General features: G+C 42.9%; 9 protein-coding genes and 3 long non-coding RNA genes across 33 annotated transcripts; 7 read left to right on the top strand and 5 right to left on the bottom strand.

The window, feature by feature from the left end:
• The first annotated feature begins 9,361 nt into the window (after positions 1–9,361).
• CPO (carboxypeptidase O) lies at positions 9,362–24,349 on the top strand. The gene is made up of 11 exons (XM_064660603.1): positions 9,362–9,526; positions 12,710–12,785; positions 13,200–13,324; positions 15,784–15,898; positions 16,932–17,033; positions 17,812–17,916; positions 18,532–18,642; positions 20,426–20,516; positions 21,102–21,304; positions 22,282–22,366; positions 23,577–24,349. Exons 1-11 carry the CDS (start codon positions 9,447–9,449, stop codon positions 23,843–23,845), a joined length of 1,362 nt encoding a protein of 453 aa, XP_064516673.1. The 5' UTR covers positions 9,362–9,446; the 3' UTR covers positions 23,846–24,349.
• A 36,444-nt stretch (positions 24,350–60,793) lies between these two features.
• Positions 60,794–120,812, bottom strand: KLF7 (KLF transcription factor 7). 2 transcript variants are annotated; one of them, XM_064660585.1, is made up of 5 exons: positions 120,725–120,812; positions 120,198–120,451; positions 89,445–90,057; positions 68,170–68,293; positions 60,794–61,336 (listed from the first exon to the last, which is right to left on the bottom strand). In XM_064660585.1, the coding sequence occupies exons 2-5, from the start codon at positions 120,375–120,377 to the stop codon at positions 61,285–61,287; spliced, it is 969 nt and encodes a 322-aa protein (XP_064516655.1). In that variant the 5' UTR covers positions 120,378–120,451; positions 120,725–120,812; the 3' UTR covers positions 60,794–61,284. The 2 variants fall into 2 exon arrangements, with proteins under 2 accessions (XP_064516655.1, XP_064516657.1); XM_064660587.1 differs by lacking the exons at positions 68,170–68,293; positions 120,725–120,812 and having other exon boundaries at positions 120,198–120,589.
• A 254-nt stretch (positions 120,813–121,066) lies between these two features.
• LOC135417608 (uncharacterized) lies at positions 121,067–122,653 on the top strand. Its single transcript, XR_010432136.1, has 2 exons — positions 121,067–122,084; positions 122,213–122,653. It is a non-coding gene; the product is annotated as an uncharacterized LOC135417608 (long non-coding RNA).
• A 57,527-nt stretch (positions 122,654–180,180) lies between these two features.
• Positions 180,181–219,803, top strand: CREB1 (cAMP responsive element binding protein 1). Of its 2 annotated transcripts, XM_064660581.1 has the most exons (8): positions 180,181–180,316; positions 198,809–198,930; positions 202,248–202,394; positions 204,327–204,427; positions 207,223–207,365; positions 208,729–208,911; positions 210,273–210,423; positions 213,360–219,803. In XM_064660581.1, exons 2-8 carry the CDS (start codon positions 198,817–198,819, stop codon positions 213,502–213,504), a joined length of 984 nt encoding a protein of 327 aa, XP_064516651.1. In that variant the 5' UTR covers positions 180,181–180,316; positions 198,809–198,816; the 3' UTR covers positions 213,505–219,803. The 2 variants fall into 2 exon arrangements, with proteins under 2 accessions (XP_064516651.1, XP_064516652.1); XM_064660582.1 differs by lacking the exon at positions 198,809–198,930 and having other exon boundaries at positions 180,200–180,316.
• A 4,231-nt stretch (positions 219,804–224,034) lies between these two features.
• On the bottom strand, positions 224,035–227,529 carry METTL21A (methyltransferase 21A, HSPA lysine). 2 transcript variants are annotated; one of them, XM_064660583.1, is made up of 3 exons: positions 227,441–227,529; positions 225,514–225,625; positions 224,035–224,514 (listed from the first exon to the last, which is right to left on the bottom strand). In XM_064660583.1, the coding sequence occupies exons 2-3, from the start codon at positions 225,596–225,598 to the stop codon at positions 224,117–224,119; spliced, it is 483 nt and encodes a 160-aa protein (XP_064516653.1). In that variant the 5' UTR covers positions 225,599–225,625; positions 227,441–227,529; the 3' UTR covers positions 224,035–224,116. The 2 variants fall into 2 exon arrangements, with proteins under 2 accessions (XP_064516653.1, XP_064516654.1); XM_064660584.1 differs by lacking the exon at positions 227,441–227,529 and adding an exon at positions 226,806–227,057.
• Positions 227,530–227,694: 165 nt separating this feature from the next.
• On the top strand, positions 227,695–233,406 carry LOC135417048 (uncharacterized). The gene is made up of 2 exons (XR_010431879.1): positions 227,695–229,922; positions 230,932–233,406. It is a non-coding gene; the product is annotated as an uncharacterized LOC135417048 (long non-coding RNA).
• A 3,754-nt stretch (positions 233,407–237,160) lies between these two features.
• On the top strand, positions 237,161–270,661 carry CCNYL1 (cyclin Y like 1). Its single transcript, XM_064660579.1, has 10 exons — positions 237,161–237,627; positions 250,443–250,517; positions 252,753–252,787; positions 254,471–254,571; positions 255,978–256,013; positions 256,717–256,768; positions 259,244–259,363; positions 261,259–261,425; positions 265,928–266,090; positions 268,906–270,661. Exons 1-10 carry the CDS (start codon positions 237,378–237,380, stop codon positions 269,020–269,022), a joined length of 1,116 nt encoding a protein of 371 aa, XP_064516649.1. The 5' UTR covers positions 237,161–237,377; the 3' UTR covers positions 269,023–270,661.
• On the bottom strand, positions 253,008–398,909 carry PLEKHM3 (pleckstrin homology domain containing M3). 5 transcript variants are annotated; one of them, XM_064660561.1, is made up of 13 exons: positions 398,021–398,909; positions 397,132–397,241; positions 396,177–396,824; positions 391,143–391,313; positions 388,766–388,892; positions 383,408–383,487; positions 372,917–373,777; positions 360,050–360,985; positions 347,948–348,093; positions 341,906–342,099; positions 330,007–330,070; positions 312,781–312,938; positions 298,415–300,472 (listed from the first exon to the last, which is right to left on the bottom strand). In XM_064660561.1, the coding sequence occupies exons 7-13, from the start codon at positions 373,518–373,520 to the stop codon at positions 300,295–300,297; spliced, it is 2,280 nt and encodes a 759-aa protein (XP_064516631.1). In that variant the 5' UTR covers positions 373,521–373,777; positions 383,408–383,487; positions 388,766–388,892; positions 391,143–391,313; positions 396,177–396,824; positions 397,132–397,241; positions 398,021–398,909; the 3' UTR covers positions 298,415–300,294. The 5 variants fall into 5 exon arrangements, 4 of the variants coding, with proteins under 4 accessions (XP_064516631.1, XP_064516629.1, XP_064516632.1 ...); XR_010431869.1 differs by lacking the exons at positions 298,415–300,472; positions 388,766–388,892; positions 391,143–391,313; ... (1 more) ...; positions 397,132–397,241; positions 398,021–398,909 and adding exons at positions 253,008–259,660; positions 262,836–263,071; positions 281,152–281,340; positions 293,066–293,194 and having other exon boundaries at positions 383,408–385,801; XM_064660559.1 differs by lacking the exons at positions 388,766–388,892; positions 391,143–391,313; positions 396,177–396,824; positions 397,132–397,241; positions 398,021–398,909 and adding an exon at positions 383,634–385,799.
• FZD5 (frizzled class receptor 5) lies at positions 272,010–278,572 on the bottom strand. Its single transcript, XM_064660574.1, has one exon. It carries the CDS (start codon positions 278,472–278,474, stop codon positions 276,744–276,746), a length of 1,731 nt encoding a protein of 576 aa, XP_064516644.1. The 5' UTR covers positions 278,475–278,572; the 3' UTR covers positions 272,010–276,743.
• LOC135417044 (uncharacterized) lies at positions 314,296–316,168 on the top strand. Its single transcript, XR_010431877.1, has 3 exons — positions 314,296–314,714; positions 315,362–315,522; positions 315,828–316,168. It is a non-coding gene; the product is annotated as an uncharacterized LOC135417044 (long non-coding RNA).
• A 2,412-nt stretch (positions 398,910–401,321) lies between the features above and the next one.
• Positions 401,322–435,642, bottom strand: CARF (calcium responsive transcription factor). Of its 15 annotated transcripts, XR_010431874.1 has the most exons (17): positions 432,719–433,713; positions 430,919–431,140; positions 429,710–429,830; positions 427,357–427,486; positions 425,593–425,677; positions 421,447–421,636; positions 418,881–419,001; positions 417,825–417,968; positions 417,142–417,375; positions 416,581–416,743; positions 415,532–415,607; positions 413,201–413,331; positions 411,858–412,221; positions 408,883–409,565; positions 404,531–404,573; positions 402,571–402,614; positions 401,322–401,445 (listed from the first exon to the last, which is right to left on the bottom strand). XR_010431874.1 is itself a non-coding variant. In XM_064660565.1 (15 exons), exons 1-15 carry the CDS (start codon positions 435,557–435,559, stop codon positions 409,450–409,452), a joined length of 2,247 nt encoding a protein of 748 aa, XP_064516635.1. In that variant the 5' UTR covers positions 435,560–435,642; the 3' UTR covers positions 403,996–409,449. The 15 variants fall into 15 exon arrangements, 9 of the variants coding, with proteins under 9 accessions (XP_064516635.1, XP_064516636.1, XP_064516638.1 ...); XR_010431873.1 differs by lacking the exon at positions 404,531–404,573; XR_010431872.1 differs by lacking the exon at positions 401,322–401,445 and having other exon boundaries at positions 401,555–402,614.
• On the top strand, positions 435,617–444,155 carry WDR12 (WD repeat domain 12). The gene is made up of 13 exons (XM_064660578.1): positions 435,617–435,781; positions 435,864–435,958; positions 437,040–437,134; positions 437,775–437,881; positions 438,666–438,781; positions 439,173–439,327; positions 440,014–440,059; positions 440,241–440,326; positions 440,507–440,647; positions 440,759–440,864; positions 441,348–441,480; positions 442,265–442,337; positions 443,067–444,155. The coding sequence occupies exons 1-13, from the start codon at positions 435,741–435,743 to the stop codon at positions 443,142–443,144; spliced, it is 1,272 nt and encodes a 423-aa protein (XP_064516648.1). The 5' UTR covers positions 435,617–435,740; the 3' UTR covers positions 443,145–444,155.
• Positions 444,156–457,950: the final 13,795 nt, after the last annotated feature.

Genomic DNA, 457,950 nt, shown 5'->3' with positions numbered 1-457,950 from the left:
TATGCTCTCAATAATTTATGTTGGTCCTATGTCATCTATGCTGATAGATAGTTCTAAGCACCATGTAGCTACTGCCAGAGACTTCAGAGCTGTGGGTTTCCTGAATCTTCACATATGCTAAAAAGCTAGTCTGCTGAAAATAAAGCCAGGTTTTTCAGGTGTCCAATTCATGTAATAAGGAAGATCTAATCCCCTGTTCTGTACATACAATCTGTATTTAGAATACCATTCTCCTCTCCTGAGTCAATATTAAAATTAGCGGGAGACTCACAATGAAGATCAACAATAATTATTTTTCTCCCATACTTATGAGGTTTGTCACTGCATGGAGTGCTTGGTGTGAAAGGTGCAAAATCCTCTTTTTTAAGCAAACAGATAAAAAATAGAGGTTTTTAGCTGACCTGCCGGTGAGGCTAACTGGAGATGCAAGCTGCATCTTTCTTTACCATTTTCATAGTCTGCCTGCAGACTCAGGAACTTGTGTTTCTAAGTTTTATTCATACTTGGAACTCTTTGTGCAGTGGCTGGAAATCTTTTCTCAATGAGGAGCGAGGAACAAGGAAGCTGCAAATGGGTTTATTTCATACAGCCCATGGGTGTATCTTATCAACGGATGGAACCCAGACCCAATCTGTATCAGGGCCAAGGTTCCCAACTCCCTGTAAAGTGAAAATAGGAAATTTATTAAGTAAACTAAACTGCTGAAGCAGGGGAGGGTTTTTCAGTGAATTGAAGGCTTGTGAAAGCAAGTATAGGGCTTAGAGTAATTGTATACCTACGACTTAAAGACAGTGGACTCAGCTGCAGAAAGCAACCATATATTTGACCAGACTTGTATGAAGGCAGCATATTTTATACCTGGGCCACAAAGAAGTCTGAAAAGTAGAAGCATACAGATCTTTCCTTCATTCTGAGCTCTGAAATACTGGACTTCAGAATTTGTCCCACTAATCTCAAAGAAACAAGTACTGCCTTTTATGATTCCTGGGTTTTACATGCTGCTTGCTGTTAGATAGTTTATGATTCATAAATCTTATTACAAAACAGTAAAATACCATTATAAAGCTGGCTTATCTGGTAAATTTTTCTTTGAGAGTAATCCTGTGAAATCTCCAGGTCATCTGAAGGCTATCCACATACCACAGGGTGACAAGGTTAGATCATTGTCATATATCACACAATCAAAAAGAACACATAGAAGGATTTACAAATATAAGGTGTATAGCAAACTTCACTGGCCGAAGGATTGTGTTAAGCATTGAAGGATGTGAGAACTGATCTAAAATGAGAGCAAGAAACAGGAAGGCAGAAAATGTGCGCTGCAAGGGTCAGGAAGGTTCTTGCATGAACAGAAAGTAAACTAGTACCATCTGAGCGAAATCAAAACAAAGTTTGTGAGTAATGCAGAATGAGAATGAGTGACTGGAAAAGCAAATTGTCTCCATAAGCAGCTGGATTTACAGACCCTGGTGAGCTGCAGTTCTGTCTTGCTTGGAATTCCTTACGTCTAAAACTATTTTTGAGCCCTAACTCCAGCCTTCTCAGGGTATGAAATATTCCAGCCTCTCATTCACAAAAATATCCAGGAACTCTCTTTAAAACTTTCACTTTGCTCTCAAAGTGTTGAAAAGATATTCTTAAAGATATTCAAAAGTGACTGGGAAAGAGGGACTAAAAGTACATTGCAAGACTTTGGTTTTTGTTAAGAAATAGAATCTAAATAAATTGGAGCTTGAATTAGAGAATTAAAGTCTGTTTCTCAAGTATTGCAACTGTTTCTGTATAGAAGATGATAGGTTGATTAAAACTGATGCAAATATAACGGAACTCTGAAGTATGGTTAAAATCAGTCCTAGTTGTAACAAGTTTTCCCCCTTTTTTCATTATTTTTGGACAACAGCAGTATAAAGTGAAAGTATGAATGTGGTGGTGACTGTAAATAGCCACCCAGGAACAAGAAGGAGAATCTGTATTTGTGTCTGCAGCAAAAGTCCTTGTGTCCACAGATAATCAGTGATCCTTTTGTTTCACCCTGTTCCCTCCCTCCAAAAATGCTCCTATGCATACTCCAGTAACATTGTTGCCATGGCACCTATTAAAACCCAGATAAGCTCTTGCTTTATGAAGCAACATGCAATTTTTTACAAACAGGAGAATTTATTTCAAAATAATTACCTATTTTGCTATAGGTAAGGGAGTCTATTCATGCCTCCAGACAGGGGCAATATTTATCAAACACTCTTCGTTCCTGAGTATGTGCCATAGTTTGTTCTTATTAGTTCAATCCACAAAGGGCACTTGCTAAATTTTCTGTATTTGTCCATTTGATTTTCATGGTACAGATTCTGCTGCACATAAGATGTCACTTGTACTTGACCACCCTTCAGAAAGGTGGGGAACTCCGTGGTAACTGTGGGGAAAGGGCACTACAGCAAACATACACTAGCTGAGGCAGTGGCTCTACAACTTCAAAGGAGAAAACTTGAACTATTATGTAAGTCCAGCATTCTCCTTCTGCAGTGGGGAACAGCTGGTGAATTGGCCTCTGACTGCACAGAGGCTGGTGGCAATGGTGAGGATTGTCACTGAAGTCTTGATTTGTGCTGACACAGATGGGATGTGATTCACACAGTGATGTGTTGTGGAGGAGATTATATATTTGTATGTTTAGATGTTATTGCACACAATAGCTAGGGAGGGAGGAGAAACCAAGCATGGAGTTCACATTTGAAATATAATTCACATAATAAAAGACTTACTTAATCTTTTAAAATATACGTATTGAAGACCAATAGTGGGTTATCACTTGCCCTTTGTAACGGCTCAGCAGTTAGATATCAGCTTTATCAGAGCAACAGACAGTTCCTTGACACACACAATTCTCTGGAAAATACAAAAGCAACCTACACCCCTTGCACACCACAGTGTACAGGGCAAGATGAGGGCAAAGGCTACTGATGCATTTGTGTCTGCTGGTTTAGAATATGCTCTATTTTGTGAATGAATGATTTGTTGCAGGGACAAACCATCTTCTAAATGAATCCTCAGTGTGGGTCACTTCCGTATAAATGTAAGGAAAATTATGGAGATCTGAAAAGTTAAGTAGACAAAATACATGCGTGCATGTGTGTTTGGAGATTTGCTCTGTATCAGTCTGTGTTCAAGGAACAGTACAAAATGGTGAATGCCTCACTGATGACAGCAAGAAGACTTTCTTCTCAGTAGGCAGTAATTCCCCCAAAAGGTAGTACTGAGGAGGATGAAGGTTGGTTAGATTTGTGCTGGTGCAGAATAAAAACAGAACTTTCCAAACTTTCCACTGCTGGTGTAGGTTTGATATTCATTTGCTGAATCCAGTAACTCTGTATTTGAAGGGGAAAAAAGAGAACACCACTGAAGGTATCAAAGCCACGCTCTCGAACAGAGATAAATTACGTGGCACTAAGGTAGTAGTCAGAAACATGGGGGATCTTGAGTTCGGCTTCCTGCTTGCCATTGATTATCTGTCTGCCCACAGGAAAGTCACTCAGAAGGTCCCTGGGGCACACCCGGATTCCTGGTTCCACACCCATTTTGGTAGTGCATGACTCAAAGGAATGCCTTGTTTGGCAGTAGGGGCAGAGCTCCAGCACAGCCAGGTGTCTGTGTTCCCTGTCTATAAATGGGGACGCCCCCATGTTGAGTTGCTTGGATTTGCAAGCTCTCCCAGGCAGAGCTGGCTGATGTTTCAGATCTGCTTCTCATACAAAGAGTAGGAACTGTTCAGACATTAGAGTGGAGGAAGCCTTGGCTGCCTTTGCTGAAGAACCCCACCTTGTGACCAATGCAAGCCATGTCAACAGCCTTACTGCAAACCTACCCAGCCCTATCACAACAAGCACTTCAAAGTGCCACTACCCAGTCCCTCCCTCAGATACTATTAGCAGCAATTATTTTTAATAAAATCAGGCACCAAAATACAAACTGTTTCCACTGCGTGTCACACCCATAGATATATATCACACTTCAAACCTGGCTTGCAAGTTACATAGAATGGACTTGTTTGGCGCAGACAAGAACTGGTTTGAGATCTTTTGTCAGGTACTATTGGTTTCATTAATAATCTCTGAGATTCCTCAGGGCCATCATAAGCATTTTTAACAGATTCTCAGGGTGGTTGAGGGGTTTGTAGCATTACTCACCTTGCATGGACACACATTGCATGCATGCAAATAATGCTCAATGCTGTCACTAAACAGAAAGCTCAGTGTGTGTGTCATGTTTGATAAAACAGAGGACAAAGGTAAATATGAATGTATTTTATAGTTGTAAAAGCTAATTACTTTATATACAGTGTATATTGTTTGAGTTTAAGGAATTGCATGCAAGCATACTCGTACCTAATCACAAAGTATTCTGGTGCTTGTAACAGAACTCATTAAAAATAATGTTGGTTATTCTAGGACACAGTGCAGTAAGCTTGTTTCTTAACCATTAAGCAACAATAAAGATTTATGTGCTGTCCTTTACAGTTCTGCTAGTAGTAATAAAATAATAGTAATTTATTTACATACAAAGGTATTTATTTTATTTAAAAATACAAGCCAGGCTTTTAATGTTACATGACATCCTCTTTAAAAAGGCCTAATTAAAACAAACACTAATTAAAACAAAGCTTTTACTTTGACAGCTAAAGCTTTACAAGAAATTTTGTTTCTTCACAAAATCAAGGATTCTTGCCTAACTCTTGTCCACTCAGAACTTCAGTACAGGATCAAACACTTCTGAAAATCCTCTTCCCCCCAGAGCAATACCTCTGAAATTTCAAGTTTCAATCATTCTTATAAAGGGAAGTTTTCAAGACCGGAGAAGGTGAGTGAGAAAAAAATAACTGATTTTTCTGATAGTGGATTCAGGCACATTAAAATCTATGAGCAAATTGAGTCTTTCTGTTGATCAGATTACAAGGGCAATATTTTGCAGCTTGTATGTGTGGACTTTGGGTTCAGCAATTTACCGTTGCACCTGAAATGTACTACTAATAGTTTTTAAAGTTAAATTGCACAATCCTTATGCAGACAAATTTCCCATAGGAACTGTGTTTACATAAGGAGTGTAGGATTTTGTGCATAACTCCTTGTAAATGTGATTACCATTAACTCCTAGAACTGAACCAACAGTGTTTGTTACCTTTAATTACACGTGGTAAATATAATTTTGAATTCAGACTTTATGTTAAAGCTCAAGGTCCTTAGCAGTGATATTTTGCTATCTAAAGGATGAAGTAAAAGTAACTACTCAGGCCACCTGTTGTTTAGGAAAGACGATACAATAATAACGTTTTTCTTTCCTGGTTAAAGAAAATGATGACTGAGGAAGCTGCTCTGCCAGCCTAATTAAACCAATACAGATTTTGTCAGCTTGCTGCTGCCTGCTTCCATAAGGAACTGCTTGCTGGGTGGGTACTTGAAGCTCCTCTCTGATAACAAAGCTGTCTAAAAACTGCATCACAGGACTAGTGGAGAAAAGGCAGGCGTTATATCCTACACTGACACAACACACTTGCATTTACAGTTGTGCTCAAATATGTGAGAATGCATGTGTATAAATGCTGTAAAATCTATGGAAAAATCTTTGAAAGTATCTGTAAATGAAAATATCTTGAAATTACTAGATCATGTGCCAGTAGTTGAATTACCTCCACTAAGCTGAAACTTATGTATCCTGTGTCACTTGATGATCTGCAGGACATTCAAGTTTGGCTTAATGAAACTAATTTTAAGGTTTGCTAGTAATGTCATTCTAATCTAGAGTATGTTAGCTGGAATTCTTTCTGGTTCATGATTATTTTTAAGTCCCAAATGTGAGGTTAATGGGGTGTTCGCAGAGTAGTCTCAGAAAAAGAGAGAACAAGAAAATCTCAGCAAGATGACTCTAGAACAAAATTGTTATAACTCATAGTTTCCAGTATATTCTCATTTATGCTAGGATTGTTGCTGGAGCTAATGAGGCTTGAGAACAGTTAGCACTGTCAAATCACAATGGAGTCCAGAGACTTTCAGTAAAACCTTTCTCTAACAAAGCTGTGAAAGCTGAAGACGTGGCATACTAAGAGGAACAATGATTCCACACAACATATTGCTATATATATGTATGCTATAGCATTACAACCACATATTTAATCTTCTAGAATGAATTGGAATATTTTGAACATTGCTCAGAAAAAAAAGAAATATTTTTTAGTACTCATAGAAAAGATAATACCTACAGAATATACTATCTATTCTGACAAGACAACGGGAAACAGAACTGTCAATTCATTGTGTGCTTCCTCCAAGTAAAGCTACAGTGATAACCAGAGGATATTTTAGTAAAACAGCTGAATCACCTATTGCTCTCTTCAGTGGAGCAGAAGACTAGGATTTAAGGCACACTAGTCTGCATGCTGCTGTTTTGACCCTACTGAGTGATGATTCTGTTTCGGACACATACTGTGAGTTCTCTGCAGCAATGAGAGGAGATTTATCAGAAGATGATTTTCTCAGAATCAAAGTGATGATTTAAAAAAATGTTAATCATGTTGAATTCCATTTAGTTCATTTAGGTTTTTAGTTCAGATGGAGCCAGTGTGGAATTTAGTTGTTAACTCAGAAAGCTTAACACAATGAATGGATGTTTGTGGAGAAATACGAGTGTGTACATTTTTTTTTGGTCTTTGTCCTTGAAAGTTACATGCAGCTCAGTAGGAAATCTGGGTGCAGCAGCTACCAGGATCAAACTCACTGCTGTATGATAGTTGTTTAAAACACGTGGTATGCTTCAGTATGGAATATTTAAACAAAACAGTTCTAGCTTGTGGCTGTTGCTACACAAACTGTATGCAGATAAGTCACAAATAGCTGAGCATATGTGTGGTGCAAGGTTAAAACAATAACAAGCAGGTCGTATCATTCAAACACTGGAAATCACTTGACTCCAGGCCAAAAGCTTAGCTTGAGATTATATCAGTATGGGATAGAAAGAGGATAAACTAACAGGCTTAGCAGCCAGCTTGTTGGAGTCAGCATATAGTATCTATACTTCCAGCAGGAGAGCAGATGGTCATATATTTAAGGAAGCACCAGACAGGGAGTCAGGAGATCTGAATTCTATTCCTGGCTCTGCAGCAGTGTTCCTATGTCACCTTGGGGAGCCACTTTTCCCCTGTTTTTCTTAATCTTTTAAGTAGTGGAAATAATATTTGCTTCTCTAAGAGGGCAGTTAAGAGGCTAAACTGATGCTGAATAAAACACTCTGAAGTTCTGAGAAGAATATATGAAAGCAGTGCAAAGTAAACTTTTTTGGAAGAAAGGACACCACACGATTTCGTATGGCATGTTTGTGCCACATGTTTATGACCTTTCCTCCCCCCAGAAAGTCGCATGCCTTTTTGCGCACAGTTTTCAAGGAGGGAATAAATGGATTAAGCTGCCTTCCACATTTGCTAGAAAGATAAGCAGCTGCCAGTTAGAACCTGACCAAAGAACAGGCTTTACTACTGAGAGAGACGTTATTTATGCTCAAGAGGGCAATAGGCTTGTTGAAGTTAACTGTTCACCCCAAAATACGATTTTGCATTGGTGGCAGAATAATGTCTCTAATGGCCTTTATTCTGAATCAGCAGTGCTGCTTGCAAGCTGAACATAAGTACAAAATTAAGTATTGTCTTTTATGAACAAATCTTCTGCTGAAATCCCAAAACAAGTCCATTTCTTAAATCAGAGAAATGTCCATGATTATTTGCACTGTACTTTAAATTCATTTAAAGGCTATTAAAATCAACTAGATTTCAAAGGAATCTGAATCAAAGACTTAGCAAGCAACTGTCATTTCTCCTGAGTTCTATTCCCATTAAGCAAAATGACCTTATCTATCTTCATTACTATTTGGCATCATAGGAGTAATATTTTCACTACAGAATAAACAGCTTCTGCTTTTGATGTTGAAGGTGTAAGCTTTGGTCTGGAGTTCAATTTTAGTTCTTATCATGATTTGCTCCATTTCTCTTTATGCCTCCATTTTTCTTGTTACTAGATTATGAGCACCTGTCAAGGAACTGAACCCCATTTCAAAGCCAGGTCTGTTAAAAGGGCACAGACAACACTGTGAAGTCTTAAAAACATTAGTCCACCTCACAGCAGTGGACAAAGGAAACAAAAACAAAGATTATCTGAGCAGGTGTCCTGAGTGTCAATATGATCTTCCAACATGAGTTTGTTTTTCTGATTCCTCACAAATGAAGCTGTCTCTAATCCCATAAACTGGACTTCTTTCAGCTTTTGTCTTAGTCATTGTGGGTTGGAAATCTACATGGAGGGAAATATTCAGCATTTTCAGGTTCAGGCTTTTGAGCAGGTTATAGTGTGTTGCAATAAAATGGGAAGGGTCTGGTGTGGTTTATGAAGAATATATTCTCTTGCCTGCAGCCTGATTTTGTGAGAACACACTTTTGAGTGTGCCCCTCTTTTATACTGGGGCAGTTCTGCTGCCTGTTTCCTTGATAACAGCCTTATTAGAAATGTAAGAGGACTTCATTCTTTGATGAATCATATCCATTGCATGTGTACACAAACAAACAGACTTACTGGACTCTGTTAACCCAAAATCCATGTGGTTTTCTTCATTAAATCACCATGAGATAGCTTTAATCCAAGAGAGATGAGTGAAAAAATTCCTTTCTGAAGAACTGGGCTGTATGTTTAACTGTAGTCTATAAATGTTTACTCTTGATATATGAACTTAACAAGAAATTAAATATTTCAGATAGTAACCAGCTCACTGTTTTAAGTATATAACACAGAGACACTCTTTATGACAGTGTAGAGTTGTTAGTCTCTGGCCAGAGACTGATCTGGTCCAAATGAAAGTGGTTTAGATGAGAGACTGATGTTCCCATCTTTCCCTTTTACAGGAGTGTTGGTTATTCTTTTATGTCCTCTTTTTAGTTAGGCAAGTGACAGAATTGCAGTTAAAAGGTCAAAGAATTGTTCCATAAAGACATAAACACAAGAAGAAAGAGAGTAAGGATGGAGCTTTTTTTACCACTGTTCTTTTGTTCTTGCCCATCCTCATGATTTTTATAAACTGATCTTCACTAGTTGACATGGACCTTGCACTACCAATTTTGTCACATAACATTTTCAAAGATGGAAAGCTGACATAAAGAAAAATCTTCTTACTTCTTAGAAAAAGTGATTCAGTGAGAATGTTGCTAATTATGTTATGTGATGTTATGTTATGGTATGGAAGAGAGCTTTAAGAATTGAGAAAAAATAGAACTATTTACAAGTGAAGTTAATGATTCAACAAGGGCAGATTTCTTCCTGGATAAGTCTAGTTATATATTATAATTGTACAAATCAAGTGTTCAGTTCAGATCTATCCTCCTCCTCCTCTCTAGTCCTGCACTGTCGGTGCTCTGCACAAAGATGTGGCTTTCTCTTGGGATCGTCTTTTCTCTGGGGATGCTAATTCCTGGAAAACTCAGCTTGAAATTGCAGTATGACAGGTGAGTGTGAATGTGGTATCGTGAAGAATTGTGCATGCAGTGAAATTCCCAGGAACTGTGAAAGAATAATAACAATTATGAGCTGAAAACCTGGAGACAGGGTTACTAAGCTGTAAGCTTTGTAAGATTTGCGAACAAAACATAAAGATGAGAAATGAAGAATGAGTGAATCAAATCCAAGCCAACGAAGATACAGCTGCAGCAGTAGGAGCCACAGAATGGCCCCCAAGTGCACCTCGGGATGCTCTGCTTCCATTAGCTGAAATTCATTTGGCTTAGCCTCTTTCATAATGAACTTTGAAATCAGATGTTCTAGGACTAAAATGTCTTTTCTGAGTATAAAGCAAGGGAGATGACTGAGCAAAATTATATCTATTAATAAAAGACAGCTTAGGTTACCTGAAAAAGATAGTGAAGCCCTGTTGGAAACCTGTAACAATTGCCAAAAAATGCTAAGGAAGTTGTTCCAGACAATCTTTCATCACTCAGAGAATGAGATTATCACGTTTTTTATTACTGATTAATGTTTCTGAAAAGCATGAAATCTCTAGTTTTGCTTTATTTTCCATTCTTAGTTCCACTTCTTCGGAAAATGAGTGATGTAAAATCATGCTGTTTGCCTAAACTATTTTTGTTTCATTTATCTTCAGCTTCCAAGGAATGATAGGTCACTCTGCCATTGTGGCAGCTGGGATTTTCAGGAGGGACACGAGCACGGTGTGGAGACCACCATCCATGTATAAGTTTATACAGGGAATTTTCTAAAGTAAACAGAGAAAGTAATCCGGTGCTGAATGCCTCTAGACTAATTATATCCCCAGAATATAGTCATAAAATGGACAGAAAACCAAGCAATACCTCTGGCAAGTAAGTTAGTTCAACGTATAACCATTCAACAGCTCTCCTGGAAAATCTTCTAGCAGAACATAAAGAATCACTATTTAAAATGTGTTATTTCCCCTGGATAATATTTAGCTTTAGATTTGTATTAAGGAGACTGTTGATTTCAGTGAATAGAATTCAGCAGATCCTTGGTAATGCAGTGTTCATTTTTGTTCCTAATTACTGTCCAGGACTGAACCTGTTGAGTACTTGCATGGAATTTAAAAATAAGTATCATGTGGTCATTGTGACTTTGGATGGGCAGCACTTGCATAAAGATGAAATTATTAGTAAAGCCCATTTTCATTGTTATTTGTTCTGTTCAACACCTTAAATGAAATATCTGATCTATGAAAATCCAAGGAAACACAGCTAGTCCTGAGAACAGCCCTTTAATTTGGTAAGAAAGTTTAAATAGCATTTTAAAAACTGTAGTTCCCATGTGGTCACATGGGCTGACTTTGCACTTCTCCACTGAGAAACTTAGTCCATAATCACAAACGAATGTGTGCTTTCTAATCTTAGTTTACTATTAAAAATGATTTGTCTCCACACTGGCTATTGCGAAAGGTTTATCAGTAAATAAGAGCTGGCCATCTGGCAGCAATCTGACTGTCTGGAATTTCTCTGATTTGGTGTAATTAAGACATAATGTCAATGAGGATAGAAAGATATTACAGGATATTGTTTCCCTTCCTGATAGACAAAGAGCAAAGCAAGCCCAGGCATTTAGAGAGAATAAACTCTGAACTGCAGCTGAGATGTTTATTCTGCTAGCAAAGATGTTTATCCTACATCTAAAAGGTTTATTACAAAGATATCATGGCTGTTGTACCAATCACTAGCAATGGACATGTAATCATTTTGCCCCACAGACAAGGGATTAACAGCATCTCCCAAACCAGTAGTAAATGGCCCATTTTAACTACCAAGTTCTCTATGAACAAAGGTTATATTTTCAGGAAAGATGTAAAAAATCAAAAATCCCCCTATTTCTCTGGGGATAAAGTGAATGAATAGTGAATTCTATTTGCATGTCTATTAAGCTGATAATTGTACATTTCTGTATGGAAGCACAAATGATGGCAGTTGCAGTTCAGGTGATGAGAGCATATTGAAGACTGTAATGACCATGGCTTTAATAAAAAGCCATGCAAGGCTTTTGCAACATGAACTTCTCTTACAAAGTCTTTAAAATGTTCTTTTTTTTGGTACTTGTCCTGTAAAGGCCCCAAGGTCCATTAAAGCCATTACATGAGACTGTGAAGCAGTAGTTGTTGGTTGCTAACAAATAGGAAAATTTCTAGGATTCCCCATTCTATCACAACAGTAGTGGATAAGTGCTATCTCACCTTTGAGTAATGCAATGTAGTAATCAACATCCACTCCTCACTCTGAAACCCTTTCATTAGAAATGTCACACTTGCTATCAGCCAGGAAAGCCAATCTGAACAAACACTGAGAAAAAAGAATAGAAAAATAATTACAAGGACTTTTTAAATACAGCATACAGATTTATTATTTTCTACATTTCCAACCATTTTGATTTGTTCCTCATAAACTTCCAATATTTTTGTCAGATTAAGCCTGTAGTAAATGAAAGGTTCATGGGGCTTCATGAAAATAGATACTAAGACACTAGATCTGTGTGTCTTTTCTAGAAATATAAAATGATGGATCCTGTACCAGAAATTTTTATTTCCTGTGAATTGAGTAAGAATATGCAGTTCTGGAGACTACAGTATTCACTATTTGTGGAATAAATTGGCTATTTTTGTGACAAGCAGTTTGTGGACATGTCAGGTTCTAAGCAATTTTCATTTATCTTGACTATCTTATGTTTTTGCATGCTGAAAGAGATCAGCCAAGCATCAAGTCAATCTGGCATAACTGAACAAATCCCAATGAGGGGAAATAGAGAAGTGACATCTAATCAAATAAATAGTTTATCATATATTACCAATGCTCTCATTTTGGCCCTGGTCCTGCAAAGGCAGAAACACACACCAGGGCTCATGTGAGCAGCTGGCTTCAGTGAAACTGGTATGGTGAATAAAGGATTGCCACCAGCAAGGAAGCAGAGTGGATAATGCTCTAGCAACAGAAAACTCACATCCCTTAGTTCTATTTGCAGCTAAAATAATCCAGGAATTCATCACTCAGACACATTTTTGTTGAAACAACACTCAGTTACATGCTCTATCTTCCCTCTGAGTAACAAAATATCTCCTTTTGACCTATGAAATCATGGATGCTTTAACAGACATTAAAACTGATCTTGTTTCTTCGTTGAATTTCCAGGGATCAGGTTTTGCATATTGTGCCAGAAACATTTCAGCAAGTCCATCATCTTCAGCTTCTTCACAGTACTTTACTGGTGAGTAAGAATAACCACATGTGCCTGAAAAGCAGAGTAGGGTCTTGGGCTGTAAAACAGGTGTGCATGTAGCTTTGGACAGGAGTGAAGGTTACAGTAAACTTGAAAAGGCTTTACCTAACTTTTTTTGGTCTTAGTATAGGATAAAATTGGTCTTCTACTACATGAAGGAATTTGTGTGAAGAAGTTAGTTTCCTTGTATGGCTCTGTGAAGGTGCTGCTCTCTATCGGTGGTGCCTGAGTCAACAGAAACACTAAGCCTGTGCTGCGTGCTCTATGAACAGATGACGGGAGAGTTACGGGGAGAAGGAAAACTTCTGTCATTTACTGATATGCAGCTACTCTATCTTAAATACATTTTCTTACTCTGAAAACAGAGCTTCACTTCTGCATTTCTTTCTTCTCTCTGCACAGCTGGATTTGTGGAAGCCCTTGATGCCTGAAGACATCATGGCTGGAGAAGACCTGCACATAAGGGTCCCAGCCCCTCTGGTGCAGGAGGTGAAAGACAGCTTAGATCAGCATATGATCTCTTACAGGTACAGCCTCTAATATCCTGATGGGAAAGGTGGGTTCTAACAATCTTCCTTGCTATCACAAAAAGACCCAGCCTTTTCCAATAAACAGTCAGCAAGTACTGGCAATAGAACCCAAACTCTGTTCCAAATACCTGCAACTTACCTTGATCAGCCAAATGCACCAATGCTATATAAACCTTCGAGTTTTAAAAGCACATTTCCCTATGCCCTATTTATTCACCTTCCAACTATCCTGGACTGTGAATTTGGAGCTGGGACCTGAGATGGCCCAATTTGTTTCGTTTCCTGCTGTTGCCTTCTCAGTGGCAGAGATGGCACTTAGATGTATGACTCAGTTTTTTAGTCTAAAGTCAGGAAGTCAAACTTGGTACAACCACTATTTATAGGACCATGCTTTGCTCTTGAAAACATAAATATTTGAATGCTCTCCTATTTTGGAGACCCCAAAGATTTAATCAGTGTCACTGCAGAGAAGTTTCTGGCTCTCCTTTTCCCCTCCCTCTCTTTTGTTGCTCCTCTGGTTTGGAGAAGAGCCCTTTCAAAGTGAATAGTCATCCAGTTTCTTCAAGGCTGCAGTTTCCTACCCCTGTCCCCACCACTAGGCTGGTAAGAATTTCCTGGCACCATCCAGCCAAACAGAGACATTCCATCTTGGGACAAAGATCCCAGTGGCAGATACCCACTGTGCACACAACTGGGAGCCATGACCTGCAAATGGCCCGTGATGCTTTATCACACCTACCCAGCCATGTGTTGCCGTGCTTCTACTTCCAACCAGAAGATCTAATCCAGATACAAGGAGTACTTATAAAGCCAAATGGGATTAAATAAGATCTATTCCTCACACAGTCCTGTTCCCATTTAGAACTGACTCTTTCAGGTAACCAGTAGCTAATTTAATTTAGCTATATTTAATATAAACAATCCTGAAATCATTCAGGGCTGATGACAAATGGCCTATAGACATACACTGGCATTTACCAATCAAAGATAAGTTTGAGGATTGGTGCCACTTCAAAGCTGTTTTGAGTTAAAGCTGATCTTGACATCTTGCATCTTGCCTGATGAATTCTTTTATTAAGTGTGATGTCCTGACGACCAGAGATGAAGATATATGAGGTTGGAGCCAGTGCAAATGATCTAGCATCAGGTATTCAGGACAATATTCCAGGAGATATTTAACATGTTATTTTGTGTCAAGACTCTTCATTTTCTAATGTTTTCAACTGATTCTAGTCGAAAATTAAAGAGTAAACTGAAGTTAGCAGCTTTACTTTGTTTTCCCTTGGATTGGGGCCAGAACTTTATCCACCTTACACAGGGCTCTAGAGAAAGAGATGAGATTAATAGTCAAGCTGAAATTGCAAAGGGGTTGAGATGAGTATGACAATGTTAAAGTTCCTATAATACATTCAAAGCAGGAACCACCTTTTAGAAGGCAGCTGACATGCAAAGAAGGTAACATGACAGTCAGGTATATAATGATAGAGACATAAATGGCAAATTATAATCAGGACATCAATATTCTGACTGTATCAGACTCTGGGATTTCAATTCTCCAGAGCACTGATAAGGTATTTTGTGTGTGTGGGTTCAGTTCATGGGAATTTGCCCTCCCTGAATTTTAGTTTGAAGTTTAGATGTGAATAAACATCAAAGCTCAGAGTGAAAGTCAGCTGTAACTACTCTTAAAAATTTCTTACGTGCAGTTTACAGAAATGCCGATCACAGCTACTGTCAGCAGAAAAGCCCATTAGCACTTGCAGCATTTGAGATCAACAGTGTTTGAGCTACCTTTGCAATTGTCTTATCACAAGTATTTACAACGAGCACAGATTTACAGCAAGGGGCTGATTGCAGTGAGAAAGAACAGCCTGTGATCCAAAGTCCTCTGAAGCCAAGAAAATGATTTTATTGACTCCCTTGATCATGGAATCACACCTGTGTTATACTAATTACTGAGCAAATTTTGTAGCTAAAAAGCAAAAAGAGCTACTTGAAGGAAATAAGGGTTTTGTTCTGATTTTTGCCAATTGCAATGAACACATCTTGAAGTCTTTGCAGATTGAAAATGTCTTAATAAAATGCAATGAAACACTAATCTTAAATTTATCTTTCCCTTCTTTTTCCCAAAAGGTGGTATTTTCAGAGTTTTACTCAGAAATAGAAGTGGTGAAGAAAACTATTGAACTTTTTACTTTTGGGGGGAGAAAATCAGCAAATTTTTAAAAAATCTTGTAAAAATTATTACATTATTGTTAGAACCCTGTGAAAAATCTCAATATTTTGAACTTTATTTTATGTGAAAGTTACCATAATGCTGATGGTGATGATTTTGCCAGGCAATCCACAACAGAACAGGCTAAATCCTTTCATTTGCTGATGTAATGTACAGTGTAGCCACCATGGTAGTTCTGCGTAACTGTTAGGGATTGTTTTCTATCTTCTCCTCCCCTCAGGGTCCTAATACCTGATGTACAGGAACTTGCAGATCTGAGCATGCCAAGGGAGAGGAGCAGCCATAAACAGGTCCGAGAAGGTTACGTCTACACCCAGTATCATCCAATGGAAGAGGTAAAGAAGAACCCAAGTCTGCTTGTGTTCTTTGTTAAGTTTTGTAAATGCTACAGCAGGCAACTCTGTGCTTGCAGAAAGCTCAGCTGAAGTCAGTGGACCTCTTTCTGGCTTTCTTCTTTGCAGAATCAGTCCTTACTCTTTGACTATCATCTTGGTGTGGTTGAATTGAACATGGATTTGCCATTGATTGTGATTAAATCCTCAGTTCCCCACTGACCAAAACCCAAATGCTCTGCATGAAGCAGCCACACTGTTTTGCAGATGATATTCTGGGGTTCAGTTGATTGGTTTGCTACCTTTCTACCCTGTTATGCTTTATCATTGTCTCTAGCCTTTATTCATTTAAATCCCTGTTTGCTTGATGCTGAGCCAAATGTGAAGTGCAACAACTATTGTGGTGTCTGGAATCCCAGAGAGGAAGAAGAGGTGAACAATGGGAGACCTGTAGAAAGAAATAATTTAAAGGCAGGTTTTTGATAATTTTGGGAGAGAATAATGTCATAAGAGTGGGCGGTGAAGATTTTTTGGTATTATGTTTCACAGGCAAGTCAGACAAAAGCAGAGCATGGTGGTATTCTTCCTCCTAGCTGCATAATAAAAGTGAGAGAACAGAGTCAACCCTCTGGTATATTTTGTTTGAGCTACCTGTTTGGGGTGAGTGCTGCTGAACTCAGATGTGGAAAATCAGTACTGATAGGGAAGAGACTGTAATACTGTTTTGAAGATTTGATGGTGTGGCTTCACATTTGGTGAACTCAACAGGAAGATACCCAATAGAATGGGCATGTTGAATGACATCCAGAGTGAAGTATCCATGTTGTATTGCAGTGAGGTTATCTTTTAACACCCCGTGAGATATGACCACGCATGTGAAAGACCTTCCATGAGTATGAGTGACATCATAGATTGAAATAAGCTCTGAGGAAAACGTTGCTTGTCTAAACAAAAGCAAATGTTTTAATCTGGAAATGGAGGTGGGAAAGAGAAGGAAACTCCCACTTTGGACAAGAATTCTCTGTGACTATTTCAGATTTATGAATGGATGACTCAGATCCAGGAGAACTACAGTGAGCTGGTCACTCAGAACTTCCTGGGGATGACATTTGAGAATCGACCAATGTATTATCTACAGGTAAAGGAAGAAGTTTCTCTTAATTATAAAAGGAACCTTAACAAGAAAAAAAATACACAGAAGACAGGATTTGGATATTTCCCAAGATAGCACTAGATGGTTTTACTCCTTCACAGTACAATAAGATTTGCCAACTTTGATATACCCTATCACCATAAGCTTGCTATTGCTATTATGTAGTGAAAACAACAAATTTAACTAAAATCTTGTTTAGAAATAAAAATCAAGCTGAAACTAGCTTGGCAACAGCTGTGTGAGGATAAAGACTTTTGGTTTGTTATTTTTGTTACTTTTTACAGTATATAGCTTTTCTGCTAGGAGTATTCCATAACATTTTTTATTGGGCCCACTAGCAAAAACCATAGTCTTAATATTTGGGTTAGCTATTGTCTAATCTGTCCTTATCACTGCATAAAATTAGATTCTCTGCCTTTTTTTGATTTCCCTTCTAAAAAAATATAATAAAAAAGGATCTCCAACTAAGAACAACCACTCCTGTGAATGACTAATACAAACGAAAAAGGGGAAAAAAAGAGAAACCGTTCTATTAACTGTTCTATTGACGCTTCTGCTCAACAGACACTTTAAAGCTCATGCCTTGAGATACTACAGAGATGGGGTTATTAGGAAGGAAAGCTTGTCATAATGATGTCTGTAATAATAATAATCTCAGATGGCTCAATGGCATTTCAAGGCACATCCTTTACTTTCTCTATTACATTAGGCTATTTTATTGTAATGTAACAGTTTTTAAATTATTATTTTTACAATCTCTCAGATCAGTCAACCATCAAATAAACCCAAAAAGATAATTTGGATGGACTGTGGGATTCATGCCAGAGAATGGATCTCTCCAGCCTTCTGTCAGTGGTTTGTGAAAGAAGTGAGTTCTCACTTTTCCATTTAGATAATAAAAAAAATATAACTTTGGATACTTCAGTTCTCTTCTCTATCATGGTACCAAGAATTATGTTTTTCTGTTCAAATATGATTTTCAAAATTAGTACATAGTACAGATATCTGTGGAGACCTAAGTCCAAATCACAGTTTGAGATATGGGGCAAAATTAATTAGCGCATCAGTTCCTCCACCTGCACTGTTTCCAAATCCTTCCAAAAATCCTTCCCTCTTTTTTTCCCACAGTGGCTTTTGGATCAAGCCTTTCTGTATCACAAAGTGATAATCCTCCTGAAATAAACCCTAAGCTATGGTCTAGCAATGTTCCATGTGTACAGAAAGTATCTGGCACACAGGTACGCTATTATGCAGTTTTCATACCCACAAGACTGTACCTATATGAAGTACACTCTCACTGGATATCCTGTTACTTTGTTAGTGACAAAAGGTGTTTATCTCAACATACCGGGAGATCAAGTAGATGTTGGATACCATAACGATATCCAGGAGTGAGTGATTCCCTAATAATAGTTCTAAACTAGCTCTTTCCAGTGATCACCACTAAATTATCTGCTCAGTGCTCTGTACTTTTTCTTTTCAGATTCTTCAAAATTACAAATCTGACCCAAAGATTAGAAGATTTCTGCAGCATTTGGATCTCTATGTCTTGCCAGTCCTCAATATTGATGGCTACATCTATTCCTGGAAAACAGTAAGTAGTGAAAATCCAGGAACTAGAATGATAGTGCACAACATGTTTTGTTACTTCTAGATGCTTCAATACTTTAAGTAATAGCAATTATATTTAAACAGAAAACAGTGACATTACCCACACAAATCCTTTCATGGCAGAGAGGTTTTGTTTCTTCTGGCAAATCAACAGCCACTTGAGATTGCAGAGCTAAAAATTCCTAGCAAATGTCATGAGCATTGGGAAGACAAAACCACAGGATCAATTGCTTTTGAGTTTCTGGGTATCACAGAATCACAGAATGTGTCGAGATGGAAGGGAATCACAAGGATCATTGAATCCAGGTCCTGGACCTGCACAGGGCCATCCCTAACAGTCACACCATGTGCCTGACAGTATCATCCAAATGCTTCTGGAACTGTCAGGTTTGGTGCTGTGACCACTTCCTGGGGAGCCTGTTCCAGCATCCAAATACCCTCTGGGGGAAGAACCTTTTTCTAATATCCAACCTAAACCTTCCCTGACACAATTTCAGGCCATTCCCTTGGTTGCTGTCACTGGTCATCACAGAGAAGAGATCAGTGCCCGCCCCTCCTCTTCCCCTCATGAGGAAGTTGTAACTGCAATGAGGTCTCCCCTCAATCTCCTCTTCTCCAGGCTGAACAGACCCAGTGACCTCAGCTGCTCCTCATATGGCTTCCCCTCAAGGCCCTTCCCCATCTTCACTGCCCCCCTTTGGACACTCTCTAACAACTTAATATCTTTCCTATATTGTGGTGCCCAAAACTGCCACAATATTCCAGGTGAGGCCGTCCCACTGCAGAGCAGAGTGGGATAATCCCCTCCCTTGACCAGCTGGTGATGCTTTGCCTGACGCACCCTAGAACATGGTTGGCCCTCCTGGCTGCCAGGGCACTGCTGGCTTATATTCATATATGGATTTAACTTCCTTGATAACAGCTCAAGGCCTGGTTGATGGAGTTAAACATGCCTGGAAGAGTCATTCATTCTTCACAAAAGATCTCAACTAGCAGATGGGTCTTAGCACCTTTGCATGGGACAGGAGGAGAATTGGTCAAATATTGAGCTATTTGGCTTTAAAACAGGTGTGCCCTGTGCCCTTTTCTGATATAGAGGATAATGCAAAATGTTGGTCTTCAGCCACTCACATCATGCTTCCAAGCTCTTGAGCCCAGTTGAAGCACCTTTTAATGCAGGACCTCAGCATGGCCCAATGTGGATCCTCAGCCTACCACCATGTGGATCCTGCTGTCTCCCAAGGTCTCCAGTAGGTTTGGGGCATACAACACACTGCACTTGGATGCACAGGTAATTCAGCTGGGAAGCTCACAAAGGCAGCGCAGTGAGGTCTGCACAGAACCAAGCATAGCAGTGAGTATAGTAGGGAAGCAAGGAGCAGTAGCAAGGTTAGCTGACAAAAAAGAATTAATCTTCATGAATCTGAAACAAATAGAAGTTCAGCTATTGTCTCTTATCCCTCACAATGCCAAGTCTTGCTGAGGACTGCAACACGGCATGGAAGCAGTTGAGTATTACAGAAAGAATAATTAAAAAAAAAAAGCTCAGGAAGCTCATTTCAGGGTGCATGCAGGCTTGTGGCAGATGACAGCCTGGCTGTAGTATCACTAAGCCTTATCACCTTTGCACACAGAATTGTACTTTTACAATGCAAGAGTTACTTAGAATGCAGAGGTCTAAAATAAAGGAGTCTTTACGCCCTATTATTACTGGGCCATGTGGATCATTAAGTTGTTATTATGTAACAAAAGTTACTTTTCTTTAGGATCGTTTGTGGAGGAAAAACCGTTCTCCATATATGAATGGCACCTGCTATGGGACAGATCTGAACCGAAACTTCAATTCATCCTGGGGCAGTAAGTTTGAAGTATTTCAGATCATGAACACAAATGTAAAGCAAGGGTAATAACTAGTTTTGGAAAAAAAAAAGGATGAAGTCCTATAAGAAAGGAACACTCATCTAGTTGTTTTCAAGACATAGGTAAAAAAAAATCTGTTTTGTAACAGTGTTAACTCATTGACTTTCAACTGCCATTTATTTTTGTAAGTAGAAAATTGCTGCTTAAATAGCTATACCTCTAATTCACTGCAAGAGCAAGCATCAGCTCTAGATAGCAATGTTAGGAGTTAGTCACTTACAGCCACTATTTATGTTTGTCATGAGTTTCAAGGAGGCCCCAAAGCTTCCCTGGCAAGTGGTACACTGTGGTGGTGTCACAGTGTTTTTGTTGCAGCCATCCTGTAAATGTGCATTAAATATTTCAGTCTTGTAGGAAATTTTAGTTGGTACCAACAGAGTATAATGCTGAAGTCCCACTGAGCTGTCTAGTCTCCCTGCCCACATAAACACATGCTTTAACACTCCAAGGTAAATTTCCCAGTTCTCTCTGAACTGGTGTTTTATGTCTCTCCTTTGATTCAGTTTTTGTATTCCTCTCCAGGTATTGGTGTTTCTTTTGACTGCAGCAGTAATGTCTTCTGTGGCTCTGAACCAGAATCAGAACCTGAGACAAGAGCTGTGGCTGAGTTTATCAGAAGGAAGAAGAGTGACATTGTGTGCTTTTTAACGATCCACTCCTATGGACAGCTCATCCTCAGTCCATATGGTTCCACAACTAAACCTCCAAGTAACAATGAAGAACTGGTAGGGCAAAACATTCATCTTCTACACTAAGCAAGTAGAGCAAGTAGAGGCAGTAGCTCTGGATCCCGCTACAAGTAGCATGTGGCAAAACCCTACTTGCCCTCTTGCCTTTCCTTCAGAAGAGTGAGGCTTATTCAGGGCCTTGGCTCCCAGAGTTACTGATGCTCTGTGCAGTATCAGTAAGGTTTACTTGCCTCAGAAATTCCAATTTTTCAACTTAAATCAGGAAAATCGAATTATTACAGATAGGGCTAATGCAATGCAAGGTAAATGGAGAAGAGCAACATTTTTTGCTGCATAAAAGAATGAGTTTGCACTTTAGGATGCCAGCACATTATACACATACGGCTGTCATGATTGTGTCCAGGAAGGGTATTCCAAATGTGCTCTCAGGAGAATGGAAGTAAAGTAAGCACCTACTTCTTGGTTACTTCTCCCCTCGGTTTCTGAGTGTTCTGATTTGAGTTCATTCACATGTGTATTTGTGAAGATTCCAGTAGCTGAAGCTCTAGTCAAGACCATGAGGGATTTGGCTTTGGACTTCATATGAGTCATTAGAGAAGTCATTTAGTTTGTCTATGGCTCAGTTTCTAAAGACGGTGGGATACAGAGCCTATGGCAATAAAACAAGAGTAAGATGTCAGTCCCTGCTGTAGTCAGTGCCAGTGTGCTATACAGCATGGACTCTTAATTCTCCAAAGTACAGCCCTCTAGCCTCACAACAAAGCAAATAGAATCCCTATCTTGCAGCAGAGTAATTTAAAAAATTTTAACATAATTTGCATTACAAAAATCAAGGAGAATTTGTCCAAATGTTTAGAATGGGTTCCTTTAAAGACCTGAAATAATAATATTAAAACTTAAAGCTGATCATATGTAAATGTAAAGCTGAAAGAGACAAAAATTTTGGTCCACTCAAAATAATTGCCAAAGATACTGCCACCGATGACAATGCTGTCCCTGTTTTGAATTTTCAGATGCAAGTTGGAAAGAAAGCAGCTGCTGCACTGACAGGAAAGTATGGCACCAGCTATAAAGTAGGACCACCCTCTTTAATTTTATGTAAGTTTCTTTACCTTTCCCTTTGATTGCTCTATTTTTCAAAGAACAGAGTCATTCTTGTGTCACAGGCATCAGCAAGTACTGTTTTGCTGAGTTTCCTCTTGAGTAATACTTAAAGGGCTGGTTTGGTGGAACATCTAAGCAGCAGTCATTTGAATACAAGGTAACTCTCTAAGTTACAAAGCTATCTGCAGGAAGGAAGGAAGCATTGATCAGAGAAGCAAGTTCCTGCATGGATTCCTTACAGATACATCACAGGGGACAGAAGGAGATTGGTTATAGATCATCCTGACCCTGCTGAAGTCAGCAGCAAAACTCCTATTTGTCCTCACTGAAATCAAGCAAAAATTAAAAGCCCAGTCAGGGCTGTAGTTACTCCATCAGACATTATCATGTGGCAGCTGCTTGCAATTCTGTGTGAAATATATCAGTTTCAGCCTTGTTCCTAATAGACTGGATAGCCACATCACAAACACAGCATCACAGCTGATACTAGTTGACAGCCTTTACAAAGAGGACTAGAGAGTCCTAGAGGCTGCCTGGTAAATTCAGTATTTTCCCAGCAAGCAAGAACAGTAAGTAGCTGGCTCCAGAATCCATATGGTTTGCATATTCCAGTGTCTGTCCCTCCCAGTCTTGGAGTGCCAGTCTCTGAGTCACCTACTGCACGAGCAATGCAGTGTAAAGTAACTTGCCCCTGCCTAGGGCTGTATTTTGTCAGGGTTTTTACTTATACTGAATAGGTAAGAAAAAAGATCCGTGAGTAAGATGAACAGTGATACAGGAAGCAGCCAGAAATTTTTCAGATTTGACCAATATCATGCTTAAAAACAACTATAAATAGAAAATCCAAAATCCAATCAGTATCAATGTAAGAAATGAAGTACCAGAACAGACAAATGGCCAATCCACCTTGTACCCCATACACAGCAAAATGCTAAAAACACAGAATCCCTGAAACTCATCTCCTGTTACTGAACAATACCATCTTATGAAGAACTGTGACTTAGGAAACTCCATGGAAGATTTTTAGTATAATTAAGAATTACAGCACCTAGAAACTCTGTTTTCCATGTCACAGTGATATATGCTTACTGCTTAGTCCAGGAATTCTGATATAAACTTACATTAATTGTAGCAAGAAGTATTTTTTAAAGAACCGTGCTTAATACAAATATCTCCCCTCTTTTTTTTTTTTTTAAATTCCCAGACAATAACTCAGGCTCCTCACGGGACTGGGCCCACATGATTGGCATTCCTCTCTCCTACACATTTGAACTGCGAGACAACGGTACTTATGGATTTCTTCTCCCCGCTGACCAGATCCAGCCCACATGTGAGGAGACTATGTTGGCTGTGACAACTATCATGGACTATGTATATCAGGAGTACTTGCCAGGTGGGGCTGTGGTTCTGACCTGCAGCAGCCTGGCCCTGAGCCTTTGCCTGAGTACTGTACTTACATGGACTGTTTCTTAAAAGTGGCTTAGAGAGCCCAGCAAGAGACTCACATATACCCCAAAGTACAATGTCCCTTTGAAAATACAAAATTACATGAGTGGAGGAACTAAATGTCAAGTATTTCAATAAAGGCTCATCCCATATAATAAAAGCATCCACTTGTGGTTTTGATAGCTATATTTTAAGGAAGGAGGAAAGGATGAAGAGCTGTGGCGATTTCCAAATCTTCACTTGCTGGCTCTGCTTATTCTTTAAGGGACTTTAAATCAGACATTCATGGTAAGTACCCATGGGGACAGAGCATTTTACTCCCTGGTTCTGAGGGATGTTTTCAGGGGCTTACCTGGACCTATGTAGCCCTTCTGTCAGCCATAGTCCTGCTCTGTCCCAATTTTCCCACTGCCTGAACCCACTATCTTCTGGGTCTTGCTGACCTTAGCAGGATGCCTGTGAGAATTTAATAGAAGCTGCCCAAATCCTTCAAAAATTCAAAAGGGAAAGGGAAAAGAAAGATAAGAATAGGGTTCTATTTCTACAAAGCAGATCAGAGAGTGGTTTGTTTGCATCAACTTCCAAAACTGTGACTGGTGGTGTCAATTATCCTCTTTAAGTGAGACTCCTAAGGGTTTTCATTACAGACTGTACATAAAGAAAGTCTATTTACAGAAGGGTTTCTTTCTTGTAAACCATTTTTGGGGCTGACTCTGCAGAAGGACTGGGGCCCACTTTTGTGGCTCTCCATCACTTGAGAGAGCCTGCCATCTGCAGGGCTCTGCCTGGGTTCCTCATATGAAGCTGAAAGCTCAATGGAGTGCCAGAGGAAAGGAAACGTTTCAGCCCATCGGGCAAGGACTCTCCATCTGAGCCTCTCAAAAGGGAATGCCAAGGAAAGAGCTTCTGTGTTGTTACAGCTAACACCAGAGGGTGCAGGGCATTCACTGAAATAGAGAAGGCCTATTTTAACCTTTACTCTGCTTTTGAATCCAGGAGTCCCACATCCCAGAAATATGTCCACCAGGCTTAGCTATTACAGATAATAGATTACTTTTTTGTCCTGATAGAAAATGAAGAATCCAGGGGGAAAAAAAAGTATGAAATGTCTGGTTTTCTTAGCAAATGTCAAGATTGTGCTTGAAAGTAGAAAGTGTTCTAACCAGAGATTTTTTAACAAAATATTTCCAACTTTGTGGAAAGAATGCTTCCCTCCCCACCCCCGACTGCATGAAGGCTAGTGATGGAAAATGTAGACCATGAGCTTCTGCCAGAAAACTCACAGATAACAGACACTGATAGAACTGAAACATTACGGTCCTCAAGTTATAAAGTACAGCAAGACTCAGTAACTTAACTAAGATCTCATAGAGGGTCTGTGGCAGACTCTGGAAAATTCTTGTGCCCAATTCTCTTCCAATGCTGCCAAGAGAAGGATGTGTATCACTTCACCATGGTATTGCTAAAAAAAAAAAAAAAGATACAACCTTGCAGTCATTTTTCCAAAGCACATCCTATTTTTTCTCTGTACTATTAGTTGACAAGTCTTAGCTCATGTGTTCATTGTCCACAGATTATTTCCAATTGGTGCAGCTAAATCTGCCTAACTCCTGCAGGTTCCCCAGAGCATTGTCTTTCCAGACCAACCACTCATTTACAATAAGACCCGTCTGTTGCTGGGCTCTGGAGCAGGTGTCACTAATTAGCACCTCCCCCCACAGGAGCATCAGTCCCCAAACTTACGTTTAGTTTAGGATGTGACTTGTAAGTCTTTATATTTGTATTTGTGTATTCTGTCTTTGGAACTGTGAGAAACAAGACAAATCCATCTGGCCCATGACTGTGAGATATCTTGACACAAGTGGGGTTTGACCACAAGTGTTTTGTAGCCATTTGCTGGCAAACAGCAGTGAAGCTCCCCGGTGCCACCAGCAGCAGATGGCAGAGCCCTCTGGGAACCAATGCCCACACGCTCATCTTGCCAAAGCCAATCCAAGCTTGGGCTGTCACGAAGTGCTTTCCAAAACTAACCCATGACTACACCAGTTCAAAAATACTGCCAGTTAGGACTTCTTCACTGGATTCAGAGGTACTGCACAGCCTCTATGCCTAGAGCCAGAGAGGAAGGGAGCTGGTTTTGCTGATTGTGGGTATCTTTCGACAAAAATATTTACCACTACAAGATACAACCAGGTGTGCCCTTAAGTTAATTGCAGGCTTCTGTGGAATGGCTCAGTCTCTCACTAGCTCTTCTTATTGTAATAACATCCATCAGGCATGGGAAGGTACCCCTGCCGATGGCACAGAAGCAAGAGAATGAGGGGGGAATTTGCCTCCAGTGTTCCCAGTATTCAGGAGTCATAGAAGTGGAGACAAAGCCTTTTACAGAAAAAAAGTAGATATTTGGCAATAATAATTATCTAGAAGAATGTCTGCTGCTGTCAGCACACCGATTATGCCTGGGCTCACAGCTCCTTGGACCTGTTAGCAATGGCTCACCCACTTTGCACAGTGAAGCCATAAATGAAGGTGTGTGAAAGCAGCACCTTGCCCCATTGCCACTGCAGAATAGACATCCTGCAATTAGTGCTTACAACCCGTTTCAGGAACTAACATTGCACAAGCAAGCCACAACCACTGAAAGGCCAAGGCTGCAGCAAATTAATCTTTACAAACTTTACATGGGCTCTCTATTTCATACACCCTCCCAGTTTGCTGACTTCTCTCTGTATCTTTTGTGCTTGTAAAAGAGTGGTATGTATGGCTGACAAAAATCACTGCAGAGAGGGTGTATATTACCAACCATGTTTTGCAAGGGAAAATTTCAAAGAAAAACACAATAGGGATGTCTCTACTGAAACTCCCCGTACTTCATGAATCCTGGCTTTCCCTCTCCTGCATTTCTTTATTGCTTTTTCTGACCCTTGACAGGTTTTGCTTTATGATGAAGTATGGAAAGAGCTGCATTCCATTTTCTTGAATGTTAGCAAAAGCACAGCATTATCCTACTGAGATTCCTATAGTGTGACTTACAATTCACTCATGCAAACACAAGCAAAACTAAAAGTTATGAAAAACTAGTAGAGTCTTCTATTCATTGTCATTTCTTCCCAATAATTCTACCAAGACCCATGATCCTTTCCTCTCTTTCTCACAGTTAAACACCCACATTGTGGCTGCTGTATTATATAATCAGTACTAAGAAGGTTTAATTACTTTTAGTCATTCAGGTTACTGAAAAAAAAAAGGACATCCCAATTCTGAGTAAGTGTTCTATATTATAATTGTTAACATTTTGTCTGTAATACAAAAATAAAGATCGACAAAAGGGCTGTCAGTGATTTCATTCCATGTCACACAAGAAGCTCCTCTGTTAATTTCTCCTCCACGCCATGTAATTTGATACAGTCCTCAGGCTCCTAACAAGTTAGCAACACTGCCCTCATTAAGGAAAGTGAAGATATCACAAGGGAACTACAGTATTAAATGAACATGTGTAGCCTCATTTCTTAGAGCATCATATGATAGAAGAGCAGAAACCTACAGTTTTGAGGGGACTGTGGAAAACACCTCTGTCAGACGACATTTTGGGGAAGTACTTGCAGTGCAAGTTGTTACTTCTTGATAATCTGCTTATGCTCCAAACATTATTCTTTTGTGCAGATTCTAGTCCAAGTGGAAAACTCTCAGACTTGAACATCTTACACTGTGTATGAAAATTTTAAGGAGTCTTAATCAGAACAAACCCATCCAGAAACACAGAAGGATGTTCTCAGTGTGTTCCAGACAATTTTTCAATTGTACCTACTTCAGACAGAAGGGTCAGGCTCTGAATGAAATCAAAGTATCTTGATCTCGTTTTGGGTTCCCTTTAGCCAACAAGCTGTAGGTATGCATGGTCCTGATAAGCTGTATCTCATTCCTTGTGTCTTCTTCTGGCTTTATCTAGAACTGGGTTTTCTTGACTAGATGGGATGTCCAGTTATATCATATACAAAACCCACAGTGGAACCCATGCTGTGCTAACAATTTCCTTCCACATGAATGGCTGGCCATGGCTACTTTGTTTTCATTATCACTCAGCTGAGGGGGGACAAATAATAAGAAAAAATTACCAGGGGTTATGACCAGGCATTAGGATTAGCAAAGCTTGGGTATTCTTAATGAAGATCTTGTCTAAAATGTATTTTATATTTCATGTATCTCTCTTCCAAAAAATCTGGATGATCCTTATTGGTATAAAATATAAAGGAATCATTTGATGACAGCATGTCATCACTTGCTCCTGTCTGCCAAATCTCATGGAGTCTGTTTATGTGCATGTTAGGCATTCATAAAACCCGCTCCTTTTCTGCAAGCTGGCAAAAGATATGAGTGCACTATTCAGAAGGCAGCCAGTGGCGAGCAGAAAGAGCAAATGTAATGTCATCCTCACATCTTTTAATTCATCTCAGTACACTGACCCAAGGCACATCCCATCACAGCTGCACTCTGTTGTGTGGGAGTGCCTCAAATGAAGGCAGTGTAATTTAGAGAGCAAATTAGTTAGGATTGCATAGTACCAACTGCAATGGAAAATCCCTGGAGGAGGGAGAGAATTTGCAAAAATGTTGGAAATTTGTTGTGCTGACAAAGATGGCTTTAGCAGTGGGAAAGAGGAAATGGACAGGTCATAGGTGGACTAATAATGCCATTTTCCTAGCTTTAGCTTCTTCTGCATGAGTGTCTAAAGGAGACAGTCCTTGTTTTTATAATACAAACTTCCTGTTCTCAAACACCCATACAGCTTTACCTGGGAGAGTCCTGGGAAGAAAAAGGATTATTGATGAATGTTACTTAGCTCTGATTAGTGAGGCACAGGGCGGAAGAAGGATAATGAGGGAGATACTGAGCACAATCCATAAGCAGGCATCAAGGAACACAGAGTAGGCAACACACTCTTAATAATTAGGTGTAAAGGTCTATTTCCCAGAGACATGTAAGAGAAGTTCCCATCCTGAGACTGCAGTCCAGGCCTTTATGTCATTCACTACTAGTGCCAGGGCAGGTCAATCAACCTGTTGTAGCAAGTATCCCCCATCCACTGCCATTATCTAACACACAAATAGTACATTTGTGTTTCATGTCTGTGTTCCTAGTTCCTAAACACAAAACATGAATCTATGAAAAAGGTCACTTTATCCCACATTCTCTCTTCTCACTTCAGTCACTCTTTCTGCAAAATGTTTAGGTTTGCCTATCGATAGTTTTTTCCCCCCAAATTTCCTAGTTAGAAACAAATGAAGATCTTTTTTATGGGGTCTTGGGGGGGGCTTATGCTTTAGCTTCTACTTGGAAAATGAGTTTTTCTTGGGATTAACAATGTCCCTTGTGATCAACACTTGCAATACTGGAACTGTCTATGAATTTGTTGGAGTTTGCTTCACCAGTTACTAGTGACATTGGTCTGAACCAATTATGGTATAATTGTGAAAACACTTAAAGGAATCACTATCTAGATGTAGAAATCTGGGAAAGCCAGCCCAGTGTCAAACAGTTGACAAGAAAATACTATAAATACTCAGGGATAACAAACCATCCCACACCAGGAGAATGTATTTTTATTGGGGAAATGATTGCACAAATCTGCACAGTCAAAATGCATTATTTGGTATTGCTCCCATCTCAGGGGCAGATATTGAGCTACTTGTACATGGAGAAATCTATCCAGCTGTATTTCATCTGCTACCCAGAAAGTCCCATTCATTTCAGAAACTTGTTAGTGCCTTAAATACCTAAAAGACTATTCAAGGATATTCTTATCATCCAAGCAACTGGGAATCAATAACAGTCTTGGGAAGAGGGAAGAAGGGGAATAAGGGTTAATAGCAATTATTCATGGAAATGCAATCTAAACCATGGAAAGCAATCTAAACCATTTTTTCATATAATTTGGAGTGCCAGATTTAAAGGACTCCTGAATGCTAAGGCCATTTTCATCATTATGAGCCTATGTTTTATTGGGTAGGACCAGAGTATTACTCATTTTTTGTGACCCTGAGTTATCAAGGACATGCTGGGCAAACAGCCAAGGTAGTACAAGCTCCTTAATAGTAATCTGTACTTAAAGCTAACATGATGGCTACTACATGATGCCTGTGCCAGTTGGAGGAAGATCTTCCAGCTCTGGTAACTGCTTGACTTAGCAGTTTTTTTAGTGCATGAGAAACATTATAAAATAAAGCATATATCTTACAAGTGGGAGAAAAGTCATGCAATGTAATCAGCAAAGAAACGGGAAGAAGTAGGAGAACGATGGGGTGGAGAACCAGTGAATCCAAAAGAAGTTTTGACATGTTTTTTAGGGAAAAAAGTCAGTAAAACCCCTGTGGTGCCATCTGCACATAGGACTGCCATTATGTGTGCCAGGAGAACAGATCAAGAGGTTGATAGGAGCCCTGTTCTATTTAAAGGACATGGAAATGCGTGGAATCCAAGAAGTTAGAAATGGACAATGTAAGACTATCTATCTCCTTGGATTGATCTCTGGGGTACATTTCTGGGTATGGGTGCCTAGTTGAGTCATTGAAGTCTCAAGCTCTTCTCTTCTGTGTCCCCCTTCAAACTGTGGAGTTGTATGTTCATCTTCAGTTTTCAACCTTTTCCAATATTTATGACTCTGTTCAGCAGATGTATGTTTCATATATATACTTGTTTTGTCTTAATTACTTCTGTGGATCCCATGGACTTTCAAGGATCCAAAGACAGCCACTGGCTTCACCCATTGATTATCTTGTGACACACAGTATGCCAGGGATTAAAAAAGAGTAAGTTCCAGAAATTGTTACTTTCTTAGAGACTGTATGGATAAGATGGTCATGAAGGTTTTTCATCTGTAATGTATGGGCTTTGTCCAGGTTATTAGGAATCTGATATTGTATCTACTGTATGCTTTCTTTATATTATCAGCAGAAGACTGAGTTCTTCGACTATCTACCAAGGAAAATCAGGAACTCTAGCTCAGTTCTTTAGCCCAAGACAGCTGCTGAGACAACACATGTTCTAACCCTACACCTACTGTGTAGAATCACTCAAATTAGGCAGTGTTGTCAGTCCCACTGGTCTAGCTATGCTATTCTTTAGTCCAGATGAAGGTCCTCTCGGAGGTTCTATGTTAATGCAAAAGTGACCAGAAAAGAACAGGTTATTTATTTTCTGAATAGGCTAATATGGCACTTTCCCATATTGTAACCTTTCAGAGATAGACATCATTTATTTCACCTTCCTGTACATCAAATACAACAACACCTACTGCAGAACAAGTTTTGAACTCTACTTGAACAGTAAAAATATTTTTTTATGTTACTACAGTACCTCCAGTGAGGCCAACACAGTGAAGCCCACATGGCTACTGAAAGTCTTACTCTTAGTAGGAAGCGAAACTACCCAACAAAGCACGTGAGCTGAAGAGAAAAAGAACCAGCTTGCATAAGGGTACCTAGCAAGGTGGACTACAGAGCACAGAATGGGCCCTACTCACAATTCTGTAGCATTCAAACTGAGACACAGAGCTTTAAAATGAGAAATGGCTTCAAAGGAAAAGAAACTTTCTAACCACAGGGCTACTCTAAAAACACAAAGCATCCTAGATCTAATCACTATTTTTTGCCTTTCACATTTTTCACACATAGTATTTTAGCAATGTAGTGCAAATTTCCCATTCTGCTTTTCCAAAGAAAAACCATGAAAAGCATTTGATAGTATGTTTAACAGGTTTTCTAGTGAAAAATATCCTGCTTAAAGGTCACATTTTTTTGAGAGAGTCCTTAGATTTCTATATGAAGTGCAGCAGGTTTTACTTAGAGGACTAAACCCAAATGTTGACATGGTGCCATAGTACTCGGTGAAATTACTGGCTCCACCTCCTTCTCAGCTTCAAAACACATAGATGCTTTTGAGAAACCCACCAGGAACATTAATATGATGCTGTGTCAGGAGGAGGTTAAAGTGAGCGGGTGGCAAGTTCTGACCTCACAGAAATCCAGCATTTCAGAGGGCTCTTCACTAAAGAACAACAGCATTTTCCAAACCCAAGAGTAGAAACAGAAGCTGCTTAAAGAGAAATCATCCTCTTTGTTGAGCAGCCCTTTTTTCTAGATGAAAGGAAAGAGAATTGGTAAAACCACAATGTACCTCCAAGATGTAAATATTGTAAATAAGTATTATCTAATATGTTTGAGGAGAAAAGATAGGTGACTATAATTTAAATGGCAGTGTTAAACTGCCTGTACAGACTATTCTAAATTTAAGCTTGAAATTAGTCCAGCACACCAGCAGTGTCTCAGAAATTTCTAAAGTTTCTGTCACCATGGTAGCTAAGTGGCAATGGGCTTAATCCTGCACCCACTGAGTCCATTATCAGACTTCTCCTGGCCTTAGCAATGCTGGATGTGACCCTGTAAATCCTAACATGCTTGAGACCACAGCTTGATTTCTAAAACCTTTTTACCCACTTTCCCACGGCAACTTGGGTTGGGAATTTTGTGGAAACCATTCACTTGAAAGATGTCTGGGGGAGATTTCTTTCATTCGGCAACAAATCCCTGACTGATTAAAAGAACTATGTTGACAGCCTGACAGGAAGCCATGCCATCCACTCCTTGGGCAGCAGGCCCTTTTGGCAACATGTGCCAATTTACAAGAGAGGGAACACTAAGGGAGGGGAATCAGGAGTCAGACAAAGTCCCTGGAAACTTCCAAGATTTTAAAAAAGAACGGAATTGTTGCCTGGGTTAAATGCAATTCCCAGTCTCTCACAGCCAACTAGACAAATCAACTATTATACTAAAACATTTATATTGTCCTCAGTGGATGATGATAAAATGTAATGATTAGATAATATGCAGGAGTATACATAATAACTCCTCAACAAAATCACCAGCTCTATGGGATAAAGACGGCTCTAAAAACCCAGGTCCATAGACATAAACATTTGGGCTCTAATCACCTTCTGGTTTTATCCTCTTTTCCTGAAGAAATAAGGTCTGAGAGATCACACTGTCCATCTCTCAGCCTCTCCCTAATAACTCGTGAACCAGCTGGCTGTTTCGGCCAAACTGGCAATGTGAAAGAGGTCACAAAAGTAAGAAGTTCTGCAAGCTCCATAAGAAAAGGTGACTGTGTGGAGTACAGACCCCACGTTAGTGCCTTTAAGAGGGAAAGGGGTGTATGTTGAGGTCAGCAATTAGGACTTGTTTGAAAAGAGCAAGGGGGGGCCTGTCCAAGAGAAGAGCAGAGGAAATTGCGGGTGGTTTTTGGCACACTTATGATGGAAATTGTGCAGAAGTGGGTTACAGACTGTGTGTGGGCAGGGACACAATTTCAGAGGAAACTAGACTTCGTTAATTCTGCTGCTTGGTTGTATTATTGTTTTCTATAAAAATGATGAGGATTATTAGAAATAGCTGGTAATTGCATTACCAACATGAAAAGGCCTGAACAAAACCACAAGGGGATGATGAAAAAAGAAACTCTAATACTGAGAAGCCATGTAATGAGTAATACACAAGAAGAGCTAAGATCAACATACAACTTACACTGCATGTTGATTAAAGTAATGTATGTGCTGAAAGGCCGCAAAAATAGGAAAGAACCTGCAGGACATTTAGAGTAAGGGTGGCTCATTCAAAAATTGGTATGTGTTTTTGAACATACCTGAGTTCAGCCAAAGGTTGTTCTGAGAGTTCCTTGATCCTTTGGAAAGTTGGACAAACTGAAACACCTTATTACTGCACTGTGGCTTCCTGTGGAAGTGTTGACTCAGAGCTGACCACTGCATGCTCTAGAAACACAGTTGAACAATCTTCTGTTTTGTAGAAATATGCTTAAGGCATCAGCATAAATGCTTAGAGATAAAGCAAGCATCAGCCCTAAGAAACCACATCCTTCAGAGAGAAGAGATCTGAGATGAGGCCTGTGTAGAGAAATGAGGAAACTACACGCTATGCAGGAGCTGCCCTTATGGAATTGACTGAAGAGTCAGATTCTGCTCCCATTTGTAGCTTGAAAAGTAAGAGCAAGCCTGTAGAAATGCCAGATTTTTTTCCCATTTAGAGCTAATCTGGGAACAAAATCTGGTCTCTACGAATTTAGCTCCTGCTGAAAAGAGGGCTGTCTCGCTCTTCAATTGTTAAAATGCTGCTTTTTTAAAAGCAAGCAGGAGGCAAGGCAAGGAGAGATTTTTGCTCTAAAATTAGGAAGACCTGTTAAGCACATATCCCACATCTTCATCAGGTGACAGGATGATAAACTTGAACAATTTTTCTATTGAATAAGTGTCTCAAGGCTCAAGGGGACTGCTAATTCCCTTTTTTACAATGACTCAGGCAGGGATTTCCCTTAGCTTTGTTATTAGCCTAGTTGCTATTTTTCTTTCTACCATTTTGTTGCTTAGGAGACTGCTAGTCATGATAAGAACTCCACAAATAAACCAAAACAAAAAACAGAAAAAAAAAAAACCAAAACCAAACCAAAACAACAAACAAAAAACCTCAAGGCCAGTCTTGCCACTGTGATCCCAAGTTATGGAATGCTAAATGCTTTTGCCTCCTGGGATCTGCTTGCACAGAAGGAACATGCTTTGTTAGTATAAATAGTTGCCAAGGAAGTAATTTTCCAGGCACAGCCACAGTTTGCTCTCCGAAAGCCAGGTAGAATATATGTATTTTTCATATTTTTGGAGCAGTAACAGAAATTTCTCCAGCAGAACAATGTAACTGGGCAATGATTTCTGGAGCAGAGGGCTGGTTATAAGACAGAGTCACAGAGCAGAGCAGCAATTTCCCTGTCATTACATCAGGACTGTGCAGTCCTATAACAATTATACCTACATCTCTGTATAAATATAAGAGCAAGTTCTCCTTTTCCTGGGGAGGCTATCTGCACACATTCTAGTCCAGTATGATTGTGGTGCCCCACAATAACTGCTGACTCTTCTGTCTCGTTTTCTTCAGGAGATCTCAATCTGCTTCCTAAATCTAGTCATCACAATTTCCTCTCTTCCCCTTAGATTTTTACCCTCCCTCCCCACCTTTGATTTTATAGAAGGTGAAAGTGCAGCCAAGAGATCTGATCAAATGTAAGAGGTGCTGAAAATTCCTGGACCCTGGTCCAGTTCTCTAATGGATGGCTATAACTCTAAAAAGAAACCAGAGTAAAATGCAGTACACTTTACACATGGTAGAAAATGAGGCCTGCATTACAAACCCCATCTATTTTATCTTCTGGCTTTTCAAAAGGATCAAATACATAATTTCTTGAGAATGGGTTGAAGCTCTTTAGATTTCATCCCTCTTGAAAAATCTGGGCTTATTTTAGGATCCCAGCTACAGGTTTAAGAAATTAACGTCAAGCTCCCATTCTTGACATGCTGAAAGTGTGGGTTTCTGGCACATGCATTTAAAAAGGGATGTGTTATAAATTGGCTTCCTAGGGTCTGAGGACTTTGGAAAAAGACTTATTAAAAGATATGCAGCATTAAAAAGAAGAACACCTTCAAAAACTGCTGCTGTACAGGATGACTCATAGGGTTATGCCACTGATTTTGCTAGTAACACCAGAGGAAAATTACGTCCTAGATCAAAAACACTCAGATGATGTGAACTTGTTCCTGGGGAAGACATACGGCACATTTTACCAGGCTTATTTCCTTTGCTGAATAAAGTAACTGAGAAGGTAGATAATATCAGCATATTCAATGCAAGCAATAGGCAGTGAGGGGATAAGTTTTTATGTCTCGATCTTGCTCTTATTTGTAGATGCTGATACATCTCCCTTGGATTTTAGGAAAGTAGGACTGACACCAATATAGCTGTCCTTAATTTCCTGCTTTCTCTTCTAATGCATTCTTCCTATCTGTAGCTCCCTGTTGCTGGTCTTTTTAGATTCCCTCTCCAGGAAGCTTGCCCATGTCTTCTTATCTGTTTGCCTAAGCCATTGAAGCATAATATGTAGCTCTTTGCCTTTATGTAACATTTGCTTACTACCCAGTGGTATCTTTGGAAGAGTTGGCACTTTCAATGACCTATCTAAAGCATGTAGAAAATGATAAGACTGTTAATGCCCTTTCAAAATTACTGTCCTCCCACCGGCAGGGGCAAGGACATAGATGGGTTGTGTGTGAACCAAAATATATGATCAAGAAAGAACAAAAAGACAGAAGCACTTGCCCACAAGGAGAAAGCAGGTGAGGTTACATTCAAAATATGTGTTCCATCATGGAGTGACAACTTACGGTTGAAGACCCCTAGGGAGTCTTCACATGCATTATGGGGTCACAACCAGCCCACCCTTCCTTTATTGTTAGGTTGGGAGAATTTATGTATTAATTTCTATTTCTGTAGCTCTTAAGATCAATACCAAGAGGTCAGGGCCATGCTGGGCAAAGTATAGTGACATTTAAAACAAACCCAGTGCTCTTCCCCATAGATAGCTCACACCTTGCAACCTGGGAAGTATGGAGCACAAGGAGAGTGACACATTACAAATGGGAGACAAATGGGGGACAAAGCAAGAGCCAAGCCAGAAACACTAAAGAAGGCTTGCTGCTCAGTCACAGGCAAGGCAAACATCCTGATAGATGTCTGCTGCAAGATAACTGGGTCATGCTGGCTGAGGGTGTGAAGTAGATTTCATTTTCATTGCCATCCTGCTTTGCTACAGACAGCAGGAATAGCACAATTCAGTTTATGTGAGTTCAGAAGCCCACAGATAACTGCCTGGAGCCCCCAGTAAAATCCCCTTGCCTCCATCAAGGGGAAAGCATTTTTCATCAAGTACGGGTGCTTTAATTCCCTCCCTCATTTTCACATGAGCAAAAACAGCCGAGTCAGGTTGGAAAGTCAGGTCTTCTGGCTCCAACTCCTAGACTTTGAGCTCTCCTCTGTCTGACACCTCCCTCAGCTGGGAACTGCTTGGCTCAGCTGGGAACACTTTGCATTCATTTTCTCCACTGATTTCCTTTGTAAACCTGTTGTGCATCATCTCTTTAGATAATAAGTTCTTCAGTATCCTCACTGTAGTCTGTATGTACAGTGCCAAGCATGATATGGCACCAGATCCCTGCTTGGAGTGTCCATAATTTACTAAAATCCAAACAGAGCCATAGGAATGGCAGAACAAAGAGAAACAGCTCCAAGAGGTTATGGGCAGCATAAGAAGGAACAAATTTATCAGTGTCCCTTTAGCTTCTGCCATAAGGAAAGAGGCAACAGCATCTGTAGTAGCAGCTACCAGAAATGTCCTCAGTGACAGAGGGGGAGATGGTAGTTGTGGTTAGTGGTAAACAACAGGGACCTATGTATCTCACAGAAACACTCCTGTCCTATTCACTTTAACATCTCTTTTGACAGCTTCTAGCTTTTTTCCTTTTATTTTAGTCAAATAGAAGCAGCTGGAAGCGGGGCCACTTCTGACTGCCCAATGCTTTGTTTTGGGAAGCTAGGAAAATACAGTGTCACCTCCATCTTGTCTGAAAGGGATAAAAGATATCACAGACCTTTCATAGGCTACTTCTTTCTTGTGGATTGTTATTGCAGGGTTAAGCCCTGTTTTAAAAATGGAGGAAAACTTGTATGAAAAGTGCCTGGGGGCATTTGAACTGCTTTATAAAAATAGCTGCCTGAAGAAGGAAAAGAAGAGAAAAAGTGAAAAACCAACTCAACATCAAATAGTTTCTAGTTTATCCGTCTATTGCAACCAGTGTGATATTAATAGAACACACAACAGCAGGGAGTGGGAAAATAAACATATTTTCACTCATATAAAGGGACTGCCTAAATGACTCATATATGCAAAAATAAATAAATGTCCCCCATGATAATCTGAAACTATATTTTATCCACATAAACAATTCAGCTTCTTAACTGTAACCTAACATGTTAAATTCACTCAGTTTTATTTGAGGGCATGGACAGATTGAGTTATCAATCTCTATTACCCTGAGCTTTTTTTTTTATCCCATCCTTACAGTGCCATTTTTCTTCTCACTAGACATTTTAGTTCATTTCCCTGAGCCTTCTTCAGCTCAATAGCTGCATTTCAGACTTACATTAAAAAAAAAAAAAGGCTATCAAACTTCCAGAGGGAAGTGAGTAAGTAAGTGAGTGTTGTGCATGGGAGGGAGAAATACAGAAAAAAAAATGGATAAAGAGGGCAATTGTTAGCATTGCATGTGCTGCACCTAGTGGATAACAGTTATGTATTCTAGTTTCATAACGGAGATGTTTAGGGTCAAACAGGTGCTGGCTTCATATGCTGTAAAAGCAAGAGGCAGGGTTTTTTGTCTCGTAGAATTGGCAAACAGGTATTCCCCTAGAGAAATGGAATGAGGACATAGCAATTAACTCTCCCGTTCCTGCAATTCGAGTGCTAATCACATCCTTAGCAACTGCGTGGTCACTATGGTGCCGACAACATCTTTTGCTCAAATCCTTTCTGATTCATTCTCCTGGTAACTTTGGTGATGGTCAGAGCAGAGGTGATGTGCACTTGCTGACACTGTGCTGAATGGTTCCATCAATCTCCATTCTGCAATATTGGACTCTATTGCAAATGAGAATCAGCTCCCAGGATAGAAAGGAAGCCAGGAAGTGTCCAGAGTAACTGTGCTGTTTGCTTTTCAGAAACACTGTGCAAATGACAAACACAATGCTTCACTACAGCCTCTCTGCTCTAATAGTCTTAAATGTGAGGCTAATGAACTTTAGCTTTCAACAACACTGAACTCATTATACTGTAAATACCCTTTGTGTAACACCTTCTTGTGACTCAGATGCCAAAAACAATAATGAAGCTATCAGAAAAGAAGGAAAGGAAAAGGCTACAGTCTTAAATACAAGATAATCAGACTCATCTTTCCACAGCAAATATTTGTCCTGGGAGAAGCAGTGGCAAATTATAGAGGGTGTAATGGAAAAATGCTGGATATTGAGACATTTGTGAATGCTAATGGAATAATAAAATAGCATACGTGAATCAGACTAACAATTTGTCCTTGATGGAGTTGCTTAGAGTGGTTGCTGAATCTCTCCTGTAAGAAGTTCTGTCCCATGCACTGCAGACACAAACAACCGGAACCAGCTTTCATTCACTGACTGTGTGGGGTTCAAATCTGTTTTTGGAGGCAGAACTGGTGAATGCTGTGTGGACCTAGGGTGACAAGCATCTGTTTTCACATGTGGGAGATAATGTTAAAATAGAAGGTATGGATACTGGGAGGTGGTCAGCTGAAGTAGGAGTTTCAAGTGGTACTGACTAAGAATCAGATAAATGCATGACTTAAGAAAGATTCACAGGGTGGACATCTTCAGTGTCAGCATTTATTATATACTTCTAATTGGAAGACCTCAGTTCTCCATTTTCTTAGTTGATTACTGCAGCAAAGACATACTGAGTGCTGTATACCACTCACTGATTGCTGGAGGAACATTATTGGAGTGACAATATTTGCTTTTTCCTAGAGCTATCATTGTTGGAGAGGGTATAAGTCATTTTGGATAATGCTCTACTAATGCTCTGTATAAACCTATATAGACCTCCTATATAAAAAAGTGTGCCTTTCAGTGGGTGTTTAAAGTAATGATTATTCTTATGCGAGTCAGTTGGGAAGGTGTCTAAATCCACTACACGTCCTTTTTTATGTGTGCAGAAATTTGGGTTCATGAACAGGAACTCCAGACATCTGAGGTGGACAAAAAATCTATGGTAAGGACCTGAGAAGAAACTTTTGTTCTGTGCTAGAACTTACATTTATGTGAAACATTACCAAGATTCTGCTGAATAGGAATTTGTCTTATCATTAAACTTACTATTTGGTAACTGCTGGTCAGTGTAAGTTATGTCTTTCTTCATGCATAGTCTGAAGAGAGCAAGAGCCTCTAAGAGCTCCAGTTGCAGAGGGTAACTTCAAATATAAAAGCTCCTGCTTTTAGCTCTCCGTACATTCTTGGGACACTCCCCAAAGGATCAGCTATTTCAGTAACACCACAAAGCTCCTTGCTTCCTCATTTTTCACTTTTGATGAAATTTCCTGTTTCAGCTCAAAGAGCTGAGCTAATAGTCCAGATTTAATCAACAAAAGTATTTACATTTCAAAATAATGAGACGCACTCAGCTGGTAACTTGTTAATTAGTTCTCAAGCATTCTCCTTTTATCCTCTAGTGCTGCAGCAGCTGCTGCCGACAATCGCTCCAATAATAAGGCAGGTAACTTGAGCAAATGTTATCTCAGTCTTATCTTGTTTCAGGATCAACTTACACCAATCCGTTGATTGCAGGAGGACTACTCATGATTTACCTAAGGGTAAATGTCTTTATGTATCACAGTGTCTTACTCTTCCTAGCAAGCCTTTGCCTGCTATTTTTGTGTGCTGAATGTCTGCAAAGCAATTAGGTACCCGAATTTAAGCCTCTCTGCCCCTTTATTTTTTAACAATGTTATTCTTTCGTTCTGGAGCTCCTAAAACTTGAGGTCAGATTCACATTTACAGAAAAGTTATTTATACCACTGTATAATTCAGTGTCATTTTTTTGTTTATTCTCACACGAAGGCCTTTCTACTCAGCTATACAAAGGTACCAGAATGTAAATAAAAATCTGTTCATTAATTATTATTTTTTTCACTCAGATACTTGCAAGTAAGGATGGATGTAACGAATGAGGATCTGTTCCCAATTTCTGTCCCAGTACTAATAAAATCAGAAATACAAGTGCTGGGTTTCATAGTCTTCTCCAGCAGATCCCTTAACAACTGGAAAACTCCACTAATTAGCCCCAAGCTCAGGATATGCTCCAGCTGACCTGCCAGTAATCAGTTGCTCCAGAGCCTTGATCGATTTTGTCCTGTGATTATCAATTCTCCAGTCAGACAGAACGGACAAGATTTTAAAGACAAGATGTTGTTTTAAGAAACAAAGTCAGGATGTGCTACTCAGCACACAGTTTCCTCCTATATCCCAATTTTGCAAGGCACATAAGTGTGTGCTTAACTTCAAGTACATGATTAATGACCTATTTAGGAACAGGAAGTTTTTCCAGAACTAGAGGCTATCTCTTCTCTTCTGTAGTCCTATGGTTGTGTGCCTTATTTTCTTCTTTTTTCTTTTCCTTTTTTTTTTTTTTAATTTCCCCTTTTCTTTTTTTCCTGGTCATATATAATGCACTGTGCAAAGTTCTTTTCTTTCCTAAACATGGTGGGTGGGTGAGGACACAATTACTTAAATAATAAGATGTGGGAATAGGTTATAAAAATAGCAGCATATTCCCAACTTTTTAACAGGAATTTGTACTTCTGAACCATTTAAATTTCTCTGAAAGCCTGAGGGCTAAGTACACATAGGACTGAACCTGTCTTTTTAATCAATTGTTTACCTTCTATAAAGTAACTACCTAACTACGCTTTTGAAAACCACAAATTAGCACCAAGAAGCTGCACAAATAGCAAGTAAAACAAAACAAAATGAAAGAAAAAATAAAACTGACATGCAAAACTTAATCCTTCCCACGTCTCCAGGACATGTTTTGAATACCTGTCTAATTCTAAGGGTTTGTGACCATGACAAAAGAATTTTCCTACATGTTGCAAATGTGGAAAAATGTTGCCAATCCTTTGAAAACATTTTAATAGAAAAGTTTCATCTTTTAATCATCATTATGAGCCTGGATGTGTTGCCTGTAAAGTCAATGCAATTATTCTGATTTTCACAGAAACGTGCTCCAGCCCTAGGGCTGGCAGAAGTTGTGATTTTGGATCTGAGTTCCAGGGAACAAAATTCTAGAAACGTAATTCATTAACTGGAGGACCTCAGGTTGAGTGTATTTCACTTGCAGTACTTGAAAGGAATCTAATCACTTCCTTAAAGATAATCTCATGTTTTTATAAGGGTTGCTCATGAAGATTCATTTTATCACAAGGTTTCCAGCTTGTTAGTCCATAGGAGGAATAAATCTTGAAGAGTATCACTTGATAGCCAAACTTGTGACAAGCAGTGAACCAATTGCCTGTATATGCAAAAACCACTCTGACGAAAACTCCCTGAGTAAATAGATGGTTTGCAAGAACAAAAAGAAGTAAGAACTTGGGAAGGGGGGTTAATTAATTAAATATTTTTTAAAGCTACTACTATTTCTTTTCTTCCTGACTCCTTTTCCTGTGCTTTTAAAAAATGATCATCCTCCTAGGATACTCCATCAATACCATAAGCATTCACAGATTAGCCCAGAGTGGAACCTGATCCACTTTCACTGTTAAGACAAAGCTTCCAGTGATACCAATGAGTTTGACTCTGAAATGTGGATTTGTAGTTACTTGTTGAAGCTTGGCTTTGCTGTCCAGTTCATATGATGCACACCATGCACCTACTTACTTAGGACCCAGAACAAGAAGTTAGAGTTACAGAAAATCTGTTCTGAACTCTTTTAATTTAATTTTGATATTTGTGGGATTCAGTAGAGAGCCAGTAAGACTAACCTAATTATGAAATATTAGCCATTGTGCATCAGGCTCTGGCCACATCATTTTTCAAATACAAATAATCTTTATTGTGACTGTGAATATAGAGGGGTTTGGGGTTTGGGTTTTTGGGGTTTTTTCAAACTTTTGCATGGCTTCCTTCCCTACAAAGAACTCTGTGCATATGTTTGACCTTAACCTCTGTGGAGTATCCTCCTAGCCCTCATAACTTTAACTCCTTGATTTCAGCATGTGTAAGACATGAGTTTAAGCAGCTCAAGGACGCTTTGAGACATTCTGGTCTATCATCTGTACAGTGGTGTGGGGGTCTTCTGCACATATCAACAGCAGCAAGAAAACAGCTGGACTGTTGTTATAATTGTTTTGTGGAAGATATGAAGGGGAATAGCAGAAAGAAGAATATCTTAGAAAATACTTCAGCATAAAGTAAGGGTGTGAAGTGGGAAGCTAGAGAAGCAGTCATTAGACAACCTAGACTTCAAAATCTACTGTATGTTGTTTGTGACCACTATAAGTTACTCAGAAAAAAACTCCTTGCTCAGCCTAACACTCTGAATACCTTTACTCGCAGTTCTACAGCTTGTTCACTAGCTTCTCTGTTTCAGCTTGTATTTTTTATTTTTTATTAGAAAATTCTTCCTCTATTAATTGAATATTGGCAAGCTACTCTTAGGCATGCTTCTTACCCGGAGGAGGTTTCTCAGAGTTATACTGTGGTCCCTTTTATTTACTCCTAACTTACAATTGCTTTTATCAGCCATTAATAGATAAATATTTTACTATCTGGTTTTCTTTACCTACTGAATTCTTGTCTATATAGAATGGTCTTGCAGCTGCAGAGTCCCCTTCCTCCCCTTCACTCTGTAACCTAACCCACCCTTGCTCTAGAGATTATAGTACGTATTACAATATCCCATTGAATTTGACGCTCCCTCATTCTTCAGGAATATCTATTGTGTCAAATTCTCCTTCCACAGTCATACACTCTGCTTTCACCTGTTATTATTTTTAAGGTTGTGGTATGCAGACATGGATATTTTTTATTTTTAATTTTAATATTTTTATTTGTTATATTTATTTTAGTAGGCCATCTACCTATTTTTAAACGACTCCTCTGCCTAGCTCCCTACTTCAGAATAGACCACTGTGATTTCAGTTTAATTATCCTCAAGGTCATCCATTATCTTTGTTCCCATGTTTTATAACTGGATACACAGTTAACATGCTGATGGGAGAAAAAGCAGGTATGTGGAAATGCAGACACACTCTTTTACCCAAAGGCTTGACTACCCACATCCTACCCAGTGCAGACAATCCACTGCCTGATCCTGCATGGTGTGATGAGGTCAGAGCTGTGTGGCTGCAAACTCCTTTCCATAATTAGATCAGGGTTGCATTTTCCCTTGAAAATGCTCCCTTTTTATCATCAAGACATTTCAAAGCCCAATTCTATTTTTTTTCTTTTTTTTTTTTTGTTTTCTTTTTTTAAAGCAGTGGGACAGTTGATCTTTTCTAGCAGTTTTTTTCCTGTCTGGAGAATGATAATGAAAAACAATTTCTACTCAGAATTTTTTTCAGCTATTCCATTACTGAACCTTCCATTGGTTCACTGGAAACTGTGAGAGGGGGTTTGATTCTTTTCTGTGGAAAGAACATGGAAAACCTTATTAGGCTTTTTGTAGCAAAAGAACAATTTTTCTTTTATTGAGGATTTTGCTTCTATTTTGTATAACATTTCTTTGAAAATACGTGTCCCAGTCTCCTTTTAAATTTCTTTATTCTGCTCTGCTACTGAAAAGGCTGCAGATGGAAGGGGAGAACAAGGAACTCCCCATGTCAATCAGCTCTATTCATTCAATGGCTGTATTTCTTAGTTTGATTAAAAACATATTGAGCAGCCCTGGTTCCTCAGTTCTGCACGCCTACACAATCCCGATTGCCTTGCCATCCCCCTGTCAGTAAATGCTTTATCCTGAGGCCTTACTCAGATTGAGATTCCACATTAAACATGAATCCAAGAGGATATCACATGTTTTTAGGTCTTGGAATCTCTTGGATTCCACACAGCTTGATGAGTGCTGAGGGGGTTGGTGACGGTTAGATGAGGAGAAAAAAGTGCTTGAGGTGGACTGATAATTACACCTTTTTTTTTTAAAGAGAAATGGAAAGAAAAAGTTTGTATAAAGCTTGGAAAATAATCTCCATTGTTACTGCCATCACTGGCATGAATGTACATGTAACATCTGACCAGCATATTAGTCATAAACTCTGGTTTTGTAGGAAATACAGCACACTGAGCTGCCATCATACAAAGGAGCAGTTCTTGGAGAGGACTGTTAATTTACTACATTTTTAATGCTGAGGCATGTACTGGTCCCCTTCAGAAAATGTTCTGTTCTCTATATACCTCCTGTTCTTATTAAAATCAGAACTATATGGAAGAGCAGAACCATGGAGTCTGCTCCTTATGGGGCCAAAAGAATGGCTGCTAACAGAAGTGTTGTAACTAGATTGGTTGTCTTTTAGCACTTTTGTTGGTGTCTTTTTTAAAAAAAATCTATTTTATTTTATGACAAAATTTAAAAAGTTTGGTATTAATAAAAAAATCTCCATACTCCATACAGAGAATTAAAGTTGCAGTTTAAACTGTACTCAAGTTGAAAACCTGCCTAGTAGTTTTAATGGTCTTTAGCTCAGACACCAGACTAGGGTCAACTTCTCAGAAAAATAATTTCTTCCTGTATTCAGCCCTGAAGAGTGGTCCATAAAAATCTATCTGCTCAGACACATTGGAACTTAACATCTTCCTCTCTTTGGAAATGATCGCTCTTTCCAAAAACATCAGATTGAATAACTGCTACCTAAATACCCTAATTTCTCTTTGCCTTTCCCATATATTATACAGATCATGAACTTTAAGAACTGTGCCCTACAATTCTTCAAGAAAGGAAGAGACTGGATTATCCCCTTAAGCACTTCCAAGGATATATCGTGTACAACCTATTCCATACATATCTTCCTTTTTTTCTTAAGTAGCTCGTGGTGTACTAGCACATACTGTATTACAGAACCATGCTACTTTTTTGTCTTTTATGGCAATAGACTTTGAGGGATACAGCAAAAAAAAAAAAGTCTGCTTTCTATCAAACAAAAAATATTCTTAATATTACTCTTCCCTGCCTTCAAAATGTTTGATCTTTGCAGTCACCCTTGACAGAGAATTCTTAGCACTGCTTCCTTTCCAGATGAGAGAGCAGAGGTGCACTGGCATCACGAAATACATACCGGAATCACACTGCATACATCAGCATGGCCTCAACCAAGACTGAAATACATATGCACCTTAAATTTACATGTCTTTGTGTGAAAAGAAATAAGTCCTACTGAGACAGAGAGCTCATCCAGTTCACAAGCACATGCTTGGTCCTTTCCAGATTACACACAGCCACTGTGTGATGCATCACACAAATCCAACAAAGAATACAATGGAGAGGACAATGCTGTAGTTTCAGCTACCGTATTTGTAACTCACCTACATGGTGCTGCCACTGAAGCTATCACTTTGGCAGGCTGGCAGCCAACTAAGGAGAAGCTGGTGTTCAACAGGATATAACTTGACTGAAGATGATACAAACCAAGAAGGACATGGTGTTATAAACAGATTAGCAGACAGGTGAGACCAGGGAAATCAGTCTGGGGCCTCTGTGTCTTTGGAATCCGATAATTTCATTAATGCAGGTACCCCTGTCTGGTAGTAGAATGCTATCATCCTTGATTTAGGAAGTTTTTGGGAGGCTAAAGACTCCCAATATCAATAAAGATATTTAGGTATTGAATTCTACTGTGAATTTGGACCAAAGTGACAGGTTTACAGTGTCACGGGAGTATCTGGCTTGGCAGATAAGGTTTATTAACACCATACTAGTACTACACTCAGAAGAGCTTTGTTCCTCTCCTCTCTCACATTGCTTAAGTATAGGGGTGGGGGTGGGAGAACGTTCTTAAGGATTGTGTTATGGTACCACCAGAAATGTAAAGAGGGAACATAAGAACTTGCATATCTCTAAATACATGTGTGTATACACACATATAAATATACATGCATGAGTGTGTGTCCACACACAAAGCAGTAATGATGGTGATGGGGATTACCCGTTCACTCTAACAGTTGCCAACACACAAAATAGATATTTGTCTGATTCTTAATAGGTGTGTAATCACCCCCACAGCTGGAGATGCTCAACACAGCTAAGAGCAGCTAGAATGCCTTAAAGTGGTGTAGAAACTGTTTTAGTCCTCTGTTTCAAACAGTTCTTCTTGGTCAGTTGTGAGGCACATGGCATGTGAAGGAAGAATCATAAACATCCTTGATTTATCTAGTATTTTCACCAGCCATAATTTTTCACCAAACAAAGCAAATCAAAAAATATCATGAGCATAAAGTGATTTTGGCATCAGACTCTTCTTGTTTTCAGTCCCATCACACTGTAAGACAACTGGCACCATAATCAAACAAATAAAAACCATAGCACTGTTGGAGGGTCACATTCTTCTGCTGGAACTGTGGATTTTTCTGAAACTATTTACAAATTCTATTAAGAAAAATCAACACATGGAGTAATAAAATTACTCTCTACCTTACTGAGAAAAATTAGCTGATGCACTTATAACAAAGGGTACTGTAACCAGTGGCTACAGTTACATGGATTTGGTTTTGATCAAGGAGAGATGTTGTTCCTGATTTGGTGTCAAAGTCAACTCAAGTCCCCTGCAGACTAGCTTGTAAATTCCTGGATTTAGCACAGAATCCAGTTATAACAAATGATAGTTCAAACCATCCTCCTTGAGCCTGGCTACTGTCCGTAAAAGCTCTCTCCCCACTGCTTATTCCTAATGTTTGAACTTCTGTTAAGTGGACCATCTCTACTCCCCCCATGGAAAGAGGAAACCAGCATTAACCTTTCACAGCAGAATCACCCAGACAAAATGTCTACACAGATATTAACACCTTGCTGTGTTTCTGCTAGAGCCACGGAGCAAGTGAATTCCATGGGCATGCTACACTTGTGCTGTTTATATTTACCTAAAATGTGTGCGGTGGTATAGGAACAATCTGGCATTTCTACTTACTGGTAAAGTTCCTCACCATATAGCTTCTCATAACATTTTGCTCTATTTAAAATCAAACTTGACTTGAGATTTTCTTTGTATGTTTTGTCTTCAATGTCCTCTTCCTCCCTTTCTCTTCTGCAAATAAATTGAGAAGGCATTTAAATCTGAGTATGCATTTCTCTATTAAATTGAGACAAACATACATGCAATATCCTCAGTGATGTTGACTATGTTCAAGTAGCTTTCAAGCAAATCCTTCCTGATGTTGAAATGGGGTGTTTCTGAAAAGTGAAGGATAAGTGGTCAAAATCCTTTTAACACTGTGACTCACTGACAGTGATTTCTGATTAATTAGAGGCGCATTCTCCCCTTGATATGTATACAATGTAATTTCCACTAACATCAAAGAGAAAACTGCCCTCCTTAAGTTTGCCAGGCAGCAGCTACCCAGGGGCTGGTCTTTTGGGCTGAACAAAATTACTCAGCCTGTGGATGTTTTTTTCACCTGTCCCCTGTAGCTGGTCAGATTCCTTCTGGAGCGTGCACTTACCTCTCACTGCCAGTAACACTGAGTGCAGGCAGCAGCAGGAGAAGGAGGAGGCCTGCCCAGCCTGGCAGCCATCCTAGCTCCTACTGGCACCGCCGACATCTGGAAGCTTCTGCACCATGTTGGACAACTGTGGCACCAAGCCAAAGTGGCCCAGCTGTCAGGGGCCGTGTTCAGAAAGTAGCACAGCTACCTTCTCACAGCACAGATATTTTTGGTCAACACCTGATCACAGAGACACAGCTCCCGTGAGCCTGTGGTGCTCCCCTCGCAGACAGCTGTGGTCATCAGGAGAGGCCAAGAGCAGCTGCTGGAGGGAATGGCACTGTGTGGGAGTGCTGGTGGTGCTCGTACAGACATGGAAACACACCTGGGGCCTCCTGAGGCTGCCTGGCTCAGCTCAATTTATGTCTCACACCAGTGAAACCTCTTACCCTTCCCCACACAATCTCCCAAAACACGTCTGTGCCTTTGGGCACCTGCCAACTGTGAGCCCTACACAGGCAGCACTGCAGGGGGTGTCCGATGGGGCCAATTTAGCAATATGGACAACTGGACCATGGACCTTGGTTGAGTTTACTAATGAAAATATGATCTGTGGATGCCTAGGTGGCTGGTTTAGTCCACACTGTGGCTTGGAGGAGCAGGCACCCAGCACCAGGAATGCTGAGAGAAAAGAAGACAAGGGGTTAATAGCAATGCCCACCATGAAGAACCATGGCAATTTATAATTCTTTGGTTAGCAGCACTGTGAAAACAAAAACCCTCATGGCTCTGCAGAAAGCCAGGACAGCTTTGCCAGGGGGGGACCCCAAAACAATGAGGTATGGGGTGGGGGAAGAAGGGTGACAGAATCACTGTACAGGGAGAGGGTAACATGACTTCCACGTACCAGGAAAAGGACCCATCCGATGGGAAGAGAACATGCCATCCTCAGCTTCCCTTCAACCTTAATTCTCTTGCTGCTGCTGGCACCATTTCCAAGCACTCAAGCACTGCTCAAGCACTGAATAGGGCTGGTGCTTGCAGTCGATGCCAAAAGGTGCCTGAAGGGACAGGTCGGAAGACATGAGGGAAGACAGGCGCCATTTTGAGGGGCCCCGTGCCTCCCCCCAGGGCCTCGGCCGTGTGGCGCCAGAGGGGCCCCTGCCGTGGTCCCTGCTCTTCACAGGGCAGGGAGCACATCCTGCTCCCTCTCATCCCAGCCCTGTCACCTTACTGGGCCTGTGCTGTGCACCAGCACAGCGCTTAAGGCATGACTTAGAAAGCAGGTGTCTGTGTAGGGGAGCAGCAGGTGTCCCTTGAGTGTTGCACCACTGCCTCATCAGCATGTGGTCGAACTGCCTGACACACTTTATCTCCCTCTAACTCATCCTACGCAATGAAGAAAATTTATCAATTAATGGATAATAATTATAGATTTGAATAGCCATAGAATCATTAAATACCAACGAATCAGTTAAATGTAAAGGGGTGATCATGTTCTTGGGATAAGAAGGGAAACTGCCATCTGGCAGCATAAAAATATGGAAAAGGGGGGAGATGAGGAGTGGGCTGAGAGAATTTGGGGAAATGCTTGCAAGCATCAGAAGACAAAAGTGGAATGGAAACAGTTAAGGTTTATTAATCATTACTTGGGATTTCAGGGTAGTTTGAGGTGATGCCTTGGTGCTCCTCATGTGACTTTACATGGAGACAAAGACCTGTAGCTCAGTCCCTCCATTCTGTGCCAAAATTCATGAACCTCATGAACTGGCAACTCTCGCTGTTCCCCAGAGCATTAGGTGTTACTCTTTGATTATGAGGGCTCTGCCCTCTTTCTTATTCCAAATTATCATCTTTGTAGCAGTTCTTTCTGCAGCATCAGCTAGCCGCAGTATTTCAGGGTCACAGGAAAGAAATGGAAAGAAACTTCTATTTCAGGGACCAAAATATTTATGTCAGAAAGCCAAGGTCAATAGCTGAATTTTAGGTACTTATGTTTATTTTGCAGCTTTCTGTCAAAAGGGTAAGAAGCTTTTGTCAAAGGGCAGTAAAGTTCCCATTTCTCAAAAGATCCTTCCTGAATATTCCAAAATGGTTTTAAATGGTATAATTTGACCATACTTCTCTTTACTCATGGGATTAGTACTGGTCCTAAGCTTGATGACACCAGCTAGACTGAATCCTGGAGGGGACACTGCCTTCTGACTAACTCAGTAAATTAGAAATACTAGATAGGAGCCTCAAACTAGGAGGCAAATATTTGCCTGGAATGGGATTCTGCTTTCTAGATCCCACGCTCCGTATTATTTGGGGATTTCAAGTTGAATTTGAAGTACACCTATCCTTTTCCACTTGTTTGCACTCCCAAAAAATCCAGCAGAAATTCAGCAAATAGAGGTAAATTTGACTGAGTTTGGAAGAGTCTCCAAAATCCTGAAGAATTTTAAACTCATGACTAACTAGCTACAGCACATCTTTGTTTTGTTCAGTTTTATTGCCTCTCCATCAGTGAACATTAAACTGCCAAAACAGAAGCAGACAATGAATCTGGAACTGCATAGGGGTACATAACGAAGGGTCTCTGTAAACAGGCTATTATGGTTTTAGACAAAAGATCTCCAGAAAGCTGCAGTCCATGGACAAGCCACAGACACAGAAGGCCCCTAAATGCAATCATTTCAATAACCCTCATTATCTCTCAGCACCACAGAGGTACACGAGCTTTCAGGCAAGAGATATGGCTTGTTACTGGCCCTTTGGAAAGACTTCCAGCCAGATGACCAGAAATTGTTCATGAAAAACTGTTTATTTCATATCAAAACTGACTGACTTCTTAAAAAAATAATTAAACCTGGAAGTATTACAAATATTTGTAAAAAGTAGTAGAATAACATAATTCTGGTGGCAAACCTTTGCTTTCATTCATTTTTAATGCTGTTCTCATTATTTACCCTTTCAGTAGAAATAGGTGAGTAAAGCCAAAAATAAAAAAAAAATTAAAAAAAAAGAGGGAAAAAAATCTACATTTTTAAGTTTCATAAGGAATATTTGTCTTTTTTCTTCTTTTCAGCTCAAATTGCTTGGAAAAGAAGATATTTGAGGAAACTAAAACATCTAACAACCTCCTCTGTTGGAGTAAACTGCCCACCAGATCCATGTTGCAGAGTCATAGTTAGACAGAGCTGAGCTCGCTCAGCCTCCTATAGCCTGAGAAAGGTGTAAGAACTCCTCAGACCTTCCCTCCTTCAGCCGAGATGCATTCGAAGCAAAGGAACTACAAAGACAGGCTGAGAGAGCTGTGGTTGTTCAGCATGGAGAAGAGAAGGCTTCGGGGAGACCTCATTGCAGCTTTTTAGTACCTTAAGGGGGCTTATGAAAACCATGGTGGGACTTTTCACATGGGCAGACAGTAACAGGCAAGGGGTAATGGTTTTAAATTAAAAAAGGGCAGGTTTAGATTAGATGTCAGGAAGAAATTCTTTACTCAGAGGGTGGTGAAGCACTGGAACAGGTTGCCCAGGAAGGTCTGGATGCCGCACCCCTGGAAATGTCCAAGACTAGGTTGGATGGCATCCTGTGCAATCTGATCTAGTGGGTGACATCCCTGCCAATGGCAGGGGGGTTGGAATTAGATGAGTTTTAAGGTCCCTTTCAAGGCTAACTCTTCTACGACTCTACGTCTGAAAAGTCATGCAAAGTTTGCACATGATGAGTTTGCATCAGATGAGCTCAACAGGAGGGTCATATTCAGTTTAATGCCAGAAGTGAATAAATGTTTCTTTTCTCAGAGAACTTTGTACCCCAACAGTGAGAGTTGTCCAAGGTGTGTGACTGTGCATTACCTGAACAATTTCAGAGGGAATGAGTTCATTCACAGTGTCTCCTTTCCCTGGCCTCTGGATGCATCTCTCTTCGTTAGCTACAGAGGGAGTATAAATGGGCAGGTTAGAATGCTCATCTGACTTCTAGATGCAGACATCAGGAAGAGAATCCTACCCTTTGTCTGTCTGACATAAACAGTCCTAGCAGGTTTCCCAACAGGGCAAGTGAGGCATGTTGTCCCAGAAATAAAACCTAGCCAGCTGGCATCAGATAGAATAGTTCTGCTGCAATGCCCACTGAAGTTGCTGCAGTGAGCACAAGGCAGCAAAAACCTAAAGGGATACTGGCCTGACTTGAAAAAGTAATTTCATTTTATGCCATGACACTGCAAAGTAATTGTGCTCAAAATAACTGTTTTTACTGCCTAAATACATTTTTAGTACTTGAGTATCCAGGTGGATTCAATTGTGTTGCAATTTTGCAGACATTAAAGAGGGAGACTAAATGACTGAGGCAGGGGAAAGAGAACAACACTGCACTCTGGTGAGACCCAGACTAGAGCATAGCACTAGCCTTCAGGAGCCTTAAAGTCTAGTCCTGTTTTGACCACTGACTGACAAATGTTTAAAGCTGAGCATGGAAAATGAAATGCAAGTGTTCTCTGTATCTGTTACAAAAATAATACTGGCTGAAAGCTTCGACGAGTGTAAATTGTCAAGAGAGAAATCACTGACTCCAAAAGAAGCAAGATTACAAGCCAAATTCAGTCAGCTTTAAGAATAAGAACTTCCTTCTTGGGCATCTTTTTGCAAAAGCAACATGTGACACGGCACGAAAACAAGCAACACTTGAACTGTTATAAAACACATTAAAACAAATTTTTTAAATCCAAAAATGTGATTCTGATAAGCGAAAGCATGCTAAGAAGTTACACTTTTTATGTCAGTAACTGTTTATAGAACCATAGCCTTAACTGATACTCAAAAGTCATTTCACTCTTCACAGAAGTTTTCACAAAGAAATAATATACAAGGCACACTAAACACTGTCAGGCCAAACACATTCTACTGTTTATTACACATATTACATTCTTAAATAAAAATGCGTCACATAACATTTTTGCATAGATATCTTACAATATACCAATTTAAAAAAGAATTATGAAACAGACCAGTAACAAAAATAAATTTTTTCTTCATTAATAATTTTGTAACATTAACATACCACCATCATATAATACAAATAATATTTTTAAATCTTAAGACTTTTTGTACAGCAAAAAAACTGACAAAGTAATATATATATATATATATATATAAAAAGCTTAAAAAAAATAAAATGTCAAAAAAAGGCAGAACTGAGGGCTACAAGATTGGGTACTTCTGTGATATATTAGAAATACCAGAGTAGGCCTGAGAGAACGTGACCGAGGGCATCTCCAAAATGCACTTGTCAGACACATCTGGTAAAAGAAAAATTATAGTGCAAAATGAAAGTCCTTCAAGCAATATTGTTTGTTTTTTGTTTTTGTTTTTTTTTTCTTTTTTTTTTAATAGGGAGCATTCATACTTTTTTGTTGTTGTTGTTGCTAAAAAAAAATCCCCCAAACAAAAATCTAATGTGTAGTAGAGAGCAAGAAAAGTTTCAAAGAACAAGAAGGAAAACAGGCCACTTTGCAAAGCAAGAAAAAAAATCTCAGCCTGCATTATTATTTTTTCAACTAGATGTGCAGACATGCCAAACTGAGGCCTTGTTTCTAAGAGAAAAGCTGTCATAGTTTATATGCAGTGATTTCAAAATCAGGTACTTAAATTGGTGCAAGAACCTTCCTGTAGAGGTATGTTAATTAGTTGAAGCATTTCTTACACTTCAGCTTAACTGCATAGGATGCCAATGCAAATTCAATCCAGGCAATCAAGTAATAGGTGCAGCTACAAAGTGATTTTAACTAGACTGATATTTTAACGTAGGGCAGCTTCCCTGGTAGAGACACGGCCTTGGTAACAAAGTAGTGTTTAAACCAGTGTTTTGATCTACTTCTGGAATCTGACAGGTCTGGGGTTTAAAATAGAGTGATGGGTAAAATGTATGTTGCAAAATATAAAGACCAGCCCTTCAGCCAACAGGCCTTCCAGGGACTGCAGGTTAGTTTTTCCTTTCCCCGAGAGCCCAACAATAAAGGCTAAAACTGCCATGTTTCTTTCCATTCTAGTTCCCTTTTAGTGTGTACATGCTAAGCCCTCATCCCCCTCCCTTCCCACCTCCCCTCCCAGTCCCCAAATTTGCAGCCTACTCATTCACAGTACACAGCAACATGTATTTCCCAGCACTGCTGAAAACTTTCCTACAGAAGCTGACATGATTCCTAAAATGCAGTGGCAACAGCAAGTGCCCTCCCTAAATCAAAGCAATAGGCACGGTTGGCTACTACAAACTGTAAGTCAGTAGCTCAGTTTCCTCTTCCGTGTAGGTATATACAGTATACTGTTGTACTTCCACACCCACACAGAGACAGGGTGGAGAACCTGTTTTCTGGCAGTATACAGAAGTTAGGACCAAAGCACTTAAAAAAATCATCAAAGCTTCCATTTTTAAAATCGCAGAATTCCAACTTCAATTATTACACCAAAAAATGCCATCAACAAGCATTAAGGAAAATTATAAAACCCTGTTTGAAAAATGACGCCTGCATTTGAAAGTTATCAGGTAGGGAAACTCATTTTTGAGGTGATAAAGGCAGTCTACTCCTGATCTCCACATTTTTATGTATATAATTTATATATACAACCATATCATTATATATGTAACTTATATAGCACAAGTAGCCTTAGATTTCTTCCTCTAAGGGAGGACGAAATTCTCAGCTTTATGAAACAGATCTCAGTACCTGGTAGGTCAGATCCAACAATCCTTACAATGCTAAATCTTGCCATTGAAGCCCATGCACGCTGTGGAGGAGAAACACTGCAGTAGTCATCCCTAAACTATTAATAAAAAGAGACACAGATGTGACAAAAGGAAGAACATCCAAGTTTGATCTGGAAATGATCATTCACGAAGGTGTAGTTTTAATGCTCATGAAAGACTTTTCACTGAATAGTTGTAGTATCTTGAGAGAAAATTATTTCCATTTTTCATGACAGAGTTAAATAGAGTTATAGTCAAGCATTGTTTTTGTTCTTGGTATGTAGGGATCTTTACAAGTGCAATTCTATCTGAAATCAGCAAAATGTAATTTAAGAGTTTTAGGTTAGAGCATCATCCAAGATATGAAAGCTTAAAAACAGTCTTACTGGATGGAATGACAGAATGTGCCAAGTTCTGAATGAAATCAAGAATAAAAGCCCTTGATCCACCGGGTGCTGGCCTAGTAACATTGAATTATTTACAAAATTTTCCTCTTTTTTATTTTTTAAATTTAAAGATTTTGACATACATTAAGGGAAGAGGCAGAGAAAGGGAAACACTTGAAAAAGTTGGATTTCACCAGTTTTGTCAAAAGTACCAATTATGACCTTTTCGTACACAGAAAAATAAAGTATGTTAAATAGGAGGAGCAACCTTTATGTTAGAGACAGTTAAAAAAACCCAATTGTCTAGGGTCAGATAAAAATGAGGGAGAAAGCCTGGTTCTGTAGATATCAGAAAGGTCACAGCTAAGATATACTCAATCACTGCAACAATCATATTGATCAACTCCATTTTAGTTACACACCCTAGTGATTAGTTATATTTTTATGCCTGAAGTTAAAACAGTTCAAAAGCAAGGACCTGGGAGCTCCTCTTGCACTCAGGTCCTCCTTCCGCATTGGTGTTTGGTCAGTTCTCGCCATGTATTAAGTGAAAATGTGCTAGCCTAAAAAACAAGAAAACCCAATTCCAAAATGCCCAATGTTCACCTTTGTAGAAATATGTTGGCTTAGATTTCAGGTCCTGGAAACCATTTTTGAGATATCACATGGGTCCTCCAGGCTAGCAAACTTGTTTCTGTATCATCTGGCTGGTCCCTGCAGCTGTGATGCATCTCAAAGTATGATATTCCTTCAAACTGGTTTGCTAAAGGTTTGACTTTCTTGAAGATTCCCTCCTCTCTAAGTCTCCCTCATGAAGAAACCTTACAAAATTTAATAAGGGTGAAACTATCAGAATTCGAGAGAAAACCTACAGACCTGCACTACAGTCTGTTCCATCAGCACAAGACTGGGAACAACTAGAACCAGCACACATTTCATCAGAGAGAGCTCTGAAATGAATCACAGAAACACAGAAAAAGTAATATTATAAGGTACTTCTGGAGGTCACCTAATTTAACCCTCTGTTTAAAGAAAGATTAGTTAGATCAGACTGCTCAGGGCCTTGTGCAAGATATTGAAAGAATCTAGAATTTCAGTTTGTCCTTTCTCTTCTTTATTTGCCAGTTTAGCCAGGTAATATAATTGTCTAGCCTGAGTAGCTACTGAAAAAGAACAGCTCTGGAATAATGAAGAATACTCTGGACTCTGGAATCTCCTTGGCTGTTAGACTAATCTTTATAAAATGCATGTGATATTTTATGTTGCTCTTTATCTCCTAAGGGGAAAACCAAACATAACGAAGATGCACTAAAGTGTTGTTTCAGTCTAAAAAGCTACTAAAATACAGCACCATGTGGCTTCATATTTAATACAGTATGAACGAAAAAATAAATTTTTCAGTTCAAGGTAAACCAGCAACGATCACGTTGAAAAAACAGAATTTTGCTTGCCAGGCCTCAGGCTGGAAGTATAGAAAGCATATTTCTATAAGCATATTTTTATGCAGAGATTCAGCAAATCTGATTATAAAACTATTTATACTGTGGCTTCCTAAATGATTTTTCATTAGTCAGTTTTCAAAATAGAATCTTGTCTTAAAATATAGGTTGTCTCAGTTAGATAATGGAAAAATCCAGAATAAATAAATTATATCACCACTGAAACATATGAAAATCTGGAATATTCTGTCTGGTTTTGGTGTCCCAATTACAAGAAAATGACTGACATATTGGAGCAAGTCTAGCAGAGAGCCACCATGGAGATCAGGTTCTGGAACATTTCATGGATAAAGAAGGGCTGAGAGATACGGTTCAGCCTTAGGAAGAGAAGAGTAAGGGTAGATCTTATTGCTATCTCCAAATACCTAACCAAGATTGTAGAGAAGATGCCAGACTTTTCTTGGAGGTGCACAGTGGAAAGGGCAATGAAAACATGATGGAACGTGGAAAATTCCTACTTGACACATGGATTTTTGAATTTATTTTTTTTTTAACCATAAAAGTGGTTAAATATTGGACCAGCTTGCACAGAGCGGTCACAGAATTTCCATTCTTGGGGATTGTTAACACTCAGCTGGATATGGCCCTGAGCAACCAGTTTTAGTTGGAGGTTGGCCAAGATGGCCTCTGGAGGACCCTTCTCATCTGCATGATTCTATGATTGACTGCTCTGCTCCAAAATGTTATTTAGGTAATCACAAAAACTCACATTTGTTTTAGTTGCTTCTTCTGTGTCCACTATCTTGTGAGACTTTTTTCTCGATTTGTTCTCACCCTATAGTTCCATGGCCTTGGAAACCACAGTCTGACTTTCTTACAATGGCTTCTCTTTTGCAAGCAGACGTAAATCTAGCATTGAAGGAAACAAGGTTAAGCTTCTCCTTTCTAAAGCTGGATAACTCAGTCTTCAACTGTCACCAAATCATCTATTTATGGGTTTGCTTCCAAGAAGCCTTACACAGATCCTTTCCTCTACAGTCTGATTCTACTCACAGTTTACAAAGAGAGGACAATTAAACAACTTTAGCAAGAAGACACGGGCCCAAAAAGGAACCAGCTGTAACAGACTACACAAGTTTGATGTGCACAGCTTAAAATATCTGCAAAGAAACAAAACTTATCATTGTAAAAAAAAAGAAACCTGGAATGTGTCACATTGATTATGCCTTTCCAAAATGGAGACTCCTTCTAAAAAATGCCAGTTATTGTTCAAAATTTTAGTAATGACTAAGACACTTGCATATGAGCACCCAAAACCCCAATCAACAGATTGACTGAGTACACCATATATACAGGTGAAAATATCTTCCTTTACAAACATAAGAGATGGTTCCAAAGCTCAAATTTTGGCTTTAGAGCTCAAGACCTGCTACAGAGAGAGCCTGAGAAATTTGAAATCTGCTTAGGTCTCTTATCCCCCTTTTTCTATGTTTTTTAGGTTATTTGGATCTGTGATGTAGATGTAGGCCTGCCTTTACAATAAAGTAAACAGATATTTCAGCTTTTTTTTTACCATGGGGCTCTTGTTCTGCCATATCTAAATAAGATGCCAACAAGACCATAAATGACAACTGGAAGTAAATAAACAGTCTTGATTGGCTTTTCCCAATTTAAATAGTGTGGTGCTTCAACTGTCACTTAAAAATTAAGGTTTGTAGACTACCAATACTGTGTCTAAAGCCAAGTGTGTCCACAGGCCAAAGGAGGACATTTATGCAGGTTCACAGCCAATGAATATCATAGTGGTGGGTTTGAGAGCATACACTTTGGGACACTACAGTAATGAAATTCTAGGATTCTCTTACCCTTTTTTCAATTTAACGCATTGACTGGATGCTCTAGTTTCACAGACCTGAGGTTTCAGTTCCCATCAGACATCCTCTTGAGGGACAGCAGGGGGGCAGCACCAATCTCTGCTCTCTGGTGACCTGTGACAGGATCCGAGGGAATGGCATGGAGCTGTGCCAGGGGAGGTTTATGCTAGATATTAGGAAAAGGTTCTTCCCCCAGAAGGTGGTCGGGCACTGGAACAGGCTCCCCAGGGAAGTGGTCACAGCCCCAAGCCTGCCAGAGTTCAACGAGCATTTGGACAACACTCTCAGGCACATGGTGGGATTCTTGGGGTGTCCTGTGCAGGGCCAGGAGCTGGACTTGACGATCCCTGTGGGTCCCTTCCAACTTGGGATTTTTTGTGAGTCTGTGATCTGGCAGATCTGTATGTTCCATCACAAATTCGATCCTAGGGCCCTCAGTCCCAGTGGAACAGCTGAGTGAAACAGCCATAAAAAGTATGCAAATACAGAAGTAGAGAAATACGAGATTGTCAGCAAGCAGTGCTCTGCAATTTTTAAATGTATACATATATATATGTAAGCATATATATATACACATATAGAGTATAGTTAGTTTTAAATCTTTGGAATAAACTCAATTTTTGTTTCTCTCTTTCTTTCTGACTTTCTTTTCTTTCACTCTCTCTCTCAAGCTCTTATCATGAATATTACATCATTGTCCCTAAAAGATGGTTACATTTTGGTCCATATTTCATGCCATATGGGCCAGACATCGTATTTCCCCCCTGTCCCCAAAGTGTTCAGTTGACAGTCACAGTGTTTTGTGAAAACTGTGAGGAAAACCAGCATCTTTCGAGTAAACTCAATCTCTCACTGGAACCAGAGGTTGCAAAATGCTGAGAATTCAAGTGCCAAGGATCCTGGTGACAGCTCTTAAACATCTATTCAGTTTCTTGTTTGCTCTTTTTTCCCTTTAGAGTATAGTTTTACCTCCCAAAACATAAATTAAGGGAAATATATAACAGTCAATGAGTCAAAACAGTCAAAGGGCAGTTGGCTAATACAGTATAAAAGAGCAGCAACCATTTGTGGACCACGTGCTATTTTGATTCATTTTTAGACACCTTGTAGGGATGGTCCCAGAATATACAAAATATACAACTTAATGACCACCTGCCTGCTTGCATAGGCCATTTTTATGGTCCTAAATGCAGTCTTTGGAGTCAGGGCCAGTGTCAAATAGTTTCAAATACAATTTATGGCAATACATTTTTTTGTGGGTTTTTTTCCTTTTGTAATGAAGACTTTAATCCACTTTGAGCCAACGAAATCAAATTATCAATAGGACGGAAGGGTGAGCATGAGACCTCCGCTTCTCCTTGATGGTTCACACAGTAGGCCAAAATGGACCTCTAGGTTAGTAATACTTTAGACCAATCATTTGGAAAAGGCTCACTGCTGTATGTAAAATCCCTTCCTTCCTTCCTTCACCGTTCACATGGTTACACTTTTTCATATAGGAGTGGCCTACAGTATCAACTTGATGAATGGAGAAGGAGGACTTTGATAATTTCTTTAAAAGGCTAATGCTGAATGAAGCCATTGTACTTGGAAGAGGTTCTCGATTTCCCAGTCAAAGACTGGAGCAGGAGTTTTGGCTTGGGGTTTTTTTGTGTGTATAAGATGCGCAACAAACATTAGCTTTAAATTAAAACATTCTGCAGGTGCTCTTTACACAAACAAAAGTCTAATGTTTTAAATTGGTTAGTAGAACAGCAAGAAAAAGCAACATAATTCACCACTAAATCACCGTGGGTTGTGGCTAACATGCTCATATGATGTGGAAGGAATCCCGTAGTCATGCCTGTGTGGCCAGTCCCAGACTGATATCCAGGTGAAGACAAGGAGTTCTGAAGATCACTTGTTTGTGGAGAAAAGAGAAAAAATGTTTAAGCTTCCAAACAAGCTTTTAAAGTTTTTTGTTCAAAAAATAAACAAGAAGTCCTAGCTATGGCAATAAGGTGAGGCTTACAGAGATATTAGGTGCTGTTTTTTAGGGGTTTATCCCTTGGCTACTTAGCCATCATGGCAGCAGCTTCCAGAGTCCCTAGTGCATATGTTGTGCAATAGCCAAAACAAAAATTAAAATAAAAACAACCAACAAAAATATAATCCTCCATGAAGTCTACATAAACTCAGGCCAAGAAGAGGATATTTGTGTCACAAGTGTCACTCCACAGTCTACTGCCATTAAGGCCACTGGTATTGACTTAAAAGGATCTCAATAGCTCAGTTCTAGGAAGAAGAACCAAAACCAAGACAGAACAAAGTGTCTGTGAGAAGTCTGATGCACTGAACATTAGGAATTCTCAGACAAAGAACAAAAAAACCAAGAGGTTCATTTTGGCTACCAAACTGGGATTTGGTTTTCTAGGTCATTGGTTTCCCCCCATCTATTTAAAAAGGAAGTTAGTGCTACAAATATGCAACTTCAAGACAACATATTCTTCTACTGAGTTGCACTGAGAAGCAAGTTAGATAAGCCCCTCCTACTGCCATCCACTGCAGGGAAGCCTCCTGTGTTTTCTTTGATTTCCGTTGGCAAAAACAGGAAACAAATCCAAGAGGGATGAAGTATTGTAAGCAATTGTTCTTTTCCACTGACTTCACCACTACACCATTTCCTCGCCTGCATCTTCTCCCATCCAGCTGGGGCAAGGCATAAAAGAACCAATGTACGTATTGAAGTATCACTGGGTGCAAGACAGTGTGAGCATGTGGCCCCTGTACAGAGGATTACACGGGATCAAGTTCTCTTCTCCTGTAAGGTAGCACGTTGTAACTTGAGTTCCACTTTCATCTCACAACACTTAGCCCAGATGACATCTATGCCAAGCTGACTGATATTTAGATGTGTCTCTTCATGTGGAGGGCAAGGTGATCCGACCTGGAAAAACACCTGCAACATAAAGCAATCGGGAAATGAAATAAATACAGGATTTCAGAAAACAGGGTTTCTGCTCCTTCCTTGTTAAGTACAAGAGAAAATATATATCCAAGTTTAGAGACATTCCTTGAGTTATCCATGGATTGCCACCAAACTGTGTGATTGACCTCTGTGACCACAGAGGGCCAACTATCTTGTCTCTTTGGCAGCTAAAGAGACTACTTTTCTCCATTCTCTGTTCCTATCCCTCCCTCTTCTTTCCTCGAGTCAAACATCAGGAAAGAGTGCTCATCTATGCACCTATATTATAAAATCAAGTATTTAGTGTGTGTGTTTGCATATAAAAAATTAAATAAACCAAATTAGTTTCATTCAAGTACTCAGCAACATCATTTTAAAAAACTCCAGCTTTCTCAAGTGCCCAGTACCTGCAACAAGCACCAAAGTATGATGCTAGTTTTGAAAGCTGAATTCTCATTTCTAACTACAAATGGGAAGGAAAGCTGGTTCAGAGTTTGGAGGCTGACAATCCATCAGGCTACTTATCTCTCTCTTTCTCTCTACTGGGAATCTGGGTGCTAATATGTGGATGCTGATGAAAACTATCTCCCTGAAGGATGTTGACAGAAGATAAAGTATTATGCTTATTTCGTAAGAGTGACAATTGAGAGACAGAGAAGGCAAGGAAATTGTAAATCACACAAGAAGAGTGGTAAACCTAGAAAAAGAAGAAGCCAGGACTTGAGCTTTCAACTTCTATTCTTTATCCACAAAGTCATTTTTTATAATCTCATAAGAAAACATAATGCTTTGACATTCTGAACATGTAGTTGGATCCTGATGAGATGGACTTAGAGCAGCAACTCTAGAGAGAGCTAGTTGAGTTTTGGGGCTGGTCTAAACATGCAGTTAATGGAGAATAAGGTAAAGCATGAATTTGAAATGAAGCATCTCTCCTTTATTAACTCCCTTGCTAAAGGCTTATGACTGCCTTCTTCTGAAGTTACTTAATCCACTTGTGAAGTGAGTTAAGAAACTCAGAATAAAACACACTTTCTCCAGGAGAAGAGCAACCCCACAAAGAGTTAATCAGGAATTCGTATTCTAGAACAGCTGCCTTTTTTTTAGTAGGCAAACTGCAGGGCACTCACAGCAGCAGGAACAGTAGCCCAAATTCAGGCACTTCACAGCACCAAGACGTCAGAGTGATCAGGGGAATACGTTCTCAGGAGTTCAAAGGCTTTTCTTACTTGTCATTCAATATATGCCTTACTCTATCAAGACTGCCAGTAAGCAAAAGTTCTTTGTTGACTTTGTTCCCATTAGCTATAGGATTGAAAGCACCAACCCATTTCACACCCACCATCACAGTGTCATTGAAGATATGTATGGCATGAGAGAGCAAACCGCGGGACAAGCAGGCAGTGGTTCTGGCTGTCTACCCCACAGCCCAAAAATGGAGCCTGTCTGTCACAGTGGCAGGACTCAAGACACTTTCAGAAATTAAACTTCTTCTAGGTAATTCAAGTTGAGCACTAAAAAACAGGAGCTTTCCAAGTTCCCTGCAAATCTTGGCTTGTCTCCTTTCCACCCTAAGCCACAAGACACTGCCTTATTTTTTTTAAAAAACATCTACTACAAATATCACATAAAACCCCACATGCCTATGGCTTTTAAATAAACTGGTTTTGTAGGCTCCAAGGGCACCATGAAAAGCTACTTCCAGAACAGACTTGCCTGACATGTCTTTTCACTGCCCCGCAGATTTAGAGTATAAAACACCCACCAATAATGGACAGAATAATATCCAAATGGCTTATTGTGAGCATCAGGATAGCTCATAGTCAGGCATTGAGTTATTTCAAAAAAAGCAGTAGTTGAGTATTTCATATTTTTCAGGAAGAAGAAGGTAAAAAAACAAACTGAACTACCCAAGAAAAAAAGCCAATACTGAAAGATAAGAAAAAGAACACTCAGTCTAAAGGCAAATACCCAGAGGACAAACACCCTAAGAAAGCCTGAGAAAGAGGAGAACTATAAAAATGAAGATATTTCAAATAGTTAGGGGGTGTTTTCTGTTCTGCTGGAAGTATTCCCCTGCACATGTTACCTATCTACTTCTACAAGCAGAGATGAGTGATCAACAGGTGCATTTCTAAGACAAAGAAACATTTCAATAAGGCAACTTTCACAAGAAAAGTCATATACTCATTTTCTATGAATGAGCATAGCTCTTCTCATGTCAGCTCTTCTCTACTTGCAGCTTACAAGGGGGTTAATACCTTCAGAATGGCAAAAACTAAAGACTCCTAAAGAGGATGGAGGCTGCATTCCTCCAAGGTCCTACATGAACCTCAGCAAGACAGACGTGAATCTCACAATGGACTTTGGGCTTTCAACACAGCAGGCTCCATACAGCCAAAATGCACCCTTGGACCATCATCTCTCACCAGTCTAAACTGAGAAAGCAGCGTGCTCTGGCTACAAGGGCTGCCAAAACAAAACAACAGCTTGAGTGGCTGCCAAAAAGGCATGCACCAGCTGGCACTTCAGTCTAGGACTAGTCATAAGACCACTACCCAAACAGCATGGCTTTTCCTCTCCAATTGCCTCTATTACAGATGCAACATCAGAAAGTGTACACTGAGTCACACCCCAGCGAGAGCTGTTAAAAATATAGATTCAATACACTGTTTCACATCAGTAACCACCATATTAGTAGTGGTTATATATATATATCTAGTATATTTTTCAGTCCTATAATATTTTATAGCTAATAAAATGGTACCATAATTGCTAGTTTATAGCTAATAAAAGGTACAATACTAACTTTTCACGTTCTTCCACTGACTAATTTGGTTAGTTCTATCTCTTAGTAAGGCTGGTGGATGTGGACAATTATTTTCAACAGTAAAGCAGTCCCTACAAAATTTTTGCAGCTAAATCATGCTGTCAAAAAGCCTATTGATCAGTGGGCACATTTTTTCTTTCCTTTTGGGACTAAAGGCAGCAGCAGAAGAGGTTTGACAGGATAAACTGTCAAGGGAAACTCTTCTCTTCAAAAATTAAGAAACAGGAGCTTGCTGGTCTGTAGTCCTGCCCATGAGACAAGACCTTGCTCTGTACCTCTGGCTCTACAACATTTTCAGTTCCAGACCAGCTCTGCACATCATATGTGGGTACATCACAGTCTTTTCCATCATCTATTCCTGAGTCCAGCTCTTCCTGGAAAGGACAGCTTACGCTAGAATTAGACATCCTAATTATAAAATTCATACAGTGATGTGTGACACATAAATTCCCTGCACACAAACATGATTCCTTCCTTTCTCTTTCTGTTCTATCTCCTTAGCAACACAATACTGCTCGGCACTGAGGCCTCTTAAGGAGAAAGAGGAAAGGTAAGTACAATGAGAAGAGAATATATTGCTCAGCCATCTTTCTTACCAGCTGTGGATTTTCCACTGTGAGACGTGTTCATTCGAGTTAAGTGTGCTCTTAGCTCGCTGTCAACAAGGAAACCACATGCGCATGTGCACGCACGAGCAGAGAGGAACATACACCCCAACAGTCTGGCACTAAGCTGCTATCTCCTAAACACATATTTATGCAGAACAACTGAGTGTCACTACCCTGTCAAACTCTTCCCCTTGAAGTGCTGAGGGCTTGCACTGTGTGAGGAACAATCCTAGCTTGTGTTTCTGAAGAGCAAAATTCTTGGGGAATGCTAATGACCAGCATAGCCCTGGTGTTTGGAAGGCACTAAGGACTTGTACACTGCTTTCCATATCATTTCAGTTGATTCTCCTTTATCCCCTGCTGCCACCAATCCACACAGCATTTGCAGCACATACGATGTTAGTCAAACCAGTGGTAGTTTGCCAGCTATAACTAACCATGTAATCTGTGGGTTGCATAGTGTTGTGCTAGGGCTGGAGCAGCAGAAGAGAATCACGTCTTATCTCTTTTGTTATAAAATTGACTTGTACACAGAGGACATTCATCCCCCTTTGACATCAGCCAGAAGGTCAGACAGACAAGCACATCTGAAAACAGCCTTGGAAGGGAACTGCAGCCAGACTGTGTGAACAACATTCCCCTTTGCTATTTGAATCACCCCCTTCATGCTCTGATTGCCAAGATATAGCCTTCAAATCTGAACAACAGGCATAGGTTTTGTGCTACATCATTGTTGTTAAAAGAGCTCAAATAGGCTCCTTAAAATGTAACAAGCTGGCCACATCTACTGTCAATAATGGTGTGTGCAATAAAGGGTAGCAGTTCAAATACAGAGAAATTGTTCCCCAGCTGGAACCCTGGCTCAGGAAGAGGCACCTTTAACATTGAAATTCTGCCTAAACAGCTAAGGACAGTTTTAGGCTCATGTTTCAGTGCTTGCTTGAGGTGACAACTGCAATAGGTGGTAGTAGAGAGATCTGGGAATGAGAAAAGAAGGAAAAATAGTAGTATGGCAGAGTGGAGCAAAAGAAGAACAGGCACTGCCACTCTACAAGCTTGCATCAACTAACTGGGAGAGTAAGGACAAATCTGTCTCCTATCACCACACACAGATGGTATGGGCATGTAGTTTAACAGTGCACAATCCCCAGTACTCTTAACTTTATTAATAGTACTTTTCCTTCATCTACAGATTCAGCAGAAGAGCAGAAAATGCATTAGATGATTACAGGAATATATCTCTTGACTGCAGTGACTGAGTTTGCTGCCAAAGAGGAAAGCTAGATAGGAAGGGATAAATATGTGGAGGGAGAATAATGAACACTTAACAAAGGGCTGAAAGAGATCGAGGAGTTGAAAATACTGACTGTATTTCTTTAGCTTTCTGCTAAAACTATTGTTTGTCCTGACACAGAAACCCTGGGGCTTTGTGTGTACATGTGTGTGGGTATTTGTGGGGCCACGATGGTTTCTTCTTCAGAGGAATGAAAAGAGAAAGGCAATGCCTTACATCTAAAACAGAACATAACTGTTTTTCACAGAGGTGCTTAAACAAAAGCAGAACTGCAGAGGTCCCTACTTGGTTTATCCTGTCCCTCATTCTGAGCAAACAAAAGATAATCCAGGGATAAAACAAAAGATAATCCAAGAGGAAGCCCTCCGTGGGGGAAGGGGAACGGGAAGAGGGGAGACAAGGGCAGAAGAGCACTTAAGGAGATGAAGCTCTTGGAAAGGCAGGATGTGAAAATGATCAAATTTCCTTCCCATAAAAGGATGGGGTCTCTTGTTTATGTCCCACACATCCTCTCTCCACGCATATTCTCTGTTGGTCTGGTGTACCCAGAGGCTTCCTAGAGCCTTTATTGTATTACAAAACATTTCCTTATCACAGCCGAGAACCTTAGTGCTGCATTAAAAAGATGGGTAATTTTCTTAAGCCTCTTTTAAAAATATATATAAATAGGATTAGCTGGATAACATGTTCAGATGCAAGCACATTATTTGATTACTCAATAGTGGATCTAGGTTTCACCCAGGGCACTGCCAATCTTCAGCTGGGGGGGTGCGAGGGGGAGAAGTGCTCATTGTTCCATCCTGTCAGTGCTGTCAAAAGTCATTACAGGGCTAATTGCCTTTGCTCCACCCTGATTTCTTATCATTTGGGATTGGGGATGTGGAGAAGGGTGTCCTTTTGGTTTTGTTTCTAAATTCAAAGAACCCAGCTTTCAAAAGCACTCAGCACCAAGCAAGGACGACCAGATTTTTCAGACGAGCTCGGTGTTCATTGAAGTGGTAAAAAACTGTAAAAAGGAACTGGCAGTGAGTGGCCCTAACCGTGGCTCTCACTGGGAGCTGCTGGGTGCTCAGCTCACACCTCATTTCTGAGTGCCCAGAGGAGGACTGTTGCATGTCAGGCTCTTCAGGATTTTAAATCTGGGCCCACACAGAATGAAGGTGCAGAGTATTTCCCACTTCAAACAGATGTCAAGGGTGAGATTTAAAACTGTAAGAAAAGATTCACTAATTAGCAGGAATGCGCAGAGATCACTGATCTTACACAAAACAACCTTATGAACTTGAACTCTAAGATATGTCTAAATCACTCTTGTGCTTTTCAAAGTGGTGCCCTTTGTCATCTGTTATTGACTCTCCCCTGCTACATCCAGAGGGTTGAAACAGGTCGGACTCTGTGGTAAGAGAAGACAATGATCATACAGAAATTAAGTGCTTTTTTCCTACAGGTTTCCTATAAACTTGGGGCACAAGAGCCACACACACGCTCCATCGCTCCTGCCATACACTCATGTTTTTGTGAGGCCCATCAGTTTTGCGAGGCCCACCCTGCCAAAATGTGGGCAGCCAGCAGTGGTGCTCAGGTTAGTTCTGGAAGCAGAGCAAATAGAGGGAGCTCTACCTTTGTGAGGGCACCAGGCTCACAGGACCAGGAGACAGAAAGCTTTGGAGATGCTTTGTAGAGAGGTCCATCACTGAAATAGTCTAAGGCCCTGTGGATGTCCTTTCTGCTTTAAAGGTATTAATAAGAGCTGCTCTATGGACTGAATCCTGTGCCCACAACAGACACCAGCAGGGTTCAATCAGACCTGCACCTAGTTCCACCCACATTTTTCTCTGTGCTGTGGGATGGAAACAGCTTAGACTGCTTAGGAAGTATTCCCCATCTGCCAGTCTGCCTGGCCACCGAGGCAGAGAAGACAGGGGAAAAGTAGAGGGCCTCTCCTTGGTTCAGGGATCGAGGCAGTGGGACAGGAGGACAGAAGGGGCCTCTCTCTGCTAGGAGACAGGTCTCTTGTCTTGGGGAGCTGGCAACTCCATACCAGTCACAAAACTCCCCTTTTCTTGAACACCGTATTAGGAAGCTGCATTACCTGTCACAATGGTTGCATTTAAAGGGCTTTGCACCCGTGTGCTTTCTGTAATGCCTTGTGAGCTCATCACTCCGTGCAAAACGCCACTCGCACCCTTCCCACGAGCACTTGTAAGGCTTCTCACCTGCAGAGGGGAGGAGAGAACAGTCAGTGTGGCAGCAGAACTACTGAGTACTCAATTTGCAAGCCCTCTGTTATCCCACCTTGCCTCTGACCCATTAGAGCAGGTTAGCCCATCACACAATTCATGGCCAGTGTGGGATGGAAACAACTTAGGGCTGATGATGTATTGTACTGAGGATAGTTCCAGTCCAAATTTTATCACTGCTAAAATTCTCGCACAATCTTATTTCCCGTTTCTAACAAAACCAGGCAATTACCCTTCAAAGAAACCCTGAGAATGTTCCCAAATGTCTACACAGCTGTGTGGCTGAAGCTTGAGTCTCAAACAGCTTTTCAGTTTTCTCTATCCTTGCCAGATGAATTACTGTGGTACTTGAGTGACTGTATTAACATCTGAACATTCTGCAGATGTGCACCACTCCAGAGTGACAACCACTACTGCATCGCATGCTTTACCCTGAGTCTATTTACCCCTTGCATGTTCCCCCCAAGCATTCATGCCTGCTGCCCCCAAGGACTGCACCTTCTTTGGTCGCTTCTGACAACAAAAACTGTTCCTTGGTTCAAGAAATCATGCGTCAGGCAGCAACTGTGTGAGTATACATTTTTTCCTCTTTAAATCAGCTGGTCCTTCAGGCTTTTTGCACAACACCTTTATCGGATGTTTCTGCCTCAAAATATTAATGGTGCCACTGAAGGAAGTGGAACAGTGCAGTTGTAAGACAGGAGAGATTCTAGTCTGCTGGTAGGATTTGGACTCAATGATCCTTGTGGATCCCTACCAACTCAGGAACTCTATGATTCTGTGTTCACATCTACCTGTCTTCTAATGCAAATCAGTCTCCACGAATCAAAGTCTGCCATGGTGTAACATCTGTGGAGTCATAACACCTTCTGATGAAGAATTCCAAGGTCTCATGACTCCCTTTTTCTTATTCAGTGTACATGCATTGGTGTGCATTCAAATTTAATATATTCCCCCCCAGGACAAATGCTCCAGTCCATCTCCTCCTATATAAACTCCACGTCACTCTTCCCTATGCAATCAGGACCGTATGGATGCATTAGGAGAGAGCTGAGATAAAATGCAAACAAGAAATCACTTTCACTACCAAGCTTCTAAGATAGGAATTATAAACAGAGAAGGGATTATTACGTAATTTCTTAAAATTGCTAAGAAAGCAATCTTAAAAAACCCACCATGGACCACACTGAGGCTGCAGTCTGTATGACCCCCTAGGCCAGTCACACGAAACAATCACTTGACCACAGCAGACAGTGCAGAGACACAGATTTCTATATTTAGTGTGTCTATTCAGCAAGAAAAGGAGTGAGATCTGATTATGGGAGACCAATGTATTTCATGGTGACAAATTGGAGAGGCCAAAAGAGCAAGAAAAGTGACAAGGGCAAGAGAAGTGCATGAAAGTACATGAAAAAATGCCATTCTCACTCATGAGTGAGCTTCTGTGGACTTCTTTTGCACAGGCAGCTCTGCTGCCCAGTGGTCATCCCCCCCAGAGAGAACAGCAGAGTGGGCTGAGACCTTAATTGCAATTGAGCCATTTTACTGGCCTCTGAGAAGCTTCTTTGGCTCAGTAGTTCAACTGGGGTGAAGCACTGAAGAGGGGGTAGCAGCTGGCAAGACTACACCAAAATATCCATTTGTCCCACAGTCCCTGAATGCAGAAAGGCCAGCCTGGATGTCTCTGTTGTGTGTCACAGTCCCCCATGGGAAAATGTCCAACAGGACAACGGACTGAGCCAACAATAACACTACCCCACTTAGAATGTGCCTGCCTGGTCATCTCTGCAGACTCGCTTCTTGTTCTTTTACTCTTTGAATAGGATTTCTTCAGGAAAATAAAAAGCGAGAAACTTCTTGTTAGTGAGCCAAGTGCTAGTGTCTTATTTCTGAGCTGGCTACTCAACTGTAACTGAAACACTGTCACCACTGCTGGCCCCAAACGCTAGAGCTGCAGTTGCAGTGCTGTCCTCATTAGCCCTTGACACCCTACCTGGCATCCTGCATCTGCTCTCCTTAGAGAAGAGGGATTTCCCCAGCCCAGGTTCTTTGCCTGTGATGGTGCACCGGTTTTATCTGAACAGTTCATGCATTATTTTTAAAAGCTGTCAGTAAATAAGCCTCAATGATAACTCAGCTTCCTTGGTTCTCTGACGCTCTCTAGTGCCTACATTAGAGTGGAGACAGCAAGGCAGACAAAGTGCCTTGCAGCACATTTGCTGCACATGCTGCAAAGCAAACGCAGAAGATGACTGCTCAGCCAAATCTGGCAGGTACAGTGAGTCTGAAGGATACGGTCACCTACAGAGCAGAAGGGTGAAGGAAAAACATCCCGGGCTTTCTGTGAAATTATTACGCTATTGGGACGGAGGTGGAGTTTGGCTTGTTAACATTTGTCAGGAGCTTTGAAAATGTACAGTGCTATACATAGGTTACGAGAGACAGAAATGCCAGGCACGATTACTGGTAAACCCACAGGATGCCACACATCTCTGTTACTTGCTGCAGGGACTCCTCTCTCAAATGTTCTAGCTCTGGCCTTGCACAGCCCTGAGCTGAGTTTTGTTTTCAGATGCTTTTCCTCTGTAACCCAAGCCCTGTTCCGCAAAATGTCAGGCAGTACTTCTTTGTGCTCCCTACAGCCTGCTGGCATACTGTGCTCCAAGTGGCACAAGATAAATGCAAAGGAGCACAGTGACCTTTAAAGACACGTCAGACAGCTCCTTGACCCAGAGACCTCAAAGAGGTTAGATTTCCTGCCCTCCTGCAGCTACTCAAAAGCACATAAGGGAAGGGAGAGACCTGCCTATCTCCGCACGTGAAGACTAAGAAAAAACTGCTCCTTTAATGGCTGCTTTCACCTTATGTGATGATGAAACAGAAGTGTATCTTGCCAAAGTGAACATATGTAGATGAGAATGAAGAAGGAGGGTCCTCCTGCCTCACTACTGGCAATAGCAGGGAGAAAAAATGGGAAGGATCCTTTCCATGTGCTAGGCTGTTGTCGCAGAGCATTAGTGAGAATAAAAGAATACATGATGAATTCCCTTCTGCTGAAGGCAATGGCAAAACTCCCACTCAATTCTACAGGACCAGGATCTCACCTTTTTAAGAAATTAATTATGAACTTCAAAATCCACTGAAAAATAGCAATATCATAGAGCTGTGCCACACTGACTTTTTTCTAATTCCTCAAATTAATAACCACACTTAAAACTCATGCCTGCAAGCCACTCCCAGGAAGGAGGCTCTACTCCTTAGGTCACCTTTATTCAACACAAAGATCTGTGCAGTCCCTAAACAACTACATAAATCCGCATTTATATAAATGCATTCAATGGAGGAGGCAATAGTCATCCAAAAAGAAGCTGATACCTGGGTATGCAGCTGTTAAATACTCAGCTCTTTCAGTTCAGAACATGCTCCACACCATGGGGCCGGTTCAGATTTCACACATCCACAAATGCACCTGGGAAGGGCAGGCAGCCAGCAATGCAGACATATGTTCAGGAAGTGAATTATGCAATTTTCCGAGATGAGTACTAGTGTTAAAACAATGAGCCATTTTCTTATGGAAAATCTAGGACTGACCCATAACAGTGGCTATCAGCTTTCTCTAAGTTTTTCTCCTAGGAGGTGGAGATGCTACCTAGTGATTTCAAGCTTCCTGACCACATTCTAGTTTAATGTGCATCAGAGAGCAGCACACCGCAGTGAAGGTGAGCTGCAGAGTGAAACAGTGGGTATGCAGGACCCAACACCCACACCATGTGCGTTTGAAAGGTGTTATTCCTGTCTAGCCACAGCCTGGTCCTGCGGCCTGTCCGTAGATGAAGCGTACCACGTGTGCATTTGCAGAGCACCTCCTGGGATACGCCATCCAAAACCACATCTATGCTTTGGCCACGTTGAACCAAAGCAATGAATGGGGGCAACCAAAGACTCATCTCAAAAGAGGTCACTTGATCATCAGGGAACACACACATAAGACACATCCTGAGCTGCCTGATGAGGATCCCCGAGGAGCAGCCTGTGCATGCCTGCTAGAGCAGAGAGCAGTGTGCTGAAACCTACTGGTCTAGAAGGACCATATCACCAAAAAAGCGAGTGGTACAGAAACACTATTAGCCCTTCAGATATACTGTAGGGTCTCAGTCCATCGTGACGGCATACTTCTGCAAAACAGACTCTCTTCATTGTGGCTGTGTCCTGTGGTCCATAGCATATTTTATCTTTTCATGTTCCTGGAGCACATTTTATGCCCTGAGACTGGGATGCTCCAGGAGTAGGCTCTCTATTCCACTTCTGTTTATGGCACCTCCCACAACCTAGTTCTTCTTCTAAAAGTACCCCTAAAGCACACTTCAGTACAGTCAGGCACTCCATCCAGGCAAAGACCTTTGAAAATTTATGGGAAACATGCAATAGTGAAGCTGGAATTATGAGTCATAACAAAAAATTCATCAGACTTTGGCAGCCCTGAAATCAGGTCACTATTCCTTTTGTGACTAAGATAAATGCAAGACTAAATATTAGGCATCTAGTTACAAAAATATACAAATGATTGGTACAGCTTTCTCTTGAAAGCCAAAAATTTATCATTTTTAAGTATGAAAAAGCCAGGCACACAATCCCATTTACACTACTGTGGTAAACACATGCTAGGTTTTCAGCAAAATATGACTGATAGAGCTGGGCTGGTTCTGTGAACACCACACTTGTCCTTGGGACTTCTCCCTCCATTTTCCAGCCTCAGGCAGTCTTGGTAAGCTTCATCTCATACAACTTTATATATTGAAATTGCCATCTATGGTTCTTTTTCAAGTTAATGGAGAGGCAAAGGCATGTGTGGACTCTGACATATCAGTCAGACTGGGATGGGAGGTGAATTTCTCTCCTTTGATGGTGTAGAGGGCTAGGAAAGCAGCTCAGCTGCAGGCACCTGTTATCTTTGCTCTCCAGGCATAAACCAGCGAACATCAGGTTTTCTCTCCGACATATACTTAGCTTGTAAACCCTGTACAAGCCTTTGCAATAAATATTTCCTCACAAAACACAGCAATGGGGATGTTGTCTCTTCTCAACATCCAGAGACCCCCTGTCCTTGCCACCTACATCCCGCAGGCACCCTCTAGGTCCCGGGGACATTTCTTTTGTATAAGGAGCACAGCAGCATTTGCTACAGACATCTCACAGAGGCTGTTTCAACAGAGGCATTAGTGGAAACATTAGGTTACAGCATGAAGAGGTAGGTACATAATCAAGATCAGCTGAGGACACGATCACAAAACTACAGCATACAATGAGAATATTATAATTCTTATATCTGCATTATTTATTGCCAGCCCCAAGGGTTAAAAAGTCACGAGTCTACTCTTCCATAGAAATAATGAGATTTTAAAGAAGAAAACAATACTATTTAGAGATCATTTGCCTTCTGCTTTCTAGATAACCTAGGGCCATGATTTTAAACTTCTCTTTGCAGCCTTGCAGGCTAGAAGATTTATTATGAAATATAGAGGAAGAAGTTTGTTCTCTATTCCCTGAATTTCAACAGCAGGGACTTTAAGAAGAAAACTCTCCAGATTTTGGGACGTGAATGATAAGATCACAGAGTTCCAATGCTGTGGGGTGAAATCCTGGCTCCATCCAAGTCATTGGAAAAACATCCATTAAAGCTCGAGTTTCACCCTATATCTTTACAGAATTAAAAGTAAACAAAGATATTATGATTATACACCCATATCTATTTCTTTATGCCTCCCCTGCACCCCACTTTAAATACCACACCACAAACATATGTTGATAACAGGCACTTAGTAAAACCATCAGGTAGCTTAAGCCTGGAGTCCTGCAGTGAACTTCAGAGGAGAATCACAGTCAAAATCCTTGCTGATACTTCTCCGTGCTAAAATCTGGTAGTGTCATGGGACTCCTTGGGTCAGTATGATGAATTTAGTAAAAGATGCTTAAAGAAACTGAGGGGAAAACCCCACATTCTGTCTGTATGCACATTTTGAAGGCCATTCAAACAAGACATTTGTTGCACTATGTTTAAGAGCTCCTTAATATGATGTTACGTAGCTACACAAAGCTGGCATACAAAAGTGTGTTTAAGAAAACAACAGAAAAAAATCAGCATATGTTCTAATTGACTGCGAATTGTTTACATACAGTTTCAGGATCCAAAAAAAGTCATCTGAAAGAAACACAAATATTTCCTTCTTTTTTAAAATCTGTGATTTAAAGGCTATTTAAAATGAAACTAATTCTAAAAGTCTCAGTGTCTAAAAATATATATTGAAAGACAGCTTCAGCTACACCTGTTTCAAGACTGGTGTTCCTGAAGAACCAGACAAACTGCAAAATTATAACTGAAAAAAGGAATTAAATGCAATATTTCTTGCCTGGGTTTTTCCTATAAGGAAGCTCTAGGGCCTGAGCTGTGCAAAGAAATGTGTGAAGAATCAAGTAGTGCTACGGGCTTTGTTAATAGAGTGTTTTGATAACTTTCCTTGCCACCCTTCCTGAGAAATCCTTTTGGGACCTGCTGTTCCTGGGCTGGTGAGTGGGACCATGCCACTGCAGCAAGCATCAATGTCACTGCAAGATGACCCAAGGCATCCTTCAGAGGCCCGTGCCCATGGCGATGTTGCCAGTGCAGACACAAGTCACTCAGAAATGCCAGAAGCTGGTGTGGTTTCAGGAGAAGCAGCCCCCCAGATTGCCTCACAGAGAAATGCCAGGCAGGCATTCCTATTTGCCTTGCAGTTTATTATGAAAGTCTGCCTCAGCACAACGGGACGCCTAATGTGGAACATCACATTAACAATATTTTATATTTATGTAGCACTCTTCATCTCCAAGGGTCCCTGAGAGCTTTACAAGCTACATACATGGCATATCAATGAAGCCAAGCCATAATTCTTCTAATTAGCTGAACATCAGCACACAGCACATGGCACAACAGAAAATGTTACTGGTCACTCCTCTATTCCTGTGTAAAGAGCTACATGTTATTTAATAGAAACATGTTGCAGAAGGACTCCTGAAAAATGAAATATAACCAGATAGGTCTCCTTAACACCAGTGCCTGTCCTCCCTCATTACAGACATACTCTTTGTCAAATATGAGACACAGAAGAGGAGTTGCCCCAGACCTGCTGCTTGTTAAATATCTCAACTTCCACACCAGATTCAGCACGTTACCATCACACGGCTCAGGCAGCTGCTCTGAGAAAAGCCAGTGAGCAGCTGCAGTTCAGCACACAACAACATCGCTCTCTTTTTAAGATTAATAAGTTCATTTCTTTAGCAAAAAGGAAGAGCAGGCTATTTAATACATACATCCTCTGGAGATCAATGCTACATCTAAGCGTATGTGCGTGCAACCCATCAACCAGTAAAACTAATTACAAAAATCAATTTCAGATACTTTTCTGAGCCTTTCATTCCTCAATATACTCCTAATTGATTTTTGTTGGAGAATAGGAAGCCTAATTATTATTTTTATTATAAAAAGGAATGCCGGGGGGGGGTGGGGGTGCAATGGTCAGTGCTTAACTGGCTCACCAATGTTTTCTACTTGAAAAAAAGAGAAAAAATAAAAATAATTTTAAAAAGGCATTTTATTCACAGTTTTGCCACCTGCTGGAAAGATGGAAAAGCCTTTGAAAGGGTGACAAAGCACAAGAGAAAAGCTGGCAGAAGACAGTATGGGGCAGAAGAGGAATGTGACTGGATTGTGAAACACACAATGTGAGAAGGTTGTACCTATTTTTAGATGGGCAGAGATGATCAAGTGTAAAAGCAGTACATTTCCATGAATGATGTACAGCTCCTTTGATCCTAAAAGGTCAGCAGTGCCCTTACAGAGAGATGGTTCTGATCATATCTATATTAGAGATGGGGGAAAAGAGGTTAAGAAGCAAATCCAATGTCCAATCAGTCTTCCTACAAACTTCAAAGCTTCGGATTAGTCCCTAAGGGCCTTGCCAAAGCTTGTCTACTGAGCAAGCAGCAGTCTTTAGCATGTAGCCATTCAGGACACAAAAAGAAATGAGTTTTTGCGGCATTATGTCTTACACACACATAAGCACCTAGCACACATCCACAAAGCCCACTTGTCTAGTTGAAAAGCAGAGAAAAGCAAAGCATGTAGTAACATCCAAAGAAATGGAAATATTCCATTTTCTTCTCAACTTAAGAGGATTCATTTAACAAGTGCCCACTGACATCCATGCTGAGCCCTAAAGGTGGGGAGGAATGTCATGCTTTATCTCCCTGGGTCTATGCAAGACTCCCATTGTCAGTGATAAAGCCTTCGAAATTTGATCTCCGTTCAAACCCCTTCTCTGCAGCTCTTCTCTGGAGGAAGCTCCTGGATGGTGGGGAGCAGGGCTGGGGGACAGATGCCGGCGCCAGCCCAAGCATACAACCCACACTTCTACCCCATTAATTGCCTGCACATCCTCCCCCAGTCGGGCCCTAGGGACAGCAGCAGAGCGACAGGCCCAGGCGGGCACCCGGCAGCAACACCAGCAGCAAAACTACCAATTAAGGCTCCAGAATGAGTGGGGGGTCGGGGGAGGAAAATGAGAAAAGAAAAACCAAAAAAAATAAAAGGAAAAAGAAAAGAAAAAAAAGAAAAAGAAAAGCAAAAAAGAAAAAGAAAAAATAAGGATGGAGTTGCTTGGCAACAGGAGGGCAGAAGCAGCTGTGCAGCAGGTCGGGCTGGTACCCAGGCGGGCTGGCCCATTAGCACCCCGCATCTCATGCATTTTGTGCCGGGGTCTCCTAGTAACAGCCTGTGCACGCCAGGCTGTTGCGCGCCTCCCCTCCTCTCCTCCTGTTTCTCCCCATCATGCGAGGCATCACTGTTTGCCCTAATTACACGTTCTCTGCTCCTTCAAGCTGCCATTACTTCGGTCCCCAGAGAAGCAGCAAGAACTTTAAAAAAAATGTCCTCTAATAAGGGCTTCCAGTTTCAGATTCTGTGGAGCTCTGTGAGCTCAAAGATGCAAGGTACCAGCAGCAGAAGGAACACATGAAAAAGGAAAAAGATTCAGCAGTTCAGTGGGTCAGATTTTTCCAGGACCCTGAGACATGTTTTTCCCCTTTGTTTTTTGTAAGGTATCTCAGAGGGTGGACAATGAGACAGCCCTTTAAGGAACATGGCACAAATTTACATCATCTGGAACAGTGTATCGAAGACATCCGCATTTTAGGTCAATAGCTTCTGAGAAATTCCAGACTATATATAAAGGCAAATAGGCCAGGAAAAACATGAGACATATAGGGCCTAGAACTGATGAAAAAAATAAAGAGGAACAGACTCCCCCTTTACGGATACTAACAGTTTAAATGATTTTGCTCCATATTTTTGCTAAAGGATGTGGGGTTTGCTTATTCAAACTAACTATTGCAGTGTTGATGTTTTTAAGCATTTACCATCTTCTCCCTTTTGCCACTAAAAAATCAGAGAAAGATGACCAAAAAACAATGCAGACTGGCAGAGACAGCACAGGAATAAAATACAAGAGGAAAAGAACATAAATTCCTTTCTCTTTCCCCGTTTTGTCAACAACAAAAATGGAAAAAGAACCAAGATCTCAATCATTCAGATACTGGATTTGATTTGGGGGTGGATGCAAAAGGGAAATAATGTGCTTGGGCTTGAAGAATACACTAACAAGTTCTCCTTGTGAAGGCTGCCCTGGTGTCAAGGCAGAGCTACCTACATGGTGGTAGGCATGTGATGTCTGAAGGAAATCCCATCCTTCCTGGTGCTTTCTCCCTGTTCTTGGGCCGAGGTGGCAGGCTGTACTCGGCAGCGCAGGAGCTCCTTGCTGCTTTACACGGAGCAGGGCTCAGTAAAAAAGTCTTGGCAACACTGCTGGGCAACCCTTGGTGAACGAAGCACACTAGTCTCAAGAGCACAAGGCAGTCAGTAAAGATAATTAATTTTACCAGTTAGGAAGGCACAAATGATTATTTATCCTTAGCTCTAAGGTTGGAACTTGCCCAGGTCATTCACGTTGCCAGGTGAATGTAACTGAAGGAGAACACAAATGTATTATGACATTCCATTGCTGGGTGACTCTGCATCGTCAGGGAGAAAATTTAAAAAATAAATAGGTTTTCTGTATGAAACATATTTGCTAACGCACATTCATAGCCAAACAAAGCCCAGGAAAAGAATCACCTTTGGGATTCATGGGTTTTGCAAAGCAGTAATGATAAAATTTTATCACATATCACTCATACGGGAGTTTACAAGAGATCATAGCTTAATCCACTCAAGTTAATTTTTACCCAGATATTCACAGATAGAAATCTTCTACTCAAAGACTGTTTTCCACTACATAGGCCAAGTTTTTAGCTAAACTTGTTACACTGCAGATAGCTCTTTTCTCCCTACCTCTCCCCAACACACATACCACATTCTCCTACAAAACAAATATTTTTCCTCCAATATCTAAAATAACAAACAACCACCACACTGGAAAAACACCAAATGTGGAAAATTTCACTCTGAGGAAGGAAAGGTTTTGCAAAGATACAGGTGGCCAACAAGACTATGTACAAATTAAAGTTTATAATAACTAATCTATTAAGATCTCTCTGTGTGTGGTAAGAGTCCAGCGGTACAGAAGGAAGGAATAAATCCCCGCTAAGTCTCTGAACGTGCACTGCCATACAGTGAGTACACCTTTTATTTCAGAATTCAGCTGGCCATCAGCTTTTGTCTTGAAGCTCACACTTGTCATGATTAGCTTAGCCAGTATACCTGCAAATGTTTTTTCAGCATTCAGTTTTTGTAGCCCCAGTTTTCAGTCCTGAGTTTTGAAGGCCAGACACCTTCAGGAACAAATCTGCCCAACGCAACACCTGGACACCTATCTGCAAATGGGGACTGCCAGGATTGCAAACTGGCCTGCAGTGTTTTAAAGGCTTTGATTCTTACCAAGCCTTCTTCTCATGTACAGAGCTAACCAATGGGAAGATTTTGGTTCTGCAATTGTTGTCCTGAAACAGGTTCTTTCACCCCATGTGCAAGAAGTTGATCCACACACAAGAGTTGAGGTGTTTATTTACAGTTCTATACAGAAAGGGGTGCTGGGTGACAAATCCACAAAGCTAGGTGAAGATTACCTACTGCTTTAGTGAGAATCTGAATCACCACACATATTAGGAAGGGAGTAAGCCCCTTTGAAATTTTATATGGCAGACAGTATCCAATTGATATAGTGTTGATGAAAGGTGATCAAATGTGAAAGGTAATGGTATGTTAAGAAATTATCTGTTATCTCTCTCAGGTCAGTTTGTCCAAGCCTCTGCTCAGGTACGGTTAAGATTTTTGTCAAAATGCTTGAATTTCTGGATTTCCTCTTAACATGTGTTGCCACTTTGCCCTCAAGAGAATTTTGCACAGAAATGTGTCATGGCTGCCCAGCTGGGACACAGCACTGAACGCAGTTGGGATGGAGTCCAGGCACAGCTCCCAGTGCAAATCATGTGGGACAGTCTCACTTTGCTGCTGGGCTTGGTGTCTGCCCGCAGGCACAGCAGTGGGAGCAGCAGGCTTCAAAATCCACCTGCCCATGTCCTCCCAGCTCAGCTTCTGTCTTCATCGCCTGCTGGCCAGGCAGAAAACACCTTTGTGACACCACAGGGCCTTGTGTGACAGCGGCACATGAAGTCACAGTGGCAATAGTGCAAACACATACAAGCAGGTCCTCCCAGCTCTGCCTCAGCCTTCACTGCCTGCCAGATGAGCAGAAAATGCCTTTGTGACACAACAGAGCCTTGTGTGACATCAGCCCACGACGTCACATCGCCAACATGTGCAAGCACCTATGGACTGGGAAACCACTCAGTTCAAGTGGTCAAGTGGTCACTGCCTGAACTCTGATCAAGGTGACAGGCCAAGGCAGCTGCATGTCAAGATTTTATCCTTGGGAGAGACCACGATGAGGCTCATCCTGGTGGTCTTCCTGACCATGGTGCTCTACAGGCTGTCTCTGTCACCCACTGTCGTCAAGTGCATGGCTGAAGAATGGATCAGTAGCATCAACCCTTGCAATTCCCAGGACTGGGTTAGGGTCAGGATGGACACCGTTCCCAAGGGCCCAAAGAAACCACCTATTGTCACCAAGACCATGTCTGCTGAATGCTCCACCACCATTGCCCTTTGTAATCCTCAGGACTGGGTCAGGGTCAGGACAGATATCGCTCCTGACGGACTGAAGCAATCACCCGTTGTCCCAGAGAGTGCAGCCTCTGACCTGCTCTACCCTCTGTGCCAGATTTGGGACTACCTTGCCAGCTGACATGGCCAGGATGCTCTGTACAGCCCAGCAATCTGCGGGGCTGCTCAGCATGGCTTGTATTGCCTTCTGCATCTGGAGAAATGTGAAGAAACCTCAGGGACAGGGAAGGGAATGGATGTCCTCATCTTCAGTAGGGACTGAAGATGCTGGGAAAAGAGCACCTCCAGGTGATCCAAACTGTTCTACAGGATGGAGGCCGAAACCGGCCTGCTCCTCAGGGCCATGAGGCTTTTCTACCACCTTCACCTCAAAGAGCTCTGCTGAACCTACAAACGAAGGACACTTGACAAAACAAACAAGATAAGGCCAGATTATGAGGAAAAAACAATCCCAACTCATCAAACTAGGGAAAGTGTAATTCCAGCAGAGAGAGATCATGACCATCAACTCACAGCGCATCGATTCAAGAAACCCATCAATTCAAAAAAGACTGAGCATGCAGACTAATTAGCAAAAGAAGCAAATAATTTAACCAACGGAATATTAATTAATGAACTATAACTTGTAGCCAAGGAATATTAATGCCTTTGTTTCTGTTGAATGTTGTGTGGGAGGGGCTAGACCGATGGAGAAAGACCAATTGGCAGTGCAGAGGTAACCCCATTTGGGCTGCTTAATTGTGGCAAGACATCGCTGCCTGGGCAGAGAAGTTGACTGTGAGAGTTCATCACGTATATGCACATGTACCCAAGAGTCGGGCTACTGAAAAATATTGCAACAACAGACAGGTGGATCGGGCTGCCAAGATTAAAGTGTCTCAACTGGATCTGGACTGGCAAAATAAGAGCGAATTATTTCTGGCTTAGTAGGCCCAAGACAGCTAAGGTCATCAGGGAAGAGATAAATACTGATGGGCTCGTGATCAAGGGGTGGACTTATCCATGGACACTATCTCCCTGGTTATCCGTAACTGTGAAACATGTGCTGCGGTCAAGCAGGCCAAGTGGATAAAGCCCCTGTGGTATGGGGGTTGGTGGCTGAAATATAAATACGGGGAGGCCTAGCAGACTGAACACATCTCTCTCCTGCAAACCTGCCAAGGCAAGCACTACATGCTGACAATGGTGGAAACAACCACTGGATGGCCGGAGACATATCCTGTGCCTCACGCCACTGCCCAGAACACCATCTTGGCCCTTGAAAAGCAGGTGCTGTGGCAACATGGCACCCCAGAAAGAAATGAAGTAGAACAATGGGACTCATTTCAAAAACAGCCTCATAGACACCTGGGCCAGAGAGCACAGTATCATATTCCCTATCATGCATCAGTAGCTGCTGAGAAAATTGAACAGTACAATGGACTGTTAAAAACCACATTGAAAGGCTTTATCAATTGAGCGGGCCCTGCCCAGTTAAAGCCTCCATGCACTACAGATGGGGACAAAGTCCCCATGGTGCATATGAGGAATAAATTATTAGGGAAGACAATTTGGCTTAGTCCTGCCTCAAGCAAACCTACCTGTGGGATTGTTTTTGCTCAAGGACCTGGGTGCACTTGGTGGGTAATGCAGAGGGATGGGGAAACGCAATGTGTACCTCGAGAGGATTTGATTTTTGGATGATAACAGTCTGTAATGTTGAACTGTATGATATTGGTTGCTGAATGCCACTGCCACTGTATGCCATAACTACCATGGACAATGAGTGTGGACTGATCCAGATACACCAGTCATGAGCTCCCGAAGCAGCTTGCAACCACCCAACTACACACCAGCCCTCTGTGCACAGAAGTGGAAATAAATCAAATACCTCAACTTTGTCAATGTACTGGCCTCTTGCACACCAGGTGAAAGAAACTGTTTCAAGACAACACAGGGACACAAAGATTTTGGTCACTCTCAGAGACCTGTGGATAAAGCAGGTCCCATGCAGTAGTTTGTCACCCGCTTTCTGAAACAGCTGCATTATTCTTTGAAACTGCCCTCATTTGACATCCTTGTCTCTCCTTCATTTTGATCTAGTGCTGCACGTTACCGTTCACTGCTTGCCATGTGGTATTCAATTGACTTTTGAGAATGGTGTAGGACAGAAGTTTTCTGAAGACACAAATACACACACTTTCTCCAAAACTGCAGCAAAAGAGAGACAGAAATTTTTATTCATGAAATCCACTCTGCATTCTTTGCATCAGAAGTTTCCCTTTGGCTATCTTTAAGTACACTTTTTCAGCCATGCTAATGCAGGCCTGGCTGGTCTCCCTACTTGCAGTTGGTCTGTGCTATACGCTGGGCACCACCTATGCCATGGTACCCATGGTTTTATTTGGGACCCCACCACCCTTGGCAAAAGTGTGGGTGCCTTAGCTATATTTAAGTTAGCTTCCATGAAGCCTTGTAGTTCATCTGCTCCCGCTTGCAAGTTGCTGCTGCTGATATGTAGGTATGTGGACTGTGTCCACATGGGGTGTGAAAGACAGGTTCTGGATTAGGAGAGGTCCATCGCGGCTGCTGGCTACTTGCCCAGATGTGACCCAGACTAAAAGCCCACACTGTGCTTAGGCAAAACCCGATTTTGAGACAAGAGGTAACGTGCTTGGCTTTTCCTGCCTAGAGGACTTCAGCTCTCCCAGTCTGCTTAGGCCCTCCTCATCCAGTATGCCCACCTTAGCCTAAAACAGCATTTCTGAGCACACATCTCCAATTCATGCCTGGTGTGACCTCAAATACTTCAGAAGTGATGGTGCTTTGGACAAACGGACAAGAAAATTATAGCTTCTCATCGTTAATTTGCCAATCATATCATCCAGTGTGGGACAGCAGCAACACAAAGGGAAATTGGCAAAAGACAAATTGGTGGTTTTTTCTTTGAATATTTCTCTGTGATGTCTATCATTCATCCACTGGATGGGTGCTTCACGAGGGCTCAGGAGTGGATGGATGAGCATAGAGAAAACACTAAATTACAAGCTAGAGAAGGCTCCTCTCCACTTTACCGAGGCAGACTGCCATAACACTTGGTGCACCTGCACTTTCTCTCCTGTAGCTGCTGAACAGATAGCAAACATCCCTTTCTAGGTCTATCTTGAGCCAGAAATCTTCTCACATGGTAAGCAAACAAACAAATAATACCTATTTACATTTTCAAACCAAAACAATAAGACTGTATTGTGCTATTGGTTTGGCAAATGATGGAGCAGAAACACGGGACTGAGAACTCAGGTACAGACAATCAAGCAGTGGATGAACATCACTGGTGTCTTAAATGGCAAGGGCTGCTTTTGGCAGGGGCCATCCTCCTACCTCCTGAGAGGTTCTCAAAGATCGTTTCCTAAGCCTAAGCTCTTGCTGCATTGAAATGAGGCTCTGACCTTCCACAGTGAAATCACAACACTCCCTTCCAAACTTGCCAAACAGCTAAAAGGCTTCAAAACCAGAAAGTTTTAATGAGCTCATAATCAGGTTGACCTTATTTTAACCAGCTTTGATGAACACTTCTTATGTTTTTATACAAAAAACTTTAAAAAAATCCAACACCGCAACAAAATACATCTTTCCAATTTGGGAAAAGCAACTGTACCCCCCAAAAAAATCCAGCCCTGAAAGAAGGTCTCCTCATACACTCTTCCTCCCTCAATTCCCTTGCTTTCATTTCCAGTGGCAAATTCGCCTCTTGCTTCAGGTGCTGTCATGGGACCTTGAGCATCCTCCACGTCCATCCATGTCCCCTTGGCAGACTTTAGCCCTGCACACAGGTGTGGACTCGCCACAAAGCTATAGGTCTCTGTACAACAAAAAATCTTGGGCTTTGAATTTAATTTCTCCTATGCTACCTATACTGTTCTCCCAAATGCTTTTCCCTAAGTCATTATTCAAAGTCTTGCATCCTGCAGAACTGATGCTGTACTTCACTATTTGCTTTTTCTTTCTCCTCACTGGCTCTCTGCTTATGGGTGCTACCACATAACACAGTGCAGCAATGCAGCTTCCCATTTATGTGGTATCACTGACACAGAGAGTCTTTATTTTTCCTATTATTCCTTTATTTTATATAAATCTTCTTTATTTATCATCCAGCCTAGTCTCCTCTATTTTGTCTCTTCCAATAAGTTCCAAATTCTGGATATTTCCTCTTCTATCTCCAACACTTGGAGAAAGTTCTTCCCTATTGTTTTAAACCCCATCTCAAAAACCTTCTTGTTGGTTAATGCTCTTTCTAATCTCTTGCTTCTCTCATCTTTTTCTTTGCAAAACAAATAGTAATTTGTTTTCCTGCAGGGTGGATTTGTTTGTTTCAGTTACTCTCACCCAGCACTTTGGATCAAAGAACTATATAATTTAAAATAAGATGTCCTGACAATGTGAAACAAACCCCACTTGAATAAGTGCTATCTAAGATTGCATATAGGCTCATAGCATCCATTTATGTGGGTATTTCCCACCAGTTTAGGTCTTAGAAACCTAAATATAGATGTGAGGTGCCCAACTGCTATTTCTCAGACTTGAGCTTAGGTTGTATCAAAGCCTGATTTTAGATGGATAAATAATAAAAAAAAACCCCTGAACCTTCTGATACTCATAAAATGCAAATCCTAGCAGAACCCCGTAAGGGTAATATTTTTATCATTGTCCCAATCTTAAGGATTTCCTGGTCAGTTTATATGTGATGCTTTATCTCTGGCCAGAAAGCATCCGCGCCATCTTATACCTTCCCCCGGCCATTACTTCAAGGAAGGCCGATGGGAATGATTTTGTTAGGAGATAGAAATCTCCTCCAACAGTCTTTGATGTGGGAGACACAGCCACATCCCATGACTAATCTTTCCATAGGTCACAGGCCAGCTCACCCTCAGACTTATTTGCATTCAGACACTCTCCAGAAATATCCTGTTTTCTAATTTAGGAAGTACTGATGATTATACATGGCGTTTGGCTCATTCGAATTCCTTCCCTCTCCACTCTCCATTACATTGACAATTCATCTCCATGCATGTGTGAAGGCAGGATGAAAATTTCTGTCTCTCAAAAGAGACAAAATGCCATTGTTTGCTCTGATGTCTGCTCCCTGCAAGAGAATGTGCTAGGGTTGCATTACCATGCCAGTCCTTCTTTAGATGTTTTTACCTCATCCTCACACTGGCAGTGTGGTTTTTCCAAACTTACATCTCACCTTTTCCTCCTGTTTGCAGGCCCAGCTGCTATTTCTTCCCTGACGGGCTTCTTTTTTGCAATCTGACAGTCAGTCCCACTGCTGCTCTTAGCTCCTTTACACACCCTTAACTTTAGATGCCTCAGCTTGCTTTGAGTTCAGTCAAATATTTTCATTTCCCTTTCCATACAGACAATGTTTTTCCCTTTCCCTTCCAGATTAAATTCTCTCCCACACAGATGATTGTTTATCCCTCTCCAAAGGTCATCCAGAAGGTGGTTTCATAACCAGTTTGACCATTGATGGGTCTTACAGTGCTGTCCTGATTCTCTTGCAGGTGAGATGTGGGAGATGCACCATGTGTCACGTGTGGGTCTGATTGGGCTTGCCAGCAAAATAAAACCCTAAGCAAAGATTGTTCCCAATCTAGCAAGCTGCTATCAGTCTATTGCCTCCAGCCCAGCCTGGCTCATCACACAGCAGTGAGGAACAGCAGCCAGCGCCTGTCTGGTCAGCCTTACATATGAACGAAAGGAATGCAACCTCCTTCCGCTGCCTTCCCACCCCCCGCTCCTCAGCCCATGGTTTTCTTATTTTCATGTACCGCAGTAAATCCCTTTGATCCAGCAAGTGGACTTTGCACGTGCAAGTTGGGTGATGAGCCCCAATCTGCCTCACTGCCTGTTGAACCCCACACTGAGAGCTCTTTGTCTGCCAGGGCACTCGCACCCTTTTGCACAGAGCCCACACTGGCAGATTGCTCTCGCATGACACACTAACAAACCAAAGGAAAATATCTCGCAATCATTTCAGACCCTCTGGCTCAGCCACTGACTAAGCCAAGTGGCTACTAGCCATTGGCACTGCTGGGTTGCATTCGCAACCCACACCACAAAACTCAGCTCAGGCATGAAAAAAACAAAGTACTGATGGAAAAAAGGGCTCCTTGTCCCTAGCCCTGAAGGCTGCAGGGGAAAGGAGGCAGCCTTGCCATTTATAATTCAGTCCCAAATTTCCACACCTATTCCTCTCTCTGACCCTTTCTTTGCAGGGGCAGGAGCTCCCTGTGGGGAGCCTAAAGAGGTTAGTGTGAACAAATTCAATGTCTGGATTGTACCAGGTCTGAATTAAGGCATCCAATGGTCAGTGTTTTTTAAGGGAACAGAGCACCTAAGCAGTATGAAGGGGTCTGAATGACTTTGTGCTTTGGACTCAAATAAGTGATAAGCCCATCACCTCCCTCCCCCCAGTTCACTCCAGTTATGCCCCAGATGTAAATGTTCAAAGATATTTAGACAACCTGTTTTCCACAGACAAAAATGAGAGACAGGTTCCTACCTGCTCCCAGGTTCTCCATCAAAGATGTGTTTTAACAACAAGGCTGCATTCAGCCCTCATCAAAAAGGGAAACCATGCTTTCTAGACAGCTGTGCACAGCTAGGATATGGGCAGGGGCAAGGTGGTTATACAGCTCCTAAGACAGGAGAGCTCCTCATTCAGGTTTGTATTCCCTCTTGTATTTTGCCTTCCTGCTTTCCACTTTCCTGACAACCTATGGCATCTGCTTAGGACACAGTAAATGGAAACAGAAACACTCCCATGAAGTACTAAATGGTTTAGGGGCTGGTTAAACCACTGATGGTTTAACTGGCAAAATGAGAAAGGTAGCTGAATCCTCTAGGTAAGGTGCTGGGAGTGGGAGCTGTGGGCACCACACCCGGGCAGCTGCAGTCCCATCATCTGATAAACATCTTCCCCATCTGCCAGCAAAGGTGGATTTGCCTTTCTCACCATGTTGAGTGCTGCTGTGGATGGGCAGACTCAACACATCGTGGTCTAAGGCTACTCAACAGAAGCATCACAGGGCCAGTGAGAAATGTTTCTCATGGCCGAATTGTAAAACATGAGATTTCACATGCTGATGTTAGAGGGGAAAAGGTTTTGACCTCAGATACTAAATTCAAGCAGACCTAAAAAGCATGCAAATCTTACAAGGTTTTGACACCAAAGGGTAAAGGTGTTAAGAGATTAGTAGTTTTTTCAAGTGCCCTCCAGGAATCCATTACCCATATCCCCACCTACTGGGTGACAAAAACAGAAAAACTCCACAAGTTCACCCTTTCCGGGCTCTTGTGTCACATCCCTGACTAACTTCAGGAAAAGCTAGGTAAGACTCATCACTTTCAGCTCAAGGGGGAACATGGGGGTCACATCTGAAGAAACAAGACCACTGGGTTAACTGCTCTCATACTCTTCATTTGTGCCTTCATGGAAGCTATGTTGTCTGCTGGGAGGCCTCGGCTGGGACGTCCCACCAGACAGCTCCGTAGGGGTCCAGCCTCACAGCAGCACTGGCGCTACAAGGAACTAACCTTCTTACCATGTTGATGCAGATTTTAAAATGATTGCATTACTTTCACTGGCTTTCAAATCACTGGATCAGAGGTGAGGTCACTCCTGGCAAGGTGGCTATCCCCAGTAAAAGCACTAGAAAGTCCATATAAAAGATCAAAACCAATGCCTTTTATGTCTCAGTATGATTTATACTTCAGACTATGTAACTTTTACAGGGCTGCCTAGTATTTGATGGATGCAGCTCTCTTAACAACCCACATATTTGTCTGATTTACTGCATTGGCCCAGCGCGTTATTTTCTACCTTGCAAGAACAACCTTGCTTCTAGGAATCTGCCTGCATGATAAGATTGTGAATTAAATGTGCAGTTATCGTAAAAGACCACACATTTTACAGTAAAATTGAGAAAACTGATTACAGCAATCCCTCTGGAAACAAGAATAATCACATGATAAGACAGTGCTAATGGGAATTTATCATCTCTCATCACGTGTGAAGCTTAGAACAAAGCAGCAACGTGTGTGAACTGCATAGCTGTTAATGCCTATGAACACCAGCCGAAAAGCTACCAGAGAGTATGAAGAAACGAGAGGAGAGTGGGGAATTTGAACTATCAAACCTAACCAATTCAGTGTGCTTCAACCAGCTTACACAGTGAAGCTCATATACAACATTTGTAAATGCTATCCAAAATAACAGCCTCACATCTATCCATACATCCTATTCCCTCTCTACCTACACTATTTCATTCAAACTCCATGTCACTCTTTTACTTGTTCTCACTATATTTTAGCACCAGAGAAGTCCAAGATCATGAGTATCTGAAGGGTATGTGCATCTGCGTGCCTACATGTCTGCATCTACACACACGCTGTCTCATGCACGTTATTCCTAAACCATGTATCTAAGATCCGAAACACATTTTTCTCTTTCCCCCATACAAAAGGCAACCAGAACCTACCCACGCTATTTTCTATTTGAAGCAAGTAACACTTGACTAAAATTAACATTTTTAAAGTTGTCTTGGAGAAGTGAGTGCCAAAAACCCAAAGTGGAATGCACATAGTTTTAACGTGAATGATATATCTACATCCCTTAGGTAGCCTAAAATTACTCTGCATCAAGGTCCAAAAGACATATGAAACCCCAACAGGTTAATGGTAGGTGGTGAACTCCTCTGTTCTATTGAATAATGGGTACATTTGCTGGCCTCCCATATTTTTCCACTGCCCTGTTTCGTAGACAGAAGCCTGGACATTCATTAGATTTTTTTTCTTTTTTAAATGAGAATAAAAGGAGATGGTTACGGTTACGTGGCAGGAGGACAAGATGAGAGAAGCATCCTACATAAGTACCTGTATGAGTCCTCTGGTGAGCCTTTAAGTGGGAGCTCTTTGTATAAACTTTCCGGCACCCATTAAACTGACAGCGATGAACCCTCTTCTTGTTTTCTGGAGATGCTTCTGTCCCCATACCTCCTTGTTCACTGTCACTTTGCCCGCTTTTTATCGTCCCCGCAGTCGCTGTTGCTACACCCACTTTTACAGAGCTGAGTGAAGTTTTCTTGGCCACCAATTTCAATGTCACTGTGCCATCCACCGCTGAGAGAGTCTGTGAGGTTTTTACAAGGTGGCGGCTGAGCTCTGGCGAGGAAGGAGGAGTTAATGAGGTTACTGCATTGAGTTGGGCCTGGTTGACGGCTGTGTAGCCTTCTGTGGAAGAGCTGGTGGACTGCGAGCTGAGGCACGTCTCAGACAGCAGCTTGTCACGTGAGAGGATAATGTCCATGTTGGCGCTTTTGTCACATGTACTCGTCTCCACTGGTAAAAGGATGGGGTCCAGCTGTTGGATATTGTCCTCTGCATCTGGGGCTGAGGAGGCATGAAGGAAGCAGTCCAAATCCTCACCAAAGGTCTCAGAGATCTTGCGCGGTTCGGTCTGAAGGTATCGCTCTAACTCCAGGCATGTCTGCAGAAGGGAGAGAAACCACTGTTAGACAGAGATTACAGCATAGCTCTCACCTAGGGCAGGAGAACAACAAGGCCCAGTGCCATTCAAAGACATCTCTCATGCACACCAACTCCTTCTCGTGAGACGGTTACACGTTGGGAGACATGAAGATTTGGCACTTGTTTGATGCTGCTGCAAGATGAGTCTGGCAATACCCATGTATGGTAGCAGGTATTATAACAAAAGTGAAGATATGACAACCAGAAAGCATCCACTTTTCATTAAAGTCTATACATTGTTCATGGGTACCAGGACTTTCCCAATTTTAAGTGTAATCTGTTCAACAGTCACTTCCATATGAAACAATCCTAATGGACTCATTGCCTGGCCACATGCAACCAAAAAGTCACTTCTCCAAATAACTGCTTTCTCTTCCTTCACAAACATTAACTTTCACTCCAAATTTAACTCAGCGTAGCTGGCTGGGGCCCAATCTGTTCCTAAAACAGGACAATTCTGAAGTGTAGCATTTTAAGATAGAAGACAGAGAAAAACTTCCAGTGACACCACAGCTTGTTTAAAGGGCCAAGAGAAGGAAAGGAGACAGAAAAAAATGGTCTACTGTCAGTTTTAGAGGGATTTTTGGCACATCTGGTCAAATGGGGCTTCCTGTGTACAGGACACCGGACTTGCACACAAACACACACACATACCTTATTAAAACGTAAGTGAAGTTGCAATCAAAGAAGCTGCCACATAAAACGTGTTTCTGCATCTCCACAGCAGTGATCACCAGTATGAGCATGGGGGGAGCCTTCTACGTGAATGTGCCCTATTATGAGGTGCTCTGAGCTTGCCCAAATAAAGCCTCCAGGCACCATCACACTGTCCAATGTTCTTCATAGCCAACAGTATAAACTTTTATTGTTTATAGAAAACCGTCTGCTCTAGTTTCATGAGCTTTTAATGGAGTTTATTAGCACTGTTTTTCATTTCTCACTGCCTGAAAGAATAGCTGGTTAATACCACCACTGTGATTTCACAGGACTTGGATCTAACTAATACTTTTTAGAAACCTCTGAAAACTACTCCTCAGAGAACACTTCTAGAGATATTAAGAAAGGGATTTTTGGCAAAAATTTTGAGTCTATGGGAGCTGGTGACCCAACTATATCTCAATCTGGAGAGTCCATCATCTGATCAAGAAATAAAAGCTTTGTATGACTAGAGGAGAGACAGAGACTTCTGCCTTCTGCGTACAAAGGTCCCATCAACAGGAGTGTAAAGAGGCCCCACTCAGCTCTCTAGGAGCTGCCAGGTAATTCAGGCTTATTACTTTCAAAGCTCCTATGAAGCAGCACTGCTGGTTGCAGATACAATGTGGTGGGATGACTTTCAGAGTTCTCAGTGAAATCTGCCACGCTATTATCTGTTGTTTCCTCTTAAAACAATAGCTGATTATAGATCTGAGCTGTAGAGATGGACTTGGACAAAAAGCAACAGAACAGCAACATATGCAAGCGAGATGCCATACTTCATCATGTAGGTTATTTTCAGAGGTATGAGACTGCACAGTCCTGGGGGTGGGACATTTATCAATTGTACTTGCCTTTAGCAAACTTTCCATTTTCTTTATAAGGTGCATTTCTGGGACCATAAGAAACAACTTTAGCTAGAAATCTGGTCTCTCCCCAGACAAGTCCTAATGGGTTTTGGGAGAAGCTTTCCAACATGCCCCACAGTCTTTCAGGAATAAACCCCATCACCAGAAGAGGCAATGCTTTTCAGTTCACCACATCATGTAATTTGGGCTTTCTGGTCCACTTAGCCTTCATCTAGTGGGGCAGAAACAGGTTTAGGGGCCTAATAAATAAAAGGCTTCCAGAGGAAAGAGCAAGCATAATCACGAATTAGGGGTGGAAAGGGGGGCAGCAGGGGGGACGAGAGAGAAGGACTCAAGGCCATTAAATCTGATGACAGTGACATGAAATTTCAATTGCTGTGGGATCAGAAAGCTGCATGCCAGCTCTGGGCTGCCCATGGAGGGGAGGCAACCAGGAGGTGCTGCTCCTTTAAGGCATCACTACCCCATGACAACAATAGTGGGTCTGACAGTTTTTTCCAGCTTCACCATTAATTTTCCATAAAGAGCAGTTTCTCGATGAGCCCTTTTCAGGCAAAGCCTGATGCTTCAGAAACCTGTAATTATTCCTGGCTCCCCCCTCCCGCAGCCACTGCACCTGTGCCATTTCAAGACACCAGCTGGTCATGTCTTGCCTTCTGCCTCTGAAATCCAAAACCAGTGGATCAAGCCCATCTCCCCATAGAGGGGGGAGAAAAACAACTCCAAGAAACAATATAATGAGGTCCCTCCCTCCCAACCCCCTCAGCCTCTTCACCAAGTCAATAGCGGGGAAGAGCCTAGCAACACTGAGCCAGAAAAGCCCTGCACCTAATCTGCATGGCAGACAAAGCCTGGCGAGGGGCTACAGCCACAGCCCTTCCTTTACCTCCTGCCAGGGCCCTACCTGCTGCTGCATTTGCCAGAGCAGGCTATTGCCCACAGAAACAAAGCATCTTTCCCCATATGCACTTCCCAGCTTCTGCCAAGTACCTTATGCGACCTTCTCTCCTTGCAGTCCAAATCACCCAGGGAGTGGTGGGGAAGGGTTTAGAAACCAGCCTACTTTCTTCATTCCTGCCCTGGTATGACAGTTTTTAGGTCAACTAAGCCTACCCCTTGCCTTGAGCTCTGAACTGGAGAAACCAGTCAGGCTGAGACCACCAAGGTTCCCCACTCCAGCCTGGTGGACCATCACAAGAGGCAGGAGAGCTCTCCATTTCCACAAAGCCATTTGCCAGCAAGCGCATCAGAAACTATCAATTTTTTTTTGTGGAGGCAGCAGGATATTGACCACTACCCACAGAGATATGAACCCTAACAGCTGAATTCAAATGATGGTGAACCCCTGTAGATTTCCTACTTCCACTACAAGTCTGGTAGGAAAATGGTTCAAGAATATCAAAGATAGCAGTGAGATGCTCTTGTCATAGTGCTGCTTGGACGTCCAGCTTCTCCTTAACCACTCATGCAAGAGAGAGGGAGCTTTGTGTAACACACATGACATTAAGTCTGATGATCCTTTGGTTGCTACGTTGCAGGCAACTTGGTGGGTATTAAAATTTCTTACCCAGTGCCTGTAGGATTTACAGCAGTAAAGACTTTAAGAATTGCAATGGGAAGAAGAAGATGGTTCCCTTCAGGAACACAAAAAGAAGATCAGTAAGACTGCTGTTTGCTGTCAAGCCAGTTTCACAGGCTAGGGATAAAAAGTGACCCACTACTTCAACCCATCTGCCCTGATTAATGAGGGTCATTCTCCTTGCACCTTGCTCCTCAATTTAACCAGTTAAAAGAAATGATGATTCATGGCTGACAAATAATAGGATGTGACTTTGCAAGACCCCACACACTTGCAGAAAGCCAGACAGAAAAGGATGGCAGTCTGGTAGTGGACAATGCTGTCAAGGCCTCAGTCTGATTTTTCAATTTTGGATACAATTGAAAAAAGGCTCATTTCCCCAGCAAAGGAACATTTCCATCACCTCCAAGAAACACTGTGTTTTCTACCTGTAACTCTGAACAGCTCTTTTCTCCCCGTATCATAATATCATCCCAGTTCTCTGGGGTACATATAGCAGCAGAATACATGTAAACTGCACACCATGACACTTCCATGTGCAGTACCAGATCCTTCAGACAGTACAAGACAGCTACAGCTACAGTAGTGCTGTCCTATGCCTGGTAAGGACCTACTTCTTGCTAGTCCTTTTAGAGTTTGTAGTAGCACTGATCCAGGAAAACTCAGTATTCAGTAAGGTATGACCTCAATTCAGACTCAATTCAGAAAGGTATGACCTCTAATCTAGCTTTATTCTTACCCCTAGAGCCCATCTGAAGTTCATATACTGAAAGTAAAGATTATTTACCAAATACACCCGCCACTAGGAAACACAACTCAAGAGAAACCCCGCCCGTGTGTACCTCTGATAGCAGAGATGTGATATGCATGTACCATTTTCAGCACAGCTTAGCAGCTACCTAATTCTGAAGCCAGCAGAAATCAAGTTTCGCTACTAACTGCAACAATAACATGACAAACCCCAGACTTAGCAATTCCTCCCAGACTTGCAAATACTCAGTTTGGCTCAGAGAGCCTAAGTTTTAGGGAGTCTGTCAGCTGTCCAGGTTAAAGCACAACCCAGAACATTCAAAACCGAGATATGAAGGAGCTGGAGTCACCACTCATGATGTTCATGTTTGACTTCATCCCTCTCCCCCAGAGCAGAGTCAGGAGGAAGGATCTAGCTGGGACAACCACCATCATCAATGTGCCAAACATCAAGGCATTATAAGGTACCCAATGCCTCTGTCTCCCCTTTGGAGAGCGATGGGGTAAAGACATGGCTGTAGACCAGGAGCCTTCGCAGGGACACAAGTTTGGCATTTGGGTTCAGGTCCAGACAGCTCTGGAAAACCTAATTCCAACTGATGACCCAAGATAAACTCACAGTTCCCAGGGTATAAATCTAAACTTGCTCCAATGAACTCCAAAAAACTAGCCTTGGTTGACAGCCATGTTGTGCATTGGACTTTGACCCATACATATAGGCTTTTGAAAAATCACAGGTCACTTCAGAAGCACCTGCCTATGCTGTGAAGTCTTTAACTCAAACTCCTGGGCATTTTGCACAGTTAAGACAGGACAATATGGCAACATTAAAGTTCTGCCAAGGGTAAAAGAAAGCCCAAACATTTATAATAATTTGAGGACAGAAAGTCAGGGAAGACACCTTATTAGCAGGTTCACTGAGTTCCTCTGTTTTATTGATGCTCAAGTATTTTATAACATCTTGATTCTGAATTTTTCTAGTAGATCATGAGAAGTTCTTATCTGGAAGTGCTAGTTCCTTCTAAGTGCCATTTTACTGCAGATATAATTGGACATCAAGCACTGGACTTGGAAGTTATCCAACACCTAATTAAGAGGTTGGATACTTAGATCAGGCTGTGACAGAGAATGAAAATGTCGAATGTGGTTGACAAGCAGGTCTGATCTACCAGCTCTGTTTACAGTACTTGGAAGGATTCTCTTTGTAATTTACACAAGCAAAGCAGAATTATACATGCAATAGTGAAGGTCAAATTTCAACCTCCATCACGACCCCATTGCTTTCCACTGGGAGGTAAAAAAGGGGCTTCATATCTAACTTTAAATAACTGTGAAAGTCTCAAGACTGAAAAGGAAGAGAAAGTATCCTCAACCTGAGGACAATTCAAAACAATAATACAAAGGGTAGTGCTGCCACAGTTCACTCAAGCTCAGAGCAAACAGTGGAATCAGGTCCAGTGCTCGGTGTCAGTGTTTCTTTCTGCAGAAAAACAGCAAAAGCTTTGAGCTACAATGGCACTTGTGTTGCTGACACCAGAGGCAGAAATTGAACTGGATGTTGTGGGGCAGCCCTGAAGTTAAGAGGCATAATAGATTCGGAAATTACCTGCCTTCCCTGAAATGCCATACTATTTTTTTCCTTGACCCTAAAACAAGATTTGAAAGATGCATCTTCTTCCCACTGCCAAAAACCTTCATTACTTCCCGAACAACAACGACAAAACCCAATACTCTTGCCCATCTATTCCAAGACTGTCATCTGTTCCCACCCAGCTGCCAAAACCTCCAGCTTTTCCTCTTGGCAACCTCTATTGGGCAGTTGCTAGTCACGAAAAAGCTGCAGCACATCAGAAGCTTAACATTTGGGACAGCATAAAATAAACAAAATTTTAGTATTAAAATAAGTAGTTTTACAAAATACACTTGTGAAAAATGGAAAACCACAGCCTGAAATGAATAAATAGTAACAAAAAGCTTCAGTCAATAGCAAATAATCTCTATTGCAAAGGTTTTAAAACAAAACTAGTCATGTGCCAGCACATCTTGCCTACATGTTTTATAGTTCACTGGAAAAAAAAAAAGAGAGAGCTAAAACCATTTTTCAGGTACAGTAATAAGACACTTACTGACAGCTACCTTGTTGTAAATATTTGCATGCGTGTTTCTAATTCCTTGTATATATGAAGCAAATCAAGTTAACTGGATGGTCAACTAACAGGTTTTGCCAAAAGTAAAAAGCAGGCACAGGCATCGTCAGCAAACACCATATGATATGCAAAGATTTGTCTTCCTGTGGTAACTTCATCATATGCCTGAGCTATCAGGCCAGTCCTCTTTAACACCAGCTCAATGGTCACACCGGCCACCAGAGTCTGCAATGGACAAGACTATTAATTCTTGACTATGCTACCCAGGACTCAAGTCTCTGTTTGCTAATTTCTTCAATACAATAGTGGCCTGTACCCATTTTCCCTCTTGGTCTCAGCCCAAAGAATGAACTGTTAAGGAAATGTATTTAGCCAAACCAGCCCATTCACTGTTATTCATGCACAACAGCACTCTTAATAAACTCTCCTACCATGACCCAGATGGTTTTCTCCCTGGATGTTTTCCACTTCTCTTATACTTCTCCAGAGCATAAGAAATGGTGAAATCAGAAGCCTCAACTGCATTCAGCAAAGACAGATTTTAAAGTAAAAAGTTCTGTGGATTTAAAGGACAGAATCACTACCTTCATATGAACACAATTCATTTTTCTGTTGCTCTGAGCATGATGTAAACAGAATTATCAAAGACTTTGATCACACTCTAAAGCTCAAAGCGTCAAAATCCATTTTACCATAAATTAGCAATTTTCATCAGCAGAAATGGGTGGTAAAACAAATGTCTCAAACAGAAAAAAAGTCTGAACCCATAATTCTAACCAAGGAGTCAAACTCAAGATTTGTTACAAACTTAGTGATAATAAAATATATCCTTATCTAACCAATATTCTTCTAAATGAACAAGCTGAATTTGTTCTCTAAAAATCTGTGGTATTTGGGCCCTAAGCATACAGAATTTCAGTGCACTGGTTATGAGATACTGAACAAAGGACTGCAGCTAAGCGTGGCTGAATTTGATAGGCATCTAGATAAAAAAAGAAAAAAAAGGATGAAAGAAATCTGCAAACACTGAACCAGGGCTTTGGAGGGCTTTTGTTATTTTTTTGACTGTTTAATAAAGATAGGAAAAATATCTGCAACCAGTCACAACAACAAAAAATAGCATCAATGTCAGCAAAGGATTAAGGATAGCCAAATCATGAATTCAAAAGTGCAGGCAGTTCATTGTGCTAGTATAAAAATATGATAAAAGCCATGTGTGTGAGTACACCATCACATGCCCTGCATGCTGCCATGCTACAACAAGTAGCCATACAATGATCACTTGAAAAATTATATATAAAGTAAGAGTGTTTCAAAATGTTTCTGAAGAGAGCATTTATTTATATAACTACCTTGGGTGGCTTTGAGTGAGCTGGCTAGTGGCCCTCATTACAAACTTTTCTCCAAACTTCATCAAGCATGTATTTAACCTGTTGTTGTCCAGTTCGGAGGCAGCTTTAATTTAGCATTATAAATAGTAAAAAGGCACAATTAGCTCCTTGAATTGCCAGCCCTAGCTCCCACTGAAATCAAAGGATCAGGTTCAAAGCATGCCCCAGAGTGTGGTAAACTTCTCACAGGAAATGGATATGCAAGAGCAAATGCTGACGGCTGTGGAATGTACAAAGCAGAGCAATATTTTAGGTCTCAATCCTCAATTAAGATTCATCCTTAGAAAGTATTGCAGTGGGGTTACACAGCAGAATTGGATTCCTTGTAATTACTCTGGTTAGGTTCATGAATGAAAAAAATGTACTCTTTAGAGATGTTTTAAAAACCAGAGATAGCTTAACATTTCCTACTCAACAGCTGACACAAATGCATACACCAATTGTGTTTGCGCACTCTCGGGCAACAGCATGTTCATAAGCACAATTCATCACAATTAGCTTCTGAAATCAAACCTGGAAATGTGATCGATACACTCAATATACGGTATGTTTCGTAAGAGTCCTGGCTTGTGAGTCATCTCGTCTGCTCTGACCTAAAAATATATTAAACAAGAGGATGCATAACGCTGAATTCCTAACCCAACAATGTGCAATTCCTCAAATTGACTTTGTGTGATCAACATTTTTGTGCTGGGACTACTGTATTTACCCTGTACATGACGCCCATTCATTATCACATGTCAGGGCTCAAAAAACCTTTTGTATGTTCCCTTTTGTATTATTTTTGGCTGTGGGGAGGAAGAGGTGGGGACCTGTCTGGGAAACAGGAAGCAGGAGGAAGGAGGGGAATGCGTTGTAGAAAAAGGGCAGAACAAAAAAGAATAAAAGAGCATTTATACAATTTCTAAATGATAATAAACATATAGGACCAAAGCCTGCCTCCAGCCATGTGGGGAGCAGCGGGCTGTTTGGATGAAGTTTAAACTTTAATGGGAGCACAGCAACTGTCCAAGCATGTTTACAAAAAGCCATTTGCTGCTTTTTTCTTTGATTTTTTTTTTTAATCATTTGGGCAATTTGTTATCTTGCAAGAGCAAGAAGATGCATGTGCTACTGTGATAAATACGCCAATCTGGGCAAGGAAAAGAGAAGACAACAGACTTGAGTTTCACCGTTGCACAGAGAAAAAAAACTCAGACTAGAAACAAAGCAATGGGAAGCACAACCGGATTCTCAGTTGGGGTAAATCAGCACAGAGCAGCCCTTATTTCACGGTTCCTGTTTACATCAGCTGAGGACCTTGCCAACACTCAAACTCCAAGAAATTCTGCTCTTGATTAGCCCCCTCTAACTCTGTGGCTTACACTAAGCAGAATTCTACATGTTTTTTGATGGCTGGAGATGGTTATTTTATATTACAAATATTGTCTGCTTTATTAGGAACAGTGTGACTCAAATGGAAAAATAGGAAGAATTTAAAAACAACACCAACTTCAGACATCCTGATACTTGGATTTGTTTCTTTTCTCTCCCTTTTTTTTTCTTTAAGTTTTGAGTAGTCTGTATGAGGTATTCACAAACTCGTTTCTGCCACTTCTAGGCCAGAGTTTTCATCATCTGTGCACAGAAACAACAGCCTTCATGCTTGAATGTCCCACTGCAGGTAAATGTATGTCTCACTTTAAAGCCAGGTACCATCCAAAGGATGTTCTCTTACAGTCAAGGGTGTTTTTAACTGCTTTTCTTTTCTACACTGCTCTGTCAAGGCTCTTGTTCCAGAACTCTAGCCACCAGAGATTTTGATCAGCCTCAAAATCTCACAAGCAGTGCACTCAGGCTCTTACACACCCTGATAAAAGCAGCATGGTCCTCTTCAACAGCAATTTGCGAGAGCACATTGGTAAAAAGCCTGCCTGTACTGGCCCAACCATTTAGAAGCAACCTAGGCAGCTGCCCAGAGGCATCTGAGGAGACCTGTATCCCCCAAATGCGTTAGATTTAAAAAAAAAAAAAAAAAAAAAAGGAGATCTGGCACAGCCTTTTGTGGATATCATTAGCAACTTAAGGTGCACTCTCAGAAGTGGACGAGGCACTGCTCGCCCGTCATGAAAGGATCATGAGATCAGCCTCATGTCAGTGCAGCTTCCATGTACAGTGCAGTCTGTACAGCTACTGGTTGCAGCATGGCACGTGAAGCCAGGACATCCCATGAAAAGCCCTGCCACTCATTGACTTGAGAAAACTCAGCAGGTCAGATCCCAGCTGCTCAGAGTCAGCACACCTCTGTGAGCCAATTTACACAACCATGGCTCTCACACTGGCTCACTCTCTTCAGTCTGTTGGCTGTGGACACCCACCCAGTTGTTATGATTTTAATATGCTGCAATATGAAAGTGCTATTTCAGGACAAAGTTATTAATAGCAATGAAGCCAGAAAACAGCCTAGAAGGAATGCAGTGTCTTGGCATTCCTGGAAGATACGACGACTTCCCAGCATCCGAGAAACCACCATGGTTAATTCAAGATGTTTCTGTGCACAAGCCTGTCTTTTGTTAATATATGATAAGCCACCATGACATGCCTTCATACAAATGCCCGTATGGGTACCAGCAGATTCCCAAGTCCACAGAGACTACAATGAAGAAAGGCCCAAAGGGTGGTACTTTGTCATACTAAGTAGGCAGGTGAAAAGCAGAGGTTGGGAGCTGTGATGAAGCATCACCAGAAAGAGGTCAGAAGAAGCTCTACACTTCCTGAAGGAGGTGAAGGATGCAAAAGGACCCGTGTAAGCCTTTCTCAGAAACCTGTCTGACTCTAGGACCTCAGAGAGGCTCTAATTTTCAGCCTTCCTTCCCCTACAAGCACTCCTTCCTTCCCTTGTTTCTTCACACAGCATCTTCTCAGCAACACTCTTTACTAGGGCAGGAGCCTCACAGTCAAGGCAAGTCACTGTCCCTTTTCATGCTCTCTCTTAAACCTTCTGTTTCTCCTGGCAAAATATTCTTGGAAATGTATTGGAGAATACTGTGGAAAACACCAGACCCTGCCACAAGTTTATGTTGGCACTTTTCCCCTAAAACTAATGGGGAGATTCAGAAATTAATTCCAGGTACATCACTGAGCACAACACTCACCACCACCTTGCCGAGGTGATACCCTATGAAGGCATCTCTCCACTGGCAAGGCTCTTGGCATCCCTTCTGCCTGCACCCACACTGCTGACAGGTTTTCCATGCTTTCCAGCCCCATCCCTAAGTATCCTCCTTGAGCAAACCGAATTAAAGTCAACATTGTGTCTTTCCCTGAGAGGAAATGGCCCAAATGATGATGCCAGGAACTGGAAGATGTCATGTTCACAGCACTACAGCCTTATCCATTAAACGACCATAGAGAGATCCAGCTCACTACTGAACATGCACTGCAGGGAACTTGGTCCCTCACCACTCTCCAGAAAGGAAACAAACAAAACCCACTTACCAACAAGCAAAAGAGGAAATATATTGTAGTCATTATAAGCCCAGCAGTGGACATGTTATCTGGCATATTGCCAACTCAGACATTTAAAAAATGTAGTTAGTTTACTTTAAGTATCCTATTTCCCCCGATTTCCCTTTTCCACTCTACTTAAGCCCATAGAGCATCTCCCAAGATAAGCCTGCCTTTGTGGTTTGGCTTTATACCACTCCTTCCCTCTATTGTCTTTCTGAGATGTGATTGAAGTCTCCAATGTCACAGCTTGAAAGACTGTGGCCAGGTTCTCTTGGCGTGGTTTGTGGGAAGGGGACAAGTGGAACTGAGGAAGGACAGCCTCTCCCATTGCAGGGAGGGCGGGGGTCCTGTCTCTCATGGTGTAACCAATCATTCCCAGCATTTTGCTTATCATCAATACCGTTTAACTAAAGCCGTTTTTAGTAGCCCTCAAAAGTGGAGTCTGTAGCCAGCTACTGTCATTCCAAATGCTTCAGGCCTCTGTCACCATGCTCTGGTACAATCCCTGCAATAGCGAACACAAACACTGTGTTTCCCTAAGTACAAATTACAGCTTTGGGGAGTTGCAATTTTATTTTGGTTATAAACATACAAAGGTAGGCTTTCTATAAACATAGAAGAGTAGAGAGGAGGAGCCGCACCAGAGACCACAGGCTGAGCCTCTGTTTCACAGGGAACATTCCTGGGAGCACTCTGCTGCTTCACCTCCAGTCAGCTCTGCTTCCCAAGTGGTTAGCTTCCCAAGGAGCTGTGCTTCCCAGTGGTTGCATGATATCAGAGCTCAAGTGAGAGCCAAAATGCTTTGTGGCCAGGGCTGCTGGAGAGATCTGCTTCAGATGCCTCAGTCCAGGAACTGAGACTCAGAAAAAGAAACACACACAAATTGTGCTTCTTTAGCTATAGGCAGAACTACTGGCACTCTATGCATTCAGGACAATTTTCCAGGCATGACTTGTGACTTGGTTGTCACTCTGAGTCCCTGCAGAATACATCACAGCACTTCTGAACACGTGAGCTCTGCTCAGAGCACCTTGGAGGTGCTCCTACTGTCACCAGAGCAAGTTTCCGGGGGTTTCCTCCACTTCAAGTGTCTCTAACCCTTCTCTGCTCTGCAGATGTCCCATCACTACCCAGCACCAAGCTTCTGACACCTGCCAAAGAAGCATGATACCAAATTGCCCCTTCAAGCCCCTGAGTGCCCCCAGGCACTTCAGTTCTCCTGTCAAGCCTGTTAATGTGTCCCTTCCCTGCCACAAGTAATGACGCATTCCTGGAAGCAAAAACTGCAATGAAAGTCTTCTCTACATGTGAGCTAAGAGCCTTCTTTGCCTCATACCATTTTTACTCATAAATATAATATCAAGGTGATCGTGTTCTCCTCAGAGTGTTCTGTAAGTAAAACCTGCAAGTGGCAATTTATCAGATGAAAAAATAAAAACCACATTCAGTTTCTCCCTACACTTAAAAATGACCACGTGCAGTCTCTGAAGCAGACTGATCTTTGTAACAAGGTCATGAATATCAGCTGAGGGGACAGGGGGAGAAATAAAACCACCCTGCACATGTTTTTCCTTCTGTGCTGCTTTCTAACTGATGTTTTGCTCACTTTCTAAGCAAAGAGGAAGCCTCTCCTGTTCCCGTTACCCTGTGTTTATCCACATTCCAGCAGCCAGTGGCTGCTCCTCCAGGCGCTCTCCAAGGGCAAACAACTGGATCTCACCACCAATGCAATTTTGAACTTGAGCCACATCCAGCTCTGAGTGGGAGTGAGGTGGGAGCCCTGTGAGAAGAAGCGATAGGGGGAGCGGATGGTGAGGCACCATGAAATCTTTTGAAAGCGTCACTCCTGCAGGCTTAGACAAAAAGCATAGCACACCCTTTGCCTAGTGAAAGGCCTGGAAAATGCACTTTAGGAGGCACAGCCTTAGGAGTCAGAATAAATCCTCCCAGATGTCCCTAGTGACAAAGCAGCCCAATTTGATCAATACAGCAGCATTATTAACACTGTGCTGCCTGACATGAGGATAGTCATATGTTCTTGCCTCTGCTAAGCATGGGGGAAGGGATGCTAACTCCTACAGCAATTCACAGGGGAAAAGTCTCTCTCAGAATCATTAAGACTGCACAAAGAATCTCTTACCCATTTTCATGGAAGCTGCTTTTTTTGGGAGAGCTCTGCTTCATTAGTATTGATCAAGCTCAGGTGGAATCCCAGAAATAGTATGTGCTTTATGGTTTTCTCAAAAAGAAATTTTGTTTTTAACTACTTTAGAATCTCTATCTTCAGGCTTTTTTCCTCTGCAGGCCCAAGTAACCTTCCTTTTGGGGGTTGGGTACAGACACATAAATGTAAGTGGTTAAAAACAAAAGGCAGGACTTCATGATTAGCAAATTTTGAACAATGATTACGAGAATTAGGGATTGAGTTAAATGCATTTCGATTCAAGCAGAAATAATGGCAGCAAAAAGGGGTGTGTGATATATATATATCACTGCCCCTCCTGAGCCCCATCCAGAGCCATGGCCTTTCTGTGTTTTTACAGACAATCCTGGTGAGTAACTCAGAAATTGGCAAAAGAACAGAAGGGGAAGAAAAACAGTCCTAGCTAATCACCTGCTTTAACCACAGCCAGCAAATCTGAGGATTTTGTAAAAACTAGATCCTGTGTGTGTCTCGTGACAAGTTTGCAGAAGGCTACAGAAGTACCACCCCTATGCCAGGTGACTTGGCGTGGGAGAAAACATAGAAAGACTTTCTTACCCACAAAGAGAGGCGTCATCCATTGTTGGAAAACAAAAACCCACCACAGAAATGCTGCATCAGCACCACCATCTTTCTCCAGCACTCATCTGGGACAACACATTGTCAAAAACAGGGAAAACAACAGACTCGCTCTCCCCACCAGGAAGAAATCCTACCATTCATTCCCTCTGCCACTTCTTCACCAAAACCCACCAAGACTATCAAATCCAAATCTGTGCAGGGAGGTGAAAAATGCTGAATTTGAGCACATCCAGGCCACTTCCACGCTGTGTCTGTTAAGTGTTTCTCACCAGAGAAGTGTGGTGCTTCAGAGCTGCTGGCACAAAATCCTCCCAGAAAGGGATGCTGCAGAAGTGTCTAGACAAACTAAAATTAAAAAGAACAAATTATATGACACTGCCCACTGTCTGCACACCAGGGCCAGATTCTCAGAGGGAGGTGTAAGTAGCTAGCGCCATAGCTAGTGGAGTCATCTTAATTTACACTGAGCAAGGATCTGGCCCAGAAAAATATTCCTGTCAAGTCTGCAGCCAAAAATTCCTCTGCTAGACCACATTCCACCAGTTAAACTGCCAGAGAAGACAATTGCAGAAATAATTTAATTAAAATGGAGATCAGGAAGCTGCTATCCTTTTCAAGCTCTGCTCGACTTCCTTTCTCCAACAACTGAGCACTTGGGTGTCCCAGTTTCCCAGCCTGTAAAATGGGCACACTACAGCTTCCCCGCTTTCTGAGAGCAATGGCTGTGAAGCATCTCATCTGTTCAAAGCCCAACCATCAAATCAAACAGATATGTGAATGCTCTAAACCTCTGGGTCTTGGATGAAAGGGTATGTATTTTTCTCTGCTGAAACAGCTCTGTCATTGCTTCTGGAAAATTTGAGCTTCAAAAAGGCAACTTGCAAGTTTTGCTTCCAAGACTGTAGGTGTCAGGTTCTGTGACTTATCGGGGTACCGCTGAGCATTTCTGCTGCTCCAGACTGCTCAAATTTGCCAGCAGAGACCCTTGTACACAAGTGAGAGTTAGGCAGAGAGGGTACTGCTTTCCCACAGTTTTCTCGATTCATATTTTATTTCTGAACTTAAACTTTTGTTCTGATTAGCATCTGGATGGACAGTGAATTTTCTGCATATTCAACTCTTCCAGGAAGTCATTAGGTGGAAAAATACTCCCAGGATGTAGACCAGTGCAATCACACGATCGAGTTATAAGAATGGTGCCACGTGGTGCCTCATTGTAGCAGGTCCTTTCTTTGTTTTCACTCCTTAATTTCTATTAAAACATTTGGCTTTTTACATGCTGGTCTGTAGATTCATTAGCAACAACACATGGTTTAGGACCTGTTTCTTTACAGTCCTCATGTTCCACATGAAATCCCTCACAGATAACCACAGCTTAAGAGCTTGCTGAATAAAGGGGAGAAAGATGACAGTTTCTGTGAGAAGTCTTCACAGAGGCAGAACCAAGCAAGAACCAGCAGAGCCCCGCTGCCTGCAGCCAGCTCTGTGCCTCACTGCTATCTGATGAGGCCCCACTGTTTTGTTATAACTCCAGCAGACCTGTATGGGGCAAGCAGCTTTCCTCCTGCACCCATCTTCTGAAACAACAGGAAAATACTTCTTTGCCATGCAAGCAGCCCAAGCTGACTCAAAGGAGCAGAGATGGTAAAAGCAGCACAGTGGACAAACACAGAAGAAGATCCAGAGCCTGGGGTGTCCCTACAAGTGAACTGGAGAGCACCTCTCAGTCCAGGGCAGCTAACGTGTCCAGTGTCCCCCTTCCATCCATTCCCTGGCTCAGGCAGGCTCCTCTGCCTTACACTGGTGGATTTGGCAAATCCTTCTTTAATGCAGCAGTGCCAGGGTGCAGGGAGCCACATTGCTCAAGGTCATCACAGCCACCCACCCCAGTGGGTGGTGGCAAAGGGGGGGACCCTCTAGAGGGACAGCGGTGGGACCCCACCACAGACCATGCAGCGTTTTGGGCAGATCTGCTCCCTGCCCACACTGGAGCAGCTCCCTTTGCTGAAGAGCTGAGGGTGGAGAGATGGGCAGAGAACTGTCTGAAGTTCAACAAAGGCAAATGCAGGGTCCTGCACCTGGGGAGGAATAACCCCAGGCACCAGCACAGGCTGAGCTGCTGGAAAGCAGCTCTCCAGAGAAGGACCTGGGGGTCCTGGTGGACAACAAGCTGTCTATGACCCAGCAGTGTGTCCTTGTGGCCAAGAAGGACAATGGTATCCTGGGATGCATTAGGAAGAGCATTGCCAGCAGGTCAAGCAAGGCGATCCTGCCCCTCTACTCAGCCCTAGTGAGGCCACATCTGGGGTGCTGTGTCCAGTTCTGGCTCCTCAGTACAAAAGGGACATGGAGTTTCTGGAGCAGGTCCAGCAGAGGGCAACTAAGATGACTGAGGGACTGGAGCATCTCTCTTACAAGGAAAGGCTGAAGGAGCTTGAGGTTGTGGAGTCTCTCTCACTGGAGATACGCAAGAACCATCTGGACACAATCCTGTACCATGTGCTCTGGGATGACCCTGCTTGAGCAGGGGAGTTGGACCATATGACCCACTATGGTCCCATCCAACTTCACCCATTCTGTGATTCTATGAAGAGAAGGGCAGAGGTGTGCTGGGTAGGCACTGAAATTCAAGGGGTTTTTACCCTCTAACTGTGATCCAGTGTAAACACCCACCTCACATCCATTAACCACAAAACCAGTGGTCTTTAACTAACTAACCAGCATATAGATACTTTCTCGCAATCAAAGGTCAACAACGCACAGCAACCCTAACAGCTTTTCCCAATACTAATACCACCCCACGGTTATATTTGTGCTTTTAGGCTCTTTAAAATGCTGAGATCTTTCATGACTCACTGTCAAAAGCCAGCACTTAGAACCAGCTACCATCAAGTCAAGTCATCAGCACCAATTTGACTTCATCCCATTTTAAGTCTGTTTCATTAAACAAACAAACACAAATTTGGCATCAATTTTTTTGTTTCCCTTTACTGTGATGGATCACAGCCCTTGCTATAAAAACATGCTTAATAAAAACAAATTGGAAAACTAAGGAAACTGATAAAAAGCTTTGATTGTGAAGAAAAGCAGGGAAAAAGGCTTAAGGAGGAAATGCTACACTTTTCTGTGATGCCAGCAGAAAGAGGCAGTTTTTAAAGAAAACCACACAGCAGCAAGAAATAAATCTTTGAGATTGAATTTGGAAAAACACAAATTAAAGCATTCATGGAAGAAACAGCAACACAACATGCACACCTAACACAAAGCAGAGATCCAGTAAGGCTGAAAAAAGACCTAGAACAGATAAGACACAGAAACCAATATAGCTTCGAGGACACATTCTTAGCATCTGATATACAGGAAAACTGGAAGGAACACAGAGATGGAAAGTATGACAAAACTGAAAGGGACATGCACCTTTATTATTATTTATCACATCTGTTCTGCAGTCAGTTGTAATCTCTAGTCAATGAGCAGGGGTCTCATTTCACATTTAGATAAAAAATTCTTGAAAGAGTTAATACAGATGAAGATGGGAGAAAGCTTTGTGCAGCTATGAGCAGGGTGAATCCAAACAAAGCAACAGACTCATAGAGAAGAAAGAGAATATGGGAGGGGGAGGAATCAGACTCAGGTAGCAAAGAGAACACCCTGCTAGATATCCCTCCCCTAAATTGGGTTTTAGCGCAGGCTTCCAAGGAAAGCAGGGCCTCATGCTAGGAGGATTTCAAATGAGACTGGAAAGCACCACTGAGGCATACATTAAGAAATGGCATCTGGGCAGAAGTACTTTATGATCTAACAGTGCCAATCTCCAGGCTGTTTTTTTTCTGGACCAGATCTGCTTATATGCTGTTTATTGCTGCTGGATGAAGGTAGTGAATCAAAAATGCTTTTTATCATGTGCACCCTGCTCTTGAACCTAATTTGCCTTCAGAATTAGCTGGCAAACCCCCTGCTGAACACAAGGTCTTCCCTGACCCTTCTCTAACCTCAGAGGACAATCTGCAGTCAGAATGTGCCCCCCATGACATGACATGACATGACATGGACTTGCTTTTGGTTCCAGTCAGAGCAGGAGGAAGCCTCACATCCATGAACCTGGTCTCTCCTCTGACACACATTTCCAACCTGACACACAGTACACATGTGAGGGACCCTTGAAACGAAACGTGCCTGGCCATCCGTATGTGCACAGGCAGGAACCCTTCTTGACTCACATTTACACTACAGCTTTTTGACATCATTAAAACAGAGCAAAAAGGTATCAAAGAGGATTTACACAAGTGGATTTTAATGTCAAAAAAGGCTATTCTGATAATTTAAGTCTCACCTCTGGATGACACAGCCCACTGAAGTGCACAAAGGACTCCTTTAGACACTCATTTATAACCACTTTCAGGTTGGTTTTCACTCTTGGATATGAAAGTCGGAGGGTAAATAACAATGGGATTCTTCCTTCTATCCATGCACTGAGACTTTTAAGAGACCTCTCTCATCTGTCTTCATTTCCCAGATGGGTATGACCGTCCTGGGGGAAGCAAAGCCCACACCAGACAGCATTTGGGAGGCTACATTTAGCTCTTAGAAACATCTTCTCATCCTCTCCCACAGCCACATTTTCTTCATTTGGAAAACCAATGAAAACAAATCATGCTACATCCTCTGCTTTATAAAGGACAGCTCAGGACCTCCCACCCCTTCTTGGAAAGAAAATTTCTTTCCGGTACAGTTTCCATTGTTTATTAGCTGAAGGTGGGGGGACAAATGGTATTTATAGGATGCCTAAGGCTATGCTCACTATAAAACAGGAATAAGTCAATACAGCTAGAGCACAACTTAGTGGCCTATGGTGCAACATTTTAAAAACTGTACTTTCTCATTATGGCACTTGAGAGTATCTCCTCCCGCCAACACGAGTGGAAATACATTTGTAAGAGCCATAGAGCAGCAATATTGTTTTAATCAAATCATTAACATGGGTGTGCTGTTTTCTGCCCACATCCTGATATTTATTCCATATCCTGACAAGACCTGAGATTTGTACAGACTATTCTCCTGCAAGGTGTCAAGTAACTTCGTGGAAACTGGGCCAGTGCAAATTCATGTATCACCAGTGGCAGATCTGCACTCACTGACTGATCTGAAATCCCCAATGTGATGGGGGTACTATTCTTCCCATTTACAAAGAGAAACAGCATTCAGAACTGAATGCCAAAGGTCTCCTTGACCTTTTCCATTTAAAGAAATGGACTCAAGACAGAAATTCCCATCTTGTACCACAGAGCAACACCACCTGCCCAGAGATGCAGTTTGCTCAAACAAAACACTGACCAAATGGTATATGGTATAGCTCTCACTGCATGAAGATAATTCATACAAGACAGTCCCAGTGAGGAGGAGCCTTTAACCTGGAGCATTCACTCCGTGTCCAGTTCAAAAGGCACTCAAGACTTGGAGTCGTATGCACTGGAGCTATTTGGGAGTAAGAACCCACCCACCTCCTTGCTTCCCTTGCTCTCCCTCACATATGTTCTTCAAAGAAATTAATTTCTCATGTTAGAAAAAGAAATCCCAGTGCAGCCTTTGTAGGGCTCTGTGCACCTACTGTCATTCTTCTTGGCACTCAGAAACAACACTGGAAAGTCACCTGTTTACCAAGTCCTTTACACCACAAAGTAACTCTGCATTGGAATTCTTCTGTTCTTCCTCAAACAACTGGGGTTTATTCATGTTTTAAACAAACCACCAGAGTTCAAAAAGCCCAACACAAGCTAGGCACACTCAGTAAAGAGTATTTAAACTGTGTACCCTGAAACTTATTTGCCAGCATCCAAGAAAGATTAATAAAGGAGTCACTTCGGAAAACACAAAACTATCTTGAGTTAACAGAAAATCAGGGCTGCCTGAAGAGCATGAGCTTTGCAGCCAGCTCTGAAGTACAGCATGGTGCAATGGGACCAGGCTGTCCTGGAGGAATGCAAACCAAGCAGAGCAAGGCCCTCATGATACCTTCTTAAACCCCAAAATCTGCTCAGATCCTGAAGCACTGATCCAAGCAAACATCTTCATCCAGGAGGCACTGGAGACAGGTATTTCAGCCTGTGTCTGGAAGGTTTCAGCCTGTAATCAATGCAAGAAACAGGAAAGCTCCCCCTGATCTTAACTGTACAATTAAACACCAAAGACTCATTCCCTCTAAAAAAAACCTCTCAGGTTAAACCAGGATCTTCCATTTTCAAACACTGCATACAACAATCTTTCTCTGCACTTCAAAAAACACAGGATAGCTAACGGATGTGCCAATAGAGAAGTCTACAGTTTTCCTGCAGTAGAAAACTACTCCAGGTGACGTCCATTTACCCTAAAATTCTCAAACCTGCAAGAGAAGCACCTGACAAGCTCTCTCACTGGGTCATGTCAGCACTTACAGCAGTCTGCCTCTTCTTCCAAGATACTTCCAAATGCTTCCTTCCTCTAGTCTGATCAGACAGAAACTTGCCTTACTCTCCCTACTTCACTGCAACACCCACTGCTCTTTCATAGGTTTCTTAAAACCCCAACTCTCAGAGGGTTCTGTTTACATCAGAACCAGCTTTCTCAGCACCAAAACCAAGCTCCTGGTTTCCTCAATTGTGCAGGAAAGCCTACTAATGTGATTTTACACTATCCTGAAAGATCAAAACCCAAAAACAAATAGAAGAAACACATATCTTGGTAAGAACTTGATGTACAGCAACCTTCAGATGTTCACAACCACTCTGAGGTGCTGGCACAGCTTATGAACAGCTGGGGGAGGATTGTGACACCACCAGAATGAACTGGGACAACAGCATCAGGTGGAGGCAGAAAAGAGCTATTTTAGCCAAACTCGCTGTATTCCCAAATCAGTCAGTTCAGTGTTCTTTGCTTCTCCCTTATTATCTTAAAATGCAGACACATTTAAAAACAAAATCAAGAGACACTGAACTTCATCCCCATCTGATCTAGACACTAATGAGGGAGGGTTTTTTTTCACTGGCACCGATTTTCCATTGTGCAGCAAATGCAGCCTCTCCACTGTCCACGTGTCAGAAACAAAGCCACTTCTGGCCTGATGCTTTCCATATGAAACACTAGATCCCATCTTTCTTCTCCCCTCTCCCTTCCTCCTTTCCATACTTAATTACTCACACAGCAGCTGTAGTAGGTTGCAGATGAGTGGAATGTTTTCTTCGGAGCAGAATAAATTTTCCAGGCTGACAGGAGAGGCCAAAAGAAAGAAAAGAAAAAAACAAATCCCAAACGAGAATTATTTAGTACTTTTCACCAGCTCGAAGCAGGCAGCAAGCTCTGCAGGGTTGGCATCCTTCAAACCACCATGTAGACACAGGAAAAGAACAAAGCCCCTGAGCCACTCAGCCCACCCTGTGCCCCGGGATATGGGGCACCTCAGATCCAGCAATAAACCAGATGTGCCAAGGGAGGGCGGGCACAGCACCTCACTGGTGACCAGCAGTTGCAAGGAGACGAGGAAAACGTGTGACTGCACTGCTCTTATGCATCTTGTGTATCAACATGCCTTGCCAGGCTCTTTCCAGAGCAAGGGAGAGCAGGCACCCAGGTTAGAGATCAGAAGTACCCAGACACTGCTCACAGCATCACGTAGTGTTGTGTCTGCAGTTCTCAAAAGATGCAACAGAGTCACAGGATGCAGAGAGTCTGGATGCCTTTTACTAGCCAGATTGCTAATAGCTGGGAAATATGAATCAATGTAAAGGGCACAAGACCTAAAACGAAAAGCTAAAATTGACAACAGAGCGGAAGATGTCAGCCAAACCAAGTCTCTCACACCAAAAACAGTGCCAGGCCCTTGGGAAATTCTAGAAAGTACAACTGGTTGAAAGACTTCTACCAAACGTTCTCAGAAAAGAATACCTCTTCGTCCAATCTGAAGTGTTTTATTGGAATATATATTCATTTTGGAGTAAAAACGTTATCCACTGAAATTTCACACACCCAATATGTAATCTGAAAGGGCAGACATGAATCAAGCAAAGCAGTCACTCAAATCTGGGTCTCACACCTAAGTGCTCTGATGTGGTCGTGTCCCTTTTGGGTGTAAAAAGCAAGCAGACAGGAGCATCTCTCACCCCTCCTACTCTTCCACCCACCGAACATTTTTCACTATGGCCTTTGATCGCTGGAACCTTTGTTTTCCATGCAGCCCTGGTGGAAAAATAAAGGCAGGCGATTAAAGGCAGTCCCCTACTTCACCCCCACCAGCACAAAGCAATTCAGCACAATGCCGATTCCCCTCCTGGGCTATAGGGAAGACAGTCAGCAGAATTTGCAAATGTTTACAAACTCAAGAACTTTCCTTACGTTTGCAAGTGAACTTTGCCCACTCGAGAGTCAGGATTAAAACCAAATACCTAACACCATAGTAGCCCACTAGCAGTTAAAGCATTTTTAAAATTTAATTTACTTGTCCTGCCACATGCATTTTTCCTCACCGCACAATCTAAACAAACACTCGTTTTCACTGTGATTTTCAATCACTTCAGTTGCACCATAAGAATGCTGCAGTGCCAGAGCTGCAAAGGCAGCAGGTGGGCAAGATGATCCTGTCCAAAAGACAGAATGCTTCCAGGGCTTTTTGAATTATAAAGATGGAGATATTTCCACTGATTGCACTTTCTGTCAGAACATGCTGGTTTACAAAGGTCCATCATGGTCAAACATCAACCCTATGTCAGCATCGCTTTAAAACTGACCTTGTGAGGCTACAGGTTTAAGGGCAGGATTTGTAAATCAAGACACTAATTGGAATGTCTCAGAAGAGCCTCTCACAAACCAGTGTCCTTCTCCTTTGCATCCTTCCCCATCAATCACACTGTCTCCCAAGCTTGCCCATGTCACTGTCTACTTCTCTAGCCCTTGCAGAGTAGGAGCTGTTGACCCCCACATATGATTTAAACTCCAGCTTTGCACTCAGGCCCACAATGCTGGGAAATAACATAAGGATTAGGACACACGAGACATGGCCTGTAAGTATCATGTTCAAAGCTATTATGACACTTAAATGTATGGCTGCTGGACCTTCAGCAAGCACTAACAGGCAGTCTGTGCATAAATGACTCAGACTCACTAGTGTATGTTGTACAGTACACCACATGCATCTTAGCAGTTCTCCAAAAGTAACACATGTAATGAATAAACAGTTGCACTGAGTGGAAATTCTCTGAATTGGAAAGGATCCTTCACATGCAAGAACAGGGAGTGGATGAGTACCTGCTTTAAAAGGATTAAGAGCATCAGAGCAGCTTAATATGAGAGTTCATATATTGAACCTTTTAAAGAAAAAAAATTCCATGCCCTTCTGCCTGACGTTCCTACACTCAACTCCAACACCTTCTAAAAAACTCAAGAAGAGGTCAAATCAGTGCTATGCACAGGTTGTCTCAAAGACACCACAGACCTCTGGGAAGGGGGATTTAGCTTACCTTTCAGAACCTCATTTTGATTTTTTCAGAGGCAATGCCGCACCCCACCGAGGGCTGCCTGCAGAGGAGCTGTCCTGCACTTTCAGCATGTGCCAGCTCGTGTGGCAGGATCTGGGCCCGCAGCTCCAGAGGGGCTGGCTCCCATCTCCCCATGGCCCAGCACAGCCGTCTCCTGCCCCAGCCGCTGTGCCCGAGCACCACAAACCCGTAACACGAACCCCCACAGCAACCCTATGAGAACAGAGGAGCTGCCAACTCATCTTGTAACTGAAGAACTGAGAAGCAAAGGTTTGGAGTCCTGATTAAACCCAAGATGTCTAACAATCTTTGAGCATAAACTGAAGCACTTTCTTCTAAGGAGGGAAATGGGATGCCTGCTCTCACAGGCAGCCTAACAGCCAAGCAGTCTTCCTCACCAGCTGCTGCCAGAGCAGGGGTGACAAATACAGCCTGGTGAACACAGCAATATGTGAGCTTTTTCTGATGTACACACCTATCCCTACAAATGCCCCAATAATGGCATTTTCTTAATGCTGCTGGAATCAAGTAAGAGTTGGAAATCCCATTACTTTTATTTTCGAGAATAAGAGACAACTAAACAAATCTTCAGTGGCTCAGATATAAGGAAAGTATAAAGAACATCAAATTAAAAAATAGAAGGTCTGTGACTTTAAAGACAAGCTCAGTATCTTGGGGACCAGGAACATGATTTTTTTTAACTCAAAGTAGCAATGCTGGGGGGAAGCTCTTTCCCTAGCAGATTTGTTTTAATTTTTTGCTACAGAATCAGCTGAACTCTGCAGTTCAACTAAATCCAGACTAATTTTGACCAAGACAGAAGCACCCATACTACAAAAAGGACCTTTGGGGAGAAGAAATTCAGCAGTTCAGGTGGGTGATTCCTGCCACTTGAGTCTGAAAGATATCACAAAAATGGCGCTCCCAGCTCCTGAGTGCTGCTGGGAGTTTGGAAGTGGTGGACACATTGTAGATGGATAGATACAAAAGGGAATGGGCAGGAGGCACTTGAGAGTCCAAGGAAACAGAAAGAGGGACTCAACACCATTCTCGAAAACACCTTTATTAACTATCAAAATTCAGGTTTAGCATCAAAAAAGAAAACTGCCACCAATTACAATACCTGCAGGTAACTTTTAATGAGGTTTTGAGCATGGTGATCAAAAGCCTACAGTTTTTCTTCCCCTCTGCAAAATGAGAGGAACTTGATAGGGGATGAGGTGTACTACTACCCCATTGCTTAATACCCTGAACACCAATGTTGCTCAGCCAGTGAGCAAAACCCCTTTGTTTCGTAAGGACAATTGCAATCAAGGTTGTTCATATGCATCTACACTCAAACAGAAGCAGCTTCCTTCTCATTTCCCACGTTTCCCACAGCAGAATGGAGAAACAACACACTGGATGTTTCTCAGTGGAGTCATTTGACAAAGCCTCAAAAAACCCCCAACAATATCCAAAACATACCATTTTTGCCTCAACCCTCAAGAGCTTAAGTATGAAATTACTGCCTGGAACTGAAAACCTTCTGCCATTTCCACAAGGAAGTATCGCATTGCAGACTAGCTATATACCATGATTTTTATGTAGCCTACTCTAATCTATGCATTGCCTATTTAGTAGGACATACAGAAATGTGTGGGCTTGAGGGAGCGTAGATTTCAGCATCCCAAACAAGTAAGGGAAAATATTTTCCAGTTGAGTACCCACATTATGACTGTGCATTGCTTAAAGGTATATACCCCATTTCAAAATCACTTGACATAGGTCATACATATAATCAGCTATTTTAAGACCTGTAACCTGGATTGCAGAGTTCTATGTTTTCATAATGCCAAGAGATAATCACTTATAACAGATTCTATAATTAAGAAATCATGTAACAATAGACACTGCAGTTTCAAGTTTGTCTTTCCTCTCTCTGTCCATCTCTTTCTCTAAGGTGACAGGAGCATGCTTTCAACACATGGAGCAAGCAGAGAGCCTGCAGGTATAAATGGACCGGCGTTTGGAGTCTGAAATACACTGCATTACACAGGTGGCTGTTCTTGGAAGTCAACCATTTCTGAAAGTTATTCTCAAGAGGTATGATGTACTATAAGCACTTAAGAAATGTGTTACACTGTGACTGGAACCAAGATGAAATAGCAATATTAAAAGAGATGGTTTAGTTTATGTAGTGGCCAACTATGCCATTAAACTAGAACAATGGAGACGATGTGGAGGCAGGAATGTTCTCCAGTGTGATTTATTCCTTTCCAGTAGGAGCGGAAATTTTTGCTATAGGCCTGAAAATGACCCTGTCCGCCAAGCAAAAGTCAGCATTAAGATGTAAGAGTTCTGCTAGATTAGTCACCTCAAGATACTCTGCTCTCACACAGCACAGGAATCTCAAAGCCCTTTGCCAGAATGGGTCAAAACTCAGCCTCGTAAGCTCCACAAAGACCATTAGACCTTAGCATTGCTGTTGTCAGTCACTTCAGAGAGAAACTGAGGCTTGAAGAATTGATTAAAAATAGGCAAAGACAACTCTGTGAGAGGGTCAAAAGCAAAACAAAGGCTTACTAGATCCTATGCTTTACAGGAAATGTGCATCTTTCTTGAAAGGATCATTGTTTGCTGCAGCTGAGAGCAGCTGGGTCAGCCAAGGCGAGAGGAAATGTTATCGGGCAATGGTTATCAGGCAAACAATATAATGCCATTTCCACCTCTGCCAGCCAATTAGTCCCGTGCTGCCTGCTGACCCACATGGGAAGGGCTGGCTCCTTTAGAATAAGGATTTGGCACCTAAGCCCTGCCAGTTTTTTACAGCTGCATCAGCTACACACACAGTGACTCTGTGCATCTACCTGCTCTTTGTGCTCCCGTATTCTGACATTATGGTAACTGCCATGCTAGAGGCCATGCTATGGCCCCCACAGAATATGAAGAGAGCCCCAAAATGTCTCCTGATCAGAACCCTTCTCCACAGCAGGTTGGTGGGTCCAGAGAAGGATAATAGGAATTCTCTTCTCTAGGAAGAGGCATATCTGATTAAAAAAGATGCTTTCTGCACCCTGATCTTTCAATGACCCCCCAAATGACATTGTGAAGGCCCAGCAGGAAGAACAGACTGAAGCCCCATGTCCACCCTTTCTGAATTCTCAGCCCTGCTCTCCCTCTCTTTGAAGCCTGGCACACAGTGGGACCACGTGCAGCTGCACAGGCTACGCTCCTCAGAGTCGTCTCTCTCAAAAACAGCCTCCTACCCACTTCCTTCCTCTGCAGAGTAACGAGACGCTCTTCGGCCTCATGCTGTCTCTCCCAGCAGTCTGGTTCCAATCTCGGGGATGCCACATCAGACAGCTACCCCTAAAAAACAGCCAGAGGCCCTCCCGCTGCACCACAGCAGCCCTACAGGTGCTGAAATCTCCCCCCGCCCTGGTCCTGAACTGCAGAGTCAGCTCACAGGGACAGGGAGCAACTAGGACAGTTCAATTAGAGCCAGGATGAAGCACCAGGCAGAAACACACAGATGCTGAGATATCAGCCAGCTGACATACAGCAAATGCCTGATTTTCCAATGCACAGAGGCCACCTCTTCCTTTAATCCCTCCTCAGTGCCATAGAGGCTCAACACCTCTGGAAAAGCTAAACAAACTTATTTCTCCTGACGAAGTTGTGCTATGAATTACTCGTTAGATCCTGACCTCCTCACTACAAGAAAAAATCCTCCTACCTCAAGAGTGTTTTGCCTGAAGGAGTATACTCAAAGCCAGTACAGCAAAGCTAAGCTTTTGCTGCCTAAAAACCAAGCCCTCCTTTCCCAGTACATGTCTTAAAATAACGTCAAAGGCATCATGGTGTCAGTTCCAGCTTCCACTTCAGGTATTTCCACTTGCACAATCCAGGGTGGATTATGGGGTTTTTGATTTGTATTTTTTCCTTCCAGAAAAGAAACCTACACAAAAGGGAACAATCTTTCCATACACAAAATCTTTTTGTTTTGTACATATTGCTGAATTGCTTTCATTCAAATCCAACGCTAATTGTAAAAAGCACAGATACCAAACTTGCTCACATTCCTCTTGCAGTGGGAAGGAAAAATGGGAGAGATCAGCTGACTTTGTGCATTTAGCAACCTGCCTGTGCTGTCAGTGCCCAGTGAGTGATGGGTGTTTCACAATCAGAAATATGAGCAACTGGCCCAGCTGTATAGTCCTCAGCCAGCAGCTACAAGACTGTGGTCCAGGGTCAGGAGAAAAGGAAGACAAGACTGTGTCAACACTTTCACCCTAAGGCATGCTCTGATTTTCATTGGGGCAAGTGCATCTTTTATAGTATCACAGTAAGCATCATTTCTCAAAGCAGGACCTGGCACAGAGTAACCTCTGCACATCAAGCACTAGTAGCTGCTAATCACAAAACTGGAGCTCACAACGGCTGATAAGGAAGCTTCCTCTTAACCCACACAACTACTTCCTCCTCCCTTCCACCCCTTCACCTTTCTAAGACACTGAAGTAATCTCCTGGGGCATTGCTTTGCTGCTGGGAGAAGCTCTGCTCTGGAGCCTCTGTGAAGCTCAGGTATGGCACCAGAGCACTTCATAGGAGCAGAGGCAGGACCTGTTCAAGTGTCTTCTCTCAAAATTAAAGCTGCTGTTTCGCAATTCTGACACTTCCCACATGGATCAGTCACTGCCCTGTCAGCTCTCTTCCCTAAGGTCTCAATGGTAGCCTGACAGGATACCTTTAATAAAACACACATGCCTTGTGTCCCAAAGTGGCTATGGTTTGCCTTAAATAAATAAATCCCCAAGACCTGATTACATTTGTAAGTGATTCAGAAGAATTAAATTGGGGTCTCTGTGTCAGTGGGTCTGCCAAGCTTGCGTGCCAGCATGGTCTCTGCACAGCCAGCTTCAGCTGCTCCCACCACTGACACATCAGTTTTGCTGCCCGTTGTTTGCAAGGAGAGTACACGCAGCAACAGGGGAACAAACCATAAATACAGGATACATTATGAAACATCGGGCGCTGGTTGCAGGATTTGAGAGGAAAGAAGGGAAAATGTAGCAAATTATTTTCAGCTTGTCTTTTTAAGCATACATGGAGAATCAGTGGGGTTTAACCAGGAGTGTAACTTTAAATTCTGCAATAGTAACAGAGGGATTGGTATATTGTACTATATAAAACAAACTGCTGCTCTTCCACGCATAAAAGGCGGCAGAAGGAGACAGAGTATCACTCACAGTACTGCCTAAAGCATGCTGGCTATGTCAACAGACTATCTTGCTTTGGACTGTTTGGACTGTTATTAATATGCAACTGAATATGCAACCGATCCAACACCAACAATGACATTAATTTTTTTTTAAATTAAATTATATTAACCTCTTCAGTTTAACTAGCATGTTAAAAATATAAAAGGAAAGCAGATGTGACCGTCATGGATGTGCACGCTGAATATTAATAACAGAAAGCATCCCCCTCCCCCTTGGAGGATAAGGCGAAGTTGGATCGGTCATTTTGCAAATTAAATCCTGAATGTGTTCACGCTGTAGCTGTCAATAAACCTCTGGTTTGTGTGCATATACCCACAAAGATGAAGCCAAAACAATTTTACTAGGGTAAACCTTTAAAGATCCAGCCACGATCCAGCTGGATGACAATGCTACAGCCCGAGTACTCCCCTGAAGCTCTGCCGTCCACATTTTTCCCCACACACATTTCTAAGGAAAAATTAAGTGAATATCCCACACTGTCAGTTACTGGACCCCTAACACAGGCTACCCTTATGCTAGCCAGGTGAATGCTGGCAAGATGAAATCCAGTAGCTCGTTGTTCTCACACTGACAGTGCCACTGGTCCGTGCGCTGCAATCGCACCACATGTCATCCCAACCACACTCCACTATTTCTACCCACCAGCAGATGTGGGTTTTTTTCTTTTAAAGAGACACTAGTTTCTAGAATTTCACCTGGCATATTACCTCTGCCAGAAAATCGCATCAAGAAGCAGGACTATCTTACAATGTTCTGACATAAATAAGAATCCTATCTTTCCTTTTCCCTCAATATCCCAGCTGATAACTATATTTATCAAGTGGGCTCATAGAGCATTTTACACAGTTCTTTTCTATAACCTACTCTCCTCCTTGGTCTTATTTATTCACGCTACCAGTCATCATTTTAATGCATTTGTAATACTTGATTTCAATTTTTATCCTAATTCTGCCTGCACATTAACCCTACAGTGCCTCAGAACACATTGGTTTACTGGAACCAGCCTAAGGCATCATTGTTCTAAGATAGCAAGAAGTGTGTATTTCTCCCTGTCTTCTAAGGAAAAAACAAAAGAACAAAAAATAAGTTGCATTCCTAGTTACAGAATTCAGCCTAAAAGCTTTTGCTAGTGCTTCCACACACCTGCCCACTCCCACCTCTGACTCAAGCTACAATTTTTATTGACATATACTAATTACCTGAAAATAAGAATGATCTATTTCATTGCCACCAGCTGCCAGTTGCCAGCACTGGCTGGAAGTGATCAGGCTTGTTTAAGAGAATAGAACAAAAAATCTAAGTTCAAAAATAAAATTAAAAAATAATAGTCATCATAAAAAGAAAAGCCTAAAGAATGCCACCGATTCTCAGGTACTGACGGGTGTGCTCGGAAAGGGCTGAAGGCAGACAGATTTGAATGGATGCTCAGTTTGTCACGGTAAAAAATACAGAGATTTAAAGGTCTACCCACGCAGAAAAAAAAAAAAACAAAAACCAATAAAAAGAACCACCAAAAAAACCCAACCCTGAATTAAAGAACAAAAATAAAATAAAGTCAGAAAAGCAGCCTCAGTGCATCGACTGTCTGCGCTTAAGAGATTTACAGGAGTAATTTAAATGATTCACCTGCTGCCAGTTTTCCTCCAAGGATGGCAAAGCTGAGAAGTAGCCGGTGTCGTGGACAAGCTGGAGTTCCTGGAATATACTATAACTAGCCAAGACATCCATGCTGCTGCTGAGCAAGACCCTTTCTTTCTGCTTTTGTGTATGTTTGTTTGCTCGGGTGGGGGGTTGTTTTTTGATCATAAAAAAAAAAGGAGGAGGAAAATCAACCAATGATAAATCCAGCGTCCCTTTGGCTTTGTTTTGTTTCAGTCACACTTTAAAAAAAAGAGAGAGAGAGAGAGAAAGCGGATGAGCGTGGACGGACGGCACGGTCCGGGGGCCGGGCCGAGCAGGACGAGCGGCGCCGGCGCGCACCGAGCACCCCGCGGCCGCCGCACCGGGGCACGTCCCCGCCGCGCTCCGCGCAGCCCCGCGCCGCGGCCATGCGCGCTCGCGACCGCCCTCCCTCTTCGCCGCCCCCTCCCCTCTTTATTTTCGGGACACCACATCCCACATCCCTCCCCCCCCCAGTCCCGCTTCCCTCTCACCCTCCCCCGGCAAGCCCGGCGCGGCCCCCCCTCGCGCGCAGCCGCGCGGCCCCGCTCCGGCAGCGCGTGGCCATGTAGGGTAAACGGCGGGGCGGGAGGGGCGGGCCCGCCGCGTGCCCGGAGCCACCGCCGCCCAATGGTGGCGCCGCTCGGGGCGCGGGGGGCGGGGTCCGGACGCCGACGCGGGCGGCGATTGGCCGGCAGGGTGGCGCCCGCCCCCTCCCCGCGTCCCGCGAGGCGGCGCGCGGCGAGCTATTTTTAGGGCGCTATATAACGGGGCGGCGGCGCGCGCGGCGGTGGCAGAGCGCGGAGCGATGAGGGGCGGGCGGGGGCTCTGCGCGCCGGCCGCGGCACCCGGGGCGGCAGCGGGAGAACCGCGGCCCTGAGGGGAGCGGGGAACAGGCCGCGGCCGCGCAGGGGACGCCTGCGAAGCCGGCTGCCCTGCCCGCACTGTGTGTGCAGCCTCTCCCCAGCCTCTAGTTCCCAGGGCTAAGGGTGGCCAGACCGAGAAAAGCACTTTTCGTCCCTTAGTCGCAGATGTCCGGGGAAAGATGCAGAGCTGATTGGGGTGTTGGAAGGATTAAGCGTGGGAATACACCCCGAGCAGGAGCCGCCGGCGTGAGGAGCACGTCCCCTGTGCCCGTGTGGGGAGACCACAGCAGCACAGCTTCCGAGCGCTGTTCAGGCTATCCCCAGAAATGCTCCTGCGCTTATTAAGGCATCTATCATGACATTTAATCAGGCTTAGCTGTGAGCCGAGGCCTCTCCGAATGCTAGTTTGGGTTGGCTAATGAGCTGTTTGACCTTAAATGGTTAGTGTGGTGCAGAGCTTCCCCAAAATCGCTCTGGCGCTGAGCACGGTTGCATTTCTGCTTTTGAAAGGATTGCAGAACTGCTCATTTGAAGATGGTGGGGGTGGGGAGGGGTTTCCAGTAATAGAAGAAACATGTTCTCTTTGTTGCTCTCAAATGCAGAGGGCCGTGTGGTCCCATGGGTTGTATTGCCAGGGCTGTATCCAGCCACCAGACTGCTGGACGAACGTCGCCCTGGTGCCCTTTAGTGGTGGGTTGTCGGCAGTGTAGGTTGGACTGGGTATCAGGGCAAGCAGACGCTGCCAGGGGTTGCTAAAGTGTCTATTTGTAGAGCAGTTGCATCATACTTTTCCTTGCTGCAAGTGACTAAGATGTCTCTATTCGCTGTTGTCTTCCTTCTGCACCCAGGTGAGCATACCTGGGCCAGGCCTCGGCTGGTGTAAATCGGTGCAATGCCACTTGTACACACACACGTCTTCCCAGGTGTCCCTCTCAGAATGACATGGAGGTATGAGGCAGCAGAACTCATCAGTGCTGATTAGTTCGTGGTATGTTTTCTTTCTTGGCAATGAAGACAGATTTACCTTTTCCAAGACTGGGTCCATGTTAACAACTTTGAAAGCCATGTTTGAAGAAGGCTTGGATAATGGCTGTATTCAATCCCAAATTCTCGTAGGTGCTGTCAAGAAGAATAAAGCAGAGTAGGCACCCCACTTTAGTTTAAGGAGTCAAAATACAGAGGAAAAAGGGGGAATGAAGATGTTGCTGAAGAACTGCAAGTAATAGGGAGAGAGCTGGACATAGGCAGTTTTCTCAAATAAACAGTCTCACCACTACAAAAACATTCTCTGCGTGATTGCACTGCAGAAGCAGCGGGATGGCTCGTGGGAGCTCTTGCTCAGGCGTTGACCCTGAGGCTGCAGGTCTGCACAGTCCAGGGGCATCTCCCTTGAAGATGGCTGTCTCCTGGGAGCTGCTTATGAAAACGATGCCATTCCCAGCCTTCATCTGGGGAGCCATAGATTGTCTCAAACAGGACTATCCTCAGGACCTTTAGCTTAGCAGAGAAGCTGCGAGGTTGGATGTGAATAATAAACTACTCTTTCTCATAAATATACCCATAAATGTGTAAATGTATGTGTTAGTGGGAAGATGAGAGGGAAGGTTAGTGCAGCAAGCGCTGCTGAAGAGGTCTTGCAGACTGTCGTTACCAATTCCAAGCATGCCTCAATCTGGCAAAGCGACACCTTTCCTGGGCACCTTGGGAAGGGAAAACTTTTAAAGACAGGAAAGGAGAGAGCTTGATAAAGGTGGTCAGATGTGGAAAGAAGCAGCACTTGAGTATCATAACACAGCTCCCGTACCGAGAGGGTTACACAAGAAATACCTGTTTCAGAAAAAGCCTTTGATAAGCATTTATCCTTAACAGCTTGTCAGAACAAGGCCAAATGCATATGCAGAGGCTTTTCTGACCTAGGCAAGGAAATAGAGGACAAAAGCAATGAAGGTTTCTGCTGCAAGCTACTTAAACATCCATTTTTGTCTTCAAAGGCTATAATTCCTGTGGCTGAAAAATATTTTGGTGCTTTACTTCTGGCCTTGTTCAGCATAACTACCATTTTAATATGTAGAAAGTTTAGTGGTGTGATGTCCAAGCTCTCCTCTAACAGTGGCATGAGAGGAGGCCTGGCCTGTGCTAGCAATGGGTTGCTCATGCTTAGGTATATTGCAAAGCTTGGCATAAACAGGCAGCCCAGGATTCCCTCTGGTGTGATAGTCACCTCTTTGCTACTGAGTAGCTCTCCTTTGAAACAATTAAAATCTTTCTTTCTACTTGTCCATCGTATCCTGAACTTTCTGCTGAAGGCGTGTCCTGTAGGAACTGCCAGTTTTCCACCCTCGGGGTGAAGGTTGTCCTCAGTTTTGGATCTCAGCTGCTTTACACCAGTAAAGAGCCCAGACTGTGCCCAGGTTGCACTGTAACTGGTGGCCACATCTGATGAGCAGATGCTGGTCTGCTTCCCTGGTTGGCTTCAGGAGGAATTGTGTCTGAGGACAGGATTTTGGCTGCAAGCCTTGAGGTGAAGAGCTGGGCTCCAGATTTGGCTGCTTGCCTGGGTGGTTTCCAGGCAGACATTGCATTTTTATTGTCTTGGATATTCTTCTCTGGAGGTCAGTCGAGAAAGCAGAATGGGATTGTCACTTGGCAGAAGTAGAAAAGCCTAGACAAAAACTGAATGTAGTGGTACGCTGGGTATAATGCTGTTAGTCCAGCACCTGAGGCAGCATCTATCTGTACTACCCCAAAGGTAGTGAAAGGCGATTTCTGCCAAGCTCCCTCGTTTCCCAGGCTGTACTGACCTTACTCTTGGCAAATAGCCACATTCCCTGCTCCAGCCCAACCACACCACCCATCACGGAGAGCAATGCAATCAGATGTGGAGGAGGAGCAATACCTCCCTACTGCTACACAGCTGGGCTCAAGGGCACAGAGGACTACACAAAAATTCAGGCAAAGAGTGCAGGCTGGACCTGCAGGGAGTTAAGGAGGGGCATTTCAGACATAGCTGATTTGTCCCATAATGGGTAAACTGAATGGCCTGGATGGGGAGAAGACTTTTAGGCCAGCCCCAAACTTCACCATTTCTATAACCTGCTGAAATGTCCGGAAGATGCAAGGAAGTGGTATGGCTGGTTGTGCAATAATGCCGATGGGCTTTGGCACATGGGAAAAGGCAAGTGGTTATATTTTTGGTGTTACGGAGTAATGAGAGTGGTTAGTTCTAGTGAGAGGAAAGAAAGAAAATATTTCCTTGTTCATTCTGCTCTTCAAGAGAAAGAGGAAAGATGACCTCACTGTTTTCTGAGAGAAGCTTGAATTTAAAGCCTTCCACAGGACCTCTGGCAACAACCTCTTCTACCTTCTTCAAGTCAGGAGCTCAGAATCACCCCCTGCACTTGACTGGGTCCCTACAAGCCACTGGTGCGCATAGAATCACAATTTTGGTTGCTCTGATTGCTTTTTCTTGTGATATTTGCATCCCCACTGCCCCCAGAAGTAATTGTAAGAGATGGTTAGTGAGGACCCAACAGGGAAGGCTGATTTGTGGGGCACTTTGAGATGTTTGTTTTGTTTGGTTTGGCCAGTGACAAGATGCCATAAAGCCATTGGAGAGTATATCAATTCACAATTTAAACACTTCACTGAATACACCTGCTTTAGTACCAATGATGTTTCAACAGATACACTGAGGTCCCTCGTTCGTGATGCAGTTTTAAACCCCAAGGTCTTCTGCATAGTCAACAAAAGTGCTAAAGCACCTTCTCCCTCAGGGACACATTGGTCCAGGTGTCCAGGCTACCAGTTTCTTCTATCATCACATTTGCATGTTAGGCTGCCAGCTGCATCTCTTCCTCTCCTCCAGCTCCGGATTGAGAGCTAATGTAGCTTTTCTGTGCTTAGAGCCTGTGACAGTGTTGTTTACAGATGCTGGGTTTTCAGTCTTGTAGTGGGTTGACCCTGACTGGGTACCGGGTACCTATTAAAGCCTCTCTCTCACTCCCCTCTGCAACAGGACAGAGGAGAGAAAATATAACAAAGGGTTCGTGAGTTGAGACAAGGACTGGAAGAGATCACTTACCGATCACCATCATGGGGAAAACAGCCTCAAAGTGGGGATATTAATTAAACTTATTACTAACAGAATCTGAGCAGGAGAATGAGAAATAAAATAAATCTTAAAAATACCTTCCTCCACCCCTCCTTCCTTCCCAAGTTCTACCTCCTCTCCCTCAGTGGTGCAAGGAGACTCACAGAAGCCACCCCTTTAGCCCCCCAACTATGAAAACCTGGCCACAGAAACCAAATAGAAATCTGTGCTTTCAGAGGAAGAGGCTGTACCTGCAGCTTGGTAGGGTTGAAGCTGTCACTGGTTGTAAAGCCTTGCAAAGAGGGGAGAAGTACTGAGAAACCTACTGGAGTATGCTTGGATTTGCAGTTGCAACCTCTCCAGGAGTGGATGCAGAAGGCATCTACTGGGGGAGTGGAGGATTTGTAGTGGTGGTTTATGGCCAGGTGGCTGCAGAGGTGCAGCAGAAGACCTCAAAGGCAACCCTGCTGTTCAGAGTTGCCAGTTCCTGATACCTCAATGTGTCTGTGCTTCTATATCCATGTCCACATCTGATAAGAAACAGAATCCTAACAAACATCAAGTAGCAAAAAGGGACACAACTTCTTTTCCTAGAGTGAAGCATTTTTCTGTAGGCCCCAGACATCCCCTGTTCCCCCTCCAGCTGGATACCTCACACCTTCCCAACGTCCCAAGTCTCCTCCTCAGATTTCATTTTCCTAGAGAAAGGTCAGGCATTGGAATCGGCTGCCCAGGCAAGTGGTGGATTCTCCATCCCCGGAGGTTTTTAAGATGAGACTGGATGTGGCAGTTAGTGCCATGGTCTAGTAACCACGGTGGTGTTGGATCAAGGGTTGGACTTGATGATCTCAGAGGTCCCTTCCAACTCGGCTGATTCTATGATTCTATACTGTGGCCCCATGTCTTCTTTCCATGCCTGCACAACAGCATTTCAGTCACCTGGAGAGCAGGTCAGTATTTCATGCTTCCTTGTGGCAGGTGCAGCCCAAAAGCAGCATCCCAAGGGCACAGAGAGTGGAGGTGGTTTCCTTTCCCATCCCCATCCTGGGGAGCAGAACAGCTGTAGCTTGCAGCCATCACCCTCAGCAGCACTTGGCTCTGTCTGGATGGGACACACTGTGAAGCAGGGTAGTGTCATCTCTGTGCTGGGCCTGAGTGGGTGGAGGTGCTTCCTGGCTTCCAGTGAGTCACAAGCTGTTGCCTAGATCTTCAGCAACAAAAGGGGATATCAGAGCGTGGCACAGCAGGTTCCTGTGCCTCGCCTCCAGCCTGAAAACAGGCCCCGTTTGGCTCCCTTTCTCTTTCAAATCAGTGCTCCGTGGACATTGCAATTGGTTTAATTGCAGGGCAGCTAACGAGCACTCTCCAGGATTAGAGATGGAATGGGTTTAACCCATAATCATAGCTTAGGGCATCCAAAAGTCTCAGTGGACTTTGCAAGTTGATCACTGTCCAGATGCAAAAGATGTTTGATGGGAAAGCATGACATGCCATCCTGAAGCAGAAATATTATCCAGCTGAGTTCTCTGGGCTGAGACAAAGAAACCAAAGCCTGGTGCTTCAAAGGATGGTTAGAAGTCATAGCTGTATGGGCCTGATCCAGATCTGGCCTGGAGGCTTTTGACCCCCTGTCCTGAAAAGGCAGCAAGCACACTCAGCGTGTAATGCTCATGAGTTTCCAGTGTGGGAAAGGGGGCTTCATCTGCTGTGGTTTGTTCATATGTTCTACAGTTTTTGTATTTCTTGTAATAATTTTTGCCGAATGGCTGTGGCTGTTCACATTAGAATTGGTCTCTGTCTCCTGGTTTTCAAAGCCAGAATGCAAAGCTCTGCTACCAAGGAGAGCACTGTGGTTGCGCTCAGAGCAGAACAGTGATGCGTCAAAGCTTCCAGAGGCAGAGAGATACAACCCCTGTGGTACCAGGGGGAAATGCAATTTCCTTTGGGTCCCACCAAGAGCTTGGAACCCATCTGGATCTAACCACTCCCCCTGCTGTCTTTGAAGTTCTCCCTTCTGCCCAAAGTGATCTGTATGTTTCTGAATCTCTTGGCAAGGGCAGTTATCACTGCTATTCTGTTGGTGTTCAGCATCTGACATAAACAGTCTCTGATTATATTAGTAGGCTCTCAGGTACTCCTACAGTACAAATAATAAATAATAATGAGCTGCAAGGAAGCCCTCTGAGTCTCAAGCTCAGGCTGGACTCTTATGGCTTCTACACAAGATGTCCACTCTGTAGACCTTTCTGTGCTGCTGTTGCTAGCAGTGCAGCGATGCTGCTGGAGAGTGGCCTGGGAAGGGGGTCCCCGCAGCCTGGGGAGAGGCTGTGCAGCTGTCAACAGACATGAGAAATGCACACTTGTGTGCTGCATCTCTGGGTTGGGGGCCTTTTAATGACTGAATCGGATTGCACTCAGGTAATTTTTAGGAAACTTTACAATAAAATAGGAGAACATTGGCATGGTTCAGCAGATGGTAACCAGGAACTGGCTTGTGTTATTACACACATTACTCTGGACAAAATGTTGGTTCGTCTTGGCTTTAGCCATCAAGAACCCTGTTAAGAAGAGCTGACATTGCAGCACAGGTAGCACGTGCAGCAAGAGGGGCCTGCTGTGTACAGCTCTTCTGCAGCACTGTAGCAAACACCGCAGCACATGGTGCCTGTGGGGAGAAGAGGGCTCTCGGGAAAGCAGGGGTTAGAGCAGCATCACTGGGGTTTTCTCCCTGGTTTTTTTGCAGAGGAAGGAAATGCAATGCATTGAGAGCAAAGCCTGTCTTTGGCAAGATTCTTACTGTTCTGTTTTCACATCCTCTTGGGGTTTCCCTTTAGTCCTGTTCCTTATGAGAAGCTGCTGAAGATGTGGCTCTCATAGTCAAGTGCGGATGTGTGAATTAATAAGGAAATGCTGGCATGCCTGTGCTACTCACCTACTGGCCAGCTTTTCATGTTCCCCAACAGAGGTGCATGAAGAGTAAAATACCTTGTTTGACACAGGCACACACATACATACCCACAGCAGTGGCCAGGCTTCATACAAAGAGACTGCAGTCAAATGGAACCCCAGGCCAGAGTCCTCTTCTGAATTGGGCTTTGCTGGCTCTGCTGGCATGACACTGGAGCATCACCTGGGTATCGCAGCATTTCCCCCTCTAAAGAGCATCTTGTTGAAGACTCCTTTTATGAAAAAAGATGGAAATGTCTTTTCATTTGAGCAGCCTCTTCCCAACGGAATCCCAATGGCAGTTTGAAGCTCCAGGGCTTCTCCCTCTCTGCACTCTTACCCTGCTTGAAGAGGGGCCTTAGAACAAGACCTTGCAACAGGTAGTCTGTAAAAAAAAATTCCTCACAAGTGAACTCTCTGAGGGGCTCAGCCCTTGTCTGCTGGGCAGCTGTGGACTGCTGAAAGGAAAATGGATGTTGCTCAAGTGTCAGTCTTTGGGCCTCTCTTGCACCACAATCTTTGTTCCTTGGCTTTGATTTCCCTTGAGGATCTACATGGCTCTGACTGTGGCGTGATCACCACTTGGCAGAGCATCTCATACTCATTCAGCCTATGTGGCATACTGCATCACTCAGTCCGACGGATACCTGTCTGCTGGAAGAGAGGCAGTAGCTTCAAGAGCACTCAATTAACCCTGAGGTGTTGGTTGCACAGTGCAAGAGCTCATGGGTTAAAAGTGAGAGAGCCAAACCTTAGCCCAAAGTAACAAAACAAATCAGAACCCAGAGTAAAACCCATATCCTCTCAAATTGAAGATTAATGCACAGGGATTGGCCTGTGGCTCTTGTACCTGCTCCCCATGAGCTCTCTGTGGCTGGAGAAGACTCCTGGCTGCCTAGTTTGATTTGAGGGTTGAGCGAGCTCTGGTGACCTTCTTTTCTTCTGGGACAGTGCTCAGCAGGGGAGCCAGTAGTTTGGCACCCCTGTCCTTTGTACTCTTAGCAATTCCTGCCAACAGTGAGTAACTATTATTATTAAAGCCAGGGGGAATGTTATGAGATTATTTTATAAGGAACGGGGGAAATAATTTTATAAAGTGGAGGTTGCCTGGAGAAGATGAGCTGGAAAGCTGTTCTTTCTGAGGAAAGAAATTAAGAGGTCGTATGGGTGATAAGTGGTAGCCAAGAAGATCTGAATCTTGTTCTGCGACACCCTGCCTTGAGAGCTGTTTTGTGGATGGCCGAGCATAGGGGTGCTGGGTCTCATCATGCTTGCCAGAGCTTTGCTAAGCAGAAAGCAGGTGCCCATCATGCCAGTTGGATCCCTGCTGACTTCCGAAACCAGGAGTTGAGAGACAGAGACACAGAGCCTTGGAGGAGCAAAGGATGAGGGAAACATGTCTCTCCAGAAACTCTTACAGATTCTTGGAAGCAGGCAAGCAGGCTCAGCAGCTGCCTCAACCTCTGACATCACCTTTTTCCGTCGTAACGCACAAAGACATCACTGGGTTTTTGACAGGGAGTCTCAAGGGCTTTCATGGCCTGGATGGGTGATGTACAGTGCTGCCATGCCCTTGCTGTCCATACAGCTCTACTGGGGAATGACCCCTTTCCTGTTTGGATAAGAAGGAAAAGCACTGGCTGCAAACTTCCCACCCTTTGGCTCCTCCACCCTGGGTAAACCCCAGTTCACAAGAGGCCACCCAGGGAGACCAACTCTGGGGGCTGAACCTCTGCCCTCTTGCATTTTTCAGGCGTGTAGTCCTACTGCAGAGAGCACCCTGAGAAACCACGACAAATCCTTTTCTGGGCAGAGTCATGCAGCATGTGTATTTTTTAATCATTTTTATTAAACTATATGCTGAATTCTGCACAAGTTGAGGAGTGTTTTTCATTAAGTTGCCATGATGAAAGTTAGCAGAATATTCCTGCAAAAACTTTCACCCAGCACTTGTGGTGTTAAGTGTGACTGTGACTTTATAAGCCAGCAGGATTGCTCATGCCTTGCCAAAACTGGGGATGCAGAGTCCTTCTCCTTAAGAAGGGCAACTGCTGCAGGAGCTTGCTCTGGGTCCCTTTGAAGTCAATGGCAAATTTCCCATTGGCTTAAGTAGGAACATGTGTTTCAAGAAATGAATAATATGAAACTTGAAAAGCAAGGAGTGATGTGATCAGGACATGGCCTGGTTTGACCTGGAGACTTAACTTGTGTTTTACTGCTACATCTGCCTCCATCTCTCAGCTGTACATTCAGCAGTACAATACATACTATTATTAGTAACCTATATTATTAGCATTAATTGGATTAGAACTGATAAACTATGGAGGTTTCTTTGTTTTGTACCAGTAATTTCTACTTTAAATTGGACTTGGACAGAGTATGTGTCAGGGTGCGTGGCCTCTGTATTTGTCATGCATGTTTTATTCTTTCTTTTGACAAGCTGGTAGAAAAGTCTTGGAATACAAATTAAAGAGGTCTTTGGAAAGAAAACCCTAAATACAGGCTTGTTGAAGCAGCTGGTCTTTTCTTGTACAGAGCAAAGTAGACAGTTAATAAAATGACATTGACGTTGCTGCAAGGAATTGATCCTTATGGCTGACACAGTGCTTGTCCCCAGGCACAGTGCTCACTGGTTGCAGGAAAGTGGGTGAAGATCCTCCAAATCCCCAAATGAACAGCTACCATGGGAGGGTTTCAATGCAACATGATCCTGCACTTAGCCCACGTGGTCACCCCATGCGCCTGTGCAGGACCCAGGCAGACCTTGTCTGCTCTGGCACTGGGAGGCAGTGCAGGGGGCTCTAGCCAGGTCTGAGTTGTCTCTTTGCTTTAGTAAAAGCCACTGGCCATAATGTCAAGGATTTATAAAACAGCACAGAGGCAGTCTGTGGTGCAGGGCTGTGGCTCTGTGAAGTAGCTCAGCGGTGCTTTGCAGAGCATGTTGGTGGAGGCATCTCCGTGCAGGACTACGGAAGCAGCATGCCCTTGGCCATGGCCAGCAGCTACAGCTGCCCAGTCTCAGAAGGGCACCAGCCACCACGGGTCCAGCTGCATGGGGAAGCTCTGCAAGGTGAGACTCTGCCTGTGTGACAAGCACCAGCACAGTCCTCACCATCAGAGCATCCTAACAAGGCCAGGGGCTCCCATCCCCTTGGGACTTGCCGCCCAAGGGCCATGTCCTCCCTGCTAGACAGGCATGGAGTCTGGACAGGCATTGCCATGTGTCTTGCCATTCACTGCAGGACAAATGCTTATTGAAAGAATTGCCTCTAACAGCTTGGGAGAAGCCATTAGGGTCTGCCCGGGCAGTGATCTACAGATAATGACTCCCTCCGAGATTTTCTCACTCTTCTGCAATCCTCATACCAGGTGCATTAAAGCTGACCTGCAAAGAAAAATGTTTCCCTCTCTCTCTTTCTCTCTCTCTCCTTCATTTTTATTATTTTTTAAACTTCCTCGTAGGGTTTTGTGAAATACCTCTGTTATTGATGCATTGCTCGTTGCTTCTTAGTGGTAGCACCAAAAGGTGAGCCTTGCTTTTTGTGAAATAGGGGACAAACTTGCTTATATTTTACCTTAGAAACGGGGGGACTGTTGAGCCTCCACTGGGGAGAGGGACTGTGTGGGTTTCAGGCAGGGGATCTGAATCCTTAACTGGAGGGATCAGAGATACCTGCTGTCCCAAGCCCTTCAGCAGGAGTGGCTGTGAAGGTCTCTAGCAGAAGTAAATTTTCATCTGAAGAACATGCAGCTTTTTTTTGAAATTGAAGCATCTTGTGAGAATGTACCAATCTGGACATAATTTTCAACAGGAAAGTCAAAGTGAATTATTTGGGCTTTTCTGTTTTGTTTTGATAATGGTGAAATGTCTTGTTTTGACAGAGACAGAGTTGTCATTTCCATGCTGCAAACATTTTTTACTTCCACCTTCTTATTTTACTACATTTTCTGCTAGCTATAAATACACAGTTCATAACAGTTAGTAATTTATCATTATCTTTTTCTAGATGCTATTTAATACTGTATCTAAATTTTTATATGTACTGTTGTGTTTTGACATCTAAGCCAAGTGTCTTTTTATTTTAGTCAGATGAAACAAAATGAAATTAAGATGCCAAGGCAAAACAATTCAATGTTAATTGAAATTAAATATTTTCTTAGTTTTATTTTCTTGAATTGACTTTTATGTTTTTGGTTTTTTTTTTAGTTTTCCACTTCCTGATGGGGAATGCAACTGTATTGTAGGTGTGAGGCTGTGGAAATCACCAGTTTCCGGTCAGTATGCTCTTGGGCACTCGAGTTAAATCAGTGCTAGCAAGTAAGAAGCAAGAAAGCAGGTTAAGACAGTATGAGAAAAAATAATTTCCCTTTTCAGTTAATGAGGTTTTGCATGGGAGAAGGAAGAGAGGATGAAAGGCTCTAGTGTGACCTGTTGTGTAGCAGTGGTAGTGCCTAGGAAATTAATGTAGGATGTCCATGCTTGCAGTCACCTTCTCATCAGCTCTTGGGCTGGAGTTTATGAAGTTGTACCCAGAAGCAGTGGGGAAGCTGGTATGGATCCCTGAAGTAGAGTGCAGTACCTCTGCCTTGCACAGACATCTGCGTTTGGGTGCTGAGGTTTCTGTTATCAGTGTTGCTAACTTGTTGTATGATGCTTTCACTTTGGGCTGTGATAATGGCACGTATACATCACACTTTGAAGATGCTTTTTATTGACTTAATGTGAATATTATTGTCATAGTTTATTACAGGGAAGTATCTTATAGTAATTGAAATACAATATGGTGCCATTAATCACTCTGAGTACGAAATGCTAACTTTAAACTGTTCATAGTATATTAAATGCTCCTCTAACCATAAAACAATTTGACTTGCAGTCAAATAGTTTACAAATGGCCGATGTTGAGGATTCATGGTGATTGACATTTACATGGCAGTGTTCATGTGCTCGTGTTCTTGAACAGTGTATTTTCTTTGGGGTTTCTGTGAAGGTGTTGAGACTTGCAGCTTTGCGGTTCCCTGATGCAGAGGTGTAAAGGGATGCAAACTGCAGGTACGACCACTGTCTGCTTAACAGCATCTCCATTGCAAACCCGAGGTGTGCGTGACAGTCTGGAGTGCCCAGTGGGCTGTGTACAGTAAGCTGTCCTCCTGACACATCACTGGCCTTCTTTCCTCAGGACACCTGGTGAAGGAAAGCAGTAAAAAAGGGACAGAAGCTCTAATAGTGTGGTTTTAGGCAGGGACTGTTGAAATAAAGCCCATTTGCTTTCATGGGATGCTTTTCTAAATTTTCTCTCCTGTATTACTTAAAAAGGAAAGAGGTTCCTGCTTTTAAAAATCATTTTCAATTAAAAATTAATCCACCTACCAAAAAGGAAAGAATAATTTAACCTGATACCGTAGTAAAACGATAACAGTGCTATCCACACTGCTTTGGTCAGCTGTGATAAATCTCCTCTAGGTCTGCCCAGCTTCTGACCTCCCCTTGCTGCCCACACTCTGAGACATGAGCAAAGCCCTCAGGAGCAGCTCCAACCCCGCTCCCAGCTCCAAGGGATAGTAAAGTCCTCCACATTCAGTGCCCCAAAATTTCAGTGGGAAGCATCAGGAGTTGGTGCCAGGCCATATCCATCCCTGCCACCTATGGTAAAAGCCCCATGTGTGCCCAGTGCCACAGCAGCACCTGCAAGGGTGGGGCAGGAACCATGTTCTGTGCAGCTTGTGCACCGACCACGCATGCACAGCACGGCACAGCACGGCACAGCTTGGCCAGGAGTGGGGCAGGCTGGGCAAAATGCAGCATTTTAGAAAGCTCAGACATTTGCTGCTGCAGCAGCAGTGAGAAGCACTGCTATTAAACTGCTTACAGGAGCCTCACTTTTTACTGCCTGATTTAAAAGCATACTTCAATGGCATTCGCAGGAGGGAAGAAGATGTGTAAGGTCATTTCACAGGGCACATGTTTAAAGATTTTCCAAGAAGAGCAGAGCAAGGTCTTTCTTCTGGGGAGGGAGGGGCTTTTTTTTTTAGCCAGATCTTTTATTGTCAATATGTTTTTTTAATAAAAAGGAAGTGATAGAAGTGGTAGCAGGTGACAGAGCCCACTGCTGTTCAGCTGCTGACATTTATAAAACAATGCCAACATCTCTTCAAAACAGACGCTTGCTTTCCACTACTGTATTGATGTACACATTTATTTTATAACCAACAGCAGCAAGATGAAAATGATAATGCATGAAGAAATCCCAGAGGCACAGCCCAGCGGTTTTGCAATGCAGCCTCTTCACCTTTGGCATCATGTGGATGCTAACGGTCCTGGATGAGTCAGTATGAAACAGCACGGGCTGCTCTCATATGCAGAGTGCTCACTCTTTTTTCCTGTTTCTGGTGACACCAGCTGGGTATATCTTAATCATCCTGGTGTGTTTACATTTATTTCTCAACTATGTACAAACCAACCTGGGCATTTAGATGGCAGGTGATGGCTAGGGATTGCTGGTCCACTGTGAGGTTGTATAACATGGTGGGCACCAGAGAGGTGAAAGGAGCTATACTACAGGCTATAAAAGAGGAGAGATAACCTTGCAAATAGCATATAGAAGCAAAATAAACTTGGGACACAGGATCAGTATAGACTGGGGGACACATGAATGGCCAGTGCTGATCTGTGGGCTCAGCCCGCATGTCACCAGCCCGCATGTCACCGCAGGTTTTTGCTGGGGGAGCACTTTGGTGCCCTGGGACTCACACTGAAAGCCCTGTGTGTAAGGGCTTCCCTTATTTGGCACTGGGGTGCCTCCTGGGTTGAGGAGGAGGAGGAAGACTGGTCACACTAGGTTGGAGCCCAGCCCTGCAAATCAGCTTTTGATCAAGCATTTTTGGTCATGTAAGAATAGTCCCAATGGCAGCAGGCTGACCTTCACTCGGGGAGGAAAGCTTATCGCATCTTGTAGGATGCTCCTTACCGCAAGGAAATCAATACAGCAATATTATGATAATGTTACGCACAAGCTTTTATTTTTGGATGAAAAATTAAAATAATGAATACGCCATATCTATTGGTTCTTTGAATATACATATTTGGATATATATGTTTGATGTCTGCCTTCTGTGTGCAGCTGTTTGCCAAACGTGACAGGATTTGTTTTTTAAACCTGGGGGTGAGTTCTGCCCTGTGCATTTAAAATAAGATTTCTCTAAATTATTGAATATGTCAATAAAGAAAGCAGAGGAAACGGGCAGGGAAAAACCCAGAGGTCCTTGGTGAAAGGAAGTTGTAGATGCTGGTAATAGGCTTTAACATCAGTAAAAGAGAAATAAAAAGGCCAACTTAAAAAAAATGGAAGGGACAAAGATTGGAATTTGGTATCTCTGCTCTGGTTTTCTCTGTGTTTGATGGTAATTACTGGCTTGGCCCTGGACTGCATTTTTTGTTTTTCTGTGAGTTTAATTCTGCCTCGTAGTGGAGGGTGAAGGGTAAGAGAAACATTTAAATAAATGCTGCAGCAAGGGGAGGGGAGATGTCTGTGATGTGTGGGTGTCACAGATGTACATGGGATGACGGAGACAGATCCCAGGGGGTAGCCCCAGAGGAGCTGCCAGTGCCCAGGCACAAGAAGGGACAGTGCTGGGGAAACACAAGGGACAGAGAAGGAGGAAGGGAGCACATACGTGGCCAGTGGCAGGGCTGGGTGCTGCCTTCAAGTGTCTCAGCCCTGCCCCCACTGCCCCAACAGCTCTTGGGGGAGCTGATGAATAAAACATCACATTTTACAGATCATGTGTCATCCCAGCCCCAAAATTATAAAGTCCCTTACTCTCCTCTCAAGAGATGTTGCATGAGCAACCATTTAAATGAGTGTTACATTATTTACAAGTTTCACTATTATTAAATTAATGTTACATTCATCAGGGCTTTTGTTTTGTTTTGTTTTCAAGGCAGAGCTGTAATTTGAGCAACATATTCATCAAGTCTGAAATGGTGGCTCCAATTATTTTAACATTCATTTGCCCATTCAGCTTCCTTTGCATCTGCTGGTTTCCTCCCCATGACAGTATGTCGAAGCCGGGGACACATTTGTGCCGCTCAGCTGCGAAACCACCACGAGGGATGTGATGGAACATGTTCGATCCCAACACAGCCAAGGCCAGCGGGGCTCTGCTGCGGGGGCAATAAGATGCTGGTTGCAAAGGCAGCGTGTCCCCAGGTGCGGATTTCCTTTCTCCGCTGGCAAACCCCTTCTGGTGTCAGACATGTGAGGATGGAGCTAGCAACTTCTTAAGGGTAACAAAAAAAGGCTCCATCGATTTGCTGGCACAGGAGCCTCAGTACAGCAGTGGTGTTGCGTGTGTTGTAGCAATGCTCGTCAAGGTGAGTGTGGGCTAATTGGTCCAGATCTGAAAGGATGCTCTTGAGTGCTGGGTAAGCAAACATAACAAAACATCAGCCATTCAGCAAGTGCTGAAAATAAGCCAGAATAGCTAAAAAAAAAATGTTTCATTATTTATTTTAGTGCTGGAAGTGTAAGCTTTCCTGACATGATCGTAAAATCTGATCATTTATTAATTCTCCTCGCTTTGAGGCTTCATCCCGTACTATCCCCAGCCTTCTGCTATTCCTGGCATCTTCAGCCTGGTCCCACAGCTGTGCCCTGTGAGGTGTCTACCCACACTGCTGCCCATCCCACAGCAGGTGCCAGAACCCCCCTCTGCCCAGCCACAGGCTCTCGCAAGGCAGTGGGGGGGAAAGGGTGGGCTTTTAGAAATAAAAATCAATAACTGTGGTTTGTTTTCCCTTTGTCTGCTTTCTCAGCCTGTGAGATTCACTTGAGCTTTTCCCTGCAACCACAAGAGCTAATGACATGCATTAGTTTTTCTATTTTACTTTTTTTCTTTCCCAGATGAGACAGGAGGATCTCATCTGATTATTTACCCGCAAAAGCTAGGGACTCTGGGATAGACATAACCCAAACATCACAAGTCTCCTCATAACACTGTGCAAGGAGATGGCTCTGATGTGTGAGCACCCTTGTAGGGCCACACTGAGGTCCATGGGTTGAGCCCTGGGAGCTGTCACAGACCCTGATTTTGTGCCTCCATGGTGCTCCCCCTGGGATTTCTCCACTTCTATGGCAGTGCAGAAGCTGTGGGGCCACACCTCTCAGGGACCAGCCGGAGCATCAGTAGGGTGCGTGGCTGGGGGGGCAATGCAGGAGACAGGACAGCAGTGTTCAGAAAGATAATGAAATATGGCCCCGGAAGGACCCTCAGCGACAGCTCCTCGGATGTGCCTGCGCTCTGTTCATTAATCTGTGATAATTAGACTTATTTGCAGAGGTTAACAGCAGTGGCACATGGTAATTAACCACTCGTTCCCTGCCGAACGACTCAAAGCTTCTCAGATGCCACAGGTCCGGCTGTGGGTAGTTTTGGTGCTGCTGGGGCCCAGTGCTGGGAGGTCAGGGACACCCTCTCAGGGGAAATGTCCCTAAAACCCCCTGTCTGTCCCAGAACTGCTGCAGGGACAGGCTGCAAGAGGGGAGAGAAGGAAAACAAATTGATACACCTCTGTCCTTTGCCCCTCTCCTCTCCCACCCTGCCTTGATGGCCAGCCAGGGGCTGCAATTTCCCCACAGCAGGGGCAATACTGCCTCGGTGCTTGCAGGGCTGCTGCTGCAGGCAGGTATTTTGGCAGGGTGAATGGGAAGGGACCAATATGCCCCTCCAGTTTTGCAGGGCACAGGATATATGGTATTAGAGCCATTAAGCACCTCTGTGGGTCCTGATGTCCAGTACCAGCAAAGCTGTGCTCAGCTTGACCAGTTAGAGAAGATGGAGCAGATGGGTGGATTTTGGACAAGGCTTCCCCTCCCTTTTCATCCCTTCTCCCTCTCTCTACCCCCACCCTCCCGCCAGCGAAACCGAGCTAATTAGTCAAATAGATGAGGATAGGCCAGGCAGGGAGAAGCCCCGTTGCGTGTCCTATATTAGTAACTCACGTGGGAGTAGCCAGATTGGAATGAGATTGAAAGGGAAAATTGTAGGTGTACATCGGAAGATAAGTGGGCTAAGCCTTTCCCCCAGCCCCGCGTGCCTGGCTCCTAACACAAGAATGATGTCATCCTTCTCGGTGGCCAGGCAGCCACCCCACATCAGCCCCCCGCAGCGTGGTGGCCAGCAGGGTGCTGCTTCAGCCCCGTGAATTAATGATGAGCCTCTGATGGGAGGGAGGCAGGGCAGGCGCTTTGGCCAGCATCAAAGCGATTAGCCAGGAGCGAGGAGGGGCCGGCACTGATTTAACCCACAAAAGTTGCACGGGCAGCTGCAAGGGGGGAGCTGCAGGCATGGGAGGGCAGCCTGAGACAGGGGGTTCGATAGGCACTGACTGTATCCATGTTTCTTGGACTGCCTGCCCCAGCCACTGCCACTCCCACCTCAGGCATAAGGGCCCGTCTTGCCAAAACATGACCGTTGTCTCTGTGTTGAGTTGCTTTGGAGATAATAGACCTGAAGCTTCTCTCCCTTATGTGGCATTTATCACAGGTAGCTTCTGTTCTCGGGAAGTTGCTGTGTGTCAACACTAGCCTGTCTCGGCAATTAGAAATTTCTCCCCACTGCCCTGAATCACACAGTCTAGTCCCATCCCAAAGCCCAGTTTGGAGTGGGCATCACAGAAACACACGTAGTGACTGCAGCATGTCCATTAGAAAGCATGTTAAACAAAGGAAGCACACCTTCTGCAGCAGCAGGCAGCAGTCAGAAAGGGTGACTTTTTGACTCACTAATGGGGCAAATTTGAGTATTGAGGGCCCCATGCAGTGATTTCTCTTCTCCTATCAGTGACCAGTGGCAGACCCTTCCCTTGAAGAGTGTCACACCGGCTGGTGGGTGCTGTTCTGCCTATCCGAGGGAGGCAGTGTGTATTTGCAATTAGTGCCTTTGGCCCGGGCTTGGGAGGCACTTTGCTTCAGTTATCAATCAAGCAAGTGCAGCTGGTGGCTGGGGAACCTGCAAGACCCAAATAATTCCCACAGAGATCCAGGCTTTGCTGGAGGCAGGTGCAGTAGTGGGGCTGCATGCAGTGCCATGGCTTTGGGAGGGCAGGGGCTGCCCACTCTACCTGGTATCCTGGCAGCTGCCTGTTCCACTCACTGGCTGGCACTCACTGGCAGTTCTCAGTTCCCATGCCAATGGCAAGTGAGGTGACAAGTCCGGTCCTTGGCTCTGTCAAACCTACTTTCCTGACCTACTTTTCTTTCGCTCCGCAGTGGTGGAGCAATGCCCAGTGTGTGCCTTGTGCCGGTGGCACCGCTGCGTGCAGGATGGCTCTGTTCCTGCTGACTGGGAGGGCACCTCAGCAGCAAAAGCTTCCAGGAAAAACAAATAGGAAGGAGAAAACCAAGGGGAGCAAAGAGCATCTCCTGCTGACACCCTGCAGCCAGCAGTGCCTGTCTCACCCTGTAAGACCCATTGGCCCTCCTGTTACAGCCAAAACACAGCTATCTGTGGGCCATGGTGAGGGGACTGAAGAGTGGCAGGCCCAGGGTGGACTGTCCTGGTTGTTCCTATCTGCATTCATTGCTGTTGCCTTCAGCTTCAGAGTAAAAGCCAGGCAAAGATGCTGCCACCATTTCCAGGTTTTTTTTTCCTTCCAGGTTTTTTTCCTTCTGGGTCAAAAGTCTTTAGCTGGGTGGTTCATTGAAGCCATAGTTCACTGAAGTCAGTCACTCTATGTATGGCTGCCTCTCCTTGGTGGTGGTGGGAAGCAGAAAAGGCAGTGCCCAGCAGGCTCTGGGCCTTGGAAAAAGAAAACGATGGCAAGGGGAAGCACTTCTACTGCCAACCTCTACCTTCACAAAGAAACATTTCCTTGTGTCTGGGAAAAATCGCTTGGGAAAAAATGCCTTTGTTCATGACTCCATGGTTAGTTTTGCTGGTGTGTGGTTCCACACTTCTTCCTGTCTTCTTCAGCCCCCTTTACCAGCTTGTTCTCATGCTTACCCACAGCCTTTCCTCACAGCTTTCCTGTCTGCCTGCTCGTTTTGCCCCAGGACATCTTTCTAGTGACAGCCCAGCACCTTTGCTGCACCAGCTCCCACTGAACTTCTCGAGCAGCGTAGGTGTTCATGCTGCCTCATGTGTCTGTGCTTTGCACATTCTACTTATTGTTTCAGCTCTTTGGGTTATCAAATGAGTTCGTCGACTTCTTCATCCCAAGTGACAGGACACAGGAACCTCCACGGATCTAACACATGGTACACAGGCTCTCCAGTTCACAGGATGTGCTGCTGTATACAGAAATCAAAAGCAAAAAATCTTTCTGAATTAGACACACACTTAAAAACTAGCTAGACTTTCCCAAACTGGAAGGATGTCATAAGTGAGTTGGGGAAGCTCTCAAATCCTAGCTCTGGGCAGACCCACCAGGAGCACAGGCATGTCGTTGTGAATTTTTGTGGTTTTTTTGGTTCAGTGACAGTTCATTGAACAGGAGATTAAAGATTTCAGGCTGGCATTTGTCAGTGAATTTCTAACTAGCTGCAAAAATGAGTGCTTGCATTTAAAGGAAAAAGATAGATAGGCACATCTGTAGTAAGGGGAATACGCATTTGGTCAGGAGGACAGTTCTCTCCCAGCTTGCTGGCAATGCCTGTGGTTTCTGTGGTCCAGGATTTCCTCTTACCACCTGTCTCAGCAAAAAAGACGATGCAGATCCCAGTGCGTGCAGCCAAAGTGCTGTGCTGGTGCTGGATCGCCAGAAAGGGGCATGTGCTGACGTCTTATCTGCATTCTTCCAGCTTGGGGGTCTCCATTCAGATGCTGGCCCACTATGGCAGGGCTCCATCCATAGGCTCTCATGGGCTGTGCTGGGCACCACAGCTCTGCTGCTGCTGCTGGGAAGCTCTGCTGCCGTGTAGCAGCTGGCACTGCTCTATTTTAATGGTTGTTTGCACGAGGGCAACTTTACGAGGCAGTGGCACTATGAGACAACCTAACACCTTATAGCAGCCAGGAAGTTTGCAGAAGGACTCTGGAAATTGTGCCAAATGATAAAAACACAGTCTGAGGGTTAACTGAAGACCTTCCTTTAAGCCACACTTCACCCCCTTCCTGAAGCCTATCTGTGCATTCGTCCAGGTGTGCTCGGCATGCACAGAGGGCAGTCTTGTTTCTCGAAATGCTACTGGTGGCCTCAGTTTTCTGAAGTCTCAACACACAGCAGAATATTTACAATTTTCTTCCATCTCTTTTTCCCTTTTGGTTGTTTTTTTCAGAGGCAAGGGGATCATGAGAGCAATAGTAACTACACCAGCAAAGGAAACATTTAGAGGTGTGAGTATGTCTTCTGAGCCACAGTTCTAAAGAATGATTTTCTATAAAAAGATAGAAATAATGCCAAACAAAACCTGCTCCTTAATAAGGCCCACGGAATGAAAATTAGTCCAGTGTTTCCATTTTTATTTCATTAGGAAGGTTTCCCCATTTTCCAACCAGCTATTGCAAAAGGATTTGCCATTAGTAACAGAAGAAGCTTCACATCTGGTCGGGGTTTCACTGTCGGACAAAGGGGAGGACTTTAGTGAGGCATTAAATGTAGATAATGGATTATCAACAGGGAGAACAGACCTTGGGAGGGTGGGTGTGGGGAGGGACAAGGGGGTGATGAAGCATCATGAGGCACAAAGGCGGTGAAGTAAGACATCTGGGAGGCCTGTGAATAGCTCTAGGGGGGCTGCTGCTCCCTCCTTGAGCGGCTGTGGCTGATCCCCTGATGCCTCCCAGACACAGCAGTCAAGAGGGAAAATCAAATATTAACTGGTTCCTGCTCCCAACCTGCATGAGGGAGAAGACGAGTGAAGCAGGAGGGAGACTGGTGGAGCCAGGAGAACAGTAGGAAGCCATGCAGAAGCCAAACACTAAATTATTAGTGAGCATGAGTAGCAAAGCTTTCAAAGGCGGCTTTGACAGAGACACTAACAAAGTCCCCAGGGTAAGGAAGAGCCTTTGTTAAAATTAGTATAAGACCAAAGTAGCAGCTTTGGTGGATTCAGAGAGAAGCCCCGGGATGGAAGAAGGTGAGCGGGAAGGAGCCAGGAGACAACAAAGTGCCCGGAAGCAGCAGCAGGGAGACCTAGCGGAGCTGAACAAATTCAGGGAGGAGGAAGATTAGCGGTTAATTACACTACCATTCTGCCCGGCAGCCTCCAGCCTGGAGCACTCTGGGCACATGGCAGGCCCAGAGCCAAAGCCAGCAGCCTGGGCAGCAGGTGCGGGGGAGCTGTGCCCAGAGGAGCACCACCATTGGCAAACACCAGTTCATACGAGTGCCTAGAGCAGCGAGATCGGAGCATCAGCAAAGGCTCTGCCTGTCCAGGGCATGGGGCAGACTCTATGCATGTGTCCTGAATGAATCCTGACTCTGGACAGGTGTTCCAGGGAGCCCCTGCTTTCCTCTTCCTTTGGGCCTTGCAGGTCAGGGCTCTTCCTGGACACCCACTGCCCCTCTGACAGCTTGAAAAATGGGCTGGTGGCTTGGCAGCCCCAGGAGCCTCAGAGCGTGGGGAAAAGCCCAGAGAGGCATAGTATAAACTGAAAACAGGAGAGCAAGTGCCAGAGCAGGAGCCCTGGGGCATGGGAAGGTCAAGCTGGGGAGGAGACACCATGAGCAATGGATTGCTTTCTGTCCATGGACCTTCACCTTGTCTTTGAGTACTTACTCTGTGTAAGGACCCAGAGTGGGAGGGAGACATTTAGATATCCAACAGGAAGGGGAGGCCACCTGGAACAGCCTGAACTGCTGGTTATTTGGCATTTGCAGAATTGCCTTAGAGACATCTTTGGGATTATGGGGTCTTGCAATTTGTCTCTGCCAAGCAGAGCTGGTCCTGTAGCTTCTCAGTTCCCTTCAGTCCTCAGCTGTCAGAAAAGCTTGATGGCAGTAACCTTGTCCCCTCAGGAAACATGGAGGGATGATGGGTGATGCTTGAGGAACTGGGCAGAGGAAGCCCCATCTTCCTAAGAAACAGCTGGGACTCTCCAGGCAGGGAGTGTGTCAGGTCTGCTGCCCACATCAAAAGTCCTGGGGTCTTGGGGGCAAGGCGTTGGACAGGGCCAGCCAGCTAAAGTGAATGGATTTGGTCAAGCTCCACTCCTGGAGGACCCTGCCATGGCTGCTGTGGGCCTGTGCCCTGCTCTTCCTCTCTGCTGCCGGCAGAAGCAGCACAATTTAAAAGCAGCTTTGGCCTTACCTCCTCTGGAAGATGGGCCCCAGTCCAAAACCTACTGACGTCAAGAGGAGCCTGGCCCTGGCAGAGCCTGTTCGAGATGGTTTTGGTCTGATGAGAGCTCATCAGTCACACCAGAGCTCCAGAAACACCAAACAAAGAGTGGCTCAGCCCTAAGTGTTTGTATGGCCACGTTGCTATAGTGTCCGGGAACCTTGAGCTTTAAACACAGCCACTGTCACAGCAGCCTAGTGAGGGAAGGATGCTTGTCTGGGTCCCAGGCAGGGAAATGGAGGCACAGAGCCATAAATCACTTGCCTGCAGCTGAAGGAAAGGAGAGCTCATGGGCTGTGAGCCTTCTGGGGCGCAGGGCAGGTCAGTCCCTCCCAGCCTTTGCCTCCCCTGTGCTTGCAAGTGTGGACAAAAGGCCATCATCCAAATCACCCATGTTGCTGAAGGCCTCTTTGGCGTCTGTCTGTCCTTTCATGGGCATAGTGATGCCCATGGCTAAGCAGTACCATGGGATGGACTAAAGAGGTGGGAGCAATCACTGTGCTGGAGGACAGGAGCATGGAAGGGGGAAGAGCAGTTTGTGAATAAGCTATGACAGCAGCTGACCTAGTCTGTAGGCTTTTTTTGGAGAAGGCCCAAGCATGTTGCTTTGAACATCAGGCACGCAGCACACACCAGAGGGAGGCTGCCTGACCCTGGCAGGACGGATGACTGGAGGACACAGGGAAGGGAGCCATGGCCTGTAATAGGAGCTACTGCAAGGATCAGGCTGTCTTATTTTGCAGAGATTGGGCTTGCAATGCTAATACTCTTGGTATCTTTCCAGTGGGGATATGCAGGAGTGTCTGGTGGGTGTGACTCAGCACAGGCAGAGCTGCAGCAGCGTCCCCAGCAGCGTCCCCAGCCCTGCACCACTGCCCTCATCCTGCCTGCCAGTGCACCTGGCATGCTCCATTCATGGGCAAGCACTCAGGGGCTGGCAACAGACTTGACCCAGCAGCAAGGTCTGGAAAAGTTGGGGACACCATAAGGAAAACCTCAAAGCATCTAAGAGTGGTGTCAGCCCCGTGGGAACTGGATTTCTGTGAGGGATTAAATTCCCTACGTGTTTTTGCTGTCAACTGTATAGGCACACACACGGTGTCAGAAGTTACCCCGACTCTTAACAGTGGCTCTGGATATAAGAGAAAAGTGAGAGGAGAGGAGAGGAGTAGGGGTGTTCATGCAGGAGTGACAGGAATAGGGCTCCCAAGGACACACACAGATTGAGACAAAAGCCTGCATGAAGTTGTACAGGCTTCATACTAGTGGTCTCCGATGGGAAGGCAGCCACAAATCCTGCCCCAAAATGGGGTGCAGGGGGTGGCTGTGCTGTGTTCATGCGAGGACACCACTCTCCTCCTGCAGCTCATGGAAGAGCAAAGAGCCCCACACAGCCAGGGCAGCCCTGGGAACCCCTGGGGCCTGCAACTGAGTTTTTCTTATTGGGGTTGCTGTCTTGTAGGTATCTTCGCTGCATGACAAAAGTCCTGCAGGGGAAAAGCTATTAAAGATTTTTTCCCGTTTGCTGTTTTAGCTGATGGAAGTGATAGTCAATACGTTTTACTGAAACAAATGGAGGATGAACCCACGGAAAATGTACCATAGAAGGGGGAAGGATGCTGAGGCTTCAACAAAGGCTTTTTATCCAAAATGTCAGCTGGCCATTGAAATGAAGTGATGTTAATAACAAAACAAACAGAAACACTGGACAGCAAACAGCCTGCTCCAGTCACCTCGCAGCAGGTCAGCTCACGTCTTTATCATTTCTGTAACCATATGCGAGTCCTTTTGCCTCCCCAGGGTCTTGAGGTAAAGCAAGGATCCACATGTCTAATGCCAAAAAGCAGCTACTTCCAGGTCTTTTTATTCAGCATAGGGAAGCAAACACTGGGCATGGGCCCAAATTGTACTTTCCTTTGTGGGTCACCTTTAAGAATTGAACAAATGGAGGATCTCAACAATAAAATAGAATATGACTGGAAACTTCATCAGGGACTGAACTCCCCTTGGCATGCCTCCCACCCTCCCTGCCGGCTCTGCTCCCTGGGACACAGAAAACCTGGAGATTCACAGAGCGATATTGCCCAGGAATCTGCACTGGCTGCTGGGAGAGGGGTCCAGGCATCCGCTCACCCTGCCGGATGTGCTGCACTGCGGAGATACTCCCTGACCTTTACAGTGATGGGCCTTTGAGGGTTAGGAAATCCTGGCTTGGCTGAGGGAAAATCCTTGTGCAGAAACAAGCTTTGCAAAGCCCCGCCCCTCATTGAAGGGCTCCTGCACCGGCCAGTGCTCCCATGGTGGATATAGTCATTGGGGGAAAGCAAGGATGGGGAGAGGGTTCTGGGGAAGAGGTGTGTGGTGAGAAAGCAGTCTTTCAACCCCACTTACCCTTTTTACTATCAGGGATGAGGTAAAGTCTGCTGGTGACCTCTAGGGCTGTTGTATACCTGTTGGGTGCCTGTGCCTGCCAGCAGTTCAGAGGAGAGCAGGGATCAGGCAGCTCCCTCCATGTGCTGCCCTCTCTCTGATAACTGAAAATCTACTGAAACAGTCCATGATGGTGTCTCTTCAGGCACTGAAGGGTGAGCTCAGACTGAGCAGCTGCTTGGAGAGAAAGGGAAACTCAAACCACCCTCCTGGGGCTGAAAGGGCTACCTGGTTATCTTCTGGCTGGTGCCAGCAGATGTGGTCCCTTCCTAGTGCCACGTCTTCTCCTTTCATGTCAAGGACATGGCTTTTTTCCTACAAAATTTCAAGCCACACCATTGCACACCAGGATGGAGGGGCTGTTTCCTGCAGCAGGAGTTGAAAAGAGAGGTCTTTTCCAGCTAACAGTGGTGGAAAACTGTTCATAGGCAATGGCCCTTCAGGCACCTGTGGGAAGGGCCTTGGCGGCCCGAGCCCCCCTCTCAGCTTTTGCTGTCTTCTTCATCTCTGCTGCAATAGCAACCAGAGCCCTCAGCTTAAATCCCAGCATGTAGGACTATAGCACCCTGAAGTTGGAGGAAGCTGAGAAATGAGAGTGGGGAGACCTGCCTGGTGTCCCAACTTGCTGTCAGCCCCCACACCATGCACCCCCATGTCCCATTGCAGACTGTGCAAGGGGGCCTTTCCTTGATTTCCTCACTACCTGTACACCCAACACTAGTCTCCTCTTCTGCTTGACCTCCTCTCCTCTTACTACCCTCTTTGACTGTCATCCTAGAGCTGGACAAACCACACGCCCCTCACTTGCAGCTGCAGCTTCAGTGTGCTTATGTCCGGAGAGCATGGTAGATAAATCCTGGATGTATCCAGATTTGTAACTTAATTGTCTGGTTTTAAAAAATTATTTCTCTTTTCAGCCCTTGTGCAATAGGCTTACCCATCCTCTGCTCATTTATTTGTTACTGTGAATATTTGATGGCTGACTGTAGTGAGAAGTTTAAATACCAAAATTCATTCCCAGGTACAGGTGCACTGGCTGCCCTGCTGTTGCCAGGGATCTGCGTGGCGGCCTGGGACTTGGGAGGGCTGGAGGGGCTGTGCAGGGTTATGGGGGGGCCAGGGAGACCTCACATGCCAGCATGGGCTGTGGGGTGAGACCCTGCAAAGGTGGAGTCAGGCACTGGGCTTTAGGAAGGCTTGGTAATGACAGGAGGTGGAACTACTCCCACAGTCACCTCTGCTGCTGCCCTCACTCCTTGGTGACCCTTTCCTTCCTCAGCTCCCCTGTCCTCACTGTGTGTCCCAGTGCCTGCAGGGAGCACACTTCTTCCCTATCACCCTGAGGAGGGACAAGGGGCTTCAATCCTGTATGACAGGTCAGCTGATAGAAGGAAAACACATCCTCACTGTGTCTGCACAGAGGATATTAGTCTGTGGGAGAAAGGGAAGAGCTGCCTTATTTCTCACTCGGGCTGGCTGCCAGCTCTGCAGATAGATGGTCAGGGCTTTGGCCTTGCATTGGGGCTGGCTGGCTCTGAAACCCGCTGTGAGCCACAAAAAAAAAGACCCACCGTCCCTGTTCCGCGCTGGCTTGGCAACTTCTGGGCCCTGCTTTGCATGAATGTTTTCTCCCGGAAGGTCCAGCCCACTCAGGCGCGGCCTGGGTAACATCTCTCAGCAGTGCCACCACGTTTTCTTCCCCTCACCAGCGGGCACATGCTGAGCCTAGACAGCCCCTGCAGAGCAACATGAACCCAGTCCCAAATCCACCACCTCGCCTCACATGCATTGCACATGGAAGCAGGTTTTGATGAGATCTAAGAGCATCCAGCTGACTCCGTCCAGATTCATTATCAGCACCTAGGAAAAAAATACCACATCAAATTGGTGGGAATTCAGCTTATTTTTTCTCCTGCTCCTGGGTCCCTCCCAGGGGAGCGAAGTGAAGCCAGCCTGGCCTGGCCTGCCCTCACAAACCTGCCCTCACAAACCTGCCCTCACTCTTGCACTAGTCCACAAAGACTTAGCGGAGGGCACCAGAGGTACAGTGGCACTTACTACCACCCGTCACACCATTTTTGGGAAAACAGAGCTCATGGCCAAAACAATGGGAGCAAAATGCCCTCTGGAGCAGCACATCCTGCACACCTTGTACCACTCTGTGTCACTATAATTTGTCAGGGGTCAGGAGGACCTGCAGTAGCCCTGCCTGTCCCTGTGCAGGGGGACTTGCAGCTCACGTCGCTGCTGCCTGCCCTGAGCATGGCGTGGAGGCTTCCAGGGCATAAATAATTCAAAAGCAGCGAAGAGGATTTCTCCCCCCCTTCCTCCCTTCCCTGGCTTATAACAAATGTTAATTTAATCAATCGGCAGTAAATCTGGCTGGTTGCTGACTCACGGCAGATGGTGCCCCTGCGGGCTGTAGCAGCAGCTTCCCTCCCTCCTTTGGAGATGAACAATGCAGGAGTCCGTTTCCTTGCTTTTCACCTTTTCCCTCTTTTCCTTCAATTGGTACCAAACGGACACAACTGCAAAATACATCTCAGGCTGAGGTGCTGACCTGGCAACAGGAAGCCCTGTTTGCCGGAGCCTGGCTCATACATGGCCCTGGCTGGACATTATTTGGGGCTAATGAGGCCACGAGATACACGGAGCTCGAAGGTGCGGTGCTGGCACTGCCACTGGTATTTGCCAGCACCAAGGGGCTGTGGCAATATTCCAAAGCCCAGCAGAAGATGTTGTCCAGGTGCACAGAGGGGCTCACCATGCTGGTGACCCTGTGTTTCTGAGATGGCAGGAGCAGGACCCTGCTGGGGGTCTGCACCCCCAATGCCCCCAGCCCCACTCTTCATCTCCCACACCCCCAGCTGGGAAGTGAGAGCAGGGCAAGGCTTCCAAGAGCACCAAGGCTTTTGGGAGTGTGGGACAGGCAGCGTTTCAACAAGGGGATTGATTTTAACCGAGAAATTAAGTACTTTCTAGTCATCACGTGTGATGGTGCTGATGCTGGTTCCTGCTCACCTGAATATGGGTCATACACCATGTCTGCTCAAGGAATTTGTTTAGAAATGGGAAGAGGAGAGGGAAAAATCTCTCCATTATGGGTCTGGCATCAAGATGTGGCTACCTGGGCATGTTAGTCTCTTGGGCTGATAGAAAAAGAGGAAAGCAGCTAGACAAAACTGTCAAGAAACAAATATAAAAGTACCAATTACTAAAACAAGCTCACATTTTTGTGCTTTTATCAATCTCCTGTAACATTTTGAACTGTGTAACAGTGGGACAAGGAGGATGTGACGAGACCAAATTGGAAATTGTATGTCAAAATGTTCGCTAAATGAAAATTGGCTTACAATGGAATGGATTTTTTTTTGCTTGAACATGTCCATTTTTGCTTACAAAAAAATCAATGACAGCTTAAAAAAATTAAAACATTTCTTCAAAAGTTCAATGGGGGAGAAAAAAAAGAAAAGCTTTTCCCTGATGAATGTACCATTTTCATCAGATAAAACCTATTAATATGAGCTAGAAAGCTTTTACTTAGTGGGTTAAAAAAAAAATTACTCCAGTGGCCTTTTTTTGCTGAGATCAAGAGCAGTATGTTTAATATCTGTTACAGCCTCTGTCAGGAGACTACCTGCTGCCTTGGCAGGGGATGCAGTCAATTATCTAATAGGTCCTTCCCGCGGCGAAGTGTCAGGCTGCCTCGGTGCTGCCAGGGCTGGGAGGGATGAAAACAAGGATTCTGGTGGTGTCCCCTCGTGTGTGATGCAAAGTAGGGGCTGTGTCAGGGGTCCTGCACAGTGCTGCTCCCCCCAGAACTGCCTGATTCCCCTCAAGGATGACCAAGACCTAGTTTTGAAACATTCATTGGGAACCAGATGCAGATGGGAGCACCTGATATTGGGTTTTCTGAAAAACAAGTGACGAATGCCCAGGTCTCAGCAAGGGTTTTGGCTTTGGCTGGTTTTAGATTAAGATTCCTCATATAGCTTTTGGTTAGAGGAAAAGACCTTTATTCTTCATCTATCGGTCTGTGTTTCCTCTCTCCCTTGTGCCAAACACCTACTCACCATTTTTTGCAGACATTTTTTGCATTCACCACTTCAGCCTACCTTGGGTGTCTTGCACAGATTGCACAGCAGAAACCTCCTCTCCTGGCCTTAGTCTTCCCTCTGTGCTTTGGTCCTCATCTCCCTGGGGAAGGCATGGTGTCTTTTACATTCCAAGTGCTATCCAGATCAGGACCAGCAGATAATTAGTAGTGGAAAACAACACCGTGACCATTCTTTGGATGTCACTTACCCCGAAATGGGAAGCAGATGAGGGCTCTGAATCAGCAGCACTTGCTGTGGAGAGTGCTCTTTCAATACATTGATTTCGTGTTGCGCAGCTCCCTAAACAGTGTGTGGGGTTTGGTCACAAAGCTTTGATTTGGCTAATCAGCAGGATTATCTGCTGCGGCATGTCTTGGGGCTCTTGGAAATGAAAGGAATTATAAAAGTGTATTAATATAATACAACATATATTTGCCAGAGGCTCCTGCCCAGCATGAGCCCTGGCACCCGCCACAAGGGATGCTGGCAGTAGTCCCAGCACCTCCAGCATCTCCCTCCTCTCCTGAAGGGTCCATGTCCACACTGTGCTGGGGTGAGATTGCTGCTGCAGTACCAATTATTACCACACTAAGTGCTACCTGGAGTGTTTCTCTCTATAGAAAAAATGAACATCCCTTCCTTGAAGAACCCAGTGTCAGTGCCACCAAACAAAAGAATAACCTATGTAATGGGAAGGAATATCCCAACTTCTAGTTCTCCTTTTAGTTTGATGTGGCTTGAACTTCTGTATCACCTCCATAGAGCACATCAGAACAACACCATTCCAGTTTTCATGACACCCACACGGATGGGTTTTCCCTCTCACTGTCCAGCTGATAATCATTATCAGCCAGTGGTTTGTTTTAAGGAGGCTCAAATCTGGGCTCCAGAGTGTGTTTTAATGCATTTTAAGTTGTGTGATGTTTGCGGCTGCTGTCCCTGCCCTGCAGAATGAAGGTTTCCAGGGCACATGTCACCCATTGAAGCAGCATCTCTTTTCTCCCCAAGTGTGTGGCCCTGGTGTTGTGGAGCAATTAATCCCTTCCCAAGGATGCTAAATGGCTCTTGAGGCAAAACACACATGACATGGTTTCTGTATGATTTTAAAAATACATTTTTAAACCTGCTTGTGGAAACCTTGAATTTCTGCTAGACCACGATGCTCTGAAGGGGAGTTGCATGACGTTGTTCTGTTTCAATTAGACGTCCTCTTAATTGCCAAGTCTTCAAGGTTTTTAAACTAGCCTCTCATGAAAGGCTGCAGCAACGTGTGGAGATAGATTGTATTCACATGTCATCTCACGCCAGCAGCCATCAGAACAGCTACTGCACTGCAACCACATCGGGCTATCACGGCTTGCTTCTTTATTTCTTTTGTCACTGTTGTTCATTACCAAAGAGCTCGGCTGCTGTTCAACAAAGCACTTAAGGCTTTGCTTCATTTGCACTGAAGTCAATTCCCTTTTGTGGTGCTGCAGCATGTCTACATTAAGAGTTCGTGTGGAAAGCACACCAGATCACCGCTTCTGTCACTCCCTCCAGCTTCAGCAGGCTGGAAATGATGCTTTACCTCCCAAAGCACTGCAGAGAGCAGGGCTGCTTAGAAAAAAGTGTGCATATTTCAGATTCTCCAAAATATACCTATTCAATTGAGTTTTCTTCTATTCAAAATTAGGATGAGGGCTTCCATATAGATTCTTATGTTCATGTGATTGGTTGAAGAACAGTACGGTACTGTCCTCCCAAAACTTCGTTTAACTGTTGTCCTTCGTTTTTCAGGGCATTCCCACTTTAAAAGGAAAGAGGTGCTGCATTTCCATGCCTGCGCATCCTCAGCATGTCCTCTGCTGCTCCTTTATTGCAGGGTCCTGCCTGGAGAGAGCCAGGTGGTGTGGATTCCCCAGCCTTTGGCATCACCAGAGGATAGCTCTCCGACAGACTGCAGCCCCGGGGGAAACGCCGTTTGGCACAGGACTGAACAGGAGGGCAAAGGGGAGAGGAGCCGTGCATAAATGATGACAAGGTGCAGCAATGACACAGGATGTGCATCACTGCTGGTCCTGCTGCGGCTCCCAGCCTCAAGGCCACCCAGGCACATGTCTCAGGGGCACATGGAAAAGCTCCTCCCGGTCAGGTCTGATCCTAGTGGTTGCAGAGCCCTTTGATGGCCAGAGCCTGGTGCAGGTAGCGTAGCAAGGACTTTGCTGTTGTCTTTCATTTCAGTGGTGTCTGTCAGCATCAATTCCCTACCAAGGGAAGTTTTGTCATACCTGTTTATTAACTCCAGCCAACCTCCCCCCAGCTCCATGTTGGGACAGATCTGCCTCCTGCCCACCCAGTTGATCAGTGTCAGAGCAGTGCTCTCCAGGGCAGGCTCCTGCCTGTGCTGGGGGACCACTGATTGATGGTCCCCATGGCCAGCCTGTCTGGGAGGGTTTTGGTGCCCTGTGGGGTCCAGTCCTCATCCCCCAACCACAGCAGTACCGGGGCATGGGGCATCTTCCTGGGGGCATTCAGAACCTGCATGTTGAAGCTTTTTTGGCACCAGGGGAGATGGTTTTTACCCCTGCTAGCTATTCACCAGCTTCCATGTCCCTCTCATGGCTCTTTACTGTGGTGGTGGTTGTCCCACCATGTCAAACGCCTCTATGGAAAATAGATAACCAGAGATTCCTTCATCTCGATTGTGAAAGGCGGTGGAGGAAAGTACCCTCCTCTGGTGCTTTTGGTGGTGCTTCTCTGCCACTATCCCTCAGTGCACCATTTGCATCTCTGAAGGATGTGCTCTGGGGTGAAAAAGAGCTGGACTGGTCTGGGTGACTAGAGGAAAATTATTTCCATGTGTGTAGAGGTTACTGCCTGCCTGGGAAGGGGATCAGAAAGGAATCAGTGCAGAGATCCTTAAAGCTTACGGCACGTAGAGAAAAACAGTGTGGGAGGAAGAGGAAGGAAGTTTGCATAGATGAATTTGGGGAGGCTGATTTAAATAAATCCCACAGAAGGGTTTTCTCACAGGAAATATATTTATTGGATCAAGAAGGCAATAAACCAAGCAGATGATCCTTATCGAGGCTTCTGTGCTCAGGGGGAGCAGGGCCAAAGGCAGCCATGATGATAACACAGATGACCTCAGTGGTGATTTGCATTGAGTGACGCGCTGAAGTTTTACATGCTTCTCAGAAGCCCTGTCATTCAGCCAGTCTCCTTGCTATAAAAAAGGTTAATTGATGCAAACCACATTTTTTCCACCAGCATGTGCCAAAGCAGCCAGTGTATTGTACACACACAAAACAACAACCAGGCTTTTGCATGGCTTGAATTAGATGGATGACAAGAGCTACCAGGGGGAGTCAATTAAGCTGCAACCTTGGAGTCAAACTTGCAGATTTTATAACAGTGCCTAGTAAATAATGGGTACTTGCACATCTCCTTTCACTAAGAGGCACTAGCATATGTCTTTGAATATGTTCTCCTGGTAATTGCACAGGGAGCATACACATTTGGTCCTGTTGTCTACCATGAATAATGCATAGTGAGGAGGAGGGAGCCGAAAGTGCCAAGCTGCTTGTTTTTAGATGGACTTTTTTATCATTGTTATTTAGATGTCACAGCCATTCTCCTAAAGAATTGTTCCTCTGCTTTTTCACTGCAAAAGTGGGCTTATTTAGGGGGGAAACAAAAAAATGAACCATGGACTAAAGCTAATCTGAGATTATCCATGCAAATTGGCAGCTGAGATTCAGATGTGAAAATCTACCCCCGATAAAAATGACTAAGAGGATTTCTACTGAATTTCATTTTTCTCCTGACTCACTAATCCATGCTGGGGGAAAATCCTCCTGTCCAGTCCTGTTTAGTTTAAGTAACATTAATAATGTTAAGCTGAGGATGGCAGGTATCGGGATCCATTTTAAGCGCGTGCTGCTGCTGACTGCTCTTGCACTGCTCACAAAGCGGAGGCTTTGCTTCTCCCCTCAGTATTTTCCACATATACCTTAAATCAAAATGGTTAGTCAGCACAGCCGGCTCCTTTGCTTTCGACCTGCTGGGTTTTTTTTCTTAAACTCCCACTCAAAAGGCAGAGTCAATTCAAAACCCAGGAAGCCTAAGGGCTAAGCAAGCTGCCCGGGGAAAATACAAAGAGGATGTGTTTGCAGGCTGAGGGTTGAATATCTTGTAGGAGCCAGAGCTCCAGCTGTGTCTGGATTGTACCTTTGCAGTACTAGCACGCAACGGGAGCATCTTTTGGAGACGTCGCCATGCCGGCTCTGCCCAGCGCCAGCAGCCATGGCTGTGAGGAAGCAGTGATGCCTCCCAGCCACACAGGCAGTTGCCATTTCCAAAGAACATTTGTTTAAAATCCAGCTTGCTAGTTAGGTATTTACTGTACAACAGTTTTCACTGTTCGTAATACAGTATGAGAGTTACCTCCAGCAACGGTGGTTAAACTTGTGCAAATGCATTTACAGCAGCTGATATTACACATGCAGATGCTACTGTGTGCAGTATGCAATTGTTTGTCCCTTGTAACCACCTTTAACTGCTTTGTTACAGCTTGTGCCACACAAATTGCTTGCTTCAGTTCAGTTAAGCTAGACTAGACTGTTACTTATTAATGCAAAGAGCTTTTTTTTTCCTGCAACGAACCTGCTTGAAGCCCTTTGGGGATCCTGAACAGCACGTGCTGAGGTGCAGCTCCCAGTGGGGATTCACTCAGGGCTTAGGATAAATATGCACTGCCAACTATAGCTCCGGAGATGTTGCTTAAACCAGCTCAGCGTGCAGGGGTGCTGGACCATCCCTTGGAACAGAACTGAGGATGCCATGCAGCTCTTGGTGTAGGCAGAGGATGGTCATGCAAACAGTCCTTATCATGGGACCTGGTGGCAGACCATGGAGGGAAGGGAAGATCCTCACACAAAACACCATCCAATCACCCAAGAACAGTGGCCATATGGTGCCATGGGTCTGGGACAGCTGTGCTGGTGTGGGGTTAGGAGCAAGGGCCAGGTCAGCCTCCCCACATCACCACCAAATCCCCTTGGACATCCATCGTAAACATGTGGCACGGGGGCTGGAGAGGAAGGAAACAGCAACTTGTGGAGGATTTGTTGTATTTTTCAAGGGAATTCAAGTCCGCTTGCTTTTAATTTCATTAAAATCCCAGATATTTGGACACGTTCCATGGCTCACTGAAAAATGAGGGGGCTGGAAAGGATTATGTGAAAAAGTTGTCAACATATTCCTCTTCCCACACTCTACACTTTCCTAAAGTGCCCCGAAAACTCCAAAAATGTCAATCAATAATAATTAGCCCACCAGACAAAAGTGAGAAAATTCAGGCCCGTGAGCCACCACGTCCCCCCCTCCCCGTGAACGCCACCGCACCACGCAGCCGGCGGGTACCGCTGCCAGCCTCGGAGCCTCGCCGGGGGCGTGGGAGGACTTGGAAGCGGCAGCAGCCTTGGTGCCAGCTCTGAGCACCAGCAGCCTTGGCAATGACAGCCATTTCTTCACATGCCTGTGGCCCACAGGGATGCAGAGGCTTCAGGGCACACAGACTTGCCCCCGGGGACCTGGACTCCCAAGGGGGGACCCACAGGGGTGGCCCTGTGGGCCGGCAGCTGGAGGAGGACTAAAGGCCCCCTCACTGCAGCTTGCTCCCCTGCATGCCTGAGGGATTCAGGGGATTTGGCCTGGCAGCCAACATTAGCATCCAGGCAAAGATATAGTCAGGAACTGTCTTGCTTGGATAGCCTGGAAATGTCAGGGCTGCATCTCACCTGCTCCCGTAAGAACAGCTGTTGATGCAGTAGCATTTTTTAATCCCACAAGAGAGCTAGATTTCAGGAAAAGCTTAGAAAGAGCTGCCAAGGCTTGTGTCAAAGACATTTGGAAGGGAAAGAGCATTTCTAACCCCCCCCACTGATGAGTGCAGACCCCACCACTTGATATTAATCACACGTTGGTGGCGCCTGGCTCCAGCACTGGGGTTTTTCCTCTGAAGAAATTCCTCTGAACTAATGAATGCCATTTAGCTAGGGTGTGTCAGAGGCCTGAACGAACCCAGGAAATCATCCCTGAGCAGAGGTGGTCCCTCTCTGGGTTCAAAGTCTGCTTGATGTATTTTAACTTTCAAATGCCTGGAAAAATCTGTTTTCTGTAACCGTCATTTTATTGTCGTCACTCAATTTATGAACACATAAAAAAGAGCCCGGTTTACAAGTTAAGCTCTTAGAACAGTCTCCTTTTACCTGGCAGTACACAGGTAAGATGCCTTTAGTTTTCCTCTGTCATGGTGGGATTTCACTGGACTTTGCACTCCCACTCTGCTCAGGTCTAGTGGGTGCTTCGCTCAGCTGCGAGGGGACCCAGGGCTTCCAGTTTCTGATGGATGTAAGTAGCTGAAACTACTTCCAAACAAAAGCCATTGTGCACGCATATGAGCACATCCCCACATGCAGCCACGCTGCAAATGACGCAACCAGTGCTGGAAATGCATCAGGGCCCCGGAGGGAGCCGCTGGCGACTGGTGCTTCCGGAGGCTGTCATCTCCTGCTCTCCACAGCCACAAAACACCGTGGTCAGATCACCATGTTTGGGGGGCATTGCAAAATCAGGACAAGCAGTGTAGCTAATGGAGAGGCTGATATATTTCAGTTTGAGGACTCAGAGAGAGGTTTTATGAGATTTTAATTATCCCATGTTTTAATTATTGATTGATCAGTCCCCCAGTGAAGCAAGATTGCCAAAAAGGGGGTTTCAGGATGGAGTAAAGCCCATCTGTGTCTCTCTGGGTGTTAGTTGCTCGAGGCAAATTCAGTAGGACTGTTCCCCATGTACTAAAATACAGACAGCATGGAAAGGAGCCTGGTTCATTACTAAATACATGGCAGGCATCAGTCCATCAGGAGGGATGCCTGTAGCCTTCAGCTGATTTTCCATCTCCTCAGACCACCAGTCATCAATATTCAGAGGCAAAGACAGCTGCCTCTGCCCCATAGCCAGCAGTGATCCCCCCCTTCACAGAGCTCAAGCTACCTGACCCCAGCACTGGCACACAGACTTCCTCACCTCTCTCCCTTTCTTCTGCCACCTCCCACCCTCTCCTCCCATCTCCTCCCTCTGGCCCAAGGACCCTTTGCTGCCCCTCTTTGCCACCCTGGAGCCCCATCCCCCAGAGGGGCCAATAGGCTGGCACCTGCCATGGCCATGCAGAGGCTTTGGTTTTGCAGGGGATCAGCCCCTCTTGCCCACACCTATGCACCGAGGAAGAGGCAAAAATCCCATTGCCTGCAGAAGTGCCATTGGTACCTGCCCTAAGGGGATGCCGAGGCCATCTCTGCCCTGTCCCTGGGGCGCTACCAGGGCTGTGCCAGGGGCTGCTGGAGGGGTTGGGCACCACATGCAGCTACATGCCTGCACCCATGATGCAGCACAGAGCAGAGAGGAGCACTGCACACCTGTGCCCAGCATATAGTGCTCAGGACAGACAGATGGACAGATGGATGCTCAGGTACAGCGTCCCAAAACCTTTTTGTCCTGCAGGCTGTAAAAGCAGAGGAAGGGCTTGTGCTCTGACAAGGGCAGAATGGCAAAATTGTCCTGTAACAGCCCATTTTGGCCATCATGTTGGATGGTGGGAGGCACTGGTTCACTTGTTCCCAATCCCCTCAAATACCCCCAGCCTCCCCTCCTCTGGGGCCAGCGCTGCCCAGCAGGGTCTGCACCTCCAGGTTGCACCCTGTCCCTGGGGGTGCTGGGCTACCCCCTGGCCTGACACCCCTGCAAACAAGGAGGCATGTGCTTCAGTTTAGCAGCACGAGGAGTCCCACTGGGGTTAATTATAACTCCTAGGATTTTATCAACAATTAGCTCAGCACGGATGGTCACATATCTGCACAGTGCCAGCTGTTATTATCAGCTGGGCTGGTAGTAATGCTGGCTTCTAATTTTCCCAAGCATTTCCCATCATAAAGCCTTGCTTTTGGTCACTGACAGTGTTGCCAAACTTTTAACTGTGTACACAGACATTCTCCATCCCAAGAATCTGCCTTCAAGGAGGTTTTATTTATGTTTGGAAAGATCTGATTCGGTCTAAGAGAAAGAAATGGCTTTGCTAATGGGAAGTGCTCTCTGGTTTTAGGCAGCTCTGGGCTTTCCCTACTTTGGCAACTGGATACTTTGTAAATGTGGTTTTTAGAGTGCGTAGCCCATGTAACTCACTGCTGAGCAATCTCATGGCTCGGAGGAACTTTGTTTTGTTCCCTGACAGAGCAGGAGGTGGTCACAGTGTCAGGTCACCATGACTTCTGGCTTGTTGCTTCTCTCTGGAGCCACCAGCACATGAGGTTTGCAGCCATTAACTGCTGTAATGCCTGGCTGCTTTTTTCCAGAACAGACTATACTGAGACAAACCCACCCCTGCAGTTCAGTGTTCTTATCTCGGGGGTCTGTACACATGCTAACGCAGGAGGAAATGCTGGCAAGGATTCTTCCTCTGTAAGAGCAGTGAGGCACAGGAGCACCTCAAGAGGTGTGCTGCAAAGCCCAGCAGCGCTAAGGCAGAGCAGCTCTGACTGGGGGGTCCACAGTAATCCCTGGGTGACGGGACCAGACAGACCGTGAGGATGAGGGGAGCTTGGGCAGGGATGGTGGGCTGAGTTTCTGCAGGGGAATTGCCTCCCCTGAAAGGTGTCAGGGAGAAAGTGGAGTATTTGGGCTGAGCAGAGATGAAGAGCAGCTCAGTTCTTGGCACCACATCACTGCAAGCACCTCCTTGGAGCAAAGGGGTGGAGATACAGGGAAAATTGGGAAAGAAAAGGGAAGAATCGATGGGGGAGAGCTAGCAAGGAATGAAAGGACAGGGTGGAGACATAGGGCTGGCAGGATGATTAGCACCAGATGGCAGGTATCAATTATTTACCATTTATGTACAGTAAAAAAATACAATTTAACGATGGGAAGAGCACGAAACAAGCTAAGTAGCGGTTTAAAAGCATATGGAAATAAAATGCAGCAAATTAAGGGGTTGTAATAAATGTGCGTCGTTGGTTGTAATGCCCCTGCAAGAATTACAAATGTGAAGCCTTTGTGAATTACACTTAAAAATAAATGTAACATAAAAAAGGAATTAGGTACACAAATAACTTTACATTCAGGCATTTATAAAATAAAATCTGTTTGCAGCAGCTAATTAGAAAAAGGGCTCTAATGAGCCTCACTCTTCTTTACCTTAGAGAAAAGGCTGAGATGTTAAAAGTGGATATATGTATGGTGGGTGCCATTAAAAACTCAACTTCCCTAACTTTCCAATCATTTCAGAGATGAAATATCTCTTTTCCAAAGGCAGGAGCTGAAACTGTGGTGCCATTAAATCTCTGCTGTGTCTGGAGAGGCCATCTGTACCTCCCTGCAGATGCCTCGGTGCTGGCACTGCCTTCCTTTAGTATTACCACTATTACTCAATCACTGTATCAATAAATTAATATTGACTGGTGGCAAAAGACATGACCATGTGCTGCTGTAAGTGGTATTTTTTGGTTTACCATAGGATGGGTACTGTTGAAGTTGGTTGAGTGATCTTAGCACAGTAAGCAGGGCCAGGGCCACACAAGCCGCACGCTTTGTGTAAAACAATATGTCAGAAACAAAACAAGGTCAAAACAGATTACTCATTTCTAATGGATTAGAAATTCTACTTCAAAATATCATTAAACTGATCACTTCCCACAGAGCATTTGCTTGTCACTAAACAGCACTTTCCAACAGCTGTAAGATGAAGGCAAATCAGCCCTGCTTTTTGGTTTGCTCCCCCCCACCCGCAAACTATTGGCAACCACTTCAAAGTTCTCCAAAAATAATGTTTTCAGGGCAGAGGCCTGGGGAAGGTTTGTTCATCACTTAAATTGCATTTTCCACCCTTCTTTCCTAAGGAGTACTGGTATCAAAGCAAGCAATTACCAAAAGGAGCCGGCCTCATGCCCTGAAGTTTGTCTGGTAGAAAATCATTTGGAGAGCAGGGACATGTCCCAGAGAGGCTGTGGGCAGCAGTGCTGATAGGCAGGATGATGGGCACAGTGATGGGCAGGGTGGCTGCTCCCAGCCTAGAGAAGCCTTGCCAGGTGAGATGGCAGCAGCCAGGCTGCAGGACAGAGGTGTGGGCCACAACCCGACCCTGTGGATGGATCAGAGAGACACCACTTACCCTAAAGTTCTTGCATTCGCCTTGCACACCAGCATCACTTCCATATTTTTAAATATTTAATCTTTTCAGTCTGGTTGCCATGGGAACCTTCATGTAGAAATCTGGACTTTGGGTTAATCAGAAGGATCCTTTCCACAGCTGGGAAGCCGGGTTTCCCCCCAGTGAGGTGCCAACATGGCACTGTCCCTTGCCGAAGGGGTTGGCTCTGCCCCGCTCAAGGGTATTTTAGTATCAGCCTTTAATACACTGTCACTGAAGCTTTGGAAAGTTCTCTCCCTAACACACAAATAATTCCTACTGGAAGTCATGGGCTGACTCAGAGGACTTATTTTGGAAAAAGCTCTTTTCCACAAGCAGTCTAGGAAACATCTGTGGCAATTGGTCAGACACCATGGGATGGCTCTGGTTCCCCCTGCACATGCTGCTGGGCAAAAGAGCAGAGACCAGAGCAGCCTTTCACCTGCCAGAAGAAAAGGGCTCTGAATTCTCATGATGGGCTGAAGGCAATCATTCACTTGCTCATTTCAACACCTCTGTGAGCAGCAGGGGCTTGGGCTGAGAACACATAATAAAGCATGCAGGTTATCAGCAGGGCTCAGCCTCTCCAATTTGGCCAACATACACTGGTGTGTGTGAGAAGACAAGCCCAATTAGGAATTTTGTAATCCTTTCACAGATCACCTTTTTTGCCTTCCTTTGTTTTCTGGTTTGTGGTGGAAAGTGCTCAGTGTGCTGCAGAGCACAAGCAACTGCATCTCCTGCACTCTGGCAGTGAAATGCTTCCCTCTGTTTGAGCCCCCTCCAGCAGACTGCTGTTCCCACATGACTCCCATGATTCATTTTCCCACCGAGCTACTGGGAACTGCAGTGTGACCAAAGTACAGACTTCGCATCCCATACAGCTGTCCCAGATACCCCCCCAAACAGTCCGTCAGCCACAGGAGGTGTCCGAGAGTGGAAGATGCTGGTGGAAACACAGCATTGGCCATGGCCACAGTGCCCACGGCACAGGGTTTGATGGAGCAGAAACAAGTGTTACACAGTGTTTTACTGCTCATAATGACCAGTCCTTATGACCTCATCCCAAGCTTTTCATTTGGCATGGAGGATTTTACACTACTAACCCCTAACTGGGAGACAATTGGTGGCTCTTGCTCTGTTTTCCTGGCCACTTTACCCTTGTGTCACCCAGGGAAGGCAAGATGTGTCTGGTCACCCCTGTGCCCGACCTCTGACAGTGGTGGAGAGGAGGAGAGGGTTCCCTCTGCACTGCCGGCACTGCTCTTCCTGCCCTTCTATTTTTAGACGTCTCCTCCCCCTCTTGTTTAAATATATTACCTAGATCCATAATATTTGCCAGCTGGGGGTAGTAACGCTGGCTCTCAAGATGCCTGCAGCATTTACACAAAATTAGGCAATGGAAGAAAACTGTCTCAGCAATTACCTGAGAGATGACGGTGAGCCAAAAAGAAAAATGTGTGCAAAAGGTGTGCTCTCCTGCCAACAAATTAGTACTAAATTACAGAGTCCGTGAGTCTTCAAATAAGTTAAACATTGTATTACAAATTTAGTTTAAATTAACAGTTTCAATAGGAAAACAAGCTTATTGCCTAGCAGCTACGGCAGGAGGCAAACAGTGATGACCTCCTCTCCTGTCACCAAATTACACAGTTAAAAAGAAAAACCAAATTAAAACTATTTCCTCAGTGGTCTCACTTTTCAGCCCTCCTCTGTTCCAAGTTGGCCCAGGTGCTGGGGCCAGCCAGTGGTGGGTGAAAGCCATGCAAGCCTCTTCCCAGCTCCTCTGCAGCCCTGCCTGAGCCTTGGCACATACTGGTTATTCAATGACCTCCATGCCTCCTGACCAGGGCCAAGACCCAGCCATGCTCAGCTCCACCATGGCCACTTTCAAGCATGGTGGCTGCAGGGAGCGAGGCCAGAGCCCAGAGCATCCCCCAGGTTGGGTGCCGTGACCAGCAGGAACAGGTCCGCCCCACTGTGTCCCCTCCGACAGTGTTTCAGCAAACAACTCGCTGCTGACTGCCCTTTTTTATTACTTTACAGCACAGTTTTTCCTCAAATTTTATGGCATTTCATTAGAGCCGCCAGAAGGTGATACTGCCCCCTTTCCAGAAGTGAAATAAATTCAAGTTTTATCGCTTCTGGAAATGCTGGAACAGCTGTCAGGACATTTGATAGATTTTCTCAATTACAGGACTTGTGGAGCATTTTATACTTACATCCACACCCAAGACTAATATACTGTACGAGATGTTTGTTTCCCCCCCCTTATCTCTTTGCATCTCCCTTCCTAATAATGGTCAACTTGTTATTTTTCTCCTAATTCCTTTCTTTACTGTAACCCTTTTCCCTCCCCAGTAATCATGTAGTATTTTCCTTTTTATTTCCCGATAACACTTAACTTCTCTATACAAGCAGGCGGTGACCCCAGAGCTGGCAAATGCCCCTGTGGCAGCTTAATCAAGAGAGCACTCCCCCCCATCCTGTCAGCTTTTGGGTTGGATGTCATGGGGACAGAGGTTGAGTGAGGAGGACGGACTCTCTGGGCTGCTCTGTGCCTTCTGGTCACAATTTCCTTGGAAATAAATCCCCTATCTACCTCATTGATTATGGAGCTTCCCGGTGCAGGCAACACTTCACGTGCAGAGACCCATCCCTGTCTGCAGGTCTTCCCTGTCTGGGCCAGGGAATGCAGAAGGCAGCCCGTGGCTGTCTCCACCTCCTAAATACATCCCTGGCAGATGAACGTTCATTTCCCAGCACTCTCAAGGGATCCCTTCTCATCTGGGCTGCTCCGGGGACCGTTTTCCAAGTGGTCTACAAGAAGTAATTTCTCAGGCTCTTCTCCACCCTGCCGTGTATCTGACAGGCTGTATCAGCTCACGCGCCATCACAGACACATCCTGTACTGATGGGGGCATTATCTCCTTGCTACATCTTTCGACAAGGATGCCCCACCAAGGCCCAGGGATTGATGGAGATACATATTTTGCCAGGGTAAAATTATCTAGGCTCACCAATGAAATGCACATGGATGCCAAATTACACCTTTCCCTTCCTTCTGTCTGTAACCCGAAGTGGAGCAGCGACTTGAGGTCTGCAGGTCCCTGAGGCAGTGAGCAGCACAGGGAAGATCCAGGACAGGAAGATCCCCTTAAGTCCTGCCCCCAAAGTGAGGAGAAGGTTGGGGGCAGCAGAGCCAAGCACTGTTGAAAAAGGCTACTACTGCTTTGTGTCATTTAAAATAAGTATTTTAAATCTGTGCCTTCCTCTGAGGCACAGGGAGAGGAAATCCTGCAGAAGCAAGTGCCCCAGCACTACGTGTACTGCTAGAAAAAGTTTCAATGGTCAAAAAAGGCACATGTGTGTTTTGAGATTGACCTCATTTAACCCAAAATCTCATCTCTTTGAGACGATGGGGGCAGCCAGGGTGAAGGAGGTGTCCACTCACTGTAGGAGCAGGAGCGAAATAGAGTTGAGATGAAGATGTAACCCATCCTAGAGGAAGTCCAGCATTCATACTCTCTCGTTGCAGAGATAAGGCACCACCTGGGTTTTCCACTTCCCCCATCCCCTGCCATCCCATCCATGAGAACTGACAGAAATCTGAAAGAGTGACTTCTTTAGAACACCATGGATCCACAGCAAATTTCCACAAGCCAAGGTGTGATCCCAGATTTATTCAAATTAGAACAATAAAGGCAATTAAAGGCAAAGAAGTGCTTGGGGAAGAGGGGAATCTACTACCAAACAGAATTGCTATTACAGTCTATCAAACTGACACAAAAAGATTAAAAAGCTGATTTACATTTAAAAAAAAAAAAAGAAGAAGAAGAATAAAAAGACTAGTGTTCCCTAAAATAGATAACACATCCTGCTGAGAAAATCACTCCACACATACAAGAGAAGCAAAGGTGATTATATATAACAAAACTAATCTTCTCTATTGCTTTAATCACCTCAGACCATTTCACCTGCTTATTTGGAAACTGTTAAACCAAGGAAAAAATTATCGTGAGAACGTCCTCATTTCCAGCGCTGTGCTCGAATGGGCTTGTTTTCCTAGATATCCACCCCTGGAGTCTTTAACAACAGCCATTGCTCTGCAAGATAAATGTTTGTTTAAGACTATTCTGTAGTTAATACATATATTCATGACTCCAGTGAAATGCAGCAAGGAAAGAGGGTACTGGGAAGCCATGAGTGACCCACCAGGGTCCTGGCAGGAATCTGTCTTGCTGCTGCCAACAGCCAGCAGTAAATTTTGCCCAAATTTTACAGGTGCATAGTCTGGGGGCCTGGGGGCTGGCCTGGGCACAGAGTGCACAAAGGCAGCCCTGCATGTTTTCTTTCCAAAATCCTGGCTGACAAGGTCAGGATGGAGCTTACCCAGGGCTGTTCACAGAGCTAGAGATATGAGTGGAATGAACAAGAATGAGCTCTGGAATGAGCAAGATGAGGGGTCATTATCCCTCTTTTCATGGGACGCCTTCCACCCAGCAGCTCTGGGAGCTCCTTGCGTGCCAAAACCACCATCCCTGGGACCTGCAGCTGGTCAGCAGCTCATGCCCACACCCTATCACAGGTCAGCACCAGAGAGGGTGAGTATTGCATCAGGTGAACAGTAAGAGAGGCCTTAGGTTGGCAGAGCAGATTTACCCCCACAGTGCTGTCAGCCGAGCTCAGTTCAGAGCAGCAGTGTTTGTGCGCACTCGTGTGCACACGTGTAGATGTGTGTGACCCACAGCAGTGCCCAGGGGAGTGCAGAGCCCCTGTGTGCCCATGGCTGACCTCCTGCCCTGCACACCAGACCAACACACAGCCTACAAGCAGCTGTGGCACACCTGATGTTGACCTGGCAGCCAGGAGCTGGGGACTCACTGCCGCATTCCAGGGGGTGAGAAATTGCAGTGACCAGCACAGGCAAAGGGTAAGATGTGATGTTAGGGCAACTGAATTTCGTATGTTGATGCTCTGGCTTCTAGTTGGGGTGAGCTGGGAAGAGCCCCAGCTTTCAGGTCCACACAGTTTATCGAGGCTGCCACCTCTGCACTGGCAGCAGGAGCTGTAGCACCTCACCAGGCTATGGGAACCTCAACACACTGTGTCCACAAAGATGAACGTGTTGACCCTCTACCACATGTGCATGGTTATCTTGATATTAATCGGTTTTTATACTGGGATGCAACACCTTTTTTGCTAAATCAGATGGCTCTTTCTTTGCCCAAGTAGCAGCTTGGGAGATTTTACAGACAGTTTATTTTTATATGTCACATCTTCGGTCCCACTGAAGCCCACTGAAGCCCATGGAAACTCACCGACACAGCAGGTTTTGTGTCAGAGCTACAGCGAATAAATAAACATGTGGAGAGGAGGCTTCCAAGCAGCAGCAGCCTGGGCTGACACGGGGTGCTGCCACCATCACTGGCAGCTCTGTGTCGCGGCGGTAAATTCTTGCAGGTCTCCATAACTCATCCCAAATGCCTCACTCGTTTTTCTTACAAATGCAGTTCCACCATGATCTCCAAATTCAGGGCTGGCATGAGTGATACGTGTTATCCTGGGATGTCAGCAAGGACAGGTAAAAAAATTCCCTCTTCCAGTTACTGCTTTACAAATCAGTTCAGGCAGGAAATATGTGCACTGCCCTTTCAGAAACTCATTACCTCCAAAACCTGGGATATTCAGAAGAGGAGAAGACATCCAGCCCGGGTGCACAGAGGGAATGGGAGAACAGCGAGCATCCTCCTGCCAGCCGTAAATCACAGAAATCGAATTAGATCATCTCAAATTGAGGGACAAAAAGCCAGTTATAGATCCATTTTGCAACGCCAGCCGACATGGCTTCCATTTGTGACTCGCTGAGTGACATTACTTATCCTGAGTGCTCCTCTGACAATATAAGCTCTTAATGTGAACACATGTGTAAAATTACAGCAAAATGAATGAAACCCAGGAAATTATGTAAAGTTTACTATTGCTATTTTTTCCTTTTTTTTTTCCTTTTTTGAGGCATCCTCTCAATTTCTGCATTCTAAATGAGGGTCTGGGCAATGCATCAGTTGACAGTGCCTGCCTAGAGCAATGGGCTTTTCTACTTTTGATGCATCTGAGCAACTTGAAACTAATACCAGCGTGCACTGTACAGCAAATAGACCTTCATGTTGACGAGTCAAGTCCTGCAGCACTTAAAAGCAATCTATGCTGAAGTGTCCTATGTATCTCCATCTTCAAAGTGCAGCACACTTATGGAAATTGCAGCTGCTGTGGTGCTATTTGTCTGGAAGGAGACATTACAGGTGACATATGAACCTGATTTCTCAAACAGATGAGGTCTGTGAGAGGATTAAGGAAACATCAATAAATTAAGATGCAGAATAAAGTTCCTGCTGTCTTCCTTGGCCTCTTTCTCGTTGGCTTGAGAGTCAAGTGCTCACAACTGCGTACTTGGCAGAGCACCAGCCATCCCTCTCTTACCTACTGCTATAATACAGGCAGATCTTATGATTCCCCTTCAGTAGAGCAGGCAAACCCCAGTCCCCAGGGCTCTCGGCACTGACCCCTCCCCAGCCACCTGCCGCCAGACCCTGTGACCATGGCATCCAGCATGCAAGATGCAGATTTATCTTGAAGGTTTTTTTCTGTCCTAGCTGTGCACTGCAAACTCACATGCTGCCTGTTCCTGAAATCCATCAGAAATAGCATGGAGGTGTCAGTCTGTCCAGGAGCACAGGCATGCAGGCAGCTCCTGGGTCTTGGGGTACAGCCTGTGTCCCCACACCAAATGGGGGATCTCTAGGGAAGGCAGTCACCTCAGTTCAAGACCCACACATAGATTTCTGTGTTTCTACAGTGTTCTTTGTGCATGAAACAGAGTTAAATGCAAGATGAGAAAAGTTTCTTTCTCTGCAGTGACCCCAGGAGTGATGTAATTAAACCTGTATCACAGCCCCATTTGCAGCAGCCCCTCTCACAGCTGCGCTTCCCAAAGAAACAAAGTATGGGAAGGGAAACCAAATTCCTGCTGCCATCTTCAGCTCTGCCCTGATAATGCATGTGCAGCAGTGCTGTGCAGGGACATGCTGGGTAACTCACAGCCCCCAAAACTCCCGCAGGCAGACCGCCATCCTGGCAGCCCACAGGAGGAGCACCTCACACTGTGTCTGGAGTGGCTGCGGGCTGCCAAACCAGGGACCTGCACCAGACAGACACCACTCCAAAATCAGCACCCAAGAAAAAAATTGTTTGAATGAATCTCATGAAGCTTTGCAGTGACAGAGCAAGGCATCAAAATATCTCAATTTTCTTCAAAACAGATTTTTTGGTAGTTGGATTGGATATAAGTGGAATTTTTTTAGAAAGGGTGAAAAAACTCCAAGCCATGAGGATCTGTACCAGCCAAACAATCTGGACTGATCTGAACTACTTTTTCCTGACTTGGTCAGAAAATGCACTGTTGTGTGACTCCACAGACTGCAAGGGAAAAAACACACAGTAAGAAATTACTGGTTTTTTTATGAGCACAAATCCAGGTGGAGAAGGTCAAGGGTAGGAAGGCAAATAAAGGGGACCTGGTCTGACCAAGGTTACAGCAGATGCTATCACCAGTACCCACGTTTGGTTGAAGCAGTTGGCCAGTGCTATCACCTCAGGACAGGACGATAGACACCAGGAGTTAGGAAGGAGCAGGAGGTGAAGGAGCAAGAGGTAAAGGAGCTTGCCTCTGCCTTTAGGCTTTCACCTTTCCTGACTGCAGTAGAAGCAGGACAGCAGTGCCTAGGCCCCAGAGAGCAGCCTGGAAGTGTGCAGGCTTGTGCTAGCAGTGTGAATCCCACACCAGAGCCGGCTGCAAGTCATTTTCCTTTTTGTCAGCGCAGTCTGCTTCACGGGAACAAGGGAAATCTCCAAACCTGGAACACAACAAAGGCATCAAGCAAAGACACAAAAGTATTTCCATTTATTTCATTGCAGCTAATGGGTAGCAGCTACCACTCTGAGATCAAGTCTTGCTCTGCTGAAGACCTCCAGCTGACACATCACCAGTCATTTTGCAGCCTGCCATTGAACATATACGGTCATTATACCTCTTTTCTCTGCTATTTGCAGCCTTAGGACTTTTTGCTTAGGCTGCACATAAGTTCTTGTTTGGAAGATTTAAAAGGAGAAAAAAAATAACAATCTTGATCTCCCAGAAGCTGCCTCAGTGCCGGGGAGAGAGACTGTGCTGGTGCCCCAGCAGGGTGCACACTTAAAGAGAATTATCAGTGTAACTCAAGGTCACGCATAGTACACATGGTAATGTTCCAAACCCCAGATACCTATCTCACCCTACATACTTCCAGGCATGGTACTCCATTATTTCTGTTGCATCTTACATTAAGCCCATCTTAAGCAGGACTCAAAGAGTTTGATTTTACTTGCAGGTAGTCCTAGGAAAATCTAGTGATTAACCAAAGCTTTTTCCACAGTAGTTTTTCTTACCTGTAGCAATAACACCTGTGTTTCTGTAGCTATGAAATATGTAATCCCAGAGGCACTACCAACCTTTGCTGATGGGCTCAGCTTTGGCTATAGGCAGGTCTGTCTTGGAGCTAACTGGCATTGGCTCCATCGGACATCGGGGAAGCCTCTGGCAGCTTCTCACAAAAGCCACCCTTGTAGCCCCCTATTACCAAGACCTTGCCATGCAAACCCTCTCTTCACTCCAAAAGGCAAGACCAGATCTGCAGGGAAAGGTAACCCCTGCTGTGGTAAAAGCTGACAGAAGAGTTTTGGGACCGCTGGTGTTCCACAGACCACTCGGCAGCCACCTCTGCCCCACACTGCACAGCAGCATGGAGGAGAGCTTGGCCCAAAGTCTGCCTTTTTCCAATTGTATCCTTTGTTCAGATCAGAAACATCACCTCTCCCTACAAACATTTCACCACTTGAGACACCTCCCCACAGACATGTCATGAGAGAAATGATGGGGAAAGGAATGATCAAAGAACACTATTACCAGGATTTTTAGCAGCTGAGCTATCATTCCAAATGGCAGACACTGCTCTGAAGCACTGATGGGCTCATGGCAGCATAGCAGCCCATGCTGGGTGGGATGTCCTTAGCAAGAAGGGATCCTGCACAAAGAAACCAGTGCTGGAAAAAAATAAATTTCTCCCCCAAATGTGTCTGACCTGGGGTAGTTCATGTGAGCCAGCCTAACAGAGCAGACACCATTGCCCAAATTTTTAAACTTGGATGAAGCTAACCCCAGGTTATCTGGCTTCACAGCTGTTTAACCTGAGGTTATTCCTCTTGGACTGAGGTTTGCATGCTCTAATAGAGTTCTGGCTGTGCTTACAGAAACAGCATGTTTCTGTTAACTAGGTGTTAGTGCTGTAGCATAGTGCTTTCTCTTGCATTTTCAGGTTTCTGTGGCTCCCACTCTTCTGCCTTGCTGCGATTTTTGTGTCAGCCAACTCATGAAAATCTGGCACTAAAATGGTACCGTGTTGCATTGTTTTCTCACTCTATAGTTCATGATCCCTCCTATTCCTCTCAAATCACCATTACCATGGGGGCTGCCAAGCCTCAAAGACAAAAGCAGCTTTGGGATATTTATCCCGCCTTCTTGTTTGACATATAGTTGATATTGTAGCCATGACAGAAGTGGCAGTGAATGCAAGCCCAGAGAATGAGAGAAGGATGCAATTAATTGCTTAGGAACACAAAAACTTCTGTAACTTGGGGCAGGTCTCATGTCCACCATGAGAACCTGTGGTGGGAGACATCAGGAGCAAGGTCAGACCTGGCTATGGCTTTGCAAAGGACAAAGTTCCTACTGCATCTCCATTTGCAGAAATCAAGATTGATCCAGATGCAGTTCACCAGAAACTCTGTATTGCAGCAAGAAACTTGGATAGGCAGTGCCCAATTTGTTCCTTCTCTGCTAAAAGCATCCACAAATGAAATCAAATTGGATCTTTACATTGGTTTTAATTGTTTGCTTATGCTCTCAAAATAGCTAAATCTATTTGGCAGACTGAGACAGGTGTCGTGGGCACAGGGCTAGAGATCACCTATGCCCCAGAGCTAAATAAACATGAGGAAATATTATCCACTAAGCACCCTCAGGTGCCCACATGCTGCATCCAAATGCAGCAGCATTCTTGCTGCTGTTCTACTTAATCTCTTCCTACAGATAGAAATGGGCAGGAGAGTTTCTCTCCCGGAATAACTTACTCTCCAGTCAGAGCAGACTCTTTCCAAGGTGACGCTATTCAAATTAAACCACAAATCTTCTCTTCTAGGGATAACACTCTGCTGCCTTCCCAAACCTGTTCTCATTTTCTTTTGACATTTTGACACCATTAGCCTTCCACAAGCACTAGCACACATAGAGAGATAATTCTGTTAATTTTATCGTTCTTGGAAAGGCACAGAACAGCCTAAACTCAGCCAAATGCTTGGCTTTGCCTTTTCCCCATCACATAATATCCTTTTGTATATAGCTCTGCATGGTAACTCATTTATATCAAATCTTACCAGTTAAGGGAGAGGGTAAAGTGGGGCAATCAATAGTTATCTTACCAAGGAGATCTGCAGTCAGTAGCCTCCAGGTTTGCTGTGTGCAGGGCCAGCTCACAGCTCTGCCTGCTGCCTGGCCAGGGCACTGCTGAGGAGCCCAGGGCTCTGCACCCACCATGGGGCAGCAGGGACGGCCCACATGGACAGACAGACACCTGTGGAGCACCTCACAGCCAGCTTGGCTCTCTGGGCACCACCAGCATCATGGGGCTGCTGGTGGTGGGTGGGTGTTTGGATACACAAAACCTTCGTACCCTTGGGATTAGGGGGACTGCAGAACGGGAGGGAAGCGTGCATTTCCACAGCTGCATGAACAGGGGCTTTCAAAAAAAAAAAAAAGGATGCCTTGTATTTAAGCTGAAGTGAGGAGCTGCTCTTCAGACACTAATTTCTTGTGCATATTTTCAGGCAGACAGTCCCAGGGCCATTTCCCCAGCCCTCAGCAGCAGCTCACTGGGGCTGGCTGGGAGCAGCCGACAAGGCAGGTAAACATCGCAGCATCAGGAGCCCCTGGGCAATGCTGGAAATGCTGTTGAGCATGTTCCCAGCAGTGGCATGTGAGGGTCTCTTCAGTGGGACTGGGGGTCATCACCCCAGGTCAGATAGGGACCTTGGGGCCGGCTGGAGGCCACTTCCCACATCAGCCCTCACCTACCCCCTGAGGATCACCCCCAGGGAGAGAGACAGAGGGACAAAGCAAACATTTGTACCCCAATTAACTGCCTAAGATTTTTTAAACTAGCAGATCCCTTCTCTACACACAGTTTTTCCTTCAAGTACGGTGTAGAAAAAAATCGATTTGTTTTTCTCAGTCCAATTCCCTTCTGTCTAATAGGTCTGTTGTAAACGCCAATTTTACTGTCATTTACACTGTGCCCATCTGAGCTATTTTATCAATAGTTAAATAAGAATACTTTAAAGTAATGTGATTTTTTATTTGAATTCCAATTTATGTTCAGATGGTTTGACACAAATCTAGTGAGGAAGGCTCACTATTTTCATAGAACAAATTAAATTATATGTTATATAGCCACACAAGTAAATATGTTACATCATTGGATAAATAAATACTTGTGATCAGATACAGTATCTCATTCTTACCTAACACATAATAGCAAGGCTATTGGAAGTATTGTACAAATCACTGTGCTTTAATAGTTAGCAGTCCATGAAAATCAACCTGAAAGACAATAGGCAAGAAAAAGCACACACACAAAAAAAGCTAAACCTAGTTGTCTGGACCAAGACTTCCTGCTTGCTGGTTTATCTCTGATTCAAAGCAGCTTAGACTCATTTTCACTTAAGCCAGTGCCTGTGGGCAGAGAGGTCAAAGCGTAATTAGTTGTGCAGAAGATGGCGGAGGTGGATAAAATGTGATGATGGACCCTGCTGGTGGAATGGATGATGGGGATGGGGATGGACAATGGCAATGTGCCACCAGAAACTGGGTACAGTTAAAGCTGCAAAGCCCAAATTAGTACCTGGACAATCAAATGGCCAAAATCACCCATTTGCAGGGAGTTTGGGAGAGAGCATTGATCTCAGTTCAAGTTGTCAGATAACGCTTTCCTCCTGACTGTGGAAGAGAAAATCAGTTCTTTTTAAGCTGATAAACACAGCCCAGCTGGGACCCAATTTGTTGTTTGGATATTACAGGCTGAGAGACAGACTGGAGTCCTGGCATGTTTTAAAGAAATTGTGGCTTCCTCATGCAGCTAAATTAGTAATAGATAGCACACGCCTGTGATGGAAACCGAAGAGGGCTAATGGTAATCCTTCTTCTCTTCCACCCACTGTCTTTTTTTCCCCTCATTTTGCTTCTGATCAATCTGCATTACTTTTACTCTTTTTTTTCTTTTCTGAACAACCTCTTCCTCCTTCCCACAATTCTTGCAACATGAGTTTATAGTAAGCTTCTGAATGTACCTGGACATTTGTTAAACCAAGACTGTGAGATAGTGATCCTGAAACCAAGCACCGCACACAGGCTCTCCTCTTTCTGCCACCACCAAAATTATTCACCAAATTAGTGTTTGCTAGCCTCTTGATGTGTAAGACTTATTTTTTCAAAGGTGCAAGTCAGTCTAAATTATATTTTCTATATGATAGGAACTGACTCAAATCCAGCAGGCTGTGCTGATAGAAATGGGCTATTTACCAGCAGAGTAATGTAGAATATACCCCCCTCAACAGCCATCTTTAAGATAAAATGTAGGCACGCAGCACCAAAGTTGAGGGTATTTTCAGGAATTATTCTATAACAATTTCCCCTTCTCCTCCCTTTTCACTCTGATACCCTTTACTGTATTTGGTTTTGTTTTTCATTTCAGCTTTGATTTCTACTGTGCCTCATCCAACAGCTTTTTTCTCCATGTGCAGCAGATGAAATTCCGTTCCATTTTGAAAGGAAAAGATCTCCAACTGGCGAGTTACTGGCAAGCCCCAACTCCTCCTGCCTTATTCAGGGCCAATGTGGCCTCATGACAGCAATTGCTTCATGGCATGCAGGGTCCCAGGTATATCACAGCACCAGGTCAGTATCCCATTCATATTATATTTGCCATGTCTGGTACTTTACTGAATGCTAATAATACCAGTCATCATTTTTTTCTAGCTCTTGAAGCAACAGAAAGTTTTTGAGTGTAGCTGGGCCCACAAGCCAGGAAGTATGTGATAAAAGGGCTTAATAGACATGAAAACAGTCACCACTGTTTGGAGCATTACCAGGTATTTACAGCATGTCCAAGCTCCTCTCTGGTCACCAATTCATTTCAGTTCTCCCTTCTGTGTGACAGTCTGTCACATGAAAACACGAGATGCTCTTCAAAGCTTATGTGACCTTTAGAGGTTCAGCCCAAAGCAGTTTTGCTGACATCTGGCACATGAGGGACTTTCCATGAGGTGGGATAACAATAATTACCACGCTTCTGCAGGGCCAGCATCTGTGGATCCTAAGGCAGGGAAACTGCACAGAGGAGGGAGGCAGACAGGCCGTACCTGAGCTGGCACTGCAGACCTGAAGCTAAGTCACACCTTTGCCAAGTCACAGAGAGGACAAACATAGGGGCAAAGGAGGCAGCCTGATGGGAAGGAGGTTTAGTGAGAACACAATTCTTCATTTATCTTTGGATAAGGAGCGGGGGCCCCCAGAAGCCTGGGACTACGTGAGCCAGGGTGTCGCAATGAGAAGACACTGTGTGAATAATTTGCTCTAAATTCTCAGAACAAAGTAACCAAAATGAGAAACGGTTAAGCAGGGCTCGAGCACAGTGAGAAGGAATTCAGCTTAATGAGACAGGCAAAGAAAAGTGAAGCTAAGTGGCAAGAAAACAATTACTTCCAGGAGGCACCTCTCAAGGATAAAAGGGAAAGCCTAGACTTTTCCCTGGTCTGCATGGAGTTGTTCAGACAGCGGGCTAGGCTGAGCTTGTGGCAGTGTGCTCGAGGAGCCAGAAGATTTATTTTCCTGGCTATCCTCAGAAAACACAGCACATTGTCAAAGTGTCAAAAAGCTGCTTGTGCTCATCTGTTCCTACGCTCCTGTCCTTGAAACATCTCCTCTGCTTCTGGGAGGGATGATATTTGATAACTCAGAAATGGGCTGTTACTTAGCACGGAATGTAACCAAAAGCCTTTGGAGCTCAGAAATCAATTGCTACACTGGCCAGAGTGGGCAAGCCCTGCTGCAGCAACCTGCAAGCTGGGGAAGCTCCTCTGCTCCACACAAGGAGAGGTATGGTGGGGAACGACTGAGTCCCTGGCTCTGGACAGAGGATTCCCCCTCCCCAGCTGCTCTGTCAGTGGAAGAAACGTGATGCTGCTCCAGCAGGATGGTGCAGCAGCGGGGCTCCATATTTCAAACAGCAGGAGTTGAGCAAAGCGACCAATTTCCTTGGGCTAATTGAGCATGCAATCTGCCTGCTTGTAAAGCCTGTATTTGGCCAGGAAGATTTATTACTTTTAGCAATGATGAATGTCCAAGAGCAGTGAGGGCAGACCTGAGCTGCAGATCATTAGTGTTAAGTGGGATGATGTTGAAAAACCATTTCTATTTTCAGTTACTTTGTTCTGAGTTACCCAGGAATTTAGACCTACTTCTGTAATAAAGTGCTCAGGGAGTCCAGTGAATCTTGTTTTCTGTGGCAGATACTAAACCTGTAGGGTTCTGTCCATATCCTGATGAGTAAGCAGTTGTAGCTAGTCCTGAGAGGCTATGAAATGATAGAAGACTGCTCTGCATGGGAGTTTGAAGTTAAGTCTCCATCTATCTCAGAAGCAGAGACCGAAATGGAGGAATGACATGCCTTTGTCATTGGCTTTCAGAATAATACCTCTTTATTATCTTCATTGTCCTCAGAAAGTCATCACCAGTTCAGAGCTTTGTCTGTGCTACTGAATAGCCACATCCATCACAGGAGTACGGAAGCACCCCCTGCCTTCTCCTACATCTGCTTTAAAATCAGCTGCTCGATTTGTATAGGATGGAAATTGCAATGGAATACTCTGTACACTGAAAAGTGTTGGAAGCTTTATTGTCTAATGTAACATCTGTCTCCCTCCACTTTCATTTTTTGCAAATACTCTCCCTTTCCTTGGGAGAATATCCATTAGTGAATGCAGCTGCAAAACCCCAGAGCACATGCTGCCTTCTTTTCTCCCCAGCAATACTTGTGCTTAATGTCATATTTGTACAAAATATACTCTCTGTGTCCCTGCACTGCCAGACCACACTGGCCCTCTAGAAATTGTGAGTGTCTGATGCTGAAAGATTATTTTGTTATAAATCATTCCCAAAGATGGCCATGGCCTGTAAAAACTACTTTTGTGTTGCTATCTTTACAGCTCTATGTAGACTGAAAATGCATGTGTGTCTGTGTTTTCACAACAAATATTATCTTGCATGCTACCAGTGCCAGCAGCATTGACTGCTCCAGACTAACTCATGTACATTGTGGCTCTGCCACTCCGCACAGCCAAGCGCAAACCTGCCTTGATCTACATGTCACTCATGAGCCTCTACAAACCCTGGGCCACGGGCAATAAACTGCAATGCTGTATGCACACCCACTACCCAGGGTAACCAACCTCGAGGCTGCAAAATTAATGAATTTGTCTCTGAGGTTTAATCGTAAGAAAAGTAATTAATCTTGCTGGGTTTCACTCATCATCAAGCAAACTTGCGCTGAAAAATGAGAGAAGTGCTGAGCATTCCAATTCACTCCCCAAGTCAGCCTCTTCCTGTTGGGCTTTGTGGGTAATTGGCACACTGTTACTCTCCCATTTTCTAGACTCCCCAAGACACAACCCAAAAGGAAGGTGTCGATGTCAGGGAAGGGGGTTTTGCAGCTTAGGCTTTCACTCCCACTCCCAAAGAAGTTCCAAATTTGCTTAGTGCCCTAGTTTTGCTCAGAAGGGAAGAAGGAATATGCAAAACAGCTGTCAGAAGGTTTCACAGCAGTTGTCTATGAGATGTTCACCCAGCCCTCCCGCTGAGCAAGTATGAGTCTAGGATGAATCCACTTTCCATCCATCTATGGTCTAAGCCTCAGTGATGGCACAAGAGGTGGAGATACCAAAGACACACAACATTGGGTCTAATCTCAAATCCCTTCAGACATCTGGCCTATCTGAGGCATCTGTTTTAGTCTGAGATAAATTGCTTTCTTGAGTAACTGTCTATTATGAGGGGAGCCTACACTGGCTGGCAGAGAAGTTGCCACCGCTCAAGATGCCCTTTGCAAATTCATCAGTGGGCTGACAGAGACTTTCAGAGAAGTGCTGAGGAGTCAGCCAGGGAGCTGTGAGTGCGAGAAGAGCTGGCAAGAGTCAGCAGGGCACCAGAGTATCAGCCCTAAACAGGCAGCAGGATCAGAGCTGCACAAGGAGCTGTGTAGGTACATAAAGGCAGTCCTGGTTGGTCTGGGGGACCACCAACACCACTCTCATCACTCAGGCCAAGAGTGTTGCCCAGGTTTCTGATGGAAGCCATTCACTGAAACCTGGTTAGTGCACTTTGGTCCTTTTGAGGAACAGAGTTTATTCCCTTAAAGATTTGCTGTGATTCTTGCACAAGGGCAAGCAATCCAGTTCTGGGAAACATGCATGGGTGGAGAATAAACGTGATTTTGCTCATTTATGGGAGCAAAAAAAAGCTGATGCATTATCACGAAGAGCGAGGAGAAGGATGGGAAAACAAACAAAGAAAACCATGAGTCAAGCAAGACACTCAGATGGCTACATTTGTTCTGCTCATTATAAATATTTTCTCTCAGAAAGTACTTTGCTCCTCCTAAAAGGAGCACAAAGGCTGAATCATTACACTTTGGTCTCAGAATCACTCCTCGAAACACAGAAGTTTTAGCAAAATGTCCTAATTTAGATTAATTAGAACATATTTTTAATTACCTAGTTCAATTTACGTGTGTACACGGTAACAAAATGTGTAGAAGATACTTTATTAAACATACATTACAATATTAAAATCCTGTGCAATGTGGCTGGAGTTCAAATGTCAAAACACTATCAAAAACAACCCTCTACCTCAGTATCTAGTGAAATGACAAGGACATGATGGTGACACAAACCTTTTGCACCTCTACTGATGATTTGAAGTGAGAAGCTTTTCCATTCACCGTCAATGAATAGTCCAAGTTAGGAACATTGATTTTAGATTTCTCTCCTGCCTCAAAGGTTTAAATGGTAGAAACATTCTGCTCCCAATAGCAGTTGTGAAAGACTTATTTAGTGGATGGAGATTTTCATATCCTAGCAGAGTCTAAAAGGGAAATTAATTTCCAAAAATTATACCAGCTGTACACTGCAGACAGGATTTGGACTGAGCCAAAGGCATGGCACAGGTCCACAACACTCGGGAGGAGAAGCGGATGGCAGCCAAGACTACACCGTGCTGCAACCTTGGAGCTCCTATCTGCAGGAAGGGCTGAGAGAAACAGTACAGCTGAAGCAGAAAATGAGCTGTGGCCCAAGCCATAGCATGTGTTGTCAATGAAACAATGTTTTAGCTGTTTCATCTGAGCTACCTTTTTTTTTTTAAATATGAAAAGTGGATTCTTTTCAATTTATTTTAGAATAACTGTAATCAACAAAATCAAAGGCAAAGTAAAGCTGTAATTGCCCTCTGTGCCATCTCTTGTAATTTTTGGTGGAGATAGTTGACACTCAGCATAAGTGAAATAAGTTCAATGTTCTTGAGAAAACAAGACTTGACATGAACTGAACTAAACAGCACACCAGTGCCATGCGACGCGGTGCACCTGGCACCGGTGCCGTGCCAGGCCAGCTGCAAAAATGAACCAGATTTAGGGCTTCAAATCTTGTTATGTAGTGCCATCTTGAGGTCTTGGGAAATGAAAAGCAGCTTCTTTGGATATGGGTAGTTTTTATCTGATTGTAGTTAGGGCAGTCCATTCTTCAGGGTGTATGATCAAGTGCATTCAACTGTGTTTGTGAACTGGAGAAGATTGGGATGGACTCACCCAGCTGGAGCACCACTCGTTCTTTCCCTGCTCCCTGGTGACCTCAACTATTTGAAAAACCTTTCCTAGAAACAGTTCACCTACCCAATGTTTAAAACTCCCACAACAGATATCACGCTGGCATTGCAGAGGAGACTGAGGACCACAGCTCCTTTTCTCTAACAAGACACAAACCCATACCATGTCCCTTGCCCCGTGGTGACAACCTCTGTCTCTCCTAAGAGGTGACAAAGCAGGGGGCCGGTGCCAAGTGTGCAAACTGCCACCTCAGCCACAGAGAAGGGATGGGGTGGTTGGGTCTTGGGATGACACTGGGGGCCAAGGAAAGGGGTCTTCTCCAGCAGTGGGGCACCACAAGAGGGGATCCCCTTGGGCCTGGGGCAGAGGGTCCCCCGTGTTGCCAGTGTGTGTGTGCAGGGACATGCCAGGTCCTTTAACACCATTTCCCACAGCATACTCCTGGAAAAGCTGGCAGCCCACAGCTTGGACTGGTGCAGTCTTTGCTGGGTTAAGAGCTGGATGGATGGCTGGGTCCAGAGAGTGGTGATAAATGATACTGCAACCAGCTGGCGGCCAGTCATTAGGGATGTCCCCCAGGATCAGTGTTGGGCCCAGTCCTATTCAATGTCTTTATTGTTGATGTGGATGAGGGGATTGAGTGTGCCATTAGCAAGTCACAACAACACCAAGTTAGGTGGGAGTGTCAATCTGCTGGAGGATAGCAAGGCTCTGCAGAGGGATCTGAACAGGCTGGATTAGTGGGCCGAGACCAAAGGCATAAAGTTCAACGAGACTGAGTGCTGGGTCCTGCACTTGGGTCACAGTAATCCAGGTGGTGCTACAGGCTGGGGGCAGAGTGGCTGGAAAACTGCTTGGAAGAAAAGGACCATGAGGTTTTGGTTGATAGCAGCTGAACGTGAGCCAGCAGTGTGTCCAGGTGGCCAAGAAGGCCAGTGGCATCTTGGCCTGTATCAGGAATAGTGTGGCCAGCAGAATCAGGGCAGATATTGTCACCCTGCCCTCGGCACTGGTGAGGCCACACCTTGAGTACTGTGTCCGGTTCTGGGCCCCTCAATTCTGGAAGGATATTGAGGTGCTGGAGCGGGTCCAGAGAAGGGCAATGGAACTGGTGAAGGGTCTGGAGCACAAGTCCTATGAGGAGCGGCTGAGGGAGCTGGACTTGTTTAGCCTGGAGAAGACGAGGCTCGGGGGGGGGGGGCCTTATCACCCCCTACAACTACCTGAAATGTTGTAGCCAGGTGGAGGTCAGCCTCTTCTCCCAGGTAACAAGTGACAGGACAAGAGGACACAGTCTTAAGCTGCACCAGGGGAGGTTTAGGTTGGACATTAGGAAGAATTTCTTCACAGAAAGGGTGATTAGACATTGGAACAGACTATCCAGGAGGGTGGTGGAGTCACCAGCCCTGAAGTGTTTGAAGGAAGACCGGATGTGGCACTCAGTGCCACGATCTGGTTGACGGGGTCGTGTTGAGCCCTGGGTTGGACTGGATGATCTCAGAGATCTCTTCCAACCTAACCGATCCTGTGATTCCGTGGCGAACAGGGGCGGGGGGGCCGCGTCCCCGGAGGTCCGAGGGGAGCCGGGCGCGCGCTCGAGACGCTTCGGCCGCGCGCGCGCGCCCGGCGGGGGCGCCCCCGCAGAGCCCCGCTCAGCGCTTCCCGCGCGGGGCCGCCCCGGGGCGGAAGCGCCGCTCGCGCCTTCCCGCCGCCCGCTCGGCTCTTTCCGCCTCCCCCTCCGGGGCGCTTCGTTCGTTTCCGCGGCCGCTCGGCTGTTTCCGCGGGGGCCGGCGTCGCGCTCGGCCGTTCCCGCCGCCTGCCGGGCGCTCGGTGCTTTCCGTGAGCGCTCGGCGGTTTCCGTGCGGGGCCGGGCGCGCTCGGCGCTTGCTCCCTGGCTGGCGCTCCTCAGTCGGCCGCTGCCTGCCTGTCGCCGGGCTGGGAGCGCCTGTGTGTGTGAGTGACGCGGCGGAGGTGTAGTTTGACGCGGTGTGTTACGTGGGGGAGAGAATAAAACTGCGGCGAGATCCCAGGCGCGAACGAAAGCAGTGACGGAGCAGCCTGGTAACCGGTAAGAGGAGGACGGCGCCCAGCAAACAGGGGCGGGGGGGAGGGAAGGAAATGGAGCCCGACGGGGACCAGGGGAGCCGCCGGGCGGCAGGACGCGGGGGCCCGGCCGCGCACCGCCCGCGGGAGGGGCGCCCGCCTTAAAGATGGAGCCGAGCCCTGCAACATCCCCGCCGCCGCCGCGCCGCGAACAAAGGATAATGGCGGATGGGAGCCGGCCCGGCGGTGGCCGCCACGGCCGGGCGGCGGCTCTGCCGGCAGCCAGCGGCGGCGCTCAGCGCGGCGGGGAAGGGGCGCCGCGCCCCCCGGCCCCCGGAGGAGGCGGCGGAGGACGACGACGAGGGGGAGCGGCGGCGGGGGGCGGCCGCGCTCCCGCCCGCGCCCCCTCCCCGCCCCGCCGGCTGCGCTCCGGCTCCCGCTCCCCCGCGGCCGCCCCCCGGCCCCGCCGGGCTCCGGGGACCCTCCCGCGGGGCCGCCGCGGGCCCCCCGCGCCCGCCGGAGCTCCGCTCGCCCCGCGCCCCGAGCGCGCCGCACGGATAAACAAACAGACTCCCGCCGCGATGGACACGAGGGCGCGGGGCGCTCCCCGGCGCTGTGACGAGAAGCCTTTAATAAAATCTGTGCTCGGAAGCTGGGGCAGCGCTTGGTCTGGTGGTTCGCTGTTACTCCGTCTCCGGGAGGCCGCGCCGGGCAGCGGGGCTCGGTCACCCAACACCGCGCTCCGGGCAGGACCCACGGGCACAGCCCGAGCCCGGCGCGCAGGTCACGTATCAGGGATACGGTTCCCTCCGGCCGCGCCGCTTCTCCCCTGTCAGTATTTTTAACCCAAAGTGAACTTGAGCCTGGCCGCGGCTGGTAAATCTCGGTTTGGGATTTGCTTTTGCCAGTTTTCCACAGACTCGGGTGCTGCACAGCGAGCAGGATTTGACCTCTATCCCAGCTTTAGTAGCAAATGTCAGCTCAGCTGCCTTTTTCCACCTTACACCAGGCTTGCCTTGCTGCAGCTGTGGGGCCTTTTTTCCCATTTTCTTGCCTAGAGTAGAAGACAGTGTTTTGACTTTATTTCTACTTTCAAATCCTGGATATCTGCATTTTTGTGTACTGTAGTAAGTAAGGACGACATGGCAGTCTTAAAAAACTTTTTAAGCAAAAGTTATTACACCTCTTAAACGTATACAAGGATAACAAATTTTTATTGGTAATATGACTTTTCTTCTTGAAACATTTTTTAAATTTTTGTTTCTCCCTCTTAAATATTGAAATGCCTGCACATAATCTGCTTCTGGAATAACACCTGTCTTTTTTTTTTTTCCCTGGGGTTAGAAGTGAGTTCCCTAGTTCTTAAATAAAGGATCAGAGACTTATTTAGGAATATCACATATCTCTGTTTAGTCATATTGTGACCACTAAGCACTGTTTCAGAATACAGGAATTTTGAGACTCTGCTTGCATCCTTTCCCTGGATCAACAAATGTGGATTTATACAGTAAAATACAAAGTCACTGAAATAGGTTTTTATTCAAAATTAATGTTTCTGATTCACATGTGTAGATAGGTCCGTTTTCTTTGTATGTGAAATTCTGTTTTCTTTCACTGCTTCTTTTGAAGTGAAGGCCAAAAGTGCTCTACATCACTCTGAATAATACCAACATGAGAAGAGGGTTTCTAAAGTTGTAATTGATTAATAGACATCTAATGACTTTAGTAAGCAATATAGCTGTTTATAATGATTAAAGAGAGTATAAGCATTGATGTATTTCATTCATTCTTGGTTTGATGGATGCACTACATTTTAAATACAAAAATGGGACAGAAAATCCTTGGGTTTTTGTATTTTTAGAAACACAACATTTTATTTTATTTCATAATTGAGAGGAAGACTCAGATCCCTATTTTCTGACGCAGATCTCTGCATTTCCTCACCAGCTTTGTAACCTCACAGGTCAGAGAGAAAAGAGAACAGAGACTTGGTTGTGTATGTGCTAAGTATCACTTACAGGTGACCTAAAATGAAATAGTTGCATGTAGGAAAGAAGAATGTAATGATTTTTAATGCTTTCATTTAATTGATATAGCACCAGTATTCAGATTAACACTCGGCATGGTGTCTGGATCTGTAATAAATGGTCTGCATCTGATTTTTTTTCCTCCCATACTTCTGGTCATTAAAAAAGAAAGAAAGAAACTAGCAAAAACAACAACAAAAAAACCCCCAAACCCAAAGGTCTGAAAGGGGAGAGGAGTTTGCCGATATAGAAAATTTAGAAACATCTCATTTAGACTATCAAGTCATCGAACTGTCTGTTTCTTGGAAACCTGCACCAGTGTAGCTATTGCTGGTACTGATGTCAAATATAAAATATTCTGTAGATCTTATTCTGCAAAGTAACTGTTCTGCTGCAGTAAGAAGCAAACAGCTCTTCATGCCTAAGTGCAGCTACAGCTCTGTAGGTGCAGATTTTGATAGCAGACAAGGCCCTCAGTAGGAATTTCTGTTGGCACTCTTTTGAAACAAATGGGGTATTCACACTTCACCTCTATTTTCGGATCTCTGGAAGCAAGTGGAGATCAGTTACTCATGCCACACTTCTCAAGGCTTTTGTGCTGTGAGAAGGCTGTGCTAGCTTTCTGCCACTAATCGAACTAAAGTTGGTTTCATGGGACGTGACAGCAATCCTCATCTACAGAAACAACCCTACTGAATTTGGTTTGAGCTCCCAGGTACCCTGCCTACATACAGTTAAGGTTTCATGACTAGGCAGTGATTTTATTTTTTTTTTCTCTGAATCAAAAATTGTGTTGATTCATCTGCAGTCTGTGAGGTCATATTTCATGATGATTATGAAACCTGAGCAGCCTGCCATTAATGATCTATGTACATCTCCCAGCATTAAGACATTGATATCTAATTTGTTCTTTAGAACTTTTAAATCACTTGATTGTGCTGCAGTTAAAAAGGTGAGTGAGAACAAATACAGCACCTTCCATTTTTCCACGTTTCTAAAACAGCCATATCAGCTGTGCAGGAGGTGAAGATGTGCCAGGCTCTAGTTGGTAAAACAAGCACTTGAAAACAGCCAAGGATTTTCTCTTTTTTTTTTTCCTGCTGGATTTAGAGTATTATGTGTGAAGTAGAAAAAATAGAAAACTAGGTGGTGTAAGAGCCACTTAAAGGTGAGAGGGTAAAGAATTTGGAGGAAGCATGTTCCTGTTTGGATGCATATATATGGTTTATGTAACATATAAACATATACATACACACAGGTTTAAAGCAGCACAGATGCTTGTTGGGTACTCGCAGTGATTCTGAGCAAAATGCAGAGGGGTACAGGAGAGATTGTCTTAAGATAATAAGCATTCCTATTTTTCTCCTGAGAATATTGTGAGATTTTATATTTGTCGTAAATTAAGGCCGTTAAGTGAAAGATGGAAAATAGTTCCAAAGATAGGAAAGTCCTGCCAATTGCTGTTCTAGATTTTGTTACTTTTCAGTTGTTCTCTGACAGAGACTACACTAGCTACTTTAGACACAGTTGCAGGAAGCTTTATTTATAATGAACTACTTTGAAGCTACATTCATGCAGGAAACTGAAACAAAAATGTCTACCCTTGATGTTTTCACCCTTTTTGGAGGGGAGAGTTCAAATGATATGTAAAAATCATCTTTAAGTGTTGTTCTGTTGGCCTGCTTGGTCAATGAGATTATTAGGAAACCTTTTTTCCCCTGCATTTGGAAGAACTAAAGCTGGGTTGTATCTCCCTCTTTTGACAGAAACTTTTTCAGATAGATTTCTAAACTTAGAAAAGAGCAGGTAGCCTGAGAAATCCAGGAATTTTTGATGCTTATCTGCTGCCTGATGAGCTGAAACCATAGTTCCACGTAGGATTTTTTGGCAGTGATATTGACCAAAGGCATCATCCGTGTCTTTTCCATTGGACTGGCACAAATGCTTGGACTACTGCAAGGGGAAATGATCCAGCCGGGTGAGGGGTACAGAGAGCCTGGTTCTTTTTCACTTGGATCATTCCCTCCTGTCATGCTGCATGGGTGTACAGTAGCTGTACCAGCATAATCAGGGAAAGGGATGGGGCTGGAATCAGCAGGGAGATAAGGGCAGCTCAAACAGCTGTGCTGCTAAATAAGAAAATGTGGCCTACATCAAAATTTTTGAATTATTGCTGTGTTAATAACTAAGCTGGATGGCAGCAGATCCTGCTGTGGTGTTCTTGCTGCAGAGCTGGATCATTCAGCTAAGTTTAAGATTTTACATGTGCTATCCATGAGCAACAGCTTCTCCCAAACTTTAATATCATGTATTCATACTGTTCATTGTGCTACTTATTTACTTGGCTTAAACACCAAACCTGTGGGGTTTTTTTTAGCAACTGCTATGTGAACTTCCTTTTTTTTATTCTTCACATTTTTTTATTCTTCTCCAGCTGCTGTTCTCTGCAGCTCTTTGCTGCAATATTTTAGTCATCTCTTCAGAAACTCTACAACCTCCTATGACATTTTGACTCCAATATTTCATGCACTTTTCTGGTAGATGCTACCCTAAATCTCTTGGTCTCTACTGCTATTCTAATATCAATTGCATTTTGCTTTCCCTTGCATCTTTCCTAGGGCTTGAGTGTAAAATCTCTTCTCATCAGGCTTGTCTTTTATACCTCATGGAATAATGGATGGGAAGCGTTATTTTCTTGCCTTTTTTCTAATGACACTTTGTCTGGCTCTGTGTAGCTGGCCTGGCCTCAAGCTCCACTGGGCCCTGTCCATTTCTCTAAGTGGCTCGCAGTATGAGCAGGATTTGTAAATTTATGCCTTTGTAGATTTTAGAGATACTTCTCTTGAAAAAAAAGCCTAGGGCATTACTGTAGATGGAGTACCCCTGCCCGCTTTGCGAAACTCAGCCAAATTTTTCTCTTGTGCTGATAGGAAAATTCGGGGGGATGCAAAGGGAGGGAAGACGTGAAAAGGGGCACTGTGTCCTATTGCCACGGCATAATATCAACGAAAATAGTCTGTTGCTGTGGTTTCATCTGAGCTGATAAAACTGTACGTAGGTCTCCAGAGACAGACATCTTGGTCCCTCCTTCTCTTCTGCTCCTAGTTGTGTGGTATTCGACCATCCCTCATGTTGGCTGTAGTGTTGGTTGTATGTAAGATCTAGTGAGCTGGTTCAAATCACTAACCCAGGAGAGAACTGCTTTTTTGTTAGGTTAGTTTTCTTCTGCATGAGTGAACTGAATTGGCTGGTGATTGAGTTGCTGTTAGCACCAACACTAGTGCAAAGTCACAGAGGGACTGTGGAAAAAGGAAAGATGGGGACACAACTTTTCTCCCTTCGGCAGCAGAGAGCAGAGTCAGGAGACCCATCTTGGGGAACTGCAGCACCTTCATGATTTGGAATGAAAGAAGAAAGAGTTGGGCTCTGTCCATGGTGATCAGGGCCACATCAGTTTGTCTTTGCAGCTAGGAAGCCTAGAACACAGTAGGTGTTTCAGTTGAAGAAAAAACAACAAAAGAACACCCAAGTGAAAGGAAAGTTTCCTTTTTTAAAAGCCTGGTAACGTCTGTGTGGTTGCACTATCTACTCCTTATCAGAGGCAGGTTTCAGTCTTGTGAAGAGGTTGTATCAGTGTACCTGTACTTTTCATTATGAGGAGCCCAGTCAACTGGGGAGAATTATGTAATATATATCTTAAACCAAGCCCAATTTAAATAAGAAGCTTCAGAAGGGGTCCAAGTCCAGCGCTTTGGTGTAAATCCTGTCAGTCTGCCCAAGGTCCCTAGGCAGTGAGCTCACTCTAGTTTCACTGTTACTACAAACTGATAAATGCCTTGGCCTGTGTTCTGGATTTTAAAATAATAGTGGTGGCTGAAACTACAAGCAGGAAGGTTGTAGCGTAAGGTTAATGTGGTGTGTTTAACCAGTGCACATTATCCGGGGCTGGGTGGAGGAAGAAGTATGTTACTTGCTGCAAACAGCTGCTTTGTCAGCATCGTGGCTATCTGAAAAATGCATCTCTCTGCCCAATCCTCAGAAAGCTAATGTTGACTACATAAAAAATAATCATCTTAATTCCAGCCTCTCACTCTAAAGCGGAGTCATTGATACAACAACAATAATCAAATTACGTAATATAGGTATTTTCTTCAGCATCTCTGTTGGCTTCCCGCAGACTTGTGACACGGATACCCATGATTTGATCTACTTTGCTTTCATTATCAGGCCTGGCTGCAGGAGGGTAGATTCTGCCCACCTTCCCCGTTCCTGCTCCTTTGCCAGTAGCACCAGTACAGCTGTCTGTGAGTTGGATTGGAGAGCTGGTCCAGGCTAGAAATTTGTTGTGTTTCCTTGTCTGTAGTGCACATTGGTTGCCCAGTCCCATTTACTAGGCAGCCTCACAGACAGCTGTAAAGGTGTAAATAGGAAAGAGTTTAGAGGGAAGCGGAGCCTAAATTGGCAGTGCTGCCAGCAGAAATGCTTGCAAGACTGTAGTTGCAAGAAAGCAAAATGGAGATTTTCTTTTGTGTGCAACACAATGATGTAAAACATGGGTTCTGTTTCTTTCTCTGGCCCTTTCTGGTGCATCAGTGGCTCCTGTTACTCAGGGTCATTGCTAACCTTCAGCATTACCAGCAAATCACATCCCTCTTCTGTGGAGACAGATGTGCTGCCCACAGGTAAAACAGGTCTTAAACTCCAGTTAAGTATTTGAGAAACAAGTTATTCTGTGTTTGGAGCTGATGCTTTTTCAGAGTAGGTCTGCCTACCAGGCATATGAGAGATTTTTCTCCTTTAATTGGCTCTCCTGCACCATCCAGGCAAATAAAAAAATATGTGAAAAATAAACCAAAATCCACTCAGTTCATAAAATCAGTCAAAATTATTTTACTACAAAATTTGATCACTTTCGTTTCAGGTTTTTAGGGAGCACGTGGGTCATAGATTTAATTGTGGTGCATTGAGCAAGATAATATCTGCTATTGCTTCAAGAGCGGTGCTAATTGACCAAGCAACGATGTTTTCAATATAACTAGTAAAGCCAGAGCAATTTTAGGATTTAAAAGTATTTCCAAGTCTGAGCCGTGGTTTAAGACCCGAATCTTTTGGTTTTAATGTTGCAATCAATTTTGTGAATAGGATGCATTCAGAAATTGGACAAGGGCAAGGTTTGTAAGGAAGTGCTGTTTTTCTTGTGCATACCTGGGCATACTCTACTGTAGCACTCCAGCTGCAGAAAGAATTCAAAGGTCTTTACTTCCGTGAGAGCACTGAAGCAAAAAGTAGTCTATCCTGCCTGTTCAAAAAGAAACAAAGCTATTAAATCATAACAAAACACGTGTTGCTCGTACAGATACAGGTTATTTTGAAATTTTTCCAGACATTTGACTTGATATCTGGTAATTTGCAGCTTTGTATAAATAATTCAGTCTATCTTACTTTCAGGTGACTATTTCTAAAGATACTCTATTAATAAAGCAGTGAAAGCATTGGTCTGAAACACTTATTTTATTGTGTTTTCTTTCTGAACTCGTTAAAGTGTTCTGCTTTTTTAAACAAGACTTTCCAATATTTACCAAGTTACATAACTTCATGGTCTTATGCTATGGGTTTAACTCTAGAGGTACCACATATGTTCCAAGCATCAAACAGAATTGAGTAGTGTTTGTTTGAATAGTTTATGCCTATAAAGCTTGCAGCGTAAATATGTGAAGTGACATTTTTTATGAATTAGTACTTTAGCATTAATGCTTCTGACATTCAGAACTGGGTTAGAAACAGCAATGGCGCTGTCTCTTCTCACCAACAGACAAAATCTCAACACAGACAGACAAAATTCTACCAAAAATTCTCTTGTCAAGTTTAACTGTGGAGCTGATAAACAAACGAAAACTCCATGCTTGCCCTGAATTCTTTAACTGATTTGATAGTTCTCTGAAACAGAAGAATGATGTGAAAACAAGTGTGATCTGTGTCACTTTGGGATTCTAGGATCTGACCCTTTTCAGTGTGAAGTATTTTGCTGAGGTGACCTACAGTATTTAAACCTCAGACTACTTTTTTATTATTTTTACATGAACAAAACAAATGGATGATGAAATTCAGATAGCTAATTTAACATTTTAGACCATACAAAGAACTTCAGGTATTGACAGTTGCTCTCCCTCATTTTAGGGTGGAAAAGGAAACATTTACTTTAGTCATGGGAAAGTCCCCTGAATATCTGGGACTTCCCAGAACATTGAGTTTCAGAATATAAATTTACATTCATATGACTTTAGAATGTCATCTTTAAATCAGTGTAATCTCTAAGAACCTTCAGTACAGTCTTAACAGTACCCTATTCTGACAAATTACTTTGGAATAGAAAGATTTCAGGTAATAATAAACATGTTTATGTGGTTGTCTGTCTTTATCACCTTCTTGCATATGCTTCCATTAAATCATACCTGGTATCTAACTTAAATTATACAATTAGGGAAACAGCTGTATGGAGGTGATGGTTCCTTTCTCTGTATTTTTTGGGGGGTTACCTTTATTTAATACAAATGTGTAGACACTCTCCCTGCAGCTGCAGGCTGCCCCAGGTTTGGGATTGCAGCAGTTCCTCCTGCTGATGCCTCAGACCTGGGATGTTCAAAAGTTGCTTGGCAAGTGGACAAAGATTTTTACAACATGTCAAAAGGTTGTCAAATATTTGGGTGGTCCATATTCTGCCAGAATGAATGATGGGGCAGTAAAGGACCGTAAAACATAGACACGCATATGGAGTAGAACAAATAGGATATGATCCATCGGAATGACTCAGGCAGGTCAAGCTCTGACAGCTCTAACCAGTGGAAAAAGGTAACACATGCACCTTCTTAGATAGATCTTAACCTTGCTAACTTGGTATCATTTTCTGCTTCAAATACTCCTTTAATTGTAGTGACACAGTCCTCTTTTATCCCTGTCGGTGGGGAAGGAGGAGGTCTCTGACTGCTTGTGGAGTTCTCTCTCCTTTCTGTCACTCTGGGCTGTCTTAGCTCTTCTGCTGCAACACCTTCACAGGGCTATGTGTGCTCTGAAAGGAAGTGGCTCCAAATGTTCTGCTCGTTGACCAGCACAGCAGGATAAATTATTTATTTATTTGGCATATCTGGATAGCTGGGTGGTACCAGAGAACTGTTCCTCGCTGTGCCAGGTACAACCTACCTCCTTACACAGCTGCTCTGGTGTGGTGCTGAGCCCGAGCTAACAACCCGTACTAAGAGGGAGGGTGTACCAGCTCGGGCACAGGGCCCCGTTAGCAGAAAAGATGCTAGTTTATTGTACCCATCACTGTACTCGTGTTACCTGGGTTCAGCCTGCATTACTGGGCTTTTAGATGGGTGCTGGTTCACACCCAGAAGCTTTCACCATGGGCTGAGCAGGACCCCCTCTCTTGTTGTAGTACAGGTGTAATCATGTCATCCTTCATGAAATAAAAACTGCCGTCAAAGTGGAGCGAGGCCACAGTTTAGCACCCAAGTTAAAAGGGCAGATATGTGAGAAGTGGGTGACTTCAGGTCACTGCTGTCAGTTGGGCTGAGGTCAGCTTCAGGTCCCTGGAGTGGAGTCACAGATTCCTCACTTTACCCACTGCTGTTCCAGTCAAAGGTAAAAGAATTTGACTAGGGGCAGAAATTAAAGCTCGTCATGAGCGGCTGTGCTGATTATTGACTTGCTAGGCCTGTACCAGTTGCAGAGAGCTTGTTCCTGGAGTGTGCAGTATATTCAGCAGGAACATTAGCTCCCAAGTGGCATCATAAAAGATCATTTGGTGCCCATATTTTATGTTGTGTTAAAGGAGTCTGCCTACAGATGATACTCTTCAGATACACTGTTGTGATGGGTTTATTAAGTAACGAGCAGCTACACACGGTGAGGTGAGCCACAGTACTTTCAGCAGACAGGCAGAGAAAAAAAGGCATGTATTTGAACAATTTCATGTGGTTTCATTTTTGTGAAAGGAAAGCTTCCACAGTTAGTAGGAATTGCAAGAAATCAGCATAGGTTGAAAATTAGATGCTTGTTATGTTCCAAAAGTAATGTCAGAGAACAGATGGTAAGTAGTAAAGGGCGGTCAGTTCATATGTAATTGGACTGCATAAATATGATATTGGCTTCAAACATGTTAAGAACTACAAAATGGGCTGAATTCTCTGAAGTCTTTCTAAATATATTGAATATATTGCCTTGGACATCCTTAAAAATCTCTTGTTTCTCTAAAATTCAGTTTGCAGATAAATTTGGTGGGATTTGGTTTGTTTGGTTTATTACTACACATAAAGATGGTCATGAGTAATTTTCACAATTCTGTTCTGCGTGCTAAGGATCACAGACTTCAATCATGTGAATTAGTCTTTTAATACTCTAAGTGCCTTTAATAGGAGCACAGAGCATTTATAAATAGAACATACTTATAGATTATGTTTTTAGTAATCATAATAGCTACCTAATGACTTTGTAACCTTTCTAGGATTTATTTTGACATTTTGTTAGGTGTAAGTGAAGTCTGACAGTATTTTGGAGGCATTTCTGAATGGGAAGGGGATAAGACAGTGGAAAGGCATTTGTTTGCTTTTCATTTTTAATGCCTTAGGATGCGTTAACAAATGCTTGTTCTGGTCTCTGCCCTTAGGCAGAACTCGTGTATTCACATAAGATCTATCCCAGCTATTAGATAAGGTTAGGAAAAAGATGTTTGGGGTTGTTTTCACTATATACGTTATCAGTAGAATTAAAATATGTAGTTTGGGGGTTTTTAAGCTGTGCAGGAGGGTTCACCCCTATTTTTAGTGCCCAGTTCACGGTCTAAAAGGGAAAGGTTGCAATTCAGTTAGGTCCCTTGATTCTATATTGAATCAGAAAAGGCAGTATAGATTAAACTTTAATTAAATTATCTGTATGTACCAAGTGCTTGCTGGATGCTCTTGTATTTATTCATGTAATCTGTGATACAAGAAACTAATTGCAGTTAATTGCTGTCAAAGTCTCTTTTCCTTTTAAAAAGCTTGAAGGCAGAAACACTAGATACTAGCACAATGCCAAAAGTGTGGAGTCAAATCAGGAAGATCTAGCAGCAAAGAGTCTTCAAGCAACTTTCACTCACACACCTTACCTGTGCCTAGTGATTCACCATCTGCCTGGTAAATGTCAGCTTGCTTGGGTTATGCTAACAAAACAATCTAGAGGAGACCGCTGATTCGGGTGCTCACTGCTGTAGCTGTGAGATTACATTTTTGGTCTGCTGCCCTTGTTTTAAAATCTGCCACTGCTTTTTCTTTAGTGAAAGGGAGGTTGAGCATGCAACACCAATAATTTCCAATACTTCCGCCATTCACACGTCTAAATCTGTTAAGTTTGAAATTTTCACCAACTTTGTAAGTACACTACAAGTTTTGTTGAAAAAGTCATGAGTCAGAAACATTTGTTACGTTTAATCAAGGCTTCTGGTTGCATTTCTTCTGTGATCTCTATGAAAATACTACCTTGTTCACCTCTCTTGCTGTGGCTGTTACAGCATGTATTCAGTCAGCAAAGAGTTTTCAGACACTGCTCCAAGTGTCATATTAATGGAGACAGAAGTGGGGCTACAGATATTACATTCAGCTGATGGAACGATTCTGCTTTGTGCAAGATATTTTTACAGTAAGACTAAATTTTTCTTGTACGTTCAAGATCAAACACTTTAATAACTTCAGTGACAAGAATTTTTCCAGCTTTTTATTCTTCAGTTTGTCAGATTGCCTGTCAGATTGCTCTGGGTGAACACAATCTGAAGACTCTTCTCCATTTTTGGCATTTTTAGTGGAGTTGGTTGTTAAGGCCATTCTCTTACCTGCACTTCCACAGCCCGGCCTTTGGGTTGCCCTGACCCAGAAGTGATCTTCAAATGGCTTTGTGGTGAACCCATTCAGTGAAGTGGTGAAAGGTAGATTTAAAGATGAAGCAGCAAATGTAGGTTGTGTTCTCAGTATGACGCACAATCTTGTCACTGGAGGGAGAGGACAGGAGGAGCAAATGCCCAGGAGCAGTGGCAGGGACAGTGCCAGCTTGGGATGACAAAGAAGCCGTGGTGTAAATTACAATTCCTGAGCCAACCCTCTGTAGTCATTAGTGACAGAGGGAGATAATTATGGGCCTGTCTTGTCCTGTTAAGCATTTATTACTGGTTATTTGAAGTCCCATGTGTATGTTGTAAATAAAATTATTTTTCTCTGAACATTTTCAGTCTGGCAGCCACTGAATGGAGTTCATAAAGTGGCTGTTGAGCTGTGGCTGAAAGGGCTGCCACGCTGCAAGGTGACAGTGGAAATGTTTACAGATTGCATGTGAATGTTCTCAGTACCTTATGATGGAAAAGTAAAAACAATAGTGTACCAGAGTGGTGTTTGATGACCTTCTCAGTGCTTTCATGGTGGATCTGTGGCTTTATAAAGCCACATGCAGTTAATACGGAATGAATCAAATTCCTGGAACAATACAGGGCTTGAGAAACAGGCACTGCCTCAATTTCCCTTTCAGCTACCCTGATCCTTTGCTGTCATGAGCATCTGGGTGACTGGATATTGAACTGGATCAGGAACTTAATGTGGCAGTAAAGGTGGCCCCTGCAGATATTGGCTGAGCGAATGTGTTACTGAATGTGGTATAAGTAAGGCTCAAAATGGACATGGGTTTGTTGGGTCTCTGCTCTGCGCTGTTTTTGGAGGATGTCATGGGTTTTTTTCAAAATCTAGGTGTACTTATTAAAATAAATCCAAAAGTCAGAGGAGGAGACTTTAAACATGTAACTTGGTAAAGCTGTGCTTGCTTGTGAGCAGGTGTGATAATAGTATGTCTGAGGCATAGAGTGAACTGTACTGCCTCAAGGTGTAGTTATATTGTATGGCCAGTAACTGTCAGTGTAAGCATTAACTTCTGACAGTGAATTGTCACCATAATGTTACTAAAGACAGAGAAGCAAGGCTTGCAGGGAGAGGTGGTGTGCTTTACTGTGGCAGCTGTACAACTGCAAAACATAGAAAGCTTTGGGGCGTTCAGGACCTTCACGTATGAAAGTGGATGGGAAGTTTTATCTGCTGTAACAGCCACAGCGCGGTATTTTGGTTCTGGGATTTAGCGATGTTTGGGAAGGGATCTCCATCTTTTTTAGTTGCTCCAGTCTGCCTTGGGAGACAAAAAGCAGCCTGTCTGCAGAGCAGGAAAGCTCCACAGCTTGTGTGAGCAAGAAGAAACCAAGGAGCAGAGTCTAAGCTTTAGGAGACATGCTGGAATTCATGGGGGTATTTTGGGCAGGAGACAGAAAAAGAAATAAGAAAGTGAGATAGAGCGGGGAGACCACAGACATATCAATGAGTGGGTACTAAAGAGTGAAGAAGATGAGATGAAAGCTGTGGGAAGACAGAATTATATTTTATCCTGGCTCTGTAAGCAGGTGGGAGGGGAGGTTACTAGCTGCTCATGCTCTGACTATACAGCATTGATGCTCACTTTAATTAACAGGGAGTGCAGTACTTAGCATTACCTGTAGCACCTTGTTCAGCATCCTGTCTTTAAGATAATGAAGATCAGTAGGTACCTCAAAAGACTACTGGAACTTGCAAAAATTACAAAAATGTGACATGATCACGCGTGACTCTTCATGAAAATCTTTATTTGAGTTTTTAAAGATTAGAGATCAAATTTAAATCCTGACTCATGAGGTTTTTATCTTTCAGCTCTGCACTTTTTTTTTGTACTAAATAACTGCACTAATTCAGGATATTCTTGGATATTCTTGTTATCCAAGTGCATGTCTAACCCCCATTTGAATCCTAATAAATTTCTTATCATGAGTAGCATGATTGCTCTATTTATGTAGTACATTAAATATCAATTTTCATAATTTTAATGCATTTTTTAATTTTTCATTTTTATACTTCTAAATTTGATATATTTAAGCTTAGCTGTTTTTATAGTCAGTGCATGTTTCTAGTTTACTTACTCTGTTAATAATTTAAATATATTTTCTAGTGTTTGAAGCATTTCTCTCCTTTCTGGGGTAAATAATAAAAATCTGTCTAGTCTCTTCATACAACAGGTTTTCATGGCCCTAAATACTTGCTTTCTCTGAACACCCAAATTCCATAGAACCCATTTTTAAGATGAATTCCCAACCTCTGCACTGTAACCGAGCTAACGTATAGGGTCCAGCTATACAAATTTAGTAAAGATTATCCTGTCTCTTATTATTGTTGCAGTCCAACACTTCAGCTTTTCTTATCATAGATGCCCGTTGAGCAGAAATCTGAAGTGATCTATCTGCAGTAGTCCTTAAGGACCCTTTCCTCCAGCTAAGGAGACAGGTTTATTTGGATTTTTCTGCAGTGTGCATAGTTCAGTTTCCCTGCATTCTGCAACTGCTTGTGTTTATTCTGTCTTCTGCTGTCACAGTGTAAATTCAGCTGGTACAGTTAGTTATCTTCTGCTGAACTCCTCTTCTTCCAGTCCTGGTTTAGCCAAAATAAATTACCATGTGTCAGCTGAATGTTTCTCTATTTGGCTCTTCACCTCCAGAGTTTCAGATCATTAGTAATTATGTTATTAATAAAAAGTATTAGTAAGTATAATAATGCCTCTTTTGAACTAACAGGGAAAATTGTGTATTACATAAGTCATGAGTTAAACTGTCTCTAACCAGGTAGTGTCACCAGCTTTCTTCGCTGGTCTTCAGCATTCATAGCCAGGATGTTTTAGGCAAGCAGTCTCTGGTTTTCCAGCTCTGGTTGTTAAGACCTAACTGTTTTTTCAGTTAGTTTCATTTAGAATACTTGGTTCAACTAGAGCAATTACTGATCTTTTCTCAAAGTGTGTGTGGGGAGGTGTCCTCTCCTGACAAGATGGAAAGTAGTGGGGAAGCAAGGAGAAATGAAAAGCGTGCTCCCTTTGCTCCCATGTGCTGTCCATGCCCTGGACACTTGTTCCCCACCAGGACACTTTCAGATCACCGTCTCCAATTCATAACTCCTGGTGTGGTGGCTGCCAGGGAAATCAGTGCCAGGGTGGGACACTGCAGATGGGGCAGGAGGACTAAAAGGATGGTGCAGCAGGGTAGGCCTGAGCACCCGCAAGAACAGGAAGACACTGGTCAGCAAAGCTTGTCTAGACTAGGGGTATGAGGGCTTAGAACAGAGGTGTGAAGATTGGCATCCATTTGTATGTGTGGGGAGTTTCAAACCAAAGATTTTTTCATCTGTTACACTGTAAATTGCAAGAACTAATAGGAATTGACAACCTTAATTTCAGCCATCGTGGTCTTACCTGTACACAAAACGTAGTAAGTGGTTTATGTTCTAGATGCATGGTCCTGTACGTCTTGGCAATCTTGATCATACCCAAACATAAAACAATGCAGTCACCAGTGTATCTGGAATATGATGCCATGATGCTCCAAAATCCGATTCCTCCTTTTTCTCACAAATTACTGTAAAAGGTGGTAATGAAGATGTTAGAATACAAATACTGTGATGTACAAGTGCATGGTAAATTGAAACAAGTTTAGGAGTACTTAGAACCTGCAAATAACATGAGACAGAGAACTTGTCCAAAAACTACAAGTTGATGGAAACTCACTTGAACTGCACGTGTCAAGATACAAGTCTTGCAGGCGGCTTCCTACATTGCTTGGTGCTTACAATATGTAATGAGTAAATTTCTTTTAGGAAAGAATTTGATTTCTGGAATGTTGGTGTTGTAGAGGAGGGAGTATCTCAGTTAATCCTTTTGCTCATTGTGTATGCAAAAGATGATGCAGCTGGAGAAGCCAAGCTTGTAAAACCAGAGGTCCTTTGCTGAATAGAGTGTGAGAGGATTGGAAATTCTTCCTAGGAAAACACTGCATTTATCAATAGGAATTTGGCAACACATCCACTTTTGTGAACATTGCTAAGTACCTGATTCAAGAGACTCCTCACTTGCACATTTCATTATTTCTAATCCCATTTGTATAGCAATTGACTCCATGATGGAGTCACAATTTCTATCAGCGAACAAAAGCATTATTAGTTTTGTAATTTAAAATTTGTAGCTGGAAAGTTGTTTTTTAAAGTTCTTTTCAGATACTTGTGAGATGTTGCTGATGTAAAAGATCTGCTCCTGAAATGGTTCCAATGCAGCAGTCTTGGCTGGAGTCACCATGGTACATACATAGAATTTGGAAAAAATTGGTGATTTGCTTATCTTGGACTGACTGTCTCAAATGGTGAAAATCAAAGGGAAACCTTCAGTAGTCTGGGTTGTCATTTGTGGTTTCGAAAATGGAGAATACTCAAAAAAAAAAAAAAGGGCATATAACATGGATGACTAAGATTGTTAAAAATATAACTTGTGTTAAAGTTAGGATAGAAAACCACTGTTGTCATTAAGTCTTTAAGAACTGTTTGGTAATATATATTACTAAGAGTAATAGTGCATGGGTTAACTTGTGCTTTTTGGAAGATGAAATGCAACATGGGGAAGGCTTGGTACTGTAGGAAAGAATGGGATTATTGTATTTGCATGGACACAAGCTATTCTTGAAATTCTTAGAAAAATTATAATATCTAGACTAATATGCAGTGAATTTACGATTAATTTCTTTCATAACCACTATACAAATATATATGTATAGGTAGAGTGTTATTTATCTCTGAGCATTTGTCAGACTTATACTTGGTTTATGTGGCACAAAAATCATGGCAACAGAGGAGGCATAACAAAATTCCAGTGCTTAGAAAATTTAATTTCCTTTTCAAAAATATTTGTATGTTTTCTTTCATTGTTTGCTTTTAAGGAAAATCAGGTTTAATTCCCCTCCTTCTTTTCGTTTCTCAAGAGTTTCTAAACTGATGTTGGACTAAATACTTGATACTTAAACATTTCAGTGTTCATACACACACACCAAAGCTCACTTGAACAGTCACTTTGAATACTAAATATACAGATTTTGATTTGTATACATTGACTGGCTTTCTTTTGATGTGGGATGCTGCTACTACTTTGAAACACTGTTTTAGCTTTGTTGATTGGCAGTCGTTTACTGTAAGACAGACATTTCATATTATGCTCAGGGTTGAGGTGTGACTGTACTGCTTTAGGCAGTATAAAGGGTGTTCTCTTACCTGTAATACTGAAGCATTGCATGGAAATGGCAGTACCCCTGACTTTGTGTTTGAAGTGAAATGTCTTGAGTGCAGACATGATGCCACCACCTGTGCTGACACTTTTAAGTCTTTTCATCGGTGGGGCCAGTAAAGCTGAGAGGGGCATTTCCACTTCTTTCCATCTTTCTTCTGATCTGAGCATCCTCTGCCTCCAGGCCCTTTCCCAAAGCAGAAATGTTCTACCAATTGTTTTACACCAGCTCTGAAGAGAGGTGTGCTGCCTTAAGGTAGGCAGAGGCCTGAATAGGTTGGCAGCACAGGGTGGTACACAGAATTAGTGTTGTGGCTATGGAGGTAATACTCATTCTTAATATTTGGTATTTGGAGTTCTGTATATTACAGTGGTATTATTATATCACCATTGGGAACATTTCCTTGTATTTTGAAGGGGTTTTTTTATATCAAATACTTCCATATAAGTAGTTAAAGAGGAACTGAAAAGTGATGTTCACAGATCAGTGCAGAATTTTAACAGTCATTGCGCTCTGCCTACATGCATGGATTTCAAAGTTATGCAACCTCTTTTTATAGAGTTTTGTGTTCTGGTGATCTAGGTTTGCTAAGTTACTGCTTAGAAATATAAGCATATTAGGAGCTATAAATGATACAGAACTTAGGTCATAGCAAACTACTGTGTACCTCTAAAGATAAAAGCATTTGCAGTAAGATTCAAGTAGAAATGGCTTCCATCTGTGTGTATACTGACTTTAAAACTACTGGGTAGAAAAGGCTGAGTTGCTGTGATGTAGAGCCATAAGCACTCTGGTGTGTATGGCATGGAGATGTTGCATATTTAGTTCAGACAGAAGGAACGCTGAAAACTGAGTGCCCAACACAGCAGCAATTGCTATTGGTTACCTGCAGACTGCAGCTGGGGGGAGAGGGAGGGCTGTAGCAGAGCACTATTGTCACCTTGGCACTGAGGGCGTGCCCTTCCTGACACACTGCCGGTCGTTATTCCAAATTGCAGAGGTGCTAGGTCATCACAGTGTCATTGCTCAAGCAGGTTTTTTAGGATGAGCAAAATGCATTTTTTCTGATCTCATGGTTGGAGGAGACTGGGCCTGTTTTTCAGAAACATTACACACAGAAAAATCAACCTGAGGCAGACACCTGGCATGAAAAATATTTGCCTCAATGCTAACAGTTTGGCAAGATTTAATAAGCAAATTAAAACAGCGTGTAGTGATGGGAATTCAGCTGCAGTGATTGCTACCAGATCCACCAAGAATAATGGACTTGCATACCAACCCAGACTTACAACAAATATTGTGATTGTAGGTAACTAAATGACCATGGAATCTGGAGCAGAGAACCAGCAGAGTGGAGATGCAGCCGGTACAGAGGCAGAAACCCAACAGATGACAGTACAGGCACAACCACAGATTGCAACGTTAGCCCAGGTATAAAAATCATATGGTGTAATAGTTTTACCTAATGGATAATATTTTTAAGAGGGATAATGTCTGCACACGGGCCTGAGAGAAGATTCCTTTGATACCATTCTGAAACAGGTGCGATGTATGGTTCCTTTAATATTTGTCTTCGTATTTTTAAAGCAGTAGAGATTTTTAACTTCCCATCACACTAGGCTGTGTTAGTTCTGAAGAACTGTGTGTGTGTAAATTGTGTAATGTTAACACAATAACGAATGAAAATATTTCTAGCATTCTTTACCACAACCACTCCACTGAAAGGTATTTTTTTTCAGTTCATGTAATTTATTGTCTTTTTTATAGTGACTGGATTGTCTTGCTGTTATGTTTTCTGTTAAAAGCTTGGCTATAGTAGTGAGTTTAATTCTGAAGAAAACAAACTGAAAATATAGATAAGTAATGTAACAAATACAGCATCTTATCGGATAGGATAAGCATTATAATAAAGTGGAATAACCTGGCATTTGACAGCTCATGTTATCCTGTTGTCTCCAGAATTTTACAGAACTGTTGGCTATTTAGAAGTACAGAAGTAGATCATTTTTTATCCCCAACTTATTTTGGAGAGACAATAAATGCAATCCCAGCTACATCTCTGATTCTGAAACCTCGTTTCATTTGTGGATACACTGATGGTTGGCAGAAGCAACTCCATTGTATAAATGAGTACAAAATCTATTTGGCTCTTTTCTGTAACCATTTAATTTTAAAACTATTTATAGTCTGCAGAGAACAAACAGGTATTTTAGATCTCATAGTTTGCAGAACTGAGTGTCTTTTAAGTGTCATAAATGTTAAATCACTTATCATTTTATAAATTATTAGTGTCTTTTTAAAGTTATTACACCTTTTGGTAATCCAGAGATTGTACACTTCCATTCAAATGATAGTGTAGGGATTGGAGCTGTTAAAATGCACAGGGTGATTTTGTTGGGTGAAGCTGTAGTGTGAATTTACAAGCCACCAGCTGCCCTCCACCAGCTTGCCTCTTTGGGCAGTTTTCTCACTGTCTAACTTAGGCACAGGATGTAGGTGGTGTGAATAACACTTCAGTGTGAACCGAGTGGAAGTAGTTTATTTCTCTTGCAAAACCAGTAAACTGCTTCTCACTTGATATGCTTTGAGTCCAGAGAAGTAAGAATGTTTCAAATTTGTATGCTTACATACTAACCTCCAGGGAGCTGAACTTACAAGTATGTACTGGCTTGAATGCACTTTACTTGGAAAAAATTACCCCAGTACTTGAATGAGAATTTTTTTCCAAGTAAGAAAAAGCTATACAAGTATGGTTAAAATCCATGTGAACCACTATGTTATCATTCACTGTACTATTTGCACCTCAGCGTCTCCCCAGTTGTTTGTGGAGGTGATACAACAGTCTAAACATAATTCCTTTTGTTGTTCACATCAGTGTTACATTATTATATTTTTAATATATGAAATGGAAGTGTTTAGCCTTAGGGAGTGCCCTCAGAGGCTTAGCCAAATCTAAATAACTAATTATGTCAATTTAATTCCTTCATTATCTCTTGTAAGGTCACCCCTCTTGCAAGCTTAGTTTAATTGCTGCATTTTTAGTGAGTTCAGGGTAGTTTCAGAGTCAAAAGGAAACTCGTCCCAGTTCCACAAGGTATGAGTCAGAGACATCTGCGGAAGTTACACTCTGCTGTGGGCTTAATCCAACCGCATTGGCCTCCAGTTGATCAGCTTTGCCAAGGACTGTTTAGTCAGACAAGCATTATTAAAAAGGTCGCTTGGTAAAGGAATATAATTTGCCAGAGGAAAGTGCTCTTGTTAATCCCAGCCCTGGTTTCTCTCAGATGTGAGTTAAGTACCACCATGTAATGCTGCAGCTGTTCTCCTGAAAAAGGAAGGTAAAAGCAAACGAAAATTGGTGGATTAGGGAGACATCTGTGGAGGAGAGAGCTCTACATGTAATTCCCTTTAATTTTGTTGTTAAACAAGATTTCATTGTAAGTGGTGAATGTTTATGGAAATTCAGATATCAGCTGTTGCAGCTTTTTGAGAACCACGTGTTCACAGGGACAGCAGAGGATTTCCTTCTGCATCCGGTACATAGCAGCTATCCCTTTGAGATTAGGTAGGACAGCAGTGCAGCTCCTTCTCGCACTGGAACTACAGGGATTGAATGTTTTAAAATGCTGTTGAACCCTGGAGGATTGTTAAATTTTCCAAACTTGGGTGTCTAGAAGAAGGCTGGCAAATCAGTGACCTGTGACGTGGCTGGGGCCTGCCAGAGCAGCTCCCACTTGCCTGCAGTCCTTCCCTGAGGGCTGTGATGTGTGAGGGTACGGCAGCCCTGGCACCCTCCTGTCCTTCAGGAGCCCCCAGCCCTGAGCACATGCATCATGGCACCAGACAGTTGCTCAGTACTGGATGTGCACCGGGCAGTGGTCCAGCCTTGGTGCATGGCACTCCAGCTGCCCATGACAGTAATTATGACCTGCCAGAGTGAGACATGGACAGCTTTGTGTGGGTACCGCTGTGCTCGGAGCCCGAGCCCCTGCACAGGACATGCTCACCTACCATGCTGAAGTTGTTGGTGTATCCCTGTTGGCAGAGCTGCTATGGCTGTGGGTCTGTGCTGGAGAAACACAATTGTGTTCAAGAACTGAGAGTTTAAAACATGGGCAATTCTTCATCAAACTCTTAAGACTAGAATTTGCATCGATCTGTTGCACCGAATCACAATAACTGCCTACAAAATACTTCTTTCCACTGCAAACTCACGGGCTTTCTGTCTGAACACATGGTCGCTTTTCTTCATTTAAATGGACTTTACCAGCTAATCAATGCAGTTTAGTTTGTTGAAAGTCTGAAATGTACGATTCCCTAAAAAATTTAACTTCTGACATCTGGCAGACACTTCTCATTTTCTTGAGGGAGAACTTAAAATACCTCCACTCCCATATGTTTCTGCCTTTGACTCAGCAGTGTCTGTAGGAGTACACCCAAGTCCTAGCAGAATCCAACTGAAGTAAATGAAAGATAATAATGTGTTTGTTTCAGGTTACCTGAAGATAGAAGCAGTTGTCAGTGATTTTACAAATGATGTTTTAAGCCTGCATTAGAAATTCTGCATTAGATTAATTTGTAAAGTAGGTCAGGTGTTGGGCTTAGGCAGTTCAGGGGGTTTTATATTATGCTGAAACATTTGGGTCATCTAACTGGGGTCCAGAAGAGACAGTTTTTCACCAGAACATGTACTGAAATAAGGAGATTTTGCAATAACCTAATTTATGCTCAATGTCTCCTCTTTGCAGGTATCTATGCCAGCAGCTCACGCAACGTCTTCTGCGCCCACAGTGACCTTAGTTCAGCTGCCCAATGGGCAGACGGTTCAAGTGCATGGAGTAATTCAGGCTGCCCAGCCATCAGTTATTCAGTCTCCACAGGTCCAGACAGTTCAGGTACTGACTGAAGAAATTCCTAGTACGTGAATAGGGCCTTTGGAATAGTCCTGTCATTGCTCTGGTTTCTAATGTGTTTGTGTTCTGGATTGTGATTTTGCTTATATAAAATTTAAGAGCATGTTGAAGGCAAAATCTGTACAGTTTTTGCTGCTCTGTGACTTTTTTCCTGTTCTGGTTTAAGCACTTTTCACTGTCAAACATTGCTGAGTTTCATTTATCTCTAGAATTTGTTTGGTGAGTTTAACAGTTTCATGGGTTTTTTTACAGTATTACTCTACTTTTTCTCTCTATCATATTTTCATACAACTTTATTGAGTAAGACTTCATACTATTCTGAAGCGAACAACAGCGTGGCATTTTTTTTTTCATAATATAATCTTTAATATTAATGAGGCTGGTATTCTGGGACGAGAGTCTTTGCTACACAGAAAATATTTGCATTGGTCTACAAAACAGATGTCTATATGTTAATGGTGCTTAAAATACACCTATCAGTCCTCACATAGAAATGGTTTTAAAATGTGCCTCTTAAGCTTTTTGTGCTTTGTAAAGTCTTTCCCCTCTGGAAAGCAAGGCAGGTGATGCAATATGATGAAGTAACTTGAAGACATAAGAGACAAGTAGTCTGAAATCTTTAAAATCTCTGACTTTCTTTTTAACCGCTTGAAGCTCAGTGTTACTGAATGCAGAAATTGTTTGGCATATAGCAGCTACACAGGGCAAGGACTGTACACTATTCATTTGCTATTAGTACACTGAGCTCAAAAAATGATTAATTTTAAAGAGCAGACATTGTGACTTTTTGATACAGGTATTCAGCTGGGTATTATTTGAAAAAATAAGGCATGCATAATGTAAAGCTAGGCCATTCTGATAATAATCTTTGTTTTTCCTTATCACCTTCAGTGCTGAGTTTGTGGCAGGCTCTACCCTCCTCAGCCATTGCAGTCAAAAGTTTAGAGTTCTAATCTATCAGAGGTGAGCAGTTTTTAGATAAATGCAAATGTTACTAGCCCAGAGGTGGAAGATAAGAGACTGACAATGAAACAATGCTTGGAACTCACCTGGTTCAATGCAAATCTAGCATGTTTTGATACTCAGAGCCCAGTAGTTCACAGTCAGCCTTGGACCTGTTCAGGCCTTCTATCTGATAACTGAGATGTGGGTGCCAGCAAGATTTTTGAGCCTCTAGGAATCTTCTCTACAGTGCATAAAATGTCAGGCTGCGAGCTCTGTTTCTCACACAGGCATCGCTAGCTTTGTCATGTGACTGTGGTCTTTTGGAAAACAGTATCTGTTTTTAGGTATTGGAGGTGGTTTTATACTTCTGGCACACTTTGAACTTAAAATTATTTAAATATGATTGATATAAACATTTTAGCTTTCTTACATTAACATGTCTCCTTTTTTTAGCACAGATGTTCAGAATTGCAGCACTACATTATTTTTTAGCATCAAGTATGACATTTTTCTGACAATTTCCCCCACAAAAGGCAGTCTTTCTCTAAGATATCTACCCCATTATTTATAATTTATGTTTCTCAACTTCAGTATTTGTTTCCAAACATTTCTGCTCTCTTAATTTGATTTTAGTTATTATCTCCCTAAATTTTACTAAAAAATCTATCTTTCTTTACTTACAATGGATGGAAACAAAGAATCATGGAAGGCAAAAATGTATGGTATTACTGTTTCTATTTTCTTATTGGAATATTTAAATTATAAAGGACATTCTCATGGGTAGATGACTGACTGTGGTCATCCTTTACTGGATCTGTTACTAACCCGTGTGTTCTTTATGTTCATTGCCCAGATAGAAGCACTGTAGGATTACTTGCATTGTAGTGTTTTTCACAGGATGTCAGCATTTCCTTGATATAAAGACATTGGAAGTGTCTTGTTAAATTTGATTGCTGTTCTTATTTACAGATCTCCACTATAGCAGAAAGTGAAGATTCACAGGAATCAGTAGACAGTGTCACAGACTCACAGAAACGAAGAGAAATTCTTTCCAGACGACCCTCCTACAGGTACAGAGGTTAAAGCAGAAGCGTTTTGCTTGATGGTTGTGTTCACATGGGGAGACAAACAGTGTGATTGTATGAATATTTTTAGGTTGACCATTTAACTGAAATCTTCTAAATATCTCCTGCAATGTCTTGGAATTGGAGTATGGAATATGTCCATGGAATAGGATGTAAAGAGATCAGCAGATAGAAGGAGGAGGAAGAAACCTCAGGTGTCACACTTAGTTAAGACAGAAGTGAGCTGAGAATATGCTAATTGCCACATTTGGGGAACATTGAAGTATCATTGTGCTAGGTGCCTTAGAGATAGCTTTAATGAGTACTTAATACATGAAATACACCAAAGCTTTGCAAGAAGTGGCTTCTGTATAATCTCTAGTCTGCAGAAAATCAACTTATTGTTGAAGTGCTAGCAGCAGTCAAACTTAGTTCCTTTCTCCCATGAGACTTTCAATGAACATGTCATGTTCTGTGTCTCAGTGAGAATTTCTGCTTGAGCAAAATTGTTTGTGTTTAAAGTTTAAGAAGTCAGGGTATGAGTTGAATGTAGTGATAGGCATCTAGTGTCTTTAGTTATCATGGCAAATACCTCTGCAGCAAAACCAACTGAGGTGCTCCTTCACATGGTGTTAGTCATATGTTACTTGATTAATTAAGTCTTTGTACAGCTTTTTGGGCCTGTACTAAATCCCATTTTCATTATTAAAATATGCTAAATAGCATTAAGGAACAGCTCTGGAGTTCAGTAGGTTTTAAATGACCTGTGGATTCTTGCTGCTTCAGAAAACTCAGATGCTCCTTTTTTCTTTCTGAGCGCAGCCTTAGAAAGTACAAGCTAGGCTCTAGGCCTGAGCATATCTCAACCATGATATTTTTTTAGCACTTGGAGATTATTTTCTATCTTCTCCGGCTGCCTTCAAGGCTGTTCTGCTGAAGGTAATGAAAATAATTGCTGAAGATCCCTAACCATGATGGATCTGGGAAAATATTTTTATTTGTGAGGACCAGTGTTGCTAACTTCAAGGCTGCCATAGACTCCTCGCAGTCTGTTTCTTCAGGGAGACACTTGTTTTTACTATATATGGAAGAATGGCTGTATATGGTGAGACAACAGAACTAAGTAAACAAGCAGCAAAACTGAGAAGAGGGGACTTGTGCTTGGTGACTTCTCATTGAAACGGACTTCTTTGCATGCACTGATACCACAGCACAGCCTTTGTCTTCCAGCCAGATCCTGGTGATCAGCAAAAATTTGTAACTGTAATATTTGTATAGACAGCTCAGACTCTGGCCTGGTGTAGGTCAAGTCAGAAAGGCTGATCCAGATCACTGCTGTGTTCAGTGACTTCCCAGCTGGCATTATTCAAGCTGCTTGCCCAGAGACAACGTAGGTGCAGGTAATTCTCACAGAATTGAAAGCTGTATATACCTCTTCCTCAGAAACTTCACTGTGATTTTGCTACTAAAGCACATCATGTGTTCCCCATGTCAGTTCATAGCTGCTATATTTGTAAAGCAGCCACCTTACCATTTGTCTAAATCCATCTTTATGATGGCAAAGGTAGGTTTTAACTACCAGGTCACACTGACATGAGCTTAAAAAGTGATTTTTTATCTTTTTGGGGTTTGTTCTGCCTCATCCCTGGTTTCTCCATATTTTTTCCTCTGTTTCATTCACTAGATTTTCTGGTCTAACACCTAGATTGCAAACTCTTCCGGGTGGGAATTTTTTATTTGTCCGAGTGGTGCTTGGCACAGTGGAGTCTTTGTGCAGTGCTGGGGTTCTTGCATGTACTTGCCACTTTTGCAGTGGCAAAGCTCTGTTTGTCAAGCTGCTTAGCAGAATGACTGCTCTCCCCAGATAGCTCCGCACACACGTTCTGGCTCCCACAGCTTTAGAAGCCGTATATAAGAAATTAGTGTTGTCTTGGAACTTGAGGTCTACAGCTGTGTTTGCTTCATCCCACAGTGAGTTCTAGTGACAATCCACTGGAAAACATATGAGGAGCCCTTTACCTAAGCAGCATTTTGGCAGTGACATAATAGAAAATGCCAGCAGTGAAGAGGCTTGACAGTCCTCTGAGGAGGGACAGTGTCTGATCTCAATGATGCAAAGTGCAGTAACTGCTATGGTCAGTATACAGTCACGTTCAGTAGGGCCTGCAGCAGTGATGTTTTAGCAGTTTTGGCTTTGGATGATGAACTCATGAAAGTAATTAAAAAGCATTTTCTTTTCTTTACCCATGCTAATCTCAGAACTTTCTCAGGCAGGACACCTGTGAACATAACTGCATAACTGTGTGACTGGGTATTGTCTCCCAGGCAGGTGTTATTATGAACTGGTTGCTCTCTATAAGCATTTTGCTACCTTCCTTTGTACTCAACTCTGGCTGAGGCATTTACGGTCTCTGAAATGGAGCAGTTCCCCTAATGTAAGTGAGGAGACAGGGTTGTATCTCTTTTTGCTTTCTTTAGATCTTTATGTAGCTAAAATCAGGAAACAAGTTAAAATGGATCAGAGAAACATATTTTTAAGAAAAAGGTAAGGTTGTGATAGCTGTATCTTGGGTTTTGAGAAGCACAGCTGTTCTGTGCTGGCTCCATTGCCCATCTGTGTTTGGCACTTTGAAAAATCCTCTCCAATAAGAATTTGAAGGTAGTGTGTGTTTTTCATTGTGCACCCATATTTTCCTTGCTGGCCTACTGCACTTTACAGTTTTCTCCAGCATTGTGTATCAATTAGAATATTTTTTCACCCAATTTTTATTAAAATCTCGACAACACACTGTCTTTGCCAGAAAAATTTTGAATGACTTGTCCTCAGACGCCCCAGGAGTGCCAAGGATTGAAGAAGAAAAGTCTGAAGAGGAAACAGCAGCACCTGCCATCGCCACTGTTACGGTGCCAACTCCCATTTACCAAACCAGCAGTGGGCAGTACAGTATGTAGTCTGAATTTCTCAGTGGTGCTAGTAAGTGGGGATGAGAAGATGAAGAACTATTATTTCTATAACTGTTTGGACTAGGAAAAAGCAGGAGGTGAAAAAAAGATGGCTTTACTTTGACTGATAACCATGCCTTTTAAACACATTCCTATTGTAAGTATTTGAAAGGTTCAGTTAACATTCTGGGACTGTTTGCCACTTGGTGCAGCTAATGCATCCTGAAGCAAAATAGGAACTAACCATAATGCTATTATAAACTTCTTCACTTCGGGAACTAGATGAGCTTATTCAGAAATTTCTTTTTTTTCTTTGCAGTTTATTAATACTTGTTCACAAAACTATAACTGCATTAATAGAAATGTCAATACAGTCTGTAATTACATTTTTAGAAAGTCCTGAAAAAATAAGAACTTCGACAACTTTATTTGAAATATGTAATGAACATACATTCTATGTTTTCTTTATTCACTGGATTTAATAAAGATAGTGCTTTGACTTAAAGGGTTGAGGATACATCAGTAAAGATAGAAGTCACGTGCTGTCTCACACAAACCCCTACAGTGTTAAATACACAACAAGGAGGAAGAACTACTTGTTTCCATCTTTCTCTTAAAATATCTTTAAATTTTTCTATCTCTGTTTACTGCTTCACCACTTTGCCTAGTACCCTGCTTTATTTTATTGAAATGGATTTGGTTAATTCTGGATCCTATAACTGCAATAGTTACAATTAATTGTGCAGACACTGGAGATTTTGGGGTGTGTGTGTATATAGGAATACAGTGAAATTCTGTGGAATCACAAATGAGGGGTGATGTCCCAATATACCTGCATAACAGGATTGAGGAAAAGAAAAGAAAAAAACCCCAGCAAAGTAAGACTGCTTGAAGGAAACTGGACCTTTAGGAATGAAAAAACTGATAAGGAGGACCTGAGGAGCTTGTAGAGAAGGGGGGATACAATCAGAAGAAAAAAAATGACAAAGCAAGAAGAAAGTGAAACACAAGATGGGTAGCAATATCAGCAGGGGAGACAGAAGGGCATAAAGCATGGAAGAGGAGAGGAATTTCAGATGAGAATAAAAAAGTAAGAAGTGAGAAAAAGACCTAAATCAACCAAGAAGAAAATCTTAACTAACAAATTAAAAAGTATTCCCTGGGGGACGGTTGTAGGCTCACAAAAAATTGGAAACTTACTTTCAAAGCATGATTTTTTTAATTAAAGCCATGTGTGTGATTTTAGGGTGTATAAGTGTTCAAGGGATTTAACTCAGATCAGTATTCTTCCATATCTAGGTTTAATACTGTAAGTTAATGAGTAAATTAGTGTCTTAAATGCTGTGTTGATTTTTTGTCTGCAGTTGCTATTACCCAAGGAGGAGCAATACAGTTGTCTAACAACGGCACAGATGGAGTACAGGGTCTCCAGACATTGACAATGACCAATGCAGCTGCAACCCAACCTGGCACCACCATTTTACAATATGCACAGACCACAGACGGACAACAGATACTTGTACCCAGCAACCAGGTTGTTGTACAAGGTGAGAAAGTTCACAGCCAGTCATTCTGTATAACGTTTTCTCCAAGCAGATACAAGTTGCCAACTTAACTCCTTCAAATGTGTCAGGAAGCAGATTTAACAGCTTTGACACGATAAGTCTCCAAAATTATTAAAGGAAATTCTGGACAAAGCTATTTGTCACATTTTCTTGGAGCCTTTCCCTTTAGATTGATAAAATTGTAGATATTTTGGGTTTACTTCTTATAACAATATATTTATTTTGGAGTTTCCATGCTGTATTTCCTGTACTTTTTTATGTCCTGCAAAAACTGATAGAGCTCTGAGTTCTTCCATGTCTGCAGCAATAGGAAATTTAAAGTAAAGCATTAAAGATAGGAAGGAAGGTTGTTTGATTCTAAACTTAAATTTATTAGTAATTTTTTCCCCTTTTCAATTACAAGTCATACTTTCTTCCTATTGTGACTTTTGTAACTAGTCACCAAGTAGTTAATCACTGAGTCTTGGAATCATATAACAATTCAGAAAAGTGCCTTGAGTGATCATTTGGTCTAGCCCTTCATTTGTCAGGGGTACTTTAACTTAGATTAAGTTGTGGGGTTTTACTCTATTAAAATATATGGTTTGGTTTATTAAAAATGGGAGAGTTATTAAAATTTTTTAATTGAAAATAATAGAGAAAGTGTACCCCTGCTTTTATGATAGTAAAGCAGTTGATTTGAAAGTTATCCAGTGAAGAGTTTTCCAGGCATCAGTGAAAACAGCAGAGAGAAATACTATTGTTGCACTGATCTTCTGGGTTTTGTGTTTTTAAGGACATGTGATTTCTTTAGGTGTTACTGTAGTATTTTATGAGCTCAGGCAAAATTAACACATTCCTAGATTACAATAAAGAAAAAAAAGAGAAGCCCAAGACCTTATTCATTCTAGAGAAGTAGTGAAATTGAGTGCATTCAACTCTGTTGGGAGTAAATGCTACATTCCCCACCCATTCTTCTGTGCCAAATACTTACACATGCAGTTTCTCCTTTTGCAGATAGACATTTATAGCATAGCTAGAAATAGTGTTTACACCATTCTTCACTGGAACTGCCCGAAAACCAGAGAAGTAAAAAGAAATACACTAAGGGAGAAAGAAGCACAGCTATACAGCCAGACAAAGCAAGTTATTAAGCACAAGTAAGGACTTCTTCAGCAGGAATGCCCAAAACCTTGCCTTTGTTAGTAAGCTAAGACTGAGGCAGCAGCAATCACCCAGATGGTGGCCACCCCTCCTGTGCTGTAGCCCAGAGTGCTCAGTTGGATTGATGACGAGGTACTGTTCGCACCACATGTGACAGTGCTGTCACCAAACTGACATCATGTTTCCCTGTGTCTCTTCAGCTGCCTCAGGAGACGTGCAGACCTACCAGATCCGCACCGCCCCTACCAGCACCATCGCACCCGGCGTGGTCATGGCGTCCTCCCCAGCGCTCCCCACGCAGCCGGCAGAGGAGGCCGCACGGAAGAGAGAAGTGCGCCTAATGAAGAACAGGCATGTACATTTAGATCACTTCCTTTTTTCCAGTCAGCTCTGCACAGAACTAGTGTCAAGCTCTAAGAGTCCCGATCTTTCTTAGTCAAATCGTTTCTGAAGAATTTGCGTTTATTTTAAGATGCAAAGCAAAGAAACACTCATCAGCTAATGCTGTGTGTTGTGACTATGAAACCTTGACTAAAGGTGTCAGACTCATTCTGTGAGGTGTGTGAACTTTTTGTTGCCAAAGGAAAAAAGTAATTAGTGAGAGACCTGTACAACTGCAGATATGTTCTTACAAATGCCAAGGTGAGTTGATTTTTTTTAATTAATACGTTAATGTAGTTTCCTTTCCTGGATTCTTTCCCTTAGCCTTCTGCATGCATTCTCCTTGCTGCCAGCCCACCTGTGCTCTTTGTGAGTGTTTTCTTGATGGTCTCACCTGTTCTCTTTAGCTCTTGCCCTTTAGGTTTTCTCCTCTAAGGCCAGAAAGGCTCAAGAAAAGGCTAAACGAGCAGCTACTCGCTTCTCCTTTTGACTGAAGTCTTGTGGAGCCAGTAGTGCAGCAGAGGAGCTGAGAGACAGAGACTTGCTTCTGTAGGATTTAATGTATTAGGAAGAACAGCTAAGCTTATCGAGCTTAGAGTTGGTGGAAGTAGCAAAGGAAGGGAGCAGTAGAGAGAAGTTGGGCATGATGCTCCTTAGGCCTGCTGTTATGGGACAGGGAAGGGACGGGCCTGAGCTTGAACAGTTCACAGCAAGCTTGAACTCTTATTCACAGAGCACAGATTTGAGCCTGTATGTTACACTGTGACTCTGGGAATAGAGTGCTCCCTCACTTCTGAGGAGGGGAAGCCCCATTCAAGCCTTGTAAACTTCATCTGTCAGACTGAAAAAAACCTATGGTGTTGTACAGGTTCGTTTATCTTCTGTAGATTGCTGTGCTGTGAACACAATAGAAACTTGCATGAGCAGTCCCAGTGCTTATATGCGGGGCTTTAATGAAGTAAATAATGCTGAACAGCAGAGTTCACTTTTTTAAAAGGTTTTTGTACAGATACTGATACCAAGTGAATAGTAGATATCACCCTTTCAGGCTCTGCATTTGAGAAAAATTTAATTAGAATCACAGAATATCCTCATTTAGTCAGCAGTCTTATTCCATTAAAAGAAAGCTTTTGTGTTCGTGAAAGCTAAGAAAAACAATGGGGAATTACCCCACTTGAGTTAAATTGACAGCTTTTGCAACAGTATCACGTTGCATGTGGTGCTTTTAGCCTGCCTGGGTAATAGATCCTTGCAAATCTAGGCTCCATAGCAAAGCAGGGAAAAGAGATAGAGAGGCAGATGGTGAGGTGGCACTTATTGAAGGATTATAGTGTAAATATTCATAGATATTATTGTGCAAATTTTCGGTATAAATTTTACATTTTTAAAGCTCTCTTGTAATTCATTATAACTCTGGCTGTTCATAATGAACCACACAGCCTTGAGGTGGCTTAATACACAGACTAAGCTGGCACAAAAATCATGAAAAGAAAGAAAATGTTGTCACCCAAGGAGGCATGTTAATAGTTTGCACTGTAAGGCAATTCCTGATACAGTAGTACTTAATCTTTTGGTAACAGCCCAACATTACTTAAATTCTAAATATTACACATGACCCACTGAAGCACTGCAAGCATGGGAAATTGTATTTGTAGGAGTGACAAATGGATACCTGAATACTTTCAAGGCTTACAAACTGTGTTTTCTTCATCCTGTCTCATTTGTGGAGCTGAATTTCAAAAATTGCTTTAGAGGTTTCTTACCAGTTAGGTCCTGGAACACATTCTTTTTACCTACTAGTACCTAGTACTACAGCTACTGTTTATCTCATAAGGGGAAGAACTGGGTTCAGTTTTGTCCTCTCGTTTCCCAGAACACTGACTGTATCACCAGGCTGTGTAGTGTTTGCAATGAAGGGACACACTGACTGTGGTTTTGAAGCTGTTCTGCTTTGCACCTAAAGGTTCAGGGCAAACAAGTGTGTACATTTCCATGTGTCTGCAGTGTGCTGCTTGGACAAGTAGCACTGCAGGAGGAGAGCCTTCTGTCTGGGCTCCCATCTGCCTGTGGCATTTAGCCTTGTGCTTGCTTTGCACATTGGTTTACTGTTGCTGTGCAGGATAGCTTCTGCCTTGGTGTTCCTGCCTTCAGGATGCTCAGCAGCGCATTAATACCTTTTAGCTGTTTTCCACTGGTGTTCTTAGTATGTTATCAAGTTACCTACAGGCAACTCAGTCTTTACAAGCAAGGCTTAAAAGTTTGACTTGAGATCTTGAGATCTGCTTTAGCACATTACCACTGCCATGTTCTTGGAACAGCCAACAAGGACTAAGAATTATATGGTTCCTAGTGACTGGTTATTTTGTGATATTTTTATTTGAGTCTTTTATAATGCCATTGCAGTGATGCAGACATTATGATTAAAATGAAATCATTGCTCGAGAGCAAATACATGAATATTCTAAATACAGTGCTTTTTTACACCAGTTGAACATCCCGTTGGACTACAGCAAAGGGAAGAGTTAAAGACTGTAAAAAGAATAATAGATGATAATAAAATCAATTAAATTATTGCAGCAGCAATTTGACTAGCCTAAAGGCTCTAATGTAAATCCTGCAAGCAGAATTTTGTCATTGAGTACGATCCTTTTCTCACAGAAACAGAATTTTATTGGTGCTGTCTCACTGGGATCTGCATGATGGAATGATATGTGAAGCTTGATTGTACATGATTTGGGAGGAGCAATTGTTATGAGTTCAGTGTTTTTTCCTCACTTGCATTTCTTAACAGTACATCCATATTCTGAAAATGGCACTACTACATAAAGGTTTGACCTGAAAACAGTTAAGTAGCTCATGTCTGCAAGTGGTTGTTCTGGATTTGAATGGCCTTTTTTGCTTTGCAGAGAGGCAGCACGTGAATGTCGCAGGAAGAAAAAGGAGTATGTGAAATGTCTAGAAAATCGAGTGGCTGTGCTTGAAAACCAAAACAAGACACTGATTGAGGAGTTGAAAGCACTTAAGGACCTTTACTGCCACAAATCAGATTAATTTTGGATTCTCATTTTCACTTGTCCAGAATGGGATAGAGACTGGTTCTGGCTATACCCAGAAAGACAATGTAAACTTTTTATTTTCTAAACATTTCTTTTTTTTCTATGCGCAAAACTGCCTGAAGCAACTACAGAATATACTTCATCTGTGCTTTGCATCAAACTGTGAATGTTCAAGTACTTGCCTCCACTTCTCCCCTTACAAGATGAACTTCATCATCAATCTCAGCGTGAAGAAGAACAGGCGTCTTTCTCGTCTCCCCATCCTCTTCAAGGAGTAACAGTGGTCCCTTGGGAAGTTACTGTGGGGAGGGTCCTTTTGCAGTGATGTCAAGAATTTGTGCTGAGCTCTTTCCATTGCCTTAGAGACAGAACCACCCCAGCCTCCTGGTCCAGCACTCATGGTGCAATGAATAAGCAATGGTTGCCAAATTGGTTTCACACACTCATTATGAACTACACAAATACACAGCTAAGCAGCATGCCAAATGAAAGGCTTCACTGGCACATACTTAGTGTGGAGATAACACCTTTTTCAAACTAGCCCAGGAGGGGGTTTGATTTGTAATCTGTTAAGCCCTCCTGGACTAGTAAAACCTTCTCCATACCTCGGAAACAAATGCATTGAAATGAGCTTCACTGGTCGGTTGTTGCTTCTCATAGCTTATGTGTGGAAGTGTGTTCAGCATTCTGAATGCACAAAAAGCAGAAACCAACTTCATAGGATATAGGTTGGAAGATGATATTTGAATGGGAAAGGAATTCAGAATAAAAAAGATACAATAGTGACGTTCTGAAAACAGTAAGCAAGTGTAGCACATGGAAGCACTACCTATTTGTATGCAGAACAACTAAGAATTTGAAGCCAACTCTACATAAATACTCCCTGATGACAGTATGGTCTGTGTCCCAAGTCCTCTCAAGCTATGAGGTTGTTTCTATTTCCCTAGCACTGTCTTGTGTAATGGAAATTATTGTACTCGATGGAAACATTTCCTAAATTCTTTTTCAAACTTGGAGGCTGCCTTCCATATGTAAATTAAATTGTGGTTATGACAACTACTGAGAAAACCTCAAATACTGAAGAGGACTTTAAACACAAATACTCCTGCTTCACAAGGGGCAACACTGATTCTTCTAACCTGGCCAGGTTAGCTAAATTCTTAATTCATTTGGGGTAATTTTTCATGTAAAGGGTCCGATTTACTGAGTAATTTATTCCTGCAACTAAAATTACTCATGTGCCTCAGATGTTTGCAAGATCAGGTTTTTTGTGTGTGCTGAGGAACCGTGATCTTTCCCAGATTTATGTTGTTAAAAAAGGTAGTTCATGTTTAAAAACAACTGTGTACTGAGCATTAGGACTTCAAAAGAATCATGCTCATAAAGAACCAAAAAAGAACGTCAAGAAGTTGTCAAAAAGAATGTGTAAAACAGAATCATGTGCAGTTGTTTACTGGGCCTTTGAAGCCAGTCTCTTGATATGTTAACTTGGGTCATTTGATGGAGTAAGTTTACTTTGCGCTTCTGGTCAAACTGTTATGTATAGAAACATATGAATAAGGCTCTGGTCTGTACTAATGCCTTGCCTAACAGAGTATTAGTTAATATTTTTACCCATTCACTCTGTTTTTAAGTTAAATTTCATACACAAGCTTCTAAAAGGTTATACAATCAGTGTAATGTTATAAGAAAAATATTTGGAAGGCTCTGGGCAGTTGAGTCTCAAACACCTTAGCAGTATTAAAAGTTGATGATTTCTCATTTGAGAGCATTCCGTTTCAAAGAGACTTAATTTAAAAGGAGCAAGGTTAAACTTACAGCATTATTGTTAACTTCAGAGTTATCAAGAGTTTCAAATTAAATTTGTATTTCAAGAAGAGAACATAAGTATCAGAAATATGAAAGAATTCATTTTCATAGGTTTTGAGAGGTTTATAAATGGTCTATTTTTATCTGCCACAGAGAGTTGATTTTCATGTTTTTATTTAATGGGAGATAAATTTATTAGTTTAGCAATGCAAATTTAAGGAAGACCCCAAATTCTCAGCAATGCTTGTATAAAAATGATCTGATTCCTAAAGCGATCGAATAGAAATATGTGCAACAGTTACATTTTCCGGAAATAGTGCTGAAGTAGAAATGTTGATAATGCAGGAGTCTTTCTTCTAAAACATGAAGGTCATGGTGGCCTCATTTACAATTACGTGGAATGATTCCTCCAGCTTTAAGAAACATGGAAAAGGCTGTACATGTCAACATTAAGGCTGGTTTTTTTTGCAGAACATCTGTTTGCAAAAACGTGAGGTTTTGCTGTGAACGGGAATGAGGCGAGCTGTGATCTGAGAGCTGTGTCTGGTGGGTAATGGACACTGTCTAGTGCTTGCTGGTAGTCACTGGACGTGAGAGCCTAAAACGGTACCCAGATGGAGTTCTCCTAATACAGGGTTGGTGCAAATTTGTGCAGCAGTGAGAGGAGAACTGTGTTACCTGTTCGTCTGTGTGTGTTCTGCCAGTGGCCTGTAGAGTTATTAGTCTAGACCTCATTAGCAAATAATGTTTCACTAAGAAAAAGATGTTATAGGGATCTGCTGGAATCGTTATTTTTATTTATGCTGCACTGAGGATTTAGGGATGTAAATTTATTTAAAGGAAATTTTAAGTGACAATAATAAAAAATTTATTAGACCAAGTACAGGGCTGGCTAGGCTACCCCATACATGCTTTACTGTTTATATTGACCCAAAAAGGGAAAGAATATGACACAGGAATCCATTCCTATGTTATTTACCAAGTAGTGAGGTTGGGGTAATAAGCTTCTATAAACTAAGGCCATTTGGAAGTTTTGGAAGACGGAAATTATGCTGGCAGGGGGGAAGGGTTAGTTTTATATCTCACGATTGTGAGTTTTCAAGAACTGATAGCCTGTTTTACCTGAAGAGAGGGTTAGAAAGGGCTAGATCCATTATGTTCATAATAAACAAGAATTGGTTTGAAATATAGTTTTTGTAATGTCATTATTTTGCAAAACAACAGCACCAATCAGGCAGTTAAGATATTGTCAAAGGTGCTCTTTTAATTTAGATATTCTTGGAAAATACATATGTATAATATATGTACATATATATATATATATACACAGTATATAATCTACAGCTCTGAGAGCTTTTAAGTCAGGAATGCTGAGTATTATAGTATATGGAGGTCAGAAAAAAATTTTTACTTTTCTGTGTGTGTCTGGGTGTGTGTGGATGTGTGCGCGTGTGTGAAAGCCTCCCCCCACCCCAGGAGCTCTGGGCTGCGTTATTCTAGCGCTTATTACTGATTTGTTTTGTTCTGTTTCTCAGTTACCCGTTATCAAGAATTGTATTTCATCTTTCATGGCTTTTGTGAGGTTTGTTTTTTTTATTGATGGAGATTTTTGAAATTACGTAAACAGTTGTTTCACAACAAGCACCACCCCCCCCCAGAATAATTCGCTTTTGTGCTTTTTCTCTTTGGCAGCTATATATCAAAGGCAAAACATTTGGAGAGGTTATTAAGGTGTTATTTTCTAAAGGAACCACTGGTAAGACTTCTGTTTTCCTCCCGAGGGTAGTGGCAATGCATTTTTATTTAAGCAGCAATTTCACCAGCATCGGTAGTTGCCGGCACCGTGGCTTGTACCCAAAAGCACAATTTTAGCCTGTCATGCTCGTCAGGACTGTACAGACACATCTGTAGGTTCTGGCTGTCCTGTAGTTGGCGTTTGCATTGTAGACCACTCTCTACTCCGGTACTTGTAAGTTGGTCAGAAAATTGGAGGGGTGTTTGGAACCATTAAGAGGCTCAGGAAAAAAAAAAAAATATTTACTAAGGAAAAACAGCCCTGATAATTTCTGACCTAAACTTGTACCACAGGTTTGTTTTTTCTAAATCTGGGCTTCCAGTAAACTGCAGCTGCAAGTAGTCATCTGTTAGCTAAAACTGGCCCCTGTTTTTTTATTTTGTTCAGGGTTTTTTTAATTTACAACAGATAGACAGTTCTTTTTGTAGGTTAAAAGACAAGTCTCCCCATCAAAGCAAGTTCAGTATCAGTGGTTGCAAGTCTGTGACAATTCGTAGAGGATTTCATTGGTTTTCTTAGACCTCGTTTTTATTATTTTTTCACCTGAAGCTGTTTAGTGATGTAACATTTGCCAATGATCCAACCAAAAGGTCATGTATTTATTTTTGTTACACTATGTTCTTTGTAAATGTTTAATTAAAATGTGCACTTTTTAAAAACAAAACAAAACAAACCACAGAGAACAACAGAAAAATACTGAGATCAATTGGGTTTGCTTGAGAAGCTTCCTGGCATAATTGTGCTGCCTGCACACAATTCACTCCCCTCCCCACAGCAATTGACTCCTTGGCTAATTTAACTTGCGGATCAGCACCTGGTGCCCAGCAGGCATTGCTTCAGAATGGCAGCAGACCCGAAGGGGCAGCACTGAAGGCTGGAAAGAATCAAGTGTGTGGTGTCTCAGAGCACTATGCACAGGATGGATGTGAAATTCTTTTTAGAGTAGAACTAGTTCAGTGATTCCATGTGGGAAAGGGAGGTTAATTTGGAAGAAAAGCTAAACTGTTTTTCAGCAACTTTATTCCCCTTTTCTTAATTTGAGATTTGTCTGCAGATTTCACAAGCTGCATTCCAAGAAAATAAATTGAAAGGCTTTCCAGTTCTGTGACACCAGGAAGTAAAGGTACATTGACAAAGTGTCACTCTGCTTTAAAAGAAAAGCAAAGCACACGCACCTTTCTTTTGCAGGAATGATGATAATTTAGCTGTAACCCTGAAATCTGTCACTGTGAACAGGCTTTAAAAAGCATACAGTACATTGATGGTTCTCTGTAGTCTACCCGGAAACTCTTTTTCCTGAGCTGTGTAATTTGCTAGCTGTTAAAGACACTGATTTTGCAAAACCTGAATGTATCATGAAGCTCAGTTGGTCTGGAAGGAGCCAGACTAATGAAGAGAGGGTGCTGAAATCTACCTGCTGTGTGCTTGTGACAGATTCAGGTCTGTGGATTGATACAGCTTAAGTCTGTACATCTCTGGGGAAAAGGGACCAGATCCATTTGGTAAAGAGGGCTTGCATTTCAAGTGTTTTGCCTTGGAATGTGTTTTTTAAATATATTTAAGCTGTGGCCTGCAAAGAGATGTGCTTGGACTAGTTTGCGTGGTACATATTGAAGACAGTGACCTGTTTGCTCTCTGGCACTGCAGGTGCAGGTTTGTGACTTGCTGTGTGGTGAGTTCAGGGTTTGCTTTCCCCAGGGAAGGGCAGGAGCTGTCCTGGCATCTGTGTGCTGGCAGGGCAGGGGACAGGGACAGGCTGTAATGACCCACAGTTGGTGCACTCCATAAGCTGAGCATTTACTGTGCTCATGACTTGGAAGCAGTTGGTTCACTCAACCTCGGCTGTGTATTTCTCTAAATTAGGGGATAGCTGAGTGAGAGCACGGGGAAGGAAGGTCTTGAGACAGTTATCTGAAAATGGCTGCTCTTAAGAACTAAGGATGTTCAGATGCTCTCCACAAGTTGTGTTTTAGCCAGGTGCCACTCCATTTTTTTTTTGTGTGTGTAATTACATTTATTTATATTAAAACAGTAATTTTAAAAAGTTCTAGAACTTCAAGTTTGAATGAGATTTGAAACTGTGCTGCTTATATGGACTTCTTGGGATGGGGAACAGGGCAAGAAGAGGTGCTTGTTGGCAGCCAGCCCCTCCATAGACTTGTTCCCAGATTGGTTTTTCACTTCAAAAACGAGTTTTTTCTACTCTGGATTTATAATTTGAAATTGTTTTGGAACAGTGTTTTTCAGGGAAGCTTCCAGAGCGAGGGTTATTATTCTCCCTTTGTAATGTAAGCTGGAAAGAGTAAGTTCACCTCATCTGCATTTCTGATTCTTTACCCAAACCATGTCAGCACAGAACAGGGTATTTGAGCTTGACTTCCACATACTTGTGGAAGTTAAAAGACTAAATGAAAATCCATTATTGGGGGAAGACAAATTCTTTTTTACATCTCCCCAGAAACCTAGAAACATCCCTGTTGTGTTCTGTTTTTGTTTTTTTTTTTTTACTTATTTTTTTTGTGCTTTATCTGTGTTTAAAAAAGTTGTACTGGGTTATAATGCATTTTATTAACACTATGTACATATTAGCTGCTTTGTGTTTCAGAATGGTAGTAATTGCTTTGTATATTAAAGTGATTCTTGTGAATTTGTGAATTATTGTCATAAAGAAGTGCTTTTTCTTACTGTAACCTTTGTGGTATAAACTGTCATAACTCCCTTTTTACACAAACATTTATGTGCAGTCACATAAACATGCTTTAAAAAAACTCTACAAAGTCTCTTTTTTGAGCAGGGTGTTCTATTTACACTAACTTAGTAGCAAGTGGTAGCTAGATAGGGATGTGGTGTCCTTTCATGATCTGTGGCCTGTTCTAAGTATTCGTGAGGTATTCTCCCCAGGGAGAAGGCTTTTTTAATCTTGATTGAATTAGATGAGTGAGAGGTTAAGTCCTAAAAAACAAAGTTTCTCTTCCACTTCTGATATTTTTAAACCTGCTTTTAAGGCATCCATTCTGGTGGCAGTTAGTTCTGTTGTTTAGTAATGTCTGTAAGACTTATGCCTTTCACAGTTAAAATATGCTGCATTTCTCACTTTTAAGCGTTCCTGTAAACCGTGTACTACTGATGTTAAGAACAGAACAGAAACAGAAGGCAGCAAAGATTGCAAGGATCGCAACCCACTTATGTAATCTGCAAGGCTGGATCCAAACACTGGGATGAAAGCCAGGAGAACAAATTCAGCACTGAGGTAAACACACCTCCAGTGAAATCAAGGGGAAAGCGGTAAGGTCAGCTCATTACAGCTGGGATTTTGTGGTTTTCACAACTGAGCGTTTTCATAATGCCATTCATGTACTTGCTCAGAAAAATCTACACCTCAGTAATGAGGGAGAATCCCATACAGGGGTTAGTCCATGAGATAAAAATGCAGATTAGCTTGAATTTTGCACTGAAAACTGGGTAACACAGATCCCTGCACAGTCAGTAGTAGGTCAGCTGCTAAACCTGAGCCTTCTGACACTGCTGGAGCTCAGAGTTCTTGGTCAGTAAGACACAGAGATGAATCTCATACCTATCTGATACCTTAAGATTTGTACCTTAATCAAACATTATTTTAGTTGCAATGAAATTTTAGAAAAATTTGTTCCTTGCAAAATGGCATGTTTCAGGGATGGTTTCTCAGTCTCACAGCATGTTCATGTCTTACCTGGTCACTCTCCTGTGGCTTGAATCCACTCCCTAGAGTGAGTAAATTTCTCAAGAGACTTATCTGTGTGTCACCCAGGGACCAATGCCCAAACACATCCTCCCTATAGATGAGCTCACATCATCTGCTACCAAACAGGACCAATGCAATGGAACCACCCAAAGGAGAGTGTGATTCTCGAGCACTGGGGTGAACAGGGTGACAGAAAGTGCTTGGGCAGGGGGTTGGCATAGTTGCCAAACAGCCACTCGAGCATTACCATGCATCGTCTCATATTAGAGCAGGAGCTCACCTGGTACCAGTGGGTTGGGACACCAGAGTTTGCAGGTGTCACTGCAGAGGGCTGCTCTCTGTGCTCACTCCCCAGCTGTTACGGTTCTGCTACTTCTGCACCTCTGGCATGATTCAATCCCAGCCTGACTGACTCCTGACCTCTCCCTAAAGCTGAGTGTGATGGGAAATCAAAAGACCTGTGAAGTGCAACCTGGAACAACAGAAGGCACTGCTGGGTGCCTGGTACAGGTGAGTGTTAGCACTGCCCAGCCAGAATGGACATCAGGTTTCAGCTGAGTTACGTTCTCACGGTTGGTGCCTCCCCCTAAACACTAGCTTTAAAAGCAGCCTCAACTGATATGCACGTGGTGGTGGCCTAAATGCAGTATTCCTGGATCTGGTCTCCTAAATTTAATGGAGCACCTGCACCCCAGTAGCAGAGGAGAAGGTGTCCCCTTGAAGAGGGTGCCACTTGCTGGGCTGGGAAGGGGCCACTGAGAGCTCAGCTCTGCAGGTCAGGGGCAAGGCACTCACCTGAGCTGCCGGTGTCATCTCATGCTTTTCTCCCCAAGTATTCATTTATGGGCAGCAGCATTGCTTCAGCCTTCAAACATACTCCCTTGGGTTTGCATACAGCTGCTGTGTAACAGCAGCACAGCAAAAGAAGCCAAACCTGGTCTCTACATGCCTGCTCTGGCAAGAAGGCTGTGGGTAAGAGGAGCCACGGAAGCAACAAGAAATCTGACACTGAAAGCTTAACTGAACAATCAGAAAGAGATGGAATTAAACTGATTTGTTTTAAAAGGACAAAACTAATCCTATTGTCAAAGAAAGGCCTAGGCCAAAGCCCCCTTCTTAAAAGCGTGTAGGTTGCTGCACTAGGCTTTATTCTGTGCTATTTAATCAGTCTTTTTAGCATGTCCCTACTATGGCAACAGGACAAGCTGTTACAGCTGTCACTACTGCAAGCTGCAACCTCTTGTGAGGGCCAACCACTGCCACGTTCCCCACAGACCATGTCCTGGGCACTCACAAGCCCTAGCACCAGCACACTGCTTTCTGGCAGCTCCAGCCCAGGGGGAGCCTACTGTACAGACAAGCCTAATGCCTAATCAGAGACGAGCTTGGAGACAAGGAGACACCAGTGGGGAGGAAAAGGAAGAGGAGTGGCAAGAATTTAGAGCCACACTCTAAAAACTAGAGCCAGAGAGAGTGGAGAGAGCTCATAATTCTTTTCAACCATTGCTCACCCAGCTCATAGGACAAAAAAAGCCACGCCTGGCACATTAAAGCTCATATCATGTTCTGTTTTCAGTCAAGGGTGCTGTCTCCCTTCCCTCAGACTTCAACTCTAGTTTCAGGCTGCAGATTCCCAGCCAGCTGTGTAAGTACTGTTTTAGTGACACCATGTGGCTTCTGAGGATACTGTTGTGTTTCAGAGCAGCAACTCTGAGGCCAAGTCCAGAGCCAAGCAAGGAACTTCGCTGAAAACATGCCAGAGATGTGCCAGGGATGAGCCACAAACCTTTGGGCCTCGTTCATCACAGTGGTGATGACAGATGTGTCATTTACAGATTACAGCACCTCTGGACCACCGACCCTCTGCATCTTTTGCAGTTAGGAAGTATGATGGAAGCAGAAGTGATAGAAAGCTCCAAAATGTCCGTAGCCCAAAGCAGCTGCTGGTGTTTGCTTTTGCCAGTGCCAAAGACAAGCATATGCTTAAAGCCTGAACCTGACCTGAGGCTTTGTGAGTTTAAGTTTAAAGCAAAAGTTCCACATCCACCAGAAAAAAAAAAAAAGTAGTAAAGCAATTCCTGCATTTAGAAGTGTAGCTGTCTTCTGTTAGCCCATTGTTTTCATCAGTTTCATTCTTCTACCACTAGAAAGAGAAGGAAGTCTGCTGCTGGTGCAAGCAGGATTACAGGCTGCAGCATTTTCGCATAGAATCTTATGGCATAAACACACAAACATGTTTTACAAGCTCGAGGTATGAAATCAGTTACTTAGAACAGCGTCTAACAACCACTGTGCACTGAAAGCACACTGAAATCTAGACACTGCCCCAAGGTCCTGAGTAATACAAGAATAACTATTTCCCCTGCTACAAAGACTTTACAGCAGCACCCTCCTCTCCTAAATAACAACTCTCAGAGACAGAGGGGGCATAAACGAATGTAGAAAGTAGAAGATTATTTAGCAGTACTTTGAGAGTCAAGGACTGATTTGGTATTTAAAGAACAGTTTGAATCTGCATGTTTCACTTTCATGTGCATGTGTATCTCCTCCAAGGAGCCTTTATCTGTGTGGGGGAGACTTGCTAAGGACAACCCGTGAACCACAACCGCTTTGGTACTGCAGGCATAGCCCCCACGTCTGCAAGTCAGGTAAAAATACCACTGATTTCTAAGTTGGCTTACTTGGCAATCTTGATTCCCAGCCCCCTGATCCAGATCTTGTTCTTTGTTTCCCTATTCTTCAATTCAGCAGTGACAGTAATAGAACAACTTTATAGCAGTTGCCTTTGTTTCTTTTTACCCCTTGAGTGGCTTCTTTTACCACCGCTTTTAAGATGAAAAAGCCTGAAGAGTTAAAGCATTTAGAGCTGGAGGATTAGCTTCTATTTCATCCACTTTTCAGAGTTAAAGAAGTGATAAGAGGAAAAAACCCCACTGTAACACACATGTTTCCCACAGGAACTAAGTGTGGTTTGATTTTAAACAACAGATAATAATTTTGATGCCTGGAGATTTCTGCAGCTTAAATCAGTTTCAAAAATTACATTTGATAAAAAGTCAGTGGAAGACTCTACACAACTGCATTCCAAAATGAAGCAGAGGTTCAATATGCAGAACAGAAGTGCAGCCCTTGCTGTGTCAGACCAAGTTATCAGACAAGACCATCAGAACAAGAAGCCAGTGAAATAACACAACTGCAACTTTATGCTTAGGAATGAGTGTATTGAGTAGAAACAAAGGGGAGAACTGAACAGCAGCAGTGGTTTATTAACAAGGCGTAGAGTCAAAAGTCATCCTTGTGACTACTCCTCTGTGCTTTGTAGATATGAACATCCTTACTGGAATCATAGTGGACCTCATATACGGAGAAACGGTCTCTCAGCATCTTCAAGAACTTGTGATCCCGTTCATAGCGGATACGACAGGCAAGGAGAATCACAGTTTGCTCTGAGCACAGGTGCTCCAGCGTCTGAAGCAGCTCTGCAAAAGTTTCTTCCAGATAAACGATGTCTGCACCCAGGACGAAGTCAAATGCTCCTGGAGGGAAGTTATCCAGGTCTTTTCCCCAAGTCAGCTCCTTCACCACAGCTCTCGGACGTAGTTCAGAGGGTAAATTAGCCTGTACGTTTGACTCCAGGAATTCCAGTGCTGCCTCCCTGTCTGTCATAGTAACATGAGCACCTAAGTAGTACAGGAGTACATGGCTCAAACAGGCAGAGTCCATAAATACAGCATGTGGAATACAATGCTTTAAGTCGAGCAGGCTCCTTGTTAAACATTAACAATTTCCCTGAACTGCCTGATTAAAAACAAACAAACAAAAGAACAAAACACGCAAAACCCCCACTATCTACATATATCCTACCCTTCATCAGTCACTTAAGAATATACAGTGCAGATTGAGTAGGGAACAGAAAGTTTTCTAGTGCTTTTTCTTAGTGCATGAAAGTCACGGAGTTACCTTCTGTCTTTCCATAGGCAACAAAAGAATGAATTAGAGGGGTTGTTACCATTAACCTGCTTTAATCCCGTATTTTTCAGTAGGAGATAGGCAGCTAGAGAGCCTCTTTCACAGGTCAGACAAAGTTATGCCTGTGTGATTTTGCATGGCATGACTGTATTTTGTCAAAGGCTCTGTTTCTATTATTTCAGTAGGCACCTTGCACAGCCACTAGAGTTTTGAATTACAAAGTTAACCTGGGACAGGTAGCACAAATTTAACAGTCCCAGTCCCTGCTTCAGCCACAGACAGATCACCGGCAAATCATTTCTCCAGACCCTGGCTTGCCTGTCTGCAAGACAGGCTAACACAGCTTACGCAAGCTCAGAGCCGTTTCTGTCTGTAGCTTTATCTGCATACGAGGACATGTGGAAGACGGGAAGCTCAGCACTTGTTCCCCGGGGGAGAATAGCTGCAGAGCTGATTGCTGCTGAGCTTCCTGCCATGGTAACAGGCGTCAGCCTTAACAGGGTCCCGCCATAAAGTAAACTGCAGTGGCACCATCACTACAACAAATATCGCAGCAGGCTCTCAAGTCTAACGAGAAAGGAAGATGACTCAGAGAGGAACCATCACCGTTCACATATGCAGCTTTGGTGCTCACACTATACCAGATGTAAAAGCACTAGTTTTACTACAGTTGTAAAGTGTTTTAAATGAGCAAACAAAAAAGCCCTTACCTAATAACGTGGCCACTATTCCCAACAATCCAGTCCCAGCTCCCAGCTCAATCACAGACCGATCCCTGAGATCAATGCCTTCCATCTCCAGATAAGCACACAGGACAACAGCCTAAGCCAAGAGACAAAGACAATTTAGCACAGGGCTCATTTCAGTCATACCAAACACAGGGTTTCTGGCTTAACCCAAGAGAAGGTTATGGGAAGAGTCAGGCACTTCAGGTCTGCAGCAAGATTTCCTTCAACCCTTCTCTGCCTCCTGTGTGCACATGTGGTCTTTTTATGAGTTTTACGGAAGGCTCTTGCTGGCAGAAAGAAAAAAGAACCATAGAGGTTACAACTCAGATGTGGTAATTGCTTCATGAATCCCCAAACATAACAGGAGGTAGAAGGAGTTGCATTTGGAAAGGAAAAGCTGAAGTGGTGTCAAACACTAGTGAATGAACACCGCAAAAGACAAGAATAAGGCTTCATAATCTCTTACATAGTATTTCAAAAGGTTTCTCCACAACACTGGCATGCCATCAGGAAGGACAATAGGGAATGTAAAGAAATAACTCTTCTATCTGGTTGTATCTAATGTGTTGTATTTTATATCACTCTTGACAAGGAGCTCTCTCCAGAGCAAGTTCTGTCAAAGCTCATGTCCGGAAAGACCAACAGCCCTGTACACCAATTCATTTGAGGAGTTTGCTAAAACTGCTATGCTTGTTCTTTTAAACTAGAGGTAAAAGAGCAATTTGTGTGTGGACCTGAGACCTGGCTGACGGGAAGCCCTGGGATTTCTACAGTGGTGCTGTGAGCGACTGCCCTGCAGCTTTGGGCCTGCCATGAACCCCTCTGTTTTGGACTGTTCCTATCCCCAAGATAAAGTCTATCAGCAGTCCTTCTGGAGGCTACAAGCAGCGATCCATGCTGTGCTCTGAAGGGTGCCAAGCAAACATCACCAGCCATTGTTAAGAAATGGGTGAGAGTTCTGTGAGTTATCCGGGATATTTCCTGTATTTGGCAGTGGCCAAATACAAGTGCAAGATTTAGATGGCCCATTTCTCTTGAAGTCCTTCAGGATCTCTTATGAGGGAAGGGAAAAAAAAAAAAGGTAAAGCAGAGTTTAATATTTTCTTTCCGGAGGAAGGAAAAAAAAAAAGAAAATAAAAGAGAAAAGAAAAAGGAAAAAAGCCTTCCCTTTACATTTTAACGTTAAATAATTTTATAAGGTGATCCTGAAAGCTCGGCAAGCGCCACAGGCAGCCACGGAGCGCAGGAAAGCTCCGCTCGGCGTGAACACCTACCGCGTCCCAGACCACGGCCGCCACCCCCAGCCGCCGCCAGTCCTGCTGCAGGCGGATGGTGCGGCTGGCGAAGTGGAAGGTGGCCGAAGGGCTGTGCAGCTGCCGCGCTCCCCAGCCGGCTCCCTCCTCGTAGGGCACCAGGGCCATCCCGCCGCCGGCGATTGCAGGCCCCGGCTGGGCCCTGCCCGAGCCCCGCGCTCCCCGAGCCGCGGGCAGGGGGTGGCCCGGGGCCGCCACCGGCAGAGCCCCGGCCCCTCGCCTGGGCCCGGCCCCTCGCCTGGGCCCGACCCGCTCCTCCCGAACCGCAGCCCCGGCGCTGCCGCAGAGCGCCCGGCCCGGCCCCCAGCGCCGCAGCCCGGGGCGGGCGCGGCCTCCTCGCACCGCCCGGACGGGAACGGCGGCGCCGAGCGGCCGAGCCGGGGGGCGATCACAGCCCGGGCACAGCGGGCTGCGCTGGGCTGGGCAGGAGGGTCTCCGGAGCGCTCCTGCCCCTCAGCCGCGACGGGAGCGGGCCGGGGGACAGGACGGAAGGCGACCCGGGGGTGGTGCGGGGCTGTGCCCGTGGCCGGCGCTGGGGAGAAGCCGCGTGGTGCCTCCTGCGGGAGGCTGGGCCCGGAGGGGCTCCGCGGACCTACCGCCACACCACAAGGTACGGGGTTTCTCTGTGGGACATTGCCAATGTCCCCGCAGCCTCCCTGCCGTGCCAGCCTCTGGCTTTTGTTTCGGGAGTCTTTGGAAGGCAGTGCAAAGGAAGGCGTTTGTCCAGCCCACCGGCCTCGTCCTCCATTGCTGGCACGGAGAGCATTATCACTGCAAGTGCTCATCACCAGCCTGGAAGCGGTCCCTGGGACTGGGTAACCATGGCAAAAACAGAGCAGTTCTTCTGCATCTCAGTGGAGCACTGACCAAGGCAGCACAGGCAAAGCTGCTCTGGGCTGGCGGTGAGGTGGTAATGCTCTTGTGGCGCTGTTTGTGCATGGGCTTCTGTTCACCTTTGGCTCCATTTAATCTCTTGTTTGGCAAAACAACACAGTGCTCCTCTCCTTTGTTACTTGAACTAGCTCCAAAGACTGCTAAAGGCCATGGGAGAGCCAGGGAAGTGTCCTGGCAGCCCTTGTGCTCTGGCTGCCCGGAGGCCGTGCTGCAGGTACTCCACAGAAAGGCTCGGTGCCTCTAGCTGTGCTCCTCAGCCCCTGGGAGCAGGGCAGGGGAGCAGCACACCTTCTCTGCACCCATCTCCAGAGGCTCTGTGGCAGCGTGGTATATCCCAGTGACACCACCGATGGGGCAAGGCCAGCCCTTCAAAGCTGGGGAGCCTAACAAGCTCCAGAAAACATCCCCACTGTTTCCCACAGGGAGCAGCAAATCTGACTAGCAGACAAAAGCAAATGTGGTTACATCTAAATACTGGCAATTTCAACAGAGTGGGACAGGATTCATGAAAATCTTTTTCGAGAATCATTACAGGCTGCACAGGGGTAACAGGAAATAAAGCTTGTCTTTAGGGTTCTGCTGCTGTAGGAGAATGGAAACCAAAATTTCACTTGCCCCAAACCGGTTCATACTTGAATTATGGCAACTCAGACTTCTCCTCATAAACATGCCAGAACGAGTGTGATGATTCAGCTTACTGTGGTTTTATGTCCTAAAGTACTGGTCCCTTGCCACTACTGCTTTTGAGTTTGAAATTGCTTGTGCTATTATCTCGATTATTTTTTTAATTATTTATATAGGCAGTGTGGGAAAAGCAATGAGAATGATTACACTTGAAATGAGAACTCTGTTTGAATGAGTTTTTGAGTCACTTACACTGTGCCTAAACTACACCATCAGGCAAATAGAGGAAAACTCCCAAATGGCACAAAGCTTTGGCCTCTACTTCCAGAACCACGTCAGCCTTGGGATCTCCAACCAAAATGTGGAGGAGTGTGGCAGGGCTCCAGTGCTCCCAACTGCCTCCTTTCTGCCTCAGAAGATCAGTTTTCTTCTCCTGCAGTCATAAGACCAAGGGTCTGGCTGAAGAGCAACTGGAGTGAAAAAAATGCTGTATGTGAAAATTTATACATTTGTTCTCAAAGATGACAATGCAGCAAGTGCTTTTATCCCAATAATGTGGGTTTGTTAGGATGCCCTGAATGTCTTTGGAGACCAGCAGATTCTCTACTGATCCTGCCCTGCTTCCAGAAGTATTTCCCCTTCTTCCCTGATAAAGTTGCTTTGGCACTGACTTCCACGAACCTTAGACCGGAGATCAGAAATTACTTTCCAGATCATAACTGGATAGTGAAGCTTTAAAAGAGAACCAAGTCCACTAGAATTTCAGTCTGGGCCCTGATTCCCCATATTCATTCTAAGCCTACATCTACCTGCTCTTCCCTTTTCTGTATCCATTTTCTAAGAAGATGCAGCAGCTGGGTATTACAGTGGCAGAGAAGGACACTTGGTTTCTTCTACCTTTCCTGACAATAGAAGGATAAGAAAAACTCAACAACACAGAATTATGGCTAAAACAGATGCCCAGAACTGAAATGCTTTTTCTCCCAGCAGGGCTAAAGCTCAGCACAACAGTAAAATTGCGAGAGCATAGCCTGGTTCAGCTTTTAAGCACTGCAGAGGGCTATAAGGATACCTAAGCTGCACATAATCTTGCAAAGTAGGAAACAGCTGACTTTAAGGTAAGCAAGAATGAGTTAAAGTTTAAAGAAACACTGATTCAAGTCCATTCTTACCTAATTCAACTACTTGATAGAGCAGGCATAACGTAGCCAACTGTAAGTAAGTCCTGCCACCTCAGATTCGATTAAGCTGCCCAGGGTAATTAAGACAAAGTGTTTAAGAGCGATGGTCCTTGTAATACTTAGAAGATCAAAGAATCAAGTAGATAAGATAGAAATGAGTACAAATTATTTTGAATCTTTACTAATATAACTCCCTTTCTGAAATCTTCTCTTTGCTGCTTAATATGTAAAATCCTCTCTTAGAAATGAATGTGACAGTTCTTGTGATAGTTCTGCAGACGCTGGATGTAGCGCATGGCTGCGCATGGATTTTGGAGACATCCATGGTGGGAAAATACTGCATCTCTCATGCAGTCTCCGGTTACCAAGGCAAAGGCAGGTATAAATAGAAACAATCTGGGGGTTTTTTTTAAACTCTATCTAGAAACCTGTGTTGTTGATAACCCTCTAACAGCAACGCCTTATTCCAAATGGTTCTGTTCCACATTTGTGTGGAAACTTCTGGTCATACACATTTAATCCTTTCCTCCCTAAATAAATGGCAGCTGCTTCTGGTTGTCATTCCACTCAGATATAAAAATTTTCTTTGAAGTAAAGTTTGTACAAATATCTGTTTTGCTAAAAGCTTTCATCAACCAAATGAACAAGAGCTAACACAAAGCTTGGAGGAAAACCCAGAAAAGAAAGAGGTCTTTCTCCCTGAGTATCACCATTAAGTGGCCGTTCAAATGACTAGCACTGAAATGATTTAACAGTTTTTACATTTTCATCTTCACCAGTAGCTTCCAGATTCTCCACACCCATGAGATAGATGGGGTGGTGAATAACTTGCTGTTAAATACAAGGGGAATAAGCAGAGATTAATTTGGCTGATGACAGCTTGCAGTTGCAGAATAAAGACAGCCTCATCTTGAACTGATTTGGGTCATCTTTGAAACCAATGGGGTGAATTAAAAATAAAAATTTAAGTTTCTGCAGAAACTGATGGGTTATCAGTAGACCTTACAACTTGCTGCTTCAGCAAGATCCTTGCAATAAATGTTAAATATTGAAATAAATGTATGATTTGGTTTAGCGTGTCATCTCTGTTACACACAGAGTTACATTAAACAATGGAAGTAATGATCAAAAGTATGAAGATGTATAATTTCATAAGTGCTTGAGCTGAAATACAGGAAGTTTCTGCAACCTCTGAAGAGGGAATTATTCCCATCAGTAACATTACATTCACTCCTTCAACCTTGCATCTTGATAAAGTGTTGTATATAATCATCACGTTTATTAAAATGTCTTCTTACAGAAAGATCGCTTAGCTTTTAGTGGAATTATGTGACTGAGCTCTCAAAGGCCTTGCAGGTCTGAAAACTGACATTATTCTGTATTTTTAGTTAAGGCACAAAAAGCAAAATGAGTAAGTTGTTCTTCTCAAGCAACCACTGCATTCTCAGCTGCACTTCATTTGCTGGAAACCTCCTCCACTTATCACTGCGCTTTCAGATGTCCCCAGACCTACAGCCTTACCGACATCTCCAGCTGCTGGACTTCCAGGCCTTGAGATGCCATATGTTGGGTCTTGTGACAGAAGAGTTCATAATCCACTGGAGCAAGGCTGACCTGTGAGCAGACATGGGTGCACACAGGGAAGGGCTGCCCCAGCAGTGCTCCCGTGAGCACAGGGCTGCGGTAGGGAAGCAGCTAGGCGGGGCTGTGATTGCCCTTCTTTCCCAGCAGCTTCTGTACCCATCTCAGCTGGCTGATGGTTGTAGGCCAGAGTAACATGCGTCTGGTGTGTGGGATACTGGAAAAATGCTGCAACACTTCCCTTTTATGGGGTCTGCGTATGGATCTAGAGGCTTAACATTAGGTGGCCAAATTTATGATGTGTTGTATAGGTGCAGTGTTAGGTAACTGGAGAGGAAATCACAGTGCAAGTAATGCACTGTATTAATTTAGGACTAGTTAACAGCAACTAATTTAAAACAATTATAAGGACAAGCAGACATCAGCTATAGCATTTATACAGATGCAAAGACATCTGCCTCAGTGCAGAGGTTACCCTTTTAAAAGCAGGAAGAATCCAAGTTTATGAAAGATGGGGTGGGGAGTGTTAGCGTTATTTGTAATGGTATTGTCAGTGTTTCTTGTCTCAAGTTCTTAGAAAGAAAATCCTTCAGACAATGGAGAAGATGGAAGAGTCAACTCTAAGCAATTCCAGGTACCTTAAAGCTAACAGGAAGGGCCCCTCAGTGCTGCTTTCCGGCCTTTGGTGGCCCAGGGTTGGAATTAAACGTGCAGAAGTTTACCCTAAACAAACTTGCTGCAGGGCTTACACATGCACAGTTAGACTTTTCTGAATAAAGTCACCATTCATGTTAATGTTTGTGTTAAAATACTGACAAGCATTTTCCTTTTCCTCGAAGGAAATTTGAATCCATGACCTGCAGTAACAGGTATTTCTAATGCTTGATACATCAAAATGGTTCTGCCAGCCCTCTGCCTAACAGTGCACAAAGTACAGCTTTGCAGGCCTCTGTCCTTCTCGGTCCCAGCACATTTCAGATTCTCTTCCCAGGCACTAAGTCTCCATGAACTCTACTTTAGTCTTTGATAACTTTATTTTACCTTAAGACAAAACGAAGGCAGGAGCAGAAAAGAAAAGCTAAAGTAGAGAAACGTTAACTCCCACATGCTGGTGCTGTTGGTATCCCTGCAGTGATCCAGATGCTGTCATGCCAGCCAAGCAGCCTCTGCATTGCCTGCAATGACATCTTAGATTGCCGCAGAGGCAAAAGGACGGATTTAATCAATGACAGCAGCACTGCAGTCTGTCCTTACACTGTGAAACACAGGCTCCCAGCCCTGGTTTGCATGTATTCACTGCTAGCCAGGAGATTTAAAAGTGTGAAAATTTAGGGCTACTAAAAATCCACCTTGTGTGTTCTGAACAACCTCCCTGGTTACTGTTTTTCCCCCAAACACTGGAATATTCTATTTCCCTAACTACAGTTTTGCTCCAGGCTTTTTCATTTAAATGGCTGTAGTCTTATGTTACTTGTCAGCTTCAGGAGACAATCACACATGCAAAATTTTTGTCCTGTCAGCTGGTAGTGGTTTTCAAAACAGGATGCCTATTTTTCCCCCCATTATTTGCAACAGTAGGACACAGAAGTCTGAGCTTTTGTTTTCAGTTGGTTATGCAGGTTCAACCTGGTGAATCATTCTTCCTGCAGCTACATTTCCAGGAAAAGACAAAGGCCTGGCTCTTCTCCAAGATATCCAAGTCAGATCAGAAAGCACTCCTTCTCCCACAGCTGGGACACTTTCTAAGAAGGGAGAAATTGATAAAACACATCCCAGAGCTGGTGTCATCACCCTGCAGACAGGCAAGGAGGTGCATGGCCTTGGAAAGGCATGTGCAGTACTAAGTCAGGGTGAAGATAATAGCAGAGTTTACTGGATTTAAGATTCTTGGCCCTGTGAAACACAAGCATGTGCAAGGAGCCATTCACCATTTCTGGGACTGATGGTTACTGTGAAGCTGGATGGTTTCTGGAAAATCCTACAATTTAATTTCAAGCACTTTAGACTCTCATCTTGTTGCAGTTGGTGTGGACAAGAACATAGCCTTGGAGTTGGGAATTTTTCAAGAGCTGTTATTCAGATAGAAGCTGGTAACTATGGTTTCAGACGTCTCCTCTCAGGGATGCTGCTGCTCGCAGATGAAGGGAGGCCTGGTTTTTCATGATGAGGCAAAGGGCTATGGGCTTGTGTGGTTGTGAATGCAAGCACCGAGCTTTCAGAGAGGGAGTTAAATAAAAACATGCACAAATCTGCCTACACGTAACCATTGCAGGAAATGTGAAGACTTGTCTGAGAAGTGGAGTTCCTTTGAATGCATGCAGACATTGGCTCACATGTACTGGGCAAATGGGCCACGTGAAGAGACAGAATTACCTTACCTTTAAGCCCACAAGCCAAAACACAGCTGGTAGCACTAATATTAGTCCTGTCAAGCCTGGCAGTCTTCATTTGTTATGCATCCTGCAAATAATTATACATATAGTTAAGCTTACAGCTCAGAAGCTGCATTCAGTAGTTGGCAGGGCATGTTCCTCGCTAGTATTGCTCCTCTGACCTCATTAGACATGAGGAATGAATCTTTTTAATCTCTGCATATTGGGAATATAGGTTGCTACTCCTTTGGTCATCACTGAAATCTGAGTTAGGGTTTGTTCCAGGATCCTGCCTGGCCTTCCTTAAAGGCTGTGTAGATTTCTCCTGGAGATTACCCCAACTTCCCCAGAGGGCTTGAATTAGAATTTGCTTCCCACATTTTGGAAAGTTGCTTTCCCTTTTGTGAAAATTAAAGCACCTGTGAGCGAGGGGGGGTTGCTGCCCACTGGCTGCCCTACTCAGAGAGAAGGGGTGGTAACTGAGGGTCCCATGGCACAGACCTTTCTTCCTTGAGCAGAATGAAAAGGGCTTGGATCCCAACAGTCCGTAGTAAGCTATTTTCAGCTCATGCATTCATTATTGCCAAGATCCACCACCCAAAATGCCTACTTAAGTAAAATGTGGAACTAGGTACGTGCTGCCCATTGTACATCAAAGTAATTGATTTTTTTAATAATGGAAACTGTCCGATGATTCACTGGGGTAAATCAAGCAAAACAGTAGAAAGATGAGACAGAAAATAGGAAGAGAACCAGGACCAGTAATAAATCATGATAGATGGTATTCAGTATATTGCTGTAGCAGTAAGTCAATAGAATGCCAAGCTGCATAAATAAAAGAGAATGTGTTTCATCTCTGCAGGGTGTTGCTTAGGCTACACCTATTAACAGGATCACCTGGTTCTGCAGACAATACACACAGCAACAGGTTTTGCCATATTCTCCTGATAAATCAGATCTGTATTAAGATGTTAAGAGTTACCTTGCCAAAATGAAGGGGGAAATGAATATTCCTCATTAAGACAGCTAAAGAAAAACATGCACAGATATGAAAAATTACTCTTTAATGGTGTACTGAGGTATGCGGAAGCGTAAGCTTAACTTCTTCTGGAATGACGTGGAGGTGGAAGAGTTTGCTGCTTCTGTGATTTCCAGGGATTAAAGTCAGCTTCCTCTTGCTTAAGACCTACAAGAATAAGGCTACACAGGGAAACAGACTACTGATTTCTTTCCTCCCTCTGCTCGTTTTTATAAATCCTGATACTCCACAACAGTGCTAGCGCAGGGCAAGAGCGACCTTCATCTCTTCCCCCTTGCAGCATTACACAACAAGTATGAGACCCATGGGAAACTTCAGCCTCTGGGAGGCAGAGGAACCGCAACCTTCACACTCAAACAGCAGTGAGACACGTCACAAACTCCAGCCCCTCCAAGTTTCCAGCACTTTTTATCTATCGGCACAAGTATGTGGGGTTTTGGCTGTTGCCCTCGATGGCTGGGCCCTGGTGCTCAGCTGCCTGGTGAGCCACTCTTGCTCTCTTCTTCACCCTTCAACAAGGATTTTCCACTGCCTAAAACCGCAGCTTAGGCAAAGGACTCCCTTGAGGCTGCTGCAAAGCCGAGAGTTAGCAGAGGTCCCAGCTTGCTGCTGGGATCCCACCGGGCACTTGCTGTGGCTGAACCTCCCTCCACTGAATCTGGGCAGCCCCACTGCACTTGCTGGCATGGCTGGCATGGCTGCAAGGAACAGGACAGACGTGGTTTTAGGCACGGACACTCAGCATGGCAGCTGTCTGGCTGAGATGTGCAGGTTTGCCTGTGACTCCCACCACTGCTCTGGATGGAGCAGCTCGCCTCTGCTGGCACTGAGTCACTGGAAGGGGCCCAGCAGTGCAGCAGGAGTGCAGCTTTCTCAGCCACTGCTGCTCTTTAAAATAGTCAGCCAGGTGCAAACAAGGGAGGGTATTGCTCTTCTGGTGTAAGAGTAAATTATGCCAGTTTTCATAGTACATAGTGCAGATGCAAGCCAGCTCTTATTCTTGCTTGGGAATTAACTTCACTAAACCACACCAACCCTGTAGCTTCTCTTTCCCCACCATCCTCACCAAAAATCAGTGGGTGCAATGCCAGAGGGAAGAAAACACCTACTTGTGAATGGCTGTTTTGTGTGAAGCCTCTTTTTCCCTCCCTGACTCAGGTCAGTCTCCTGTTCCACCCAATGGTTAGCCCCTGGCCCTTCCCAGAACTGGGAGCAGGACAGGACCCACCATCCTACAGTTTTCCAAGCAGAGTGCAGAGGCTGTAGAAGGATATTGGGCTGAAGTGGTTCATAAAGCGCTGAAAGCAAATATTTTCCAAGGCCCTCCTGTAATCCACAGTGAGGTCAGATTTCTCTGAAGTAACAGGGCTTTGCAAACTGCCAGTAGCGTGTAGAGAGGCTTAGCTAACACAGTTCAGAGAACTTGCTGGCAAGCGAAAAGGTGTAATTCATCAGTTTGAGGGAATAATCCTCATATAAGACTATAAATCATTTGGTTCGTCCCTTTATTGTGCCTGGGATTAAGTGGCACAGGTTCTGGAAACACAGCATCTATGACTTCCTCTCTTCAAAGAAACTAGGCATGGTTTGCCTGAAAATTCTGCATCTGTGATCACATGGGAGAGCCAACATTAGGATTTGTCCTACAAAATGGAGTAAAACCCTGAGCCTGCCTATCTTTGGAATACCTGCCAGTGTGATAGCAGTGTTTTGTAATACTTTTGTGTGTTCTTAAGTCTTCTGCAGAGCCACTCTTATCAGGGGCCAGAGTTAAATTTTTGTAGTGATAGTGAGGTGATGCATTGCAGAACGATGCACGTTTTGTGTTTATCAGGGCCTCTGACTGCTGTGGGTATCTCGCCCTCTAATCCATCTTCCCTGGAGTGTATTTGAACATTCCAGTCCTCTGAGAAGCTCTCAGGTAGCTGAGAGTCACTGGGCGAAAACACGGCTTCTGAGGACTCTCCATACAGCCTCTGGGAATCTCAGCAGCCGTGTGGAATGCCTCCTTCCCAGGTGCCCGGAGGTAACGCGCACAGCAGCACATGGTGAGCCCTGAGCACCGCTTGTGCTGCGCTGCGAGGGACAGAACCGCTCAAGCCCTCGAAGAGGGGCGGCGCGGAGCCCGCACAGCGCGGGGAAGACTCGCAGGGGCAGCGCCGACGCTGCCCGCGGCCCCCCCACTGCTGCGCGGGGGCAGCGCGAAGTAGCCGCCGGCACAGCACTCCTGTTATCGCTCCTGTTGCTGCAGTCCGCAGTCGCTCCCCGCGCTGTCCCGGCGCTGTCCCGGCGCTGTCCCGGCCCCGTCCGTGTGTCACTGTCACTGTCCTGTCCCACCACTCCCGCAGCACGTGCCCGTGCGGGCAGCGCGAGCCCCCCCGCGGGGGGGGAGCCAAGCGGGTGGTGACGAGCAGGGGGCGGGGCCGGGGGCGGGGCCGCGGCCGGCGCTGCGTGTGCGGGTGCGCGTGGGGCAGGCGGGGGAGGCAGGGCCTGGGGGGCGCGGCGGCGACGGCGGGCGCGTGACGATCCCCACGCCCATTGGCGGAGCGGCCGTCACGCGGCGCCGCGGCGGGCGGTGATTGGGCGGGCGCGGGGCGGGGCGCGGCCTCCCCCCCGCCCCCCCCCGGCGGCCGCTCGCGCGAGGCCCGCCGGTGTCCGCGCGCAGGAGGCGGCGCGGGGGTCGCGCGGCCGTCGGGGCGGGCGGGGCCGCGCGCGGCCGGGGCGGGGGCGGCGGCGCCGGCGCTGAGCCCGCCCCGCGCTCCGACCCGCCCTCGCCCGGCTCCCCTCCCCCGGCCCAGCCCGGACCGCGCAGCCGGGGCCCGGCGGGGGAGCGCCGAGCTCCATGGGCAACACCGTCACCTGCTGCGTATCCCCGGACGCCAGCCCCAAGCTCAGCCGGGCTCGCGGCGGCGGCGGCGGGGCAGCGCCGGGGCCCGATCGCTGGGCGGACGCGTACCAAGCGGCGGGGGCGGCGGCGGGCGGCGGCGGCGGCGGCGGCGGCTCGGGGTCGGCGGAGGCCGAGTCGGGGGACTCTGATCCCGGCGGCGGCGGCCCCCACCTCCAGCACATCAGCGACCGGGAGTTCCCGGATGGTGAGCGGCGGGGCCCGGCGGGCGGGCGGGAGCGCCGGGCCCCGCATCGCTGTCCCCGCGGTGCCCCCGCTCCGCCGGAAGGGTGCCGGGGGGCACAGGCGGCCCGGGGCGCGGCCCCTTTGTCCCGGCGGCGGGGGCAGCGCGGCCCCGAGGGCTCGGCCCGCGCCGCGCCCCAGGCAAAGTTCCCGCGGCTGTCACGGCGCTGGCACAGCCCCGGCGGGTCCGGGACCTCCGCCCGCCGGACGAGCCCGTGGCCTCTCGACGGGTCCTCCCGGGGCGAGGAGCGCCTGCCCTGAATGGGAGCCCTGCCCTGCCCTGCCATGGGAGCGCTGCCCTGCCGGGTCCCCGGGGAGCGGGTCCGCGAGTCCGGAGGGAACGTGGCGGAGCCCCCGGGCGCTCCCGGCTAAGGGGAAGAAGTCTGGCTGCTCCTTTCTGTTTAACTAGGGAGTCGTGACTCAGTCGCAGTGTTAGGGCAGATCGCAAAAGCTGCTGCATTTCCAGTCTCTGTTGAACAGGAGGAAGGAAGAGGGTGTGTGGGGAGCAAGGGAATTAGGAATTACAGAGATTGTGCATATGACATCACCGTGGCTGGACGTGGGTAATTTATACTCTGGCTGTGCAGGGCGCTCGGTTATAGCTGCGGACTCATTACACCGCTGTTCCCTGTCGCGTAGCTCTCGGTGTGCCCGATTTGCTTTCCTTGGGCTCATGGGAAAGTGCGTGTTTGCTGCTGAGATCGCTCCCAGTTACACCTGGGGCACTGGTGCCACACAGACTCGCTCTGTAATGCATCTCCTCCCCAGACGTGCCTCGAGAGAGCTGGCAGGGCTGTGCTGTGCTGTGGGGAGTTACCAGACGTGTAACAGGTTAGGGGTGCTCCTGTCTGGCCGTGTGTTCACGTGGTGCTGTACCCGTACAGGGTAACAGCTTATGATATTCAAAACTTAGTTTAATTAACAAGCGTCTTGCCGTTCCGCTTCGTAATTATAACCACACCTATATGATGTCTGTTTAGTTGAAAAAAGGTAGCCCGCCTGACATCTTTTGTGTACGATGCATACAATAACAGTAATCACTGTCATCCATACCTGAACTGAAGAAAAAATTTTTTGCAGTCAAGCTGGCAGCAGCAGAGTGTGAGGAAACCTTTGGAAATGGAATTATTAAACTTGCCTTTTTCTGCACAGCACCATATGGTGCAGCTGTTCCAGAAATGAGATGGAACAGTCAGCCCCTTGGATCTCTTCTGAGACAGCTGTGCAGTGCAGCAGTAGGAGAAATTATGTTTGCCATCTAGGAGAAATAAACCTTTATTTCTGCAAGAAGATATTACAGAAATCTCTAAACTCGTTAGGGGAGGAGGAGCTAAACTCTGTAAAGATTCTAGTAAGCCAAGCAAAAATGTCTAAGCTTACCAAATCTGCTCAGGAATAAGGGTTGTATTTGTTTGAATCTTTAGTATGTGATCATGTCAGCAGTGCTAAGTAATTAGACTTAATTGTGAATTCATCCAGGTGTTAGAACTGGCCTTGAAGTAGGGAAGTATTTAATTTTTTTGAATTTGCAAACCCGAATAAGAGTGTATAGTCCAAGAATAAGATAGCAGCTGTCTATCGCAAATTTTACTTTTCTGGCTATGGAATCTTTAGTCTTGAGGCAGGAGGTTATCCTCAGATTAGAACTGCATAAGTAGTATGTGTTTTGGGTGATTTTAAAGATTACTTTGACAGTGGTGTGTGGTTCACTATTGTCCTCTCAAGGAGATCTGCTACAAGTGACAGATGCTGTTCGCATTTCTCTGATTGATACTTTTTGCACCCCTAAAGAGTTACATCGAAGTTTGATGTCTTTATTAAAATACAGTTATGGATGGCCAGTATTAGAAGTAAAGCTTCTTGTGTTCATTTTTGAATGTTATAAAGCGCTGCCTGGATAGGATTGAAGCAGTTAACTTCAGAATGTGAAGCATTATTTGGGAAGTCTGAAATCAAGTGGTACAAAACAGGCCTTATAAAGAAGTTTTGAGTGATACTGCTGTTTAATTTAATACCTTCTATGAAATAATAGATCTGTAGTACACGGGATAGCTATGCCTATCCCTCAAACTCTAGGATGTAAAAAGTGTCAGCATACCCTAACTATGCAAGCAGCCGACATGTTTCTTTGCTGTTGACTACTACAAAGCATTAGTTTATTGCTACAGTGGTAATAATCCAGTGGTTTCATTTGGGGGATAAAATTTACTTCCATAATTGATTAATGTGTAATTTCACAGGCTAGCTAAGATGTGAATTTAGGCTATAATGGAAGGCTGGGAACCTACTGACTGCCCTTTTCTTGAATGCTTTTGGCAGGGAGAAAAGAGAAAGCTGCAAGGAAAAAAAGTCAAGATAATTTTGGCTATTTTTATTCCGTGCTACTCAGTTCTAGAAGTTTCTAAGAAAACAGCTAAATATATCAGAAAGCTAGCATCCAAATGTGATGGAGATGTTTCATTCCTTAAATTTCTACCTCTAAGTTGTTTGTTGTTCTTGAGTCTGTCATAGTACTTTTGCACTCGTTTTGCTAAAATTTAATGTTTTGGTTGTATCAGGAATGCAGAAGTTACCAACTGAGCTTGAACTTTTTGTTTTGTGTTGTTTTGTAGCTTTTTCATAGCAAGTGGAATGTGGTTCTTGCAGGTCTGTGCTCTTAAATGAGAATTATTCTGTAGCTTCTCCAGCACAGTACTTAGCAGGCACTGCTTTCCAGTCAGCATGCTGTCTGTATCAGATCAGAATTAAACAAGAAAAATCTCACTTTCTCAAAATGGGCAGATTATCAAGTGGTATTTATGTAAGACAGAAAAGGACTGGTAAGTGAAATGGAGATAAAACACACAGTGAAACTGAAAGTTTAAAGATTCAACAAAAGTTAATTCAAATGGGAAAGGTTTGTCGGATCCACTACTACCAGAAAATATGAAGGATGACTTCTATGATTTTATGGTTATCAAGATCTTGAGCCATAACCTGTTCTGTGCACATTTTTTCAGAATGAGAACTAAGCCTGTATTTGTGGTTCAATATGCTAAGCCAAGTTGTGTTAAGTAAACACAGCATCTGCTAATCTTTATTTTGAGCTTTTTTTTTTTTCTCTGAGTTTTTTCTGGTTATTTGGGGGAGATCTTATGGCTGACACTTTCTTGCCAGATCCCTATGTTTAAACATAGATCTATTTTTTCATAAATTCTTTGATCCTTGGATAAAACTAGAACAAGACCTTGCTTGGCAGACGTATCTCACTTATATTTGAAAACATTATCACCCTCCAACGTTGCTGTTTACAGAGTCCATCAGTTTTGAGCAGAGGTTTCCCTGATTCCCTTGAACTAAGGGGAAGAATGTTGACCTACTGAAGTGATGGGACAAAGTGACCTGGTTCCCTCATCTGAATAACGGGGATGAAGAATGACAAGGGAAAAGACAGTCAGGGATGAGGGGGAACAAAAAATGGGATCAGGAGTGGAAATGAGTGGGATGTGGTCCTCACAGAGGTTAGATGGGAAAGCAAATGGAAGGGGACTTGGAAGAAGAGAGATAAAGTAAGTGAGATTTACTTGACCAGGCTCAGACTAGTGCCTAGAGTAACTCTTGAGGCAACTGTGAGCTGGTGTTTCCTTTTTCAACAGCCCCCTTGCTCCCTAGAGGCTGAACAGGGAAAGCTTCAGGCTTCCTGCATGCTGCAGTTACTAAACAGTGTTGAAGATGAACAGATATTTGGGTATATTGATTGTCTGTGATCTGGTTTCACTAACAGCTTGTCTGTAAACCTCCTTGCAGAAGGTCTAAATACTGTTCATTTGTTCCTCTTATATAATTTCAGCTTCAAGCATGTGGGTGGAGGGTTTTTTCCTGCGTGTTTTTTTTTTAGTTTGAGTTTTTTTGTTGTTTGGATTTCCTTTTTTTTTTTTTAAGTCCTAGTTAAAATGTTAGTAAGTTAAAACACTTTAGTGCAAGGAATCAGCTTTTTGATGCCAGCAGTTTTCACCACAGGAAAGGCTTAGCCATCTTGTGTTGGTTTCTGTGTCTCTGTATTTGAAGGTCTGTAGCTGCATAGGCTGACAAGTACCATTGTCTAGTATGAAGCTGGGGGTGAAAACCAGATGATGCTCTGGTACCTTTTCTAGTGTTCCCTCTCTTTCCCTTGTAGTCACCGAGTTTTTCACCTAACACACTCACTCTTCTTTCCCCATAACTGTCAGTATCTCTTTTCTAAAACTGACTAGACTTTAATTACAAAGGTATTTGTAGCAGTTACAGATATTCTGTGATCTTGACAAATGTGAAATAATTGACTTCTGTAAGTCTGAAACACCTTTCATGTTGTTGTCTTAAGCAGCCTGATACCATGGCCTTTAGAAATGATCTGTGAAGTACCTGTAGTGGAAATGACTGAATCACTAAATCATCCAGAAACAGCGAGGAAATTGATCTGCAAATTTGGGAATTGGAAATAAAATAATTCATTGCTGTACTATAGTATTTGTGTTTCTGTTCTTAAGCTTGGATACTGCTGGCAACTAAGGAGTCCTGTATCCTTTTCTCTCTTCACTAAATCTTGGAGGCTTCTGCAGCAAGTAAATTTCTGTAAGTGTTAGGTTCTTAAGATTACTTGATGTGGAACATACATACATGAAGCTCATATGGAGGAAGACTGATCTGTTTTTTTTAGTGTGTTTCTTCAGGCTTCCAGCATAACAGCTGTTATAACTGAGAGATTTTCATAAAATGGGAAATATTGAAAGGAAATATATGGCTAACCTGAGGGTTTGATGAAACTTATAGAACTAAGGAAACCGAATTAATTTTCATCTTGACTTTTTTTTTTTTTAACTGTTTCCATGTAACTTATCTCTAGGATCCTTTTCCTCTTCTGGCTTTCTTTAGGAGATTTGCTGTTTTCCCTCCTACCTGTCAGGGTAGATGTTGTAGAACAATAGAAGTTCTGTGGCTAGATGTATCTGTTCTCTCAAGTGTGATCACTGGTGAGGTCATACCAAAAAGCTGACTAACAGGGGAATGAACTCTTGCTCAGCCAGCAAAACACAAAAACCTGCTCCTCCCAGATTCGCATTACACATTAAATTAACATTTCTAGCAGTGTTTCTTCCACATACAAGAGAAGGAAGAAGTTACTGTGGGTGGCAGAAGGAAAATTCTACCAGACATTAAGAACCCAGACCTTGGCATCTGTAGATCCTTGCCAGCAAGCTCATGTTGAGATTTATAGATCTATTTCTTTTTAATTAATTACAGCTAGAGTTTGAATGTGCACTTTTATTTCACTCACTACAAGAATAATATTTTCAGAAGAAAACTCTGAATGTTTTGATTTCAAGAGACAAAGAAGGATGGATGCTACTGACTTAAAAGAAACTCAGTGCTATTTATTTAAATGTGTAGTAAAGCCAGATGAATAAAACTGAAGATCATACTTGCAGGTGATGCAAATACCAGGATTACCTTAACAGCTTACACAACCCCCCCCCCGTCAGCCAGGTAGCATTCTGCAGTGTTTGATGAGCTGTGTGTGCATAGCACAGCTTTGCTTCTGTTTGGAGTTCTGAAAGGGTCTTGAGTCATTGCAGTAATCAAACACAGTTGATTTTTTTTCCAGTGTGAAAACTAACACTGGCTTGCCATCAAATGTGTCAATCAGGCTCAGATTATAAACTGTTGAATGCGGATGTCTTTCGAAGACCAAAAAAGCTTTTCTGAAAAACTCTCGGACATGTTTTGTTATGCAGATAGTTATTTTTCTTTTATAGAAAAAACTGCAGGTAAGCTGAGAGTCCACAAAGCTGCTGTAAAGAGTGACTTTGTTTGAGCTTGTGCCTAAAATGGCACAAAACTTGATGACACTGCTAACTTTCATAAAAGCCCAAACTTTACTTCAAGTTAGCAAATGTGAGCAATTAGAAGAGGAGAATAAACTTAACGTGTCAGTCCATCCAGTGGCATATGACACACAGTACAGGGCATCATATTTTGGTTATCTGCAGATACCAAGTGAGACTGGAGTTTCTGGTACTCACCTATTTTTCTTTCTGAACCAGATCTTGTAACTAAAGCAGAGAACGTGAGGAATTGTTATGGGAAGGCTTTCCTTACACTTGCTGTTGTCAGCATGGATCTAGGATTCTAAAATTTGGTTACCCCTTTATGTGTACAGTTGGAAATCTTTGTTTTGGCTTATCAGTTAGAAAATTAGAGCTGTGGAGTTCTGCTTTAGCTTCTGATGGTAGTGAATTCTGATGTATAAAAGTCAGTGTGGAGAATAGAAGGTGGAACCAGTTGTTTCTCCTCGTCCTTTAAATGGCCCTACATTAAATGGAGTACAGGAACATGTCTCTAACAAAGTGTTAGTTGCTTCCAAGACCCAGCTTGTGAGCTACTGTTTTCCATCTAGTTCCAAGATAAAATCCTAGGGTCATCTTGTTTACCACCGTTTTAATTTGTCCTGCTTTCGATGTGGAATTTGGGGCACTCCTGACACCCTGCCTTGCTACAATCTGTGGAAGTGCTTATAACTCTGGCAGATACATCACAAAACACATGGAAGCCTCCTTGACTCCGGTCCCAGCAAGGCTGGGTGTTGTGTTGAGTGGAACAAATCTCTTGGCCATGTTTCCCCAGCAGGGACTAGGGACAGGGTGCAATAGGATCATGCTGGAATGTCCTCTGGAGGCCGAATATAGTGGTGTGGATCCTCCTGCACTTTAAGAAATGAAAGATCACATATTAATACTGTATTGACTTTTTTCTTAAACCACAGAAATTAATAGATAACCTAACCCATGGGTAGTTCACAGTATTTAATAGATTGCAGTTTTGTTTTCTAAATTCTTCTGATTTTAGTAGCAAATTTGAAATGTTTGCTGTGGCAGTTTCCTGTTGAACTAGTCCAACTCTGGAGTGTGATGTAAAGGAGCAAATAATTCCTTTTTATTTAAGAGAGCTTGCTGTATATTGAAGTAATTTCTGTATCCTTTTAAAACGTCAGAGTGCACTTAGATATGTGCTGGGTATTGGTAACAATATTACTGTTCCTGTAGTAGTGCCATAAAGATCAACTGACAGATTTTAAATAGCTTTAAAACATCCTTCTCAGTGTATTGTGTAAACTCATGATATTTAGAAATAGTCTTTTAGCAATGAGAGTGGTCACACACTGGCACAGGTTGCCCAGCGAGGTGAAGTCTCAGTGGAGATATTCAGAAGCTGGCTGACACATCCCAGACACTCTGCTCTGGCTGACCCTGCTTGAGCTGAGGCTTAGACTTAGCTGATCTCAAGAGGTCCCATCCAACCTCAGCACTTCTGTCTTTCTGTGAACAATGGCCAGCTGTGTGTTATTTCTGTTTGCTTTCCTTTTTAAATAGTTGATTTCCTCTGGGAAGTTAGGAGTGTTTTTAAGGGACCTACGCATATGCAAGTGTTGGTTTCTCCTAGATTCTCTCTCACAATAGAGCTCCTCTCTGAAAACTGGTTGAGTTTGAAAGCACTTTGTTATACAACTGATCCAGTCCTTTATGTTTTCAAATTTGCTCTTATTAGTTATGAAAACAAGTTTTGTATCTTTGGAGTCCATTTCAGCATGGAAGAGAGATGTGTTCTGTTGAAGATGAATTATCAGGAGATCGAAGTGCTTTCATTCAGTCCAGATCTGGGGAAGAAGCCATCCATGGAGGGTTAAAATTATAGACTAATCTGTGTGTAACTGAGGACATAACAGGAGAAGGCAAATGGAAAACAACGTATGTGAGCTGGTTTCTGTGGTGTGTTTGGTGTGGCTGGGACAAATAAACAAATCAGGTTGAATTTAGAAACCAGAGATGTATCTTTCCTGAAAGTTTTTAGGAATAGAATTAGAATAGCATAATTTGAAGGACAAATAATTTTAATGAAGTTATTGTTAGGAATAACAGACTTTCTGAAATGGATTGGCAAATTTGCTAGTCTGATATAATTTTTACATCTTTATTGGGAGTGTTAAGCTACCTGCATATTTCACACTGTAAGGTATTGAGATACAAACTCAAGCATCAGTCAAAGCTAGTAACCCACTAAACAAGTGAAGAAGCTCAGTTTACAGCAAAGAGATGATTTTATCATTTAATGCTTTAAATATGTGCTGTAACAAAATGTTACTGCTCTCTGGTAAAACAGAGGATGGAGCTAAAACTATTCAAGGAAATGCAATAGTTTATTGTTCTAAAGTAGTGAAATTGTCAAAGGGCTGCTGTTTAGTGACATATTTGACTGTCTCTTTATTCATGGGATAATATATGTAGCACAATGCAGTGTGTAAAATGTGTTTGTAATAGTTAGAAGTCACCTGTGGTGGTGTGTAAACCAGTAGATAAGTAGCTGACATCATAAATTCCTAAACCCCACACACCTTCTTATATGGCACAGATGAGTAAAAGTAAAGTCTTATGCGGATTTTCTTGAGGAAAGGACATAAGATCTTGAGCTGGGGGCAGAGGATTACTTTTAAAAGTAATGTGATCTGCCCCGTGGGGGACTGTGCACTCTCAGCACATGGCGCACACGGCAGCAGCGGAGGTGGCCGAGATTGTCAGAAGGGCAAGCAAGCTGCAAGGCATTCCTCAAAGGGAGAATGGTGGCAGAGGGAAGCAAGTTCAGGCTTCTCTCTGCTCCATTTAGAGACAGGGTTGATCTGACAAGCTTGGTAGTACATGTGAGTAAATGGCACTGAGAGATGGAGGTTTTAATACGTTATTCTCAGAGAGAGACGGACGGCCCTTGTGTGGTAACGTCACTGCTGCTCCCATGGACTTAATTCCTGGTGGGCATCTTCCCTTCTCACCTCTTTATCGCTAAATACGAAGGTCAGGTAGAAAGTGTGTTTTGACTTGTATTGAGTTGATAGTCTGTAGAACAAAAATGTGCCAGAGTTGTTTTCATGTGTTTTTTTTTTTTTTAAATCCTGTTGCTTCTCTCACTTCTCTCATTCTTGTTTCTGCATGTTTTAATGATTATTTCTGATTATCCTGTGGCATAAATGCTTCTTCCTTTTTCTGTTAACTTTCTGTGAAGCTTGAGCTTTCTGTAATACACATTGTGATGTAGCTCCTAATCAAGATTTACCCTTATTTTCAGGACTAGATATTTTAGTTTTGGATTTGTAAGGGCTACCAGGATGAAGTATTGGGAGTTATGCTTCGTTGTGAGTCAAATTGTTTGCAGACAGATTTATCTCTTCCTCTGGCTTTTCTTTAGCTGTTTCCCATTACATTTTACCCCTGCTCATATTCTTATCTGCCTCTTGCCTTGTGCTTCCTTCATCAGCTGTATTGCTGTTGCTTTTTGGTATTTCATGAGTAACACTGGCAGTTTAGGATGAGCAAATCACATGACAGATCTTTCCATTGCTTAGAAAAAAGCGTTGACCAGGGATATCAGCATGGACAGGATGATTAAAATGTCTGCTTAGAAGGGGAAAGCTACAAGGAGTGGTCCACTAAATGCATCTTACTTTCTTTCTTTCTTTGCAGTCTCTTGCAAGACAAAACAGTTGCACTGTTTCTGCTAATACTGTGTTATTCTGGCATAAGAAGCCCAGCTACAGTTGGTCTTGATCACTTCTGGTGGGGTTTTGTACCAGGGGCTGTGCAGTGTGTCTTGGACTTTATTAGTACCTTAACTGTTGTATTACCTATGTTGTGGATTTAACGTGCTGTGGGTGCTGACACACCTGACTTTGTTCAGCAGAAAGCACCTTATGTCTGGCAGCACCACCATGGAACTGGAGTCAGTAGAGTCTATTATCCTTTCAGTGCTGTTCCTCTCCGTAGATGGTGTCGTGGGTCTGCTTGGCTCGGGGGGCACATTTTACCTGTGTCACTCAGTGCATGCTGCAGTGCTGTGGATCTTCTTGTCTGGAATGACAAGAAGACATTCCAGACACTTCTTGTCTGGAATAAAAGTTGCTAATATTCGTTCTTATATTCAGACCTTATATTCTTGTATTGAGACCTGATTTCTAACATATAAGAAGCATGGATATAGGGACTGGCGGAACACAAGAACAGGCGAAAACAGTGTAAGAAGTGAGCCTTTACAAGTCATATGGTTTCAAAGTAAATCAAAACCTTAGGGAAGTCAAGATACTAGTGTTTTTGGGGTTTTTTATGAGGTGAGGGAGGACAAGTGTTATCCTGTACTGTCTTTCCCTGGGAAAAGAAGCATCTGTGCTGTTTAACGTTTATCAGTGACCTGGAGGAAGCAATGGAGTACACCCAAATTGCAGATGACAGCCAGTTGGGCAACAGTCAATATGCTGGAGGCTGCTCATTCCCAGGGACCTGGACAGGCTGGAGGATTGGGCCAACACCAACCCTCTGAAATTCATCAAGGAGAAACAGGGATTTCTGTTAGGAGGTACTGAATTCTCTAGCCCTTTTCCTTCTGTTGTCCTATGCTTATTCCTTCACAATCTTCCTTTCTGCCTTCTCCTGAATATGACACAAATCTTGTACAGTCCTACATGCTCTTTCCTACCATTCCATAGTGAGTCTCATAGCCCTGTAGGCATTAGTCCCTCTGGGTGGTAAAGGTGGTCTAGGCTCTGTGGATCCTTATTGGAGGTTTTCAAGGCTCAACTTGGTAAAACCTTGACCAGCCTCATGTTCTACCTAAAGCTTATTCAGTTTTCACAAGAGGTTGAGCTGGAGACCTCTGAGGTCCTTTCTAACCTGACTTAGCCAGTTATTTTAAAAGTTGTTGCTGAACTGTAAGTTAAATAAATTCTGAGTTGTTTACATCATAACTTGCTGATAATAGCCTGTATTTTAAGTCTGCATATTGCATATCTTGTTCTGTCTGTTGATGATACTTCAGTTATTTGGTAGACTAGCAGAATACTTCCATTTCTGGAACACTGTTGGGGTTTTGTTTGTTTTTGTTAATGCAGCGCTAGCATTACAGACTATGTACTGTCTCTTAAAAGTGAGTTTGCTAAGTCACTGTTAGGAACGTGTCAAACTTGTAACATTTTAAGTAAGTTACTGTTTTGTTAAGATGTTACAAATGGTACTTAAAATGTGCCGGTATGGCTTGCTGTTGTGTGCTGGATCTTTTTTTTTCAGATAATCAAATGTGTATTTAGTAGTATTTGAGGTATGAGCTGTAAGGCAAATTCCGTTCTAGGGCTTCTAAGCCAGGACTTCTTACATTTTAACTGCATGATTAAATTCAGGTATCTGTTCACTGTGTGCTGTGAATGAGCATGGTAAGGTGAGAATAGAAATACTAATTTTGTAAATTAGCTTTTAAAGACTTCACAAGATGGGTCTGCTTTCATGGCTGACTCTGGCCTTTTTTGAGAGGAGGGGAAAATTCCTGACTGAACAGTCTTTGTGTTCCTAAACACATGTTGGCTGCCTTAGTTATACCATAGAGATTCAGAATTACAGTGGTCTGCATCCTGGACCAGTGTCAGAGCAATGCTGTTGGAAATAAGGTCAGTAATGTAAGCCAAGGACTTGGAAAACATGGAGATCTGGGTACCAATGCTGTGCCCCAGTGGGAATCTGGAATGAGAAGTCTTGGGAATGTGTACTTTTCCAGTTCCATTCACTCACTGACACAGGAGGGCTATGGCTGTGCTGAAGGGTAGGTGCAGTAGCACGAACATTCTTAGTTGAGACTTTCAGCATGCAGACAGTTTGTTCCTACTTTGGCTACTGTTTAACCAGAGTTCTGTTGGTTGGTTGCATAAAAGATTGAGAGATGGAGTTTTTTTTTTAGTTGAAGGTAATTCTTAGATGACTGTTTTTTAGGGGTGTGGCAGCTGTGTTGGCATTCCACCTTGGACACTGACGTGCAAGTGTGTGAGCACTGCATGGTTGGGATGGCATAAGTAGCACACAGGAAGATCAGAGTGACAAATGTCAGTGGATGCAAAATTGCTCTTTCCAGGGCTTACAGGATCACAGTACTAGATTGTTGTGTTCATGTGTTCACATAACTCAGTGTGTCTGTAGCATGACTTCCTCAGAACAGCTGTTTCTTCTGTCAAAGCTAACATAGCTCAGAATTTCATCATGATGTTCACAGTGTCATCAACAAACTTCTGTGATCACTTCCATCTTAATCTAAGGCAGTAATATATCCTCTTCTAATGCCATCACTGGCTTGTTGTGGCAAAAGATTAAAGTAATTTTGTTCTTCAGTAAATGTATATTAGCTGTACGTGAAATTGAAATTCCAAAAGAACAGAATAGCGTAAGTTCCGTGTTTTGATATTTATCAGCACTGTAAACGTTACTTATTAGGTTCTTTTGTAAGGACACAGAGATTGTTTCCTGCTGTATTTGGTGCGTAAAGCATAGAGTGATCAGCAGTGTTATTTTTTTTGCTGTTTTGGTGGGGCATTTTTAGTTATTGTCTTGATAAAGTCAAGAAACATTTTGTGCCTGCTACTGAACACAGGCCCCACACCCAGCTACTCAAACACACAGGGGCACAGATTGACTTTTGAAGATACATGTTTTTTGAGATTCCCCTTTCCAGATTTTGTTTTCATGGAAACCATAAGCTAATTCACAGTTCATGGCAGTAGGAATAAGTCCACAGGCTTTTTTTCAGAGGGAAAAATACCAAGTTTTTATTTGTCTTGGCAAAAGTAAGGTTTTGATCTTGTCTCCATCATTTATTCTTGAGCATTTTAAGGCTGGGTGGGAATTGTTGCAATCATCATCATCTTTTGTTAAAGATATCTCCTTTTTTTGGTCCTTTCTGTTTCAGATTTAGCCTTGGAATCTAATCCATCCGATCATCCCAGAGCAAGCACAATTTTCCTGAGCAAGTCACAAACAGATGGTAAGCTAAGTTTTTTCCAATTTAACAAAAGGCAGGAGAAAAACTGGAAAAATGATGGCCTATTTTAATTATACAGCTTGAGAACACTGTGCTTGCATTCTTTCGAGCATAGGGATTAGTAATATGCGTATTTACACAGAAATGTGTTTGTAGACCATTTTACTTAACCCTGACAATGAGTTGTTCTTCAAAATGCTTAAATATCAGATTTTTGCAGTGCAGATCCCAGTAGTCTGAAGGAGCACAGCTTTCTTCACTAGTGTAATTCAAGCTTCCAGCAGTGGTGGGTTTTTTTTATGACTAAGGGCTGTTTTAAAAGTTGTTTTAAATTATATAAAAAAAAAGGACAGTGTTCTGTGAGAAATAATAAGCCGAAGCCATCAATCTATATCAGTTGCTTTTTTGTTGTTTTAAACTGTTTGAATAGTTTCAGAGGATAATTATTCTTGAATCCTGGTTTTAATAATAAGTATGTATTGGGATTTTCAGTTTCTTTGCAGAGCCCGTGTTTACTTAATAAAAGTCAATTTCGAAAAATTACTATAATTTGTGCATTCCAAAATGCTGTTAAAGAGTGGGGTTGCACAAATAAAAACAAATTCTGACAACAGCACATTTTGAAGTTGCAACTAATAAAAAGTTCAAGATAGTCTTATTAAAATGCTTCTGTTTCTGTTATAGCTGGTTCTTGTTTGAAGCACAGTTTTTCTGAGAAAGTGTTGTACTTGAGGTTGGATGTGTTGATGGAAAGCTGCAGTGTGTCTTTTACCTTGGCATAGCTTTGCCACAGAGAAGTAGAATTATTTTGACAGGTCTGTCAGTTGCTGTCCTGCTATTCAGAGTCTTATGACAAGTGGTAGAATTGTCAGTTTTATCAAGTTTGCAGTGCTCAGATAGTCTGGGAGCAGTGGGAACAAGCACTGCATGGTTCTCCAGAGGGGATGATACCAAGGAAATATAGAAACTTCTTTCCTCGGGGCCTCTAAGGTCAGTCTTCATCCAGCCAGAGGCTCTGACCTGCTCGCTTCAAACACCTCTTAGATGAGGGATGCTGAAGTTGCAACTCACAAGTTGACACAGTTCTTGAACACTGTTGTGCAGTTTCACTGTGCAGCCTTTCAGCCTGGCTGCACATGTTCAAACTACATGAACGTGCTTGTTGGGGGTAGTATTGCTTTTAAACGTGATTTGGTTTTCTTCAAATATCATATATTGAATTGTGTAGACATGTAGAAAAATAGTCTGGTAGGTGAGATAGTAACTATTAAACTATGATCTGAAGTTTGTATTAGTTAGATGAACTGATTTTTATGGAGAAGTTCACCAGAGGAATTTATTTTCTAAATTCCTGGTTCCTCTTTGCTTAACCTTCGACAGAATTAGTAGAATTAATATCCGTAAGTTCTTTCTCATTGAGATGTTATCAGGATTATGAGTTTAATTTATGCTAAAGGACAAAAAAAATTGTGGCTACCCTTTTCCAATTGTCAGTTTTTCTAAATGTGTAAGAGAATGTGTCCTGCTAAAGAGTGGTAATGATCTGAGGTTAAAATTTTGGAGAAGTCAGCTATCCAGGCTGGTCACATTTGTATACTTGGTGCATGTGTGCAACTCTCAGCTCTCCTCTAAGAGCACTGTTGTGCTGCTGCTGTCACAGCTGGAAGTTAAACCGTGCAATCTTTTTTGAAAGACGGACATAGTTTAAAATTATCAAATAACATGGTTGCAGTTATATCATAAATAGGTGCATAGCTTGTGTCAGCATCTTCTGTGTAGTGAAATACCTTCTGCTGTCTAATAGGAGAAGAGAGAACATGTAAATAATGCTGGGCACCTCACTTGCTCCTTGTGTCTTCAGCAGGTTCAGTGTGTCCTGGTTTTGCTTCTGGTTGTTGTTGGATATTGGACATTGCCTATTTGAACTGTCTGAAATCATTCCATTTTTCATGATACATAGCATCTTTTCAAAGCTGAGACATTTTTCCCCTTAGTGTGATGGAAAGAAGTAGTTTCTAAATGTATATGTGGGTAGTTTGAAGTAGTATGTAGCTTACTAGCTTGATAAAACTTGACATTTTTTCCTCAAACTACTTTTCCAGATGCTTAAAGTAAAATTTCGAAATTTTAATACTCACGTACTTTAGAAAACCAGGTTAATAGAATGACTTTTTTGAATGTAAATTGGGATTGTTTTTTAGCAAGCTTTCAATTCACATTCTTTCTCCCTCTTTCTAGTGCGAGAGAAGAGGAAGAGTAACCATATCAATCATGTAAGTGAACCAGATTCTATATAGATAATATTAGCATGTTGGGACAAAAACTAATTCAAGGAAACAACTGTAGTAGTTCTAGGTATATAGTCCTACAGGTATATAGTCCTACACATGTTCCAAATCCTCCTTAGCAAGATAAAACTGAATTATTTTTGCCTTTGTCTAAAAAATAAAAGGCACAGTATCACAGAGCATAGAATGGCTGACGTCAAAAGAATAAGAATTCATCTTTTTATTGTATCAGTCTTAAGCATTTCAGAACAGTAAAAAAGAAAATACAAGTCAAACTGTCTATGTTTTTTTTAACAGAAATAAAACTACATTAATTTCTCATTGAGTTTTAAATGACTCTCTGTTTGAGTATTGCTACAGGACTTATTGTAAGAAGTGTATCCAGTATGAAAACAGAATGATGAACAAACATCAGCAGCATGATAAACAAGTCATAATCCATTAGTTTTAATATCTGAAAATATGCTCTGAGCTTTTTCTGCAAATATTAGTTGGACACTTGACTTACCAAAAAGAAACCAAAACAAAACAAGATGCAGTGTCATTAATAACTGGATAAAAAATTATTGATTAGTAAAGCTAAGAATAGAAGTTAGTAACACAAAGCTTAAAAAATATGGTGTATCAAAAGTGTAAATGAGAAGATATTGGTAAGATAATGGTATTTCAAGTCTGTTGTATTTAGTGTGATTATGCAGGGAGTGGGAGTAATTCTTTTTTTTTCTTTCTTTTTTTGTCACAGTTCCAGCTTTAGTCTGCCAGCACCAAGGTGAAGTGTGATTGGATTGGTTTTGCTGGCAAACTTCAGCTGGAATGGGAGATATTCACAGGCAACCATTGAGTTGTGAAGGGTGCCAACATATTCATATGGAGAACTTCCAAGTTTTAGACAAGGCATTTAAAAACATTTTGGCAAAAACTAATGAATCTTGAACTGTTTGATTAAAATTCCTCCCTCAGTTTTGATGTCCTATCTCTAGTGCAAGGCATTCTCTAAAAGTACTCAGGGAAGCCTGGCTGTGGGTTATATAGGAAGATTCCTTACAGTATATAATGTTCAGAGTCAGGATGGATGATAGAGCATATTGCTAGGTCAAAATAATAATAGTAAAAGTCAGGGCAATAGCAGTACTCTATTTCCAGATTCCAGATGCTAACCAAGACGTGTGTGAAGTGAGCAATGTCAGGAAGAGGTTTCTTTTTCTTCTAAACTAATAACAAAAACCCCAAGTGCAAAATTGTCTTTACAGGAAGCAATACTGGATAACCACAACTGTAAAGGTATAGGATATAAAAGAAGGGAGATGATGATTAATAACTACATCACAGAGAGGAAAGACTGAATCACAAACTGACAAGAATGGAATGCAAGAGAACTGAGAAAATCAGAGGACTCACTGCTTTAGCTGCAGCTATTTCTAATGAAAATTATTTATCTAAAAACACCATGTTGTATATTACAACGGATGATTCATAAACCTATCTTTCACAAGGGAACTAGGTGGCTACAGGGTAGGTTAGATTGCAGCAGCAGTCATCTACAAAGACCCCCTGTGCAGTAAGCACTTGAGGTGTAAAGCCAGTATTCAGTGTGGTAAACCAAAGCTTACAGAATCCCTCTTCTTGAATGTATTTCAGTTCTTTTGTTCCTTTCTTTTCTCCCCCAAGGTTTCTCCTGGACAGCTTACGAAAAAATACAGTTCATGCTCAACAATATTTATAGATGACAGCACTGTCAGTCAGCCTAACCTTAGAAGCACAATTAAGTGGTAAGAACTGTTTGTCATCTGTGAGGGGCTGAGTGGCACTGTAAGGTTTATTTGGGATTTTTGGGTGTCCTGTCTGTTCCAAAACCAGTTGTGCACTTGACTGAGAGAAGCACAGCGCTGCTTCTTCAGGTCGGTCATGGAAGGGGTGTAGAGGTCTGGTAATTCTGACTGCTGGAGTGAGCTTTTGTTTTAGTACTGTCGTATTTCAAAGAAGTTCTCATCGTCCACTTGAGGTAGTGCAGAAGTGTGTCAGCACTTGTGTGCTGGGTGGAGGGGGGGAGTTCAATTCACATTGAAAGCCAAATCCAGAAATTCTTCATCTGGGAAAACTTGAAATGGGTTTTGTATGGAGTTGCAGGAAAAGTTGCAGGGCTGTGTTTGCTACTTGCCAGTGGAGTTAGTCTGCCCTCTAGTTGTGAAAAACAACTGTGTTGCTGACTTGGGTTTTAGTTCTAGCCTTTCTCCTTTTTCTTGAGGTATTTGTTATTGTAGTAGGTGATAACTGTGTAGCTGCCTTGATTCTCCAGTGTAAATGGCTGTTTGACCTGATTTTTCGGGTTGTTAGCACTTAGACCATACCAGGTGAGAGTTGAGAAAAGTTTACCATGCTTGAGGGGAAAGGAGGGCTGACCAGATTGAGTCCCAGAAGGCTTTCACTGTTTTGACAGTGTAGTAGAGTTTGGAAATGTATAAGTCTATTCGTCACTTTCAAACAAAGCGTGTCACTTCTTTTCTAGAGAAGCAAAAACCTAAAAAATTATGCTTGTGCCATTTTGAAGTGGTGTACAGTTGTCAACAGATCAGAGCTTTCTTGTGATAGATTCCTGTGATGGCAGTGTTGTTGTTGTAAAAAACCTGAAATTTAGCCACAGTAGATGAGCATTAATATGTGAAACCTATTGCTTCACTTAGCAGAGACTGAAATCTGATCTTGTCCACTTCTTGGATTATGCTGGCATAGTATCATTTTTATTATTCTCTTTTTCAGACAGTTCCTAAATTACACAACCGGGCATACAGAGTTAAAACATCAGGAGAATCTCTACAACAGTATATGTAACATCAAGTAGAACTTATATTTCAGTTGGGAATACCCCACATTTCCACTTGTATTACCTAATCAGGAAATGAAAGTATATATTTAAAATGTTGCTTAACATTTATTTTGTTGCACAAATATCTGTACAATGAATGTAAAAGTAGTTTAGCTAGCAAATTTGATTTAGCCAGTTTCTTTCTAGACAGTTAAACATCAGAAATGAGACACGGAGTACTTGAGAATGTGAAAGGAAGCCTGTACAAAATAGATTTGTAATATTTTGCCCTGAATGACAGCTTTTGCAGTGGAATAGTGTGCATGGAATATGCTTTGTTAAATCTTCTTTTTCTTTCTTTCTCTTTTTTAGTGTAACATTAGCAATATTCTACCATATAAAGAACAGGTGAGTGAACTCTTCCTTTGGTGAAATATAATAACTTTCTTTTTGAGCCAGGGATACAAAATTGTGGAATCATTACGGCTGGAAAAAACCTCCTAGATCATTGAGTCAAATATGATCTGGTGAAACTTAAAGGAGCTGAAAAAACTGGCACTTTATGCTATATCTGCTTCTTCTTTGTCCCCCGTCTTGAGCTGCTGTGGAAGAGTCAGTAATACACCCATCCAGACATCAAAACAGGGAGTGAAGAAAACACACTTAACTCATAACAAATCAGCCTTTGGCCTTTGTTTAGCTTTTCCTGAATACAGAGGTACAGATTAGTTTTGATGGGTGAAGGAAGTCTGTCCCATGTACATATAACCCTTGCCATTATAGCTAGTTACAGCATATGCTTCAGAATTATAGCTGACTTTTTGAAGTAAATGCTATTAGTGAGACAGTTCCACATTTTAAGGGAGAACTGTACTAAGCATAATACAAGAACATGGATAGCTGTTCTTTGTTTAGCATCTTAAATATTCAGTTGTAAGGTCTCATCATTAAAGGCTTTGCAAAAATATGGTATTTGCAAAAATATCTCATTCTAGGAAAAGCTGAACTATAAAATATGTCCCTTTATCCTCTTGGAAGAACAATAATTTTTAGTAGGGCATACCAATACCAATTAACTCTTGTTGCTAAACCAGAGATTTTTGTTTTGTAGAGATTCTGACAGATCATTGGATATTTTTGATGAAAAATCTCATCCTCTCACAGTAAGTGTAACTTTCTGATCCTTTGAATGTGTATCAATATACACCTTGATTTGTATTGTATAAGTCAGAAAAATGTATTACCACCAGGTCACAATCAAATTGATCTTAAATTTTACCTTTATATATAATATACAGAGCAAATAATGACTTTTGATATCAGCTAAATCACAAACAGAACCCAGTCTTTTTAAATGCTGCAAAGTAAGTTTGGTTTTCTATGCTTTGACTGTAAGGAGAAAGCAGCATGTGCCCAGTTCTTCCATATTCCATATCTGAAGTTTCTTGTCTCTCTCTTTTCTTCCCTTCTTTAATACTACTTTAATTACAAGTCTCTCCTATTTATTTAGGAAGACATGGTCCGTAGGTATGTGCCTACCCTTTTAATGACTGCAAATGGGGGAACATAATATGTGAAGCATCACATGAAGTAGGCAACAGCGAGTTTGGTCTTTAAAAAACCTGAAGGGCAACATTTTAAAGCAAATATGCCTAAGGCTGCTTGCAATAACAGCTAGGAGCAATTCAGCATGCAATTTTAATGTGACTGATCCTGGTACATACACCTTTTTAGACAATCTATAAGATGCAAAACCTCAGAGTACAGGCAAGTTCAAGACTGGAGCGTGTGCTTTTCACATCCAGTTTGAGCACTCCTAGCTTAATGCCTGTCCTACAGAACCACTTCCCTTGTTTTTCATTTGAAATTAACTTAGCAAAGCTCTAGTGGCTTTAACAATTCAATTTGCTCTGGGACTTACCTGAGTGAACGCAGTTCAACCTCTCTCACGGATTTGGCTTGTTATAAACACTTTCTAATGAACAATTTAGTATTTTAAAAAACCCCAAACAACTTCAGGACAAGAGCTGTATTGAAGATTTCTTGTATGGACTGTAGCACTTCAAAAGGAAAAGTGTGGTCCAGAACTATTTTAAATGCCCAAATCTGTTGTTTTCCATTGAAAATTATTTATGTAAGATGAACTCCACTTCATCAGACAATTTCTTTATTTAACAACCTGACATCCTTTGATCTTTTCATATAGCCTAGCTCCTATTTAATGAGAGGAAAATCATTGTGTCCTTTAGGGAACACTTAAAGGTCTTTTTTATCTTGGTGCAGCATACAGACAGAAATAGAGTTATGGCTGATTGTCATACTTCTGAGGGGAAAGGCACAGATGGCTTGTTAGTTTCTATAGCAATGGCGTTCTGCCTGGGTACCTACTGTTCCTTTAAAAAGGTTAATTAGCTGGAAGAAATCTCTGAACACCTTGTCTTCCAAAGATGCAGTCACAAGGAGTTCAAATCCAGGCTCTGTTGACCCTAATGTGACCCAGTTACCAGTATCATGGGGTTTAGTCACAAATACCAGTCTCAGTGCCTTCCTCCTCAGTTCCAGTCAGCAGAACTGTACTTCCAGATGTGCTTTTGTACTGCTTGTAGCGCAGGAGGGGTCCTGCTCATGTTATTCCTAATGTTGCATGCCCACCCTGCAGAGGTAACCGCCACTGGTTAGTGGTGTATTTGAAGGCTGTGTGGAGAGTACAAAGTTAACTTACCTCTGCATTTTACTTGACACTGCTACCTGGCTTTTTTAAACTACAAAACACAGGAAAATGCTTGCTGCTTTGCTTACCTTACAGCTACTTGTTTAATGTCAGGCAGGTATGATGTTCTCAGCTACTGTCTTTACCATACTATAGATCTACCTTGGACTGTAGATAGAAATCAGGTATCAGTCTTGCAGAACCAGTGTGCAGAGTTGGAGCTCTTGAAGTTTCATCCCTCCAGGAAGAGTGCTGAATATCACAGTGTCTCTCAAATACTCATATAAGAATTGCTTTTACAGACTGTTTATTTCTGAGCTTTTCTTCTCCCCTGTATTTAGAAATAGTTTAGCATTGTGTCAGAGTTAAATCTACCTGTTTATTAGTTTTGTTGTCTTTCTGGAGTCTCTCAAGGATGAGTCCTATGAAGACAGTGTAAATTACCTTCCAGTTCTACCTGTGACAGAATTATTGCCATGTGTTCTTCAGCTCTTCCTCAGCTGGAAGAGGAATCTTGTGAAGTCTCTTAATTGCCTTTTGAAGTGTCAGTGTTTCCCTGGTGTGTATATACATGTGATTTTCTTGCAGGAAGAAGACTCCTTTTTTTTTTTTACATCTCTTTCAGTCTGTAAAATGTTCTATGGACAATAGTAAGCACCTGCAATAATGATGGTAGTTCATGCTCTTTCCCATTAGCCTTACAGATCAAAAAAATGTTCAAAACAAAGATACCAGCTACAGCTATTGTGTTTTGTTTGGAATATTTGTGATATCGCAGGGCGGCTTCTTTCAGTATAATTTTGTTCTGTCTCTGTGACAGAAAAGGGTTGTATACACTTTGGTGAGAAGAAATAACCATGTGTGGCTGTTCTTTAGGGTCAGTATTAAATAAGACAGATTTTCAGTAATTCAGAGAACTTTCTTTCAGCGGGAAGAAGTTCCAGATGACTACTACAAGCATGACCCTGATCACAAGCACATATACCGGTTTGTCCGGACACTTTTCAGTGCTGCACAGCTGACAGCTGAATGTGCAATAGTGACACTGGTAAGAGATGCCTCATTTCTGAAACTTGAGCTTTTGGAACACTTTCCCTCCCTCCTCAATAAGTGAACTGGGCTGACTTTTAAATAGTTACAGTATCTCATGAAACCCTGTTAATGAAGACACAGAACAAGTGGGTTCATTAGAGATTTCTAAGTAGTCACAAATTGATTAACTAAAAAAGAACTTACCTTTTCTATATATGTATATGTAATGCTTAATTACTTGTCCCATCAAAAACTGCTTGTTCCATAATATATATTTGCTGAAGGAGCTTGAGAAGAGCAGAACAGCAAGGCACTATAAACAGTGGGATATAATAAGATCAGTTGTGTGGAGGGGAAAGTGTGAGTTCTGAGATCATATTAACCAGAACAGTGCAAGTAATACTGCCTTAAGGGGATTAATCCTATAGGAACTCTAGGAGATGAACTTTCTCATTATATCCTTCAATCATTGCCACCTTTCTATCCAACTTTTTTTTTTAATTAAACCGAAGAGGCTACAACTTTTTTTCCCCAGGTGACATGGAGATACTTAGAACCTAAGAACAAGATAATAATCTCATTACAGTTTGTTGTTTGATTTCAGAAAGCATGATGGATATAAAAAATTGTGAACAGTACTGATTTTATATATATATACATATATATGTGTGTGTATATGAAGGGAAATAAAAAACTCACAACTTATGTAATTGCTACATTAGACAGTCTCTTAAACTGCCCTTTGTTGCACACTAGATTTCAGTCTTCATTGTGTCTTCTTTCTTCTTTCTTCAATAGTTAGAGCTATTGAAACTCTAGGTTTTTGCTTTTCCAAAGACAGGCAAGCAATTTTGACAGAACAAGATGACAGCTAACCCTAGGCAAACTAGCTGAAGTATTTACAAAATACAGAGTTAGTTTTTAAAGTTCATTTTACCACTAGATGGCCCTGTTATTATAGGAACACCTTTAGGCCATTTGAGGGCTACAAGCAAAGGATGGGAAGAAAGTGTGAGGAGATCTCAGTGACAAAGATTAAGCCTGCCCTTAGACATTAGTAAGTGCAGCTTCCTGTACCCACTTGTTAATCTGAGGTTTCATTAGAACCGTGGATTTAGGTGAGGGAATAGAACATTAAAAACGATCTGTATTCAACTTTGAAAATGAAAATTACTTGTTACGTGGATCATTATAGGACTGTGAAATAGTAGAAAACTTTAAAGGAAGGGACAGATTTGACATCCTGGAGTTGGTTTGAGATTTCATGGGAGGAATGAGTAAAAGACCAAGACACATCTTTGGACTTGTGTATCTTTCTAAGGAGTTGTTGATGTAGATGAAGGGACCGAAGACTTCTTTACAGGGTAAAATAGAAATAGCACTAGAACACCTTTTGTTGTGGAAAGCTAGCGATTAACACATCTTTGTCCCGTCACTAGAGATCACAGCACAGGTTTTTAGCACTTCCTGTTCAGCTACAAGTGCTGAACCTTAACCATGATGAAAGGCTAAAGTGATGTTGAGTGATTTGCTGTCCCACATAGGCCCTAATGAGAACCTGTGTGGGATGTGTGACACTGTGACAGAACGAGCTGTAGCAGTGTTTCCCTGAAACAGCAATTGCTGATAGAAATGAACAGGACTGATACTTCACTGTCTTTATTGTATACCCTGGTGGTCCAGTTCTTGTGTTATAATAAAAAAGGAACCTGTAACTCCTGAAAATTTGGATTCTTAAGTGTAAGTAGGAATCATTAATACTTATTTTGACACACTTAATGGTAATAAATAGTCATATTGGACTGGCATGTTTGCTTCTCAGAACTCAGCTCCAGGTCTTAATTACACACATTGAAAAAAAAATGCAGTTGTTGGAGTTTTGTTGTTTGGTTTTTTAACTTCTTTCTATAGGTTTATTTGGAAAGGCTTTTAACCTATGCAGAGATTGACATATGTCCTAGTAACTGGAAGAGGATAGTCCTAGGAGCTATTCTGCTGGCTTCTAAAGTCTGGGATGATCAGGCTGTGTGGAATGTGGATTATTGCCAAATACTGAAGGACATTACTGTTGAGGACATGTAAGTTGCAAGGTTTGGCTAATTTACAGTGGTGGGTTTTTTTTGGGGGGTGGGGGCTGTTCGTGGTGGTTTTTTGTTTGTGTGTGGGCTTTTTTAATGGTACTTGGTGTGATCATACTGAAAAATGTCTGTCTCTGTTGCTATGATATATGTACATGGTGTATATCTGGTGTCTGGCCTAGTTCCCTTTTTTAACTCAAGAAACTTTGGATGATTACCCTACTTTGAGACAAGTCTGTGCTAATAATTCTAATGACTTGGGTGAGCAACTTCGAAGTTAGTTTTCTTTACCTTCTTTCTCACAGTGATGAGCCATGGAACTAAAGTGCCCAATTTATAGTCTTATCAAAAGATTTGTTTTGGAAGGAAAAAAGTTAACTAAATTTGTTCCCGGCCTTTTCTGTTTTAGAACTTGAAAAATGGCAAGGTAAACTCTAACTTGTGCCTTATGTGTGTGCTCGTGTATCCAGCTAAGGCCTAGATATCTCAAGGTGTGAATTTCTAGCTGCTGCTGCTGGCAGGTGTTGTCTGTGTGGGTATCTGTGGTTGCACGTGTTAAACACAGCTACTGCTACAGCTTATCCTCTTCGGCAGAGTTCTTAGTCGTGCCTACAATGCTGAGAACAAAATCCTCAGTCTTACAACTGCTTGTTTATGTAAGGCTGTTCCTTGGATATATTTTTGTCTTGGATGTAGATTTCAGTTTTTCAGAAATTTTGAATCTGCTGTCTTTTTGGTGCACTCAGATTTAATCCCTACAGATTTCGCAGTACTGGAAGATGTTCATCCTTGTGGCTCCAGGCTCATGCCATGGGCTGGAGGTGTGTTTATGTGGAGTATATTTGGCCCATTAGGTGTTCTGGTAAATTCCTTCTCATAAAGCTCTAAGAGCTTTGAAATGTCAACATTATTGTTTTAATTCTATTTGGTAGCTTGTTCCCCTATTATTGCTTGTTCCACTATTATTATCACAGTGGTAGAAATGCTACAAGGCCAGCTTAAAACACCAGGCTTTCTGGCTGTAGTAAATCGCCTGACATGCTTTGTGTGTGTTTGAGTTTTATCACACTGCTGTGCCCTGAGCATGTGTCCAGGCCTGTGTAGTAAGAGCCAGTCCTAGCACAGGAGCAGACTGAGGTGGTAGAGTTTTGCACACAGCAGTGAGAGGCTGCCTGTGTGATGGGGAAGTCTGCTCTTGCCCCAAGCTCTTTTCCCTGGATTCAGCCCAAAGCTAATGTTTAAAATACAGTAATTATTCATTTGGGAGGAATACCTAGTTTTCTTCCTTTTAGGTTGGGGGTGGCATTTCTAAAATTGAGGGAGTTTTCTCCACCAAAACAATTTTTATTATTCAAGTTATTTCACATGTCAAACAACAACAGTGAATGCAGTTATTTGTTTTATACATACCCCTTGCCTGGGAGTTCTTTGTCTCAAAATGCAGGACTGTGCCAGCCCTGCTTTCAGGAAAGCATAATTAGTGATTTTATACAATGTACATCTTCACTCAATCTGGCCTGGAGTGCTCATCTATCTGAGGAACATACTTGAAGAATTGCTGCAAATAACTCTGAGATGGCTGAAGTGGGGTCAGCAAAGAAAGGAGTGCTGGAGTATACATCTTGCTCTTTTTGATGTCTCCTCTTCTAGCCCTATTTGGAACAAATCAAATTGATAGCACTGGAAATATCTGTAACAAGCAGGATGTTTATTCTCTATTGCTGATGCTGGGTCTCCTGAAATTGTCAGTACTTCCATTTTCAAAGCAGTGATGATGGTAAGGAAAATAGATGGAATTTAGGTATGTTCTTTCCTCCCAATTTGAAGATGGGATTTTTGTAATCCCATCTCATTTGAAGTGACTTAGACCTTTGGATTAAGGTACAGGCAGAAACTGTACAACCACTTCCTCGACAGTGGTCGAGGGTGCTCATCCCAGGCTCTGCACTGCTGCAGCTTGGCAGACTTCACTGCTCCTTGGTTGGATAACATCACCATAATAGGGACCTTGGAAAACTGCCTAAAATAGTCAGGAAAATTATTTTAAGTTTAGAAGTTTACTTTCAGTTAATAGTTGGTGCTATAGTCAGATTTAGTAGTTCCAGTACTTTTTTAAACCAGTAATTTGATAGTAAGTATTAGTTGTTTGAAATACAAGTGTTAGTGAGAGAAAATCGGCAAAGGATTTCAGGCACAACTGCATTCTAATGTTGATGATGGCTGGTGATGCTGCCAAAAAATTCACCTAAAATCCCAGCAGCTCCCCAGCTAAAGATTGCTTGGCAGGACTCTACCAAGGTCGCTCCCTGGGTGGGCCATTCTTGTGCAGTAAAGGCCTATCTGCAAGAACTGGTGGCAAGTTTTGTTTGTGTACTTTCTGTGAATTTTCCTCTTGGCTGTGTGGATCTAGAATGACCTCACTAACCTGCTAGACATCCTTGTTGAGCCACTGCAAGCCAAGCAAGGGAGCTACACCGCTCTGGAACTGGCAAAATGTCGTATGTCTGATTCAGTGCACCCAATTTGCAAATCTCCTCGAGAGAGTGTGTGTGTGTGTGTGTGTGTGTGTGTGTACAAGCCAGGCACCTCTTCTGAAGGCAGTGTAGGTGCATCTCCTCCCCAGCAAACACTCCTTACTGCTTGGGACACGTGCTGGCAGCCCCACCCCACAGCTCCATTGGCAGTGGGAGCTGGGTGGCTCTTCCAGAAACTGCCAGCAGGTCCCAGGTTGTGAAGGGATACATGGTCCAGGCCTGGCAACTGGCAGATGTGCTCATTTGTCTTAGCCTATTCCTACTCAACGCGGGTAAAGTGTTCATCTTATTTTTTCTATCACAAGCCCTTTTTTATGTGACCAAAACACAGGTGGTTATTTTTAGTGAAAAGAGTTTTTCTTTGGGGTTTTGGGAGGTTGGGTTTTTTTGTTTTGTTTTACTTATTTCTAATGGTGGAAAAAAAAATCAAAGGAAATTAAATTGATATTTGGAAGTCATCCTTTGTCAGAACTTGCTTGCTTTGATGAGAGCAAATCCATAATCACTGAAAAATTAACTGTGCAGCTGCTAATCTTGCCATGATTGTTTGTAAGGGGACACATGCTGTTCACTCTTTAGGCTACATATATTTGTAAATAAGGCACAGAAAACACATGGGCATTATCCTTACCCAGGTTTTAAACCACTGTTAATAGACTTGTTAATCCAATGAAGAATTGTATTTTTACAGAATTAAAATGTATTAGCCTAGTGAGTACAAAAGGGGAAGTGAAGAGCATTTATTCAGCAGGGTAAATCAAGCTCTGATCAGCTGATCATCAAAACATTATCTGATTTACATTTCTATAGGCTTATGACCATATGAACAGGAAATTAATTTTGGCACTAGGTTCAATGATACTCAAGTCCACTATGCCAGAAACAAGCACAAAGCTGCTATTCATATTGAGACCCGCCATCCAGTACAGGACAACCTGGATGATTCCTTGATTTATTTGCCCCCCTCTGATAGGTAGGGCGTCCATTTTGAAAGCTCCCAAAAAGCAGTAACAACCTTGGCACTGACTTTGTGCAGCTTACCTTATGGTGTTATCACAGTTGGCCTACACAGCTGCTAAATTCTCTTGAGACAGGTCTGCTACCAGTAGGAACAATTGTTGAGTTAGTGTTGAACTGAATTGCTTGTTTTGGGTACCACCAGTTTCTTTTTAGGTTAATTTGTAAAACGTTGTTTTTTCTCTATAGAACATCTCTGCTTCAGCTGACCACAGTACAGTAGCTGAAGCAGCCTTTTTCATGTCATGGCACTCTCCCCGCTTTCCTCCAAGTATTTTGCCCAGTGAAAACAGACAAGAGAGTAAAAACTGGACAGTGCCCTTTGACACAGTACTTTGTTATCCTTCCTAATGCTATTGAGGAAAAAATTCCTTCTCCCACCTAATGCTGCTTATTTATTTATTTATTGGAGATGAATCCATGTTGCTTCAAGAGGCTTTTTTCTGTGAGATAATAGCAGCAGCTCTTCATAGATCCATTTGTTGCCGTGGTGATCTGCCTACTCCTTTTGTTAGTCCGCCTCTACTTCAATAAACCCCCTTCCTGTTATCAGCCTGGTGAAAATGTCTGCAAGTTCTTCAGAGCTAATAAACAGCATACATCATTCCTTTCATCTGATCACTATAGTGTGGGGCCGTATGAGAGTGAGAATGGCGCATGAATTGTACAGCTGCACTAATGGAACTCCGAAGAATGAACCTCCCCAGTCAGCCGAGTGAGTGCATGACAGGGCACTACCTTCCTCTCCGAGCCGGAGGTGCCAGGACTCAAAAGCTGCACCTTGTTTTGAGCACCAGGGAATGACCTGTCTCTCAAAACTAATAATGCAGAGCTCTCGATGACTATTTCAGAGTTGCTGGTTTTAAAACAAGCTTGAGGTCTCTTCAGTGTTTTCAGCCAGCTAAAACTATCTTTTTTTTCCCTTTGTCTTCTGTCCCTTACGCCTCCTAGGAACGAGATGGAAAGACACTTCTTGGAGCTACTGCAGTTTAATATCAATGTTCCTGCCAGTGTTTACGCCAAATACTACTTTGATCTTCGCTCTCTAGCAGATGACAATAACCTGAGCTTTCTGCTGGAGCCTCTCAGTAAAGAGAGAGCACAGAAGCTGGAGGTAATGCTCTGAGAGTGGCTGAGCAGGGGACTCTGTCTGTATGTGTAGTAAGAGCATCTGTTGCTAATCATGTTAAGTGGTGGTTAGAAAAAGTAAAAAGCTTTTAGATTAGTGTATTACAGGGTAATTTAACCCCTTTATAACTACAGTTAGCATGTCTAAAACCATGCCTGGGCTAAGCTAGTATTCTGAGGAAAGGAAGGGTTTCAGAAGAGATTACAGAAGTCCCGCAGATCGCAAAATAAAATGGATATTATTTTGGGAACCATAGCTCAGCTAGGCTACTTACGATTGAAAGGATTAGTGTCATATGTAATGGATTGTCTGTCCTTCCCTAGTCACAGTCTGTATTCCAAGCACCTAGAGACAGTCACACTCAGCCCTTTCTAAATACTACCAGCTGAAGGTTTCCCACTGCATCCCACTGCACAGCTGCTTTTAGAGGGAGCACTCTTACTGCTCTCATGGTTTAATAAACCATTTGTCTCGGGACAGCTGCAGAAAAAATATGCTTCTTTTCCTAACTTGTAGAACCTCACCTTTCCAAAGAAATGTTGCTTTAAGATAAACTTTTGGAATAGCCTCTTCTTGGGAATCCTTCAGAATGCCCAGAGGAATGTAAATGCAGATAACTGGCCCTTTCTGCTCGATGGGAAAGGCTGCCCTTCTGTGAGTCCCTGCTGCCTTCTTGGTGTGAAGGCGCATTTTAAAAAACTTGAACTTTTGCAGAGTCAGTCTTCCTAGCTGATGGAGATGTCTAAGACATTTTGAAAATTACCTGGGTTCCCAGGGAAATTTTCTTGTTGGATCAATGCGACCTTTCATCTGTCCAGGTTTAATTGATGACTCTGCATGTTATTTTGTTGACCTTTCAACAAAGGCATTACCACAGGCCCTGTGTACACTGATACCATAGCCCCTTTCAGGAGGGTTGTGCTACGGTATTCTTGGCTTATATTGTTCTGTTGTCCACCCCCAATAATTCTGCCAAGTCCTAGGGTTTTTTATTTTGTCCCAGAAGTGGCTGAACTTTGGAAATAAGTGTGATCCCTCCTGGTCTTTTGGAATGATAGGTATGATATGCCTATGAATTCCTCTATTTAAAGTTAAGCAGTGCAACTCTTCTGCTTTGTCTCACCCTTGTTACTTGCACTTTAAGCTAACACTGTCACTAATTGTAAATGTGGTTGTAGGGCAGTTCATAGTCCACAGGAAATTGTTTACTGAACTGCTCAGTGCCCAGGCATAAGTGGATGATTTACAGATTGTGAGCCTGTTTTGTTTCTTCTTTCTTAGCATTTGGGGGCTTGGTATTTAAAATCAGAGTAATTTTCAGTACAGTATGGGATTTACCCTAATGTACTTACTTATGCATCTCTATAGGACATTTTGGGATTTGATTCTAAAATGTGATAAATATTTAAACCATTTGCTAAAATTTTTAATTCCACCTTTTGGTTTGAAGCACATGAGCAGTTGATAGAGCCTGTATAAAGTGGTGAATTAGTGAATTCCAGGGACTGAAAACTGATTTACACCATATGGGCAGCTGGGGCTAAATATGTCAACACAGGTTGCTTTATGATTGATGTGCCAGCATTAAAGCAGGATGGAGAGTCTGCCTGGTCTTGCAGCAGGAGCTCATGCCGCCAGTATCTCAAAGAATGCCACTCTTGAGCCAAATGCATGCCTCCAGAAGGTCGGCAGGAATAAATGTAAATAATTATTTTAAAACACACTTAGAACTTTATTCATGCTCAGAGTGCTTTTCACCTTTTGAACTTCCAGAACATAGGGCTGTGCTGAATGGGTGCTGCCTTAAAGGGAAGGTGTAGGCTTGTAGCTGATTGCAGGACTCTGAGAGTTCATCTGGTGATAGGTAGTAAATTATTAATGGAAGTAAATGTTCAGGACTGACATTCAGTTCAGCCTTTTAATACAGGTATCCTTATTAATTTGCATTGATAATGCCTGAAAGCTCCAATCAGAAATAGGCCTTGCAGGGGAGGACACCCTGTTTTTTGGACAATTGTGTTATTAGGATTTTAAATAAAAATTTGTTACTAGAATAGCTGCACCAGAATAAAGGCCTCTTGACTAGCTAGATGAGCATGACAGAGGCAAGCCAATAAATGGATGAAAAAGCAGTTTAGCAGTTAAACACTAGGATGTCCACATGTGCTAGTATTTAATTGCTGTAATAAAGTGCCATGGCTGCCCTCCCTTCTCAAACCTCTTCCAGGACATGATCGTGTGAGTGATCCTGGGAAGACCATATTGGAGTAAGGGTGTAGAGAAGGTAAAGGCAAAACAGACATCGTAGTAGAACTTCATTTCCTAGGCTCACTTTCACTGAGTGGCCAAAGGCAAGATGCCTGAGGGAGTGCAAAGACCTTTTTAGGTTGAACCTTTTTCTCATTGAAATGCCTGTGCACATACCTGTGCACTGTTGAAATAGAGGGTTTTGTGCTGCTGTGTACACCAGACCCAGCTACCAGGTGCAGTTTTCAACACAACTTCCTCAAACTTTTAAGTCTGAAATGGATCCAGGTTTTCCATTAGACAGTGAGACTAGTAAAAGAAAGGAGATAGTTATGGAAACCACTCCCCTTCTTTAGGTCTTACTTTCTGATGGCTGGGGTTCATGTTAGCATGGGGACAGACCCCTTTAATATTTTCCCTCCAAAGTAGTTCTTCGCAGCATCACTGCTGCAGAGCACCTGTGCTGTTGGTATTACAGTTGTAAAACCTCCCTTGAAATGTTTGAACTTTTCTAATGTGTACTTTTCATTTTGTCTCTAAACGTGGTATCCAGGCTATCTCCCGGCTGTGTGAAGACAAATACAAAGACTTGTCAAAAGCTGCTATGAGACGATCTTTCAGTGCTGATAACTTAGTTGGTATCCGCCGTTCTAATGCCATCCTCTCCTGAGGAGAGAGAAAAGTGCAGCACCATGAACCAGCATCCATATGAATCGGAGGAATACCACCACTCCACGCACACAAGCCAGCAGTGATGGTGTCTTCCAGCAAAAGGAGGAGAGGAAGGTAAATTAGCCAAGAGAGCCCAGAGCTTGAGGAGCATACTTGGTGCAAAAATCAAGATCTTTGTCAAACCAACTCTCTCCTCCTTCTAATGTATCCAGAGGTGCAAAAACAAACTTATCTCCTTCTCTCCCCCACAGATGTTTGCTTACTATGTAGGCCTATAGCTGTGAACTCTTGAGGTTTTTAATAATAAGTAGTTTTAAATTTTAGAATTTAAACACTAACCACATGACTATAGTTACAATGTTCTTCCCTCCTCTCCCCTGTAATCCAGAGTCTCACTGCATTTGTATTTCAGGTCAATGCAGTGTTAACAAAAACAACACAAAACATGGGACTCTTAAAGTATAAAGCCACTCTGGAGCTGAAAACAGTAGCATAGACACGTGTTGATGGTTTTTCCCTGGTTTGGCTACTAAAAGCTGCTATTATTGGTGATGTGTTCATGCCAAGAAGCTGCCCAGCAGGAAGGAATTCCAACTCTGCACCCACAACTTCACTCCAGTAGAGATTGTCAAAAGACTTTGAATGTTTTGACTGGGGGCAGAGATATGGTTTTATGTATTGTTAAAATGTATAGGGTCCATGCTGCATTTCTTGTGAATTATGGTGCTTCTCTCATTTTCTAATACTTATATTGCTCTGGAAGAGATGTAATCTGTGTATTTTTCTGAGGCATTGAATGAAAAAGTTGGTCTGGAAACATCATCACCATCCCAAACAGTGTAGCAATCCAGTGGTGAATGGCGTGTGTGCAGCACTGCTTCTCTGAGTTCTACTGCAGATCTCTTGTGCTATATACAGTGGAGTTCCTAAAGCTGATATTGTGCATCCATCTGGCTCTCCTCGGGTTTCAGTTTCCTGGGAGGGATTTACATTCATAATGAGACAATAATGAGTTTGAGAATCCTGGACTACCTAAGAAGGTAGATGAAAAAAATATTGTGTTCAATTGAGAATTATCAAAAAGCTTTCTGCAAAACCTATTTTTTTTTCCCTAAGTGAATTTTATTTTGTGCAACTGCTCTAGAGGCTTGGGGTTTGCTCTTTCTGAGACTTTGGAACAGCGCTTACTTTCAGGCTCTGAAACTGAACTCTAAACAGGATAAGTATTATTAGACTCTTCCTGTTACAAGTCTTTGTAGTATCTTCCCTTCTTGGATCCAAATAGGTTCTAGGCAGTGTGTCCTAGGAGCAGATTTCCCTCCAAATGGCATGGGTTTTGTGCACTTCCTCATACAGCCAAGGCCCAGAAACTTACACTGAGTAACAAGTCCATGTGCCTTTGGGAGTGGGGCTGTCTGAGTGCCATCCTCAGTTTGGCTGCACTCAGCTGTTAAAATGATGCATACAGCCTTTTGCAGTATGCAAATATGCCAGGCCCTGGCTCCCAAATCCATGGAACTTGGCACTTCAGGTATTGATCACTAGTTCAATTTTGAAAATAACACTACATCTTCAGGTGGTTTTCCTTTCTCATGTTTGTATTAAAAGAAAAGCTAATAAACTCTATTTTAATTAAACTTAAATGTGAACGGTGTGTTCTGTACGGGTGTTGAATTCCATTGCTCCTCATGAGTATTTGGTGCTGTGCAGCTTCTCTCAAGTAGGAAAAAAAAGAAAAAAACCCAGTGGTGTGTGTTAAGGCCCCTCCATTCCCCATATCAGCCCCTCGCCTTCCTTTTATCCCAGTGAGTCGGGAATGTCTGGGAGCAGGCAGCAGGGGTCATGTGGCAGCTGTGAGTGGCGCTGGGCAGCCGGAGGCCTGGTGGGTGCAGTCCTGCGTGGCTGCCCAGCTGTTCCCACATGGCGTTTGGGCTGCTCAAATAACCACTCACTAACAGTTTCTTTGCACTTAAATGGCCTTTAAGGAGAGCCAGTCTCTCTGGAGGCGACCTGATGTTTTTTAAGTCCTCCCTTGAAGAGCAGTAAATTGGAAGCTACAAGTGACCACCTCCTGGATTGACTTGTGACCTAATTGCTAAGGAGCTTTGCTTCCCTCAGCACTGCCAGGTGCCTTCAACTGTGTGGGATCGGTCTGGTGCACTTGGCTGTGGGCTGGTGTGCTCACTGTGAGGGGCTCAGCAGAGACTGGGGGCACTCACTTCCCTTTTTTTGCCAAATGATCTTCCTGCTGATCTGGATGTCAGGTGAATGACAACTCAAGCTGATGGCTGCTTCTGCAATATATCCTGCAGGAGACTGCTGCTCCAAATTTAATTTTGCTTTGAATCTTACCTGGCTTTAGTTTTACTGTAGCCCAGAGCACATTCTCAATGGGATTTTGATCTGTTCAGCAGACACTAAACAGGCCTGAACTACAACTCGACTTCTTAAGAGAGAAAAAGTCACAGTTCCATTTAACGTTCTGGTCCCCCTGAAAGAGTTAGATTCTGGAAAACACAACTAGTGTATTTCTTAGCTAAACAATAAAAAACAAACCATACAGCTCCCTTTCGAAGGAATGAACAGAGATAGTGTTTCAGAAGGAATTATGTTTAGGTGGTTCTGCAGGACAGTGAACTGTGGGAGGGGGTACCCTCCAACTTGCACTATTCTTAATATATTGGCAGCGCTTCTCTCAAAGAGGCAAAAGAAAAATTACCTTTGTGGTTAGAAAATTGGAATTACAGAGACTGTTACCTACCTCTGCTGCCAGGGAAGGGCAACCACCTACAGAATCAATGTACCTTGTTTTTCTTAACCCAACAGCGGAATAATATTTAATTTACATTGGGGTGACCACTGCCTGCTTTCAGTTCCAGGGCAGCACTCCCCCTCTGGCACTAAATGCTGTTTGCAGAGACAATAGCTGTGCTGTGGTCCAGCAGGAGAAACGTGAGCACTAACAAGAATAACAGGAGCAGCCATGGAGGTGTTTGTGGGCTGCATGATGCCCTTGGGCTTCAGCAGCCCTTTCCCTTTGTGTACAGGGACTGTGTATTTTGTTTCCAAGGGAATTTTATGAGAACTACTTCACCATGGGTTTGGCAATTAAGAGGACAGGCACTTGAGGGAGGGAATAAATGTCAAGACCATTGCTTCTGGATAAGAGTAGAGGCATCAAGCATAACCTGAGCAAGCAGAAGAGGACAGAAGAGCAATTGAGGCAAGAGCTTGCACAAGGGGTTGGCAGGCATGCCCGGGGCAAGGTGAACTACTGAGTTCAGAGCTCAGCACTGGACAGGCTGCAGCCCCTGTCCTGAACTCAGATTTCCCACAGCACAGTAGTGCAAGAGCATTACACAGGACTGGCATTCCATATTGTTATCTGGGAAAACTACACTTGCACCAAATAAGTTGTTTGACAACATAAAGTGAATTACAGGGTGCTGCCGAAGTGACTGTAGTGCACTCACTCACACCTACCCCCTCTCAACTGACTAGCTAGCAAAAGAGCACTTACCTGGCTGAGCATGGGCCTGTTTGTTTTAGAATTAGAGAAGTCAGGCTGCCTTCATGGACAAGGCATTTTCTAGGTGAAATAACTACTTGGGCTTCTGCTTTATAATATTAAAACCTATTTGAAAAGCCACGTGGTCCCCATGCCATCCCAGCCTGAAATTGTGCTACATTTGCACTGCTGAACCATGAGGAAGGCAGTGACTGTCTCGAGGCTGGCCTAAGTTGACCAAGTGGAACATGGAAAGCACAGGAGAGACACGGCAGCACAGACATTAGGCTGGGCTGTGTTCAATCACGCAGGTGCTCACAGGAACAGAGCCCTGCAGGTGAGTCACACGGCTCCCTACAGGAAAGGCCCTTCCCTTGCTGGGAAACCATGGCTTAAGGTAGGCGGTGCATGGCAGCGCTGCCAAACTCCTGTTTACTGGGGAGCTGAGGACACAACAGCTTCCTGGGAGGCAGCAATGACAAGGCTGCCAGCAAGGAAATGGAAGCAGGCAGCAAGTGTCCACAACATGTTGGGAAGAATCTGATGCTGAAATGGGGCATGTCCCCTCTACACCCCAAAACTGTTGCCCTTCAAGTGATAGGATTAGCCTCAACAGTGTGTTTTGCCTGCACTTGAGCACAGGGGGGGCAGATCCCTGAGGAATCAGGTGAGTCAAGCTGTGGGGCTGCTTCCAATAAGAGATCCTATCTAGTGGGACCTGGTGTGTGCCTACACACCTAACTAGATAGCAGAGTCCTGCACCATTAGTCACTGTGGAGCCAGCCTTAACCCCTTGCTCTCACTCCTAAAGTGCTCCTCCCAACAGGAGGGATTGCACAGCAGATGGCAACAAGAACACCCAAATTGGCACACAGCATCCTGCTTGGCTAAGAACTGTCATCTGCTTGGCCTGAAGAGTATCAAAGGGCACCTCTTCAGGGCCTGATCTCAGCACAGGGCGAGGGACTGATACTGTGCAAACTGCAGAACGCCAATAAAAGTTGATAGTTAACCCTCTTTTACCAGCGAGGTGTGACCTTGGCCTGTCAGGGAAAGGTGCTGTCGGCGAGGTCATGGGCACAGCCAACAGCACAGCCCCCCTGGGGATGAGCCCGGCTCAGTGCAGATCCAGGCTGGGACCTTGGTGCCATGGTGGGCCACAGCATGCCAGTGCTGAGGGCACGGGTGTGTGACATCCTCTGTGCCAAGGGCAGCCGTGCGTGGGGTTTGTGCACATGGAACATGCTATTCCTGTGCCACGCAAGTGTAGTTGCCTCACCAGTTCCCCACGATCCCCAGTAATAAGAACCCTGCACAGCCCCTGCACCACATGCCTCCCAGTCCCCCCCACAGCTAAGTTTTTAAGGTCATTAATATTCTAACAGAAGCAAAAGAAAAGAAAACAACACACACTGATTTTTTTTGTCCTCATAAATAACTAATCTTGATACTTCTCTTTGAATAAAATTTCTTCAGTTTTTCACAAAATATAGTACAGTAATTTAGACACTGAAAAGCATCAGTAACGAAAGAGGCAAAACCCGACATGTAAATTGGCTACAGCAGACAGGGCACACAGCAACAGCTCCTTCCCCACTCCTGCCACTTGTTGCTGAGAAGCCAGCAACTGGGACAAGAGTTTGTATTACCCTACCAAAGGATCAAACTGAAATGCTCTTGCATTTTTCAACAGGCAACAGTTTGTAGCTAATCTTGGATTTCTTTACACAGTCAGTTGCACTTTGGAAAAAAACAAAAACAACGAAATACCACCTTTGACATGGTTTTGTTCATTGTATTGCATGATGTGTGTTTAGCTGTATCTACAAAAGGCACTATAGAAAGAGAGGAGTCCAGCAAGGTGGACTGGAGCAGGTTGGAATCATTTAATGCCCTGGATTACAACACGAGACTATCCACAGTGTCTCTGTACCTGACCTGCCTCACTGCTGAGAACACACCTGTCCCTAACCCGTATCAAAGGTCACTACAGCTCCTGTATGTACAAGCTGGGCTATAATACAAAAATTTACAGTCTGTATCACAACATGGTGCAATTCTGCCTGCGATAAAGTACTGCAACACATTGGAGGGAGCGAGCCCTGTCGCAAGAGTGCAGATATGTGCGGCTGAACAGTCCCTGCTGTGCCTTCAGTCCCTGCACTGTTGGCTCCTCTGGCCTGGAAGCCACAGAGACACTCATGTGGTACCTTGGCAGTACCTTTATCAAGAGATGTGCCACTTGAGTGTCTCCTCACTTCTCAGGCTTTGGTTTTAAAGTGAGGTGGAAACCTTTTTGACTGAAATGGTCCAAGGGTGTTCAGAACAGCCTCAGATCCTTGCAGTCCCGTGGGAGCAAAGCCAGCAGTTGTTCTCCAGTGCTTGAGCAGCCGGGTCACAGTGCCATGCTTGAAGGAGGGCAAAAAGGATTTGAGTAATGGCTGGACGGTTACACACTACTTAGGGCAGGGAAAAAAGAAATAAGTTAAAAACGGGGTGCTTTCCCAAGTGGCCTGAAGCCAGAAGCAGCCACTTCTTGCCAGCTGTGCCTCATCCCATGTCACAGCTGGAGCCCCTTGCCCTTGCTCTGTTCGGTGACATTGACAACAGGGCCCCCCTGCCATTATTCTACTTATCGACACCCAGCTGTCACCACTGCTTCATGCCAGGCACTGGTTCTGTCAGTGCTCAGCTGCTGCCTGATCTGGGGAAGGGAAGAAGGCTTGGGAAGTTGGAAGTAAAGAAGCACAAGCGTTTAGCTAAATTTTCCCAAATTAACTGCACACTCTCAAACCTGGCACTGTTTCTGGCAGACGCACAGCTTTGAAAAAAGGAGCAAGAAGTATTGAAGCCGACTGGCTGGAAAACCCCAGCTGCTGCTCAGGAGACACAGCCTGGCTCAGACACACGCCCCGTGCAGACACTACTCTCTGCAGGGATGCAACTCCCCTTTTAGGGTTGGTTGTGCCACGCTCAGCTGCTGTGCCACATGCCACAGCCGGCAAGCTGGTAGGCAGGGCACCAGGCCTGCTCACCTTGCCCCAGGTAACCCACACAGCATGAGGGAGACATGAGAAACTCATCCCACTGCAGAGGCGAGAGGTGCGGAGCAGCACCAGCCCCTTCCCAGAGCACACGGCAGCTCAGGAGAATGCTGCTCTTGGAGCCAGAGCTGGTGCTGCCCAGGGCTCCTTGTGAGCCCTGTGCTGGGACAGCAACCTCATCACCCGCGCAGCCCCACGGCTCTCCGGGGCTGCTCCATGGGCAGTGGAGCTGCCCATCACAAGGGATGAGCAGGGAGTCGCTTCCGCGGAGCTGAGCCCCACCAGCACCAGCTCCTGCCCGGCCCTGAGCCCCTTGCATGGAGGGGAGCTGGTACATGCTTGCCCAGGGCAGAAGGGACCATGGGGGTCCCCTGGTCCCCGCCTGCACTGCAGACAGCTGGGACCCTGTCCCTGCCTGCCTTGAGGGCTGCGTGACAGATCCTCTCCACGGCCCCTTCCTCCTGCACCGCCACCACCTGTGAAGCCCCCGGCCCGCGCAGCTCCTTCCCTCCCGCTCAGCCTGAGCTGCTGCCCGGGCGGGGCCAGCGGCTGCCTCACGCCAGGGGCCCTCAGCCCTCTCCTCTGCAGTACACAGCTTTGCCTGGGGGCTCCGGGGGTCCTGGGGGCACCACTCTGGGGGCCCAGGGAGACAGCCCCCCTGCCGGCTCTCCCCAACCCCCTCACACCCTCCAGGCTCTGGTGAGCGGCTCAGTGCCAGTGCCAGCACCACCTGGGGTCAGGGGCCACCATCCACCCTGCCTGCTGCAGCTCTGCCCCTCAGCCTGGCACCAGCAAGACCTGCCCAGAGGCTTGTCGTGGGATACAAATTAATGCTCGAGGGATACCTGCCACCAGACTGGCCCACAGGCAGCAGCACCCCAGGACCCTAGCCAGGGTGTTGGACTCCCAAATGGAGTGTACATGGCAGTGCCAGGCTCCAGGCGTCCCTGTCCCTCTGCCCCCACATCACTGGCAGCACCTCTCCCTGCCCTGCCTGGGGCCGCAGCTGCTCCGTGACCCGTGGGCGCACACACTTGGTCCCAGGCAGCACTGCCACAGTGGAGCCGAGGGTGCCAGGGCTGGCCCAGCTCTCACTCCCTCTCCTGTGGCCCAGGGTCTTTGCAACCCTCTCCTCCCTGTGGCTGGGGTCACTGAGGCTCCCTCCGGTCACACATGGGACAGTGGGACCTGCTTGTGGTAGGAGGCCATGCTGGGCAGCACCGTCCTGCCCGCCAGCGCCGGGCTGGCCTCACCATACACAGAGGCGCCCACAGGCTTTCTAGCCCGGCAGCACCGGGCAGTGAAGCGCCTCCAGGACTCGAGTGTCTTCCCAGACCAGATCCAAACACCGGAGGTGATGCCCACCACAAGGCACATGAAGTACTTGAGCATGAAGACGGCATAGTCAGGCTTGGGGCGGTGAGGGTCCCCTGGGCAGGAGCAGTTCTGCGCCTGCTCCCACGCCTCCCGGTTGTGCTGCTCGTAGATGTAACAGGCGATGACGATGGTGGCGGGCACAGTGTAGAGCACGGTGAAGATGCCGATGCGGATCATCAGCTTCTCCAGCTTGTCAGTTTTGGTGCCGCCCTGCTTGATCACACTGCGGATGCGGAAGAGTGAGACAAAACCAGCCAGCAGGAAGAGGCTGCCAGTGAAGAGATAAACCACTAGTGGTGCCAACACAAAGCCCCGCAGGTTCTCCAGGCTCTGGTTGCCCACATAGCAAACCCCAGCCACCGGGTCACCATCCACGGAGCTGAGTGCCAGTACAGCAATGGATTTGGCGCTGGGGATGAGCCAGGCAGCCAGGTGGAAGTACTGTGAGTAGCCAGCAATGGCCTCATTGCCCCACTTCATGCCAGCTGCCAGGAACCAGGTGAGGGACAGGATGACCCACCAGATGGAGCTGGCCATGCCGAAAAAGTAGAGGAGAAGGAAAACCACGGTGCAGAGAGCAGGGCCCGTGGTCTCATAATGGATGTGGTGGTGCTCCGGGTTGCAAGCCACGTTGGCATGCCCTGCCACCAGACGCACGATGTAGCCCACAGAGACGAAGAGGTAGCAAGCAGAGAGAAAGATGATGGGGCGCTCAGGGTACTTGAAGCGCTCCATGTCAATAAGGAAGGTGGCCACAGTGGTAGAGGTGGAGAGGAAGCAGAGGATGGACCAGAGGCCGATCCAGAAGGTGGCGAAGGTCTTCTCATCCTGGGTAAAGTAGGGCTGGTAGCAGGGGATGGCACAGTTCAGTACCTTCCCAGTCCTGATGCGGTTGTACAGCGGATGGGACTCCTTGGAGATGGGGATCAGGGGCGCTTTGCACTTGCAAGTCTGACCACAGTCCAGCCCCGAGGGCCGCTGCCCATCGAGCGGTGTCAGGTTTTTGGCCACATCCTTGGCAGGGCGCGTGGGCTTCCCGAAGAAAGGTGGCAGGGTGGTGGCTTCCGTGTGGTTGTATCCCATGCAGAGCACCTCGGAGTCCCCCAGAACAGGCAGGCTGTCGCAGCTCATCCTCTCGGGCCAGGCGAAGCCGTACTGCTGCATGATGGGCGAGCAGCCGGCCTTGGCCCGCTCGCAGACGGAGCGGCAGGGAGGCAGCGGCTTGGTGTAGTCGGACAGGCAGATGGGGGTGTACATGCTGCAGAGGAAGAAGCGCAGGTCCGGGGAGCACTGGATCTCCACCAGCGGCCAGAACTGGTGCACCTCCAGCCCGGCCTCGTCCTGCGTGTCGTGGTTGAACTGGTTGGGCATGTAGGTGAGGTTGTAGCCGATGCCCTTGCACATTGGCACCGTGATCTCCTGGCACACCAGCGCCTTGGAGGCGGCGCGCCCCGCCGCCGGCAGCCCCAGCAGCAGCGGCAGCCCCAGCAGCAGCGGCACCGGCAGCCGCCGGCCGCCCATCGCCGCCGCGCGTCCTACCGCCGCCGCATGTCCGGGCACCTGCCGCCGCCGCGCCGGGAGCGGGGCCCCGCCGGGAGCGGGACCGGCACCGCCGCCGCCACCGCCGCCACCTGCGCTCTGGGGCGGGCGGGCGCCCCCGCGCCGCGCCGCGCCCGCGCCCCGCCCTCGGGAACGCCCCGGGAACGCCCCCGCCGCTGGCCCCGCCCCGCCGGGGCTCCCCGGGGCCGCCCCCGCCCGGGGCACCGAGTGCGGGGGCGGCGGAACGGGGCGTCCCGCCGGGACACTGCTCTGCCCCGGCCCCCCCGCCCCGCCTGCTGGGCGCGTCCCCCCGTCACCCCCCGCCGGCGCTCGGAGTCTCCCGGCGGCCCGGGAGCGGGCGGCGAAGTGAGAAGGTGGCGGTGCTGCCAAACCGCGACCGCTCCGCCCCCGGCTCCGAGTCTGTGCAGGGATGCCAAACTGCTTCCCCTCTTGTCCGCCGGGCCCCTCCCGTGGCCTGGGACCCCCTGCCCGCCCCAGCGGCTTCGCTGGGCGCGAAGAGCCCAGCGGGCCGCGGCGGGAGGAGGAGGGCAGGCGGTGCCTGCGGTGCCGCTGCCTCTTCGCCCCCTCCTCCTCGGGCCCTTCAGCCCCTCTCCGCGGGAGGGGGCCGGGGCCTCGCCCCTCCACAACGGGATTGGGACGAACGGGGGCAAAGCCTGGGCGGCGGAAGGGAAGGGTGCAGAGGTCCTGCCTGCGTTTGCTTTGCTCCGGCAATGGTACATCAAGCCGGGTACAAGTGGGGCACGGCAGCATCTACCGCCGATGCCTCCCGCCGCTGCCCGCTCCCAGCTGCCCGGCGGGGCAGCGCTCCCAGCTCCCGGAAAGCTGAGCCTCGGCGGGAAGAGAAACTGTCCCTGCCCGGCTGCAGCAGCTGTGCTGCCACATTCCTGGCCGGGACTCCGGTCGCCCGCCGCTCAGCCTCAGAGCCGCGTTCCCAGCCCCTTCCTTCCCTCTCAGGCGGCGGCAGGCGCTGGGGCGCAGCGCGACCGAACGCCGAGACCGCGCCAAGGCAGAGGTCCCTGCCCGGCGCCCTGGGGACCGCGGACTCCTGCCAGGACCACCGCGGTGGTCACGCTCAGCTGCCTGACACTAAGGAATTCCAATCCTCCAATCCATGCATTCGCAAACACCTAAATGACCACCCTGGTTTTCAGCGGCTTCCCCTGAAAGCCCTGAAGCCCACGGCATGTTCAGGGCACACAGGAGAACAGACCTATTTCAGAAGCCAGACTGGGGGGTCACAGGCTGCAGCTGCTGTGGCAAAGCCCGTTTTCTGGCCAAGGCAGAAGGCTGCTCCCAAGCCCTTGCACAGGAGCTCCTCACTCCTCCTCAGTGGATGTGGATGGAAGGACAATGTGGACCAAAAGTACTTCACATCCAGCACTTGATGTACTAGTCAAGACATACCCACAGTACATCACAGACACAGACAGCTCACATTTGAATGCTGAGGAACACCAACACCCAATATCTCACACATCCAAAATACCCCTAACTGCATCCAGAGCCCACAAAGCAAAGATTCAAAACATGACTTAGCTCCTGCCTTCCTCCCAGAGGTAAATCTGGCTTGCCTGTTGCTCTGCGGCCAGTGGGTGATGTAGATATGGACAGAGCACTGACAGTATGGTATGCTGCTACCATACACCAGTCCTCAGGGATTTTAAGGCCATCCCTGAAATCCTTTGTGTCCACACATCCACCCATCCTAGGCATGCATATGATTTGGCACTGTTAACCTTGATGCTTAAAAACGTTAAAAAAAAATATCTCAAATTTAGAGCTTTACACGCTAAGCTTTACATGTAATAAAGCTATACATAAGAGAATTACAAGTCACATGTTCCTTTGGAAGACAGTGGCATATCCATGTAGCAGGAATCATAACTTTTAATCCTCCCCAACAATGAGTTTCTGCGAACTAGCAGCCCAGCAGAAAGCAATCACAGACAGTTTCATTATGGCTTTCAGTTGATTATCCAAATTATAGCTGAGAGCAAAGGGCAGCCTTTTTATTATCATCATTGCTGTACAATTAGAAAATGCTGATGAAGCTCCACAAGAGCAGAAATTCACTTTTTTGATGGCATTTTTCATTTTTATAAGCGTTCCCTTGGGCAATATCTTGGTTCGATTTGACACACAATGGGGAACAGGTACATAGGTGGGAAGGGAGAAGATGAGAAGAGGAAAATGGGGCAGCTCTTCATTTCAGTTAATCTATCAGCTCCTGAAGCCTGGTTCAGGTTTTGCCACTCCTCCAGATGTATCTAATTCTTAGAGCCTGGCTGTAAATAATGCTGTATTTGCTACACTGGGGACACATAAAATCCAATTAAGAGCCAGGTAGACATCTGTTGGCTTGCTCTGTGCTTCTGTTTCCTTTTTGTTTTTTATGAATACGTAGCAGAGCAACCAGAACAGGATTAAATACGGTGTAAGCGCAAGTACAGTTGATAGGCTTGTTACTCATCTCTTCAGTACAGTATGAGAATACAGTGCATTCAGCACTATTAGTGACAGAAGCTGTGTCTGCACAAAATTTAATGTGCCAAACGCTGGACACAAGAAAAAAAAAGTGTTTCCTGCCCCTAAGAAAATGCTTTTGTGGTTAAAAAACTCTTAAATTATTAGAAATCACTTTACCTTTAAATCCATGTGCAGAAGTGTCCATGAAGCTCCACCATACTAGACAGGTCTGCTTGGGAGTTCAGCTAATCCCTGATCCTGGCTCCAGCCCAGAGGATACGGGCAAGGGCTGACAATAGGTGTGTCCTTGCAGATATACCTTCCACCTGTTGAGGCATTTTCAGCTGGGATGCAGTGGTTCCTGGTAGAAGCAGAAAGTAAAAAGGTGATAAATATTTCTGTATTTGGTTCTTTCACTGCTGATTGTCAGCATATACTGTTTACCTGGACAAACTGCCTTTGTGAAGGATACCATGACTTTTAAAAGACTTTAGAAAAGGACTGAGTTTCCTTTGTAAAGACTGGCTGTTGCCCTTGCCCTTGTTAGAGGACTCAGCAGACTTTTTCAAAGAGCTTTTCACCTCAGGCTCTGGGCAAGACAAAGCCAGAGAGCATTGATCTAACTCTTGGCTTTGCCAGTACCAAAGCAGGGCAGGAACCTCCTGCCCCTCTTGTTATAGGACCAGCACACTACCCTAGCCCTCGACCCTTTCTGCTTGAAGCAGCAAATCCCAGTTCTGTCTGCACTGCTGATAAGTCTCCAGCTCCCAGGAAGGGAGCGGTGGGGGCCCAGCGCAGGTAACTCTGATCTCCTGATGCTGGTGGGCAGCCTGCCAGTCACCCCAGCTGGAGGTTGTGCTACCTCAGGCACTGCCCAAATTAGTAGTGACCCCTGATAACAAACTGCTTGAGTGAAGGGGTGCTGGGGACCACAAGGTGGTTTGCAGCAGCACAAGACTGTGCCTTACTACCTGTCACGAGTGCAGGGACAGACAGCCATCACGTTTGGCATCATGAAGTAGCCCCCAGCCAGCTCCAGCACAGCAGACCCACTGTGTACTGGTACAAAAGGAGATCAGTGTTTCCCCCACATGGAGGACAGAGCTGCACCAAGACAGTGTGCTTCTGCTTCCACCCATGGCAAGTGTTTGCCTTCCCACCTGAGAGTTGCAGGGCTGCAGGCTGCCCGTGCTGCAAACCCCAGCACCAACACTGACCTCGTGAAACAGGACCTGGAGGGGAGGGGTCCTAAATAAGAGACCAAGCTTCTTACTGACACACAGGAAGGAGGGACCCAGCAGGCAGGGAGACAGAGGGGCTCTTAGCTCTTTGTGAGCAGGCAGGGCAAAGTGAGAATCACTACAGGCATTTGCAGAGAGACCCTGGCACCCAAATCCTACCGAAGTGCAACAGCAGCAGGGGCAAACATTTTCTCATGTGCCCAGATGATTTAAAGGCTGGGGACAGGAATTCAGATTTAAATCATTTGAATGCTTTTCACCATGTTGAAATTCCCTTGAAAATCCTAGCTTACATCAATACAATTTGGTTTTATATTTACCTGTACAATTACACACCTTAACATACTGCAGGAAAACAAAGCCATGCCAAACTCTAGTCATATCCAAATTGCTACATGGAACTAGACAACTTCTGAGTGAATTAATCCAAAACAGTGACACAGACTTTAGCAACACCTGACACAAGTGCTGCAGTTTGTAAAGCGCTACCAGAAGTTCAGGTAAGACCAAAGTAAAATCAGGAAGAGTGTCTACATTTAAAACTAATCTTGCCAGACTCATCAGTTATTACTTAATGATATTTGTACATATAAGTGTACATAAAATGTACATAATTAGTTTTTTTTGGTGTCCCCAGGCACTGGGACCCCTTTCCATGAGGTACGATCGATATACCGAAAGGATGTTCCTGTCCTGAGGTGCCACTACCACAGCATGCAAAGGCAGGATCAGGGCCCTGGCCCAAAGGTGCAGGAGGGTTGTGGGGAGATGAGGACAGGTTTCTGCCATGCCACAGCCATGGCTGATCTTCAAATCTCCTTGCTGTGATTCACACAATGCTGAGAAAATGAGAAGGCAGTGAAATTCCTCACATTTTATTTTCTGGGGGGGTATAGCGCAGCCTGAAATGTCTGAAACATTTCAGATGTGTAGTTTTTTAAACACATCACATTATGCTTTTTCTTTGCTTTTTCTTTTCTTTTTTTTTTTTTTTCTCCACAGGCTCTTGAAAAGAAAACAGTCCCCATAGTGAAGTTGACATGATAAATTAGTATGGCCCTGGCAAAGCCCTCACTCTTCATTGGGCAAATACTTATTTATGGACTTTCAAATTGTGGCTTATGTAACAACAGGGTGAGTGACTTTCAAAAAACCTCTGCCATGTATTGACCTGATAGAGCCTAATGGGTCCTTCAGAGCAATTAGGATTTATTGTGTTAGCGTCTATTGTGTATAGAGACCATTTTAAAAACATGTGTTATTTACCCAGAAAGCAGTAATGACTGTTTAAATACAGTTTAGATTGTTTCTGAAGCTCTTGCTGCTCTATACATTGCAAAGAAGTTACTCCAAGCATTGTTCAGAGCTAAATACTTTGCTCCACTGGGATTTCCAAGCAGGGTAACTGTATGCACATATATTTGTATGCTTGTAGCTGTAAGTGAAACGAGTTCTCTGTAAAGCTACAAAATGAGTAGCCTCAAAGCATGGAATCTGAGATTTTTTTCTTGCCACTCTAGTGGTATGAGCAGCTCAGGCCTTTTCCTAGCTGAGAGAGCAGGGCATTTCCCATGAATCCCACAAGTTTTGCCCTTTCTGATCTGAACTCCAGCAAACCTTAACAGCCAGGAAGCTGTGGTTTGCCCCATGGCACATCTAACCCTCTACGTGCACTGAAGTGGGACCATCACCACATCTCTGTAACCTCCTGGGGGCCAGCATGCAAAAACACAGGTGTTGGCTTCTGAAGACTGGTGCAGACTTGAGAAGCCTAACCCCTGGCCAGGCTCCTGACTTCACCAGCTCTGACTCTGACCTCATGACTAAAACAAAACTCCAACTCATATATGTGAGCTATCAAGTGCCTCTGTGAAATAATAATAATATAGACTAATTACTCCTTGATTTATCTTCAGACCAATGCTGTTTTGATCTACACTACCTCTCAATAGGTATTTCTTTTTTCTGCCCTTTTCCTGCACTCTCCTTTGCTGTGAGAGACCTTCAGGGTGAAACTGCTGAAAGCAGTTCAGCTTTGGCAAAATGCTTTCCCCACCCTGCTTCAGGTCACAACCTCTCAAAGCTTGTTTGTATTTGCTTGTTTTACACCAAAATTAAAATATTATCTGTTACAGTTGCATTACTTTATTGCCAGAGACAGAAGTACTACGCAGTTTTCCATTCCAGCAAAAAGACAGACAGTTTAGAGGAACCTCTGGCTGAAAAGGCTGTGGCAAATATATCAAAGTTAGGATGCAAGTTTGTAATGGCCAACGTGCAAAATCCTCTGGAGAACAGAGTCAAGCTGCCTGGATTGAAACTGGCTGAAACTCGCAATTTCTGTTTTGTGGAATATCTGAACATTAAAAAACAAAAATTAAAAAAAAAAAAATTAAAAAAAAAATTAAAAAATACACCAATTTGTTCCAAACAGGCAAGCTGCCCATACTTCTGAGAAATCCTGCAGCATCACAAAGAGCTAGGAGGTTTCTTGTCACAAAGTGTGCAAGTCCTAGAAGCCCCCTGCACAGGGAGGCCGTGGGAGCACAGGATGGGGGAGGTTCCGGGACATGGAAATCCTGGGGTGTCAGGATCTTGCTGGGAAGCCGGTTAGAATTCAGCCAGGAATCTGCCGGGTGAGCATTTGTTCCTTAGGTCCTGCCTGGCTTTCAGGGAAAGCTGGTCAGTCAAAACAGAAATGTTTCCAAGAAAGTTTCTGTCTCTGCTGAACTGGCACTTTACGAAGAAACTACTCTCAGTTTGAACATCTGCAGTTATGAGTGGTCTCTCCTGGCCTTAAAATTGTATGAATTGGTGCAAAACATATGATAACAATTGTCGTTGTTAAAAGCAACTTCAGTCTATGTTGAGAATAGTTCAAGTTCAGTCTGGCCTTTCCTGAAAATACAGAGCTTCATATAATCAAAACAGGTTTCAAACACATAAGCCCGTTTGACTGCATTTCTTTGCTAACCTCTCAAGATGCTGTGATCAAGATTTTTCAGATGCAGTGACTCTGGAGTCTCTTGAGGCAACCTTAAGGGATCTTTATTTCCAGAAACTGGACTCCTTTACAACATGCCACATTGCTCACTCAAGATAGAAGCAATTAAAAACCACACATTTGAAACTTTATCCTGTATGTGTACTTAGCTACAGTACCCTAGAAGGAGAACGCTCATATACAATACACACAACCTGTGTTTTCATGTTTCCATGAACCAGAAAGTATCAAAGCCATAGACCTCCTGAAACAATGTCCTCTCCCTGACCTTTTAGGCATTCTTGCTAAGATCAGGCACTTCAGATTTTCCCTATCTGCTTTTGACATCCTTGAAGTGCTTGACATAGGGCTGGAGGAATACTTGGAGCTAAGATTTAGCGAGTCATGTCATTCACATGAAATGAACCAAATTATGTTGAAATACATATTTAAATCCCTGCATAATCAACATTTATTGGACACAAATAAAAAGAGCCAGAAACAGATGAAAAGGCAATTAGCACTAGCTGGAACTACACACATTTTGATTACTTCCTTCTGCAAGTCATTAATGGGATAATGTAATACACAGGTCAAAGTGATTTTGGACAGGATGTTGTTAGCAACATTCACATTCAGGTATTAGTTAGATGTGAAGAATTAACACATACAAGTGACCCTTATGTGCTCTAGTGGAACAGAAACAGGGAGCAGTGTCTGCAGCAGGGGCCAGAATGGTCTTTTTCCAGCTCAAGACTGAGGGGTTGATTTCCCAGTTCTCCGTGACCATAAGGGCAGGGAGTAGTGTCACAGAATTGGAGTGCATCAAGAGATTTGCTGGGCAAAAGAAGGAATCCGTCCTCTAAATCCTGTACTGCACTGCCATGTGCAGCAACCTCAAGGACACAATGACATTACCCTGCTTGAGATATGTCCCGGTGATGCAAGAAAGTGCTTCAAATATTCCAAAAGTGAGTTGCCAAAAATATTTGATGACCAGGTTGTGAAGTCCTCTTACAGGCCCTTTTAACCAAACTCATACAATCAAACTGATCTTTGTATAAGCAACAAGCTGACAAAAAAGTGGTGCAACTGCTGCAAAGATGGGGTTCACACAGGCCAGCATCTTCATTATGGCACGAAAACAGTGGAGTAGCTTGGTTCAGCTTTTTGCTCAGAGAAGCCTGTCCAGCTGCAGGAGAATTCATGCTGCATGTACTTCCCTTATGCTGGTGAATTTAACTGTTCCACTATTTGGGACAAAGGAGCAGCTGAGTCCTTCTCCAGGCCTCCCACAGACTGGCACTGCTAGACCCCCAGCCATTACACTGTCACAAGGCAGACAGGATTCCACTGCGTGCACTGAGAGAAACTACTGTGCAAGCTTCCACCTGTGCCAGGTGCTGAATGTACCTGCAGTACAAACTGCTTTTGGGCTGAGCAGCCAAGGAACACAAAAAGCAGGAGAAAGTATAGGTAATTCTCCTTGCTTTTGCAGACAGAAAAGTTCTGTGATTTGCCCTTATGGTCACAGAGAGATGGGAAGTCAACCACTCAGTCCTGAGCTGGAAAAAGACCATTCTGGCTCCGGCTGCAGACACTGCTCCCTGTTTCTGTTCCGCTAGAGCACGAGACTGACAGTCTCTGGCACTATGCTACAGGAATGCAAGGCTGCGGGCACCTTCAATCAGGGCCAAACTGATTGTCTTGGCAACAACACTTCCTTCTGATAGACAGGCAGTTTGGAGGGGAACAAGGCAGATTCCTTAACTGGGCTAGCCAGGCTGCATCCAGACAGGACTAAACATCCCTCTTTGGAGGAGGAAGGGAGAATGCAAGGTGAGAAGACAGAGTAATTCTTTCAGCTGAGACTCTGCCAGGGGTGTTGCTAATTAGCAGAGAGAGGATGTGTTGTGGTTGGTGAGAGACAGACACGTTCTGTGTTGCGAGACAGTGCCTTCAACCAGCTCTGTCTGTGAGACACATACACTGAGAGCTCCCTGATCGTGTTTGTATTGCAGGAGCCATCCCAGCAACACCAGCTGAGTCCTTGATGCCCGCTGTGCTGCCCACAGCCTCATGTGAAACCCGTGATGGGATTCTGGACAGACAAAAAGTCTTGGTTGTGAATCTTATTTTCACTGTTCTAATACAAGCAAACCTATTTTGTATAGACATACAGAGTGACTGTGGCTTCCAGGTCATGAAAAAAGACTAGTACTGCAGCAGCATTTGCATTTCCTAAGCTTGCTCAGGTATCTAAATGATAGGAGACTGTTGTAGCTAACAAAGGAAACAAGGAAGTATTTTCAGTCTCTACCAGAAGCGAGGTCGTGGTCCAGAACTCAATGTGTGCGTGTGTATGTATCTCATGTGCTGCAATTTGGAAACATTTCCAGCTGAGACTACTAAATTTGGCCAGTTGGTGTCTGCTCTAATTTATATTGAGCTGAATCTGCAAGAGCCTAGTTTAAATTTCTGGGATTCTGTGTGGTTTGCTCGAGATGAGCATCTGTTCCAACATCCCTGTATTCAAGGATAGCTGAAAAGCACATCCATTATCTGAGAAGAACCAACAAACTAAGGATCAGGCCCTGCAGCTTTCTTCCACAGATTTTATTTAGATTCCCTGACAACATAAAAGGAATGATTCTTAATTTTGTGTCTCTGTGTACTTTCCATTTTGGCTAAGATGCCCTGAATTTCTCCTCAATATTAAAGAATGTTTACGTGAGGTCAAACCTGACTTATGGCTCTTTTAACTTTGTATATTCCCAAGACATGTCTGACTCTGTTGGGCACACAGGCTCCTGAATAAACGTAGTATGGGCAGTTCAGGAGATGATCTGAGATTGATAATAACAAGTTGATCTCTACAGAAGTAGAGATTAAACATATTCAGCTGCACACTAATGCAGCTACCCAAGACAATCCCAAGGTGTGCTGGGCCAAAATGGGCTTTAAGAACTTCTGTGTATATCAACGAAGGCCTTAGCCTGACTGAGAGCTTGCATAGATACAAGGGGAGAGAGGTGGAAGCAAGTGTTGTTTGCACTGTGCAGACTTTTGCGGAGAAGGGTGGGCAAGGTTTGGTCTTCAGCCTGAGCAGATTCCTCACCATTACTAAGCTGACAGTTGCAGATGATTATTTTATGAGCAAAGAGGGAAACAGAAGCAAAAGAGAACAACAGCAGTGACCTCCAAGTCTCTGCTGGGGGAAGAGGGACAGACCACAGACAAACACAGCCCAGCCTCAAGGTATGTCGTGCCAGGCTGCAAAAAGGGACAGGGCTGCTTTAAAGGTCCTTGACATGGGCGCGGTGCTGACTCCAAAACCATACCCCTGCCCTGGCTGCAAAGTACCTCCTGTAATTGGCTACGAGCTTTAGAGAATGAAATCCAATTTACCTGCCACAAAGAAAAGCTAGATGAGGCCTCCCCAGAGCCGGTGGGTAAAGGAGGGCTGCCAGTTCCCACTCCCGAGCTGCTCCCCTCCCAGCCAGACCGGAGGGAAGGGGGAAGGGGCAGCAATGGCAGTAAGTGCAGGAACAATTCACTGGAGAGCCACGGTGCTCTTTGCAGTTTGCCCACTAATTACTATTAAGCCCTGGTTCCTCTTTGTGTTCCAAGGGGCGGCTTCAATGTGGCACTGCTTCTTGGGCCTTTCATGCGGCTGGGCTAACCCCTGAATAGCAGGCTCACCCCCCTCGCTGCCTCTCTCTCCCTCTTTATTTCCCCCTTTTGCTTTTCTGATAGTATTTTCTGTCCATGTTGTGTAAGGCCCTAAATGAATCTTGACTGCCCCTACAGCCGACTGGAGACGCACAAAAGCGGCCCATTCCAGTGGCCACAGCGCCATTGTGTGCCCTAACAATGCACTAATTGGCGGTGACAATTGTGCGGCTGGGGAAGAAGAGGGGGCCGGGGGGCGAAGGGGGGGGGCTGGAGGTGGAACACGGGACATGGGTCCTTTCCAATCACTGAGGCGGGTCAATAAAAAAAAGAGAAGCGTGAGGAGCGAGAAACACGCTCTGCTCCGCGTTTCTCCTGCCTGCACGTCCCTGCCAGTCCCAAGCAGTTTGCTCCAAGGACCCCGGAAATTCCTACAGAGAAGGGTAAAGCGAATAATTTTAAATGCGTGGGTCTGCAGAGAAAGAGATGTGAAAACTAGAAGGGTCATCTCAATCTCCCAGGCTTTCTCACCATCCCAGAGGCTGAAGAGCTGATGTGATGAGGACGCCACTGAGATATTAATGGGAAAAGATCACACAAAAAGCCAAGAAGATGCTGGTGCTGCAGCATTCTGCTCTGGGTACACGTGGGAGAGGAGAGAGTGCTCACCTCTTACTGAATGGAGCTCAGCATACCCTTGTTTTGCACGAGGACAGTGGGATGCAAGGACAGGGTGTCCTGCAGCACTGCAGGGGTAGGTGGTGGCCCTGTGGAGTAGGAGCCTGTGGTGCCGTTGGGAGCAGGGGAATTAACTTGGCCCACATCTCCAGCAATAGTGAATCGGAGGAACTGGAGGAATGAAAGGAAAAACAAGGTGCCATGGGACTGAGATGTTTATTGCCACTGTGACACCTCCCAGTAGGGCCCAACCCAGTCTCACACTGAAATTCGGCAGGAGTGAGCTCACAGACTCTGAGAGCTGCCCCAGTATTAAGTTAACCCTGGCGTTTTGAGTCTGATGTACCTGACAAGTGAGGGACAGATTTCAACTTTATTCATTAGCTTTTAAGATAAAATCTGTGACAGAAAATGGCATGGACAATGCTTTTGAGAAAGAAGCATGGAAGGCTCATCCAGTTGCCTAGGCTCTAAATTAATTCAGACAGTTAACAGACATGGGGTCAGATGCTGAAGTGCTCAACACCTACCATGCATTTTCCAAACAGCTCCCTCAGCTCCCTCAGAGAACAGTGTGTTCAGCAGGTGTGGAGCACTCTGGTTCCTGACAGGGAAAGCAAGGCAACCCAGACTAGCAGCAATAGACAGGTTTATGAAGGGCTTTGAAATGTCCCTTCTCACAGAGATACTTCTCTTATTTGAAGATGACTGATTTTTGAGATGCATTGTCCAGAGCAGGGTCAGGAAGCAAGAATTCTCCTACCCCTTGCAGGACAGATGTGGGACTGCTATGATGGGGAACACTTTTGCTAAATGCCTTGATGAAAAAGAATTACCTCCTGCATTTGGAAGGAAGTGGGAAAACACTTTTCCATACAGTGGCATCTAACCAGGGAACAACTACATAGGAACCACCTCTATTGGAAGACCAATACTTTTCCGCAAGACTAACAAGTCCCATATATTGGCATGGCTTGGAGAAGAAACCTTGCCCTAACCTCATGAAAAGCAGAGATAAAGAGCAGGGAGGACAAACCGGAGACCCAGGGACAGGCAGGCACAGTGCCTGAATCTAAACTCCCTGTTGCTCTGACTGAGAATGGCATTTCAGTTTGGTCCAGTACATATAAACACTGAGCTCAGCTGAGAAGTCTGGTCCTGCAGCCAGAATGTGGAGGGGAAGCCTACTGTGAGCCCAGTATGAGAAGCAGACCTGCAACAGCCTAGAGCTGGCAGTCTGCAGTCCAGGGTATGCTGTGTAGAAACTGGACTCTTGCCCTTTTCACCTCATGGCCACACTAAGCACAGTATTTTTCTTAATGTAATCTCTCAGATTTCATGGGTCCTTGTCAGCATTTCTGTGGAACAGCAGAGGACATCCCTGCTGCTGGGAAGAACCCCCACCTCTCTCCACTCATTGCAAGGTGGACTTATCAGCTGTGTTAGGCTCCTATAATGTGGTGGTGGCGATATCCTCCCTGAGACAAAATCACTAGTTACCTGCTTTCAACATAGGAAATGTGCTTCTGCTTGCCCTCCCCTAGCAGGCCTCCACACAACTCCCGCCGACAGCTATGGAAACATTCCCATGGATTACCACGGATGTTGGAGGAGGGCCTTATATAGTGAGACTTCTCCACCTCCCCTTTGCCCTAAGCCCTTCACAGAAGTACTTTATTGTTTTATGACAGCGCAGTAACACTTGACATAAATCTCTAAGCACAGCTAACAATGTCAATATTGTGTAAATACCTACAGTAGAGACCTGTATTTTATTACGTTTTCGCCCTCTTTTACCTGTTATCACCCAGGGTTAACTCTGTGCTAGATGCACGTGTATTTCACAAGGAATCTGCCAATTTTATAGACTGCCACAGCTTATGTCTCTGAACACTGAGATCCCACCTCTGGTTCTTTCACAAACTGCAGCTTTCATTGGAGTCAACAGAGCTTGGATCTGCTTAAAGGATTGATCGCATTGTCTATTAAATCAGAGACAAGTGCTCCTCAGAAGTGCAGAGTCCAACCCAGAGCAGGACATTTTGCAATATGTACACAACAAACAATATTCACCAGTGTCACAGGCAACTGTGTGCCAATGTCTGATGACAGAATGGTGCTGTTTTCCATCCTATCCTTGCTCCCATGAGAGTCTGTACCCCCTGCTCTTAGAAATCAGTGGGATCACTTACAGGTGAAGGTACAAGTCAGTGGAGAGACATTCCTCATGTTTCATAACTTAGTTGCTGCACTTCAGGTATTTGCCTGCAGTGTCAGTCAGAAATGAGATTAATTCATAATTTTTACTGCTAGGAAAGCACTTTGGACTGAAATGCTCTGTGCACATCTATTACTTTCTTACACAGATTCAGTAATTTGCACTTTATTTTTAAGCAGTACCTAACTTCACTAACAGTTCCTTCTTAGTCACTCACTTCTAAATACATAATATTGTACCTGCATGCTAAATACCTCTGAACTTTCAAGTCAATGAAAGTTCAGCCCTTAACACAAGCTCTTATCTGACTTCTCTTGCTTTTCAGATGAGCCTTACAACTTCTTTTTTATTATCTAAATGAATGCTAATGCTTCAAACTCAATTATAGAAAATCCAAAATCACTTACTATAAATAAGGGACTGACTTTTTAGCATGTTTACAGCCTTTTTATACAGCCTTTTCTGCCAAGTTTTATACATATCTACACTTAAAATGGATGGAATTTACTCCTGCTTGCCCTGTAGACTTTGTCTGGTTTTAATTGTGACACTTGATTATCTGAGATGCTTTTCACCACCTTCTCATACCGGTAATACTCAGGCCTCTAGATGAGACCACTATTTTGGAGAGTGTTTAGTTAAACAATAACTCTTTTAACAAGACAGTCCAGAGCTATGTACACACACTCCCAGAATATCTTCACTTGCCCTCAGCGTGCTGTCACTGAAAAAGTATGGTAAGCCTCAGACCTGGAAGGTCCCTCTCAGTCCCTAAACAAAGAAGGAGGATGCTAGCTCCACTTGGGTAATTCTATTACTGTACTGTAATCAGGATTTTATCACACCTGGATACAGGCATGATGTTATGGAAAAGGTTAAAAAGATTTGTTTACTTAAGCCTAGAGCAAAGTTCTGGTCAAGGAGCTGGTACTATTTCATTTATTTTAGACAGTGTCCTCAGGACTTCATAAACCTGCAGACACTGTCACTTATTCCCAAAAGAAGAGCTGCATTCCAGTTCCACCACCTTTTAGAAAACCAGTCAACTTCATGTATTAAACCTAATACTATTAATTTTGGTCTAAGAGCTTGAAGGGTAGCTTTTAAAAAATGAACTGCCCTGAGCTTTCAGAGAAGAGCTGGAGCTGCAATTGGCATGCTCTTCCCAGGGCTCCCTAGTCCCCATGGTCTCTGCTCTGTATGGATGCTTTTTCCCACCACCTCTTACAGGGTGAGGTGAGGAGGGAAGGTGGCAGTGAAAGGGGAAGGAGATGTCATAATAGAATTTGCTCACCTTGTAAAGCAAATAAGGAGGAAGAGAAGGCCTTGCACATGGTTTCCTTGTGCAGCTTGTGTGATCTTCATCAAACATTAACTCCCTGCTTGTAGCTGATTTCATCACAGGGATGAAGTCCAAAGGTTCCTGCAGGAGAGAGGATTGACATTCCTGATGGACCCCTGGTCTTTCTGACGAGGGGCAGGAGGACAGTGAGGGAGGGGATATATCCTCCTCTTTGAAAGCTGCTGGAGCATAGGGCTGGGTGTGGATTTCTCTGGGGGCTCTCAGGCAGCGGGTTTAGGCCTGTGAGCTCCACCATGGCTCGGTGCTGCAATCCTTAGTCACCAAATTCATGGCTTCAGGGAACAGCAGGAATCATGGCTGCTCCTACATTCACTGGGGGGAGAACCCTTACATATGGGCAAAATCCTGCCCTTACAGGCCCCTAGTGGTCCCTTCAGTCCAGCTGGGAGATGTCTCCCTTACTTAGGATTTAAGGCCCTGAGCTTGGACCCTTCTGGCAGAGGTCCATGTGACAGCCATGCAGTGCGGATCTGCCACCTGCATACCTCCCAGGAGCTCTGTATCCAAAGGTGCCTGAAAGCCACAGCTCCCAGTAAGCTCCCCTGGGAGCTTTTGAGGGGGTCAGCACCATTAAAAATCCAGGAATTTGAGCCTTTCCAAAAACACTTAACAAATTTAACTGGGATCCAAACCCACAGAGCCCAGTACAGACATCAACAGTAATTCTAGAGAGCTGGCTGAGACCCAGGAACAGTGAGTATCATAATTGTCTTAGATTTGGAAGACTTTCACGGGCAGGTTAGCCTTTCTAAGAAAACTATCACTCTTTCAAAGCTTGCTCTACCTATGGTACAGCACCCACCAGAAGGCAAATTAAAAAGGACGAGTAACTTTTTTTTAGTGTTTATTGAGAGTTGCCTTTATACACGAGGGACTGGTGCTCTGATGCTGTCACAAGTGAACCCAAATAAACCCTGCTCAAGTGTCAACAAGCAATTCAACTCAGTGAATTTATAACATTATTACACATCAATAATAAATTAAGACTATTGCCTAAAAGTTGCAGATAATTTTAAAAAATCTTTGTCAAAAGTAAAAAAAACCAAAACAACAATGCAAACACAAGAACAAGGGAACACACATAACAATGTTGCAAATAAATTAACAGAGTAGCACACACACATAATGGTTTTCAAAAATCTCAGAGTGCACTGCCAGCAATGCTAACACTCACTAAAAATGCCACAGGTGAGCTGGTGCTCTGGCAGGAAGGAAAGCCCAGACTGCCAGGGACTGCATCAGCCACTGCGCTCTGCTGCTCATGCCTGGCTTTCCCTGGCTTTTAACTGCCTCGACTGAACTAAAGTTGATTTGGAAGCTGCCTTTATCACTTAATACCCATCAAACACACATTTTGCTCATGACTTACTTTTGCTTAGCTCAAGTATAGCAGGAACTGGTATAAGCTAAGTTGGTATCATTAAAAATCAGCCTGAAAGCACACTTTAGTTTAAGCAAAATCGACTTGGTAAACAAGTGCATAAGCAAAACTAAACCAAATCCTTTTTCCACCAAAACACTGCTGTGTATTCAAGGATTTACACTGGTTTAACATGTGAATTAGACAGGAATAAACAAATAATTGAGCCACTGACACTTGTGCACACAGACAAAATCTACCTCATTTTGGTCCTAGACAGTTGATAGCTCTCCAGGCCTGGATACCTCTGATGCTGACCACAAGTGGCACCTTTGCAATTTTGATTAATGACCACTCTAACTAGCATTTTAAGATATGAATCAGGCCAGCATGGGCACACCACAGTTTTCAAGTAAAGAAGGACTTTGCACATTATCATCCAGGCTGTCTCCTCACTGTACTGCTAAAATGCAGCGACAGCACTGCCGTTGTCAAATGGGATTCGGGCTATTGGCATCAAATGTGGACTTGTAAGATCACAGTCAGCATGGACATGTGCCCCAGGCTGACACATGCCACATACTTTAGCAAATAATGCTAAAATTTAAACAGGTTAATCCTCTCTCTAAGGTAAGGCTGATCAAACCCTGACTGGGTTAGCCTTCAGGGAACCAGGGTGCATTAAAATCGAGTTTTGAGGAAATGCCTTCACTCCCACAGCACTAGATCCAGCTGTGCATGTGAGTAGGGAGTGCCATATGGGAGTCCTTCGCCATGTGGTGTGGACTGGCACGTGACCTGACCCTATTTTAATTCCCAGTACTTGCCACTATTATATATGCGCCTCTTCCGAAGGTCTCGCATAAGCACAACTGCATTTCTGGCTGAGAAGCCCAGGCAGTCTCAAAAATATAGATAATAAAAACCAACACCATCTCCATGCTATCCTCTCTCATACTGCCCTCTCAAAGCATAGATAGTAAACAAATTTTATGGTTACCATTCCTAGCAAGATGGAAACTGTCATGAGCAAGGGTTTCAAGCTCCAATGCCAAACACACTGCATCATGGCAGAGCATTTCTAACAAAATTATTCACTTTTGAAAATTTAAGGCACCAAAAATGAGCAAATGTGAGGAGTTCCCATGCAGCTTGGTGTCTTCAGAGCTGGTGTATGCAGCCTGTAGAGCTCATTTCATGAGGGCAGAACAACCAAACTGAATTACTCAGCTGCTCCTGCAAAAGAGCAGGCAAAGCCATGGGAGAGTTTCAGTTTAAGCCTACAAGTTAATTGAACAGCAGATGCAATCAGGAAATCCAAAACAGGAAGATAGAGGCTAATATACAGTACTGTAAGGCACTCCTACTGGGAAGGGAAAATTGAAAGGAAAATTACGAAGGAGAGAATGATTGGACTCAGCTGGTTCAAAACCAACACGATGAGCTATGAAGCTCCAAGTCTGGCTGTAAACTCAGCACTGGGAGTAGAGACAGGGACAGAGACAGTGAGAGAGGAGAGACTGGCTTGCAGCTGAGCAGCAGAAAAAAAAAGTGAGAAGATTATGATGATTATTTAATTTCTTTTATACAGATCCACAGTAAGCTGCAATCCAGGCAGTGACTTTGGGAAGCCTGCTAAACTTGGTTGCTACAGGGAAAAAGCAAAATTCAACTGTGCAGCTTCCCCATTTCATTGCAAACAGATATCCTCTGCTTTTTAAAAAAATCATTCAGGGCATTATCATCAATCCCTTATAGTACATCATACACACAATCCTGATTATTAGAGAAGCCTTGACAAGAGGAGCTCTAGAAGTACCCTGATGATTCGCTCCTAACAGGGCCATCAGAGCCTGTGGAGTACTGTGAAAAACTTGAGTTCCTCACCAAAAAGTACCTTTCCTCACAACTGCCAATTCCTATTATCCCAGCAGTGAGCCCTATTGGTATGTGCCAGCCAGGATATTTTGTCACATCACAAACCCATCACTTTCCACAACCTAAGGAAAAAAAAGGCAAGAGAAAGATTTCTACACAAGAAATATAAGTTTCTCTTTTTATAGGTTGATAATATAAAAAAGCTGGAGTTTACATACCCTTCTTCCCATTAAAGGAAAGGCAGACGGTCAGGGTAAAGAGGAAAAGAAACTTGAATAAGGATCTCTATAGTGTCCTAGATTAAAATAATCTTAGACTAACAAGTATAAGTACCTGTAGAGTGTGAAGCTGTAGTCCACTGCAGTGAAGCATCCTATTTCTACACTGATTACAAGTTTTATACAAAGCAAAAGCAGTAACTGGATTACAGATCAATTCCTCCTCAGTCAGCTATGAAAGCATCTTCTCTTTGAAGGAGACAAACGGCACATTTTATTCTTGACTCACAATGAAATGGTATTGTTCAAATTTATTTCATGCATGGGTAGGACAATACTAGAAGTACCAATATATAATTTAACTGGGGGGGGAGGGGGCAAGAGAGTAGTGCAATCTACAAAGACCCCAAGAACTTTTCCAGCTGATGCTCATCCAGAAGTCTGCAGAGCAGAGCCACGTGCAGGCTGTGGGCTGCAGGGTGGGTAGAGTAGCAGTGGGGACCAGCACGCAGCACTGTTGGTACAGCAGAGACAACCATGCACAGGTACAGCATCACCTGAAACCCAAACCATCTACAGAACCCCAGGCTGAGTGTCCTGCTTGCAGATGGCTCTTCCAAGAAAACGTCCCTTTTAAAGCCGGGTCTTTTGAGAGTTAATAATGTGAGCAGTAATTTCAATTTATTCTTTTGCCTTGCAGTCCTGAAAAATTAATAGGGCTTCTTCCTCCTTCGGCACCTTCTGAGGGCAGGATGAAGCCTTCCATTATGCTTACAAAAAGCAGGGACAAAAGACTTTGTCTTGCCCATTTATATAGAATAACATTTTTTGGATAGGAGCTGGGCATCCCTGAGAGGACAGCATCTTCCATATTATGGTCTGCTCCTATAGCTACCATGAAGCCATATTATTTTCCAAAGTAGAAATGAATGTGTATTCATTTTAGGAACCAGCTGGTTTACAACATTGGATTTTAAAGCAATTAATCTGAGCTGTATTGTACAGTATTCTTTTACACAGTGCTCTGGGCACTGACAGCATATCGTAACAACATGCTTTTGCTCTTTATCATTAGTAATGGCAGTGGTTTCAGGTTCATGACTAATTCTAGCAGTTTTGCCAACATCAAACTTTTTTTTTTATTCTCTGTAACTCTCTGTTAGCAAAGAAACTGTTCTGTAATACCTGTACAAACCCAGAGCAACACCAATGCCGTCTATGTTTTTATTCCAGAATTCAGTTCCAATATCTAACCATGCACACAACCGGTACTTTGGGGATCAGGACATCTGTCAAAGTAACTAATAGTTTGCAATGTCTGAACCTTGATTCCTTGACTCGATATGGTTTTTGACAGTGCACACAAGCAGCCTTCTCTAAACTGAGCTGGACATGAACCAGCAATGTAAGGTATCTTAAATACCAGAGCATGATGATGATATGAAAAACATTTTCATTTTTTCTTTAACCACCTAACATTATGTCCACAGATAATTCAAAATAGTACCTGCCAGCTTCTGACAGTTTCAGAGCTACTGGCTTTGCCACAGGACTAGTTGTAGTGACACATGCTGAGAAACATGGGCGCGTACTGTTTATTCAGCCAGTACCAGAGCAGTTCCTGTTTGCATGACTAATTCCACAATACTTCCCCAGTGTTTGCATTTCTGAACACGCAGGGAATTCTTCAAGTGGGAATGGATTTGCAAGGAACATTACACCTTTAAAGGTGATAGCCAAAAGCAACTCATTTCACATAAGGAACAGTGAGCCCAGACGAGATACCACTGTGTACGGGAAGTATTAATTTTAGTGACAAAGGTGCATGATTCACCAGGTTTATTAAACATGGGAATCCTTACAGTACTTTGCCAAAACACAGAAAACCCCTCACTTCCTTCCAAAGAATCCCACTGAGAGAAGGACTTCTGGAAAAGAAAGGCACTGGTTGTCTAATGTATACAAGATATAAACATGCTTCTATATATAGAGTAGTTGCACTCAATCTGAGAAAGCTCAGATTCAGCTACTTTTTCTTTGACTGGAGGCTGGAAAAGGTAACCACTTATAGTCCAGTACAAGGCAACTCACTGTAGCATTTTACTTTTTAACGTAAGCACGATGTACCCTGTTCTTTTATTTAAAATACTTCAGCAATTAGTGAGATGCTTCAATGATCAAGACTGCTTTCTGCCTTGAATACAACAGTCTGAAGATTATATAGGAAGCAAAGATCAGTATTTCACACTTTCACAAACCTGTGTGAGAGGAGAGGAAAAATACATGCAACTCGCTTTTTTCTTCTGAAACTGTATTTGCTTTCTGTATATAGATGTGTGTGTGTATATATATATGTGACTGCTTTCATATGTATATAATACACACATCACTGCAGGGTGTGGGAAAAGAGTTAAGAACGTGGACTGGAGGGAGGACAATCTCTAACTGCTCACTGGAGGTGAACTCACAATGAATTAAACATATTGCCAGTGATATGACACACATCTCCCCAGTTAAATCCATCATGTACTTCCCTTTCACAATAGAATTCACTGTGGTTAATACTTCCTGTGTTCCAGGTGTGTGGAGTAGAATCATACCTCAAGGAACTTTGCTCTCCACCACTGAAGTCATTACAGAAGCATAAAATGCCTTGAAGCTCAAAGAGAATGCAGGACATAAGCTGCATATGAAAACAGCAAAGTAGTGTTTCACAACTTTGGAGGTATTTTCTAACTATGATGGGCAAGATGACTTTCCTGACTATCAGTTTATCAGGTTCAGGTTAGAAAAACATTTAAAATAAACTTCATGAAATAAAAAGAAAACCAATGTGGGCACTTAAAATGCCTTAAGTGTGAAACTAGAAGGAGGTCAGAGCCAACATCATGTTACTGGAGATGAGGACATGGCCTTCCACAGATTAAGAATAACGAGCGTAAAACTGCACAGACTTCAGTGACTGAGCTTAACCAATATACCCAGCCTGAACAAAAGCGTAGGAAGTCCCCTGCTTATTTGAATATGAAATAGTTCACTGGGGTGGTTATGAATATATAAACATAAATTAAGGGATTCTGCGTCTTATGTTTGTAAGCACCTCCAGTAAGGTTTGATGGGAGATCCTCTTCTTTCCTTGGCAAGCAGATCCTTTAAAATGTAAATGCACTGGCCTTTCAAAATAGTTCTCTGAAAACATGAGGAAATAGAACCACATGTCTGTATCAGGAGGAGACAGTGGATTTAAAGTAATTCCTGCTCTACTGGGTTCTGTGAAACATCCCATCAGACCCTCTGCCAAGGCTACTAATAAATAAATAATACACATAAATAAGTTGATGATTCAGCAATTCTAAATGAAAAACATAAAAAATAATGTGGTCATGGCGGCAAATATTTTCTGCCTTGAGAAAAACTCTTCTCCAGAGGTGGAAAAGAAAGTCAGGTGCTTAATTACCTAGACCTAAAGCATTTCAGGTAAACCACATTTTGTATGAGAGCTAGTGGCTGGACTTCAATGCAGTTTAGCCATTGGTATTTCAAAGCCGACAAGGCTTTATAGCCAATTTGGCAGCTGCTGTTCACAGATGAAGAAGGTCAGATAATACTTTTCGAAAAAATTTCTGCCTGGCTAAGCTGAGAATTTGCTTAAGCTGGCAGCTGGGAAAGGGATTCTCTTCAGGTTGGTCCCAGCCTTAAGGAACTCATGTGTTCTGGTATGACAATTCAAACATGTTGCAAGACTCTTCAAAGTTCTCGTCCATATTCAGTTGCCTCCAGAAGGATTTCTGCTTCTTCTGCAATTCTTTACGCACACACCTGGGGCACGGTACAGCCTTCACTTTGCACTCAGAATGGAAGACAGCACCACAGCTTTCACACCTGCAAACACAAATTAGTGTCAAAATTGAATCACAAAATAGGACCACAGCATGCAATGGGCTTCATGTGGACTATAGGCAGCAGACATTCCTTGAAACCATTCTGGTAGCTCGAAGAGCATTGTGTTTCAAAAGAGTGGCTTTGTAAAAGATACTTTGTATGCCCACACCTCTGCTGGTGTAAAGCTACTCAGGACCACTAAAATAAGTTGACTTGAATCCGTCTGCAGTTGCTGAGAATCTGTTCCAGCACTTCTGCTTCACGGATAGAAATTTTTAGAAGGATTAATACTTTTCTTCTTAGTAAAAGATGTATCACAGAATAGACATCAACTTTGTTTTATGCAAAACAAGCTTGTTGCTTTGGTTTGTAAATGAAGAGTTACAATATTATTTTCCAATAAGATATATTTCAGCATTTGCAGAAACAGATTCTGTGATTTGCAACAGCCACAATATGACATTTTCCTCATTGAAGTTCCAGTGGTCAGTTGTCCTGGAAAGAGTGAAAAACAGTCCACTTCAACAGCAGGAGAAGTTGTCATTTCACAAAGTAATATTTGAAACAGAGGTAAGTGATATTGTCTGTTCTGTGTCCTGTGGAAGATTGGACTAGATCAACACAATTATAGCTTCTGGCATTCAAAGCTGTGTTATTTTGTTCTCAAATGTGACATTGAGACTTCAAACAAATCAGCTGCTCAAGCAAGATGACTGGATTACTTTTGGGGCACTGTGAGGCAATGGACATTATGTCACAGCAGATCAAGCCCCGGTTCCAGACGGCTGTGGAGCAATGAAACATCTGGTGATCATGAATGGGTACAGCTAAAGAGTTGGACATTCTCAGCCTTTAAATGCAAGTAACTATCTGTAGTAATGAGTTAAGTCGCTGCAGCTTTGTAGTCGAAATAAAAACTAAAAGGATGACAGTGTCAGAGGTAAAAAGTCTTAGATTCCAGTTGGATAATCAAATAATAAAAGCAACAAAACATCAAACTTTAGAGCAATCCTGAAATACAAATGAGGGGGGTCATCCTCGTGATTCTGTGGGACATCTTGCAATGCCCTGCACTTTTCCTTCTCGCAGCTACTGTAGTCAAATTACTATATGAGAATCCAAATGTCCATTGTTATAACCTTAGCGGGGTTTTTGGTTTGCTTGCTTTGAACTTATTTCTCACAGAAATAAGGTTCTTGTCTTCAAGACTGTGAAGAAAAATTGAAAACGTGAAGAAAAATTGAAAACATGAAGAAACAAACCCCAAATACTGAGAAGCCATGAGGCAAACTGCAGTACTTGGCATGTGGTCTGGCAATACTGAGATAAGTCCGTGAGCTAACACAACCCCTTAGCTGTATTGGCTGTGTCTGCATCTCACCTGGAACTTTCTAAAACTGTTCCTGGTCTGGCTGCACTTGAAGTTTTATGCACAAGTCCAAACATGGCCTAAATTTTAGTAACTGCAGAGCTTTGAGAAGGCTATGCAGAGATTTAGAGAGGCACATTTCTAGCTAGCATAAACTGATAAAACTCAAATAACAAGCAAGAAAAGGAAGGTGAAAGAGGCTAATGCATCTATTAGCTTCCATGCTCTTGTGCAGCAAAACTTGACTGTCACATTTCTAAGTACAGTTATGGAGCCTAAATCTGGTTTTGAATCAAGAAACTAGCTTACACAGAGATATTTACAATTTTTATGCTCAGAGAGTGTGTGTTATGGCCCTGATCCACTGAAGCACATAAACACATGCATAGGACTCATATCCCAGTGATTTCCTTGGGATTACTGATCTGCCTCCAACAAAGGCTTTGCTTACGTGCTTTGCTGGTTTGGGATCCACAGGAACATAAATGGATGAGGAAGAGACAGAGGACAGCATGGTCTTTAAAACTTTACACTACTCCGACCTGACACTAATGGTGATTTTATCAAGCTAATTCTCCCTTGTTAGTCAGCAATTTACAGTGCCCTGGAAGTTGCTAGAGGGTAATGATTGATGAGGAGTGTAATTTTGTGCTCTTGCATTGCCACTCCCCGTGCTAGCCCAATATTTCTCCACAGTACGCATGGAAGGGACAAAACTTATCAGAAATTGCTGCTGAAATGGATGGAGGAGAATGAGAGAGGAGCCAGCACACCTGCTCTCTCAAGTCAAAGGCCATCAGCAGAGCAAACAAAGACTGATGGTGTTTAAATTAATATGAATTCGTTTTTCAGAAATGAGCTCAGTGGAAAAATTAACAAACTTCTTTCACATCCCTCAGAATCAAAAGAAAGAAAAAAAATGTATGCACTGTTATTTATCAGAGCTGGTGCAATAGCTGAGGCTCTGACCAGGACCCCACATGGCCAGGCACTCAGTAGAGGCAGCACAAACAGCCAGCCCTGGATCTCACAGTACTGGCAGCCACTGTTGCCATCGTCACTCCATTCTGGTGCCCCCTGACTGCTGCTCTGAAGAACTATTTTCTGCCTTCTTTGGTGAAGGTTGATGTACTCCCAGCCCCAACCAAGGTGTGCAGATGACAACAAAGCAGCAGACTGGAGGAAAGGTGCTCTGAGTTGGAAAACAAAGTTGTCTCTCGCTCTCCACAGGGACACATAGAGAGCATACCTGCATCAGCAGGCCTGTATCCCCCCCTTCACTGCCAAAGGAAGTGAGTCACCAGGGGAGGGGGGTAATGCTGACCTTGCTCTGCCTTTGTGCAAATGGCAAGCTACTCCCTTTAGGTGATGGAGCTATACTACCCCAAGCCATCTACAGCTTTGCTTTTCATCATATCAAATACAGTCAGTCTTAACGGCCCTGGAATGTCAACTGGTTGACCATTTCTAATATCACTGCAAGAAATTCTCCAGTGATACCAAAGCCCCTATCAACTTTATATTCCCTCTTAGAATATTACAAACAGAGTGCTTCTTAATCTCCACATTGAGATTCACGGGGGTTTTTTACTGTTGTTTTCAAGCCTCAGTATTCCAAAATTATTTTATTTCTCTGGAGAAATAAAATATATTTTGTAGCCTATAAAAGGTTCACTTAATAGTTCACTACACTTACTTATCTTTCCCTTAACCCTTGTTGTTGTCATAGGTAATTCACAGTTCAGGTATTATTTCTGACTCCTGACTCCTTCTTTGTCTAGAGGCCAAAAAGTCCCTACATCTTTTGTGAGAATTCTATACACCTCTGATAATAAGCTGATGAGTCCGTAGCCATTCAGGCCTTTCATGTTTCCTTCTTTAATGAATGATATTGTGATACTGCACATTAATAGCATCTTCCTATTTTTCAAACAGTATTTGAAGAATTAGTGAACATTGCACGTTGTTTTCATACAGACTTGAGTCTTCTAAGAAGGCAGCTGAAACAGATTCCTCTCTATTTTGGTGTTTTCTTTTTTTTTTTTTCTCTTTCCTGACCTAACTCAATTTCTGTTGAGACTTACGTTTTAAGGATGTTCTACTTGTTTGAATACCAGAGTAACAAAAATGCAGAGAATTATTCAATCCTCTAAATAATTTCTATTACACTGGAAAGCATAAGAGAAAGGGCAAAGCTGTCTACAGCCAGACAGGCATTATAATGCTCTTATTATTATCATCATTACTAGTTACAAAAGAAAAGCCTTTCTACATTAAAAGCATATAATCATTCCTTGTATGCTGAGGAAGTGCCGATGTTAGTATTTTCCATCAAGTCTGGGCATTTGAAATATGTACATAACAATATTTTGTAAACTGAATTCTGGCATGTTCTTTTCATGCTTTCCATGTATGTTTCACAGGATTATGGCTCAAGTAATTCTAGATGCTGCACAACCAATTGATCATACTCATATTTCTCCTCTGTACTGTACCACCATGTAAGTGCCCATGGGCAGGATCAGGTGCCCAAAGAGAGGGGTGCAACACAAAGAAGCTTCAAAGACCTTTCACCAAAGCAGAGATGATCAACAGATGGCCCAGGATGTCATCTGAAAGACAGGTTTTTTGTCTCCTAGGAACGTTACCTGTTGACAGACTGACCAGTGTGACTGTGTTCGGATGAAGCTACTGAGACTAACAAGGCTTATTAGGATACCTTCAGTACCATGCACATGGGCTGTACCTGTCTGGCTTCCAAACACCAATTAGGGAATCAAAGCAGCTCATAGTTATGCTGCTCATTCCTGAAATGAACAAACAGTGAATGGCAAATACAGCACCATTCCTACCTCACAAATGAGAAGCGAGAGGTGAACTGGCTTGCTCAAGGTCAGGCACGAGCTCTTAGCAGAGCTGAGAAGGGCAAAGAGCTCCCCTGTCTCACTGCAGTGCCATATTCACCCACCACCCTTTCTCTTGTAATTTTATATATTAACTTTCATTTTTTCATTTAAAAAACCACTTGCTTTGTGCCAGACTTTGCACACATTTGGTCAAGCAAATAATCCCTTGAAATTAATTTCAGTAATCAAATCCCTTCACTGACTAGAACTCTTTAGTGTTTTCTTTCCTTCCATGCAGAGTAAAAGCAAGATAAAATGGTGTTGTTCATTCATTTTCCTTAGAGGATGCTAAACATTCATCGGGCATCCAAAATACTGAAATACCTCTAACTTGGCTATTAAAAAACCCCAAAAAGAGCAAGCCACAGTAGCTGAAGTAAGCCTTGCCTAGGGATTCCAGAGTGATCACCATCCCACACTATGCACGTGTGCCTGTCTGCAAGTATTTCTGAATTGCTCAGCTGTGAATATCACAGACGTGCCCTTCAAAACTCTCAGAGACTTTAGCAGAACACAAAGAAAAGGAAAATGGACTATCCTGTGTTCACTTACAACACAAAAAAAAGCCCCAAAGGCAATCAATGCCTGACACACACGTGCACAGTATTATTCCAGTTGCCTAGGAACCAATGCAAGGAGCCTGCCTAGGGAGGGACGCCCACATAGTAAATGAATGGAAGCAAGTTGGCACTAATATGACATTGATTTGTCCCTATAAGGAGCTTGTTAAGATAATGCCTTGTATGACACATGGTCTTTACCAGACATGGTTGTGGGGTTTTTTTAATATACTATACTTAAAAACTGTTAATACTTCAGACTTGCTTTTGAAAACTTTGCCTCTGAAGATTAAACAAAAAAGGGCCCACTACCCAGTCCCTCAAATTATTATATATCTGAAATTCCCTCTAAATTCAGTGTTCAAGGAACCAGCAGTGATTCAAAGCACAATCACAGTTTTCCTTTCCATACACCTGTTCATCAGAAGGGGTTACCCTTGATAAGCCAGCAGAGCCTGAAGACACTCCTTATTTATAATGGCACGGCTGGGTCCTGGGCTGGCCTCGGAGGATGCAGAAACAATGGAAAGTAATTGTGAAGCATTGGCACAGCTCATGTGCTGGGGGAACCAACGCAGAGGGGTGAGCTGGTTATAGATGGCAGCCAGCAAGGGGTGTACAGTGACCTCCAGCCTGCACTGATGGGGCTCCCCAGCTACAGCAGCCATGGCGTGCACTCTAGAACAGCTGCAGGGGCCAGCCTAAACACAGCCTGACATGACATCTATTAACACCACCACTGCTGCTGCTTTAATAATGCCACCCCAGGGTGGCTGAACAACACACTACCCAGTGTCCCTGCATGAAAACTGCTGGACCAGGGTCTGCTCCTTTTTACCCAGCACAGGTTAGACTGAGGTGCTGGAGAAGCACTCCAGGCAGTAGGGAGGATGAGCGAATAAGCCCCTATCTTGGCTCATCCGTCTGTGCTGTCTCTTGCCCCTCATCCTGTCATGCCAGCACCCACTGCTAAGGTCAATTGCATCCAGGGGATGTGCAAAGCAGACAGATTTATTAAAGCCTCACAAGTGAGAAGAAAAGCGGGCAGCTCACTGGAGGGGAGGGAAAACCACCAGTGCTGCACCAGTGGAGGGGACCTTCAATGTCAACTTCTCCAGTACTACCTCCAGAGAAACCCCAGAGCAGGCCTTCATTTTGGGTGCTCAAAGAACAATTTGCTACAGGCCACGGCTGAAAAAGAACAGCTTGAATTAACCACGTGCTCTTCTCCCGTGTGTAGTGGGTTTGTGTAGCTAAATAACTACACAGTTGTGTACACAAGCTGAGGTACTGCACTGCAGCATGGCAGCAGGGTCAAGCAGGAACAATGGGAACTGCAGCTCCCAGACCCCTCTTCGCAGAGCTGCGTCACTCCTGATCAAGGAAGGAAGCATGTTCCCAGCTTCTCCCCAGCTGTGGCTTCCAGGATTTATGCCATACTTATCTACATATATTTCCATATTTTTATCCAAGCAGGAGAACTAAGGACTGACTGTTGACCTCGGCACTGTGTTTTGCTAGTTGTTTAAGCTCAGGACCCCAAGCCAAGTAACGCGGCCTGTAAACAGCAGTTCCCAAGAAATCAATAAAGGGACATAAAAATCGGTATTAAAACTCTTAAGCTGAAAGTCATGCGATTACACTTCAGTCAATGAAGCTAACTTACTTTGGAAAGGGGAAAAGCCCTACATATGATAGATCCATTACCTGTAAACCACTGGAGAGGCTGAAAAGCCACAGAGATTCCCATGTTTACATTACTCAGGCATATATTCTCTGCCTCTGCTAGCTGCCACATCAAGAACTGGACTTTGCCCCTCTACCTCTCCTGTTATTAATGAATTCACATTCACAAAGTGGTGGTTGAAGATCTAAAAGCAATACTATTAACAGTAATATTAACATACTGCCCTCAACTATTATAATTTGTTTGCATGATTCTATTATTTTGCATTTTTCTGTCAGCCTCAAGTCTAAAAATCCCGCGACTAAGCCAGGATTTTGCTTTCAATAAAAGAGAAAGGCAAAGGCAACCAGACTTCATAACTCTGCATTAATGCTGAAGACATGTCTACCTGGACCCAAGATGGAAAAAAGAAACTTAACATATAAAGAAATAAATACATAAACAACAAATTCCCAAGGTAATCTTAGAGTTTCTGAGCACTTAAGAATTGACAGTGTTTGCTTTCATGAGCTAAAAAGCAATTGAAAAGCTGTCACCTGGTCTACAAGGAACCATATTTGGGAGATGGAGAAGTCTATCTTAAAAGGGGAATTTGCATGAGAAAGGAGGAGAAAGAATTAAAAGGTCTTGACTGGCAAGATGGAAATATCTAGAGTGAGGAAGAAGGCACAGCAGGGAAGCTGCAAAATAGAAACTGTAAACAAGATGGTTGCCATGCCCAGCCAGGGGAGAAGAGCATAAGGAAGCACTGCAGAGACCTTCGTACTTGAAATAAGTATCTGCCTTTAGACTGAATGTTCTACTTAAAATACACTCTGACATGAGGCAGGAAAAACCAACCTCTAAAGCTAATTTAGTCGCCACACACAATGCTTGATGAAAAAGCCAGTATATTTTATCACTTTCTTTTTACATATTCCAGATAACATTACTGTGCTACGCTGCACAAATAAAAATAAGATTATGTGGGCCAGAAAATTTTGACCCGTTTTGACATATTCGGCTGAAATTAAATTACCAAGAGAACATCTACTTAGATGCCTATGTTTCTTTAAAGAAAGTGCTGAGCAGATCACGTCAGGGTGCTTTGAACCAACTACCAACATTCGATTAGCTAAAATATTAGGTACTAAACCACTAGCACAACTCAGGTGAACTGGGCTTGGGGAAAGGCTTTCTAGCATAAGACAAACTAATCAAAGCAAGAGGGAAAATGACATACTTTGAGTGATGCCTTTGGCCTGTGCCAAGGTACTTCCTGGAAATGCTCTATTTCAGTCTCTCCACCTAATATTTATCTTTAACGTTCTCCCAATTGCTCAAAGCTGCTTCTGTCCAGTGACAAAGCATTCATAACACAGAGAGCTGTAACCTTGCAAAGACTTGGGCATGCACAGCCTCAGAGCCTTTAGTAAGACTTGTCACTATGTGCAAAGTTAAGTACATTCATAGGTCTTATCAGGATGGTGGCCAAAGATTATAGAGGCATCCAAGCTGGTTGATACAGTCAAGCCTGTTCTGTGGCACGTCTATTTTAAACTTGGGCCTTCTGGTTTGTATCTTAAAAGGTCTACACGTCTTAACTGATCTGCAGAACAAATTAACTTAGCAAAGTGAAAACAGTTTAGCCTTGATAAATGAATACGAACACAAAAGAGCGACTCTCCATGGTTCACGTACATCGACAGTCAGCACATAAAAGGCAAGGAATGGACTAAATTGTTCTTAACCAAGCAAGTAGCTTTACCAGCAAAACACAACAAATTGCCTGTCAAAGTAGTCACTAGGATGACAACACAAGACCAAAACTTTATTAACTGGGTAACATAATAATCTTAATCAGAACTATAGTTGCTTAATTATCTAATGGGACAGAAAATGCTTCTTAATGAGCTTTTATTCTCATTCCAAAGATAATTTTCTCAGTATTCTTTAAGATTTAAAACTTGTTAAAGATTGTTCTAAGTTGTAAAACAAAACCAGCCATATATTATAGACAACAGCGCCACTACACAGACCTTGTCTTTTTACTTCTGTTGTTTTGGTTTTTTGTTTTAATTTTAGGATGAAGAAACAAAAACTTTTCACCACATTAATGAAGAATAAGCAATATGAGAATAACTTGAGGGGAAGTTCCTGGTTGCTAACTAATGGGCAAGGATAGTTCTAACAAGCCCATTTAGAGCCAAGGATATTTAGTCATTTCACAACACTTGTAAATATAAAATAAGTGATATAATAGAACAATTTTAGATGTATATTCGCTAAATTTAAGCCCAGGGCAAATTTAGTCCCAGAAATAAATAGAAAGTAGATGCTCGTAGATGTTCGTTTAAGTTGCCAGGGCTGCAGCAAAAGCAGAGCTGTGGGAGTTTACATTAGTTGGCAATTTGCTCCGTGAAATGTGCAATTAACTCAGGAGGCTTTAAATATAGTTCTCATGATTTAAAGGCCTTCCAATAGATGGTGAAATTGTGACATTTAGAAAGAACCCTGATTAAGATTTATATAAATATGGGTAAGACAGAAAAGAGGGAAATGGAGGACCAAAGAATCAACCTGACTGGAAGAGACATCAAAAACATGGGACAATTTTTAAGAAACTGTTTAACTACCGAGTCATAGCTTTCATTAAGATCCCTGCAGAATGGCCACCTCCCAAGAAAAGCCACAGAAAGGAAATATCATTAGAAAGCTTATGACTTTGTGAGCCCACCCTTACATTCAGGGCAGCAAACTGTTGCGCTGTATTGTTGAGCAGGATGTAAAGAGCCTGCCAAGCACAGCCCACAGACCCGCTAATTAAATGAACTGATTGTGTTTGTTTTGGAACCGTTTGCCAACAAAGGAATGTGTCACACTGATTAGTGAGAGAAGGGTATGTAATATATGTGTATTCAAGCCCTGAGGAGTGCATAACCCAGGTATTCACTCTGTTTGCCCAAGGACTGACAAAAATGACTCAAGCAAATAACCAGACCAAAGAGAAACTCCAGCCCTCAAGAGGGGCCCTCTTTTTCTCTCAGCTGCATCTATCTAAAGAAGACCCATCCTTCATAAATTCCTACTGAAGACTGATCCAGAAACTCCTGAGAATATTTTGGAGAGAAACAGTCTCTTCACCTCAAAGCAGAAGAGATTATGAAGATGAAAAGTTAACAGCCAGCTGAGAACCACCTTGGAATTGCACTGACCACTCTGACAACTGTCACTCTTCTCTCTAAAGAGCAGGAAAGGTCAGGGAGGTAGCCAGAAAAACAAATGCCACCTCAACACAGACATACACACACATTCTCCATACAAGCAGGCTTCACTTTTCAAATATTCAGCAAAGAGCTGAAGTCTGCAAAATCTGTCACGCACCCACTTTTGAATATTTCTAACCCTACAGCCCAGTTTGCTGGTAGAGTTAATAGCATGCTCAAAAGTGAACAAGCATCATTTAAAAGCAAGGAAAAACTGCCTTCAGAGCTCAACTGCTCTTCCCTCCTTAACTCAGCAGCTTCAGCTGGGGTACTTTGGCAGTCTAGTATTGAGCACAAAATGTGAATACTGTGCTGTAGACAGCAATTCCAGAAAACCAGGATGCAGAAAGGGAATTGTAGTCAATTCTCACTGTACATTCAGGACTCAGAGTAGTACAACTAAATTACAAATCTGAGCTGTTTACTCAGAGCTGTGTATGACACTTAATTGGCAAGGAAAGCTGAACACGTCACCAGAATTTTCAGGTATAATTGCAAGTCTTCACATGAACCTTTTGCAGCTTGCCATTCCATCTGCCACAGGTTACTCTGTACATTACCTGTTTCTAATTAGCCTCCTCACCCTACACCTGTCTTAGGTCAGCACACCTACCTCAGAAACCTCCCTCATCTTCAAGAGACAGAAGCAAACACAAACCCCCTCTACCTGGCATTCTCCCTCACTGCTTTGGAGCTGATGCAGCTGCACAGTAAAACATACAAACTCCTCTGTTGGCATAACTTGTCTCCAGAGCAAAAATATGGAACAGAAATAATCTGCTTAGTTTCACATAGTACACGTGCACACACGAGTAGTAATGAGATAAGAAAACTAACGAGGAAGGCAAATGGAAAATGCTGGGGAAAAAAACAAGGTCTAGTGATAAGGAGTACAAAAGGAGTAGGCAGGATGATCTCTGACAAAATCAGAAAAAGAAATATTGGAAAACCTGTCATGCTGATTGTGTTTTAATTAAAATCATTAACAAAGGCTGCTGTCTTTGGCATGACATGAACCACAACTTCACATTTGTGAAACATGAACAAAAGTCCTTTCTGGTTTCTAATTCACATAAAAGCCGGAACTAGAGCAGCTTCTGTTGGCTTGAACTGCTGACAAATACTATTTGATTCCAGAAGGTTTTAAACTCTGTAATTGCAAGGTATGTCTGATCTCAGCTGAAGGGCAGGACCCAATAATTTTTTTGGGAACAAAAATCCCCCAGACAAATCAAATTCTAAAGTAAACCTGTCTTCCCAAATGTTCTTACACATTCTCATCAATCTTTTGGGAATATTTTCAATCGCCTTTTATACAGTCTCAACAGACATCTTATGTTTTATGCTATCTTAGTCTCTTTCTTTTTAACTCAGCCTATCTTGCACCCTAGATACATTCTTTCTTAAAATTGTTTATAGAGCTCAGCTGCACACCTTGTCTAGCTTATGTCCACTGCTTTGTCAGTGCATTCTTTAGAATAAGACTCTGGAAATAAAATGGGCAAACAGTCTTTGAAACTCAGATTAGACTGAAAAATCCTTGAAGAGTAGTTATTGGTTACTTGTAATTTAACATCTTTGCACACACAGGGGAATCAGATTCTTAATAAGCCCTTTTAACAGGTTGGTCCTGATTGTTTCCAATTTTCAATTGGAAAAAATGTTTTCAATCTTTTTTCCCTTCAAATGAACTCTTTGGAGAAAAAGACTGTATTTGAAACAGCCAAAGAGTACTTATCTGTGGAGGAATGCTGTGCTGTCAGATACACTGTCTTTCTGTTAAGGGTGAAAAACCCCATCTCTTTTATTCAAAATCCAAGACACTATTGGAAAAGAGTAGTAACATTGCTGTTTCCAAGTCTATTCTGGTTTCCTGCATCTTGCTTTTAGGTTTTTCATGTGACTCTTGTCCCTGACCTGGCATCCAGCACTCTACATAATGTGAAATAAAGGTTCTTCTGTATAGTTTAGGACTGGCATACAGTTATACTTACTTTGTAGCCACCTGAGAATAGCAATGTCATTAAAAAAAAATTAAATCTTGCATACACAGGCACAGAGGAGTAAGCACACGGAGAGAGCAGAGCATTAGCCATAACATTTCATGGGGGAAACACTTCAGAACAGATGGTGATCATTTTACAATGGACAATCCCAGTACATTATGGGCCCAGTGATACCAGAGACCAGAAAGATGTCTGTGATCACTCCAGAGAAGCCATTTGGCTTTTCAGGACACTCTGCAAACTCAGAAGACTTTTGGATAAATCATGCTGTGTGATGCTACTGGGGACTCTTTCCTTTTTGAAGAGCTGTTCTCTGAGACCTACAGGGCCTTGGGAAGCAGCTCTTCTCATTTATTTCCAGGTCTGCTCAAGGTGGCCTCCCTGGACCAGTGATCTGCTGCACCTGCTCAGGAATGTGCACCAGTGGAATCCAGTCCCTAGTTATCTACGTATGAGGTCAGGAGGCCGGGAATCCGCAAGGGTATGATGCGTAAAGTGAATCAAGTGTATGACTGACACCACTGCAGTAGAGTACCTGCTTGTAGAAATGTCCTCAAAGGGGTAAAGGATTTCTCCATTGTTGCAAATCTCACAGATGAAACCCTTTTGGCTACAAAGGCTGCAGCTGTACACATGAGAGGTGGCAAACTTGATCACCTTCCCCAAGAAAGGAGCCAGCTTTCCTTCAATAACCTGGAATGAGAAGACAGTATTGAATGAACCCCCCAAAAATTACTAGAATGCCCTGAAGGACTGAGACAATATTTATTATTATGGAAATTATAGGTGATGCTGGCAAAAACAATAGGAAAGTTACTTCCCAACAATTATAGCTCCATGAAATCACAAGTGATAATAGTAGCCAATGAACCAGCAATGATCTGAACATGAAAACTAATTTACAATCTCTTTTGAAGTCTCTACATGGCAATAACATAAAATATTAGTACTCATTTTAAGTACAACAACAGATTCATATAATAAGGCACAAAGAAGTAAATAGGAAAAGAGTTTAAGGCTTCCCCATTATCTCTAACTGACAGATATGAGCATACTGCCTTACATTTACCATTTGCACTTCTTTTATTTTTTATGCACAGATGGCAGTTTTGTCTTTGTTTCTTTTCCTCCAAAGCACAAGTTTTTTGCATATATTTTGTGAACGGAACCCTGGCTTTCCTCCTTTAGTAGGACTGTGTTTCCCTTTGAAAATCATTCAAATACAATATTCTGTTCCTTGCCAAAAGGAATAAATTCTCAGTTAAAGTCTTGAAGAGGAAGTGGGGTTTTTTCCCTTCAGTGTCCAGCTCAAATCGAGAAGTCCTTCACTGCCAGACAATCCTGGCTAGACCATTAGAAGTGATTAGCACTCCCCGTGTTGGTGTGAAAAAAACCAGCCAAGCCATATAGATTAAACTGCTAGCCACAACACTCATCTAAATTTGTGACTTGGTGACAATGCCTCAATAAGGGGTGCTATTCAGGCAAAATACTTTCCATTCAGATCAAACTTCTAGAGACTTTAAGGAATTCTGCAGTTATAGGGAATAATGAACATGGAATAAGGCCCTAAGTGTATATTCTTCTCTCCTGGGCTTCCTGTGGTCTGAATGGCAGCTTGCCAGATTAGTGATAGAAATGTGTCACTAGATTTGACAGCAAACTCCCGTAAAAAGGAAAAAGAATGCACTAATTGCTGACTGAAGACTTGCACAAGGCTGTGCCTTGAAACCTAAGAGAGGGGAGATTTACACTTAAATATGTGCCAGATTCAGTGCAGGCACCCCTTCCCTAAATATGGTAACACACCACGTGTAATTTGGATTTAGTGTAAACAAATCTAGAGAAAGCACAGAGATCAAGGCAGAGAAGAACAACAGAGTTTGGAAGCAAATGTACGATAGAAAGGAAATAAATCTGTGTTCCAGGAAAACTCCCTGCCCGCTACATAAGATAGTCACTGCTAAAGAGTACACCTGGAAAAGGAGGTGCACAGGTAGCACTGGTGTTGATGGTATTGAATGGCACTGGCTGAAATGTGCCCCCTCTTTGCCTTTAGCTCCAGCCTGCTAACAACACCTGCAACAACAGGAAGCAGCAATGTTATTGCTAGTAGTGCAGATAGGACATCTGCTCATGTCAGAGGAAAAATGACGTTCCTATTGCATCCTGGTATAGGAAGATCCCCTTCGACCACAATATAAACAATGCAGAGAAGCTGCTGCATGAAATATGAAAGTGAAGCCATAGTTCAAGGCAGTGGTATTACTAACCTTCTAACAGATGGTCAGAAGCTAATTTAGCTCGTCTATGCTGGGTTTTGTTTTTCATTTTGAAGGAAGAAATTTTTTGCTTGCAGACTCCTGAATTAGAGAGGGTCTGAAAGCCAAACAAGTTGGGAGCAGGGGAAAGACACAAAAGCTGCCAGTATTCAATAAACAGGAAGAAAGAAACAGTGAAGCCACACAGGTAATGACACTGCTATAGTCACCCTCCAAAAATCCATTTAGCACTAACAGATGAAATACTCATACAAAGATAAATAAGTCACAATACATGCATATTTTCCAAAGAATTTTCATGCTATAGCAGCCACCTCAGGCCACAAGTGCTCAGCTTAAAATGCCAGACTGAAGACACAGCTGCAAACAAACTCTCTAAGTCTGTACTAATGTCACTGTCAGCAAAGATTTAAAAGTCACTGAACTGAAATAACATTTTATATAATGTAATAAACAAAATTAACATGATCTATTCCTTCCTAACCACCGTGGGTGAATTTAAGACTGTGTGAGGCACAAAAGGTTTCCTATACTGAAGAGTTCACAACCCAAGCAAGATATATTGAGTGGACAGCTGCCCTTGAAGAGCTGGTGTTATTTGCCCCTGGTTATTTATTTGTATGGCTTGTCATAGCACTCTAGTGGGTGGGCTTGTAACTCTGGCCACTGCAGACATACAATGAAGATGATACCTTCAAAGAGCTGTGCATGCCAATTTTGCAATGTGAATTACAGGCTATTTTACTGTATTATAGAAGGAAGACAATGTAGCATCAAACCAATGTTATCACTGTTTTTAGCATCTGTAAATTTTGTGCTATTTTGTTTCATCAGAGACCTCAAGGCTGTGCACAGGATATGACTTTTCCTTGCAGCCTTCTTTCATTCGTGTTTGCAGCTAATAAGGATAAAATCCTCATCTCCATTGACCCTGGGAAAGCAGAAAGGAATCTACTTGCTGTCCCCAGTAGGAGTTTCATGGTAACAGTTCCACAGTGAGTGTTCTCTGGCTTGGGAAAAGGAGCATAGGGCATGTAATTAAAGCTGTCAAAACTTCTCCTGTGACAGCCAGGGGCCCAGGGTCAGTCAGTTTAGACATCCCAGAACCACAATGGAAGACCCTCAGGATGTTCTCCCAGTCAATGCTACATTCTGATTTTAAGTTTCAAGGAAACTTAAAAGAACAGAAGAGTGTTAATCAAATGTTATTATCCAGATATCATGGAAATTATCAGAGGAAAAAAAAGACCTCAAGAGGCCATCTTGGCAGAGCCAGTAATATTTATGTCATTCTTTACAGCTGTACCTGTTACTAAGGCCTTTCAGTGACCGAGATTTCACAGCCCCCATGCAGTCTAATCCAGCATACGTCTGTTCTCACTGCTGGAGTCACTCCTAAGCTTTGACCTGAACCTTTCCTAAGGACATTTCAGTTTACAAAATAAACTTACAAAATAAGTTTACAAAATAGAGAAACTGTGAAATCACACACTATGAGCTGCAGAAGAATACATCACATTTCAGAAGAAATGTGGTAATTTAGGACAAAACTAAGTTAAGAGTATGCCAGAGAAAAAGAAACCAAAAATTTCACCATTGACTTATCCCAGTAATATAATACAGCCTCAGCATGCATCTAACAAAGGCTTAAAAATATATTCCTGTCTCTCAAAAAAAAGGCATGAAGCTTAAAACAAATTAAAATTTTGCTGAGTTCAGATTCTCTTCTACTACAGCACATATGAAGAGCAAGGTCTGTTTTCTAATCCAAAGTCTTTGTAGTGCAAGCAATTGTTTTGTTGTCAAAAATTAAGGATGAGGGGTGATTAATGATGGCATCCTAGTCATCAATTGATGAAGGGTACAATGCAGCTTTCTCTTCCTAAACTGATCAAGGAACACATCCCAACATAATTTTGGACACAGAGTCATGTTCCTACAGTTAGCTTATCACTGCTGCACCTGGAATATATTGGGGTGCACTACTTGGTGACAACAAAAGGAAAACAGTTGTGTCCAGAGGTCCAAAGCAAGCTGTGTCTCTTAATAGTCCCAGTGTTCAGATCAGAATCACTGTCCATCTCTCTGTATCTGGAAAAACACTTCTCTGAGCTACCACAGGACAGAAAGCCACGGCTTTGCACGCTGCAGCTCCTAACTGTGTGTCTCATGTTAAGAACTGTATAAAAATACACACCCACATGTACATACATAAAAGCCAGGCCCTGCCCTCAAAGCACTTACAATTTAAACCATAAAACAAACACTGCTTTTTACAGTAACTGCCACATATCCCCCACCTTAAATGGGACAAACTGTGTTTTGGAGGAGCCTCCCGCACCGGCTCCCTGCCCACACTGCAGAGAGCATCTATGTCCTGGGCTGCCAGGGAAGGGAGGGGAGAAACTAGGAAATCCAGCAGCAGCAGCCACCTGCCCCACTGCCCAGCCTCCTGCACCTGGCTTGGGAAAGCTGAAGTTGTATTGAAGAGCAAGAGGGAAAGGCAGACTTGTCTGCAGCACTGGGAGAAACTAAAGGAGTATTTGAAGTAAAGTATCTGAACACATGCCAAAGGGGTGTTGGGACAATTATTTTACATGCTTTCTAGAACAGAGGCTTTTCATACAAGTCAAAGTTATGAATAAAGGTAAATCAAACTTTCTTCTCAGTATATCTTTGTGCTACTGTTGAGTTGGGGAGTGGTATAACTCCAAAGAAACAATTATGCTCTGAATGAGCGAGGTGTGGGGGAGGAAATACAGGAACTGCTGAACACCAGAGGACAAGCCAGTGTTAGCAAAGGCTGCAAGAGGCTTGTGCAGTGGGAAGACAGGACACACATGCACTGGGTTATGTTTTTCCTGATCCAGCAGGAAGACGGAGAAGCTAAAAGGAAGGAGCAGGGGCTAGGGTACAAATTGAAATCCCTTTGATACATGATATTAATATGATTATGAGGGCAATGTGTGATCAGTCAAAGTTTAACTACTTGTCAGGAGGGCTGCTGTCCTCCAGAAGTTTTGTGATCCTTCTATTTGAAGTTACTCATAGTTCCCTTGCTCTATCAAGGAGATGTTTTCAGAAACAAGTGGGCAGCCATCTTACTCCAGAGAATAAGAACTGGAAAGGCCATAGACCTCCAAGCCAGAGAAATCCTCCTCAGTGGCCCACTATGCACAAAACACTATGCACAAAACAGGGCCATTATTCACAGACAAATTCCAGAAGCAGCAGGTGTTGCCCTGGGGACTCTCACTAGTATCCCTGTGTCCTACCTTCACAACACATTTCTGAGCCCATGACACTGCCCAGCACTGGAGGAGAGGCAGTCCCCTCATCTCCAACACATACTGAGGTACAGCTCTGTCCTGACTCCATCTCTCATCTCAGCTCTCCAGGCCAAGCACAATGCTGATCGAAGTCCACCTCTGAAGGCCTCCACTTCCCAGCCCTTGCCTTGCCACTGTGCAGCACAAACCCCCAGCCCATTACACACAGCAGAGAAGTCAAGTCACTTTGTCTTTTCTTTACAGTCAACAAGGACTCCTTGTATGAGAACCTACTTACCAGCACGAAGGAGGGTTGCACAAACCAGTCCCACGGGAGAGCAATATAGTGAACATGGTGTTGCAACATATGTTTTCATATTAAAAACCAAACTAGAAAAGTGGCCAAGGGAACAGTGGCAGAACTTCTCAAGTCTGTTGAGAGTTTTAACCCAGAAAGATGGTAACCTAAACTAAAGGCTTGTAATAGCTTTCTGTTTGGAAAACAGAGCAAGATCAAAAACCAGGCATGAAAAAACCTTATTACAGAATTAGTTAGAGTTTGTTCCAGTCCCTGACAGTTGTTCAAATTAGAAAGACATTAATAGAAGCCTCTGACTGTGTCTAACTGAAAAGCAATCAAATATTGATTAGACAAGGTAAGCACAGAAGTCCCCTGCAAACTTACACTGTGTCATTTCCAAAGAGAGAATATCACAACTTTAGGGGGAACTAGAGGAGAGATGTGTAGAAAAAGAAGGACAAACTAGTTAGCTGTAACCCACTCTTACTTCGATTAACACCTCCATAGCCTTCTGCCCACCTATTAGATCAGGTCCACAGAAATACCCAACCTCTGCATCATGGCCACATAAATCAATACTGAAATCTATCAGATGTGATGAACTTTCTGGACAGGAGAGAAAAAACAGTACAGTTTTCAGACATTTCTCAGGGCAGTGAGTGTTTGTTTTGAGGGCAGGGCTCCTGCCAGCAATGCTAGCTAAGATGCAAAAGGTAATGAGTAAGATCTCCATCCCTGCAGGAGTCTATGTTGTGAATTTGAGTGAGAATCATCAAATCTCCTACCCTGTCTGTGCATTTTTACCAACTTCTAAAAGTGCAGTAGATGTTTACGTAGCATGGAGATCATAAATGCCTTTGATCACCTACATCAGGGCTGTCAAGACAGACAGTAAAGGGAATATGGCTTGTTGAGCTTTTGGATACACTGTTCTGCTCAATGTGAGAAACCCCCAAGGTTAAGAAGTCTAAATTCTGAACAGTGTCACAGTATGTTAAAACCACATAAACGGTTTCTCAATTAAAATAACTTTTGGATTAAATTTGCTAGTCTGAGTAATTTGTACCATATAATGAATGTACAATCTGACACAGTTTTAAAAAAAATCCTTATATTAAGATCCAAGAATCAACAGATGAAGGATATTTTAACAGAAGCTATACAGAATCTAAGAAAAAGAAGATAAATCTACACACATCTGTGGGTAGATATTCTGCCAGCTACGGCACAAGGGCCAGTCAACAACCATAGGCATCATGTAACAGTGTGTCTAGGAACACTGTCATTTCACTGTGGCTACATGATCAGAGAATAAACACTGAGAGGGGAACTAGAAATGTCCCTGACGCTTCTGAATCCTTAGACTGAGACCTGTACTTTCCTCATGTATCAGAAGCACTGTAGGAAACCCCAGTTATTATCCTCATAAAAGAGCACCTGCTCCTACTGCTCTGCTTAAGAGCCTGGCTGCCAGCGTTAAGTATTCCAGGTAAAGTGGTGAAAATACTGTAAAACTCAGGTTTTGTATCACTGCCACTGTGAGACAAGCTAAATTTGCCAAATGGCTTTGTGACCCCACCCTTGTAAATCAGCTTGTTAATCATTATCGTCATAGGGGCGATAAAGTTGTTTTATGAGCCAACACTGAAGCAGTAACATTAACTACTTATGCAGGGGCTGGTGTATTTCTCTGCAGATAACATTTATTAGAAGGCACTCTCTTTAAAGACACAGGTTTGCCTCATAACCTTCTTTTGAAGCACTAAGCAATCTGTTCCTCTTATTCCTCCAGTCTGGTTTACATGTCAGACACAAGTGACGCCTGGAGGGGATGGGTTAAGTGATATGAAATCCCTAAAACACCTTGAACTACAGGTTCAAATCTCAACTAGATTGGCCCGGCCTCTCCTTCTGACAGAACAAAATTTATGATTATTTCTCAAGGCCAGACGTACACTTGGCTCTATCTGAGAGGCAGACACAGACAGAATTTGCCAGGAGGCACTGACGCAATGCCGAAGAGACATGAAAAGGCCAAGACGCACTGAGAAAATAGAAGGGGTGGTAGACATGAAACTCATTCACCATCCCCAATTATGTACATTGAAGAGATAGAAAGTACTTTAATTATCAGGAATAATGTCACAAGCACGTCTGGCAGAAGGAAGCTATCTGAAGAAGCAGTCAACAATCATGCACAGCTTTCCATCATCCTCTAAAGACAAGGCTTCTGCCTCCTCTCAGTTGTTTTCTTTCTACCTGTCCAGAAACAGCTAGTCTGAATCAGGCCTTTTGCTAACAAGTTCAGAAGTAAGCTCCAGGTTCGCCTAGATTTCAGAGCACCACAGAAAATATGCTTCCTGGATTGAATGAAATGGCAAATAAAATATCCTGAACAGATCGTCTTGGATTCACTACTTGGATGCTCACTACCCTCCAAATTCCACTAGTGGAAGCTTTGTGGAGGAGGACTACATGTTTCATAATCTTTCTTCACCTCCAAGACAGATAAGAAATATGTTTTTGAAGGAACTACCAATGACCTAAGAAAATAGGGCTAGAAAAAACACCTTTAGAAACCTCCAGTTTGTTCCTCACCCTGCAGCACAACCAACTGAGAAACGACTGTCTGACTTGCTTTAAAACCTCTCACCACAGAGATCCTACAACAGTCCAGTGCTCAGAACAACTGGAAAGTTGTTCCTAATGCCTACCTTAGATCTCTTTTGCTGCAGTCAGCTATCTTTGTTTTACACTCAACTTCCTATCCTTACATTGCATCACCTGTTTCAGAAACCATTTTCTGACAAATTCTCTTCTCTGTCACAGGTGATCTGTGTCACAAGCCAGAAAGAGCAAAACCAGGTTGGGGTGCAGGAAACATACAACGATTGCCTTTACCTATTTGTTCACTGGAGAACAAGCAGGTATTTTTTGCATTCATTAAACGTGGAAATTGGGCACTGAAGTGCAAAGGGTAAATGGAATCTCTGCCCCATGACAGATTTCAGCGGGGTCAGGATTTCTGTGATGAAAACAGACTTGGAGGTGAGCATGCTACAATATGCTTAGCTAAGGATAATGCAAGTTGCAGAGAAAATAAAGGGAAAACATTCCCTGGCTGGGAAGTTCCTAGTCATTTATATCTAGGGAACAGACAATGCCTGTGGACTGCTAATTTCCTTGAGGATTTTTCTCTTCCGTTGGCCAGATTCTTAACACCATGAATACTTGTTATGATTTCAATGCACAATTAATCTTTAGTTCAGAGGAAAGGGAAATGGAAGAAGGAAGGATGATCATGAGGTAAAAGTCCCAGGGAGGCAGATATCAGATCTCAGGTCTGCCCCATCTTTTGAGCAGTATACTGGTCTGCTCAGCTTTCCTTGCTCCATTTTGACTCCCAGTCATCCCTTTCAGATTGCCTGTCTTGTTTGTTTAAATTGCAAGTGACTTAAGGGAAGAATGTTCTCTTATTACTTGTGTGCACACACACTAGAATCAGTCCCTGCGCATTGCTGCTGTAAAACAAATTAAAAAAGAACAAAGCAGTTAACTTCATAAGAGCTCCACCTTTTGTTGTGATAGGAATGCTATGGGCCACAATCCCAGCTCCCAACATCAAGGGTGATACCAGCCCACCCTCTCCCTCCTCTTTCCTTTACACCCTTTGCAGGTCCCTGGCTGTCCCAAAGCCTGCTCAGCCTGTGCTACAGTGACAGCAGGGTGGGCAGGAGCAGGCGAGGCCAGGGACTCCCCTCACCCTCTGCTGACACCAGCACAGGGTGCTGGCTCTGACACCACTTGGCCATCACTGCCCTTGGCACAGACAAAGCAACAGCACGCAGCCTCACATTGTGCTGTGCTAACTCATCACCCACACAGGGCAGAGAACAACCCGAACGGAAACCCTGCGGATAAACACTGCAAAGAACGAAAAAACACCCACAAAACCAACCACCAAATAAATCAAACTAAAGCAGAAACGAGTGAGAGTTTGAATAAACAGAAATCAGAAGCTCCCTTTGGCTTGTTTGCACCAGGCAGTCTGCACTGACGGCAGAGCCATTTGATGTTCATGGTCCTTCCAAACTAAACCCTTGAATAAGCTGCACTTTAATTTAGTATTAAACAGATATTCCACATATTAGCGACTAACTACAATAGGTACTGGGAAGAGGAGGAAAAATAAGGTCAAGAGCAAATGCTGCTAATCTGTGACAAGCACACATTGACAGGGGGCAAGGTGAAAATGGAGTTTTACATTGGCTGGGGGAGAGGAAAAACAAAGTGGTGACAGTTCAAGTGAATTTATAGCAGGAGACAGAGAGGATGACAAGGTCCCTCCAAGCCCTCCCCCACTCTTTTCACTGAAATGAAGAAATGCCAGAAATTTCAGCAGGTCTCTGGATGCAAGCTGCCACAAGTGAGAAAGAGATGGAATTGTCTCAGTATAAACAACACACCTGGAAATCACCTGTGCCAGCTCCACAGCCAGCTCTGCAACAAGACACACTCACTGTGTTTCAGTCGTCTTTCCTCTTTCTCCTTCCCCCAAGGTTTCCAGGCAGCTACATGTCAATTTTGTCACACCCCAAGTTCTCCTAATCTTGTCGCAGGGATGAATTATAGGTTGTTTTAAGAAAAAGGTATTCAAGCAAAGGTTAAAGGCTGTTTTAATCAAACAAGGTTGAAAGAGTACCAGGAATTTGGCTGGTAGAGAACAGAAAGCACTTTACTTAGCTCAAGAACATACGTGACTCTAAATACACAAGCACGCAAGCAAATATGCATTCAGGCAGAGAGTATATATATATATACACTCTTTTTTTTAAAGATTAGGCAGGCAATTGCATGCAGAGATATTAACTAACTCTACATGCCCACTGAGCAAGATGTTATTTCATGAGAGATACCACAAAATTAGAAACTTTCCTGCCTTGCATAGGACTGGATCAGAGCACTTTGAGGAGTCCTCTGAAGGATTTTAGAATGAGAAAGTAACATACCAAGAAAATGGCTACAGTTACTCTGAAAAAAACCTCTGTGAGTACTAAGTATATTTTAAAAAATTCTAAAAAAAATTTTCTTCTCTCATCCAAGCAGGTAGCCCTGAGACAGTATTTTGCTTCTTGGGAAATTTGATTCCTTGGGATGTTATCCCTTAATATATATTCAGCTGCCTCTCCTGAATCATCATTTTATGTGAAGTATAGCAACGAGTTCAGAACTCAATCTTTCACACTGCTAACCTTCAGCTCCAGTACTGGACCTTTCATTCTGCACAGCAAAAATAATAACAAAAGAAACCTGTTTAGCACAAAGCACTAGAAAAGTGCTAAGGTATATTGCTACTGCTTCTTCTAGGGGCTGAAAAAATTAAAACATCTCTGGAGATCTCAACTCAAAAGCTCCTACGAACCACTGGCACCACTACTGGGTTGTTTTAAACAGAGTTTCATTCTAAAAAATCACACTTACCTCAAGTGGCCCAGATTACATATGCACATGGAAAAGCACCACATGTATTTAATTTGAAAATTTTGGTTTCAAGAAGCGCAACAACCAGTCCTGCTATTAAAAATACCTACTAACAATCTTGCTAGATCTCTAGACTTTGCCTGCAATACTTAAACACACACCTAACTCAGATGAACTTGTCCTCCTGGCTGTCACTTGCCAAAGTACCCACGACCATCTCTTCACCCCTGGCTGGCTCTGCATGCTCTCTGCCTGACCATGAGCCATTCTGAATGACAGCAACTTCCTTCCCCAGCAGAGCTGAGGTAAAAAGGAAACACCAGTAAGATCATTGCCATTGCCACTAATTGTAACCAGAGCCATCAGCACTTTGGGGAATTACACACACATGGAGTATCAGCGAACCTGAAGTTTCCTGTTCTGTTGAAAGGTAGCTCAGTGTTAGCAAACTCCAGGAAGTGACAGAAATAATTGAAGTGTAATGTGCTCTGGGATGACCCTGTCTGACAGGGAGGGTGGACCACATGACCTTCTGTGGCCTCTTCCAACCTCACCCATTCTGTGGTAAAGGAGCCATAGCCACAGGAAAGTAGACAAGCTGTTTAACTGCTGCTTTGCTATCAGATCTTTTTAATATTTATGAAGATATATATTGGGGGTTTTCCTATCCTGGAACTATTTTCATATTCTTCTGCTAATATAGTTACTACTGATAATCAGGCACAGGTGATAAAGCTGGGACATAAGAATGGCTTTCAGCATTATGTCATGGTCCAAGATGCATCTTTATATAGTTCCTGTACAGAATTATCTGGTATTATTATGCTGGTAGTAACACACCGCAGGACTTGCATCTCTGTCACACACGCTGTGTCAACACTTGCTTGGCAGGCTGGGGATGTAAATCAATGTTCTTACAACAGTGCTGAACTCTGAACTGTGGAAGCTATGGCACAGATGTGTCTGGCATTTTGCTGCCCTTGTTGAGCACAGTGAATTCCCACAGAGAACTGCGACAGACAAATCTTCAGTCATCTCAGCACAGTCAGGCCTGCCAAGAACCTAATTCTTCTTCTCATTTGTCACCTCCTGCCCCTCAAGCAAAAAAAGGCTTGCCTAAAATTAAAAGGATCTGCTGGTACAGCTACATGGGTAAACCTCTACGGTAAATACAAGTTTAAGCTGGTACAGCTTATATTGGATTACCAAATGAAACAAATGACAGCATCGGACCTTCCCATTGATATAACTGAATTTACACTAATGCTTTTACAGGCACAGCTACATCCACTAAGAGCAGGGGCGTGTTTGTCATGTACCTAACCCTGTAACACTTCTAAAGCTAGAGCAAGCCCAAAGTATGTTAGCCAAACCCCATTTTTTTCAATCAGTACAGCCACATGCACTCTACTGGCTTTCACCAGCACAAGCATGTGGGCTGGATGCTACATCCCATCCTTTCCATGAATGAATAAAAAGGAACTGCTGGGCAAGGCAACCACCACTGATGGGCTCGGAATTCATGAGGATGTATATTATAAATCTAAACTGAGCACTTCTCAGTAATTGTATAAGGACTGAGTTACCAGAAAAGAAGTTTTACTTCTGAAAAAAAACCAGTAAGCGAAAAGCAAAAAAAGCCCCCATTTCCTTGCATTCTTTGCTATTACTGGAACAGATAAACAACTCGTCTAAATCAACCTAAAGTTTTGCATATACAGAAATACTAGAAACAGCATTTCCAATCTCCTCCTTCATCTCAATCGAGGAGGTGCAATGAAAGTACAGCATGGGTTAAAAGCCTGGAAAAGTGAAGGAGAACTAACAATTTCTTTGTTCTTGTAAGGCATTCTGATCTACAATATACTAGGTTCAAATTAGGCAGAACTTTTGTTTCATTGAAGTTCATTTTTATTCTCCACATCTTTGTTAGGGAGCCTTACATGTGCAAGAACTTGAAGAGAAACATTGAGATTCTCCTATGAGGAACACTTCTGCTAGATTGACAGTCCACTAGCCCAAAATGCTATCAGATGCTGTAATCAGTGCTACAGACATCAGAGGAAGATGAAATCATTGATCCGTCTGTCAACAGGGGAGAGATCTTCCTAATCCCCTCAGTATAATATGTCTATTCTGAAATCTTAAAATCTCTTTATTTTATGTAGTGTAACTGTGGACATTCTTATTATGGATACTTAATCCTCTCAAAGATTATAAACTTCTGGCCTCAGTGACATTACTGTGGCATTAAGTTCCTCAAGCTCACTGTGTTCTGCAAAGAAGCATTTCCATTAAGGTTTTTTATGTGTATCTCATATTCACTAAATATGACCTGTGCCACATTATTGTGAGAACAGGGCTCTCCTGTTCATCCTTTCTCTGTGCTGTTCTTCACATTATCTGTAGGCTGATCTGCAGGAAGATAGTCAGGAAAGTTGATCTGAAGTAAATAAAAGTTTTAGCTAAATTTTAATAGATTAGTGTATCTACAACGTTAAAATGGATAAATTATACTACATTAAATCCCTGTACAGGATTCACATTCAGAATGACAATGATCTTAATACAATTTGCCTCACTTTGCTTCCAAAGTAAATGGAGATAAACCAAATGAAAGCCACTTATATTTTGAATAACAGTATTTACACAGTGATTCAATGTAATTCAACTCAGCCTTTTAAATTCCCATGTTTTGTCACTTCATTATTTTTCCCTGCGTGTTCGTATGTAAACAAGTGTTCAAATTATTGCCTTTTTAAATCTCCTATCTTGCTCACAATTTCCATCCTTAACATCCACTCCTTTTTGCCCTTACGTGGATCCTTTTTATTTTACTGTATCTTTTGGAGTCAGTATAACCAGGATGAAATAATTGCCATGATTAAGAGTGTTTCTACATTGAAGACCATCACAGAACCACAGAATGGGTGAGGCTGGAAGGGACCACAGTGGGTCATCTGGTCCAAACTCCCTGCTCACGCAGGATCGTCCACGAGCACATTGCACAGGATTAAGTCTGGACAGTTCTGGAATATCTCCAAAGAGGGAGACTCCACAACCTCTCTGGGCAATCTGTTCCAGTGTATGGTCACTGCACAGTAAAGAAGGTCTTCCTCATGTTCAGCTGGAACTTTCTGGTCATTGCTGCAATAATTTTTGTACACTCATATATCCTGCTATTTAACATAAAAATCAGGCAAGACATTAATTAACTCTGTGTGGATGAAACATCTGAATTTTGAAATTGTCACAACAGCCACTTCAAGTCTTTCAATTCAAAAGCTCCCATTATTATGTTACCTGGTGTAAGTAGCAAGAATTACTTTTCCTAAGAAATGGAAGAGTCTTGTCTGAGTCAACTTATGTCCAAACAAATTGTCAGTCTCAACAAAAGCAGCCCCATAGTCACATCTGTTGAATCTGAATGGATAGCTTTCAACTTGCATGAACCATGTCCACATGTGCACAAAACCACTGACATGTCCACTAGGAATGTCAGCAGAGAAGAGAGTTCACACCTCCAGCAGGTTTAGGATGAAACTACCCTGGACTGTGACAGCACCATGAGGGTCTATACTGCACATAAGAGTAATCCATTTTTCCATTGTACTGTCTGCTAAAACCAGCAAATTCAGGAGTGAATACTTCCTTCCTAACAAACTGCTTAAAAGAGCAGTGGTGTTCTGGGGGATGCACAGCAGATGACTCACTGGGCAGATGACACCAGAGAGTGTTGGAAAGAAAAGCAAGTGTAGCCAGCAAGGCAGAAGAGGCAAGTTGTCCCAGTGTTTCTGCCTGTTAAATCTGAATGCAACTAATTAGTTATCTCCTCTGCTAACACCTCCAACAGCACCAGGATTCTAAGAACATGTACCCCACAGGAATGCCCATAGACAGATTTGCAAACTTTGTTGTAGTCTCTAGGGCCCTGGTCTGCAGTGAAACCTTCTGGGGTTCATATAGGCATCTGTGTGCACATACAAATAAAGACCATCACTTGCTGCCTCTGGTTAAAGGTCAGGCCTACTCACATCTGCATTACAAGCATTTGTTAATGACCCAAGTACTGGCAACCACTGCCTCACCAGGATTTGGTAGGTTTCCAAAATTAAGGCCATTTTGTTGCAATTTTTAATTTACTCTTCTTTCAGCCTCACAGTTGAAGTCTTCCCTACCAGAGCCCAAAAGGATCCAAGTGACAACCATTCCCAGACCAGCCATTAGCCCAAGTATATACTCTGCTGCATTCACAATATCTAGGCTCTGTTAAGCTTGGAAAGAGATTTAAATTGGATTTCATTTCAGAACAGTATTATAAGATGCTTCATCTACTGGCAAACAGGCATTTCAATCTTTTTGCCCCTAAGAACAGATACACTACATTTTTGAAACTTGGCTGCTTGGTAGGAAACAACCCATGTTTTCTAGAACCTTTAAAGGGACCTTGGCTAGGAAACAAATCAGAATTCAGCTAGGACTAACCAGGGTAAGGGTTGCTTATATCTGCAGATTACCCCTCTCTGCTTTTCTAATTCACTCACTATGCCTTATCTTTCCATTAATCTTTAATAAACCTTTTAGCTAATTCCCCAAACACACACAATCTACATGACAGCAGGATACAGTGCAAAAGCAGTCCATGGATATGAGGAAATAGGCAGCAGAGGAATCAAAACTCTGCTGAGTTTTGATCAAAACAAAAGAAGTGAAACTTTTAGGATTAAAAATACCCAAACTGCAGGTCAGTGGAAAGTGATGAGCAATCAGGAGAAAGAAGCAGTAAGGGGAAAAGCAGGGAGGAGGAAGGGGGCTGTTTAAAGTACTAGTATTTATCTGGCTGTTGGGTTCATTTCCTCAATGGGGCCCTCCTCTCTTTTCCACTCTGGTTCCACTTTGACAAAAACAGGCAATCTGATTTCAAACCTGGGGCCTCTGAAATGTGGAAAACCCTCTCCATGCTGACAACACGATATAGCTAGATTAAAAGGTAAATGTAATTTAACCCACCCCAGCAGAAATGGTAATCAAATTATATTGCCTCTAAATATGATACGTTTGGGACTGGGGCCCTCAGGGGAAGAGAAGGTGTCTTGCAAACACAAACACAAAGAAACATGTCAAAGGGAACTGCTAAATCAATGCATGAGTTGTGACTTCAACACTCCCTCCCTCCCCCAGGGTGCTTGATAAGCTGCTGATTGCTTCTGAAATATCTACTACCAATGTTAGGAACTGATTAAGCAGCTTACAAAGCACTGGGGGCTAATAGACAGGCCCACCAGGGAGACTGCAGCTCTGGAGTTAAGTAGGTTGCTTTTTCATGGCTTGATTATTAAGGATGAGATAGCAGAACATGCTGAAAAGCTGTGGAAACAGTTTTAGACCTCAGGCAGCTGGCCTTTTTATTTTATATATGGCATCATTTCTACTCTGTGACTTCACCAGCCAACGAAAGCCATGTTTCCTGTTGTTCTGTAGTCTCCATCTCCGAGGGGCATGTGAACTACTTCGAATTAATGTGTCAGCTGAACGTCCAGAACTATGCTACCCTTATTCTGCAGAAAAGGCACCACTAGAGAAGGGAAACACAGGTGAAAGAAGCTTAAAATACTGTGTTTTACATGTCACTGGCAATAGCTTTAGAGTGTGAACACAGATGTCCCCATGTCAGCCAGCACATCTCACCTCATTGCTTCCTCCATTATCATTTGAGCACTGCAGCACATTCACCTGAGATTCCCTATCCTCTGTTTTCAGCTCTTTTTTCCAAATCCTTCTTGTTTAATCTGTTACATAATAAAATTCTGCCATTCAGATGTACTGAAAGGTCCTTGTTTAGTTCAATCAATATCAATGCAAAGACACATTTTGCTGTCACATTACCTCTCCCATGGTCACATCAGTCATGGTAACACTGCATAGCTTAACTCTGTGTAGCAGGCTTGCTGAGGTTTTTGAGGTTCTGGGGGGGGAAGTTGTTTTTTTTCCCCCCCCTTTTGTGGCAACGCCAAGCACACTTTGTAAATAATCATGTTGCACTTGGGACTGTACAAATTCATAAATTCCTGAATAAGTACTCTTTCAAGCAAAGAGATAAATACTACTTGTCACCTGCAGGCTGAGACTTAGATGAGAATTCATTGATCAGATGAAAATTTCTCAGAGCAAAGCTCTCTTTGCAGACTACAATTTTCTTTCAGAGTCTCTTCCCAGCCCCATTTGAACACTGATGCTCTAGGCTTTCTCTCTTTCATCCCTAACCAATGTCCCTGTTAACCCATTTTTATACTACACTATAAACAACAGGGATGATTTGGAAGTACAGCTACTTATGCCACGATTAGCTAGAAGAGGAATGTACAATTAGCACTGAAGGTGAGAACAGGCTTGATGTGTAACAGGTAGAATTAGTTGAGGACACTTACCTGCTGAAGGTCTGCAAGAGAGTAAAGATGGATTTGCTGGAGAAGATACTCTCTGGGAAAGATCCTGGAAAAGAGAAAAATGGATGTGTGTCACATCTGTTTGACTGGGAAACTTAGAAGTTTCCTCTCCCCACCAAATAGCTGCAGAACAATAGTGCTGGACAGAGAGCTTGTCAGAAACTGGAATTATGTCACCCTTTAAGCATCAGCTACTATTACAGCATTCCACATGGGCACAACAGTTCCACAATAAGAATAAATGCTGTACCAGTGTCATTCTCCAGTTGTCAGGTCATGTACAGTGACATTTAGAGCCGCTGAAAGCTCTTCCTCAGCACAGATGGTGTTTCTTTAAACAATTAATCCAGTAATAAAAACAAATAACTCATTTAAAGTATTGAAAGTATTAATTAAAACTATTTCTTATGCATTTTAATACAAGATTCCTGGTCTGCTACAAAGATGTAACAGTTAGTTTCAGACATGATTTATGGCTTTGTAACTGAAATAACTATATTGGGAAAAAGGTCATGCAGAGACTGTTCTTGCAACATGAAGTTGATTGATATCAATTACCTTTTGTATACAGAAATATATGTATTGGTGTAGTCTTTGTAATGACTTATTTGAGAAAGCACTATTTACCTTAAAATAAGCAAAGGTTTCAGGTAAGACCATTGCTTATGCACTGACAGATCTATTCAGTAAAGCTAAATTACAGAAACCTGAACAGGGAAGAGATGTCCTAATGAGAGTGACTGGCAGTAAAATGAAAAACTGGGTTAAAGTAACATCACAGAGGGAAAAAAAAGGACATTGTAAAGGCAAGTGGATATCAGCTAAAAAAGTTTATGAAAACCTATGTATCTGCAATAAAGATGTCAGGAAGAGGAAAAAGTACATCTAATTAAAACATCTATCTTTGTATGCACACACAGAGAAACAACCACCTGACCAGCTTTTATTTTTCCATTCACACAGAACAAATACACCACACTAAGGTATTTTGGGGAGTGGAGAGTCACATCACTTCTGCAAATAAAGCAACCAAGTATCTCAAGAGGTGAAACTATTTCACACTACATGTGTGCTCTCTTAGAGCAGAAATTGTGAACTCTGTTCCAATCAGGTAGTTTTAAGGCAATACAGAAATGAAATTCTTGATATTATTAAACGCACAAATGAAGCTCTGGAAAAGACTGGTTTGTAATGGTAGAACTGAATGGCAGAGAACAGAGAGACCACTGGATATGTTCAAAAAAACCCCAAAGATACTGGACAGGCCAATACGAACTTACATGATCACGATGTGAGACTAATAAGAAAGCACATAGCAAACTCACTGAAAATATTTTAGAAGTTGCAACAACATAATCAGCTGAAACACTGATCAACAGGGCTAAAACTACCAACTGCAATGTTTCCACAGAACACTGAAAATCTAAGAAATAATGAAAACACCTCAGTTCCTTGTTTTCCACTAGTTGTCTTAAGTGACCACCTTAAACTGATGCTTTCAAAGCTGTCTTGAAGGGCCTAGGACTTCTCACTGCTGTTGAGTGGTACAAAGTCTCATAAGTCCTTTTGTACTTTTGAAAAAAATTTAAGCTTTATTGGGGTGGAAGGAGAAAAGTTCATCTTAGGCACTCTTCTGGAGCTGGACTGTGCCCTTGCGCCTTTTCACCCACCAAGCATATTCACTCTGCCCACCCAATTCTCAGCTGCAGCCTCCCTAGGATACTGCCATTTTCCCCTTTCAGCTCTGCTGGTGATATCCATTGCTCCTTTTAGAGGTGAATGTGTTCTGCTGCATCATGCCTCCATAATACATTTGGCACAATGTCAAAGATCACTCGAAAACAGTCAAAATCCAGATATCAGACAACATATGACACTGGATTCCTCATTTGCATATAGCAGATTTATTAAAACTGATTGCTAATGAGTCAACTCTGAACAGCATTTTGAAGCATTAGTATTTTTTCAGCTCAGATAGAATTTCTTTCATTAAAATTTCCCCTGATCACACAGACAGGCACTAAGCAGTGGTGCAGCTTTGCCAGGAACTGCATTATTTGCTGATGCTCTTACAGCACTGCTAAGGAAAACAATTAGCTAATGAAAGATTTCCTTTTTCAGGAAATTGCCTGAATAGCCCATAAAGCAGAAACTGTCAACGACTTAGTATCGATGACTAACATCACATTCCCCTGCCTTCAAGGACAGCATTTTATTTCCTGCAAGTTCTAGCTCCTAATAAAAAGTGTGCAGATGAAAAGCAAACTCATGAATTACTTTGTGAGTCTCAGCCAGTACAGGCCCTAATGACAAACATCCTATCCCTGTACCTGTCCCCTTCCCTAAGACATGTTAGTTTGCAGCAACAGCTCTGCAGAGCAGGCATCCAACACACCTCCTCCTTTCCAAATCTATTTCCAGGAAAAGAATTAGGTACTGCCCTCCCAGTCTTATGCAAGACATATATATACATACACATACTTGGCACTCAAGTGAGAGGAGTGATTATTTCCATTGCTATGGAAACTGAGGCATAAAAAACCCCTCAGTAAGTTAAGACTGGTCCAGTTTTGGATTTGCAGTTCTTCTATTGGCTCGAAAAATTAAAATTGGCCACAGAGAAACAGCTGAGCAGCTAAAGCTCACAAATACAACAGCATTTACAAAACTTCTTATGAAGCAACCAGATCAGTTCCTGTATGATTTCCAATACATGCAGAGGTGCAAACCACGCCTTCAACACTTCCACAACACCAGAGGTGGAAAGCATACAGCCCCACGACTGTGAAATTCTGAAACTGCCTAAAAGGAGGACGCTCAGCCCCCAGTCATATAAATTGTCTTCACTACACCTGTGGTGAGCTGAGCAACTGCATCAAAAACACATCTTGCTGCGCTGCATGTCTGCAATTAAGATCTCATCCAGAAAATTCCTATTAGTCCCATTTGGAAGGAAAAACCAAAACTCAAGAGCTACCTGAATGTAACTGGCGAAGTCACATCCCAAAACCTCATCTGTTCATTGCCAGTTTTTGTGAGCCTCTAGTGGGTGGGTAACAAGAATATAACAGACACCAAAATATCCAACTTAAACACATTTTCAAAAAAAATTCATCATAAAATGCAAGCAAATCAGTTGGGGCAGGACATCCACACAGTCCAAGTAGTCCAGTGAGCAAGAAAATGACTGATGGCTCATTTCCGACGTCTTGCTTGCCTGCACAGGTTCTCTGAGCCTAATGAGGTCATGGCTTATATAAAGTCTTTTTCAGTAGTAGGCACACAGGACTAATTCAGAGCCTCTTGCTTCTCAACCCGCACACCTCCTCTCATGTAACTACTAGGAAAGTAGAGTCTATGCCCTCTCCAGCCCTCTGTCATCTGCAACTGAAATTGGCCAGAGGAAACCAAAGTCAGTAGAGAACAGCAGGTGAGACGAGGCTCACACAAACGCCATGCCATTGCATTAGTGTCCAGACAAAGTATTTCAAGGCATCCAGATCAACCTAAAATCACATTAATTTCAAAAATCTCACACAGACTACACAACAGGCTAAGATAACTACACTTAAAAAATGCTTCACTAGAAAATACTTATTTACTTTCTGCATGAGGTTTGCATCAGGAGCTTTGAGCATGCTTGGGTTAATACAAGACCTTGATCCAAAAAGACCAAAACATGTGCCTGCCTTTTATTTTTCCCTTGATATAAAGGTCCTTTATAAACACCAAATGAGAAATCTCTGATTAGTTATTTGAAAGCAAAATAATAGACGTCAGTTTTGTAAATCTCTTGATCGATGTGCTACAACTAACTAGATTTTTTTTTTAAAGTTGGTCAATTAAAAGCATTCAATAAACAGTGTCCTTTCAGTCAAACCTTAACACAGAAAAAAACTGGAGTGAGCTAAACAGAGGTCAACCGCAAGATGTTAAGACTTATCACAATAAAAACTCAAACCTCTGCTGCTTCAGGGTGTGACCTGTGACCCTGGAGAGGCAAATGGTATCAAGAGCACATCGCGCTAAAAGCACCTTCTAAGCCTTCACAGTTTGGAAACTCCTGGACCAGTTTCACCACTGATGAGTCACAGGATTGAAGTCCTCTAAGCCCTGGCTCCTAGTTAGGGTTTAGGTGAAGCGAACAAACCAAGTTCAATGTTAAACAGCCCTCTAGCTTTGCCAGTTCCCGGGAACAATGAAATCCAAAGTCCTACTGGTTAAAGGTCTCTAAATTGCTTTATTGTTATGTCCTAGATATAAACGCAATCAATGCAAGCAGGAAAGAAACCCACCATCAGAGACTTTTGGTCCAAATAAAAGAGAGAATTGAGCATTCTTAGTTTGTGATTATTACTCTTTTTTTGTTTGATACTTTGTAATCTGAAACATAACTTTCAGTCAAGACAGAACCAGAAATTTCATCTGTTCCCTTTTGGATGATCTTATCAGGTAAGTATTTGCACAAACAAAGGTTATCGTTTAGTGTCCTCTTGCAAACAGAACCACTGATAAGACTTTGCTTTCTGCATTTGGACAAAGTGTGTAGTCATGGTGCTTTGTTAGCACTAAGTAATTGCTCTGCATTTAAAGCCTGTTTATCATCAGCTTAGGTAATTTTTCTTCAACGGGTTAAATACCCTGACAGCTCTGCTAAAGCTACAACCTATTAATCTGCCCATGCCTGACACTATAACCAAAGTACAAACGTGATAAGCAGGAGGAACTCTTCTCTTTACAATGCAATCAAAAGCAATCAAGTTTGCTGGCAGGTGGGCACAACCAAATCTCCTTTGTACTAAAAGGCCTGTTGAAACCTAGGATGGGAGGGGAAGCTGGCACCACGATTTCATGTGCCAGCCAGGAGCGTCTTGTTTGACCAGGTTGGGAACTGTATGACTGAGCTCTGACTCACGGGGGACGCAGATGCACCAGTCTAGCACACTGCCACCTCTCCACCCCTCTGCAGGAAGCTGCTACACCCACAGCTGGCAGAGCACCATGGGTACCAAGTCCATTTCCTCAAACAGCACAGTTCATTCCCTGGCACTGCAACTTACACCACCAACAGCTCACTTTGGAGCTACTGCACCACACTGCAAACCAAAGCAGGTGACAGGCCAGCACATGCTGATTACTGCTGTTCCTGTATATTTTGCCCCTAGACAAGGGGTGAGATGCCCTCTGAGGTCTCTCCCCGTGTACCTCCACCAGCTGCGGCCGCATGTGGAGCAGACGGGTAGGACCTGCATGTGCCCGGATCTCACTGACAGCTCCAACTTCTCAGGGTTACGCTTTGGTTTTAAAAGCACAGAGGGGTATCAGTGAATTGCCAGTTATCCCAAATACATGTGGCAGGGTAAATAATATCTCTTGCAATACATTTGATATGGGTGCTGTTAATTTAAGTAGAGAACGGAATCAGAGGTGAGGGGAAAAGGTAGGATTTTTTGGCAGTGTTTCTAATTCCCATCGTTATGTTCAGGCTTTTGATTTTGTATTTCCTTGGAAATCCTAGCTCTTGGCAGTTTGTTGGGAGAGGAGATCCCAAACTTTCCAACTAACAAAAGTTACTCAGGAAAGCAGGAACCTGGGAAACTCTGTGATTTTTTAAAGTCAAAAGATATTAATAAATGGATGAATTTAAAGTGAAACATCCCACTACTTATTCATTTAATTCTCATGGTATTATAACAGATTAATACTTTTTTCTAATTCTATGGATTTGTCTAAAAATGTGTTTGTGAATTGTTTCACATTCAAGAGGTATGAACACTCTTCTGGTTATGCTCTGGGAACAGTCATTCCTACATATCTTCAGCCCACACTAAGTGCTAGATTTATTAGCAAGCATGTCCAAGTAAGGTGTTATTTCATCCTGTCAGGAAATTCCCCGTGAGCATCCCAATATTAAAACAGTTACTCTCATCATCCATCAGCAATCCTGAACCAGTATACAAACTTTCAACTAAAATGCAGTACCTCAACCCTCCTTCCTCTGTGGTTCCTTGAGCAAGGTTATGGGAACATTGTGAAAGTCAGGAATTAATACAAATCAAACTTAGGAATCAAGTAACACTGTTACTAAAAGCAGAATGCAGAGAATTAGACACACACAGTTTCATTTTGAAATCAAAATACCTTACATACTCCAATTAACTTGAATTTAAGAATAAGAAAATGCTCTTTGATTTTGTCAGGCACTTTTGAACCCTTGCAGTTTGCTGCTGGAAGTTCTGATATAAAAACATAGGGATAAAAATGGCACAAGTAATACTTAACACAGGGTCCACATCTAACAGGAACTTATTTTTAAATCATTACCTTTTTTTTAAAGCAAACCCAGTCTCAAAAAGTGAATGGAAACTACCCTTGTGAAAGGGATGTAATATTACTCATCTCTTTGACAAGGAGATGCAGGTGTGCCCCTAGACTGGAAAATGCTACTGTGAACTGAAAGACCTACCTGTCCTCTCGAAGACTTATGATGGAAAACTCTAGCATGCTCCTCAGCTGTATGCTTATCATGGTAGAGCACTGGCTTGTGCTTTTAGCCCTCCGTTGATGTGAACAGACAGCAGTACTGCCTCCACCCTGGCTGCTCTGGCACACATCTCATTGCTCCAGCTCTGTTTGTTACCTCCAGTTGAAATGAAAGCTCAAATTCCACCTTAACACTATCCCCTCAGTTTTAGCCAAGGACTTTTTAAGATGCTGACTTGCAAGACCTCTGGATACATAGTTACTTCATCCAAAAGGGAGAAGAGTTGAAACAAAGAGATGGAGGTGGTCTGTTTGTAGGAACTCCATCAACTGGCATGCTTTATTTCAGCCACGGCAACAACTACACCCATGCAGGATCTATACAAAACAAATGGTTTGTGCATACTTCTCTGCATTTATTTTCTCACCTTTCCTCACTTTCACAGAATACTCTAAGTTGGAAGGGACCCACAAGTATCATCAAGTCCAACTCTCAAGTGAATAGACTTTAGGATGTTGTTTTGTCTTAACACTGGCTCCTCTCGGGACAACCAGATATCCTCTTTGAATTGAGTTTCCCTCTTGCCCTCTTTCCAATCACCCATGCAATAATGGCAAGACCAATAGAAGAAGAAAATTTATCTCAGAGCCCCAAGTGCTATGAAACCATATCCTTCTGTTCCTTTCCTGCTCAAACTTTCTTTTTGCAGTTTACTGCTTTCACAAATTGTGTCTTTGTTCTCCTGCTTTGGAATTTTCCACTCTCCAAATGGCCTAACCATTGCAAAGAAAATGGAGAAAACAGTCTCCTTTGACAGTCTGGACATGACTTAGTGACCTTCTATTGTCCTTGGTCTGAAAGATGACATAGCCCCAGCTTCACACACGTGAGGTATTTGGTGGTATAGTGATTGCATAAGATCAGTCAGGATTCCTGCAATGTGTTTAGACAGGTTCCCCAATTGCCACACAAATATTTTGAAAGTAATCTACTCCTGTGTCAGAAGCAATACGTCTAAGGCCTCACTGTAGGAAGTGACAGGACTCTATTGTTCAGCATTACTGAATTTGGGCTTGTTTCACTTCGTGCTGACAGACCAGCAGGCTCAGCCAAGACCACAGGTCTGCAGCACTGGAGGTGTACCTTTAACCTCCTGCAGCAACAGCAAGCTCTAATTTGGTCTTCCTGTAAGATGCTAAGTAATGTATCCAGCACTGAAGTTTTGCTAAGGTAAAACTGATGTATTGCTGTTCTGGAGCTGACAGACAAATGGTATCAGGCAGACATGAGTAACAAGTGGGAAATGCTTTTCCATTTAGTTTCTCATCACCATTCAGATTCACTTACAGAACTAGGGCACTGCAACAAACACTAATGCATAGAGGAATGTGCTACAGAACATCTACCTTGTGTCACTGTCATTGGCCTAAAGTATCTGGGCTAGCAGCACCTGAACTGCAAGTTTAGATAGCTGAGAGATAGCTGAGAGATAGCTGAGAGATAGCTGAGAGATAGCTGAGAGATAGCTGAGAGATAGCTGAGAGATAGCTGAGAGATAGCTGAGAGATAGCTGAGAGATAGCTGAGAGATAGCTGAGAGATAGCTGAGAGATAGCTGAGAGATAGCTGAGAGATAGCTGAGAGAGCAGAGAGCCCAGAGGGCTCCCCAGAGCCAAAGTTGACCTGGGTTACCCTGCAGGAGACATGGAGGTACCTGGAGACATCCAAAAAAATCATTGTGACAGTTCCTTGACCTGAAGGACTTTCAATCACAACAGGAGCAAAGCAAACCCAGAAGAGAACTTGCATCATTCAGCACAGTTTCACAGAATACCCTCATTATTTAATGGACTTGGAGATTCTCACTGTTTCCCAGCCACCAGTTTTATTCAATCAGTCATGTTTGTGCCATTCATTTACCATCTCACAATCTGCGGGTGGTGGTGGGATCTGTACAGTTCCACTTGTACTAATTCTGTGTTGGCTCTAGGTTTCAGTCTTGTATGTTTTTGCCTGAACAGCATCCACACAAGCAAAGCTACCAAAACAAGCGAGAACTTGTTGAGTAAAGATGTTTGAGGCAAATAATGTGTGTTGCAATACGGAGGTGACAGTTACAGCAAAGTAGGCATAACAACATCCCTTGTAAAACAGGGAGCTCAGCAACAGGGCCAGTCTCATCTGGCTAATATTAGAGGAACACTGCAGATACATGCTGGTGAAGGGCCTTATTTCACCTCCCAGCCAAGTCCAGGTTCCTTATTTTTTCACCTTGCAAATATAAAAAGAGTTTAGAATATAGTGGAGCAATAGGGGAGAATAAATCACTATAACTGATGAGACCATTTTTATTGCGAGCCTTCTAGCTACTTTTAGGATTTCTTCTGTGTCTTTTCCTTTCTTCCTTCCTTCTTTTCTACTTGCTTCTTGAAAGTTCACAATGTGGTATTAGCCCTGAGTTCTCTGCTAGATGCCAAGTTTCAAAGTTCTTAAAGTACCTATGTACCCCAAACAATATAAATAACGTGTCCACATTTAAACCAACTGGATCCTGAGCTAACCTGGTTTATAGCCATCTGGAAGTCTTCAGAAAAAGTGACTGTAAGCACTGTAAACAGTTTTGTCTTCACAGAGGACACCAAGAGTTTCCAACTTCATTGCCGTCTTCATTTTGTGATCTGGGCTGAAGAGCGGGGTGTAGATTTAAAGTAGATGATAATGCAAATAGTATTAATAAAAGAAACCTCAGAGTGATCTGCTTTTCCCTAATAAGGCAGGCTCTATCAGTGTCCCAGAGGCAGCAAGGTGCCAATACAATTAATCAGTCTGTTTTTAGTTCTCTGTAGACAGCAATATTAACAGTTTGTTTCAATCTGTTTATATGGGTCTGACAGGTCTTCAAGATGCTGTGTTCACTTTCTTGTGATTAATAGTTATTCACATACTAAGGTGAAGACCAAGGAGAAAAAGAATGTTTTTAGAGCAGGACAGATAACTGGATTATCTCTCCCAGTTTTTAATTTCTAATTAGGAAAGAGTACTAAGTTTAGGAATGCTCTCTCACCATACTGTCTAAACTCCTCCTTGTCTTGCAACTTGTCCATGTGTTGAACCAAAGGAAAATTTAAATCACATATTTTCTTTGTTTACTTTTCAGCTCTGCTCTATAAAATCATCACATTGATAGTGAATGTCTGCACACTGGGATACTAGATGAAGAATGCAAAACCATTGGGAGCACTTTGAGCAAGGAATAACTCCTTCTGGGTAAAGAAGTTTTCTTTCTTTTCATATCTTCAAACCTCTTAAGAGAGATCTGAGGGAGCAGTTGACCACCAAATCCACTTCACAGACCAAGAAGGGGCTGGACTCTAAGGTCTGTTTTGTACATTCCTTCAGTGCCTTTTACACTTTTAACAAGTCCTGGAGATGCTTCCCTAGTACAAAACCAAACCCCTCCTGGGCTGGGGGTCCTTCCCTCCACCACAGAGAACTTTAACTGGAGACAGTGCAAAGGAAACCTTAGATAAGAAACATTTGAAGTATTTTTTCCCTGTTTCCCCATCTGCCATTCTGGGTGTTTAATTTTGATACAGGGACATTTTCTCTCTCTTCCCTGCTCCAAGAAAAGACCATGTTCACATTTCTGTGATAATTTTTGTCCATTCTCTCTTCTGTCCATTTCCTCAGTATTTGTCATCTCTCCTTTTCGGAGGTAGGTTTTGGGTTTCCCCCTTTGCCCTGGTTTCTTCATTAATTCTTAATTTTCTGAGATCCCTTCCCTCTTTGAATCTCCTTCTCCTGGGTTTCTCTTATCCCCCCCTTTTTTTTTCTCTAGTTTATTGATTTCTCTGCTTAGGTCTCATTTGAACTCTCTTCTTTTACTCTCTTAACCAAGTCCATTCAGTTTCCTGCCTCCTTCTCTATTTTAACCAGAGAATTATTTTCTTCAACATTAATCAGAAAGCATCACTTCCTTTTTTGCCACTTCTTCTGAACAGCAGCCTTCACAAATCTTATTTTCCTTTTAGGTTTATCACTGCTGAAGGGGATGGCATAGAAAAGTTATTATAGCTGAACAGGAAAACAGCTTTGCAAGATAATTCCATCCTCTAGAATAAAAGAAGAACCATCTTAAATTTTAAAATGCTGTAAGCTGCCCTAACAAATAATAGAAATTGAGTAGTAAAACACAAGCACATATTAAGTGGGTCTGACACAAGAACTCTCCAGAAATCTGTTGCTGTATCCTTCTCTTAGTTGTTCTAGGTAGTTCACCAAAGCAATGACATGGGTTATGTACCAAATGGCAGACCAGCTCTCCTTACCTGGGATAAAGGCACTAGTGCAGCCTCCTCCCCCTTCCAGAGAATTCAGGTCCCTAAAACACCATGCTCAAAATACAGCCACCTGATGTCACCTGCTTTCTTGCCCTTCAGCAGCTCACAGTTTCAGAGCAGTGCCTTTCCTACTTGCAAGTCTTGTCTTAAAAACTGGGGTATACAAATGCTTACAGATGCATCAGGTCAGCTGCATGTACCCAGAGCTACTCACCTCACAGTACAGCATGACAGACACATCTCCCCATCTCTTTTGGAGATCCACAACAAAAGTTATTTGGCTTTTTAAGGTCACAACTGTGGCTTGATGGTTTTAAAAAGATTGATAATTTTTATCTTGTTAGAAAAATACAGAAGTAGCTGAATGGACTAAGATACAGCACGTCTAAAATGAAGTTCACTTATTATAGAACTATCATTTTCATCACAGCAAACACAATATGAAACACTTTTTGCTGTGCTATGACCGTGTGTTTTCCAATAAACAAAACATTCAGCACAGCCATGTCATGGATACTGACTGAGAAAGAGCCCAACTGCTCTGGTGCCACATAAATCACATGCTGGGTCGTGTGCTGGGGGACTACATCTGGCCTCTGCCTCTGGGTGAGGTCATCTCACAGAAGAAGTCAGAAGCACTGGACAGGTGGTTGACTCTGGCCCCTCTCATGCTTTGCCACAGTGTGAGGTGTTTCAAAGGTCCCAGCAGTGGCTACTACACTGTGATGCCACAGCAAGGAGCATGAGACATCTCACCTGACTGAAAATAATCACACACAGCCAGGAAGCCCGAGGAGGAGTAAAAGATATTCACCACAGTGTGTGACCCCCTGGACTGATAGCTGTCAAGAACAACTTTGGATATTCAGACCCTTTAAAATCATTTTCTTTGCCATAGGATAACCCAGCTGCTCGGGGAAGTCAGATACAAACACACCACCTTTCTAAATGACTAACACCTTCAGAACTAGACTGTGAGAAAAAACAAAAAGTGTGGGGGGGGAGCAACATGACAAGGAAACTACATCCTTGTGCTGTATCCTGTCTATGGTTCTTACCTTCTACGCAGATCTTCAGCCACTGCAGCTCTGCAGCTGAACAAGTAGGCTCGGAGAGATTTTAGCTGCTGTCTCAGCCGGACAACAGTTGCCAGAGGTTCAACATGCTTGTACAGCATGGGATTTTCCTGCTGGATATCAATCAATGGCTCCTCATAAACATATTCCAGGAACTCTTTGGCTTGCTTTGATACCTGAAAAATAAAGTAGTTTAGTTAGGCTTTCCTCCCAGCTCTTTTTAAGCAGATCTTCCCCTCTGTGATCTGAGTAATTCTATGCACCTGAAAACTTACTATGTTATCAGTTACAAATGAAGACAGAGCTGAGAGAGATCCAACTCTCTCTGCTTATAGCCAAGTCAAACTTGATCAAATGCCTCAAAATTGAGTGTATGAGATAAGTGCTTACTTACCCAATGTAGACCGATATCTGCAGCCACACACGCTTTTGCTGCAGAGTAACACAGCTTACTAGATGTTTTTCAAGTCTAAAATCCGATTACCAAGTTTGTTCCCTGCCAGTATATTTCTGTTTGTTTGCTGATTTCTTTTTGGCAAGAAGCAAGTTGTGGTGTTTTTTAAAATGCAGATAAATAAAACTGAATTTTGTTGGTATTACTCATTCCCAATGTTTCATCTGCGAGAAGTTTTTCTTATGCCTTTTTCATTATAGTGCCGTGTTCTATCTCCACCTGCAAAGAGCTACTGTAATCTTGATAAATTCATGGGATTTCTGTTCCACTAGAAAAAATACTCCTGTTTCTGAGGTGAGAAGACCAAATTCCCTCTTGTTCCTTATTTCTGCATTTTGTCACAGGGATTACCTTAAATGAGCTGCAAATCACTTGAAACTGTGCTACAGAAATACTATTGGTTCCACAATTCAATTAGTCCTCCTGGGCCTTTAAATCAGTGTTTACATTGAGTCGAGGAAGGGATGAATTAAGCTAACAAAAGTAGAAAGGGCACAGGACTACTGAACCACAGCCTCTTGAGATTTAGGAAGTTATTTCCCTTCTGGGGCAGTAAGGTAAGAAGTAAGTAAAAAAGCAATACACACTCTTATAAACAGCACCACTTCCAAAACCCAGCACTAGTTACTAGCTACTGACAGGGAAAGCCAGCCCCAAATGTAACCTTTTCACAATGCATAATAAATATGTAAGAAATAATGCGAAGGCCTGCCTTCCCACCAATAACTACAGAGATAACACAATGTGTTAATTTAAATACAGCAGACCATAACTCCACAGGTTTCCCAGGCCCTGAAGCTGTATTAAATATCTCACCTATTTATATTAAACATCTCACTAATTTCTTCTTTTTTTTTTTTTTATTTTTCAAGTATCATGCACGTATAAGGAACTGTGCTGAGAGGAATCAGAAGTAACATGGAGCAACACAAGCAACTTGGACTTTGTAGAAAAAAACTCTACAAACTCCAAATATATCAAGTTTTCTAACACTAGCAATGTTGATACTTTATTATGTTTACTGAAGTGCATAAAAGAGACTGCATTAAACAACCTGCTTTTACAATTATTAAACCATTTGACTGCAATATCTCAGCAATCCCCTGACAACTGCTGTATCTATAGCAAATATTAGTCCTCTTCCACCAACTAGCAAATTAAGCTATGTATTCAGTGATTCCCTAGGAGGCATGTGAACACTTGGTACAATGACTAGCACCTCAGACCAGGAGGACCTCGTGCTCAGTGATGTCTTTGTCTATCTTCTCGCTTTAAACCTCTGCTGAAGTGATGGACTCTTCATCCACCTGCCCTGCTATCTTGGGAACTGAAGAGCAGTTACTGTCCAAGTACTACACCTGCACCTGTGCACACCTGTACCCTGTGTGGGGCGTTCCTCCTGAGGCATTAAGAGTACAGAAACAAAAAGATGCCACAATTGAGGTCCCCCGAGTGACTCTGCCATACATGTGCACTATGATGACAAAGCATTACTGTGCAGCTCTGGTGCTGCATGGTCTGAATTCAGCCTTTGAGGAGAGCAGCAAAGCAAGGCTTTCTCTCTCCTTGCCAATACAATGTACTCCTGGGATTCTGATTGCAGGAAAAGTAGCTTTGCCCAGCATCACTGGCTGACAGATCGGTGTCAGTTCACTCTGCACACCTGACATAGGTACACATGTCTTGCAAAACATTAACTCACATTGCCAACCATAGCAAAGTTATAAGAAGCCAAAATGCAGTCTTAAAATGGGAAGGGTCAGGCAGTTGTAGTAATTCAGCTTGATACCAGCCAGTATTCTAGCATATGTCCTTGCATACTCACAGTCCCCCAGTTTTACTGGGCAGACAAGACAATTCTATTAAATCAGCCAGAAGGATTGAGAAGATGCAAAGGGCAACAGGGTTTTAGCTTTAAATGTCATACAAGGATGGATGCTAACATTTTCCAGACCTTTTCTTTCTAGAGCCTGCAAACTTACAGTTCAGAATTCAATTACCAGAAGTCAGCCTCCCTTGAAGCCTTCTGGCACAGGGAGTTCATTTCCTGCTGTGTTTGTCTGGCATTTTGCACAGGCTGAAAACCACCTGAACCAAACTGCAATACTTAGTGAGTTTTGTGTGCAAACAGGGAAAACAGTTGGCCTAAGTAAAAGGAAGAAAGGATGTTCACAAGATCACCTCTCTTCTCTTCCCTTCTACCAAACACACAAAAAACACAAATATGAAGACAGTAGGGAGACAGTGGAAAAAAAAGTGAACCTGGGGACTGAGTTGCTGCTTTGGTTATGACAGAAGAAACACGCCTAACTGCCAAGTCCTTTCAAAGAGCTTCTCTTGCAGCCAAGAGGATTTTTCTTTTCCTATACACGTGCTTCCAGGTGTTAAGTGTATTTGTTGTTTTTCAAGATCCTGGGTTACGGGAAGAGACAACTCTACAGATTTTTATTGCTTCTGTTCTTTCATGACGTATCTTGCCAAAAGCAGACAAGAACCTCTCAATTTCAAAACTTATTTAATTGATGTAACAGTTTACAGCTGCTGCTTAGATGTCAAGTCCATGAAATTTGAAAGAGAAACGTGCCCAATTACACTGTAAAAGCTCATGTCCTACAGTACCTACTGGTGTTTGCTTTGCCAGAAACAGATAGGACAGACCCCAGAAACCCCTATGGAGGCAGGGAAAAGGTGGCAGTGGGAAATAGTGCAGGTTTACAAACTCTTCATTCAACTTTGCTTCCATTTGGTGGATTGACTGGCACCTTTCAGACCGTGTAAAACAGAAGCTTTTGAAAACTGAAGCCCTGTTTCAGTTCTGACCATCAAATGTGGTATGTATTTATTTCCTGCAGGACCTCTTTGGGATGTGCCACGAGTGTGGCCAGGGGCAAGTCCCTCACTGCAGAAACTCTACTTTCAGGCACTGTTGTGCTACCTGCAAGGAGCAGGGTTATGTGTATAGGAGAAGCTCTGTTGTTTATCTTCATTTGGGATGTTGCTGCACGCTGGCCAGTTATGGGAGGTGAAATGCTGACAAATTAAGTGTCTTTTAAAAATAAGCCAAAAGAAAATTATTACTATTTAGATCATCTCAAGGAAGTGAGACAAGATATCTATCTTTGCCAAATCATAGAATCATAGAAGGGGGGGTGTTGGAAGGGACCTTAAGGATCATCTAGTTCCAACCTCACTGCCATGGGCAAGGGCACCTTCCACCACAACAGATTACTCAGAGCCCCATCCAGCCTGGTCTTGAACATCTCCAGGGATATGGAGCCCACCTCCCCTCTGGGCAACCTGTGCCAGTGCCTCATCACCCTCACACTAAGAGTTTCTTCCTAATATCTAATCTAAATCTACTTTCCTTCATCTTAAGGCCAATCCCCCTTGTCCTGTCACCCCTGGCCCTTTGTGAAAAGTCCTTCCCCAACTCTCTTGTAGGCTTCTTTATGTACTAGAAGGTCTCCCTAAACCCTTCCTTTCTCCAGGCTGAACAATCCCAACTCTCTCAGTCTGTCTTCACAGGAGAGGTGCCCCAGCCCTCAGATTATCTTTTTGGTCTCCATGGCCCTGCTCCAATAGGTTCACACCTTTCTTGTGTTGGGGCCAGCTCTGGAGCCGGACAACAACTGGGAGCTGAACACAGTACTCCCTCCAGGTGGGGTCTCATGACAGTAAGTTCTTCTCTAGTCTTGATCCATTCTCTGCCCAGCTTCTACTTGGGCCTGGGATTGCACATTTGATCAATACACTACTAAGGAATTATGTAGTTTCATTACAACTGTTAAGTACAGCAGCCAGAACTAAGTTGAAATAAACACCAAACCTTATCTCTGAATGAAGAGAGGAGATGCAGATGTGAAAGTGCAGGCAAATATATACTCTATCTCAGAAAAGCAACGCTTAATTCCCAGGGATGGGATGGATGGAAATAAAAGCACATGTATGTAGAACTGAAGAGAATGGGGAAAACCCTAAGAGAAACTACTTGTTATTTGAATGCTCTACGTGGATGGGATGGAGTTGAGGAGATCCAACCAGCAATCTCAACTTAGTTGTCCCACTGCCACCATGGCAGATTATATCCTCTTAACTTTCCCACCTTGTCTTAATTTCTGTTCTAATAGTTGGGGATGCTGTAGCATTTTGCCACAAAGACTGGTAAAGTATCTGCACAGAATTTGTTTGTCTTCCCAAGCCACCTCGTATCTGTTCTGTCTGTCTACAAAAAGTATTAAAGTGAGATGATAGTAGATTAAGTTTTTAATGAATGCTTAATCTTGAAAGTCCCATTTTCTTTTGTGCTTCAGCTGCCTATATAAAGACCCACAGGAAACAGAGCACAGAGCATAGTTTTTACCCTGCAGGTTTAGAAAAAAGACAGTTAATTTTCTTGGCAGTATTAATGACAGTTTGACATGAGGTCTGCGCCTTACCATCTACTAGCCCCTTATCAGGGCTACCTATACTACCATGGGCTAGCAAGTTTAGTCCTTGGTAAAAGCATCCAAAGAAAGAACTTTTAAATATTTATTCCTAACTTCTAGGCATGGGAGGGCTTTTTGTCTCCACACATAGCAGCTTTGTAACTGAAGAATCTTGCATTTCACAGTGCAAAACTGTCATTTTCCTGATGGCAGGCTCTGGCTACCTTTTAATAATCTCCCTGTCTGACAAATTTTCTTCAAGAGAGACCTGCTTTTCCTCTAATAGGGCATTTACTGGTTATTTTTTCCTTTTCAAATAGCACATAATAATAATATTTGCAGACACAAAACATCAAACAACCTCTCCTAACAGTGGCTGCTAGGTCTGCAGCTCTAGCATGGTCTGGATTCCTTATGAATTTGTTATTCTTTCAGCATATACTGCCTAAGATGGCAAAACAACACTGCTACTGTGTTTGCTGGCATAGTGCTTTGAGGTATGTAATCAGTTGCCCCTATCTAGCAATCAGCCACCGAGGCAGCAGCAAATAGCATATTACAAAAGTTTTAGAAAAGCTCTTGTGTGGCAAGTGAACAACTGTAGAATTTTCTCCTTATGTTACTTTTGTCTGTCTGGTCCAACCGAGTGCTACAGCAATGTCCTCCTAGTGTCCTCGAAATGTTCCTGCCAGGAGACAGGGCATACTGCACCCCACAAACACTGCATGTGGGCATTTCCACAATTTAGCATCCACCAAGCGGTGCCAATCCTTAGCCCCTGGTGCTCATGAAACAGGTACTCCTCAGGGGCCCCAATAACTGCAAAGATTAGGACTAAAAGAGAGGCTGCAGTGTGCTACCTCTCCCTGTCTCTTGAACAACTAGGTAAGCAATGATGAAAAAGATGCCACCAAGAAAGAGGAGCATGGCTACTCCTGTGGAGGAACACCTTAGGCCTGGCTAAGGAAACTGTGATTAAAACATCTGTCTTGCTGAGAGAGTGTGGCTCATTCTGACAGGAGGGACAAAGAAGACAGTATTAGCAGTCAATGCCTGTAACCTCCAGGCTGCTGAAATGTCTATGTTTCTATCTAAAGAGCGATTCAGTTCGCTTGCTAGCAAACCAACCTGCAGGGAGATTACCTTGTACTTGGAAGTGTCCCAGTTATGAACCAGCCGTGCAGGGATGAGGAAGCTGTCATCCACGTGGCAGGTGCTGCAGTAATACCATCCACTGTAGCTGCACACCTTGGCTTTTCCATTGGACAAACCTATGGAGCGCTGACAGCCTAGAGAAGAGAGAAGGAGAAAAGTCTGGGTTTGTACATCGTGCCAGAGGTACACACTCAGGATGGAGTCAGAAAAGTAATTATTCCTTCATCTGAGACCCTTTTAAAATTTCATTTATTTTACCAATGAAATATTTCTCATTCCCTAAAAAATAAAGGAATTCTTAAACTAGTGCTGAAAAAGCACACACTAACTAACTTGGGCATCTTGACAAAGAGTTCAGACAGCAGTCAAAGGATACTTATCAATTCTTAAGAAACAAAGGCACGAGACTTACTTTGGGACACTGGGCATTTAAAAGCCATGGCCATCTGAAAGTCATGCCCTGAAGCTTAGATAGAAAACAGCAGACCACAGAAGTATTATGAGCTTGCTCCAGAGAGCTCCCATTTTCCCCACAACAGAATGGGCCGGCACTGCCTGCCTGGAGGAGTGCAAGCCAGCTCCTGCTGACAGCCAGGGGGGATGCTGACTTGGCAGGTAGGATTCAGCCACACAATTAGCACAGCCAAGGCAAACCACAGTCAAACCATGAATAATAACTGTGAGCAGCAGTCACATTGAGAATGAGTAGTTCTTGACTAGCAGCAGTGACACAGCTCAGTTTCCAGCAGGGTTTTTTTTTTCCGTACGATTGGATTACCCTGTGTCTTACAAGGTCTGAGGTCTGCCTGTACTTTTTTCACAGCTGGATCCCTTGCCTCTTCCCATGCCCTCTTGTGTGGAGTCCCTGGGGTAAAACAATGTATTCAAAAGCTGCTGCTTTAGTTGGAAAGAACTAATGCAGAGCTCTCCTTCACCTGACCACCTGTTTTCACAAAACACATAAAAACTGAATGTGCTTGACACCTCTGTCTTTCAATAGTGACTAAAACGAGCCAACAGGTTCAATTAATATTAGAGTGGATGGTTAAAGACAGACAGCACAGTCACATTAAACAATCTGCTCAGGAAGTGAGGCTAAAAGTGTTTGAGTAAGATAAAAGATGTCTGTGGTTGTTAACAACACCTCTTTGATACACCACATGTGATGGTATTTTTGCTTTTCCTTCAAATGCCAGTGTTCCCATATTACATTTACAGCTACAGCCACAGCTCTAGAGCTCTGCTGCAGCAAGTGCTGTATGCTCAGATGGTCTCTGCTGCAGCTGGTTAGAAGTGCTGATTAGCAGAATCCTTGTATATCACTTTTATAGAAAAAGTATTAGTTAAACAGAATTTTTCAGGTAGAAGTCAACTGACGACTGCTTTTGTCAATATAACTGATTTAGTGTAATTATGTAACTTGTCCCATTGAAGGCATCTTTTCTCCCCAGTAGAAGTTACCCTGATTTGAGGAAAGATCGCAGCTCAGATATTCTAGGCATACAGTGAACTCCTCTTTCCTCACATCAACCGATGTTACCATGCCCCCTCTGCTCTAAACAAAATAATTACAATAATCTGACCAATACAATTAGCTCACTTCCTCCTCTTCCACACTCCAGAGCCATTTGGCCACTGATTCTCTGCAATATGCACTATCAAGTGAATCAGTGTGGGACATGTCCTGTGCTCATCTCTCTCTTCCCCTCCCCTTTTTTTTTTTTTTTTTGAAGTGAAGATATGCAGTTTCTTGAAAAAGGCAAATATATAAACAGGTCAGTTGATGAAAGAGATAATTATGTTAAATGTCTCCTCCTTTACCCTTCATAAGACCAGAGCATAAGTATAAACATGTATCTTAAGTGCCATAACTCAATATACATAATGCAAACATGTGATCTCAGCTAATAATCAAACAGAAAACACAAACATTATATTAAAGTAAACTATTATCATTGTAGAAATACTTTTTTGTATGGTAAATATTAGCAGCACTTTTTGCAAAGCACTATTTTAGGGCAGAAAGAATGCAAGTATCACTTTTATAAGGGTAAAGTAAATTCAAGCAATTCAGGAGCGTGTTACTAAAAAAAAGATGACCTCTGACTGTGGCTTGGGATCAGAACTTAGAAGCCAACAACTTCATATTTTCCTCAGTGCAAAACACGCGATTACCTATTTTTTCTGTCACATTCTTTTCTTTTTTTTTTTTTTTTTAAAGTAGTTTCCTCAGTGGTCAGTTAAGAGTTTCCATGCAGTCCTGCTCCACTATGCTGTTATGAAGTCAGCTGGTACACCTGTTAGTAAGCCCAGTATCAGTACTATGTAGTACATATAAAACTATTTTTTTTCATGTTTTTAAATGCATTTATACATAGAGGTGAAGGTTTTGAACAGCTGACGAGACATGAAATACCAGTCCTGTTTGTCTGACTCCAGACTCATCTGACTAGTAGCCCTGGAAGATGCTTGCAGAAGATACTGAAACTGTTGCTAAGGAGCCCATGTTTTTTAAAGCACAACAGAGGTAAATCTTGCCCCTCTGTAAAGGAAACATTGCCCTTTCCCAAACTAAATGGGAACAAGCCCTCAGAGAGGGTGTTTGTGTTAGCAATATCTCAGTACAGCATGTTCTTCTGCATCAGCCTTGCTAAAAGAAGTGAAGGGTTTGAATCTTTCTCCTTACTAGCTGCCTCTGAATTTCCTATCACCAAAAAACACTGAAGCATCTGCCTGTATATATCAAATAGCTCCAACCTGAGCTTTCCTTACATACAGCCATTACCTCACCTTGGATGAAACAGAGACTACTAAATGACATGTATTTTCTAGCTCAGTGTGTTTGGACCAGCTAGGAAGTACTAGTGGTAAAGCTGTGTCTGAATGCAAATGAAGTCTCCCAACTCAATGTCATTGAAACCTTTATAAACATTCCCCACTAGCCAACACTTACTTGTCTGGGTATGAGGATGGATTTTACCTATCACTGTGCACCCTGTGAGACTCCACAAGCTGATAGCTTGTCTCAATGCCCTAACTCCTATGTGTTGGACTGAAAGCAAGAATAAACCAAAGTTCAATTTGAATTGCCAACATCCTAAACTAAAACAATTGCAGTTGAGAAGTCACCATTTTAAGGCCTAATTTCTTGCAGTCTCTTAGAGCCAGCAACTCATTCCAGTCCACGGAAAGAGTTTTCTCAGGAGAAGAATGACAAAGCACAGAAGTGCTGGGGGCGAGGAGGGCTTTCTCTCCTCCTCCCTATGTCCAGCCCATGAGAACTGAAAGAAGGTCTCCGGGGTAGGAGGGTCTCAGCAAGCAATCTGGGATGCCCTTCATCTTCAGGAAGGATAGTTCTATGAAGAGGACAAAGTGGAAGAAATTCTTACCTAAGCAGCACACATTGCTTTCTCCCTCGTTACAGCCCTTTCCTGAGCCCACATTTGTTTCCTCGCTCCTCAGAAACACAATTTTTACACAGAGTGTTTCTCATTCCTCTTCATACCCTCAAGAAATCTTATTCTGCAAAGCTACATACAGTTGTACGGTTGGGTTTTTTCTAGATGAGAATGTGGCACTGGCACCCATCTTACATTTTCCCCTACCTTACAAGCTTTGCTATTTGAAAATCACCATCTTTTCCATTCCTATCTGCTGTGATTCATAATGATGGCTATTTCTACAACCCTTTCAAATCAAGTTATCAAAGCACTGATTTTCTTTGAAGTTATGCAGTTCAAAGTGATGTAGTGTGACAAACATATTTCTGTGGCATAGACCACTTGCAGTACTTTGTTTTTTTAAGATGGAAAAAACCAGAGCAAGATGAGAGAAAAGGAAGAGGAAGAAGGAATATCTACTGCCCTTGGGAATCCTGCATCTAGACATTCAGGTACATAAACTGACATCATGTTTACCAGAAGCAAAGCTAGTACTGATTCCTGGCTTTAAACTCTTGAGCACCTCTCCCAACAGGATAATCAGAAGTAGCTGATCATCTCAGAGATCAGTAACACAATTCAACAAACAGTTTAGGGTTCGAATAAGTGTTTACAGAGAAAACACTTATTTGCCTATATAACTAAAGAAAGCACCTTCCACAGGATGGGGAGGAAAAAGCAGCACAGCTTTCACCAAGCATCTCTCACCTATTCCTAATGCTCACACAGAATATTATCTACATAACACCTGTACAAAGGTCTGGTAAACCCTGAGTCTAATGCAAAGAGAATACCACAATATTTACTGGTACTCAAAATCATCCCTACATAAAGGATGTTATAGAGCAAGCTACAGAGGGAAGAAGTGTAGTTTTTGCTATATCGTTAGCAAAGTGAAGGAAGGAGTAATTCCAAACCTTTTATCACAGAAAATATAACAAAACAGCCTTGGAATCAAGGAAAGAAAATAGGGGTTAGGAAAAATAACAGCAAGAAAGTGCTGTTGGACACAGATGAACCTCTCTCAACAACACGTCTGTGAGCAGAGCAGGAGTATTAATATCAAGAGGCTCATGTGCAAGTGAGAAGACTTCAGGAAGAAAGTAGTACAGAAGATGAGGTTAAAAAATTATAACAAGACTCTCTCCTTGACTTAAGGTGGTGGTCTATTATGGAGGAGGAATCCAAGACACTTGAATATAATTCCTCTTCTGTGAAGCGCAGGAAACAACTTCTGCCACTTTCAGGGTGTTGCATATTCTTGTGGTCAGAAGACACAAACACAACCACTCTTTTTATCCAGATACCTTTTCCTTTAATCTTTTAGTAAGTAAAGACTGCAGTAGCTCCACAATGAAACAGAGAAACTGGAAGATCAAATTAGAATCAAGTACACAACTGTTTTCCTTATTCAATAAAGTTCCTTGCTCAGTATCAGGAAAAAGCAAGTCCCTTGTGATTGTGTGCTATAATTAAATCTGTGACAGATTAGCTTAGAAGCTAATTCATTTAGAAACAACATACAATATGAAGAAAAGAAAATGACCCACAGACTTCAAAAGGCTTTCAGCTTGATAAAGGCATAAAGCAAACTAAGCAGAAGGAGCACAGCAACAAATTTTCAGTGTTAGATCAGACATACAACATTGCTCTATTTGCTCAGCACAAACAGAAGGTGAGAATTATTTCTGTTGCTTGCCTTGTGTTTCTGTGCATCTATTCCAATTCACCCCACCATGGGAAAACTCAGATTCCCAAGGAAGACACACTAACAATCCAGCTAAGTTCTCCCTCACGTCTACCCATGTTTGAATTTTCATTACCCTTTGTCCTTTTTCCACCATTACTTTCTTTCTAAAGCAATTTTATTTCTAAAGAAATAACTAAAAACTTATAAACCTCCAAGCCATGTCTGACACTTTACTCCACTTGCCTATATTTTTTTTGTGAGCTTCTTACAAACTTTAAAAGACAACAAAACCTGAACAGATAAAAGTCGGAAATTTTTCCCTGTTGAAACCACGTGGGTTTGACCCTATCAAGTTATAATTACAAAAACAACATATAAACCCCATATTATTAGGAATGTACAAATCCCACTTTAATTGTAAACCAGATCAGCTTCTCCAGAAATAAGGAAGGGTTCACTAGTCTGCAACTCCCAGACTCACTTTTTTTTTAAAAATTGACTCCAAAGGATGGACCAACCATTCCAAGTCAGTGAAACTTTGACTACTAGCTGTAGCTCGGAACTAAGCACTAAAATAACAGACCTCCCGACTTCATTAGTGCCATTTGAAGATACAATGCATAGCCCTGTCTTTCCTGTCTTACACATTCCAGCTCAGCTGACTTCGCATACCCAGCGTAGGCTTGGTGGGTACAGGCTCCAGTCTTCCCTGGGGAGACTGGCCACTCCAGAGTGACCCATCCCACCCTGCTAGAGATGTCTCACAGGCACACTGCCTCAGAGCACCTCTCCAAGGCAGATGAGATTAATCGTTCCCCAGGCACCCAGGCTTTCTTCCAATCAGCAAAGATTGGATTAGTGTAGACATCCAATATTTAGACGGCTGGGGGCAGGTGAAGTAAACAACACCCTTTACATCAGTCATGCTGAACACACAGAGCTGTGACTTTTGCTAAGAAGACGAAAAATCAAGAAAAAAAAATCACTGTTGGAAACAAGGTGATAGCACATATGTGTGCATACACAACATTCTGCATGTCTGTATTATCCTTTCTAGAAGATAGCACACAAGCATGCTGCAGCTAAATTCTGCCTTCCCAATAAAACTAATAGAAGTTAAGCCTGCAAATGTAACACCAAAAAAAAAAAAAAAAACAAACCTAAAAGTCAAAGCTTGCACTTCACATATATAAGTCAAGAACAACATTTCATCAATAAATGAGGACTAAAAATCCTAGCTGTGTGTCACATGGCAGCAACAAAATTATACATTTGGACACTAGCTTCTTATTTGGTTGGATTTCTCCAACTGAATTTCACCAGGATTTTACTTTTACCATTAGTGTCAAATTCTGAGAAGGGCCAAAATTACATTCTTCTCAGAGAACTTGCTCTGAGGAAATTACAAACAGCTATGAAGACATGCTTCACACTTAGTTAAAGTTTGTGACTCTTTTAACACATGACCAGTTTACATTCTCCTGCTGCAGGCTTCCAAATCCTTTTTCTGCATTCCCAGGACAACAGCAGAGGAAGAATACCATACACCTCAAGCTAATTTGGTATTCTTTCCCCCATGCCCTTATAGGATCATTCTCTGCAGTATCTGGTGCCTTGCTGAGATTCTGAAGTGCTGTCTGACAGAAGTGAATGGGAGCTACCATGGAATGACTTATTGGCAGGATTCAGTAATTCACCAGCTCTTTAGTCAGAAATGGGAACTGAACACACTCTCTGGGCCAGCTCTTGAAGTCTGCTTGCCAGCTAGGAGTAAGGAGCTAATGTGACCATAATTAATAATGGTATTCCCATTCCTACAGTTGATTACACTCATGCTTGATTCTATATACTGAGAAGGTAGATCAGAGAACAGAGCAAAGTGCAGGCCAGTCTTTTGTGTGATCAGATCCTCAGCTGTGGCCAGGTCATTTAGCAAAAAGAGTCTCTACCTAACTCAGTATTCATTTCTGCTCCACAAATAGTTTGAAGGCCACTTACCCCTGCACCAGTCACTCGTTTACTTATACTGAAAGCTACCTGGTTTGCCAAGTTTCATTTATTTGATACAGCACTCACATACCTAGAAACAGCAGCTCTGTTTCTGTTTGAACACACAACTGGTTTTGTATCTCATTGTAACACAAGGAACAACTGCACAGGAAGTATGGTTATGCATTTTTGCAGATGCTATTTTGGCTGAATTTCTTCTTGGTCGCTCGTCACTACCACAGCACTACCTTGGGCATGTGAACCATTCAGATTTACACAGCACACGTATGTGTCAGAGACTACAGACATTGGAGAAGGCCAGACAGAGAAGCTAAACCATTCCCACCAGTTACACTCTGGTTGGTTCTGCAATTTCTTCTACATTGCCCCTGATTCGATCCACAGGTTACAGTTTTGCCAATAATACACTGCTTTGGCACCTGACAGAAGGGGGGGAGCCCTGCCAACACACAAACAAATGTCCTAGTTCTACAGCAGTGGACCCTCAAGCAGACATTTTCCTTCTGTCCCTCAAGGCTCCACATCTGCATGGATGCTCTGATGCCAAGCAAATGCACGGTGCACATTCCAGGTTTTTTCCCAGAGCAGCATGTTTTTTTCTGCTCAGTTGGTTCTGGCTACCAAAGAATGAGTTTAGAAATACCACTGTTAGCAGTGGAAGTTATACTTTTGAATTAATTGAAACAGGGCCTGAAAGTCACATACAAGACTGGAAGACTGTGGTCTAAAGTGAAGATACTTAAACAATAAAACTTTTACAGTGCAAAACACATTCTTAAGGGATTTTACAGAGTCTCAAATACAGGGAAGGCAAAAAGCTGCTGAAGCCTTGGAACAAAGAGATCAATTGAAATGAAACCAAGCACAAGACAAATACAGCACTTAGAAAAGGCACCATCCTAAAAGCCCTGGACAGGTGAGAACAACTGTTATTTGGGACTGAAAATGTGACAACAGTGCTGACAGCCTTCCAAAGGACCTTATGGTATCTTATTATTGTGATACATTTTCTAAGATTTGTCCCCTAGTATTTTTATTTCAGTGACGTGTAACAAATAAGTGGGTGTGATGACAGTTCACAAAGTATTTCCTAAATTCAAGGATGTTTCTCAACTATCTGTATTTGAGAAGTTTCAACTATATGGCTTTTTGAGAAGTTGAACAAAGTCAATGTTGCACCTGGCTATTTTGGCTATTTTTTATTTTTTTTTTAAATCACACTTGCTGGCTTTGCAAGCTACTAGGAAAATACTTTCTTTTCATTGAAAGGAAAAAAAATAAATTTACTGCAGTGGGGGCTGGTTTCAAAATAATGGCGTGAGCTAGAGCAGAGGCTGCATGAGCTGAGCATGTTGCACTGGACTGTCCCCCAACCACACACATTATCACAGTACTAGATGCAGAACGACTCCTTGAAAGACAACAGCTTTCCACCTGCTGCTCCATTTGACAGGGCTGCAAGCTCAGGAAGTAGCCCATTTACTAACCTTGGCTTCTCTGCACCTAGTGTTCAGCTCAGCCAGGCAAGTCAGTGGAGCTCTAATAGCAGTATTTATCCTTTTGGCAACTGCAGAGACATGGAGAAAGCAGGGAGGAAAAGACAGAAGGCACCCCAGAAGAGGAGCAAGGAAAGCCACACAGACAAATGAAAGGGTGCAGAGCACATTTTGCAGAAGGCAGAAATTCCCATATCCATTAGGACTTGCTGTCTAAGTAAAAAGAGTTCCTGGAAGACACAACCAACTTCTCTGGAAAAAGTGTTTGTTTTAATAAAGGACAGGGAGAAAAAAAAAAAAAGGTGAAACAAGAGAGACATCTAAAGAACAAGAGCTATGCAAAAACAGCAAGCAAAGGGCAGAGGCCATTTGTCTTCCCCATCTATGGAAAAGTGAAGGCACATGACAAAGAAATAGAGACCTCCAGGAGAGTTCCTCCAGGAGAAATGCCTACCTTTCCCCAGAAGCCCACAGATGGCCTAACAGGGAGACAGGATAGCCACTGAAGTACTCACAAGCAGCTACTGCTCTCTACAAGATTCTGCATGTGCCAAAGACATGCTTTCATGGAAGCTTCCTGATCCCAAATTTAGGATAACAGTTCAAGGATTTCTCTTAATCCAGGTGAAATAAAGATATCAAAAGTAATAAATTCCCCCCCCCCCATCCTAACATGATGCATGTCTCTCATTTCCTACACAACAAAGAACAAATCATAAAACCTGATATTTATGAGTTTGGACTTGCAAGCAACTTTCACTTCACATCCCTTTGAAGATGAGGGGTAGGTCCCTTCAAAGTCTCACCTGAGTAGATCAGTGCTCTCAGCTGCTACTCTTGCTCAGAGCCCCAAACACTTCCCACAGGAACGCTGCTGTACTCCAGCATCAGGGCAAGATCAAGCCCACAGTTATATGAACATGCAAAGGACAAAGGATGTTGCCATTGAAATGCCAAAAGTTAACTGCACATTCCAAAATGTATTGCTGTGCCAAGCCAAAAATATAAGTAATGGCTGCAAACCTAAAAGCATTTATAAAAACCGGTCTCTCCACTGTTAATCAGTGGCCTAGTCGTTCATTTTTTGAGAAATAATGCCCTGCCCTCTGCAGTAAGACAAAGAGTTAGAAATGTGGGAAAAGCTTTTGTATCTGCTGATCAAGCAAAAGAACACTTTTTTCAAGCTGCCCTTCTGACTCCAGTGTATCAACAGTTTGTCCCCCTTGCCCCACGACTACATCTGACACCACCACCCCGGCTTATATCACAAGTTGAAAAGTGCTAGTCAGACTCCAAGATAAACTTGTCAATAGCGAGGCACAGACATTCACATTCTTCCCTACCTGCTTGTCAGCTGTTTGTCTGGGAGCAATTCCTTGAAAAGCTTTTACTGAGGGAGAAAAGGAAAGGGGGATGCAGAGAGCATTTCAAACAGAAAAAAAAAACCAACAGGGAGGGGAACCCCACAAAGACTGCAAAGAAAAAATAAATTAAAAAAAGCCTGTCCCCATCAGGTCCTTCTAGCAACCTTCTTTATCAGAGGTTCATTGTCAATCAATTAGCCAAGGCAGCAGGGGTCTGTAGGAAGGGGGGTAGCTCGAGAGACAATGGTCTGCCCTGTTGTATTACTATTTAATCACTTTTCCTAAATAAATAAAGCAGCCCAGAGGTGCTGTCATGTCAAGGGAATTTATAACAAAAAACCCCTTCATTTTTCATTGGTCATTACTTTTCCTTCCCTCCCACCCCTGCAGGACTAGAGAGGGTTATTACTGTAGCCTTAAGTTCCATCTTTGTGTTGCTTGCCTTTGATTCCCACTCGGACCTTGCCACTTTCTGGCACTAATTTGTCAGGCTGAACAAAGGAGGGATTTGTACCTCCTGTAAGGTCTCAATTAGGAAAGGCTTCTGCTGTATTATGTGCCATTGGGACAGGACACAAAGACGGTAATTACAGGAATTTGCACTAAATGGCTGAAGAATTCACAGCAAAACTTTTCTTCCTCCCCCTCCTCATCTTTATCCAAGCTTACCCCTCCCAGCAGCCCTGGGGAAAACTGGTCTCGGTGCCTGCAAGCTGTAATTACCACCAGCAGGCCCCTTGGGTTAAACAGCAGCCCACGCCGGGAACGGTGCAAAAATGTTCACTTGAAACTCTCCTGGACCTCTGTCAGAGAATGAAGCAAAATTTAAAAAATTTTCCTCTACTGAGCTTTGAATTAAAAGAAATTAAGAGAAAGGAATATACTGTTTACTGTCACCTGGGACACTACCTTAAAATGAGGCAGTTAATTCTGCTGTCTTCTTGGGTTTCACAAAGCTGTCTCTTGGGTAACACACTGGGCTGGACCCATCTCGGGGATACTTATTCGAGTCATTCCCAGAGTCTCCCTGCAGTTTTCACTCTCACAACTATCCTTAAAGTTAAGACATGACCATTGCCCAGGAGTGTTCAGGTAATCAAGAGTTAGCACAGGACTCAGGCACCTTCAGTTTCAGCAGTAGTTTGGCACATGAATATGCCTAAAAAAAACTGACATAAAGTCATACAAATGTGGCCAAGAACAGACCTGAATTCAGGCAGAAGCCCAACTACTGTGACCAAATCAATAACTGCAATGAGACTGAGGTCAACCTTCAGGATGCTCTGGCTGCCAGGTGGGTGCCATGCACTGTAGAGAGATGAGCAGGAACGTGACCTGCTGGGGACTACCAGAGGGATGAACCCAGCTGCACCCACAGCCAGTTCTGAGGGCAGTCCAGTACGTTTGGAGCTCAGCCAGCAGGTCCTGGGCTCACCCAGACATCCCCAGAGTCATGTGTGGTTCCAGAGCCACAGGAGACCCCCACCTCAGAGCAGAGTGGGGAGGCAGGACCCTCACAGCTCCCATATCACAAGAGAAAAACCCTCCAAAAGAGCTGTTTCTAATAGAGCGAACAATTTTGAAGGGAGTGTAACTAAAGCGAGTCAAAGACTATAGTTTAGGCATAAGGTGCCCAAATTTGCTCCACACGGGTGCTCTTGCTAAAGTAAAATGACAATGAGTTGCATTCACACAGGTCCTCTCTATTTTCACTTCATTCCCAAACTGCATAAAATCATGATCTTGCCTAGGACTAGAGTCAGATGACAAATTTACAGTGATTCTGGACCACCTTTACAGTGTCCTGAATCAAGAAAACAGCTCAGCCACCCTGTAAGGCAGCCCTGGCCCATGTAGTGCTTTATGCACAGCATCTAACTTTTCAGCATTAGTCATCAAAAGCAGATGAACCTCTGAATATCCCATAGGTTTTGATCCACATTTTACAGAGAGCAAAGAAAGGCTAACTATGGCCACAGTGAGAGGCAGAGAACAGCTGTGTGCTGCTAGAACATATAAATGCTCTTTCAAATGATTTTCTTTTCCTGCAGAAGGGGAGTAGGTGCAGATGCTGCAGCCTGGTTGCTTACCTGCACACTTGAAGCTCTGAACTGTGAGCCCTCTCTCTAGAGACAGTGTGGTCAGGATGCTGAGGAAGCTGGTGGTCACAGACTGGCGCTTGCTCTTTCTGAGGTCACTTCCCAAGGGCCGATCTCCAGGTTTGTTCCTAAGTGTGACCTGTGGGTTCTGAGTTAAACTTCTAGTAGCATTGGCTGCTGCTTTCAATGCCTCCATCCACTCCTGGGCCCTCTGACGAGTCTCTGCACGCAGGCGCAGGACATCTTGGGGGAAAATGACCTGAAAGCAAGAGTCACAGTCATCCTGAGTATCCGTCTGCACCGACAGGCACACATCGACATTGTAGCTCAGCAGAGGATCTTCATCAAGCCTACCGGGTTGGAATGCCATGAGATAAGACCTGTTCAAGACAAAAGTAAATGCCTTCCAGTTATTCTGGACAGTTAACCTGTAAAGAGTCCCTGATTTGAGAATATTTTGATACTCTTTAGTGTTTTCAGTCAAATTCATGGACAGGAAGAGCTCCATAGGCTTCTCTAATAATCCATTGGTTTGAGAAAGGTCACTGTTATTTTCAGGCTTTGGCATATTCTCCAGTTTCTCCTGCTGTCTCGTGAAAGCAGGCACAGAAGCATGCACTGCTTCCCAGAGTTTCTGTCCCCAGTCCAGTGTCTCCCACGAGGACTCTGCCTTCAGCTGTAGCTGTGAGCTGTCTGACAGGACAGTGTCCACCACCTTGGTTTCAATGCCCCCAGTAACAGTGACCCTTTGAAAACGCATGAGTGGATACACGGTGGGAAGAGTCTGGTTGCCACTGCTGTCCAAGCAATACAGGTACAGTTTGTATGGGGAGAGCTCAGCGTAACAGGTTTGCCAGTAGCTGTCATTGTCTCTTCTAACTTCTAAGTATCCCTTCTTCAGGAGATTTGGGAACACTGGCTTGTGTTCTGGAAGAAACAAAATGAGAACATTACCATTAATTATTTTTTTAATTGTCTCAAATCGCTACATCATTCTGGCTTATACACCTCTCCTACCTATACAAAGCACATACGAGGATAGGATCACAGATTCAGCCTTCATCTAACAGGTTATAATTATCAAACACAAGCACTAACTCTACATTTGAGCCAAAGATAATACAGCACTTTTTTACCCAGAGGTACCAAAACACTCTACAAAAAGGGAACAGAGAAACATAAGGACAGAGAAACAAAGCCATTTTCCTGAGATTATCCAGGAGAATAGTAACAGAGCAACAAAACACTGCAAGTCTCCCAGAACCTAGTCCAGAAGTGGACAATACTATCAAGTAATCTATTGCCAGATAAAATAGATTTCGACAGTGAGAAACACATACAAATTAAAACACCCTCTCTTCCTGCTACTTCCCAGGCTCAACTTCATGTTTTCACACATACCTCCTCTGCCTCCCCACCTGTTCCAGCCAGCACAGGGGGGAGGGGAATAGCAGTATCTGGTCAGCATCTCTCTGCTGCTGCCTCCTTCTCACATCTTTCCTCTGCTCCAGCATGGGTCCTCTCCAGGAGCTGTGGTAGCTGCAGTCCTTCATATTAAACCTGCTCCTGCACAAGTTCTCCATGGCCACAGCTCCTTCAGGAAATCTCCACATTCTCCAGCATGGGGTCCCACATGGGATCCTGCTCCACAATGATCTCCCCAGGGGCTGCAGCACCTTCTCTTCCTCTGACCCTCAGCTGCTCCTCACCTCGCTGTGCAGTCCTCTGCCCTTTCTGAGATGCACACAGCCAGAATGGCCCCACCCGTGGCTGATGGGCACAGCTGTGCCCTGTGGTGGGGCTGCTGGAACCACCTGGAACAACCCCATTGCCAGCACCCAGGTACAACTCCTGGCACCCGGACTGACCCAGGTCACAGGGAATGGAGAACTGTGTCCAACGTAGCAGTTTGTTACCACATTTCAGCACGACCTGGGACCAGAACATTTCGCACAGCTCTGTTTACTTCTGAGGAGCTTTGCTGATTTATGAGAATCAGGCTCAGGAGCAGCAGAAAGGACCAAAAATGAAAAGTAAGAAGGTGCCCAGACAGACTAAAACACATACACCTGAGCATCTCAACATTTCAGGTGTTTTGGAGCAGACTCTTTCACAAACCCCAGCCCAAGGCAAAGTCGAGGGGAATTTTCTTCATCGCCAGAAAACCAGCCATACCCAAAGTCACTCCAGGCACTAAAGTGATACAAATTTAAAGGACTTACCTAAAGCATTTCTGAGTTTTAAAAAAAGGTTTCCATGCAAAATTTGTTCCAATCTGATTTGCACCATCATAGAATCATAGAATCATAGAATCATAGAATCGATTGGGTTGGAAAAGACCTCCGAGATCATCGAGTCCAACCCTTGGTCCAAATCCAGTCCATTTATTAGATCATGGCACTCAGTGCCACATCCAATCTGCGTTTAAAAATCTCCAGGGATGGTGAATCCACCACCTCTCTGGGCAGCCCATTCCAATGCCTGATCACTCTCTCTGTAAAGAATTTTCTCCTGATATCCAACTTAAATTTCCCCTGGCGGAGCTTAAGCCCGTGCCCCCTTGTCCTATTGCTGAGTGCCTGAGAGAAGAGCCACCATAGACGCAAACATCATATTAACCTTGGGCTGGACATGGCCCTATGCAATTTTTTATGGTCCCTGTACAAATTCAGTGGCATTCATTGTTATGCTGTCATACGAACTATAGCACTTGGCACCCCAAAACAGCCTAGGTTTGAGGAAAAAATTCTTGCTCCTATCTGAGTTCTACTTCACCTTTCCAGTAAGTGTGATGGGTCTTGACTTACAAACAGTGGCAGAATTAGCAGACACAGGTAGAGGTTTCTGTCTCCTGTTGTCCATCTCCCTTGGAGACTGCTATTCCAGACACAAGAGAAAGGTAGCAACCTGGAAACAGCTCCTCACCCACTCCCCAGCATAATTACATCACAGCAAAATCAGCATCAATTGACCTTAACACACAGCATTACAAACTGCAAGATACAGGAGCTCTTTCACTGAGGTTTTTGCCTTGGGGCTGACAGCTTTTGCAAGAGGAATAGGGCAGACAGCTGGAGGCATAAAACATTTTCAGCATCTCAGCTTAACCAGTTACACTAATGTTAACAGGCTACGCTTTAACCAGCTTTAGACATGATAACCTCAGAGTACACCAAGGAAGTCCTCAACACACAGCCATGAGAACAGAAGCATCTAGACCTGATGAAGCTTGGAAACAAAGAGCCAAAAACAAGACTACATAGAAACTACCACACCCCCATCTGTACTGGACTTCCCAGGTGTTATGGCCAAGATTGCTGGCCAAGCTGCTCTCACCACTGCTGGCTAATGGGTGTGTCTGTTTACTCTCCAGGGCACAAGCAGAGTCAGGGACTATGAGTATTGAGGGACCTAGTTACTGTCCAGGGGTTTCTGATACCAACTGGTGAGAAAGCAGAACTTATACTAAGGAGATACTCCCACCCGTGGCTGAATGAAATGCTATAGCTGATTGTGAGTTTTGTCCATGGGCAGAAGGAGGATTCAGAACAGCAACAGTGTAAAAGCTTTTTGTAGCTCTTCAATGAAAACCAACTTTAAGCATTTATAAGGATTAAGTACACAAGTTTCAGTTAAATTTATTGAACATATATGAAAATTAATTGTTTGATATACTTGATGTGAGTATGCAAACCTCATGTGGGTTAAAAAAAGGAAGAAGGATGCTACTTCCCACCCATACAAACTAAAAGGATGCACTTAGGTTTTGCCTTGCCAGCTCAGCCTCAGCTTCCCCACTCACCCATATACTCAGAATGGAGCCTGCTTTTAACACCATGCTCAAAGCACTCCATCTACAAAGATTTCCTGCAGATGTGGCTAAAACCACAACAACAATTTAAAAAATTGCTACTTTGGCACTAGGTCTAAAAGGGTGAGTATAACTATACCTTGCAAACCAATAAACTACGTGAGAGTATTTCAGCTAAATATGAAAACTGAAAGCCTAATCCATAACTCAAAATGGTAGTGAAAAAGCACACTTTGATAGCCCAAATGGATAGATACACATGCACATGCACAAACTAAAAGAGAACCAATTTTGTTCACTGTACATCTCTGGCCCTGACATTCATTAGTATTTCTGCGCTAACTCAAAAGCCATTAATTTCTCTGAAACCCACACTAATCCCTTTGTAGTGCAGATAATGGGCAGCCATTCTAGAGTCATCTTCCCTTTCTATTAATCCAATCAGAGAGGCAGCGCTTCTGCAGCTCCAACTGCAATCTCTCTCGCTTCCATCAAGTACAGATGACAGTTCAAGCTTCTCCATAATAAGACAACTCGTAACCTTCCCCCAGCCACCCCTCCTTCATCTGCACACAGGTTTGCTTGTCTTTTGTTGAGTTAGAGAAAGGCTATCTCTCCCTGCCTTTCACAGAAGCACCCCCCCTCTCTCTCCTTCACCCCACTCCTTCCCCTCAAGCTCCCATGAATTGGCTCCAATGGCTCTTGCTCTAACTGGGACAGAACCAGCAGCCAACTTGATTAACATTCAAATGCCTCACATTGTTTAGGTCAGGGCAATAGATGCTGGCAGAGACACGTTGAATCCATATGCCACACATATACACACACCTTTATCTCCCTGACTTGCAGTGTGCCAGATAATACCTTTCCATTCAGAGAGCAAATGGTACCATTTCTCCATCCACCTTCCAAACAGAAACTACATCTCTTTTCCTCCTTACAGAGAGAAGGAGAGTAAATTGAAGAAGAGTGAAAAAAGGCAAATAATCACAGAAAATGGCCATGCCTGAGCCATTTGGAGTTATAATTTCAAGGGAAGAGGGGGAAGAAGGCAGAGGAAAACAAAGAGAGACTTGGCAGCTGGGGACAGACCAGTAATTTCCTCAGCATCTCTCTTCCCCCCTGGGAACTGCCCACTACTCCTGGCTAGGAACCCCACACCTAGCACACGCCTGCCCCTCTCCACACTCGGGGCAGCTGGTGCAACCAGCACCACTGGAGAGGGAGCCCAAATGTTGTCTCAGCAAGTCCAGAAGATATGTGCTCCTGAACAACTGACTGCACTTGCATCTCTGTTGGCATGGCAGGAAAACTTGTCCTGTTTCCCACCACCAAAGCATTTCTGATGACAGATGAAGTAACTTGGAAAAGAGCAGAAGCAGAGATACCTAGTCTCTGGGGAGTTTGTCTCTTGAGGTGGCACTCCTCTCTGAATTCTCTAATGCTTAGTGAGTGATGGGCATAAGTTACAGAGTTTTTGTCAATAGTCCCCCCCTCTGATTTTCACAGAACTTAGCAGACACCTTGGGGACCTAGAATGTTCTCAAATTGGGTTGGGCTAGTCCCCTGTTTGCTGGGGTTTGCTAGATCAGGAACAAACTGTGCCTCAGCCAGTATGACTCAGATCCGCAATGTCCACTATTTTCCTACTTAAAAAACAGTCTTTTCTTCCCACCTATTTTCCCACCTGGCTCTGCAGATATGTATCTTTCAGGTAGGTTTATATGATTCCACTTGGTCCTGAAATAATGGCATTGACATTTAGCCACAGATTTCCGGCAGATGGCTGTTCTGGAACCAAATCTGGCATCTTCTCTCAATGACACCTCTTTTCAGGGGACTACTACAGAAGTGGGACTTATAACTAGGTAGTGGTTTGCATTAATCTATATAAAGTAACAGCATCACTCCCCACCAGAAGGCCATTCACTCTTTTTCATCTTCCCTAGGCTTAAAGAAAGCAAAACCTGCTTTGAAAATGTTGATCTTGCAAAAACTCTTAATTTTATATTTATGTATTGTCAGAGAGGTTGGTTTAGCTGTTCACCAAAAATAAGCTTCTCACTGGATAAATTCCTTAAACAGGTGGATAAAGAACCCAAACAAAATACTCTTTACGTCTTGCCCTTTAGGTGTGGCATTGTATGACAAACATAAGAGAAACTCTGATGAAGTCTACAGGATCTCTGCTGCCCCACCACTCCATCCAACCCTTTTTGCTCCTCAGCAGTAAGTTGAACACTTGTATAGTGCTTGCTGAGGAGACCACCAGCACCCTGTGCATACTGACACACCAGTGGGGCAGTGGAGAAGGAGGCTGGATTCAGTCAAAGTGCAAGACCAATCCAGAAAGGACTCAACTCTGGCAGAGATAGAAATATAATGAGTTGAAAGAGATGGTTACCTACTATCAGCTAGAAGATATATGAAACAGCAGCACTTGCAAAAGAAGTGAGAACATAAAATGAAGATGGGTTTGCTGATTTTTTTATAAATCGCTCAAGTCAGCTTTAAAAAGGAGGATAGGATAAAGTGACTGTCAAAGCTACAAAAACAGGGTCAGTTCACATTAGGAAAGTCAGCTGACACCACTAAGGGAATTATAGCAACTAACCTGAAAATTCAGTTATGAAAGTCATCACATCATCACTGGAAGCAATCAGCACTGCCCCAGGAGATGAAAACTCCGTTCGTTAGCTTTATGGAGTGTTGTAACTCCCAAGCAAAAATCTCCATGAAGAATAAACCTTCCAACCAGAACAGCTTCACCACCTAACTCATCAGTGCTGTTTACTGTAATCCTCCTGCACTATGAATTTATCCACTGTAGGAGAACCTCTCCCATTGCCTCCCACCACACTCCCCTCTCCATCACTGCACACTTCTACAGCCTCCCAGGCAAGGGAGTGGAATAGGTCACATTTCCCTCCACTCAAGGCAGCTGCCCAGCCCAGCTGCTACTGCTCTCTGTCAGCCCCCATGGCCCTTCCAGCTTAGAGGGTGCTCAAGTCCAAGGAGTAATCAGGAGTGAGCCTGCAGTTAAGCTCTTAGAGAGCATCCAAAGGAGAGCAACAAGGGCCTTGAGGGGAAGCTGGATGAGGAGAGGCTGAGGGCACTTGGTCTGCTCAACCTGGAGAAGAGGAGATGGAGGGGAGACCTCACTGCAGTTACAACTTCCTTGTGAGGGGAAGAGGAGGGGCAGGCACTGATCTCTTCTCTGTGGTGACCAGAAACAGGACCCAAGGGAATGGTCTGAAGTTGTGTCAGAGGAGGCTTAGATCCGATATTAGAAAAAGGTTCTTCACCCAGAGGGTGGTTGGGCACTGGAACAGGCTCCCCGGGAAGTGGTCACAGCACCAAACCTGACAGAGTTAAAGAAGCGTTTGGACAGTGCTCTCAGGCTCATGGTGTGACTCTTGGGGACAGTCCTGTGCAGAGCTAAGAGCTGGGCTCGATGATCCTTGTGGGTCCCTTCCAACTCAGCATATTCTGTGATTCTGTGAAGTGATGCCCACCTCAATTTATCCAGGGAGGTTAGTAAGGAAATACCATCCAGCAGATGAGCTGAAGTCAGGTGATCTAAATTACACTCCCATTTGATCTTGGGCGAAGCACTCACCTATCTTTGTCCCTGCTCACACTCCTTATCCTTACTGTGTGGTGTATTTAAGCTGTAATCTCCTGGGAGAAGGGACTGTCTCTTGCTGGATGCACAGAACTTATGGCACTTATGGACCCCTGCAGTGAAGGGCATCCAACTCGCATTCTATTTTAAACAACATTTTTGCCTCTTTAAGTCTTGAAAGGTCCCAAATCTCTGCAGTACAGCTACCCTTTCTTGACTACCTTTTAATGCTGAAAATAAATTGGCCACGGGGTGAGGGGGGAACACCAGTTCTCCAACAGGCTTGATACTTCTGGGATTATTTCCAAGTGGTTTGAGGCTTACTGCTCTCCAGAGGGGAAGGTGCAGAAGTGTTATTTCTGCACATCTGCCTCTCAGATGGCAGCACCATTATCTTCTGCACAACACCACAGTCCTATAATGTTCTGCCATCCCAGTGACAATTAATGGCCTATTTTTCTGCCCTGGCTATGTAGCTTCTTACCTACCGCAGACAAAGGACAGTGCTACAGGGGTGTTTTGCAAAATCACGAAAAAAATTAGGCTTCAGAAACTTCCCTGGCAGATGGGTTAGGAGCTAGGCTTTACCCAGCCATCATGGGAGGGGAAGCATTAAGGTTGTATGTCACACCTCTGGTATTTCACATCACTCAGGATCTCTGGCTGTCTCCACCTGTGCAGCAGCTCCTGAACTTGCCACTCTCCCCTTTCCAGTCAGCTGTCTTTGCAGCTCCTCCCTGAGCGGGACAACAACAGTGGCTGCTGCTCTGTGACTGTCTGCTGCTCTGTGACCCAGCACCACAAACCTACTCATCACACTCATATCTGTCACTAAATACTGTGTGAGTTGATGTCACAGGAACAGAGCGAGTACCAGTCACCACTTCTGCTTGAAGGTGAGGATATCTGGCAAACAAACAAAGCTTCATAAAGTCTTGTGTGGTTGCCAGAGTTGCAGCACTGTAAAATGACCCCTCAGAACTCAAGGATCACCCCCAGTCCCCAACCTGTGAATCAGTGATGCACTGCTCATGAATGCAGATTTAGATGTCTTACCTCTACACAAACACACTAGAAAAGTATGTAATACGTAAAAGAGCTGTATGAAGAGGGGCCCAAGCCTCTCATAATATCCCCTGCACAAACTCTGAGTACAAGATCATACCTTGGACTCGATGATCTTAGAGGTCTCTTCCACTCTAAATGACTCTATGATTCTACAAAAAAGCAAGCAGCAGGAACAGATAAGCTCATAATAACAGATATACTATGAAGATAAGGGAAAAAAAGTGAAGAGTTAATCTATGCAGCAACTGGGACAGCCTTGGAGGACTGGGAGACCTCTGCAGGCTCCAGAGGGAAGTCCTTTACTGCAGTGAGGACTGACAGGACTGGCTGAAGCCGCTCTCAGTATCTCATAGCATTCATTTAATTTGGATTAAAGCCCTGGAAAGGGATGTCTCCACAGGCTGCAGTGACTATGACCCCTTCAACCACCACAGCAGGTTTTAGCCAACTTCAAAATACATTTTTTGGTCTATTCTGGAGAACAATTACTAGTCACAGATATACATATCTGCAAAACCTACTTTCTTGCTTTTGTGTTTCTCTTTTCAGCTCAGCTCACAGTAGCAGCAAACTTTATGGCAGCCTCTCTTGTAAATACAGAGGGAAGAAATAGCATGGCTACCTTGTAAAACCTGCACAGGAGCTGAACAGGTAAAGAAAACAGGTTAAAAGACTGCATCTTCAGAGCACAGAAGCACTCCTTCCTCAAAGAAGGTATCCCTGCCTTCAAACATCCCATGCAGAAAGGTTCTTGGAGAACACACAGCAAGCACTGACAAAACTGGGAAGTGGGCCCATAGGATTCTCATGTGGTTTAAGACCAAGTGCAAGGTGCCACACCTGGGTTGGGATACAGGCTGGGGGATGAACAGATCCAGAGTCCTGCAGAGAAGCACTTAGGGGTTCTGGTGGATCAGAGGCTGGACATGAGCCAGCAATGTGCACTTAAAGCCCAGAAAGCCAAGTATGTCCTGAGCTGCATCAAAAGCAGAGTGGGCAGCAGGTCACGGGAGGGGATTCTGCCCCTCTGTGTCCAGCTCTGGGGTCCTCAGCAAGGAAGGACACTGACCTGTTGCAGCGAGTCCGGAGTAGGCCATCAAGATGATTAGAGGGATAGAGCATCTCTCCTATGAGGAAAGGCTAAGAAAATTGGGATTGTTCAGACTGGAAAAGGGAAGGCTTCGGGGTGACCTAAATGCAGCCTTTCAGTACCTGAAGAGAGACAAAAGGTAAGATGGAAAAGAACCATGTACAAGAGCCTGGAGTGACAGGACAAGAGGGAATGGATTCAAACTTAAAGAAAGTTGGTTTAGAATAGATATTAGGACAAAATTCTTCACTGTGAGGGTGGTGAGGCACTGGAATAGGTTGCTCAGAGAAGTTGTGGATGCCCCATCCCTGAAAGTGTTCAAAGCCAGGTTGGATGGAGTTCTGATCAACCTGTTCTAATTAAAAGATGTCCCTGCTCACGGCAGGGTTGCTGGAACTAGATGATCTTTAAGGTCCCTTCCAACCCATGCCATTGTATGATTCTATGAAATACCTTGCACCATTGCAAAACACAATTAAAAAAAGTGTGGGCTGAGCACCTTAGAGACTCTGACTGCTACTGGGCCACAGGTGGAAGAGGTTCTTCAGCCACTCTTACTAATTAATTTCCTTTCCTAGCTCAATTCACCTCCGAGGTCCCAGAACTTGACCATACTGAGTTTCTTCTGTAAAAAGCCATTTTGAAGAGACCTACACTGCTGGCAGCACTGCACACAAGAACAGGATTTGTTCTTGGTACAACAGAGAAACTGTGGAAGAGATGGGCTGTAAGATACCTGGCACTCTTGCAGACAGTCTAAAAACAAGCTTTTTCTTCATGGGAATCTGTCAATTTTTGGTTTTTTGAAGAGTGCTAATATTGCTACACTTCACAAAACTACTTACAGATGCAACTTCTTCACAGCTATAACTCACTGTTTAACATGAAATCATAATGATAGAGTTTATCACACGCTAACACAGGTTGTTCACTTTTTCTGTATGGAGAAAAAATTCATTGGATTAAGCATTTAAACAGTGTAAGTGGCTGCTGCAGGGCTGGCAATAGTACAATTGAACTCCACTGCTACTGTCAAAGCAGCAGACCTTGGGTAAACACAGCGATGGGGTGACTGAATTCTGGGCACAACCAGGCTTAAGGAATCCTATGCTTAGACCCACCTCCACACAAAGCACATTTCTTGTCTTTTCCTTTCAAGGAAGGTTTTCTTATCAAGTTGTTCTCGACACAGGTTTGAAGTCCTGCTATAGACTTGACTCTGGACACAGCAAGGCCCTTTCAGGGCTTCTAGAGGGTTAATGCATCTCTCCCTTAGGTCTGTTGTCTCTAAGCAAAGTGGACTGGAACAACTGAAGTGAAAGGCAGGGTTGAAGGAGGACAACACTGTAGACAACCCAGTTTCTGAAAGTACAGAGACTCTCATCCAGGAGAGGGGAGAGAATGCAGTTTGTGGTCCCTGACTTCAGAAGCAATGGTGTCCCAGCTCTGCAGTTCTGAATAAAATTCCTTTGTTTGTCATCATTTTGCTTCCTTCTATGAACAGTTGCACCAGACTGTCCTGCATCTTCGTGTAAGGGAGACAGCAATGTAATTTGCTTCACCCCAGACAGAGTTGCAATGCATCAGGGAGCACCCCAATGTACTCTTGCAAGTTGCCTGAGCCCTGGACTGACAGAAGGGAGACCACTTTGGTCTCAGATTCTGCTGCTCAGCACCAGCTGGATTGGTGACTTGGTTCTTGTAGGTTGGGGGTCTAGTGGCAGTTTGAAACAATTCTCACTGAATAAGTACACGAACAGGTCTTTAAATACAAAATGACCTAGGTATTTCTTACTATAAACAGTATAAGTAACAGAACCCCCCTCTTTTTCTGAGGGCTGCATGGGGAAATTGGGCCAAAAATATTAAGCTTAAAACACTATCAGGGGTATGTAATACCTTTAATAGCTAGATTTTAATGGAGTTTCTGAGGGCATATAAAGGTGTTACATGTTAAGTTAAACCCATGAGATGCCCAAGATACAGCTGACAAAAACTAAGAGCTCTGTCTCCAGAGTTCTGGGTGCTTTTCTGTTCTCCATTCCTTCTATGGAAAGGACACAGAACAGAGACCCCACTATACAAGAAGGAATATATCTCCCTAAACAAAAATAACAGCAGGCATACTTGCCTTTGTCAACCAAGAGCACCCCTCTTTGGGATACAGCAACTATGTCACAATATAACACAATAACCTACGTGTTTGTGTACTTATGTACACTTATATATGCACACATCTCCCCAAACACAAACATTTAGGTACTTGCTTTTCATGCTCCAAAACAGCTGATTTATCTGGAAAACCTAACACAAAAAGCTTGTTTTAACCCTAAACAGATCACCTATTCATAACTGGAGTCATTCCACCATATGCGTACATGCACAATTTCACAGCCCTTTGAGTTTTAAATTCCTTTGTTAAGCCCTGCCTTTATTTAGATTATAAAAATCTTTGTGGCACTAGCTGCTTTTCTTCTCCACAAGTGCCTAGTCCACTTCTGGCATCTACAAAATAAATCGTGGAGATGGAAACACTGGGTGAGCGTTTCCGAAGCTCTGAGCACACCCTCTTTCAGTGCAGTGCTTGAGAGGAAAAGGAAAAAATATCACTTGCTGAAACACAGCTTCACACAACTCACTGGAGACCTGCCTCAACCTGATAACAACCCTTCCCTACCCCACACAAAGCTAGCAGAGATGCCTTAATATTGACAACCACAAATCGTGTGCTTGAGTTGCTTTAAATGTTTATGGACTGAACAATCATCATTTCCTAAAGAAAGAGAGCAGAGATTTCAAGCCTCACAGTAAAGCTCTGTATGCCCTCTTTTTAATGGCCACTCTTTATGAAAACTGCTCTTGTTTGGATTTGCCATTCTCCCAATAGCTTTAGCATTCAAAATTATTTTTAGTTTGGGAAGACCAGGTAAGAAAATTATCAGAAATACATAACAATAAATCATTTTCCTCAGTCAAACTGAACAAAATAGAAGAAAAAAGTAAAACAAGCTTAGTTTTTTATACCATGAGAGGATCAGAAGTCAAGATTAGTTTAAAAACTGATTCTTAGGGAGGCAAAAAGACAGAGCCACATCAAAGACAGAAGAGCCATACTGATTTCTCTCCTTTTAAGAGTTACCTAAAAGTTGCTTCTTGGGTATTTTGTTTGTGTTTTTTAAGATGGAGCTCCTCTTTCAAGACAAATCTTAAAAACAAATAGGAAATTGCCCATATCAACAGAAACAATAAAGCACTGGCACAAACCTGTGTTTCCTTGGATGTCCTCTCCCTTGGTTAACGCCAGGTAAGAGAGCAGAGCGCAGTTATTGTCCTGACCAGGTGCAGGTGGCTGCTGCAGGGACATGCCTGTGAAGACCACTCCCCACTTCACATGGCTGATATCGGAGCGTGACCTGTTGTGTCCTGGTTTGAACCTGGAGGCTTCCTCGTTCTGTACCAGGATGTCATTCACCGAGCGAGGCCTGTCTCTCCTCCGCTGGCAGATCCTGAAGATGTTAAAAGCTGTGGTCTCCCCTTCCCCTGCCCAAGCAAGGTTGTCAGCAGTTGTTCCCCTCTGCACCATGTGTTGGTCTTTGGCAGGAAATGCTGTCTGAGCTTTGGTTTCCAAGAGGCCATTTTTGCAGTGATCCCAGATGAGGCTACTTTTGGCTAAGGAGGCAGCATTCCTCAGATTCCTGCTCTCTGTTATATGATCAAATACCTCGTGCCCAACCAGCTCAGGGACCTCCTGCACACCATACACCTCAGAGGGCTGCACAATCTTTTCAAGCTTAGTATCAAAACCGTTGAAAAAGTCTTCAGTCACTTCCAAGGCAGGGCTGATGTCATCAACTTCGAGAGCCTCCATATCCTGTGCTGCCGGTGGGCCCGAGGCGCTGTGATGGGTTAAGAGGATACCACATCAATATCGAGAGAAAGAGCTGCTTCACATCTGTCCTTGGCACTGCATTAACTTGGAGGTGGTGGGGCAAATACAATCACCAACCACAGTCCGTGGTGGTAGGAAGTAACCAAATCAACCTGTCTTCAGATGAAAGACCAACATCCACTGGTCAAGTGGGCTACGGCCTCTCTATGAATTAAACTCATAGCGATGAAGAGCACCTGTAAAGCAAAGCAAAACATCACATCAGTAAGGGACTTTTCTCAGATAAATATGTTTAATCACATCACTCCTTTGACAGTCACAGTCCCCTTCATTTAACTTCCTCTTTCAACTGGCACCAACATTATTGTGTACGAAGAAACCCTTTGTGGTTTCTGTTGTTCACTGCGTGTGAACTGTGTATAATCGCTTCTGGAACTGGAACCTGCAGAGAGCAGGATGGGGCACCAGATGACAGGAGACCAAAGTGATACTATTTATTAGCTAAGCTTTACAAAGCTGCATTGAGAGGCAGTACTGACTAAAATCACAAATGCAGCCACCTAGGGAATGCTTCACACAGTTTCCCTTGGGGTTCTAGAAAAAGTTAGGAAATTAAGTGCTACTAAAATAGGCCAACTAGCCTCAAATAGTTTGCCTTTTGTCCTAGATTGCTTGCACTACCAATTTTAGGAGACCAAGATGGGTTTTACAGCAGCTACTTTCCCTACCTGTCTGCATTTCCCTACCTGTCTGTGATATTTGCCAAAAAAATCAATTCTATGAGGATGCTGCAGAGCACTGCACATAGTTTTTCTTAGAACATCACTGGGAAGCTAAGTGAAACTATGTGGCAACCTAAGTCTCAAAAAGACTAACAGCAAAACAAAATATACCATATCCTGCACTATTGCAAATCCACAGATCTTTACTTTCAAGCTGTTGACTCACTGGGCAAAACCTAAGAACAGCAAGGAGCTTTAAGACTAGAACTATTGCAGAGCTGCACTGACCCACCTGAGCTCACACCTGTGAGGAGGAAGGATGAGGGGGGGTCCATTTCCTGTTGTGCAATAAGGGGGTGTCTCATTGCTGACTTCTTGTCACACCAAGCCTGCTGCCTTCTAACCTCTCCCTCTCGAAGCTCCATCCACAGTGCTGTGGGAAGTGCCTTGTAGGGATGTTTAAATTGAGGTAATCTGTCAAATATCTGCAAGTCCTTCAGACCTGGAGACTGGGCATTGGGTAAGGAAAACAGCCCTCACATCTGCCAGGACAAACCACAGTACCCAGAGCCTGCATATGCAGCCTAAAGTCAGAGTTTTGACCACATCAGCTCAAGTCCTAGAAGCAGCAAAGCTACATTAACTCAGAGCTCTGCCTACATTAATACACTCTTAACAGAACTAATTAGCCTGGGCTGGGCTGATAATTAGCAGCTCATTAGCTTGTGAACACTGCTGAAGTGCTACCAGGACCCATGAAGATTTACACTCAGCAGGAAAAAACATCTATTAAAGAGCATCAAACACAGATAATACTTCTATTTAAGGTTCTTTTTTTTTTTAATCCAGAATAGTCTATTAGCCCAAATTCTATAAGGAAACCTGTTTAAATAGGCACCCTATCCTGTAGCAAGCCAGAGGAAGGAGGCCAGCAGCCCCCCAAGAAGGGGGCACAGAATCTTGTAGCAGAAACCAACCCCCCATCCCGAATCTCCTCCTGGCTTCCTCCCATCCCTGCTTCTGTTGTGGCCAGCCATGACACAGCTGTGTTCAAAAGCAGCAGCTCACCCTCTCTCCTAACAGATCTGCAGTTCAGACTACGATCTCCAGAAAGACACTCCAAGTAAAGAACTTTCAAAAGCAATTATTAATCACATACACAACTCTGGAAATGTCAAGCCTTTACACTGAGATCTTTCTCCCCTTAGCTCTTTGCAAGGATTCACTTAGGCTCATAGTGAACCAGGACTAGGATCAGCTTCAACAAGTAAACGTAGAGTAAGACTCTGAAGGTAGAGCCAAAACCACAACCATAAGGCTGAGCAATACAGATCTGGATTTATTTCAAATGAGAACACTATGGGAACAGACTTTTTGCAAAGCTGTGCAACTGTGCCAGTTGACAGCAGCAGGAAACAAAGTCATCCTGGGCACATCTGCATCATCAGCTTAATGCAGTATGCAGCTCACTCTTGAAGCTCATTCCTGCCAGCAGCCCCAGAACAGTGTTCTGCTCCCTGGTACAACAGAGCTCCAGGAACAGGCTAAGTCCAGTGTCACATGAGACCTTCTGGAGCAGCAATCACTCCAGAAGGGCTTGTGACGTGCCACTGAAGCATTCCAGTGGTAGTAGATACCATGTTGCTCTGTTCTTTATTTTAAATCATTAGGAAAGGTGGAAAGCAAGGGTGAAAAATGACACTTACATTTAACAGGTTCATTTATAAATGCTGGAAGCTTCAAGTGGCTGCATGTTTCTCTGGATCCTGTGAGACTGAAGCTATCCAACAGCCAAGTATGGCGATGCCAAACTAAACTGACCTCATATCCAGTAGGATGCTGAATCACAAGGTCATGAGAAGATGACAAGCCCCTGCATCACATGGTTCACAAACTGCAGTATTCATACCTTCCAAAGTAGTCTGTTTGCCCTGCTCCACAAAGATGTGAAAGGTGACCTCAGTGGTGGCAGGCTCATCCTTCCCTATGCCACCAGAAGAGTTGTGCCAGTAATTCCCACTAGTGCTGGGATTCTGCAATTACATATTCTCCATAAACACAGTTTGGTATTTTCTGACACAGGCATTCAATAAAAATTTAATTCAGATGTCTGCATGGATTTGGTGCCAAGTGAAAGCAAACTTTGACATGGCAGGGTCCATCAGAATCCCCTCCAGGAGGGAAAGCAGTGAAAACCACTTCCTTCATGTAAAGGGGGAAAAAAGGCAAACATTGGGATAAGTTAAACTCCTTTTAAGTTACTATAAAATGTATTGCCTTATGTATTGTTTCTTGAAACACCTGAGATTACCCAAAGACATTCAGTCTAAGGCAGTGAATATGAGAGGAAGAGAGAAGCTATTGAAGACCACCAAAGCTATAGGGAACTATAAGGACAGATTTGTGCTCATCCAGCCCCTGGGAACTTGTCTTACCGAAAAAAAAGTGAAGGAACACGACACATTGTACTCAGAAAAAACTGCTGGACACAGGGACTGCAGCAGCTGAAAAACAGCTTTTCTTTATGTTTGCCTAGGACTGATACAGTTTTCATCCATGAACATGCAGCAGTCAGATAATTAATGTGCATTTACGAGGTAAGTCATTATTATCACAAGAGGTAAACAGCAAGGATTACTGGTCATGGCACATGAGGCACTGAAGTTCAGTTTAGTCAAGATTACCTTCCTTAGAGAAGCCACACGGACCTAACCTCGGTGACAGCACAGTGTGACACAAAGAAAAATCAGGGATGACAAATGCCAAGGAACATATACTGGAAGAGATCATTTAACTTCCTCATGTGTTTTTCTGGATCCTCATGGGCCAAGGAAAATATCCATGCATGGCAAAATTTAAAAAGCACAGAAAACGCCAGGGTAGAGAGTAATCTTGTAGGTGATATGTACCACCACAACAGGCACCCGCTGTGCACCCCCAGCTCATGCATCATGTACAGGACTGCTCATTCAAGCTCAGGCAGGAGGGAAAACTAGAACCAGCATGTGCTTAGGAACCAGTGACTGAAGAGATCCATTTAGCTCACCAATCCATCCAAAAAGTAAATTTAAAAGAAACACCTTTCAGTTTGGTTTTCTAAGGAAACAGTTTGTGCAACCATCCTGCAATCAGCCAGTTATTCTCCTTCTCTCTCTTTCTTTTGAACTGCACAATAACTTCAACTAGATGTGACAAAGCAGTAGTGTCCTTAAAGATGCAGTTCTTAAACCGCTGTTCAACACTGGACAGGAAACAAGTCCAAAGTTACCCTGCTGCTAACGGAGAAGCAGGCAAAACTCAGTCCCTTCTCCTTTCTAGGAGCCCAGTTCCACCACATGGGTCTCTCTAAATTAGCCATGGCACAAGTGACTAATGAGAGATGGATCTGAAAACACTGGGAAGCAAAGGGGGAAAGCAGGAAGAAAGAACAGGAGGCATCACCCAACTTGATAAGCGATCTTGTTGGTTTTGGTACTCAGAGGACTTCCTCTTCAGTACACAGGTAAGAGAGATGTACAACACAACAGATAAATAGGGACTTCCCCTTTTCTCTTGTATTTGGAAAGAAAATTAGAAAGCAACAATCAATGATGTTCACAAGCAAAGTGTTCTGGAGGAAATGCATAAATTACAGGAGCTCTCAGCAAGCAAAAGATAGCAAAAGACAGGTTATATTAAAAGTTCCCCAAGTCTCATTGGTTCTTAATGACTCTTGGGCTCAAATTCCTGGCAAAGATTCGGGTTTCTGAGAATTTTATCTCAAGAGCTCAAGAGGAGTTTTACAAGTTACCTGTAATCAAACAGAGAGCAGGGGTGCCTCAGCCACCACAGAGCTTGCCCTATTCCCTTCTCAACATCCTGGAACCTGCTGTGGGAACCAGCTCTGCTTATCTCATGCTGCATTACAACTGTGGGCTGAAATGGGCTCCAATGCCAATAAGGAAAACAGAAGGAGAAATTCAATTGGGTAACAACTGGATAGCAGAGCAAATTCAAGCAGCTTCAGGGACATTTATTTCTGTTACATCGCAGGCCTGGCCCACTACTGTCCAGTTTATGGTCTGAAGAACAGGTCATCTGAAGAAAAGATGGATGCACAGATGTATTTGAATACAACCCACTGGGGCTGGAGCAGATAGTACCTAATGAGCTTTTCTGCCTGTCAGGCTCAGCAACCTCATACAGTGACCTGAATGTCTTCCGGTGGCACCTTGAAAAATTACAGCTTATTAGTTTTGCCACTACAAGGATTTCTGACTTGCTCTGTGAGTCACATCAGCCAAGTACTGCCCAGAATCTAAAGAACACACACTTAGGTCAGTGACAGTCCTTAAAAACCAGGCTCCGCTGTGCGGAATCCCTGAAAAAAAAACCTATGAAGCTGAAGACTTAGATGCTACCTCCTAGTTAGGAAGTTGAGCTGTATTTGTCACACGGGCACACCTGAGTGGGCAGAGGAGAGAACGAGGATGCACAGATGGCTGACTGTCACACACACAGGCTTTACCATTGCCTGTGCAGTTCTATGCATTGCTGGCACAGACCGCTTGCACAAAGAGCTGAAGAGCTGTCAGGGGCAGGTACTGCAGAGTGCCCGCTTTTCAGCACCCCCCTGCTGTAACTGGATGACAGATGATGCTTTCTCTATTTACAGTATAGCAAAGCCTACCCTGCAAACACCCAGATGTAATCAAAGAACAGTCCTGTTCACTTACACACTAAGTACTTATAAATCCCAGGCAATATAGTGGCCAGTTCTCTGAGCAGCAACTGAAAACTGCACTCCTGCTTTCCTCTCATACTCACCTTGGAGCTATCACATTCTCTTGTATCCTGGCTGTATTTTTTTCCCTCAGCACAAGGCAAGCCTTCTCCCCGAGTGATTCCAAAACCTCAGGTGACCCACTGCTGTGTACATCAGGTGAGCAACAGAGCACACAAGCTTGCTGGATTCATCATTAAATGGCTGGATTAAATCTACAGTGCATTGCAAGAAACTTTTCATATAGAGGAGATGACAGTTTCAAAGAGGTCGCCATATAGTTGTCACTGGTTGGTTCAACGTGACCTGGATAATTGTCTTGAGATCACACATTTAAAGCCCCTCTTCAAATGCCTCTTCCCCCAACAGACAAACCAAAATTATTTGCTTAAAATTTTCAGAATATCCCAGCTTTAAAGTGTCTCACAAAAATATCTTTTGACTCACATTCTTGCACAAGCCCACCAACAATATTCAGGAAAGGCTCACAAAAACTGGAGTAGGAGACTTTCTGGTCAGGAATGCTTGACTATAGGGCCAGGCTCTAGACAGGGTAACTGTGAACTTAAGCATAACCATTTCTATGTTGCAAACCCCCCCTGTTTGCCACAGTCTCGTTGCCCTTAAGGATGAAATCGACTGCCAACTTTTATCAGTGAAGAAGAGCTCCCATATCCTGTCTGCCAGACCCAGGGAGAGGCAAAGAGCAGGAAGAGCTGCAATTAACTTGGTGCCTAATTACAGTCAAGCTAAAAGACAGCAGTGATCTCTCTTCTACACTACAGAAAACAAAACAAAAATAAACAACTGAGAAACGATGAATTGAAGAAAGAGGTGAAACCAGGAAGGAAGAAGAATGCCATATTCTGTGAGGGGAAGCAGACCCTTAGTGAGGATACATGAGTCTCACTCTGTGAAGCACAGATTTTCCCCAGCTGCTGATCTGACCCAGTGCCTTTAACAAGGAAGCATCCTCCTCGCGTGGGTAACTAACACATCACAGCTACAGAACAGCTCATCCAGTGACGAGTACACAGCAATGAATAATAAAAAGTATTTAGAATATACATTAATTTTAACTGCACTTTGGAAGCAGTGATTAAAACACAAGAAACACTAGGCTGAAAAGCGCACCAGAACAAGGTGAGTCTGGAGGATGAGAAGGCCACAGCTGTGGAGGAAGATGGACCACAGGAAGCTTTTCTTTTCCAGAAACTGAGGGCTGTACAGCTCTCCAGAGATCTTTATCGCTGACTCCTTTGCCTTGAAGCCATCTGACACACATCCCTCCTGGCTGGGGAGCAGCCCCAAGTAATGAAGGGCTGTATCACTTCCTGTGGCTGAGTAACCATTTGAAATCTCAGCAGATGGATTCCGGAAAGGAATAAGGACCCTTAGCAAGGAAAGGAACAGAAAGCCAAGCAAACTGACCAGAGGGACGTTAGCTGATGGTGACACACAGCCCAGCCTCAGGCCAGCCAAACCCATCAGCATGTGGGCACCTTCTTAGGTTACATCAGCCTGAAATCCAGCCTACCCCTGTGCGTGCGGCCTGCTGGCTGGCTGACCTCACAGGGAGGGGTGCCTGGTGTAGGCAAGGAGAGGCTCTCCTGAGCCCTGGCACTGTCCCTGTAGATTGTCTGGATGCAAACACCTCAAACTGACACTTAGGTACAAAATCCACATGGACAAACAGAACAAAGCAGGGCAGTGATCTGGCCTGAGACACGGATGTGTGGTCTTAAACACACTTGTAGTCTCAAGTAACAACTAAAGGGACAGTGAATGATTTCTATGATTACACTCATTTGCTTTGTGTGTACAGGTTTGTCTAAAGTATAACTTCTATTTTACATGCTGCCCTTTACTGCAAGAACAGTGCCTGTTCTCCAGACACACAGACATCACAAAACAGTCTGTTACCTCCTGAATTCAGCACAGAGTACAGAAATTGTCAGGGAACAGGGTATCCCAGAGGGGCCATACAAACCTCCTCCACTACAAGAGGAAACATGTTGAACTAGACACTCAAGAAACAACAAACAACATGACTCATTTCTAATTGTATCTGCCACTCTATGTACCAGCTTGGCTCCTGCTACGATGTGGGGCAACTTTGTATATGTCAGTTGAAACAAAAAATTTTTTTTGTTAAAAACCAAACATTTCTACTTAATGCCAACTGAAATTTTACAAGTATTTTCTCACTCCCCATTTTCTAGGACTATGTTGAAGGGAAAAGACAGACATTAAATGCTTGAATTGTTTTCTTTTTTTAAAGATCATAAATTAAGACATTTTCAGTTTGTCCTTGCTGAGCTATGAACAGAAATAAAAGGTGCTGGGAACAGCAGCTTCCATTGCCCCAGAGACCAAAAGGAAGGGTAAGAAACACAGCATCTCTCAAAAGAACACAGGAGACATTTCTTCCCTGAGGTCATGGCACAGCTATAAGAAAACACACCTGACATCCAAATCTGTCCAGCACACAACTTTCTGAGTAGCCCTGACCTGCAGCTGTAGCTAACTCCTCCCTCCAACTGTGGAACCCAAAGAACTCAGCTGGGACAGTCCAAGCCCCTATACAGTGAGATCTGGATCTCCTGGAACTATTAGGGGTTGCATGTTGACATTAATGGAAATGCAGTGCTTAATATCAAACTCATTTCAAGCTTCAGACTAAGCCCTTCTCTTGCCTTTCAAACAGCCATGACCATAGTGGGTTTTCACATTAATGGTCAGGAAAAGAGGGGCAGGAGAAGGAAAAGAAGCAATGATCGAAATAATGCTGAGGTTCAGCAACCTACCACAGCAACCCAAACACTCAGGAACTGGCAGCACTGCCACAACAGCTGACGCTGTGGGCTGGCTGTAACCACAGGTACCAATACAGGGTTGTATGACAACTCAGCACACAAATGCTTACTGTTTTCTAAGCTGAACTACATCTCCATCAGAGAAAATCTTAGCACAAGCCCAGCAGAAACCTCAAGACATCTGATGACATTGAAATGTTAACACATGATGTGACTTCAGTCTGATAAGGTTCTGCAGGAATAATGTCTCTGGTTCCTGTAGACTGATAAGAACTTTCATTCCACTATATAGTGCCCTGTTTCGCATTTTAGATTTCTGATTTTTTTTAATCCCAAATTTAATGCACTAACTTTGGATAAACAAGCCTTAAAAGTGTCAAGATGAAAACTACTGCTGCTTAAAGTATATGGGCATTGGTCCCACTAAGATGCTTTCTTATTCTTACATACTGTGGCTTTTGGTAGTCACTTAGTGGGGTTATGCAGTGACAAAAATTATATTTGTCTGTACTGCCCTGTGGGATCAGGGCCAAATGTGCATATTTGCAGAACAGATCAGGAGCAAGTCATGGTTCCTTACACAAATGTAAACTGGAGCTTCTTCCCTTCCCTCACTTTGCAAGGCAGTGAGCCCAGCACTTCTGTGGATACTCCAGCTAGCACAAGTTCATTACCATGTAACAGAGACTCTCCTGTCAGGCCTATTTGATTCCAGAAGGTATAACTCTACTGGCTGTGTCTGAGTGCTTGCTCAATAAAAGCAGCAATTTTACTGCAATGTAAGAAGATCACGGCATTATGTCATACTTCGGGCTATTTCAATAGAGAGGGATGTCAGCACCCTGTGCCTACACATCCTGAAGTTTGACTCTACCAACTGGGAGCACCCAAATTCCCGCTGACACCGGGAGCCGGGTGGGGAAAACGAAAGCACAGGGCAGAGGGGAACGTGTATTTCCAGACGGGCACATGACCGCAGGCGTGTTTGTGCTGTAAATGCCAGCGCGGCCGCGCCCGGGCCCTCGCACACAGCCCCGCACAGCTGCGGGAAGCCCGGCCCGGCCCGGCCGCCCCGGAGGGGCTGGGGAGCCTGGCAGCCCCCTGCGGCCCCGCCCCGCCCGCGGCCCCCGGGAGTGTCCGCATTTACCTGCCTGCCCGCTCCGGGAGGGCCCCGCCGGCGCCCAGCGCGCCCCTCCTGCCGCCGCGTCCTGCCGCAAAGCCGTCCCGGCCGCCGCGGGAAACGGCTCCGCCGCAACAAGGTTCCTGCCGCCGCCGGGAGCCCCGGGAGCGCCGGCGGAGCGCGGCCTCGAGCCGGCCCTGGGAACGGCGGGGCAGCGGCTCGGCCGCCGCCGCCTGGCCCTGCAACCCGCCGGAGGCTTACTTCCCCTAAAAATATAGCAATAGAAACACCCGCTCGTTTTTCTGTATAAGCACTAGGGGTATAATTGCGCCTTTCCAAGTTTAAAGCAGCCGAGATTCTCGGGGAGCTGACACTTGACTTCAGGAGGGATGGGAAACGCCAAATACTGGCCGGATTTTAACAGTCCCTAGCGCAAGCACGCTTACCTAGGCGCGAAGGCTGCGGGGAGCAGCACGGCGTGTGGATCCACATCGCCACGGGGCAGCAAAAGGATCACTGGCAGAACCTGTTGCCCAAGGAAAACAAAGAATTACAAGGCAATTACAAATGGCTTATTTCATCAGTCTGTAGCACGGCACCCCACCCGGCAATACAGGTCCTGTAAAAATAACCTCATGGCAAGAAACAGCCATGTGTGGATGAGAGGTGTACCTCAATTTTGACGTTTGGTACGTGCAGAGCAGCCCTGGGTAGCACCGTGCACGCGTTTAAACCCACGGGCGCAGTGGTGTTTCACTGGCTGCATCCCAGGGGAGCTGGCGGTGCTGTGCTGAGCAGCAGAGATGAGGTTAGTGCTGAAATGTAACTGCATGAAGATGTGGTGCTGAACTGAATCCATGAAGAGGATTCACATTCCACAGCAAAAGGCAGGTGTTAGGTCAGCTTGCATCAGTAGTTTTTCTTCTCGTCCTCGCACACCAACCACTTAGTGTCTCCTGCTAAATCCAACTGGCACAATTAACAAAGTTGCATTTGTATGGGTTATCTCATTTCAGTGACAGCAAGGATGAATGAGAGCCTTTGGAACAAAAAAATACCAGTTCATCTGATTGAAAATTAATTCATCTTGGCCTTTACAAATAATATATTAGTAGACCACTACACATTTCAAGTCCTGCTCCTAAAGATGAATGGCTTCTTCACTGGGTAAAAGACAAGGATTGATCTTTTTATTCCAATTCAACTGTATGCACTGAGATCCCACAAAGGACGAGGCAGTATCATTACCTGCCATGTTACTTATCACCATCCGGCCTTCTCCCAAATGCTACTGAGACATTTCTCTCGGGGGTTCCTCAGAAGGAAAGAGACTCTCTAGGCCTCTTGGGTCTGCTGATGTTTGAGAACTTTGTCTCTCTGCCAGATACGAACTGAAAGCTTCCATTCCAGTCTAACAAAATCGTGCAGAGGGTGCGCTGGTCCATCCCCTGTGGGGACACAAATGTCAGAGGAGGAGAGCAGGCAGGAAGTGTGTGCTGTACAGAAATACATCCTTCCCTAGGTTCTGATTTCACTGTTGTGTTGGAGAGAAAGTGCCTCTGTTTAACATTACACTCAGAGAGTTTTCTGGGAAGCGGCCCATATATCATTTTTCACCTGTAGTGAAAAAGTAATTTCATGCTACAGAAAAGCATAGATGTCATTGGTTTTTAGGGGAGGACAGCAGAGAAGCCTTCTTCAAGATCACTCTCTTTTCTGCTCAAAAACAGACTCCCAGAGTCACTTGACAGCCATATCTGGAAGGACAGCAACCATGTATGCTGGACCCAGAACAATCTCAGTTGTCTTGGTAGCCAAGTCAAGCCCCAGACTTTCAGTGCAGTCAGGCACTACTCCTGACCCCTCTCTTTCCTACAGCCCTAGTATCTCCCACTGGGTTCCTTGGGACCCCATTTGCCAAACACATCCAGGCATTACAATGGTGTCCACTGTGCAACTCCCCCTGCCCCACAACTCTCAGGTCTGTAAGGAACACGGTGTTTCCCCAAGAAAGGAGGGGAACACACAGAGAAAATGGTTGATACTAGTCTCTCAATTTTGTCCTTCTCAGCCCCCTAAAGAGCACTTTTGCCAGCTCTAGATATTCCTATTTCTGTTCTTAAGTGCTGGAAACCCTTTGCAAAGGTATTGGGATGGGTAACACTTTCTATTTCCTAGGCAAAATGCAATTAACAAGCACCTTTCTTACAACAGCTGCTGGAGAACACTTTGGGTTCAAATTCTTAATTTTCCATTCTGTCTGAGAAGCGCTTTATAAACAATTGCCACCATTTTATTGACAAGAGGAAGAGATTCCATCCCCTTTCTAAGTCATATTTATATATCTGTGATCCACCATATATCCCTCTACCACAGCCTAAAACAACCAAATCTGAGAACAGGTAACTACATTTCCTCCTTCTAATCTGGTACAGATTTCTCTTCCTGTAGTCTGTGTGCCAATTAAAAAAAAAACAATGACCAACATTATCCTTCAAAGTTAGATAACACTCTCTAATTCTGAAGAAATTTCACTTTGATTTTTTTGTTGTTATTTATATCTATATATCTACAAATATATATAGACATCTTCAAGAATGCAAGTTCCAGATTTTGCAATTTTCATTGCTTAAGTATATCTCTGTCCTACAGAAATCATGAGCTGTTTCCAGCAAGATATATTGGTTAAAGACATGGTGGTGGCTATCTATCAGAATCTTCCATACAGCTTGACTTCCAGCTTTGTCCTCCTTGTTCACAAACCATCAGCACCTGACCCCGCACTGAACAGAGTGCATGGAGCCAGTTGTACGATTGAACAAACTGTGCCCTATTTGTCCATATTTGTCCACTCATCTTCCTGCTACTTGGAGTGTCTCAAGTGTCAGCTTTTCACTAGTTTTTAGATCACGGTTCTGCAAGTCTAGACAGTTAACACCGAAAGAGGGAGAAAATTACTCTCTGCTTACACTAGAAACTTATCTGCTTTCCTTGTGGGAGAGTTTGCAGGACCAAGAGCTCTTCAGATCTGAACATCTTCCATAACTACTGCAGAATTATCTTCTGAAGACCAGATCATTGTTCCACATATTTCTGAGCTTGTTAATAAGAACTCAACCATCTTTCTCAAACTGGGAAACTCTTAAGAACCTTTGGGCACATCCTTTGCTGGCATAATGTGAAAGGAGCAGTGCCCATTTATTGTGGCCGTAACAAACTTGCCAGCTCATACCAGCTGAGCATTAAACCCACTGTCTTCCACTGCTGCCTCTGAAGAAGTGGCCTTTTTTCACACATTTTAATTACTGACTTCCTACATAGAAGCTATTACCTCACAGAAAGGCCATTAACTGACACGTTCAGCACAAGATGAAGCCTTTCTGATAATTGTTCCTTGAGTTCACACTTGTGAAAATAAATATCATCAGATGATTAAATTAAACACTGCAGCCAGCCCAGCTATACACTATTTTCACTTATGATGCAGAAGGGGAGATCAAAGAGAAAGGCCCAGGTAGAGTTATCCCAACTCCTCCAAGTTTGGTTGATAGCTAGCTATTGAACATGCTAATTAGATTCCTGCTTGGGGTGTGCAGCAGAAAATTAACCCTTCCAAAATTGGGTGGTATGGCCATTTTCATGCTCTGTAGTCATCTGGATGCAGAGGGATAACTGTAACTCATCTCCTCTGTATAATAAAGCAGCACACAGTCTGATTCCGATTATGGAGACTCTTGGGCCTCCATCCCCTTGGGTATCTTGTGTGGGCGCAAGGAGAGCTGTGCCTGGGGAACATGAGGAAAGGCTGGAGGCATTCCAGTCCTGCCTCCAGGGTTTCTGCCTCCAGCTCTTCCCTTCCCTTTTGGTGAGCAGACATGCCCGTCTCTGCGGTCCTGCAGCGAGGAGCAGCACGGCTCTCTTAAGCGCCCTGGCACGGGCACTGTTTAAATAGGCAGATTGTTTCTGAGATGCAGTTTCGCCCAGCACTTCCCCGCTTTGCTTCCTTGGGCCGTGGAGGGCAGGAGAGGCAAGTGAAGCAGTGGGCAGCGTAGTCCGTTCCCACTGCGAGCCCGCCGTCCTCCCGTGAGCGCACACACCCACACAACCAGAAAGCTCTGCTATTCTTCTGCTAATGGGATTGGCACCGCTTAAAGCAGTCTGCGAGGGTATTGTCTGCAACCACAGCAAGAGAAACATTATTCAAAGGCTATTCAGGCCCCAAAAGAAGCGGCAGAGCAGAGTAATTATCGGAGACTCTCCATTAACGAGGGCATCTTTGCTCTTTGTCTGTGTTGGTTTAATAAGGGCCACTAATGGGGCCGGGGGAGGGGCGCACTAATGCTTCTAAACAAACCTCCTTCCCTTCCCCACCCCCGCACTGTGAGGAGAGCTGCCTTTATGGGCACTGACAGCCGGGCTGGGAGTTACCATATTGCAGAGTGACCTTCGGGAAAACTTAGTGTGAACCCAGCCGCTTTCAGCCCCATCCCCACCGAGCCGCTGGGAGCATCGTTTGGGTAGCTGTTCTCTTTATAGCCTTTCCATATTTCCCGGTGGTTGCCAGACCGTTTTGTACACCCCCCGCCCGACCTCTCTCATGTCATCTTGTGACCCTTCATGGCTGGACACGACGGCACTGAGTGGCAGTAATGAGGGACGACAGTGCAGATTAAGTTCTCGCAGAAAAACCTGGGGCTGCTGTCCATTATCCAGCAGCTGTGACTGGGAGATGCTTCTGGGAAGGCAAGACTGGAGCCACCTCCCCTTCCCACACTCCTGGAGAAGGCAGGGTCTCCTACCTTCTGGCTGTGGGCACTTTCCTGGTGATGAAGAGATGGACTGAGGCAAAAGTGAGCATGAACCCCTATCCCGAGATTCCTCAGAGCCACTTTCAGGAGAATGCAGCTAAAATTCTTCTGGGGACTCCTAGACTGTCCCCATCTTCAACCACCAGTTGTAAGGGGCCAGTTTTTGAGTTTGCAATATTACAGGGTCAGATGCATGCTGGTCACTTAAACAGGGAAATGGGGACAGGTCTCAGGAGGTCTCTGCAAAAGGCAGCATTCAACCAATGACCTGTAATGGTACACACAGATTTGAATAATGAACCATATAGCCTTTTCCAAGGTGTTGTGGATACAAGATTGAGAACTGCTAGACTCACTTTTAGCCAATGAGGAATCTAAGGAACAATAAAAGGAAATTATTCCCCCAAATTTGGGCAGGTCTTTTACTGAAGCCAAGCCCTGGGTACTGTGCTATTCTACAAATGATGCACTCCTAATAGATGTTTGTACCATACAACCAGTCCATGTACTGCAGAGCAAAGCAGTGCCTGTGTACCTGTGCAGGGCAGCAGTCTCAGGAACCTCACTGATGAGCCTCTTTTGATTTTATTCCACTGAGGTATGGAATGACAAAACTCTCTGTACAGGCACCCACGCAGTCCTCTCCACTTAGGCAAATGTCCTGGTGCTAAAGGTTTATCACAGGCAGAGGAAGAAAGACATGTGGAAACTCCTCACTGCTTAAACCACAAGACTCTGGTTTGAAGAAACAGACTCCACACAGGACTTCACCCTTGTTTCCTCATGGCTTGGTAGTTTTGAAATTTTCACGATTTTGGCCTTTTCCTTTCAACATTTCACCAGTAACTGCATCTCTTGTAACAAAAGCAACTTTTCATATGTGCTCCTCTGACTCATCTCTATAGGATCAAAACATCTCAGAACAATCTTGCAGGTCAAACAAAGAGCAATCACCCTTTACACACAGAGAACTGTCACGGTGAAATTAAATAATACCTGAGGTCATTCTTGCCATGGCAGAACTAGGAAGTGAATACAGTTCTATCTCCAGAGTCTTATTGTAGTGTACCAAGATCAGTGGTATTTCTTCTCCCTCTTTTGAAATGTCTGGAGGATTACACTCCTGAAACAGAAAATCCATCCTATTTTCAGTATTTCATTCTTAATGTTAATCAGTTTTTGTTCATTTTCTTTTTTTCTTTTTAGAAGAATAATCATTAAACATACATAAAGCAAAGGATTACTAGGAGCACACGACCTGGCCTCTGATTGGTGTGGGTTTTGCTTTATAAGTGTTTTAAAAAGTCCTCCTTCTTTGCCACCAGCAGATAATACTGTCAGCTTTGTTGCAGATGAAGACAATATTTGAACAAAAACAAAATAGCAACTCAGAAGGGAGAACTGAGGTCTCACTAATACCCAAATCAAGGGTAAATGAATGGAAAGATGAAAAAAAAGTTGTCTTTTAACTTAGAAGAAATGGGTGCCACAGAAAAAGTCGTTGCAGCACGTAAAGGAGGGACGGCCATGGCAGATAGAGATTTGTCATGAGAAAGGGCAGTTTTGAGACCCAGCATGAAGGAAAGCTCAGTGAGCAGCTTGTGTATGGCAGACTGAAATGAGATGGTCCTGTAGAAGGAAGGAGACCTTGCAGTCTCCTGTCTCCCAGTGACAGAGATAGGATGGGCAGTGAGAGGGTGGTGGATCTATTTGTTGGAACTTCAGCCAGAACAGTACAGCTGAAGATGAGGCATCAAGTACGAAAGAGACGGAAAGAGAGCAAGTAAGGTCTTGGAAGCAAAGCTTCAGTCTAAGAGCCATCACCTTGCCCATAAGTCTTTGTCCGATCTACTCTCCTCCAGGTATAGTTCCTGCAGTGAGCAGGGAATGACTACACTGGACCTCATCAAGCCAGTTCTGTTTAGATTTGCTCTTTAACACCTATAGTTTAATACAAGGATATTCCCTAGTTTTCTTTTTTTTTTTTTTTTAATTATTATTAATGCTGCTAGCATTTGAGGCCAACAGATAATGACTGTAAGTGGATTCCTTGCAGGTTGCTCTACCTCGCTCTACTGTCATTTACTGTCATACACTTTAAATAACTATCTAACTGGGATCTGATCTGAATCCCACTAAAACAATGAAAAGGCCTGCATTGGCTGTGCAGTTTTGGATTGTGCCCTGAATTGTGTTTGAACTCATTTAATGTAGATTTGAGCCATTTATTCAATTGCATCTGTACCTTGAAACCCAGGGGAAATTGAACAGAAAGAGGAGTAAAATATGCATTTCCAGAAAATCTTTTATGTGTGTTTGCAAGCAGAAGACATATTGAAATATGGGACAGGAAGCAGCTATTAATCTCTGCAAGTACATCCCGGTTTAGTTCAATGCAACTTCCCTGCTTTGTCTTCATATCCTTTGAGCTTTTCTTTCTCTACAAAGCAGGCCTTGCTTTGCCAGCTCAGCAAAAACCTGTCCCTCTAATGCCCTCAACTGGTTCTTCCTGCTCCTGCCCTCTCCTTTTCGTTCCTGCAGGCCATCATCCTGGCCAGCAGGAGTACAGAGAGGTACTCACTCACTTAGCAGCAGGCAGACCAAGGCCCCCCAAGAACAGGAGGGACAGTAGTGATTATGTGATATTTTTGCCTGTCCAAGCAGCTGCATTTGGAAGGGTTTAAAGGCAGGAATGCCAGATTAGGATGGTGACTTTCTGCCTTTACTCCTCAGGTATGCCATGGGCTTCCTGTGTGAGTTTAAGCAAGCTGCTTTTGTTTCCACATCTCCACTTCCCTTTTCAGAAAGGGGAATGTTGCTGTAAGGGTACATTTAAGAACACAAACTTTACACTGATAGGGACTGAGAAATTAAGCTGTTCATGAACTCATGTCCTGACCAGTCTGATGTGGCTTCTGTATCCAAACAATCAAAGGACTGCAATCACCACTGTTCAGCCTCCCCATCTTATGGGTGTATAGGCAGCCTTAAGGGATGCAGTTGATTGTTCAGTACTCTCATTTCCTGACATGTCTTTTGCGCTGCTCCACCTGCCTACAAACTCTCCCTGCCTGCCTTTGCTCCAGGCCCATCTTTCTCCTTGTCCCAGCCCCACCCAGTTTCTTGGCCTTTTGTGGCCTGTTTTGGTGCACTCCGTGGTTTCTCCAGCTTCCCAGTCATAGGCATTGACCTTGTTCTGGTGTCAGGACACTGCTCACTCTCCCTGTGAAGTCTTTAATACAGCCAACAAGAGGAATATCTATGACTAGGAGAGGCAGCTCAGTGCAGAGATTCCCCTATCCAGCATCAGTCCTGCCAGCTTTGGGACTGGGAGTAATAGTGACACCTCAGTGCTGAACAGCACTGCACTCACCTGCCTGTGGCACCATGCCAGCAGCCATCCTGCACCCACAGCCAAGAACAGTCCCTCTGCAGAGCAGCACAACTATGTGGGGCCTCCAGCCAATTCAAGGGTCTCTCACAGGACACTGCTTGCCTGCAATGTGGATACAGCCTATGCGAGCTCCTTGCTGGGCAGAAAACGCTGTGGGAACAAAATACTGAAGCTGGAGTGAGATCAGTGAACAGATGTTATACAGCATTAACTTCCACTCCAATTCCCCTGGAAAGGTTTAGACAGAGAGTCCTGACACTGATCACGCCTAGAAGTAGTCTGAGATGCTAAAGCTTTCACAAATGTAATTTGCTGATTCTACCATAAAAAAAAGTCTGTGACCACTGACCATTTATAGTTGTTGCTGATAGAAACTTAACTCATTTTCTCCTCAGAAGTTACAGCCAGACTTTCAGTGTCTGCCTTTGCTACAGTGACTCTTCATCTTAATCCTAATTTAATTAGCAAGTAGCAGAGGGGGGAAAGAAGTAAGATTTCATTGCTGCTGCATTCCTGAGATCTCTGGCTGATGTTTTAGCCTTTCAGTTAGATATGTAGCTGCAGTTAGATATAAGTTAAAGCAGCCTCAGGGTTCTTTTTCTCTCTGGTATGAGGAACAAGAGCATAAACGCGACCATAAATGTGTGTATACTTTCCGCATAGCTTGCAACTCCTCTACTGTCCTGAGAGCTAAAGTCCTCTTTACTTCATGTATCTATCACTGTACTCATGCTCCAAGTACATCCAAGAACATGGTCAACCTGAATAGTATGTGTTATAATAGCCTCAGCTGTTTTCACTTTAACTTCTAAAGCTAGGGCATAAATAAAAAGAAGGAAAAACCACTGACAGAATTACAAGGGAATCCAGCTAAATAAAAATGATGCATTCATGTTAATGGGGATGAATTTCTTAGGTGATTAAGGAACTTAAGTTTGTCTCGGCCAGAGGAGTCTCTATAGTGTCACCTATAAGGGAATAAGTAACAGCTTTTTTGGTACTTGTTGCATCTTGTAAGAGCAAAACCCAGGCAATCTAGCTTTATGCAACTGTTACAAGACACCAAGAGAAAAACTTCACCCTCTGTACCCAAGTATACCTTGAAGAGGGCTGCAGTATCTTCTATTGCACAAATTGGACTGAGCTGCAAATCAACACTTAATGTCGGGAAAACTGTAGTACTTAAGCCTAGGAGACTGTGAAGTCAATGCCATTGTAATGCCTTCCCATCTTTGGCCCTTTGCAAGAGCCCCCTTGTATGGCTTCCTGAACAGCATCTATTCCAGCAGGACAGCATGTTTCTGGCAGTAATATTCCACTGAAATACTGTGACCTGCATTTGAGTGATTATTTTGTGTCATATGTAATATCCACCTGTCTATGTGGTCCTTCCTATCTGACATACAGACAGGGTTGCTACAATATTGTACTTTCCCTACCATGGCTATTCTAGTGAAGAATAGGCTAAAGGCTTTACTTTGATGCTGGCCTGACAGCATCCAAAAGCCCCTTGGAAGGACGCTGGTCCCTCCTTGCTCATGTGGAAGTAAAGAGAAAAATCATGACACTGGACGCTTCTCACCCCTGAACTGGAGAGGGTCAAAAAAGCCTCACACTTCCATCCAGTAGTGTTGCACTTGTTCATCTTGCATTAAACACTTCGCATTTACAATAAACTAAGTTAGAAGCAGAATAGTTCAGTGTGTGCAGCTAGCGGTTAGAAGCCCGCGTTGGTTCCAGCCCCAGCTCCCCTTGCCGGAGAGTGTGGCCGGGAATCACTGCCCTCTCCCGGGCAGAGCTGCCCCCACACAAACACCGAGCCCCGTTTGCCAAAACTCTGCTCAGCAAGTAAGTTTGCTTTGCCTCGGGCACCGGAGGAGTAAGATTGTCCACTTACTGTTACCCCGACAATTGAAATAACCTTAATGAGCATCACAGTGACAGCTTAGCTACCTCTGAAGGAATAAGGATTTGTTGAAATATAATTAAACAGGATATAGGTAGTGCTCACTAGGATTTGTAATCCACACATCAAGAACTCTGAGTGATGAAATGGCTGTAATGTAAATTAAAATTTGCTCTGATTATGCAAAGTTATCTTAACTAATATATTTAAGCTAGCTCATTTCAAATGTAGCTGCATTTCAGCCTCCAAAGACCCCAGCTTCTGGCTAATGTGCTTTCATCTGCCCTGTTACAGTGACAGATCCCCAGTGGAGAAAAACAAGGAGATGGCAAAAGAGTCAGCCAACGTGTTTCATGATGTTTCCTCGTGCTTTCAAGTCACCTCCTGGCTGCTTTGGAAAATTTCCCTTAGAATACTACTTTGTACATACATACATACACACACACACACACATACACACACATATATGTATACACACACATCCACAAGGGCTCCCAGTGTTACAGCTCCCATGTATTCCCAGCGATACGAGAGCTTTTTTCCTCCAAGAAAGTTGGGAAAAAAATCCAGCCATGACAGAGGTGCTCAGATATAGAAGAAATTACAGCTACAGCGTTTCATTATCTGAGTGTCTCTGAAAGTCATGTGTAATTTCCTAAGACGATACATTCAGCCCTCCTAATATTGCCAGTGATGGAAAAAGGTGCATTATAGTCATCAATGGCACTTTACTTCCCCATCTGTGTTTCCTCAAGTATTGTCCAAGATACCATGATTCACTCTGGCTGCTTAAGCCATGAGCTCCCTCTAGTATCAAAAAGGATTAATGCAGTTGGTACCTTTGTCATCCTAAAGGAACAGAGAGCAAATGTAAGGAAGTATCAGTAAGATGAAGGAAGTCTGACCCTTTTCTTCATTTTTGACAACAAACCTCAAATAAAAAAAAAACCCTTGAAGTTATTTCTGTGCACATAACTAAACACTGTCACCTTAAGAACAATGAGGCAAACACACCCACAGGGCAGGAAAAGGCATATTTTACATCCTCATCCAGCAAACATGGGTACAGATTGTAGAAGTGCACTCTGGTCATCACCTTTCACAGGAGAGCAGTATAAGCTGGCGAGATGATGATTCTGGCTTTAGAGATGTCCTCGTTGCTTAAAAGAGCATTGTCACCAAAAAGGAAACAATAGAACAGAAAAGAATGAACTTGGATAATAGGTAGCTCAGGCCACAATATTCAGGCTGGGTTTTTAGAGATTCTCTAGTAATTACTTCCATTTTATAGCATTTGGGAGCAAAGCAGAGGATTATTTTAGTGGTGTTAAGAGCTCCCCTTCCTCAAGAGTACCAAAATGCTGTCCCTTGAATAAATCATGTGACTGAGAAAGGGCTCCCCTGCTATGGTTTAGAGCTTTCATCTAGAGTGTGTTGGCAAGTCTTCTTTCCCAGACAGAGTAGAAGAAGAAGAGATGTAGCCAACATCTTTTTTGCTGGCATTTGGGAGTAGTTTTAAAGGTGGTAAGCACAAACATGTGCTAAAGCCTGTATGTCCCTGCTCCAATGACTACAGTATTTGTGCTGTGCTAAGGGCCCAGGAAGCCTCTCCCTGTGGCACAGCAATTCTCTCAAAACACAGGGGGAGCAAAGAATGACCAACAGAATAAGGCAAAACTCCTGACAGAAGTGAGACACCAAATGGATCTGCTGCTACACATAATTACTGGACAAAATTGCAAGACAAAATAACGTGTAGAAGCAACACCAGCTAGTGCTCAGCAGTTAAGAGAGAGCCTTCTCCCATTTTCAGGAGAAAGCCACAACTCAGTAGCCCAGGTAGGCACTTTAAATTTCAGTTGTTTGTGACATTCCTGATGACTCCTCTGCACTAGTGTCTGCTGCCCTGTCTTTGACATCAAAGACTTGTCCTTGACATATATCACAGGTCCACCAGTGAAAGAGGATTCCTTCATGCTACTAATATTCCCGAGAAAGATCTCCTCTCATAATCTGCTGGCTTAAGTAGCTATCACCCCTCCCAAAGATAAGAACTAGAGAATAGATAGCCTGACATAGAACATACTCCTTCCAAACAGCCTGAAGGAGGACTGGGAAAGCATCTTCCCACTTCAAATGCTACAGAAATAGCTGGATCACTTAGTGGAGTTCAACCAGCTGCCATCACAAAGCTCCCAAGCACTTTCTCTGCAGTGCTGCTCATTCGTTCTCCTAGAAATCTTTTGATCTGATATGGGAACAACCAGAAAAAAACCAGGACTCATGTCCATTCTCTATTTTGTTCCTTTTTCTCTCATCTGCTGGGTATAGGGATGATGGCTGTGTCCCCTGCCAACACTCAATAACTCTGTAGCTATTGTTTTCCAAACAGCAGCACCCTCAGGCTATCTTTTTTGCTTGACCCTGTAGACGACAAAAAAATTTTCATCAGGGCACAGACTTTCCAAGGAAAGAGTGGGGTCTTAAAGATCATATAATTATTATTGTCAGTTATCTACTGCCACTCAAAGCCAACAAAAATTTGATAATAGCCAGCAGAAATGGTTTTGAATGCCTCACTCTGTGCCAGTTCTCTAATCCTGTCTGACACTGCTTGTCCCTGTATAAGTAATAATGTCATAATGTGGGTTAGAACTTCAAGATGTAAATTAGCAATGAGAATCCACAATCGAAAAATCAAAAAATTACCTGCTTTTTTCATGCAATAGTTTAAAACATCAAGTTATAAGTATAAAGATAAAAAATTAAAAAATAAATTAAAACCCCCAAAAGAATGGTACTTTTCACCCCAGTGGTTTAAGTCAATATGAGTACTCCTTTCTGGCACAAATTAATCAGACTATTACCTATTAGAGTAAGTAGCAATAGCCAAGCAAATATTATTTCCCCCCAGTCTCCCTTCTAATGGAAAACAGGAACTACTAATTTGAAGACATATTTATTTTTTTAATTTATATTTTTAAAAAATGGAGTGCCAGTTTTTGCCTGCATCATTTGTTTCAGACTGCTTTCTGAAGCAACCCATTTAAACTAGGATGTGGTAAAATGACACTAAAAAATTACCTTTAACTCAGTATGTGGCCTACCTAGAGACTCCTTTCCTGGCTAGGGGTGAACAGGAACAAATTTGTGTGTGCTGCTGAGAGGGTTTTGGAGGTTTGTGATAGCGTGTGCTCAGGTCCACAATACCAGCTTAGTCCATGCTCCAGATCATGTTCTACGGGTTTTTCAAAAGCAGGAGTTAGTTTTGGTGCACATTTTCTTTGTGATACAGACTTTGTTAGGTCTTTCTTCAATATTTTCCACTGCTTCTCTTTTAGAAATTTCTGACACAGCTCATTATCACCTAGAAGACAGCTAAAATATTTGGTTGTGACACTGCACTGCACTTCTCATGTAGCCAAAGGTTAACCATTAATTCTAAAACAGCAAGCAGAAATCTGAGTAAGTGCTGGTCAAGTAGCAAATAACCTCGTTCAGTTCTTACTCTGTGGGCAAAGATGGTAAACTCTTGATGACCCATGCAAAGGAAGTACTGCTTCAGGTATCAGCCTTGGTGAATGCCAAGATTCAATAATGGTAACAGCAAAAAACTGTTCTCCTCTGATTCCTCAAAATGTCAGTACTCACCACATTATGTCAATGTTGTCTTCCCAGCAGGCTTAAATAATTCCACCTCTGGAAAACTAGTTTTTATGTAGACAGCCAACTCTACTAACCTTTCTGTCAATCACCTAAGCAATGGAAAAGAATTTTTTTTCTAAGTTAGTAAACAAGACTACTTCACATACCAGAGACAGCACACCACTGGAATGTATGGACAAAAATTCCCTGAAGAAATTAAGTGACAGCAATTGGAAATCTGAAAAAAGCACCCAAATGGCAGTATTATCTATCTGTATTATTGTTACTACTATATTTGGATCCTAGAAAACTCTCCAAATAAGCTTAATATATTATCTTTTGTTACCAGACAACATTACAGAGAAAAAAAAAACAAACAACAATTTTTTTACTCCTCAGGTATCTCAAGACACTTACCCATGTACAAATTTAAAATATGCCAGGTGTTGCCTCTGTTTCTGGACTTAAAACATTTATTGTGCACTCTCTTCTTTTTATCATCTCACTGGTATGTCAGCAACAAGACACTAAATAATGAACACAAAGTATTTTTAGGCATCTCATAAAAAAGCAGAAAGCATTGCTGCCTCACAGCATACTATATTTGTCTATGATGCCAGTCAAACCTCTCTGGAAACCTTGTTGATCTTTATAATGTTATGCCCAAAAGGTAATGTTTCTCTGAGTGCAGAGGTGGCTTCAGTGCCTACTCTCTTCAGAAATTCTGGCCACTCAAAATCAAATATGATTTCAGTTTCCTTATCTGAAGCCATTTTTGCTGCAGTTTGGAACCTGCAGTTCATTTCAAAATAGTCACTTCATTGCTAACAACTGCTAACAACTCTTAAAGAAATGGGAATTCATCAATTCCAAAAGTAAAACACAGATAAAAGAGTGAATACAGAATGTGAAGTTTCTCTCAAACGTCTTCTGATAATTATCAATAAAATTCAAACACTTCTACTATTTCCATTAGAAAATACATGAAATATCGTATATCTTGCCATGAAGAACTTGTGTATTATGCTCTGTGTGTTAACTATTAACTTACTTTAACTTACTCTGTATAAGAGATCAGATAAATCAGACCCCACATTGGGTACACAAAGGAGCTGAACACCAAGTAAAAGCTTGACAAAGCCAACAGAAACCAAACCCACCACAGACTGGTGTTTTACAAAGTGCTTTATTTCCCAGTTCTTTCTGCAATGGCTCATAATCTTTATTTATGTTTGTGTAAGGTCAGCATAAACATCAGCATACCACCAAAATTATTAGCCTGTGGCTAATCTCTGAAAGATCTTACCTTACTAATGTTGATTATGCTGGCTGACTATCTTTTGTTACCACCTGTCCACAGTGAAACTTTCCCATTTTTGCAGTTATTAGCTAATCTCTCATTTTGCAAAGGAGCTCAGAAGTCTGAAATAAAAGGAATGGAGACACTTTTTTTTTCACAGATTGAACTAGCTGAACAAAACTATGTTTCACCACGAAAACACTGATCTTTTTAAAATTGCAACCAATAAACCCTAAGCCACAGCTCCTGAAGATGCTAAATTTGGTTCTAGTGTAGTCTCTTTCTTTGAAGGTGTCTAACTCACTTTGCCTGATCCAAGTTCACAAATTTATGGAGTACTTCAGTGCAGAAGATTTTTTGGTGGCTATGGAACCCAGATAACCATGGACTCTTCCAGAGCAGATGGTGGCTAAGCAAACAGGGCTGTCCTCGAGAGCTGCACAATGAGGAATTCCTTTCCTTTCCATAAAACTTCAAGAGAAAAGAGAAGTGCCACATGTATTACTTCCATGGCCTTGACACAGCCAAAAAAGCCTAATGAATAAATGATACAGTAAATAAACCGTAAGACAATAATCAACAGTGTGTGATATCACTGGAAGACATCACTTCATGAAGTTATAATGACAGTGCAATTCTTTCTGAAGCTCATCTAATTTATTATCAAAGAAGTCTTCTTTATCCACCACAAATAGCTTTGTATCCTCCAGACAGACAACTAACAATTCACCATCTTCCTTTTAACAGAGAATCTTCCTTTCATAGTGAGATGTGAAAAGTGGGGAAAAAATAGATTAACTGAGCTAATGTTAGGAAGCTATCCATAAATTTTGTATTCCAAACAGTGCTCCCAATAGAAACCATTAAGTGTGTCATGTCAGCTAGTACCCTGTCTTGATACCCTTGGTGTCCAGTGCCAGGTATTTTTCACAGGTGGAGTTAAGAACACACATATAAAACCTATCCTCTAAAGGAAGTTCCCTTCTCATTCAGGAAAATAATCTCTGAAAAGCACAACAATAGAAATCTCAATCCCAAGGTTTGTTTATTTCTTTTCCCAAAGTTAACAGCACTTTCACCAAGGATGCTGCTTCACTGCAAACTTTGCCCCATTCTGAAGCACAGACAAACATAATGCTGTAAAGATGCCACATCCTTAACATCTGTAAGAACAGCACTACCAAAGTTACCATAAAGTAGAATCCATGATGCAGCATCCTCTCCTCAGAATGATTCTTCCATGCTCAAACCTGTAAAAATATGGCTGGTATTCTTTTCCAGCTGAAATGTAATGGATTGGACCTGTTCCTGAGTTAATTCTCCATCTGAGCTTTACTCTAGTGAAGAGGTGAACCAGCAGAACTTGAAAGGCCTAACCAGAATACATCCAGAAATGCAACTTCTGATTCAAACAAGTTACACTCCTTTCTACACACAGAATGAACCTTCAAATCCTTAAGAATTGTCTTACTTAAAAAATTAAAAGCAAAAGTGACTTGCAGTGATCAAACAGAAATCAGTAAGCATTTTCCACTGAGTCCAGATGTAAATTTCAATATTTGATTCAATGTGAGAAAAAATAATTTATTGCCAATTAAAATAGATTAAATCAGTGAGAAACAAATGCAAATTAAATCAGCACCTTCCCTTCATGCTCCCCTCTTTCCTCAGACTCAACTTCACACTTTCAACCCCCAACTTCTCTGCCTCCCTCTGTCCAAAGCAGCACAGGGCAAAGTGGAATGGGGAAGTTGCAGTCAGTCTGTAACAGCTCCTTTCTACCACTCCATCCTCACACTTTTCCCTTGCTCCATCATGGGTCCTCTCCACAGGCTGCAGTTGTTCAGCATAAGCCTGCTTCCATGCAGGCTCTCCACAGGCTGGAGTCCTTCGGCATAAGCCTGCTCTGGCATGGCTCCTCTCCATGGACTGCAGTTCCTTCAGAAAAATCTCCACCTGCTCTGGCATGTGATCCTCCACGGTCTGCAAGGAAATGCACACTCCAGCACCTGAAGCAATTCCTCCTCTCCTTCTCTGACCTTGGTGTTCAGAGGACTGTTTTTCTCACCTTCTTCCTCATTCCTCTCTGCCATGCAGCATTTTGCCCTGTCTTAAATACACTTCCACAGAGGTGCCAGCAGCTTCACCAACGTGCTCGGCTGTGCCCCATGGTGGGTCCATTGCAGAGCTGTCTGGAACCAGCTGTGTCCTGCACAGGGTCACCCACACCTGGGCACCTGCACCCAATACAGAAGCACAAACTACAAGCTGGAGATTAAGAACTTCCTCACCCTCTCCTCTGCTCTCTTTCAAGCTGTGCTCAGAGTCATTTGTGGGGGCCCAGTGGGCCAGACCCTCAGACTGATCTGGATTCGAAACAACTGACAGTTGTTTGTACTGATAACGTGCTGGTGCACACAGTGCACAACAGTGCTCTCATCAGCACAGCTCTGCAGTTGTGCTGGCCTCTGTGGAGATGCAGAAGCAGAACCTGTGGCAGGTTCTCACAGTTCCTGTGAGAACTTCTGGAGTGAAGGGGACAGCAGAATTCACCCCAGTATCTCTCCCTCCTTAAGCAAAACATAATGGCATCTTACATTTCAGTCATGCAAGGAATCAACCTCCAGCACAGTAAGGCAGAGAGGAAATTTATCCCCAAACATAGGAAACCAAGGATAGCGCAGTTTTTTAAAACGAGAAATTTGTTTCTATACTGCTCTAGAGAGGAGAAAGAAGCAATAGGAGAAAGGCAGAAAAGCGAAAGATGAGAACATCTAAAACACTTCCCCCACTCCCAAAAAGCACCAAGTATGAGTACAGTGATAGGACACAAAAAACCCCAATATGGGTAGGCCAGCAAGAGGTAATTTTATGGCTTGTATTACATACAAAGTTAGACATGCACCAGCACCTGACAGGAAAAACCTGTACACCCACCAAATTATTGTTAAGATATTGATTTAAAACTGGTAAAGCCCTCTTTCCACATATCATCTGTTCTCAGTAGAAGTAAGAAGGTTAAGAAAGTTCCCACTTTCTCTATCTCCTTCCATGTACAAAACACCTCAGATGTGGTAACTTTTAGCTTTGTCAACAGTCAAGAACATGGAGTTGTCAGACCAGCTTGCACTCAGAAGATAGCTACTGCACTGAAGATAAAAGCAAACATACATGATTACCCTTCTAGCTTTTATTAGATGTGATCTTAGAGAATAAATAATAACAAAATCAATTACTAAGAAGTTGTATATTAAAAAATACATTTACCATCTACAGTGAGCCATTTCAGCCAGAAGAAAATGCAATCTTCAGCTGTAACTTTGAGAGCTTTCTATCTCCTGTAAGCAGCTTGTTGCAAACTTCCCTTCCTCTTCTGTTCTGTGCTCTGGTCTCTTGACAGTTATCTGGAGTACTCTCAGAGGTAAGTGATCCTGAGAAAACATCCAAAACATAGTGAACTAAGACAGAAAAGTGGAAGCCAAGGAAGAAACACCTGCACACTTCAGAAAATTGAAAAGTGTCATCTGTAATAAACATAAATAATTAATTTCCAATTCTCTCTCCCATTTAATTTTAGCTTTAAGAGAATAGCTGTGAGAAAAAGTTAAATTTACGTAATTTAACAGCAACCTGACAAAGCAAAACTGAATTAGATCTAGGAGAGATTTTGAGGCCAAACTTGTGATTAATTTCCAAAAGCACTGTTAAACTCAAAGTTGGGGGTGAGGAGAAATTGAGATTAGTTTTCCTCCCACTGCTGGCCAGTATTTCTCAAGATGTTTAAGGAAACATATTGTGTAAGGGCGGTACTATATAAAGAGCAAGAATGCCTACTTTTACCATTATATTCTTCAGTTGCTTATTCCTCCTATCAGCTCCCATTCCTAAATTAAAGCATGCTTGAGGGTGACTGTCACAGGTGCTCTCAACTCTCTGTGTACATTGTCCATCAGGTTTTCATATACAGAGACCTTTAGCTTCCCTTAAGCTGGAAAGCAGAATTCCATGAGCCATCCTTCAAAAGATTAATATGAGCAGCTTTGCATCAGGCAGAAAGACAAGTGCAGCTGTTCCTGGGAGCCAGAAGGTTTGTCTTCTGCTCAACAAGCACTGCAGAACACAGGGGCATAGCCTCAGAATTTGTCCATAGCTCAGACTAAGATCAAATTCACAGCCAAAGGCTCTCAGTTCACAAGATCTGACCATTTTTGACATCATTGGTTTCACTGAACCAATGCAAATTCCATGCACAAAGAAAATTTGCCACAGCTAGAACTGATGTGACATGGATGTTAATAAACCAACTGTAGTTTGCAGATATTGTTACTGACAAGCTGCCAAGTGACCAGATACATTACACAAACAAAAAAGTGCCCTCATGTGATGGGAGAAGTCATAAATGTGCATTCTGGTGTCATGCCTGTTTCCCACTCCACCCCTTCTGTTGTGCAAGTTTCATTCTGTAGCTGCTGATCTTATTTTGTTGAAGACACTGAACAGAGTGATAATTATAGCACAGATGGAAGATCACCTACAGAGGAAGAAAAGTGCCAAACCTTTCAGGCTCGGTTTTGAGGTGCAGTTTGGAATGTTTCATGTTCTGGATAAAAAGAAAAAAACAATTAAAAAGGCTTACGTTATTTTAGGTTATTTCAGGGCTAGAAGTATATAACATTATTCATTTAAAGCTTACTCTGTAAAAAACGTATCTGAAAGGACTTCAGACAAAAGCTCTACACTGCTTCTTTATTAAACAAGCTTTCATTTACTTTAAGAAAATGTACAAAGACAATAAAAAGATTAGGAGGTGCCACTAGCCTACAATTTCACTATGACTTGCAAAGATGGCAATGCATGGATGAGTATTCATTAGCACTTTGGTACACACTCATAAAAACATAAACATTGAGATCTGTCCAAATGCTGGGCATCTTGTCAAGCAGATCAGAGACACAGTAATACTAATACTTCTGAAAAGGAAGATTTACTTTTATTTTCTATTGAAAAATCCTCTTCCTCCCACCAAAGAATGTGGGTTAAACAGAAGTTATGCCATCAAACTTCAATCCTCTTCCTCCCACCAGAGAATATGGGTTAAATAGAAGTTATGACATCAAACTTTAATCTCCTCTGTTCCATTCATGCTGGTCCTCTCATAAAATCTTACACACCTTCTTCATGCTCTCCATGTCCCTTGCAGGCTTGTAGAACTTCTTGAGTGGGCAAGAACAGCTATGTCAGCACACAAAGACAAATCATTGTTTCTGAAGGGTGCATTCAGGACTAGCACAGAGAGTGTTAGTCTGGCATGAGGACACTGGAACCCAACTTCTCTCTCTCTCTTACTGATCTGCCAACACGCACCTCTGTTCCTGGCTCTCCTGCTGCCATGTGACTGCCACAGCTAATTACATTTTAAATAGTATCTAGAGACAAAGATTGTCCTGCAAAATGCAGAAGCAAGTCTGTGATCCTTCCTGAAGCTGCTAACTATCAACATTTCAACAAAGGATAGAGCTAAAATTTTAACAGTATTTTAGTGGTAATTTATGCTGTAGTGACACTGTCCTGCTATAGCAATCCAAGTACATTAGAAAAATGTCCAAATGGCAGACAAATAGCTCTCTAGCTCCTTCACAGTGAGGACCCAGAAATTAACTCTTATGAAAGCACTATACGACAAACAGATTTCTATCCTCTGATGAGCCTTATCAATCCCTATTAGAAAAAAGATCAGGAAGAGAGACAAATTTAATTTGCTTAGAACAGCATGGTCTTGTTTAAACAGGCAGAATGTCATTAACAGAAGCCAGTACATGCCAAATGACCAACTGAGCTGCGCTGCAGAGAGCTAAGGATGGTTGTAGTAAAAACATGAATTCCAATTATCCACATCTGATTACACGTGCCCTAAAATATCTGCATCATTTAACCACAGCTAGGTGTAATTAAAGCTGTATTAAAGAACTACATGCAAACAATTATAGTTCTGTCTGCATTTTATTTTTTTTAAGATACATACAATCCTCTATGCATATATAATTCAAAACCATTAAGTATCCAAACTTCCATAAAAAGGCTATCATATGCACGCTTTTTGCAAAGTTCTTCTATCTAGCAGAGGCTAACAGACTACTGATGAGAATAACTCCTACAGCTCCTATTCTTCTGTCCAGGGAAGACTCCTTAGGACAAGGACACTTAGTATTCATACTCAGAAAGCTTTCCATGCTTTTAAACTCCCTTCTGTACAGGATGGGGTCCTAGATGACAAACACACATTGATACTTTGTATGATACAGCAGTACTATTTATGATCACTCTCTTGAAGTCTCTCCAGAAAACACATGAAATCCCTCCAGAAAGTAAACATGTCATTTGTCATGTGCATTAGAAATGGAATGAGATATCAGACGTAAGAGCTTACATGGGAAAAAACCCAAATGCACACACATACATTCCTGTTAGGTGTATGTGAGATTTTTGCTTTCCCCTCCTTCTCCCCTCAAATCATACCTTAGTTGCTGCTGTTGGATAGACCACCTGGATAGCTTCTGACCTAAAAAATCAAGCCTGCTTTACATAATGCTTGTTTCATTCATTAATGAGCTGCACTGTTGCTGGGAGAAGATAATTGTTACTGATGGGACAGGCTCTGAAGTCTATTCCTAAGAAAGCTTTGTTCAGAAGGGCAGGGCAGATCAAAGACAATTTTCTCATCAGAGATCCGTGAAGAGCAGTAACTTTTCACGGCACCATCCTCAGCTATATCACTCTTTCTATCCCTAATGGAACAGATTTTTCCTGCCTCGACATCTGAGAACATATCTGCTTGGATAGGCTTAAGGGAGAAAATTGTAAGTTTGCCAACAGACAGACAAGTTAACAGGCAGCTACTATCCACAGCCAGAATCAGGAATTCAAGTGGTATGAAAGAGCCCAGCCCTAACAGCTGGCAGAAACCATCCTTTCCTTCCTTGTTTTATGAAATCTTTCAGTTGCTATGAATGTAATGATGTCCTGTGAAATGTGGCTCCCTGATATTCATCCAGGTAATGATGATGATGACCCCCAGAGCAAGCAAGGAAAAAAATTAGTGGAATTAAAAGGAACATATGGACATAGGATTCTGAGGAAACAGGAAGAAAAACTGACAGGGGCAAATCTCACCACTATTTAATTGTGCAGGGAACAAAGCAGGTGCTTCAACAGTCCAGCAGCGAAACATTGAGATTGGAGGACCCAAGGGATGGGATTTCTGTGGAAGCCTTAGTAAGTGTGAAGAAAGAGACATTTGGCTGGATACTGAGTATGCTTGAGGTAGACAGAGCTACAGTCAGATGGATGAGGAGAGCAGCAAGTTAATTCAGTTGGGAAGAAAAGCTTTGTTTTCCTTGGTATCATGTAAAGAAAAAGAGTCTACAGTCCTAGGTTAAAGCTCCAAGAGGAGTTTCTTCTTCATATTATAAGCTAAGAAGGGGCATCTCAGACTATGGGAAGTCATTTATCTGCCTCTGGTACTCACCAGAAGTCAAGCAGCTTCGTTGGTTTTGAGGGCAGGACATGCTTCCCTTTTCTTCCATACCTTTAAGTTCCTACCATGAACTCAGACTATGCACTACTGGCATAGACAGGACTGTGGACAGACTCAGGAGCTGCACAGAACCTTTGTGATGGATTCTCAACCCCAGAGCCCACCCCCACCACTGGGGCCCCATCAGCCCTCCCCGTAGGACCCTTGCTTTTCACACACCTTCATCCTACTTGTGCTCCATCATACCCAAAATTCACTGCCCTAAAATAGCTCTTGCATTTCTCCCCATGAACCCCCATAATGACAACATAGACTGTACTTTAAAAGAAAAATTAGTTTACATTTGAATAGGAATATTATACATTAAGTTACTATATAAAAAAATATATATACACACACATACATATACAGACATCTGTGTCTCTAAATTTTGTACAAACTGCAACAATCTTTATACAACAAAAAGGACTCATTAACACTACTGGTTCCATCCAAAAGGCTGCCAGCCTTGAGTGAGAGCTCTGGTTGTGTGCTTTTTTAAGCCTTCTCTACATTTTATCAAAAAGTTATTTTTGCATACACATACAGAAGCACAGCCCTTCTTGTAAAGCAACCGATCGCTATTATGGGCAACCAACAACGAGAATAAACGGAGAATAATTTGTTCAATTACAGTACTGTTGAAGCTCAGGGTCTCTAAGTTTGCAAAAAAAAATGCTTGAACATAACCACAAGAAAACAAAGTCAACATCAGAAAAGCATCTACAATTCCAACACAAAGTAATAACCAATTACTTTGCACGAAGCTACACAGCTTTCTCTGAAAAACCAGCCTTGTGTATACTATTCAAACAAATTCAACTGCACTGCAAGTGGTAATGTTTACTTCTGATCTTTTTCATATACATAACAATCTTCTCTGTAAAATTTAGATGGACATTAGTGAAAAAAGGTATTAAGTTGAGTATAGAGACTGGATATGGGTGATGAGTTCATGTTGTTCCACTAGCAACACACACAAAACAAATGTAAACATATTCTTTGAAAAAGAAAGGTTAAATTAAATTAAAAAGCAACACAGTAATAAACTGAAATATGTATTTGAAAGACAAAGAATTGAAATTCTGTGAAAATGAAGAAAATGGAAAACAAAAATGTGAATATTGGCTGAAGACGCATTTCAAATAAATTTTTCGATGAACAGAATTACAAGTCTAATCCCCAGCTTTTAAAACCAACTAATTCCTTACTGCTTCTTTAAATTTCCTCCAACTTTTTCTTCTATTGTTTTCAGAATGCCATGCAAATCAGGGTAGAATTAATTTTGCAGCCTGCAATTCAAGATGGACTAAAAGAGTATTTCCTCCAGCTGTGAGCACTAAGCCAAAAATAGAAGTACTGTCAGAAATATTGTTCAGCACAGGATGAGGCTGGAGCTCATGGTGGAAAGAACAGTGACTGTTAAAGAACAGAAATGTTAATGAGGGAACTAAGCAAGAACTGATGGAAATGTAACTTCTCTTTCCTTAAGCTTTCACTCCAACCATAAACGTATTGTTTGCTTTGAAGAGAACTAAAACTGAAATAACATCTTGCTGGTAATCTTTGGCTGTAGTTTATTCTTTTGAGAATAAGTATTCTAAAAAATGAGGAAAAATTCTCAAAAAAAAATTAGCAATATAATATATGAGAAAGATAAGATAGTCTGGAATGCACTAGTTTAAACTCTAAGAAAAACCAGAGGTGATGGAATCATTGAATACAGCAACACAGAAGGAGGTACCTGTTCTGGTATGCAGTTACTGAGTTGGAAAAGAAAAGGTGACTGCTACCTGAGTGCTCCAGAACTATGACTGCAGCAGAGGACATCCATTCTGGACAAATGTTCACAATTAACAACAACAGCAACCAAACCAACCAAACCCAACCAAACAAAAAGTCCAAAAAAACCCCAGGTGCACCTTGTGGAATTGTCTTTAGCCAGAAACAAGTAGGATATACCACAAAACAATTCAGAAACTAAATATGAGAGGCTCAAAAAAAAAAGAGATTTTTTTATGCACTTGCATGATAAAATACTGGCTCTTATTTAATAAGAGCATGATCCTGTAGGAAAGTTCTAATGGGAGCTAACCCTTAAACATTAGCTTTAAACAAAGAGCATTCACAATGCTAGTTAACCTCACAGGAGTTAATGTATGTTAAGACTAAGATATAGCACCTACCTAACAAATGCTGCACATAAAGGCACAAGTTCAGTGTAAGATTTTTGAAATGCTCAAATTTTGAAATGCTCAAAAGAAAATGAAAAAATAATTTTAAATGTCCACTATTTAGATGATGTTTGTGAATGCTTGAATGTAAGTTAGTAAATGTAACAATTTAAAAATGTAAATATTTTGGTTCATATAATATTTGCAATACTTTCTACTCTACATAAACAAACTAATCATTTTCCTGGGGTTTTTTTGTTTGTTTGTTTTCAAGTCATAGAAACAGAAAAGTTCCCAGACTGCATTCTTCCACAGCATACAGAAAAAAACCTCGTAATTTTATGATCAAGCTCTCGACCACTAAGTAGGAACTAATAACGGAACTGCTCCTATTGCTGTATACGAACTATTCTGAATATTGCTCTCCGAATTCATCATCTGAAGCAAACAATGTAATTGTTTACCTTGATATCTATGTTGGTATCAGTTTAATTTCATTTAGGGCTTTAAATTGACATGTCTGCCCAAAGAAACATAAAGAAACACGTCTGTCACAGATTACACGACTCAGTGCTTGTCACTTATTATGGCTTTGACTTAAATATTGCTAAAAGATAATTTTTTTATCACATTCAATTTCTAAAGATTGCTGCTAATTATTTTAATGATATGGACCATTTTAGTCTTAGAAGATGTCACTGTTCAAAAAGATGAGTTAGTTTTCTGAATGTTATAGTGACAGCACATTTGGACATATTGCTTGGATTTATATCGCTTTGTTTTCTTGGGCTTGTTAGGAATGCCTACATTACAAGCCCTACATCATGAACAGCAGCAGGTTAAATCACATTTATCTGAGCTGGCAGCTTTAAGTGCATAAAGCAAACGACAGGTAAGCTGAAATGGCAGCATCCATCATTCTCCATGAGACAAGACTCCTGCATTTAGTTGTTACGACGACTGCTAATACAGTGCCACTGCAAAGGAAGGCTGCATGCAGCAATGAACCTCATCATAAAGCCAGAACACAAGTCCAAAGATGTCAAAGTTGAAAACATTCACCGTTACAATTCACACCCTTTTCTTCATCACACAACCTGACATTCACCTGGCAGCCTCACCTTTCTCCTCTCCTTGATCTTCACACCATTAACATTATGATCAGGTCGAAGTTGCATTTTCTTAAGCATCCATGTTCTTTATCACTTTGCAGTTTAGCATCCTGACCATTGCCATACTGATCAACTTTGCCATTGGATTCTGTGATCTTGGAGCTGACAGATTCTATGGTCTCTGTAGTGCAACAACAGTTGAGGGTCTCAAGGAGAAAAAGCAAACCCAGCATTGTGATCCACACTTTAAAGCTAAGGAATTAAACTGTGGAAGACCTTCAGAAACATTAACCAAAATGGGCCATTTGGATAGCAATCAAATTACTCAAAGCTTGAAACAGAAGAGAGAGGTGGTGTTCCACAGGGCAACTGAATGACCTGGAATTGGCAGTGAGCCACATCAGTCAAATCAAAACAGCTTTCTGTCAGAACAACTCTAAAGTATGCTTAGTCTAAATGTCACAATACAATTAAAAAAGAATGGCAGGACTTTGAGAGCACCTGCCTTTCCTTCCAAGACATTAGAGTTCTCCAATTTGAAAAATCCTTCCAGGCTTCACAGGTGTAGGTGAAGAACTATGGTGAGGAACTATGGCAGTCTCTGATTTTATCTGGCTCCATAGACAACGCTTTTTCTCTTGGCTCTTGTTTAACTTGGCTCACACAGGTAATACCCTCCGTATTTTCTTCAGCTTAAAAACAAAACAAAAATCAAACATTGAAGTTCAAACTCCACTGACAATGCTTCAGCCCCAATAACTGTATGCATTTAAAAGAAAAACATTTCAGGAACTCAAGCTAATAGGTAAGGCATATATGAAGTTAACTGCTGTTTAGCTTGACAGCCAGTTACATCACCCACTGTGCTCTAAGACATTGCAAGTCGACATGAATTTACTACAGTAAGGCCCCCCCTTGAGTAACAACAGTTAAAACATCTTATTAAAAAAAGTTTGGAGATATAAAATCACTTTCACACAAAATGTCTTTTCTCTTTCCCATGGAAAAAAACAAAGCTACCATCTTAATTTTTGGGGTTTGCTGTGAGGTTCTTTTCCGCAGAGAAATGGAGGTGCTATTGCTGAAAAAACTAACTCTAAAGCATGTTGATTTAGAGAATGACTTACACTTCAGGCACAATTGGTCATTTCTCAATGGCTGCACACCCATTTTAGCAGGAAATAGCCTACTCTTAAGCTAGCACTTAGAAATGAGAAAATCCAGAACACAGAGGATAATTTTAACCAAGCCCACGTGTGCATAAGTGTGTGCACACTGGAGGAGAGAAAAAAAACCTTGGAATATACATTGACTGAAATGCTAAGTTCAAGTTTATGGTGTTTCCTCCAAAAAAGGTCTGCAGCACTATTCCCCCTTCAGTCTAGACTCGTTTTTGACCTGCTCACCAAAGAATTTGTCTCTGGGGGGAAAAAACCCAAACAAAAAACCCCCAAAAATTTCATAGGCAATTCCTCCACTGACTTAGGAAAGGCACCAATATTCTTGCAACTTTCAGATTCAAGCTGGTGAGGACAGTTTGAGACCTTCAGCAGAGAAAAAAGGAAAGCCCAAAAGAACAGTGAGTTTAATTCTTGCAGTTATATAATTTTATATTTGACTACATTTCTTTATGAGCAAAACAGTGTTTCTTTTAAAAATGAACTTACAACACTTGTCACATACAAAAATTTTTGAGATGCATCAACATCTAGACTGAGCAAATTGGTTAAACATTTGGTAACATCTCTGAAATTCTTTTACCTTGAAAAAAAAAGAATTTCTCAGGAGACAAGTCCAATTTTAAAAGGGAAAACAACCAGTTACACAAGCCTTTGAGTACAACAGGCAGAAAATGCCTTAAATTTATCTTTGACAATACTGCCACAGTAAAATAACCCATTATCACTTTAACACATATGAATTTCAGTATATTTCCTCATGTACCCTTGATTTATATTAAATTCTATAATATCCTGAAAATGAAAACATAAGAATACATGAAGAAATAAAAAGGAAATAAAGTTTTGCTGACCCACAGAAGTCATTGGTAAGTATGGAGACAATTGTCGTTGTGTCATTATGAAGGTGTAGCTATGATCTAGCACATCTTTAGCTAGATGTTCCTGCAGAACTACTCAAGTCATCTTTCTAAAAGTCACAGATGACAAGATAATATAGAAATAATAAAGCATTGCACAGCTAATGTTTCAGACTCTCCGGGTAGTCAAAAGACCACGTTGTGCTGATCTGTGTATGGTTCACATCTAATAGGTTTTCTTCACCCAAAATTAAAAATCAATCCATGAGAATGCAAGCTTCCACTCTCAATCAGGTTCCATGGCAGAGAATTCAAAGGCTATTGATATTTGTTAGCAGTGGTTTTAAGGAGCCTTCAATTTTGATAGAAAGTTATTTACAGCATTTATTGCGTATTTTTTAAAACTGTTTTCAAAGAGTAGTTTGAAATTCCAAGCAATTACGTACAACTCCATCTGACCATTTCTAAAGCATATTGATGACCACAGAATTTTAGGAAAACATTATTAAAAATTTTCAGAAATCTGCTGGGATGGTGTAAACAAAGAAGTCATCAAAATCCCCATATTTCTTTCCAAAGAGTTCGAACTAGATTCAGTATTGGTTATTTCCTATTTTTATTTTCCCCCCAAAAATATTTTGAAGATCATAATTATAGCTAAATATTAGGATTTTTGGCAAAAACATTGTGTTTAACAAATAAGTCGGTATTTGGTCAAAGAAACTGACAAGTGTCTTTTTGCAGCAAAAGATAAGTTTGGGGCTGCTTTTTTGTGGTTTTTGTTTGTTTCTTTCTTTTTAATATAGTAAAAACTAATTAGAATCAGCTGAAAGAAGTCTATGCTGGAGTTCCCCATTATCAACACATTTCTCTCCTTTCAAGCCACACAGAACAAAATCCACTTTATTTTCTATATTTACATTTTACAGAGAAAACTGCGACTTACTAAGTGCTGGCTGGTTGTCCACAATCTGAACTGGAATAGTCTGTACATCTCCCAAGAGAATCTGATGAACTCCTTGCAGGCTTCTGGAGTCATTTACGCCTCCAGCTGGTACCAACTGGCCTATGGCAGCCAGACTTTGATCAGAGCCAGGTGGAGTCCCAAAAGCAGAGGCAGCAGCACCGTGCTGTGTTAGGCCAGCACCTGCTTGCAGGTTATGTCCCTGATTAAGTGTTAGAGAATGGCTGGTTATTGCACTCCCTAGGGAATCCAGGAGACTTGCAGGGCTGGGAGGGGAATGGTTATTTACAGCTATCAGGGCTGTTGATCCATTTGTGGAGGTAAATGCTGACTGCAGCTGTAATCCCTGTGAAAGAGAAGGCAGAAGTACTAACATATATTTTTATTTATAGTAGAAGGAGTTTGCATTTAACAGCACATATTTTGCAGTGCTGGAAGTGTATAGCTTCCAACTTCCTACACACAATCTCTTTTGAATAGTCAATCCCAGCAACCCTAGGCTCAAAACGTATTTGAAAACAATTGGGATAATGGTATCTAACAGCATCTAGAAGACTGCTTATGACCACAAAGCTCTAATTTTGGATTGATACTCAGTTTCAAACCATTCCCCAATACTGCCCATTCCAACAAGATGTGGGTAATCTATGCTAAGCATACTGCTTTAAAAAAACCAGTGTGAGGTGGAGCCAGGCTGTCTTCAGAAGGAGAGGGAAACACCAAGTAGAACAGCATCTTAGTGCAGACTGTATTTCTAGGGAAAATATTGTGCATTTCATTGGGGCTCAGGAAGTATGAAAGTAGCTTTTCAAAGCAGTCAGGGAAGAAAGCTAAGAGAGCCAGCTTGGAAGGGAAATGAGCTTCAGAAGAAGCTCTTTTAGCATGACATTCTTATCTCCACCCTTTAGCCTTTCAACCTGGAAGTTTACAGATCTGAGCTAGGAGCAGCTTTAGGACTTCAATATATTTTCTTAAGAGGCTGGAGGAGGATTTAAATGGAATAAATAAGACTGACCTATCTCCCCTCAGTTTTGCAGCATTTTCATTATGAAATGACTGGACCATATGGAAAATGAATAGGCACTAGGTTTGAAGCAGAAACCCACTACCTTCATCTTCTTGGTTTTGCCTTCACAAGAGACCCTAACTTCAAAGTGTTGGCAGCTGGTAGTGGGATCCCCTGCACCACAGCTACATGTGACATGCCCGAGTTCACAGCCCTGAGTTACCTAGACGGTGTTTGGGATTAGCTGAGAGGGAACTTGCTGTTCTCAGCCTACCCTCAGCACTTCCAGCACAGCATTCTGTAAACAACTTGACTGTACCTGAAGTTGTGCAAATATCTTGGGCTGAAGTGAAGAGAGTGAAGACAACAGCTGGGCTGTTTCTGGTGGCAAGGACTCCCCACTCTGGTTAGATTCTGCTTTGGTGATGACTGACTCCCCTCCTGAGCTCCCTACAGTGCCAGAGAGGAAGCAGACAGTTAGGCCAAATTTCTTCTTCCCATTTAATAAAAGCTTCCCTTGCAAACCAAACAAACCCCTTCAATCTCAATATAGATACACAGAAGGCATATATATACATAAACGCTGTTTTCTTTGCAGAACCTGGATGCTAAAGAAAAAAGATTGTGTATGAGAAAAAAACCAATACTGTAGGAAGATTGTATGTATCTACACAGAGAAAAAAACAGAAGCACCAATAAATCTGTTCTTGAGAGCAAAGTAATTGCACCCTACACTGTGCTTTGAATTTGTAGTTATAGAACAAAGGCTGAAACATTTCTAGCAAAGCAGCAAACAAATAATTTGACAACATCTACACCTCAGTAAGGGCTCAGTAACAGATAGGTATCAAAAAAAAAGGGTTGTCTTCAAAAAGAAAAAAAAAACTACACAGGAAATTTTCTGTCTCACCACTCCCTTCCAATCTTGTTGTTCCAATCTTAGCATAACTTCTATGCAATATCATCAAAAGTCCATTTATCTGGAGGCCTTTCAGCCTACAGATTACATCATATCCTCAAAATTCTTATTCAGTGTAAGAATGATGGACTTCATTTCCTGAAGGCTTGTAAAAACTGAGATTCACTTGTAGCAATCTCTGCAAGAAAACTTCTCATGGGATCATTTCATTTCCTATTTGAGCCATCCAGAACATTTTGGTTAAGATTTATGCAGACACAAGTAGACATTGCTCAGCCTTTTATTTAGGAGTTTCACTGTTATAACAGCAAAAGAAGAGCTTGCCCTGTGAATGCAGACTAGTCTGGTGAATGGCAAAAATTGAGAATGGTCAACTGCAAAACGCTTTCTTATCAGAAAATCATAGAAAAAGTTTCAGCAATCTGAGGGGAGATTCATTTTTCAACATACATACTGATCTGCAAACTCTTAACTCTTTATCACAACTGACCACAAGATACTCTCTATAAATCCCCTTGAACACAACTACTTCAAATATTTAGGCTGTTTTTAATATCCATATGCATATGTGAATGTTCATATGCAGGAAGAGATGGTAGTTCTTTCCTTAGGTTGTATTTTACGGCAACATGCCCAGGAACAAAGCTAATAGTTCAACTCCTGATATCCCTGCTACAGAGGGAGCTGTATCCCATGGAGATATGGGGTTCCACACAAGAAGTTCCGTTATTGCCTGATTTCTTAAATGTAAAGTTGTCCCCATTTGGCACAAGTTGAAATTAAAAAAAACCCGTATACAAAGAGTAGTCATAAAAGTCAATGTTGTTTTCCCTTGCTACCACTTCACAAACATTAATAAGAGCTCATTTTTAGAAAGCCAGGCTTCTTTTTTTCCTTAGACTTGTAATACCATTATAAACATGTGTTTGAAATATGTACAAACACATACCCACACATATAAGGGAAGACAAGATATGCTGCAATTAGAGTATCTGCTTATTTTCACTGAGTTGATGCACATGTGCATAAAACTAAACAAAACCAATTCTCTGGCCTCCTGTAAAATTCAGTGTGTCACTGGATGGATGTTTACACATTTGATAGGCTACTTTGTCTTAGAGAATTATCTGTGTAAAACAAAGAAGCCAAGAATTGGTCTCTTCCTGAACCTTCTCCAGCACTCAGTTCATACCAAAAGTCATCCTGCTCAGCTCTATCACAGCTGTTGAGAGCACAACTACTCTGTGTTTCTCCCTAAAAGCACAGTAATAGCAATATTAACACAGGCATGCAAGCTTAACTGCAGTAAGTCTGCTCACATTGCAAATTTCTTTTTTCCTAAAAAACAAGACTTTCTTAAAAAAGAGGGACACTGTTCAAGCTGAGTCTAATTTAATTCTCTTGACAGGCGTTATTAGCATCTTCATCCAAGATAAAATGTTCTTTTCACACAACCATCCCACTGAAATTTTTAATTGCTTGAGGCTGCTAAATAAAAGCCCAATTCATTATTTTAGTACTTCTTCCAACAACATCATGACTACATATTTTTCCACACATGCAGTCAAATAGTTAAAAAAAGCAAATGAAAATAGTTATGACAAAATAATCCTTCTTAAGTTCAGCTGAGTGACAGAACATGGCAGCAACCTCTCTGGAATAAAACTGAACTTCTGTGACATAGCTAATAAAACACATTTGAAGACAGCTACGTTATCCAAACAGTCCTACCATCTGAAGGTGGTGAGGCAAATGTAACAGTCACTGTTTCTGTGAGGACATTCCCACTGTCTGTGGTCCATTGCAGCTGAAAGGAAAAAGATCTCAGTTCTCAGAAAGGGTACAAGCTTGTCTACTGCAGGAACACAGGCTCAATACAGGACCTGTAGGAAAACAATGTCTAAAACTACACTTCCTTATTTTCTTATAACTATGCATTTTGGGAGCTCTTGATTTACCAAAAAAAAAAAATATTGTGAACATTACACTATATCAGGAAGGCTGAAGTCTGCTCATGAGAGTTTAAAGACTTTAAAATAGAAAACAGTCAAACCATTTGGCTAACTAAAAAGAACACTCACTCACCTGGGCCATAACAGTACAGGGAGAAGGTAAAGACTGATGACACAGCATGATTTAACAGAAGGGTTTGTCAAAGCTGATTTTAAATCAGCAGTTTCTTAGTAGTCACTCTCATAACTGGGAAAACTAGGATCACTGTGTATCCTTTATGAGTCAATAAGTGAAAGAAAATTAAGAAATATCTGAGAGTTACTGAGCATTCAGAAGTATTGACTTCAAGCTTACTTCACTTGCTATAGAGTGCATTTACTAATGTTTACACATTCAAAATGTCATGTAAGCCCTAATTTCGACTGGACCTCAGACACACCTCACCTCTGTTTTTTCAGATACAGAAAAGTAGTAGTAACTTCTTCAAAACACATGATGACAAAATTGAATAAAATTTTCTGCCACGTGCCAATTTTTCTACACCACATGGCTTCCAGTTCATGGGCATTAAGAAGTGCTAGTATTGTATAATTTGTCAATCAAATAACAGCAATCTAATGCTGATGAGATAAATACTGAGGAAGGTCAGAAGGTTTTATTCACATTTAATCCAACCGTGCTCAGCCAGAGATTCCAGTGAAAATATTGCTGCTGGAAATATGAAGTCATAGAGAATTTTTAAAGAAATACAGCAAAATGGTACAAATTAAAAACAACACTTCTAGTACAACTCCAAAAATCAAAAAGATACACAAAGGCTAACATACCATTGCTGGGATACTTTCTGAATTATACACCATCTCTCCATTCCTTAGGGACTTCTGTACTTCATGAATGTGGTTCTTGATGTCATTCACAGTGGGGAAGAAGGACAGATTATGTCTTTCTGGCACTTCATCAGGCGTGAATAACTCTCTTTCCACATACTTTCTGTCACATGTTAAAGGACATTCAAATATGCACATTTAAATACATTGTGCTATTTCCCTCTGTTAGAGACACCACTACCTTCTCCCTCCCCTTGTTGCAATGACAAGGCAAAAGCAAGCTAGATGATCTTCTGCCAGTTCCTTGTGCATCTGCTACAGAGTTTGGAATTTAAAATCTCCATTTATTTAAGTATATTTAAAGAGTACAGCAGCTTTTGGTGGCTACCAAAAACAATACAGAAAGAGAAGATAAAAGCTGGGAAAAACAGTCTCATGACATCTGGGAAATACACCCAGTGGTGCATCAGCATTTGCAACCATTTAGTTGCAAACCAAATTAATCAGATGCAAGAGTAGATACAGCACTACAGACTGAGAGCATTCCAGACAGTTCTGTACCTTAGTTGCTTCCTCACTGCATAGACCTGCTCTATTCCCTGAGACACCAGTTCTCGGATCTTGTCTGCCACTTGAGGATGAAGTCGAGAAGGCAGAGCACAGTTCTCATCTCTAACAACTTCCTCCTCCTCCTCAGGAGAAGACACAGGAAAATGGGAGGGTGAAGGAGGGAGGCAGGACGTTTCCATTTCATGGTATTGGTGGGCTTGCTGAGTGGGTAACTGTACATACCACCTAGTAAGAAGGAAAGATTTTAAACACACAATTCTCAAGCAAAGGCAAAAAATTTGGTGTCTTAGGGGAACAGTCTGACAACCACAAACAACCCAGTTAGAGTGATGTAAGTTTTGACGCTTTCAGAACTCAGGGCCCTAATGTCTTTCACAACTCAGGGCCCCCTCACACCTTTCAATGCAAAATAAACTAGCTCAAACCCTCCAATAATACAACTATTTCTATCTGCATGAAAACACCTGCTGAAGTTCCACCACTTGGTGCTTAATGCATTTACCAAATGAATACTTCAGAGCCACAGGAGTCTTACTGACATTGTGGGATTTTTTTACTGTTGATATTAATCAAAAGCCTTAATAAGTGACTCAGTAAAAAATAAAGCAAACCTAGCAAAACATTGCTCTTTTTTGCTTCATTTGTGAAAATAAAGAAAGAAGTGGAAGTTTCACCTGAGGATACCGCCAGCATCTATCAAGTTCTTCTTCAGAATGTTGAATGCTTTCTCCTGCTCCATTCTTATGATTTTCTTGTCAATTTTAGGATCGGTAGGAACCCTGTATTCTGGAAACTTCTGCACCTTTTTAATATAGATTCTGCCAAGGGGGAAGGCAGGGGGAATAAAAAAAAATTCTCCATCAGTATACTTTGTCCTTGGGAGGGGAAAGGCAAAATCCCCATCTTCATATCAGACACTAGAATAGAAGTTTGAGCAGAGTGATGCAGGGAGGAAGGAGCCTCTAAAATAACTGTAGAATTCTTAAAGACACTTCAATAGAGATGGATGCATACAGACACACTTCTGTTCTGGTCTGGCAGCTGCTCAGTCAGAGTGATTTTGCTCCTCAGAAAAAACCCTCTGTCCCTCAGCATAGCAAAAGCACACACCATTTGTGAACAGACTGCAGTTCACCCAGCTGTGCAAAATTGAGCACATACGTACTTAGCTACAACTGTTGAAGTAAACACACTCTTAAATCAGTAAAAACTGAACGAGCATCCAGGAGGGTGCTCAAGGATGAGGAAAAAACCCATTAGTGCTGGATAAGGAGAAACTCCTCAGTGAACAGGAAGAACTGTAACATCTTCAGCACACAGGACTTGTGCTAAACTAGGCTGATTGACTGATATCAATGCAATTAAAAGCCTGAAGAAAAAACAATAAATAATATGACAAAGTTTTATGACCCAAAATGGTCGCTAAAGAACATCACAATAACTCACTAATGCTCAGGTAGATAATGATTCTTACTTCTATTTCATATAGTGATGTGCTGCTACTTTGCATCCAGGCAATCTGTCAGATCTCAGCCTTATTGAGTCAAACAGGACAGCATGTCCTCCTTACCTCTAAATGAGTATCAACCTCAAGTTCCCAAGGAGATGAAACAAGAGCTACAGCAGAGAGTATCAGCTACCACCCCAAAAGAGTGCTCTGTCCCAACTCACAGAAAGAACACTTTCTTAGGTTGCTGAGTCACTCTTACAGCTTTATAGATAATTCATACCTTGCTGGACAAGTGGCTTTGTACAGATGGCCAGAGGTGCTTTCCTGCTCACCAGCTTTTTTGGGCTGGAAACCTTTCCTCCTTGGCCCATATTGACACTCCATTACAATGGCTCTGCTTCCTGGAAACAGAAAGCAATTCACTCTATATTTATTCAAGCAATAACTGAATTTTTTACAGTAAAATAGTAACTACAGAAGAGATGAGAGTTCTGAAACAGAACGTTTCTGTTTGCCATCGGACTGTTCAGAAGACAGAACGCTTAGGTGTAGCAAGCACATACAGTGCAAATGCTTCTCTCACAGCATGCAAGAACACAGAACATTTACTAGGCATTTCTCAAACCTGTTACACCTCATAACACTCCTGCAACATATGTGAAGGCAAAATATGAGATTCTGCTCTGGTGAACACCAGTACTTTATAAGATGAGAAAATTACCAAAGGAGTACAATGCTGGTAATAAACATAAAAGAAGCAGAATCCCCAAAATAACAGAGAAAATCCACAGCTGAAATCAAACACGTGCTGGTTTTGGCTGGGACTGAGTTTTAATTTTCTTCACAGTAGCCAGTATGAGGCTGTGTTTTGTATTTGTGCTGAAAACAGTGCTGATAACACGGGGATGTTTAGTTACTGCTGAGCAGGGCTTACACTGAGTCAAGGTCTTTGCTGCCTCTCATTGCACCCCACAGGCAAGGAAGCTGAGGGGCACAAGAAACTGGGAGGGGACACAGCCAGGACAGCTGTCTCAAACTGACCAAAGTCATGGAATATGGTATGGAATATACCATATGGCCTCATGTTCAGCGTACAGAGCTGGGGGAAGAAGGAGGAAGAGGCGGGCACTCAAAGGTATAGTATCTGTCTTTCCAAGTCAGCATTAGAGGTGACAGAGCCCCGCTTTCCTAGGGATGGCTGAACACACGCCTGATGACGGGAAGTTGTGAGTGAATTCTTTACTTTGCTTTGCTTGTGTGCCCAGCTTTTCCTTAACCTTCTAAACTGCCTTTATCTCAACCCACGAGTTTTCTCACTTCTACCCTTTCGATCCTCTCCTCCATCCCACCAGGAGGAAAGAACAAGTGGCTCTGTGGTTGTTTCCAGCTGGGGTTAAACCACGACAGTAGGTCAGCAGCCATTTCCAGCCCCCGGCTTAAATCAACACTTCAGACCAGTCTGTCCCATAAATTCTCAACTGCAAGTCAGAGCTATCTTAACTGCCAAATAACAGAGTTTCAGAGCAGCATACCCACACAAAACCAGACAGGCCTAAACAAACGCTGCTTTGCTCTAAACTTGAAGTGACTTCCAATCAGACCTCTAAAAAAAGAGGTAACAAGTAAAGCATTAACATGGTCAAGAAGGGAACGTTTTCCAAATTTCTTCCACGTCATGTTTAGTTATCTTTTATTTGTCAGGCAAGCAGCTGCCTATACCAAAAGTGACATAACCAAAACCTTTTTAAGTATTACAACAGGAACATAATCTGCGTCTGTAAGATATCAAATGATTTATTGCTTCAGGGCAATAAATGACATTGAAAAAATAATGAAAAAAATTTAATTATGTATAACAAATATACCTTGTCTCGTTTTTAACAAACAAACATTAACAAACATTTTAACATACAAACTTAAAATGTAAATTTCAGGATTGAAAAGACTGCAACAGCTTTAAACTAGTCTTTGCTAAACTGAATCTCAAAACCAGTTTGATAAGGACCTTGTTTAACAAAAGCTTCAACTATCCAAAATTCTCACTAAAAATAACAATCAAGATTTTGATGACTTTGTTTTCTTTTACCTCACAGTTTATGGTTGAAGCTTTAAAACTGGTGCTAATACTTCACTTTTTCAGTAACTTCCAGGGGAAAAAAAAGAAAAAGAAAAGAAAAAACCCAAGCACATAACCTACATTCCTGCCAATCATTTTCTCTATGTAACAATTAAACCCCATTCATTTAATATCCAAATTAACTCTTAGTAACACATAACATTCATGAGCTAAATATGTAATTACCAACCTATGAAGTATTCATGTTCATTTAAAAAAAAAAACAACAAAAATCTGTCTGCTGAGGTATGTTGATGTTTATCTTGTTTGGTTGCTTTTTAAAATTTATTTATTTTTTTTTAAAGGTTGCAACTTAAATAGTTTCTTGACTCCTGAGGAACAAACTCTTCAAAAGATCTTCAAGTTAGGCAAGAATAAGCGAACAAGCTCTTACTCTTATGAGCACTTTCATGTCCTAATAGAGCAGATGGGACCTCCCCCTTAAAGATTTCAGCACATGAACCCCCATCAAACAGTACTTAACTAATTCCTAAAGGACAAAAGGAAATAATCACAACAAAACATAAAAAAACCCAAAAAACATGTTTCCTCTTGTTTCAGAAAACAAGCTCCTTCAGACTGTGTCACAGAAATGCCCAAGCTGCTCCTTTTTTATGTTTATGCCTTGACTTTACCAACACTAAGGAACAACATAAAGACTCCTCTTTATGGCCAGTTGGAAGCTAATGTTGAAATTTTGAAAGTAGTTATTAAAATAAAAGTTAGTTACCTGCATTGACAAAGGGGATCCCATCATATGGGACATACTGAGATTTCCACATCAACCGTGTGGCGGGTTTGGCTGGGCTTGGAGACTGGCGTGTCCCCCACACACTTTGTGTTTGCTGCTTGTGTAGCGTTAGAACACTCTCTAATTCTGTCTCACTCACACAATAGCCGCGGTACGAGTCCCCAATTTTCTGCATGGAAAGGAGGTGAAATAATAGGATTATTCACCCAGCTGACTGCTGAACATTACACAAGAAAACAAAAGCAGTCAGGGACTCTGGCAGGTGAGAACATAGGCCCAGATTTTTGGTGTTTCACGTTTTTTGCCCCCACATTAGTACCTCACAGAGATTTAACGTAGGATCTAACGCCAGAGCGGTCTCCACTGAGGTCAGGAGTTTGTCAGCCACTCAAGACCCTAAGAACACCGAGAACCCCTGACAGAGTTACAGTTACTGCCAACTCTGATTTCCATAGGACAACTTCACTCCTGTGGTTTCCCCCCAGTACACACTTTGGGTACAGTCACCACCTACACAAATTTGCCTTAGATGAAGTTTTTCACTTGACTGCCACAGAGAATCTCTGAACCACTAATAATTGCCTATGCATGTACTGCAACACAAACATGCTCCACTGCACTGGAGCAGAATACACCCACTTATACCACCAGTAACTGTCTCACCCACTTAGTGCACTAACTTTGAATGGAATGTCCCACATAATATCTCCCCCAGCCTTCAGTGCACTCTTGATTCTCAACATTACACAGAAACATACTATACCAGATCTGCCATGTGCAAACTGATGATGGTTGCAATGAACTCTGCTACAATCTTGGCAACTCCACAAAAACTGCATCTAACTAGACTCCAAGTAGTTATCCAGGTACTCAGTGCCATCACAGCTGGTTCAGTGCTGGTCTACCAGGGCCAGCCAGCCATCAGCAAAACTACTGGGACAGAGAACTTTCCACCCAAATTCAGAATGCCATGCTTCCTTCTGTTCATATGCAGCTCAGGGACAGGTTGGGCAACTGGCTGTAACTAACACCCAGAGTAGTTTGCCAGCTCAGTCTGTGGGACAAACACACTCCGAATGAGTAGCAAAGTCTGATGGAACTCTTTTGCCACCTTCAGTGACAGAGCAGACAGATGTTTAAGTAATACTGACAAAAAAAGCAGCAATGGTGTCTCTTCAAAATTGTTATGGCACAGATACTTCAGTGACACCTGCCTAAAATCTGCCTCATAGTCATCTAAGAAAACCAAAATGTCTGTGCAAAACCTAAATCAACCAAGAACCAACAAAGATCTTGTGAATGAACTGGGCCAGCACGGTGTTGCTGTGAGCACAAGGCCAGACACTGAGGGCTGTGTGTCCACTGCATGGGAGTCACTCTGAGCCACGAGGTGCTGACACTTCAGCACCCCCTGCTCTGCCAGCACACTGCTCCAGCAGTTAAAGTCTGCACAGGCTGCACCCACACAGCTGTGCAGAGCTAGAGAGGCTGGCAATCATTTACTTAGAAGTTATAAATAACATTTCTGTCCAAAACTTGGTCTGAAAAATCCAGGAGAAGCAAAGCAGTCTGAGAAGTACCAGAACTACCTTCCTTACAGAAACCTGGGATGCTGCCTTTCACAGTAGGGATTACAGCACCACTCCACACAATAAATACTGCACAACAAGGTTTTTTTAAATGTTATCTTACACTTGTCACTATAAATAGGACATTGACCTTATTCTAAGGAGATGAGAAGACTGATAAAACTGTTGTGCCAGAAAAGTAGCAATAACAGTTAAGGTACTGTCTCCTGTTCTGGCTTTACTTTTGCACAAGTTAGATCATTTTTCCTAAATTGTTGGCGGGGAGGAGGAGGACAAGAAGAAAATCAAAAGCACATAAAATCCCTGCTCTCTACGAGCTTTGCAAGTAGGGAAAAAAAAAAATCAACAAATGAGACCATTTGCTTCAGAAAAATAAATTTACTAAGCTTTGTAGAGTTAATTAATGCAGTTTATAATTATACTTTATTTCAGTATGCTGATACATGCTGGAAATGCCTTCTGATCACACCATTGAAAACTAAGTAGGTTATTGAAAATAGCTGGTTTTAAATTCACTTTTTATTAACAAAGTAATTACCTTGAAGTAATAAGATACTCTCCAACCCTTTCACTCCAAGGTTCAAGCCAAAAAAAGGAGCAATTCCTTTTCTCTCCTCTGGCCTCATCTCAGCAAAGGTACATAAAAGCTTACACTGAAGTACATAGACCAAAACTGCAGTTTCCTTGGGTGAACTAACAGCAGCAGGGTACCAGAGGCATTATGCTGTCTAGACACAGCTGAACATTTCAAGGCAGTCAGGGAATCAACATCAAACACAAAGCTTAGTGTTAATTTGGATAACTGTAGCTTTTACTCTCTGTGTTTACCTGCAGTACTAACTACCAAAGGAGTCACTGCCCTTTAGGGTGCAGTGGCTTCACCTGCTGCCATCTTCTGTGAAAGTCACACAGACCTCAGCACTGTTTGTCTCTATTCTGGTAAGTAACTGCAAGAGTGGAACTGTGAGTTGACAGATTTACCAGCACCCCTCCAAGTTCCAGTAGGACCCTGCAATTCTGTCACTAGTAACAGAATAATATGTAAGACGGTCACACCTGAAAGATAAATGACACCCCAAAATCCCATTGTCTCTAGTCTGTGCCCATAAAAAGGTACACACATCCTAGCAGTCTCCAGTGGATCAGGGAAGATTAGTGCATACAGGCAACAGTTCTGCTGAACAGCAGAAGCAGATGTTTATGTCCTCAGAACACTTCAAACAGATAATATTTCTATTTCCTGTTCTATAAAAATAAGAACTCTCCTATAAATGCTGCTGTGAATTTTAAATAGAGCAGGTGAAATTTCTTGTAATAGATAGACAAAGTAGATCATAATACAAGTCCTCCTATAAAATGAAAACAATAATAAATGATTCAGATAAGCCATATGGATGTTAAGATAAGAAAGTATGTGCCACATAGTGCTAAAAACAGTTTAGTGAACTTTACCAACTAACTGGCCAACTGAATTAAGAGATTGATTCTATGAAAATAGTGTCTCCACCATGGAAGAATTCCTGCTAATAAGTTTCTGACCTCTTAACATCTAAGTGGATATAAGAATGGACAGTACCACTGGTATGAAATACATGGCATATAAAGAGAGGAAGAGATTAATATATTTAAAAATTATTTATAAGTGGATACTTAGAAAGAAATTCAACTTCTAAGTCCCTGCAATGGTAATTTCCAGTTATCAGTGGCCAAGTCGATAGGAAAAAACTCAAGTGGTAGAGATATCTAAAGAGATGAAGCAGCTAGAGAGTATAAGATTTCCTTTTAAAAAGTATTAAGAGAAAGTGAAACAAACATCTATCAGGAAGAGTCTGGTAGCAGGAGGAAGGGGTAGTTGAACTCTCCAGAGTCTTCCCTTCTCCCCTCCCTTCCTTTTAAGTGACTTAGGATACATTCTAGCTGTTGATAGGATCCAGTCATCAGGACAGTTCTGCAGACACCTAACAATATGCAAATAAAGGAAAAGTTCTGTTTAGGTCAAAAGCCATCATGGGGAATAACTTTTTAACAAAAGAGAAAACAAGTACAGGTAACCTAACCTGCTGGGACAAAAAAGAAAAAAAACCCCACAGAATATATAAAACAGAAATCCTTAATAAAATATTGACATTAAGGTGCTTTAAGTCTCAGACTTGACACTGGCCAGTCACATGGATTTTCATTTCTGTGTGGTAACATAAACTAGCATGAATAATTGCAGAGGTCAGCAAAGTTTGCCCTGTAGTTCAAAAGCAAGTCCTTACATGGTGCACAATGATTCTTCCCAGCACTGTAAGGCATCAGGTTTTCAGCAGCACATTTTTTGCTTCAGAAGCTGTTGCTGGTCAGTTATTCTAACATTCTCAAAATAGAAAAGGATTCCACAGCATTTTATGTGTTTAACTGTGTTAGCAGTACCACTACTATATACCAGGAAGCTTGAACACAACTTCTACAACTATGAATTATTCCTTTCGTGGAATAGGATCACTATCTTAGATCAAGATCAGACACCAAGTCAGAATTCTTTGTGGCCCACCTCACAGTTCCTGAGACAGCGTGCCCATGCAGGGGTATTTAGTGGCAAAGGCTGGTGAGGGATGTGAAAAGGATCTTCCATTACCCTGAAAAAGCAAAAAAAATATAATAGAAGTCTTTACAGACATTCAGGAAAGCAACAATTTAGTCTGAACTACAGGTAACATCAAATCAGTGCATTAGGTATAACCCTGGAGCATATGATCCAACCATGGATATTGTATCAACATGCCTTAAAAACCTGGGCTTCCTTTTCTTCATATTCTATTTCATTGTTATAATAATTTACAATAAATGTAAGTATTTAAAAAACCCCACTGTTTTCTACATTCAAGACCTCCAAACATTCAGTATTCTTAGTGTTGTTGCTTGACAACAATAGACAAAACCCGGTGAACTAGACCAGCTGATTGTCTGGATAATTTTCTTATGCAGACTGATGGTAAAATGCTAAAGACTAAAACCAATATCAAACACTGCACATTTTAATATATTTTAAATTACTGAAAAACAACTCCAAAAACTATTTTAAGTACATACCTAGTTTCTCCATTCCTTAAATCCTGGGCCAGAAACAATGCCTACTCAATGTTAATTATTCCAAAACAGGTGCATGACCTCCTGTCTATAAAAATATGCCTCCTTTCCAGGATTATTTTTCTGGCATGTACAGACTGTGTTCTCAACATCCATTCACAAACTGTTTCTCTTCATTTTACATGTTTCTTGAACACATATAATCTGTGTTGGAGTGAGATGACTCTGATCTTTTCCACATCTCAATTTCTGAAGAGCATAAACCAGTGCAAAGCCAGCCTACAGTCCACAGAGCAAACACCTTCTTTGGGAGTTTTTCTGTGGTCATAGTTTTTTTGTTTGTTTGTTTTGTTTATTTGTTTGTGGGTTTTTTGGGTTTTTTTTGCCTTTTTTTTTTTTTTCCTTGTTTTTGTTTGTTTGTTTTTGTTTTGTTTTGTTTTCTGCTGTTGCTCTATTTGGTTGGTCTGAGGTTTTGAGGGTTTTTTAAAGCAAAAAAGAATTCCAGAGTATTCAGGAATTAAAACAGTAGGCAACATTTAGCATGGGGAGAGAATCAGGTGGATATCAAGTTAAAAAAACCTAACAACTAATTAACTTCAGAAGCTTTGTTAATCAATGTGCCTGTCTAAGTGTTTCACCAAAATACACTGTTACCAGCTACTTTCTCATATTTTACCAAAGGAAACCAAAGAAGTTATCCAGAGAACAAAGACCAGGCTCTCAACAGTTAATGCCAACTACTGAAACCTCTATCTAAAAAATTAATCTCTACAATCAACTGTTCTTGAGGGAGGATGGTTTATATAGGTTTTAGTACACTCCTACAAGAAACTTTGCTCCCTCAAACATCAACTTTCCCTGCAGTTCCCTCACTGGATCACATTCAACTCTTGGTTGGCAGTAACAGTGTTTATTGAAAGTAATTTCAGTAATTTGCACTGTGTTACTTTAAATGCCCACCAGCACTCCAGTCAGAATATATCCAATTATGTCTGGAATACAGGGAATAGAATACAGGTACTTTAATTGCTTTTTCCACTGCTCTGGCACATACAAAAGCTGCCTGAAAACCCAGTTAGCTATACATCATTCACTAACACTAAGGGTTCATAACCTCCACTCCATGGTAATTTTGTGATAACCATTGCAAAATCAAAACTGCAAGAAAAAAAAGACAGTGCTAACAGTGAATCGAAGTGACTGTTCATCCTTTTAACTCCCAACCTACCTGGTGGTTGTTTTTTTCGATACAGTGAGAGATGCCTGTGGGTGCAGAATGTAACTGCTTGCACTGTCTGCTATAGCAGCCACCACCACAGTCTGCAGGTTCCCATCACCACAGTTCTCTTCCGAAGCATCTTTACAAAAATAAAACAGTCTTCTGGTTAATAACTGAACAAAGAATGGGGAAACAAGCAGCTACCACTAAACCTCATCTTTGGAAAACTAAGCCTTTTGACATATGGAAGAAGTTTTATAGATGATAAAGTAGTTGAATAGTTGTGAATCAGTACTCTAACTCCAGGCACACATATGCAGATACACTTGATAAGGTTGCTTCTATTCAAGGACTTTGGTAATCACACTACTGCTAATTAATCCTTCCACAGCAAAGCAAATAATCAGAACAACTTGTAAATTACTCTGCTTTACATTTCCACGAATCCATACAGGATTGCACAACTATTTTGCTCAGCTGCAAATCACACACTGGCTGCTTTTAAAATAAGAAAAAATGAGGCAATGATACTGCTTTGTACTTAGTAAAGAACACTTAAACAAGAAAAACAGGCCTCTTATAATTGAATCTGACATGCTGTTAGAGCAAATGTTTTAGCCTTTCTTGGTAATAAGGAGGAATCCATAAGCCAAAAATTACTGTTAGACTGAAGCCTGTGTGTACAGTTAAACAAAAACATAATGGAAAACTGCGAAAGTAGACAGTCGATATTTTGGTCTCAACAAAAAACCACAAAGTCTCTTTAGATGAAGGATTTTTGCCCTTCAGTTATGAAAGCCTCTTTCCCCCATCCTGAGAGACAGTGATAAGCTATTGACAGAGTACAGAAATCACTCCACTAGAAAGCTCTGTGAGAAGATTTGTACGTGTGCACTCAGATTACCACCACTCTGGTTCAAAGCACTGGTTCCTCCTCCACAGACATCCCCTTAAGACACTACAGCTACACTGAAGCCTGTGCCATTTCCCGCATTACCACCATGTGCAGACAAGAGAAACTCAAGGGCTGACAGGCCATTCTCCTTGCCCTTTAATCTTCATAGTAAACCACTGACAAGTCTTCCTAACTGTCTGCTAAAGATCAAATAACTACAAAGTCTTTTATACAGTAAGTCTCTAGGAAAAACGAAACAAAACAAAAAAATCCCACCAAAAACCCCTCTACCACTATTGTAGAACACGTATTCACACACTATGACACAGAGTCCCATGTAGGATGAACAATGGCAACACAAAGATACTATTCAGCATTGCAACATAGTGCTTACAAACAGTAGCAACAATTGTTTCAGCACTAAAGGCTCACAGTCAGCTTTATAAGTAATATAAGACTGTGCTGTAACCAAACAATGGTCTTATCCCTGCAGGAGCAGGAAAGGGAGGGAAGGTTGAGCATTAGGGCAGGAACAAGCCTTTCAATGCAAGGTCATGGAACTACACTCCAACTGTAAGTGAAAAGGGCTGGATCATGACTTGAATCCCAAATCTTCTATCCACCCAGCATCAGGATCTAGTCCTACCTTTGAGCTATCATTCCACAGGAGCACTTAACTACTGCTCGGATTTTGAGAATTCCATAGAGAGAATGAAAAAAGTTTAAAAAACCTTTGAGAGTTTAACAAAATGTGACCACCTAGTTCTGTCTTTGCATTCTCATCTCTGTGAATGCAAACTAGTACATAGCATTTTGCCATCCAGCAAGGCTTGCAGATAATCAATACTTTCAGATCTTAGTACGTCCATTTTCTAGAGAAAACCTTAAAATTTGCACTTCTAGTTGTACATCTCCCCTCATACTTAAAATGTGACAATTATCATATTGCAACAAAGTGAAAGTTATATCTCATTTTCCTTCACTGGGAACTGAATTTCTACCGGGCAATTCACTCCTGGCTTCCCAAAAGATGCATCATCACCAGTGATTTCTGGAACAGAAGAATTAATGTCATCCTGGTCTTTCTGCACTACACAAATTAACTACTTCACTCAAAATGAAGTAAACGGACAGTGAAAATTTGAAGCTGATAGTACAGCTGTCTGACAGCATAAACATCCTTATCAATGCTAAATAAGGCAAGAAACAACTCTGCTTGATATCTCAATCTACCCATCACATATCCTTCGGAAAGGGGACATAATAGCTCTTCTTTCGTAAGGCTTTTGCCCAATAGAAAATGTGGTGTGTGGCGTGCCAGATTCATAATCAGAAAGCAGAGTCAGGATGTATTTTGTCTCACAGCTGACTAAGGAAAGGAAACACACACAAAGAAGGTGCTCAAAAAGAGATCATGCAGGATGCACTCAGGAATTCACACCCTCAAGTCCCACAGGTTACACTCACCCTGTGTGCTGGTCACATCCAGAAGCCGACCCTGAGGAATAATCACTTGGGTCACTCCTGGCTGAGCAGAAGGAATGACATGCAGCACCTGTCCATCATCTGACTGGCTGGCAACAATCATCTGTAAGGCAATCACACAAAAGCAGGAATGGCACTTGTTTGTATGGAGATCATGCAGCATGACTGGCTTTGATTATCACCAGTACAGGAAACATTTTGGAATTAGGGTCTATAAATTAACTTCGTTTCACATGATAAGAAAACTGCCTATTTAGTGTCAATTTCTTAAAATTACTTTCCCCTTTTTAAAATAACCCTTTAACTGAATTAAGGAAAGGAAAAAACCCACCACCTTACATGATTCTACAATGAATTGCACATTTATTTGAAATTCACAATACTATGAAAAACCTGAAAGCCATTCATAGTTGGATTCACTGTAAGCCCTTTCACAGATTAGCAAAATTAATCATAATATGTAAAAATTTTGACCTTTACTTCTGAGAAACTGACCTCTCTGGGCAGTATTTCATGCAAAAGCAGATAGAAGAAAAGTTCCAGGACTTGCAAAAATACAAATTAAATTACCTAGAATTTTGAAAAACGTAACTCCTTATGATGTTAATTATAAAGGACTTATTCCCAACAATGTTACAAAAGCTAGAGTAACATAAAAGATCATCTTGTTTCTGATTAATTACACTTTAAATGGGTGAAGTGTCTTTAGTGACAGCACAATACATGCCAACCAAGGCCTCTAGATAAGAGTTACCTTTTTACAAAACAGCTGTTAAAATTACAAAGCAATGTTTTAAGCAAATTAATTGCGGGGTGAGGGTGAATGTGAAATATAATGGGTTAGCTTATTGCTAATGTTCCAATCCCTCAAGAAAAAACAGAGACTTATCCAGGGAATATAGAGAATGCAGCAGCAGTAGAAGTATGAGATCTCATACACAACAGCATCCAGGCTTGATAATGGCAAAAGACAAGTTGTTGTTTATTATTAGTAATGGCTGAAGACCATGAAGGATTTGCCTACCTGAGGGGGGGAAACTGAAGCATGAACTGAACCACTGAAAAGTTTCACCTTGTTGCTAAAGTCTGAATCAGCTGTTGCTACAACAAACAAGCAGCATGTAAGAGAGTTCTTCAAAGGGCTCCCTCGTCTGTGAACACACCACCAGCCCCGTTTTCAGACACACTCACCATGGGTGCACTGGGCCCTCCTGGGGGCTGCAGCTCACAGAGAGGCTGCCTGGTTTGGTCTGCCAGCTGGAACTCCTCTGCAGAGGGAGCCCGTGGCTGGGGCAGCCGTGCCGGCACAGCCGAGGAGGCAGAACTGCCTAAGAGGTGGACTGTGATGGGCAAGGCAGCAGGAGAGTCACTCTGGCCAAACAGTGGATCCCTGGAATCCATGCACGTCAGATGCTTTCACAGAGGAAAAACAGTAAAATGTACTTTGAGTAGCAACTTCTATTAGGAAACAAAAAAAAAAAAAAGAAAGGGAAAAGAACATTTAAAACCAGTGTGCTGTGTTGTATACTTGGAGGGAGCTTTTGTCCTTCTGATCAAGAGGCTAATACTAGCAGTTCTACTTCTGATTTCCATTTCCAAGCTGAAAAAGTATTCATATTCCTGCTTCCCAGAACAAACCCTCTCTGCTAAGGGCAGAATAAACCCCTTCTGCTTGAAATCTGCTCCCCAAAACCACTTATCAGTTTAAAATACCTCAAGTCTATCCAGAAACTGAGAGAACTTGCACCAAAAATGAAACTGTAAAACATTCACCAACTTGATTTAACTCGAAAAGAAATCCTAGATACTATTCTACTTGGCCTTTAGATGCATGCATTTAGCTATGAAGACAAAAATCTCTATACATTTTTGTAATTCTTTACCACAGAAGAAGCACAATCAATACAATCTCCAGTTCAAATCCAAGAATTGTACAGCACAAGGCCAAGAATCAGATTTTCAAATTCTCAAAAAAATAAAGATTATTCTTATCGAGTTTGCAGAATGAAAGTCTTATAACACGTCCCATTTTTTTAAAATTTAAGTGCATGGGCTCAGATATCTGCCTTGTTGAAACTCTAACAACATAAACATTAAGCATATAAAAATAATGGAAAACAGGCAGCCCTTATGTACAACAACACGTCATGCTGTCACTTGGCCAGTGCAAGAAGGGCTGCAATTTGTTATATCTCTTGCAGTAATTGCACAAAGAACTCTGACGTTCCCACTACAAATATTTACACACTACAAATCAAAGAACGGAGAAAAATGTTTCTAAATTTTATATAAAAGTCACATTTGCGCTAAATAATCCTGTCAAAAAATCTGCAGGTATAAATCTCCTGTGCTGAAACTGTAACATACACCAGAAAAGCAGCAACACATACATGACACTACTTGTATTAAAGACATTGTGCAGAGACCATAAGCACACTACTAAATCACTACCTGAAGGATATTTTATGTTAAAAGAATATTCTCCAGAAGAACATTCACGCACAGAAATCTCCTTGAATAGGAATATCTGGCAATATTTGATAATACATAGCTAAATAAAAGATTCCCCTTCTCCAATACCTACACAGATGTCCTGTGTCCCTGGACTCTTATTTGACACATCTGGTCACTAAGCAACTTGACCGGATTTTCAAGTGTTCTGAACCTCTCCTACTCCAAGACATGTCATCAAGTGTTCCTTTTTTGAAGGATTTTGTTAACACAATAAAACACATCTTTCTTCAGCACTTTAACAGGATCTATTAATACAATTACTGATGGTTGCCATTACATGCAACATCTGGATATTCATCAGTTCAAAACTGAATGGTACAAGAATCAAAGGGAAGGAACTTTTTTACTTTTTTAAAAGACACAATGTGTTACCATAAAGGCATAGAAAGCCCAGTGCACTGATGAAATAGAACACTTTAAGTTCATCAGAGAGGATGTAATGGAAGCATCTACAAGGACAAAGCACTTGTACCTCACCTGGAAAACCTGATCATTTGTCTCGGACTCTCCCGCACCATCGCAGTTGCCTACGAACAAATCGTTAGGTCCCTCCATAGCAATGTCATGGTCAGCTCTTTCTTTCATTACAAGGTGACCTGAAAAAGCCCAGAAGTTTAGTTCAGCTTTCTGCCAAGACATTGCTGCAGGTGTTTTCTTTGCCATTGCAATCTAACAGCAAAGTCCTCAAGAAATCCTTGCCCCTTTATTACTCGCTGCAGAAAAACTTCAGTGTGCTGCTCCAGGAGTATAGTTTAGCCTTTTATATGAGATAGTTTGCCTGACCTGTCATTGCACACACAGACACAAAACACATATACACCCTCCCATCTTTTTTATCTAAATATTTCCATAAGCACTGAACTAACAACCACACACATCCAGAGAACACTTGATATTTAAACACATGCCAGCACTGCACACAAATACATTATTCACCTCCTTCCATAATCAAAAGACAGAATTTGCATGATACAACTCCATCATGCATAACATCTTGAAGTAAACTGCATTTGCTTTAAAGGGTTATAAAACAACATATAAATGAAATAAAAGTACTATTATTAGTCTACAGCAGTATGCTTTGGGCAGGAAAACACCTAAATTGAAGCAAAATTTGGCATTAATCCAGTGATGAAAGACAAAAAGACAGAGCTACCAGCACTTCAGAGATGTACCTCCTATCCCAAAGAAAGCTTTAAGGAGCTCAGTTGCCCACTATAAACCTTCAAGCAAACAGAGAATATTGGACAGTGAATCTCCACATCCACAGGATGATGCCCTCAGGCACACAATACACCCTTCAAAGCAGTGACCAATCCCAAATATTCACAAGCAATGAGACAAAATGACAATTAACTTGGCTCCTACGTTAGAAGTGTACTAATATATTAGACTACACACATAATACGCCCAACTGAATAGAAGAAAACTTAATTCCTGCAGTTTGGGATGAAGGAGAGGGAAAAGTGTTCAGGATTCTTCCCTTCAGTACTTACTTTAAAGACAGGCTGTGTTATATTAGCACATGATTCCTACCAGCTTCTTCTTCACCACACCACGCAAGTAAATTCCTAAAGATCAACCTTCTTGGCTGTGGTACTTCAACCATTTACAGCTTTAGTAAGGAGAATGTTAAAGGCAAGAGAGTAACTTGAGAGGAACTGTACAACTCTGAAAGCACAAATTTATGCTGCTTTGCAAAGGCATAAAGGACACAGGCAAAGTAAATCTTCATCTCCTTGGCTTTTGAAGCTGAATACAAACAACATCCTGCTGATACAAACAACATTGAGAAGTTAAGCTGCTCATATGCTCAATATATTAATACTTTAATCTAAAGCAGATTTATTTTTCCATTCAATTTTCAAGTGATGACACTCCAAACCAAGTTCCAAGTGAAGTTACCTCATGCTTACCAAATATTTTGGAGCTTTGGATCTGCGAAAAATTATGAGGTGTTTCAGTTACGATGCCTGAAACATGTTAGCAGCAAATGAAAAAAAAAAAAAAACAGAAAACCAGATTTCATCATCATTCAACCATTTCCTCTCAGTTTGAAGATGTAAAGAAGACATGGCAGTTTTGCTAAAGCAGCACATTTAGTTCTTTGAGATAAACTAAGTTTGTTCCAGAGATACTGATGGCACATACTTTGAGCATGCTGGAACCCAGCAACAGAACACAAGGACAGCTGTCTTGGGACATATCCTCTATCTATTATGGTTAATAACAAAGCTCAGGGGAAAAAATACAGCAGTAGGGTAAATATATAGTGATATTTATCCAGTTTCTTTTTATAAGCAGCCCAGAAATGCCTAAAGTTTTATAAAATCAAACAGGCTCTCTGAAAAAGTTCCCCCTAAGGGCATCCGCCACTCTCCAACCATGGCACAAATTCACGGGGGGCACGAATTACATATCAGGGAGGAAATTAGGGCATAGTTGATACTCTTAAGTACAGGAGTTACAATTAGCTTTATATTAACTCGTACCAGGTTTGAGATCTAGCTTATCTCTGTCATGGAAGAGCAGGCAGATGCTGTTAAGAAGAACTGGGGGCTTCCACTTAAGAGGTTTCTCAAGAGATTTTTGTGTAGATAACGCCGGTAACTGGAAGATGCACCCTTATCACTTATGCTGACCACGTTAGATCTTTGAAGTATAGTTAAGAAACAGAGGAGATTTCAGAGTCTCACAAAACAAGAACCAACACCTGCCCACTTCAACAAGTGGAGTCCCCACAACCCGAGTCACCACCGGGGAAAGCCCAGCTGTTCACCAGAGGCCACGAACGACCGTCAAAAAGGTGGGAAAAAATGTACGCGTAACCCGAGCACACCGCAGGTCCTCACACAAGCAGCCTTCTCCCAAAACACAAACTCACAGCTTCTTTTAAAGCCCACAGCGCCTTGGGTTTGCTACTTTCAGCAGGCACTTTATAGTGGGTGTGTCGCTCGACGCGCACAGAAACACAACCCGAGTTGCTCCAAGCAGAGACCGCCACTCCGCCGCCCCTCAGCGCCACACGAGGAGCTGCCCCCGCCGCCCGCCCGGGGCACAGCGCCGAGAGCGCCGCTGAGGGGCGGCCACGGGAGCCCTTCCAGCGCCTGCCGGCGACCCCCGGGACGCGCCCCCCGCGCCGCAGCCCTGAGGGGCGCAGAGGGCGCCTCCCCGCTCGGCCCGCGCCCGTCACACCGCTCCGCCGCGCGGCCCCGGGCGGGGTTAGCGGGACAGCCCGGCCCGGAGCCGCCGCGCCGGGGGCAGGTGCCGGGGGCGCGTTCCCCCACCTGGGCTCGGCTCCCGCCGCAGCTCCGCCATGCGCGCCGCCGCTCCGCGCACGCGCGCCCGCCCTCGGCACGGAGCGGGGCGGGGGCGCGCGGGGGGCGCCGGGAAGGCGGCGGCGCGCGCGGCGTCTCGGGAGCGCGGCAGGCGCGCGGCCGCGTGGGGCTGGGAGGGGGCTCGTCACGACACGTGGTCGGTGTCGGCGACAGCAGCGGCGATGGCGCAGCTCACGGCGCGGTTCCGCACCGAAAACCGCAGGTGAGGGGCCGCCCCTCGCGGGCCGGGGGTGGGTTCGGGGCGCGAGTAACGCGGAGGCGGTAACGGCGCGCTGTGCCCGCAGGTTCGCCGTGGAGGATGTGCCCTTCTCGGTGCCCGCGGCCTCCGAGACCACCGACCTCAGCCAGCTCATCAACAAGCTGCTGGCGGCAGCGCACGGTGGGTACCGCGGCGGGGGCGGCCCCTCGGAGCCCCCCGGTGTCCCCCGTGTCCGGCCGGGCCGGGCCGGGCAGCGCCGGTGCCGCCGCAGGACCTCGGGCTGTCACAGTCGGGGCACCCGGGGATCCTCGGCCTGAGCCCGCCCTGCCCGGCTGTCTGGGCCTGGCTGCCCACAGTTAGGCACTCCTGGAACTCCGTCTGAAACCCCGCTGGACGGCAGGCCCAGGAGAGATGCTCCAGAGGCTGGGATAGTGTGTGCCCAGCGCCACAGGCCAGGCTGCCACAGCAGATGGGAGTGGAAGCGCTGCCCAAAACCTGGCACAAAAACTGATGAAACCAAAGGTTTGGGTTTTATGAAAGCCTTTGAGAAAAGCTCAGCCACTCTGTCAGTGCCAGCTGAAATGGGCCTGACTGACTCAAAAGATTTTCTGGGGAAAGACACCTGTGCAATGCTGTTGAAAAATCCCGTGTTCTATAAGAAACTGGACCAATGGTATCTTCTTGAGTCTTCTGCAAGTTGCTTTTAACCCATGAAGTCGCAAACAACCTTGAATAGAAAGCTAGTGCACAGTGCAGTGCTTCTGCCAAAATGTGGGGCCTGTGTCAACTATCCCATTACAGAGGGAGAAGTGTGAACCAGAAGTTCCTAGGATTTTCATTTTGCTGCCACAAATACAGGGCTCTAGCTGATGGTAACAAAGATGTGGACTAGCAGTGGCAAGACCCATACAGAACAGTATGGAAGCACCACTGGGGTTTGATTACACATAGCTACAGAAAAATGACAATAAGAGGTGAACTTAACTCTTTGAACCCCAACAGCAAATTTTCCATCCTCTGAAATAATCCACTGGGATTCATGGGCTGCCCACTTAAAACTGGGAGAAGAAACTAACTGATTAGTTGGGGGTTTTTTTCTGTCATTTTTGGTTGGTTTGGGGGTTTTTGTTTAGTTTTGTTTTGGTCTTTTTTTAACCTCTTCCTGTCTCCTTCTCCTGTACTAGCCACAAAATGATGCTGTTCTTGATGGTATCAAATAAATAGTGACACCTGAACATGGATTTTTCCTAATTTGTTTTAGAGGATCACAAATATGTGGAATTTGATTTCCTTATCAATGGCCAGTTCTTGCGAGTGCCACTGGTCACACACATGGAAATGGAAAATATCTCCACGGTAAGTCATACTCAATTTCTCCCCTTCTTGGGCAGCAGAACAGACATAGCCAGTTTACTTCAATCTGCTTTAGGTATTACACTATCATCCTGACTAGGTAGATTTCCTTGCTCGGTTTTACTTCTTTTATGACTTTCCCAGGAGAATTCCATCTATTTTTAAATCCATTCTGAACTGCAAAGTGATTAGAGACTATGGGACTGAGCAGTGCAAGGAACATCGTTACCCATTCTTTTGTCTGTATACAGTCCAGAGGGAAAATTCTTGGTTTATTCAGTTCATCATTAATATGTTTTTGTCTCTTTGGGGGATAATGGGGAAGGTTAATATTACCTCTAGAAAAACGTTGTGAAGTGCTGTAGACGCCAGTTTTGTATGGTAAATACAGAAGAGAATTCAAGAAGAGCAAAATTACTTGCTTTTGCTTCCAGCTTGCTATTAATAGTAACTTGATAAAAATATGGAAAGCAATATAATTCACACTTTTTTTCTAAAGACTTTAGTTCCACTATTGTGGCAAAGGACTTAGATACCGAGATCTTTGCTTTTGTGTATTTGTACCATGCTACAGTTAAATTTTATTGTTATTGATTAAAAAACCCGAAGCCTCACTAAATAAGTATTTTTTCTGTGAGCTCAGGAAGAAGTGGTGGAAATAGAGTATGTGGAGAAATATATGGCCCCTCAGCCAGAAGAATGCATCTTCCACGATGACTGGATCAGTTCTGTTCAAGGCACTGAAGAATGGTACCACACTAAGCCAATTCTGAGTTTTGTCCTGCTTATTTCTGTTCCTCCATAGTGTTAAATGGGTGGAGTTTTTTCCCCTCTTTGCTCTGTTTCTGTTATATTTTTTTTAACCTGGCAAGTCAATCAGCCACTTGCTTTTGTAAGCAGTTCACTGACAATAACTATAACACAAGTAGAAAAAAGCCAGAGTCACTGAACGTGAGGTATTGCTAATATAAACAAACAAAACAAATGCTGTTTACTATCCTTTCTCTTAAAGGACAGTGATATTTCCTCATCTCTTTTGCTTAAACCCTTGACTTCCAATGTGATGCTCATTAGCAACAAATAGAGTAGTGTAACTTTATGCAGAGTTTATCTTTAAAAAAAGCCAAACAGCCATAATTGTCTTTTTCTACTGTGTTTTCACATTCATTTCCCAGTCAACCAGATGATGTTCATATATTAAGCAATGGTTTGAAAATGCTTTGAGAACCTCTACTAATATACTAGAAACAACAAATTAAATTTTAAATTATGTAAATTATAGAAGTGATTTTCACTTACCAGAATATGCAGTACTCTCACTGCTTTTCTTTTTGGCCTGTACTCCTAGCCCCTCGCTTGTAGGCTTTAATGAAGCTTTGCTCTGTAACAAAAAGATTTTTTTTACTTTTCCAAGCTATTTCTTTTTAAACCAGTTACTGTGCTAATATTTTTCCAAGTTTCTGGTTGAGGCTTTTTTTCATAAAAACACTGTTGGTCCTAAAGACAATGATGTTTCAAATTCTGTACCCTGTAGGATATTAACTGGCTGCTACGATCAGACTGCTCGAGTCTGGTCTTTGGAAGGAAAATCCATCATGACAATAGCTGGGCATACAGAAGTAGTGAAGGATGTGGCCTGGGTGAAACAAGGTCAGTATATATGTTAGGGGAGTCGTAATACTTTGAGTTACTGGGGGAGAAATGTCAGCATTCCTCAACCATGAATACTTAATTATCTAAATGCTATAATTATTTCGGTCTCTGTCAGTGGTGTTAGAAATGAAGTCATGGTGTGGGTAAAATAGTTTTTTAACAGTAATTAATATAATTACTTTAACATGTACCTTGTCTGTCCACCTTGCAGTCTTCATTAGTAAATAGTGGTAAATATATTAATTGTACTTGCAGGGTAACATGATGTAAACTGAAATACATACGAGTTTCTATCCATCTGCTGTTTCTTCTCTGATTAGAATAATTATAGACTATAAAGACTTTGGAAGGCTGAGTTGGGTGTGAGCATAACTTTTTTCTTCCTCAGACAGTTTATCGTGCCTGTTACTCAGTGCTTCTATGGACCAAACTGTCCTGCTGTGGGAGTGGAACGTAGAGAAAAACAAAGTGAAAGCCCTTCACTGCTGCAGGGGACATGCTGGGAGTGTAGACTCCATAGCTGTGGACTGTACGAAAACCAAAGTGAGTGACTCCGGGAAAGAAACCTTTGTATCTGGGGATGTTAGCAGCCCATATCCCAAAAATCTTCTTTTTGTCCCTGCATAGGTACTTGTCATAATGTTTTTCGGACTGACACACTGATAAGTTTCCAGCTTTGTTATAAAGGTGGTTATTGAGAATTAGGAGTGCTATATCAATGCTAAGCCATAGAATCATAGAATCATTTAGGTTGGAAAACAAGTTAAATGTTTGTTTTAAAGTATATTTTACTTTAAATGCATGTGAATTTTGTGTTATGGTGAGCTATTTTCAAATTTGACCTAAATTTTCACAGTGGTTTTGGTGGGGAAAAAAAACTTCAAGAGTGGTACTCAGAAAAAGTAAGTGGTAAAGAGGTTCTTTCCCTTCATGCAGGAATTCAACAATTACAAGCACTCGCATCGAAGGTGGAGTTATTGCTCCCAGCTTGACTCAATATCAGACAAGTTAAAGTAAAACCTTTTGGTGCTGAAGGAAATAGATATTTAGTAGATATTTTCCCTACAAAGGAAGGAAAAAGAATAATTTTATCTATGCCAAACATTTGTTTGTTTTAGGATCCTAGCACAATTCTTCATGTGTTACAACCATTAGGTAATTTTTCAAGTAGTTCTGTCTTGCAAGGTCTGTCTGGCTCAACTTTTAACCAAATATTTTTGTTCATACAGTTCTGCAGTGGATCCTGGGATAAGATGTTAAAGATCTGGTCTGCAGGTAAGATGTAAGCTTGTAAGACTATATTAAGTTACTGGTTTGGTTAATTACACAATTTCAGGTATGGTTATCCACCTGCATGATATTTGGAGACACTGTAAATATGGGGTTTTGTTTAATTACTTGCATGGAGATGGAATTCAAAAACTTCTGGCTCATGTCTGCCTGTCTTCTGTCACAGTACCTACAGATGAAGAGGATGAAATGGAAGAAGCAGCAAACAGACCACGGAAGAAGCAGAAAACTGAACAGTTGGGACTAACGAGGGTAAGATGAGCTCCAGGTTTGTCCAGGATTTTTCTTTAGAAGTGTGGCCACACAAAATTTCCCATTGTTAAAAATGGCTGTATGAAAACTTCTGATGTGTTCAATCAGACACATTTTTATTTATTGAAAGAATTGATTTTTTGATGATATTCAATCCAGTCTGTCACCATTAAATTCTAGACTCCCCTGGCAACCCTCTCTGGCCACACAGAAGCTGTCTCCTCTGTGCTGTGGTCAGATGCTGAAGAAATTTGCAGTGCATCATGGGACCACACCATTAAAATCTGGGATGCTGAGACTGGAGATCTCAAATCTACTTTGGTGAGATCATTATCCTCTGTCTGTAGGTTCAGCTGAAGTCCAGCTCAGAGAAAAAGAAGTTGCACAAAATAGTAGCTCCTCTCTTAGAATTACTGTTTGTTTTTCTGACAGACAGGAAACAAAGTGTTTAATTCTCTCTCCTTCTCACCACTGTGTCGACGTCTGGCATCAGGCAGCACTGACAGACATATTAGGCTATGGGATCCTCGCAGCAAAGGTGAGCTAAAAACATGCATGGTCTCAGAGTTGTTTTTCAAAATCAGAACTTTTTCCTGTTGGGAGACATCTCAAACTGTTTTCTGGTCCCTCTGCTTGAAACCAGCCACTTAGGGGCTTTTATTAAATACAAAGATTACATCTATTTTCTGTAATCTGGTGTAAGACTTCTTTTGTTTCTTTACATAGTAATTTAGAAATCTAACTGAGCTTAGGTTTTGCTTGGGTTTTTTCTTAAACTTACTAATGTTCAACTGTGCAGTTGCAGGACCGAACCTTTTTTTTTTTTTGTAAGGTTAATACTTAGGTTGGTCAGACCACCATTAAAGTGAAATAGTAGTAACTTAGACATGGTACTCTATATCATAAACAGCTCAGAGAAAAAGAAGTTGCACAAGGAAGTTGCTGACTGCTTTTCTCACTGGATTTTATATGCAGTTGGCATCTGCTGATGTCTGGTTTTTTTTCCTCCTTTTCTGTTCAGATGGCTCCTTGGTTCTGCTGTCCCTGACTTCTCACACAGGCTGGGTGACATGTGTGAAGTGGTCACCTACCCATGAGCATCAGCTGATCTCTGGTTCTCTGGACAACATTGTGAAGCTTTGGGACACGAGGAGGTAACATAAACCTACATTTTTTTTGTTGTTCAATAACAAAAGCAGTCAGAGACATTGATTAGAATCTCCTGTGGCATCTGTGAGAATCCTCTAGGTTTTGGGAGTCAGGCATATAATAAAAGAGAGAAAAATACTTTTAGACTACTAGGGGGCCTGTGGCTTAATATCTGAGGGGGCTGCATGGTGCTCCAATGGGACTTACCTGGCAGTAACAGCAGCATTTGGTGACGTGCAAAAAGCAGCAACTGTAACATTGCCACTGAGATTAGGAACAGCAAGTGGTCTGCTGACCACTATTCTATTTTAAGGAACAAAATAATTCTCTTTCTAAGGAAAGATCCTAACAGTGTGAAGTTTCACTTGATACGCTTTTCAGATCCTTCATTACAGGTTTCCAAGCAGTGAAATGCTTTGCATTCAGAAGACAGAAATGGCTTTCCTGGAAAATGCACACAGTTGAGCAGCATCCACACATGGAAGAAAGAAACTAAATAATAAACTGTTCCTAAACACTGGTTAAATTTCAGTATCAAGGTAGTTTGCAACTAGATGAAGGATGTTGCTGCTTTGCTCTTCAGGGATGTAGGGGAGGATAATACTAATATGATCAGCTGTGGGGAAAGCAGTGGAAACATCACAGATGGTAGATATAAATACTTTAAGAAAGTACAGATAATTGCTTGATCAAATCTGTTTGATAGCTTTGTGATATTATTTCTTCCAGGGACCAATTCTATTTTCTGTAATTTCAAACATGTGACTGTAAATACCTGTTTTTTACTAGTTGCAAAGCTCCTCTGTATGACTTGGCTGCTCATGAAGACAAAGTTTTGTGTGTGGACTGGACAGAAGCAGGGGTAAGAATCTGAAGAGCAAGTTACTGAATTAATGAGTGGTGGTTAGGATGAGGGCTAAAAGCAGTCATGGACTGTTATGCTTAAAGAGAGAAGAGAACAGGAAGTTTGAGTTGTGCTGTGGTTGATAACCAGGTGTTAGTGTCACACGCACTGCAGCGCGTCCCCACACTCCTGTGCAAAGGAGTAGGGTGGGAGCTGGAGCTCTGTAGCATTAACTCAGTGTTATACTGATATTCCAAACAAGGAGAGCCACGAGAACAGCACTGCACCTCACGGAGAGAATACACGTCCCAGGGCACCATTTTCTGCCACTGAGACTAAAGTGGCAGCATGAAGTGGAAGCTTGTGCATGCCAGTACATGTAGAAGGGGGAAACTATATAATCCTCGATAGGAAACTTACCTGCTACTGTAGTGGTACACATGATTTTAAAATGACCAAAAAAAACCATTTTGTTGACATCCCAAGATTCTCATTGTGGCTCCTGTTGTCAGTAAAAGTCAGGAAAAACTTTAGCAAAGTTCCTACGAAAACTTTACTTGTAATTTTAAGAGGAGGGTAAGAAACAAAGTTGGTTCTGCACATTGATTCTGGGTTTTTGTCATGCATTAACAGTTCATTATTCATTACTTCTTTTTATGTCTTCAAAGGAAAGAAAAATTGAGTCCTCGACTTGTGTACTTGTTTTGCTTAGTTCTGATATTAATCACAGTTTTCTTCTCTCATCAGTTGTTACTGAGTGGAGGTGCAGACAACAAACTGTATTGCTACAGATACCCAGCTACAGCCACTGATGTTGGGGCATGAAGGTCAACAGCCAGAAGACTTTTTTTTTGAAAAAAGGAATTTTGCAGCAGTTGCTCTCTGTTAACATCCCTACACAATCAACATCTGAAGAAATGACGAGTTTGTTGCTCAGAGGGCTGTTCCTGGTTTTATATTGGTAACCTATATCCATATTTGTCACAGAAAAATAGCAAAAACCAAATAGGATTCATGTGAAGCAAAGCAAAGGGAACTTCCTCCCTTTCTGATGGCTTCGAATTAACATCTTTTAAATGACTATTTGTATAGCCCTTTTAATAAGAAGTAAATTGTTGCCGATACAGAAAAACTACTCACTGACTAAATTATTTTTTGAGTTTACCTGTTTTCTCCTGAAAAAAAAATAAAGATCTTATCAACAGTTCATTGGTTTAGTGCATCATTTCAGAAGAAAATCAGATTTCAGCTCTCCTCTCAACAGGGCTGTTGGCAGTTCTTACAAATAAGTCCTTAATTGATAAACCCAGGCTTTTTTTCTAGGATGAAGATTTGGTATGTTTGCAGTGCAAGGGGCTTGATATAAAGGAACTTGACAGATTTACTGGCAGATGAAATATTCCAATTTGTTGGAGCTCATAAATTAGGGCTGTAGATGTCTCTGTAAATGTGCCTGCCTTGTGCCACAGTACATGTGTTGCAGTACAACTAATGCAGTATATCTTGCTTCTAGAAAGCAACAGATGTATTGAAACAAGTGGAGAATCACACAGAGAAGGCAGAAGACTAAGTGATTTGTTCCTAGAAAGAGTGGATACAAGAAGCTACAATAGCTTTTAGGTTGATAGAGAATAAGTACTATCCAAACATGCTCAGTTTCTCTGCTGGTGGTTTTGCTTTTGGTTCAGCATTAAAATGAAAAAGCTATTCCTGCAGCTTGTTAGATGCCATGTGTGTGATGTTAAACCAGCACATAGTTCAGCAGTGTGGAAACCAAACTTGAATAGCCTCACTAATGTCTTGCCTTTCAATAAATGTAAGACCTGTACAGAACAACTAAGTCAAATGTTTTAATTGCAAAATAATTTTCTTTGAAGAGTGACAGCTCTGACCTTCAGGTTTATAAGATAGACAAGTTCTGAGTAAGGAGTTTTAAGAAATACCAGAACAGCAAAACTGTAGTGAAAATGGCAAGGGTACAGGAGAAGATCTCTGATCCCTTTGGTCTGCAAGTGAAGTACTGCAATTAACAGAGTATTAACAAATGCTGCTTACAAGGAATCGGTGTCTTGTCCTTATTATCCATGTGCATGTTCTTAGTACGTGTTTGTCCATTCTAAAGCAATATATGCCATTCATACATTAATATAGCAGCTAATTTTTTTCTTCTTTAAACTTGATTCGTTTAAAACATTGCCTTCTATTTACCCCACAGACTGGAACTTGCAAATAAGGTCTGAATAGCTATTTTGTTTTGTAAACTTACCAAAAATACGAAGCATCTTTTGAGCAGGAACATGCAGCACTCCCTTCTCCTCACTATTAGAGATGTGTATAATTTCACACTACACTTGTGGATATGCCAGCCTATTGTAGCAACCATTGGTCTACTGTTCATAAAAGTTAAAAAATATCTCTAATAATTTTTTAGTATTAAAACAAAAAAAGAGTTAATATCCTCCCTCAGTAATCCTTAATACAGTACACCTGACTTTTGGAGGTCTTAACCAAGTAAAGTTTGCAGATGTTTTTAGTGGAAAGCAAGGCAGTGAAGACAGTTAGGAAACGAGTTTGTTTCATTTCTCTTCAAGACTCCCAGTGACAATTCCATGTAAAGTCTTGAGCTATTTTGTGTATTATGTTTATTACACTCTTTTCAGTTTTTCTTTCAGATAAATTACATCTGAGCATGACTTCTGAAATTGCTGTAGTATTTTGCAGAGAGCTGTGGAGCACCTCCAGCCCAATTAAGTAGCTGATAAAAATAAATGGGTTCCTCTTATATGCATATGTCTAAAGACTCATAAATGTCATAAGGTGACCTTAATATGGTTTCTTGCCTTCCCCAAAAGATTTACAAAATACTTTTTAAAAAGGTCATGTCACTTGAAGTGTTGGCTTAGCTTAGAAAGATTAATATTAATTTAGACTTTAGAAACCCCAGCTGGCATTAGTTGTTTCACTTTCAAACATTAAATCCATTACATTTACTACACTTATCACCTGTAATAGATACACAGAACGTACCTAGAAAGGTAGGTTTTGATGGACCACAGAAGCAGGAGCATTTTTACACCTTCCTCTTGTTTGGAAAAGGACTGTGGCAGACAAAGAAACAATAACATAAACCATATTAACATGAAGTGATACCAGCGTAAGTACAACATAATTTTTGAATGCATCTGTATTAACTCTGTCCATAAATCACCCTAAAACCTACAAAAATACTTTTTAGACTTAATACTTTTTGACTGGCAGTCCTTTGGATAATCTGTAATCTTAATTAAAATGTTTTATAAGACTCTTCCCTTCCACGCAGTTCTTTCATTTAAAATAATGATGTGAAATTACAATGGCCAGCCTGAGTTGATTTTAAAACTGCAAAAGAATTGAGTCAAAAACAAACTTAGCAATCCAGAATCAAGGCACCGATGGTGATTCTACTCACAAAAATATTTTTTTTCCTCCCCTAAAAACCATTTCTGCATATTCATAATGCCCTGGTAGGACAATATGAAACAGTAAAGAACTTCTATGTACTCTTAATTTCTTTGAACATACTACAAGTGAGGGGAATAAAGACAATGGTCAATTACTGCAACTGACCTATTTTTTTTAATTGATGGGAAGTAGGGGGTAGGCTCGTTTTTGAGAGGCCGTGCAATACACATTGTTCTATTGCTATTTTTTTCATTCTGCACTGACCTCCTGGCATAAACTGTTCACTTTACTAGCACACGTAAGCTGCCTCTGCAGTTTTCAAACCCCACCACGCACTGACACGCACATTAAAAGCATTAAGACAAGGGTTCACCACTTGGTCCTTGGTTTAATGTCACACTTGCATTTTTTGTTCATGTGTTTCCTTTTTCCCAGCTGGTTCTTTCAGCTTTCTTCTTGATTTGAGACTTTCATCTTTGCTTCTGGACAGTTGCCACCCCTCTCCTACAGTCCTGGCAGAGCACTGGTTTTTCTCTCTTGTTGGCATTTGGTTTATTTTTTTAATCTCGGTCTTCTCTCAACTAAGAGACTGAATTAAAAACAAGGGGAGGGGAAAGGAAACCAAATGTTCCAGTGACCTAAACCAGTGTGTGTGGATAATGCCATCCACTGTGGCACCACCCACAAGATCAGCACCATGATCATGAGAATCCCCACCAGGGAAGGGCACGTCAGCTCACCCACAGTACAGATCTTCAGCTGGTGCGGCTCTGCCTGCTCCTTTCGACACGCAGCCCATAACCCAGTGGTGAGGGTTTTCATTCAGGAAAAAAAAACTTACTGAAGTTTAAATTAATTTTGTATAAGCTGATAAATTTCTAGTATAAACTTAACATACTCCTCTAGATTTTATCACACATACCTTAAGAAATAGATCTAACCACATATGCTTAAAGCAACTTCTACAATTTAAACAAAAACATTTCAGAGAGATTGGAAGGAAAAACATCTAGAGAAAGTTTGATGAGGACTCCTGAGTTATGAGGTTTTCTCCTGCATTTTCTGACATTTCTGCAGCAGAAAGCACTAGATAGGCACATGCACAGATTCCCCAAAGGAAAAATACATGCTTTTGTTACACTGTCAAGTTGATTTAAGTCTCATTAATCATCAACTTGTTACTTAAATGTGTAATGGTGGCAGGTTGTGCCCTCTGCACCTCTATATGACAACTAAATGGCTGAGGAACATGGTTTTTCAGAGAGTAAGGCTGAAGATCATGCTCTGACAGGCAGAACTACAACCTACTCTTGATTTCTCACCCAACATCTAAGCAAACAGAATGGCTGTTTCTCTGGTTTAGCACCAACACCAGCACTGCAGTTTCCTGCAGTTGCATCTCACCTGTGAGCTCAGATGACAGAAGCTCAGGAGAGAGAAGCATAAGGCTACAGTGAGCTGCACAGACTACTGTCGGCTAACAACAAGTAGTAGTAGTTGCAATTCATACACCAAAAAAAGCCCAATCAAGTTTGAATCACCAATTTTGTTTGATGTAAGCATATTGGCAGAGATCTCAAACTACAGGCAAAACTTGGGTTGAAATTAATTGTTGCAAAAAACAATTTAAATTGTCCTGTAAAATTGCGTGAAATGAGTGGCTTTTCAGCTGCCAGTGAGAAGCTGGCTGAGTCTGGTCTAGGAAAGACAGCTGCTCCATCTGGATGAGTCTATCAAGCCATCCAAATCAAGACATGTACAGTATGGAATGCTGAAAATGTAACTCAAACCACAAAAATGTAAATTTCTGTATCAGTTACAATATTCATATTCAAAACTTCAAAATGTCAATTTGCATGTCTGTGCAATTTATTCCATTGGAAAACTAGTAGCCTGTGACCAACAGGGGGTCTCAGTATGAGTTTAAGATACTGTAAAACTAAATAAACATTGCAATAAATGCTCTGTGATTGCTACTGAGAGTTTCAGCCTATAATGGATAATTTAAGCAAAGAAATTTCTTCAAATGTTTGAAACCATCTCTGAATGCAAACCAGAACTCACAAAAAATGTATGGAGAAACATGATATGCCAATTATAGCAAAACATCCCAATAATCTAGATTACTTATCCAAAAGAGTCCCTCTCATCACACTTCCTATTGTATATGGTCTATAAATTTAGAATAGAAAAGTTCTGATCTTCAGTCAGACCACAGCTGCTCTAAACTGCATGTGAAAGACAGCTGAAATCACTTGCAAGAGCCTTCAGGAAATGCTCACTGAATTAATTCCTCTCCTTCAACTCTCCCTCTATCCCAATTCTTGAAAAACATTGCCACATGCACGCACAGAGCTATCTCATGGATTTCTGCATACCAGATAGGTCAAAAAATGAGCAGAGGCAAAATACAGAAGAAATATTGGAAATTGAAACAAATTCACCAAAGAATGAAGATGAATATGCAGCAATATCTGATGCAGAGCTGGGTGCCAAATTCAAGATAAACCTAAGGATTATAAGCAGTCAGTATGAATTGATATGTAAAATATGAATAGATGAAAAAGGCATCATTTTCCTTGCCACTAACAAGTACTAGTTACTTTCAACAGGGCAGTCTCAATCACTTGTATCATTTGAGGAGTCCAAAATCGAGTATTAGAATTACATTATTGCTTTCTGAAGCTGTTCAACACCAGAGAGGAGGACTTTCTTAAATTCTTCTCCGCTCTAAGTGGTGTCACTACCATATCTGTTCACACATCCCTGCACACACTTACCATTTGGCAGAAAGCTCAGCAATTTTGAGTTTACTGCAGTAACCAAAGTGTTACCACAGACTCTGCCAGCCAGGCTGAGAATTCTTTGTCATATAGGACTTGTTTGGGGATTGGGAGGATAACAACACTGCACTCTCCTTTTTTAAAGTACGTGCAGCATTGAAGGCTACTGGGTGGCATAAATTCCTCATTTGTGTGCTCAGCAGGCACACTGCTGATCAAAGAGTGGATGTGGATACACAGAGCCATCTGCTCAAAACATGGACTTGGAACCAAAGTCTGAAAGGTGTGGCATGGGTGTGCATTAGCGGGAAGTGTTGTTCATAATACAATGGTTGGGATTCACCACAAATGTCTGTTTTCTAATGTCCCCTGTTAAAGACAAGACAGTTTTCTAATTCAAAGAGCACAAACTGCCATATCTCTCCCATTCTTTTTCTCTCAGATTTTGCATCAACTTTAGCCTGGATCTGGGTAAAGTCATGCACATTTGAAAGAGCTTTTTCATCTTTAAAAAAAAAAAAAAAAAAAATCAAACTGTCAAAATCTGACAGAATTTCCTTGAGTTCCATCAGGGACCTGAATTTGTGTGCTTTTAAGACCACAGTCATCTTTGACTCTTGCATTATTAATTTCAGGGGAGAGATCTTACCTTTCAGCAGGTCTTGGATTGGTAGTTTGATATTTTGGTTACTCAGCACAGGATGAGGTGTTAGAATTCACTGTCAGTAGCTTTTCTATACTTTGAACAGGGATCAAGTATAGTTGGTGTTACACAAAAGACCTTGTTTCCATCTTGTATCAACATGCAAATGGTCCTCTTGATATATCCATAGCATTTAAAAGAACCATAGATTTAACAGTCATAATGTTCTGCCTTTAGGTTTAAGAGTATACACAGACCCTCAATAGATACTCTCTGTTGCTTGTCAGAACACAGTACTTCTCTCCTGCAGTTACAATACTAAACAAAATGTTTCCTAGATCTAAACAACACAAGTTTAAACAGGTCCTGGTTTCAGTCACACTGCTGTAATTCCAGAGCATGCCAGTAAAGACAGTGAAGCCTATCAGAATCAATGGACTTGATACAGATTTACAGAGGAGCCTGCATGCAGCCTATCTGAACGTAATGTACAATGATTAGATCTTATATCTTGATGTAGCTGAAAATTGAGTCAGAACCAGTTTCCAAAAAAATCAAATACTCCATGTCAGTGAAGCCTTTTCTAGAAGGAAATAAATAAGATTTGTCTTCATAGTAAGTAAGCTTGGGACAGAATGGTAAGGGGGAGGAGATGATGGTTTTTCTCCCCTTCTAATCCAATCTATTTAAACAGAAGAATCAAAACAACAGATGTTTAATATGATACTGGCGCCACAGAATCCGGCATGAGCTCACCAAAGATGAGAAGATGAAGTCCCTACGGTTTCCATGTTTCAGTTTTACCAGTCTTTACCCTGCTGCAATTTAAATGTGCAAGTCCAGACTGCCATGTTAAAAAGAAGCCATCACTTTTGCAAGGACATATATTTAGACATTCTATTAAAATTACTTTCTAATCTTCCATAAGTCTCAAGAAAAATAACAGAAAAAATTCCCTTTATAAAATTCCTGAAAACATTACATCACTAGGAATAACTGAACTCTGGGGTTTAAGAAGGCAAAGACATTTAAACAGAAAACCAGGAAAACCTACCAGATTCAATCACATGGTAAAATATTCACATTCCTCTTCCCTTGTAGTATACCTATATATTCCTTAGCCATTTTTTCTTCCCATTCATTTTTCTTCCCTATCATTTCACCATTGTTCCACATGAAGTCTGATATGGACATTAGTGACTCATTTTTTAATTAACTGTTCCTCCAACCCCAGGTACACCACATCTAACTGCACACATTGTCAAAACCTGAAGGTCTTTCATGTACCTTATCAGTTTGACCAATATGCTGGTTCTGCCACCCCCAGAGGACTCATGACAAAAAACAGTCAATACATTGGAATCGCCACACATTTAATTTTTCAATTACTTCTTTTTCATAGCCATAGCTGAGGAAGAAAATAAGCTAGGGCTCTTACTAATGTCCCAGGCAGATCAGAATGCAAGTGAAGCTGGAAAAATGACAGATGTCAGGAGAAAGGTTTTCAATTTCTTTTTTTTCTTAGTCCCCGTTCACTCCATTGAATGCACTGCTGTCAATTCAACTGAAGGTACAATTGCAAGCACATGGTGCAGAGGTATTCGGAGGGACATTGTCAAAAGCAAAAGCCGTTTCATACTTCAAGAGAAAACCACTTTGCTAAACTCTGGTGCACGTAAAGTACAAGCCAGCAGGTGTTGAAGATCTGGAGATAAACGGGAGCTCTACACCTCTCCTTCCCGCCATTCAATCAGTTCAAGCTGTGTGCCTGCTCTGTGTCTTTCCCACACGTCCTTCTGCTGTTCAGACTGGGCTACACGACCACCTCAGATTTCCAGTATAAGCCCATTCAGATATACATCAAATCCAAAACTTCAGCCTGATAGGCTAACACTTGGCAAAGCCCTGTGCAGTTCTGTTGGGGGAATCTTAATGCTCAAGTGCCTGAGCAACAACAAGCAACAGCACTCCAGCTGCTATTGGACATTTTCAGTCAACATATTGAAGGTGAGTTCAGTGCAACTGTTGGGCAGAGAGATACCTTGTTATCAAAACCAGATCCTTCACCCACTTGTCTACTGTGAGCTGGCAAGAGCAGAGGAGTCATTATTACTGTATGACACTTTAATTCTATTTATATTGAGAATGCTGGGAATTCCAATTTAAAAAAAAAAAAGGGCATTGCCTAAGTTGGGCATTTGCAGTGTTCTAATGCACCGTTGCCCATGAGCATGACAACAGGTTCCTGTTATTGCTGTAAATACAGGGTTGCATTTATGGAACATGCACCTCTGGTACTTCTACATTGTGGGACATAAAATGGCAGAAAATCAACTTTATGTACTGTCTTTTAGCTCAGCATTTATTACTGTTCTTGCCCTGTCATAAGAAGGCAATGAGGGGCAGCCCGTGTGTGAATGCTGAAAAACATGAAGGCTAAAGTTTAAATTCTGACTATGCTGTAGTTACAATCAGTCCACTTCTCTCACGTTTCCCCAGAACATTCTGCTCACTTGGGCTCTTATATATTTTTACTATTTATACTTGTTTTACCTTCACACTGGCCTTTTTTTCACCTTTGGCAGGAACTACCAACATTCAGCCATAAAAACTACAGTATTTGATGTCCTCTGGAGCAAGTCTGCACAGAATACAGAGAAGCAATGCTGTAGATGAAAGATGAATCCCACAAGCTGTATCCTGACAATTGCAAACAAAATGGGGAATTCCAAAAAGTAAACATTCACTCATCCATACAAGTACTGTCTACTCTAGGGGAAGTGCTGACTGCCAACAAGTTCACCAGGACTTAAGTGGATGCAAAGACATGTCATCAGTAGCTAAAAAACATACTAAGATATCTATTGTATCTCATGAGTGAGCTCAGAAAACAAAATCAAAAGAATCCCCTCCACACCTGGAGAAGAAAACCCTATTGTTCTCCATATTTGTTATTAAAACAGAAGAATGTGCTTAGCACCACGAACCAGTCACCATAAGAGGAACCTTGCAACAATGTCTACTCATGTAGACACTTGCCTTTCAGAAGTCTCTCCTCTATTTTCTGTCTCTCCAGCAGTTGCTCTTTTAAGCGCTTTCTCTGAGCAAACAAAGGGGGAAGAAAAACTTAGCTCTGTTTTCTGCCTGAACCACTCTCCTCCGGGATGACAGTGTAGTTATGTGCTAAGTGCCCAGTTAAAACTCTAAAACAAAATGAATCAAAGTCACAATTGCACATCTACTGCTAGGTTACTGTACATTACCTGCATTCTTCAGTTGGTTTCACTTCCCAAAGTGAGGAGGTTACAATTACCATTCAGTATTTCTACACTTTTCTCCAACAGATGGTCAGTTTCTCCGGAATAAACGTGATCATCTCATCATACAGGCACAAAAAACCCTCACAACAATAGAAATCTGTAGGACTGGGACATATTCTAAGCTATTTTAAATTTATAGATTCTCTAATCAGAAACTGCTGCACAGTTTACTCACTTTTTTCAATGAGAGAGAACAAAGTTACAAAGTAACTTAGAGGTTTTTAAAATTTCAACGTAAAAAATAAAATCTGAAGAACTCTGCAAAGACTTCTGGGAAGCAACATAAATCCTAATTCCTTGTCTTTCTACAAGCAAGTAAGAGATTCTGTGCTCATTCGTCCTTGAATATTCCAATTATCCTCGTATCAAAAAATCACATGCACAAGAATCTGGACATGAGAAGTGCATGCTCAGTGGTAAGTTTTCCAATTTTAGGATATGCAAAGCTTTATGAAGAAATGACTAGGAGTAGATTGTGTTTTCCAAGCCTGAGATATCTCATATATTTTTTTCTTATTGAAGTTAATCAAAGAGGAAGCCAATTGTTTGAGATCCACATACTGTAAAACCAGTTAAACAACAATGCAAATAGCAGCCAGCTTTTAATTTGTTAAATGAATTCTCTGCCTCCCTTAGTAACCTTTCTGTGATTCTGCAAAATAGCTCAGCTCATATCCAAAGTCCCTGAACAGCCTGTGGACTTCCATCCACATCATTCTGTTGCAAGGAGGTAAATTTCTTTCATGCTAAGACAGTGGCTTTCCTACAGATGCAAAGTTTAAGAAAAGGAAAATGGTCATTTAAACTAAACAGCTGAAATGCATTCAGCACATTCAAGGTCATTTGCCAATCTATACTGAAGTACGAAACATTTATTCTCCTTCTCCCTCACTTTTTCCTCTTTTAATCTCTTTGGCCAAATTGTATATTAAAATTCCATCTATAAAAGTATTTTTATAGAATTAGGAAAAGAAATCTGATGAAATCAGGACATGGCTACAGAGCATTGTAACTTATAAATGGAATCTTCTTGTTAAGTGTGACCAAAATTTTGGCGTATCCTCATCTTCCTGGGGAAATATAAACAGTCCCAGTGTTATGAAGTATAACCAGAATTTCCGTAACAGTTTCTAAACACATTACTGAAACTATTTTTACAAGTAGATACTTGAGAGAACACTATCACTACACATCTTACACTGGAAGAATCAATAAATTGTAGACATGGAACAATAGGTCAATGTGTTCCTTCTTCCTTGAGAAAGATTTTTTCCTAGACATTACAGAAGTCTCCCTTAAGCAACCCCACTGAAGAATGTGGAGAGAAGAAAGATGACATTTCCAGAAATACTAGTAAGCAACAAGCACAAAAAATAAACTGCAATCCAGAAGAATCATAAACATTCTGTACATGTTTTATTAGAAAGAAAATAGCTGCTTCCCAGAATTCTTGAAAAAAACCCCCACAACTAAAAAAAGACTAATTTCAAATCTTCTCCTTCAGCTTGCAGTCTTTAATTTAATTTTCTGTTCACCTTATTTATAAGAGTCCAAGTATCTTATTTCACATTACAACAGTTTTAAATTTCAGTGTTCCTGGTACTATTACGTCGTGTGTAAATGATGGCACGTTCATTACTTAATATCTACTGAACTAAAAAAAATAGTTACATAGCTTCATAGTAGTTATTCTTCCTTGATATCAGCACAGTTATTTCCACTAAAGCAGTTGGTGTTGGCCAAACACAAAACCAGCATGGAGGACATACAGGTTCTTCTCTGTACAGCAGGTAGATCACCAAGACTTCAACATAACCTGCATCACAAGCACACTCCAATCTGTTTGTTCTTACTCTGTTCAGGTGAACCTCATTAAATAAAATTTTGTCACAACAGACACTGGAGTAGGTAGGACACACAAGTGCACAGCATTTGACATAAAATCTCAGCAGTTAACACACTTGCCTTAGCAGACAAAGCCATTGCAGAAGCACACTGAGCAGTCCATTCGTCCCTTTCACACACATCACTAGCTACCTGAACATTCTTAGTTCCCTTGTGCCTGGACCCATCCCACCCCATAGGTGGGTGGGAAGGAAGGAACTTGCTTTCAAGAGTGAATTTCATCCTCATACAGTACAGCAGATTAGCAGAGAAAGAAATGTTGCCATATGTGATCAGATACATGTCACATGACACAGGTCAGCATGGCAACTTTCTGATGCAGAGAGTTCCCTCATGGAGCAAGTTGTTTTCACACCAGTGAGACAGAGAAGAGAGAGCAGCAGCATCAGGCCCTCTATTCTACAAACATCTTCAAGGCTACAGCAGGCCAAGCCACTGAAGCAGGCAGAGGACAGAGAAGCTACAGTCAAGTGAGATCTTTGCAAAATGTGTGCCCAGACTGCTGTATCTATTAAAATGCAGACCAAATGGATTGAAATACCCATTTAGATAAAGGAGAAGCAGCTTTATTATCATGTACTTTCTTTAACTTTTTTAGAAAACACATATTTTACAGGGTGCCTAATCTTTTACCTGGCTAACTGAACTCCAAGGAGCAAGAAAGTCAAAACCAAAGTTACTAAACACTTGAGAGGCACCTAAGATAGTTTTTCTAGAGAGTTGAATACTACAGGTTAAGGTCCAGGACCACAGTGATGTGTTAAAGAATGATTGCAGGGTATCTTGGGCCACCTCACCCAAAATGCCCTCTATACACAGAACTGCAAGCCCATGACTTACTGTTGGTCCTCTCTCCAAGTGCAACTCCAACCCTCAGTTTTTGTCCTTTCAGGGGACAGCTGCATATCAGAGGTGACCACCCCAACACCAGCCATGGAGCAGTGGGTTAGAGCTGGCACACACAAGAAATTGGCTCTGTTTTGGATCCCCATTTGGGAGGAAGGCAAAGAAAACAGTTTTGTTTTTATTCAGATTTCAATAGCAGCTGTCGGAAAGCTGCTCAGCAGTTTGGAATGTCAGAAGTAGTCCCTTTGGAGCTGGATTACAGGGAGATGGAGACAGCCAAGAGCACTAAGCAGATAGCTGTGTAACCATGGAGTAAAACTTACTGCATATTCACAGATACAAAGAACCTTACTCTCTCTGTCACATATAGCTCACTCTCAAATCTTGCAAGCAAGGCCCAAACTAAACCTTTTCTTTAGGCTTGTCTAATCTGCTTTCACTAAATAACTGTATAAAATATGTATTGGTACAACAACTCTAAAAATAAATCTGCCAGTCTTACTGGAGGGGAAGCTACAATGTCTGCAAGCCAACAAAAATAACAATTTTTCATTCTACTCAAAGTTCAGGAAAAATATTCCTGTTTGCCAAATAAAAAAACCGACAAAACTGATGGGAACGGAAAATATTTTCATGCTGAAAGAGGATATTACAAACAATGGAGACTCAAAGTCAAATCTCTCGTTATCCTTTTTAAAGGAACTTTCTGAAATAAAACACCCAATTTTTGCAAGAATGATGTAACCTTTAAACAATACTACTCCAAATACTTTGTCATCTAACTTTTATGTAATTATTTCTTTAACAAATAATGATGGAGCTGACCCACCCGATGCATACACATTTCTTTGGGGATTTCTTCTGGCCTCCTGGCTTTAATTTTCAGCCCTTCTGGCAGTACTGAAAAAACTGAAAGAGAGCTGAAAAATCTCAGGCCTACTTTTATTTCAGGAGTTATTCCAGAAGTTCAGAAGACAGAAATTCCATGAATTTCCAACGTGTGGATAAGCACGTCTGATGATTCTCAGATTTAAGCCCAGAAAATGATTTTAAAAAATTATTAAAAAAAAAAAATAAAAAATTGCCTATAATACCTGTACTCAAAATTACTTTTTGACATATCTATTATTCCTCAAAAGAGATGGTAGGTAGAGAAGTTTTTCCATGAGCTCAGCCTAAATATATACCTTAGGGTTAATGTAGACAGCAACTAGAAGTACCTGAGAAGGATCACTATTTTGAGGTAATTTTGCTTGTTCAGCCTGGAGAAGAGGAGGCTGACAGGAGACCTCATTGCAGTTACAACTTCCTCGTGAAGGGAAGAAGAGGGGCAGGCACTGATCTCTTCTCTGTGATGACCAGCAACAGCAACCAAGGAAACGGCATAAAGATAAGCCAGGGGAGGTTTAGGTTGGGTATTAAGAAAAGGTTCTTCACCCAGAGGGTGGTTGGGCACTGGAACAGGCTCCCCAGGGCAGTGGTCACAGCACCAAACCTGACAGAGTTCAAGAAGCACTTGGAGAGTGCTCTCAGGCACATGGTGTGACTCTGGGGGACGATCCTGTGCAGGGCCAGGAGTTGGACTTCAGTAAACCTTGTGTGTCCCTTCCAATTCAGGATATTCTAAGATTCTATATAAACAACTATTCCCCCCCTCTAGCTGAGATGGTTTGAAAAACCCAACCATTCTGTACTGAAACATGTTAACAACATTAACATTTTCCACCCACAGCTCTGCAAGAGGAAGAGGAGGAGGGAGTGTTTCAACCTGCAAGACCGAGTCACCCAACCTAAAATGCCAGCATACATATTCAAATGCTTCCCAGTCACAGGCACATACACAATAATCTTCTGCAAAAGAGAGGAAAAGCTGGCTAATTAAGGCATCAGCCACACCCAATGTCAGGATGAGTCAAGTCAACTATGGCTTTAGAAGTTCCAATACAGCTACAGAGAGGAAAAACTTTGCTCTGCCCTCTGTATAGTGGCCAACAAGCTTCTTCTATGCCACTTGCAGAATCAGTTACTCCAAAGTATGAAAAAATTTCCAAAGTCCCTGGACTTTCAAATGGGAACATGCACTCGTTTAAGAAATGTCAATTGAATTCAAGCAGCAACCAAATGAAAACTTCATTACTTATAGAAATTAATTTTTCTTCTTGAAAGTAGGTTATGAAACAGTTATCTGAATAAGTTTACACATAAAGACATTGCATCCCACTGTCCTACTTTATACACGTTGCTGAGTTTTGCAGAAGTGAAGACAATTAGAAAACCAAAGGAAGAGAAGCAAAATTCTGTTGTATTGGCAACTAGAAAATTGAAAGAATACAAGTAGTCAATTCTCTATATATCCTAATAATAGTCCAGAAATCTAGATCCCTTGTGAAGTCCTGATTCTTTCAGCATTGAAGAGATCAGCCAGCCAAGTGAAAATACATTTTTAAGTGTATTACAAATACAGAATCAGTGTTCCTTAAATCTGTATCACTACTTCAGCCAAAAGCACAAAAAAGAAACGCCATCTCTAAGTCTTACAATAATTGTAGGTCTTGTAGAACATGTTTTGAGATGTGAAATATGTAGTGTTCAGCACTATACTAAAATCAGAAAAGGATAACAGCTGATGCAGTTAATAATATCTACTGGGACATTATTTCCTTAAGCTGCTCAAAGGAAAGACAAAATCCAAA

Source organism: Pseudopipra pipra, chromosome 7 (genome assembly GCF_036250125.1).
Source record: "Pseudopipra pipra isolate bDixPip1 chromosome 7, bDixPip1.hap1, whole genome shotgun sequence".
Taxonomy (NCBI): domain Eukaryota; kingdom Metazoa; phylum Chordata; class Aves; order Passeriformes; family Pipridae; genus Pseudopipra; species Pseudopipra pipra.
Note: the sequence above shows the minus strand (reverse complement) of the source record. Positions and strands in the feature narration are given on the sequence as shown.

What these genes read in the sequence shown, in the direction of transcription:
- METTL21A (XM_064660584.1), bottom strand. Translation starts at nt 226,952, where the DNA reads ATGGCCCTGGTGCCCTACGAGGAGGGAGCCGGCTGGGGAGCGCGGCAG. An exon ending in CGGCCGTGGTCTGGGACGCG is followed by an intron (nt 225,626 to 226,805) that starts GTAGGTGTTCAC and finishes CTCTTGGCTTAG; the next exon opens with GCTGTTGTCCTGTGTGCTTA. An exon ending in AATAGTGGCCACGTTATTAG is followed by an intron (nt 224,515 to 225,513) that starts GTAAGGGCTTTT and finishes TGTACTACTTAG; the next exon opens with GTGCTCATGTTACTATGACA.
- CPO (XM_064660603.1), top strand. Translation starts at nt 9,447, where the DNA reads ATGTGGCTTTCTCTTGGGATCGTCTTTTCTCTGGGGATGCTAATTCCT. An exon ending in AGTATCATCCAATGGAAGAG is followed by an intron (nt 15,899 to 16,931) that starts GTAAAGAAGAAC and finishes TGACTATTTCAG; the next exon opens with ATTTATGAATGGATGACTCA. An exon ending in CAAGTAACAATGAAGAACTG is followed by an intron (nt 21,305 to 22,281) that starts GTAGGGCAAAAC and finishes TTGAATTTTCAG; the next exon opens with ATGCAAGTTGGAAAGAAAGC.
- FZD5 (XM_064660574.1), bottom strand. Translation starts at nt 278,474, where the DNA reads ATGGGCGGCCGGCGGCTGCCGGTGCCGCTGCTGCTGGGGCTGCCGCTG.
- CREB1 (XM_064660581.1), top strand. Translation starts at nt 198,817, where the DNA reads ATGACCATGGAATCTGGAGCAGAGAACCAGCAGAGTGGAGATGCAGCC. An exon ending in CAACCAGGTTGTTGTACAAG is followed by an intron (nt 208,912 to 210,272) that starts GTGAGAAAGTTC and finishes GTGTCTCTTCAG; the next exon opens with CTGCCTCAGGAGACGTGCAG. An exon ending in GTGCGCCTAATGAAGAACAG is followed by an intron (nt 210,424 to 213,359) that starts GCATGTACATTT and finishes TTTGCTTTGCAG; the next exon opens with AGAGGCAGCACGTGAATGTC.
- WDR12 (XM_064660578.1), top strand. Translation starts at nt 435,741, where the DNA reads ATGGCGCAGCTCACGGCGCGGTTCCGCACCGAAAACCGCAG. An exon ending in GTTCAAGGCACTGAAGAATG is followed by an intron (nt 437,882 to 438,665) that starts GTACCACACTAA and finishes TGTACCCTGTAG; the next exon opens with GATATTAACTGGCTGCTACG. An exon ending in TGGACTGTACGAAAACCAAA is followed by an intron (nt 439,328 to 440,013) that starts GTGAGTGACTCC and finishes TTGTTCATACAG; the next exon opens with TTCTGCAGTGGATCCTGGGA.
- CCNYL1 (XM_064660579.1), top strand. Translation starts at nt 237,378, where the DNA reads ATGGGCAACACCGTCACCTGCTGCGTATCCCCGGACGCCAGCCCCAAG. An exon ending in AAAAATCTCATCCTCTCACA is followed by an intron (nt 256,769 to 259,243) that starts GTAAGTGTAACT and finishes ACTTTCTTTCAG; the next exon opens with CGGGAAGAAGTTCCAGATGA. An exon ending in GACATTACTGTTGAGGACAT is followed by an intron (nt 261,426 to 265,927) that starts GTAAGTTGCAAG and finishes TACGCCTCCTAG; the next exon opens with GAACGAGATGGAAAGACACT.
- KLF7 (XM_064660585.1), bottom strand. Translation starts at nt 120,377, where the DNA reads ATGATCAAAAAACAACCCCCCACCCGAGCAAACAAACATACACAAAAG. An exon ending in TCACCAGAGGACTCATACAG is followed by an intron (nt 68,294 to 89,444) that starts GTACTTATGTAG and finishes TCCCCTCTGCAG; the next exon opens with GTGAGAAGCCTTACAAGTGC. An exon ending in AAATGCAACCATTGTGACAG is followed by an intron (nt 61,337 to 68,169) that starts GTAATGCAGCTT and finishes TTTATGTTGCAG; the next exon opens with GTGTTTTTCCAGGTCGGATC.
- PLEKHM3 (XM_064660561.1), bottom strand. Translation starts at nt 373,520, where the DNA reads ATGGAGGCTCTCGAAGTTGATGACATCAGCCCTGCCTTGGAAGTGACT. An exon ending in GGACATCCAAGGAAACACAG is followed by an intron (nt 360,986 to 372,916) that starts GTTTGTGCCAGT and finishes TGTTTCTTCCAG; the next exon opens with AACACAAGCCAGTGTTCCCA. An exon ending in TCAGAGCTTCAAGTGTGCAG is followed by an intron (nt 348,094 to 360,049) that starts GTAAGCAACCAG and finishes TCTCTTCTCTAG; the next exon opens with GCTGTCAGCGCTCCATAGGT.
- CARF (XM_064660564.1), bottom strand. Translation starts at nt 432,904, where the DNA reads ATGGCAAAGAAAACACCTGCAGCAATGTCTTGGCAGAAAGCTGAACTA. An exon ending in TCGAAAAAAACAACCACCAG is followed by an intron (nt 425,678 to 427,356) that starts GTAGGTTGGGAG and finishes TTGCTTTTTCAG; the next exon opens with GGTAATGGAAGATCCTTTTC. An exon ending in GATGCTGGCGGTATCCTCAG is followed by an intron (nt 417,376 to 417,824) that starts GTGAAACTTCCA and finishes CCTTCTTACTAG; the next exon opens with GTGGTATGTACAGTTACCCA.